This window comes from Homo sapiens, chromosome 20, assembly GCF_000001405.40.
Source record: "Homo sapiens chromosome 20, GRCh38.p14 Primary Assembly".
Classification (NCBI taxonomy): domain Eukaryota; kingdom Metazoa; phylum Chordata; class Mammalia; order Primates; family Hominidae; genus Homo; species Homo sapiens.
In genome coordinates, this window is record NC_000020.11 from 31,488,730 (window position 1) to 31,960,278 (window position 471,549).

At 48.0% G+C, this 471,549-nt stretch overlaps 11 protein-coding genes, 5 long non-coding RNA genes, 1 other non-coding gene and 5 pseudogenes across 66 annotated transcripts, besides 101 other annotated features; 15 read left to right on the forward strand and 7 right to left on the reverse strand.

The window, feature by feature from the left end:
* TRS-AGA7-1 (tRNA-Ser (anticodon AGA) 7-1) lies at positions 12,171–12,242 on the forward strand (annotated as a pseudogene).
* On the forward strand, positions 22,113–22,708 carry CD24P3 (CD24 molecule pseudogene 3; annotated as a pseudogene).
* Positions 25,713–80,814, forward strand: HM13 (histocompatibility minor 13). Of its 4 annotated transcripts, none has more exons than NM_178580.3 (13): positions 25,713–26,005; positions 38,755–38,853; positions 49,450–49,532; positions 56,218–56,306; positions 60,300–60,385; positions 60,478–60,603; positions 61,335–61,392; positions 66,017–66,100; positions 70,882–70,918; positions 72,905–73,007; positions 77,481–77,566; positions 79,349–79,551; positions 80,391–80,814. In NM_178580.3, exons 1-12 carry the CDS (start codon positions 25,823–25,825, stop codon positions 79,497–79,499), a joined length of 1,185 nt encoding a protein of 394 aa, NP_848695.1. In that variant the 5' UTR covers positions 25,713–25,822; the 3' UTR covers positions 79,500–79,551; positions 80,391–80,814. The 4 variants fall into 4 exon arrangements, with proteins under 4 accessions (NP_848695.1, NP_848696.1, NP_110416.1 ...); NM_178581.3 differs by having other exon boundaries at positions 79,349–79,495; NM_030789.4 differs by lacking the exon at positions 79,349–79,551.
* Positions 26,310–26,379: a silencer, noted in NCBI's record as "silent region_12757". NCBI's record gives its function as "represses an Ori minimal core promoter by ATAC-STARR-seq in GM12878 lymphoblastoid cells {active_cell/tissue: GM12878}" and the evidence as "EXISTENCE:reporter gene assay evidence [ECO:0000049][PMID:35858748]".
* Positions 58,405–59,604: an enhancer, noted in NCBI's record as "BRD4-independent group 4 enhancer chr20:30134937-30136136 (GRCh37/hg19 assembly coordinates)". NCBI's record gives its function as "activates an origin of replication core promoter dependent on BRD2, P300/CBP, MED14 and CDK7 cofactors, and independent of BRD4, by STARR-seq in HCT116 cells {active_cell/tissue: HCT116}" and the evidence as "EXISTENCE:reporter gene assay evidence [ECO:0000049][PMID:35650434]".
* MCTS2 (MCTS family member 2) lies at positions 58,650–59,352 on the forward strand. The gene has a single exon (NM_001397496.1). The coding sequence runs from the start codon at positions 58,775–58,777 to the stop codon at positions 59,318–59,320; it is 546 nt and encodes a 181-aa protein (NP_001384425.1). The 5' UTR covers positions 58,650–58,774; the 3' UTR covers positions 59,321–59,352.
* Positions 61,107–61,608: an enhancer, noted in NCBI's record as "H3K4me1 hESC enhancer chr20:30137639-30138140 (GRCh37/hg19 assembly coordinates)". NCBI's record gives its function as "activates a minimal SCP1, AML or CMV promoter by ChIP-STARR-seq in naive H9 embryonic stem cells {active_cell/tissue: H9 hESC(naive)}" and the evidence as "EXISTENCE:reporter gene assay evidence [ECO:0000049][PMID:30033119]".
* Positions 61,609–62,108: an enhancer, noted in NCBI's record as "H3K4me1 hESC enhancer chr20:30138141-30138640 (GRCh37/hg19 assembly coordinates)". NCBI's record gives its function as "activates a minimal SCP1, AML or CMV promoter by ChIP-STARR-seq in naive H9 embryonic stem cells {active_cell/tissue: H9 hESC(naive)}" and the evidence as "EXISTENCE:reporter gene assay evidence [ECO:0000049][PMID:30033119]".
* Positions 66,021–66,520: an enhancer, noted in NCBI's record as "H3K27ac hESC enhancer chr20:30142553-30143052 (GRCh37/hg19 assembly coordinates)". NCBI's record gives its function as "activates a minimal SCP1, AML or CMV promoter by ChIP-STARR-seq in naive H9 embryonic stem cells {active_cell/tissue: H9 hESC(naive)}" and the evidence as "EXISTENCE:reporter gene assay evidence [ECO:0000049][PMID:30033119]".
* Positions 71,856–73,055: an enhancer, noted in NCBI's record as "P300/CBP strongly-dependent group 1 enhancer chr20:30148388-30149587 (GRCh37/hg19 assembly coordinates)". NCBI's record gives its function as "activates an origin of replication core promoter dependent on BRD2, BRD4, P300/CBP, MED14 and CDK7 cofactors, with strong dependence on P300/CBP, by STARR-seq in HCT116 cells {active_cell/tissue: HCT116}" and the evidence as "EXISTENCE:reporter gene assay evidence [ECO:0000049][PMID:35650434]".
* Positions 77,059–77,934: an enhancer, noted in NCBI's record as "H3K4me1 hESC enhancer chr20:30153591-30154466 (GRCh37/hg19 assembly coordinates)". NCBI's record gives its function as "activates a minimal SCP1, AML or CMV promoter by ChIP-STARR-seq in naive H9 embryonic stem cells {active_cell/tissue: H9 hESC(naive)}" and the evidence as "EXISTENCE:reporter gene assay evidence [ECO:0000049][PMID:30033119]".
* Positions 77,935–78,810: an enhancer, noted in NCBI's record as "H3K4me1 hESC enhancer chr20:30154467-30155342 (GRCh37/hg19 assembly coordinates)". NCBI's record gives its function as "activates a minimal SCP1, AML or CMV promoter by ChIP-STARR-seq in primed H9 embryonic stem cells {active_cell/tissue: H9 hESC(primed)}" and the evidence as "EXISTENCE:reporter gene assay evidence [ECO:0000049][PMID:30033119]".
* Positions 78,084–78,223: an enhancer, noted in NCBI's record as "active region_17683". NCBI's record gives its function as "activates an Ori minimal core promoter by ATAC-STARR-seq in GM12878 lymphoblastoid cells {active_cell/tissue: GM12878}" and the evidence as "EXISTENCE:reporter gene assay evidence [ECO:0000049][PMID:35858748]".
* Positions 78,858–84,534, reverse strand: HM13-AS1 (HM13 antisense RNA 1). Its single transcript, NR_046853.2, has 3 exons — positions 84,413–84,534; positions 84,070–84,194; positions 78,858–79,219 (listed from the first exon to the last, which is right to left on the reverse strand). It is a non-coding gene; the product is annotated as an HM13 antisense RNA 1 (long non-coding RNA).
* Positions 80,877–81,171: a silencer, noted in NCBI's record as "tiled region #9809; HepG2 Repressive non-DNase unmatched - State 5:Enh". NCBI's record gives its function as "represses a minimal TATA promoter and a strong SV40 promoter by Sharpr-MPRA in HepG2 cells {active_cell/tissue: HepG2}" and the evidence as "EXISTENCE:reporter gene assay evidence [ECO:0000049][PMID:27701403]".
* Positions 83,891–84,432: an enhancer, noted in NCBI's record as "H3K27ac hESC enhancer chr20:30160423-30160964 (GRCh37/hg19 assembly coordinates)". NCBI's record gives its function as "activates a minimal SCP1, AML or CMV promoter by ChIP-STARR-seq in primed H9 embryonic stem cells {active_cell/tissue: H9 hESC(primed)}" and the evidence as "EXISTENCE:reporter gene assay evidence [ECO:0000049][PMID:30033119]".
* Positions 83,891–84,813: a biological region, named in NCBI's record as "H3K27ac hESC enhancer GRCh37_chr20:30160423-30160964".
* Positions 84,234–84,813: a silencer, noted in NCBI's record as "silent region_12758". NCBI's record gives its function as "represses an Ori minimal core promoter by ATAC-STARR-seq in GM12878 lymphoblastoid cells {active_cell/tissue: GM12878}" and the evidence as "EXISTENCE:reporter gene assay evidence [ECO:0000049][PMID:35858748]".
* On the forward strand, positions 84,281–89,050 carry LOC107985416 (uncharacterized). Its single transcript, XR_005647051.2, has 3 exons — positions 84,281–84,709; positions 88,611–88,649; positions 88,875–89,050. It is a non-coding gene; the product is annotated as an uncharacterized LOC107985416 (long non-coding RNA).
* Positions 86,316–86,485: a silencer, noted in NCBI's record as "fragment chr20:30162848-30163017 (GRCh37/hg19 assembly coordinates)". NCBI's record gives its function as "represses an EF-1alpha promoter that drives an FKBP-Casp9 reporter gene in an ReSE screen in K562 erythroleukemia cells {active_cell/tissue: K562}" and the evidence as "EXISTENCE:reporter gene assay evidence [ECO:0000049][PMID:32094911]".
* Positions 92,360–92,463, forward strand: RNU6-384P (RNA, U6 small nuclear 384, pseudogene; annotated as a pseudogene).
* Positions 96,466–96,968: an enhancer, noted in NCBI's record as "OCT4-NANOG-H3K27ac hESC enhancer chr20:30172998-30173500 (GRCh37/hg19 assembly coordinates)". NCBI's record gives its function as "activates a minimal SCP1, AML or CMV promoter by ChIP-STARR-seq in naive and primed H9 embryonic stem cells {active_cell/tissue: H9 hESC(naive and primed)}" and the evidence as "EXISTENCE:reporter gene assay evidence [ECO:0000049][PMID:30033119]".
* Positions 96,969–97,472: an enhancer, noted in NCBI's record as "OCT4-NANOG-H3K27ac hESC enhancer chr20:30173501-30174004 (GRCh37/hg19 assembly coordinates)". NCBI's record gives its function as "activates a minimal SCP1, AML or CMV promoter by ChIP-STARR-seq in naive and primed H9 embryonic stem cells {active_cell/tissue: H9 hESC(naive and primed)}" and the evidence as "EXISTENCE:reporter gene assay evidence [ECO:0000049][PMID:30033119]".
* Positions 96,997–97,291: a silencer, noted in NCBI's record as "tiled region #836; HepG2 Repressive non-DNase unmatched - State 23:Low". NCBI's record gives its function as "represses a minimal TATA promoter and a strong SV40 promoter by Sharpr-MPRA in HepG2 cells {active_cell/tissue: HepG2}" and the evidence as "EXISTENCE:reporter gene assay evidence [ECO:0000049][PMID:27701403]".
* Positions 98,479–98,980: an enhancer, noted in NCBI's record as "H3K27ac-H3K4me1 hESC enhancer chr20:30175011-30175512 (GRCh37/hg19 assembly coordinates)". NCBI's record gives its function as "activates a minimal SCP1, AML or CMV promoter by ChIP-STARR-seq in naive H9 embryonic stem cells {active_cell/tissue: H9 hESC(naive)}" and the evidence as "EXISTENCE:reporter gene assay evidence [ECO:0000049][PMID:30033119]".
* Positions 101,774–102,274: an enhancer, noted in NCBI's record as "NANOG-H3K27ac hESC enhancer chr20:30178306-30178806 (GRCh37/hg19 assembly coordinates)". NCBI's record gives its function as "activates a minimal SCP1, AML or CMV promoter by ChIP-STARR-seq in primed H9 embryonic stem cells {active_cell/tissue: H9 hESC(primed)}" and the evidence as "EXISTENCE:reporter gene assay evidence [ECO:0000049][PMID:30033119]".
* Positions 102,275–102,775: an enhancer, noted in NCBI's record as "NANOG-H3K27ac hESC enhancer chr20:30178807-30179307 (GRCh37/hg19 assembly coordinates)". NCBI's record gives its function as "activates a minimal SCP1, AML or CMV promoter by ChIP-STARR-seq in naive and primed H9 embryonic stem cells {active_cell/tissue: H9 hESC(naive and primed)}" and the evidence as "EXISTENCE:reporter gene assay evidence [ECO:0000049][PMID:30033119]".
* Positions 103,937–104,702: an enhancer, noted in NCBI's record as "H3K27ac-H3K4me1 hESC enhancer chr20:30180469-30181234 (GRCh37/hg19 assembly coordinates)". NCBI's record gives its function as "activates a minimal SCP1, AML or CMV promoter by ChIP-STARR-seq in primed H9 embryonic stem cells {active_cell/tissue: H9 hESC(primed)}" and the evidence as "EXISTENCE:reporter gene assay evidence [ECO:0000049][PMID:30033119]".
* Positions 105,469–106,234: an enhancer, noted in NCBI's record as "H3K27ac-H3K4me1 hESC enhancer chr20:30182001-30182766 (GRCh37/hg19 assembly coordinates)". NCBI's record gives its function as "activates a minimal SCP1, AML or CMV promoter by ChIP-STARR-seq in primed H9 embryonic stem cells {active_cell/tissue: H9 hESC(primed)}" and the evidence as "EXISTENCE:reporter gene assay evidence [ECO:0000049][PMID:30033119]".
* Positions 106,235–106,999: an enhancer, noted in NCBI's record as "OCT4-NANOG-H3K27ac-H3K4me1 hESC enhancer chr20:30182767-30183531 (GRCh37/hg19 assembly coordinates)". NCBI's record gives its function as "activates a minimal SCP1, AML or CMV promoter by ChIP-STARR-seq in naive H9 embryonic stem cells {active_cell/tissue: H9 hESC(naive)}" and the evidence as "EXISTENCE:reporter gene assay evidence [ECO:0000049][PMID:30033119]".
* Positions 106,235–107,765: a biological region, named in NCBI's record as "OCT4-NANOG-H3K27ac-H3K4me1 hESC enhancers GRCh37_chr20:30182767-30183531 and GRCh37_chr20:30183532-30184297".
* Positions 106,937–107,231: a silencer, noted in NCBI's record as "tiled region #405; HepG2 Repressive non-DNase unmatched - State 1:Tss, and K562 Repressive non-DNase unmatched - State 5:Enh". NCBI's record gives its function as "represses a minimal TATA promoter and a strong SV40 promoter by Sharpr-MPRA in HepG2 and K562 cells {active_cell/tissue: HepG2 | K562}" and the evidence as "EXISTENCE:reporter gene assay evidence [ECO:0000049][PMID:27701403]".
* Positions 107,000–107,765: an enhancer, noted in NCBI's record as "OCT4-NANOG-H3K27ac-H3K4me1 hESC enhancer chr20:30183532-30184297 (GRCh37/hg19 assembly coordinates)". NCBI's record gives its function as "activates a minimal SCP1, AML or CMV promoter by ChIP-STARR-seq in primed H9 embryonic stem cells {active_cell/tissue: H9 hESC(primed)}" and the evidence as "EXISTENCE:reporter gene assay evidence [ECO:0000049][PMID:30033119]".
* Positions 108,531–109,296: an enhancer, noted in NCBI's record as "H3K27ac-H3K4me1 hESC enhancer chr20:30185063-30185828 (GRCh37/hg19 assembly coordinates)". NCBI's record gives its function as "activates a minimal SCP1, AML or CMV promoter by ChIP-STARR-seq in naive H9 embryonic stem cells {active_cell/tissue: H9 hESC(naive)}" and the evidence as "EXISTENCE:reporter gene assay evidence [ECO:0000049][PMID:30033119]".
* Positions 109,297–110,061: an enhancer, noted in NCBI's record as "H3K27ac-H3K4me1 hESC enhancer chr20:30185829-30186593 (GRCh37/hg19 assembly coordinates)". NCBI's record gives its function as "activates a minimal SCP1, AML or CMV promoter by ChIP-STARR-seq in naive and primed H9 embryonic stem cells {active_cell/tissue: H9 hESC(naive and primed)}" and the evidence as "EXISTENCE:reporter gene assay evidence [ECO:0000049][PMID:30033119]".
* Positions 114,137–114,431: a silencer, noted in NCBI's record as "tiled region #14532; HepG2 Repressive non-DNase unmatched - State 5:Enh, and K562 Repressive DNase unmatched - State 7:EnhWF". NCBI's record gives its function as "represses a minimal TATA promoter and a strong SV40 promoter by Sharpr-MPRA in HepG2 and K562 cells {active_cell/tissue: HepG2 | K562}" and the evidence as "EXISTENCE:reporter gene assay evidence [ECO:0000049][PMID:27701403]".
* Positions 114,173–114,242: an enhancer, noted in NCBI's record as "active region_17684". NCBI's record gives its function as "activates an Ori minimal core promoter by ATAC-STARR-seq in GM12878 lymphoblastoid cells {active_cell/tissue: GM12878}" and the evidence as "EXISTENCE:reporter gene assay evidence [ECO:0000049][PMID:35858748]".
* Positions 115,184–116,022: an enhancer, noted in NCBI's record as "VISTA enhancer hs480". NCBI's record gives its function as "enhancer in: neural tube[8/8] | hindbrain (rhombencephalon)[8/8] | midbrain (mesencephalon)[8/8] | forebrain[8/8] | eye[8/8]" and the evidence as "EXISTENCE:transgenic organism evidence [ECO:0001131][PMID:17130149]".
* Positions 115,758–115,937: an enhancer, noted in NCBI's record as "active region_17685". NCBI's record gives its function as "activates an Ori minimal core promoter by ATAC-STARR-seq in GM12878 lymphoblastoid cells {active_cell/tissue: GM12878}" and the evidence as "EXISTENCE:reporter gene assay evidence [ECO:0000049][PMID:35858748]".
* On the reverse strand, positions 115,962–116,466 carry LOC105372588 (uncharacterized). Its single transcript, XR_936669.2, has 2 exons — positions 116,374–116,466; positions 115,962–116,216 (listed from the first exon to the last, which is right to left on the reverse strand). It is a non-coding gene; the product is annotated as an uncharacterized LOC105372588 (long non-coding RNA).
* Positions 116,327–116,997: an enhancer, noted in NCBI's record as "H3K27ac hESC enhancer chr20:30192859-30193529 (GRCh37/hg19 assembly coordinates)". NCBI's record gives its function as "activates a minimal SCP1, AML or CMV promoter by ChIP-STARR-seq in naive and primed H9 embryonic stem cells {active_cell/tissue: H9 hESC(naive and primed)}" and the evidence as "EXISTENCE:reporter gene assay evidence [ECO:0000049][PMID:30033119]".
* Positions 116,560–117,781, forward strand: ID1 (inhibitor of DNA binding 1). 2 transcript variants are annotated; one of them, NM_002165.4, is made up of 2 exons: positions 116,560–117,084; positions 117,324–117,781. In NM_002165.4, exons 1-2 carry the CDS (start codon positions 116,659–116,661, stop codon positions 117,363–117,365), a joined length of 468 nt encoding a protein of 155 aa, NP_002156.2. In that variant the 5' UTR covers positions 116,560–116,658; the 3' UTR covers positions 117,366–117,781. The 2 variants fall into 2 exon arrangements, with proteins under 2 accessions (NP_002156.2, NP_851998.1); NM_181353.3 differs by having other exon boundaries at positions 116,560–117,781.
* Positions 116,998–117,667: an enhancer, noted in NCBI's record as "H3K27ac hESC enhancer chr20:30193530-30194199 (GRCh37/hg19 assembly coordinates)". NCBI's record gives its function as "activates a minimal SCP1, AML or CMV promoter by ChIP-STARR-seq in naive H9 embryonic stem cells {active_cell/tissue: H9 hESC(naive)}" and the evidence as "EXISTENCE:reporter gene assay evidence [ECO:0000049][PMID:30033119]".
* Positions 117,714–118,292: an enhancer, noted in NCBI's record as "OCT4-NANOG-H3K27ac-H3K4me1 hESC enhancer chr20:30194246-30194824 (GRCh37/hg19 assembly coordinates)". NCBI's record gives its function as "activates a minimal SCP1, AML or CMV promoter by ChIP-STARR-seq in primed H9 embryonic stem cells {active_cell/tissue: H9 hESC(primed)}" and the evidence as "EXISTENCE:reporter gene assay evidence [ECO:0000049][PMID:30033119]".
* Positions 118,317–118,611: a silencer, noted in NCBI's record as "tiled region #11771; K562 Repressive non-DNase unmatched - State 1:Tss". NCBI's record gives its function as "represses a minimal TATA promoter and a strong SV40 promoter by Sharpr-MPRA in K562 cells {active_cell/tissue: K562}" and the evidence as "EXISTENCE:reporter gene assay evidence [ECO:0000049][PMID:27701403]".
* Positions 118,457–118,511, forward strand: MIR3193 (microRNA 3193). The gene has a single exon (NR_036161.1). It is a non-coding gene; the product is annotated as a microRNA 3193 (primary transcript).
* Positions 119,673–120,248: a transcriptional cis regulatory region, noted in NCBI's record as "candidate enhancer chr20.845 targeted for multiplex CRISPR interference". NCBI's record gives its function as "positively regulates ID1 gene expression with high confidence in K562 cells {active_cell/tissue: K562}" and the evidence as "EXISTENCE:mutant phenotype evidence [ECO:0000015][PMID:30612741]".
* Positions 121,794–122,392: a transcriptional cis regulatory region, noted in NCBI's record as "candidate enhancer chr20.846 targeted for multiplex CRISPR interference". NCBI's record gives its function as "positively regulates ID1 gene expression with high confidence in K562 cells {active_cell/tissue: K562}" and the evidence as "EXISTENCE:mutant phenotype evidence [ECO:0000015][PMID:30612741]".
* Positions 128,981–129,030: an enhancer, noted in NCBI's record as "active region_17686". NCBI's record gives its function as "activates an Ori minimal core promoter by ATAC-STARR-seq in GM12878 lymphoblastoid cells {active_cell/tissue: GM12878}" and the evidence as "EXISTENCE:reporter gene assay evidence [ECO:0000049][PMID:35858748]".
* Positions 130,011–130,512: an enhancer, noted in NCBI's record as "H3K4me1 hESC enhancer chr20:30206543-30207044 (GRCh37/hg19 assembly coordinates)". NCBI's record gives its function as "activates a minimal SCP1, AML or CMV promoter by ChIP-STARR-seq in primed H9 embryonic stem cells {active_cell/tissue: H9 hESC(primed)}" and the evidence as "EXISTENCE:reporter gene assay evidence [ECO:0000049][PMID:30033119]".
* Positions 141,466–141,666: a silencer, noted in NCBI's record as "peak4184 fragment used in MPRA reporter construct". NCBI's record gives its function as "represses an SCP1 promoter by STARR-seq MPRAs in K562 erythroleukemia cells {active_cell/tissue: K562}" and the evidence as "EXISTENCE:reporter gene assay evidence [ECO:0000049][PMID:32103011]".
* Positions 144,974–145,474: an enhancer, noted in NCBI's record as "H3K4me1 hESC enhancer chr20:30221506-30222006 (GRCh37/hg19 assembly coordinates)". NCBI's record gives its function as "activates a minimal SCP1, AML or CMV promoter by ChIP-STARR-seq in naive H9 embryonic stem cells {active_cell/tissue: H9 hESC(naive)}" and the evidence as "EXISTENCE:reporter gene assay evidence [ECO:0000049][PMID:30033119]".
* Positions 145,475–145,975: an enhancer, noted in NCBI's record as "H3K4me1 hESC enhancer chr20:30222007-30222507 (GRCh37/hg19 assembly coordinates)". NCBI's record gives its function as "activates a minimal SCP1, AML or CMV promoter by ChIP-STARR-seq in naive H9 embryonic stem cells {active_cell/tissue: H9 hESC(naive)}" and the evidence as "EXISTENCE:reporter gene assay evidence [ECO:0000049][PMID:30033119]".
* Positions 149,104–149,243: a silencer, noted in NCBI's record as "silent region_12759". NCBI's record gives its function as "represses an Ori minimal core promoter by ATAC-STARR-seq in GM12878 lymphoblastoid cells {active_cell/tissue: GM12878}" and the evidence as "EXISTENCE:reporter gene assay evidence [ECO:0000049][PMID:35858748]".
* COX4I2 (cytochrome c oxidase subunit 4I2) lies at positions 149,183–156,277 on the forward strand. 4 transcript variants are annotated; one of them, NM_032609.3, is made up of 5 exons: positions 149,183–149,233; positions 150,289–150,370; positions 151,204–151,368; positions 154,675–154,806; positions 156,039–156,277. In NM_032609.3, exons 2-5 carry the CDS (start codon positions 150,289–150,291, stop codon positions 156,173–156,175), a joined length of 516 nt encoding a protein of 171 aa, NP_115998.2. In that variant the 5' UTR covers positions 149,183–149,233; the 3' UTR covers positions 156,176–156,277. The 4 variants fall into 4 exon arrangements, with proteins under 4 accessions (NP_115998.2, XP_005260638.1, XP_005260637.1 ...); XM_005260581.4 differs by lacking the exon at positions 154,675–154,806; XM_005260579.5 differs by lacking the exons at positions 149,183–149,233; positions 150,289–150,370 and adding an exon at positions 150,393–150,551.
* Positions 159,544–159,744: a silencer, noted in NCBI's record as "peak4185 fragment used in MPRA reporter construct". NCBI's record gives its function as "represses an SCP1 promoter by STARR-seq MPRAs in K562 erythroleukemia cells {active_cell/tissue: K562}" and the evidence as "EXISTENCE:reporter gene assay evidence [ECO:0000049][PMID:32103011]".
* Positions 172,619–173,346: an enhancer, noted in NCBI's record as "H3K27ac-H3K4me1 hESC enhancer chr20:30249151-30249878 (GRCh37/hg19 assembly coordinates)". NCBI's record gives its function as "activates a minimal SCP1, AML or CMV promoter by ChIP-STARR-seq in naive H9 embryonic stem cells {active_cell/tissue: H9 hESC(naive)}" and the evidence as "EXISTENCE:reporter gene assay evidence [ECO:0000049][PMID:30033119]".
* Positions 172,924–173,113: a silencer, noted in NCBI's record as "silent region_12760". NCBI's record gives its function as "represses an Ori minimal core promoter by ATAC-STARR-seq in GM12878 lymphoblastoid cells {active_cell/tissue: GM12878}" and the evidence as "EXISTENCE:reporter gene assay evidence [ECO:0000049][PMID:35858748]".
* Positions 175,022–175,852: an enhancer, noted in NCBI's record as "NANOG-H3K4me1 hESC enhancer chr20:30251554-30252384 (GRCh37/hg19 assembly coordinates)". NCBI's record gives its function as "activates a minimal SCP1, AML or CMV promoter by ChIP-STARR-seq in naive H9 embryonic stem cells {active_cell/tissue: H9 hESC(naive)}" and the evidence as "EXISTENCE:reporter gene assay evidence [ECO:0000049][PMID:30033119]".
* Positions 175,097–175,391: an enhancer, noted in NCBI's record as "tiled region #4727; K562 Activating DNase matched - State 5:Enh". NCBI's record gives its function as "activates a minimal TATA promoter and a strong SV40 promoter by Sharpr-MPRA in K562 cells {active_cell/tissue: K562}" and the evidence as "EXISTENCE:reporter gene assay evidence [ECO:0000049][PMID:27701403]".
* On the reverse strand, positions 175,723–235,234 carry BCL2L1 (BCL2 like 1). Of its 11 annotated transcripts, none has more exons than NR_134257.1 (3): positions 232,926–233,601; positions 178,262–178,418; positions 175,723–177,357 (listed from the first exon to the last, which is right to left on the reverse strand). NR_134257.1 is itself a non-coding variant. In NM_001317920.2 (3 exons), exons 2-3 carry the CDS (start codon positions 233,487–233,489, stop codon positions 177,220–177,222), a joined length of 702 nt encoding a protein of 233 aa, NP_001304849.1. In that variant the 5' UTR covers positions 233,490–233,601; positions 235,135–235,234; the 3' UTR covers positions 175,729–177,219. The 11 variants fall into 11 exon arrangements, 10 of the variants coding, with proteins under 10 accessions (NP_001304849.1, NP_001309168.1, NP_001304850.1 ...); NM_001317920.2 differs by lacking the exon at positions 178,262–178,418 and adding an exon at positions 235,135–235,234 and having other exon boundaries at positions 175,729–177,357; NM_001322239.2 differs by lacking the exon at positions 178,262–178,418 and adding an exon at positions 235,135–235,234 and having other exon boundaries at positions 175,729–177,357; positions 232,926–233,619.
* LOC124904883 (uncharacterized) lies at positions 182,376–185,518 on the forward strand. The gene is made up of 3 exons (XR_007067559.1): positions 182,376–182,461; positions 182,847–182,956; positions 185,455–185,518. It is a non-coding gene; the product is annotated as an uncharacterized LOC124904883 (long non-coding RNA).
* Positions 185,006–188,350: an enhancer, noted in NCBI's record as "VISTA enhancer hs2050". NCBI's record gives its function as "enhancer in: blood vessels[5/5]" and the evidence as "EXISTENCE:transgenic organism evidence [ECO:0001131][PMID:17130149]".
* Positions 186,165–186,214: an enhancer, noted in NCBI's record as "active region_17687". NCBI's record gives its function as "activates an Ori minimal core promoter by ATAC-STARR-seq in GM12878 lymphoblastoid cells {active_cell/tissue: GM12878}" and the evidence as "EXISTENCE:reporter gene assay evidence [ECO:0000049][PMID:35858748]".
* Positions 186,235–186,284: an enhancer, noted in NCBI's record as "active region_17688". NCBI's record gives its function as "activates an Ori minimal core promoter by ATAC-STARR-seq in GM12878 lymphoblastoid cells {active_cell/tissue: GM12878}" and the evidence as "EXISTENCE:reporter gene assay evidence [ECO:0000049][PMID:35858748]".
* Positions 186,379–228,115, forward strand: BCL2L1-AS1 (BCL2L1 antisense RNA 1). 4 transcript variants are annotated; one of them, NR_187575.1, is made up of 5 exons: positions 186,379–186,486; positions 189,539–189,627; positions 190,516–190,636; positions 197,477–197,655; positions 227,892–228,115. It is a non-coding gene; the product is annotated as a BCL2L1 antisense RNA 1 (long non-coding RNA). The 4 variants fall into 4 exon arrangements; NR_187576.1 differs by lacking the exon at positions 190,516–190,636; NR_187574.1 differs by lacking the exon at positions 189,539–189,627.
* Positions 186,617–186,911: an enhancer, noted in NCBI's record as "tiled region #12412; K562 Activating DNase matched - State 5:Enh". NCBI's record gives its function as "activates a minimal TATA promoter and a strong SV40 promoter by Sharpr-MPRA in K562 cells {active_cell/tissue: K562}" and the evidence as "EXISTENCE:reporter gene assay evidence [ECO:0000049][PMID:27701403]".
* Positions 186,882–186,981: an enhancer, noted in NCBI's record as "active region_17689". NCBI's record gives its function as "activates an Ori minimal core promoter by ATAC-STARR-seq in GM12878 lymphoblastoid cells {active_cell/tissue: GM12878}" and the evidence as "EXISTENCE:reporter gene assay evidence [ECO:0000049][PMID:35858748]".
* Positions 187,218–187,362: an enhancer, noted in NCBI's record as "145 bp enhancer 16 fragment used in the MPRA reporter construct; PK_construct_4313". NCBI's record gives its function as "activates an SV40 promoter by MPRA in K562 cells {active_cell/tissue: K562}" and the evidence as "EXISTENCE:reporter gene assay evidence [ECO:0000049][PMID:23512712]".
* Positions 187,282–187,299: a transcriptional cis regulatory region, noted in NCBI's record as "GATA motif; MPRA enhancer 16 activity is reduced when this motif is scrambled". NCBI's record gives its function as "necessary for full MPRA enhancer 16 activity {active_cell/tissue: K562}" and the evidence as "EXISTENCE:site-directed mutagenesis evidence [ECO:0005528][PMID:23512712]".
* Positions 209,325–210,272: an enhancer, noted in NCBI's record as "H3K27ac-H3K4me1 hESC enhancer chr20:30285857-30286804 (GRCh37/hg19 assembly coordinates)". NCBI's record gives its function as "activates a minimal SCP1, AML or CMV promoter by ChIP-STARR-seq in naive H9 embryonic stem cells {active_cell/tissue: H9 hESC(naive)}" and the evidence as "EXISTENCE:reporter gene assay evidence [ECO:0000049][PMID:30033119]".
* Positions 210,656–210,705: an enhancer, noted in NCBI's record as "active region_17690". NCBI's record gives its function as "activates an Ori minimal core promoter by ATAC-STARR-seq in GM12878 lymphoblastoid cells {active_cell/tissue: GM12878}" and the evidence as "EXISTENCE:reporter gene assay evidence [ECO:0000049][PMID:35858748]".
* Positions 217,196–217,245: an enhancer, noted in NCBI's record as "active region_17691". NCBI's record gives its function as "activates an Ori minimal core promoter by ATAC-STARR-seq in GM12878 lymphoblastoid cells {active_cell/tissue: GM12878}" and the evidence as "EXISTENCE:reporter gene assay evidence [ECO:0000049][PMID:35858748]".
* Positions 217,256–217,355: an enhancer, noted in NCBI's record as "active region_17692". NCBI's record gives its function as "activates an Ori minimal core promoter by ATAC-STARR-seq in GM12878 lymphoblastoid cells {active_cell/tissue: GM12878}" and the evidence as "EXISTENCE:reporter gene assay evidence [ECO:0000049][PMID:35858748]".
* Positions 217,406–217,485: an enhancer, noted in NCBI's record as "active region_17693". NCBI's record gives its function as "activates an Ori minimal core promoter by ATAC-STARR-seq in GM12878 lymphoblastoid cells {active_cell/tissue: GM12878}" and the evidence as "EXISTENCE:reporter gene assay evidence [ECO:0000049][PMID:35858748]".
* Positions 224,043–224,570: an enhancer, noted in NCBI's record as "OCT4-NANOG-H3K27ac-H3K4me1 hESC enhancer chr20:30300575-30301102 (GRCh37/hg19 assembly coordinates)". NCBI's record gives its function as "activates a minimal SCP1, AML or CMV promoter by ChIP-STARR-seq in naive and primed H9 embryonic stem cells {active_cell/tissue: H9 hESC(naive and primed)}" and the evidence as "EXISTENCE:reporter gene assay evidence [ECO:0000049][PMID:30033119]".
* Positions 224,597–224,891: an enhancer, noted in NCBI's record as "tiled region #251; HepG2 Activating non-DNase unmatched - State 1:Tss". NCBI's record gives its function as "activates a minimal TATA promoter and a strong SV40 promoter by Sharpr-MPRA in HepG2 cells {active_cell/tissue: HepG2}" and the evidence as "EXISTENCE:reporter gene assay evidence [ECO:0000049][PMID:27701403]".
* Positions 229,286–229,335: an enhancer, noted in NCBI's record as "active region_17694". NCBI's record gives its function as "activates an Ori minimal core promoter by ATAC-STARR-seq in GM12878 lymphoblastoid cells {active_cell/tissue: GM12878}" and the evidence as "EXISTENCE:reporter gene assay evidence [ECO:0000049][PMID:35858748]".
* Positions 229,566–229,665: a silencer, noted in NCBI's record as "silent region_12761". NCBI's record gives its function as "represses an Ori minimal core promoter by ATAC-STARR-seq in GM12878 lymphoblastoid cells {active_cell/tissue: GM12878}" and the evidence as "EXISTENCE:reporter gene assay evidence [ECO:0000049][PMID:35858748]".
* Positions 231,997–232,116: an enhancer, noted in NCBI's record as "active region_17695". NCBI's record gives its function as "activates an Ori minimal core promoter by ATAC-STARR-seq in GM12878 lymphoblastoid cells {active_cell/tissue: GM12878}" and the evidence as "EXISTENCE:reporter gene assay evidence [ECO:0000049][PMID:35858748]".
* Positions 233,758–234,513: an enhancer, noted in NCBI's record as "NANOG-H3K27ac-H3K4me1 hESC enhancer chr20:30310290-30311045 (GRCh37/hg19 assembly coordinates)". NCBI's record gives its function as "activates a minimal SCP1, AML or CMV promoter by ChIP-STARR-seq in naive H9 embryonic stem cells {active_cell/tissue: H9 hESC(naive)}" and the evidence as "EXISTENCE:reporter gene assay evidence [ECO:0000049][PMID:30033119]".
* Positions 233,878–233,997: a silencer, noted in NCBI's record as "silent region_12762". NCBI's record gives its function as "represses an Ori minimal core promoter by ATAC-STARR-seq in GM12878 lymphoblastoid cells {active_cell/tissue: GM12878}" and the evidence as "EXISTENCE:reporter gene assay evidence [ECO:0000049][PMID:35858748]".
* Positions 234,048–234,157: a silencer, noted in NCBI's record as "silent region_12763". NCBI's record gives its function as "represses an Ori minimal core promoter by ATAC-STARR-seq in GM12878 lymphoblastoid cells {active_cell/tissue: GM12878}" and the evidence as "EXISTENCE:reporter gene assay evidence [ECO:0000049][PMID:35858748]".
* Positions 234,057–234,351: a silencer, noted in NCBI's record as "tiled region #1; K562 Repressive DNase unmatched - State 1:Tss". NCBI's record gives its function as "represses a minimal TATA promoter and a strong SV40 promoter by Sharpr-MPRA in K562 cells {active_cell/tissue: K562}" and the evidence as "EXISTENCE:reporter gene assay evidence [ECO:0000049][PMID:27701403]".
* Positions 234,448–234,507: an enhancer, noted in NCBI's record as "active region_17696". NCBI's record gives its function as "activates an Ori minimal core promoter by ATAC-STARR-seq in GM12878 lymphoblastoid cells {active_cell/tissue: GM12878}" and the evidence as "EXISTENCE:reporter gene assay evidence [ECO:0000049][PMID:35858748]".
* Positions 234,514–235,268: an enhancer, noted in NCBI's record as "NANOG-H3K27ac-H3K4me1 hESC enhancer chr20:30311046-30311800 (GRCh37/hg19 assembly coordinates)". NCBI's record gives its function as "activates a minimal SCP1, AML or CMV promoter by ChIP-STARR-seq in primed H9 embryonic stem cells {active_cell/tissue: H9 hESC(primed)}" and the evidence as "EXISTENCE:reporter gene assay evidence [ECO:0000049][PMID:30033119]".
* Positions 234,558–235,007: a silencer, noted in NCBI's record as "silent region_12764". NCBI's record gives its function as "represses an Ori minimal core promoter by ATAC-STARR-seq in GM12878 lymphoblastoid cells {active_cell/tissue: GM12878}" and the evidence as "EXISTENCE:reporter gene assay evidence [ECO:0000049][PMID:35858748]".
* Positions 235,038–235,237: an enhancer, noted in NCBI's record as "active region_17697". NCBI's record gives its function as "activates an Ori minimal core promoter by ATAC-STARR-seq in GM12878 lymphoblastoid cells {active_cell/tissue: GM12878}" and the evidence as "EXISTENCE:reporter gene assay evidence [ECO:0000049][PMID:35858748]".
* Positions 239,812–239,988: a silencer, noted in NCBI's record as "fragment chr20:30316344-30316520 (GRCh37/hg19 assembly coordinates)". NCBI's record gives its function as "represses an EF-1alpha promoter that drives an FKBP-Casp9 reporter gene in an ReSE screen in K562 erythroleukemia cells {active_cell/tissue: K562}" and the evidence as "EXISTENCE:reporter gene assay evidence [ECO:0000049][PMID:32094911]".
* On the forward strand, positions 250,561–313,071 carry TPX2 (TPX2 microtubule nucleation factor). 6 transcript variants are annotated; one of them, NM_012112.5, is made up of 18 exons: positions 250,561–250,892; positions 253,812–253,918; positions 268,678–268,853; positions 271,328–271,450; positions 277,827–277,953; positions 281,614–281,742; positions 282,831–282,953; positions 287,138–287,259; positions 288,758–288,909; positions 290,084–290,255; positions 293,520–293,661; positions 294,976–295,192; positions 304,006–304,101; positions 305,119–305,295; positions 305,673–305,819; positions 308,675–308,786; positions 309,636–309,823; positions 312,241–313,071. In NM_012112.5, exons 3-18 carry the CDS (start codon positions 268,748–268,750, stop codon positions 312,349–312,351), a joined length of 2,244 nt encoding a protein of 747 aa, NP_036244.2. In that variant the 5' UTR covers positions 250,561–250,892; positions 253,812–253,918; positions 268,678–268,747; the 3' UTR covers positions 312,352–313,071. The 6 variants fall into 6 exon arrangements, with proteins under 6 accessions (NP_036244.2, XP_011527002.1, XP_011526999.1 ...); XM_011528700.4 differs by having other exon boundaries at positions 309,657–309,823; XM_011528697.3 differs by having other exon boundaries at positions 250,561–250,618.
* Positions 250,574–250,623: an enhancer, noted in NCBI's record as "active region_17698". NCBI's record gives its function as "activates an Ori minimal core promoter by ATAC-STARR-seq in GM12878 lymphoblastoid cells {active_cell/tissue: GM12878}" and the evidence as "EXISTENCE:reporter gene assay evidence [ECO:0000049][PMID:35858748]".
* Positions 250,714–250,873: an enhancer, noted in NCBI's record as "active region_17699". NCBI's record gives its function as "activates an Ori minimal core promoter by ATAC-STARR-seq in GM12878 lymphoblastoid cells {active_cell/tissue: GM12878}" and the evidence as "EXISTENCE:reporter gene assay evidence [ECO:0000049][PMID:35858748]".
* Positions 296,891–297,390: an enhancer, noted in NCBI's record as "H3K27ac hESC enhancer chr20:30373423-30373922 (GRCh37/hg19 assembly coordinates)". NCBI's record gives its function as "activates a minimal SCP1, AML or CMV promoter by ChIP-STARR-seq in naive H9 embryonic stem cells {active_cell/tissue: H9 hESC(naive)}" and the evidence as "EXISTENCE:reporter gene assay evidence [ECO:0000049][PMID:30033119]".
* Positions 299,527–300,026: an enhancer, noted in NCBI's record as "H3K27ac hESC enhancer chr20:30376059-30376558 (GRCh37/hg19 assembly coordinates)". NCBI's record gives its function as "activates a minimal SCP1, AML or CMV promoter by ChIP-STARR-seq in primed H9 embryonic stem cells {active_cell/tissue: H9 hESC(primed)}" and the evidence as "EXISTENCE:reporter gene assay evidence [ECO:0000049][PMID:30033119]".
* Positions 319,774–320,020, reverse strand: ATP5MFP7 (ATP synthase membrane subunit f pseudogene 7; annotated as a pseudogene).
* Positions 326,955–327,757: an enhancer, noted in NCBI's record as "H3K27ac-H3K4me1 hESC enhancer chr20:30403487-30404289 (GRCh37/hg19 assembly coordinates)". NCBI's record gives its function as "activates a minimal SCP1, AML or CMV promoter by ChIP-STARR-seq in naive H9 embryonic stem cells {active_cell/tissue: H9 hESC(naive)}" and the evidence as "EXISTENCE:reporter gene assay evidence [ECO:0000049][PMID:30033119]".
* On the forward strand, positions 330,627–345,955 carry MYLK2 (myosin light chain kinase 2). The gene is made up of 13 exons (NM_033118.4): positions 330,627–330,699; positions 330,804–330,903; positions 331,397–331,817; positions 332,710–333,008; positions 334,748–334,853; positions 335,530–335,623; positions 337,876–337,985; positions 338,068–338,209; positions 342,090–342,160; positions 342,284–342,412; positions 342,974–343,126; positions 343,275–343,407; positions 344,988–345,955. Exons 2-13 carry the CDS (start codon positions 330,852–330,854, stop codon positions 345,066–345,068), a joined length of 1,791 nt encoding a protein of 596 aa, NP_149109.1. The 5' UTR covers positions 330,627–330,699; positions 330,804–330,851; the 3' UTR covers positions 345,069–345,955.
* Positions 331,111–331,652: an enhancer, noted in NCBI's record as "H3K4me1 hESC enhancer chr20:30407643-30408184 (GRCh37/hg19 assembly coordinates)". NCBI's record gives its function as "activates a minimal SCP1, AML or CMV promoter by ChIP-STARR-seq in primed H9 embryonic stem cells {active_cell/tissue: H9 hESC(primed)}" and the evidence as "EXISTENCE:reporter gene assay evidence [ECO:0000049][PMID:30033119]".
* Positions 333,982–334,041: an enhancer, noted in NCBI's record as "active region_17700". NCBI's record gives its function as "activates an Ori minimal core promoter by ATAC-STARR-seq in GM12878 lymphoblastoid cells {active_cell/tissue: GM12878}" and the evidence as "EXISTENCE:reporter gene assay evidence [ECO:0000049][PMID:35858748]".
* Positions 334,342–334,391: a silencer, noted in NCBI's record as "silent region_12765". NCBI's record gives its function as "represses an Ori minimal core promoter by ATAC-STARR-seq in GM12878 lymphoblastoid cells {active_cell/tissue: GM12878}" and the evidence as "EXISTENCE:reporter gene assay evidence [ECO:0000049][PMID:35858748]".
* Positions 334,509–335,036: an enhancer, noted in NCBI's record as "H3K4me1 hESC enhancer chr20:30411041-30411568 (GRCh37/hg19 assembly coordinates)". NCBI's record gives its function as "activates a minimal SCP1, AML or CMV promoter by ChIP-STARR-seq in naive H9 embryonic stem cells {active_cell/tissue: H9 hESC(naive)}" and the evidence as "EXISTENCE:reporter gene assay evidence [ECO:0000049][PMID:30033119]".
* Positions 335,037–335,563: an enhancer, noted in NCBI's record as "H3K4me1 hESC enhancer chr20:30411569-30412095 (GRCh37/hg19 assembly coordinates)". NCBI's record gives its function as "activates a minimal SCP1, AML or CMV promoter by ChIP-STARR-seq in naive H9 embryonic stem cells {active_cell/tissue: H9 hESC(naive)}" and the evidence as "EXISTENCE:reporter gene assay evidence [ECO:0000049][PMID:30033119]".
* Positions 335,764–336,264: an enhancer, noted in NCBI's record as "H3K27ac hESC enhancer chr20:30412296-30412796 (GRCh37/hg19 assembly coordinates)". NCBI's record gives its function as "activates a minimal SCP1, AML or CMV promoter by ChIP-STARR-seq in primed H9 embryonic stem cells {active_cell/tissue: H9 hESC(primed)}" and the evidence as "EXISTENCE:reporter gene assay evidence [ECO:0000049][PMID:30033119]".
* Positions 337,957–338,457: an enhancer, noted in NCBI's record as "H3K4me1 hESC enhancer chr20:30414489-30414989 (GRCh37/hg19 assembly coordinates)". NCBI's record gives its function as "activates a minimal SCP1, AML or CMV promoter by ChIP-STARR-seq in primed H9 embryonic stem cells {active_cell/tissue: H9 hESC(primed)}" and the evidence as "EXISTENCE:reporter gene assay evidence [ECO:0000049][PMID:30033119]".
* Positions 345,317–345,947: an enhancer, noted in NCBI's record as "H3K27ac-H3K4me1 hESC enhancer chr20:30421849-30422479 (GRCh37/hg19 assembly coordinates)". NCBI's record gives its function as "activates a minimal SCP1, AML or CMV promoter by ChIP-STARR-seq in primed H9 embryonic stem cells {active_cell/tissue: H9 hESC(primed)}" and the evidence as "EXISTENCE:reporter gene assay evidence [ECO:0000049][PMID:30033119]".
* Positions 348,313–349,160: an enhancer, noted in NCBI's record as "H3K27ac-H3K4me1 hESC enhancer chr20:30424845-30425692 (GRCh37/hg19 assembly coordinates)". NCBI's record gives its function as "activates a minimal SCP1, AML or CMV promoter by ChIP-STARR-seq in naive H9 embryonic stem cells {active_cell/tissue: H9 hESC(naive)}" and the evidence as "EXISTENCE:reporter gene assay evidence [ECO:0000049][PMID:30033119]".
* On the reverse strand, positions 355,574–356,875 carry FOXS1 (forkhead box S1). The gene has a single exon (NM_004118.4). It carries the CDS (start codon positions 356,811–356,813, stop codon positions 355,821–355,823), a length of 993 nt encoding a protein of 330 aa, NP_004109.1. The 5' UTR covers positions 356,814–356,875; the 3' UTR covers positions 355,574–355,820.
* Positions 356,259–356,816: an enhancer, noted in NCBI's record as "H3K27ac-H3K4me1 hESC enhancer chr20:30432791-30433348 (GRCh37/hg19 assembly coordinates)". NCBI's record gives its function as "activates a minimal SCP1, AML or CMV promoter by ChIP-STARR-seq in naive H9 embryonic stem cells {active_cell/tissue: H9 hESC(naive)}" and the evidence as "EXISTENCE:reporter gene assay evidence [ECO:0000049][PMID:30033119]".
* On the reverse strand, positions 356,864–381,935 carry DUSP15 (dual specificity phosphatase 15). 16 transcript variants are annotated; one of them, XM_017027656.2, is made up of 12 exons: positions 381,588–381,798; positions 380,835–380,868; positions 378,342–378,424; positions 376,224–376,273; positions 375,178–375,252; positions 373,842–374,013; positions 362,058–362,168; positions 361,883–361,947; positions 361,009–361,145; positions 360,077–360,174; positions 357,819–357,947; positions 356,864–356,928 (listed from the first exon to the last, which is right to left on the reverse strand). In XM_017027656.2, exons 1-11 carry the CDS (start codon positions 381,606–381,608, stop codon positions 357,858–357,860), a joined length of 936 nt encoding a protein of 311 aa, XP_016883145.1. In that variant the 5' UTR covers positions 381,609–381,798; the 3' UTR covers positions 356,864–356,928; positions 357,819–357,857. The 16 variants fall into 16 exon arrangements, with proteins under 16 accessions (XP_016883145.1, XP_016883144.1, XP_016883143.1 ...); XM_017027655.2 differs by lacking the exons at positions 356,864–356,928; positions 357,819–357,947; positions 381,588–381,798 and adding exons at positions 358,908–359,836; positions 381,847–381,935; XM_017027654.2 differs by lacking the exons at positions 356,864–356,928; positions 357,819–357,947 and adding an exon at positions 358,908–359,836.
* Positions 369,810–369,909: an enhancer, noted in NCBI's record as "active region_17701". NCBI's record gives its function as "activates an Ori minimal core promoter by ATAC-STARR-seq in GM12878 lymphoblastoid cells {active_cell/tissue: GM12878}" and the evidence as "EXISTENCE:reporter gene assay evidence [ECO:0000049][PMID:35858748]".
* Positions 372,645–372,844: a silencer, noted in NCBI's record as "silent region_12766". NCBI's record gives its function as "represses an Ori minimal core promoter by ATAC-STARR-seq in GM12878 lymphoblastoid cells {active_cell/tissue: GM12878}" and the evidence as "EXISTENCE:reporter gene assay evidence [ECO:0000049][PMID:35858748]".
* Positions 381,445–381,714: a silencer, noted in NCBI's record as "silent region_12767". NCBI's record gives its function as "represses an Ori minimal core promoter by ATAC-STARR-seq in GM12878 lymphoblastoid cells {active_cell/tissue: GM12878}" and the evidence as "EXISTENCE:reporter gene assay evidence [ECO:0000049][PMID:35858748]".
* Positions 381,735–381,834: a silencer, noted in NCBI's record as "silent region_12768". NCBI's record gives its function as "represses an Ori minimal core promoter by ATAC-STARR-seq in GM12878 lymphoblastoid cells {active_cell/tissue: GM12878}" and the evidence as "EXISTENCE:reporter gene assay evidence [ECO:0000049][PMID:35858748]".
* Positions 381,905–456,271, forward strand: TTLL9 (tubulin tyrosine ligase like 9). Of its 10 annotated transcripts, NR_148014.3 has the most exons (19): positions 381,905–382,224; positions 382,393–382,466; positions 386,672–386,715; positions 398,467–398,510; positions 409,744–409,836; positions 419,862–419,973; positions 421,008–421,193; positions 431,135–431,203; positions 434,234–434,324; positions 436,280–436,320; positions 437,144–437,231; positions 445,071–445,129; positions 445,963–446,159; positions 448,667–448,780; positions 449,430–449,534; positions 450,413–450,537; positions 454,216–454,326; positions 455,037–455,116; positions 455,297–456,271. NR_148014.3 is itself a non-coding variant. In NM_001008409.5 (15 exons), the coding sequence occupies exons 2-15, from the start codon at positions 382,398–382,400 to the stop codon at positions 454,290–454,292; spliced, it is 1,320 nt and encodes a 439-aa protein (NP_001008409.1). In that variant the 5' UTR covers positions 381,905–382,220; positions 382,393–382,397; the 3' UTR covers positions 454,293–456,271. The 10 variants fall into 10 exon arrangements, 2 of the variants coding, with proteins under 2 accessions (NP_001008409.1, NP_001354549.1); NR_134519.4 differs by lacking the exons at positions 386,672–386,715; positions 437,144–437,231 and adding an exon at positions 395,292–395,373; NR_148012.3 differs by lacking the exons at positions 382,393–382,466; positions 386,672–386,715 and having other exon boundaries at positions 449,453–449,534.
* Positions 390,589–391,088: an enhancer, noted in NCBI's record as "H3K27ac hESC enhancer chr20:30467121-30467620 (GRCh37/hg19 assembly coordinates)". NCBI's record gives its function as "activates a minimal SCP1, AML or CMV promoter by ChIP-STARR-seq in naive H9 embryonic stem cells {active_cell/tissue: H9 hESC(naive)}" and the evidence as "EXISTENCE:reporter gene assay evidence [ECO:0000049][PMID:30033119]".
* Positions 391,254–391,313: a silencer, noted in NCBI's record as "silent region_12769". NCBI's record gives its function as "represses an Ori minimal core promoter by ATAC-STARR-seq in GM12878 lymphoblastoid cells {active_cell/tissue: GM12878}" and the evidence as "EXISTENCE:reporter gene assay evidence [ECO:0000049][PMID:35858748]".
* Positions 391,324–391,433: a silencer, noted in NCBI's record as "silent region_12770". NCBI's record gives its function as "represses an Ori minimal core promoter by ATAC-STARR-seq in GM12878 lymphoblastoid cells {active_cell/tissue: GM12878}" and the evidence as "EXISTENCE:reporter gene assay evidence [ECO:0000049][PMID:35858748]".
* Positions 406,357–406,406: an enhancer, noted in NCBI's record as "active region_17702". NCBI's record gives its function as "activates an Ori minimal core promoter by ATAC-STARR-seq in GM12878 lymphoblastoid cells {active_cell/tissue: GM12878}" and the evidence as "EXISTENCE:reporter gene assay evidence [ECO:0000049][PMID:35858748]".
* Positions 412,525–412,697, forward strand: RNU1-94P (RNA, U1 small nuclear 94, pseudogene; annotated as a pseudogene).
* Positions 420,877–421,171: an enhancer, noted in NCBI's record as "tiled region #918; HepG2 Activating non-DNase unmatched - State 20:ReprD, and K562 Activating non-DNase unmatched - State 22:ReprW". NCBI's record gives its function as "activates a minimal TATA promoter and a strong SV40 promoter by Sharpr-MPRA in HepG2 and K562 cells {active_cell/tissue: HepG2 | K562}" and the evidence as "EXISTENCE:reporter gene assay evidence [ECO:0000049][PMID:27701403]".
* Positions 429,701–429,750: an enhancer, noted in NCBI's record as "active region_17703". NCBI's record gives its function as "activates an Ori minimal core promoter by ATAC-STARR-seq in GM12878 lymphoblastoid cells {active_cell/tissue: GM12878}" and the evidence as "EXISTENCE:reporter gene assay evidence [ECO:0000049][PMID:35858748]".
* Positions 434,923–435,042: an enhancer, noted in NCBI's record as "active region_17704". NCBI's record gives its function as "activates an Ori minimal core promoter by ATAC-STARR-seq in GM12878 lymphoblastoid cells {active_cell/tissue: GM12878}" and the evidence as "EXISTENCE:reporter gene assay evidence [ECO:0000049][PMID:35858748]".
* PDRG1 (p53 and DNA damage regulated 1) lies at positions 455,608–463,317 on the reverse strand. Its single transcript, NM_030815.3, has 5 exons — positions 463,146–463,317; positions 461,583–461,658; positions 460,079–460,153; positions 457,767–457,847; positions 455,608–457,160 (listed from the first exon to the last, which is right to left on the reverse strand). The coding sequence occupies exons 1-5, from the start codon at positions 463,230–463,232 to the stop codon at positions 457,078–457,080; spliced, it is 402 nt and encodes a 133-aa protein (NP_110442.1). The 5' UTR covers positions 463,233–463,317; the 3' UTR covers positions 455,608–457,077.
* Positions 463,318–471,549: the final 8,232 nt, after the last annotated feature.

The window sequence follows — 471,549 nt, forward strand, 5'->3', positions numbered from 1 at the left end:
GGGAGGGTAAAAGAGGGTTAGAAGTAGTGAAAAATTCACCTACAACTGCTTTGTAATGATTAAGAATCCCTCCGGTCTGTCATGACCATATGACCTTAGGCAAATCAAAATATACAGAGTGAAGGGGTTAGCATAGAATTCTCTATGTAATTGTCTCTGTCTCCAGAATATTTAAATATTGTAGTTCAACAGCTTGAAAAAATATACAAGTTCAGTTTCAATTTGAGCACTGTTCCCTTCTGTTCAGTTCAGGGTTCAGTTAAAAATAATACGAATGATGGGATGGGAGCTCTGGGTGCAGCAATGTGTGTGGTTTTACCCAGTTCCATATGGTTCAAGTTCAAGGCTAAGGTTTGTGTGTATGTGTGTGTGTGTGTTGTGGCTTATATTCCCATCCATTGTGGATGTGACAATTTATTGGTGGAAAAGCACAGGCTTTGGAACTAGAAGAAACCTGTGTTTAATCCCACCTCAAGCACTTGATCTCTGTGTGAGCTGGGTTCTCCTTTCCTTCGTTTTGAAATGAGAGGTGATAATTCTTATCCCATAGGATTAAATGAAGTTTTTAGTACTTAAGAAAGAACCACTATATGCCATTGGTAATTTACTTCCCCTCTCTAGGCCTCAGTTTTCTCATCTGGAAAGTGGGGATATTAATAGTACTTCTTGGCCAGGCACAGTGGCTCATGACTGTAATCCCAGCACTTTGGGAGGCCGAGGTGGGCGGATCACCTGAGGTCAGGAGTTCAAGACAAGCTGGCCAACATGTTGAAACTCCATCTCCATTAAAAATACAAAAAAAGTTAGCTGGGCATGGTGGCACGTGCCTGTGTTCCCAGCTGCTCAGGAGGCTGAGGCAGGGGAATCACTTGAATCCTGGAGGCAGAGGTTGCAGTGAGCCGAGATCATGCCCCTGCACTCCAGCCTGGGCGACAGACCAAGACTCTGTCTCAAAAACAAAAAAAAAAATAGTATTTCTCACTAAGGGTCGATGTGAGAATTCAATCAGGTTGGCTATTTGTTAGCATGATGCTTTGCACTCAGTAAGCACTCAATAAATTGTAATGCATTTCCATGCATTACTTTATACTTTTTCCCACAGATATATTTTGCTAAGGCAAAGTATTGGATGCTTTTAAACATCATACTATATGTATCCTTCAGCTTTATTATTTTTCACATTCAACATTATATTTATGAGATTCCTTGTGTTGAAATCTGTAACTATTCTTTTTCATCACTGCACAGTATTCCACTGTATGAACATATAAGATTTATTTATCTTTTCTTCCTCTTGATGGGCTTTTTTTCTGCTATAAATAATGCACTATGAACATTGCATGTGCCTCTTTGAGCACAAATATGAGAGTTCCTCTTTCCATCTTTCCACTCTGCCATCTTCTGGGTCTCAGCTTGCCCTGGGATAGCTACCCTTAGGGTCCCAATATGGCCACCCCAGTTTCAGGCATGAAACGTGGACATGACAAGGTCCAGGCAAAGCAAAAAGGTTGTCTCTTCCTCAGCATGTCCCTTTCATCAGCAAGGAAACTCTTCCAGTTCTCACTGGCCAGAATCTGGTTACATGGCCACCTTCAAACTAATCAGTGGCTTAGGTTAATCAGGGTTTGCATAAAGTACAACATGACCACACCAAGAAGAAAAGCTAGAGCTGGGTTAACACCCCAAGTGCTCTAGTCAGGCAGTCAAGGGTGCATGCTCTTAGCTTTTCCAGTCTTACAAAACAGTCCAGAGTGAGTGTGACCATTCCAAATCCAGTCCACTTCAGGGTCTACCCAACTCTGTGAATGAGGATAGATGCCTTTTCACAGAATTGTCTGGAATGAAACTTTGGGAGGCCAAAGTGGGCAGATCACCTCAGGTCAGGAGTTCAAGACCTGCCTGGCCAACATGGTGAAATCCTGTCTCTACTAAAAATACAAAAAAAAAAAAAAATAGCGAGACACGGTGGTGCGGGCCTGTAATCCTAGCTACTTGGGAGGCTGAGGCAGGAGAATCCCTTGAACCAAGGAAGCGGAGGTTGCAATAAGCCAAGATTGCACCACTGCACTCCAGCCTGAGCAACAGAGCAAGACAATGTTTCCAAAAAAAAAAAGATTGTCTGGAAAGCAATTTTTGAGTCTTACATACACACATACACATGCACACACATTAATTCCAAAACTGAAACCAGGATTCACTAACTCAAATGCTCACAGAGTCAGACCAATAATATAAGTCAGTGAAGTCAACTGGGTAGAGGACATTAGGCAGCATCAAGTCTATGGCAAACTGGAATCAGCTGCCTTGCCTAAAAGGAGGATACGAACTAAGCTGCCTGTGACTACTGTTGGAATATGAACCCAGTGTTGCCAGATACCGCATGTCAGTTTTTCTAAGAAAGGCAGAGAGCCAGATCTTTATGTGAAGTATCCCAATCCTTTTGTTTTGAGGCAGGGTCTCACTCTATTGCCCCAGGCTAGAGTGCAGTGGTGCGATCACAGCTCACTGCAGCCTCAACCTCCCAGGCTCAGGGGATCCTCCTGCCTCAGCCTCCAAGTAGCTGGGCCACAGGCATGCACCACCAGGCATAGCTAATTTTTTTTTTCTTTTTTTGTACAGTCAGGGTCTCTCTATGTTGCTCGGGCTGGCTTCAAACTCCTGGACTCAAATGATCCTCCCGTCTTGGCTTCCCAAAGTGCTGGGATTACAAGTGTGAGCCACTTCACCCAGCCCTAATTCTTTTTTATTTTTTTTTTTTGAGATGGAGATTCGCTCTTGTTGCCCAGGCTGGAGTGCAATGGTGCGATCTCAGCTTACAGCAACCTCCACCTCCCAGGTTCAAGCGATTTTCCTACCTCAGCCTCCCGAGTAGCTGGAACTACAAGCATGCACCACCACACCCAGCTAATTTTTTGTATTTTTATTAGAGATGGGGTTTCTCCATGTTGATCAGGCTGGTCTCGAACTCCCGACCTCAGGTGATCTGCTCACCTCGGCCTCCCAAAGTGCTGGGATTACAGGCATGAGCCACCGCGCCTGGCCACCCAGCCCTAATTCTTAAATAATTATTGCTGATTGTCATTTTGTGTTTTTTTGTTTGTTTGTTTTTTGAGATGGAGTCTCACTCTGTCACCCAGGCTGGAGTACAGTGGCGCGATCTTGGCTCACTGCAACCTCTGCCCCCCGGATTCAAGAGATTCTCCTGCCTCAGCCTCCCGAGTAGCTGAGATTACAGACACCTGCCACCGTGCCCGGCTATTTTTTTTTTTTTTTTGAGACTGTGTCTCACTCTGTTGCCCAGGCTGTAGTGCAGTGGCGTGATCTCGACTCACTGCAAGCTCTGCCTCCCGGGTTCACACCATTCTCCTGTCTCAGCCTCCCAAGCAGCTGGGACTACAGGCACCCGCCACCACGCCCGGCTATTTTTTTTTTTTTTTGTATTTTTAGTAGAGACGGGGTTTCACCGTGTTAGCCAGGATGGTCTCAATCTCCTGACCTCGTGATCCACCCGCCTCAGCCTCCCAAAGTGCTGGGATTACAGGCATGAGCCACCACGCCTGGCCTAATTGTGATTTTTTTTTTAAACCCTGGTGCCTGGGCACGGTGGTTCACACCTGTAATCCCAGCACTTTGGGAGGCCGACGTGGGTGGACCACTTCAGGTCAGGAGTTCGAGACCGGCCTGGCCAGCATGGTGAAACTCAGTCTCTACTAAAAATACAAAAAATTAGCCAGGCATGGTGGCAGGCGCCTGTAATCCCAGCTACTCAGGAAGCTGAGGCAGGAGAATTGCTTGAACTCGGGAGGCAGAGGTTGCAGTAAGTTGAGATTGTGCCACTGCACTCCAGCCTGGGCAACAGAGCGAGACTCCATCAAAAAAAAAAACAAAAAAAAAACAAAACAAACAAACAAAAAAAACAGCTTGGGACGGGTACAGTGGCTCTTGTCTGTGATCCGTTCACTTTGAGAGGCCAACACCAGTGGATCTCTTGACCCCAGGAATTCAAGACCAGCCTGGGCAGCACAGTGAAACCCCATCTCTACAAAAATTACAAGAATTAGCCAGATGTAGTGGCCACACCTGTAGTCCCAGCTACTTGGGAGGCTGAGGTGGGAGGATCCCCTGAGCCCTCGAGGTCAAGGTTACAGTGAGCCGTGATCGCACCACTGCACTCCAGCCTGGGCGACAGAGGAAGACCCTGTCTCTAAAAAAAAATAAAATAAAATAAAAGGGAAAAGTTCAGAATAGGTTTTATTTTTATCAAGCAGGAAATTGTTCTACCAGAAATTTCCCTTTGCCTCTTGCTACCCCAAACAAGACGGCTTCTATGAACGAGGGAGAAGTGGGTGAAGGATGTCAGATAGGCAACTTCGGTATTTGCCAGAGAACTCCTTCCATCCTCTTCCCAGTCCCACTGCGCTCCCTGGAGGTACTCACCATTAACAGTTTGGGATATATCCTGGATATTTTTCATTCCACTTACATATACATTGTAGAAAATAATTGGCCACTTTTCTTTCTTCCACCCTATCAGAATTGCAATTTTGCTCTGTTGTTCTCCTCTTATCTATGGAATCAAGAATAAATCCTGATTGCTTTACGCCAGAGATTAAAGGGGGACCTACAGTCCAGCTATGGCCAATGAAGTGTGATGAAAAGTTAACTGGAGGTTTCTAGGAAAAGCTTCTTTGCTCTTAGAAAAGAGCTTAATAAATAAATAAATAAATAAAAGAGCTGCAGCAGGAAGAGACCAGTCCCTTTTTGACAGGTCCCTGGAGTGTAGGAATGTAATACCTGGAACTGTAGACACCATCTTGCAATTATGATGGGATCTAGTCAGAGGATGACAAGGCAGAAAGATGGGGAGTACCTGAACCCTTGCTGATGAAGTCAAGCCTCTGAACACCAACCTTGGCGCTTCCCCATTTCTAGACTTACTGTTATGCAAATTTTCTTGAAGGATTTCTGGGCCAGGCACAGTGGCTCACGCCTGTAATCCCAGCATTTTGGGAGGCCGAGGTGGGTGGATCACCTGAGGTCAGGAGTTTGAGACCAGCCTGACCAACATGGCGAAACCCCGTCTCAACTAAAAATACAAAAATTAGCCAGGCGTGGTGGTGCGCACCTGTAGTCCCAGCTACTTGGGAGGCTGAGACGGGAGAATTGCTTGAACCCAGGAGGCAGAGGTTGCAGTGAGCCAAGATCACACCACTGCACTCCAACCTGGGCAATAGAGTGAGACTCTGGCTCAAAAAAAAAGAAAATTACGGGGATTTCTGTGCCAAAGTCTAAATCATCCATCTGATATGCATGTATGGGTTTGTTTCCTTTTTTCACGTAAGTGGGATTATAGCCATATGCATTAAGACCGAATTCCACTGCAAATCCAAAATAGCCGTGATAGAAACAGATAGAAGGGCACTTCTCTCTTATATAAATGAAGTCCACAAGCAGGCTGTCCAAGGGTGGCATGGCATTCCACAAGGCAGGAACTGTGCTTGCTTCTATCTTCTGGTTCCCTCATCTTCAGTACAATATGCTGCTCAAGCAGCAGCCATCATATTCACATTCCAGCCAGCAGGAAGCGGTAAGGAGTCAAAAAAGGCACAGCCTTTCAGAAGACACACACCTCTGATTACATCACGTTGGCCACAGCATAGTCACATGGCCTCACTTAATTGCATGGAAATTTAGGAAATGATTTTGTGATGTTTTTTGTTTTTGTATTTGTTTGGTTGGTTGGTTGGCTGGTTTTGTTTTTTTGAGATGGAGTTTCACTCTGTCACCCAGGCTGGAGTGCAGTGGCACCATCTCTGCTCACTGCCACCTCTGCCTCCCAGGTTCAAGTGATTCTCCTGCCTCAGCCTCCCGAGTAGCTGGGACTACAGGCAGACACCACCACGCCCGACTAATTTTTGTATTTTTAGTAGAGATGGGGTTTCACCATGTTGGTCAGGCTAGTCTCACACTCGTGGCCTCAATGATCCACCCGCCTCAGCCTCCCAAAGTGCTGGGATTATAGGTGTGAGCCACTGCTCCCAGCCAGGAAATGTATTGTATTCTAAATAGTCACATACCAGCTCAAAATCAGGGATTCTGTGTTTATGGAAGGAGGAAATAGATATTGGGGGACAAGTCAGAAAAAAAAAAAAAAGGAAAGACATTGAGAGATAACCAGCAATCAAGGGTCAACCAGTAATCTCTGCTACAATGCCGTACGTATCGGTTAATATGCTTTTTTCACTCAATGTGTACTGGCTTTCTATCCATGCTTTATTCTTATACATTTCCCTTGTTATTTGGGGGGTTATATTGTTCTTATTTTTCTATCTTCTTCAGATAGAAACCTCAATCATTTATTTGAGGCCTTTCTTCTTTTCCAATTTAGCATTGAAAGCTATAAATTGCCTTCCAACACTGTTCTAGATGCATCCCACAAATTTTGGTATGTTGTGCTTTTCATTATCATTCAGTTCAAAATATTTTCTAATCTCCCCTGTGATTTGTTCTGATTCCCATAGGTTATTCCAAAGTATGTTAATTTCAAAATATTTGGGGGTTTTCCATTTGTTTGTTTATTTCCACTGCAAATTTGAGACTTAATAATTCAACATATGGCCCATCTCGATGCATGTTTCATGTGCACCTGAAAATACTATGTATTCTGCCATTGTTGGGCATAATGTTCTAAATGCCAGTTAGGTCAAAGAGGTTGATAATGCTGTTCAAGTCTTCTCTATGCTTAGTGATTCTATGCCTACTTGTTTTATCAATTACTGAGAAAGGAGTGTTGTATGTGACTGTTTCTCCTTCCAGTCTGTCAGTTTTTCCTTTACCTTTTTCTTTTTCATGGCTGTACTACTTTTCTACAGTATGGATGTACCATAACATATTTTACCCATTGAGGGGCATTTAGGTTAGTGCAAATGTTTTGCCCTTCACAACAGTGTGACATTCAATATTTTTACATGTATAGAAGAGATTACCAAATTCAAATTTACTAGTCAAAGGGCACATACGTTTTACCTTTTGACACACCCTGCCAAATTGCCCTCCAAAGGGGCTGTTTTGTTTATATTCAGATGAATTGTGCCAAATTCCCTACTTTGTGACCCACATTAGATATTACCAGTCTCTTCTCATTTGACCTTTTATTGGGGACAAGATGAGAGAAAGTAGGAAGGAAGGTGTCTCATTGCCTATTTTGCTTTTCCCTAATTATAACAAAGTTGAGCTGTATTCTGCTCAATGACTGTGCCCTTTAGCTGCCCAAAACCACAGTGAAGCTTTGAAATTACAGCTTTTAAGGGCTGCATTAAATTCTGAGCCTAGACTATTTCATTCTTTATTCTCTGCCTGGGGTAGAGGAGGGTGCTTTATTCCAGTTACCAGAGCCTCGGTATCCAGTTACTGATACTCTTGGTATCAGCCTAGAGTCCTGATTCCAGAACAGGAAATCTGGCATCAGTCAGGTCTGAATTTGAATCCCTCTGGCTCAGCCATTTGCCAGCTCTGTGACCTTGGGCAAGTAACTTGGCCTCTCTGAACCTTTGGACAGTCAGTTTTACAAAGGAGGATGACAAGCACTTTGCATAGGTGTTATTTAGATTAGAAACTGGGTGTGTAAAGCACCTCTCACAGCACCTAGCACCTAGCAGTCATTAATAACAATTAAATTTTTTAATAGCCATTCATTGGGCATTTGACACGTGAAGAGCACTGAGTTAAGCCCTTTTCCCAGGTTATTTCATTAATCCTCACAACAGTAAGAGATAACACTATTCTACAGATAAAAGATAACTAAGACTCTAAGATGTTAAGTAGCTTGTCCAAAGTCACACAGTTAGTAAAGATCAGAGCTAAGGATTAAATCAGAAATGTCTGGCTTCTAACTAAGCCTGCTTCCCAGGGTAGCTGGCTTATTCGACAGATCAAGAAAATGAGGCCCAGGGAGAGGAAATAACACATGGAATGAAGTGGTGAGCGAGCAGCAGCCATTTGAAGAAATATCCCTCTTCCTTCTGGGTCTGGGTGACCAGCTGGAGAAGAGACTGGAGAGAGTGGAGGAAGGGACAGCCACCCAGCAGAGGAGGCAAGAGCATGGAAAATGTCTCTTTCAGCCAATTTTCCTGAGGAACCCTGGCTGAGGCTCAGGGCTGGGAATGGAAAGTGTGCAGGGAGGAGGCGCAGCCGCGTCCACCCGGAGAAACTGTCTGCAATGTCCTGCCGGGAGAGGCCAGGGGGAGGGAACTGCTGGGACCGCAGTGGGTGAAGGAGCCGGAGGGGCAGATCCGGGAGGATGAGGATCTGGCATCTGTCCAGGGCCAGGTCTCCTGGGAGAGGAGGGGCAGGCATTCCCCGAGCTCCCTGCTTCCTCCTTGGGCTCCCCGGCTCTGCCAACTCCTGCTGTGCCCTGCCCATGAATCTGGGCATCAACCACTCCTGGAATGGAGATGCTGGCAAACTCGACTCTCTGGGGATGCGCACAGCTGACTCAGGGAGGGTGCGGTGGCCAGGAAGAAGGATCGATCCTATTCTCAGAGATCTTCGCCAGGGCTGGTTAAGATCTGAGAGCCATCAGCCACATCAAATGCATCCTGATCTCTATGACATCAGTGCGGTCCCTCTGCCTGGTAAATCTCCTCTTGCTACTCACAATGCCCATAATTCCACCATTATGGATACAACCAAGGCTCTTGTTCAGTATACAAAGGTATGGTCATACTAATCATTAAAATATTTAAATGCATTCCTACTAGTTGGTAATAACCCATGCCCTGAGTGTCCTCCAAGTACCAGGTATAACAGACCCTCCAGGCCTTCCTCTGGAAGCCTCCAGGGCCCCTCCCCTTAACAGCCATTAAAGGGGTAGTACCCTTACCACGGCAGGGCCACCCAGGGCTATGTGGATCATCAGTAAGTGATGGTCACAACCATTATTACTACTTTTCATATCACTCCTGGAAACAACCCTTTGGATCACAACTTTGTCTCCTGTTTAAAGGCAAATGGTAGAAATTTAGAGGTGAAGAGGCCCTGTGCAATCTCTTCATCTTTCAGATGAGGAAACTAACGCCCAGGGAGAAGCAGAGACTTGCCCAAGGTCACACTGCCAGGCAGTGTAAAACAAGGTATTAGAATGCAGGTCCCTGACTCCTGACACTTCCTTTAGGTGTCAGTTTATCTGGACCCCACACACTGAACTTGAGCAGGTAATGGAAGGAAGTGATGGGGAGGGACCTGTCTCAAGAAAGAAGTGAGAACCAATCATTTGGCTCTTTACCTGGTCACCATAGTCATGGCAACAGTCTCCTTGGTCACTATCTCCTTAGAGATAGTTGCCATGGCAACCACTACCCCGGGGCACCAACTTTCTGACACCCAAGAGCCTTAAGATAAACCAGAAGCAAGTCTGTTCCATAGCACTAACCCATATCAGAGCTCCGAGTAGGAAAGAGACTTGCCCAACATCACACAGCAAGCTGGCAGTGAAGTCAAGCTTCCTGAGTCCCCCACCCGAGGCTCTCACAGCAGCCCCACCCTCTCTACAGCTGACACCGCCCCTCCCCCACCTATCCCCATTTTTCTGCCTGCTTTGGTGCTTCCCACATTCCTCCAGCCCTCAGTCAGGATCTCCTTCCCACGGCATCTCACCCTTGGCTGCCTGTCAGCCAGCCCATCCTCCTGGGAACAGGCTGACATGAGTTTTGTGTAGGACTCATCGCAGGGGTTTGCAACATTGGCTGAGGCTCCCTGAAGACCAAAGAGCCTTCAACATCCTTTGCCCTCCAAAGGAAATAATCTCCAATGGTGGAATTTCAGGCTCTATGCTCAGAACTGAGTAGCTCTTTTTGGGGGGTCGGGCCCATCCGCTGTGTAAGGCAGAAGTTGCTGCCCCACTCTGAGTCTAGAATCACTCCGAGTCTGATCCCCTGTTTTGTTTTTATCAAGTCCCTTTTCCTCTCTGGGACTCAGTATCCCCACCAAAGACAAGGGGATGAGGATACCGTTCTACAGTCACCACCACCACCACCATCAGAAGACTGCCAGAGACCAGACGCAATCTAGTGTTTCAGTATAACCAAACAAGGAATGGCCATGGTTTAAAGAACTGGCCTACCTTCCCGCTATCTTCTTTTAGAAAAATGGAATCTCAGGATTGGAAGGATGTCCCAGGCACAGGGAAGATCTTGAGCAAAAGCAGGGAGGCTGAAAAGAATCTAGGGAACCTGTGACTACCTAGTGTGTTGACGTGTAAGGATAAAGAGAAAGTAGGGCCTATAATCCCAGCACTTTGGGAGGCCAAGGAAGGAGGATCAATTGAGCTCAAGAGTTCGAGACCAGCCTGGGCAATACAGTAAGACCCCACATCTAAAAGAATATAAATAAATAAATAAATAAACACAGAGAAAGTAGCCTAGCAGGACAAGCCAGAGGAGATTAAAAGGGATCAGTCACCAGTCCCAGGGCTAAGGACGTTGTCTCTGACGCCTCCTTTCTGTCCTTCTGTTCCTGCCCTCAAAAGCAATGAGCACCAAGCATTTGCAAACTCCAAGTCTCAGGGCTTCAGGGACTCACCAAAGATGCTGAGGCACTCCCCTGCCTGGGTCTAACCTGTGCAATTCTGATACTGTGGGATGGAGGGGATGGAGCTGCATAGGTTGAAGGGCAAAAGAGAGCAAGGAGCACTGCAGGAAATCATCCACTCATCCATTCATTTGATGAATATTTATTAAATGCAACCCAAGCTTGTGACCTTGGGCAAGTTATTTAGCCTGTCTGTACCTCGGAGTCCTTGTGTGCATAATGAGGACAGTGGAGATGCCTGCCCCGTACGATGGTGTGAGGATCAAGTGAGTTTGTAAATGTTTAGTGCAGTGCATGGGAAGCAAATCAGTACCCCATGCATGTGTGTTATAATTATAATGATTACTGAACATTTACTATGTGCTGGGCACTCTCTAGACAGTAGAAGTACTGGGTGAAGTTCAGTGTGAACACAACATGCATAATTTCTGCCCTCAAGGAGTTCACAGTCTAATAGGAGAGACAAACCAAAAAAGACAACTTTATTAAAATAATACAAAGAGGCCAGGCGCGGTGGCTCACACCTGTAATCCCAGCACTTTGGGAGGCCGAGGTGAGCGGATCACCTGAAGTCAGGAGTTCGAGACCAGCCTGGCCAACATGGTGAAACCCCTTCTCTACTAAAAATATAAAAATCAGCTGAGCATGGTGGCACACACCTGTAATCCCAGCAACTCAGGGCGCTGAGGCAGGAGAATCACTTGAACCTGGGAAGCTGAGGTGGCAGTAAGCCAAGATCATACCACTACACTCCAGCCTGAGCAACAGAGCAAGACTCCATCTCAAAACAATAATAATAATAAAAAGAATTACAAATTATTGCATCAGATCTAAATCTTAACCTCCAAACTCAAGTGTGCAAGAAATATTCATTTTTTTATTTTCTCAAAAAGCAAATTCTACTCCTATCCCCTACTCCCATCCTTCTGGGCTGCATGGAAATTCAGTCTCCATCCTTACTGAAGCCACTCCATGACAAGAAACAAGGAGGGAAGACAGGGACTCCGCCTGGCACTGAACCACGTGAAGCCTCTGACCACGGTGCCCAAGCCCTCAATAGCCCCTGAAATCCAGCAGCCCCTGCAAGCCAAGCCAAGCGAGGGGCCTGGGAGTCTTGCTGGAGGCTGGAATCACCAGGCCTGAATCCAGCCTCCCCAAGCACACCACCTGGCCATCCCCACAGTCTAGCCACCTCTTCGGGTAGGAGATCTCCCTGATCCTGGACTCCACCAACCTTCATGGCCTCTGACACCTCCTTTCTGTTCTTCTGTTTCTGCCCTCAAAAACAATGAGCACCAAGCATTTGCAAACTCCAAGTCTCCAGGGGCCAAGCAGATAGCAACAAAAAAAAGTATGAGACTTGGTGACCTGAGAGCACATGCCTTGCCTAAAAAGGTTAGCATAGGCCAGGTGCAATAGCTCACATCTATAATCACAGGGCTTTGGAGCAGGAAGATGGCTTGAGGCCAGGAGTTCAAGACCAGCCTGGGCAACATAGTTAGACATTATCTCTACCCCAAAAAAAGTTTTTTTTTTTTCCCAATAAAAAAAGGTCAGCACAACTTAGCTTACCAAACTTATCAGGTAATGTAGCCTCGTGGTTAGGGGCTGCATTCTAGAGCTATGCTGCCCAGGTTCAAATTCTGGTGCCACTCTTTGCTGTCTGTGAGTCCTTAGGCAAGTCACCTAACCTCTCTGTACCTGTTTCCTAAACTATGAAAAAGAATAATACTTGTGGCCTTGTGCAGTGGTTCACGCCTGTAATCCCGGCACTTCGGGAGGCCGAGGCAGACGTATCACCTGAGGTCAGGGGCTCGAGACCAGCCTGGCCAACATGGTGAAACCCTGTCTCTACTAAAAATACAAAAATTAGGCTGGGCGCGGTGGCTTACACCTGTAATCCTAGCACTTTGGGAGGCCAAGGCGGGTGGATCACGAGGTCAGGAGATCGAGACCATCCTGGCTAACACGGTGAAACCCCATCTCTACTAAAAATACAAAAAAATTAGCCAGGTGTGGTGGCGTGCACCTGTAGTCCCAGCTGCTGGGGAGGCTGAGGCAGGAGAATGGTGTGAACCCAGGAGGCGGAGCTTGCAGTGAGCTGAGATTGCGCCACTGCACTCCAACCTGGATGACAGGGTAAGACTCTGTCTCAAAAAAAAAATTAGCCGGGCGTGGTGGCACATGCCTGTAATCCCAGCTACTCCAGAGGCTGAGGCAGGAGAATCACTTGAACCCAGGAGGCAGAGGTTCCAGTGAGCCGAGATCACGCCACTGCATTCCAGCCTGGGTGACAGAGTGAGACCCTGTCCCAAAAAAACAAAACAAAACTTGTACCGGTAGGTACGGCAGCTTCACATGAGAAAGCACTTAGGACAGTGCCTGACATTAGTAGTTACTCAGTAAATGTTAGCACCCATCACAGGAAAATACAGGGCCAAGACTTCCAGACCTACTAAATGTTCAAAAGAAAGCAACTATCCAAATTTTTATTCTGAAACTGCTCCATTTTTTAACCTTGGTAGCTAAGTAAACCCAGATTTTTGTTTCTGTTTTGTTTTGTTTTGTTTTGTTTTTTAGAGACGATATCTCATTCTGTTGCACAGGCTGGAATTTAGTGGCACAATCATAGTTCACCACAGCCTCAAACTCCCAGGTTCAAGCAATGCTCCCGCCTCAGTCTCCTGAGTAGCTGGGACTACAGGTACATGCCACCAAGCCTGGCTATTTTTTTTTAGTGTTTTGTAGAGAAACGAGGTCTTGCTATGTTGCCCAGGCTGATCTCAAACTCCTGAGCTCAAGCGATCCTCTCACCTCAGACTCCCAAATAGCTGGAACTACAGGCACAAACCACCACCATGCCCAACCAAAGCCAGTTTTTAAACCTTGGCAAAAGTCATACAAAACACATCTGTGAGCAGGACTGGGCCTATAAAACTGACAATTTACAATATCTGCTCTACAGTGTTTAAGCTTATAGAAAGTGGAGTCCAGAAAGGGAAGAGTCTTGGAAGCAGCTTTTGCTTTGGGCCCTAGAACCAAACCTCCCCTAGGCAAGAGGGTACAGAAAGGGGAGGGACAAATAGAGAGAGAAAGATGCAAAGTATTAATAATACATCAAATCACCCTGGTACGTAAATGCTATGTGCTGTGAGGGTTTGTTTGCCTTTTAAGTAACTCAGATAAAGATAGAAAAGTGGTCAGGGGCTGGGTGCGGTGGCTCATGCCTATAATCCCAGCACGTTGGGAGGCTGAGGCGGGAGGATCGCTTGAGCCCAGAAGTTTGAGACCAGCCTGGGCAACACAGTGAGACCCCATCTCTACTAAGAATACAAAAAGTAGCTGGGTGTGGTGGTGGGTGCCTGTAGTCCCAGCTACTTGGGAGGCTGAAGCAGAAGAATCGCTTGAACCTGGGAGATGGAGGTTGCAATGAGCGAGATCGTGCCACTTGGAAAGTGAGTTTGAAACTAGGACCCATAAGAAGGAGCTACCTTAATAATAATAATAATTAAAAAAAAAAAAAAAAAGCAGGGAGAGAGAACACCAGGCAGGGGACACCTATACAAAGGGTCTGAGGCAGAAAAGAGCTTGGATCGCAAAAGAAGATGTGCAATGAATGAGCTGGACAACTAGGCCATGCTGAAGAGCGTGAAGTTATCTTGAGGGCAGGGGCACCGGGGAGTCATCGAAGGGTTTCAAGCAAAGAGATGCAATGTGCAGGGGACTCCAGGAGACAAATTAGGAAGCTGCTGAAGAGCCCAGGAGAGATGGGCTGGCTTGGATTGGCCAGCAGCCTTAGATATGAACAGCCCCAAATTTCTGTGGCTGGAATTGGCCTTAAAGTCAAAGACTGCATTTGAGCCTCAGAGTGGCCTGCTGCCTCCCCATGAGCCAGGTCCAAGTGGTGGCCCTCATCCCAGTGTTCCGGCCCGGCCAGAACCCGGCCACGTAGCGGGGACTGTCTGTTAACTGGCTTATGCTGCCCTCTGCTGGCAGGAGAGGGCACCTGAGCAAGGGGAGCTGCAGCCTCCCAAAGCCACCACGGTGGGTCAACAGCGCGGTGGCTCACATCTGTAATCCCAGCACTTTGGGAGGCTGAGGTGGGTGGATCATCTGAGGTCAGGAGTTCGAGACCAGCCTGGCCAATACGGTGAAACCCCGTCTCTACTAAAAACACACAAAAAAATTAGCCGGGCATGGTGGCGCTCGAGGCAGGAGAATCGCTTGAGCCCAGGAGGCGGAGGTTGCAGTGAGCTGAGATTGCACCACTGCACTCCAGCCTGGGTGACAGAGCAAGACACCATCTCAAAAAAAAAAAAAGAAAAAGAAAAAAAGAAACAACTCCAGGTGGAGACAGGGACGGTGCCTCCACCCTACCCATCTTCCCCATCTCAGGTCCTGGCACATCCATCATGCAGTAGGTCAGCTCAGAAACCCAAGACACAGTCTTCACACTTCCTCCTCCCTCACATCCCATCAGGGAGTCCTTTTCACCCTATTTCCTAAACACAATCCTCAATTGGAAATATCCTAGATCTATCTTAATCCTGTCCACCTCTCTTTGTCTCCATTGCCCCCACTCCCAGTCAAAGCCACAAACATCACTTCTTTAGTCTATTTACTCACTTTTACTCTTGTCCTGGCCAATCCGTTTCCCACTCAGCAGCCGGAGTCCTCGTGGTGTCCTCTGATTCCAAGATCCTTTCTCCTCAGTGTTTGAGCCGGATGGGGACATCCCTGAGAAATACACAGCCCCACCCACCAGGGCACCCTGTCCATGTAGAAAACTGTCCTGAAGATGCAAGACAACAGAGGTGCTCACATCAGAGCCCCACAAACAAGGCACTTGGCCACCCTCCTACTGGGAATGTTTCCCCGTCTCTACTGGTGTCCCAGCCTCATGCCATCCATCTCACTGGCTCCTCTCCTTCCACATCCTCAGCTCCATTTCTTTTTTTTTTTTTTTTTTTTGAGACTGGGTCTCCCTCTGTCCAGACTGGGAGTGCAGTGATACAATCACAGCTCACTGCAGCCTCAACCTCCTGGGCTCAATGATCCTCCCACCTCAGCCTCCTGAGTAGCTACAGACGCGTGCCACCACACTTGGTTAATTTTTGGTTTTTTGGGTTTTGTTTTTTTGGTAGAGACAGAGTCTGTGTGCCCAGGCTGGTCTTGAAGTCCTGGCCTCAAGAGATCCTCCCTCCTCAGCTTCCCAAAGTGTTGAGATTACAGGTATGGGCCACTGCACCCAGCCGCCGCTCCCTTATATTTCTGTCTGCTACTTCTCTCCTTCCCACAAATTCCTGTTCACCTCTAATGCAAAGCAGATTTGCCATTTCAGCCCTGCCAGCCAGGGTGCTTAGGGCTCACATTTTCCTCAAGCAGGTTGCCATGGTATCTTCGTGTAATGTACATATATATATACTGTCCCCTCCCTAGGAAAAATACCAGTATCAGGACAACAGCATTTTTACCCAGATACATTGTGAGGCTAGCATTCATTCTATGACCCTGACGTTCATCCCATGACCGTCGATTTTTTTTTTTTTTTTTTTTGAGACAGAGTTTCACTCTTGTTGCCCAGGCTGGAGTGCAATGGTGCAATCTCGGCTCACTGCAACCTCCTCCTCCTGGGTTCAAGTGATTCTCTTGCCTCAGCCTCCCGAGTAGCTGGGATTACAGGCATGCGCCACCACACCCGCCTAATTTTTTGCATTTTTGGTAGAGATGGGGTTTCATCAGGTTGGCCAGGCTGGTCTCGAACTCCTGACCTCAGGTAATCCATCCGCCTCGGCCTCCCAGAGTGCTGGGATTACAGGCGTGAGCCACCGCACCCGGCCTGACATTCAACATCTTATGGCTTGGTCTGAGATTATGGAAATCCTCACTGACCTCAGGTTCAGCCTGTGTAACAGAAGCCTCACCACCCACCCCAGAGGCCTTTGAGAGTAGAACTGGACACCCTTCAAGACTCCCCTGACCAACTTGAGCCAAGGAAGCTCACAGATCTGGGAGCTTCTAGGTTCCTGCAGCAAATCATAACATGTTAACTCAGTTCCTGAGGGCTGCTGTTTGTAGCAAGCCTGGTTTTCTGTGAAAGAGAATGAAGACAAAGCAGATAAAAACAGAAAGGAGATGCAGAGAGAGGATCCTGGCAGCATGGACATCCTGGCTTCCAGGGGTTAGTGAGGCCCAATTCCATCCCTGCCTGTCCTTGCAGGGGTTTGGTTATTCACCTCTTCCTTGGAGTTCAAGAGGCCAATGCATTCCAGCCTTCGCCTAAAGCGTTTCAAACTGTGCTTCCAGCCCTTGCAAATCACAGAACCCTGAGTCTGTCAGAGGTTCTCTCTCTGACACTTCCCATTCCCTTTGCAAATCTAGCCTCCATCCCCAACTCAACAAAGAACAAAGGGAACTCTGAAATGACAATTTTCTCTTAAAGTCTTCAATTTTCCCTTTTGTTTTCTATTTTGAAAGGAGCAGAGTGACAAGTTCATTATACTCATTCCTTCCTCCTAGCCTATCATCACCATTTTCCAAAAGGGCCCGGCTTTATTTTACTTCCGTACCTATTTTTTTGTTGTTTTAATCCCAGTTGCCACTCTCATTCCCAACCCTCTATAGGCAACCATTCCAATGTGCTTGACGTACATTCTTTAATATGTAAATGACCTTGTTAGATTTGCTATGTAGACTTCTGATATATACCTTTGTCAGAGGTGCTTGAACCAGAGCAACTCCATCTTGAGTAGGGGCTGGGTAAAGTTAGGTGGAGACCTACTGGGCTGCATTCCCAGGCAGTTATGCATTCTTAGTCACAGGATGAGATAGGAGGTCAGCACAAGATACAGGTCACAAAACCTTGCTGATAAAACAGGATGCAGTAAAAAAGCTGGCAAAAACCCACCAAAACCAAGATGGCAACAAAAGTGACCTCTGGTCCTCCTCACTGCTCATTAAATGCTAATTATAATGCATTAGCATGCTAAAAGACACTCCCACCCATGCCGTGATAGTTTACAAATGCTATGGCAATGTCCAGAAGTTACCCTTTATGGTCTAAAAAGGGGAGGAACCCTCAGCTCCAAGAATTGCCCACCCCTTTCCCAGAACACTCATGGATAATCCACTCCTTGTTTAATATATAATCCAGAAATAACTATAAATATACTCAGTCAAGCAGCCCATGCAGCTGTTCTGCCTATGGAGTAACCATTCTTTCATTCCTTTGGTTTTTTTTTTTTTTTTGATACAGAGTCTTACTCTGTCACCCAGGCTGGAGTGCAGTGGCGCGATCTCAGCTCACTGCAACCTCCACCTCCCGGGTTCAACTGATTCTCGTGCCTCAGCCTCCTGAGTAGCTGGAATTACAGGCATGCGCCACCACACCCAGCTAATTTTTATTACAGATGGGGTTTCACGTTGTTGGCCAGGCCGGTTTCAAACTCCTGACCTCGTGATCCGCCCGCCTCGGCCTCCCAAAGTGCTGGGATTACATGCCTGGGCCACCACGCCCGGCCGTACATTAGCTATTAAAAAAAATAAAACATAGAAAATAAAATCTCCTTTATCCTTCAAGATTTGGTTCAAATGCCCACTCCACTGGGAGCCCTTCAATGGCAGAGACTGCTGTTGCCTCCTAACTTCCATTCTCCTCCTCTTTCATTGTAAGAAAACTCCTGCACTCTGCAGCTTGGCTTTTTTTTTTTTTTTTTTTTTTTTTTTTAGACAGAGTCTTGCTCTGTCACCCAGGCTAGAGTGCAGTGGCACAATCTTGGCTCACTGCAACCTCCAACTCCTGGGTTCAAGCAATTCTGTCTCAGCTTCCTGAGTAGCTGGGACTACAGTCACACACCACCACGCATGGCTAATTTTTGTATTTTTGTATTTTTTTTTTTTTGAGACGGAGTTTTGCTCTTGTTGCCCAGGCTGGAGTGCAATGGCGCGATCTCGGCTCACCACAACCTCCGCCACCCAGGTTCAAGCAATTCTCCTGCCTCAGCCTCTCAAGTAGCTGGGATTACAGGCATGCGCCATCACGCCTGGCTAATTTTTTTTGTATTTTGAATAGAGACGGGGTTTCTCCATGTTGGTCAGGCTGGTCTCAAACTCCTGACCTCAGGTGATCCGCCCACCTCGGCCTCCCAAAGTGCTGGGATTACAGGCATGAGCCAGCACGCCCGGCCTAATTTTTGTATTTTTAGTAGAGACGGAGTTTCACCATATTGGTCAAGTTGGTCTCAAACTCCTGACCTCAGGTGATCCACCCGCCTCAGCCTCCCAAAATGCTGGGATTACAGGCGTAAGCCACTGCGCCTGGCGCAGCTTGGCATATTTTTTTTTAAAAGAAAAAAAATAATATTCCATTTTTATCTAGGCAATTGCAAGATTTCCAATAACTAGCTTAATGCTGTCCCACTAATAGAGTGCACACAGCCTCCCTTGTGGCTAAACATGACCAGGTAATTATGGTCTGGCCAATTAAATGTAAGTAGAAGCATTATATAGAACTCCTGGAGTGATTGTCAGAGGGGAGGGGATGAAAACTCTTTTGCTCTTTCCTCCTCCTTCCAGACTACAATTTGAACAAGGTGTCCAGAGCTTTAGCATCCTTCTTAGATCATGAGGTGACCTTGAGGATGGAAGTCCTATGCTAGAACGATGAATACAATAGACAGAAGGAGCTGGATCCCCGATAGCCATGGAGCTGCTGTACTGGCCCTGAGCTGCCTGACTCCACATTTCTTTAAATTCATCTGTTTTAAATTTTTTTTTTTAAACAGACTCTCACTCTGTCACCCAGGCTGGAGTGCAGTGGCATGATCTCGGTTCACTGCAGCCTCCTCCTCCTGGGTTCAAGCAATTCTCATGGCTCAGCTTCCCGAGTAGCTGGGACTACAGGTGCACACCACTATGCCTGGCTAATTTTTGTATTTTTAGTAGAGACAGGGTTTCACCATTTTGGCCAGGCTGGTCTTGAACTCCTGAGCTCAGGTGATCCGCCCACTTGGCCTCCCAAAGCTTTGGGATTACAGGTGTGAGCCACTGCGCCTGGCCTCTTTAAGTTCATCTGTTTTAAATTGTTGTTATTTGGAGGTTTTCTGTTGCATGCAACCAGCCAAACCTAATCATAACTGACATGTTGTTCTGGTTATCTATTGCTGCATAAAGAGGAACTCCCAAAAGAACTATTTTGTCAAACTTACTGATTCTGGGGATCAGGAGTTTTGACAGGACTTTGTGGGCATGGCTTGACTCTGCTCCATGCTCTCTGGAGCCCCAGCTGGGAAGACTTGATGGTTTAGTGTGACTCAAGCAGCTGGGGACTGGGATCATCTGGAGGACTCTTCACTCACATGTCTGGCACCTGGACTGAGATAACAAAAAGACTGGACTCAGCTGGCATTGCTGACTGAAGCATCTACACATGGCTTCTCCATGTGACTTGGGCTTCCTTACAACATGGCAGTCTCTGGGCAGTCAGACTTGTTAAAAGTGGCTCAGAGGTCCTTGAGCAATTGTTCCACTGAACAAGGTGGAAGCTGTTTGGCTTCTTCCTTATTTCCTTTTTCTTTAATTTCCTCTAAAATATTTTATCTTCTTGTTTGGCCTCTTCTGACCTCGCTTCAGAAGTCATGCAGCATCAACCTTGTCTGCAGCTGCCCTGAGCCAGCAGTTCTCTACACACCCAGCATCAGCATCAAGTGAGATGCACCCAGCACGGTTGGAGCAGGCATGGGCAGAGCAATGGTAGCCAGGCTCCAGCAGGGGCTGCAACTTCTGGCACTGCTCCTACGGATGCAGATTTATACAGCTCAAACAACTGCTCTAACTTTTAAGTAACTTCTTCCAGAATAACGGCTGCCCCCAAGTCTAGCGAATGCCACCAATAAGGCATTGACAGTGTCCTGCAGTCAACAGCCAGTCTCCCCCCTCACTCCTCAGGGTCTCACTCTCTTCCTCTTCTCTGCTGTTAAAAGACTCAGGCCAGGCCAGGCATGGTGGCTCACGCCTGTAATCCCAGCACTCTGGGAGGCCGCGGCAGGTGGATCCCCTGAGGTCAGGAGTTCAAGACCAGCCTCAACAACATGGAGAAACCCTGTCTCTACTAAAAATACAAAACTAGCCAGGCATGGTGGCGCATGCCTGTATTCCCAGCTACTGGGGAGGCTGAGGCAGGAGAATCACTTGAACCAGGGAGTCGGAGGTTGCAGTGAGCCGAGATTGTGCCACTGCACTCCAGCCTGGCAACAGAGCTAGACTCCATCTCAAAACAAAAAAAAAAAAAAAAAAAAGTGAAACTATCTCAAAAAAAAGACTCAGGCCAAGACAGGTCTACACTTTCCCATCTTCTAAATTCAATTCAAAGGTCATCTAGAAGGCCAGTATGGCAAGGAAAAAACAAGTCTTCATCAAATCTAGTAGATCTAGATAAAATAAGATACAGGCCAGGCGTGGTGGCTCACACCTGTAATCCCAGCACTTTGGGAGGCCGAGGCGGGTGGATCATGAGGTCAGGAGATCAAGACCATCCTGGCTAACACGGTGAAACCCCGTCTCTACTAAAAATACAAAAAAAAAAAAAAATTAGCCGGGCACGGTGGCGGGTGCCTGTAGTCCCAGCTACTTGGGAGGCTGAGGCAGGAGAATGGCATGAACCCGGGAGGCGGAACTTGCAGTGAGCTGAGATCATGCCACTGCACTCCAGCCTGGGCGAAAGAACGAGACTCCATCTCAAAATAAAATATAAGATCCACATCTTGGTTGGGCGTGGTGGCTCACGCCTGTAATCCCAGCACTTTGGAAGGCCGAGACGGGCAGATCACGAGGTCAGGAGTTTGAGACCAGCCTGACCAACATGGTGAAACCCCATCTCTACTAAAAACACAAAAATTAGCCGGGCGTGATGGCGGGTGCCTGTTGTCCCAGCTACTCAGGAGGCTGAGGCAGGAAAATTGCTTGAGCCCGGGACACAGAGGTTGCAGTGAGCCAAGATCACACTACTGCACTCCAGCCTGGGTGACAGAACAAAACGCCATCTCAAAAAAAAAGATAAGATCCACATCTAATTTTATTGACACAGAAAATGTCAAGAACCCCAAATTTGGTTGGTTTGAAGAACATGTGAAGGGTTTGACTAGATGATGAATGTCAATATTAAATCAGCTGAAGTTTCATATACAAAATGAAGAGGAACAGCATTCAAACTTAGTTAAGACACAATTTCCTTGAGTGGCCAGGCATGGTAGTCATGCCTGTAATCCCAGCACTTTGGGAGGCCAAGGTGAGCAGATCGCTTGAGCCCAGGAATTCAAGACCAGCCTGGGCAACATGGTGAAACCCCATCTCTATAAAAAATGGAAAAATTAGCTGGGCATGGTGGTATATGCCTATAGTCCCAGCTACTCGGGAGGCTGAAGTGGGAGGGTCGCTTGAGCCCAGGAGGTCAAGGCTGCAGTGAGCTGTGATCATGCCATTGTGTTCCAGCCTGGGTGACAGAGTGAAAATGTGCCTTGAAATAAAATTTTCCTTTGAATACGGCTTAAGAAATATGGCCACTTAAAACTCTACCTTGAAAATAAATATAGATTTTATCTTATCTAGAGGTAGAGTGGGAAGTTTTCATTTGGTACATTAAATCTATAAGGCCATAAACAGGTAATATAAAAAGCTTTCATAATTCAATTTATATATAACATGAGAAGGAACTTCCAGGTGTTACTATGAATCTTCTATGTATAGTTACAGTCAATATACTTTATATAAGAGATAATTTTAATACCAATATAATCTAGATAACATTTTACTTTGTTATGTTATCATTGTTCTCTTGGGGAATAAATTTTTTCCTCTGAGGCTCTGGATTTGACATTGAATTTTGTGTGTACTAATTGACATGTGCCAGGGCAATGATGGACTGGAATCCACCCCCAAATCAAAGCATCATGGTAAATCTTGCTTATCCTTATAAAGTCAAATGATAGACATTTCCCATCACCTATTTCTATTCAACAAGAGCACCAGATTCAGTTAGCTAATCTGCTTCCAAAGAGTAGAACTGCATTGAGCTCAAATAATTTCAAAATACTGACTTTTTTTTATTTATTTATTTATTTTTTAGATGTGGTCTTGCTATGTTGCCCGGGCTGGTCTCTAACTCCTGGGCTCACACGATCCACCCACCTCGGCCTCCCAGCATGCTGGGATTACAGGCGTGAACCACCATACCCAGCCTATTTCTGCGTATGTTAAACATGCTTTACAATTTTAAAAATGAACTGTTTTGAAGGTAAAATTACAAATCTTGAAATTAAAAAAGCAAATATGTAAAGGAGCAAAAACTATAAATCAAACATTTGAGAAGAGAAAATTGGAGGCTAACTTGTATTAAATTCACAAAAACTTCTATACTTTCTGTAAATACTTTTTTAAAAAACTATAGATCAGAGGCTAGGCGCAGTGGTTCACGCCTGTAATCCTAGCACTTTGGGAGGCCGAGGCGAGTGGATCACTGAGGTCAGGCGTTCGAGACCAGCCTGACCAACATGGAGAAACCCCATCTCTACTGAAAATACAAAATTAACTGGGCGTGGTGACGCATGCCTGTAATCCCAGCTACTCGGGAGGCTGAGGCAGGAGAATCGCTTGAACCAGGGAGGCAGAGGTTGTGGTGAGCCGAGATTGCGCCATTGCACTCCAGCCTGAGCAAAAAGAGCAAAACTCAGTCTCACAACAAACAAAAAAACTATAGATCAGAATAACCACCTTTAGAACACTTTCGGTTATCAGTCAATATTTTTAGATAGAAGCTGGTAGTAAGCCTAAAGTGGGCTTAATTCTGCAGTAAACAACTGCCTCAACACATAGAAATCTTTTTTAAAATAGGCACTCTTGGCCGGGCGCGGTGGCTCATGCCTGTAATCCCAGCACTTTGGGAGGCCGAGGCGGGCGGATCACGAGGTCAGGAGATCGAGACCATCCTGGCTAACACGGTGAAACCCTGACTCTACTAAAAATACCAAAAATTAGCCGAGCGTGGTGGCGGGTGCGTGTAGTCCTAGCTACTCGGGAGGCTGAGGCAGGAGAATGGCGTGAACCCGGAAGCTGGAGGTTGCAGTGAGCCGAAATCGTGCCACTGCACTCCAGCCTGGGTGACATAGCAAGACTCCATCTCAAAAAAAAAAATAAAAAATAAATAAAATAAAATAAAATAGGCACTCTTGCGGGAGGTGGCAGCTCATGCCTATAATTGCAGAACTTTGGGAGGCCGAAGTGGGCAGATTGCTTGAGCCCAGGAGTTTGAGACCAGCCTGGGCAACATGCCGAAACCCCATCTCTACTAAAAACACAAAAAGTTAGCCGGGCGTGGTGGCACACACCTGTGGTCCCAGCTACTGGGGAGGCTGAGGTGGGAGAATCACCCAAGCCCAGAAGGTAGAGGCTGCAGTGAGCTGTGATCATGCCACTGCACTCCAGCCTGGGTGACAGAGTGAGACCCTGTCTCAAAATAATAATAATAATAATAATAATAATAGGCCCTCCTTGAAGTTTTTTGTTTGCACAGTCACACAGTGATGCTTAGATGTTCCAGTATCTAATATAGCCACAGTAGGCTGCAAGCAGTGGCTCATACCTGTAATCCCAACACTTTAGGAGGCTGAGGCAGGAGGATCACTTGAACCTAGGAGTTTGAGACCAGCCTGGCCAACATGGCAAAACCCCATGTCTAAGAAAATATATATTTTTAACTTTTTTAACAATATCAAAAATAAGAATCACATAAATAAACAGATTCTTCAAATTCTGAAAAGAGCCACAAAGCTTTATAAATTGTACAGGGGCATGAACTCGTAAGGTATTATAATTGCCTGGCACATAGTAGGCTCTCAATACATTTGCAAACTCCACACACACCTTACTTTCTTTTGCTTTATTTTTCTCTATTTATCTGCATTAACATGCTATGTAACACATAACTATACATTAACGTTTTACAAATTACAAATTTTTCTTGTTTTTTTTTTTTTTTTTTTTGAGACAGAGTCTCACTCTGTCGCCCAGGCTGGAGTGCAGTGGGCTCACTGCAACCTCCGCCTCCCAGGTTCAAGCCAGTCTCCTGCCTCAGCCTCCCAAGTAGCTGGGATTGTAGGCGCCCGCCACCACGCCCGGCTAATTTTTTATATTTTTAGTACAGACGGGGTTTCACCGTGTTAGCCAGGATGGTCTCGATCTCCTGACCTCGCAATCTGCCCACCTCGGCCTCCCAAAGTGCTGGGATTACAGGCGTGAGCCACCGCGCCTGGCCTTTTTTTTTTTTTTTTTTTTTTTTTTTTTCAGACGGAGTTTCGCTCTTGTTGCCCAGGCTGGAGTGCAATGGCTCAGTCTTGGCTCACTGCAACCTCCGCCTCCCGGGTTCAGGCGATTCTCCTGCCTCAGCCTCCCGAGTAGCTGGGATTACAGGTGCGTGCCACCACGCCCGGCTAATTGTTTGTATTTTTAGTGCAGACGGGGTTTCACCATATTGGTCAGGCTGGTCTCGAACTCGTGACGTCAGGTGATCCACCCGCCTCGGCCTCCTAGAGTGCTGGGATTACAGGCGTGAGCCACTGCGCCCAGCCCATTTTACAGACTTTTATTTTGTTCAGTTTCTTTATTGTCTTCCCAACGTCCCCCCACACACACTGCACTAAAATGCAAACTTCACGAAGGCAAGGAGGAACTTTTGCCTGTATTGTTCACCTCAGTGTCCCCAGAGCCTAGGTCAGTTGTTGGCATATTGAGGGACATTCAATAAATATTTAAGGAGTGAATAAACAATTGGATACCCAATAAATGCATGTATGAATAAACACATTCTTAGTTATTCGGAATATGAGGATTTGCGGAGAGTGGACAGCAGGGGATTGAGGAGACCGGCTGGGACTGGGAAATGGGCATTCGGGTCGCATGCCCACCGCAGTGGCCCAGAGCCCCTGTCCGGACCGCTAACAAGTTGCTTAGCAACCCGCCGCCCGGCCCTCGGCCACCGCTAGAGGGCGAGCGGGCGGGGAGACGTGCACGCGCGCGCGCGTGCGTGCAAGCGTGTGTGCGCGCGTGCGCGGCGCGGGCTTGGGAGGGAGCACGTCACTTCCTGTTGCCTTAGGGGAACGTGGCTTTCCCTGCAGAGCCGGTGTCTCCGCCTGCGTCCCTGCTGCAGCAACCGGAGCTGGAGTCGGATCCCGAACGCACCCTCGCCATGGACTCGGCCCTCAGCGATCCGCATAACGGCAGTGCCGAGGCAGGCGGCCCCACCAACAGCACTACGCGGCCGCCTTCCACGCCCGAGGGCATCGCGCTGGCCTACGGCAGCCTCCTGCTCATGGCGCTGCTGCCCATCTTCTTCGGCGCCCTGCGCTCCGTACGCTGCGCCCGCGGCAAGGTAGGGTCAGCGGGAAAACCGGGCACTTTCCACCCCCATACCGAACACGGCCGACATGGACCCTTCCTAGGCGGGACAGACACCTCTCCCCGGACACTGACTCTTCCCAGCCCTGATCACCACCGTTCCCTCTGTCTCGGGCCCACATTCCGGGGCTGGCATTTCCTACCCCGGGATCTGGGCACCGACCCCCGACCAGGGTATGATACCTTCCCCAATAGGAACTTGCTTCTGCTCCCGACCCGGACCCTGACACTTCCCTCCCTGTGCATCATGCCGCGGCTGGGAACGCTGTCAGCCCGTCCCCCACTGCGACTCGGGCACTGATTGTTCTGAGCCTGTTGGGCCCAGGCAGATCAGCCCCATCATGTATACCTGATGGATACTGGTCCTCACAACTTACTGAATGGTACAATTTCGTGTCATTCCCTGTTAGGAACCCTGCCTCAGCCCACCGCAGGGCCCTTTCTACCATCCAGACCCATCCCTAGACTCTGACTCCTGTCTCACTGGAATCTATGGCACCTTATGTGCTCACCTAGATCCCCCACACCTGGCCCTTGCCCCTGCCTCAAAAACAATGATCTCTTAGAGCCCAGTTTTTCACATCACTTTCTGGAACCATCCCAGTCAGCTGGCTCCTCAGAAGCTGGCATCTTGGTGCCTCTACTTTCCAACTAGGCATGGACGTCTTATTTTCCTGGTTTCCTCTCTTAACTACCATCCAACCTTGGACATGGCCTAGTCAAAACCTAGACCTTGTTCCTAACCTGTAACCCTTTTCCCACCCAGCCTTTGACCCTATCTCAAAGTAGCCCTTCTCCCCATACCCCCAAGACAATCCCCCCACCAAACTGGGCCTGTCTGCTGGGCCACTGTTGGCCCCTCTTGTGAGACTGGGCCAGACTCCATCCCTGGCCTTCCTCAACATCTGTCCTATTGGATAACTAGGAGGACTCCAGCACATTTCACCTTCTGCTTCTCCCTCCCCCTTCCCTGCCCCACTTCTTCCCTATATTAAGCCCTTTCTAGCCCGTTGTACCAATGACTTTTCACTTCCTGGCACCCTCTCCCTTCCTCCACAACCTCTTAATCTGCACCTTCCCGATGCTCCTCCCCCACCCAGACCTGAGGATGGACCTAAGTGGAAGTCTTGCCCAAAGAGGGCAGGCCCACAAAGCAGCTGCCACTTTTGAAACTGCTGAAGCTGAGGTTCTCAAAACACTACCCAACTTGAGCAGTAGCTGAGGCCTGCCATCTTCCTTCCCCAGGAGCAGAGAACTCACTACTGGCTCTGTATGCGATCAGATGCAAAGGAAAGTAGTTAGGCGGGGCTTAGGCTGAGAGACTCAAACATGACTCCATTTTCCTTTTTATTTGGCTTTTTCTAAGCTGAGTTCAGGTGATATTAAGCCTCTCTACTATGCCTGTCAGGTAGACACTTAGTGTAGAGAGCAGTTCTGAGATAACCCAGGACAGAGGAGGCGAAGGACAGCTGGCATAAGGCTAGGCAGCTTGATCTGAGCTGCTCTCCAAACTGAGTAATTCTCCCTGGCACCTTCTGTACATGGATCACTAATCTCTGCAGAAAACACCTTCCAGGCAACAGTATTTCCTGAACTTCCACCACTGTCAGGGGTAAGGGAGGATTGCTGCAAAGATGAGTAGGTCAGAGCCCTGTCACCAAGGAATTCGGGAGCGTAGGTGAAAGAATAATAACTAGATTGTGATTATACTACAAGCAATGCTACAAGGTTTAGGGAGAAAGATTGAGCACATCTGGGACAATGCAGGGAGGCTTTGTGCTAGAGGTAGGCCTGAGCCTTGACGTAGAGGTAGAATTTCAGCCAGGAGAAGGCATTCTAAGCAAAAGAAACCAGGTAAGCAGAGAGAGGTACGGAGGCAGGAGGCTACGAGGCAGTTCAGGAAATAGTGGAAGGTTTGGTGTGGCTGGAACAGAGGGTATGGATAGGAGAAAGCCTTAGCCTCTGAATACCTCTCCCAAGCATCTCCTGCAGGGCAGCAGGGTGTGGAGGACTGTATGAATTTACAAACAGGACCTGACCATTAAGAGCCTGCCACCACCAATGACCCAGATGCGGTAAAGCTTGCAAAACCTTGACGCCCTTTGATGCTCACAGCAACTGAGGTGGCAGGCAGAGCCAGTTTCATTATCCTCATTGTACAGGAAAAGAAACTGAGAGTCAAAGAAATGACTTCTGAAGATCACTCTGCCATTTAGGGGCAGAATCAGGTATGCCTAGTCCTCATCCAGGGCTCTCTCCTAACACAGGTACCTTTAAAGACAAGCAGCATTGACCTAGGGAAAGGACAGGGCAAATGACTCCCCTTCTACCCTGAGTCGTTTCCCTGGTCATGTGAAAAGGAGAGAGAAGAGTTAGTGTGGGGACCCAGTTTTGATTTCCCACCAGTGTTGGACCCCAAAACCAGTTGGGAGAGAGGGAATGTGAGGACAGAATCCCCAAGGGTCAAGGTGTCCATAACAGGCAGGGAAAATTGTGAAATCATGGAGAGAAAGAAGGTAGAGCCTCCAGGAGTATGTTGTGAAGAAGTAGCCTTGGGAGGAGCAGTCTCAGAGCAGCACCCATCACTGTCAGAGTCCTATATCCCAGACAGAAGCGAATATGACCCAGGCAGTAGCTGCACATTAAACATTGGTTTAAAGGGCCCTCAGCGAACAGGACTGGGTGCCTGCTGTGGGCTAGGCTCTGGGCTGGGTACCAGGAGTTCCGGGACAAAGAAGGCCAAGCCCTGCCCTCACTGAGCCCAGTCACCAAGGAGAAACAGACATGTGACTAGTCAAGTAAATAGAGCTCTGATAGGCCTCCTGGAGGGGGCAGCAGTTGTCTCTGCATGGATTGGGAGAGTCCAACAGGCAGAGCAGGAGAAGGTGGGGCAGGGGACCACAAGATGTGTTCAGGGAGGCAGTGAAGAGTGTGGTGTGAGCCCAGGAGAGGGGCTTGGATGTAGTGACAAGATGTTCAGGAAGCCCGTGGCCTTTCTGGGGAAGAGAATCCTGAAAGCAATGCAGCGGTTAATCGTATTGTTACAAAAATACTATACACTTGTTAAAAAAAAAAAAAATCAAGCAGTGCAGAAGTATAAAGGAAAAGCCTCCTGGGCACTATTCCTTGGAAGTAACCCAACTGGCTGTTGAGTATATAACCTTTGAGAGTTTTTTCTGTGTTTACACATTCATTGTATATGTGTCTGTGTATATAGACATGTAAATTTATTTTTATAAAAATTGGATTATATAGTACATATTTCTCTACAACTTGATTTTTTTTTTTTTTTGAGATGGAGTTTCACTCTTGTTGCCCGGGCTGGAGTGCAATGGCGTGATCTTGGCTCATTGCAACTTCTGCCTCCCAGGTTCAAGCAATTCTCCTGCCTCAGCCTCCCATGTAGCTGGGATTACAGGCTGGCACCACCACGCCTGGCTAATTTTGTATTTTTAGTAGAGACGGGATTTCTCCATGTTGGTCAGGCTGGTCTCAAACTCCCGACCTCAGGTGATCCACCCTCCTCGGCCTCCCAAAGTGCTGGGACTACAGGCATGAGCCACCGCGCCCAGCAATTTTTTTTTTTTCTTTAACAATATGTTGGCCAGGCACAGTGGCTCATGCCTGTAATCCCAGCACTTTTGGGAGGCCGAGGCAGGTGGATCACTTGAAGTCAGGAGTTCAAGACCAGCCTGGCCAACATGGTGAAGCCCCATCTCTACTAAAAATACAAAAATTAGCTTTGTGTGGTGGGGCACGCCTGTAATCCCAGCTACTCGGGAGGCTGAGGCACAAGAATCGCTTGAACCCGGGAGGCACAGGTTGCAATGAGCCGAGATCATGCCACTGCACTCCAGCCTGGTCGACAGAGTGAGACTCCATCTCAAAAATAATAATAATAATAATATGTTTCATTATTTTTCTATGTCAGTACATATAGACCTAAAGTTAACCAGACATGATGGCATGCACCTGTAGTCCTAGCTACTCTGGAGGTTGAGGCGAGAGGATAACTTGAGCCCAGGAGTTCAAGGCTGCAGTGAGCCCTGATTGCACCACTGGGCAACAGTGAGACCCTGTCTCAAAAAATATATACATATATATATAGAGAGAGAGAGAGAGAGATCTACCTCATCTTTTATGGTGGGGAGGGTAGGTAATACATGCCCATGGTACAGAATTCAAAAGGTACAAAGGGGTGCACAGTGAAAGTCTCCCTGCTACCCCAAGCTGCCCTATTTCCCTCCTCAGAGGCAGCCCCTCTCCTGTGTTTCTTAGATATCCATCCAGAAAGATTCTGTGTCTTTACAAATAAATAGGCATATACTTTTCCCTGATTTTTTTTGTTGTTGTTTTAATGAGACCGAGTCTCACTCTGTCACCCAGGCTGGAGTGCAATGGCATAACCTCAGCTCACTGCACGCTCCATCTCTTGGGTTCAAGCGATTCTTCTGCCTCAGCCTCCCGAGTAGCTGGGATTGCAGGCACCTGCCATCATGCCTGGCTAATTTTTGTATTTTTGCAGAGATGGGGTTTCACCAGGTTGTCCAGGCTGGTCCTGAACTCCTGACCTCAGGTGATCCACCCGCCTTGGCCTCCCAAAGTGCTGGGATTACAGGCGTGAGCCACCACGCCTGGCCAGTACACTCTTCCTTGCACCTTGCTTTTTTCACCTAATGTGTGTTGCAGATCCAATCATGTCAGTACATAGGGGGTGGGTGTGTTCTTTAACAGCTGTATGGTATCCCACTTGTACTCCAGTTTGCTTAGAATGCTAGTTCTCTAGTATCTGGTCCCTGGGCCAGCAGTGTCAGCATCACCCCAGAACTTGTTAGAAATGCACATTCTGAATCAGAAGCTCAAGGTGGGCCCAGCAATGTGTGTTTTAACAAGCCCACCTGGTGATTCTGATGCATGCTCAAATTTGAGAATTTGAGTCCCCAACTGGTCATTTAGGTTGTTTCAGTCTTTTGCTATTACAAACCATGCTGAAATTAATAACATTATACATTTTTATTTCACACTTGTCTGTGTATTTGTGGGATAAATTTCTCAAAATTGGTGGGTCGAAGGCTATGCACACTTTTTTTTTTTTTTTTTTTGAGACAGTCTCGCTCTGTTGCCCAGGCTGAGTGTGAGTGCGGTGGTGCCATCTCAGCTCACTGCAACCTCTGCCTCCTGGGTTCAAGCAATTCTCCCACCTCAGCCTCTTGAGTAGCTGGGATTACAGGATTACAGGCGCGCACCCACCACACCTGGCTAATTTTTATGTTTTTCATACAGATGGGGTTTTACCATGTTGGCCAGGCTGGTCTCAAACTCCTGACCTCAGGTGATCTGCCCGCCTTGGCCTCCTAAAGTGCTGGGATTACAGGCGTGAGCCACTGTTCCCAGCCCACACTTTTTATTTAGATAGATTTTACCATATGATCCACTATAGAGGTTGTATCAGTTTACTTTCCCACCAGCAATGACCTCAATTCTTGTTTAATGGCTGTGGAGTAGTCTGTTCTCCAGAGGTTTTGTTTTTTTGTTGTTGTTTTTGTTTGTTTGTTTGTTCATTTGTTAGAGTCTCACTCTTTGGCCAGGCTGGAGTGCAGTGGTGTGATCTTGGCTCACTGCAACCTCCGCCTGCCAGGTACAAACAATTCTCATGCCTCAGCCTCCCAAGTAGCTGGAATTACAGGCGCGTGCCACTACGCCTGGCTAATTTTTATATTTTTAGTAGTGACAGGGTTTCACCATGTTGGCCAGGCTGGTCTCGAACTCTTGACCTCAAGTGATCCGCCCACCTCGGCCTCCCATAGTGCTGGGATTACAGGTGTGAGCCACTGTGCCTGGCTTCTCCAGAGGTTTTTAAGCAGATACGTGATACAATCAGGTGTAGGCTTTAGAAAGAGCTCATGGCAGGGTGGGTGATAGGCAGGAGGGAGAAGTGTAATGTTGGTGCAGGGGTTGTGAAGACAGCAATGCAGCAATGAGGGCCAAAGGATTGGGGTGGGAAGTTAGGAAAGGTAACCTTGGAGAGCTGAGTGACTGGATGTTGTGGTAAAGAATGGAGACTCTGGAGTCTCCAGCTGGGTCAACAGTAACAGAATGGCCCATGAATTTCAGATCATTTCCAGGGCATGGCGTAGAAGCAGTGCTCCGAGAGCTTGAACCGTGCCAATGGCTTGAAGCAGGCATCTGTCCTCTCTTACAGCTTTTGTTTCCGCTCTGATAACAACATCCAGAATGTCACTGGAAGCTACATTTACTTCTGCTGTTTGTGTCAGGTTTTTCCCCCACTTTCTAATTGTGTTTTATGTTGCAGGATCTATTGTATTTACATACACAAATCTGGTTAAAAAATCGCAATTGGATTGGTAAAGAATCCTAGCAACTTTTTAGTATTTTTGTAACTACAAAGATTAGCTGTTCAGTTACCTTCAGGATTCTGTTCCTCAGAAAGGTTGCAGGCTTCCCAAGTATCTTCCTGTTAAAACTTTCCAACCGAAATTTCCAGATAGGAAAGATAGAAATCTTCTAGGAAACAGCTCCCAAGAGTTTGGGGTCTGGAACTGGACTGCCTCAGTTTCAGTCCTGGCTCTGCCACTCACCAGCTGTGTGACACTAAGCAAGTTACTTCACCTCTCTAGACCTCCGCTTCCTCATCTGTAAAAGAGCTATTAAAAGTACCTGCTGGCCAGGCGTGATGGCTCACGCCTGTAATCCCAGCACTTCGGGAGGCCAAGGCAGGCAGATCACAAGGTCAGGATCTTGTGACAGACCATCCTGACTAACATGGTGAAACCCTGTCTCTACTAAAAATACAAAAAATTAGCTGGGCGTGGTGGTACATGCCTGTAGTCCCAGCTACTCGGGAGGCTGAGACATGAGAATTGCTTGAACCCAAGAGGCGGAGGTTGCAGTGAGCCAAGATTGCACCACTGCATTCCAGCCTGGGCAACAGAGCGAGACTCCATCTCAAAAAAAAAAAAAAAAAGTACCTGCTTTGTGGGGTTTTTGTGAGGATGAAAACATGTAAAGTACCTAGAACAGTGCAGTAATGTTATTGTTATTACTATTATCGTCAGATTTCAGGTCTCCCATTCTTTTTTTTTTTTTTTTTTTAATGGAGGCAGAGTATCTCCATGTTGCCCATGCTGGTCTCAAACTCCTGGGCTCAACCGATCTGCCCACCTTGACCTCCCAAAGTGCTGGGATTACAGTCCAGTCTCCCATTCTGACTCAGCATTGCAGCATGGGATATTTATAAGTCACCCGCAAAGGAGACCAGAGTCCTCTGTGTAATGGAGAGGATCTGTCCAACCTTGGTTTGTCACTGAATAAGATTAGGCCTCTTCCCACCCAGGGTGCTGAGCTGAATTGAAAGGAATATGTGGAAATGAGCCATAATGCTGGTTTGTAGGTGAAGCCACAGAGTCCTGCGTGTCCTTTGACAGCCCTGAGCCTCTGCATGTGCATATCTTTCTGCCTGATAAGCACTTCCTTTCCTTGTACACAAAGCACACTCCTCAAGCCGGGCATGGTGGCTCACACCTGTAATCCCAGCACTTTGGGAGGCCAAGGCAGGCAGATCATCTGAGGTCAGGAGTTTGAGACCAGCCTGGCCAACATGGTGAAACCCCATCTCTACTAAAAATACAAAATTAGCTGGGTGTGGTGGCAGGTGCCTATAATCCCAGCTACTCAGGAGGCCGAGGCAGAGAATCACTTGATTTGTAGTGAGCTGAGATTGTGCCATTGCACTCCAGCCTGTGCAAAAAGAGCAAAACTCCACTAAAAAAAAACAAAAAAAAAAAACTGACAAGCTGACTCCTAAACCCAGTCAGCATTTGTCTGGCTCCAGACTACCAGACACTGTGCTTGACCATCAAGGCCTTGCTTAAGTGGTACCTGCTCTTGCCACCTCTGACTCCCTTACTTCTCTGCAGAAATAGTGTCTTGTTGGCTGTGTCGTGATTCCGTTTTGCATAATAATGATACAAATGGTGTATACGGTTTAAATGATGACTCGAGATACAATGCTGAGTACTTCCAAAGCAGAAATCAGAATCCTCACAACTTGTTTTACAGCTGAGGAAATTGAGGCTTAGAGAAAAAAAAAATCACTTTCCCAAGGTCCCACAGCTGGGAAGTAGAGCTGGGAGTCCAAATGGACTTCCTGATCTCAGAGTCCCTTCATAACTGCTGATGTTCATACTGTGTGTCACAGTGATATACATGTCTATTGCATCATGTGTCACACTACATTATAATAGCCTGTTTGGGGTTTTTTTTGGGAGGGGGGCTTTTTTTTTTTTATGAGACAGAGTCTCGCTCTGTTGCCGAGGCTGGAGTTCAGTGGCACGATCCCCACTCACTACGGCCTCCACCTCCCGGGTTCAAGCAATTCTCCTGCCTCAACCTCCTGAGTAGCTGGGACCATAGGCGCACAATATCACACCCGGCTAATTTTTGTATTTTTAGTAGAGACGGGGTTTCACCATGTTGGCCAGGCTGGTCTTTTTTTTTTTTTGAGACAGAGTCTCGCTGTCCACCCAGGCTGGAGTTCAGTGGCTCAGTCTCGGCTCACTGCAACCTCCACCTCCCAGGTTCAAGCTATTCTCCTCCCTCAGCCTCCCAAGTAGCTGGGATTACAGATGCACACCAGCACGCCCAGCTAATTTTTGTATTTTTAGTAGAGACAAGGTTTCACCATGTTGGCCAGGCTGATCTCGAAATCCTGACCTCAGGTGATCCGCCCGCCTCCATCTCCCAAAGTGCTGGGATTACAGGCATGAGCCACCACGCCCAGCCAGTTTTGCTGTGCATTCCATAAAATAGAATACGTGTTCCCTGTAATATGTATCATGTCACAGTATTAACCTACCTGCCTGTGAGTGTTTCAAGATCAGGAACTCATTTTTGTACCCATACTACTGCTACACAGGAAATGTATTGAATGTGTGGAGATGCTCAGAGGGGATGAGGAACTTGCCCAAGTCCCACAGCACACTGCTGGCAAAAGCAGAAGCCAAGGGTTGGGAGAGAATAGGGAAGGAAGGAAACTGGGCCTCTCATGTGGGTATTGTTCACCCACCCCACTCCCACCTCCTAGCAAAGCTGTCCAAGTGACTCACATGGAGCTGCCTCCAGTGGCTCCAGAGGGGAGGGTCTCCCTTCCAGCCCAGAGCCTGGGCTGCCTCAGCCATGCATAGGCAAGGGTGTGGTTAGGGGCCTCCTCACTCACCTCTCCCTGATAGTCACAACCCCCAATACAGGCACAGTACTTTAGTTTGCCAGGCTGTTTCGCATCCCATATCTTATTTGCTTTAAGACTCCTATGGGGCTGGGTGTGGTGGTTCACGCCTATAATCTCAGCATTTTGGGAGGCCAAGGCAGGAGGATCACTTGATGCCAGGAGTTCAAGGCTGCAGTGAGCTATGATCCTGCCACTGCACTCCAGCTTGGGCAACAGAGAGAGACCCTGTCACTTTTCTTTAAAAAAAAAAGAAGGCTCTTGGACCTTTTTTGAAGTGAGGCTAGAGATTGTCCTCCTGTTTGACAGAGAAGTAAACCCAGTCACTCAGCAAGCCGTTAACAGAGCAAGGAATACCTTGGATACACTTTATGTGTAGCATTTTACTTATTTATGAACTATATCTGTAGGGAGAATTCCCACAGATGGAATTGCTTGGTCAAAGGGTATGTGCATTTGTAATTTTTTGTGTATTGCCTAGTTGCTTTCTACAGGAAGACAGATTGACTCCCATAGGCAGTGTGGGAGACTACATCTTTCCCCGTAGCCCCACCGACTCAGTATGTTACCCAGTGTGTGGATTCTTACCTTTCCGATAGACAAAAAACAGAATCTCAGTGTGCTTTAGTTTGAGCTCTTATTAAGAGTGAGAATAAAGACTTTTTTTATTATTATTAAGAGCCATTTGTAGTTCTTGTTGTGTGGCTTTTTTTTTTTTTTTTTTTTTTAGATGGAGTCTCGCTCTGTCGCCCAGGCTGGAATGCAGTGGCACAATCTTGGCTCACTGCACGCTCCGCCTCCCGGGTTCATGCCATTCTGCTGCCTCAGCCTCCCGAGTAGCTGGGACTACAGGCGCCCGCCACCACATCTGGCTAATTTTTTCTATTTTTAGTAGAGATGGGGTTTCACCACGTTAGCCAGGATGGTCTTGATCTCCTGACCTCACGATCCGCCTGCCTCGGCCTCCCAAAGTGCTGGGATTACAAGCGTGAGCCATTGTGCCCGGCCTCTGTGGCTCCTCTTTTTGTATCTTTGGGCATGTGGAAATTTCAGTCTAATGCATCCTGCCAAATTACCCTCCCGAAAAGGCTGGACAGGTTTATACTTTAGGCCAGTGCTGTCTATGTATTTCCTTTAGCCAGGCACAGTGGTGCATGCCTGTAATCCCAGCTACTTGGGAGGCTGAGGCAAGAGGATTACTTAAACCCAGGATTTCGAATCTAGCCCACACCTCCCTCTCCTAGTAGTCATTTTGTGGGCTTACTGCCCTCTGCCCCATCTCCTTCCCTCTTTGCAACCTTCCACCTGGGACACTAGGGCCTCTCTGAGCCAGTCTTACCTTCTCCAGACACCCTCTCTCTTAGCAGGTTTTTTATTGTTGGTTTTTGTCAGCCAAAATATTTGTGAGTCTCCATAACTGAATGTGATCCCTTCTTCTAGGGATGCTGGTGCTTTACTTGCAAGATGGATATGGTGATAGTAGAATCTCAGGCACTGTAATGAGCCTGGCTACTATGGAAAGAACTTCAGCATGAGCAGGAGTCTAATCTGGCATTGCTAGGACTTTTGGTAGCCATGATATAAAACAGTTGCAGAGTAGGCTTGTCCCAGCGGGGAAATCTGGAAGGGCTTCGTGGCAGTGACATTTACTAGGCCCTTGAGGACTGTGAGGATTTTGCCTAGCAGAGAGAGGGCAGGTAGAGACCACTGTGATCCTGGAAGCTTTTGACCCTGTTTGGAATACAAATTTATACCAAAAAAAAAAGAAAAAAAGAAAAGAAAGAAAAGAAATTTATACCAGTACTATATATCATTGATAAATTTTCATTAGAAAGTTCTGGCCAGGTACAATGGCTCACACCTATAAGTCCAGCACTTTGTGAGGCTAAGGCGGGTAAATCACCTGAGGCCAGGAGTTTGAGACCAGCCTGGCCGACATTGTGAAACCCCCTCTCTGCAAAAAACACAAAAATTAGCCAGGTATGGTGGCATGTGCCTGTAGTCCCAGCTACTTGAGAGGCTGAGGCGGGAGAATTGATTGAACCAGGAGGCAGAGGTTGCCGTGAGCCAAGATTGCACCACTGCACTCCAGCCTAGGTGACAGAGCTCATGAGACTCCATCTCAAAAAACAAAAAAGAAAGTTCGTCATAAATCCTTTTTTTTTTTTTTTAGACGGAGTCTTGCTGTGTCTCCCAGGCTAGAGTGTTCAGTTGTGCGATCTCAGCTGACTGCAACCTCCACCTCCTGGGTTCAAGCGATTCTCCTGACTCAGCCTCCTGAGTAGCTGGGATTATAGGTGCCCGCCACTGCGCCCGGCTAATTTTTGTATTTTTAGTAGAGACGGGGTTTCACCATGTTGGCCAGGCTGGTCTCAAACTCCTGACCTTGTGATCCACCCGCCTCGGCCTCCCAAAGTGCTGGGATTACAGGCGTGAGCCACTGCGCCTGGCCTTCTTTGGCATAAATTCTATGAAGCTAATCTATTCCTATGTTGATCTGTTACTCCATTTTCAATTCTTTTCCATTTTTATAATACTGAAATTATTTTGATTGCATTCAGTTCTTTTTCATGTAAATATTTATCCTTCATCAGTTCTTTACCCACATCACATTCTTGCCAACTATAGCATCTGCCATTATAAATTTAATTGTGGCTTTTATTTTTACCATTTTCAAGTCTGCCAGTCAAATTTCTTAAATTTAAGTTTTGTCAAGATTTGCTTCTCCTCACAGTTGGTGTCTCCCTATGTGCAGTTTCAGCCATTGTCTGTCTTGTTTGTTGTTAATTTCAACTCATAATATTCATTACCTACTGGATGACAGAATAGTCATTTTTCCCTCTTGGCTGATCCATTAGAAAACTGAAAACAATTTTCTTCGAGAGGTCTGAAACTGCTGTGGCATCACTGGTGTCCAGGTTTTCTTCTCTCAGTTATTCCATACTGGAATGGCCTCTGCCATAGCCCTTCTCCCCAGATGTGTCACACATGCCCTGGGTTCTCCTTGGTCTCTTGATCAGGGTCCAGATCTCCTCATGGTAGAATGGCAGGATCAGCCAGGCATGGTGGTTCATACCTGTAATCCCAGCACTTTGGGAGGCCGAAGCAGGTGGATCACTTGAGGTCAGTTCGAGACCAGCCTAGCCAACATGGTAAAACTCCATCTCTGCTAAAAATACAAAAATTAGCTGTGCATGGTTGTGCATGCCTATAGTCCCAGCTACTCGGGAGGCTGAGGCAGGAGAATCGCCTGAACCCAGGAAGCGGAGGCTGTAGTGAGCCAAGATTGTGCCACTTCATTCCAGCCTGGGTGATAGAGCAAGACTCCATCTCAAAAAAAAAAAAATGGCAAGATCAGAGCATCTTGCCCCAGGATGAGGCAGGCAGCATCCCTAGCCAAGGGAATAGCATTAGCAGAGCCTTGCAGGAACATATGGGAACCAGCCGTGCTGAGCCATTGTCATTCTTCTCTCCTCTAGAATGCTTCAGACATGCCTGAAACAATCACCAGCCGGGATGCCGCCCGCTTCCCCATCATCGCCAGCTGCACACTCTTGGGGCTCTACCTCTTTTTCAAAGTAAGTCTTTTGCCACCTGTTGTGTCATTTGATCTAAATGACTTTATCTTATTTTGTTTTATTTTTCCCATCACAAGAACCATGCATGTTCATTTATAGAAAATAAAGAAGAAAGAAAAATTAATAATTCACCCATAGACCTACCCAAAGACAACAACTGTTAGTGTTTGGGACCCTTTCTCACTAGTCCGTATTTCTTTTCTCCATGTAGCTTTTTGTTTTGTTTTTGTGATATCAGTTTGGTTTCATTGTACTGTTTATGTTGGGATGGGGTATAGCTTGTGCTCAGACATACCTCTACCATACTAATGGCCTTTTTTTTTTTTTTAATTTATCGAGGTTTATTTTCCCAATAAAAGTTATGCAGGCTCAGTGTTGAAAACCTGGAAAACACAGAAAAGTAAAAAGGGAAAAACAGCAGTCATCCAAAACCCCACTACCAGAGACAGTCACAGTTTCCCTTCGGAGGTGTGTCCTTCCACTGTTTCTCCCTGTGCATGGTTTCTCCGTAGCTGTGACCACATGGTGTATTCAGTTTGTAGCTGCTTTTTTCACTTCACATTAATAACATCATAAACATTTTCTCATGTTACTGCAAACCTTCCTTAGTTGTACTATTTTCTGGATTATAAAAATATATTCAGAAAAACTAAAGAAAGTATATCAATAGAGGGAAAAATAAATACCACAACACAGAAGTAGTCATTAACATTTTGGCATATCTCATTTCGGGCTTTTTATTTATTTATTTTAGGACAGAGTCTCACTCCGTCCCCCAGGCTGGAGTGCAATGGCGCCATCACAGTTCACTGCAGCCTCAACCTCTTAGGCTCAAGAGATCCTCCTGCCTCAGCCTCCCAAGTAGCTGGGATTATAGGCACGCACCACCACACCCTGCTAATGTTTTCTTTTTTGAGACGGAGTCTCGCTCTGTCACCCAGGCTGGAGTGCAGTGGCGCAATTTCGGCTCACTACAACATCCACCTCCCAGGTTCAAGTGGTTCTCCTGCCTCAGCCAGCTGAGTAGCTAGGATTACAGACGCGCGCCACCACGCCCAGCTAATTTTTGTATTTTTAGTAGAGACAGGGTTTCACTGTGTTGGTCAGGCTGGTCTCAAACTCCTGACCTCATGATCCACCCGCCTTGGCCTCCCAAAGTGCTGGGATTACAGGCGTTAGCCACTGCACCCGGCCAACTTTTTCTTTTAGTAGAAACAAGATTTCGCTTTGTTGCCCAGTCTGGTCTCAAACTCCTGGGCTCAAGTGATCCTCCCACCTCTCCCTCCCAAAGTGCTGGGATTACAGGCGTAAGCCACTGCATCCATCCCTTTCAGCCTTTTAATAAGTGTATGTTTAGCATTATTATAATCATAACTGTAGTGTTAGATCTTCTTTTTGTTGTTTATGTTAGGTTTTTCTTTGTTTATTGGTTTGTTTAGAGACAGGGTCTCACTCTTGCCCAGCCTGGAGTGCACTGGTGCAATCATGGCTCACTGCAACCTCAATTCCTGGACTCAAGTGGAAAACCGACTGATTTTGTTTTATTGTATTTTATTTTTAGAGACAGGGTTTTACTATGTTGCCCAGGCTGGTAACAAACTCCTTGGCCTCCTGAAGCACTAAGATTACAGATGTAAGCCACTATGCCAGGCCCTTGTTTTGTTTGTTTTGTTTTGTTTTTGAGACAAGGTCTTGCTCTGTCACCTAGGCTGGAGTGCCATAGTGCAATCATGGCTCACTACAGCCTCAACCTCCTGGGCTCAAGCGATCCTCCCACCCTGCCTCCAGAGTAGCTGGGACTACAAGGCGTGCACCACCACACCTAGCTAATTTTCATATTTTTAGTGGAGATGGGGTTTTGCATGTTGCCCAGGCTGGTCTCGAACTCCTGGGCTCAAGCTGTCCACCCTCCTTGGCCTTGTAAAGTGCTGGTATTACAAGCATGAGCCACCACACCTGGCCCCTTTTTGTTCTTTTTAATAGTACGTCAGCTTTTTTCCTGGTCATTGAAAATTCCTCAAGGATGTCTTTAATTTACATCTTAAAATGTAGGCTGGACGCAGTGGCCCACACCTGTGATCCCAGCACTTTGGGAAGCCGAGGTGGGTGGATCATCTGAGGTCAGGAATTCAAGACCACCCTGGCCAACAATGGTGAAACCCTGTCTCTACAAAAACTACAAAAATCCATCCTGGCCAACGTGGTGAAACCCGGTCTCTACTAAAAATACAAAAATTAACTGGGCATGGTGGCATGTGCCTGTAGTCCCAGCTACTCGGGAGTCTGAGGCAGGGGAATCGCTTGAACCCGGGAGGCAGAGGTTGCAGTGAGCTGAGATGGTGCCACTGCACTTCAGCCTGGCGACACAGCGAGACTCTGTCTCAATTAAAAAAAAAAAGTATCAATTAAAAAAAATATGTACATGTAGGCCTGGTGCAGTGGCTCACCTGTTATCCCAGTACTTTGGGAGGCTAAGGTGGGAGGATCACTTGAGCTCAGGAGTTAGAGGCCAGTGTGGGCAACATAGTGAGACCCCATCTCATTCATAGGTAAATAAATAAACCGATTCATCAATAATGTACATCATTTAAAAAAATTTGTTGCCAGCCTAGGCAACAGAGCAAAACTCCGTCTCAAAAAAAGAAATATTTTTTTCAACCTAAAGTACAAATGAACCATAATCCTCTCCCCAATACAGTTTCCTGTGATTCTGTCATGCATAAATCTATACTTATGTTAAATTATATATATTTTTATATGTATCAAATACATGATTCTTACCACGGAGGTATTTTTATATCAACACAGTCAAATTACCCCATTCTTTCATTCTTTTTTTTTTTTTGAGACAGAGTCTTTCTCTGTCGCCAGGCTGGAGTGCAGTGGCGTGCGATCTCAGCTCAATGCAACCTCCGCCTCCCTAGTTCAAGCGATTCTCCTGCCTCAGCCTCCCGAGTTGCTGGGACTACAGGTGCATGCCACCACACCCAGCTAATTTTTGTAATTTTAGTAGAGATGGGGTTTCACCATGTTGGCCAGGATGGTCTTGATCTCTTGACCTTGTGATCCGCCTTCCTTAGCCTCCCAAAGTGCTGGGATTACAGGCATGAGCCATCGTGCCCAGCCTCTTTCATTCTTTTTAACAGCTGCTCATGGTTCTGTTTTACAGTGTACCCTGAGGGTATTTAGGTCTGTCCAGTGTTGGGGTATCATAGCAGTATTGTCGTGAACACTTCATACACATAATTTGTGCACTTATTTTCTTCAAGTCTATCTGCAGTAGGTCTACCAGGTCAAATGCATCTCCATTTGTAATTAGATAGTGCCAAATCACCCTCCAAAAAGATTGTGCCATTTTACATTCCCACTGACAGTTACAAGTGTGCTGGCCTACCCAGGCGCTCACCTGCATTGGATAACACCAAAATTTTTAGTTTTTTCCAGTCTGTGAGTGAATTAAAAAGATTTTTTTTCTTTTTTGAGATGGAGTCTCACTCTGTTGCCCAGGCTGGAGTGCAGTGGCACATTCTCGGCTCACTGCAACCTCCACCTCCCAGGTTCAAACGATTCTCCTGCCTCAGCCTCCCAAGTAGCTAGGATTACAGGTGTGTGCCACCATGCCCAGCTAATTTTTGTATTTTTAGTAGAGACGGGGTTTCACCTTGTTGGTCAGGCTGGACTCCTGGCCTTAGGTAATCCACCTGCCTTGGCCTCCCAAAGTGCTGGGATTACAGGTGTGAGCCACTGCGCCCAGCCAAAAACATAATTTTTTAACACCTGTTTCCTATTTCATAGCTCCCTCATTTTGGATCGGAATTTTTTTTTTTTTTTAGAGATGAGGTCTTGCTCTGTTGCCCAGGCTGGAATGCAGTCACATAATCGTAGCTTACTGAAGACTTGTTCTCCTGAGCTCAGATGATCCTCCCGTCTCAGCCTCCTAAGTATTTGGGACTATAGACGTATGTCATTACATCCAGCTATAAATCCTCTTTTTTTGTTGTTTTTTGTTGTTGTTATTGTTTTGTTTTGTTTTTTGAGACGGAGTCTGTCACCCAGGCTGGAGTGCAGTGGCATGATCTTGGCTCACTGCAATCTCTGCCTCCCAGGTTCAAGCAATTCTCCTGCCTCAGCCTCCTGAGAAATGCTCTTTTTAATGGTTACAGGGTATCCCCACAAGCAACCAGCCTGGGCAACATAGCAAGACCCCATCTCTAGAAAACATTTAAAAATTAGCCAGACATGGTGGTGCAGGCTTATATTCCCAGCTACTCAGGAGATTGAGGCTGAAGGATGACTTGAGCACAGGAGTTCAAGGCTATGGTGAGCTATGATCACACCACTGAACTCCAGCCTGGACACGAATGTTACCCTGACAATAAAAGCAGAAAAACATCCCTATAAGCAGATACAGCACAGTTGACTTAAAGCATCCCCCTCACTTTAAACAGAAAATGTCATTCTGATTTTTACTCTAAGAAATAAGAGTGCACTAAATAACATTGGCTATTCACAGATTTTTTTTTTTTCTTTTTTTCTGGACCTCAGGTAAAGAGCTGAATTTAGGCCGGGCGCGGTGGCTCAAGCCTGTAATCCCAGCACTTTGGGAGGCCAAGGAGGGTGTATCACGAGGTCAGGAGATCGAGACCATCCTGGCCAACATGGTGAAACCCCGTCTCTACTGAAAATACAAAAACTATCAGGGTGTGGTGGCACACGCCTGTAATCCCAGCTACTTGGGAGGCTGAGGCAGGAGAATCGCTTGAACCAGGGAGTCGGAGGTTGCAGTGAGCCGAGATCGTGCCCCTGCACTCCAGCCTGGTGACAGAGAGAGACTCCATCTCAAAACAAAACAAACAAACAAACAGCTGAATTTATCAAATGCCTTGGTTCATAGCATACCATCCTTGGTCCATGCCAGGCCCCCCTACTTTTTTTTTTTTCCCACTTCACTCCAATATCCACCTCCATTTCCCACCTTCATTTCTCTCTCTGCCAGAGGCAGCTGCTTTAATGCATTTGACTTCTGTCCTTAGATGTGTATGTTTCTTATAAAATATGTAGTGTTGGTATATCTGTGTGTATGAGTGGGAATTGCATTTCCATAAATAGAACTGTGCATTGATCTCCCTCTGTTTCCTTTTCCGCTCTCTGTACCTTAAGATCTCTCCGTGGCTCTGTGTACATCCAGCCATTGCTTCTGCCTTTGCTTTTGGCAGATATTTCTGAAGTCTTGAGAGACCTTCTAACATTTTTAGTATTTAGGATTCTTTCCTTAGACCAGATGCTCCCAAAAGGAATTTCTGGCAGCAATGGGTGTGAGCATTTTTATTTAAGGCACTGGCTTCCTGTTGCTCAGTCTTTCCTCCTCTCTGGGCAGGTAAGCCTCAGTCTGCCTCGTGCCAGAAGCACAGAGTATACCCCATGCCTCTAGAGTGTCCCCAGTAAGATTTCTGAAAGGCAGCTGCCTGGACAGCACAGCCACTGGGCTCCTCCTGGCCTCCCCCCTGACATCTGGCTGGTTGGTTTGCTTAACAGAAAAACAGCCCACCACAGCGGCTCTCCCTCAGCCCTTTTCCTCCCCTCCTCCTGGTTGGGGCACTGGAGTTTGTAACTGCATTGAACATTTTTAAAACTTCAGGGCTGAGTGTAGTGGCTCACGCCTGTAATCCCAACGCTTTGGGAGGCCGAGGCGGGCAGATCACCTGAGGTCAGGAGATCAAGACCAGCCTAGCCAACATGGTAAAACCCCGTCTCTACTAAAAATACAAAAAAGTTAACCGAGCGTGGTGGCCCATGCCTGTAGTCCCAGCTACTTGGGAGGCTGAGGCAGGAGAATCGCTTGAACCCAGGAGGCAGAGGTTGTGGTGAGCCGAGAACATGCCACTGCACTCCAGCCTGGGTGACAGAGTGAGACTTCGTCTCAAAAAAAACAACAACAAAAAAACTTCATATTTTCCTGATGCCTCAACATCCCACAAATAGGCCATGAACACTTTGCCCAGGTGAACAGGTGCCAGTGTGATAAGGCTGGTCCCTGCGACAAGTTCCCTTTCTTGCCCTCCTCTACTCTGACCTAGTGACATTCAGACACATCAGTGAGATCCCCTTTTGCTTGTGTCTTTCACCCTGAGCCCCAAAGAAGGCACTTGGCCGTGGGTCTCCTTCTGTAGGACCTGTGAGTATAATAAATCCTTTCATTTCATATGCCTCTCTCTCAAGGACTTTCACACTGAGTTTAGAATGATCCCATCCTCATCACCAATTGTGTTGTAAAAAAGATGTTCCCCTTGTGAGGTTTTTTTGTCCTTGTTTTTACAGGCAGGGTCTTACTCTTTCACCCAGGCTGGAGTGCAGTGGTGCGATTGTAGTTCACAATAACTTTAAACTCCCAGGCTCAGTTAATCTTCCCACCTCAGCCCCCTGGGTAGCTGGGACTACAGGCATGCACCACCACGCCCGCCTAATTTTTTTTTATTTTGTAGAGATGGGGTCTTGCCATGTTGCCTATGCTTCTTGAACTCCTGGCCTCATGCAATCCTCCCGCCTTGGCCTCCTAAAGTGCTGGGATTACAGGCGCAAGCCACTGCACCCAGCCCACTTTATGAAGTCTTTAAGGATCACTCGCACACAGCCACAGAAACTATGCTCAGAGAGGCTTATGAAATTACAGGATTTACTATACTCACATGTTCTAGAGAAGGAGGCATGCATGCCACACAGGGGGCCATATGGGAGGAGCTCCAAGGAAGCCACTCAACCAAGCAGGTAGGGAGAAGGGGGAGAGGACAGAAGGAAGGAAGGAGAGGGGAGGACCCCTGGGCAAGTGCCTTTGTTAGGGCTCAGGGTAGTACAAGCAAAGGGCATGAGGGGATTTACCATGTGTTTGAATGGTATTAGGTCATAGAAGAAGAAGACCAGAGGCTGGGCACCGTGGCTCACGCCTGTAATCCCAGCACTTTGGGAGGCCAAGGCAGCAGATCGTTTGAGCCCAGGAGTTAAAGATCAGCCTGGCCAACATGGTGAAACCCTGTCTCTACAAAAAATACAAAAATTAGCCAGGCGTGGTGGCACACACCTGTAGTCCCAACTACTTGGGGGCTGAGGCAGGAGGATCACTTGAACCCTGGAGGTCGAGGCTGCAGTGAGCCAAAATCAGGCCACTGCACTCCAGCCTAGGCAACAAAGTGAGACCCTGTTTCGAAAGAAAAAAAAGAAGAAATGGGCCGGGTGCAGTGGCTCACGCCTGTAATCCCAGCACTTTGGGAGGCCGAGGCGGGCAGATCACGTGGTCAGGAGATCGAGACCATCCTGGTAACATGGTGATACCCCGTCTCTACTAAACAAAATACAAAAATTAGCCGGGCGTGGTGGCAGGCGCCTGTAGTCCCAGCTACTCAGGAGGCTGAGGCAGGAGAGTGGCGTGAACCCGGGAGGCACAGTTTTCAGTGAGCCAAGATCGTGCCACTGCACTCCAGCCTTGGTGACAGAGCAAGACTCCGTCTCAAAAAAAAAAAAAGAAGAAGAGGAGGGCCAGAAGGAGAACCTGGGCAGAATGTTCATATCCTATTTGTGGGGATGTTGAGGCATCTGTAAAGTAAGTTTTTAAAATAAGTTTTAAATTTGCACAATATAGTAATATTTCACAAAATCATAGTATTTACTTTATCCCACCTTATTTAAAATTGATTCCTTTGAGGCAACTCAAAAAATTAAATCCAACAGCATAAGAAAAACAGAAGAAATAGAGTTAAAGGAGAAAATTAAAATAAGATAAAACAAGGCTTGGGTGAGGACCACACCCATACCCCATGCTCTAAAGCCTGTACTCTTGCTAGAAATGGGCTTAGTTGTGGCTCTGGCTTTTTAGCAGCCAAAACACAAAGGAAAGTGAGACCTGGTGCCCAATCCACATGGGTCACAGTGAAACCAACAAGAAGCTCAGAGGTGTGGCCTGAGAGTGATTTGTCCCAAGGGCTCAGACTGAAAGAATGCAATGTGAGAGGTATGCCACATCTTCATAAATAAAGCACAATCCATATGCCTACAAAGTCTGCTCATAGGTCTTTTTCTTGTAGCACTAACATGGACCACCAATTTGCCCTTCCATTCAGTCATTCTGCATTTATTGAGAGCCTGCTACATCAGGCCCTGGCTGGGTACTGGGGATACTGAAGTGAGAAAAACAGCTGACCATCCCTGTCCTCAAGAAGCATCTTGTTAAGTGGTAGAGACAGACACCAATCACACAGATAGATGTGAAGTTACAGCTGTACAAAGTGCTGTTAAGGCGAGGTCCATAGCACCAGGAAAGCATGGAAGAACCAGCTCAGGGTGAACCTACACCCAAGGTGAACTGCCCAAGCCCCTTATCCACAACAGCACCTGCATTGACCTAGCTCAGCCGAAACTCCAGGAGTCATCCTTCTCCCTGTCCCCCCAAGCCCTTGTATCCAGCCCCTTCACACGTCTTGCAGCTCCAATTCCAGAACGGATCTGGAGGCTGGGTGCGGTGGGTCACGCCTGTAATCCCAGCACTTTTGGGAGGCCGAGGCAGTTGGATCACCTGAGGTCAGGAGTTCAAGACCAGCCTGACCAACATGGTGAAACCCCATCTCTACTAAAAATACAAAATTAGCCGGGCATGGTGGTGCATGCTTGTAATCCCAGCCACTTGGGAGGCTGAGGCAGGAAAATCACTTGAACCCAGGAGGTGGAGGTTGCAGTGAGCCAAGATCGCACCATTGCCCTCCAGCCTGGGCAACAAGAGCGAAACTCCATCTCGGGGAGGGTGGGGGTCAGGGGAGCAGAACAGATCTAGAATCCTTCCACTGCTCATCACTTCCCCTCCATCCCCCCAAGCCAGGGCACCGTCCCCCTCTCCTGCTCCCTGCTTCCACTCTAGCCCTGCAGGGTCTTCTACACAGCAGCAGAGAAGTCCTCTCATGCTGTCTGATCATGTCAAACCCTGCCATCAGCACTCCAGTACCAGCCTGTCTCATGCAGGCAAATCTAAAGACTTTCCCATGGCACTGCAGGGTCTGGCTCCCTTTTCCCGCCCAGCCTACTTTCCTGACACTGTCCCCATGCTCCCTTAGCTCTGGGCTCACAGGCCCTCTGTAGTCCCTGCACACATGAACATTCACCCACCTCAGGACCTTTGCACCTGCTCCCTTCGTTTATGACGCTCCTCCTATGTCCTCTCCTCCAGAACCTTCCCTGACCACCTGTCTAAAATAGCAGCTCTGCCCTTTCATTCTCTATCTCCCTGCCCTGGTTTGCTTTTCTTAGTGCCCATTACCACCTAACAATACATGTAACTGTTTCTTTCGAGATTCTTTCTCCCTCACTGGCCCATGACCTCTAGGAGAGCAGCGACTTTGCCTGATTCCTTGCTGAATCACTGGTGTCTAGGACAATGCCTTGCACGTAGTAGGCAATCAATCAGTATGGGCTGAATTACTGAGGGGTTATTGTCTCATAGAAACTATGTGAGCAAAGCTTCCCTGATCTGGGAGCTAAAGAAGGTTGAGTAAGGGTGGCCTCAGTGAAGAGAGAAGAGAGGAGAACATCTCAGGCAGCAGGAGAGCTTGTACACAGCTGCCTGTGGGTGGGCATGTAGCACACACATCATACTGCAAAAAGGCCAGTGTGGCTGCAGTGTGTAGAGCAAGAGCATGTGTGAGCCAAGGCTCAGGAGACTTGTGGTGGCCACCACGAGGGCAAGAGGCCAACAGGTGGATGTGAGCTTTCGGCTTATGAGAGCAGAGGTTAGCTGCGGAGAGGCTTCCAGTAAGGGAGTGACATGATCTGACAGATGTTCAGCAGATTCCAAAACAGCCCTGCTTGAGAGTGGCCAGGTTCCCTATACCCCACACAACAGCACATTATTCCCTTATTCCCTCCAGGTTAGAGACCACGATAGTAACAAATTCATCAGGGATGCAGCAAACATGGTGTACCATGGCATAGCCTTTCCAAAGTCTAGAATTAACATGTGACCATTGACTGGAGCATTGTGACAGAATATTTCTCAAGTTTCACCTAACGACGAAAAGACCAAGAAGCAGCTGTCAGGGATGCTGTCATAGCTTCAGCCATCACTGCAGGAGGAGTCATCACAAAGCAGAATGTGGAGAATGGAGTGGGACAGATGTCTTGTAACTAGCATGCTTGCGGCCTGGGTGGCCACTCTGTAGGGGATCCCTGGATGATTAAACAGGGAGAAGGAAATGTGGAAGAGCGAGTTCTGAGGTTCCAACAGCTCTCCTGGGGCTCTATACTGAAGACTCCCTTATCCCTTCAGAACCCCTGTGCAGCACTTTGAGCACAAACATAATTGCCTCCCTCCAGATAATGGAGCCACTAAATGTAAACTTACAAACCCCTTTGCGAGGTACAGCTGGGGGCTTGAGGTTTCTCACCTTTCCCCCACAGCTGCAGAAACTAGAATGCCACTAGTATTGTCTGAGACTCTTCCTGACTGTCCCCCGACTCAAGAAGGGTGAGACCAACCTCCAGAAGAGACGCAGGGACTCTGGTTTCCTCACAGCCACTGGCAACCCTAACTTCCTGTTTCTCTTTGTATTTCTGCCTCAGATATTCTCCCAGGAGTACATCAACCTCCTGCTGTCCATGTATTTCTTCGTGCTGGGAATCCTGGCCCTGTCCCACACCATCAGGTCAGAAGGCATCTCTCTGCAACATTTGAAGCAGCTTTCTCGGGAACCAGTACAGGGTCTTGGATGAGAACATGACTTTTGGCATCATTCAGAGCCAGGTTTGAATCCTGGCTATAAAACTCAAGGGACTCTTTCCCCTGCACACTGTAGATGACTAGGACAAGAACAATGACCTCTCTGGGCCACAGTTTCCTTATAGACATGATGAGGATCTGGTGGGTGTTTCCACCACCACAGCTGTTGGGAAAGTGATTTGTGAGCAGTAATGTCATGTTAGTTGTGACAGTACTCAGGTGAGTAACACCAGTACCACCTGCCGGGTGTTGTGGCCTAGCTGTGTGCTAAGTGCCATGTTGGGCTCCTCACACATGATCGTGTTTCGTAAGGAGCCAGAGGCAGCATAGTGAAAAGTTAGGAGCGTGGGCTCTGGCATTTGACTACCTTACTTTGAGTCCAGACTCTGCCACTTAATAGCTCTGTGATCTTGGGCAAGTTACTTAATCTCTCTGGCCTCAATTTCCTGGTGAATGTGGAGAAAAATAATAGTGCCCTTCCCATGGGGTCATGTGGAAAGCTTTTAGCACAGTATCTGGTGATTTAAAGTGTTCAGTAACTATTAGCTGTTACTGTCATTATCTGTGTTAACCTGCCAGACAACCTTATATGGGTTGCTTTTGCTTTCACACCTGTATGATAGTCATGGAAACTGAAGCCCAGAGAGGTTAAGAAATTTGCTAGGATCACACCACTAATAAGCAACAGAGCCAGGATTCAAACCCAGGTGTGGCTCCAGAGCCCATCCTCTTCCCACTGCTACCCTAACTCAAACTGCCACATGCTCGTGTCCTTTCAGTGGGGAGAGTGGTTCATTAGAGGGGGTTGCTACTTTTATTTTGGACAGGCCAGTTCTCCATTCTGCAGGACTATCCCATGTATTACAAACAGTTGGCAACCTTGCCCTGCTCACCAAATGGGAGTTGCATACCAGTATTCCCCAGCTTGTGACTACAGAGATGTCCCAGTATGTTTCTTTCTGCCCCGTTGAAGAGGTGCAGCCTCAGGCTGAGAAACACTGATAGACCAAGAGGTGGCCAGGGTTCCCAGAAGGAAGGAACTCACCTTGAACTTAGCTTTCTTTGAAGGGTAGGAAACCTGGAAGACGTACAAAGGAGGGAGAGGTCAGGTGCTAGAAAGTTTGTGCACATTGAGGGCATGGGCAGAATCTGCTCCCAAAAGCATTGAAAGCCAATATGAGGCCAGGTGGTGGCTCATGCCTGTAATCCCAGCACTTTGGGAGGCCAAGGCAGGCGGATCACAAGGTCAGGAGATTGAGACCATCCTGGCCAACATGGTGAAACCCCGTCTCTACTAAAAATACAAAAAAATTAGCTGGGCATGGTGGTGCATGCCTGTAGTCCCAGCTACTCAGGAGGCTGAGGTAGGAGAATCATTGAACCTGGGAGGCGGAGGTTGCAGTGAGCCGAGATTGCACCACTGCATTCCAGCCTGGCGACAGAGTGAGACTCCATCTCAAAAAAAAAAAAAAAGCCAATATGAATGTGGCTTCATTCTTCTAGGCACACTGGCAGGACAGTGTGGTAGTCAGGAGCACAGGGTCAAGAGGCAGGCAGCCTTGGGACAAACACCTGGTGCTGCCAGCTCTAATATGTGTAAATTACTCAAGCTCTGAGCATAGTTCTTCTACCTATAAAATGGAGAGACTACAGGTACCTCCTCAGAGGTGTGGGGAGGGTCTAGTGAGCCCCAGGCTGTAACATCCCTAGAGCACAGTGCCAAGCACACAGTGAGCCTAGTGGCTGGCCCAGGGTTACACAGCTGAGACTTCACCTCTGGTCTTCCCACTGAGGTCATTGTTGTCCTCACCTGCACTGACTCTTCACCCACAAAATTCTATTCTAGCTAGCTTGGGAGAATTCTAGTCCAGCCCCGCATCCTGAAAAATGGAGGCCCAGGGAACCTGAGTGACTTGGACCCAACCAAGATAATGGCAGGCCCAGTCGCCCTTGCTCACAGGACAAACCAGTCCTTTCGTGGTGGACCTGGGGTGGGGTGGGGGCAGTCACTTGCAGACATTGGGTGTCCTCCTTTCCCATGCTGATTAGGATCCTCCCCAACTGTAGCCCATCCTACCCCAGCATCTGTGAGACGCTTGAGACCCCCAAGTCTCCCCACAGCCCAGCCTCCACCTCAGAGAGCCCAGTGGGTTTTGAAAGCCACTGTTAGGCTGTGTGCTGAGGAACTGATTATTTAATGTTATAGCAACAACCCTACAATGAAGATCTTATCTCTACCCAGCTGCCTAGGCAGGGTATTTTGAACCTTTATCATCTTGACACCAAAGACTTTTTTTCCCTTTTAGAATAATAACTAAGGGACATTGTCCCAAATTTCTCATAGATGAGTAATCTATGTCAAGAAATAATTGAGGGTGGGCACGGTGGCTCACACCTGTAATCGCAGCACTTTGTGAGGCCAAGGCAGGTGGATCACCTGAGGTCAGGAGTTCAAGACCAGCCTGGGCAACATGGTGAAACCTTGTCTACTAAAAATACAAAAAAGTAGCCGGGTGTGATGACGCACCCAGCTACTCGGGAGGCTGAGGCAGGAGAATCACTTGAACCCAGGAGGTGGAGGTCGCAATGAGTCAAGATCGCACCACTGCACTCCAGCCTGGGTGACAGAGGGAGACTCCATCTCAAAAAAAAAAAAAAGAAATAATTGTCTATCTGTCTTTTAGCCACTTCATAATTTTTAGAGATAGATATTATCAACAGAAAATAAAACCAACAGCAGCTAAAACTGCACATGGTAAAATGTATGAGTGACTAGAAACTAACAGAAGAATAATTTTCTTAATGAAATTTAGAGCAACAAAATTTGACCTGGGAAAACCATACCTTTTAAAAATAATGGATCACCTGGGCATGGTGGTTCACACCTGTCATCCCAGCACTTTGGGAACCCTAGGCTGTTGGATCACCTGAGCTCAGGAGTTCAAGACCAGCCTGGGCAACATGTTGAGACCCTGTCTCCACAAAAAATACAAAAATTAGCCGGGTATGGTGGTGCGTGCCTGTGGTCCCAACTGCTCGGTAGGCTGAGGTGGGATGATCGCGTGAACCTGGGAGGCAGAGAGGTTGCAGTGAGCTGTGATCATGCCACTGCACTCCAGCCTGGGTAACAGAGTAAGACCCCATCTGAAAAATATAAAAAAAAAAAAAAAAGAATAATGGATGGCCATAGGCAGAAGGTATGCTTACCATATGGGGTTAAAGCTGGTCCACTAAAAAATTTGATGGGGACCAAAAACTGTCAGATGAAGGAAATCATTATTGTAAAATTAACATGAAAAAGAACTGAATCCAGTGAAAATAATTTTAGTAAGTAGGGGATGATTTGATCATGCTTTTTAGAAAGTTGGTCTACCAATTAAATGGATGTTTCAATTAAATCGAGTTTTCTTAAATATTTTCTCAAGGAAAGTCTACAGTGTTGTTAGAATTTTGATCAGCTGCCTGTATCCACAAACTTAGACCTTCCTCAGGATCCAAACAACAGATCCAAAGGTTTAAGACAGGGAAATTGGGCTCAGAGGGGTTATGTAACCACCAGGATTCACAGCTGGTAAGGGCAAAGTGAGGTTTTGAGCTCAGGTCTGTCTGACTCCAAAACCCCTATTCTTTACAGTTTTGGCAAAAGTGAAGTGGGGGGAGCTTAAAGAGGGTGGGCTGGCCACCTCCTGCCATTGAGCCTGTGGTCTCCCAAGGACTGGCAGAGGAGAGGCCTGCTGAAAGGCTGCAGAGAGCTGCACCCGAGCTGTGACAGCACAGGCTGAGGTTCTCAGGATTCCCTCCACCTCCACCACCACTTCCTAGCCCACATTAAGCCTCTTTGGAACAAACCCCAGCCTGGGGGATTGGAGGAAGGCAGGGGCCGCAGCCTGCCTTACCTTGTGTAGTCACCAAGATTCAAACCCAAGACATCCTTCCTGCAAAGGGAACCTCGGCTTACTTCATCATCTGTGTCTGAGCTCGTGCCCCACCCAGCTGACCTTAGAGGGAAAAAATGCCCAGAAGGACCAGATCTGCCACCCCAGAGGAGGAAGCCACATCACCAGTTTCACTGACCCTGCCTTCCACCCCCAGGGGAGAAGGGCACCAGGATGTGGCTTGTCAGTGGGAAGCAATGACCTTTACGTTTGACATGAGCCATCAAGGGCCAGGAAGAATCTCTGCCTGCTACAAAAGTCTGCATTCAGAGTCATTCAGCAAGCATTTTAGCAGATGTCTAGCAGGCACCAGGTATCTTCACCCCAGGGTAGGGTGAAGATGATGAGACGGGGCCTCTATTCTCAAGTCCACAGGCTCGCGCTAGCCAGGTTGCTTGACTCCTCCCCTGTGTAGTGCTAAGCAGCCTCTCTTTTCTTGGAATAACAAAGATATCAATCTAGAGACTTGCTACTTGAAGTTGAAGCTGCAGTTAAGTTTATAGGGTGCCAAGTGCTCATTTAATCCTCTCAATAGCCCTACAAGAAAGGTGTTGTAGCATTCCAGATGAGGAACAGTTGCACAGAGCAGTTAAGTAAGTTTCCCAAGATCAGACCACTAATAAGTGGCAGAGTTAGGATTTGAGCCCAGGAAGTCTGGCTCCGGAGTCCATGTCTTTAACTGTCACACTCTGCTGGTTGAGAAGCTGAGCACCAAGCTCCTAAGGAAGAGGCCGGCTAAGATGGGCAGAGTTCTTATCCATACCTGCACTCACACCCTGGCTTCAGACTCCCCCAAAACTGATTCAGCAAACTAATCTGAAAGTAGCTTCCTGTCACCCACCCAGCTTCTGCCTCCCACCGCCTCAGAACCCTGCTGTGGGAGCCCATTTCCGATTCTGGCCTTGCACCTGCTGCGCTTCTCTTCACAAAGCCCTCCCATCATTCATACCACAGCCCTACAGGCTAGGAGGGATCGGCTCTTTGACAAGTGGAGAAATAGAGGCCCAGAGATGGTTTTTTGTTTTTGTTTTTAGAGACGGAGTCTCGCTGTGTCGCCCAGGCTGGAGTGCAATGGCACAATCTCAGCTCACTGCAACCTCTGCCCCCCGGGTTCAAGCAATTCTCCTGCCTCAGGCTCCTGAGTAGCTGGGATTACAGGCACCTGCCACCACGCCGGGCTAATTTTTGTATTTTTTTAAGTAGAGATGAGGTTTTGCCATGTTGGCCAGGCTGGTCTCGAACTCCTGACCTCAAGTGATCCGCCACCTCAGCCTCCCAAATGTTGGGATTACAGGCGTGAGCCACTGCACCTGGCCAGAGAGGGTTCTTGAATCTACATCTTGCTCCATGCCACCAGGGTCTTTAAAGAGAGTTCCCTTGGCCGGGCGCGGTGGCTTACGCCTGTAATCCCAGCATTTTGGGAGGCCGAGGTGGGCGAATCACGAGGTCAGGAGATCGAGACCATCCTGGCTAACACAGTGAAACCCCTTCTCTACTAAAAATACAAAAAAAAATTAGTCGGGCATGGTGGCGGGTGCCTATAGTCCCAGCTACTCGGGAGGCTGAGGCAGGAGAATGGCATGAACCCAGGAGGCGGAGCTTGCCGTGAGCCGAGATCGCGCCACTGCATTCCAGCCTGGGCGACAGAGTGAGACTCCATCTCAAAAAAAAAAAGAGTTCCCTTTTCCCTCCCTTTATCACTGTGACCTGGGTACCTCCTGGCCTGCCTCATCCCTGCTAAAGACTCCATGCCAGGCAAAGCATTCATCCTGCCTTCTTTCATATCTTCATAGCAATGCTCTGAGACAGATGGTATTGTTAGCCCTGTATACAGATGAGAAGATTGAGGTCCAGGGAGACAGAGCCACTGAAATGGCTCTCCCACAGCCACATGGCAGAGCAGGCCTCAGTGCTGGGCCACCCAGGCATGTAGCCACTCCACAGTACTGCCACCAGGCTGGGTCAAGAGGCCTTGGTTTGCTAATCTTGCTCTGAAAAAAGTCCAGAAAAGGTCTCTGCTTCCTTCCTGGCTGGGAGGTGGGGCATGCTGGGTAATCAGAGAGAATGCTTCTAGAGACGAGGCCAAGCTGGTCTTAAACAACTGAGGCCTTGTGGAAGGAGTGAATGTGATGGTGATCCTGCCCAGGGGCTATGATTCATCTGGCTGATTGATTCCAGCTGAGTCTGTAAAAATCTCAGTCCTGCTGTTGGAAAGCAGAATGTCAAGTCATGGAGTGGGGTGGGGGTGACTGTCAGGTCATCTAACTTGATAGGTTTGGAAGGGAGTCCACAAATATGCTTCTTGACAAGGGACTCATATAGGTGGCATGTGGGCCAGACTTTGGGATCCTCTGCTCTCCCAAAAATGGTATTTTGCCTTCAGTCTATCTGCTTCTGCTTTGCATTTCTTTGATGTTAACAAAAAGGCAGTAGAGAAATCACTATGAGTGCAAAAACCTAGGTTTGAGTCTTAGCTGAGATATAGGACCCCTGTGTGACTCTGGGCAAATCACTTACCTTTTGAGGGCCTCTGTTTTCACATCTGTAGAGTGGGAACAGTAACACCTACCTATCAGGACAGCTGTAAGGGTGCCAGCTGTAAATGGGGCAGGGGTGTGTTAAGGCTGACTGCCCATGGGGGCTCTGTTTGCCGACTTGCTTTGTCTTTCCTTCCAGCCCCTTCATGAATAAGTTTTTTCCAGCCAGCTTTCCAAATCGACAGTACCAGCTGCTCTTCACACAGGGTTCTGGGGAAAACAAGGAAGGTCAGTGCTAACCACTTTCCCCTGTAGTGTGCCTTGGGTGTCTTCCTCCACCATTCCCTTTGTCTCTCCAATATTGGGGTTCTCCAATAGAGCAACTGATGAAGTGGGCTCTGGAATTCCATGGCCTGGATTCACATTCCAACTCTGCTATTGTCTAGACATGGGACCCTGGGTGAACGCCTTACCTCTCTGAGCATTGGGTGTTTTTGTTTTTGTTTTTTTTCCCATCTGTAAAATGAAAGTGTTAATCTAGTACCTCCTTCACAGTCATGTTGTTAAGATGGCGAGTCAATAAGTGGAAAGCATTCAGCATGGTGCCTGGCTCATAGTAAGCACTCAAAGTCGGCCTTCATGATTATTTTATTCGTATATATTTTTAGTGTGATCACTGCCTCACCTAAGGTTTGAAAAGGGGGTTCCACAGCTCTTTTTTCAAAAATAAAAACTGGCCAGAAACAGTGTCTCATGCCTGTAATCACAGCAATTTGGGAGGCCAAGACAGGATGATCACTTGAGGCCAGGAATTTGAGACCAGCCTAGGCAACATAGTGAGACCTCATCTCTACAAAAAAATTGTAAAAAAATGCAAACTATGGGGAAGTGTGGAGATCCTGGGATTTGTAGGTTAGTTAGGGTATGGATTCAAATGCTGTAACAAGATTATCAATGCTTGACCAAACAGCAGGTATTTCTTTGTTTTTTGTTTTTTGAGACAGAGTCTTGTTCTGTCACCCAGGGTGGAGTGCAGTGGTGCGATCTCAGCTCACTGAAACCTCAGCCAACTGAGTAATTGAGATTACAGGCGTGTGCTACCACACCCAGCTAATTTTTTTGTATTTTTAGTAGAGATGGAGTTTTGCCATGCTAGCCAGGCTGGTCTCAAACTCCTGACCTCAAGTGATCTGCCCACCTCAGCCTCCCAAAGCGCTAGAATTACAGGCGTGAGTGAGCCACCACGCCCAGCAGGTATTTCTCTTGTATACAATACTGAGCATGTGAAATCTAGCACTTTTTTTTTTTTTTTTTTTTTTCGAGACAGGGTCTCGCTCTGTCGCCCAGGCTGGAGTGCAGCGGCACAATCTTGGCTCACTGCAAGCTCCACCCCCTGGGTTCACGCCATTCTCCTGCCTCAGCCTCCCGAGTAGCTGGGACTACAGGCGCCCGCCACTACGCCCGGCTAATTTTTTTGTATTTTTAGTAGAGACGGGGTTTCACCGTGTTAGGATGGTCTCCATCCCCTGACCTCTTGATTCGCCTCCCAAAGTGCTAGGATTACAGGCGTGAGCCACCGCGCCCGGCCGTAGCACTCTCTCTTACTGGTGCCTAGCACATGCTGCCTTGTCCCTAATCGGCAGCAATTTTATGTGATTGCTTTGTGCATCTCTAAGGAACCTCTGTTAAACAATTGTTGATTTTTTTTTTTTAAAGACTGAGCTTGGGCCAGGTGAGATGGCTCACGCCTCCCAGCACTTTGGGAGGCTGAGGCAGGCGGATGACTTGAGATCAGGAGTTCCAGACCAGCCTGGCCATCACGGCGAAACCCCGTCTCTACTAAAAACACAAAAAAAATTAGCCAGGCATGGTGGCGTGTACCTGTAATCCTAGCTACTCGGGAGGCTGAGGCAGGAGAATCGCTTTAACCTGGGAAGGCGGAGGTTGCAGTGAGCCGAAATCGCGCCACTGCACTCCAGCCAGGGCGACAGAGTGAGACCCTGTCTCAAAAAAAAAAAAAAAAGACTAAGCTTGGCCAGGCGCGGTGGCTCATGCCTGTAATCCCAACACTTTGGGAGGCTGATGCAGGAGGGTCACTTGAGCCCTGGAGTTCGAGGCTGCAGTAAGCCACGGTCAGTGCACTCCAGCCTGGGCGACAGAGCAAGACCCCGTCTAAAAAAATAAATAAATAAAACAGTAAAAAGGCTAGGCTTATACCACAGTCTTCAAGGTCCCAGGCCCTCTCTATCTCATGCTCCGCCATATACAGCACTGGCCCTCGGGTCAGGATAGTGTCATCACTCCACTGTCCAGCCAGAAGGAAGGAGAGGCATCCATATTCCCTGTCCATTTAGCTATAAGAGAAGCTGGAAAATGGCCGTGAGTCGGTCTCGTGTCCAGTTAGAACTAACTCATCAGGGTGCGCATCTGCAGTCTTCTGTTCCGGCAAGGAGAAAGCATTCGTATCATTTCTAGCTTGTCAAGCCCTACTGTTTCAGCGATCCTCATTGGAGAGGAATCAGCAGTCGAAGGAACAGCGGGCCAAGCGCAGTCGTGACGTGGCGTTCAGAGAGCGGAAGTTGTCAGATTTCACCGGGCCGTAAAGCGCGCTGGCTGTGTCATCTTCCGGTTAGCGACAACGGCTCTGACCGTCTGGCAGGCCGCGTGGCGCCCGCGCCGGCCTTCCTGCAGGGGACTCCACCGGAGCCTTGCCAATTCCGTTTGTTTCCCTGTTGTCGCCCGCTTCACCCTGGATCATGTTCAAGAAGTTTGATGAAAAGGAAAGTGTGTCCAACTGCATCCAGTTGAAAACGTCAGTTATTAAGGGCATTAAGAGCCAACTGGTAGAGCAATTTCCAGGTATTGAACCATGGCTTAATCAAATCATGCCTAAGAAAGATCCTGTCAAAATAGTCCGATGCCACGAACATACAGAAATCCTTACCGTAAGTGGGGAATTATTGTTTTTTAGACAAAGAAAGGGGCCTTTTTGTCCAACTCTAAGGTTGCTTCACAAATACCCTTTTATCCTGCCACACCAGCAGGTTGATAAAGGAGCTATCAAATTTGTACTCAGTGGCGCAAATATTATGTGTCCAGGTTTAACTTCTCCTGGAGCTAAGCTGTACCCTGCTGCAGTAGATACGATTGTAGCAGTCACAGCGGAAGGAAAACAGCATGCTCTGTGTGTTGGGGTCATGAAGATGTCTGCAGAAGATATTGAGAAAGTCAACAAAGGAATTGGCATTGAAAATATCCATTATTTAAATGATGGGCTGTGGCACATGAAGACATATAAATGAGCCTCAGAAGGAATGCATTTGGGGGGCTAAATGTGGATATTGATTGTGTCGTATGTGTGTTTGTGTCTGTGTGTGACAGCGTGAATACAATGCCTCTGTGGTTATGCTAAATAAGTTTAACAGATACTTTATAGAAAACAAATCAGGGTGCTCTTACCACAGATGAAAAAACAAATTAGGGGACAAGCAGCAAGCAGTCTGCTAACACTCTGGAATGTGAAAGGAGTGTCTGGACTCTGTGACTCCCGGCAAACTCCACAGCCTCTAGTTGTCTTCTTAGGAAGCTTGGAAGCAATTGAGAATGGTCTAACATCAAGATGTCTACCACAGGGCCCCCCACAAAAGCAGCCTCGGGGACTCCGGCCTTTCCTTGAGACCTGCATCTCTTCCCTTCTTCATCGCCTGCTAGTGAACTGAGGCTGCCGCTAACCTTCTTCATCCTTTGGTGGCAAAGTAGAAAGATTCCAGAATTAACTCGACCTTTCTAAAGACCTGGGCTCAGAGGCAGCTGGCACTGACTGAGCACCCACTATGTGCCAGGCACTGTGCTGAATGCATTGTAAGGACTGTCTTACTTATTCCCCCACAGCAGCCCTAAGAAGGGGTGCTGTTATCCCCTTTTTACAGATAAGAAAACTGAAGCTCAGAGAGGGCACTGCCTTCCCCAAGGTCACCCAGCTACAAGTAACAAAGCCTGTGCTTCTAACACCAAAGACCACTTCCCGCTGACACTGTGCCAGGCTTGTAAGTCTCTCTCTGGGCCTCCATTCCCTCCTGTAGGAAATTGGAGGGGTTGGGGTGGCTCCAGTGAGCTCTCCCCTTCTGAAACTCATACTAATCTGGGGCAGCCAAGGCTTAGCCCCGCCAGCCTGTGAACCTCTCACAGTGCCCACAGCCATGCCCTCCTCCGTCCAGGGGCTGACAGGTGGGAGGGGTAGCCCTGCCTCAGGGAGTGGACTTACCTGGCCTCTCTGCTCAGAGATCATCAATTATGAATTTGACACCAAGGACCTGGTGTGCCTGGGCCTGAGCAGCATCGTTGGCGTCTGGTACCTGCTGAGGAAGGTGAGTAGTCAGGACCTGGGCAGAAGGGGAGGATGGGGTTGACAGGGCAGGGTGGGTCACAGCAAGCTGGTCTCACTCCCCGCTTTCCTCAGCACTGGATTGCCAACAACCTTTTTGGCCTGGCCTTCTCCCTTAATGGAGTAGAGCTCCTGCACCTCAACAATGTCAGCACTGGCTGCATCCTGCTGGGCGGACTCTTCATCTACGATGTCTTCTGGGTGAGTCAGGCAGGGATGCCAAGGATGTCTGGCTCCGGGGCCATCTCATCTCATCACCCTGCCTCTCTGGCCCAAGTTGCAGTCATCTGACGGAGAAGAGCTGTTTTGGGCTGAAGTTCCGGACCGCAGAGCAAGTCCTCTCTGGGCCCATCTGTGAGATGGAGCCAGAGAGAGCAGATTCTACCTCTTTCTGAGAGCACACTCATGCCCGGTGCCTTCCGACCACCTGCCTCTCTTCCTTGCTAGCAGGGGTGTTACCTAATCCCATGTCTCCTTGGCAAGGGAGTTGAGACTCAAAGAAGTTCAGGTAGGGGTGGAAGAATGTTGATGAATGGGCCCAGCAAGGGCATTCACATTCACTCTGAGAGGCATCACAGAGGGACTGACGTCAGCCTGACTCAGGTACCCTTTTCCTGGCCCCAGGCAGCCTCTTCCCCTCTCAAGTGGGTAGCGCTGGGGGACTTTATCACTTGGGAGGAACAGAACTGTGAACAAACATAGGCTGCCTGGCTTGGGCCATCAGAGGTCTTTTCTATACTCCCTCGAATTTCCCCTTTGTTGCCCAGAACCAGTATCAGTGGCCACCTCACCTCAGCTTCAGATCTGCACTGGAGCCCCTCCCAGCTCCCCTCAGATCCCAGGCAGCAGCACATCTAGAAGCCCAGGGACAGCCATTCTTCCCCCCACAGCCCCTCACTTCCCTTCATACTGCTCTTTTTTTCTCCTTCTAGGTATTTGGCACCAATGTGATGGTGACAGTGGCCAAGTCCTTCGAGGCACCAATAAAATGTAAGTGACCACCCTGCCACAGGGAACCCCTTCCCCCACCCCTGCCGGGCCATGCCCCCACAGCCCGTTTCAGTCAGTGCATCTCCCTATCTCTTCCCCATGTACCTCTTCCTCCTGTGGCTCCCCAGCCTGGTTTCCTTATCCTCAATTGATTCATCTGGCTGTGTTCATCCTGCCCAGGTCCCGGCCCCTGGCCACTTGGTCGTGGTGCAGCATGGCGTGAAATGAGCCAAAATGGGAGCGAGCATGGAGGGGAAGTGTTTAACCCAGCCCGGGGGGCACGCGCAGGGGCTTTCCAGGAGAGAAAACCTCTAAGCCGAGACCCCTCACTGGGGTCCCCTTGGCACCTGAGTGTCGGGTGCTGTCTATCCCGTGCCTCTCAAACTGCCTTGGTTTTGTTCTTCAGTGTATCCACTGTTTATAAGTAATAGAAAATCCACCTACAGGTTGAGCATCTCTAATCCGAAAATCTGAAATCCAGAATGTTCCAAGACCCAAAAGTTTTTGAGCACTGACATGACACCACAAGTGGAAAATTCCACACATAAGGACTTAACACATGTGAACTGTGTTTCATGCAGGAAATAGCATTTTAAGATTGTATAAAACTCTTTAGGAGGCTGAGGCGGGAGGATCACTTGAGGCCAGCAGTTCAAGACCAGCCTGGGTAACAGCAAGACCCTATCTCTACAAAAAATTAAAATATTAGCTAGGAGTGGTAACACACATCTGTAGTCCTAGCTACTTGGGAGGATCTGAAGCAGGAGGATCACTTGAGCCTGGGAGTTCCAGGCTGAAGTGAGCTATGATCATGTCCCTGCATTCCAGCCTGGATGACAGAATGAGGCCCTGTCTTTAAAATTTATATATGTATAAATATATATGTGTGTGTACATATATAAAACTACCTTCAAGCTATTATGTATAATGTGAATTTCATATTTAAACTTAGGTTTTATCCCCAAAACATTTCATTATGTATATGCAAATATTCCAGAATTCAAACAAAGTTTGAAACATTTCTGGTTGAACCATTTCAGATATGGGATACTCAACCTGTATAACTGTCTTTAAACAAGGGGGAAATTTTGTCATCTCACACTACAGCAAGCCCAGGGGTAGAAGGCTCAGAGTGAGTTAATGACCCTCTCTTCACCAAGAGCCAAGGTTACTTCAGGACTCCCACCCCAGCATTCTCAGCATGTCCACCTGCCCCTTAGGTCATCCCTTCATGGTCCCAAGATGGCTGCCACAGCTCCCAGCACTGACTCCTCACATAGCTGTGTCCAGAAAAAGAAAGGGGAAATTATGTCTCAGGGAGGGATGGTTTTTCCCAAGTCTCCTGTGCAGTCTCCCTCATACTTTATTGGCCAAAACTGTGTCACAGGCCCAAGTCTAAACCATTCACCAGTGAGGGGGATAGGAAACATGATTGGCTTAGAGTTTAAGCTTTAGACTAGTGGAGAATCACCTGCTGGTATTACAAGGCTCAGAGAGGGGAACAGAATCCGTCAGGCATGCTAGCAAGGAAGAGAGGAAGATGCTGCCGGGAGGGCAGGCAACAGTGAGTGCATGCCATGGAAGCACTGGCTCGTGGCGACAGGCAGTCGTTGGGGGAGACTGGGGGAGATTCCACTCAGGGGATCAAGAAACAGCTGTCTTTCTCGTGACTCACTCTACCACTGCGGACAGCCTTTCTCCCTGCGTTGAGGAGAGCTTCATGGCCACAAACAGCTCCTGAATTCTGTGGTCCCAGCTTAGTGACCCCAGAGGAAAACAGGTTTCTCCCAGCTTTGGCCTGAATAAACCTACAAGACCTGGCCTGGCCCATGAGCCAGACACTCCCACTGGAGAGATGGAGGATCGTGATGGACAGGCCAGGGTCACTGCCCTCTCCAGGGCCTGGGGGCAGAGTATTGGAATTGGCAGCCCCCGAGAACCAAGTGTACACGGGGAGGGCATTTCTCCAGAGCAAGGGAACAGATGCTGGGCCAGCCAGAGCAACAGCTATTCCCCAGTGCCTTGATGGTTGAGCCTGGGGGTGTGTAAGCCCAGAGAACCCAGCCAGGGTGTCAGGAAAATCTTTTCTGGGTCATGAAGGATGAATACACATTTCCCAAGCATACAGGGGCAATATGGGCATTTGAAAGATAATGTACAGCTTCAGCAAAGGGCTGGAGGCAGGAAGGTGCATGGAGGGGCCTGGGAGCAGAGAATCAGGGAGTGGGCATAGCTGAGTTCAGGGAAAAGAGGCTGGAAAGAGGTGGGCAGAGGCCAGATTTGGGAAGCCAAGGATGCCACTCTAAGGAGCTTGGACACTGCCCCGTAGGCCACTGGAAGACTCCGAGCAGGGAAGTGGTGCTGTCATATTTGGTTTCTGATACTTAGGGTCTGGTTTTCTGGGCTAGGGAGAAGACCCACTGCCTTCTACTGCTAGGACTAGTGCTCAGTGGCAGAAAGGCAGAACAGTGAAGTGCTCATATGCTGACATCAGGCTGCCTGGACTTGAATCTCAGCTCTGCCACTTGCTGACCGTGTGGCCTTGGGGAGAAGACTTGTCCTCTCTGAGCCCTGGTTTCTAGAACTGTAAAATGGTGACAATAGTCTCTGCCACTCAAAATTGAATGGTACCAGGATTGAGAGAGAAAATCTGTAAATCACTGCGTTGTACATTCAAGGCAGGAAGAGGCAGGCAGGGCAAGGGTACCTATCCATGTATTAGGGAAGCACAAGCTTATTCAGAATCCCTGTGCACGCACCTCTGTGTACCTGTTGTTGGCCAGATGAAGGTTGCAGTGAGCCAAGATCACACCACTGCACTCCAGCCTGGGTGACAGAGTAAGACTCCGTCTCAAATATATATGTATATATGTATAAAGAAATAAAAATTAAATGGCCAGGCGTGGTGGCTTACGCCTGTAATCCCAGCACTTTGGGAAGCTGAGGTGGGCAGATCACAAGGTCAGGAATTCGAGACCAGCCTGACCAACATGGTGAAACCCTGTCTCTACTAAAAATACAAAAATTAGCCAGGCATGGTGGCGCATGCCTGTAATTTCAGCTACTCAGGGGGCTGAGGCAGGAGAATCACTTGAACCCGGGAGGCAGAGGTTGCAGTGAGCCGATATTGCGCCACTGGACTCCAGCCTGGGCAACAGAGCGAGACTCCATCTCAAAAAAAAAAAAAAAAAAATGTTGGCCAGAGCTGACCCCCTACCTGCAAGTAAGGAATTCAAGGAACAGGATTTTCCTGATTGGCTTAGTCTTGCACCACACTTATCACCTGGGAAGGCTGCCTAACACAAAACCAGGACTGGATTAGTAAAGAAGGCATGAGGTAGCAGTTAACTGTGTACAAATCATCTAATCTTCACTATCACCCTGAGGGGTCAGTTCTGTTGTCTACCCGTTTCACAGGTGACAAAACTAAGGCAGGTAAGTAACCTGTGCAGAGCACAGAACTAGGATTCAGACCTACAGACCCACAAGTCAGCCTCTAAGGCCCACTTATAACTGCTCTTCTGCTTGCAAGGCCCTATGGATGAAATCCAGTTATAACCTCCTTTTGCTATAACTAGACACAGAGGGAGGCGTTTCTCCCTAATCTGTATTTATCCAGACAAGCTGTCCAGCAAGATTTCTGAGTGAGGGGCTTTAAGGAAGCAATCTGCGGGTGTGTAGCCTTTTCTCCCTCAGCAAATACAGAAGGAGCTTATAGCCCGGGCTCACCCTGCTTCAGAACAAGGGCCAACATCTGTCCATACCCCTGTTATAGTGAGATGGGAAACCTTGTAGATGTTGGCACTGTGTGGCTCTTTTCTTTTATATACTGGGCTTTAGGGTCAATCCCATTTAACCAAAGGGTTCAATAGCTATAAAAAGGCGTTGAAATTGTATGGTTATTTGAGTTATAGCTCAGTAAAGGCATTAAATCTTCAGCCTAGATGACCCTATTCCTCCCCACTCTAACCAGCTGTGACTCCAGATGGAGACATTGCCCTGCATCCTCTCACGTCCCCATCCCCCACATCCCACCCAGAAACAAATGTGTGAGTTTCATACAACAAGAATGGGGGGTTAGGAGTCAAAGTAAGCTGGGAATACAAAAATGGGGCGGGCGTCTAAAATCCCAGCTACTCAGGAGGCAGGAGAATCACTTGAGCCTAGGAGACAGAGGTTGCAGTGAGCCAAGATCGTGCCACTGCACTCCCGATTACAGTCCTCATTGCCCTGGGCAATAGAGCAAGCCCCGTCTCAAAAAAAAAAAAAATACAAAGTAGGCCGGGAGCGGTGGCTCACGCCTGTAACTCCAGCACTTTGGGAGGTCGAGGCGGGAGGATCACGAGGTCAGGAGATCAAGACCATCCTGGCTAACACGGTGAAACCCCGTCTCTACTAAAAATACAAAAAATTAGCTGGGTGCGGTGGTGGGCGCCTGTAGTTCCAGCTACTTGGGAGGCTGAGGCGGGAGAATGGCATGAACCCAGGAGATGGAGCTTGCAGTGAGCCGAGATTGCGCCACTGCACTCCAGCCTGGGTGACAGTGCGAGACTCCGTCTCAAAAAAAAAAAAAAATGTAAACTGGGCTCCAGCTGACTCCTCACATTCCCGCCTCCCGCTTCAGTGGTGTTTCCCCAGGATCTGCTGGAGAAAGGCCTCGAAGCAAACAACTTTGCCATGCTGGGACTTGGAGATGTCGTCATTCCAGGTGAGCCTGCTGGTGTGGGGGCTATGTGAAAGGGGTGGAGAGGGTATTCCCCGGAGCAAGGGGATTACTGCTAAACAGACAGGCTTACCAGCTGAGAAAGAGAAAAGGTAAGGCTGGATCAGGCCAGGGATTGGTGAAGGGTTCCCCCTTAACATCCGTTTACGGAGGGCCAGTCAGGTGCCATGCCCCAAGCTGGGTCCTGGTCAGGTGTCAGTGAACAAGACTGTCTTCACAGAGCCTCTGGTCTAGGTGAGCAGATGTTGCTCAAGAACTACAAAAGTAAAAGTCTAATGACAGATTGAGGTACACTCTGAAAAAGCACGTTTCATGACAATCTTAACAGACTGGACCCCTGTCACACACACCCACACATACACATACCCCTTCCCAGCATCTGCAAGCATCACAGATGTACCAGAATTGCCCTAGCCCCCTTGCTCCTCCTCCCTGTGCCAAGACATCTCCAGGGAGAACACACACATGGGCTCCTGTCTGCACTCTCAGCAGAGGAGCATGTGCGTGCACACCTGCTTATCTGCAGAGGCTGGCCTTTGAGCCCCTGGATCTGCGTGTGGGTTCTAGTCAGTGTGTCTGTGGGTATGGACACGGGCCCTGTCCACAATCCAAGCAGGATAGCACATCCTGCGCAACCACAGCCTGGCCTCACTTTGGGGCAGGAGCAGCTCAAACTACCAGTCAGGAAAGAGACTAAGGGCAAAGCTGAGCTGCTGAAGTGGCTGAGGCTCGGGTGTGTCTGCTTATCTGGGCCCAGTTGTGGGGGCAGTGAACCCAAGGGACATACTTGTCTTCCTAGCCTCAGAGTGAGAGGGTTAGAAGCTTGCTTAAAAGAAGGTTTTAGCTGGGCACAGTGGCTCACACCTGTAATTCCAACACTTTGGGAAGCTGCGTGGGGAAGATCACTTGATGCCAGGAGTTCAAGACCAGTCTGGACAACATAGCAAGACCTCATCTCTACAAAAAAAAAAAAAAATTAGCCAGTCGTGGTGGCTCATGCCTGTAGTCCCAGCTACTCTGGAGGCTGAGGTAGGAGGATCGTTTGAGCCCAGGAGTTCAAGGCTGCAGTGAGCTATGATTGTGCCACTGCACTTCAGCTTGGGTGACAGAGTGAGACCCTGTCTCTTAAAGAAGGAGGTCTGGCCTGGGCAAATTGTGAGACCATATATATATATAAAATTATTATTTCTCCTTTTTTTTTTTTTTTGAGACGGAGTTTTGCTCTTGCCCAGGCTGGAGTGCAATAACGCGATCTCGGCTCACTGCAACCTCTGCCTCCCTGGTTCAAGCGATTCTCGATTCTCCTGCCTCAGCCTCCCAAGTAGCTGGGATTATAGGCATGCACCACCACGCCCGGCTGATTTTGTATATTTAGTAGAGATGGAGTTTCTTCATGTTGGTCAGGCTGGTCTCAAACTCCCGACCTCAGGTGATCCACCTACCTCGGCCCCCACAAAGTGCTGAGATTACAGGCATGAGCCACCACGCCTGGCCGACCCCGTCTATATTTTTTAAAAGAAGAGGAATTATTTTAAAGCAGCAGATTAAAGGCTGACTTACTTTCCAGGGTAGGATATTATAGCAATTCTGATCACCTAGGGTGATACAGGCACTTCTATTTGTGACAGTTGCATTTTGTGACACATGGAGGTGACACAGAGGCTTTCCCTGTTTTACCAGTGAGGAAACTGAAGCTCAGAAGTAAAGGGAATGATACAAATTCACACACTAGTAAGCAACAGGGCCAGGACTCAGACCAGCACTGTCCAACTGCAAAAAAGGCTACGCTGTCAGAACTGCTCCTTACAGCAGCACTAGCAGTAATAAGACGGTAATCACAACAGCTACCATTTATCAAGCACCTGTCGTGTACCAAGAATGGTGCTAGGTGGCCGGCCGGGCACGGTGGCTTAAGCCTGTAATCCCAGCACTTTGGGAGGCTGAGGCGGGTGGATCATGAGGTCAGGAGATCGAGACCATCCTGGCTAACATGGTGAAACCCCGTCTCTACTAAAAATACAAAAATTAGCCAGGCGTAGTGGCGGGCGCGTGTAGTCCCAGCTACTCGGGAGGCTGAGGCAGGAGAATGGCATGAACCCGGGAGGTGGAGCTTGCAGTGAGCCAAGATTGCACCACTGCACTCCAGCCTGGGCCACACAGCCAGACTCCATCTCAAAAAAAAAAAAAAAAAGAATGGTGCTAGGTACTTTTTATATGTCATCTTTACTTCTCCCAGCAGTCCAGTGAGATAGAGGGCATTTCCATTTTACAGATAAGGAAACTGAGGTTTGACTTGCCTGAGGCCACGAGGGTATGGGCTTGCACCCATGTGTCTTCATAATTTGCAGTGCTGTGAGGCAGGGAGACTTGCTTCCCCAGTAGAAGGCATCTCTGTCAGACAAAAGAAATGGAGTCCTGTAAAGCATCTGGCTCACTCTTAAGGGCACGGTCTGTCATTCACCCACACAAACTTCCCCTGTGTCCTTGTCATAAGTTCCAGGCTTGAGACAGGCACAGGACATCTCGGCATATCTGTCCTTTCCCCACCCTCTATATATATCCCCAGTAGTCCCGCAATCACAATAAATGTAAGTTGATCACAGTGGAGCGTTGTTTGGAAGGCCAGATGCACTTTAGGAGTGAAAATCCCTGGCAGAGCTCTGACCCCTGGATTAGTTGGAGAACACTCGTAGAAATCAGCCGCCAGGGGGCACTGAGTTCCCAGCTTGATTCCAGAATAACTGCAGTTGTCTGCTCTATCCCCAACCAACTCCCTACTCCTACAGAGTATTCATTGAGAACTAATTCATTTCCCTCTTTAAAATTAATCATATGTTGACAGTTGACAGGCAGTGCTTCTTTTTTTTTTTTTTTTTTTTTTTTGAGATGGAGTTTTGCTCTTGTTGCCCAGGCAGTGCAATGGCACAATCTAAGCTCACTGCAACCTCCACCTCCCAGGTTCAAGTGATTCTCCTGCCTCAACCTCCCAAGTAGCTGGGATTACAGGCATGTGCCACCATACCCAGCTAATTTTGTATTTTTAGTAGAGACGGGGTTGCACCATTTTAGTCAGGCTGGTCTTGGAACTCCTGACCTCAGGTGATCCGCCTGCCTCGGCCTCCCAAAGTGCTGGGATTGCAGGCGTGAGCCACCGCACCCGGCCAGGCAGTGCTTCTCAGCGCCTTCCTTCAAGTAAATGAGACTCAGAGCCCAGAGCCCAGTAAGGGAGGCGACACACAGGGTGTGCGTATAGCACAGGGACAGGACTGGTTGGCTGTGTTTTGGGGTTGCTTAGGCTTCCGGGATGTCTCTTTCTTTTTCTTTTTTCTTTTTTAGCAGAACCATTGCTTACAATTGGCTTGGTTTTCAAGTTTCAGAGTGCAGTGGGTGGACCGAGGTAACCCTCTCCTGTGCTCCTGTGGAGCCTTCAAATAGCCCACTGCTTGCCCCTCCTCCTCCCCCCTCCAGCCACGCACTGCCACAGGGGCCTTTTTCAAAATGTGTTTAGGTTGTTCTGCTCAGAACTCCTCCAGTGCGTCTCTTCACTCAGGATAAAGACCCAACTCCTCCCCATGGTCCTCGGGGCCCTGCAGGGCTGGTCTATCTCCTCATCTCCTGCCAGTAGGCAAGCTGCCTTAGTGACCCCTCAGTCCCTGCCACATCTCCTGAGCACTCTTTCTCCAGGACCTTTGCACATGCTGTTCTCTCCTCCTGGCGTGTGGCATTTCCAAGAAGCCTTCCTTCTTTCCCCTCCTTCACCCCTGCCCAGCCTAGGTCTCATCCTGTTACACCTTCTTACAACATGGGAAGCACAATTCTCCTGCCTCAGCCTCCCAATAGCTAGAATTGCAGGCGTGCACTGCCATGCCCAGCTCATTTTGGGGTTTTTTGTATTTTGAGACAGAGTCTCACTCTGTCGTCCAGGCTGGAGTGCAGTGGCGTGATCTCGGCTCACTGCAACCTCTGCCTCCTGGGTTCAAGCGATTCTCCTGCCTCAGCCTCCCGAGTAGCTGGGACTACAGGTGCCTGCCACCACGTCTGGCTAATTTTTGCTTTTGTTTTTTGTTGTTGTTTTGTTTTGTTTTGTTTTTTTGAGACAGAGTCTCGCTGTGTCACCAGGCTGGAATGCAGTGGCGCGATCTTGGCTCACTGCAACCTCCACTTCCTGGGTTCAAGTGATTCTTGTGCCTCAGCCTCCCGAGTAGCTGGGACTACGGGCACATGCCACTATGTCTGGCTAATTTTTGTATTTTTAGTGAGACGAGGTTTCGCCATGTTGGCCAGGATGGTCTGGAACTCCTGACCTCGTGATCCACCCACCTCTGCCTTCCAAAGTGGAAGCACTCTTTAACAGTCACAATCTCACAATGATTTCCGTGACTATTTGAGGTATGTCATAGTGTGGCTACCCTGTCCCCCTGGCTGAGCTCTGTGGGAGCAGCGATTTTGCCTACTCCTACATTTCCCATAGTGCCTGGTACATAGGCACTTGATAAGCATTTGGGCAGACACGGTGTGACATAGTATGATGCGGTGAGGTGCTGGGTCATTGTAGTCCCAGGCCAAAGCAAAATCCTGGGCCCCTCTCATTGTTCTAGGTAGAGAAATGGGACTTTCTGCTGTCACTTGAGAGTATTGGCCACACCCTTGGTCTCCAATGATTGCTCCAAGATGGAACACCAGGTTGGGGACCAGGACCCAGTCTCCTGTTAGTTCACTGCCCTGCTGCTTCCCTGCCACTCTCTAACCCCAGCTTTCTCCCACAGGGATCTTCATTGCCTTGCTGCTGCGCTTTGACATCAGGTGAGTGAGTGAGGGCCTGCCCCAGCATGGGCTTCTCCAGGGATTCTCCAGTGGCCTTCAGGAGCCCAGAGAAGGTACCTCAGGAGACCAGACCCTCCACCCCCACAGCAGCCAGAGCAATTCTGATTTTATCTGCATTTTGCATCTTGAAGTTCTAAGTATTTGAAGAGCCTGTGGTCAAAAAATTGTTTTAAGAATCATAGGCCAAGAGATTTAAACCCACAAGGGCCTGGTGGTACTCACAGTGCTTTCTCACTGTGTGACCTTGACAAGTGGCCTGACCTTCCTGAGCCTCTGGTTTCTCATCTTGAGTTAATAACAAGAGTTCCTACCATGAAAATCTGGAGAGAGTGCTGAGCACACACTGACCTCAGTCGCTCTTGGTTGAATCCTGGTTGCAGTCATCATCATCATCTTTTATCAGCCTAGCGTCAGGTCACCATGTCTCAGCTGCTCTAGCTGTTCCCTGCCCTCTCTTTACTCAGACATTTTTCAGTCTGTTGTAGACAGTGAGCACGAGGGGGAGAAGGTGGGCAACTTAGGTCAGCGTTTAAAACACAAGAAAGGTCTTATCCAAGTTAATGCACCTATGCAATGGGACTTGCCGTCAGCAGGGGGCGCCAGCAACAGCTCCATCATTTTATGCCCCGTCATCCCTGTGAGGGCTGGCAATGTTGCACTTAACTTTGAGGTGGTTTGTGAACTTCTCTTGATTTCCTCATGCCTGATAGTTGCAAAAGCAGTAATAACAGTGACAGTGGTAATGAGAAACTTACTACCAGCATCATTGAAATCCAGTTTCCATGTGAAACTTAGGTTTTTCCCACTCACATACACCTGGGTTATTTGTGTAGTGCCACTTCAAACCTTAGGAGCATATGGGCTCACAGTCACCTTTGGAAGAGACCTGGCCAGTCTGTAAGTAGAGGGATGTCTGTGCCAGCCGTCTCTACTCCTGGCTGTTCAGAGGTAATACAAAGTGAAACCCATAAGAAGCCCCCAGGCTATTTGCTGGAGACAGATTCAACTGCCAGCACCCTCAGAGACAGAGTCTCATTTTTTAGCCTGGGCTCACAGCATAAGCAGCTCCTCAGCTGATTTCCAGAATCAGTGCAACATTCCCAAAGGGAGTCACTTGTATCCCAGTTCTCAAGATAGGTGAGTTCTCAAGGTACTTGCAGCCGAAGGCTTAGAAGCACCCAGGACAAGGAGAGAAGGGGGTCAGAAGCACTCATTCATTCCACAAATGTTAATTGAGTCCATAGTACTGGCTGGGCACATCCCAGGTGCTGGGGACATGCAGAGGTTACGGAGCTGGCATTGGAGAGGGAAGTCACGTAATGGCAATGCCGGGCTGTATATGATTCATCTGTTCTGAAGCTGATCTTGGATGAATCACCTCCAGGAAGCCACTGGCATTTATTCATGCAGCCAGCATCTAGTTAGTACCACAAATAGGCTATTGAACTATTACGTCCACTGCACTTAAAAGTAGTAACTTATCTTTGCAGTTTCTGTATCTGTGTTTCTCAAAGCATGATCCAACGGTATGAGATTCACCTCAGATGTTTTTTTCAAAATGCAGATTCCTGGGCCCTGCTCTAGAGCTATTAGATCAGACTCCCTGGGGGTGGGACCTAGAATCCTGCATTTTTTCACAAGCTTTCCAGATGATTTTTATGCTGACTAAAGTCTTACAGCCACTGTTATAAGTTGCAGCATTTGATATTCATAACTACCAAGGAGATGAGCTCATTTTCCCATTTTGCAGATGAGTAAACTGAGGCTAAGAGAAGGAAAGCAACTTGTCCAGAGACACATAGCTGGGGGCAGTATCAGCGTGCACACCCACCTCCAGACTCCCAGCCCAGAGCTCAGTCACCCCCCCACAACCTCTAGGGTCTTCCCCAGCTCCCTCAGAAGGGGTATTACTAGTTCAGTCCCTATATCTAACCCTCCTCCTCTTTCTTCACACCTTCCCTGCAGCTTGAAGAAGAATACCCACACCTACTTCTACACCAGCTTTGCAGCCTACATCTTCGGCCTGGGCCTTACCATCTTCATCATGCACATCTTCAAGCATGCTCAGGTGGGCAGGACGGTATCAGAGTGTCAGGAATGCCTCACTGCAAATAGAGGGACTTACAGAGGGATTTATTTGTAAATGCAAGCAGTCCAGAGATAGGCACTCCCCACTGGTGTTGGAGCAGTCATGTCTGTGATTCTCTTGGCCTTCCATTTGTGGTTGCAAGATGGCTGCCACTGCTCTAGGCAGCATGGGCACGTTAGAGGCAAGAAGGAGGGAAAAGCGTAACAGCCATGCCTGCTGCCTTCATCAGGAAGGCAGGAACTTTCCCAGAACCCTTTCAGCATCTCATGGGCCAGACTGGGGTCCTAAAGCCACCCTGGCTACAGGAGAGTCCAGGAAAGAGGATTTGGCTTCTCAGCCTTGGTAGTGGGAAGCAGGCAGAGAAGAACAGGATTGGAGTGGGTGTTGGGTATTGGGGCGTCCCTCCCCCTACTCCCTAGTAGACCAGGCTCTGCCTCCTTCTCCCACCAAGATGAGGATGGAGTACTGAGCTGCCACAGAATGAAGCAACATAGCACAAAGACTGGGAGCCCTCAGTGTGGCCTGGAGAGGGGAAGATTCAGGGGAAAGTGAGCAGACAGGATTGCCCTACTTTCTACTGGAAATAATAAGAGCTCCTGTTTGTTAAGCACTTCCACATGTCAGGCTCTGCACTCATGAGGATCCTTGTGAACAGGTGGGGAAACTGGAGTTCAGGTGACACACTGCAAGTATGTGGTAAAGCCAGGATTCAAACCTGGGTCAGCATGGAAACCACACCCAGGCTCTCAAGCCCTGGCCATGGGAAACGCAGCATTGAACAGGGGCTAAGGGAGCCCTGTTGTGAATCCCAGCACCACCCAGTAACCATGGAACTCTGGGCTTGCTGCTTCTGTCCCCTTTCCCCTTCCCCAGGGCCCAAATACAGACGAGCCATCTTTGAATTAATCACAAAAGCTGGGGTTTTTTTAATCACTCTGTGCCAGGCACTGTGCTAAACTCTTTTGCTAATAACTCATTTAGTCCTAGTACAGTATTACTTTATAGAAGGTCAAAAGGCCCCTAGCCCATAATTAGAAAAACCAAGAACAACCATTGTGGAACTGCCTCTCACTTCTGCTCAAGGGCTTCAATGGCGTGTAAGGTGAGAGTAACATGCGTATGGCAAGGGTCACAGAGAGTGACTGGACCTGGTTTGGAGGACTAGTTAAGAGACCTTTTGGAGGTCTCTGCAGCTCCCGGCCCCTTATTGGAGTCCAAGCCCAGAGCCAATTCCCCCAGTGGCCATAAGGTGGCAGCCTCACCCTCTGCCTGGCTGGACTGAGAAGAGGCTCCCATTCAGAGCTCTGGCACACAGGAGTCCTCTCCTTTATCGGAAAACTGCAGCGCTGAGAGAACGCGAACACTACATCAGGCTGGGCCCTGGGTGGCGATCTGGACTCCAGACTAATGAACTCCTGAACCCTGCCCCAAGGCCTGTGTTACTCCCCAGCAGCAGCCCAGCCCTTCTCCCCAGTCATCCAAGTGGGTACCTCTCTGAAAATCCTTGGAAAGGGGATCCAGGACATGAGGGGACCCTGTCCCATGGGGTCCCCTGCTCTCCAACACACAGGTAGTCCCAGTGCTAGCATTGGTCTAGGTAAGGGTCACCTCTGCCTTTGTGCAGTGGTGTGATCTCAGCTCATTGGAGCTCCGCCTCCTGGGCTCAAGCAATTCTCCTGCCTCAGCCTCCCAAGTAGCTGGGATTACAGGCGTGCACCACCACACCCAGCTGATTTTTATATTTTTAGTAGAGACAGGGTATCACCATGTTGGCCAGTCTGGTTTCAAACTCCTGACCTCAACTGACCTGCCCACCTCAGCCTCCCAAAGTGCTGGGATTACAAGCGTGAGCCACCACACCCATCCTACTTAGGGATTGTTAGATTCAATAATTTAATATACATAAAGCAGTATTGATCACAGCCCACCTATGACAGATGGCAAGAAATAAGTCTGAATGTTAGGATCAAGGGCATGCGGGAAAGACTTCTTTGTTCTCTGGCCAAGGGCTGGCTTTACGTTAAGAATGAAGTCTCCGGCCAGGCGTGGTGGCTCACACCTGTAATCCCAGCACTTTGGGAGGCCAAGGTGGGTGGATCACCTGAGGTCGGGAGTTTGAGACCAGCCTGACCTACATGGAGAAACCCCATCTCTACTAAAAACACAAAATTAGCCGGGCTTGGTGGAGAATGCCTGTAATCCCAGCTACTTGGGAGGCTGAGGCAGGAGAATCGCTTGAACTGAGAGGCGGAGGTTGCAGTGAGCCGAGATCGCACCACTGCACTCCAGCCTGGGCAACAAGAAGGAAACTCTGTCTCAGAAAAAAAAAAAAAAAGAATGAAGTTTCCTCACCCTCTCCAGGACAATCTCTTCACTTCATGAGCACCCATGAAGACGCACCATGAAGGAGCCATTCACTGAGTATTTACCAGGCCCTCTTCAGTATGCAGGGCACACTACGGTGAGCAAGACAGCTGTGGGCCCGCCCTCACTGAACTCACCACCTATGGGGATGTTCCATTACAAATTGCTGGGGAGGCCAGGCACGATGGCTCACACCCATAATCCCAGCACGTTGGGAGGCAAAAGCAGGTGGATCACTTGAGCTCAGGAGTTCAAGACCAGCCTGGGGAAAATGGTGACAACCAGTCTCTACAAAAAATACAAAAATTAGCCAGGCATGGAGGCGCACACCTGTAGGCCCAGCAACTTGTAGGACTGAGGCGAGAGGATCACTTGAGCCCAGGAGGTCAAGGCTACAGTGAGCCATGTTCATATCACTGCACTTCCGTCTGGGAGACAAAGTGAGACCCTGTCTCAAAAAAAAAAAAATTGCTGAGGAATGCTGTGAGGGAAATTAGAGGGACTTACAGAGCACGTAGCAAGGGACCTGACTCCATGTGAAAGAACTCAAGTGCACCAGCCTGGCCAACATGGTGAAACCGCATCTCTACTGAAAAATACAAATATTAGCCGGGCATGGTGGCGCATGCCTGTAATCCCAGTTACTCAGGAGGCGGAGGTTGCAATGAGCCAAGATCGCACCATTGCACTCCAGTCTGGGAGACAGAGCAAGACTCTATCTCAAAATCACAAAAAAAAAAAAAAAGAAAAGAAAAGAAACTCGGCCAGGCGCGGTGTCTCACGCTTGTAATCCCAGCACTTTGGGAGGCCAAGGCAGGCAGATCACAAGGTCAAGAGATCGAGACCATCCTGGCCAACACGGTGAAACCCTGTCTCTACTAAAAATACAAAAAAATTAGCCGGGCATGGTGGCAGGCACCTGTAGTCCCAGCTACTCCGGAGGCTAAGGCAGAAGAATGGTGTGAACCTGGGAGGCAGAGCTTGCAGTGAGCCAAGATCACACCACTGCACTCCAGCCTGGGTGACAGAGCCAGACTCCATCTCAAAAAAAAAAAAAAAAGAAAGAAACTCTTTGGGCTGGGCGTGGTGCCTCAGGCCTATAATCCCAGCAATTTGGGAGGCCGAGGCAGGTGGATCACCTGAGGTCAGGAGTTCGAGACCACCATGGCGAACGTGGTGAAACCCCATCTCTAGTAAAAATACAAAAATTAGCCAGGCGTGGTGGCAGGCACCTGTAGTCCCAGCTACTCAGGAGGCTGAGGCAGGAGAATCGCTTGAACCCTGGAGGCGGAGGTTGCAGTGAGCCAAGATTGCACCATTGCACTCCAGCCTGGGCAACAAGAGTCAGAGACTCTGTCTCAAAAAAAAAAAAAAAAAAAGATTTGGGTCTCTGAGTCCTGGGCTATTTTCCCTCTCCTTGTGAAGCATTGGTCTTCCTCCTCTGCAAAAGGATAACCATCATGGGATGTGGCAGTGGGCTGACTTCCTGGGAAGGCTAAGCTCAGTGCCTGCACAGTAGATGTTCATGAACAGGGTCTTAGTATAACCGTCCTTTTCTCCAAACCCAGCTTTACCAGGAGTCTCAGCACAGACATGCCAAATTGCTTGGGTGTGAATCCTGGGGGAGCCAGTGACCAGCTAGGTCACCTTAATACAGGCTGCAACAAGTAGTTATTACATAGCAGCTGTGGTGTCATCATCACTATAATAGCATCTCCTGGAGCATTTGCTAAAATGCAGGTGTGAGCCCCAGACCTCAGGAAGCAGAGTCTCTGGGAGTAGGACCAAACCAGGAAGTTGCTTTTTGAACCTGGTGACCTAGGTGATTCAGATGCTGCCAGCCAAACCCCTGGGAACCCTTGAAGCCCTGCCTACTTGAGTTTCTTAGTTTTCTTGCATTCCCTCTCGGGAGGAGCAACCCTTGTCTGGGAGTTAGGAGCCCTGGGTTCAGGCCCAGCCACTGACTTGCTATGGTCCTGGACCAGTCACTGTCCTTCAGTCCAGCCCAGAAGGGGTTTGGGGTGCTGGGCACGGCCCTGAGGCAGTGCCGTGCCCAGCATGGCTTCACCAGCCTGTGTCCTCTCATAGCCTGCCCTCCTATACCTGGTCCCCGCCTGCATCGGTTTTCCTGTCCTGGTGGCGCTGGCCAAGGGAGAAGTGACAGAGATGTTCAGGTAAGGCAGAGTGGGGGGCAGATGTCCTCATGGGCACCAGTGTGCCTGCTGGCAGTCAGTGGAACCTGCTGGGGGTATCTTTACACCTCTCCAGGGGAACATTGTTCCTGCCACCAGCCCCACCCCTTGCCTTTTTCAGCAGTACATGGGTACCTGGCCTGTGGACACCAGTGGGAACCTTACCCTGGGCCAGGAGCCAGGGGAGCGCAAGGCATCAGAGCCCTCTAGGCATCCCCCATCCAAATGTTAGCTGGATCTTAAGAATAGCTGTTGTGGATTTTTCTCTGCCTACTGTCAGAAGTCCTAGGTGACTCTGCCCCCAGGTGACTTCAGGCATGTCTTCCCCTCCCATGGCCTCAGTTTTCACATGTGAGTAATAGAACAGGGGGCGTGTGGGATGCCCTAGTGTGGTAGAAAGTGCCCCGAGTAGAAGGCAGGTGTCAGTCCCTGTTCATTCACCTCTGTGGCTTTAACCCACAGCTCACTGCTTTCTCTATATCTGTATCTCACACAGATACCCCTTCCCCAGGGCCATATCCACACCTACCACACCCTGCACACAGCCCCACCCATACCGCAAGGCCTGCGTGACTCCAACAGGTGTCTGCCCCCAGCACTGCCGACCCTGCCTGCCAGGGACCTAGAAATAGCTGTCAGTTGCGATTAAAGCTGCCTACTCGGGTGCCTTCCGCCCAGTTCCACCTGCCTGGCCTCCAAGCTGTCCCTAGAGCGCTTGCCAGGGCCTCCTGTGCACCTGGCTCCCCGCAGGGGAGCCTGTGACTCACCCCTCCCCCGGACCTGCCTCTGCCCTCCCTGTCCTGTCTAGAATCCCCAGCCCCCCGCCTGCCTGCCCACATTGCCTCGCCCAGCAAAGCTCTGTGGTCTGAGGCAAGTGGGGGCTAGGGGTGAACTTGGGGACAGGTCTCAGGGAGCTTTGGGAGCAGGCATGGCACCCGATCCCTGAGCTTAGCACCCATCCTTCACCCTCCCTCTGCTTCCCATCCAGCCCAGGTTTCCCTGCCCCTCCCCTTGGGGTAACCACCCAATGCTATTGTGCCCTCATCAGGCAAAGCTCTGAATACACAAGGCAGAGGGTGCCCCTGGCCTTTACCTGCTTGGTGCTAAATGCTCTGCCATACAGGTACCCTGCCCCCACTGTTTGCCCTCCACTCCCACCCTGGACATTCTTAGATTGGGGTAAAAAGCAAGTGATCTCTCTCTCTCTCTCTCTCCCTCCTTTCTCCCCATTTCTCTCCCAATTCTCCACCTTTTTACTTTTCCCTTCTATTCTCCTCCTTTTTTTATTGATTTACTTATTTTTATATTGGTACCACATTCACATAGTTAAAAATTCCAAAGCTGTAACAGAGAGAGCACCCTCATGCTCCAGCTACCCCACAGAGGCCAGCAGTGTTACACAGACATTCAGACACCTGTGCACTGATGTGTGTATACTTTTTCTTGCACAGACGGTGGCATTCTTGGAGCATTCTGCACATTGGGTTTCTACGGTATTTCTTAGAGGTGTTTCCACAGCAGCACATACACTTCTAGAGCATGCTTGTTCTTCTGCACAGTGGCCTGATGTGCCTTTGTCTAGGTGCATCTTTCTTTTTTCATTCTCCAAATAATATCAGCTTCTTTCCATAAAATCTGGAAGTGCAAAAATAGGTAAAAACAAGACAGTTCTGCTCTCTGCTCCTTGGAAAGGAAGTCTCTGTCCTCCCTTAGTCTTTCCCTATCCATCTCTTTTTTTCTGTCTCTTCTCTCTCTCTCACACAGCTACGAGTCCTCGGCGGAAATCCTGCCTCATACCCCGAGGCTCACCCACTTCCCCACAGTCTCGGGCTCCCCAGCCAGCCTGGCCGACTCCATGCAGCAGAAGCTAGCTGGCCCTCGCCGCCGGCGCCCGCAGAATCCCAGCGCCATGTAATGCCCAGCGGGTGCCCACCTGCCCGCTTCCCCCTACTGCCCCGGGGCCCAAGGTAGGGCAGACACTGCAGCTCCAGTGCATAGGGCAGGGACCATTGCCAGGAGTAGGCCGCAAGAGCAGCTCCTCCACAACCACCAGGCAGTGGTTGCACCGAGCCATAGGGCTGGGAAGCAGGACAACCCCGAAGCTTCCTGCCCTCACCAGTAATGCGGGGCCCACATCATAGTGGATGGAAATGGCCCTTGTCATGCAGTAGTAGATACTGTTACCATTCAAGGTATATGTATAACCTTAGGCAAGTTACTTTCTTCATCTGTAAGTGGGCACATTCCTGCCTCACGGGGTTTATCTGGTGAGGAAAGATTTGTATTATCTTTGGCATGAACTCAGTTGCTTGAAAAATGAAGCCCATAGAAGAAGCTAAGCCAGGGTGTCTGTCTTCAGAGCAGCACCTTGCCGCTTGCCAGTACAGCAGTGCCCTCACCTCTGGGGCTGAGCTGTTTGATTCATGCTGTGTGCCCTGGGAGGCAGCCTATCTCCATCTCTTGTAGCCTTGTCATGGCCACCCCTTTTTCCACGCTACAGCAGAAGGTTCAGGAAGCTTGAAATCAGCCCACACAAGCCCAGGCCCAACCTCTCTTCCATTGGCTGCTGCCCTTGCTGCCTCCTGGTACCCCCAGGCTCAGAGAAAGCAGAGCAGCCTGCCTGAGGAGGGCATGTGGTAGGGCTGGGGCCAGGCGCTGTTAGGTGCTGGGCAGTGGACACAGGGCTGACGCTCTGCATGTGACCAGGCGCTTTCCTAGGATGGGGGTGGGGGAAGGGGACAACCAAGGTTCTGCTCACCCTCTCCTCTAAATGAATTTTTATTGTTGTTTTTTTTTTTTTGGTCAGTTATGAGGAGTCAAATCCTAAGGATCCAGCGGCAGTGACAGAATCCAAAGAGGGAACAGAGGCATCAGCATCGAAGGGGCTGGAGAAGAAAGAGAAATGATGCAGCTGGTGCCCGAGCCTCTCAGGGCCAGACCAGACAGATGGGGGCTGGGCCCACACAGGCGTGCACCGGTAGAGGGCACAGGAGGCCAAGGGCAGCTCCAGGACAGGGCAGGGGGCAGCAGGATACCTCCAGCCAGGCCTCTGTGGCCTCTGTTTCCTTCTCCCTTTCTTGGCCCTCCTCTGCTCCTCCCCACACCCTGCAGGCAAAAGAAACCCCCAGCTTCCCCCCTCCCCGGGAGCCAGGTGGGAAAAGTGGGTGTGATTTTTAGATTTTGTATTGTGGACTGATTTTGCCTCACATTAAAAACTCATCCCATGGCCAGGGCGGGCCACTGTGCTCCTGGAAGATTCTCTGTTTAAGCACCCAGTGTCTTGCCCTGGGTTTTCTAGGTCTCACCTGCCCACCCAAAATCTTTTCTGCAAGCCCCTTAAGGGTGCCCACCCCAGTGCCTGGCCAGCCCTGCACCCGTAAAACACCTTTTAGCCAGTAGAGGGGGCCCACGAGCCCTCTCTCACCAGCTAGCACTTTTCTCACCACCTTCCTCGAAATACTTGGGGGCAGCAAGGGTGTTGGCAGATGAGAGTCTCCCACTCACCATGGTGAGAGTGGTGGGGAGTACCCAGGGCTGACCTGACTCACAAGGGAAGCAGTAACTGTAGAACCTGCCAGCCTCCCTGGTCCCTGTGCCCATATGGCTTCGGCTGATGAGGGCTCAGACTCTAGGTTGCCCTGAAGATCAAGGCTTTGTCTCCCATTCTGCCCATTCCTGGGTTTCTTCCCAAAATGACTACTGTGGGGCCAGTCATGGCACAAGGGCCAGGACCTCTAGAGGCTGGGGTGGGGAAGGACTGAGCTAGTGATTCTTAGAGGCCTTCTGGGGCCTAAGAGCTGAAATCTCAGCGCCCGGGTTTCCCTAAAGTTTGCTGAAGACAGCAGCCCCGGCCAGCAGGAGACCGACCGGGCACCACCCCAAACCAGGCAAACGGTGGCCACAACCCTCATCCACCCACCTGGTATGAGGTCACTGAGTGGGGAAACAGACAGGAGCGGGTGGCCACCATACTGACAGACCCGGGGCTCTCCCTTGCCCAAGCTTCAGGTTCAAAGGCTGAAAATAACAGTGGCTTCCAGTTTGGAAGTGGCCAAAGGACAATCATGACCAGAGACTCAGGAGTATGACTGTAATACCCTCACTAGGTATTGACATGCACTAAGCACCTTGATATAGGATTTCACTTCCTTCTGAGTCTTGGGCTGTATGTGCTATTATTCGCTCCGCTGTGCAGATGAGGGAATTGAGGCAGCTTGCCCATGGACATCGATTTGACCTTAGCCAAGCCAAACAATTCCAGGTTCCTAAGGACCGCAGCTCCTCCCCAGACCCCTGGGACCAAGTCACTGGCTGGTGTGCTGGGCATCCCTGAGCCCCAGCCACCCAATTTTACTGGCTCCAGGGTTCTATAGGAAGGAAAAGGGGTAGAAAATTTCAAAAGGCTTCTTCCTTTCAGGGAGGGGGGTTCCCTTTCAGGGGCTTCTGGAATCTCTACCCACTCCAGCCAACTCTGAGGCCATGTGGTCCTGGAACAAGGCCCCTCTGAGGCAGATGGGGCAGGCGGCCCAGGCACATAGCATGGTTGGCTCTGCGGCCCAGGGCGCACAAAGGCCTTATTGAGTCACCACCAGCCCCCGGCAGAGGCTGAGGTGGCAGTGGCGCCGAGCGCCTGCCACCTAATGACTGTCCTGGTCCAGCCAGATGTTCCACAGACCTCCGGAGCAGCGGACTAGGGCCCGCCCGGCCAGCCGGCACCGCAGAGGCCACTGTAATTCCAATTAACCAGCTTCAGCTGAGCAAACAGCGGGCAGTGGTGGCCCAGCCCAGGCGGTAGGCCTGGCCCGCAGAGCCTGCGAGTCTAGACTCCAGATGTGAACCGCCACCATCAGAGTCCCATGGAAAAATGGCACCAGGCCGGGCAAGGATTGGGCCTGCATGCTGGGGAGGGGGTGTGGGTGGTTGGGCAGGGCCCCGAGTGGGCTAGATGCCAGCCTCACCTGGTTTGGGGTGGATTATTAGGAAACTGCTCTAGAACCCAAGTTCTACCCTGCTTTATTAGATTCTGTTTCTGTGCCTCAGTCTCCCATGACTGCGACAAGAGAGAGGGTTCCAAGGGGAAAACCAGCCCTGCTGAGACCCCAGTGTGCACTGACTGTATTTCACGTGACTAGCATTATGCTAGTGCAACTGACCCTTGAACAACACAGGGATTAGGGGCACCAACCCATCATGGTCGAAAATCTGTATAACTTTTCAGTCCCGCAAAACAACTAATAGTCTGCTGTTGACCAGAAGCCTTACCTGATAACATAAACAGTCAAAACATCTTGTATGTTATACGTACTACACTGTCTACCATAGAGTAAGCTAGAGAAAATGTAATTAAGAAAATCCTAAGAGCCAGGCATGGTGGCTCATGCCTGTAATCCCAGCATTTTGGGAGGCCAAGATGGGCAGATCAGGAGGTCAGGAGATCGAGACCATCCTGGCTAACATGGTGAAACCCCCGTTTCTACTAAAAATACAAAAAATTAGCCGGGCATGATGGCAGGCGCCTGTAGTCTCAGCTACTCGGGAGGCTGAGGCAGGAGAATGGCCTGAACCCGGGAGGCAGAGCTTGCAGTAAGCCGAGAGAGGCAGGCGGATCACAAAGTCAGGAGTTCGAGACCAGCCTGGCCAATATGGTGAAACCCCGACTCTACTAAAAATACAAAAATTAGCCTGGCATGGTGGCAGGCGACTGTAGTCCCAGCTACTCAGGAGGCTGAGGTGGGAGAATCACTTGAACCCAAGAGGCGGAGGTTGCAGTGAGCCAAGATTGCACCACCGCACTCCAGCCTGGGGGACAGAGTGAGACTCCGTCTCAAAAAAAAAAAAATTATTCAGTGAAAGTGGATCATCATAAATAAAGATCTTCATCCTGGTCTCTGTGTTGAGGAAGAGGAGGGGGTTGGTCTTGGTGTCTCAGGGGTGGCAGAGGTAGAAAAAAAGTCCACGTTTAAGTGCACCTGCACAATTGAAACCCGTGTTCAAGTTTCAAATGTATCTTAAGATTTACTTAATCGTTGTAACAACACTTTGAGGTACCTACATCATTCTTACGATGGGGAAACTGAGGCAGAGACCGTAAGGGCGGGCCCAGGGGGCATGTGAACCCAGAGTGTCTGGCTTCCAAGACTCGTATTCACCGTGGTGCCGTTTGACATGATCAGGATAATGGATCCCTGGTTCCTTTTGGGGGCAGCATTGGAGAAGGGGGTTTGGCACCGTCAGTCTGACAGCAGGGCTGGCTCCTGCAGTGTGAATGAAGCGGTCTTGTGCTCGACTGTGAAGGGGGGTTAGGACCTGCTTCCCAGGGCGGGTCCAGCTTTCTGAGGGAAAGCCTTCAGAGCCTCCATCAGGCCGGCACCAGGTACCAGTTAAGCACTGGGCAGGGAACAGAAGTGGTCAAACGCCGCTTGCCGCGACTTGAAACTGCTGAATAAATGGATAATGTCAAGCGCTATGGCTTAGGGCAGTAGTACCTCCGGTTCCTACGATCGTGTCTGGGGTCCCTGAGGAGCAAGGCAAGAGTCGGCCATTCAGGAGGTCAGAGTTCAGCTGTTCTTGCACAAGCAGGGAAGCTGAGTCACCCCAAACACGGGCAAGACTAGCGGTGGTATCAAATGGCTATCAGGGGCGGGGCCTCAGGGGCCTGCCCCTGCCTCCCCGCCCTGCGTTTGGATTCCCTCCAGCATTCCGGGCCAGGGCGCGGGAGGCGGAGGCCGAGGAGAGGACGGGAGGAGGCTGCATCCTGCCCTGGTGCGTCAGGAAGGGCCGAGCGAGCGGGAAGGAAAGCACCACCCCCCACCCCCGCCGCGGCCACACCTGGGTTCTCCAGGCGGGCAGGGGGGCCCCCGGGCCGGCGCCTGGCTCCAGCAAGTCTGGGCCGCCTCCCCGCGCCGCCCCGCGGGGGCCGCCAGATGGGCTGCCCGCCCGCCAGCTCAGCGACGCAGGCAGGAAACGCCGGCCGGGCTGCCAGGAACGCGCGCAGGGGAGGGGGCGGGCCCGGCCGGGCCACGCCCGCCGGAGGGGAAGGAGGGGCCAAGCACCGCCCGGCGGGGACTGGTGAGCTCCAAGAGCCTGCGATCCCGGTCCCTGCCTTTACTAGATGGGTTTCCTTGGGTAGGTCGTTTTACTTCTCTGTGCCTCACTTTCCCTACCTGTAAAGCGGGGCTGCCTGTCTCCGCTCTTTTTCCCTTTTCTCTTTTATTTGTGCAGCAGGGTTTCACTCTGTCGCCCAGGCTGAAGTGCAGTGGCGCGATCACGGCCCACTGCAACCTCGACCTCCTGGGCTCAAGCGATCCTCCCACCTCAGGTGGGAATATAGGTGTGTCCCACCACGCCTGGCTTTTTTTTTTTTCCCCTAGTTGAAACGGCGGTTCTCACTCTTGCTCAGGCTGGTCTCGAACTCAGGCTCAAGCAATCTTCCCACCTCGGCCTCCCAAAGTGCTGGGATTAGAGGCGTGAGCCACCGCGCCGTGCCTCAGCTATTTTCGTGTGACCGTGTGATCTCAGGACACTTTCTTTCCCTTCTCTTCCTTGGTTTTCTTACCTGAAAAATGGGGTGAACAATTGAACCTCCCTCAACCATGGGCTAAGCCTTTGTTTTCCTCTCCACCGTAGCCCCAACACTTGGCCCATTGCCTGAAACATGAAGGCACTCAGTATTTGTTGTAAGAGTGACTATAAAGGTTTGGGACAATCCTGAGGGCCTGGCTACAGCAGGCACTTCATAAATGGACACAAATTATCAAATTACCTAGAGTCTAATGTTTACCAACCTGCGGCTTCAGGCAAGTGACTTCCCATCTCTGAGCTTCACTTTCCTCGTCTACATAATGGCTGTGAGGATTAAGTAAAATAAATAAATACATGGAAATCACACATAGTGTGTTCTCAATAGATATTTATGGAAGAGTCTCCAAAATATTAAAAAAAGGGAGATACTATTTTGAGTAAATTTGAGGGCAAGGAATATACAAAGGAGTTAGGTGGCTTGGAAGAAGATTTTTGCTATATATGTAAACTAAGCTGTGTGTGGGTGGGTATTTTGCTTGTTGGTTTTTGAGACAGGCTCTCACTGTAGTCCAGGCTGGAGTGCAGTGTGGCAGTCATAGCTCACTGTAACCTTGAACTCCTGCACTCAAGCCATCCTCCCACTTCAGCCTCCTGAGTAGTTAGGACTACAGGTGCGTGCTACCACACCCTGCTCACTTTGCATTTTTTTTTTATTTTATTTATTTATTTTTTTGAGACATAGTCTCGCTGTGTCGCCCATGCTGGAGTGCAGTGGCGCAATCTCGGCTCACTGCAAGCTCCACCTCCCGGGTTCATGCCATTCTCCTGCCTCAGCCTCCCAAGTAGCTGGGACTACAGGCGCCCACCACCACCCTGGCTAATTTTTTTTTGTATTTTTAGTAGAGACGGGGTTTCACCGTGTTAACCAGGATGGTCTCCATCTCCTGACCTCATGATCCGCCCGTCTAGGCCTCCCAAACATGCTGGGATTAGAGGCGTGAACCACCACGCCCGGCCTCATTTTGTATTTTTAAAACTTTGGCCCGGGCGCGCTGTGGCTCACCTCTGTAATCCAGCACTTTGGGAGGCCACGGCAGGCAGATCACGAGGTCAGGAGTTAGAGACCAGCCTGACCAACATGGTGAAACCCTGTCTGTATTAAAAAGAAATATGGTCAGGTGCAGTGGCTCACGCCTGTAATCCCAACACTTCGGGAGGCCAAGGCGGACTGATCATTTGAGGTCAGGAGTTTGAGAGCAGCCTGGCCAACATGGTGAAATCCCGTTTCTACTAAAAATGAAATAAAATTAGCTGGGTGTGGTGGCACGCGCCTGTAGTCCCAGCTACTCGGGAGGCAGAGGCAGGAGAATTGCTTGAACCCAGGAGGTGGAGGTTGCAGTGAGCCGAGATGGTGCCATTGCACTCCAGCCTGGGCAACAAGAGTGAAACTCCGTCTCAAAAAAAAAAAAAAAAGAAAAGTTTTTTAATTAGGCTGGACATGGCTCACACCTGTAATCCCAGCACTTGGGACGCAAAAGGATGTAGAATGCTTGAGGCCAGGAGTTCAAGACCAGCCTGAGCAACATAGCAAGACTCCTCCCAATCTCTAAAAAATTTTCTTGGCCGGGCGCGGTGGCTCATGCCTGTAATCCCAGCACTTTGGGAGGCCGAGACAGGTGGATCACCTGAGGTGAGGAGCTCGAGACCAGCCTGACCAACATGGTGAAACCCCGTCTCTACTAAAAAATACAAAAATTAGCCAGGAATGGTGGTGGGTGCCTGTAATCCCAGCTACTTGGGAGCCTGAGGCAGGAAAATCTCTTGAACGCGGGAGGCAGAAGTTGCAAGTGAGCCGAGATCATGCCATTGCACTCTAGCCTAGGCAACAGAGCACGACTCCTTATCAAAAAAAGAAAAAAAAAAAAAGGTCGGGCACAGTGGTTTACGCCTGTAATCCCAGTACTTTGGGAGGCCGAGGCGGGTGGATCACGAGGTCAGGAGTTTGAGATCAGCCTGGCCAACATGGTGAAAGCCCATCTCTACTAAAAAAAAATAACAAAAATTAGCCAAGTGTGGTGGTGGGCAGCTATAATCCTAGTTACTTAGGAGGCTGAGGCAGGAGATTGCTTGAACCCAGGCGGGAGAAGTTGCAGTGAGCCGAGATGGTACCACTGCACTCCAGCCTGGGCAACAGAGGGAGACTCAGTCTCAAAAAAAAAAAAAAAAAAAAATTAGGCTGGACACGGTGGCTCACATCTGTAATACCAGCATTTTGGGATGCCGAGGTGTGTGGATTGCTTGAGGCCAGGAGTTTGAAACTATCGTCGGCAACATAGCAAGACTTCATCTTTACAGAATTAAAATTTAATATTAGCCAGAAATGATGGCACACACCTGTAGTGTCAGCTACTCACGAGGCAGAGGCAGGAGGATTGTTTGAGCCAAGGAGGACTGCTTGAGCTTGGGAGGTCAAGGCTGGGTGAGCCATGATAGTGCCACTGCACTTCAGCCTGTGCAACAGACCAAGACCAGGTCTCAAAAAAGGCCGGGCACCATGGCTTAAGCCTGTAATCCCAGCACTGTGGTAGGCCACGGCAGGTGGATCGCTTGAGCCCAGGAGTTACAGACTGGCATGGACATCATGGCGAAACTATCTCTACAAAAAAATACAAAAATTAGCCGGATCTGGTGGCTCACACCTGAGGTCCCAGCTACTCGGGAGGCTGAGATGGGAGGATCACCTGAACTGGAGGTGAGCCATGATCGCACCACTGCACTCCAGCCTTGGTGACAGAGACCCTGTCTCAGAAAAAAAAAGAAAATTAGATGTAAAAAACATTGAAAATAAAACAGCACATTTGGCCACCCATAGATTACTTTCAGATTTTTTTCTATGCTTTTTTTTTTTAACCCAAATCAGATCTAAATGAAGTATTTTTTCCATAGTTAACTTTCTTCCCATTTCAGTCAGTTGCCATTTCATCTCACACCCAGACAGCATCCAACCTTTGTCATTTTAAGGCAGACAGGTGTGACAAACAAGGCTATCTTCATGTGAAGGCAGACCCCTGCAGAGAATGCCTGGTGGAGTCTTTGATGGGCCCTCCCTACTGCCTTCCCAAAACCATGGGTCCCAGCTCTGTGCCCCCTGGGATCAGCCCAGTTGGGGGTACCCAGCGAAGGTGCTGCTTCAAGACCCCCATGGGCCTGTCCACCTCAGACAGGTGCTTTCCTTTGCTGCCAGACCCCCATGGGCCTGCCCACCTCAGACAGATGCTTTCCTTTGCTGCCGGAAGCTGGCCACCCACCCCCTCTCAGGCTACCCCAGGTCCCAGCTGGGCTCTGAAGTGCGGGAGGGGAGGTGGAGGCACTGGTAACACTCAGATGCAGAGGTGGTGAGGGAAAACCCAGGGTACTGAGTCTGGAAAACAGATTTCTTAGGTGTGGACTTTGGGGGAGAAGCTGAGCCTCTTTCTGCCTGACCGGGATCCTTTCTTCTTGACAGGTTCTCTATGCAACTATGCGTGCATGTTGCGGGGACGGGGTAGGTGTTTGACTGACAGTGTCTGCTCCTGTGAGAATCTATTCTGATGGACCGGGTTTGGTGGCTCATGCCAGTTATCCCAGCACTTTGGGAGGCCAAGGCGGGTGGATCACCTTAAGTCAGGAGTTCACAACCAGCCTGCTCAACATGGTTAAACTAAAAATACAAAAATTACTCCGGCGTGGTGGCACACACCTATAGTCGCATTGTGTCTGTAATTGGCAGGTTCTTGGTCTACACTGACTTCAAAAACGAAGCTGCAGACCCTCGCAGTGAATGTTACAGTTCTTAAAGGCAGCGTGTCTGGAATTTGTTCCTTGTGATGTTCGGATGTGCTGGGAGTTTTTTCCTTCTGGTGGGTTCGTGATCTCACTGGCTCAGGAATGAAGCTGCAGACCCTCGCGGTGAGTGTTACAGTTCTTAAGGCGGCGTATCCGGAGTTGTTCGTTCCTCCCCGTGGGTTTGTGGTCTCGCTGGCTTCAAAAGTGAAGCTGTAGACCTTTACAGCGAGTATCACAGCTCACAAAAGCAATGTGGAACCAAACAGCAAAAAAAAAAAAAAAAAAAAAAAAAAAAAAAAAAAAAAACACCACCACACACACACACCCCATGCAGAAAGGAACCCCAGTACATTACCACTGCAGAGCCGGGCAGCCTGCTTTTATTCTCTTATCTGGCCCTACCCACATCCTGCTGATTGGTCCATTTTACAGAGAGCTGATTGGTCTGTTTCACAGAGAGCTGATTGGTCCGTTTTGACAGGGTGCTCATTGGTGCTTTTACAATCCCTGATCTAGACCCAAAAGTTCTCCACGTCCCTACTAGATTAGCTAGATACAGAGTGCTGATTGGTGTATTTACAAACCCTGAGCTAGACACAGATTGCTAATTGGTGCATTTACAAACCTTGAGCTAGATACAGAGTGCCTATTGGTGTATTCACAATCCCTTAGCTAGACATAAAGGTTCTCCAAGTCCCCACCAGATTAGCTAGATACAGAGTGCCGATTAGTGCATCCACAAACCCTGAGCTAGACACAGGGTACTGATTGGTGTGTTTATAATCCCTTAGCTAGACATAAAGGTTCTCCAAGTCCCCACTAGACTCAGGAGCCCGGCTGGCTTCACCCTGTGGATCCCGCACAGGGGCTGCAGGTGGAGCTGCCTGCCAATCCCAGGCCGTGTGCCGACCGCACTCCTCAGCCCTTGGGGGGTCGATGGGACCGGGCGCCATGGAGGAGGGGGCGGCGCTCGTAGGGGAGGCTTGGGCTGCACAGGAGCCCATGGGGCGGGGGGGCATGGCGGGCTGCAGGTCCCCAGCCGTGTCCCACGGGGAGGCAGCTAAGGCCCGGCAAGAAATCCAGCGCAGCGCCGGTGGGCCAGCACTGCTTGGGGACCCGGTGCACCCTCTGCAGCTGCTGGCCCGGGTGCTAAGCCCCTCACTGCCTGGGGCGGCGGGCCGGCCAGCCGCTCCAAGTGCGGGGCCCGCCAAGCCCATGCCCACCCGGGACTCTAGCTGGCCCGCAAGCGCCAGGCGCAGCCCCGGTTACCACCCCTGCCTCTCTCTCCACACCTCCCCGAAGGCTGAGGGAGCCGGCTCCGGCCTCGGCCATCCCAGGAAGGGGCTTCCACAGTGCAGCGGCGGGCTGAAGGGCTCCTCAAGCGCAGCCAGAGTGGGCGCCGAGGCCAAGGAAGCCCCAAGAGCGAGGGAGGGCTGCCAGCACACTCACCTCTCGCCATCTACTCAGGAGGCTGAGGCAGGAGAATCACTTGAACCTGGGAGGCGGAGGTTGCAGTGAACTGAGATCGCACCACTGCATTCCAGCCTGGGCGACAAAATGAGACTGTCTCAAAAAAAAAAAGGAGAGTCTATGCTAATGTTTGGGTTTCTACAAGTTGTGGGTAATGGTAAAGTTGAAATCTTACGTGGACCAGTGCTGTAGATGGGTTTCTATATGGTTGTGATTGTGAATGCATGATTGTGTGTTTGTGTCTAAGTATGTTTAGGAGTATGTGTTTCTGAGAACATTTGTGAGCAAGTGCCTGCATTGGTGGGTGGGTGTGTGTAATTGGTGTGTGGGTATAAGAGAGACAGATCATGTGGAAGTGTTTGGGTTGATAAAAGGGCTTTTGCAAGGGCATTGCCTGTGCGAGTTTGTGAATGTGTGCTGTCCCATCTGCTTGCTTGCTTGTTTTTTTTCTTTTTTGTTTTTTGAGACGGAGCTTCGCCGTTGTTGCCCAGGCTGGAGTGGAACAGCGGGATCTCGGCTCACCGTAACCTCCGCATCCCAGGTTCAAGCGATTCTCCTGCTTCAGCCTCCCGAGTAGCTGGGATTACAGGCATGCACCACCACGCTCGGCTAATTTTGTATTTTTAGTAGAGAGGGGGTTTCTCCATGTTGGTCAGGCTGGTCTCGAACTCCCGACCTCAGGTGATCTGCCCGCCTCGGCCTCCCAAAGTGCTAGGATTACTGGTGTGAGCCACTGTGCCCAGCCCTTTCTGCGTGTGTGTGTGTGTGTGTGTGTGTGTGTTTCAGGTCTTGTTTCTTTGGTTCATGCTTCCCTTTGCCTGGGTCATCCCCCAGTGGTGCAGTCACAGCTCACTGCAGCCTCAAGCTCTCAAGCTCCTGGTCTCAAGCAATCCTCCCACCTCAGCCTCCCAAGTAGCTAGAACTACATGTGTACACCACTGGCCTGGCTAATTTTTTTTTTTTTTTTTTTTTTTTTTTTGAGACAGTGTCTGCCTCTGTTGCCCAGGGTGGAGTGCAGTTGCGCAATTTCGGCTCACTGCAACCTCCGCCTCCCGGGTTCAAGCGATTCTCCTGCCACAGCCTCCCAAGTAGCTGGGATTACAGGTGCACGCCACCACGCCCGGTTAATTTTTTGTATTTTTAGTAGGGACGGGGTTTCACCATGTTGGCCAGGCTGGTCTCCAATTTCTGACCTCAAGTGATGCGCCTGCCTTGGCCTCCCAAAGTGCTGGGCTTACAGGCGTGAGCCACAACGTCCGGCCAGGCTAATTTTTTAATATTTTTGTAGAGACGGGATCTCACTGTATTGCCCAGGCTGGTCTCAAACTCCTATCCTCAAGCAGTCCTCCTTCCTCAGCCTCCCAGAGTGCTGGGATTGCAGGCATGAGACCCCGCACAGTCTGTTTCTACAGCGGCCTCTCTGCGGCTTCCTCTCTTCTGGCCTCATGGAGAAACCCCAGAAAGAGCATAGACTCTGGAATTAGAGAAACAGGGTTTGGAATTCTGTGCCATTCTCTCCCTGTGTGGTTTGGCCAACTGATTCAAAGGCTGTTTCCTCATTTGTAAAATGGAGATATATAGTCAGTGGTCCTTGTTATTATCTCCCTGCTACCTGCCCCCTTCCCAAACACCAGCCAGTCTTCTCTGCTCTGGCCAAATTGATAATAGCTTTTGTTTTTCAAGCCTAAAACCAGCTTCTTCCAATTTGCTCAGCAGCTATTTGCTAATCATCCAGAGTGACCTAGGACGTATTTACATGAGCGGAAGAGCCACTCGGGGAGAGTGCTGCTGGGAATGCCTCCACAGAGATGCTGATTGTACGCATGCTGCGTAAGCCTCAGATTTTTCTGTTCAGGCCCAAATGCGCAGCACAATCTGTGGGAAAGTTGCAACAGAGAAAGCAAAAAAAAAACAAAAAGCAAAAAACGAGTTTTTACTTCCTTAATAAAATTGGTTTTGGTGCTCACTTTGGCAGCACATATACTAAAATTGGAACTAGACAGAGATTGGCATTGCCCCCGAGCAAGAATGACACGCAAATTCGTGAAGCCTTCAATAAAAAATAAAATAATTTTGTTTTCCCAATCTGTGTCTCTTTTAAGCCCCACAGGATAGAAATGTCCTAAAATAAGAAATTAAATAAGAGGGGAAGCCCCATGATCTGTTCTGGTTTTTTTGGGTGGTGGTGGTGGTGGTGTTTTTTAATGGGTCTCTCAGGATTCCACCAGACCCACTTCCCAGCCGCTGTGTGGTCTGGGCCTGAGAACACCAAGCCCCCCGACCTGCGGCCCACGCCCACCCACCACCCAGCCTCGGCAGTGCTTTCCCAGGATTCACATGGTAATGAAGGCATCCATCTTCTCCCAGACACACACTGGGCCCTGCGACCCTCCCAGGGCCCACACAATGGCCCACAGCGCCGCGGCCCCACCACCTGTTGGATTTTCCCAGGGAAGGGAGTGAGGGGGTGGAGGGGAAGGGCAGTCCGTCTCTTCCCAGCCCCCAGCCCCATTTGCACCCTGGTCGCAAGAGTCAGTCAGCGAGGGCACCCATGTCCTCGGACTCTCAGTCCATCCTCAGCACCCTGTTTCCTCATCCTCAAACTGCAAGGTGGTTGGGAGGATTCTAATGGGAATGGTAGTAAGGACACGCTCAGGAACTGTGGATTGCCAGACAAAGAGAGCAAAAGGCCGGGCGCGGTGGCTCACGCCTGTAATCCCAGCACCTTGGGAGGCCAAGGTGGGCGGATCATGAGGTCAGGAGTTCGAGACCAGCCTTGCCAAAATGGTGAAACTCCCATCTCTACTAAAAATACAAAAATTAGCCAGGCGTGGTGGCGCGCGCCTGTAATCCCAGCTACTCAGGATCTGAGGCAGGAGAATCGCTTGAACCCGGGAGGCAGAGCTTGCAGTGAGCCGAGATCACCCCATTACACTCTAGCCTGGGCAACAGAGCGAGACTCCATCTCAAAAAAAAAAAAAAAGCCATCAATAATAATGAACTTGATAATGACTAATTAATAATAAACAGGCTCATGCCTGTAATTCTGACACTTTGAGAGGCCAAAGTTCAAGCGGGAGGATTGCTTGAACCCAGGAGTTCGAGACTAGCCTAGGCAACATAGCGAGATCCCCTCTCTACACAAAGTACAAAATAATAATAATAAACAATAATAAGGCCGGACAAGGTGGCTCACACGTATAATCCCAGAACTTTGGGGGTGGAAGCAGGTGGATTTCTTGAGGCCAGTAACTTGAGACCAGCCTGGGCAACACCTGTCTCTAAAAAAATACAAAAATTGGGCTGGGCATGGTGGCTTCCGTCTGTAATCCCAGCACTTTGGGAGGCTGAGGCAGGCAGATCATGAGGTCAAGAGATGGAGACCATCCTGGCCAACATGGTGAAACCCAATCTGTACTAAAAATAGAAAAATTAGCTGGGTGTGGTGGCATGCACCTGTAGTCCCAGCTACTTGGGAGGCTGAGGCAGGAGAATCCCTTGAACCAGGAAGCGGAGGTTGCAGTGAGCCAAGATCGCGCCACTGCACTCCAGCCTGGCAACAGAACGAGACTCCGTCTCAAAAAAAAAAAAAAAATTGGCCAGGCTGCAGGGCTCATGCCTGTAATCCCAGCACTTTGGGAGGCCACAGCAGGTAGATCACCTGAGGTCAGGAGTTCAAGACCAGCCTGGCGAACATGGTGAAACCCCATCTCTACTAAAAGTACAAAAATTAACTGGGCGTGTTGGAGGGTGCTTTTAATTCCAGCTACTCAGGAGGCTGAGGCAGGAGAATCGCTTGAATCTGGGAGGCAGAGGTTACAGTGAACCAAGATTGCACCACTGCGCTCCAGCCTGGATAACAGGGTGAGACCCTGTCTCAAAAAAAAAAAAATATATATATATATATATATATATATATATATATATATATATATACAAAAATTAGTTAGGGCCCGGCGCAGTGGCTCAAGGCCTATAATCCCAGCATGTTGGGAGGCCGAGGCGGGCAGATCACGAGGTCAAGAGATCGAGACCATCCTGGCCAACATGGTGAAACCCTGTCTCTACTAAAAATACAAAAATTAGCCGGGAGTGGTGGTGCGTGCCTATATTCCCATCTACTCAGGAGGCTGAGGCAGGAGGAGACTTGCTTGAACCCCAGAGGCAGAGGTTGCAGTGAGCCTAGATCACACCAATGCACTCCAGCCTAGCAACAGAGTGAGACTCCGTCTCAAAAAAAAAAAAAATTAGCTGGGATTTTAGATGTGTACCACCATATCCGACTAATTTTTATATTTTTAGTAGCGACGGGGTTTTGCCAAGTAAGCCAGGCTGGTCTCGAACTCTTAACCTAAGTGATCTGCCCACCTCGGCCTCCCAAAGTGCTGGGATTACAGGTGTGAGCCACCACACACATCTGAGTTGTACAATTTAAATGGGTGAATTGTATGGTATGTAAATCATCTCTCAATAAACCTGTTAAAGAAAAAAAAGGGGGCTGGGCGCGGTGGCTCACACCTGTGATCCCAGCACTTTGGGAGGCCAAGGCGGGTGGATCACGAGGTCAGGAAATCAAGACCATCCTGGCTAACATGGTGAAACCCCGTCTCTACTAAAAATACAAAAAATTAGCCAGGCGTGGTGGCATGTGCCTGTAATCCCAGCTACTCAGGAGGCTGAGGCAGAAGAATCGCTTGAACCCGGGAGGTGGAGGTTGCAGTGTGCCAAGATTGTGCCACTGTACTCCAGCCCGGGCGACAGTGCGAGACTGCATTTCAAAAAAAAAAAGGTAAATTCTAGAAATGCTCCTGTTTCTGAGCATCCAGTACAATGATAAGGCAATCACTACCTCCAAGGTCCCCACTTCCCATATCCCTCCCCCACTGCACTCCCATCCCACTTCCAGGTGGCTATGACTGAGCAACTATTAGACCTAATTAATCATGGGTCCAGGTGAGTTTTGCCCACTTGTTGTTCACAGATGTCTCCAAACTACACAATCTCAGAGTGGGTAAAAACCCCAGGGCCATAGGGCTTTTTTTAATCTTTTCTGGATCCAGACCTCTCCCCTTTATATTTTAATTTCATTTCATTTTTGAACATGTATTACCTAATACATGTTCCTGATACAACGCTGAAAAACAACGGATGTCTCCCTTCTTCCCTATTGGAGGCAGCCACAGTCATCAGTTTCCTAGTGAGATACAAGCAAATACATATGTAATTTTGTTTGTTTGTTTGTTTTTTTAAGAAACTGGGTCTAGGCTGGCCTAGAACTCCTGGGCTCAAGTGATCCTTGGCCTCAGCCTCCAAAGTAGCTGGAGCTACAGGAGCATGCCACCATGCTCCACTTCAGACACAAGTGGTGTTTCCATACAGGGTCAGTTAAAAACAACAAAAAACACTGATGGTGATGAGACATGAATACTAATAGGTGGTCACATGAGAATAGAAAATTGCAGGCTAGGTGTGGTGGCTCACACATGTAATTCCAACGCTTTGGGAGGCCAAGGAAGGAGGACCTCTTGAGGCCAGAAGTCCAAGACCAGCCTGGGCAACATAGTGAAACTCCGTTTCTACAAAAAAATACAAATATTGGCCAGGCGTGGTGGCTCACACCTGTAATCCTAGCACTTTGGGAGACTGAGGTGGGTGGATCACTTGAGGTCAGGAGTTCGAGACCAGCCTGGCCAACACGGTGAAACCCCATCTCTACTAAAAATACAAAATTAGCCAGACGTCGTGAGGCACACCTGTAATCCCAGCTACTTGGGAGGCTGAAGCAAGAGAATCGGTTGAACCCAGGAGGCAGAGGTTGCAGTGAGCTTAGATTGTGCTACTGCACTCCAGCCTGGGCAAAGAGCAAGACAACATCTCAAAAAAACAAAACAAAACAAAAAAAAACAAAAAACTAGCCAGGTGTGATAGTGCAAGCCTATAGTCCCAGTTCCTCAAGAAGCTGAGGCGGGAGGATAAATTGAGCCTGGGAAATCGGAAGCCTTGACTCCCATTTCTGGATGGGAGAGGTAGCTAAATTTTTTTTTTTTTTTTTTTTTTTTGTGACGGAGTCTGGCTCTGTTGCCCAGGCTGGAGTGCAGTGGTGTGATTTCAGCTCACTGCTACCTCTGCCTCCTGGGTTCAAGCGATTCTCCTGCCTCAGGCCCTGAGTAGCTTGGATTACAGGCGCCTGCCACCACACCCGGCTAATTTTTGTATTTAGTAGAGACAGGGTTTCACCATGTTGGCCAGGCTGGTCTTGAACTCCCAACCTCAGGTGATCCTCCCGCCTGGGCCTCCCAAAGTGCTGGGATTACAGGAGTGAGCCACCCCGCCTGGCGCCTAATTTTTATCACCAGATGAGATCACAGATATTGCACTTACTGTGTTGTCCCCCACAGAATAAAAACCGCACAAGACTGAGACTTCTGTTGATTCTGTTCACTATATACAAGCGTAAAACCAAAAATAAAATGCTAGGGGCCCCCAACCATCTGAACGGACCCCTCCTCTCTGCCAAGAGCATTCCAAAATGAATTTGAAAAATGAGTTTAGGCCATGATGGAAGCGGGTGAGGGGGAAGCGTCGAACTTGTCTCATTACACCCTCCTTCCTTTTGGAATTCAGGAAAAGCTGACTAGCATTAACATCAACACAGACGTTAAGTCTGATAAGAAACATTTACAGTCTATTCTTACTTAAACCTGCCACCTGGAGGTTTCATCTGCATAATAAAACCTTGGTCGCCACAACCACTTATTGTAACCCAGACATTCCCTTCTACAACCCTGGGCACACTCCTGAGGCTGTGTCATGGGTACATCCTTAACCTCGGCAAAACAAAAGTTCTTTTTTTTTTTTTGAGACGGAGTCTTGCTCTGTCGCCCAGGCTGGAGTGCAGTGGTGCAATCTCGGCTCACTGCAACCTCCGCCTCCTGGGTTCAAATGATTCTCCTGCCCCAGATTCCCAAGTTGCTGGGATGACAGGCGCGAACCACCATGCCCAGCTAATGTTTGTATTTTTAGTAGAGATGGGGTTTCACCATGTTGGCCAGGCTGGTCTCAAACTCCTGACGCCAGGTGATCCATCCGCCTCGATCTCCCAAAGTGCTGGGATTACAGGCGTGAACCACCAAGCCCAGCCGTTTTTGTTTGTTTGTTTGTTTTATTTTTTCAATGTAGAGACAGGGTCTCCTTGTGTTGCCCAGGCTGGTCTCAAACTCCTAGGCCCAAGCAATCCATCTGCTTTGGCCTCCTAAAGTGCTACTATTACAGGTGTGAGCCACTGTGCTAGGCCAAAATAAACTTTCTAAATTGATTAAGACCTGTTTCAGATGCTTTTGGGTTCACACCAGTCATAATAGATTAGTACAACAACAATATTCTGCTCACTGTAATATGCCAGCGCTGGCCCACAGCCTGGCAAGCAAGAGATGCTCCACAGCTTCCAGAATCCTGGACTCCAGCCCCAGCCCTGCCTGGTACTCGCTGCCACCGTGGACAAGTTACTTATCACTCAGGAGCTCCCTGTTCATAGTCCCTCACCTGAAAGGGATTTTTTTTTGAGACGGAGTCTCACCCTGTCGCCCAGGCTGGAGTGCAATGGCGAGATCTCGGCTCACTGCAACCTCAGCCTCCGGGTTCAAACGATTCTTCTGCCTCAGCCTCCAGAGTAGCTGGGATTACAGGTGCCCGCCACCACGCCCAGCTTTTTTTTTTTTTTTTTTTTTTGTGAGACGGAGACTCGCTCTGTCGCCCAGGCTGGAGTACAATGGCGTGATGTCTTCTCACTGCAAGCTCCGCCTCCCGGGTTCACGCCATTCTCCTGCCTCAGCTTCCCGGGTAGCTGGGACTACAGGCGCCCGCCACCACCACGCCCGGCTAATTTTTTGTATTTTTATAGAGACGGTGTTTCACCGTGTTAGCCAGGATGGTCTCGATCTCCTGACCTCGTGATCCGGCCGCATCGGCCTCCGAAAGTGCTGGGATTACAGGCGTCAGTCACCGCGCCCGGCCTACGCCCAGCTATTTTTTATATTTTTAGTAGTGACGGGGTTTTACCGTGTTGGCCAGGCTGGTGTCGAACTCCTGAGCTCGTGATCCGCCCGCCTTGGCCTTCCAAAATGCTGGGATTACAGGCGTGAGCCACCGCACCCGGCGGATTGATTTTTTTTTTTTTTTTAACTTTTTCATTCTGTCTCGGCTGCTTAAATCAGAATAGAGACGACCTTCAGCACAGAGTGGCTGTAAGAATTAAATAAGATAATGCTTTAAAGCGCTGGTAAGAGCTTTATAAGTATCAGCGAACACTGCTGCCACTATGCTCATGGTGGTGTGGCAGACAGCGGGGTGCAGAAGAAGAGGGGTGGGGGGAAGGCGGTCACATAGGGCAGGGGGGTTCAGACCAGATTCCTGAGATGTCATTTTTAGTACTCTCCAGCAAGAAGGTGGGACGGCTGGTGTGGTGGAGGAGGCTAGAGGTACAAGCTTCACCTGAGATGTCCTTAGACCCTGACCTCAGCTCCCACCGTCCTAGTGGTGCCGGGCGGCGGCCACGCCAGCCGCACCTTCCCCCGGCCAGCCCAGAGCTGCCGCTGGGGAAGGGCGGAGGGAAGGCAAGCTGGTTTTTCCCAGGCTCCCCCCGCTCCTGGAACATCTGGCCGCGAACATCTGCCCTTCGCTTTTGTGGCGCGGCCGCAGGCCGGCCTCGCACCCATCTGCCGCCTCACCGGCCCCCGCCCCATCTGCGCGCCGCTCCCCTGGGGCGGTTCCTGGCGCCCTCGCCCCCGCCCGCCGGGCCTGGTTCCCACGGGCCGAGTGCGGGAAGCCGGGGCGGCCCATCTGCCGCGAGCGGCTGCCAGGCGCGGCGAGTCCAGCGCCGAGGCGTCCCCAAAGGGCGGGACCGGCGCCCAGCAATGTCTTTCAGGCGGGTGCGCCCCCGAACAAAGTCGGGGTGCACGGCCTCTCCCCGCGCGGCTGGACCCAAAGTCGCTGCCCGGGGCTGCTGGGTCCAAGAGCGGCCGCCGCCCCTCCTGCTTCTCCCCAGAAGGGCCCGCGTGCCCCCGCTGTCCGCCGCCCAACACCCGCTCTTCCTCCTGCACCGAACACTTCGGGCTCACTGACGCGCCGTCTCCATCCTAAGCCCCAAACCTTCAAAGTGCAGGAGACAACTGTCACGTCACCCTGCAAAAAATGCTAACGTCTGATAATATAAAATGCTGGTGTGGACGTGGGAAAATAGAAACTCCCAACTGCGTTGGCCCCTCAGCCTGGAATACCCCTTGTCCTCATTGCCTGCTTAACTCTTGATTTTGTGAAATATAAAAAGTACCGAGAAATATAGCGATTTATGTTCCTAATACCACATTCCCACCACCCAGGACTGACAACTGTCAGCTGTATTTGCGCCTATTTCTCCTCCTCCAAAGAACAAACCTTTACAGATAGTGCTCCTGTCTTTTTGTGTTTTTTGTTTTGTTTTGCTTTGTTTTGTTTTGTTTTGTTTTGTTTTGAGACAGAGTCTCGCTCTGTCCCCAGGCTAGAGTGCAATGGCGCAATCTCGGCTCACTGCAACCTCTGCCTCCCGGGTTCAGGCGATTCCCCTGCCCCGTAGTCCTCCCCAGTAGCTGGGACTACAAGCGCATGCCACCACACCCAGCTAATTTTTGTATTTTTAGTAGAGACGGAGTTTCACCATGTTGTCCAGGATGGTTTCAATCTCTTGACCTCATGATCCGCCCGCCTCAGCCTCCCATAAAGCTGGGATTACAGGCATGAGCCATCGCCCCCGGCCTTTTTGTGTTTTTTGTTTGTTTGAGACAGAGCCTCACTCTGTCACCCAGGCTGGAGTGGTGCAGTGGTGTGATCACAGCTCACTGCAGCCTTGAACTCCAGGGCTCAAGGGATCTGCCCACTGCAGCCTCCACAGTAGCTGGGACTAGAGGTGCCCATCACCAGGAGCAGCTAATTTTTGTTTTGAAGAGACAGGTCTCACTATATTGCCCAGGCTGGTCTGGAAGTCCTGGGCTCAAGTGATCCTCCTGCCTTGGCCTCCCAAAGTGCTGGGATTACAGGCATGAGCCAGCAAACCGAGCCACTAGCCTTCTTTTAACCAGGGCCCTCTTCCCTTTTCTCTAAGACTATTTGCCACCCCACCCACCATGCAATCCCCCAATTACTATTAATATAATGACTTGGGTGTTTTCTTCCGGGTTATGTTTCTTGTTACTTTTACTACATGTAAATATATTAGCATTGTGTGTTTTTTTAAATTTATACTTCTAAAAAAATCATTCTGCATTTTCCCTAAGCAACATTATGCAGGTATCTAGCAGAATACACACAGACGTAGCTCATTCCTGTTCAATGCTGGGTACGATTCCATCACCATTTCCCTGTTTTCTTGTCATTGGACAAGTAAGTAGTTTTCAATTTTTGGGTTTTTTTTTTTTTTAATTAAAATAGACATGGAGTCTCGCTATGTTGACCTGGCTGGTCTTGAACTCCTGGCCTTAACTGATCCTCCCATCTCGGCCTCCCAAAATGCTGGGGTTACAGGCATGAGCCACTTGCAACCGGCCTAGTTTTCAATTTGTTGTTGTTGTAGAAATGGCTGTCACATTCTTGCCCACATCTGCTTTCTTGTGTGCAGGCCTCCCAGGGTATGTCCGTGGGAGTGAATCACTGGCTCATAGGGTGTTTTCAAATGTTCACTTTTGGTGGATATTGCCAAATTGAGTTCCCAAGTGGTCATACCAGTTTACACACCCACCAGCACTGGATGAGTGTTATTTTCCCACATGCTCACCAACATTTTTTTTTTCTTTGAGATGGAGTCTCGCTCTGTCGCCCAGGCTGGAGTGCAGTGGTGCGATCTCGGCTCACTGCAAGCTCCGCCTCCTGGGTTCACGCCATTCTCCTGCCTCAGCCTCCCGAGTAGCTGGGACCACAGGCGCCCGCCGCCACACCCAGCTAATTTTTTTGTATTTTTAATAGAGAGAGGGTTTCACCGTGTTAGCCAGGATGGTCTCAATCTCCTGACCTCATGATCTGCCCGCCTCGGCCTCCCAAAGTGCTAGGATTACAGGCGTGAGCCACTATGCCCGGCTTCACCAACATTTTCTATATTATCAGACTTTAAACTTTTGTTTTATTAATTTTTTTCTTTTTGAAGACAGGCCTTTATTTTAATTTTATTTTTTGAGACAGCATGTCACTTTGTCACCCAGGCTGAAGTGCAGTGGCAGCATCTTTGCTCACTGCAGCCTCAACCTCCCAGGCTCAAGTGATCCTCCTGCCTCAGCCTCCCTGGTAGCTGGGACTACAGACATGCCATCATGCCTGTCTAATTATTTCCTTAAACTATTTTCTTTTTTTTTTTTGAGACGGAGTTTCGCTCTTGTCACCCAAGCTGGAGTGCAATGGCGCGATCTCGGCTCACCGCAAACTCCGCTTCCCGGGTTCAAGCGATTCTCCTGCCTCAGCCTCCCGGGTAGCTGGGATTACAGGTGCCTGCCACTATGCCCGTCTAATTTTTGTATTTTTAGTAGAGACTGGGTTTCACCATGTAGGCCAGGCTGGTCTTGAACTCCTGACCTCAGGTGATCCACCTGCCTTGGCCTCCCAAAGTGCTGGGATTACAGGTATGAGCCACCACGCCCAGCCCTTTAAAATATTTTCTGGAGATGAGATCTCACTGTATTACCCAGTCTGGTCTCAAAATCCTGCGTTCAAGTCATCCTTCCACCTTGGCCTCCCAAAGTGCTGGAATTATTGGTGTGAGCCACGTGCCAAGCCAGACTTTAATGTTTTTTGCAGGGTGACACAGCAGTTGCCTCCTGCTGACATCCCAGATATGCAAATGCTGGGGCTCAGGAGCATCGGCCTAACCCTTCCTCACTTTGTCTGTCTCAGCTGGACTATCACCTCCTCCTTCAGGAAGGCCTCCCCAGTCTACCTTAGCTGACTGGCAGCTTCCCATAACCTCGCGTGCTTTCCCATCACAGCACTGGGAACTTGAGGGGTGACTGTCTCATTATGGTCTGTCTTCCCCAGCGGACTGTGAGCTCCCCAGGAAGAGGTCACATTTGCAGGGCCATTGAACAGGCTGAAAGGAACACAAAGTTGCTACAAATAGTACTTTTGTGGAAGGCTCCATCTACTTGAAGTAAGGAGTTCCTTTCTCTAATTCCTACAAAGTACGCCCTTGGGATGGCAGTAGCTCACCTACCCACCACACCTCTGTGTCCTCAGCATCTGGATACAGCAGCAAGGAAGCACCACATGGCTGGTGGTGTTTATTCCCATTTGGGTACCCTCAACTAAATGTAGCTCTGAAGAGCATGAGCCTAGGTCATGTTCTTTCCATGCTTTGCCTAGCACAAAGCAAGTGTACAATAACCATTTATTATTTAATGATTCTAAAGCTCTGTATTTCAGTGGTGGAGGATATACCCAATTAGAGGTATTATAGTCACTGTAATAATAACTAGTGCCTACTGAATGCTGACTGCCAGGAACCTGTGTGGTTTTTTTCTTTTCTTTTCCTTCTTTTTTTTTTTTGAAACAGAATCTCACCCACGCTGGAGTGCAGTGGCGCAATCTCAGTTCACTGCAACCTCCACCTCCTGGGTTCAAGCAATTCTCCTGCCTCAGTCTCCTGAGTAGCTGGGATTACAAGCACTCTCCACCACACCTGGCTAATTTTTGTATTTTTAGCAGAGACGGTTTCACCATGTTGGCCAGGCTGGTCTCAAACTCCAGACCTCAGGTGATCTGCCCTCCTCGGCCTCCCAAAGTGTTGGGATTACAGGCGTGAGCTACTGCCCCGGCCCCAGCTTTAACAAAATTTTTTTTTGTAGAGATAGGGTCTTGCTGTGTTGCCCAGGCTGGTCTTGAACTCCTGGCCTCAAGTGATCCTCCTGCCTTGGCTTCCCAAAGTGCTGGGATTACAGGTGTGAGCCACCTCACCCAGCCCCTCTTTTTTTTTTTTTTAATACGGTCTCCCTCTGTTGCCCAGGCAGGAGTGCAATGGCAAGATCGGGGTTCACTGCGGCGTCAACTCCTGGACTTAAGGAATCTTCCCATCTCAACCTCCCCAGTAGCTAGCACTACAGGCATGTGCCACCAGGCCCAGCTGATATTTTTTTTTAATTTTTTTTTTTTTTTTCTGAGACAGAGTCTCACTCTGTCGCCTAGGCTGGAGTGCAGTGGCGCGATCTTGCCTCACTGCAAGCTCCACCTCCTGGGTTCACGCCATTCTCCTGCCTCAGCCTCCTGAGTAGCTGGGACTACAGGCGCCCGCCACCACACCTGGCTAATTTTTTGTATTTTTAGTAGAGAGAGGGTTTCACCGTGTTAGCCAGGATGGTCTCGATCTCCTGACCTCGTGATCCACCCGTCACGGCCTCCCAAAGTGCTGGGATTACAGACGTGAGCCACCGCGCCGGGCCTTAATTTTTAATTTTTATTATTAATTTATTTATGGAGAGGTCTTGCTATGTTGCCCACGCTGGTCTTGAATTCCCGGCCTCAAGTCATCCTCCCACCTCAGCCTCTTCAAGTGTTGGTATTACAGGCATTAGCCACCGCGCCCAGACTTAAATCACATAAACTCTTTTTTTTTGAGACCAAGTCTTGCTCTGTCGCCCAGGCTGGAGTGCCGTGGCACGATCTCGGTTTACTGTAACCTCCACCTTCCTGGTTCAAGCGATTATTTTGCCTCAGCCTCCTGAGTAGCTGGGACTACAGGCGCGAACCACCACGCCTAGCTAATTTTTTTTTTTTTTTTTGAGATGGAGTCTTGCTCTGTCGCCCAGGCTGGAGTGCAGTGGTGCAATCTTGGCTCACTGCAAGCTCCGCCTCCTGGGTTCACGCCATTCTCCTGTCTCAGCCTCCTGAGTAGCTGGGACTACAGGCGCCCGCCACCACGCCTGTCTAATTTTTTATATGTTTTTAGTAGAGACGGGGTTTCACCATGCTAGCCAGGATGGTCTTGATCTCCTGACGTCGTGATCCGCCCGCCTCGGCCTCCCAAAGTGCTGGGATTACAGGCATGAGCCACTGCACCCGGCCTTTTTTTGTATTTTCAGTAGAGACAGAGTTTCACCATGTTGGCCAGGCTGGTCTTGAACTCCTGAACTCAAAGCCTGCCTTGGCCTCCCAAAATGCTGGGATCACAGGCATGAGTCACCGCACCTGGCCTATAGCTTCCTTTTAAACAGCACATCGTTGCTTTTGCATCAGCCAGAAAAAAAAAATACTTTTTAGAAGAAAACGTACATTATCATGAGTCATAGTATTTGAGGAGTACAGCTCTGAAGCGGCCTGAGGTGAGGGTGCAGCTGGAGGCGCCGCCCCCTGGTGACTGGGTACTCAGGGTTGGGTTGAGCCAGGAGGGTGGTGGTTGCCTCAGGCTCTGTGAGGTGGGCAGGGAGCTGGGCAGGGAGCTGGGCGGGGTCCTGAGACATTCAACCTCAGCTGGTTCCTGGGTTCCGGGCCCTGGAGCAGTGAGGGAAGCCAGTTATATGGGAGGCAGGTGAGTCAAAGGAGGGTCAGGCTGGGTGCCAGAGAGGAGGGCCACTGCTTCTGTGAGGGGGCCTCTGGGGCCTTCCGTCCATCACCCAGTGGGCATATGGGGACACCACCGAGGCCCAGAGACCTCTTGCCCAGTCTCCCCACTCTCACCTCAGAGGTCCTTGCAGCTAGGGGCAGTGGCCTCTGCTGAGCTTTGCCCAGGGTGTAGCCAGTTGGCCTCAGGGCACTCCTGACTGGTGGCATGAGCCTCCCAGGCTGCCAGGGTCAGGTCAGCTCCCACGCCTCCACCCTGGGCAGGGCCCAGGCCTGCATTCATGGGTGCAAGAGGAGAGAGAGGCCTGAGCCCTGGATGGGTGTGGTTGTGTGTCCTTGGGGCTGATGCAGGATTTTTTTTTTTTTTTTGAGACGATGTCTTGCTCTGTTGCCCAGGCTGCAGTGCAGTGGCACGATCTCGTCTCACTGCAACCTCCATCTCCTGGGTTCAAGCAATTATCCTGCCTCAGCCTCCCGAGCAGATGGAGTTACAGGCGTGCACCACCACGCCTGGCTAATTTTCGTATTTTTAGTAGAGAGGGAGTTTCACCATGTGGGCCAGGCTGGTCTCGAACTTCCGACCTCATATAATCTGCCTGCCTTGGCCTCCCAAAGTGCCGGGATTACAGGCGTGAGCCACCGCACCTGGCCTTTCTGCAGGATTCTGAATTGTGTATGTGTGGAGAGTAAGGGGACTGTGTGCTCTAGAAGGGCTGTGGTGGGAGGTCTCTGGCCTGGTGCAGGTGGGTGTTGGTTGGGTCTGTGCACTGTGGGAGTGGGTGCCTGCAGGAAGCCAGTTTATCCTTTTGCAGGCAGTGGACTTCTCTAAGGCTGCGGGCATGTGTGTTGGCATCTTGGAGTCCCAGGTGTTTTGGCGTGAGTAATACTGTATAGATGTAAGTGTGTGTAGTGTTTGCAATGTTGTAGTGTGGGTGCATGTGTCTGTGTGTCCTGTTTGTTGAGAGGATTCATTGCATGTGGTTCTGTTAGGAGTGATAATGGGGTGTTTTGAGACATTTCCTCCTTGGTCTCTATTTTTTGGTGTGTTGGTTATGCAGATTTGGTGTTTCGGTAGTGTGCGCGGAGGTCAGTGTGTTGGTTGTATATTATGGTGTACTGTTGTGCGTTGTGCATTTGGCAGGTTGTGTCTATTGGTGTGTGGCTGTTGGGTTTGTCTGTTGTGTCAGTCGTACATATAAATGCCACGTTGGGCGTGTGGGTGTGTGCATTTGTATATTGCTCTGTGGGTGTGCGAAGCAGTGTGTTTGTGTAACCCTGCAGGTTTGGCCTATGCTGAGTAACCTAAGATGGGAGCTCCCTGAGCCTTGGCTCTGCCCTTGCCTTTGGCTGCTGGAGACCCTGGGCAGCAATGGCCCTTTGTCCAGCCACAGGAAAACCCCACCCCCCTCCATCGGCAGGGGACTTGGGAGGGGCCCAGACTGGTAGGCTCCAGCCTCCCGTCCATTGTTCTGGGGCCTCTCTGGAAAACAGGATGGGAGGTGAAAGGTGGACACAGGCCTGGACCCCCACACTCCCTGAAACAACCCAGGGGCACAGCACAGAATCCTTAGGAGGGAGGGCCTGGGGACAGTCCCCATTTTGTGGATGAGAAAACTGAGGGGTTTCATTCCTATTAAAAGGGAGAGAGCCTGAAGCCCCACACCCTTTATGTGCCCACCCACAGCCTCCTGCCGGGTTTGGGGGATGGAAAAATGACACCCCAGAATGGAAACAAAACGGTCTATTGTGGTTTCCATTTCTGAATGCTTACCATGTGCTAAGTGCAGAAGTGTCATAACTCTGCAGGTTAAGTTCATATTTTGTACCCATTTTGCACAGGAGTACACTGAACCATAAGGCAACAATTTATTCTTCAAAGGACACTACTCTAAACATTACTGTATTTCAAGTAGTACGCTGTGTGACCTTGAGCAAGTTGCTTACCTTCTCTGGGCCAGGCCCTAGTTCAGCTCTGGGACACAGCAGTGACCAAAGGAGCCGTGGTTCCTGCTCTCTTAGAGCCCATAGCCTGGGCAGGGAGGAGGAGGCAAGGAATGGCAAATACACAAGAAAACAAAGATCATTTCTGATGGTAATGAATTCAGTGAATAAGAGCAGGAGAATGTAAAAGAAAGTAGCCTAGGGGGATCTGAGAAGGCCTCTGGGGAGGCGACATTTGACCTGAGACTTGAAGAATGAGGAGTCTGGCAAAGACCTGGGGCTGATCAGTGTTCTAGGAACAAGTAACAGCAAGGGCAAGGGCCCTGAGGCAGGACAGAGCTATTAATAGTTTAAGGAGGGAGGCCTCTGGGCTGGTGAGAGAAAGGGAAGGGGCCCAGTTGGGTAGTGGGCAGGGGAGGAGTTTGGATCTTATTCTCCGTGAGATGTGCTGGTTCTGGTGGTAGTGGGGGGGCCTGTAGTCTCCTGTTACAAGGGTTGGGGGTGTGGGGACAGCCAGAGCCAAAGGTCTCTCCCCCACAGCTCCGGCAGTCCCAGCCCAGAGGCGCCGGCCTGGCGGCTGGAAGATTGCACTGTGGGCACATCTGGGGAGCAGCTGCCGAGCCAGGGCCAGAGTGGGTCACGTGGCACAGGGCAGGACCGTCCTGGAGCCTACAAGGCCAAGACTCCTAGGAGGGGCAGTGGAGAACACTCTGGACGAGAACAGTGCGTCAACGAGGAGGAACTGTGCACTGTAGACGTCCAGGCACACGGCCCCCTGCAGCCCCACACAGCCCCTGCCTCAGGACAGAGTGCCTGGGTTCAATGCCACCTCCCAGCTTTGTGATCTGAAACAAGTCACTCAACCTCTCTGGGTCTCATGGCCTCAGCTGTGAAGGGGACATGATATTACTACCACAGTTCCACAGGCTGTTCTTTTTTTTTTTTTTTTTTTTTTTTTTTTTTTAATTTTTTGAGACGCAGTCTCACTCTGTTGCCCAGGCTGGAATGCAGTGGCACCATCTCAGCTCACTGCAACCTCTGCCTCCCGGGTTCGAGCGATTCTCCTGCCTCAGCCTCCCTAGTAGCTGTAGTAGCTGGGACTACAGGCTCCCGCCACCAGGCCTGGCTAATTTTTTCATATTTTTAGTGGAGATGGGGTTTCACCATGTTGGCCAGGCTGGTCTCAAACTCTTGACCTCAGGTGAACCACCCACCTCAGCCTCCCAAAGTGCTCCCAGGCTGTTTATTTCTAATTCAACAAATATTCGTTGAGCACTTCCCACATGCCAGGTGCTGCATGAGGCTCTGCGTGACAGCAGGGAACAGGACCTCCGTGGTCCCTTCCCTTCTAAGCACACAATTAATGCTTTAGAACCAGGCCTGGCATTGAGGAAACTCTTAGTAAATGTAAGCCATTTGCCTGGAGCTCTGGAGGCCAGAGGAGGCACCCTGGAAGGCAGAGAAGGAGGTGTGGTGACAGAAAAATCCTAAGGAAAGTGCACTCCCTTTTATCACCAGGTGCTGCAGTTGGCTCCTGGTATGGCTCATTTCACTCTCACAACCACCCTACGAAGAGGGATGAGCATTAGCTCCAATTTATGGATGAGGAAACTGAGGCCCAGTTTGTCAATGGCACAGCCAGGACTGGAGGCAGTGAAGGGCTGGTCCCTTTTTCTCTCTGGGGCTCAATATTCCCATCTGTGAAATGGGGCATTACAATAATACAGCTGCACCAGCTCCAGGGAGCAGTTGTGAAATCAGATGTGCCAGGTATGTGAAAAGGGCTTCCTGAGAGACTATGACCATGAATGCTGGGTTGGGAATATGGGGGTTCATTTAAGGAGCCCTCCGAACTTCCTGGCCACCAGAAGTGTCGGTTTTCCTAAGGTGACTCAGGAAAGGAGGACTGGGAAGAAAATGCACACTCAATTCACACTACCAACAAGGCCAGAAAAATGCCCATCTGACAACAAGATAAGCAGGCAATCTTTATTTAAACTCCTTGTCAGGCCTTAAACATGTAAAAGATAAGGCCAGGTGTGGTGGCTCATGCCTGTAAATCCCAGCAGTTTGGGAGGCCAAAGAAGAAGGATCACTTGAGTCCAGGAGTTCTAAACCAGCCTGGGGCAACATAGTAAGACCCCTTCTCTACAAAAAAATAAAAAATTAGCCAGGTGTGGTGGTACATGCCAGTAGTCCCAGATACTTGGGAGGCTAAATAGGAGGATCGCTTGACCCCAGGAGGTCGAGGCTGTGGTGAGCCGTGATTGCACCACTGTACTCAGCCTGGTGGACAGAGAAAGAGCCTGTCTCCAAGAAGAAAAAATTGCATAGAACTGAAAACACACACAAAAATTAGTGCATATAAATTGGGTGAAAACTGAATTTCATGCCATGCGCGGTAGTTCATGCCTGTAATCCCAGCACCTTGGGAGGCCAAGGCGGGCAGATCATCTGCAGTCAAGAGTTCAAGACCAGCCTGGCCAACATGGCAAAACCCCATTTCTACTAAAAATACAAAAAATTAACCAGGCGTGGTGGCGTGTGCCTGTAATCCTAGCTACTCGACAGGCAGGACAATTGCTCGAATCTGGGAGGCGGAGGTGGCAGTGAGCCGAGATCGCACCACTGCACTCCAGCCTGGGCGACAGAGCACTCTGTCTCCAAAAAAAAAAAAAAAAAGGCCACGCGTAGTAGCTCACGCCTGTAATCCGGCACTTTGGGAGGCCGAGGCGGATGGATCATCTAAGGTCAGGAGTTCAAGACCCGCCTGACCAACATGGTAAAACCCTGTCTCTACTAAATACAAAAAATTAGCCAGGCGTGGTGGCGCGTGCCAGTAATCCCAGCTACTTGGGAGGCTGAGGCAGGAGAATCGCTTGAACCCGGGAGGCAAAGGTTGCAGTGAGCCAAGATTAATGCCATTGCACTCCAGCCTGGGCAACAAGAGCGAAACTCCATCTCCAAAAAACAAAAAAGAAAACTGAATTTCACCTGAATTCTGGTTGTGATATTGTACTGTAGTTATACAACATACCAACTGTTGGAGTGTTAGAGAGGATGTGGAAGAACTGGACCTCTCAAATACTGTTGATAGGAATATAAAATGATACAACCACCTTTGGAAAACAGTTTGGCTGGGTTTTTTTGTTTTGTTTGGAGGCAGGGTTTTACTCTGTTGCCCAGGGTGGAGTGTAGTGGCACGATGATCTTGGCTCATTGTAGCCTCAACCTCCCAGGCTGAAGCAATCCTCCTGCCTCAACCTCCCAGGCTGAAGCAATCCTCCTGCCTCAACCTCCCAAGTAGCTGGGACTACATGTGTGCACCACCACATCTGGCTAATTTTTGTACTTTTTGTAAGAGATGGGGTTTCACCATCTTGCCCATGCTGGTCTTGAATACCTGAGCTCAGGCATTCTGCCTACCTCGGCCACACAAAGTGCTGGGATTACAGGCATGCACTGTGCCCAGTGAGTTTGGCAGTTCTTTTGTAAAGTTAAACAAATACGGCCAGTTGTGGTGGCTCACGCCTGTAATGCCAGTACTTTGGGAGGCCGAGGTGGGCAGATCACTTGAGGTCAGGAGTTCAAGATCAGCCTGGCCAACATGGTGAAACTCCATCTCTATTGAAAATACAAAACTTAGCCAGTCGTGATGGTGGGCGCCTGTAATCCCAGCTACTCCAGAGGCTGAGGTGGGAGAATCGCTTGAACCCAGGAGGCGGAGGTTACAGTGAGCCAAGATTGTGCCACTGCACTCCAGGCTGGACGACAGAGCAAGACTGAGTATACATTCACATAAACACCTGTATACAAGAGTTCATGGCCAGGCACAGTGGCTCACCCCTGTAATCCCAGCACCTTGGGAGGCTGAGGCAGGCGGATCACGAGGTCAGGAGATCGAGATCGAGACCATCCTGGCTAACACGGTGAAACCCCATCTCTACTAAAAATACAAAAAAAAAAAAAAAATTAGCCGTGCGCGGTGGCAGGCGCTTGTAGTCCCAGCTACTCGGGAGGCTGAGGCAGGAGAATGGCGTGAACCCAGGAGGCGGAGCTTGCAGTGAGCCGCAATCTCGCCACTGCACTCCAGCCTGGACGACAGAGCGAGACTCTGTCTCAAAAAAAAAAAAAAGTTCATAGCAGTTTTATTTTACTAACCAAAAACTACGAACAATCCAAATGCCCCTCACCAAATGTCTGGATAAACAAATGGTGGTATATCCATATAATGGAACACTACTTAGCAATAAGAAGGAATGACCGCCGGCCCGGTGGCTCACGCCTGTAATCCTAGCACTTTGGGAGGCAGAGGCGGGTGGATCACCACCTGAGGTCAGGAGTTGGAGACCACCAGCCTGGCCAATGTGGCAAAACCCCATCTCTACGAAAAATACAAAAATTAGCCAGGTGTGGTGGCAGGCCCCTATAATCCCAGCTACTCAGGAGGCTGATGCAGGAGAATCGCTTGAACCTGGAAGGCAGAGGTTGCAGTGAGCCAAGATCGCACCACTGTACTCCAGCCTGGGAACAGAGCGAGACTCCGTCTCAAAAAATAAAAAGAAAAAAGGCCGGGCACAGTGGCTCACTCCTGTAATCTCAGCACTTTGGGAGGCCGAGGCAGGTGGATCACAAGGTCAGGAGTTCAAGACCAGCCTGGCCAAGATGGTGAAACCCTGTCTCTACTAAAAAAAAAAATACAAAAATTAGCTGAGCATGGTGGCGGGCACCTGTAATCCCAGCTACTCGGGAGGCTGAGGCAGAGAATTGCTTGAACCTGGGAGGCGGAGGTTGCAGTGAGCTGAGATCATGCCACTGCACTCCAGCCTGGGCGACTTGAGTGAGGCTCTGTCTCAAAAAACAAAAAAGAAAAAGAAAGAAGGCCAGGTGCAGTGGCTCATGCCTGTAATACCAGCACTTTGGGAGGCCGAGGTGGGCAGATCACGAGGTCAGGAGATCGAGACCATCCTAGCTAACACGGTGAAACCCTGTCTCTACTAAAAATACAAAAAATTAGCCGGGCGTGGTGGCGCGTGCCTGTAGTCCCAGCTACTCGGGAGGCTGAGGCAGGAGAATGGCGTGAACCCAGGAGGCAGAGCTTGCAGTGAGCTGAGATCGTACCACTGCACTCCAGCCTGGGCGACAGAGCGAGACTGCATCTCAAAAAAAAAAAAAAGAAGAAAAGAAAAACATTAGCCAGGCGTGGTGGCGGGCACCTGTAGTCCCAGCTACTCAGGAGGCTGAGGCAGGAGAATGTCATGAACCCGGGAGGCGGAGGTTGCAGTGAGCCGAGACCGTGCCATTGCACTCCAGCCTTGGGGACAGAGCGAGACTGTGTCTCAAAAAACAAAAAACAAAAACAAAAAAAGACCGGGCGCGGTGACTCACGCCTGCAAGTGTAGCATTTTTGGGAAGTGGAAAAGGGCGGATAACCTGAGGTCAGGAGTTCGAGACCAGCCTGGCTAATGTGGCGAAATCCCATCTCTACTAAAAATACAAAAATTAGCCAGGTGTGGTGGTGGGCACCTGTAATCCCAGCTACTCGCGAGGCTGAGGCAGGAGAATTGCTTGAATCTGGGAGGTAGAGGTTGCAGTGAGCGGAGATCGTGCCATTGCACTCTAGCCTGGGTGACAGAGCGAGATTCCGTCTCAAAAAAAAAAAAAAGTGGATAGAAGGATATGCATAGGTTTTATACAAATACTATGTCATTTTATTTATTTTATGTATTTATATTTTGAGACAGGGTCTTGCTTTGTCACCCAGGCTGGAATGCCGTGGTGGCATCTTGGCTCACTGCAATCTCCACTTCTTGGGTTCATGAAATTCTCTTGCCTTAGCCTCCCAAGTAGCTGGGATTACAGGTGTGCACCACCACGCCCTGCTAATTTTTCTATTTTTAGTAGAGATGAGGTTTCACCATGTTGGCCAGATTGATCTCGAACTCCTGACCTCAGGTTATCCACCTGGCTTGGCCTTACAAACTGCTGGGATTACAGGCGTGAGCCACTGCGCCTGGCCCTGAATTAATTTCTACAGCATAATTTTCTCTCTTATTTTTATTTTTTTGAATCAGAATCTCACTCTGTCGCCCAGGCTGGAGTGCAGTGGCTTGGTCTCGGCTCTCTGCAACCTCCACCTCCTGGGTTCAAATGATTCTCCTGCCTCAGCCTCCCAGGTACTTGGGACTACAGGCGCCCACCACCACACCTGGCTAATTTTTGTATTTTTAGTAGAGACTGGGTTTTGCTATGTTGGCCAAGCTGGTTTCTCTGGAATTCATTGCAGTAAACAGAATTGCTGGATCAATTAATTCACAGTTGAAGGCCAGGCACTGTGGCTCACGCCTGTAATCCCAGTACTTTGGGAGTCTGAGGTGGAGAGATCACAAGGTCAGGAGTTTGAGACCAGCCTGGCCAACATAGTGAAACCCCGTCTCTACTAAAAAGACAAAAAATTTAGCCTGGTGTGGTGGCGGGCACCTGTAATCCCAGCTACTTGGGAGGCTGAGGCAGAAGAATCGCTTGAACCCAGGAGGCGGAGGTTGCAGTGAACCAAGACTGTGCTATTGCACTCCAGCCTGGGTGACAGTCTGAGACTCTATCTCAAAAAAAAATAAATAAATAGTTGGTGATGGCCAGGCACGGTGGCTCATGCCTGTAATCCCAGCACTTTGGGAGGCCAAGGCGGGCGGATCACCTGAGGTCAGGAGTTTGAGACCACCCTAGGCAACATGGCAAAACCCCGTCTCCACTAAAAATACAAAAATTAGATGGGCGTGGTGGTGGGTGCCTGTAATCCCAGCCTGAGGCAGGAGAATGACTTGAACTCAGGAGGTGGTGGTTGCAGTGAGCTGAGATCGCGCCACTGCACTCCAGTCTGGGCAACAGAGCGAGACTCTGCCTCAAAAATAAACAAAAATAAACACTTGGTGATGAATTAATACTCTAATTTCCTCTGGTTGACTGTTGTTCTTCCAATTATTTGGCAATTCTTTTGAGCAGCAAACTATTCCCTCCCATCATTAATTTAGGATTGCTAAACAAGGCGTAGGGAGTTTAGAGAGTTTTGGTGTGTGTGGTAAGGGGATGAGGAGTCTGGCTAATTAATTGATGATGTCTCTCTCTTTTGAAGCTGGTCTCACTGATTGGTTTGGTTTTCCTGGTTTCCTGATGTGGAGGCAGAAGGCTCCTTTACTTTTCCCTCATCCCCCGAACTTCTGTGGGAAAACGGAACCTGCTGATAACTCAGTGAATTAATTGCTGCGGGGTAGTGCGGTGGAGCGGAGCAGGGAGGGACCATAATATCACCCTCCACTGGTGAGCACAGATTTTTACCCCTGCTAATGTTGTGTGGCTTTGGGTGACTAATCTGAGCTTCGGTTTCCCCACCTGTGGCATGTCCAGGACTCTGCAGTCAGACTGCCTGCTCTCAGCAGGAAGCGGTTGCATTACAACACTGTACCCTCCTTATAATAACACAACTATGGTTATGACTTAGGCGTCGTGTGGAGCCTCAGTTTCCTTTGTATAAAGAAACCAAAGAGCTCCTTTCTTTAGAGTTGTGAAAAAGACTACAGAAGTTGATCAAGCCGGGTGACAGAGTAAGACCCTGTATCATTATTATTTTATTTTGAAACAGAGTCCCACTCTGTCGCCCAGGCTGGAGTGCAGTGGCATAATCTCGGCTCACTACAACCTCCGCCTCCTGGGTTCCAGCGAGTCTCCTGCCTCAGCCTCCTGAGTAGCTGGGGTATTACAGGTGCGCGCCACCACACCTGGCTAATTTTTCATTTTTAGTAGAGACGGGATTTCACCATGTTGGTCAGGCTGGTCTCGAACTCCTGACCTCGTGATCTGCCCACCACGGCCTCCCAAAGTGCTGGGATTACAGGCGTGAGCCACTGCGCCCGGCCCCCTGTATCCTTTTTTTTTTTTTTTTTTTTGAGACGAGTCTCACTCTGTCGCCAGGCTTGAGTGCAGTGGTGCGATCTCGGCTCACTGCAACCTCCGCCTCCCAGGTTCAAGCAATTCTCCTGTCTCAGCCTCCCGAGTAGCTGGGATTACAGGCGAACGCTACCATGCCCGGCTAATTTTTGTATTTTTAGTAGAGATGGGGTTTCACCATATTGGTCAGGCTGGTCTCGAACTCCTGACCTCAGGCAATCCACCCGCCTCGGCCTTCCAAATTGTTGGGATTACAGGCGTGAGCCACCGCGCAGCCCTTCATTTTTTAAAATAAGAAATAAATGAAAAAAGATGATCAAGACAAACTCTTCATACAGTGCCCGCTGTACAAAGTAAGAAATTAATAATGGTCACGTTTGTGATTATTATTTAAACACCAAGCAGATATTAAATATTAGGGCTCAGAGAGGGCATGCGACCCGCCTGAATTCACTCAGCTGCAGAGCTGGAAAGAGAACTCAGGCCTTTTTCCCCACGCTGGAAGGGGTAGCTGGGGCGGAGAGGTGGGGGGAGCGGTGAAGAAACCCCAAGCGGCCCAAGCTGTGGGTCTGGGTTGGGAGACTCGCAGGTGTGGGGCGGGGAGGTAAGGTGACCCTTGCTCAGCGACCGCGCCCGCAAGAAACGCATTCCCAGGCCTCCCGCCCGGGGTCTGCAGGTGACGGGCTGGGGGGAGCACGGGAACTAGCTAGACCAGTTTGTCGTCTCCATGGCGACCGCCCGCGCGGCGCCAGCCTGACAGTCCGTCCGGGTTTTATGAATGGGTGACGTCACAGGCCTGGCGTCTAACGGTCTGAGCCGCTGGTTCAGACGCTGACACAGACCGGCCCGGGAAGGGAGGGGGGAGACTGTAGCTCCGCAGCTGCCGCGCCGTGGGAGGGAGACCCTGCTCTGAGGTCTTTGAGAAGAAAATTTAAAAAGCAGCCAAAAATGGGAAAAAACATTAAAAAATCACGAACTGTTGCAGGTTCAGGAAATTTTTGCAAGGAGCTGCAAATTCAAGGTGGAATCGAATGCAGCCTCACTCCACTGCGCTCTATCTAGTTCACTTCCCAGCCACCCAGCCCCAAACTTACTAGACTTTCCCGAATTAATTGCTCCCACCCGGGAGGGATCTGGGTAGGCCCTCCGGGTCTCAGGAACACGAACAGCAACATTATTTAGGAATTGAGAAAGCCCAGGGGAGCAGATGTAAAGGAGCGCCCGCTTTAAATTTCGGTCCTGATATTTGTAGATCAGGGTCCGAGAAGCATCTTCCAAGAGGGTCCGGAAACCCAGGCTCTCTGGGCTATCCAGAGCCAGCCGCTTCTCCGTTCGGGCCTCAATTTCTCTCATCTGTGAAATGGAGCTGGAGAAGTGAGAAAGTGAATATGGGAAAAACTGATTCCTGAGGTCTTTTCATTATAAGGCAATGCCTGCTTAGCTTCCTTGCCTCCTTCCAGAGGAGCCCAGTGCGGCCCTCGCCTCTACCCGCTGCCCTGCCCGGTGCCCTGCCACCGACCCACCCTTGCTGTTCTGAAACCCGGGTCGTCTTTCCACACTGCGAGCAGGCACTAGACGAGCAGGAGGCTGGACCTAGGAGCGCGGGTCACGCCCCCATGCCGCCCATTGGCTGCTTTTGAACGTTCTGAGCCCGCCCCTCCGGGGGCCGTGGCGTGTTTATAAAAGACAAGCTGTGGCTCCGCACTCTCATTCCACGTTCTTAACTGTTCCATTTTCCGTATCTGCTTCGGGCTTCCACCTCATTTTTTTCGCTTTGCCCATTCTGTTTCAGCCAGTCGCCAAGAATCATGAAAGTCGCCAGTGGCAGCACCGCCACCGCCGCCGCGGGCCCCAGCTGCGCGCTGAAGGCCGGCAAGACAGCGAGCGGTGCGGGCGAGGTGGTGCGCTGTCTGTCTGAGCAGAGCGTGGCCATCTCGCGCTGCGCCGGGGGCGCCGGGGCGCGCCTGCCTGCCCTGCTGGACGAGCAGCAGGTAAACGTGCTGCTCTACGACATGAACGGCTGTTACTCACGCCTCAAGGAGCTGGTGCCCACCCTGCCCCAGAACCGCAAGGTGAGCAAGGTGGAGATTCTCCAGCACGTCATCGACTACATCAGGGACCTTCAGTTGGAGCTGAACTCGGAATCCGAAGTTGGAACCCCCGGGGGCCGAGGGCTGCCGGTCCGGGCTCCGCTCAGCACCCTCAACGGCGAGATCAGCGCCCTGACGGCCGAGGTGAGATCCAGATCCGACCACTAGATCATCCTTATACCGACGGGGAAACGGAGGCCAGAGAGGGCGTGGGCGCTTGCACCACTTCCGTCCCATCCTTGCGGGTACCTGGCTATGCGGGGGTGCCTAAGGAGCCTGGAAAAAGCGCTCCCCCGTCGTGCTTCCTGGGGAAGGGGGCGTTCGCTGCGCTCGGAGCGGCGTCCCTTCCAACCCGCCGGTCTCATTTCTTCTCGTTTTCACAGGCGGCATGCGTTCCTGCGGACGATCGCATCTTGTGTCGCTGAAGCGCCTCCCCCAGGGACCGGCGGACCCCAGCCATCCAGGGGGCAAGAGGAATTACGTGCTCTGTGGGTCTCCCCCAACGCGCCTCGCCGGATCTGAGGGAGAACAAGACCGATCGGCGGCCACTGCGCCCTTAACTGCATCCAGCCTGGGGCTGAGGCTGAGGCACTGGCGAGGAGAGGGCGCTCCTCTCTGCACACCTACTAGTCACCAGAGACTTTAGGGGGTGGGATTCCACTCGTGTGTTTCTATTTTTTGAAAAGCAGACATTTTAAAAAATGGTCACGTTTGGTGCTTCTCAGATTTCTGAGGAAATTGCTTTGTATTGTATATTACAATGATCACCGACTGAAAATATTGTTTTACAATAGTTCTGTGGGGCTGTTTTTTTGTTATTAAACAAATAATTTAGATGGTGGTAAAGTTGTAGTGACTTCTTGGGTTGAGGGGAGGGGCCTGGGCTGGGGGTTGACCCCTGACCCTCTTCACAGCTGGTTCTGGGAGGAGAATTGGAGGGCTACATCTGGATTGTTGCTCTTACCGGCCTGAATGAGTGTTTCCGGTGTCTTTAAAGTCTATTCTTCCCCCACCATCCCTGCCCATTTCCCTGCTCCCCAGTGTTATAAAACTAAATACTCCAGACCTCTGGGGTTTCTCACAGTGATCATTGGGCCATCTAGATCACCTGGGGAGGTTGTTAAAATGCAGATGAACCTGCCAGGGCCCCCTCTGTATTGGGAGTATTGAGCAAGCCATTTAAGTTGGAGAACCTGGCCGCTGGACCACCCACTTCCTTGCCAAGATGTGGATAAAGTGAGACCCAGTGGAAAGGGACTTGCTTAGGGCCATAGCTTGTGAGAGGCAGTGATTCTATCACCCCATTCCCCAGTTGGAGGTGCCTCCCCCAACAGCCTACCTCTGGGTTCCAGCAGGCAGCCCTGGGGCTCCTGGCTCATCCAAGTGGGTGAGCAAGTTGGCAGGGCCAGGCTGGGCACAGCTGCCGAGACACCTGCTCTGGGTCCAGACTCGGCCTCCTCACTCTGGCCTGGCTCTGTCGGCAGTTCAAACAAATCTCCCCCACCAACCCCGGGGCTCCTGCGTAGGATCTGAGGAGTGGACGAGTCTCATTACCCAGCTCCTGAGCAGGAAAAATATGTCATTGGCAAGGGTCTAAGAATCTTCCTGGACATGTATGTGGATTTCTACTCAGGGGAGCATGTATGAGTGTCTACGCCTGTGTATGTAACAGGAGTAAGCTGATCTTCCCCCACTACTCCCACAGTGGGGATGGGCCAACTGTTCACATATAGGCTTGGGGGAGGGGGTGTAAGTAGGAGTATGCTTGGGGGTGTGTGCAGAAGGGCAAATGAGAGCACATGTGTTCTGCAGATAAGTGTGGAACCTCCAGCTGTTTGGGCTTGTGTGTTCTGCCTAAATGCATTGTAGGCATCTCTGCATGGGTCTGGCATGATGGATGGGTTTGTGTGTCTGGGGGCCACAGAACCACACTGTGGGTTTCTGTGTGTATAACTGTTCTATAGATTGGTTGGCATTCCTGGGCCTCTGCGGGTCTGGAGTGAAGGTGGGGACAGCTGTGTTTGGGCAAACCCTTCCTCAAAAGTTCACGTGGCAACTCCCTGGGCTATCGTTAGGTCCTGGGGGCACCAACCCTCAAGGATTGCTGCCAGGTAAACCCCCCTGTATTACATATGGAGAAACTGAGTCCCAGGAATGACAAAGAACTTGTCCCAGACAGGTAAGGGCTATTAATATATTTTGTCAATAAACAATAGAATAAAATCAATAGCCCTTAGCACCAGAAGCCTGGCTCTGCTCAACTGAACCCTTTACAAAAACGATTTCATGGATCCCTGTGGGGCTAAAGGCAAGACTGTGATCCCAGTTTTACAGCAGAAGGAACAAGCTCAGAGAGGGGATGAACAAAAAATCAAATGAAAGATTATGATTTGAGCACTAACATTAAGCCAGGTACACCCCCTCCACAGTTTATGGATTTTATCGAAGAACCCAGTACTTGCAGGCGAATTATGTTCTTTGCTACCTCCTCCCCACCGGCTGCTGTATTACAGTACTAACCTCACGGAATGTAGTACAGAATAAATGAAATAAAGTAAGTGTGTAAAACGTTTAGCACAGTGCTTGGCACAGAATGTTTCATAGTTATAAATTATTATTGTCGCCTGTGAGTCCTTGGAGTGTCCTCGGAGGCACACGTGTGCACGCACGCACTCTCACGTGTGGGCCCCCGCCTGCAAGCCCACCCACGGGGTCTGAGCGGGTTCCCCCTCGCGTACTCCGACATGCAGGGCCTTTTTCCAGGGGAGGAAGGGGCTGCGGCGGGGGCCTGGGCCACCTCCCCCGCCATTCAGGCACACTCTGGATTCCACGTTTCCCTCTGTTCCCCTTTGGCCCAGACCCAGCCCATCTGGAGGCCGGCTCCGCGGCGGCCTGGGAGCGTTTCCATCAGCTGGGCCCGAGGAATGCGGAGCTATTTAACCTGAGCATCCCCAGGTGTACGGAGGCGCCTGGCTGTCTGGGGCCCGCAGCCTTTGGCACAGCCGCGCTAGACAAACAGCGCGCCGCCCCCGCCCTGCCCCTCCGCCCCCAGCTGCAGCCGGGCCTGGGAACCGGCGGGCGCCGGCGGCTTGCATAAGAGGCTCCGGGCCTCGCAGAGGGAGGGGGGACAGAGGCCACCGGTGTGTGTGCATGTAACACACAAAACCCTGCTCCTTTGGAAATCATTAACTCCTTAACCCCTCCTGGACAGGACGAAGCCAGGAGCTGGGGTGGAAGATGCCGAGAAACCCGAGGACCAAGTTTCTTGGGCACTGGACTCTGCCTTTCCGGGGCTGTACTGTTAATTTTATTTAAGAAATACAGAGAGCTTATTGTGTGCTGGGCACCATGCTAAACTCTTTACAATATCAATTCATTTAATCGTCAGAACTTGTTAACGAGGCCAGTGCTATCATCATATGCTCATTTTAATAAGAGCAACCACCACCACTACAACAAGAGTAATAGGCTAACATTTTAGTAGGGAGGCAGGTAGAACACAAGCCCAGAATCAACCTTGATGCTCATCACTTCACCTGTCAGAGCCTCTTCTTTTTTGGAAAACGGGCTTCAGAACCTGGGCTTCAAGGATTAATTGAACCAATGCACCTAAAAAGCATAGCACAGGCTCATGGTAGATACTTAGTGCATATTGCAATAAAGTGTTTTGAGCGGATTGTCTCAACAGCCCTACCAGGTGTGGGCCTACTGGTATATTCACTTTTTTGGTTTTTTTGAGACAGAGTCTCCCTCTATTGCCCAGGCTGGGGTGCGGTGGCACCATCTTGGCTCACTGCAACCTCCACCTCCCAGGTTCAAGTGATCCTCCTGCCTCAGCCTCCCGAGTAGCTGGGATTACAGGCACGTGCCACCATGCCCAGCTAATTTTTGTATTTTTTTTGTAGAAAAGGGTTTTCACCATGTTGGCCAGGCTAGTCTCGAACTCTTGACCTGAAGGGATCTGCCCACCTCAGCTTCCCGAAGAGCTGGGATTACAGATGTAAGCCACCGTGCCCGGCCTGTGTTCACTTTTCAGATGAGAAAACGGAGGCATCAAAGAGGTGAGGTGACCCACCCAAGGCCACATTGCACATTACCTTAGAGGACTTTCCAGAAATCAGACTTGTCTAAATCAGGTTTATGAGGGGCCTCATGTTCCCACAGTATGTCCAGTTTATAAAGCCTTTCATCTTATTTCCAACTGAAATCATACCTGGTCATTATATTTATTTGTTTTAAAAGCATAACTCAGATAAATGCAAGAAATATACACATATCACAATTTTTGCAACCCATATTGGGGAATGTCTATTTTTTTTTTTAAGACAGTTTTCCTCGTCACCCAGGCTGGAGTGCAATGGGGCGATCTCGACTCAACCGCAACCTCCGCTTCCCAGTTTCAAGCAATTCTTCTGCCTCAGCTTCCCAAGAAGCTGGGATTACAGGCATATGCCAACACGCCCAGCTAATTTTTGTATTTTTAGTAGAGACAGGGTTTCACCATGTTTGCCAGGCTGCTCTCGAACTCCTGACCTCAGGTGATCTACCCTCCTCAGCCTCCCAAAGTGCATGAGGCCACCGTGCCCGGCTCTTTTTTTTTTTTTTTTTTTTTTTTTGAGACAGAGTCTCGCTCTGTCGCCCAGGCTGGAGTGCAGTGGCGTGATCTTGGCTCATTGCAACCTCCGCCTCCCGGGTTCAAGCAATTCTCATGCCTCAGCCTCCTGAGTAGCTGAGATTACAGACGCGCACCACCACATCTGGCTAATTTTTATATATTTAGTAGAGACGGGGTTTCACCATGTTGCCCAGGCTGGCCTCGAACTCCTGACCTCAGGTGATCAGCCCTCCTCAACCTCCCAAAGTGCTGGGATTACAGGCGTGAGCCACCACACCCGACCCATGCCAGTCACTCTTATTGAGCACCAGGAACTGCCAGCCAGAGAGAGCTCCCTGCTGCCCAGTGTCACACACAGCAGGGCTTCCTGGTGGCAGGCAGGTCTCACATCCTAGCATGGCTGCCGGAAAGAAAGGAGGTGAGTCACAGGGCCAGGCCAGGAGCTGGGCGAGGCTGGGGCCAGGGTCCAGGCAGGCGCCACTTTCCAGGAAAGGGAAGGGAAGAGGAAACCAGAAGGCCAGGAGGAGCACAGGGAGGGGCGAGGGTGCCCTTATCTCCCTGGACCTGCCCTGGCTGGTGCTGCTTCCTGCTGCAACTCTTGCAAAACCTCGTTCCCAACGCTGTCCTCAAGCAGGGTGCCCCAGGCCAGTACAGGGTTGCATCAAGGCCTTGTGCAAGGGGGGTTAAAGGGAGGACAGTGGCTGGGAGCAAAGGCAGGGCAAGAGGCAAGGCAAATGCGGGTTCTAGGCCCAGTGCCACTTCTGGTTGGGCACCTGCTTCACCTCCTGGGCTCTTAGGATCCCCAGCATTTTTTTTTTTTTTTTTGAGACGGAGTCTCACTCTGTTGCCAACCTCTGCCTCCTGGGTTCAAGCAATTCTCCTGCCTCAGCCCCTCCAGTAGCTGAGTCTACCGGTGTGCACCACGACGCCCAGCAATTTTTGTATTTTTAGTAGAGACAGGGTTTCTACATGTTGGCCAGGTTGGTCTCGAACTACTGACCTCAGGTGATCCACCTGCCTTGGCCTCCCAAATTGTTGGGATTACAGGTGTGAGCCACTGCACCCTGCCATCCCCAGCATTTTTTTTTTTTTTTTTTTTTTGAGACAGAGTCTCCCTCTCTTGCTAGCCTGGAGTGCAGTGGCAGGAGCTCAGCTCACTGCAACCTGTGTCTCCCAGGTTCAAGTGATTCTCCTGCCTCACCCTCCCAAGTAGCTGGGGTTATAGGCACGTGCCACCACGCCCAGCTAATTTTTGTGTTTTTAGTAGAGACGGGGTTTCACCGTGTTGGCCAGGTTGGTCTTGACCTTCTGACCTCGTGGTCTGCCCGCCTTGGCCTCCCAAAGTGCTGGGATTACAGGTGTGAGCCACCATGTCGCCCAGCCTCATTCCCAGCTTTTAAATGGGTGTTATACTCACCGTTTTGAGGTTTCAGTGATATCATCCCAAACCTTTGCACTCCTCAAGCCTCAGGCTAGGCCATTGTACTTCTACCTGTGAAACTAGCCCCAACTGGTTCTTTCAACAAATAGTTTATAAAGCTTCTACAATATACTAGGAACCGGGCCCCAGGAGTTAACAATTCAGATACAAATTCTTGCAGTCTTGGAACTTACATTCTTAGTGGGAGACACGCAGTAGATAAATATGCAGATGTGTAATCAGAGGTGCATTTACCTGGAAATTACTTAAGCTTAAACTTCAAGCCTCCTCACATGGAAAGAGTATCAGCCATGTGTTAGCATGATTTCTGTGTGTTTTGCAAGATTTGCAAAATGTTGTATTCTTTTCCTTAGAGGCTGCACAAACCTAGATCCTCTTCTTTATATATAGACGAGACCGAGCAGGGCCCAAGCTTGAAGGCATAGCTGCAGAAGACAAAGAATCGTGTCTGTGGGTGCTGTTCGTTGCTTGGGTTTGTTTTGTTATTTTATTAATTTATTTTTATTTATTTATATATTTTTTGAGACAGTTTCCTCCTTGTCACCCAGGCTGGAGTGCAATGGTACCATCTCAACTCACTGCAACCCCCGCCTCCTGGGTTCAAGCGATTTTCCTGCCTCAGCCTCCCAAGTAGCTGGGGTTACAGGTGCCTGCCACCACGCCCAGCTAATTTTTTTTTTTTTTTTAATTGTGAGACAAAGTCTCGTTCTGTCACCAGGCTAGAGTGCAGTGGCGCAATCTCGACTCATTGCAACCTCTGCCTTCTGGGTTCAAGCGATTCTTCTGCCTCAGCCTCCCGAGTAGCTGGGACTATGGCGTGCACCACCACGTCCAGCTAATTTTTTGTATTTTTAGTAGAGACGGGATTTCATCATGTTGGCCAGGATGGTCTCCAACGCCTGACCTCAGGTGATCCATCCGCCTCGGCCTCCCAAAGTGCTGAGATTACAGGCGTGAACCACCGGGCCCGGCCTGTTGTTGTTTTAATAGAGACGGGGTCTTGCATGGTTGCCCAGGCTGGCCTCAAAATCCTGGGCTCAAGCAATCCTCCCGCCTCTGCCTCCCAAAGCACTGGGATTACAGGCGTGAGCCACCCTGTCCGGCCCGGTTTTTGGGTTTGAGACCCTAAAATCTCTGGGCGGCAGAGAAGAGCTGGGAAGCGGGCCAGCGCTTTCCAGAGCACCTGGTCTCATGCAGCTGCAAACGCAGGCGCTGTGCCCGCCCCCGTCTTCCTTTGGCCACCAGCGCCCCCTCCCGGGCAGAGCCCGGGCTATGCCACCGTGGGCGAGAAAGGCGGCCTGGTTGCGGCGAGAGGCGGAGGCTGATGCCTTGGTGGCCTCTAGTGGACGCCTTGGGAACTGCAGTCAGAGCTGCAAGCGTGTTAGGAGAGTGAAGAGTTCTGCGCACATGTAAACCCTCAGCCCCTTCTCTCAGGCCCCCTTTGGCTACCGTTTCCCCCATTCTCTCATCCTCTTTCCTCTTCCTTGCTTGTGACAACCCCCTATGAGCCTCATTCCCTCCCTTTTTTTTTTTTTTTTTCTGAGATGGAGTCTCGCTCTGTCGCCCAGGCTGGAGTGCAGTGGCACGATCTCGGCTCACTGCAACCTTCGCCTCCAGGGTTCACGCCATTCTCCTGCCTCGGCCTCCGGAGTAGCTGGGACTACAGGCGCCCGCCACCACGCCCAGCTAATTTTTTGTATTTTTAGTAGAGAGGGGGTTTCACCGTGTTAGCCAGAATGGTCTCGATCTCCTGACCTCGTGATGCGCCCGCCTCAGCCTCCCAAAGTGCTGGGATTACAGGCGTGAGCCAGCGTGCCCGGCATTCCTTCCCTTTTAAAGGAGGAGATCTTGGGCTAATCTTGGAAATTTCTTTTCTTTTTCTTTTTCTTTTCTTTCTTCTTTCTTTTCTTTTCTTTTTTTTTTTCTTTGAGACGGAGTCTGGCTCTGTCGCCCAGGCTGGAGTGCAGTGGCTCGATCTCGGCTCACTGCAAGCTCCGCCTCCCGGGTTCACGCCATTCTCCTGACTCAGCCTCCCCAATAGCTGGGACTACAGGCGCCCGCCACCGCACCCGGCTAATTTTTTTGTATTTTTAGTAGAGACGGGGTTTCACCGTGGTCTCGATCTCCTGACCTCGTGATCCGCTTGCCTCGGCCTCCCAAAATGCTGGGATTACAGGCGTGAGCCACCGCTCCCGGCTTTTTTTTTTTTTTTTTTTTTTTTGTAGCCCAGGCTGGAGTGCAGTGGCGCGATCTTGGCTCATTGCAAACTCATCTCCTGGGTTCAAGCGATTCTCCTGCCTCAGCCTCCCGAGTAGCTAGGATTACAGGCGCCAGCCACCACGCCTGGCTAATTTTGTATTTTTGGTAGAGACGGGTTTCTCCATGTTGATCAGGCTGGTCTCGAACTTCCGACCTCAGGTGATAAGCCTGCCTCAGCCTCTCAAAGTGCTGGGATTACAGGCGTGAGCCACGGCGCTCAAGCTAATTTTGTTTTTTGTTTTTGTTTTTGTTTTTTGTTTTTTGTTTTTGAGGCAGAGTTTCACTCTTTCGCCCAGGCTAGAGTGCAGTGGCGCAATCTGGGCTCGCCACCAAGCCTGGCTCATTTTTTGTATTTTTAGTAGAGATGGGGTTTCACCATGTGGACCAGGCTGGTCTTGAACTCCTGACCTCAGGTGATCTGCCTACCTCGGCCTCCCAGAGTGCTGGGATTACAGGTGTGAGCCATCACGCCTGGCCTAATCTTGGAAATTTCTTTTTTTCAATTGTGAAATGTATCACACCTACAATAGAGCAGATATCACACGTCTGCAGTTTAAAGATAATAATAAAACCGGCCAGGTGCGGTGGCTCACGCCTTTAATCCCAGCACTTTGGGAGGCCGAGATTGCGCCACTGCACTCCAGCTTGGGCAACAAAGACTCTGTCTCAAAAAAAAAAAAAAATGTGTGTGTGTGTGTGTGTGTGTATATGTGTGTATATATATGTGTGTGTATATATATGTATATATGTATGTGTATGTATATATGTATATATGTATATACATATGTATACATGTGTATATATGTATATATGTATATACATATGTATACATGTGTATATATGTATATACACATGTATACATGTGTATATATGTATATATACACACATATATGTATATACACACATATGTATATATACACATATATGTATATATATAAAACTATAAAACACACAAGTACCAGCCTCTCTGCTTGAAATAGAATATTAGTTCATTTGAAGCCTGTGTTTGCCCTTCAGGATAAAATCCCCATAAGATTTTACCTCTTATCCAGAACTTTGTGTTAATCAATTGCTTGTTCTTTTATTTTTTTTCACATATGTACAAGTATGCATCCTTAAACAATCCATTACTTGATATTACCTGGTTTTGCCTTTTATATAAATAAAATCATATTATATGCAATTTTCTGCAACCTGATTTTCTCATGCAACATGAATTACATGAGAGTCATCCATGTTGATTTCTTGCCTTCATTCATTCATTTCCACCACTTTGTAGTATTCTTTTTTTTTTTTTTGAGATGGAGTTTTGCTCATGTTGCCCAACCTGGAGTGCAATGGCACGATCTCAGCTTACCGCAACCTCTGCCTCCTGGGTTCAAGCGATTCTCCTGCCTCAGCCTCCCGAGTAGCTGGGATTACAGGCATGCGCCACCATGCCCAGCTAATTTTGTATTTTTAGTAGAGACGGGGTTTCTCCATTTTGGTCAGGCTGGTCTCGAACTCCCGACCTCAGGTGATCCGCCACCTTGGCCTCCCAATGTGCAGAGATTACAGGCGTGAGCCACCGCACCCAGCCCACTTTGTAGTATTCTATTATATGATTTATTGCCCCAGTCTCCTGTGATGGACCTTTGGATTGTTTCATAGGTTTTGCTGTTATCAGCAGTGCTGCTCTGAATGCCCTCAGTGAATATGCGTTAAAAGGAGTAGGATGGCTGCATCCTAGGTGATGCACAATTTAAACATTACTAGGTTGGACTGGAGTCTATTTTGATTAAACAGAATAATCAGAACTGGAAGGTCCCTTACATACAGCTTAACCCAGCGCACTCATTGTAGAGATAGGAAAAGGAAAGCCCGGAGAAGTTCAGTGACTTGCCCAGGATCCCTCAGACCTGGCCTCTTGGGCTAAGGTCATAGCCTTGGAAGTGATTCTGGGAGTGAGGCATGAGAATATATTTCCTTCTCATTTTGAAGATGAACAAGACTGTATTTTACCCTTAAAATAGTCTTCTAGGCTGGTTTTAGAATCTGGGCAGCTGGGCACGGTGGGCTCACACCTGTCATCTCAGCACTTTGAGAGGCTGAGGTGGGCGGATCACGAGGTCAGGAGTTTGAGACCAGCCTGACCAACATGGTGACACCTTGTCTCTACTAAAAACACAAAAATTAGCCGGGCATGGTGGTGCACGCCTGTAATCCCAGCTACTCAGGAGGCTGAGACAGGAGAATTGCTTGAACCCAGGAGGCGGAAGTTGCAGTGAGCCAAGATCTGGCCACTGCACTCCAGCCTGAGCAACAGAGCAAGGCTCCGTCTCAAAAAATAATAATAATAATCTGGGCAAACTAGAAACACAGGATGCTCCTTGAAAACCATCCCGCCGGGCGTGGTGGCTCACACCTGTAATCCCAGCACTTTAGGAGACCGAGGTGGGTGGATCACGAGGTCAGGAGATTGAGATCATCCTGGCTGACATTGTGAAACCCCATTTCTACTAAAAATACAAAAATTAGCCAGGCGTGGTGGCATGCAACTGTAGTCCCAGCTACTTGAGAGGCTGAGGCAGGAGAATTGCTTGAACCTGGGAGGCAGAGGCTGCAGTAAGCTGAGATTGCACCACTGCACTCCAGCCTGGGTGACAGAGCGAGACTCCATCTCAAAAAAAAAAAAAAAAGAAAAAACCATCCCAAGACAAATACACATTCACACTCACTGCATCTCCAAGTCCTGCCAACTCTAATGCTTTTTTTTCCACCCCCTCAAAGACAAAGTCTCACTCTGTGGCGCAGGCTGGAGTGCAGTGGTGCAGTCTTGATTCACTGCAACATCTGTCTCCTGGGCTCAAGCGATCCTCCCACCTCAGCCTCCCAAGTAGCTGAGACTACAGGTGTGCACCACCACACCTGGCTAATTTTTGTATTTTTTGTTTCATCATGCTACCCAGGCTGGTCTCAAACTCCTGGGCTCAATTGACCCACCTGCCTCGGCCTCCCAAAATGCTGGGATTACAGACGTCAGCCAGTGCGCCTGGTCTTACCGCCTTTTTTTTTTTTGAGATGGTGTCTTGCTCTGTCGCCCAGGCTGTAGTGCAGTGGCAGGATCTCGGCCCACTGCAACCTCTGCCTCCCAGGTTCAGGCAATTCTACTGCTTCAGCCTCCTGAGTAGCTGGGATTACAGGCATGTGCCACCACGCTCGGCTAATTTTTGTATTTTTAGTGGAGATGGGGTTTCACCATGTTGTCCAGGCTGGTCTCGAACTCCTTGACCTCAGGTGATCTACCTGCCTCAGCCTCACAAAGTGTTGGGATTAGAGGCATGAGCCACCATGCCCGGCCTTAACTCTTAAATATATCCCAAATTTACGCATTTCTGCCCTTCCCCTTGGCCATTACCCTGGTGCCCATCATCTCACTGGGATACTGCAATAGCCTCCTCAGTCACCCTGCTTCCATTTCCCCCTCATTCTCCACATGACAGCCAGAGAGATCCTTCTAAAAAATACAAGGATCACGTCACTTGCTTGCTTAAATGCTCCCTGTGGCATTCGTTACTTTTGGAATAAAATCCTAATTTGTTACCATAGCCTACAAGGCACAGTAAGGCCTGGTTCCTGCCTACATCCACCCACTTCCCCTAACTCTCCCCTTGCCACTCCCCTCCAGTCACTTTGGTTTCCTTTCAGTTGCTCTTTCATAACTGGGGAGACTTTGCCTGTGCCTCAAATTCTACACCCTGCGTATCTTCATGTCCTTCAGCTTTCAGCCCAAAGGTTGGCTCAGAGGGTCTTCCCCGACCATCCCATCTCCTTCTTTTTTTTTTTTTTTTTTTTTTTTTGAGACAGGGTCCTCACTCTGTAGGCTGGAGTACTGTGGGGCAATCATGACTCACTTCAGCCTTGAACTCTTGGACTGAAGTGATCCTCTCGCCTCAGCCTCCCATGTAGCTGGGACCACAGGTGTGTGCCATCACGCCTGGCTAATTTTTTTTCTTTTCATTTTTGTAGAGATGGGGTCACACTTTGTTGTCCAGGCTAGTCTCAAATTCCTGGGATCAAGCAGTCCTTCCAAGTAGGGCTTCTCAGAGTGCTCAAGTGATCCTCCCACCTCAGCCTCCCAAGTAGCTGGGACTACAGGTGCACGCCACCATGCCCAGCTAATTTTTGTATTTTTTGTTTCACCATGTTGCCCAGGCTGGTCTCAAACTCCTGGGCTCAATTGATCCACCTGGCTCAGCCTCCCAAAGTGCTGGGATTACAGCACCATTTCGCTGTAATCTACTGGTTCAAGCAGTCACAGAAGCCCTCTCAGGTTCAAAAGGGAGGAGACATACACCCCCCTTTTGACAGGAAGAATGTCAAAAATTTGAGGCCATTAAGAAATAAAATGGCCAGGTGCAGTGGCTCACGCCTGTAATCCCAGCACTTTGGGAGGCCAAGGCAGGCGGATCACCTAAGGTCGGGAGTTTGAGACCAGCCTGACCAACATGGAGAAGCCGCGTCTCTACTAAAAAAAATACAAAAATATTAGCCGGACATGGTGGCACATGCCTGTAATCCCAGCTCCTCTGGAGGCTGAGGCAGGAGAATCGCTTGAACCCGGGAGGCGGAGGTTTCGGTGAGCCAAGATGGCGCCATTGCACTCCAGCCTGGGCAACAGGAGCGAAACTTTGTCTCAAAAAGAAAAAAAACAAAAAACAAAAAACAAAGAAAGAAAAGAAAAGAAACTAAGCCGGGGTGCCAGGGTGCATCTGTAGTCCCAGCTACTTTGGAGGCTGAGGGGACAGGACCACCTGAGCCTGAGCCCAGGAGTGGGTAACATAATGAGACCCTGTCTCTAATTATAAAACAAACAAACAAACAAAAACTGTCATGAGGATAATAAGCTATTCTAAGTGCAGTGTGTTCAGAGAGGTTCAGTTCCTTGCCCAGAGGACAATTACAGATGTGAATAGTGATAAAGAAGGAAACAACAAAAAACAGGTTGAAAGGAGATGGGGGCCGGGTGTGATGGCTCATGCCTTTAATAGCAGCACTTTGGGAGGCCGAGGTGGGTGGATCACCTGAGGTCAGGAGTTGGAGACCAGCCTGGCCAACATGGTGAAACCCCATCTCTACTAAAAATACAAAAAAACTTAGCCGGCTGGGCGCGTGGCTCACACCTGTAAAAATACAAAAAACTTAGCCGGGAATGGTGGCAAACATCTGTAATCCCAGCTACTCAGGAGGCTGAGGCAGGAGAATCTCTTGAACCCGGGAGGGGGAGGTTGCAGTGAGCCAAGATCGTGCCACTGCACTCCAGCCTGGGTGACAAGAGCAAAACTCTGTCTCCAAAAAAAAAAAAAAAATTAGCCAGGCATGGTGGTGCATGCCTGTAATCCCAGCTAATTGGGAGGCTGAGGTAGGAGAATTGCTTGAACCTGGGAAGGTGGAGGTTGCAGTGAACTGAGATCATGCCACTGCACTCCATCTTGGGCTACAGAGTGAGACTCTGACTCAAAAAAATAAAAACAAAAACAGGGAACAGAAGAATTATTCAACTATGCTCCACTTTAATCCCTGACCCACAGAATCTGTGAGATATAGTAAAACGGTTGTCGTTTTAAGCCACTAAATTTTGGGGTAATTTGTTATGGAGCATTTGTTATGGTAATTTGTTGTAGCCAGAACCATCATGTTTATTTGATTGCTTACCATGTTTTCTGTCTCTGGAATGGGTGCTCCATGAACTGCTCTGTTCTCTGCCATGTGCTCACTGTCCAGCCCAGAGCCTGGCACATAGTTGGTGCTTAATAAATATTTGCTGAATAAATGAGAGAGTGGATTAATAGATGTATGCCCACCACACTCGGGTTCAACTCCGTTCATCCATCTGGGTAGAGTTTCTGGGATAATCCTGCATATGCCTTGACATTGGGAAGAGGGGCACTCAGGCACCTGCCATCCCCTGGCAGCCTCGTCCCCAGCCCTGGAAGGGGGTACTGAGAGTGGCTTTGGTCACCAAAACCTATTGTTGCATGAGGGCTCAGTTAGTGCCTACCTGCCATGACCTCCCTTTTCTGTTCCAACCTCCAGACTTTGCATAAATGACTTCCAGTGATGTCTTCCAAGTCTCATTTTTCTGAATTCACCTCCTCCAGAAAGCTGGTCTAGTTTGGAAACTCTCTCAGGCTCCCTTCCTGACCTCCAGAGACAACCCTCCTCCCTCTTGTTGACTACAGACAATTGCAGGGATTGCTTCAGGATCATTCCCACCCAGAGCCCCCTGGTGCCCCACATGGCCACCTCCCACCCTGCACAATTCAGTCCCCTAGCAATGACATTCCCAAACCAAAATCCCTGCTATGTGTCAAATCCTGTGCTGGGTGTTTTGCTGTCAGTATCTCGGTTCAACACACCTCCACAACTCAGTGAGGTCAGATCCATGATTGTCCCATTTTATGAATGAGAAAGGTGAGGCTCCAAGAGGAAAAACTAGTTCCAGGTACCTGGCTGGCAAGTGCTCTTCTAGGATCCAGTTCATCATCATCATCGTCATCATCATCATGACTATAACTTACTAAGCACTGACAGTGAAGATAACGATCTACCAAAGGATGCCCAATTCAAGGGGTTAAACTTCAAGCAGAAAAAGGATATTTTCTTAGTTTCAAAGTATCTCCCTAAGTATATTTAATAACTACACAGAGTAAAATAATTTTTTTTTTTTGAGATGGAGTCTCACTTTATCACCCAGGATGGAGTGCAGTGGTGCAATCTCAGCTCACCACAACCTCCACCTCCCGGGTTCAAGCAATTCTCCTGCTTCAGCCTCCCCAGTAGCTGGGATTAAAGGTGCACACCACCACGCCCAGCTAATTTTGTATTTTTAGTAGAGACGGGGTTTCACCATGTTGGCCAGGCTGGTCTTGAACTCCTGACCTTGTGATCCACCCGCCTCGGCCTCCCAAAGTACTGGGATTACAGGCCTGAGCCATCGCACCCGGCCTAAAATAATAATTTTACAGTGGAGAAGTCCAGTACATACTGCCCTAGATAACTGATCAAGGTTAACATTGGTGGTCATACATGTCAACATCAGGGCCTCTGCAAGGATGCACTGAGAAAGGCATGACACCACTTCTGTGACATTTTCCCCATAATTCATGACTTCAATTTGATCACAAGAAAATCTCAGACAAATCCAACTTGAAAGACATTCTACCAAGCAGCTGAATAGGACTCTTCAAAAGTGTCAAGGTCACAAAAAAGAAGGAAAGACCGAGGAACTGTCACAGATTGAAAAAGACTGCTGGTGCCGGGTGTGGTGGCTCACACCTGTAATCCCAGCACTTTGAGAGCCTGAGCAGGAGGATTGCTTGAGCTCAGGAGTTTGAGAACAGTCTGGGCAACATGGTGAAACCCTGTCTCTACAAAAAAAATACAAGAAATTAGCTGGGTGTGGTGGGCTCACTCCTGTAGTCCGGGCTACTCAGAAGGCTGAGGTGGGAGGATCGCTGGAGCCTGGGGGGCGGAGGTTGCAATGAGCTGAGATCATGCCACTACACTCCTGCCTGGGGCATAGAGTGAGACTCTGTCTGAAAAGAAAAAACAAGAAAAGAAAAATCTGGTTTAGGCCGGGCGGGGTGGCTCACGCTTGTGATCCCAGCACTTTGGGAGGCCAAGGCGGGCAGATCGTGAGATCAGGAGATCCAGACCATCCTGGCTAACATGGTGAAACCCTGTCTCTACTTAAAAAAAAAAAAAAAAAAAAAAAAAAATTAGCCAGGCATGGTGGCGGGAGCCTGTAGTCCCAGCTACTTGGGAGGTGAGGCAGGAGAATGGCTTGAACCTGGGAGGTGGAGCTTGCAGTGAGCCAAGATTGCACCACTGCACTCCATCCTGGGCAACAGTGCAAGACTCCGTCTAAAAAAAACAAAAGAAAGAAAAAAAAAGATCCTGGTTTGGATCCCAGAACAGAAAAAGGACATAAGTAGGAAAACAGATGAAATCGAAAAACTTCTGTACTTTAGTTCATAGTAATGTACCAAGGTTAATTTCTTAGTTTTGATAAATGTTCTGTCACTGTTTGAGATGTTGACAGAAGGGGAAGCCAGGTGAAGGGTATACAGGAACTCCCTGTACTATTTTTACATCTTCTGTAAGACTAAAATTATCTCAAAAGGAAAAAAGACATTAAAATAAAAGAGAAAGGCTGGGTGTGGTGGCTCACGCCTGTAATCCCAGCACTTTTCGAGGCCAAAGCATGAGGATTGCTTGATCCCAGGAGTTCAAGACCAGCCTGGGCAACATAGTGAGGTCTTGTCTCAAAAAAAAGTAAAAAAATTAGCCGAGCATGGTGACACAAGCCTGTACTCCCAGGTATTGGGAGGCTAAAGTGGAAGGATCGTTTGAGCCCAGGAGGTTGAGGCTACAGTGAACCATGATCACACACCACTGCACTCCAGCTGAGACCCTGTTCCCCGCCCCCCCAAAAAAAAGAGCGAGAGAGAGAATGAAGGCTAAAGTGGAGTAAGACTACCATAGCCCTCTCTCCCACTGATTACAACAAAAAACTCTGGACAGCCTGGGCACGGTGGCTCACGCCTGTAATCCCAGCACTTTGGGAGGCCAAGGAAGGTGGATCACTAGAGGTCAGGAGTTCGAGACCAGCCTGGTCAACATGGCGAAACACTGTCTCTACTAAAAATACAAAAATTAGCTGGGCATGGTGGCGGGCACCTGTAATCCCAGCTACTTGGGAGGCTGAAGCAGAAGAATCACTTGAACCCAGGAGGCAGAGGGTGCAGTGAGCCAAGTTCGTGCCACTGCACTCCAGCCTAGGCTGCAGAGCGAGCCTCCGTCTAAAAAAGAAAAAAGAAAACAAAAAACAAAAATCAAACTCTGGACAAATACAGAAAGCACCTACTTAAGGAGGACCTCTGAAAAGTAAACAATAGAAAATAGATTGGCATAGGAAGTCAACATTTGAAGAACAGCCAGCATGGCAGTGGAAAGTTTCCTGGTGAATTTTCTTTCTGTATTTTCTGGCCTTGACCCAAAGGACTCTGAATCAGGAAACTGTGTTTGACACCAGCAGCAAAAACCTTCAAAAGAAAAGTTTAATATTCTGGCCAGAGAACCAGGAAAACACGCCCCTGTTAGCCAGACAGTGTGAGGAGAATTTTGAGTATTTTGTTGTTGTTGTTGTTTAAATTATTATGAATATTATTATTATTGAGACAGGGTCTGACTCTGTCACCTAAGCTGGAGTGCAGTGGTGCAGTAACAGCTCACTGCAGCCTCCACCTCCCTGGTTCAAGCAATCCTTCCACCTCAGCCTCCCAAGTAGCTGGGACTACAGGTGTGTGCCACCATGCCTGGCTAATTTTTTTTGTATTTTTCTTTTTTTGAGATGCAGTCTCGCTCTGTCACCCAGGCTGGAGTGCAGTGGAGTGATCTCGGCTCGCTGCAAGCTTCGCCTCCTAGGTTCATGCCATTCTCCTGCCTCGGCCTCCCGAGTAGCTGGGACTACAGGTGCCCGCCACCACGCCCGGTTAATTTTTTTGTATTTTTAGTAGAGATGGGGTTTCACCGTGTTAGCCAGGATGGTCTCGATCTCCTGACCTCGTGATCCACCCGCCTCGGCCTCCCAAAGTGCTGGAATTACAAGCATGAGCCACCACACTTGGCCTTTTTTTTTTTTTTGTATTTTTCATAGAGACAAGGTTTCATCATGCTGCCCAGGCTGATCTCAAACTCCTAGGCTCAAGCGATCCTCCCACTTCAGCCTCCCAAGGTGCTGAGATGATGGGTGCAAGCCACTGTGCTGGGTCCTTCACAGGCTTTTAACAGGACCCAGAGTCTCACAAGACAATATTTTATTTATTTATTTATTATTTATTACTTTTTTTGAGACAGAGTTTCACTCTTGTTGCTCAGGTTGGACAGGTTGGAGTGCAATGGCACGATCTCAACTCATTGCAACCTCCGCCTCCCAGGTTGAAGCCATTCTCCTGCCTCAGCCTCTGGAGTAGCTGAGATTACAGGCTGCCACCATCACACCCGGCTCATTTTTTGTGTTTTTAGTAGAGATGGGGTTTCACCATGCTGGCCAGGCTGGTCTTGACTCCTGACCTCAGGTGATCCACCCGCCTTGGCCTCCCAAATTGCTGTGATTACAGGCATGAACCACCACACCTGGCCACAAGACAATATTTTATTTTATTTATTTATTTTTATTTATTTTTTTTTTTGAGACGGAGTTTTGCTGTTGTTGCCCAGTCTGGAGTGCAATGGCGCAATCTTGGCTCACCACAACCTCGGCCTCCCAGGTTCAAGCGATTCTCCTGCCTCAGCCTCCTGAGTAGCTGGAATTACAGGCATGCACCACCACGCCCGGCTAATTTTGTATTTTTAGTAGAGACGGGGTTTCTCCATGTTGGTCAGGCTGGTCTCAAACTCCCAACCCCAGGTGATCTGCCCTCGGCCTTCCGAAGTGCTGGGATTACAGAAGTGAGCCACCGCGCCCGGCCACCAGACAATATTTTAAATGCCCAGGATACAACACAAAGTTACTCAACAAGGAAAATCTCACCAAATCTCAAAGAAAAAAACAATCAATAGATGCCAGCACACACACACACACACACACACACACACACACACACACACACACCCAGCCATTAGAATTGACATACAAGGCCAGGCATGGTGGTTTACGCCTGTAATCCCTGCACTCTGTGAGGCTGAGGTGGGAGGATCCTTTGAACCCAGGAGTTCAAGACCAACCTGGGTAATACAGGAGACCCTGTCTCTGCAAAATTTTTTTTTTTTTTTGAGACAGAGTCTTGCTCTGTCGCCTAGACTGGAGTGCAGTGGGGCAATCTTGGCTAACTGCAAGCTCCACTCCCGGGTTCACGCCATTCTCCTGCCTCAGCCTCCCGAGTAGCTGGGACTACAGGCGCCCACCACCACACCTAGCTAATTTTTTTTGTATTTTAGTAGAGACGGGGTTTCACCATGTTAGCCAGGATGGTCTCGATCTCCTGACCTCGTGATCTGCACGCCTCGGCCTCCTAAAGTGCTGGGATTACAGGGGTGAGCTGCCATGCCAGGCCAAAATATTTTTTTTAATAAAATAAAAATTTTTTAAAAGTTGAAATGATTATATTGATAACAAGTAGATTTAGAACAAGAAAAAAATTATCAGAGAAAAAAGGACATTATATGATGATTAAAGGGTTAATTCATCAAGAAGACATGACAATTCTGAATGTGTACGCGCTTATAAAGTTCCTAAATATATAATGCAAAAATGATCTAAAAAGGGAAATAAAGTCACCATTATACTTGCGGATATCAACTCTCTTCTTTCAGTAAATGATAAAACAGAAAATCAGCAAGGACTGGGCACGGTGGCTCATGTCTGTAATCCCAGCACTTTGGAAGGCTGCAGTGGGCAGATCACCTGAAGTCAGTAGTTTGAGACCAGGCTGGCCAACCTGGTGAGACGCTGTCTCTACTAAAAATACAAAAAATTAGCCGGGAATGGTGGTGCATGCCTGTAATCCCAGATCCCAGCTACTCGGGAGTCTGAGGCAGGAGAATGACTTGAACCCGGGAGGTGGAGGTTGCGGTGAGCCGAGATTGTGCCATTGCACTCCAGCCTGGGCAAAAAGAGCAAAACTCCATCTCAAAAAAAAAAAAAGAAAAAAAGAAAGAAAAATCAGCAAGGACATAAAAGAGCTGAACAACACTATCAACCAATTTAATCAAATTGTTTTTTGTTTGTTTGTTTGCTTTTGAGACCAAGTCTCCCTCTGTTGCCCAGGCTGGAGTGCAGTGGTGCGATCTTGGTTCACTGCGACCTCCACCTCCCAGGTGCAAGTGATTCTCCTGCCTGTGCCACCACGCCTGGCTAATTTTTGTATTTTTAAACTTTTGTTTGTTTGTTTGTTTTTGTTTTTGAGATGGAGTCTCGTTCTGTTACCCAGGCTGGAGAGCAGTGGCAAGATCTCAGCTCACTGCAATCTCTGCCTCCTGGGTTCAAGCGATGCTCCTGCCTCAGCCTCCCCAGTAGCTGGGATTACAGGCACCAGCCACCGCGCCCAGATAATGTTTGTATTTTTATTAGAGACAGGGTTTCACCATGTTGGCCAGGCTGGTCTCGAACTCCTGATCTCAGGTGATCCACCTGCCTCGGCCTCCCAAAGTGCTGGGATTACAGGCGTGAGCCACCACACGTGGCTGATTTCTTGATTTCTAGTGTAATTCCATTATGATCAGAGAATGTATCACCTACATTTTTAAACATTTTTTAAATATAAAGGCCCAGAATATGGTCTATCTTGGTGAATGTTCCAAGTGTACTTGAAAATAATGTTTTGTCTCTACTAAAATGCAAAAGTTAGCTGGGCGTGGTGCAGGGTGCCTGTAACCCCAGCCACTGGGGCGGCTGAGGCTCAAGAATCACTTGAACCAGGGAGGTGGAGGTTGCAGTGAGCCATGATAGCACCACTTCACTCCAGCCTGGGTGATAGAGGGAGACCCTATCTCAAATTAAAAAAAAAAAAAGAACTGAAAAATATCTGGAAAACCCCTAAATATTTGGAAATGAAGCAACACGCTTCTAAATAAATCATGGGCCAGAGAAGAAGTCTCAAGAGAAATTAGAAAATATATACATGTGTAGTTTTGTCTGTGTGCATGTGTGACGTAGTCTCGCTCTTTCACCCAGGGTGGAATGAAGTGGTGTGATCTTGGCTCACTACAACCTCCGCCCCTGGTTTCAAGAGCTTCTCCTGCCTCAGCCTCCTGAGTAGCAGGGATTACAGGCGCTTGCCACTGCACCCAGCTAATTTTTGTATTTTTAGTAGAGACGGGGTTTTACCATGTTGGCCAGGCTGATCTCGAACTCCTGACCTCAGGTGATTCGCCTGTCTTGGCCTCCCAAAGTGCCAGGATTACAGGCGTGAGCCACTGTGCCTGGCCAGAAAATATTTTAAACTGACTTAATGAAATAAAATTACAACATATTAAACTTCATAAAATAGAGCAGAGAGAACTTTCTACTTTTTTTTTTTGAGACCGAGTCTCACACTATCACCCGGGCTGGAGTGCAATGGCACAATCTCCGCTCACTGCAACCTCCACCTCCCAGGTTCACACTATTCTCCTGCCTCAGCCTCCTGAGTAGCTGGGATTACAGGCAACTGCCACCACACCCGGCTAATTCCTTTTTTTTTTTTTTTTTTTTTTTGAGATGGAGTGTCGCTCTGTCTCTCAGGCTGGAGGCTGGAGTGCAGTGGCACGATTTCGGCTCACTGCAAGCTCCGCCTCCCGGGTTCCCGCCATTCTCCTGCCTCAGCCTCCCGAGTAGCTGGGACTACAGGCTCCCGCCACTGTGCCTGGCTAAATTTTTTAAATATTTTTTAGTAGAGACGGGGTTTCACCGTGTTAGCCAGGATGGTCTCGATCTCCTGACCTCATGATCCACCCACCTCGGCCTCCCAAAGTGCTGGGATTACAGGCGTGAGCCACCACGCCCGGCCTGTACCTGGCTAATTTTTCGTATTTTTAGTAGAAATGGGGTTTCACTATGTTGGCCAGACTGGCCTCGAACTCCTGACCTTGTGATCCGCCTTTCTCGGCCCCGCAAAGTGTTGGGATTACAGGCGTGAGCCACCGTGCCCAGCCTCAAATTTTCTGGTATTAAATGGGTATATGAGAATAGAAGAGTCTTAAATCAATAGTACAAACTTCCACTTTCAGAAACTAGAAAAATAACAGCCAATTAAACCCAAAGCAAGTAGACAGAAAACATAATAAACACCAGAAGTCAATGCTATTGGATATAGAAAAACAATAGAGAGAAAATAAATGAAACAAAAGCTTGTTCTTTGAAAAGATCAATATGCATATTAGTGGTCTCCTTCAAAAAAGGGGAAATCTGGACACAGAAGTAGACATAGAGGGAAGATGGCGTAAAGAGACAAGAGAGGACAGCCATCCATAGTCCAAGGAGAGAGGCCAGGAACACATCCTCCCTCACAGCCCTTAAAAGGAACCAATCCAGGGATCTAGAACTAGAAATACCATTTGACCCAGCCATCCCATTACTGGGTATATACCCAAAGGACTATAAATCATGCTGCTATAAAGACACATGCACACGTATGTTTATTGTGGCACTACTCACGATAGCAAAGACTTGGAACCAACCCAAATGTCCAACAATGATACACTGGATTAAGAAAATGTGGTACATATACACCATGGAATACTATGCAGCCATAAAAAATGATGAGTTCATGTCCTTTGTAGGGACATGGATGAAGCTGGAAACCATCATTCTGAGCAAACTATCACAAGGACAAAAAACCAAGCACTGCATGTTCTCACTCATAGGTGGGAACTGAACAATGAGAACACTTGGACACAAGAAGGGGAACATCACACACCAGGGCCTGTTGTGGGGTTGGGGGAGGGGGGAGGGATAGCATTAGGAGATATACCTAATGTAAATGACGAGTTAATTGGGTGCAGCACACCAACATGGCACATGTATGCATATGTAACAAACCTGCACGTTGTGCACATGTACCCTAAAACTACAAGTATAATAATAAAAAAAATATATATATATAAAAGGAACCAATCCTACCAACTCCTTGATTTTGTACTTCCAGCCTCCAGAATTGTGAGATAATACATTTCTGTCAGCCAGTCTCTAGTACTTTCTTACAGCAGTCCTAGCAAACTAATACAACTAATAAATGAATTTAGCAGGGTTGTAAAATATAAGGTCAATATACAAAAATCAATTGCATTTCTTTTTTTCTTTTTGAGATGGAGTCTTCTTTGTCGTCCAGGCTAAAGTGCAGTGGCGCCATCTTGGCTCACTGCAACCTCTGCCTCCCAGGTTCAAGTGATTCTCAAGTCTCAGCCTCACAAGTAGCTGGGACTATAGTCATGCACCACCACGCCCAGTTAATTTTTGTATCTTTAGTAAAGATGGGGTTTTGCCATGTTGGCCAGGCTGGTCTCGAACTCCTGACCTCAAGTGAACTGCCTACCTCAGCCTCCCAAAGTGCTGGAATTATAGGAGTGATCCACTGTGTCCAGCCGCATTTCTATATAATATCAATGAACAATTGGAAATTGATTTTTTTTTTTATTTTTTAGAGACAGGGTCTTGCTATATTATCCAGGCTGGGCTCAAACTCCTGGGTTCAAGCAATCCTCCCACCTCAGCCTCCTGAGTAGTTACAGGCACGCACTACCACGCTTGGCTTGAAATTTTTCAAAAGTATGATTTACAATTGCACCAATAGGCCGAGTGCGGTGGCTCATGCCTGTAATCCTAGCACTTTTGGAGGCTGAGGCGGGTGGATCACCTGAGGTCAGAAGTTCAAGACCAGCCTGGCCAACATGGAGAAACACTGTCTCTACTAAAAATACAAAAAAGAAAAAAAAAAAAAAATTAGGCAGATGTGGTGGCATGTGCCTGTAATCCCAAATACTTGGGAGGCTGAGGCAGGAGAATCACTTGAACCCAGGAGGCAGAGGTTGCAGTGAACCGAGATCACACCACTTTACTCCAGCCTGGGCAAAACAGTGAAACTCTGTCTCAAAAAAACAAAACAAAACAAAAACAAAGCAATTGCACCAATAAAAATTAAGTAGTGAGTATCAGTGTAACAGCCAGATCCTACTTCATCCCCATGTAGAGGTGGAGGGACTGAGTGAACAGGCTTGGTGTGCAGAAGATGCAGGCCAGGCAAGCCTGTGCATAATTTTGGATAATGAAAAATACTATGAGGAAAATAAATCTAGCCAGGTGCAGTGACTCACGCCTGGAGGCCTAGCACTTTGGGAGGCCGAGGCAGGCAGGTAGCTTGAGTTCAGGAGTTCAAGACCAGCCTGGGCAACATGGCAAAACTTCATCTCTACAAGAAATACAAAAATTTTTGCCAGGGATGGTGGCACACACCTGTAGTCCCAGCTACTTGGAGGGCCTGAGGCAGGAAGATTGCTTGAATCCAGGAGGCTGAGGCTGCAGTGAGTCAAGATCCCACCATAGCACTCCAGTCTGGGTGACCATATGAGACCCTGTTTAAAAAAAAAAAAAGAAAAGAAATCTAAACTGCATAGGGGTCTTAGGGAAGGGCTCTCTGAGATGACATTTAAGCTGCAATTTGAAGGACAGTGGTTAGGGTTTGGATGTCAATACATAACAACTTCTTCTTTGCCCAAGTTCTGACACAACAGAGAGCAGATGAGGAATCAGGTATATTGAAATCAAAATAACACTTCCTTACTGTTCCATTCACTGTTCCTGCATGACAAACCACCTACAAACCACCTGGTGTTTAGTGTGCAAAATAACTGATGCTCATGGTTTCTGTGGGCCAGGAGGTCAGAGAGGGCACAGCAGGGATGACTTGTCTCTGCCCCATGAAGTCTGGGGCCTCAGCTGGAAAGACTCAATGGCTATGAGGTCCTTGATGGCTGGGGCTGGAATCATCTGGAGTTGTACATGTCTGGAAATGGATGCTGGCTGTAGGCTGGCACCTCAGCAGGGCCTTGAGCCAGCACATCTACACATGACTTCTCCATATGGTCTCTCCACCTGGGCTGGCTTGGCTCCCTCATAGCATGATGGCTGGGTTCCCAGGGAGAATGTCCTAACAGACCACGTGGCTTTTTTCTTCTTCTTTTTTTGAGATGGAGTTGTGTTCTGTTGCCCAGGCTGGAGTGCAGTGGCACAATCTCAGCTCACTGCAACCTCTGCCTCCCGGGTTCAAGTAATTCTCTGCCTCAGCCTCCCGAGTAGCTGGGATTACAGGCGCCTGTCACCATGCCTGGGTAATTTTTTTTTTTTTTTTTTTTTTTTTTTGAGACAGAGTCTCGCTTGTTACCCAGGCTGCAGTGCAGTGGTGCGATCTCAGCTCACTGCAACCTCCGCCTCCCGGGTTCAAGCGATTCTCCTGCCTCAGGTTCCTGAGTAGTTGGGGTTACAGGCGCCCACCACCACGCCCGGCTAATTTTTGTATTTTTAGCAGAGACAGGGTTTCATCATGTTGGTCAGCCTGGTCTCGAACTCCTGATCTCAGGTTATCCACCTGCCTCGGCCTCCCAAAGTGCTGGGATTACAGGCATGAGCCACGGCGTTGAGCCTATTTTTTTGTATTTTTAGCAGAGATGGGGTTTCACCATTTTGGCCAGGCTGGTCTTGAACTCCTGACCTCACAATCCACCCACCTCAGCCTCCCAAAGTGCTGGGATTACAGGCGTGAGCCACCCCACCCGGGCCCACATGGCATTTTTATGATCTAGAAGTCACATAGCAACTTTCACCATATTCTGCTGTTTAATGCTGTCACAAAGGTACATCCAGGCTGAAGGAAGGGGGACATAGATCCCACACTCAAGTGTCAAGGTCATAATTGTACAATGAGCATGTCGAATTGGAGATATTGATAGGCTATCTTCTTTGAAAATACAATTTGCCACAATTCCTGATAAACTAGTTTGTAAAGCATAGCTTTGGTCTGTGGGTGAGAGGCCGGGTGTATTGCTCCGGTAGAGCTCTCTCAGATGGAACAGGTGAGTGGGAATAAGACTTGCCCTTGAGAGAAGAGCATTTCAGCAGAGGGAAGAGCAATTACAAAGGCCCTGTCATGGGCAAGGTGGGTGTGTTCTAGGAACTGAAGCCCAGTGTGGCTGGGGCATGGTGGGAGAGCAAGAGAGGCTGATGAAGAAGCTGTATTTGGAAGGTTTGGTAGTGGGGACCTTGAACGTCAGGCTAAGGAGTTTATTGGGAAGCCAGCGGTGCCAAGAAAGGCTCAAGGATACCATGAGGCTGTCCCCACATAGGCTGTCCCCACATCTGGGGGCCAAATACCCATGCCCATGTGCAGGAGCCAATTGTGTCTCAGAGAAGACAGAGGCCCTGGCCTCCAGGATGTGAAGGCACTAGTGCCTACCCCTAGGGCTGATGTGACACCTGCACTCCCAGATCTCACCACCTCAGCCCCTTTGCCAGGTTGGACGCCTCCCTCAGCCCCACTCCTCTAGTGTGTCTGCCCTGGTAGGGAGGAGGAGACGGCAATGGTATGAAGAGATCTGACCTGCCCCAGGAAGTTTCCATCTCTAGGCCACCTGTCCTGTCCTGTCCCGGTGAAATCTAGCCAAGGGCATTCATCTACCCCGATCATGCTATGGGTTCTGCGGCAGGCCAGGAAACCTGCCATTAGTGGCCATCCACTCCTATGGCAGTCCCAGCTCAACGTCAGTTTGTTTTTTTGAGACAGGATCTTGCTCTGTCACCCAGGCTGGAATGTAGTGGTGCAATCACAGCTCACTGCAGCCTCGACCTCCCAGGTTCAAGCACTCCTCCCACCTCAGCCTCCTTAGTTGGGACTGCAGGTGTGCGCCACCACATCCTGCTAATTTTTTGATTTTTTTTTTTTTTTTTTTTTATATAGAGACAAGGTCTCACCATTTTGCCCAGGCTGGTCTTGAACTACTGATCTCAAGCAATCCTCCCACCTCAGCTTCCCAAAGTGCTAGGATTACAGGGGCGAGCCACCGTGCCCAGCCCTCAGTGTTGGTTCTGGCCTGGCGTGTCTGTCCACGGTTTTAGAAGCGCTTGCTGGACGGTCCACCAGAGCTGCGGGTCTTCCCGCGACGTCCTCCGAGCCTGAGCTGCTGCCGAGACACCCTCAGCGTTCGGTGATTCCCATAGCTCCGCAGAGCCTCCGCTCCCACAGGTGAGCTGGGTGGGCCTTGCTCTCCGCTCCTGGCCAGGGCCCTCGGCTCACTGACCTCGCCCATCGGCTCGCTGGCTCTGCCCCCTCGGCGCCCGGTTCCCTTGCTGTCGCCTGGCCCCGCTCCTTGTGGTTAGCTCTGCCCACTCTCGCCTCTCCCCGCTCCTCCTGTACTAGACCTCCTCCCTGGGTTCAAGGGGCTCCCGGGCCTCCTGAAGGGCTGGGGGTCTGGGTCTGTGACGCTTTGTCCAGCTCCTCTTCCTATTTTCACCTTAGGGTCCTGCGTGAGGCCTAGCTCTTCCACAGTATCCCCTCTGGGCTGGCAGGCCGGAGGTGGGTCCTGTGTGATACCTAGAGCCTGGCTGGTGGGGGGATGCTGAGGCCATGGCTCAGGTCTTTGCATCTGGGCAGAATCTGGGGGCTCCCTGGAGCTGATCAAGTGAGCGTGAGCTGCCATCCCTCCTGCTGGCAGGTCTCAGCCTATCCCAGAGCTCTCAGCATGTCGGGCCTGTCACGACAAGTGGCCTGAATGCCGTGTCCGGAGTCCCTTCCACCCTTGGACCCCCCGCGGTTCCAGGAGAAGACCCTTATTCCTCGGCTCTGGGACCCCGAGTGGCCTGCCTTAAGGGACAGTCCGTCTCTTCCCAGGTTCAGGACCTTGAAAGGAGGCTCCGCAGTTGTCCTGCAGGCTATATTCACCGTGAGCTACTCAGGGCCGGCCTCCACCCCATGGCCCTCAGTCCGGGGCTGGGCTTCCCCCACAGATGTTCCTTATCACAGCATCACTCAACTTCTGGAGCCTGATGTTCCCACAGAGGCGGGGGCGGAAGAGGGCAGGGAAGAACAGAGGATCGCCTTTCCCAAATGCCTTCCCTTGGAAGACCCTGTGAAACTGAGGAGATGGGGGAAACTGAGGCCCAGAAATGGTGCCGCTTGGCCAGAGTGGCTGTAGTAGAGCCATGCATAGACACAGGCCACTCACTCCAGTGCAGCCACCGCCCTCCCAGCCACCCTGAAAAAGGTCTGGCAAGACTCATGACCTTCCGCCTGGCGCAGTGGTTCACGCCTATAATCCCAGCTCTTTGGGAGACCAAGGCAGGAGGATCCCTTGAGCTCAGGAGTTCAAGACTAACCTGGGCAACATAACAAGACCCTGTCTCTACAAAGCTTAAAAAAAAAAAAAAAAAAAGACAAGGCATGCTCTCCTCCAGGTTCTTAAAGAAGGAGTGTCTTCCCCTGTCCTCTGTCCATAGGGCTGTTCTGTAGAACATCCTGCTCAGTGACCGAGGTAAGGGGTGGTCCTTTTTTTTTTTTTTTTTTTTTGGAAAGGGAGTCTCACTCTGTGGCCCAGGCTGCAGTGCAGTGGTGCGACTTCGGCTCACTGCAACCTCCGCCTCGCGGGTTCAAGCGATTCTCCTGCCTCAGCCTCCCAAGTAGCTGAGATTACAAGTGCCCCCCCCACCACGCCCAGCTAATTTTTGTCTTTTTACTAGAGACGGGGTTTCGCCATGTTGGCCAGGCTGGTCTCGAGCTCCTGACGTCAGATGATCCACCCGCCTTGGTCTCCCAAAGTTCTGGGAGTACAGGCATGAACCACGGTGCCTGGCCAAGGTGATCCTTTTGGGGGTCTCTCACGTTTGGAATTACCTTGGTTGGGGAAGGGGAGGAGCAGCTCCCAGAGTGACCAGCAGAGGGCGCTGGGCCCAACATGGTCAGTTCTGGGAGCTGGACTCTTGGAACTCGGGAAGACTCCCAAGCTGCCTTCTCAAAGTTTTGTCTCTGGCAGCGTCTAGAATGGAGGTGATGTGCACTCTAGGGTCCCTCTAACACCTTCCCTTGAGCCCCTCGCCTTCTAGGCTCATCTGCCCCCAGGACTAAGCCCCCTCCCTTTATTTATTTATTTATTTATTTATTTATTGAGACAGAGTCTCGCTGTGTCGCCCAGGCTGGAGTGCAGTGGTGCGATCTCGGGTCACTGCAACCTCCGCCTCAGCCTCCCTAGTAGCTGGTACTACAGGTATGTGCCACGACACTTGGCTAATTTTTGTATTTTTAGTAGAGACAGGTTTTCTTCATGTTGGCCAGGCTAATCTCGAACTTCTGACCTCCAGTGATCTGCCCACCTTGGCCCCCCAAAGTGCTGAGATTACAGGCATGAGCCACCATGCCTGGCCAGCCTTTAGAAACTGTCTTTAGCAGGCCCCTGTGGACTCACTAGGGTATAGGAACCCTGATGGAAGGCATGGGGGCTGGGCATACCCCATGGACCTAGAGCCAGGAGACCTGGAAAGCTCTGGTCTCCAGGCCACCGAGGGGACCCCCAGCCCTCTCCCATTCATCCACCATCCGTATACTAACAGTCCCGGGACACATTTACTGAACTTGTGCTCTGCTTCATTTGAACACATCACTCCTCTTCTTAACTTTGGTTGCCTCCCACCTTCATTTTATTTTATTTATTTATTTATTTATTGAGACAGGGTCTCATTCTGTTGCCCAGGTTGGAGTGCAGTGGTGCAATCTCAGTTTACTGCAACCTCCACCTCCTGCCTCAGCCTCCTGAGCACCTGGGACTACAGGGGTGTGCCACCATGCCAGCTTAATCACCTTCTTTAAATAAAATCCAAGCTCCTCACTACCGCCTACAGGTCCTTCTCGGTGGTCCAGCCCACCTCTCCCTCCATCCAGCCTCCCCTTTAACCATGACACTCTGGCCAAGATGACCTCTCTTCTTTTGTTATTGTTTTTGTTGTTGCTTTGAGATGGAGTTTCGCTCTTGTTGCCCAGGCTGGAGTGCAACGGTGGGATCTTGGCTCACTGCAACCTCCGCCTCCCAGATTCAAGCGATTCTCCTGCCTCAGCCTCCCGAGTAGCTGGGATTACAGATGTGCACCACCACACCTGGCCAATTTTTTTATTTTTAGTAGAGACGGGGTTTCACCATGTTGGCCAGGCTGGTCTCAAACTCCCGACCTCAGGTGATCCATTCGCCTCGGCCTCCCAAAGTGCTGGGATTATAGGCATGAGCCACCGCACCTGGCTGTCTCTTCTGTTCAGTTGTTTTTTTTTTTTTTTTTGAGACGGAGTCTCGTTCTGTCGCCCAGGCTGGAGTGCAATGGTGCAATCTTGGCTCACTGCAACCTCCACCTCCCGGGTTCAAGCGATTCTCCTGCCTCAGCCTCCCAAGTAGCTGGGACTACAGGTGCATGCCACCACGCCTGGCTAATTTTTTGTATTTTTGGTAGAGATGGGGTTTCACCGTGTTAGCCAGGCTGGTCTCGATCTCCTGATCTTGTGATCCACCTGCCTTGACCTCCCAAAGTGCTGGGATTACAGCGTGAGCCACTGCACCTGGCCTGTCTCTTCTGTTTTTTGAACATGCTGTGTTTTCCTGCCTCTGGGTCTTTGCACAGGCCTTTTCCTCTGCCTAGAACAGAATTGTAAGCCCTGTGGGGGCAGGAACTATGTCTGGTTTTTTTTGGCTCTATAGCCCCCAACATTTATCCTGGTAAACAAGTATGCAATAAATGCCAGCTGAAACAGGTCTTTATAAGTTTTTTTTAAGTTTTTTTTTTTTTTTTTTTTTTTTTGAGGAGTCTCACTCTACCACCCAGGCTGGAGTGCAGTGGTGCGATCTTGGCTCACTGCAACGTCTGCCTCCCAGGTTCAAGCGATTATCTAGCCTCAGCCTCCCGAGTAGCTGGAATTATAGGTGTCCCCTGCCACACTCGGCTAATTTTTGTATTTTTAGTAGAGACGGGATTTCACCACGTTGGCCAGGGTGGTCTCAAACTCTTGACGTTAGGTGATCTGCTCGCCTCCGCCTCCCAGAGTGCTGGGATTGCAGGCATGAGCCACCACGCCCAGTTTTATAAGTAATTCTTGAATAAATGTGCCTGAGCCTTGTCTATTTTTTTTTTTTTTTTTTTTGAGATGGAGTCTCGCTCTGTCACTAGGCTCGAGTGCAGTGGCATGATCTTGGCTCACCGCAACCTCTGCCTTGCGGGTTCAAGCCATTCTCCTGCCTCAGCCTCCTGAGTAGCTGGGACCACAGGCGCCTGCCACCATGCCTGGCTAATTTTGTTTGCATTTTTAGTAGAGACGGGGTTTCGCTGTGTTAGCCAGGATGGTCTCCATCTCCTGACCTCATGATCTGCCCCCCTTGGCCTCCCAAAGTGCTGGGAATTTTTTTTTTCTTTTTCTTTTTCTTTTTTTCTGAGACAGAGTCTTGTTCTGTTGCCCAGGCTGGAGTGCAGTGGCCCGATCTCGGCTCACTGCAACAGCCGCTTCCCAGGTTCAAGTGATTCTCCTGCCTCAGCCCTCTGTGAAGCTGGGACTATAGGTGCGCGCCACCACGCCCTGCTAACTTTTTTTTTTTTTTTTTTTTTTTTTGAGATGGAGTCTAGCTCTGCTGCCCAGGCTAGAGTGCAGTAGCCGGATCTCGACTCACCGCAACCTCCGCCTCCCGGGTTCAAGCGATTCTCCTGCCTCAGCCTCCTGAGTAGCTGGGATTACAGGTGCGTGCCACCACGCCCAGCTAATTTTTGTATTCTTAGTAAAGATGGGGTTTCACCATGTTGGCTAAGCTGTCTCAAACTCCTGACCTCGTGATTTGCCTGCCTTGGCCTCCCAAAGCGCTGAGATTACAGGCATGAGCCACCGCGCCCGCCCAATTTTTCTATTTTTAATAGAGAAGGTGTTTCGCCATGCTGGGCAGGCTGGTCTCAAACTCCTGACCTCAGGTGATCCTCCCGCCTCGGCCTCCCAAAGTGCTAGGATTACAGGCGTGAGCCACTGCTGGCCTAAAAGATGCTTCTGGAGTAGGAGGCATTGGGCCTGGCTGGAAGGTTTGCGTCTGCAAAGGCCTGAAGAGAACATCCCAGGTGGGAGAAACAGCAAGGAGGGGAGGTGTGGAGGAGGCAGGGAGACCCTGTTCTTGGGACTACTGTCTGCAGAGGGTCTCCAGAGGCAGGACCCCGGTAGGGACACTGATGCAGGAGGCGCTCTGCAGTGCCTCCCCCCAATCTGTGGGCCGGGGTGCCCCCAGGGACGCAGGCTGTGCGCTCCCACGCCCTGCCGAAGCAGGACGTTCCCACGCTGGGGCGGCCCCGAGAAAGGCTGTGGGGCGGGCCGGGGGCGGGCGCCCGCACTCAGGTCCCTCCGCAGCGGGTTCTCAGTTGCTCGCTGGGCAGACCCAGGTCGCGCTCCCACTGCCGAGCCCGCGAGGTGAGTGAGTTGGGGGAGGACCCCGCCACCCAAGCCCGCGCGGGTCAGGGGCGCGGCTCGGTCTCCTGCCTTCGCCGCTGGGTCACGCCCCAGTGGTCCCTGTCTTAGAGGGTTGGGGGGCTTCTTGTAGGTTAGAGTTGAAGACTCCTGGGGAGTCTGCATATGTGTGCCATCTCTTTCCCCAAATATAGATTACATCCTCCCTCTCTTGATATGTGGAGCTCTCCCACCCACTAATCATAATCACTGGCCGGAGCCCCTCTTTTCCAGAAGTGTGGGCCGCCCCCTCCCACTTATCACCTGTAGTGTGCCCCCTCCCTCACTCTATTTGTTGGGTGCCCCTCTCTCTCCCTAGATGTGGGACTCCCCTTCTTTTCCCCAGATGTGTGTCTCCCTCCCTCTGACCCAGTTAAGTCCCCATCCTCTAAAGCCCCTCCCCACCACCATGGATGCCAAACCCTGAGTCTTCCCTGGGGGTGGGAGACTGGGCTCAGCCAGACTGGCTAAGCCCAGTCCCCACCCCAACCAGATCCAGCAGAGCAGGCCTGTGTGCACGTAGGCAGCCAATTAGGGGGGAAGGGGTGGGGGCCAGACCGTCTGTCTGTTCTGCCGGTGCAGGGGCCTCTGGCCCCTGCAGGGAAGAGAGACTCAAGAACTGCTCCCTCTCCACCTGGACCCCACCCAGCTTCCTCTGGGGAGCAAACAAGTGAGCGGGGTTCTCCAATCTGGCCAGACTGAGCTGGGGCTGGCACCAGAACCCAAGCCCTCAGCCTCAAACTCTTCAGACCCTGGCCCAAGACTTAGGCCTCCTCCCACTTCTCAGATGGTGAATTGAGGTCCCAAAAAGGGGCTTCAAAGGTCTAGGACCCCCATTGGCCCCCCGCTGGGGATATCAGACAAAATTAGAAGGGTCAAGGGCATGAGGGTGACCTTGAAACACTGGGACACCCCTACCACTACCATACCAGTGGAAAAGGATTTTTCCATCTGGCCCTGCGGTTTGGGGGCAGAGGGTGATGTGGGGGCAGAACTCATCTATACCTTCACGCCCCCAGATGCTCCCCAGAGCTGCCTGGAGCTTGGTGCTGAGGAAAGGTGGAGGTGGAAGACGAGGGATGCACAGCTCAGAAGGCACCAGTGAGACCTGGACTCCTTCCTCCCTGCCTAACTCCAGAGATAGGGGCAGGGGTCCCCTCTGCAGGCTGCCCCCTTTGCCCTTCCATGCCACCCTGGGCCTGTTCCTACCACACTTCCCATGTTCCCATGATCCCACTCCTTGGTCCAAGGTCAAGTTTCTCCAGGAAATGGAGTGCGCGGGGTGAGCAGACAGTGGTCATCTCCATTCCAAGCTTCCTTAGGAGCCAGCCCCCAAGCCTCAGGCCCCTAGACCTTTTGTTCTGAGGTGGAGGATGCTGACAGAACCTTGGACCCTGATTCCTCCTTTCCAGACCCTAGTTTCAATGCTAGTAAGAAGAAAGAGACCTAAAGTAGGAGAGACTTCAGCCAGATAGCAGAAGGGCCTTGCTGACCCATGGAGAATAACAAAGATAACATTTATTGAGCCCTTACTAGTACCCCAAGCTATTATAAACCTCCTTTTTTTTTTTTTTTGAGATAGAGTCTTGCTCTGTCGCTCAGGCTAGAGTGTTCAGTGGCGCAATGTCGGCTCACTGCAACCTCCGCCTCCTGGGTTCAAACAATTCTCCTGACTCAGCCTCCCGAGTAGCTGGGATTATAGGTGCCCACCACTGCGCCCGGCTAATTTTTGTATTTTTAGTAGAGGAGAGGTTTTACTGTCTTGGCCAGGCTGGTCTCGAACTCCTGACCTCGTGATCCACCCGCCTCAGCCTCCCAAAATGCTAGGATTACAGGCATGAGCCACCAAGCCCGGCCACCTTCTTTATTAATATAGTTAGAGATAGGGTGTCCCAAGGGCAGCCTGGACTCAGCTCCCTCCATTGTGTCTGCAGCCCGTGGTGGGGGGAAGATGTCCCCCTACACCAACTGCTATGCCCAGCGCTACTACCCCATGCCAGAAGAGCCCTTCTGCACAGAACTCAACGCTGAGGAGCAGGCCCTGAAGGAGAAGGAGAAGGGAAGCTGGACCCAGCTGACCCACGCCGAAAAGGTGGCCTGTAAGTGTCAGGGTGGGGCTGGCTGGAGAGAGTGGGTTGGGGGCTGACTTTGGAAAGAATGGCCTGTCAGGGATCAGAGGGCAGAGAGAGGCCCCCAAGACAGCCAGAAACCTCCAAACACCTGAGGGGTGAAGTTCATGCCTTTGTTCGTTTCTTTATTCACTCACCTGTTTGTGCATAGCCTGATGCTAGGCAATGCTGGGGACATGAGGTGAATCACCTGGATAGTTCCTGCCCCCATGGTGCCCCCGGTCCCGTGGGGAAAACCAATACAGACTCCAATAATTGTAATACAGAACATGTGGCTAGGGTGAGGTGTGTTCAAGGACTGTGAGATGAAATCTTGGTGGACCTCCCAGAGGAGGGCACATTCCAGCTGGCCTTTAAGGGTGAAGAGGAGGGCACTGCCAGGGAGTGGGAACTGCATGGGGAAGGGTGTCAGAGCAGGAGACTGTGGAGGGCCCTGGAATTGAGTGATGTGGGGGAGATGGGACAGAGAGAGGCAGGTGAGGCGGTTGGGGAGGAGCCCTCTGACCCTGGGAGGCTGGAGGGATGTGTGGTCCCTTGTCATGTCCACCAGAGCATCCCTGAGCTGACCCTTTGAAATTTGGAGCACCTTATTTTCATTCCATGAATGGGAACACTCAGCCTGACCTCCAAGATTTCAAGGGATTCCTAGTGGGGAAAGGTTCATGCTTCTCACATTCATTCATTCAGTCAACATCTTATTTGGCACCTACTACAATACCATGCACTGGGAATGCAGCTGTGAGCCAGCCAGGCTCCGTTCCTGCCTGTGAGCTTGCATTTCCAGCCCTCTCTCAGCACCTTTACCCCTTCTCTCTCTCTCTCTTTCTACACACACACACACACACACACACACACACACACACACACATCTTGGTTTTTTCTTCATCCATTTCAGAAATTGACACTCTTGGGGGGAGAGGGGAGGAATAGCATTAGGAGATATACCTAATTCTAAATGATGAGTTAATGGGTGTAGCACACCAACATGGCACATGTATACATATGTAACAAACCACATGTACCCTAAAACTTAAAGTATAATAATAATAAAATTTAAAAAAAAAAGAGAAATTGACACTCTTTATCTGAGCATGGTGGCACATGCCTGTCGTCCCAGCTATTTGGGAGGCTGAGGCAGGAGGATCACTTGAGCCCAGGGGAGCTGAGGCTAGAGTGAGCTGTGATTGTGCTACGGCATTGCACTCCAGCCTGGGTAACAAAGTGAGACCCTGTCTGAAAAAAAAAAAAAAAAAGAGAGAGAGAGAAAGAAATGATGGACATTCCCCAAGCAAGATGATAATGAGCACCATCCCTAATATGTCCTGCACGCTTACATGTAGCAGGCACCGCTGTGGCGTTAGGTTGCTCTCGTTAGCTCACATTTGAGAGACTGAGGCTCAGTGGCGTGCAGTCACTTACAGTGGTTGCACAGCTAGAGAGTGGTGGAGGCAAGATTTGAAACCACATAGACAGGCACCAGGGGTTTCACCCTTAGCTGCTACACCACATTAGCTACAATGAAGGTTTGGTGGGATGCTTGGGGAGTTTCAGTGTAACCTCACAGCTCAAACAACTTTTTTTTTTTCCTTTTCTTTGAGACAGGGTCTCTGTCACCCAGGCTGGAGTGCAGTGGCCCCATCTCGGCTCACTGAAATCTCTGCCTCCTGGGCTCAAGCGATCCTCCCACTTTGGCCTCCTGAGTAGCTGGGACTACAGGCGGGCGCCACCACACCTGGCTATTTTTTTTTTTGTATTTTTTTTGTAGAGACAGGGTTTCACCATGTTGGCCAGACTGGTCTCGAACTCCTGATCTCATGATCCACCCACCTCAGCCTCCCAAAGTGCTGGGATTACAGGGGTGAGCTACCATGCCCGGCTATTTATTTATTTATTTATATTTCTGTAGAGACAGAGCAGTCTCACTATGGTTGCTCAGGCTGGTCTTGAACTCCTGGGCTCAAGCAATTCTCCTGCCTCGGCCTCCCAAAGCACTGGGATTACAGGCATGAGCCATCATGCCAGGCCAAATGCCTTGAGTCTTGTCAGACCTCTTCCAGGGCAGGCAGGCGTGGCAGCACTGGAGTGCATGGCCTGTGTCTATGCATGGCTCTACCACAGCCACACTGAGTGGCCTCCACTGGTTGATTTCATTGTCTCAGCCTGAACCGCCCACCCAAGTATCTTCCCAAAACCTAAGACAGTTCCCTTTTCCCAAGGAATTCTGCTGCCAGCTTTGATTTTCCTTTAGATATTTATTTTCATATTTATTTAATGTACTGAGAAAGGATTACACACGTAGGGTAATTTTTTTTTTTTTTTTTTTTTTTTTTGAGACAGAGTCTCGCTCTGTCGCCTAGGCTGGAGTGCAGTGGCATGATCTCGGCTCACTGCAACCTCCGCCTCCCGGGTTCACGCCATTCTCCTGCCTCAGCCTCTCGAGTAGCTGGGACTACAGGTGCCCGCCACCACTCCTGGCTAATTTTTGTATTTTTAGTAGAGACGGGGTTTCACTGTGTTAGCCAGGATGGTCTCGATCTCCTGACCTCGTGATCCACCACCTCGGCCTCCCAAAGTGCTGGGATTACAGGCGTGAGCCACTGCGCCCGGACTTACCTGGCTAATTTTTAAATTTTTTCTAGAGACAGGGTCTCGCTTTATTGCCTAGGATGGTCTTGAACTCTTGGACTGAAGCAATCCACCCGTCTTGGTCTCCCAAAATTCTAGGATTACAGGCATGAGCCACCAAGCCTGGCCCCCTCCCTAATTCTGTTAGAATGAAATCCAAACTCTTCTCCATGGATTCTAACAAGGTCCTGTGTGAACCGGCTCTGCCTCTCATTTGAGAGAGCCAGCCTCTCATTTGCTAAATTCTCTCTCTTTTGCTCATTTCACTCCAGCTACAGTGGTCCTCACTTCACACTTTCCCTACCCACTTCCTGCTTCAGGGTTTTTGCACTTCCTTCCAGTTTTCACCAACTTTCTCCCATTGATTTTTCAAACCTCAGCTCCAATGTCACCTCCTCTGAGACACCTTCCCTGGCCAGCCAACTGTTTGCCTGAAGCATTTGCCATTGTCTCCCCCTCTAAACTCCACAAGGGCAGGGATTTTCATCTGGCTCATTCACTGCTGTCACCTGTTCCTGGTCATGCTGTGCATATAGTACGTGCTCAGTAAGAATTTGCTGAATGAACAGCATCTGCTGCAGGGAGGGGGAAGCCGGGATCACTTAGAGTGGACGCACCTGAGGCCCCTTCCCCACACCCAACTGCCTCCAGTGTACCGGCTCCAGTTCAATGAGACCTTTGCGGAGATGAACCGTCGCTCCAATGAGTGGAAGACAGTGATGGGTTGTGTCTTCTTCTTCATTGGATTCGCAGCTCTGGTGATTTGGTGGCAGCGGGTCTACGGTGAGTGGCAACACCTCATCTGGCTGCAGTCCTGGGCCATGCCCTTGTGGTCACGGCCACCAGACAGTTTCTTAAAGGAACCATGCTGGCACTCATCTGAAGAGCTGAAAATTTCTGAAGAGGTGTAGGGTGAAGGACAGAGCATGGCTGTCTAGGTTTGAATGCAGGAACTTTACCTCTCTGGGCCTCAGTTTCGTCATCTCTAAAATGGGAATAGTAATGTTCCATCTCAGGGTACTTAAGAGGATTTTAATGAGAGAGGGCTGTAGGCCAGTGTTTGGCTCATAGTCATGAATGGTGTTGTAACTGATTGTTGTGTATGAACTGTGTGTTTTTCAGTGTATATATATACTGAACTTCTGCCTCCCCAGTTCAAATGATTCCCCTGCCTCAGCCTCCCGAGTAGCTGGGACTACAAGAGTGTGCCACCACGCCCGGCTAATTTTTGTATTTTTAGTAGAGACAGGGTTTCGCCATGTTGGCCAGGCTGGTCTCAAACTCCTGACCTCAAGTGATCCGCCTGCCTCGTCCTCCCAAAGTGCTGGGATTACAGGCATGAGCCACTGTGCCCGGTGGCCTGTCCCCATATTTTTAAAGTGAACACTCTTACCTACTTCCTACTTTCAACCCTCTTAGAAAGTAAAAGGAATTATTTCATCCTGGACCCTGCCCAGCAAGTGGGAACAAACTCAGTAATTATATAATTATAGTAGGTAACATGTATCAGGTGCTTAATATTTGTCTAACATTGTGCCAACAGCTTTGGAAATACTCAGTCCCCACAATCCTAGTGGATAGGACCTCTTTTGACAGGTAAGGAAACTGAGGCTCAGAGAGATGAAGTGACTTGTTGAAGGTCGCAGGGCAAGGGAGTGGTAGAGCCAGGATTTGGATTCAGGCAGTCTTCAAATCAGTGATCTTATTACCACAGACCACAGAGGTAGGTGAGGTGACTGAGTTGTGAAGGACCTTGGCCCAGCTCCCACAGTCCTTGGGGTCTAAGGCAAAGCTGGGGTCAGAACCCAGAGGTGCCTGGGACGATGCTCTAGGAGAAAGTCTGGGGTGCGGGGCTAGACAGGGTGGAGTGAGCTCCTCAGTGCAAGATACTTCAACCCTGGAGTATCTTGTACCGTCAGCCTTGCGAGTGGCTGGGAGGCTACAGGGTGGCTGGAGACCCTGGCTGGTGTAGGAAGACTGGCAGGATCCTGATCCACCCCATGTACTCCCTGCAGTATTTCCTCCAAAGCCGATCACCTTGACGGACGAGCGGAAAGCCCAGCAGCTGCAGCGCATGCTGGACATGAAGGTGAATCCTGTGCAGGGCCTGGCCTCCCGCTGGGACTATGAGAAGAAGCAGTGGAAGAAGTGACTTGCATCCCCAGCTGTCTCCCTGAGGCTCCGCCCTGGCTGGGAGCCTCTGGCGGCCCCTCCCCTCCCCTGCCCTTAACCCCAGTAAAGCTCCAAAAAAAAATTTATTCTCTTCTGCCTCTCACCACCACTTCAGACTTTACTTGGCACCTAAAATTAGGCATTTTAACAGGTGAGGGGCAAGAAGGGCTCAGAACTCATCTAGTCAATGAGGGCTTCCTGGAGGAGTGGGGGCTACAGCCAAGGCTTAGGTGGGATTAGGAAAGGCAAGAAGAAGGGAAGGCATTCGGGGTGGAGCAAGTGGCTTAATCAAAGGTGAGAACACTCTTTTATTCAGCTAATTAACAAATACTTGGCCGGGTGCGATGGCTCACTCCTGTAACCCCAGCACTTTGGGAGGCCAAGGAGGGCGGATCACTTGAGGTCAGGAGTTCAAGACCAGCCTGGCCAACATGGTGAAAGCCCCATCTCTACTAAAAATACAAAAAATTAGCTGGGCTACTTTTACACCCAGCTAATTTTTGTATTTTTTTTTTTTTTTTTTGAGACGGAGTCTCGCTCTGTCGCCCAGGCTGGAGTGCAGTGGCACGATCTTGGCTTACTGCAAGCTCCGCCTCCCGGGTTCATACCATTCTCCTGCCTCAGCCTCCCACGTAGCTGGGACTACAGGCGCCTGCCACCACGCCCGGCTACTTTTTTGTATTTTTAGTAGAGACGGGGTTTCACCGTGTTAGCCAGGATGGTCTTGATCTCCTGACCTTGTGATCTGCCCGCCTCGGCCTCCCAAAGTGCTGGGATTACAGGCGTGAGCCATGGTGCCCAGCCTAGTTTTTTCTATTTTTAGTAGAGACAGGGTTTCACCACGCTGGCCAGGCTCGTCTTGAACTCCTGACCTCATGATCTGCCCGCCTTGACCTCCCAGAGTGCTGGGATTACAGGCATGAGCCACCACGCCCGGCCTTTTTTATTGGTAGAGACAGGGCTCCACTATGTTGCCCAGGCTGGTCTCGAACTCCTGGCTTCAAGTGATCCTCCTGCCTCAGCCTCTCAAAGCGCTGGGGGATTTTATTCTAAGTGTGATGGGAAGCTGTGTCCATTTGGGTTCTTTGAGAAGCAAATGCCAAGAAGGAATTAACCATGTGAAGAGATTTATTGGGGGTGATGCCTGTGAGAGATAAAGGAGAGAGGAAGCAGGAGTAGGTTGGGAGAATCTTCAGACTGTGGTGCAGATCTGACACCTGTGGAAGAAAAGAAGGGAAGAAAGGAGAGTTGCATAGGAACAGCCTCAGACTTCAGGGCCTCTGGATCATTCTGAGTCCCATCAGGAGACAGAAACCACAAAGCAATTTAAACGGGTTGTTTAATATAAAAAAATTATTAATCTTACACAGGAAAGTAACCATAAAGATGCGAAGGCCGGGTGTGGTGGCTCATGCCTGTAATCTCAGCACTTTGGGAGGCTGAGGTGGGCAGATCACCTGAGATCAGGAGTTGAAGACCAGCCTGGCCAACATGGAAACCCTGTCTCTACTAAAAATACAAAAATTAGCCGGGCATAGTGGCACACACCTGTAATCCCAGCTACTCAGGAGGCTGAGGCAGGAGAATTGCTTGAACCTGGGGGACGGAGGCTGCAATAAGCCAAGATTGCGCCACTGCACTCTAGCCTGAGCAACAGAGCAAGACCTTGTCTCAAAAATAAATAAATAAATAGGCAAAGGCCAAGCACAGTGGCTCACGCCTGTAATCCCAGCACTTTGGGAGGCCGCAGCGGGTGGATTACCTAAATTGCGAGTTTGAGACCAGCCAGACCAACATGGAGAAACCCCGTCTTTACTAAAACTACAAAATTAGCCAGGCGTGGTGGCGCATGCCTTTAATCCCAGCTACTCGGGAGGCTGAGGCAGGAGAATCACTTGAACCCGGGAGGTGAAGTTTGCAGTGAGCCAAGATCACGACATTGCACTCCAGTCTGGGCAACAAGAGGGAAACTCTGTCTCAAAAAAAAAAAGAAGGCACAGAGACCTTTAAAAGGTACCCAAGGAGAGTCCCCAAGGAAAGATAAACTTGATAAACTTGGAAGGGGGTGCCCTCCCCAAGTGAGGCTCAGACCTCACTGGAGAAGGTGTGGTTGGTTGCAGCCCACTGGATGGCGAGAAGTTGGGTGGCTTGCCTACGGCCAAAGCTGGTCCATAGTCCCCTGCGTAAGCAGGAATAACCCTCAGAGGGCTAAGGGAGCTGAGACTGGTGGGCGGGTGGAATTGGGGCACATTTGCAGATGTGAGGCCTAAAGCTTGAGGCATCTGCATCAGGAGGATTGCTGGAAGATGGTCCCCGGGCCTGAAGCCTGCAATGTTGCTATAGGCTATGCACACTGGGCTCATGGCTGGGGCAGATCACCACTAAATGTCCTCACCACACTGCTAAGCAACCAAAAAACAGGAGCAAGAACAGCGCGTGCACACACACACACACAAACCTCCTCTCCTCCTGAAAGTCTCTTCTAGCACTGACTACTTGCAAAGCTCAGCATCTCACTGTCAAGGAGTTCAGTTCATCTCCAGTGTGCAGAGCAGAGTGCATTTGGAGCTGAGCAGTAATACATTGATAACTGGCCCAGCATCTTTCAGAAAGTCTTGGCTAGGCCAGTGGGAAGTCCCAGAGCAGTAATGCCCGCTAGAGGAGTCCTGTATTGGGCAAAATTAATGCATCCCTAGTGTATTAGGGTTCTCTAGAGGGATAGAACTAATAGGATAGATGTATCTATGAAAGGGAGTTCATTAAGGAGAATTTATTCACACGACCACAACGGGAAGTCCCACAGTAGGCCATCGGCAAGCTGAGGAGAAGCCAGTCTGAGTCCCAAAACCTCAAAAGTAAGGAGGACGATAGTGCAGCCTTTAGTCTGGCTGAAGGCCTGAGAGCCCCTGGCAAATCACTGGTGTAAGTCTAAGAGTCCAAAAGCTGAAGTCTGATGAAAAACTTGGAGTCTGATGTTCGAGGGCAGGAAGCACCCAGCATGGGAGAAAGATGAGGCCAGAAGACTCAGCCAGTTTAGTACTTCCACGTTCTTATGTGTGATTATTTATTTATTTATTTATTTGAGTCGGAGTCTCTCTCTGTCTCCCAGGCTGGAGTGCAGTGCCGTGATCTCAGCTCCCTGCAACCTCTGCCCCCTAGGTTCAAGCAATTCTCCTCTCTCAGCCTTCTGAGTAGCTAGGATTACAGGCATGGGCCACCAGCCTGGCTAAGTTTTGTATTTTTAATAGAGATGGGGTTTCACCATGTTGGCCAGGCTGGTCTTGAACTCCTGACCTCAGGTGATCCGCCCACGTTGGCCTCCTAAAGTGCTGGGATTACAAGCATGAACCACCACACCCGGCCCCTCTGTCTACTTTTAACCCAGCTGTGCTGGCAGCTGATTAGATGGTACCTACCCAGATTGAGGGTGAGTCTGCCTCTCCTAGTCCACTGACTCAAACATTAATCTCCTTTGGCAACACCCTCCAAGACACACCCAGGAACAATACTTTGCATCCTTTAATCCAATCAAGTTGACATTCAATTTTTTTTTTTTTTTTTTTTTTTTTGAGATGGAATCTCGCTCTGTCACTCAGGCTGGAATGCAATGGCGCGATCTCGGCTCACTGCAACCTCTGCCTCCTGGGTTCACGCCATTCTCCTGCCTCAGCCTCCTGAGTAGCTGGGACTACAGGCGCCCACCACCAAGCCTGGCTAATTTTTTGTATTTTTAGTAGAGACGGGGTTTCACTGTGTTAGCAGGATGGTCTCGATCTCCTGACCTCGTGATCCTCCCACCTCGGCCTCCCAAAGTGCCGGGACTACAGGCATGAGCCACTGCACCCAGCTGACACTCAGTGTTAACCATCACACCTAGTAACTCCATTGTGCTCAGTCCCTGGTTGGGAGCGGCCCAGAAAGATCATGGCCTCAGCATGAACACTACAGCAGGTCTGAAAGTGTGGCAGCTGGAGGTGGTCACACAACTACCCTCTTCATAGCAGGTTCTCTTGAAGAATCTGAGTAGCACGTCTCCATAGATGCCCTAGGTGCCAAAGGAAGAATTTAGCAAAGCAGTTGTGACAACAGTCATTCAACCAACAAATATTTATTGTGGATTTTAACTTAATCAGCTATTTATTTATTTATTTATTTATTTATTTATGAGACAGAGTTTCTCTCTTGTCGTCCAGGCTGGAGTGCAGTGGTGCGATCTCGGCTCACTGCAAGCTCCGCCTCCCGGGTTCAAGGAGTTCTCCTTCGTTCAAGCAGTTCTCCTGCCTCAGCCTCCTGAGTAGCTGGGATTACAGGTGCTCACCACCACACCTGGCTAATTTTTTGTATGTTTAGTAGAGATGGGGTTTCACTATGTTGGCCAGGCTGGTCTTGAACTCCTGACCTCGTGATCCACCCGCCTCGGCCTCCCAAAATGCTGGGATTACAGGCGTGAGCCACTGTGTCCGGCTTAATCACCTCTTTTAAAAGGTCTTATCTCCAAATGCAGTCCCATTCTGAGGTGCTGGGGGTTAGAACATCCACATATGAATTTGGGGAGACACAATTGAGACCACAATAGTTGGGCTCAGGGCTAGGCACGGTGGCTCACGGCTGTAATCCCAGGATTTGGGAGGCTGAGCAGGGCAGATCACTTGAGGCCAGGAGTTCTAGACCAGCCCGGCCAACATGGAGAAACCCCATCTCTACTAAAAATACAAAAATTAGCTGGATGTGTTGGTGCACGCTTGTAATCCCAGCTACTTGGGAGGCTGAGACACAAGAATCGATTGAACCCAGAGGTGAATGTTGCAGTAAACCGAGATTGTGCCACTCCACTCCAGCCTGGGCAATAGAGCGAGACTCTGTTTCAGGAAAAAAAAAGTTGGACTGAAGGTTATTCTGTTTGTCTTTTTGTTCTGGGACCAGTGGACACCTAGGGCATGTTCTTCTCATGGCAGAAGTCTGAGACTTTGGCAGGGCAGAGGAATGGGTGGGGACACTCTTAAAGTCCAGGCCCAAAACAAGCACACACAAAACTGCACCACATTCCACTGGCCAAGGTATTCCAATTATGATTGCTGCATTACAAACCTACCTGAGACTGACTGGCATAAAACAATTATTTTACTATGTTCAGAGATTCTGTGAGTCAGGGATTTGGGCCGGGTATGGTGGAAACCCCTTGCCTCTGCTCTAGAACATCCGGGGCCTCAGCTGGAAACACTCAAGGGCTGTGACTAGGATTGGCTGGAGGTGTTTTCACTCACATATGTAGCACTTGATGCTGGGACCACAGCTGGACCTCAGATCAACTGGAACACCACTTTGTGGCTTCCCTCCATGGTCACTCTGTGTGGACTAGTTTGGTCTCCCTTAAAACATGGTAGCTGGAGGTCGGGTGAGGTGGCTTATGCCTATAATCCCTGCACTTTGGGAGGCTGAGGTAGGCAGACCATGAGGTCAATAGATCGAGACCATCCTGGCCAACACGGTGAAACCCTGTCTCTACTAAAATACAAAAATTAGCTGGGTGTGGTGGCATGTGCCTGTAGTCCCAACTAGTCGGGAGGCTGAGGCAGGAGAATCACTTGAACCCGAGAGGCGGAGGTTGCAGTGAGCCAAGATTGTACCACTGCACACCAGCCTGGAGACAGAGCGAGACTCGGTCTCAAAAACAAAAACAGTGGCTGGGTCCCAAGAGAGCGAAGGGGAAGTGCCTTGTCTTTCTTTCTTTTCTTTTCTTTTTTTTTTTTGAGACAGAGTCTTGCTCTGTTGCCCAGGCTGGAGTGCAATGGCGCCATCTCGGCTTACTGCAACCTCTGCCTCCTGGGTTCAAGCGATTCTTGTGCCTCAGCCACCCAAATAGCTGGGATTAGAGACGTGCACCACCACGCCCGGCTTTTTTGTGTGTATTTTTAGTAGAGATGGGGTTTCACCATGTTGGCCAGGCTGGTCTTGAACTCCTGACCTCAGGTGATCCGCCCGCCTTGGCCTCCCAAAGTGCTGGGATTACAAGTGTGAGCCACCGTGCCTGGCCTGCATGGTCTTTTTATGATTCAGCTTCAGAAGACAAAAAGCATCATTTCTGCTGGAGCCCAATGGTCAAGGCACTACCAAAGGTACACCCAGGTTCAAGAGGGAGAGGACATGGAGTCCACCACCCAGTAGGAGGACATCAAGATCCCATTGTAAAATGTGGTGTGCATGGGAGAAGGGAAATTTCTTCTTTTTTTTTTTTTTAATTTTATTTTAAGTTCCAGGATACATGTGCAAAACATGCAGGTTTGTTACATAGGTAAACGTGTGCCACGGTGGTTTGTTGTACCTATGAACTCATCACCTAGGTATTAAGCCCCGCGTGCATTAGCTATTTGTCCTGATGCTCTCCCTCCCCTCGCCCCCACAGGCCCTGGTGTATGTTGTTCCCCTCCCTGTGTCCATGTGTTTTCATTGTTCAGCTCCCACTTATGAGTGAGAACATGCGATGTTTGGTTTTCTGTTCCTGTGTTAGTTTGTTGAGGATGATGGCTTCCAGCTTCATCCATGTCCCTGCAAAGGACATGATCTCATTCCTCTCTTTTTGAGACCAAGCCTCGCTCTGTCACCCAGGCTGGAGTGCAGTGGAACGATCATAGCTCACTGCAGACTCGAACTCCTGGGCTCAAGGAATCCTCCCGCCTCAGCCTCCCAAAGTGCTGGGATTACAGGCATGAGCCCTGCACCTGGCCAAGAGGGAAAATTTTTGAGATCATTTTCGAAAATACAGTCTACCACCCGAGGTCAAGCCCAGTGTCGATGGACAGATAAATATCCTACAGCCAGGATGTGCATGGAGGCATGAGGAGAGAAGGCAGAATTGTGAGCAGATAATAAAATATTCTACAGATGTGGAGAAATGACCAACACAAAATGAAGTTGAAGGCTGGGTGTGGTGGCTCACACCTGTAGTCCCAACACTTTTGGAGGTTGAGGCAGGAGGACTGCCTGAGGCCAGGATTTTGAGATTAGCCTGGGCAACATAATGAGACCTATCTCATTACGGTTGTTGTTGTTGTTGTTGTTGTTGTTGTTGTTGTTGTTTGAGACGGAGTCTTGCTCTGTCGCCCAGGCTGGAGTGCAGTGGCGCAATCTCAGCTCACTGACACTTCCGCCTCCTGGGTTGAAGCTATTCTTCTGCCTCAGCCTCCTGAGTAGCTGGGATTACAGGTGCATGCCACCATGCCTGGCTAATTTTTGTATTTTTAGTAGAGACAGGGTTTCATCATGTTGGCCAGGATAGTCTCCATCTCTTGACCTCATGATCTGCCCTCTTGGCCTCCCAAAGTGCTGGGATTACAGGCATGAGCCACCACGCCTGGCTGTGTCTCAGGTCTTAAGGTCCCTAGCTGGTCAGCCTTCTTTCCACTTTTCAGAGTTTCCTTTTCTTTTTCTTTCTTTCTTTTTTTTTTGAGATGGAGTCTCACTCTGTGGCCCAGGCTGGAGTGCAATGGCATGATCTCAGCTCACTGCAACCTCTACCTCCTGGGTTCAAGCAGTTCTCATGCCTCAGCCTCCTTAGCAGCTGGGATCACAGGCATGAGCCACCATGCCTGGCTATTTTTTGTATTTTTGGTAGATACAGGGTTTTGTCATGTTGGGCAGAATGGTCTCAAACTCCTGGCCTCAAGTGATCCATCTGCCTCAGCCTCCCAAAGTGCTGGGATGACAGGCATAAGCCACCGCGCCCAGCCTGAGTTTTCTTATTCTTATTTTATATACAGTGTCAAAGGTTCTTAGTTTTACTTAGGAGGAGAAATAGGGAAAAGTACATCTGCTCCATCTTCCTGGATGTGGAAGTCCAGTGGTTCTTCCTAATATATATTAAAATATCTTTTGATATATAATCTCTCTCTCTCTCCCTACCCCTCCCTCCCCTTCCATTTCATTTGTTGAAAAAAATTGAGTCATTTGTCCTGAGGATTTCCCCCAGTCTGTATTTTGGTAATTGCAATCCCATGTGTCTCTTATTATGCCCCTCTGTCCCCGTTGTTTTCTGTAAATGGTGATTACATTTAGAAGCTTAGACTCACGCTTGATTTTTTTGGCAAGAATATTTTATGGGTGTGCTGTGTTCTCTTGGCAGGCAGCACATGACGCCTGGTTGTCTTTGTGTAGCATTAGCAGCTTTCATTGGTCATTGTGTAGATTCATTAACTTATTAGGAGTACAGATGGCTTTCAAATACATGAAAAGATGCCAACCTCAATTAGATTTTTAAAAATGAAATTTTAAAGTATGAGTACTATTTTTTCATCTACCAGATTGACAAGGATCAGAGTGTTAACACGAATGTTGGCAAGAGTGCAGAGGACAGGCGATTTCATAGGCTGCCTGATTGGACTGTATCCATCAAAATGACTAATGTATACACCCTTTGGCCCAGCAATTCTACTTTTAGGGATGTACCCTGTGGATACATGTGCATATATGCAAAATGATGGATTGCAGTATTGTTTGGATTAGCAGGAGTTAAAGCCTGGGCAACATAGTGAGACCTTGTCTCTACTACAAATAAAAAAATATTAGCCGGGCATGGTGGTGCATGCCTGTGGTCCCAGCTACTTGGGAGGCTGAGGTGGGAGGATCCTCAAATTTGGGAAGTCAAGGCTGCAGTAAGTCACGATCATGTCACTGCGCTCCAGCCTGGGCAATAGAACAGACCCTGTCTCCAAAAACAAAAACAGTAACAACAGAAGTTGAGAACTACCAAATTGTTCCACCTGGAGTGCTACAAATTATCACAACTTGTGGCAGACGCTGTGGGCAATGTGCCTGCAGGATGCTCTCTGAAGCTTTGGTGGACAGTTCTCATTAAAGGGAACAGCCACCTGTGTGTTTTTGACCAAGCATGGGGCAGGCAGGAAATGCCAAACGTCAAGGAGAAAGTCCTGAAGCAGCCCTCCTCAGCCAATGAGGGATGAGTTGGTGGATAAACACCTTGGTGTTCTTTTCCCTCAGTGATAGAATTTTGAGCAGTGTTCCACGGGTTTTTCAAAGGATGCCCTGGTGGAGGAGCCCCATTGCCTGGAGTGGCAGCTTACTCATTATTACACCCTATATTGGCTGCCTGTCCTTCCTTGTGTCACTTCCCCACTTAAATCATTTGCCCCTGAATCTTTATTCTAGGCTTTGCTTTTGGGGGAAATCTACACTAAGGCAGAGCTTGGTGGTGGTTTGGCAGCACAGTCTGATACAATTTATAGTAGTTACTATAAAAAATAGTACTTACAGCCGGGCACGGTGGCTCACACCTGTAATCCCAGCACTTTGGGAGGCCAAGGTGGGCGGATCACAAGGTCAGGAGATCGAGACCATCCTGGCTAACACGGTTAAACCCCGTCTCTACTAAAAAATACAAAAAAATTAGCCGGGCAAGGTGGCGGGCACCTGTAGTCCCAGCTCTGTGGGAGGCTGAGGCAGGAGAATGGCATGAATCCGGGAGGCGGAGCTTGCAGTGAGCCGAGATGGCACCACTGCACTCCAGCCTGAACGACAGAGAGACTCCGTCTCAAAAAAAAAAAAAAAAAAAAATAGTACTTACAGTGCCAGATACCATCCTTAAGCACTTTACGAGCATTAAACCTGTGTAACTACCTCATGAAGTAGGTATGATTAGCACCCCTATTTTTTAGGCAAAAAACTCAGGAACAGAGAGGTTACGTCACTTGTCCAAGGGCACCTGCCTCCCCTGGGCAGTCTCGTTTCAGGGTCCTGCTCCAAACCATTACACTATCCTTTCTCTGGTCCCCTGCTGCTCCACCAGCATGAGCTGAGCTTGGCCACGGTTGGCCTCTTCGTTTCTGGACCTCTACTGTAGTGGTCAGCTGTGGAGAATGGCCATCCACCTACCCTCTACAGTTTGTTTTCCAGGTGCCCAGAGAGCTTGGCACAAAGTTCAGGTAAGATTGATATACCCTTTTGGGGACAGCCAAACAGCTGCGGAGGGATGTTCCACTTCATAAATGGTTTGTAAACTACAGCCCTATCATTATTTTAATTTATTATTATTATTTTTACAGTGCAATCATAGCAGTTATTTCTGGGGGAGGTTTGTTTGTTTTTTAAGTTTTTTTTTTTGTAGGGATGGAGTCTTGGTATGTTGCCCAGGCTGGTCTCAAACTCCTGGGCTGAAGCAATCCTCCTGCGTCAGTCTCCCAAAGTGGGATTATAGGCATAAGCCACCACGTCCAGCTTTTTGTTTGTTTGTTTGTTTCGAGATGGAGTTTTTGCTCTTGTTGCCCAGGCTGGAGTGCAATGGTGTGATCTTGGCTCACTGCAACCTCCACCTCCTGGGTTCAAGTGATTCTCCTGCCTCAGCCTCCTGAGTAGCTGGGACTACAGGCACCTGCCACCACGCCCAGCTAATTTTTGTATTTTTACCAGAGACGGGGTTTCACCATGTTGGCCAGGCTGGTCTGGAACTCCTCACCTCAGGTGATCCGCCCACCTTGGCCTCCCAAAGTGCTGGGATTACAGGCATGAGCCACCATGCCTGGCTTGTTTTTTACATCAGTGCAATTAGAGCCTGACGTGGGCACTTGTTGACGTGGGTACTGGTCATTTCCTATTCAGCAACAAATTTACAAACCATCTCGTTGGCCAGGCCACTATGTTATGTTTATATTATTTTCTATTTCATATTCAGAAAAACTTTTTCTTGCTTTATGTCCACATTCTTGGTATCTTAGTATTTTAAAAATGAGTTCCTCAAATTTTAACATTGACTTGTTAACAGTTCGTAATATGGCCATTTAAATTTCATTTAAGAACTTCAAGAATTCACAAGACTCTCTATAATGAAATTATTAAAACTAATTATTTATATGTGAATTTATTGAAATGAGATGGCTTAAATAATTCAGGAGAGAATACTCAACATGGTCAGAATTCTCATGTGAGTTTGTGCATATTAATTAAAAATCAGGCCAGGCGCAGTGGCTCACGCCTGTAATACTAGCACTTGGTAGGCCAAGGCTGGCGAATCGCCTGAGGTCAGGAGTTCGAGACCAGCCTGGCCAACATGGTGAAACCCTGTCTCTAGTAAAAATACAAATTTAGCTGGGCATGGTGGCAGGCACCTGTAGTCCCAGCTACTCGGGAGGCTGAGGCAGGAGAATCACTTGAACCCAGGGGACAGAGGTTGCAGTGAGCCAGGATGCACCACTGCACTCTAGCCTGGGCGGCAGAGCGAGACTCTGTCTCAAAAAAAAAGAAAGAAAGAAATGAACATATATGATCTATATAAATGTAGGTCTTCTTTGATTTTTATTTATTTATTTTATTTTTTTCGAGATGGAGTTTTGCTCTTGTTGCCCAGGCTGGAGTGCAATGGTGTGATCTTTGCTCACTGCAACTTTTGCCTCCTGGGTTCAAGCGATCCTCCTGCCTCAGCCTCCCGAGTAGCTGGGATTACAGGCATGCACCACCACGCCTGGCTAATTTTGTGTTTTTAGTAGAGACGGGGTTTCTCCATGTTGGTCAGGCTGGTCTCGAACTCCTGACCTCAGGTGATTTGCCCACCTCTGCCTCCCAAAGTACTGGGATTACAGGCGTGAGCCACCGCACTTGGCTATGCCCAGCCATTTCTATTATTTTCTTTTTCTTTCTTTCCTTTTTTTTTTTTGAGACGGAGTTTTGCTATTGTTGCTCAGGCTGGAGTGCAATGGCGCAATCTCGGCTCACTGCAACCTCTGCCTCCTGGGTTCAAGTGATTCTCCTGCCTCAGCCTCCCGAGTAGCTGGGATTACAGATACCCACCACCATGCCCAGCTAATTTTTTTGTATTTTTAGTAGAGATGGGGTTTCACCATGTTGCCATGTTGGCCAGGCTGGTCTTGAACTCCTGACCTCGGGTGATCTGCCCGCCTTGGCTTCCCAAAGTGCTGGGATTACAGGCACGAGCCACCACGCATGGCCCATTTCTATTATTTTCTATATAGTAAGAAATAGTTCTTGTTATTTTTGCCTCATGACAAAGGCTATGATGGTAGAGATAGAAAAATAGAAAGCTGGGCATTATGTAATACATTATTTTATTGTACTTTGTGTGTGTGTGTGTGTTTTTTTTTTTTGTTTTTTGTTTTTTTTTGAGACAGCCTCTAGCTCTGTCACCCAGGCTGGGGTGCAATGGCGTGATCTTAGGTCACTGCAACTTCCACCTCCTGGGTTCAAGCGATTCTCCTGCCTCAGCCTCCAGAGTAGCTGGGATTACAGGTGCGCGCCACCACACCTAGCTAATTTTTTTTTGTATTTTTAGTAGAAATGGGATTTCACCATGTTGGCCAGGCTGGTCTCAAACTCCTGACCTCAAGTGATCTGCCCGCCTCAGCCTGTCAAAGTCTGGAATTACAGGCGAGAGCCACCGCGGCCAGTCGATTTTATTTTATTTTCTGAGTCAGGGTCTTGCTCTGTCATCCAGGCTGGAGTTCAGTGATGTGATCACAGCTCACTGCAGCCTCAACCTTCTGGTCTCAAGCGATTATCTCACCTCAGGCTCCCTATTAGCTGGGAATACAGGCACGTGCCACCATGCCCAGCTAATTTTTGTATTTTTTTGTAAAGACGGGGTTTTGCCATGTTGCCCAGGCTGGTCTGGAACTCCTGGGTTCAAACAATCTGCCCACCTCAGCCTCCCAAACTGCTGGAATTACAGGTGTGAGCCACCACACCTGGCCTATGTAATAAATTTGATCATGACATAAGTTGCTGGTTTTTCTGCGTGATTTGTCAATTTTTAAAAATTGCACAAGTGAACCAGGCACAGTGGTTCACATCTGTAATCCCTAAACTTTGGGGGGTTGAGGCAGGAGGATCATTTGAGCCCAGGAGTTCCAGACCAGCCTGGGCAACATAAGGAAACCCTGTCTCTATTTAAAAAAAAAAAACATTGCACAAGCAATACACAAAATTATTATCTTAAACTTCTATAGACCCAGAAGACTATAAAGAAGTGAAAGCTGGCTAAAAAGCTTTTTTTTTTTAAATTTAATAAATCATGAACAGGTGTTAGCTGGGCACCGTGGCTCATGCCTGTAACCCCAGCACTTTGGGAGGCCGAGGCAGGCAGATCACCGGAGGTCAGGAGTTCGAGACCAGCCTCGCTAACATAGCGAAACCCCGTTGCTACTAAAAATACAAAAATTAGCTGGACGTGGTGGCGGGCATCTGTAATCCCAGCTACTCAGGAGGCTGAGTCAGGAGAATCACTTGAACTTGGGACGTGGAGACTGTGGCGAGTCAAGATGGCACCACTGCACTCCAGCCTGGGCAACAGAGCGAGACTCCATCTCAAAAAAAAAGAAAAAAATGAACAGGTGTTGAATTTTACAAAATACTATTTTCATATCTCCTGAAATAATCATAAGCATTTTCTTTGTTAATTTTTCAATACAATAAATTACATAGATAAATTTCTTGGCTGGGTGCGGTGGCTCACGTCTGTAATTCCAGCACTTTGGGAGGCCAAGGCAGGCGGATCACTTGAGGTCAAGAGTCCAAGACCAGCCTGGCAAACATGGTGAAACCCTGTCTCTATTAAAAATACAAAAATTAGCCTGGCATGGTGGTGCATGCCTGTAATTCCAGCTACTTGGGAGGCTGAGGCAGGAGAATCACTTGAACTTTGGAGGCAGAGGTTGCAGTGAGCCAAGATGGCGCTACTGCACTCCAGCCTGGGCTACAGAGTGAGACTCCGTCTCAAAAAAAAAAAAGAAAGCAAAAAGAAAAAATTCCTATATGTAGTCAATCTTGTTTACCTGGAATAAACCCTACAGGTTGTGATATATTATTCTTTTAATATTATGTTGTTTGTTAATATTAGGTTTGGTTTATTAATATTATAACTTTGGCATACATGTTCATAAGTAATAGTGACCAATAATTCCCTTTCTTTTCCTTCCTTTCTTCCTTCTTTCCTTCTGTGTTTCCCTCACTCTCTCCCTTCTTTCCTTCCTTCCTCTCTCTTCCTTGGTGCTGTACAGCCTTGCCCAGTTTTTTTTGTTTTGTTTTGTTTTGTTTTTTGAGATGGAGTCTCCCTCTGTAACCCAGGCTGGAGTGCAGTGGCACGATCTCGGCTCACTGCAAGCTCTGCCTCCCAGGTTCATGCCATTCTCCTGCCTCAGCCTCCCGAGTAGCTGGGACTACAGGCGCCCGCCACCACGCCCAGCTAATTTTTTTGTATTTTTAGTAGAGACGGGGTTTCACCGTGTTAGCCAGGATGGTCTTGATCCCCTGACCTCGTGATCCACCTGTTTTGGCCTCCCAAAGTGCTGGGATTACAGGCGTGAGCCACTGCACCCGGCAGCCTTGCCCAGTTTTAATAACAGTTATAATGGTAAAGAAAGAAAGAAGAGTTTAAAAGATTTATATCTTTTCCTGTTTTCTGAACTCATTATTTTAAAATATTCAAAATGAAAACGTACATTTGGATTGATTTCAAATCCAACTGAATACAAGAAATATTGACATTAATTTGTCAGTTATAGAAAGGAAGAGCTATTAGAATGTTTAAATATAATTTCAATAGTAAGCTTTGGAATGGCTTACATTTTTCTCTTATTTCCTACTTGAGATTATAATGTCTCCTTTTTTCTGTTTTTTTTTTTTTTTTTTTTTTTTTTTGAGATAGAGTCTTGCTCTGTGGCCCAGGCTGGAGTGCAGTGGCACAATCTCAGCTCACTGCAACCTCTGCTTCCCTGTTTCAAGCATTTCTCCTGCCTCAGCCTCTCGAGTAGCTGGGACTACAGATGTGGGCCACCACGCCCAGCTAATTTTTGTATTTTTAGTAGAGATGGGGTTTCACCCGGGTTCAAGTGATCTCACCATGTTGCCAGGTTGGTCTCCAACTCCTGGGCCCAAGCGATCCTCCCACCTCGGCATCCCAAAGTGCTGGGATTACAGGCATAAGCCACCATGCTGAGCCCTGCGTGAGCCATTTCTTTCTTTCTTTCTCTTTTTTTTTTTTTTTTTTTTTTTGAGACGGAGTTGCGCTCTGTCACCCAGGCTGGAGTGCAGTGACACAACCTCGGCTCACTGCAACCTCCGCCTCCTGGGTTCAAGCAATTCTCCTGCCTCAGCCTCCAGAGTAGCTGGGATTACAGGCACACGCCACCACGCCACCATTCCTGGCTAATTTTTTCTGTTTTTTTTTTTTTCAGTAGAGATGGGGTTTCACCATGCTGGCCAGGCTCTGGTCTCGAACTCCTGACCTCATGATCCGCCAACCTCAGCCTCCCAAAGTGCTGGGATTACAGGCGTGAGCTACCGTGCCCGGCCGAGCCATTTCAATAATAAAACCTCATATAAAAAGTTGCATTTACAGGACCAAAGTCAAGTTTTTAAAGAAAAAATTTTAAAATATTTTATGTATTTAGATGTTTTAATCAAAGATAAAACTTCATATTTTCTCTATGAAATATATTTCATTTCTTTCATCATAAATATGTAATATATGGAAATTGAATGAGTTTTTCACCAAGAACCACATAGAGAGTCCCAAACCCCCTCCAGCTTTCCCTTTGTGCAATTCCAAGCATGTTCCATGGCAATATATAAAGTTGGGAATCACTGAGCGGTCTGGTTAAAAACTTGTGGAATACCACACAGCTAGAAAAAAAGAATAAAGTTGACATCAGTTGGTAATTGTTGAAACTGCCTGGTGAGTACATGGGGATTCATGTGTGAATATGGAAACTTCTACAAGGCTGGGCTAGGTGGCTCAAGCCTGTAATCCCAGCACTTTGGGAGGCCAAGGTGGATGGATCACCTGAGGTCGGGTAAACACAAAAATTAGCTGGGCGTGGTGTTGTGCGCCTGTAGTCACAGCTACTTGGGAGGCTGAGATAGGAGAATTGCTTGTACCCAGAAGGTGGAGATTGCAATTCTCGAACCGGGAAGGTGGAGGTTGCAGTGAGCCGAGATCATGCCACTGCACTTTCGGCTTGGGCGACAGAAGGAGACTCTGTCTCAAAGAAAAAAAAAAACCTCTACAAGATACAGTATGCAGGTGGAAAAAGCAAGGGAAAGTGTGTTTAGTATGTTACTATTTGTGTAAAAAATTAGTGGAGGATCAAAATATATATCTGTGCCAATATGTGAAAAAATGTTTCTGGGCTGGGCACAGTGGCTCACGCCTGTAATCCCAGCACTTTGGGAGGCCGGGGCCAAGTGATGGCTTGAGACCAGGAGTTCGAGACCAGCCTGGGCAACATGGCAAAACCCTGTCTCTGCAAAAATACAAAAAAATTAGCCGGGTATGGTGGCGTGCTCCTGTAGTCACAGTGGGAGGCTGAGGTGGGAGGATCACCTGAGCCCAGGAAGTCGAGGCTGCAGTGAGCTATGATCAGGCCACTGCACTCCAGCCTGGGCAACAGAGTGAGACCCTCTCTCAAAAAATAAAAAATAAATAAATAAATAAATAAAAGAGCGAGTGAAGACATTTCTGGAAGCACATGGAGAATGTGAGGAAGGGACTTGAACGGCTATGGCTAGGGGCAGGAGCTGAGGACACATCGTGGGGGAAGGCGTGAGTGGGAGGCTGGAGGCTTTGGTCTTGAACCAAACAAGATGGCGATTCTAAGCTCCAGAGAGCCCATACAAGCTCTGAATCCAGTACCTAAGGGTTGGAAGTGTAGCTGTTTTTCTGGTGAGTAGGGTAGAGGATGGAGGACATTGGGGAAAGTGGCCCCCCGGCGAGAGAGGTCGTGTGCACTGAGCGGGAGCAGCTTGAGCTGGGGCTGGCTCTCAGGTCGCATCCTGTGGCCACCAGGGGGCAGTGAAGCCCACTCCGAAAAGCGGGCGGGGCGGGGCGGGGCGGGGCGCCTGGGGCATGTCCCACCTCCAGGCCTGCCCTCCAGCTGGAGCTCCTGACCGCTTTTCCCAGACCCCTCCTGGACCGCTGGACGCGGCCACGCGGGACTCCGAGAGTGCAGCACCTCCTCTCTTCTCCTGGAGAGCCCGGGGGAATGCCGAGTCCATCCCCGCGGTCACCCTCAACATCCAGTCCTCCTCCACTGCTTCTAGGTTATCTCATTCAATTGCCCATCACACCCATTTTGTAGAGGGGAAAGCTGGGGCACAGAGAGAGTAGGTAACTCACTCACTGGAAGCCACGGCTCGAGAAATGACGACCCGGGACACAAATCTGGCTGTCCATCCTCAAAACCGGAGCATTCATGAAACCATGGCTTCCTCACTGATCTCCTTGTTTCCACTCTGCTTCCCCTCCGGAACCTTCTCCACCCATCAGCCAGAGTTTTGGGGGCTCTCGGGCTGTATCACTCCCTAACTTACCACCTTTCTCTGGCTGTCACTGCCCTCAGGATCAAGTTCAGTCCTCTCACCCCACCCTCTGTCATCATCTTAAACCCAGCAGCGCCCTCTCTCTTAGCTCTGGACACACCAGCTTTTCAGCCTGAAGACAATGCCTGCTCATCTGGTGCATTTACTGCTTCTTCCCCAGGCCCACTCTCCTGCCTCCCCACTTAATTTTAAGTTAACCGTGATGCACTCTTCAGGCCCTGGCTCTCATGTCAATTCCTCCAGGGAGCCCTCCCTGACTCCTGATTCCCAGACGAGCTCAGATCGCACTTACTATGAGTCTCTTGGGTTGCACTGGCTTCAAACATGCACTTCATTTTTGTATCTATAATGGCATCACTATTCTAAAAATCTGTCATCCTTGAGTCTCTCTGAAGCTATCTCTACTCCATCTGAAATCCTGTGGGATGTGCCTTAAAAATCTGAAGTCTGACCCCTTCTTACCTCCTTCTCTACTAAGTCCTTCATGTCTTGGTAGAAGACCAAACCGCTTCCTCATGGTCGTTGCTTTTTCCTCCTTTGCCCTTACTGGGGCTTAGAAAACAATACCCCAAAGTATGGCACTTTGGCATACCGAATACTTTGAACTAAAGGAGGCTGAAAGGCCTCAGAAACAAGATCTCTGACTTTCTCCTGCCTTGCTGTCTCCCATTTCTCTTTCTCCCCTGAAGCAAGTAACAGAAACTAGCATTCATTCCTCTTCCCCAAGGTGGGTCATAGAAACTAGAACTCCTCTCCCCAAAGCAACTCATAAAACACAGAAATATATATATATATATACACACACACATATATATACATATATATACACATATATACATATATATACACATATATATACACATATATATACACACACATACACACACACACACACACACACACATATATATATATATACACACACACACATATATATATATATATTTTTTTTTTTTGAGACGGAGTCTTGCTCTGTCGCCCAGGCTGGAGTGCAGTGGCGCGATTTCGGCTCACTGCAAGCTCCGCCTCCCGGGTTCACGCCATTCTCCTGCCTCAGCCTCCCGAGTAGCTGGGACTACAGGCGCCCACCACCACGCCCGGCTAATTTTTTTTTGTATTTTTAGTAGAGACGGGGTTTCACTGTGTTTGCCAGGATGGTCTTGATCTCCTGACCTCGTGATCCGCTAAAACACAGAAATATTACTGTAACCTTCCTCTGCTCTACTGTGTAGAAGCTGGCCACAAATTCTCGGCTGGGCATGGGGATCACTGGAGGCTAGGTGTTCGAGACCAGCCTGGGCAACATAACAAGATCCCCATCTCTACAAAAAAAAATTTGAAAATTAGCCAGGCTTGGTGGCACTCACATGTAATTTCAGCTGCTCAAGAGACTGAGGCAGGAGGATCACTTGAGCCCAGGAATTTGAAGCTGCAGTTATCTATCACACTACTGCATTCCAGCCTGGGTGACGGGGCAAGACCCTCTTAAAAAACAAATAAATACTCTGACCTATGTCTTGTCTCCTGTACAGGAGAGGAAGGAATGCTACACAGAGGCCAAGAAGAATCTGGACTGGCCTTGCTGGGTTGGCTAATTTAAAAATTTTTTTGTAGAGACAGGGTCTCACTTTGTTGCCCAGGCTGATCTTGAACTCCTGACCTTAAGCAACCCATCCCCCACCCGCAAAGTATTGAGATTACAGGGTGTGAACTGCCACTTTGTTTTTCTTTTGTTATAGGAATGTCAGTCACAGAACCTTCTGATGGGTGAGGAAAGGCATCACACCTTTCCCCCACACCCTACAGCAGCTAGAGCCGTGCTTATGTCTGTCTCTTCCACTAGAATGAATGCTTGTAAAGGCAAAGGTTTTGTTTGAAGAAGTCCCCAGTGCCCAGGACTATGTCTGTGTAGAGCAGAGCTCAGTAAACACTTGCCAAGTGGCTGTGTCTCCCACTAGAATGTCAGCTCCTGAGGGCAGAGACTGTGTCTGTCCTGTTCACATGCAGCCCCAGTGCCCAGCACACAGCATGTACCCAGTAAAACCCTGTCACCGTACAGGTGGATAAATTCAGGCCCAGAAGGAAGGAAGGACTTGTCCAAGGCCCTCCCCTGAGGGCAGCAGAGCCAGGACCAGTACCCAGCTCTCCAGCGGCCCCTCCTTTCCCCATCCCGGAGCACACAAGAGCCCAGGCTCTTTGTTCACTGAGTAAACACAGTTTATTACTGAACTGCACTTTCACCTTCACACAGACTATTTCAAAGAGCTGGAACAAGTGTGGGGTGGGGGTTGGGGGAGGGGCAGATGCCCCTCAGGAGCCAGGACCCTCGGCCAGCTTCCCTGGACCAGGGCAGGGGAGGGAGCATCAGGCCGTCCAATCTCCGGGCACCAGCTCTCCACGTGCACGCGCACTGCAAGCCAGCAGCTCCTCACACATAAATACAGACACGCTTAACAAAAATAGTATATCATCTTCACAAGGAATAAAAACTAGTCTCAAATATGTACAGCAGAGAGCCCGGGGTGGCTGGGACCCCTGGGGATGAGACAGGCCAAGGGTGGAGCAGAAGAGAGAGGGAGGCCTGAAGAGCTCCTGGCCAGGCCACTCTGGCCTTGGCAGCCTGGCTGCCCAGGCTGGACAGGCATGGGGCACAGATCTGCCTGGCCAGGCAGGACTGGCCCTTCTAGTCAGCCCTACCCCACCCCATGCAGCAGGCTCTCCTTCCTGCCCTTCCTGCCTGAGGTAGGGAAGACCCTGGGGCTCCCATAGCTGTTCCTGATAGCTCCCTTTCACCTCAGGGCTGAGTCCCCTGAACCCACCATGAGGAGCAGCCCAAGGCAAAGATGCCACAGGCTGCTCTTGTAGGAAGTGAGGCAGCTGAGGCCATAAACAGCTCTGGGGCATCTGTCTTGGGCCCAGTTGGTCCCTCAGTATGGTCATGGGAGCCAGGGAGGGGAAGGGACTAGGGTGGTGCTGAACTGCAAGGGCCACCCTAGCTTTGGCATGGGGTGCTTCCTGTAGCTATAGCCCCCTCCCTCCTGGGTGGGGCTGGCCTCTAGCCAGAGGCTTCTGGAGGACATTTGGACTGGGAGTGAGGACTCTAGCCAGTCCAGAGGTGAGGAGGGAGTCCTGGTCCTTGCATCTTTATCCCAAGCAGCCTGAATCCCTAGTCAAAAGTGGCCCCTAAATGGCTCTTAGGGGGTAGGGATGGAAGGAAAGGGAACCCAGGTTAGTGTGGGGAGAGTGGGGGGAAAATGATCAATTCTGAGGCCACAAACATCAAAACAAAGGCAATCTAGTCTCCTTTCTGGGGAAGAGGTTCTGAAAACTTTCAAGCTCCCTGGCAGAAAAACATTTTCAGGGAGGCTAAGGGGTAAGGGTTGCACCAATCAGGTAGGGCCCTCCTGCCCCCAGCCACAAACCCTTCCATACCTGCCAGCCTCCTTTGGACAGATTTTGTGGAAATTTTGTGAATTCTGAGGCCAAGGGAACTGAGGTGTGGGGGTCTCACAGAAGTGTGATAAATTCTAGAAAACTAGCTGCAAGGGACCAGATCTGGGCCCAACCCTGTGATGGGCAGGTGGGCATGGGCTGCATGTAGTGGTTCTCCTGGTGGCAATGGCGGCTGGACGGAGGATGTGGTGGAGCAGAGAAGGGGGTGGGAGGGTAGAGTGGATGGTCAGTGTCTGGTCATTTCCGACTGAAGAGTGAGCCCAGCAGAACCACGCCGGCCACAGTCATGCCCGTCAGGAACCAGCGGTTGAAGCGTTCCTGGCCCTTTCGGCTCTCGGCTGCTGCATTGTTCCCATAGAGTTCCACAAAAGTATCCTGCAGGGAGAGAGAAGGAAGGTGCAGTTTTAGTCCTCAGAGAGTGATGTAGGTGGGTGGGGAAAGGGGCCATCTGCATGCTATGGCCTTGGTGATGTGAAAAACTGTAGCCATCTGTGCCCACTCTGGGCCAGGTAAAGGGCTAAGGGTGGTCCTCTTTCTTGACCCTCCATTGGTGATAATCAAACCATGTTACTGCTGAGAAACAGGTAGAGAGGAGGAAAGTGCCCTGTCTGAGGTAAGTCAAGAAGTAGCACTTACTCCAGAATCCAAGGTGGGAACGAGATGGGCAGGGTCAGGGAACTGATGGAAGCCAGGTGGCTGGAGCAGAGTGCAGGAGAGGAGGGCATGGGGGAGATGATGGTGCAGGGGTGAGCAAGAGCCAGACCATACGTGGCCTGGAAGCCGCAAGGAGCCTAGAGTTGAGTCTGAGGGTAGTGTGGAGTGTGGAGCCACTAGGCCTCAGATTTTCTACTGCTGCACCAGAGGGAGGGATAAGGAAGCCCAGGGCTAAATCCCCAGGGTCATTTGAGGCCAATTCAGGGGTAGAATGGGTCCTGGGACTTCAGCCAGAGGCTCCTCCCTCTGGAGGGAGCCTCTGGTGGGCAGGTTGGTGACAAGAAGAGCAGGGCAGAGGAGAGAGGGTAACAATGATGCAGGACTGACAGGCCTCCATCACGGGGTCTGTGAGGCCTTGTCCCGGACATCCTCCACTGCAGGGGGTGTGACTCTGGGCCCAGGAGGTTGTGATCAACAGCCCTCTGCCCTGAATCTAAGTCAGAAGGGAAGCACATGACAGGGGGAAGGAGGAGCTGTGGGCTAAATTACCCAGCCCAGGGTGCAGCAGCCTGTGGGGCAGGGAGAAGGACGCTTAGAACATAACTTTTATGAGTAAGCGTAGTACCCAATTTGTCCTTTAATCCTCCCAACAATTCTGCAATGCAGGCTGTCTCTCCCCATTTACAGGCCAAGAAGCTGTGCCTCTGAGGGTCCAGGGACTGGATCAAGGTCACCCAGCTGTGTCAGTGGTGGAGCCAGAATCTAAAACTGGCATCTGGCACCTAGAAATATGTAAGAAAGAAGTAAGTTCCAGGCTGGGTGCGGTGGCTCATGCCTATAATCCCAGCACTTTGGGAGGCTGAGGTGGGTGGATTGCCTGAGGTCAGGAGTTCGAGACCAGCCTGGCCAACATGGTGAAACCCTGTCTCTACTAAAAATACAAAAATTAGCCGGGTGTGGTGGCACGCACCTGTAATCCCAGTTACTCAGGAGGCTGAGGCACGAGAATTGTTTGAACCCGGGAGACGGAGGTTGCAGTGAGCAGAAATCGCACCACAGCACTCCAGTCTGGGTGACAGAGACTCCGTTCAAAAAAAAAAAAGGAAGTACCATAGTACCGTGTGTGTGTGTGTGTGTGTGTGTGTGTGTAAAATGAATGAGTTACTGGCTGGTTCTTGCCTCTCTACCAAGACCTCTGCCACACTGGGCCTACATTTCCAACCAGTCCCAAATGGCCGAGTGGCTGCTCCCTCAAGACAGGCATGCCATCTCCAGTTGGCCTCAGGTCTCACCTATCAATTTGCTCACTTGTGACCCCTGCCGTGGCCCACTTCCAGTCTTGACAACCCCCTCAGTCCATGCTCCACACAGAGCTTTCTAAGAACACTGGAAGCCCTCCAGCAGCATTCTCCTGCACTTAGAAGGGCAGCATCATTTATTTTTGTATCCCTGGTACCTAGCAAAATGCCATGTGCACTGAGCTGCTAATTTGACTGAAGGAATCCTCAACATTAAGGCAGTAGAGAGCAGTGACCCATGAATCTCAGCCCTTGCAGAAGCACACTCCATTCAGTCACTCCAAGTTCTCAACCTTCCCAGGGCTTCCATCACACCTGAAATAAAGTCCCCACTCCTTACTCTGGCCAGCAAGGTCTAGTGGGATCTGGCTCCAACACTTTCTGGCCTCCTCCCCACCCCTGTCCCCTGAACTTCACTCCAGTCCCACTGGCCTCCTTGCTGTTCCTCCAACGTCTCCTGCCGCAGGAGTCTGCTGTTCCTGCTTGCCTGGAGCACCTGACCCCAGGTCGTCGCCTGCCTCACTCCCTCATTTCACAACCATGACTCCCCTCAAATGTCACCTCCTAGGGGAGGCCTTCCCTGACTGCCTTGTCTAAAACAGTACACCACCCCCGTCTCTCTCTGCCTGTCCCCTTACCTTCCTTGATTTTTCTTCTCAGTTTTTTTTTTTTTTGAGACACAGTTTTATTCTGTCCCCCAGGCTGGAGTGCAGTGGCACAAACTGGGCTCACAGCAACCTTTGCTTCCTGGGTACAAGCGATTCTCCTGAGTAGCTGGGATTACAGACATGTGCCACCATGCCCAGCTAATTTTTATATTTTTAGTAGAGATAAGGTTTTGCCATATTGGCCAGGCTGGTCTCAAACTCCTGACCTCAAGTGATCCGCCCACGGCCTCCCAAAGTGCTGGGATTACAGGCACGAGCCACCATATCTGGCCTTTTTTTTTTTTTTTTTGGAGACAGAGTTTTACCCTTGTTGCCCAGGCTGGAGTACAATGGCGCGATCTCAGCTCACTGCAACCTCCGCCTCCCAGGTTCAAGCGATTCTCCTGCCTCAGCCTCCCAAGTAGCTGGGATTACAGGCGCGTGCCACCACACCTGGCTAATTTTGTATTTTTAGTAGAGACGGGGTTTCTCCACGTTGGGTCAGGCTGGTTTCAAACTCCTGACCTCAGGTGATCTGCTCACCTCGGCCTCCCAAAGTGCTGGGATTACAGGCATGAGCCACCATGCCCAGCCACCATTTTTTTTTTCTTGTTTTTAAAAGATGTGCCCAGACTGACTTTGAACTCCTGGACTCAAGCAATCTTCCTGCCTCAGCCTCCTGATTACAGGAACTACACTACACAGAATGACCACCATGCCAGCTTTTCTTCTCAGTGCTTTATTTTTTAATTTTTAAATTTTTGTGACAGTGTCTCACTCTGTTACTCAGGTTAGACTGTAGTGGCGCAATCATGGCTCACTGCAGCCTTGACCTCCTGGGCTCAGATGATCCTCCTGCCCCAGCCTCCTGAGTAGCTGCCACACTACAGGCACACACCACCATGCCTGGCTAATATTTCTAAATTTTTTGTAGAGACAGGGTCTCACTTTGTTGCCTAGGCTGGTCTCAAACTCCTGGGCTCAAGGGATCCTTCTGCCTCAGCCTCCCAAGTGCTGAGATTACAGGCGTGAGCCACCATGCCCGGCCTCACCACCTCACCACATTTTTCCCCCATTAAGCTGTACTTCTCATAACTAGATTCTGTACTTTGTTTTTGTTGTGATGTGTCTTCCATACTAGATGTGTCTTTTTTTTTTTTTAGACGAAGACTTGCTCTGTCACCTAGGCTGGAGTGCAGTGGTGCAATCTTGGCTCACTGCAACCTCCGCCTCCCGGGTTCAAGCCATTCTCCTGCCTCAGCCCCCCGAGTAGCGCCTGCCACCACGCCTAGCTAATTTTTGTATTTTTAGTAGAGATGGGGTTTCACCATGTTAACCAGGCTGGTCTCAAACTCCTGACCTCAAGTGATCTGCCCTCTTCAGCCCCAAAGTGCTGGGATTATAGGCGTGAGCCACTGCCCTCGGCCTATACTAGATGTGTCTTGATGAGGGCAGAGGTCCTGTCTCGTTCCTATACACCCAGTGCTCAGAACAGTGTCTTGCTCTGTAAATACATGAGAATACATGAGTTAACAAATGTATTGCATGTCTACTACATGTCAGGCATTGGTATCCCATTTCATCTTCATCAGAATCCTGAGATGTAGATTTGAGCCACATTTCACAAATAAGATGCCTGATATTTAAAGCAGGGAACACTCAGCAAACAGATAGCAGAGTCGGGATCAAACTGCAAGACTGCCTAGCTTCAAAGGGAGGGCTGCTATGTCAGGACACTTCCCTGAAGTTGGAGGCTGGAGGGACCTGTCCTGTCAGTAGTGCTGAAAGGATGGATTTCCAGGAGAAGGAATGTGGGAGCAGGGTTGAGGTGGAGGATCTGGGGAAAGGAGGGCACTAGGGCCGTGGCTATGCTTCCCTGTCTCCCTCTCCATCCTAGCTAGCCTCTGCGGGTCTTGGCAGACAAAAATATTCTTACAGGAGGTTTGATTTTGTTGCTCCCAAGTACACCCAGGTGGAGTCACAAAATAGGCTTATCTGTGATGGGGGAGAGTTCCACACTATGAAGAGCATAGGAGAAGGCCCTGGTTATCCCAAGAGGCCAAATGTCTCTCAAGAAACCAGGGACACTGGGGTTGCAGCCAAAATGGGAGAGGCCTGGCTCCCTTGATGGGAACTTTCCTGAAGTAGACGGCTGGCAGCCACAGGAAATTTTCAGCTCTGGGGCTGGGTTGGAGTAAACAGGCGCTGTCCCCACAAGGGCACAAAGCATTCACTGTCCAGAAACAGTCATTCCTGGGTGGAGGGAACATTCTCATTTCAGTGCCATAGAAACATTCTCATTTCACCTGCCCCAGCTTCCACTCATGTGTTCCTGGTCATGACAACCTTCATTTCCATTTCAGCTTCTTTTCCTGGGGAAGGGGAGTAGTATTTCCAAGGGGTGTGGATTCTAAGGATTGCTTTTGCGGAGACAGCATGAGCAAAATGGGGCGTGCTGTTCCAGGGCGGGTGCTGGAGAGGCGGTGGCGTGGGTATATTTAGCCCATGGTTCACACGACACACTTGGAAATAAACAGAGCCATTTTCTCAGCAGGCGGCTGCTCTGGATAAATAAACAGGATTGCAGAGCAGCCCTGGTCTGGAAAAGCAGAGATAAGCCCCTACTGCACCTTGGGTGGCTCCCACTGGTTTTAACCAGGCTGGCATGGTAGGCAGGGGATGAGGTTTAAGAGTGGGTTGTAGGGAGGTCTCTGATGTCACAAAGGTTTCTAGGAGACCCAGGCCCAAGGGCCTGTCTGCATCCTCTGCTTGAGTTAAGAGGAAAGTGGGGTAGCTGACTTCCATGTGGGGGTTTGTAGGGCCACTGGCGACAGGCAATGGCTAATGACCTCCACAGGAGAGTCATGGATTCCTAGCCAGGTAGGCCCATGAAGTCAGCAAGGCCAACCCACCTGCCCATTCTACGTTTCCACTGCTGGTTTGTAGTAGAGCCTACACTAGAAAACTGGGTCTCCTGACTTGGCCCCTAGGAGATGCCCAGGCTAGTATCACTTTCAAGGTCCTTCTTCCAATACTTCAAGAGGCTTCAACAGTCCTGGCCACCCACTTGGAATGGCCCCACACTACATACTCCTGAGTGCTTCAGGCCCTGGTGCCTTTGCCAACACTGTCCTTTAACTGGTCACTCCATATCTTCCTCAGTTAACCAACCCCTACTAAGCCTATAGGACTCCATTTTGGAGTCCCCTCTTCCCTGCTCATCCCTCCCCAACCTCTGGGATGAATGTCTCCTTTCTGTTCCCAGACTCCTTGGACTTCTGTTTATACCAGGGGTATGCACTGAGGCTGGCATTGGAGACTCAGCCGTGAGCAAGGCTTCCATGGAGCTTATGTTCTAGTCCATTCTCAATGGTGGTAAGATCACCTCCAATGGCGTGAAGTGAAGCATTCTTAGACATTACAGTGATTTGTGGCTCTCCACAGGGCCACAGCACATAAGGAGATATAGAGTATATAGTATATATAGTATATAGGTATTGCCCTCCCATGAAATTTGAATACCTCAGCTATACTATACTATATATACCATATATATACACACAATATGTAGTATATATAGTACTGTATATACTATATATATACTTTACATATACTATATATTATATATTATACATATCTATATCTATATATACTATATATAGTATAGTATAGCTGAGGTATTCAAATTTCATGGGAGGGCAATTAGGACAAAAAAATCTGAAAAAGACTCCTTGCAGGGGTGGATGATAAAAAAAAAAGGTTGAGAAACCCTGTCTTACTGGGAAGCAGAGAGGATAACAAGAAAAAAAAAAGATAATTTTAGAGATGATAGGGTTTTAAGTCCTGGGGAGGTGACAGAGAATATCTGGGGGAGCCGGGCACAATGACTCATACCTGTAATCCCAGCACTTTGGGAGGCCGAGGCAGGCAGATCACCTGAGGTCAGGAGTTCAAGACCAGCCTGACCAACATGGTGAAACCCTGTCTCTACCAAAAATACAAAATTAGCTGGGTGTGGTGGCAGGCATCTGTAATCCCAGCTACCTGGGAGGCTGAGGCAGGAGGACTGCTTGAACCCAGGAGATGGAGGTTGCAGTGAGCCAAGATCACATTATTGTACTCCAGTCTGGGCAACAAGAGCAAAACCCTGTCTCAAAAAAAAAAAAAAGCCTGTTTTAGCAGAGGTAATAAGTGCAAAGGCCCTGAGGTGGGAGGGAGAGGAGGGGTGTTCCTGGGTTGATGGCCTCTGTGTGCCTGGTTTCCCCCAACAGTCTGGGGGCTCAGTGCAGGCAGGGACCAAGTCTGGCCCAGGACCTACTCAGACAGGCACAGACTGACTTCAGCTAGATCTCTGCCCAGAGGCAGCCAACTGAACGATGCAGGTCACCTTGTAGGTGCCTGTGACCCTGTAGAAGTCAGGTGAAAAGGTTGGCATGATGCCCTGAGGAAAGGGGCCCAAGTGCCAGAGGACCAGCCAGAGGCTGAAGTATAGTCCCTACTTGAATCTGATCTTTTAGTTCCCATCCTGGCTTCACTGCCCACATTTCCTTCTTTTTTTTTTTCTTGTAAATTTTTGGAGAGATGGAGTCTCACTACATTGCCCAGGGTGGTTTCAAACTCCTGGCCTCATCCTCCTACCTTGGTCTTCCAAAGTACTGGGATTATAGGCATGAGCAACTGTGCCCACCCTTCCCACTTCTTCCAAGTAGTGTGACTTTGAGCAGGTTACTTCACCTCTCTGGTCCATGGTGTCCTTGCTTTTTTTTTTTTTTTTTTTTTGAGATAGCCTCTCACTCTGTTGCCCAGGCTGGAGTGCAGTGGCATGATCTTGGCTCACTGCAACCTCAGCCTCCCAGGTTCAAGCAATTCTTCTGCCTTAGTCTCCCAAGTTGCCTGGGATTACAGGCACCCGCCACCACACCTGGCTAATTTTTTGTAATTTTAGTAGAGGTGGGGTTCCACTATGTTGGCCAGGCTGGTCTGGAACTCCTGACCTCAGGTGATCCACCTTCCTTGGCCTCCCAAAGTGCTAGGATTAAAGACATGAGCCACCGCACCCAGCCCTTACTTGTTAACAGTAATAAAATACTTTAGGAGCTGAGGCAGGAGGATTGCTTGAGCCCAGGAGTCTGAGACCAGCCTGGGCAACACAGGAGGACCCTGTCTCTACAAAAAAATTAAAAAAAAAAAAAAAATTAGCTGGGTGTGGTGGTATGCATCTATGGTCTCAGCAACTCAGGATGCTGAGGAGGATCTTTGAGCCTGGGAGGTCAGGGCTGCATTGAATCATGTTTGGGGCCACTGTACTCCAGCCTGGGCAACAGAGTGAGACCCTGTCTCAAAAAAACAAAAGATAAAAGCAAAGAAACAAAAAACTATTATTATGACAGCTGACCATTACCAAACATTTCAGTGTTTCACCTGTGCTGGGCACTGAGCTATAAAGCAGTCTATGCACACTAGGCCATATTTCCCAATTACATGTACAATCATCATATTCACTTGAGAGATTATTTTTTGTCCTGTCTCCCCCACTTGACTGTGTGTGGCTCTGTCACCTGTATCTCTAGAACCTGGTGTGCTATACTTGGAACACAGCAGATGCCATTCTAAATAAATCTATTTTAGAAGAACAAATGAATGCTTTCATTTGATCCTCATAACATTTATCAATAGCCCCATTTTACATATGTGAAAATGGAGGCTCCAGAATTTACCCAAGATCCCTATCTAGGAAGTGGCAAGAGTAGGATCTGTCTGAGTTCTGGCCTCACACCATTCTTTTTCTTTTAATCTATCCAAGATAGTACTTCATTCACACTCATTCTGATGTCCAATCTTGCCATCTTAGACCCTGCTATCTCTACCCACAGAAAACCTGACTTCCTTAGTGACTTCAGCAGCAGCGCACACTTCCTGAGCACATACTCTGTAAGGTACTCTTCTTGGTTTTTTTGTAGATTAGTTCATTAGTTGTCTCTACACTCTGTCAGTGGGTACTACCATTAACCCATATAGCTGATGGATATGTGGCCCACAGATGATCTGTGAATTGCTCAAGGCCATGTAGTGAGCTGGTGACCTAACTGGGATGCCTACACCAGCAATCTGGTTCAGTGCCTTTACTCCTAACGTTGATGCAGTACTCTGCTCAGTTTCTAAAGGACAATCATGGGCCAGGTCCATGTACTTCTGTGGCTGAGGAAGGCCTTCATTCTAAGTCCAGGTAACCTGAGGCTCAGAGATACTGAGACCTAGCTAAAGTGGATAAGTGGCAGCTAGCTGTGATGGCTCACACCTGTAATCCCAGCATCTTTGAGAGTTCAAGGTGGGCAGACTGTTTGAGCTCAGGAGTTCGAGACCAGCCAGGGCAATATGGTGGGACCCCCATCTCTATAAGAAAAATCTTAGAAATTTAGCTGAGTGTGTTGGCATGCACCTATAGTCCCAGCTACTCAGGAGACTGAAGTGGGAGAATTGCTTGAGGCTGGGAGGTTGAAACTGCAGTGAGCTGTGACAGCACCACTGCACTCCAGCCAGGGCGACAGAATGAGACCCCGTCTCAAAAAAAAAAAAAAAAAAAGGGAAGCCATTTTTAAGCCCCAGTATGTTTGGCAGCAAACCCCATATTCTGAGCCAGGGCCATGGCCCTGGGTCTGTCAAGGAGGGTAAAGTAGCCTGAGGCCATCAGCTGAATGAATAAGCACTGGCTCCTGCCAGCTGAGGGGAACTGGTGCCACAGGAAAAGGATGTGACGAAGACCAGGAGGGAAAGTGAAACCCTTCCGTCCTGGCTTCAGTGAGGAACAAGCATGCCTGTGCCAGACGAACCCTTCCTTCCTCTTGGGTGACTCTGGAGGGCCCAGGCCCATTGCTTCCTTCCTGCTTGGTTATTTCAGGAAAGAGGTAGGTGGAGAAGAGGAAGAGGCTACTAGCAGCCAGGAAAAGTGCCAGGGACACCAGAACTGTACCTTGTTCTGTCCTTCTCACATCCCTGCATTGGCAGGCTGTGAGTCACCTGCAGAGTCACCTTATGCTCCTGGCCTCAGTTTCCCTGAGGGAGAGGCTGATAAATGTGTGCTGAATAGACAAACATGGCCTTGCTAGAAGATCGCTGGGAGATGGTAGGAAGGGGGTAGGGCAAACGGAGAGGCCTTATCACTCTTTTGGCAGGGAGTTGCAGGCGGAGACTCGGAAGAAGTGAGGTTTGTGGTTGGAATCCACTTCCTCTGGTTTTCCCAGGGGAGCTGTTGGCTCCCGAGATGTGAGAAGAACATGGCCTTTCTCCTCTCCCCCACGGAAACATAGGCCTGGAGGTGGGCAACTTGGAGAAGCAGCTCAGTGGAGGCAGGGCAAAGAGAGGGGTGGCAAGACTGTGTTGGGGTCAACACCTCAGTCCAGCCGGCCCAGGTATGGGTGGGTGCCACAGCAAGCCTTTTGGCTTCTGAGCCTCAGTTTCTCCTGCCTTGACCTCCCTAGCAGTAGTGGTGAGATCAGGGGGTGTCATAGAGGGCTCAAGCCATCTGGGCTATAGGGAATATTTGGTGGTATCCTCACAACAAACTTCATGTTTATCTTCCTCCAACTCTGACCTGTTCAATTCAGCTGCCAGCCTCTCCTCCTCCACCTCCTCCCCCACCATTAGTTCTAAGAAGCTGTGCCTGACAGATGCACTTGCATTTCTCAGAAAAGGAAGCGGTTGTGCCGGGAGGAGATAACACCTCCGCTGGGGAATCGAGAAAGCTATCAGGCCTAGCAGTGCGAGTGTGGGCTCTCCATCTCTCTGGCTCAGAACCAGGGTGATGGGCTTGGGGGCAAAGAGAGAGAATTCAGAAAAGCATTTACTGGGGGCAGAGATGCTCATTTGGGGGCTCATAACCTCCTTCCCTGGAACCGATGGAGATAAAACAGCTGATGTTTACTAAGTACCAGGCATGGTGCTAAGTGCTTCGTGTGTAAAGAATTTGCTTAATCCTCACAATAATCCCACCGAGTACATGCTGTTATTACTCTCCAGCTTACAGATGAGGAAACAGAGGCAGAGAGGATAAATCACCCTCCCAAGGTCACAGAGGCCACAAGTGGTAGAGTTGGGATTTGAATACAGGCAGTCTGTCTCCAGAGTCCAAACATTTAACTGTTCCTGGGTGGCTGCTATGTGCTCATATAGGCTCATCCCCTGGGATTCCGATGCCTCCCGTCATCTCAACTCTCTCATTTCAACCCTGGTGACTCCCTATTCTTTCGTAAGTAGATGGCCACAGCCCTCCATTCTTCTCCCAGTGTCCAGGGTGAGAAAAACCAATACTCACCCTTGGAACAGAGTCGGAGACTCCAGGGACCTTACAGCATGCCCATCCAACCTTCCATGTAATACTCAAGCTCACCACGAACACCCCCATTTCACAGACAGGGTTCAGAAGGGTGGAGTGCTGAAGTCCCACAGTGGGTCTGTTTCATTCTGATGGTCCACACCCATGGGAGTTGGTAGTCATCTCGAGGGCATTCTCTCCTTATGCACTTATGGAGAGCTCCCTCCTTCCTGGGTGGGACATTTCATCTTCGGACAGCCCCGTTGGAAAACTCTTCCCTGTCAGGGAGCTGATGCTCGTCTCCCTCTGTCTCCCTTGACTGGCTGGTCTTAGTTCTGCTCTCTCTCCGCTGCTGCTCTCCTGCTCTCCTCCAAGTATCAGTTGTCTCATTTGTGAAATGGAAGTGCTATCTGGATAAAGGCAATTAATTTCTACTTCTCTACCAAGCTGGGCTGCCAGAGCACAGAGCAGGCAGAGAACCAATAAGTCTTGCAAACTAGATTAAGATATTTTGCTTTTGACCTCATCTGTAAAATGCGGATTAAAAAAATCCTTATTTAATTTTTTTTTTTTTTTTTGAGACAGAGTCTCACTCTGTCGCCCAGGCTGGAGTGCAGTGGCACAATCTTGGCTCACTGCAACCTCTGCCTCCCACGTTCAAGTGATTCTTCTGCCTCAGCCTCCCAAGTAATTGGGACTACAGGCATGCACCACCATGCCTGGCTAATTTTTTTGTATTTTTAGTAGAGACTGGATTTCACCATGTTGGTCAGGCTGGTCTCAAACTCCTGACCTCAAATGATCCACCCACCTCGGCCCCCCAAAGTGCTGAGATTACAGGCGTCAGCCACTGCATCTGGCCCAAAATGTCCTTATTTCAAAAGAATACCATGAGGATTCAAATTAATACATGTAAAGGTCTTAGAATTGTGCATGGCACATAGTTAACTTTGAGTAAATGTCTGGTTTATTGTTCTTACTAGTAGACCATGGCTCAGCTTGTGTCTCGGAGCCTTCTCTATGGCTTACAAGGGCCTGCAGGGTTTTCTCAGCTTCACCTAGGGCCAGGCTGCTTCATTCCTCACATGCCATGTTCTGTTCAGACTCAGGACCTTTGCCCACACTGGTGCTTCTACCAAGCTCTGTCCCACTTATCTCTGAGGTCTTAATCCACAGGTCACTTTCTCAAGGAGCCTAGCTGCTCACTTCTTCCCCCATCTGACCATGGGCTCTGTCCCCTAGGCCTTGCCCAGTGCTGGGTCCAGAGAAGGTGCTGAAGAGTCTGGCTGAGTGTTGGACAGAGAGGAGGGAAGAGAAGAAAGGCCAGTTCCCACTCTCTTCATCCCTTTCCTCACTGCCTGGCAAAACTAGAAAGAGGCCCCAATATAGCAGGTGATTATGCAAGGTGTCCAGTATTCTCCAGACACTTTCTCTCAGGATAAGGAAAGGGGACAGGAAGCTTATGGGAAAGTTCTAGAAAAGGCATCTTTTGCACTGTGCTGAGGCAACAGGCAGGAATGGGGTAGCAATCTCCAAAAACTAGGACTTCTTTCTGAGGTCTTTGACCCCAAGTGCTCCATAGTCCAAAGCAGCTTCTCCTTCCTCCTCTCCACCCAAAGCTATGGCGACTCCCTTGTCTGATGCAGATCAGTGCTGGATGCTGTGGGGAAGAGAGTACTGGGCTGACAGTCAGTGGATGTGGATTTTGTTTCCCAGTTCCATCGCTGATTTGCAGGTGAGTCCTTTCCCCTGCCTGAGACTCTGGGAAAGTATGGGCCTTTCCCCAACTGTCAAATGAAGTGGGAATCATCTCAAAGGGCTCCGTCTAGGGCTACAGCATAAGGAGAATGAAAGTAACTCATGCAGACAGATGAGTGACTACCAGGGTTCTCTCTCTCAGGGGTATCCAAAAGATCCAGTAATTAGTGTGTAAATTGAGAAGCAACATTCTGAAGTAGGAGAACTTGTTGCCACAAAGGAGTCTGATCCTTCTCCACCTCAAAGCCCGCTGGGCATTGCTCTGAACCTGCAGGATTCCAGGGGAAGAGAGCAATAGGCACATCTATGACCAGGCAGACTCCTGGGCAAGGCTAGATCTTTCCACGCTCTAGCTCCTGTGGCCTCGACCTCTTCACCCCAGCACCGCCTCCAACTAGTCCAGACAAGTCCCAAGTATTTTCAGCCACCTTTATCTGATCAGAAATGTTTGGAATTCCACAGCAGAAGGCAACAGCTCTGGAGGATTTGGGGAAGGGAGCAAATCCCTGCAACACCCTTCTCTCCCCACTGTACAGATGAATGCTCACACCCCATGTAACCAAAAACTCAGGGCTGAAGGCACCCACGGTGTTGCATTTCCTTCTATTCTGTGATGTGATGGAACTGGGAAACAAAACCCACATCCACTGACTGTCAGCCTCATACTCTTCTCTGCAGCATCCAACATTGATCTGCACCAGACAAGGGAGTGGGTTCCTTCTTGTTTTCTACCCTATTCATTTCTGCCCCAGTCCATTACCCCTTTAAGGTGCAGAACAGTAAGATGCCTGAGATGGTGAGAAGAGGGCTAGGGTACTTTGCCTGATGTCGAGGGAGGGGGCACCCAGAGGTGTGCTGTTCACAGTCAATACCCAGAGCACCACCACCAGGAGGCCTGGAAGCAACTCACTGTCCCACTTGATGTGGCCTGTGGACCACCAGAAATTTCAGAGCGTCACAGAGATGTGTGGTTCGATCCTGAGCAGGTAAGAAACTGAGGCCCAGAGGAAGTGAAGGGATACCTCCAAGGCTTCATACAGGGACAGAGCACAGCCTGGTCTCAGGCCTCCCTACCCTGGAGTGAGACAGTGTGGCTTCCAACCCTAGTTCTGTGACTACCTGGTTGCAGGACCTGGAGCAAGACACTTTCCCCCTCCAAGCCTGGTGTTCCGGCTGCAAAATGAAAACAGCTGTACTTACTTCACAGGCCTAGCAGCAGAGTTCAATGGTCCATGGTAAGCGTTCTGTAAATGTTAGCTGCTGCTGCTGCTGTTGTTATTATTATCGTTATTAATTGAGACGAAGTCTCACTCTGTCTCTGTCGCCCAGGCTGGAGTGCAGTGGTGTGATCTCTGCTCACTGCAACCTCTGCCTCCTGGGTTCAAGCGATTCTTGTGCCTCAGCCTCCTGAGTAGCTGGGATTATAGGCATGTGCCACCACACTAATTTTTGTATTTTTGCAGGCTAATTTTTGTATTTTTAGTGGAAATGGGGTTTCGCTATGTTGGCCAGGCTGGTCTCGTACTCCTGGCCTCAAGTGATCTGCCTGCCTCAGCCTCCCAAAGTGCTGGGATTATAGGCATGAGCCACTGCACCCAGCCTGTTTTTTTATAGCTAAAAAATCAGTGGCTCCATTTGTGCTTCTCATAGTGTCTCTCTTATTTGTAGCTATAAACAAACAAAAAGTAACAGCTAGTATTTGCTGAACTAATATTTACTGTTTGAATTCTCAAAATCTTGCAAGTAGGTGCTGTTCCCATTTTACCAATGAGGAAACTAAAATTCAGCGAAGTGATGAGACTTTGCCTGAGGCCCCTGGTTACTAGTGAGGGCATTCAACTTCACAGCATGTTAAATTTACCAGTGCAACAGGATACATGAAGAGATTTTACTAAGACCTTCTTTCCTTCACCCTTTCACCTACCCAATATTTACTGAGAATCTGCTATTCTTAGGCCTTCGAAGTCAGAGATGACTTTAAGTACATGGAAGTAGCATTCCCCCCTGGTTCCCTGGGTGCCTTGAGGGGTGAGAAAGGGAAGAGTGTGCTGAGGCTACTCAGTGATGAACCCACTTTCCCCTAAGCCAGATCTGCAAGGACAGTACTTGCAGAGAGAGTTCCTCCCTCTGTCTGATCTTTATCTTGGAAACAAAAGTGATGCCACGTAGCTTTGGTGAAGCTATTAGATGAGTTTTCTAAGATGGGACATGACCTATTTGTAAGCCAGGCTGACCTATGGAGTTGTAGGAAGGCCCAGACAGGCTGCCTTCCCTAGCTTTGGACACTCAGTCATTCAACAAATCTTCATTAAGTGCCCACTAAGAGTCAGGCACTGTACTAAGCGCTGGGGATAAAGCAGTGACTAAATAGAATGAAAATTCGTACCTGTATGAGTTTATAATCAAATGGGAAGAGACAGGCAATAAACATGTCAGACGGTGATGCATTAAGAAAGAATAAATGTGAGAAAGGGGGTACAGAGAAACATGGAAGAAGGTAAGATTAGAATCCATGGTCAGGGACAACTTCTTAAGGAGGTGAATTTGATCAGAGACCTGAATGAAATGAGGAAACAGGCACTGCAAAGATCTGAGAAAAGGCTGTGGGAACAAGTGCAAAGGCCCAGAGGCAGGAACACGCTTGAGGTGCTCCAGGAACAGGAAAAATGCCAGTGTGGCTGAAGTCCAGTGAATGTGAGGAGACTGGTGGTGATGAGATCTGGAGGTAGCCAAGGGCCCGATTGTGTGGGGCCTGGTAGGCCATTTAAAGACTTGGGCTTGTCCTGGGAAAGCACTGTAGGGTTTTGAGCAGGGGAAGGACATGACCTGACCTTGGTGTTAAATAGCGTCCGTCTGGCTGCTGGGTGGAGATCTCCAGGGGTCTGGTGAGATAATCAGGAAAATATGACAGTGGCTTAGCCACAATGGTGCCAGGGAAGTTGGTGAGAAGCAGTCAGTTTCAGAATTTATTTTTTAAAGTAAGGCTGGGCCAGGTGTAGCGGCTCATGTCTACAATCCCAGCACTTGGGAGGCCGAGGTGAGAGGACTGCTTGAGTCCAAAAGTTTCAGACCAGTCTGGGCAACATGGGAAAATCCTATTTTTACAAAAAAATGACACAAAGTAGCCAGGCGTGATGGCATGTTCCAGCTATTCCGGAGGCTGAGGTGGGAGGACTGCTGGAGCCCAGGAGGCTGAGGCTGCAGTGAGCCATGACTGCGCCACTGCACTTCAGCCTGGAAGACACAGCAAGATACTGTTCTTAATCAATCAATCAATCAATAAAAGTAGAGCTGAAAGGATTTGCTGATGAATTAGATGTGGACTGTGGGAGTTGCCTGCCCTCTTGGCCCTCTGTTTCCCATCTATAAAAGGCGAGAGAAGAGGCCCTTGGGGATTTCTTTCCAGTTTGATAACTATGAGGACCTATATGAAGAAAGAGATAAAGCAACTATTTCTGCTGCTCTCATGGAAGCAAAATCATTTGCTCACCAGGCCTCAAAGTGTGGATGGCAATAAGATGAGGAAGGCAGAGATGGACAGAGACAGTGCAGCAAAGGGAGGGCAGGGCTCTGCCTAGGCTGTGGCTATTCCACTTTCAGCACACACATTACCGCCAGGCATATGCCAGGCCACAGAGTAGACAGGCTCCAGTGGGAGCGGGGGTCAGGGTAGCTTGCTTTATATTAGGAGAGAAGAAGCATCAGAGCTGCCGTTGTCCAGGGCCTACTAGGCAGAAGGTGCTCAGTGACTGACTGACTGACTGAGTGAATGAATGAATAAATAAATAAGGTAATGCCAGAAGGCCAGTATATGTGCAAGAACTTCCCAAGTCCTTCCAAATTAACAGGAGGTAGGCCTGGTCCAAAGGATTGCTCTCCTGTCACTTTATCTGCTTATTCTAGGCTGAGCTTCAAGTTCTTGTTCTCTGTGAATGGGAGACTATGTGGTCTGAATCACTGAAGCAGGATTTTAGAGCTGGAAGGCAGCACAGACACATTTGGTCCACTCTATCCACAATTTCAGCCATCACTGCTTTGACCTTATATGTGATTCTGTTATTATTTACTTAACATTTTTCTTTTCAAGACAGGGTCTCACTCTGTTGCCCAGGCTAGAGTGCAATCGTGTGATCAAGGCTCACTGAGGCCTCAACCTCCCAGGCTCAAGCAATCCTCCTGCCTCAGCCTCCCGACTAGGTGGGACTACAGGTGTGCATCACCATGCCTGGCTAATTTTTTTTTCTTTTTCTTTTTTTGTAGAGATAAGGTCTCACTATGTTGCCCAGTCTGGTCCTGAACTACTGAGCTCAAGCTATTCTCTCGCCTTGGCCCCCCAAAGTGCTGGGATTATAGCTGTGAGCCACTGTGCCTGGCCTACTTAACATTATTCTATCAATTTACTTACTTTTTATAAATTTAAATACATGTACTGAAAATTCTCAATTTATTCCCTAAACCTGTTCTTTCTGCATCTTTCTCATCCTTAAATCCCCTCTAACACTCATCTGTCAATATATCCTGATGAATCTGTATTCCAAATTTATCTAGAGTCCCACCATTTCCCACCACCTCCACTGCTATTATTTGGTCCAAGCCAGTATCATTTCTTGCCTGTATTGTCCTAACAGCCTCCTTACTGGTCTCCCAGCTTCTTATCGACTCCATGGTTCCTTCACCACATGGCAGCCAGAGGGGTCAGCAAAGTCAGTTTCCTGTCTGCTCAAAACCCTCCACTGCCTTCCCATCTCACCCAGAGGAAGAACCAAAATGTCTCACCACTGCTCACACAAACTTTCCTTTCCAATCACTTCTCCTCTGCTTACTCTGTTCTAGCCACACTGATCTCCCGTGCTCTTCCTCAAACATGCCAGGCACACCATTCCCACCCTTTGGCCTCTGCACTTGTTCCTTATGTCTGGAATGTTTTTTCCATAGACTGTTACATGGTTTCCTCCCTCAGACAGATCATGCAGATCTCTGCTCATATGCCTGCTCCTCAGAGGCCTTCCTTAATTATCCTTTATTAAAAAGGCAAACACATACCAAAAGCTGCCTACCACCGGCCACCTAATCACTCTCTGTCCTCTTAGAATGTAAACTTCATGATGGCCCGGCGCAGTGGCTCACGCCTGTAATCCCAGCACTCTGGGAGAACGAGGCAGGTGGATCACCTGAGATCAGGAGTTCAAGACCAGCCTGGCCAACACAGTGAAACCCCGTCTCTACTAAAAATACAAAAATTAGCTGGGTGTGGTGGCGGGCACCTGTAATCCCAGCTACTCAAGAGGCTGAGGCAAAAGAATCGCTTGAACCCGGGAGTCAGAGGTTGCAGTGAGCCGAGGCTGCGCCACTGCACTCCAGCCTGGGCAACAAGAGTGAAACTCCATCTCAAAAAAAAAAAAAAAAAAAAAAAAAAAAAAAAAAAAAAGAATGTGAACTTCATGAAGGCAGGTATCCCCAGTAGCTAGAATAGTGGTTGACAGATAGTAGACACTTAGCAAATATTTGCTAAATAAATAAATGCAATGAAAAGGCAACTTATTATTCTTCCTATAAAGAGTATCATTTGCCCCAGATGGAAATCAACATAAAATACACTGACTATTAAAACAGAAAATGTCCATCTGCATATCACCTCTAAGTTACCTTGAAGATCCTGGTCTAACACCTTTACAGAGGAGATATTTGAGACCCAGGGCAGAGTCAGCCAGCTGACCGGAAGCCAGTCCAGAATGGCCCACAGGTACCCCCCAACATGCCTTGGAACCACAGCCCTGTCCCCCAGGGTGTGGACAAAGAGACTGAATCTCAGGAAAGGTATAGCTAGGTTGGACCAAAAGAACCTATCTGAGGGGCCAGAAAAGCCCTCCCTAGCAAGGCATAGAGCTAGCAGTTTTCCTGAAGAGAACAAAGGCCAAAGAGGCATGAGTGTGCCAGGCTGGGAGAGCCTCATGGGGCTGCACCGTGGGTGACAGGCACGTACAAACCTGTAAGTGAGGTCCACAGAGACCAGAGAGCTGAGAGCAGAAATGAAAACAGGATAGGTCCCAAAGGGTGGCAGCTTCAATCCGTAAACACCAGACAGGCGTGGGGTTCAGGTGTAGGTCTGGGGACCCAGCTGAGCCCAGGGGAAGGATGGGACCTCCCCAGTCTCCTCCGTCAGTGATGATTACTCTAAGGTGAGCTGAGCAGAAGCACCACCAATCCAGCTATAGTAACACCAGACATCAGACATTAAGGAGGGAAGAGCCAGATCTACCCTTCTCATCTCCACATTCCGGATGGTCTGTCTCCTCCCAAACCCACTCCACCCATATGAGCCCTCGGGGATCCAAACCCTATTAAGAAGGGACCATCCATTTCCCATCTTTGAGGGGCTTAGTGAACACGGCTACAGGTGCAGGGGTGAAGCTAGAGATGTTGTAACTGCCAAGCCAGCAATGCCTGACCTACATCTCCACGGTTGGTTGCATACAAAGAAAAATACCAGGGATTTCCGTTGGTGTTCACCACATGCAGCTGCCAAGGGAAGGCTGGGCCTTCTGAAGGCCTGTTGTGAATAGGGCAAGACAAGTGATAAGCTTGCTGGGATAGGCGAGAAGGCTGGCCTCTAAATTTACTGGCTCTGGGGACCTCCCTAGATTTTAGAGACTCTATATAATTTTTACCTGCTTTCTACCAAGGTCCTCCATTAAAGCTTTTTCTTCTTCTAGTATATTTTTATTAAGAATTGAGAAAGACAGCCAGGCGTGGTGGCTCACGCCTGTAATCCCAGCACTTTGGGAAGCCGAGGTGGGTGGATCACGAAGTCAGGAGATCAAGACCATCCTGGCTAACACGGTGAAACCCCGTCTACTAAAAATACAAAAAATTAGCCAGGCGTGGTGGCGGGTGTCTGTAGTCCCACCTACTCGGGAGGCTTAGGCAGGAGAATGGCGTGAACCCAGGAGGCGGAGCTTGCAGTGAGCTGAGATCGTGCCACTGCACTCCAGCCTGAGTGACAGAGCAAGACTCCATCTCAAAAAAAAAAAAAGAATTGAGAAAGAGAGAAAAAGAAGATTCTATTTGGAAAAATGTTCCCCAAACTAAACAGCTGTTCTTATTGTAAACCACTGGTATTTTCAGTGAGGCTCTAGTTCCGCACAGAAAAAAGGCAATTTGAAAGTTCCACATGGTCAGGTTCAAGAAACGTGAGCTTACTCCTGCTTTGTGGTGGCTCTATTTGGCTATGGTCCTGTCAATTAAGCACCACGGGCCTCACTTTTCTCATCTGAAAAGTGTGGAGGATGGATCAGATGATCTCTAAGGCTTTCTCTCCAGTTCCAAAGCACTAAGATCCTATCTCCGGGCCCTTTTTTTTTCCCCTCAAGGGAGCAGTGGAGTGTAAGGGAAAAGTAAGCTTTCTTGGCAGACAAAAGACTGAGTTCTAATCTCAGCAATGCCATTTATTAACTTACTGTGTAACAATGGCAACCCACTTCCCCTCTGGGGGCACCTCATTTTCTTCATATATAAACCAAAGACCCAAAAGTGCAGTGAACAGGTACTCTAGGAGGCCTTTGGCATTATTATTATGCCTCCCTTACATTGTTCACCCATTAGCATATCCTGGCCTCCCAAAGAACCTGTTCTTTACTTGACATTGCTCTGACTTGCAAACCCCTGTCCTTGAAAATTAACACGTTCCAAGAGCTATGCCATAGGAGCCCAAATAGCCTCTGGGTCCCCAACCCCCTTCTGATGTCAATAAAAAGATCACTGCTATTTATTCAATGTTTTGTATATGCCAGGCCCTCATGTGTGTTTAAAATTCTTATTTTATGAAGACATGGATGGTCACAAAGGTGAATTCACTTGCTCAAGATCCAACACACACAAAATGGAGGTGGTTCAAACCCAGGTGTGTCTGACTGCAGAGCCTGTGTTCTTCCCAGTAGAGATGTGGATGCAGCACAAATGGTAGAAAGGACCTGAGACTTAGTCAGAAGACCTCAGTTCACCCAAGGTAAGAGGAAAACCCTATTTACCTCCTCCTAGCATCGTCAGAGGTTCAATGAGATAATGTGTGAACACAAGGAAGCACTAGACAAACTTTAGTTAATGATCCTATGCTATTATTTTATGACTCCAGCCTGGGTTTCACCACATTTGCAAAGAGAGTGGAAGTAGCAAGCTGTAATATCTTAGAGATGTTACAGCCCCACTTCTCTGTTTTGTGTCCTACTCAGGCTTTCTTTTGTTCACATCTGGTCCATCCTTCTAGATTCCTGTTACTTGGACCCTCCAGGCCACCCAGCATGATACCCACAGTGTTCTCCCTGAAAGGCCATGGAGCGGAGGGAGTAAGGGGTAAATGGAAACCACAAGTCTTCTCTAAAACAGTGTGAAGTAGATAATCCAGACTTACCTTCCAGAAAGGGCCTCAAGCAATAAGAAAAAATAAAAAAAGGCAGAGAGAGCCAAGGGAAGCCCATGGAGACCATAGTTAAGTGAGGGCTTTTGAGTCCAATATATTGGACTTGTATTCTGTCTTTATTAGCATTCAACCTTAGGACTATAATTTAACTTACTTTACACTCAGTTTTCTAATCTGGACAATGAGGACAATAACATGTTTCCCAAGAAGGATTATTGTGAAGATTAAAAATACTACACTGGCCGAGTCTGGTGGCTCACACCTGTAATCCCAGAACTTTGGGAGGTCCAGGAGGGAGGATCATATGAAGTCAGGAGTTTGAGACCAACCTGGTCAAGACAACAAGACCTCCATCTCTACAAAAACAAAACAAAACAAAACAAACTACACTGTACCTTACAGCATCTTGCACATGGCAGGCACTCAATAAATAGCAGCAACTATACTGTCATTAGTAAATTAAGCACAGATGGGTCATCCCTAAAGGACCCTCTGATGGCCAATAGATGCACACTGAGAACCAGTGACTTGAGGCTCTCTATAGCAAGTGAAGCTCTGAACGGAGAAAATTCTCGGTCGGGCGCGGTGGCTCACGCCTGTAATCCCAGCACTTTGGGAGGCGTCGGCCTCCCAAAGGAAGGAGGATAACGCAGGAGGATAACGAGGTCAGGAGATCGAGACCATTCTGGCAAACACGGTGAAACCCCTTCTCTACTAAAAATACAAAAAAAAATAGCCGGGTGTGGTGGCACGCGCCTGTAATCCCAGCTACTCAGGAGGCTGAGGCAGGAGAATCGCTTGAACCCGGGAGTCGGAGGTTGCAGTGAGCCAAGATTGCCACTCCACTCCTCCAGCTTGGCGACAGAAAGAGACTCTGTCTCAAAAAAAAAAAAAAAAAAAAGAAAATTCTCAAACTCTTTCCCCGGGAGGGAGGCAGGCAGCTCAGTGTAGACCAGAGACCTCTGATCAGACATATGTGGGTTCCTCATAGCTTCCAGGCTGGCTGTTTTGTGGCCAGTTACCCTCTCTGAGCCTGATTCCTTATCTGTATTAGACAATAAGACCATATGTTCTTCCTCCTGAGAGGCAGGTAAAGGTGTACTGTAAGAGCACAGGCATCAGAGGATTGAAACCTGGGCTTAATCCTAGCTCTGCCACTTAATAGCTGGACCATGACCATGGCACCCTATTTAACCCTTCTGAGCTTCACTTATCTCATCTAAAAGCCTTCCTCTTTGAGTAGTTATGAGGATTATCAGATAATGTGCTGGTGCCTGGCAAATAGTAACAATTTCACTTGATACATGAAAGTGTTTATCTTATATCCAGGGCCAGGTACAGGAAGGCACTCAAGAAATGTGCTGATGGCCGGCGCGGTGGCTCACACCTGTAAATCCCAGCAATTTGATAGGCTGAGGTGGGTGGATCACCTGAAGTCTGGAGTTTGAGACCAGCCTGGCGAACATAGCAAAACCCTGTCTCTACTAAAAATACAAAAATTAGCCCAGCAAGGTGGTGGGCACCTGTAGTCCCAGCTACTTGGGAGGCTGAGGCAGAAGAACTGCTTAAACCCAGGAGGTGGAGGTTGCAGTGAGCCAAGATCGTGCCACTGCATTCCAGCCTGGGTGACAGAGCAAGACTCTGTCTCCAAAAAAAAAAAAAAAAGAAAGAAAAGAAAAAGAAAAGAAAAGAAAAGAAAGAAAAAGAAAAAGAAATGTGCTGAACCAAACTCTCCACTTGGGTGGAAGGGTGTTAAGAAAAAAGATTCTCCTGTAAACTGGTACCCACTGCTGTGGGCCCAGGCTAACTAACCCTATTAAAATCCCAAGTACACATACCCTTGGCCCCAGTAATTCCACTTTTAGGGATTCATCCCCCCCAGATATACTGTATTCATATATGGGCCAAATGACAAATATACAGGGCTATTCATTGAGTGTCACTATTATAACTGCAAAAGACTGGAAAAAAATGTGTCTACCAATGGGAACTGGTTAAAGTATAGAATAGTGCCCTGTGTAGAATACTATGCAGCATTAAAAAGACTGAGAAAGCTTTTATGTACTGACACAGAAAGATCTTAAGAGATACAACTTTGATATTTGCATCCTATGACAACAAAATAACACCACTACTGTGTAATCAACCACACTAGGGTTGCTACCATCTCTGACCCTTTGTCTTTGGATGCTGTTAAGCTAAAAGCGGACCAGGATCCATGATGAGGTTCCTCTATCCTCTGGGTTAAGTCTGTCCAGGTAAAATAATAGGGAAAGAAGAATACCATTAAAATAAAAATTGGCTGGACACAGTGGCTCATGCCTGTAATCTCAGCACTTTGGGAAGCCGAGGCAGGAGGACTGCTTGAGGCCAGGAGTTCAGGACTAGCCTGGGCAACGTGGCAAGACCCTGTCTCTATAATTAAAGAAGAAAAGGAAAGGAAGAAAGGGGAAGGGAAAGGGAGGGAAGGGGAGGGGGAGGGCAGGGGAGGGGAGGGAAGGAAGAAAGACAGCTGGGTGCAGTGGCTTATGCCTGTAATCCTACTAACACTTCAGGAGGCTGAGGCGGGTGGATTGCTTGAGACCAGGAGTTCGAAACCAGCCTGGGAGACATAGTGAGATCCCGTCTCTACAAAAAAAAGAAAAAAAAAAAGAAAGAAAGAAAATAAAAATTATCCCATGGTGGTCCTGGAAGAAACAAGGGAAGGTAGGAAACTTAATCCTAGAGGCAGTAGTAGTCAGGCTCTAGGAGAAGGGCTGGCAACCGCCTGAAAATCCCCTCCCCAGTCTTTCCTTACCACTCCCTCTCCTGTTTTCTTTAAAATCAGTCTCTTCCATGCCTGCTAAGACCACTTTATCAGGAACTCCTGAAAGTAGATGGAGACTAAATTGGCTCTGAAGAATACAAATGGCTAACAAAACGTTAAGAAAAGATGTTCTGCCAGGCGCGGTGGCGCACGCCTGTAATCCCAGCACTTTGGGAGGCTGAGGCGGGCGGATCACTTGAGGTTGGGAGTTCAAGACCACCCTGACCAACATGGAGAAATCCTGTCTCTGCTAAAAATACAAAAAATTAGCTGGGTGTGGTGGCACATGCCTGTAATCCCAGCTGCTCGGGAGGCTGAGGCAGGAGAATTGCTTGAACCCAGGAGGCGGAGGTTGCGGTGAGCTGGAGATCGCGCTATTGCACTCCAGCCTGGGCAACAAGAGCGAAACTCTGTCTCAAAAAAGAAAAAAAGAAAAGATGTGCTACCTCACAAGTAGCCCTGGAAATAGTCCTTGGATATTTTTAACTTTTTTTTTCCCCCTGTGACAGGGTCTCACTCTCATCCAGGCTGGAGTGCAGTGGCATAATCATGACTCAGTGCAGCTTCAACCTCCCGGACTGAAGAGATTCTCCTATTTTAGCTTCCCAAGTAGCTAGGAAGCTAGGACTACAGGTGTGTACCACTGCAAATGACTAATTTTTTTTTTTTGAGAGACACAGGGTCTCACTATGTTGTCCAGGCTGGTCTCCAACTCCTGGGCTCAAGCCATCCTTCCACCTCAGCCTCCCAAACTGCTGGGATTACAGGTGTGAGTCACTGCACCTGGCCAATTTTAAACTTATTCTTATGATAATATTTAATCATGTACAAAAGTAGACAGAATAAAACGAACCCATCATTCAACTTCAACAAGTACCAACTTGGTGCCAATCTGATTTCATCTGTTCCCCAACCACTATCTCTCACTCCAGTAGTATTTTGAAGCAAATCCCACACACAGGTCAGTATGTATTTTTTTTTTTTTTGCAGACAGAGTCTCACTCTGTTGCCCAGGCTGGAATGCAATGGCATGATCTCAGCTCACTGCAACCTCCGTCTCCTGGGTTCAAGCAATTCTCATGTCTCAGCTTCCCAAGGAGCTGGGATTACAGGCGTGCGCCATGATGCCTGGCTGTTTTGATAAACTCTCTCCCACATGCTGGCTTTGAGAATCAATTGAAAAGTTAAAAAAGAAAAAAGGAAAAAAAGCCCCAACTTTTTCCCAAAGAGGGTACCTTTGTTCATTATGAGATATTAATACAGTAGGCCAGGCACGGTGGCTCAGGCCTGTAATCCCAGCACTTTGGGAGGCCGAGGTGGGTGGCTCACCTGAGGTCAGGCATTTGAGACCAGCCTGGCCAACATGGTGAAACCCCGTCTCTACTAAAAATATAAAAAAAATTAGCCAGGCATGGTGACATATGCCTGTAATCCCAGCTAACTTGGGAGGCTGAGGCAGGAGAATCGCTTGAACCCGGGAGGCAGAGGTTGCAGTGAGCCGAGATCATGCCATTGCACTCCAGCCTGGGCAACAGGGCGAGACTCTGTCTCAAAAAAAAAAAAAAAAAAAAAAAAAAAAAAAAAAAAGAAATATTAATACAGTATATACAATAAGCTCTAGGTATAACTTAAGTCATAAATAATTCAAATTTACAGCCTTTAACACCCTATGGAGGCCAGGCATGGAGGCTCACTTGAGGTCAGGAGTTGGAGACCAGCCTGGCCAACATGTTGAAACTCCGTCTCTACTAAAAATACAAAAATTAGCTGGGTGTGGTAGTGCATGCCTGTAATTCCAGCTTCTTGAAAGGCTGAGGCAGGAGAATCATTTGAACCTGGGAGGCGGAGGTTGCAATGAGCCAAGACCGTGCCACTGTACTCCAGCCTGGGCGACAGAGCGAGACTCTATCTCAAAATAAAAAATAAAATAAAATAAAATAAAATAAAATAAAATAAAATAAAATAAACAGGCTGGGTGTGGTGGCGCCCGGCGAACAAATTAATCCCAGCTACTCAAGAGGCTGAGGCAGAAGAACTGAAAGACTATATTTGTAACATGCATAGACAAAGTATTAGTATTCAAAATACATTTTAAAAGCCTACAAACCCATAAGAAAAAGTCAAATCAAAAGGAAATGGAGCAAGGACTTGAACATTTTACAAAGAGGAAACATGAATGGCCAACAGATGTAAGAAAAGATTCACAGCCCCACTTGTAATCTGAGAAATGCAAATTAAAACCGCAAGATACCATCTCACACCCACCAGCTCCATAAAAATTTAAGTCTGACCATATCAAGTATTAACAAAGAGGTAAAGTAATGGAAAACCCATATGCTGTTGGTGGCTGTGTAAATTCACACAAACACAGGAAAACAATCTGCCATTACCTTCTGATCAAGCAATTCCACTTCTGTGTAAACCCTACAACAATGATTCTCAGTGAGGTCCCAGGACCAAGAGTGGCAGCATCAGCTGAGAAGTTGTTAGAAGTGCAAATTCTGAGGGCCCCAACCCTGACATACACAATCAAACACTTTGGGGGTGGAGCCCAGCAATCTGAGGTTTAACAAACCTTCCAGGTGATTCTGATGGGCAGCTAAAGTTTGGGAACCACTGCCTGGGAGAAACTCTTGAACATGTGCATGTGCAGGAGACACAAACAGTTTTCATAACAGCATTGTCTGAAACAGCAAAAACAAGGGGACAACCCAAATAACCACTGACAGCAGAATGGATACACAGCTTGAGACATGATCATATAAATGGATACGAAAATGAACAAATTATGCTATGCAAGTAACATGGATGGATCTCAACCTTGAATGAAAAAAGGAAACTGCAGATGATAAACACAGCATAATACCTAAATGAAGTTTAAAAGAATGCACAGGCTGGGCGCAGTGGCTCACGCCTGTAATCCCAGCACTTTGGGAGGCTGAGGCAGGCAGATCACGAGGTCAGGAGTTTGAGACCAGCCTGGCCAATGTGGTGAAACCCCATCTCTACTAATAATACAAAACTTAGGGCTGGGCGCCGTGGCTCACAGCTGTAATCTCAGCACTTTGGGAGGCCGAGGCTGGTGGATCACGAGGTCAGGAGTTCAAGACCAGCCTGGCCAAGATGGTGAAACCCCATCTCTACTAAAACTACAAAAATTAGCCAGGCGCAGTGGCAGGTGCCTGTAATCCCATCTACTAGGGAGTCTGAGGCAAGAGAATCACTTTAACCCGGGTGGCAGAGGTTGCAGTAAGCCAAGATCGCACCACACTGCACTACAGCCTGGGCGACAGAGTGAGACTCGGTCTTAAAAAAAAAAAATTAGTCAGGTGTGGTGGCGTGCGCCTGTAGTCCAGCTACTCGGGAGACTGAGGCAGAAGAACCGCTTGAACCCAGGAGGCGGAGGTTGCAGTGAGCTGAGGTCGCACCATAGCACTCCAGCCTGGGCGAGAAAGTGGGACCGTCTCAAAAAAAAAAAACAAAAACAAAAACAAAAAAAAGCATGTAGAAGAATATCCTATATTGTTTAGGAATATATACCTATATATATATAGTAAAACTTAAAAAAAAAAAAAAAAAAAGGTAGCCAGGTGTGGTGGCTCACACCTGTAATCCCAGTGCTTTGAGAAGCTGAGGTAGGAGGATCGCTTGAAGCCAGGAGTTCTAGACCAGCCCAGGCAACATAGTGAGATCCCATCTCTAAAAAAAATAATAATAATAATTAAAAAATTAGCTACTTGGCAGGCTGAGGCAGGAGGATCACTTGAGCCCAGAGGTTTGAGGCTGAAGTGAGGTATGATCATGCCACTGCACTCTAGCCTGGTTGACATGGTAAGATATCACAAAAGAAAACACAGAACTCAGGAGTATGGATGGTGGGGTAGCTGTGATTGGGGAGGGGGTACACAGGGGGCTCTAAGGTACTCACGTTTATTTTTGTTTGTTTTTAGAGACAAGGTCTCCCTCTGTTGCCCACACTGGAGAACAGTGGCGCGATCATAGCTTACTGCAGCCTTAAACTCCTGGGCTCAGGTGATCCCCGACTCAACCTTCTGAGTAGCTGGAGTTATAGGCGTGCACCACCACGCCCAGCTATTTTTTAATTTTAGTTTTTGTAGAGATGGTGGTCTCACTATGTTGCCCAGGCTAGTCTCAAACTTCTGGCCTCAAGCATTCCTCCTACCTCAGCCTCCCAAGTGCTGGGATTACAGGCATAAGCCATCATGCAAGGCAAACATATGTTTGATTATTAATTAATCTGGGTGATGAGTTTACAAGTGATGATTTTCCTATTTTTAAAATTGTACATATGCATTAGATATTCTCTGTTGTATTTATGATAAATTTCTTTAAAAAAAAAAAGTGTACTGAAACAGTGCAATACTCTGAGCCAGAACTGTAACAACTAACTCAACATATGCAGTGTCCGAAGGGTTAAGCCTGTTTCTCTGCCTGTGGGTGGGAGGGCAGGCAGCAGCTGGGGCACAGTGGGAGTTCCTGGCTCCAGCTGGCTCCAGCCTGGATCAAGCACCACGCCCAGGAACTGGCACCTGTAGGGGGGGCTTCTGGACAGGTGGCACCTGTAGCCCTTGGTGACCTGATACATGTGAGAGGCTGGGCCCAGTCAGATGGGTGGTGGGCTTCTGTCAGAGCCCCTCCATCTGGTAAGGAAGTTTGCTGGTGGCAGCTTGGAGCTGGTGAGAAGGGGAAGAGGGTCTAGGACACAGGATGGGGGTGGGGAAGGAAGTGGGTGGGCTGGGCTCAGATACCAAGGGAGGGTGGTGGGATTAGCACCTGCTGAGAATGAGATTAGGTTTCTTGGGAAGGGCTCATCTATCTAATGCTCCCCGAAAGCTGTCTCCCTGTGGCTTTTCTCTGCTGGACAGATGGTGTCTGAGCTGCCTCTTGGAGGGCGGGCTCCTTGAGGGGGTGGTGGAGGTGGAGTGTGACCTGCTGCCTGCTTTCCAGAGGACCTTGAGGCCCTGGGACTTCTTGTCTTCCAACAATAGTAATAAGGATTAGAGCTAACTCTTACTGAAGGTTTACCATATGCCAGGCATTGTCCTAAGCCCTTCATACAAATTACCCTCATTTAGTTTTCACAGCACCCAACTGCCTATCATCTAGACAGTAGGCTTACATTGAAGGAAACTAAGGCTTGGCAAAGTCAAACACTTGCTCAAAGTCAAACAGTAAGCAGGGCCTGGTGGCGTACCTATAATCCCAGGAAGATAGAGGCGGGAGGATCACTTGAGCCCAGGAGTTCGAGACAAGCACAGGCAACATAGTGAGACCTCATCTCAAAACAACAACAAAAACAAAACAGTAAGCAAACTAGGACTTGAATGCAGGCAGTTCAACTCCACAGCCCTAGCAGGAAATCACTATCAGCCAAGGCATCTTCCCCTTATTAAATGGCAGTAAGGACTTTCCAGTTTCTTAAGCCAAAAACCTGGACTCCTTTCTCTCTCACCTCTTATCCAGCAAACATCAGCAAATCCAGTTGGTCCAACCTTCAAATTGTATTGAAGCTCTGACCACTGCTCGCCACTTCCACCACCCATCCACCCTGGTATAAACTGCTGTTATCACCCACCTGGCTTCTCACTGGTCTCCTGCTCCCGCTCTTACCCATAGAGTTTGTTCTCCACATCAGAGAGATCCTTCTAAAACCTGTCACTTCTTTGCTTAAAAATCCTCCATGCCTTTCCACTGCCCTTAAAGCAAGGTCCCATGTGGCCCTACAAGACCTGGCCCCTGGTGACGTCTCAGACCTGATTCCTACCACTGGCTTACTCTACTCTGGCCATACTGGCCAACTTGCTGTACTTTAAATATGTTGGAGAGTCTTTTTTTGTACTTGCTTTATTTTTTAATTTTTTTGAAACAAGGTCTTGCTCTGTCAGCCAGACTAGAGTGGAGGGACAGGATCATAGCTCACTGCAGCCTCAAACTCCTGGATTTAAGCCATCTTCCTGCCTCAGTGTCCCGAGTAGCTAGCTAGGACTACAGACATGCACCACTATGCCCAACTAAACTCTGGCTTTGTCGCTCTGGCTGATCTCAAACTCTCAGCATCAAGTGATCCTCCTGCCTTGGCCTCCCAAAGTGTTGGGATTATAGGCGTGAGCCACTGCATCTGGCTTTTTTTTGTTTTACGGCTTGCTGTTCTCTATGCCTACAACACTATTCCCCCATATATCCGCACAGCTCATGCCCTCACTGCATTCAGATCCAATGTCACTTTATCAGAGAGGCCTTCCTAACTACCCTACCCTTCCTTTTCCCATCCCTAATCCCTTTTCTCTGCTTTATTTTTCCCTATATCACTAAATACTACCTCACATGTTATTTATTTTTTAGAGGTGGGTTGTCACTATGTTGCCCAGGTTGGTCTCGAACTCCTGGGCTCAAGCAATACTCCCACTTCAGCTTCCCAAAGTGCTAGAATTAAAGGCGAGAGCCACCATGCCTAGCCCTGACATGTTAATTTACTTAAAATCTGTCACCCACCTTGGAATGTCCACTGGGTGAGAATAGGGACTTTGGTTCGTTCAGACTGTATGTCCAACCTTTAGCTCAGTCCCTGATATATGACAGGAATGCAATAAATACTTGTTAATGAACAAATGAATGAATGACCAATATCCCTCAGGAAATGACTCAGACTCAAAGGGGAGTAAGGCTGCCTGAGTGTCCTTGGCTTTCACAGCCCTGATGACCTTTGGTACCCCATGGCAGCGGTCAACGTCCTTCCCTATTATGAAATGTCCTGGGTGCATAGCATCACCACTGTGTCATCTACTTGTGCCTGCACCCATGCAAACACACAGGGACACAAAGCTGGAAAAGGGCTGGTTTTGAGAAGGAGTAAGCCTGGGCAGTTGAAACCCAGGTTCGGTGTACTCTAGGGCACTTACTTCTAGGTGACTGTCCTTGCCACTGCTGGCGTACCAAGGTCTCCCAGTCATATGCCCATGCACTGTATACATTTTGGCATTTATTCTCATGAATAAAGTGTCATTAGAGGCCAGACACTGCTGGCTAACGCCTGTAATCGCAGCACTTTGGGACGTCAAGGTGGGAGGACTGCTTGAGCCCAGGAGTTAGAGACCAGTCTGGACAACACAGTGAGACCTTGTCTCTACTAAAAATTTAAAAATAAGCTAGTCGGCCGGGTGTGGTGGCTCACACCTGTAATCCTAGCACTTTGGGAAGCCGAGGCGGGTGGATCATCTGAGGTCAGGAGTTCGAGACGAGCCTGGCCAACGTGGTCAAACTCTGTCTCTACCAAAAATACAAAAATTAGCTGGGCATGGTGGTGGGTGACTGTAATCCCAGCTACTCGGGAGGCTGAGGCAGGAGAATCACTTGAATCCAGGAGGCGGAGGCTGCAGTGAGCCGAGATCAAGCCACTCCAGCCTGGGCAACAGAGCAAGACTCTATCTCAAAAAAAAAAAAAAAAAAAAAATTAGCTAGGCATGATGGCATGTGCCTATATTTTAGCTTCACTATTTTCACATGTAAAATGGATGTCACAGGGCATATGGCTCCTTGGAATATTACATGAGATAACATATTTAAATCATTCAGCAGTATACTTAGCACCCATGGAGTGCTCAATGGATGGTAGCTCTGTAGATCAGCTCTCAATAGAGGGACAGGCCATTAGATAAGCTTGGGGAAGGCTTCCTGGAAAAGACTGGCTTGGTACTGGACTTTGGAGCCTGGATAGAATATACATGAATGTTGGCTGGAAGGAGCCTATTCAAATGGAAGAGGGAAGAGGACAGGCTTTGGATGCTGGCAGTTTGCTGTGTAATCTTTAACAGGTGACTTTCTTTTTTTTTTTTTTAGACGGAGTCTCGCTCTGTCACCCAGGCTGGAGTGCAGTGGCACGATCTTGACTCACTGCAACCTCCACCTCCCGGGTTCATGCCATTCTCCTGCCTTAGCCTCCCAAGTAGCTGGGACTGCAGGTGCCCGCCACCACGCCCGGCTAATTTTTTGTATTTTTAGTAGAGACGGGGTTTCACCGTGTTAGCCAGGATGGTCTCAAACTCCTGACCTCATGATCTGCCCACCTCATCCTCCCAAAGTGCTGGGATTACAGGCGTGAGCCACTGTGCCCGGCCTAACAGGTGACTTTACCTCTCAAAGTCTCAGTTTTCTTCTCTGTAGAATGTGGATACCACTAGAGCATACCTCATAAAACTGTTGGGAGGATTAATGAGGTGCTATACTGATAAGTGGAAACCACTGAACAGAATCCTCAGCATGTGCTGTTGCTGTTTTTTTTTTTTTGAGACGGAGTCTCGCTTTGTTGCCCAGGCTGGAGTGCAGTGGCACAATCTCAGCTCACTGCAATCTCCACCTCCCGGGCTCAAGCAGTTTTCCTGCCTCAGCCTCCTGAGTAACTGGGATGATAGGCACACGCCATCATGCCTGGCTAATTTTTGTATTTTTAGTAGAGATGGGGTTTCACCATGTTGGCCAGGCTAGTCTTAAACTTCTGACCTCAAGTGATCTGCCTGCCTCGGCCTCCCAAAGTGCTGGGATGACAGGCGTGAACCATCGTGCCCAGCCTGGTGATCCTTTAAAAATGTATGTCGGACTGTCATTTCTTGGTTCAAAACCCTCCAATGACTCTTTTTTCTGAGACAGGATTTTGCTCTGTCGCCCAGGTTGGAGTTCTGTGAGATGTGTTCATAGCTCACTGCAGCCATGAACTCCCAGGCTCAAGTGATCCTCCCACCTTAGCCTCCTGAGTAGCCAAGATTATTGGCATGTGCCACCATGCCTGACAAATTTTTTGTAGAGATGGAGGTCTCACTGTACTGCTCAGGCTGATGTTGAATTCCTGGGCTCAAGTGATCCTCCCACCTCAGACTCCCAAAGTTTTGGGATTACAGGCATGAGCTACTGGACCCAGTCGATTTTCCTTCTTTTTTTTTTTGGAGACGGTCTCGCTTTGTCACCTAGGCTGGGGTATAGTGGTGTGAACATGGCTCACTGCAACCTTGACCTCCTGGACTCAAGTGTTTCTCCCATCTCAGCCTCCCGAGTAGCTGGGAATACAGGTGCGAAACACCACACCCGGCTAATTTTTGTATTTTTTTGTAGAGACAGAGTTTCGCCATGTTGCCCAGGCTGGTCTCAAACTCCTAAGCTCAAGCAATCTGCCTGCCTCAGCCTCCTAAAGTGCTCAGATTACAGGCATGAGCCACCACACCTGCCCTTTTTTGCTTTTCAATTAGTGAGTCAAGGGGAGATCTCCAATATATCTCCAATAGTGTGGTGGCTGGTCTGCTCTGAAATGTAAGCAGTTTTTTTTTGTCCCCTTGACCAGACTCTAAAAGTCTTAAGGTCAAAAAGTCCACAAATAACGTTTTGTTTACCCATCCTACAGTGCTAGGCCTAAGCCTCGGACTTAGGCAAAGGAGATCAGAAGGGTCATATGGCTAAATGTAGGTGGACAAGAGGGAGTCGGGGAGGGCCTTCCTGTGAATCCTCCTGCCTCTCAAGGACGCTCTGTTCCCTTAGCTTGAGAAGCCTTGAGGAAAGCTTTTTCCATGAACAAGCTTTTAAAAACCTTTTAGCTCTTTAAAAGCAGCAAGTACCATTCCAGTCATGACCCTGCAGACAGGTGGAACACCCATACTCCAGCCTCATTCTGAAGAGACTTGCAGAGCAGGAAGGAAGGGGTAATGACTTTCAGTTCCAGTAATGTATCTAGAAGCAGCAGCTGATTCAGCTAGATGATGTCACCTTCCCAAACCTCCTGACCAGCAGCTGAGATGGTAAAAGCAGGAAACAGGGGATACTCAGCTGGCTAAGTCCGAACATGCCTCTGGCAAAGGCCTACAGTAACCCCAGGCTCTGGAGGCATCCTCCTGAAGATGAGGAGAAAGAGTCCTCTCAGCTGGGAGTACAGTAGGTGTCCTTCAAGACCCTCAAACCAAGATGCTTCTCCAACTCTCCTTTTGCTAAGCAGCTTTCTGCATATCCTGAACCAACAATCCTTCATTTATTCCAAGAGTGGAGCAGGGGAAAGAAGCCTGGCTTTAGAGCCAGCCCAATCTAGGTCCAAATCCAGGATTCACCACGTAAAGCTGCAGGACCCTGGCATGCAACTTCACTTATCCAAACCTTAGTTTCTTTACTGGAAAAGAAAGTAGGGCTAATGGACCATTTAGCACACAGTCTAGGTGAGGGAATTAAATGAGAAAATGCATGTAGAGTACCTGACATGGGCTAGGTGCTCAATAAATGGTAGTCAACCATTATCCCATTGGATCTCTGCAGAGGAGATTTGAAAGATCACCTCCATCTATAACACAAAAGGAAACAAAGGTACCAACTAGACCCAACAGTGTCAAAGCTGAGTAACTGAGTTGGCCCATGCATATAGTTGCTTCCTAGATATTCCATTACTCAGTTTCATTTTCTGTACAGCATTTAACCCAATCCCTGAAATAATCTTGTTTGTTTCTCGGGCTAGCTGTCTCTCCCATTAAAGTAAGAGTTCTACAAGAGCAATGTCCTTGACCTTATCTTGTTTATCTTAGCATCTTCAGCATGTAGCACAGGGCCTGGCACATAGTTGGTGCTCAATAAACATTTGCCGAATCGCCAAATGAATAGCACCTGGGATGGCCAAAAGCTAAACTGACAATGGCCCCACACTTAACTCCTCCCCTCACTATTAGTTGAAGGCTCTGGCTCCCATTTCAGAAGCTGCCATTGCCACCTGGGAATCAGCAGCCCAACCAGTGGCCAGCATGGGCATTAGTCCCTGGGCACGACCTATCTATTGGGATACCAGGGCTGCCAAGGAGGGCCTTGGAATCCTCCCCCTGGCACTTGAAGATCCTACAAACCTGGTTCTAGCTGACCTTTTTGGCTTTATTACCTAATGAAAGAGACCCCTCCACATATGCCTAAAATTTGACTGCCACTGCCCACGGGTCTCTTCTTGAGAGTTGGTCTCAGCCTGCAAATCTTAACCCACATTGACTCTCCTACTGGGAGCTACAGCCCCTCTTTTCTCCGCTTTGTGGTAAGGCTCGGTGTAAACCTCACCTCTTCTGTGAAGTCCTTCCCTCATTTGGCATTTAGCATTTATTGTTGGCTTTTACAAGATCTCCTTTCATGTATATTATGTCTTTTCTCTCTAATTCAACTGGAAGTATCTTGAGAGCAGAACTGGGTTTCCAATGGCAATATCTCAATTAATAAACCTTCTACAGAAAAGACTCCTTGAAACAAAGTTAGCTAGGTCCAGAGAGGACTGGAGAGGGGTCTAGGCTCCTCCCTGCTGGACCAGCCCCTTTGGCAAAAAGAGGAGATCGTGTTGCCTCAATCCAGGAGCCCAGCTGATGAGGCAGGAAGGGAGCCAGCAAATCCTAGACTATTAGGTGCAGTCTGGGACAATCCCAAGGTCATCTATGTAATTAGATTTTTTTTTTTTGGAGACGGAGTCTTGCTCTGTCGCCAGGCCGGAGTGCAGTGGTGTGATCTCAGCTCACTGCAACCTCCGCCTCCTGGGTTCAAGCGATTCTCCTGCCTCAGCCTCCTGAGTAGCTGGGATTACAGGCACGCGCCACCACACCTGGCTAATTTTTTGTATTTTAGCAGAGACAGGGTTTCACCATGTTGGCCAAGACGGTCTTGATCTCCTGACCTCATGATCTGCCCACCTTGCCCTCCCAAAGTGCTGGGATTACAGGCGTGAGCCACCACGCCCGGCCTGTAGTTAGATTTTTAAAAAACCATCATTTTAAATGAATCTGGGCAATATTTAGTTATAAAGAATGGCATAAAAACTGCTCAGTTCAAAGGACTTTTGTAACATACATTTGTGTGAACTAATTTTACTTTTGGCTCGTCTTCTTACCCATATTTTCCTTTCACCCGACTCCCTTAGCTACATTATCCTTTTGGTTGTATGAATTTTCCTAAGTTGCTTCCAACTCTTTGTAAAACAGAGCAAGGTTCCAATAAAAAATAAGATTGGTCCAGTTTTCTTTTAAGTGGTACAGTGGTATATATAAAAAATGATGTTCCAAACAACTCATTATAACAATTAAGAATAAGTGGCAAAAATAATGCATGTAAATCACTGAATACAGTGCTTGGCACTTAATGAGCATTCAAAAGTAGGATGAAAGAACACTATTAATTCTCATTAGCTTCTCTTCTCTGGGCCTCAGTTTTTTCATGTCTTAGGTTTTGTTCATTTGTTTAATAATTTATTCAAAAAGTATTCACTGAATGTTTACTACCTGCAAAGAACAGCTGCAGACACTGGAGATACAATGATGAACAAACCAAACGCCCTATAATCATGGGGCTTATATTCTAATAGAAGAGACAGACAAAAACAAGTACACAAACAAAAAGAAAATTCCAGGTAGAGGCTGTTGCTATGACAAAACTACAAGAAGACTGGAGAGGGATTTAGAAATAGCATGGCTACTTTAAACTGAAGGTCAAGGAAAGTCTCTCAGAGGAGGTGACCAGCAAGCTGAACCAAATGTAGGCCTCAGAAAGGAAATACTAGGGGCAGAACATTTCAGGCAGAGAAAAGAGCAACTACAAAGGCCCTTGGGCAGGAAGAAGTTATGCCAGGATCCAGAAGCAGCAAGGAACCCATGCGGCTTGAGTGGAGTAAGGGAGAGACAGAATGATGGAGGGGCAGCCAGGACCAGATCACACAGGCCTCAGAGGTTGGTAAGAAGTCTGGGTTTTGCTGGGTGCAGTGGATCACACCTGTAATCCCAGCACTTTGGGAGGCTGAGGTGGGCAGATCACGAGGTCAGGAGTTCGAGACCAGCCTGGACATCATGGTGAAACCCCATCTCTACTAAAAATACAAAAATTAGCTGGGCGTGATGGCAGGTGCCTTTATTTTTTTATTTTTATTTTTTGAGATGGAGTTTTGCTCTTGTTGCCCAGGGTGGAGTGCAATGGTGCGATCTTGGCTCAACACAACCTCCGCCTCCCAGGTTCAAGTGATTCTCCTGCCTCAGCCTCCTGAGTAGCTGAGATTACAGGCATGTGCCACCAAGCCTGGCTAATTTTGTATTTTTAGTAGAGACGGGTTTCTCCATGTTGGTCAGGCTGGTCTCGAACCCCCAACCTCAGGTGATCCACCCGCCTCAGCCTCCCAAAGTGCTGGGATTACAGGGGTGAGCCATCGTGCCCGGCCAGTGGGCACCTTTAATCCCAGCTACTCAGGAGTTTGAGGCAGGAGAACCGCTTGAACCCGGGAGGCGGAGGTTGCAGTGAGCCGAAATGACACTTACTGCACTCCAGCCTGGGCGACAGGGCAAGACTCCATCTCAAAAAAAAAAAAAAAAGTCTGGGTTTTATTCTAACTACAGTGGAAGACCACTTGGAGGGTTGTAAACAAAAATGCAATAAGATCTGAACTTGGTTTTTATTTTATTAAATTTTTTGAGACAGAGTTTTGCTCTTGTTGCCCAGGCTGGAGTGCAATGGTGCAATCTTGGCTCACTGCAACCTCCACCTCCTGGGTTCAAGTGATTCTCCTGCCTCAGCCTCCCAGGTAGCTGGCATCACAGGCATGAGCCACCATGCCCGGCTAATTTTGTATTTTTAGTAGAGATGGGGTTTTACCACGTTGGTCAGGCTGGTCTCGAACTCATTACCTCAGGTGATCACCCGCCTTGGTGTCCCAATGTGCTGGGATTACAGATGTGAGCCACTGCTCCTGGCTAATTTTTTGTATTTTTAGTAGAGACGGGGTTGCATCATGTTGGCCAGGCTGGTCTCGAACTCCTGACCTCAGGTGATCCACCTGCTTTGGCCTCCCAAAATGCTGGGATTACAGGTGTGAGCCACCATGCCTGGCCTAAACTTGGTGGTTGTTTTTTTTTTTTTTTGAGACAAGAGTCTCACTCTGTTGCCCAGGCTGGCGTGCAGTGGTGCAATCTCGGCTCACTGCAACCTCCGCCTCCTGGGTTCAAGTGATTCTCCTGCCTCAGCCTCCCGAGTAGCTGAGAATACAGTCATGCACCACCACACCCGGCTAATTTTTTTATTTTCAGTAGAGATGGGGTTTCACTGTGTTGGCCAGGCTGGTCTGGAACTCCTGATCTCAGGTGATTCGCCTGTCTTGGCCTCCCAAAGTGCTGGGATTATAGGCATGAGCCACTGAGCCCAGCCCTGAACTTGTTTTTTTTTTTTTTTTGAGACGAGTATTGCTCTGTCACCCAGGCTGGAGTGCAGTGGTGCGATCTTGGCTCATTGCAACCTCTGCCTCCCAGGTTCAAGCGATTCTCCTGCCTCAGCCTCCCAAGTAGCCGGGACTATAGGCCCACGCCACCACACCTGGCTAATTTTTGTAATTTTAGTAGAGACGGGGTTTCGCCATATTGGTCAGGCTGGTATCGAACTCCTGACCTTAGTTGATCCACTCGGCTTGGCCTCCCAAAGTGCTGGGATTACAGGCATGAGCCACTGCACCCGGCCCTAAACCTTTTTTTTTTTTTTTTTGAGACGGAGTCTCTCCCTGTCACCTAGGCTGGAGTGCAGTGGCGCGATCTCAGCTCACTGCAACCTATGCCTCCCAGGTTCAAGCGATTCTTCTGCCTCAGCCTCCTGAGTAGCTGGGATTACAGGCGTGCACCACACCCGGCTAATTTTTGTATTTTTAGCAGAGACGGGGTTTCCACCACCTTAGCCAGGCTGGTCTTGAACTCCCGACCTGATGATCCACCCACCTCGGCCTCCCAAAGTGCTGAGATTACAGGCATGAGCCACCGCGCCCAGCCTGAACTTGGTTTTTAAAAGACCACTTTGGCTGGAGTATTGGGCAAGAGTGATTTTCTAAGGTCCCTTCCCAGCTTTTTCCCTGTCATTCTAGGCTGCCATGAACTGGTTGCCTGAGCCATAAAGACACAGTTTCTGGATTAGAGTGACTGAAGAGCTTAGAGTGGTTCCTTGCCCTTGGCCGGAGTAGGGAATCTGTGTCACCTTGTTCTGCAGGAGATGGAGGAAGTGACTCCCTCAGGGAGGGGTGGGAATCCCATCTTGGAAAACATCCTCAAACCACCTGTATTGTTTCTGCCTCCTGTGTGGAAGTTTCTGCCAATGACACAGTGCTCTCTGGAATGCACCCCCCCAACGCACACACCCAATCTTCCGTTTACACAGGCATAGCTGTACTTTGCATTCCTCCTAGGATTTAGTTCAAAGCTAGCCTACAGGAACTGGTCGATAAAGAGTTACTGATTGATTACTAAAGAAAGAGAATATTCTCAGCCATTAAGCAAATATTAATGAGTTTTATGAGTATTATGTTGGTCTCTGGGGGTGCAAGGTGATTAAATGGGTTTCTAGTCTTCACTGAGCTCAGAATTCAGTGGATAGACCAAAAACTACAGACAACTACAATGCTGGATACAATAGTTATAACAGCAACATTTACTAGGGCCTTCCTTATCCAGGTAGGACAAGTTGGCTTTGGAGCCAGACTACCTGGGTTCAAATCATGGTTTTACCACTTACTCGCTGTGCATCTTTGAACAACTTTCTTAACTTCTCTATAGGAATAATAAGAGAACCTACCTGAGTGGTACTATTTTGAGAATTCAATGAACTATCTCATATAAAACACTTAAGTGCAAGTGCTCATTGTTAAATATTACTAAAATTACCTTAATACCTGCACCATATGATCTTACATACATTCTTACAAAAGGCTCTTAAATCCTTACAAAAACCCTATGAAGTATTATTATTATCCCCATTTTTCAGATAGGGGGACTGAGGCTCAGAAATGGAAAGGAATGCACCCAAAATCTAACAGCTGATATGTAATAGAGACCAGATTCAAACTCAACTCTGTCTGATTCCAGAGCCCATACTTCCAATTAACAAAATGATCCCCTTTTCATAAAGAGCCCCAGCACAGTGCCTAACACACAGCAGAGACTTTATAAAGGGAGCTATGGTTATTATGTCATTGTCCCTGGAGTTTCCAGCTGTAGATGCTGTAGAACCCAGAGGAGGGGGCCTCTCTTTCACCCTAAAGGGATCTGAGAAGGGTTTAAAGGTGCTGGGTGCCAACTACAGGCTTTGCTTGGGAGTCCCAAAGGTTTCCCTCACTGGGGCTTGGGATACTAATATGGAACCTACACTAGCACCACTAAATCAGACCCAGAAAGTTCCCCCAGGTGTCCAAACACCTGCATGAACAAGCAGGCAGTTTCCTCTAGGTTGACTTCTTGTCTGGCCCTACACATCTCTCAGTTTCATCACTCAGCCACCAGCCCTGGGTCTCATGTATGCACCTGCTGCTTGACCCAGTCCCAGGAGACACTGAGCCTTAGAATTGGGCTCCTTCTCTGGACCTTGCCCCAAAGGCTATTTCTGAGTGACTCCCTGGGACTTCCCTGACATGGTAACCCCTAGGGCTCCAACTGAACATGGGTGCTGTGAGCAAGGGGAAATTCTTCTGAGTAGCAGATGGAGAGTGGGTAGAACAAGAGGCAGTTGTTCTGGATCAGAGATAAGCATGGGGTGAGAACCATAGTACACTGGATTTTATGTTTAAGCAGCACTGATCCTCGATAGTTCAGAACTCCCGCACTGAAGTCCAGCGTAGGCAGGTAAGGACAACCTGGAGCCAGGCATTAATACTCACTTCTACTTCCCATCTGAGTCATATTCAGAGTCTGGCCTTGCCTGGTACTTTGACTGCAGAAGGCAACCCATGGCTAAATCAAGGCACCTCAAGCCTCATAGAGAAAAGGGAAAGACTCAGCATTTGCTGAGCTTTTACTCTGCACTAGGCAATGTGTAAGTGCACTTTACATGTACCATTAATTATTAGGAATGTTTGTTAATCCAGTCACTAAACACTCAGCCACCAAGTACTAGGCCCAGCAGTAGCTGTTAAGAGTGAATAAGACATAGTTTTTATCCTCAGTAAGCTCAGAGCACCTCGTTTAGTCTTTCTCCCAACAACCCTCTGAAATGAGTATTACTTCCACTTTATAGATCTTCAGGTTTACAGAGGGAAGTAACTTGTCCAAATTCATGAAGCCAGTTAAGTGATAAGATATTGCTTCTACTCAAAAAATGCTTGTTGACTGAATGAATGAATGAATGACACAGCTATGGCTGTGACTTTAGTCAAGGAGTAGCAACAAGACCAAATATTTATAGTTCTCAAAGTGCTTTTTCATCTATCATCTCTTTGGGCCTCCCTGCTAGCCCATGAGGGAGGCAAGGCGGGTGTTATCTTTCTTCAACATATGAGGCAACAGGCAGAGCTTGGGCAAGAGGCTTGAGGCCACAGAGCAAACAAGGAGTGAGTGGGGCCATCCTGGAAAAACTCCAGAGTTCCCACAATGCCATGTTTAATCATTCAAACCCATGTCAAGCACCTACTGTGTGCCAGGCATGCTCCTACCCACTTTAAATACTTAACTCATTAAGTCTTCCACTCAGTCAACAAACAAGGAGGACCCTGGGAAGATAAAACAAAATATGCCCCATTGCCAAACGCCTAGTCAACAACACTGGCCAAACCTCTACTGTGTACAAGGTATGACTTGGGCCTTGTAGAGGAGGTAGGGGACAAGGTTGTGAGCCAAGGCCCCAAGCTTCAGGTACCTTAAAATCTCTAAACTCTTGGTCCAAAGATATCCACATATTCTGTCAGCCTGAAAGTTCACTCCTGGAGAGTAGATCCAATAGCAATGACAACAATTTGTTTACCAGTGATTGCAATGTGACAATAACAGTAATAATAGTAGCTTGTTATACTAAGTAATTACTATATGCTGGGCTCCTTGGTAAGTGCTCCATGTATCTTTTCAACTATTTTCATGCTCTCAAGAGTGTTTCAAGAAAAGCGCTGTAGGCCGGGCATGGTGGCTCACACCTGTAATCCTAGCAGTTTGGGAGGCTGAGGCGGACAGATCACCTGAGGTCAGGAGTTCGAGACCAGCCTGATCAACATGGAGAAACCCCGTCTCTACTAAAAAAACAAAATTAGCTGGGCGTGGTGGCGCATGCCTGTAATCCCAGCTACTCGGGAGGCTGAGGCAGGAGAATCACTTGAACCTGGGAGGCGAAGGTTGTGGTGAGCCGAGGTGGCACCATTGCACTCCAGCCTGGGCAACAAGAGCGAAACTCTGTCTCAAAAAAAAAAAAAAAAAAGGAAAAAAGAAAAGCACTGTATATTGTTACCTCTTTTCCATACATGAGGAAACTAAGGCTGGGAAAGATTAAGTATTTGCCAAGGATAACTATTAAGCAAGTGAGACTCACCAACTCAACAACGGTTTGTCAAATTTCGTACCTGACTCTTAACAACGATGGAATTTCTCCCAAGGAGGCAAGGCAGACACCAGGAATACCAGGAGCAGCTGCTGCCTGAGAGAGTGGGGGGCCTCCAGAGCCCCCAGAAGAGTCTTCCTAACCTCTTTCCATCAGGTTTTAACATCACACTGAGATGGGGAGGTAAGGAAAGAATGGTTAGGTGTGCTCAATCTATCCTTAGGGCAACAAGGGTCTGGCCCTCTTTGTTGACCCTCAAGGGAAGAAGTTTGTGACTTCCCATTTGTCACTCACCAACCCTCTAGAGAGAAACAGAAGGGGGCAAGGGCATGGGAGTATTTTCTCCCTGGGGTTGGGGGGCACACACAAGGGAAGAAGCAGCAGCCTTACTGGCTCTTTCCTCCCCTGGGCAAGAAGCCTGTACATGTGATACAGTGTATGTCATTCACATGGAACCCCCTTGGGGAAATGCCAAGGTACCTTTTGGACCCAAGAAGCCTCAGAGAGGAGAGACTGGCAAAGCCCTGAACTGCAAGCTAAGCTGACAATTTCTAAGCATTGTAACTAGGTCATCAGGTTCCTGGAGAAGCCAGCTGTGGCTGGGGGATGGGGAGGAAAATTTTGCAGCCTACCAAGATCCCTACTTCCCTTTAGGCCCCACCCTCCCTGAAATCTGCACCTGCTCCCAAACTGACCCCTCCCCCCAGCTGAGCCCAGCTGTCAACGGCTCCCAATGCCCCGCCCTGCCTTCCTTAGGCCAGAACCATGGGGGCCTCTTGGGCAGGAGGTACCTGATTGCCACCTGAGCTTTGCAGAGAAGGAGCTGTGGGGCAGGGAAGGATTGGCCTCTCCTAGAAGATATTTCTTGCTCCACCAGGGCAGCAAGAAAGTTAGGCCCCTTTGGGCCTACCTAGGGTACCCTTCCTGGCATTGTCACTGCAGGTGGCAGGAGACAGGTGATGTTTACCCTGCTGAGGCCAGAGTTGCCAAAAGGCTTCAATCAATCCTTTGAATCTGCACCTGGCCCTGAGTCCCAAAATAACAACCAGGGCAGCTTACCTGATCTGCAGGTTGCAGGTGCCTCTGGCTTTTCTCTCCCTGCAGCTCTGCCTGCTGAGCCCTGGCTGGCAAGAGATTCTTTTTCTTAGGGGTTACTGAGACCTAACTGCATCCCACAGGTGCTCTGGGCCTCTCCCCATTAGGCCCACCTCTACCATCAACCATCCCTCTGTCCAGAGGCCTCTGTCATCAGCCACCTGGTTTCTTCCCTGACCAACTTTATTGCTGACACAGACCATCTTTGGCTCTAGCCAGTCTGCCTCCTCATGATCTCTCAAATGCTTCATACATACTCCACCCTCCAGTTCTGTCTGGGTGGTTCTTACCCGTCTGGCCTGCTCGTGTGTGTGTGTGCGCGCGTGCACGCGTGTGTAACTAGCCTGATCTTTTTGGTGTGTGTGTGTGTGGCAGAGTCTCCCTCTGTCGCCCAAGCTGGAGTGCAATGGCATGATTTCAGCTCACTGCAACCTCCATTTCCCGGCCTCAAGTGATTCTCCTGACTCAGCCTCCCAAGTAGCTGGGATTACAGGCGCCCGCCACCACACCCTGCTAATTTTTGTATTTTTAGAAGAGACGAGCCGGGTGCGGTGGCTCATGCCTGTAATCCCAGTGCTTTGGGAGGCTGAGGCGGGTGGATCACGAGGTCAGGAGATCGAGACCATCCTGGCTAACACGGTGAAACCCCGTCTCTACTAAAAATACAAAAAAAATTAGCCGGGCCTGGTGGCGGGCACCTGTAGTCCCAGCTACCCGGGAGGCTGAGGCAGGAGAATGGCGTCAACCTGGGAGGCGGAGCTTGCAGTGAGCCGAGATCGTGCCACTGCACTCCAGCCTGGGCAACTGAGCAAGAGCAAGACTCCATCTCAAAAAAAAAAAAAAAAAAAAAAAAAAGAAGAGACAAGGTTTTGTCATATTGGCCAGGCCAGCCTCGAACTCCTGATCTCAAGTGATCCACCTGCCTCAGTCTCCCAAAGTGCTGAGGTTACAGGTGTGAGCCACCACGCCCAGCCACAGCCTGCTCTTGTTACATTCTTTTCACCTATTTAAACCCATCATGGTCCACATCTTCCTAAGACATAACAATGCCTAACATTGACTGAGTATATCAGACACCGTGTGAGGTGGTCTACACAGTCACTTATTCAACAAATATTTGCTAAGTGCCTCCTATGTACCAAGCACTCTGCTAGATGCTGGGGATGAAAGACAGGATAAAGCCCGTGTACTCCGAGAGCTTATGTTTTACTACAGGAGACAGATGGTAAACATGTAAACATGGCGACCTCTAGGGAGGTGATATCTGAGTTGATACCTGAATGATAAGAAGAGAGAGAGCCCTGATCAGATCCATAGGATGAGTGATACAGGCAGAGGAAAAACAGCAAGCCTATAAGGAAGAGATTACTATCATCTTCATTAAGAGATTAGTATTATCTCCATTTACAGACCGGGAAACTGAGGCCTCAGTGGAAATTGTACAAAGCTACGGTGCTGAGAAAGCTATGATTATTTAAGCTGTCAGTGACCTCTCTCCTTCCTAACCCTTTCCACTGTTGATGCAGAAGACAGTCTGGATTGGCAATGCAGTTGGCTAGGGAAAGGGTGCAGGTTGATGATACAGGCTGAGGGTGGAGGCCTCTGGGCCCAGTAATCAACTGGGTAGCTGATGGTGGAAGCTGGCCCATTTGGCAGAGGCCCAGGGCCCAGCAATGCAGTCAGGTGGGCTCAACTTCTTCCACTTTTGGTGTTTACTCTACAGGTTTGGCACAGTTTGCCTCAAGCCATTCACCAAGTGTTTGAGGTCTATTCCTACTGCTTCAAATGAGTTTGCTTCCTTAGGGGCAGAAACTTTTTTTGTAGCCTAACCTGTATCTAATAATAACCCTTCATGTTCATTGAGCAGGCCCTGGCTGAGTCCTCACCCAACCGCGGGCCCTGAGCCAGGTAGTCAGGGTAAAATAAGCCAGTCTGGGCTTGTAAGAAGCAATGACGCTTATAGGCTTTTGCATCAGACACATCTGAGTATAAGACCCAGCTCTGCCTCTTAGAAGATCTGTTACTGTGGACACATTAGGGAGCCTCTCTGAACCCTAGATTCTCCATCTTCACAGGAGAGCATTTGTGAGAACCAAGTAAGATGATTATATTGAGGGGATAAACACAGCACCTGGCACAGAGCAAGTAACTACTCAACCCATAGTATCTGTTATTATTACCAAAAAACACACTTACATTTCACTTTCTCATTCATGCCTCACTTACTCTGGTGGCTTGGCATTATTCTCTCAGGCTTATGGATGAGAATTTGAAGCTGATTTGCTTTGTGTTATGCCACCAGCAAGGAGTCAAGCTGTCTCAAATGTGAGGCCAGAGTTTTGTCTGTGTATGTGTTGAAGGTGATTAATACATATCAACTATAATGAATCTTGCCTGGTGTGTCTGGCAGCTGAGGAGAAGGATGGATGGCACATGTAGACTGATTCAGATGGCAGAGGGACACCAGCAAGACCCAAGGTGTGGAGTATGGAAACAGACCATTGAGGGATGGGACTCAGTCTCAGTTACCACAATATCCACAGTATCACTAGCATTTAGCACATTACAAAGCATTTGTCAATATTTGCTGATTTAACAAAAGAAATGAAACTCCAAGGACAGCTCCAAGCCACACATCCAGCTTTAGGAGAGGCAGACAGTATTGATAATACTGTGTTAAAAGCCAGAACATGAATTCTAAGTCTGATGCTGCCATTTACTGTGGGACAAGACCCCTTATCTTAGTTTCCCCTCTGGAAACAGGGCTGAACATACCCACCTCTCCTACTTCACTGGGAAATAACTTATAAAAGGAGTTTGGTAAATTGAAAGTATTATCATGCACATAAAAAGAATAATCATGACAATACAGACTACTAAGACAGTAGAGTGTGAATCCCAGCTCTTCTTGGTACTAGCCTGTGAAGCTCTGGGTATATCACTTTTCTCTGAGCCTCAATTTTCTCAACCATAAAATGAAGGTAACAACACCTACTTTGCAAGATTTTTAAGGACTGGAGATAAAAAGGACAGGCTTCAGAGTAAGAGAGACCTGGTTTCAAATGCTGACTCTGCCTCTGGCTAACTATAAGCCCTCCCAAATCTCAGTGCCTATAACGATAAGGTTGTTGGGATAGTAACAAAAACAGCGTCACTAAAGGCTGTCACATAGTGAGCACTGGATTAATGCCAGCAGTCACCTAGACAATAGCGCACTGGACGAGGGAACACAGTGGAGCGTTTAAAAGGGGGAGGTTGGAAGCTACCCTCCCAGGCTTTGCCTCTTACTAACTGTGCTACTTTGCATAAATTGCTTAACCTCTCTGTACCTCAGTTTCCTCATGTGTGAAACAGGGATAAAAGAACCTACTTCAGAGTGCTGCTGTGAGAATGAAATCTATTAATACATGTAAAGCACTTTGAACAATGGCTGGCATAGAGTAAGCACTCAATAAGTGTTAGATACTATTAATAGTAATGTTAACAATAATATTAATCACCAACTGGAGTAAGAGGGAGGGACTGTTTATCCTGGGACATGGGTGTCCCATGAAATAATTACAGAGAAGTCTCAGCAGCTGTTTGTAGGCAAGTTTTTAGCCTCGAAGACTCTATGGAAAGGACACGAGGCTGGGGGCTCCTGAGCAAATATCCCAGTCCCACTGACCAGGAGGCCAGTCTCTAGGGAAGCGAGTCAGGCTCCTTGGAAGGGACACTATGTTCCTATCCCTGCCTGACTCGGGGGAACAAAGGCACGTGTGTATGTGTGTGTGGCCAGGGAGGAGGGAGGGGAATGTTTCCCTTTCAAGAGAGGAACAAAGGATCTGAGGCATAGTTGAGTGCGTTCCAATCCCCTCCCAGGCCAGCTCCCATTCCTCAGATGATTGTCCAACAAGGTTTTCAACCTTCTAGCTTCCTCCTCAAAGGTGACTGGGGGAGGGGAAGGCAGGCTCTGTTTCACTCCACCCTTTATCATCAATTTCCAAGAGGCAGGATTTATATGTGCCAAACCTCAAGTTATCTCTTAAGAATCCCATCCTATGCAGGGGTGGGGTGGAATCTCCTAGGGGAACTCAGGGTTAATGGATGACACAGGGCACCGCAAGCAACAGGTTTAATGCATCTCCAGGGGAAGTCCAGGACTGAAACTGCTAATGCGTGATGGAGCCAAGGAGAGAACCCAGGAATTCTAACTGACCTCCCTCACAGCCTAGCCTAGGGTAGGGGGTAATGGCCTGGCAGAACCAAGTAGAAAGGCATTTTCTAAATCTTGAAGGGATGATCACAGCTGGAGGCAGAAGCCAGGTGAAGGAGGAAAGGGTAGGGAGCAAAGAAAGTAATGGACAAGAGGAAAGGCAGGGACACGTCCAAAAAAAGTAGTTTTTGGGGGGCGGACCTCTAGGGACATTGCTTTCCAGTTTCCACACTCTTGCCGGCAGGGCTGGGACAGGAAGCAGTCCATGGAAGTCATCGCAATGGCATTTCCTGAAGAGCTGGAGAAAAACCTCCAGTTCCGAGGGGAGCACTGGAGGCTGCCCAAAAAGCTGTGTGGCTCAGAGTTCACTGTAAGGCTCAAGCTTGGCCCGAGAGTCTCATCAGGGATGAAACCAAATAGCAGACGGTCCCAAAGGCAGTTTCTTTATACAAAACCACAATTTCAAAAATCAATATGTAAAAAAAGAGAAGCCAGATGATGTGAGTGAAGAGCCCTAGGATGATATGAAAGCCTTAAAAGAATGAATTAATTCACCCAATCTTCAGAAAAAGGTGGCATTACTATAGCCATTTACAAGTTAAAAGACTTGCCCAAGGTCACACAGCAAGCTAGTAGTCAAGTTCCAATTTGAAAGTCCAAAAACTGCCTCTTCCTCCTGATGTAACCTTGGGCAAGTCAATTCATCTTTCTCACCTGATTTCTCTCCTTTGAAACGGAGATGTCATCCTTCCTGCTCACCTCTCTGGGTGGTTATAAGGATCAAAAAGGCAAGGTGGATCTGAAAGTGCTTTGGAAGCTGTAAGGTGTTACATAAATATAGGGTAGCACTATTGTGGGCTCAGTGATAAACTAGCCTGCCTTGACACTGGGTTTAGTTAAGGTGCTGACATATCTGTCAACAGGAGAGAGCCATTTTAAAATATAACTAATGTGAAATATGCTGTAATGGTGGAATCCGCCACAAGGCCTAAGGATAGAGAGAACCAGCATTCCTTTATTGCCTACTTCAAACCCTCCATCTTGCATAAAGGGAAACTGGGGACTGGGGGTGAAGTGACTTGGCCAAGGTGAGACTGAGAGTAGAACTGGGATTCCAACTCCAAGACCAGTGCTTACACCACCATTGCACACAAACACTGTGGAGCTCCTACTACAACAGAAATGCTGCAAGGGCCTGCTCTGAGATGTGCTGATGGGTCACTATGGTATTTAGAAAAAGGAGAGTGGATGCTCAAGATTCCGTGAATGGGTCTCTGACATGCGTTCTGTGGAAAGATAATAAGAATAATGATACCAACATGGCTCCAGTCTTTATGCATCTCAGGTATACCTCACTGTGTCTTTACCATCGCCCCCTGTGAGGCAGGTATTATTATTTGTCCCAAGATTCAGAGAGGTAAAAGGAGCTTGCATAGGTAGACACGGATGAGTTGGGAACTGAACTCAGACAAATTTCATTTACTCAGACAGAAATACTGTTGGAGTGGAAGAGGACCATTCATCAGAATATCACATTTGGAGAGAACTATTCCCAAAGAACATCTATCTTACTTAACTTTGATTCTAGGACCTCCAAGTAGTTGAAAAATATGGTTTCCAGGATGGCTGGACCCATCAATATACCATGTGCAAGCCTGGTCTTATTCTCCAGTCCCCGTCTCACTACACCTCCACCTCTAGGTCCAAGCCACTATTCTTTTTCACCTGGCAATTGCACCAGCCTCTTCACTGGGCTCCCTGTTGCCACCCTTAAGAATACAGACCAGGCCTGGCACGGTGGCTCACGCCTGTAATTCCAGCACTTTAGGAGGCTGAGGCGGGCGGATCACGAGGTCAGGAGATCGAGACCATCCTGACTAACATGGTGAAACCCCGTCTACTAAAAATACCAAAAATTAGCCGGGTGTGGTGGCGGGCACCTGCAGTCCCAGCTACTTGGGAGGCTGAGGCAGGAGAATGGCGTGAACCCAGGAGGTGCAGCTTGCAGTGAGCAGAGATCGTGCCACTGCACTCCAGTCTGGGAGACAGAGAAAGACTCTGTCTCAAAAAAAAAAAAAAAAGGAATACAGACCATTCCACCAAAGCCAAATCCTCATCATGGTCTGTAATGCTGTATGCGATCTGGCCCCCACCTACTTCTCCATCCTCCTCCTCAACCATTCCCTCCCCACCTTCTACCCTTTTCCCCTTTGCTGTTTCTTCTCCAGCCACATTGACCTTCTTGCTCATCCTTGAAAATGTCAAGCATGCTCCCTCCTGAGTCCATTCCCTCTGCTTTAAACACCCTTTGCTGTAGGGTACCTACATCATCCACCTCCTTACCTCATTTAGCGCTTGGCTCAAATAAATTTAGGTAATACTTTTGTTGGGACTCAGGACATACCATCCCAAAATATGACTGTAGGAAAACAATATGCCACCCCAAAAATATACTTCTTTGGCATATTTTGAACTGGTTATTCTGAGAAACTGCAGACATAAGAGTAGCTCTGAAAAGCTGTCCTTTTGTAAAAGAAATTCACATCTAAAAAGGAAATCTACACTAGTAAAGGTATCTGTATTAGGAAGAGGGCTGCTCCAGACAAATTTTATTACCAGAGAGACTTTTTATTTTTATTTTTTGAGACAGGGTCTTGCTCTGTCACCCAGGTTGGAGCGCAGTGGCTTGATCTCGGCTCACTGCAACCTCCACCTCCCAGGCTCAAGTGATCCTCCCACCTCAGTACACCCCCTCAACAGTATCTGGGACCACAGACACACGCCACCACCAATTCTTTCCCTCACCCTGCCATAACTTGGGTTGCTGCCACTCAAGCCCCTAACAGAAGTCCCAAGCCCCATATTCTTTTCTGTAGCTCAGGATGCTATATAAGCTTCAATTATCTGACCCTTCTTTGAGCCTCATATTTTGTAGGATTCCTGTGTACAACTATGTAATTAATTATTTTTCCTCCAGTTAATCTGTCTATGTCAATTTAATTCTCAGCCCAGCCAAAGGACCTAGAAGGGTAGAGGAAAGCCATTTTTTTCTCCCTTACACCTTCTTTGATCACTCTTTTAAAACTGCAGCCCCACCCTCCCTTGCTAGACATGCCCTATGCCCCAACCTGCTTTATTTTCTTCATAGCATGTACAATCATCTGATATAAACATGTAATTATATATTTATTGCCTGTCACTCCTCATTGGAATGTGAGCTCCATGAGGACAGAAACTTAGTTTTGCTTACTTTTGTTTACTGCCATACTCCCAGTATGGTACACAGTAGGAGCTCAATAAACATTGTTTGACTCAACGAATGAATTATTAGGTAAATAGCCACTCCCATTATTGTTATTCTGGCTTGACAAGGGTCTGTTTCTTCAGAAATTTAGTGGGTTTCTCTTCAATTAGGTATCTGCTATGCCCAAGGCCTCTGCTCAGTGCTGAGGAAACAAGCATGGACAAGATGTGGCCTCCACCCTGAGGAGCTCCTAAATCTAGGACAGAGTAAATCTGTTAGAAATGTCTTCTCTGCACATAATTTAAGCTCTACCAACTGTTAACTTCTTTTCATTTATCCAAGTTTTGCCAGGTACCACACCAATAAAAAAAGACTCAGTCCCTCTTCCTTCAGATATCTGAAGCTGGTGATATTCTCCTGGGTCTTCTCTTCCCCAGGCTAAACAAAAAGACCCAGTGGGATTGCCTGACTCAGGTCTGCCAACTGGGAACAAGGAAGACAGACTGTCGGATAGAGGGGCAGAAGAGAAGAGGATCCAGGAGTAGAGTGACTCCTTCAAAGAAAAAAGAGGGAGTCCTTAGGGAGGACTCTGTGGAATTAGGTTGGAGGTTGGGTGGGGACAGGGCCTCTGCTTAATTAAGGCAGTAGGAGATTATACTTCCGTAGAAAAGCAGTACACTGGGAATTACCCCTATGTCTATCCACATTAAACTCAGGCAAAACCACAGTTGCTTCAAGAAAGCCCCATGATGGAAGGCTGAGGGCACTGGCAAAACCAGGGAGACTGGACACAGAGGAGGACGCTCAAGCCCACTGGCCTCAGGACAGATATCTGCTGGGGGAAGGGACAGAGATAACAACTGCTGTTTCATGCAGCCCAAACAAATCTGGGGACACCCATACAAAAGTCAAGAAAACCCTCCAGGTTCCATTGGAGCCCCCTGAAAAAATACCCGGGTAATTTTCGACAGAAGCTAAAGGGCTCTGTGGGGCTACTGGGGAAATTATTCCTAGGAAGTCTGGAAAACCCTGTGATGGTAACAGAATTTTAAGAGCAACCTCAAATGTACACTCAGAAGAAGTAGGTGTTTCAAGGGGGAGCCCCTGAGACACTTCTACTTAATTTTGGGACCCGAATGAGATTACTAAAAATTTCCACATTTGGGGTTTCTAATGGGGTTTCCCTAAGAAAACCACAGAACTGCCACTATCTGCAAAGGGAGCTGAGGTGCTTCAACTAAGCATACATCCATCTGAAGAAGCCACATTAGGCAATAAGAGATCTACAGAAACTCAGACCACTGAGCCATACAGCTTAAGAAAGGCCAAGTTATGTTTTCTCCCCCAACACAGTTCATTGCTCCCAACAATTACGTTTCTATCAGGCTAAGGGATTTCTTCAGGGACAGCAATCCCAAAGTGGCAAGGCCCACCTGGGTCCCTTCCCACATTCCCATTGGAAAGCACCAGAAACACTTGTGTCCCTTCGGGGAAGGTCATGTATACAACATTCCAGGAAAGTATCACAGGGACTTTGTTTCTCAAGGAGAAACTCTAGGGGGAAGAGTCAGTTCTCTGAGGGAAGCTGCCCATTCATTAAAGGGTTTCCACCCTACAATTATGGCAGGAGAAGGGCTTTTGTGCTAGATCCTTTACTCGAGTCAAGCTATGGCAGCTGGCTATCATTATTCCATTTTACAGGCGGGAGAGACAGATGGACAAGACAGCCGAACAGGTTCAGCATTTCATCAGGTGACTCCAGGCAGGCAGTAATCTGGCTAAGGGTCTACACTTTCAGTCCTTGAAGCATCACTCCACCACTAAGTAGAGATACCTGGGGCAGGCCACCTTCTCCCCACACGCACACCACTGTCATCTATTGGCAGGGCCTGAGAGGGTTTTAACAATGAAAAAATTGGCCGGGGCCAGGCACGGTGGTTCATGCCTGTAATCCCAGCATTTTGGGAGGCTGAGGCAGGCGGATCACCTGAGGTTGGGAGTTTGAAACCAGCTTGACCAACATGGAGAAACCCCATCTCTACTAAAAATACAAAATTAGCCAGGTGTGGTGGCGCATGCCTGTAATCCCAGCTACTTGGGAGGCTGAGGCAGGAGAATCACTTGAACCCGGGAGGCAGAGGCTGCAGTGAGCTGAGATCGCGCCACTGCACTCCAGCCTAGGCAACAAGAGCGAGACTCCGTCTCAAAAAAAAAAAAAAAAAGAAAAAATTAATAAGCAGCTCACTCTGGGCAAAACCCTGATGCCCACTTGAAACCTGCCATGTCTGAGTTTTACCAGTGCCAGAATCTGAGGCTACCAACACGCCTCTGGGAACCTGCTACTGCCAACTATCCTTCCCATAGCTACCTGAACAAAGCCAGTTATCAGTCCAGAGTGAGCACCTTCACAGGCATGGTTTGCTTGGCCCAACAGCATCTCTGGCTTTCTGGGCCAGCATGTCTAGGTCACTTTATTACTCCCTGGACAACTTGATAGGATGAAAAGTGTTGGCTTTAGAATTATGCCAACCTTGGTGTAAATTCTCATTCAGACACTTAACTGGCTGAGGGACACCTGGGGTCAGTCACTTAGGCACAAAGACCTTCATGTGTAAACTGGGAATAAACTCACCTTCCTTGGAAGGTTACTGTAGAATATATGAAACAGCATGCCGTTTCCATGAAGGAAGGTACCATGCGTGGCTTATGGCCAGCACCTAGTACACTGCTAGCTTCACAGTAGATGCTCAAGAAACACTGGTTGCATAAGTAGAGGACCTAACACAGTGCCTAGTACTTAACAGGTACTCAATAAAGACTAATTTCCTTCCCCTTTCCTGTAGGGATGCTAAATTTAGAACATAGCCCTGAGTAGAATAGCCCATAACTCCTACCCTTAAGGATCTCCCAGCCGCAGTCTCCAGGATAATTACCCGATGCCACCACAGTAGCCAGTCGGTGCAGCTTGGAACAGGATAATACCTGAGAGGAAGGGGGCGGGTACCTTCTACCCAGGCTCAAAGGATCCTGAGTCAAATGTTCTTTACTCCCTGGCCTTAGGGAGAGAATGTGTGCTCAGAAATGGTTCTGATATAACTGGCTCTTCCACACACATCCCCTCTGTTCACCAAGAGGAAGTGACATGTGGTATGTTGTCCAACAGGCTCTGATGATTCTTAAGCAAAGAGATGGAAGATGGAATTTCAACCCCATGGAGATCTAATAAACTTACCCAGAGTTGCTGTGTCTAAGACCTCTTTCATATGCACCACTGGGCAGCTGGCAATTCTCTGGTAGGGGTAGCCTTCTGCAGAGGCTGGCTAGCAGACCAGGCACCTCTCCCAGACTGCCTTTTGTTTATAGCTGGCAACAACCCACCTGGTATTAGGACCACTGGCCAAAGACAATAGTCAGGCAAAGTGGGCAAGCAGCCTCAATCCCTACTTGGAGATGCCTCAGAGGGTGTGTCTGCAGTACTGGAATCCTGTCCCTCCTGTAATCAGCTGAACAAATATTTGCCCCAAAAGAGAATCAAAGCAGGAGGGAACAGGAGAGGTCACTGCACAAACCAACAGGAACTATTTAATCATTTATCCCCCTAGAGAGTTCATTTACAGAATGGCTTTCAAGTCTAGTCAGCTAGCTCAAGAGAACCCACCACCTTTACCTCCCCTGACCCCACCCCAGTTATCTGACCTCTATTGACTTGACCCCCTTGCCTTTTACAAGAGCTGGCACAGACGAGTTGAAATTGCAAAGAAATGCAAAATGAGAGAGGGGGTGGGGTTCCAGGGCAAACTCAGGAGGTCTCTTGCTCAGTGGTAAAGTGAAGTGCCTGCCACACCCTAGGCCCAGCCTATAGACAGTTGCATTCTTGACATTCCTGAGTCCATGGTGCATGTCCCCTTCCACCTCAGCTCCTTCAATGGATGACTTATTTTCCACAGCTTGATGCTTTTCTGCATACTCTGAGGGGATAGAACATCTCTCATAAAACCTGCACCTCCGCTAGGTAGGGAGATAAGCAAGAAAACAGGACTGAATTCACTGAAGAGCAAAACTTGCCTACAGTGACCACTGGTAAAGAAGCTTTCACCACCATCTCATCCTGGCTCAGTGATGGGCAGGAGAACTCTCCCTCCCTGGAAAGGGAATTTGCTGGTGTCAGTCACTGTGCTCACATTATCGCCAAGATTTACAATACACTGTAAGGCAAGGAGAGCTTGCCACATTTTTTAGTGAAAGAAACTAAGCCTCAAGAAAGTAACCCAGCCTGTCCAAGGTCACACAGCTAGTTACATGACAGAACTGGAACTTATACCTGCATGTGAAGTCTGTTACTAAATCTCAATGTCCCACAGAGCCCCAAAGACTAGGTTCTTGCTTTGCCAGCAAACAGTGCTTGAAGAGGCCCCTGGGCTCTGGCCGGAAAGTAACAGGCAGAGCAGCTGGAGCTCCCCAACCGACCCCAGGCAATGAGGTGCAAAGTCCCCTGGCTTAATGTGTGACACAGCAAGTGCTCCACAAACAAGGCAACCATGCAGAAAGTCGCACACTTTGGGGGAAATGAACTTAGGGGGCGCAGTGCAAACACAATCTGCACAGCCTACACTGCCCCAAAATCTGACAATTCTCAGCCATTCAACCCAGTGGGAACTCCTGCCTATGGCCATGCCCTAGTCTGAGAGGAGAGTGCCATACACGCAAACTTTGAAATAAAGGGAACTTGATTTGGGGGAGAGAAGCCCAGGATAGGACTGAGACCCCTTGGGGGGAACAGATGGAGAGGTCTGTGGGTCATTGATGCTCATCATCTTCTCCAGGCATTATACTCATCACCCCTTTGTGTGTGAACCATTGTATAAGGTAAGGGAAACACCGAACTAACTTCCTACCCTCACAGGTTTGGGACTTAATGAACACATAGGCTACAGTTTTCTTTGCTGAGAAACTGGAACACAAGTATGGAATAGTGGAGTCATGGGGGTGACCAGGGTGAAAGATGCCTGATCTCTGAAGCACAGGGTCATTTGTATTTCCAAGGAGTTAACCTCTTGTGGTGAAATGAGGCCAGTCAGGTTTCCTCAACTATCAACGTCTCCAACAATCACCCAACACAACAGAAAGAGATACAGAAGAAGGGCTGTTGGGGATCTCTGACCAGAGGCCAAAGAAAAGGGACACACAAGGGGCTTGGTTCTTACCCAGCCGCCGTTCTCCTGGATCCAAGGCTCTAGGTGGTCATTCAGGTAAGTGGCCATCCAAGCTGCGATCCGACTCACCAATACCTGCATCTCCTTGTCTACGCTTTCCACGCACAGTGCCCCGCCGAAGGAGAAAAAGGCCACAATGCGACCCCAGTTTACCCCATCCCGGAAGAGTTCATTCACTACCTGTTCAAAGCTCTGATATGCTGTCCCTGGGGTGATGTGGAGCTGGGATGTCAGGTCACTGAATGCCCGCCGGTACCGCAGTTCAAACTCGTCGCCTGCCTCCCTCAGCGCTTGCTTTACTGCTGCCATGGGGATCACCTCCCGGGCATCCAAACTGCTGCTGTGGCCAGTGGCTCCATTCACCGCGGGGCTGTCTGCCAGGTGCCAGGATGGGTTGCCATTGATGGCACTGGGGGTCTCCATCTCCGATTCAGTCCCTTCTGGGGCCTCAGTCCTGTTCTCTTCCACATCACTAAACTGACTCCAGCTGTATCCTTTCTGGGAAAGCTTGTAGGAGAGAAAGTCAACCACCAGCTCCCGGTTGCTCTGAGACATTTTTATAATAGGGATGGGCTCAACCAGTCCATTGTCCAAAACACCTGCTCACTCACTGAGTCTCGTCTCTGGTTAGTGATTCTCTTCTAAGATCCAAAGCCAAGATAAGATTCTGAAGGGAGAGAAAGAGCTTCAGGAAAAAAAAATAATTAATATGCATGCCATTTACCCTAAAAATTCCATTCCCCCTCCAGGTACCAGAACTGGTTTCTTTGTGGGTCTTACGAAGGTCTGGGTCTAGGTTCCAAGATACTTCACTTAAGTCAAATCGAAAGCACCAGTGGACTCTGAATCTCCCACCAGCCTTTTCTACCCCCGTCTTCTCCGAAATGCCTTCCTCGGAAAGTCACTCCCTGGGCAGTCCCCCCCGCCCCACTCCCGCTCCCCCGCACCACCTACATTCAAATCCGCCTTAGGCAAAGGCAGGCAGGTGCAGCCCCCGGAAGATCTTTTGTATCACAGGTCGGGAGAGGAGGTGGCTGCGGGGATGCCGGTAACTCAGCCGGCCTCGCGGTGGCTGGCAAAAAAACCAGCTCCGGCCGGAGGGATCATGCGACCCGGCAGGCTGGGAGCCCAGAAGGCGACACAGGAATTGCGAAGCTCAGGAACCAGCCCCCTCGCTTGCTTCCTCCTCCATCGCCCGGATCGAGGGCGGCCGCTCCGCAGCCGCGGCCTCCTGCCACCCGGGAGCCCAGCCCCCTCTCTCTTGCACGCCCCTTGGCTCTCCGCCTCCTACTGGGAGCCAGGAGTACTCTCCCGGAGGTGGCTGGTATGGATTTAGTTGGTTTTTGTTTTTCTTTTTTCTATTTAAGCACCAGCCCAGGGTGAGGTGGAGGCGTCCGAAACCCTAAAGGGACTTCTCAATGGGGTTCAAGGTTTCAGTGAGGGACGCAGGGAGGGGGAAACTGCCTCAGATCTGCAATCTGACTTTGGGAAGGCCACCCCCAGGCCTGTCTGTGATGTTGAAGGCCGGAGACCCCCAACAAATGCCGCTGGTTTGCTCTGAATTCCCCAAAGGCCCAGAACGTGGCAGTTGGGGATTGCCGGGTCCTCCATTCCCCGCCCGGACACAATGGCCGCCGGCGCCCTGCACAAAGACTGGGTGAGGGTGAGGCGCTGGGCCTCTCCTCAGGTCAGGAAGAGGGGTCGAGGCCTGCTCGACGGCCCCACAGCTGAGACCACGTTTTCCTGGGGACAGGCCCAAAGTGGCTTTCTGGCGCCCCCGGGAGGGCTCCGGGGCCGGGGGCTGCACCTCTCCGGAGCCCAGGGTGGGCCGGCTGCGGCCTAGCGGCTTCTCGAGCTCACTAGGCCGGGTACCCGCCGAGCCACCGCCCCGTTGCTAGGCAACCGCCCTCCCCCGGGGGCGCCCCCTAGACCTTCCTGAGAGGAGGGGCCTCGCCCCCGGCGGTCCGCCCCAGCGCAGCCAATCAGCGAGCCCAGCCGGCACGGAAGCGGGACGGCGAAGGCTCCTATTGGGCGCAACGGCTGTCACGCACAGGGGAGGCGGCGCTCTCACCTGCGAGCCCCGCGAGCCGTGGGGGGCCACATCCCCCTTCATCGGCCCGGTAGCTTCCAGACGCAAGAGCTCTTCGCGGCCGAGTTCCGCGCCGCGGACCCGGGCCGGCCTACCTGGCTGCCGGCCTACCTGGCTGACTGCTCGCGCCGTCTCTCCCGAACAAGCCGGCCTCAGTTTCCCCTGAAGAGACAGGGGAACTTGCAAGCTCAGTCACTTCCGGTGCCGCGGCAACGCGCGCGAGCCCGAGACGCAAAGGGAGTGCGCGCCTTGAGTGACTGGCATCAGGACCGGGGAGAGATCGCCCCCTCGCGGTAGATCTGGGGAATCGGGAGGCGCAAAAAATCAACATTTATAATCACATTTCCATTTATTCATTCAGTCAGTCAGTCAGTCACTCATCAGTCAATCAGCCTATTTCATCCGTCCGTCAGTTTATATATAGAAGAAGCATCGCCTTGTGGTTAAGCACTTTGTCTGGATTCTAACTCTGCTAGTTAGGCAAGTTTCTCAACTGCTCTGTGCTTCAATGTCCTCAATTGTAAAATGGGTAATAGTACCAACCTCTCTCGTTGAGCTATTGTGATGATTAAGAGAGTTATTAATTGTAAACTCCATAGGACAGGCCGGGCGCGGTGGCTCACGCCCGTAATCCCAGCACTTTGGGAGGCCGAGGCGGGCGGATCACCTGAGGTTAGGAGTTCAAGACCAGCGTGGCCAATGTGGTGAAACCCCGTCTCTACTAAAAATACAAAAAATTAGCTGGGCGTGGTGGCGCATGCCTGTAATCCCAGCTACTCGGGAGGCTGAGGCAGCAGACTCGCTTACAGGAGAATCGTTTACAGGCGTGAGCCACCGCGCCCCGCCAATTTCCTTACACCCTGAACCACACAGTGTGTTATCAAATGTTTTATCCTTGCCAATTAGATGGGTAAAAACCGAAGGCACTTTCATATTTCTTTTTTTATTATGAATGAAGTTGAGCAATTTGTCATATTTTTTAGTCTTTCTTTGGAGGGTGGTGGATCTTGTATTGGTGAATTTTCTTCATATTGTTTACCCCTTTTTCAGGTGGTCTTTCTGTTGAACTCTTTCCTCATTTTTTTTTTTTTTTTTGTTATTGTTGTTTGTTCGAGATGGAGTCTTGCTCTGTTGCACAGGCTGGAGTGCAGTGGTGCTATCTTGGCTCACTGTAAACTCTGCCCGCCAGGTTCAAGTGATTGTCCTGCCTCAGCCTCCCTAGTATCTGGGACTACAGGTACACACCACCACGCCCGGCTAATTTTTGTATTTTTAGTAGAGACAGGGTTTCACCATTTTGGCCAGGCTGGTCTCAAACTGCTGACCTCAGGTGATCCGACTGCCTCAGCCTCCCAAAGTGCTGGGATTACAGACATGAGCCACCGTGCCCGGCCTTTTTTTTTTTTTTTTTTTTGAGACAGGGTATGTCACCCAGCCTGCAGTGCAATGGTGTGATCTCAGCTCACAGCAGCCTCGACCTCCCCATCCCAGGTGATCCTCCCACCTCAGCCTCCCCAGTAGTTGTGAATACAGGCTCGCACCTCCACACCCAGCTAATTTTTGTATTTTTTGTAGAGAATGGAGTTTCCCCATGTTGCCCAGGCTGGTCTCAAACTCCTGGGCTCAAGTGATCTGTCTATGTCGGCCTCCCAAAGTCCTGGAATTACAGGCATTAGCCACCACACCTGGCTCTGATTTACATTTTTTTTGCTGTTTTTCGAGATGGAGTCTTGCTCTGTCACCCAAGCTGGAGTGCGGTGGTGCGATCTCGGCTCACTGCAGCCTTCGCCTCCTGGGTTCAAGTGATTCTCCTGCCTCAGCCTCCTGAGTAGCTGGGATTACAGGCACCTGCCACCACGCCCGGCTAATTTTTGTATTTTTAGTAGAGACGGGGTTTCACCAGTTGGTCAGGCTAGTCTCGAACTCCTGACCTCGTGATCCGCCCACCTTGGCCTCCCAAAGTGCTGGGATTACAGGTGTGAGCCAGCGCGCCCGGTCTGATTTACATTTTTGAACCTATGGTGCCACAATTATCTCAATGTGAAAACTATCATTATGGAAGCCTCAGTGTGCTTTGGGAGCCCAGCAGAGGGCAGATAAACTCTGTCCACAGATAGGGGCTTTACTGAACTGGCCCTCAAAAGAATAGAATTTTGCTTGGGTGAGAAAGGATGTAGGAGCATTTTAAGCAGAAGATATTGCTTGAGCGAAGGCCTGGCAGCCCAGCGTGAGAGCCCATGGTGTCCTGGAAATAAATTGGGATGGCTGAGGGGAGTGGTGGAGAGGGGATGGAATATAAATGTGTATCCATGCGAGCAGCACATCAAATAGCACCAGAGGAGCCAGCAAAGATTTTTTTAAACCAGAAAGAACATGAAGAAATTTATATTTTGGAAAGATGGATACATATTTTGGAAAAAGAATTTTGCAAGTCTTGAAAATGGCTCTCAAATGATCTTTGACTGGAATCTAATTTAAAGAAAATAAGTTACATTTAAATCTAAAGAAAATAAGTTTTCTTTTTTATACTTCTCTATGTTGTCTACACATAACTTTGTATTTTTTTTCTTTTTTCTTTTTCTTTTTTTTTTTTTTTTGAGATGGAGTCTTGCTCTGTTGCCCAGGCTGGAGTGCAGTGGCATGATCTTGGCTCACTGCAACCTCTGCCTCCTGGGTTCAAGCGATTCTCTGGCCTCAGCCTCCCTCTTTTTTTTTTTTTTTTTTTTGATACAGAGTCTTGTTCTATCGCCAAGGCCGGAGTGCAGTGGCACAACCTCGGCTTACTGCAACCTGTGCCTCCCGGCTTCAAGTGATTCTCCTGTCTCACCATGTTGGTCAGGCTGGTCTCGAACTCCTGACTTTGTGATCCGCCGGCCTCGGCCTCTCAAAGTGCTGGGATTACAGGCGTGAGCCATTGCGTCCAGCTATTATTTTTAATTATATAACACTATCTAAAAACATGCTAACTTTGGCCGGGCACAGTGGCTCACGTCTGTAGTACCAACACTTTGGGAGGCCAAGGCGGGTGGATCACGAGGTCAGGGGTTCAAGACCAGCCTGGCCAACATGGTGAAAGTCCGTCTCTACTACAAATACAAAAATTAGCTAGGCATGGTGGCAGGTGCCTGTAATCCCAGCTACTCAGGAGGCTGAGGCAGGAGAATCACTTGAACCCAGGAGACAGAGTTTGCAATGAGCTGAGAGCATGCCACCACACTCCAGCCTGGGCAACAGAGTGAGACTCTGCCTCAAAAAAAAAAGAAGAATCCCAGAAACAGACCAGCCATGGTGGCTCACACCTGTAATCCCACCACTTTGGGAGTCCAAGGCGGAAAGATGCTTGAGCCCAGGAGTTCAATACCAGCCTAGGCAATATAGTGAGACCCCCTCTCTACAAAATAAAACAAAAACAAAAACAGAAAAAGAACAATTAGCCAGGCCTGGTGGCATACACCTGTTGTCCCTAGCAACTGAGTAGATTGAGGCAAAAGAATCGCTTAAGCCTGGGAGGTCAAGGCTACAGTGAGCTGTGATCATACCACTGTACTCCAGCCTGGGTGACAGAGTAAGACACCCTCTCAAAAAAAAAAAAAAAGGGAATCTCAGAAACATATTGAATGGAAAAAATGGCAAAAGAATAATGTAGGAAGATTCTACTTATATACAGTTTAGAAATAGGCAATATACAATTTAGAGTTTGTAGCATCTAGCTTCCTCCAAGATGGCACCTAAATATCCCTGCCTCTTCGTATTCATGCCTTTGTGTGTTTCCCTCCCACACTGAACCACAGTTGTTCTGTGTGACTAATGACAAATTACAGCGATGGAATGTTTCTTTCCCTCCCTTCTTCTCTCTCTCTCTCTCTTTCTTTCTTTCTTTTCTTGACAGGGTCTCGCTGTTGCCCAGGCTGTAGTGCAGTGACACAATCACGGCTCACTGCAGCCTTGACCTCCCAGGCCCAAGCAATCCTCCCACCTCAGTCTCCCTAGTAGCTGGGACCACAGGCATGTGCCACCACACCCAGCTAATTTTTGTATTTTTTTGTAGAGACGGTGTTTCGCCATATTGCCCAAGCTGGGGTTATGTCACTTTCAAGACTTTGTTACGAAAGATTGTGGCTTCAGCTGGGCGCGGTGGCTCATACCTGTAATCTCAGCACTTTGGGAGGCCGAGGCGGGTGGATCATGAGGTCAGGAGATTGAGACCATCCTGGCTAACATGGTATAACCCCATCTCTACTAAAAATAAAAAAAACAAAATTAGCTGGGCGTGGTGGTGGGCGCCTGTAGTCCCAGCTACTCAGGAGGCTGAGGCAGGAGAATGGCATGAACTCGGGAGGTGGAGCTTGCAGTAGGCCGAGATCCCACCACTGCACTCCAGCCTGGGTGACAGAGGGAGACTCCATCTCAAAAAAAAACAAAAAACAAAACAAAAACCCCCAAAAGATTGTGGCTTCCGTCTTTGTGTTTGTGGTCTCTCTCTCACTCTGGGGGAAGCCAGCTGCCATGTTGGGAGCAGCCCTATGGAGAGGCCGACAGTCATGTGAGGGTCCTCCTGCCCCAGTCAAGCCTTCAGGTGATGACAACCTTATTAGAGACCCTGAACCAGAACCACTCCATTAAGCTGGATTCCTGATGCTCAGAAATTGTATGAAATAATACATTATTGTGATTTTAAGCTGCTAAGTTTGGGGGTAATTTGCTCTCCAATAGTAGATAACATATATATATATATACCTTATATACCTACGTGGTAAGAGAATAACAAACACAAAAGTCATGATAGGCTGGGTGCAGTGGCTCATGCCTGTAATCCCAGCACTTCTGGAGGCCAAGGCGGGCAGATCACTTGAGGCCAGGAGTTTGAGACCACTCTGGCCAACATGGCAAAACGCCATTTCTACTAAAAATTTGCTGGGTGTGGTGGTGTGCACATGTAGTCCCAGATACTCTGGAGGCTGAAGCGTGAGAATTGCTTGCATCCAGGAGGCAGAGGTTGCAGGGAGCTGAGATCCTGCCACTGCCCTCCAGCTTGGGCAACAGAGAGGGACTCTCTTTCAAAAAAAAAAAAAAAAGTCATGATAGCTATTGGACATTAACACGAGAGGGTATTGGATTAACCTAGGGAACAAGATGAAATTGGAAGCTTCAAAAATAATGATCTCTGTCTGAAACAGAATAGTAGTAAACAATTTAAATAAAAAGGAACAAGGCCGGGTGTGGTGGCTTACACCTGTAATCCCAGCACTTTGGGAGGCCAAGGCAGATTGATCATAAAGTCAGGAGTTCGAGACCAGCCTGGCCAACATAGTGAAACCCCCGTCTCTATTAAAAATACAAAAAATTAGCTGGGCATGGTGGCGGGTGCCTGTAATCTCAGCTACTCCGGAAGCTGAGGCAGGAGAGTCGCTTGAACCTGGGAGGTGGAGGTTGCAGTGAGCCAAGATCGCGCCATTGCACTCCAGCCTGAGCGACAGTGCAAGACTCCGTCTCAAAAAAAAAAGAAACAAAGTAGAAAGAAAAGACAATGAAAATGGTTTTCTTGTTGAATTGTACATATGTACAGAGACTTTTTTTGCCTCATTATTCTTTATACCTTTCATACATTGCATATATGTATTTGTATCTACTCTGTTAATAAAATCAATGTTTAAAAGACAAGAGGAAATATACTAAAATGCTAATAGTAGAGATAGTGCCACTAAAGGCTACGTTATAGTTATTTTTCTTTATTCTTTATTATTTTCAGTATTTTTTCATATATATAACATATAGCTTTAGGGGTACAAGTGGTTTTGGGTTACATAGTAGATGAATTATATAGTTGGTGAAGTCTGGACTTTTAATGTGCCCATCACATAAAGAGTGTACACTGTAATCAATAGGTGATTTTTAATCCCTTACCTTCCGTGTATTTTCCAAATATTAAAATAAGAAAGCATTACTTTTGGCCTGGCATGGTGGCTCATGCCTGTAATCCTAGCACTTTGGAAGGTCGAGGTGGGCAGATCACTTGAGGTCAGGGGTTCAAAACCAGCCTGGCCAATATGGTGAAACCCTGTCTTTACTAAAAATACAAAAAATTAGCTGGGTGTGCTAGCGGGCGCTTGTAATCACAGCTACTCAGGAGGCTGAGGCAGGAGAATCACTTGAACCTGGGAGGCAGAGGTTGCAGTGAGCCAAGATTACACTCTAGCCTGGGTGACAGAAGAGACTTTGTCTCAAAAAAAAAAAAAAAAACTTTACTTTTTAAATGAGAAATTTGAAAAACATATGAACACACACAGACATTATATGAATATATAAAAATGCGTGTGTGGATAGATATAGATATATGAGGTATCTGTATTTGCATTAAAAAGTCTTCGAATCATTCTTTTTTTTTTTTTTTAAATTGAGATAGGGTCTCCCTCTGTTGCCCAGGCTGGAGTATGGTGGCACAATCATAGTTCACTGCAGCCTCAAACTCCCAGGCTCAAATGATCCTCCCACTTCAGCCTCCTGAGTTGCTGGGACTGCAGGTGTGCACCACCACACCCAGCAATTTTTTTTTTTTTAATTTTTATAGAGACGGGGACTCACTATGTTGCGTAGGCTGGTCTCAAACTGCTACCACCAATCTTACATGTGCTTACTGAAAATAACCCCCTGCGGCTGGGCGCGGTGGCTCACGCCTGTAATCTCAGCACTTTGGGAGGCCGAGGCGGGCAGATCACCTGAGGTCAGGAGTTCAAGACCAGCCTGGCCAACATGGTGAAACCCTGTCTCTACTAAAAATACAAAAATTAGCCAGTGTGGTGGTGCATGCTTATAATCCCAGCTACTCAGGAGGCTGAGGCAGGAGAATCGCTTGAACCTGGGAGGCGGAGATTGCAGTGAGCCAAGATTGCGCCACTGTACTCCAGCTTGGTGGACAGAGCGAGACTCTGCCTTTAAGAAAAAAAAAAAGGGGCGGGCGCGGTGACTTATGCCTGTAATCTCAGCACTTTGAGAGGCTGAGGCAGGTGGATCACGAGGTCAGGAGATCGAGACCATCCTGGCTAACACAGTGAAACCCCGTCCCTACTAAAAATACAAAAAATTAGCTGGGCGTGGTGGCGGGTGACTGTAGTCCCAGCTACTCAGGAGGCTGAGGCAGGAGAATGGCATGAACCCGGCAGGCGGAGCTTGCAGTGAGCCAAGATTGCACCACTGCACTCCAGCCTGGGCGACAGAGCGAGACTCCGTCTCAAAAAAAAAAAAAAAGTTGTTTTGGAACAGTCTCTGGAAGAATAGGCAATAGCCTGTCTGGATGTGGTGGTTACTTTTAATCTCCTCTCTGGTGACTAATCTTCCCTGGTTGTTTGATGAGATTTCTAGGAAGAGAGTTTAAGACAATTGCATTTAATACAATTGGAAGAACTTCCCTCAGTCATATAAGGGAAAGAACTTCCGCAACTGCTCCCTCCTGCTCTTTGGAAGGGAATGATGGGGACAGGGAGCAGAAGGTCAGAGGGAGACCTTGTTTCTGAGGCTTATTTCTGAGGCCTTTCAATCTCCTTTGTTCAAAGCACCCAGCATGCCAAAGCACCATATTTTGGAGCATCATTTTCTGAGCCCCAACACTTGGTTGGATGGAAGACTGGAAGAATAAAAAAAAAAAACAAAAAAAAAACAGTGCCACAGTGCTGACTTTTCTGGGGAACCTTTTTTTTGTTTGTTTTCCGAGACAGGGTATGACTCTGTTGCCCAGGCTAGAGTGCAGCAGTGTAATCATAGCTCACTGCAGCCTTGACCTCCCGGGTCCAAGCGATCCTGGGGATCCTTTTGACAGCTGTCATCAATTATTTATACCTGCAACCTTCTCCAGAGGAGTGTCTTTGGGTGATCGAAGTCACCTCGTTTGGAGGTGTCTGGAAGTTAAGTCATCACCCGGAGCCAATGGAGTAGGAAGCCTCCATGAAGCTGGAAGGCAGGTCCAGATTTCTGGCCTAGTGACCACTAGTTAGATGGTGGAGGGACTAAGAGACACAGAGTGGAGGATCAGATTTGTTAGGGGCAGCAGTAGAGGCTGGTTCTTTCTTTCTCGCTCATTATTTATTATTTTTCGAGACAGGGTCTCATTCTCTCACCCAAGCTGGAGTGAGGTGGCATCATCACAGCACACTGCAGCCTCAACCTCCTGGGCTCAAGCAACCCTCTCATCTCAGCATCCAGAGTAGGTAGGACTATAGGCATGTGCCACCACACCCAGTTAATCTCTCACTTTTTCAAAACAGAGTTTGAGAGCTTAAATAACTTTCTACCTCACTGGCTCCTCCTTCTCTCTCCTTTGCAGTTTTACTATTACAAAAAAAAAAAAAAAGTCTGGGTGTGGTGGCTCATGCCTGTAATCCCAGCATTTTGGGAGGCCGAGGCAGGCGGATCACCTGAGGTTGGGAGTTCGAGACCAGCCTGACCAACATGGAGAAACCCCGTCTCTACTAAAAATAGAAAATTAGCCGGGCGTGGTGGTGCATGCCTGTAATCCCAGCTACTCGGGAGGCTGAGGCAGGAGAATCGCTTTAACTCGGGAGGCGGAGGTTGCAGTAGCCGAGATGGCACCACTGCACACCAGCCTGGGCGACAGAGTGAGACTCCATCTCAAAAATAAATAAAATAAAATAATTACATAAATAAAAAAGAGTGTTGCTGTGTATTATTTGGGTGATTTGAATTTATTTATTTTTATCATTATTTTTTGAGATGGAGTTTCACTCTTGTTGCCCAGGCTGGAGTACAATGGCGCAATCTCAGCTCACCTCAACCTCTGCCTCCCGGATTCGAGCAATTCTCCTGCCTCAGCCTCCCGAGTAGCTGGAACTACAGGCGCCCACCACCACCTGGCTAAGTTTTTTATTTTTAGTAGAGATGGGGTTTCGTCATGTTGGCCAGGCTGGTCTCGAACTCCTGACCTCAGGTGATCCACCCACCTCAGCCTCCTAAAGTGCTGGGATTACAAGCGTGAGCCACCGCACCCAGCTAACATTCTTTTTTTTTTTAATTAAAGACTCAAATTATCTATCCTTTCTCTGTATAAATCCAGTTTAACTTCTCCCCTCTGAATTTCCCATTCTTGTTAGTTTGTTATGAATTTTTCCATAACTTTCTCTCTATATATATATCCACATAGGAGAGGCAGTCCAAGGCAATGGTTAGGGGATTGGTCTCTGGAGTAGGCCTTCCTGGGCTCAAATCTTGATTTTGTCACCACAAAAGCTGTATGATCTCAGATAAATTGTCTAATCTTTTTAAGCCTCAATTTCTACAATCTATAAAATGGGTGTGGTAACATTAACTATCTCATAGGGTTATTGTTAGGATATATGAGTTAATATGTGTAAAATACTTCTAATAGTGGTTAGCATGTGGTAAGTACTAATGGTTACTTATACACACCCATGGGAAAAGTGGAACATTATTTTGAGTATTTTAAAAACATAATGATGTCATAATGAATTTATGTCAATCAGCAATTCATTTTTTTGAGACGGAGTTTCACTCTTGTTGCCCAGGCTGGAGTGCAGTGGCGCGATCTCAGCTCACTGCAACCTCCGCCTCCCGGGTTGAAGTGATTCTCCTGCCTCAGCCTCCTGAGTGGTGGGATTACAGGCGCCCACCACCACGCCTGGCTAATTTTGTATTTTTAGTAGACACCGGGTTTCACCATGTTGGCCAGGCTGGTCCCAAACTCTTGACCTCAGGTGATCCACCTGCCTCAGCCTCCCAAGGTGCTGGGATTACATGCATGAGCCACCGCGCCCAGCCATGCAATTCATTTTTTTTAACTCAAAAATATATCTCAAAGATCCTCTCCTGTCAGTCCAGATCCATGGAACTTTTTTAAACTGCTGCTTAGTGTTCCATTCTGTAGGCAGTTGATTGAAATATTCCTCGATTTGTGAAAATTTAGGTGGTTTCCAATTTCTTACAACTACATTGCAATGAACTACTAATTGATTTCCTTATTTCCACTCTTGTTCCCTTCCCTCGATGATAACTGAAATTGTGAACAGAGTGGACCAGATGTGTCTATCCTTCTTTCCAGCCCTGAAATTCTGCTTCAGTGATTCAGACCACATAGTCTCCCATTCACAGAGAACGAGAACTTGAAGCTCAGCCTAACATAAGCAGGTAAAATGATAGGAGAGGAAACTCTTGGACCAGGCTTACCTCCTGTTCATTTGGAAGGAATTGGGAAGCTCTTGCATACATCCTGGCCTCCTGGCATTGCCTCATTCATTCATTTATTCATTCAGTCAGTTACCTTCTGCCTAGTAGTCCCCAGACAACAATAGTTCTGATGCTTCTTCCTTCCTAATATAAGGCAAACTACCTTTACCCCCACCTTGACCCAAGCCTGTCTACTCCATTGTTGGCAGGCACATGCCTGGTTGTTGGGTGATGTGGGTGCTGAAAGTGGGACAGTCACAGCCCAGGCAGACCCCTGCCCTCCCTTTGCCCCACCATCTATCCAGCTCCTGCCTTTCTCCTTGTATTGCCATCCACACTTCAGGGCCTCGCGAGCAAATGGTTTTGCATTTATCACCTGCTAATACACTAGATCATTTACTTATTTATCTCATCTGGCATCTGTCTTCTCCCCTAGAATAACAGTTCCACGAGGACAGGAATTTTGTCTGTCTTTTTACTGTGGTATCCCCACACTTAGTATGGTGACTTGGCACATAGCAGGTGCTCAATAAATGCTGCAGCAACTGGGCATTTGTGTGACTGGATGAGTGTTATCTCTTGGAATGAAACCTAGAAATGGAAGTCCTACATCATAGGGCATACTTATTTGACATTTTAATAGTTGTCAATAGGCTGAGCGCAGTGGCTCACACCTGTAATCTCTGCATTTTGGGAGGCTGAGGCGGGCAGATCACCTGTGGTCAGGAGTTCCAAACCAGCCTGGCCAACATGGTGAAACCCCGTCTCTACTAAAAACTAAAAAATTAGCTGGGCGTCATAGTGGGTGCCTGTAATCCCAGCTACTCAGGAGGCTGATGCAGGAGAATCACTTCCCGGAAGGGGGAGGTTCAGTGAGCCGAGATCACGCCATTGCACTCCAGCCTGGGTGAAAGAGCGAAATTTTGTCTCAAAAAAAAAAAAAATTAAAAAATTAGCCGGGCATGCTGTGAGGTGCTTGTAATCCCAGCTACTCAGGGAGGCTGAGGCACAAGAATTGTTTGAACCCAGGAGTCAGAAGTTGTAGTGAGCTGAGATTGTGCCACTACATGCCAGCCTGAGCGACAGACAGAGACTCTGTCTCAAAAAAAAAAAAAATAGTTGTCAATAGTTGTCCACACCCATCTATACTCCTACCTGCTGAGTTACCTTACAAATTTCTGATACTATCAAACTTTTAATTTTGGTTAATCTGATGGGTGAAAAATGGAACTTTCTTGTTTCAATTTCCTTTATTATAGTGAGGCTGAGCACCTTCATGTGTTTGATGGCCAGTTTTGTTTCTTCTTTTTTTTAGTGGAGGGTTGGGGGACAGGATCTTGCTCTGTCTCCCAGGCTGGAGTGTAGTGGCCTGATTTCAGCTCACTGCAACCTCCACCTTCCAGGTTCAGACGATCTTCCCACCTCAGCCTCTGGAGTAGCTGGGACTACAGGTGAGTACCACCATGCCCAGCTAATTTTTGTTTTTGTTTGTTTGTTTTTTTTGAGACAGAGTCTCACTCTGTCACCCAGGATGGAGTGCAATGGCATGGTCTTGGCTCACTGCAACCTCTGCCTCCTGGGTTCAAGCGATTCTCCTGCCTCAGCCTCCTGAGTAGCTGGGACTACAGGTGCGTACCACCATACCTGGCTAATTTTTGTATTTTTTGTAGAGACGGGGTTTCATTATGTTGGCCAGGCTGGTCTCAAACTCCTGACCTCGTGACCCCCCCTCCTCAGCCTCCCAAAGTGCTGGGATTACAGGCATGAGCCACTGTGCCAGGCCTATTAAGTTTTGTATTTTTTGTAGAGAAGGGGTTTTGCCATGTTGCCCAGGCTGGTCTCGAACTCCTGACCTCAAGTGATCTGCCCCCGCCCCCCACCCCCGGCCTCCTGAAGTGCTGGGATTACAGGCGTGAGCCACTGCGCCTGGCCTACTAAATTCTGATATACATGAGTTCTGGATTTTGTTTTTGTTTTTAAAGACAGGACCCAGCTCTGTCGCCCAGGCTGGAGAATCATGGCTCGCTGCAGCCTTGACCTCCCAAGCTCAAGTGATCCTCATACCTCAGCTTCTTGAGTAGCTGGGACTACAGGTACGCACCACCTCACCTGGCTAATTTTAAAAGTTTTTTGTATCTTGCCATGTTGTCCAGGCTGATTTCAAACTCCTGGCTCAAGCAATCTTCCCGCCTCTGCTTTCCAAAGTGCTAAGATTACAGGCATGAGCCACCATAACTGGCTGAGTGTGTTTCTGGACTCTTAAACTCTTCTACTGATTTCCCCCACTTTTAACTTCTACGACAATACCATACTTAAAAATACCTTTATTTATTTATTTATTTTTGAGATGGAGTTTCACTCTTGTTGCCCAGGCTGGAGTGCAATGGCGCGATCCTGGCTCACCACAACCTCCACCTCCCGGGTTCAAGCGATTCTCCTGCCTCAGACTCCCGAGTAGCTGGGATTACAGGCGCCTGCCACCATGCCCGGTTAATTTTCTATTTTTAGTAGAGACGGGGTTTCTCCATGTTGGTCAGGCTGGTCTGGAACTCCCGACCTGAGGTGATCTGGCCGCCTTGGCCTCCCAAAGTGCTGGGATTACAGGCATGAGTCACTGTGCCCAGCAAAAATACTTTTTTTTTTTTTGAGACGGAGTCTTGCTCAGTCACCCAGGCTGGAGTGCAGTGGCGCGATCTTGGCTCACTGCAAGCTCCGCCTCCCGGGTTCATGCCATTCTTCTGCCTCAGCCTCCCAAGTAGCTGGGACTACAGGCACCCGCCACCATGCCCGGCTAATTTTTTTTGTATTTTTAGTAGAGACAGGGTTTCACCGTGTTAGCCAGGATGGTCTCAGTCTCCTGACCTCGTGATCCACCCGCCTCGGTCTCCCAAAGTGCTGGGATTACAGGCGTGAGCCACCGCGCCAGGCCAAAAATACCTCTTTTTAGACAAGGTGCCATGGCTCATGCCTGTAATCCCAGCACTGTGGGAGGCTGAGGTGGGAAGATCACTTGAGTCTGGGAGGTTGGGGTTGGAGTGAGCCGTGATCCTGCCACTGCACTCCAGCCTGGGTGACAGCAAGACCCTATCTCAAAATAACAAAACAACCACCACAACAACTACCACTCCCCCATCCCTTTGTTTTTGAGGTAGAGTCTTGCTCTGTCGCCCAGGCTGGAGTGCAATGGCACCATCTTGGCTCACTGCAACCTCTGCCTCCTGGGTTTAAGTGATTCTCCTGCCTCAGCCTTCCAAGTAGCACCAGGCAACCACCCCATTTTAATTGTGGAAAATTTCAAACTCATACAAGAGTATATGTATGTATTTATGTATCATGAACCCATCACCAGGTTCAACAATTATCAATTTGTAGCTAATCTTGTTTCATCTAAATCCCCACCTACTTATCTTCACTGCCTACTCCCAATTATTTGGAAGCCAGTGCCAGAGTAATTTCATCCCTACCGTATCTATATGTATCTCTACAACACAAGGACTCTTAAAAAAGAAAACAAAAGGTGTGGTGGCTCACACCTGTAGTCCCAGCACTTGGGAGGGTGAGGCGGGGGCATCACCCGAGGTCAGGTGTTCGAGACTAGCCTGGTCAACATGGTGAAACCCCGTCTCTATCAAAAAATATAAAAATTAGCCGGGTGTGGTGGCGCATTTTTAATCCCGGGTACTTGGGAGGCTGAGGCAGGAGAAACCGGGAGGCGGAGGTTGCAGTGAGCTGAGATCACACCGTTGCACTCCAGCCTGGGCTACAAGAACGAAACTCCGTCTCAAAAAACAAAATGAAACAAAACAACAACAACAAAAAGAAAACAAAACCAAACTCTGGCAGTTTATGTTTTGAAGGAACTAAATTGTCCTGTGGTTTTCCTGTCTGGATTTTGCCGATTGCACCCCCATGGGTGTGAATTAACTGAACCATACTTTAAAAATTACTATAATTTCATGTTAATATGTACAAAATCTGTACATAAATCCCCCAATCTTTTTCAAAATTCAAGATGCCAGTACTTGTACTCTTCCATAGGAACTTTAGAATTAACTTGGCAAATTCCAGAACAGAACCCACTGGGACTTTCATTGGAATTGCCTTGACCTTTTTTTTTTTGTTTTGAGACAGAGTCTCGCTCTGTTGCCCAGGCTGGAGTGCAGTGGTGCAATCTTGGCTCACTGCAACCTCCGCCTCCTGGGTTCAAGTGATTCTCCTGCCTCAACCTCCCAAGTAGCTGTGATTACAGGCACGCGCGAGCACGCCCGGCTAATTTTTGTATTTTTAGTAGAGATGGGGGGGGGTTTCAACATTTTGGCCAGGCTGGTCTCGAACTCATCGCCTCAAGTGATCTGCCTGTCTCGGCCTCCCAAAGTGCTGGGATTACATGCGTGAGCTACCGCACCCAGCCTAGGCTTAATTTTTGAATCTTTAGCTTTTGCTGGTATTATGAAGGGGGTTGTTTTGTTGTTCTTGTTGCTGCTATTTTCTAATTGATTAAAAAAAATTAAGATGGTGGGGGTGGTCTCGTTATGATGTCTACGCTGTTCTGGAACTCTTGGTCTCAAGGGATCCTTCTGCTTTAGCCTCCTGTGGAGCTGGGATTATAGGTGAGCGCCACGAAGCCCGGCCTCTAATTAATTATCGGTGGTGTATAAAAAGAACAGACCTTCTTAATTCGAATCCCATCTTCTCCATTTATTATGTGATTTTGGACATGTTTGTTCAACTTCTCCTAGACTTTGTTTTCTTTTTACGACATGGGGATCATAAAGCCGGGATGCAGTTGGGAATAAAACCGGATAAAGCTCCCAACGAACCGCGGGTTTCATAAGATCAGGGCAGGGACTGGGTAAAAGGTTTCAAAGACTCCTGCACTATTGGGAAGGACGCTACGGGCGAGTCTATGTTGCATGCAGGCGACTCCATGTTAAGACGAAGTGAACTCCCTGAACCTTCAAGGGATAATGCACAACCATAACGAGAATAATTTTTAAAAATAGAGTTTTCTTCCCTGAAAACTTGGAGAGGTCCAGGATGCGCGCCATTCTGTGATCTAGGTTGACTCTCCACCTCTTCAGTTGGTACCACCTTTCCCAAATAGTTTGGAGCAGAGCACTCCGGTCTTTGTAATAACGTACTCCTAAGAGCTGTTCCAGTGGACTCACGCAGGCGCAGGAGACTACACTTCCCAGGAACTCCGGGCCGCGTTGTTCGCTGGTACCTCCTTCTGACTTCCGGTATTGCTGCGGTCTGTAGGGCCAATCGGGAGCCTGGAATTGCTTTCCCGGCGCTCTGATTGGTGCATTCGACTAGGCTGCCTGGGTTCAAAATTTCAACGATACTGAATGAGTCCCGCGGCGGGTTGGCTCGCGCTTCGTTGTCAGATCTGAGGCGAGGCTAGGTGAGCCGTGGGAAGAAAAGAGGGAGCAGCTAGGGCGCGGGTCTCCCTCCTCCCGGAGTTTGGAACGGCTGAAGTTCACCTTCCAGCCCCTAGCGCCGTTCGCGCCGCTAGGCCTGGCTTCTGAGGCGGTTGCGGTGCTCGGTCGCCGCCTAGGCGGGGCAGGGTGCGAGCAGGGGCTTCGGGCCACGCTTCTCTTGGCGACAGGATTTTGCTGTGAAGTCCGTCCGGGAAACGGAGGAAAAAAAGAGTTGCGGGAGGCTGTCGGCTAATAACGGTAACGATAATTATTGTTATTACCATGCTAACAGGTTATAAACATTGACTGAACTAAGCACCCTGCATGCCCGTTCTCATTTAATTTCCTCGCCAAGCCAATGTAGTTGGTGCTATTCTTGGTCCCTCTTGACAGAAACTGAGGAAGGAGGAAGGAGGAGGAAACTGAGGCCCAGAATCTAGATAAATTTCGAGAAATGGGTGATACAGTAGCCATGCCCTCAGGAAGTGTGGCGTTTGATGGAGGAAAACAGAGGTAGTCACAAATAAGTACATTTCAAAACTGTTGTCTAAAACAGGAAGATAATTAGATGGTGTGAGAACATAATTGAGGGAGAGTTTAAGTCCACTTGGAGTTGTCTTCTATTTGGGATTTAAAATTCATTATATGTTATCCATATTTGTCCAGCTCTCTTTTTGTATGGAATCACCAGATATTATTCCCTTTCTCATTTCCTTTCTCAACATTTATAGATTGGAGGGGGGAAGGAAAACCAAACCAGGTTATAATGTAGAATTGGTTTACCCCCTATTTTCTTGACATATAACGTCTGGTTTTCCACATATAATTTTCTAGTAGTTCAGTAACATGGACTCCCCCCAAATCAGGCCTACTTAGGATAGAAGAGGATTTTTGACTCCTGGATTTTGCTTTAAGACCAGCTCTTGGTTTACTTCCTGCTTCACCCTTACCTTTTCTTGACATCCTGTGGCCTCTCTTTGAATTTCTCTCACTCATCAAATGTTGTCAAAAATAGGACTACTTGCTGCTGTAGTAAGGATATTCTTGTATTGTGGCCTTAGTGTATTACATCACCCCCACGTCAGACTTGAGTCCCCCTGGTTGGTTTGGGTGAGTCAGTTCAGTATTAAGCTGGCATTCTTGGATCAAAATTATGTGGCTGTCAGCTAACTCAGCCATTTAGTTGACCTTTGAGGGTACTGTGCTCAGATTGGCATGAGATATTATGGGTGTACAGATATATGATGTACTCAAACGTTTTTTGGTATGTTTGGGGACAAAAACATGGTTTGAAATTGGCAAGTGAGAATCAGAGCAAGATAGGACACCATCTGGGTGCTCTACTGTTTTGTATTCTAGGTGTCTGGACAATTTAGAGGTGAGGGAGTTCAAGAGCCAGTTTGTGTTTCTGTGCTTCACAAAGCCACCCTTGTCTAATTCTTGATAACCAGAGTTTGGTTAGACAGGGACTGAAACAATCCTAGTGCATAGGAATCACCCACTAAATACCTGTTGAATTGAGTAGGCAGGAAGGCACTATCTGAATTGACTACAAAATTGCGGGTATGAAAAACTGGATTGTATTCAACTAGGTTGGTAAATTTGTTTAGACTTTCAAATTATCTGAATAGGGTTTATTTGGCCAACCTTATGCATAAATCTGTGTATTCCAACCTTGATAAAATTAATTTATTGCAATTAAGTTTGTCCAGGATTATGTGAGAGAGTCCTTCATTTCATTTCTTTAGTTACCAGGAGATGTTCAGGGCTCATCTACATCTCCTGGTTAATTTTCCTTCAGCTTTTTCTGTGTCTCTTCCCTAATTCTCTTTGAGTTCCTGGGAGAAAGAGGAGGGATATTTAAATGCCCTTTGACATACTTAATTTTCTTTGCTATGGGCAAAGTTAGGAAGCAAAATTGACTATAGAGTTGTTTTTTTTGTTTTTGTTTTTGTTTTTTTTTTTTGAGACGGAGTCTCACTCTGTCGCCCAGGCTGGAGTGCAGTGGCGCGATTTCAGCTCACTGCAACTTCTGCCTCCCCTGTTCAAGCAATTCTCCTACCTCAGTCTCTTGAGTAGCTGGGATTATAGGGATCTGCCACCACACCCGGCTAATTTTTGTATTTTTTTTTTGAGATGGCATCTCACTTTGTTACCTAGGCTGGAGTGCAATGGTGCGCTCTCGGCTCACTGCAACCTCCGCCTCCTGGGTTCAAGCAATTCTCCTGCCTCAGCCTCCCAAGTAGCTGGGACTACAGGCGCATGCCACCACACCCGGCTAGTTTTTTTGTATTTTTAATAGAGATGGGGTTTCACCATGTTAGCCAGGATGGTCTCAATCTCCTGACCTCGTAATCTGCCTGCCTCGGCCTCCCAAAGTGCTGGGATTACAGGTGTGAGCCACTGTGCCTGGCCTAATTTTTGTATTTTTAGTAGATACAGGGTTTCACCACGTTGGCCAGGCTAGTCTCAAACTCCTTATCTCAGGTGATCCACCTGCCTCGGCCTCCCAAAGTGCTGGGATTACAGGTGTGAGCCACCTTGCCTGGCCTTAGAGAGATTTCATAACCCAAGCGATTCTGTGAATAGATCTGTATTTGAGACAGAGATGTAGAGATCAGCAGCCCAAGGTACTCTGTGAAAAAAGGATAGATAACTGCGGAGGGCTTCCGTTTTTGTTTGTGTAGGGAAACTTGGTAAAAGGGGAATAAAGAACAGTGAGAAAAGTATAAAATTGTATCTAGAGGTTACTTTGGAAATTAAAAATAATGTTATTTGTACTTAGTAAAACAAAGTAGTAAAAGTTTGCTCTTTTTTTTTTTTTTTTTTTGAGACAGTCTCACTGTGTTGCTCAGGCTGGAGTGCACTGGCTGGCGCAATCTTGGCTCACTGAAGCTTCCGCTTCCCAGGTTCAAGCGATTCTCCTGCCTCAGTGTCCCGAGTAGCTGGGATTGCAGGCGTGCACCACCATGCCTGGCTAATTTTTGTATTTTTAGTAGAGATGGGGTTTCACCATGTTGGCCAGGCTGGTCTTGAACTCCTGACCTCAAGTGATCCACCTGCCTTGGCCTCCCAAAGTGCTGGGATTATAGGCGTGAGCCACTGCTCCCGGCCTGTTAACCCTTTTTTACTACAGAGAACTTGGAACCTGTTTCATCACTTTTCTGCTTCTTCCAGGTTCTTGATACATATTTGCCAGACTTCAAGATTTCAGAAAAGGGGTGAAAGAGAAGATTGCAACTTTGAGTCAGACCTGTAGGCCTGATAGACTGATTAAACCACAGGTAAGGCAGTGACCATAGGAATAAGGAACATTAATATATCAGCTTCATAAGTGTTTAAATGACTAATGTAATTTTATAAAGTAACACATATTTTGGAAGGAAATTTATTTATTATGAAAAGCAAAAAGAAAATAAAATCACCCACTATCCCACCTCTCAGATAAACCATGGTTAGCCTTTTGATAGATTTCTTTATAATTTTTTTCTATGTCTATATAGTCATTCCTTGATATCCATGGGGAATTGGTTCTAAGACCTTCCCAGGATATCAAAATTCTCATATGCGGCCGGTTACTGTGGCTTATGTCTGTAATCCCAGCACTTTGGGAGGCTGAGGCAGGCGGATCACCTGAGGTCAAGAGTTTGAAACCGGCTGGCCAACATGGCAAAACCCCATCTCTACTAAAAATACAAAAATTAGCTGGGTGTGGTGGTGCGCATCTGTAATCTCAGCTACTTGGGAGACTGAGGCAGGAGAATCCCTTGAACCCGGGAGGCAGAGGCTGCAAGTGAGCCAAGATCTCATCACTGCACTCCAGCCAGCAAGACTCTGTCTCAAAACAAACAAAACAAAATTCTCAGATGCTCAAGCCCTGGTATAAAATGATGTGTAGTATTTGCATATAGCTTATGTACATACTCCCACATACTTTAAATTATCTCTAGATTACTTATAATACTTAATACAATGTAAATGCTATGTAAATAGTTGTTATACTGTATTGTTTAGGGAATAATGACAAGAAAAAAAGTCTAGGCTGGGTACAGTGGCTCAGGCCTGTAATCCCACCACTTTGGGAGACTTAAATAGGAGGATTGCTTGAGGCCAGGAGTTCGCGACCAGCCTGGGCAACATAGTGGCACCGTGTCTCTACAAAAAAAATAAAACATAAAAAAATTTAACCGGGCGTGGTGGCACCTACTTGTAGTCCCAGCTACTTGGGGGGCCAAGGTGAAGGGTCACTTAAGCCAAGGAGTTTGAGGTTACGGTGAGCTGAGGGCACCACTGCACTCCAACCTGGGTGGCAGAAAGAGACCCTGTCTCAAAAAAAGTCTGTACATATGCAGTACAGATGCAGTTTTTTTTTTTTTTTTTGAGGCAGAGTTTCGCTCTTGTTGCCCAGGCTGGAGTGCAATGGTGCAATCTCAGCTTACCGTAACCTCCGCCTCCCAGGTTCAGGCGATTCTCCTGTCTCAGCCTCCCGAGTAGCTGGGACTACAGGCATGCCACACCTGGCTAATTTTGTATTTTTAACAGAGATGGGGTTTCTCCATGTTGGTCAGGCTGGTCTCGAACTCCTGACTTCAGGTGATCTGCCCGCCTCTGCCTCCCAAAGTGCTAGGATTACAGGCGTGAGCCACCGTGCCTGGCCTTGCAGTTTTTTTTCCCCCAAATATTTTTGATCTGCAGTTGATTGAATCCACAGATATGGAACTCATAGATACGGACAGCCAACTGTATTTCATTTTTAAAAAAATCATACACTAAAAACTTTTGTTAATTTTTTTAACTTTTTTTTTTTTTTTTTTTTGAGTCGGAGTCTCACTCTGTCGCCCGGGTTGGAGTGCAATGGCGCGATCTCTGGCTCAATGCAACCTCCGCCTCCCAGGTTCAAGCAATTCTCCTGCCTCAGCCTCCCGAGTAGCTGGGATTACAGGCACCCGCAACCACACCCGGCTATTTTTGTGTTTTTAGTAGAGACGGTTTCACCATATTGGCCAGGCTGGTCTCAAACTCCTGACCTCATGATCTGCCCACCTCGGCCTCCCAAAGTGCTGGGATTGAGGCTTGAGCCACCACGCCCGGCCTCTAATTTTTTTAACTTAATAATCAGGCTATGAATATTTTCCCGTGTCATTAATAAATTTTCTTCTCTTTTCTTTTTTGTTTTTTTTGAGACAGGGTCTTGCTCTGTCACCCAGGCTGGAGTGTGCACTTCAGTGGCGTGATCACAGCTCACTGCAGCCTCCATCTCCTGGGCTCAAGTGATCTTCCTGCCTTAGCCTCTCGAGTTGCTGAAACTACAGGTGCATGCCACTGTACCTGGCCAAATTTTTCTACAACATAATTTTAATGGCTATATGGTATTCCATTATTTGGTTCTTTATATTACTTTTACCAGTGAAATTGCTGGTCTAAAAGAATGCGTATTTTTGGCCGGGCGCGGTGGCTCACGCCTGTAATCCCAGCACTCTGAGGAGGCTGAGGCGGGCAGATCACCTGAGGTCAGGAGTTCAAGACCAGCCTGGCTAACATGGTGAAACCCTGTCTCTACTAAAAATACACAAATTAGCCAGGCATGATGACGGGTGCCTGTAATCCCACTTACTCGGGAGGCTGAGGTGGAAGAATCACTTGAACCTGGGAGGTGGAGGTTGCAGTGAGCCGAGATCGCGCCATTGCACTACTGCAGCCTAGGCAACAGCGAGACTCCATCTCAAAAAACAAACAAACAAAACATATTTTTAAAAACTTTTGACATGTAACACCAAATTGCCTTGTAGGAAGATTATGCTGATTTACCTAAAACAGTATATATTCACATAGGCATAAATGTATAACTTAAAATAGGTAATATATTTGCATGGTGCAAAAATCAAAAGAATATAAAAAGCTTCATGGTTTAAAATCTTCCTCCAGCCTTGTTACTTCTTCACTCTCACCATCCATAGGTAAACACTTTTTTTTTTTTTTTTTTGGAGACAGAGTCTCACTCTGTCAACCAGGCTGGAATACAGTGGCACAATCTCAGCTTACTGCAACCTCTGCCTCCCTGGTTCAAGTGATTCTCCTGCCTCAGCCTCCCGAGTAGCTAGGATTACAGGCACGCCACCACACCTGGCTAATTTTTGTATTTTTATTAGAGATGGGGTTTTGCCATATTGGCCAGGCTGGTCTTGAACTCCTGACCTCAGGTGATCCACCTGCCTTGGCCTCCCAGAGTGCTGGGATTACAGGCATGAGCCATCTAATAAACACTTTTATTAGGTTCTTGGGTTTGAGTGTTTGTGTGTTATTCCCCAAACCAGATACCTTTTGAAGGGAATAAATCTCTATAAAATGAAATGACTGCTATTTGACTAGGATTGTAATCTGCAGCCACACTGTCAACCATTACAAACTTTTTCAGCTTCATACTATTGGAATATCAGATTACTTTGGGTTTCTACTAAGATTTCCTTTTAGTATTTTACAAAGCTCTCTGTCATTATCTGTCCTAGTAGTAAACAGCATCATTGATTTCCATCTAGGTCCTATTAGTCATAGGTGGATTATGGTTTGTTGAGTTCTATGGATAAATTATAGCAAAACTGAGTTTGTAATCCTTAAAAAAGGGCAATATGAAACATACAAGTTTGGGAGAGAAATGATAGGAAATATATTTGCTTGAAGTTTCTGGACAGTGATGAATTAGAACAAGTGTCCATGTGTCCTGTGCTGACTTCTGAGTGTTGGACAGTGAGGGATTGTCATTGGATTTTAAATTGACCCAATTTTGGAAGCTTCATAGATCTGTTTCTGTAAACAGATCCAATTTCAACATAGAAGTTAGCAAACATAAATGTGGAAACACAAAGTCCATTAAACTTCCTTCAGACTTAGTTTGTGACTTTGATTAACAGTTAAAATTGCATGCTGGATTATGTTGCCATTTACTGACTGCTGCTAATCCCTTATATACAAGAAAAAAATGTAGGTGTTTTCTCTCTGGGTAAGATGAAAGTAACTCCACTCTATTTTACTTGTGGTAATGTAACAGGATCTCTTATCCCTTGTGAAAGTAGGAGAGGATGTCCCTGGAGAAATGGCACTGCCTGGGATGGGACCATCTTAACTAACTATACTTCTAATGAAGTCTTGTCTTACTCTGTTTATTCTATTATATTACCAGTTTAACTCATGACTTTCTCTTTAATAGAAATAGGCAAGTCATATCTCACTGACTGGATAGCAAGGTGTTTGAGAGCATCTGTCACACCAAAGTCTTTGTTTTGCTCAGGAGCTGGTAGTCCCCTATTTCACCCTGCTTAGAATGCACCCTCTTGCAGCTTTCCCCAACCCGGTCTGAACCTGCACCTTTTGATTTATAGAGCTTGTCAAGACTAGTTATTTTTGGTTTGAGAGTGAAGAAAGATGGGAGGCAATGGGAGGTTAATTTCAGATGAATGTGGGAACAGGTTACATTGCTTTGTCTGCAATCTTCCTAATTTGTATTTGTCTTCCCCTTCCATTTATCTCTTACCCTAGAAAAAGTCAACGTTCATTCTTAGCTTGTAGAACTCCGCAGGTCTGTCTGTATCTTTTAAGTATTTTTTACATCAGGAAACCATCTCTGATCCTCTTTTATGCTGTTCTCCTTCTCTGCACTTCCAGAGCGCTCTCTGTTAATGCCCTCTTGCAGCAAGGATAGCCCTATATTGTAATTGTTTGCATTCCCCCATTCAATTGTGCGTTCTTGGAGGGAAGAGATTTTTTTTTGTTGTTGTTGTTTGAGAAGGAGTCTCGCTCTGTCCCAGGCTGGAGTGCAGCGGTGCAATCTCGGCTCACTGCAGCCTCCACCTCCTGGGTTCAAGCTATTTTCCTGCCTCAGCCTCCCGAGTAGCTGGGATTAAAGGCACGTACCCACCACGCCCGCTAATTTTTGTATTTTTAGTAGAGACGGGTTTCACCATGTTGGCCTGGCTGATCTCGAACTCCTGACTTCGTGATCCGCCTGCCTTGGCCTCCCAAAGTACTGGGATTACAGGCATAAGTCACTGTGCCCGGCCGAGATTTTATATCTCTATCTCTGTCTGTCTGTCTGTCTGTCTGTCTATCTATCTATCTATCTATCGTTTTAGTCTTCGCTTTTTGGAAACAAAAATGGGCTATAAGACACGATGGATGGCATTGAATAGGCAGTTTTTAGAGGAACCTAATTGGTTCATAGCATACAGGATAGGCTTTTTCCTTGGGTCTTTGTAGGAATATTGGTCATTAATAGCTATTTTTCCATGCAGAATATTTCTAGTTTTGCAAGAATCTGAAGCTGTGGTAGATTCAGATAATTTTGAAATGTGAAGCTGATTCTCTTGCTTGGCAACTTGATTTGTTTGGGGGAATGTGGTTGACGCATGTGCCTTTTTTTTTTTTTTTTTTTTGGTGAGACCTGTTGACAGAAATTCAATCTTGATTAAGGGACGCAGGAAGGCATCCAGTTCCCACCATGCCTGGGGCTCTCTCATTTAAACAGCTGCCTTTGGCTCTGGCCTGTTCCATTTCCCACTAGGCCCTGTGGACTTTAATTTTGGAAGATTTCACATCCTCATATTTATTATTTCTGGGGGAGGTAGTGTCGTGAAACCGAAATTACCCAGTAGTTAGCTTTTCGTTTTCTTGATGTACTTGTCCTATCAGCCTTAATTGAAGAGAGTCAGACTTCTCAATGGATATGTATTTATTTATTCTCTTTTTCCAGGGAGAGGGGATGGTCTCCTGAGTTGGCCATTCTAGACCAAAATATAGCTTAAAAGAAGCTTTTTTAAAGAACAGGTCATGTTAGGAAAATAATATTTTGTTTTTAAAATTTCACCTAAAGATTAAGTGTACTTAGGTTTGCACCCCTCGCCGTTTGTTCCCCACTAATCAAATGTAGTCTTAGACCTCAGAGGACAGCCTTTCTTCTGCTGCTTGAACCCTCTTCATAGTCTCTTTACTCTAGAATATCACTGAGGTTTTCACTAACCACCATCTTATATAGAGGAAAAACTTCATATGGAAAAGTATACTTAAAAAAAGAGGAATCAATGGATTTTTTAAAAAATTTATGGGAAGATTCAGATCAGAGCTTTCCAAATATATTTATAACAGGATTTGTAATTTGCTAAAGTTTTCTTTATGAGCATATCAGGGATGCTTAGTTTTCATAAAGGGCAGGATTTGTCTTTGTTGAACAGGATCTTATGATTTGATTACCTACCTCCTTTTTGAAGCAATGTTTATAGGAAAACTTGTGCATTAGAGAGACCCCAGATTTTGGAATCCTGCAGACTTGTTCTTTTAAAACTCAACACTGCTATGTATTAGTTTGGTGATCTTGGAATAGTGTAACTTCTCTGAGCTTGTTTCCTTGTTTATAAAATGGTGATGGTAGCATTTATTTATAAAGACATCTATCTATTGTCTATATTGTTAATGCAGTTTAAACGAGATGATTTATGTGAAGTGTCTGGTAAGGTGCCTGGCCTACAGTAGACAGTATTTGGAAGTTATTATCTCTTGCTCCATGACATTTGTTATTTATCTATTTAAATGTGAATTTTTTTTTTTTTTTTTGAGACAGAGTCTTGCTTTGTTGCCCAGGCTGGAGTGCAGTGGCGCGATCTCGGCTCACTGCAACCTCCGCCTCCTGGGTTCACGCCATTCTCCTGCCTCAGCCTCCCGAGTAGCTGGGACTACAGGCATCCACCACCACGCCTGGCTAATTTTTTTGTATTTTTAGTAGAGACGGGGTTTCACTGTGTTAGCCAGGATGGTCTCAATCTCTTGACCTCATGATCCACCCGCCTCGGCCTCCCAAAGTGCTGGGATTACAGGCGTGAGCCACCGCGCCCAGCTTAAATGTCTATTTTTAAATAAATAGGCAGTGGATAAGAACACCACCTTCGGTGTCTATTCCATTTGGAATCCTGGCTTTACTGCTTCTTAGCTGCATGACTGTGAATAAGTAGTAAATCTCTCTGTGCCTCAAGTCCCTCAGTATAGAATGAAGATAATAACAGTACCTACTTTATAGGATTATTGTGAGGATTTAGTGAGTTAATACATGTAAGACACTGTCAACAGTGTCTGGCATGTCATAAGTGCTCATTAAGTAATAGCTGTTGGCCGGGCACGGTGGCTTACGCTAGTAATCCCAGCAGTTTGGGAGGCTGAGGCGGGTGGATCACTTGAGGTCAGGAGTTCAAGACCAGCCTGGCCAACATGGTGAAACCCCGTCTACTAAAAATACAAAAAATTAGTTGGGCATGGTGGCAGGTGCCTGTAATCCCAGCTACTCAGGAGGCTGAGGCAGGAGAATCACATGAACCCGTGAGCCAGAGGTTGCAGTGAGCCAAGATTGTGCCACTGCATTCCAGCCTGGGCGACAAGAGTGAAACTCTGTCTCAAAAAAAAAGAAAAAAGTTAATAGCTGTTTTTATTTTTAACTTTTTCAAATTTATATACCCTTTTATTAAGTCAATGCCCCAGGAATCATTTTTAGTTCTATATAGAAATCTTATTATTTGTTTATTTTTAATTTTTTAAATTAATTATTATTATATTTTTGAGATGGAGTCTTACTCTGTTGCCAGGCTGGAGTGCAGTGGCACGATCTTGGCTCACTGGAACCTCCTCCTCCCGGGTTCAAGCTATTCTCCTGCCTCTGCCTCCCGAGTAGCTGGGACTACAGGCGCATGCCACGATGCCCAGCTAATTTTGTGTTTTTAGTAGAGACAGGGTTTCACCATGTTGGCCAGGATGGTCTCGATTTCTTTTTTTTTTTTGAGACGGAGTTTCGCTCTTGTTGCCCCGGCTGGAGTGCGATGGTGCGATCTTGGCTCACTGCAACCTCCACCCCCCAGGTTCAAGCAATTCTCCTGCCTCAGTCTCCCAAGTAGCTGGGATTACAGGCATGCACCACCACACCTGGCTAATTTTATATTTTTAGTAGAGACAGGGTTTCTCCATTTTGAGGCTGGTCTCGAACTCCTGACCTCAGGCGATCCGCCCGCCTTGGCCTCCCAAAGTGCTGGGATTACAGGTGTGAGCCACCGTGCCCGGCTATTTATTTATTTATTTATTTATTTATTTATTTATTTATTTATGAGACGGAGTCTCACACTGGAGTGCAGTGGCATGATCTCGGCTCACTGCAACCTCTGCCTCCTGCATTCAAGCGATTCTCCTGCCTCAGCCTCCCGAGTAGCTGGGATTACAGGCATGTGCCACCAAACTCAGCTAATTTTTGTATTTTTAGTAGAAAGATGGGGTTTCACCATGTTGGCCAGGTTGGTAGTTCTATATAGAAATATTAGAAAGAGAATATGTAACATTTGGGTAAGTTAATAGTCAATTTATAGGCCACGTAAATGGGAAGGATTATTTCCTTAAATCAAGAGATTAGACAATCATTGCTTGTCATGAATATTTAATAAAAATTTGAGAAAGCTCAGTTTCTTTTGGGCTGCAAACATAGATCTAGGGAAATAAATACTGCTTAACTATTTTGTTGTTGTTGTTGTTGTTGTCTTTTAAGAGACAGAGTCTCACTCTGTTGCCCACGTTAGAGTGCAGTGGTGCAATCGTGGGTCACTGTGGCCTCAAACTCCTGGACTCAAATGATCCTCCCACCTCAGCCTCCTGATTAGCTGGGACTACAGGCACACACCACCATGCCCAGCTACTTAGGAGGGGTTGAGGAGGGAGGATCCTTTGGGCCCAGGAGTTCGAGTCTAGCCTGAGCAACAGGCTAGATTCTTTAAAAAACAGAGATGAAAAAGAAAGAAAAAAAGGATGTGAAGGGTTAAATTTGAACACTTTCCAGGTAGTTTTCAGCATCATGCTTTGGTGGAATCATGGTTTTGAGGCTAAGTGGGGTTGCTGCATGTTACATTCCTGCCTCTTCCTTCCCCCAGCTTTAGTCGTCTTCATTACATTCATGCCTGGGAAGCCTTCCCAGTGACCTGAGTTAGGCATTAAGATCATGGGAATCCAAGATTTTCCCATGTCTTCTAGCATATTTGTTCACAAGAAAAGGAAAATTTCCTCCTTGCAGCAAGGGGTTTTTAACCACTGTCAGTACCATGGAATCTTTCACTAAAAATCCTTTGAATAGAAATGTGGTCAAGGAGAGGAAAGGTATCAGCAGTGATAATACCTTACAATAGTGTATTTCATAGCACTTGAAGTAGCTTCTTATTTGATTATGGTAAGAAGGTAGGCAGAGAATTAGTGACTTGCCTATTGTCATATACATGTGGTAAATGCCAGAGAGGGCATTCTGGACTTCTGTTAGTTGGAATTGCTTTTGACTACAGGTGACAGAAAATGTGGCTATAATGGTTTATACAATAATTATTATTATTTTCTGAGATGAAGTCTCACTCTTGTCACCCAGGCTGGAGTGCAATGGCGCAATCTCAGCTCACTGCAACCTTCGCCTCCTGGGTTCAAGTGATTCTCCTGCCTCAGCCTCCCGAGTAGCTGGGATTACAGGCACCTGCCACCACACCTGGCTAATTTTTATATTTTTATTAGAGACAGGGTTTCACCATGTTGGTGAGGCTGGTCTCGAACTCCTGACCTCAGGTGATCCGCCTGCCTTGGCCTTCCAAAGTGTTGGGATTACAGGTGTGAGCTACCGTGCCTGGCCTATTTTTTTTTAGTATAAGAAGTCTTTTTAGCAGGTCATGGAAAATTGTAAAAAACACCAGAAGTCTAGAGGTATATAGTAGCTGATATTTGATCTTTAATAGTCATTAGCTCATTGATGTTAAGCCCTATGTTTATTGTTCTCTTGGCCATCTACTCATGTATACCAGATGACTGCCATAGCTCCAGCTTGCCTTCAAGGCAAGAAGAAGGATAAAGGGAAAGGGCAGGAATAAGGGCTATAGCTGTTTTCAGGAAAGAAAATTTTTTCCTAGGAATCCCTCAGCAGATTCTTACTTAGTTCTCATTGGCCAGAACTGTCCCATGGCTACCCCAAGCTTGGAAAGTGGCTATCAGGAGGTAACTTCCATTTTAATGTACTTGCTACTGTTTTGGTCATGGTCAATGAAAAATATTTAATCGTACCTTGACTTCAGCCATGTTAATTTCTAATTCTCTATACTTAGAGTTCATACTGTATAATTTAAACAAACTGTCTTATTTATTGTGTATGATAGGACCTTAGCGTCTATGTAGATGTTAAGTTCCTTTGTGTTCAGGACTACATCTACTTTTTTTTCTTTTTTTTTGAGACGGAGTCTCGCACTGTTGCCCAGGCTGGATGCGGTGGCGTGATCTCGGCTCACTGCAAGCTCTGCCTCCCGGGTTCACACCATTCTCCTGCCTTAGCCTCCTGAGTAGCTAGGACTATAGGTGACCGCCACCATGCCTGGCTAATTCTTTTTGTATTTTTAGTAGAGACGGGGTTTCACCATGTTAGCCAGGATGGTCTCAATCTCCTCACCCTGTGATCCACCTGTCTCGGCCTCCCAAAGTGCTGAGGTTACAGGTGCGAGCCACTGAGCCTGGCCGCTTAGATCTACTTTTTGTGTGAAGATATAGAGTGTCATCCTTGAATGTTACTGAGAAACATTCAAGGGCACACAGCTTATGGCCCCTAGCAAGTACACACTATTGTGAACCACTGACAAAAAGCTTATTGAGTTAAGCTTAATAATGAAAGTAGAAATGGAGGAGAGAGGAAAATTTAGACTGGGGATACCAAAGAACCCCTATTCCAGACAGAAGACTATGGAGAATGGATTTACTTGGAAATAAATACAGTATTCTTTTCTATGCAAATAGCTTAACTTCATGAACACCCTTCTTTAATTCACAAGGTAAGAGGGCAGAAGGATGTAGAAAGAACATTGTGCTGAAGTCACGAGCCTCAGGTCCAGATCTGGCTCTGTTTTTACGTAACTGTGTGATACTGGGCAAGTCATTTAATCTTTCTGATCTTCAGCTTCTAGGTTGGGAATAATTGCTGCTTTACAGGATTGTTTTGCATATCAGAAAGAATACATATTTAGTATATCATGGCACCTGGCATGTAATGAACACCTCTGGTAACTGTTTTTACCATGATCCTTAGGATTTTTGTTGTGTGATCTTGGAGAACCCCTTTTTGCTTTAAGTTAATATCTTATAGACTGCAAAGGTTAGGTGTTAATCAAAGTTTCCTCCCAATTCTAAAATATCATGTTTCTACACTAAGTACCTCAATTAGAGCATTGTTATAAAGATACTTGTGGAATTCTGGCTGCAGTGAGCATAGGAGAGACCATGGGAAGATGATGTTCTCTGGGGTCTAGATTGATGTCACTGTATAAATGAAATATTTGTTATAACAGATGTTTCTGGCCGGGTGCGGTTGCTCATGCCTGTAATCCCAGCACTTTGGGTGGCCGAGGCAGGCAGATCACCTGAGGTCAGGAGTTCAAGACCAGCCTGGCCAACATGGTGAAACCCCATCTCTACTAAAAATAGAAAAATTAGCCAGGCGTGGTGGCGCACGCTTGTAACCCCAGCTACTTGGGAGGCTGAGGGAAGAGAATCGCTTGAACCCAGGAGGTGGAGGTTGCAGTGAACCAAGATCATGCCACTGCACTCCAGCCTGGGCGACAGAGCAAGACACCATCTCAAACAAAACAAAACAAAAACAACAACAATAACAGATGTTTCTGAGACACTATAAGGACCAGAAGTACATTATTTTTATTTATTTTATTTTTTGAGACAGAGTCTCGCTCTGTCTCCCAGGCTGGAGTGCAGTGGTGCGGTCTTGGCTCACTGCAGCCTCCCGGGTTGAAGTGATTCTCACCGAGTAGCTGGAACTACAGGTGCAGCCACCACCCCAGGCTAATTTTTGTATTTTCAGTAGAGATGGAGTTTCACCATGTTGGCCAGGCTGTTCTCGAATTCCTGACCTCAAGTGATCCTCCCGCCGCGTCCTCCCAAAGTGCTGGGATTACAGGCATGAGCCACCACTCTCAGCCCCTAGTCCATTTTGAATTGCCCTAGTCCACTGAGAGAAGCTGTGAAATGCTGGCCAAACCACTGAACGGCTATGTAGGTTGGGAGTAACTAATCTCATGATTCATCTCAGTGGATAGCTTATGTGGTATAGTTTAGAGAAAATGAGTGCTGCAGTGCCCAGAGTTGGGGAGAGTTTGGGGAACTGGCACACTCCTGGTAATGTAAGTGGGTGTTTTTTTCTTCTGAGGGACATTTTCACAGTATGTGTCAAGAGCTTTTGACCCAGCAGTTCCACCTCTTAAGATTTATCTTAAGGGAAGAATTATGGATGTGTACAGAAATTTAGCTACAAGGATGATGCTTTAGCAGTATCTTTAAAGTGAAAATATTGGAAAAAGGCTGAAAATCAAGGATAAGTAATTATGGAACAGATACAGCCATTAATTGATATGTCTATATTTATTGACATACAAGAATATTCATAATATGTGAAGCAGATTCAAACTGTCAATGATTCATTTAAAAAAATAATAGTTTGTATATATATGAGGGAGAAGACATCTGGAATAGTGTAGCATTATAGGTTTATTTATTTATTTATTTTTGAGCCGGAGTCTCGCTCTTGTCACCCAGGCTGGAGTAGAGTGGCGTGATCTTGGCTCACTGCAACCTCCGCTGCCTGCGTTCAAGGGATTCTTATGCCTCAGCCTCCTGAGTAGCTGGGATTACAGGTGCCCACCACTGCGCCTGGCTAATTTTTTGTATTTTTAGTAGAGACAGGGTTTCACCATTTTAGCCATGATGGTTTTGATCTCCTGACCTCGTGATCCACCCGCCTTGGCCTCCCAAAGTGCTGGGATTACAGGCGTGAGCCACCGTGCCCGGCCGCTTTTTTGTATTTTTAGTAGAGATGGGGTTTCACCATGTTGGCCAGGCTGGTCTCAAACTCCTGACCTCAGGTGATCCATCCGCCCTGGCCTCTCAAAGTGCTGGGATTACAGGCATGAGCCACTGCGCCACACTAGAAAGGTATTAATTTAAATAAACATTTATTCAAGTGATTACTGGCATCTACCTCCCTTCTAAGATACAGATACTTTTAAGTACATGTCGTTCCCTGGATAAAAACAAATGGCTGGCCGGGCGCGGTGGCTCACACTTGGGAGGCCGAGGTGGGTGGATCACTTGAGGTCAGGAGTTTGAGACCAGCCTGGCCAACATGGTGAAATCCCGTCTCTACTGAAAACAAAAAATTAGCAAGGTGTGGCTGTGGGCGCCTGTAATTCCAGCTACTAGAGACTGAGGCAGGAGAATTGCTTGAACCCGGAAGGCAGAGGTTGTGGTGAGCTGGGATCATGCCACTGCACTCCAGCCTGGGGGACAGAGTGAGACTCCGTCTCAAAAAAAAAAAAAAGACAAATGGCTCATTGGGTTTCATTGGCAAATTATTGGCCACTGAGTGTGGCCTTTAGGCTATTTATCAGATTACTTTCAGCTATTTTATTAACTAGATTAGGCTTGAGTAGGAGCTGACTTTAAACCTTCACAGGTTTCCACAAGATAGAGTGCAAAACTTCGTACGCAGGAGTAGGGAGGGGCCTATTTAACTTGTTCCCTTATCCTTGCTTCTGTTCCTATGCTGCATGTTGTGACTCTTACGTGTATTTCAAAGTTGTCGTCTTTATACTCAGAAATAGTATTTTTTGAGAATATTTCTAAGAAAAGACAACTTATATTTGACAAAACTGTGTTGAACTCTTACTATGTATAATGCACTGTGTTAAGCACCTTGATGGTTGGATGGATGGATGGATGGATGAGGTATACACAAGTGAGTAAAATCTATCTTTGTTTTTAGGAACTTCGAGTCTACTGGGAGAGACATTTACATAGTTAATATAAAATTGGATGATAAGTGTTACAGTGGAGATATAAACAAAGCACAATTGGCTTTGGAGAGGCAACAATTTTGTATGATAGGTGGAAATTGGGAAAGAGTTCATAGAGATTTGACCTGGACTTTGAATGATGGATAAGATTTTGGTTGGTAGGCATAAAAATTAGTGGTGTATTTTAGAAATTGGGTTATTCAGGGCAGAGAGAGAATAAATTGGGCTAGAGGAGGCTAGAAATGAGAAAATGGTAAATTGAGGGAAAATAATGACATGGTGAATGTAAAACACCTAGCACAGTGTAGATACTTATCAAACTTTGCCTCTTTTAAAAAACATTTAGAAAATTTATTTATTTATTTTATTTTTATTTATTATTATTTTTTTTGAGACAGAGTTTTGCTCTTCTTGCCCAGGCTGGAATGCAATGGCGCGATCTCGACTCACTGCAACTTTCACCTCCCAGGTTCAAGCGATTCTCCTGCCTCACCCTCCCGAGTAGCTAGAATTACAGGCGCCTGCCACCATGCCCAGCTAATTTTTTGTATTTTTTAAGTACAGAAGAGGTTTTGCCATGTTGGTCGGGCTGATCTTGAACTCCTGACCTCAGGTGATCCACCCGCCTCAGCCTCTCGAAGTGCTGGGATTACAGGCGTGAGCCACTGCTCCTGGCCTAAAATTTATTTTTAATTTCAATTTTTTCTTTTTGGTTTTTCTTTATATTTGCTGATTACTTAAAGATAATTTTTATTTTTTTAGAGATAGGGTCAACTACTTACAGATAATTTTTATCTTTTTAGAGACAGGGTCAACTGTTATACTTAGAGATAATTTTAATTTATTTAGAGACAGGGTCTGTCTATGTTTTGTAGGCTGGACTTGGACTCCTGGTCTCATGTGGTCCTCCCTCCTCCCAAAATGCTGGGATTACAGACGTGAGCCACTGTGTCTGGCCCACTTCTTTCTAATTCCAAACATATCTACCTCAAGGAGTATCTTTAAGTTACCTGAAAAACTAATGTTTAGGTTGATTGGACAAAGTAAGGCTATTTTCAGTAAATTCTAGGTGGTTTGCAAAATTACAAACGTGGTAGTAAAACCAAAGTAATGATGGGAATTTACTTAGATTTATGTGCAACCATTTCTTTCCTCAGAAGGTGACCTGCTGAGAAAAGTGGTACAAATACTGGGAAAAACCTGCTCTTCTGCGTTAAGTGGGAGACAATGTCACAAGTTAAAAGCTCTTATTCCTATGATGCCCCCTCGGATTTCATCAATTTTTCATCCTTGGATGATGAAGGAGATACTCAAAACATAGATTCATGGTTTGGTAAGTGCCTGCTTTCTCTGGCTATTTTAAGGATTAGTGGCTTGCTTTGTGCTGAAGACCTTTCAATAATAGAAGGGGTTGCAAGAAAAGAACTAAAATATCAACTTCTTTCTGCACCAAGACATTCTGTCATCCATGATATTATGGGAATAATTGAAATGCCCAGTATTTGGGGAATGGATTGTAAGTACAAAGCATATGTTGTTTTGTAGTTCAGAATGGCAGATTTAAGCTTTAGGGACCTATGGGAAAGTTCAGATGAACCAGTGTTCAACAAAACTCCATGCTCAAATATGTCTGTAGTGATGGCAGCCACATAAAAACTTTGTCTACTATCATTAGGGATAGATTATATCACAGCTAGGATATTGACATTCATACAATCTACCAGTTTTACTCAGATTTCTCCAGTTTTACTTGTATGTGTATTAAGTTCTCTGTGGTTTTATCACCTGTGTTGGTTTATGTGTCTACCATCACAGTCAAGATCTTTTATAATTACCCTCACCTCCCTCCTGCCACCCCTCCCTCAATTCATTTTTTTTTTTTTTTTTTTTGAGGCTGTAGTCTCGCTCTGTTGCCCAGGCTGGAGTGCAGTGGTACAATCTCAGCTCACTGTAACCTCCGCCACTCTTGTTCAAGCGGTTCTGCCTCAGCCGCCCAAGTAGCTGGGATTACAGGCGCCCACCAGCATGCCTAACTAATTTTTGTATTTTTAGTAGAGACAGTGTTTTGCCATGTTGGCCAGGCTAGTCTTGAACCCCTGACCTCAGGTGATCCACCCACCTCAGCCTCCCAAAGTGCTGGGATTACAGGCGTGAGCCACTGCGCCTGGCCCTCAATTCATTTTTAAATGGAAGGATTATGCTACTAAGAACCCATTCCCAGAAACAGTATTGCTTGGCCAATGGTAAGTAAGAATGTGGTTACATTTTTACATTACTTTGAAATAATATCTGAGACTAGTTGTTGAGGCCCCTTTGATTCTTTCTCTCATGTCTCCATCCTCCTTATCGGGAGAAATCACTATGAATATGTGGTGGGGAACAGAAGTGAGTCCATTGCAGCTGTACTTATCCGTATAGTGCACTGTCCAAATGTGTTGACAGGTGCCATTTTTTGGAAAAGGACTTTAATGGCATCTAGTGGGGATCCTGAGAGGAGTCGTCTGTTGGAAGTGGTGTGGGAGGAAGGGTAAATAAATACAAGGGCCAGCTGTCCTGCGGGGATCTTCCCCATGCCCTTGCTTCACTGGAACTGTAAGGAAATGGCTGGGCTGTCTGAGGATTTCTTTTTCTAAGCTTTTCTTTAAAATAAAAAAGAAAAGAAAAGATTAGCCTAAGAATACTGTTAAATACAATTTGGAAGAAAAAAAATGACCCCACTATTTTTCCAAAACTACCTTAGTTTTAAAACATTTTTATTTTTTTTTCTTTTTGTTTTTGCCAGAGTTCTTTTGGCTAACAAAACTACCTCAGTTTTAATATATTACTTTCCAATTTCTTTCCCAAATAAATAGTCACATCTTTCTACACAGTTGCAATCAGAATGTACATGCACAGGGTAGTTATTGCTGTGTCTCACTGCATTCCTGAAACTATCAGTAGGCTGTTGGTAGAACAGACCCTTCACTGCTTTGTACTGACTTCTGGGCACAGTAGAATCTAAGATAAAATTTCTTGAGAGAACCTAGCTCTGCTCTACCCTCACACACCCCTTATTCCTCCCACCACCCCACTGAGGAGGAAACTCTGTAAGACTATACAGTATCTCTTGTAAGCCCTACAGTTTTTGATGGTTACAGTTTTCTTTCGTTTTTTTTTTTTTTTTTTTTTTGAGATGGAGTCTTGCTCTGTCGCCAGGCTGTAGTGCAGTGGTGCGGTCTCAGCTTACTGCAAATTCCACCTTCCAGGTTCAAGCGATTCCCCTGCCTCAGCTTCTCAAGTAGCTGGGATTAAAGGCATGTGCCACCACGCCTGGCTAATTTTTTGTATTTTAGTAGAGACGGGGTTTCACCATGTTGGCCAAGACAGTCTCGATCTCCTGACCTCATGACCCACCCGCCTCGGCCTCCCAAAGTGCTGGGATTACAGGTGTGAGCCATCGCTCCCGGCTGGTTACAGTTTTCTTTAAGAGGAACATGATATATTTAGGGAGTAGATAAAGCCAGTTCATATTTGTATGACCCTAAATGTGTACCAAACAAAGATAAGGAGTTATTCACAATGCAGAATCTGTACTTTTCCTTTTTTATAATACATTGTTCAATGTTGCCAGTTTTTAGTGATTGTTCTTATAGTCTATCTCGGATGTGTAATGTGTACTTTTTCTTTTGATTGCTAGAACTTTGCTTGTACTTGCCACATGAGTTGGAAGTGTACTGGTAGGGAGCTTTAGTTTGCATTTTAAATGCGTGATAGTGATTTGTTTTGCTTCCTTGCTGATCAGACAATGATGATCTTCCCTTTTCACAGAGGAGAAGGCCAATTTGGAGAATAAGTTACTGGGGAAGAATGGAACTGGAGGGCTTTTTCAGGGCAAAACTCCTTTGAGAAAGGCTAATCTTCAGCAAGCTATTGTCACACCTTTGAAACCAGGTAAGAAAACATCTTAGAAAAAAGCTCCTTGATAGAATGGTGGGACAGTGTTTTAGAAGCCTGAGGTTCTGGGAAAATTACCTAAATGCTCTATCTCTTTGTTTATTATTGGTGAAATGGGCTAATTCATTTCATGATAAATGTAAAACTAATGATGTGCTACACTTAAAAAAAAATCTCTTGGAGCTTAAGCTAACATAGAATTTTTTTTTTTTTTTCTTTAAGATGGGGTCTGGTTCTGTCACCCAGGCTGGTGGAGTACAGTGGCACAGTCATAGCTCACTGCAGCCTCAAACTCCTGAGCTCTTAGTAACTGGGACTACAGGTGCTCAACACCATGCCTGACTGATTTTTAAAAAATTTTAGTAGAGGAGTCTTTGCTAGCCAAGCTGGTCTTGACCTCCGGGCTTCAAGTGATCTTCCTGCCTCAGGGGCTTCCCAAAGTGCTGGGATTATAGGTGTGAGCTACTGTTCCCGGGGGCTAACATAGAATTTTATTGCCAGATACGTAACTGTTATCTTTTTGTGACAAGATTTAATGTAACCTAACCTGGGTCTGGGTGGGAAATAAAACAGCAAGAAAGAAGACTGTACTGCTTGCCATTGTACAAGAATTCTTTGAGTTATGTATCTGATTTTAAAAGATGATGGATCGCTTCTCGGCCTTTTGGCTAAGATCAAGTGTAAAAGATGATTGACATTTAAACTGGTGGGTACTGGATCTGCAGAATATTGTCTGTTTGGTTAGAACATAAGAAGCATTCTTTAAGAGGTCATAAAATCCTTCTTGAAATTGATTCTTTTGAAAAAAACAGCTGTATTTAGATTTAACTCACACATCATATGATTCACTTAAGATAAACATTTCAGTGTTTTTAAGTATATTCACAGAGTTGTGCAACCATCATCCTATCAGTTTAGAACATTTGAAAAGTATTATGTGGGTAAATCTGAAACTGGTCTCCATCACACCATATGACTACTCTCACCTCCCTCCTGTCACCCCTCCTTCAATTAATTTTTTTTTTTTTTTTTTTTTGAGACTGGCGTCTCACCCTGTTGTCCAGGCAGGAGTGCAGTGGTATAGTCTCGGCTCACTGTAACCTCCACCACCTGGGTTCAAGTGATTCTCCTGCCTCAGCTGCCCAAGTAGCTGGGATTACAGGCGCCCACCAGCATGCCCGGCTAATTTTTGTATTTTTAGTAGAGACAGGGTTTCACCATATTGGCCAGGCTGGTCTCAAACTCCTGACCTTGTGATCCGCCCACCTCGGCCTCCCAAAGTGCTGGGATTACAGGCGTGAGCCACTGCACCCGGTCAATATTTATCTTTCTATGCCTGACTTACTTCACTTAACATAATGTCCTTCAGGTTCATCCATGTTGCCATGAATGACAGAATTTCATTCTTTTTTATGGCTAAATAGTATTCCATTGTATATATATATGCCACATTTTATCTGTTCATCTGTTGATGGATACTTCAGTTGATTCCATATCTTGACTATTGTGAATAGTGCTGTAATAAACATAGGAGTGCACATAGATATCTCTTCGATGTACTGATTTCCTTCTTTTTGGATATATACCCAGTAGGGGGATTGCTGGATCATATGGTAATTATATTTTTAATTTTTTGAGGAGCCTCCATACTGTTTTCCATAATAGCTGTACTAATTGACTTTACTACTAACAATATATAAGAGTTCTCCTTTCTCTGCATCCTCAGGGATGCAGAGAAATTTTTAATATTTTTCATAGTGTCCATTCTAACTGGGATGAAAGGATATCTCATTGTGATTTTTAATTTGCATTTCCCTGATGATTAGTGATGTTGAGCATTTTTTCACATACCTGTTTGCCATTTGTATGTGTTCTTTTGAGAGATGTCTGTTCAGCTCATTTGTCCGGCTGTTGAGTTATTTGAGTTCCTTGTGTATTCTGGATATTAGTCCCTTCTTGAATGAATAGTTAGCACGTATTTTCTCCCATTCTTTAGTTGTCTCTTCACTCTGTTGATTGTTTCCTCTGCTGTGCAGAAAGTTTTAAATTTAATATAATCCCATTTGTCTACTTTTGCTTTTGTTGCCTATACTTTTGAGGTCATGTTCATAGGATCTTTGCCCAGAACCGTGTCCTAAAGTATTTCACCTATGTTTTTATTTTATTACTTTATTTATTTATTTTTGAGACAGAGTCTCACTCTGTTGCCCAGGCTGGAGTGCAGTAGTACGATCTCGGCTCACTGCAACCTCCGCCTCCCGGGTTCAAGTGATCCTCCTGCCCCAACCTCCCAAGTAGTTGTGACTACAGGCGCGCACCACCACACCCAGCTAATTTTTGTATTTTTAGTAGAGATGGGGTTTCGTGATGTCGGTCAGGCTGGTCTTGAACTCCTGACTTCAAGTGATCCTCCCACCTCGGCCTCCCAAAGTGCTGGGATTAGAGTCATGAACCACCGCCCTCGGCCTCCCCTATGTTTTTAGTTGTTTCATAGTTTAAGGTCTTACATATTAGTCTTTAATCCATTTTGAGTTGATTTTTGTATATGGTAAGAAATAGATGTCTAGTTTCATTTTTCTGCATTTAAATATCTAGTTTGATCAGCACCATTTTTTGATTTTTCAAATTTAAATTTTATTTTAGAGATGAGGTCTTACTCTATTGCCTAGGCTTGTCTCAGAATTCCTGGGCTTAAACAATCCTACCACTTCAGCCTCCCAAAGCTAGCACCATTTATTGAAAAGACTGTCCCTCCACCAAGGAATGTTCTTGGTGCTGTTGTCAAAAATCAGTTGGCTATAAATACGTGGATTTTTTCCTGGGTTCTCTATCCTATTCCATTTGTCTGTGTGTCTGTTTTTATGCCAGTACCATGCTGTTATGGTTACTATAGCTTTGTAATGTATTTTGAAGGCTGGTAATTTGATGCCTTCAGCTTTGTTCTCTTTGCATAGGATTGGTTTGGCTATATGGGGTCTTTTGTGGTTCCATGTGAATTTTAGGTTTTTTTTCTTGAGACAGAGTCTCACTCTTGTTGCCCAGGCTGGAGTGCAGTGGTGCGATCTTGGCTTACTGCAACCTCCGCCCCCCGGGTTCAAGTGATTCTCCTGCCTCAGCCTCTGGAGTAGCTGGGATTACAGGCATCTGCCACCACCCCTAGATAATTTTTGTATTTTTAATAGAGATGGAGTTTCACCATTTTGGCCAGGCTGGTCTCGAACTCCTGACCTCAGGTGATCTACCTGCCTCGGCCTCTGAAAGTGCTGGGATTACAGGCGTGAGCTACTGCGCCTGTCCTGCTTATACATTATTTATGGCTGTTGTATTCTTACTAATTTTTCTTTCCATTTGTTCCATCAATTAGAGAGAGAGGTAGTGAAATCTCAGACTGTAATTATGGATTTGTCTCTTTATCTTTATAATTTTTGCTTCATATAGTTTGAAGCTACTATTAGATGCATAAATGTTTAGGATTGTTATGTCACGTTGATGAATTGGCCACTTTAATTTAATTTAAATTTAATTTAATTTAAATTTAATTTTTTTTTTTTTTTTGGCTGGACGTGATACCTCATGCCTGTAATCCCAGCACTTTGGGAGGCTGAGGTGGGCGGATCACAAGGTCAGGAGTTCGAGACCAGCCTGGCCAATATGGTGAAACCCTGTCTCTACTGAAAAATACAAAAATTAGCCGGGTGTGGTGGTGCGCACCTGTAGTCCCAGCTACTCGGGAGGCTGAGGTAGGAGAATCGCTGAAACCTGGGAGGCGGAGGCTGCAGTGAGCCAAGATCATGCCACTGTACTCCAGCCTGGGCGATAGAGCAAGACTCCATCTCAAAAACAAAAAATTATATACATATATATACACACACACATACACACATATATATACACACAAGCATATATATATGTACATACATCTAATATACATGTATGTGTGTATATATGTACATATACATGTATGTGTACATACATGTACACATACATGTATATGTATATATTTTTGAGACAGGGTCTCACTCTGTCACCCAGGCTGGACTGCAGTGGAGCAATCACGCCTCACTGCAGCCTCTACCTCCTGGGCACAGGTGATCCTCTTACCTCAGCCTCTTGAGTAGCTGGGACCACAGATGCCACTACCATGCCTAGCTAGTTTTTGTATTTTTTGTAGAGACAGAATTTTGCCATGTTGCCTAGGCTGGTTTTGAACTCCTGGGCTCAAGTGCTCCACCCACCTCAGCCTTCCAAAGTTCTGGGATTACAGGTTGAGCCACTGTGCCTGGCCCCACTTTAACAGTTTGAAATGATCTTCTTTATCCCCATTGAAATTCTGTGCTCTGAAACCTACTTTGCCTGATATTAATATAGCCACTCTAGTTTTCTTTTGATTGGTTTTAGCATGGTATGTCTATATTTAAAGTGCATTTTTTTGTAGACAGCATATAATTGGGTCTTGCTTTATTATTTAATATTATTGTTGCTGCATTTTAATTGGAATAAATGCATCTATTTTAGCCTTGACATGCTATGCTATTATTTTGTGTGTGCGTGTGAGTCTCTCTGCCCCAAAAATATTTCTTTAGGAGATGAACCAAATGATTGTTCTCTGAAATGAATAATGCCTAAACTATGTTTTCATGGCCTATCTTTTCTTCCCTGTCATCTTGTTGCAGTTTAATTCCTTTATCAGGAGTCAGTTCATATGCTATGTGATTAAGTGCTGTTTCTTCCATGAAGCCTTTACTTGTTTCTTATTCTGTTTTGTTTTTTTGTTTTTGTTTTTTTTTTTGCAGACAGGGTCTCAGTGTGTCACCCCATCTATAGAGCAGTGGCATGATCACAGCTCCCTGCAGCCTTGACCTCCTGGGCTCAAGTGATCCTCTTGCCTCAGCCTCCTGAGTAACTGGGACTACAGGCACATTCCACCATGTCTGGCTAACTTTCTCAGTGTTCCCATAACACTTTTTTTCTATTTCGTTAAAAATGTTTATCAAGGCTGGGCTTGTAGTTCATGCCTGTAATCCCAGTACTTTGGGAGGCCAAAATGAGAGGATTGATTGAGGCCAGGAGTTTGAGACCAGCCTGGGCAATATACTGAGACCCCCATCTCTATTTATATAATATTGAAAAGCAAAAAAAAAAAAAAAAAACGTTTATCAAAATAAAACATGGCCATGGTAACATGGCTAACAATACTTAGAGTTTATGTTAAAATAACCCCTTTCTCTTCCCATCCCTACCCCCTGTCCTTTTTCTCAAACTCATATTGGTTTTGTTGTTGTTGTTGTTGTTTGTTTTTATATTTTGTTTTACAGGTGGGATCTCACTGTGTTGCCCAAGCTGGTCTCAAAATCCTGGGCTCAAGTGATCTTCCTGCCTCCGTCTTCCCAGTAGCTGTTTTAACTCACTATTTTAACTTGTGCTGTGGTTACATTCATAATGCCTGATAGTATGATTATATCAGCAGTATTTACAATGTTATGATTATATAAATATTGTTCAATGCCAGATCAATAACTGTGATGCAGTTGCATCCCTTCTTGGTACTCTTTGGCTATCTTTGGTTGTATTGTCACAACCCCTGAGCCACATAAAGATGATTCTGACATCAGGAGATCAGTGGATTTGCTTTTCTTTAAACTTTATCAATTTCTTAAATTTCTGCCACACTTTATCTTGCTTCATATTGGACAATGATCCTTGGAAGTTATTACTACTTTTTTGGGAGAGCATTATTATTTTTACTATCTTTGCTGCCTTGTTTCCTGGACCTTATAACTTTCTTCTGGATATACTCCTTCATTATGTGGGAGTGCATCCTCAGGAAACTTTCTTAAATTAGTGCAGGAGAGAAAAACTTTGAGTTCTCACATATTTGAAAATGGCATTGTTTCACTTTTATATACAATTGAAAGTTTATCTTAATACAGCATTATAGATTGCAAATTATTTTTTATCACTACTCTAAAGACATTGTTCCTTTATCTTCTATTTTTATGTATTGCTGATGAAAAATTCAGTGCTTATCTAATTTTCCTTACTTTGTAAGTGATTTTTTTTCTTCTTTATGGAAGCTTTCAGAATTTTATCTTTACCAGTGTCCTGAAATGTCATGAGATTGTGTTTGGGATGCTTTTTTTAAAGGTAGTACCTTAGGCTGGCAAATAGGCAAGCCCTGGATACATCATTTCTGTTTCAACCAAAGTAGCTTTTATAAACTGGTCTTCTGTATAAGATTTAACTGGAACTAAGGTTTCTGTGGCTTAGACAGGGTGTGTGTGTGTGTGTGTGTGTGTGTGTGTGTGTGTGTGTGTCTCATCTCCAATTATTTTCCTTGGCCTTTGAGTGCTGACTAGCTTTTGGTCTTCCGCAGTTGACAACACTTACTACAAAGAGGCAGAAAAAGAAAATCTTGTGGAACAATCCATTCCGTCAAATGCTTGTTCTTCCCTGGAAGTTGAGGCAGCCATATCAAGAAAAACTCCAGCCCAGCCTCAGAGGTAAGACTTTGGAATCTCAAAGTGGTGGTTATGATAATAATGTTCAAAGGATAGTTACTGGACAGAACATCTATTATGTGTCTATACTGTGTTTATGGACACCTTTATGTTACTTTTTTTTTTTTTTTTTTTTTGAGACGGAGTGTTTCGCTCTTTTGCCCAGGCTGGAGTGAAGTGGCATGATCTTGGCTCACTGCAACCTCTGCCCCACCGTGTTCAAGCAATTCTCCTGCCTCAGCCTCCTGAGTAGCTGGGATTATAGGCACCTGCCACCACACCCGGCTAATTTTTGTATTTTTAGTAGAGATAGGGTTTTGCCATGTTGGCCAGGCTGGTCTCAAACTCCTGACCTCAGGTGACCCACCCGCCTCAGCCTCCCAAACTGCTAGGATTACAGGCGTGAGCTACTGCGCCCAGCTATGTTACCTTTAAAAATCCTCATAATATGGGTTTGTGTGGTTGGTATAAATTAAAAAAAATCTGTATAACATTTATGAGTTGTAGGTAATATGCTTAATTAATTTATAGATAAGGTCTCAGAGATACTAAGTTGCTTGCTTAAGGCAAGTTTATTTCAGAGCCAAGATTCAAACTCTTATCAATCTGTTTCCAAAGGCCTTGTATGGATATAATTGTTACATCTTCCTGATGTCAAATATCTTTGTTCTTCTGTATTACTTTAGCTCTCTTTTTCTTTTTTTTCTTTGAGACAGGGTCTTGTTCTGTCACCCAGGCTGGAGCTGGAGTGCAGTGGCACATAGTTCACTGCAGACTCGAACTCCTGGGTTCAAGTGATCCTCCTGCCTCAGCCTCCCAAAGTGCTGAGACTATATAGGCATAAACCACCGCATCCAGCCAATAGACAAATTTTTATTTTATTTATTTTTGAGACAGAGTCTTGCTCAGTTACCCAGGCTGGAGTGCAGTGGCATGATCATGGCTCACTGTAGCCACAACCTCCTGGGCTCAAGCAGTCTTCCCACCTCAACCTCCTGCGTAGCTGGGACTACAGGCACAAGCCACTGTGCTCAGCTAATATTTTTGTATTTCTTGTACAGACAAGGTTTTACGATGTTGCCTAGGCTGGTCACAAACTCGAGCTCAAGCAATCCACCCACCTATGCCTCCCAAAGTGTTAGGATTACAGGCATGAGCCACTGCACCCAGGCCAGAGTAGAGTTTATAATCAGAGTTTAGTGTTTACCCTCTCTGTGGTTTTCTTGCTTCTGAAATTTTGCCTCAAAAATTTCATCTTTTTTTTTTTTTTGAGAGAGGGTCTTGCTCTGTTGCCCAGGCTGGAGTGCAATGGCATGATCTTGGCTCACTGCAGCCTCGACCTCTCAGGTGTAAGCAATCCTTCTGCCTTAGCCTCCTGAGTAGTGGAGACTACAGGTGCAGGGCACCAGGTGGCCAGCTAATTTTCGTATTTTTTGTAGAGATAGTGTCTTTCCATGTTGTCCAGGCTGGTCTTGATCTCCTGAGCTCAAGCGATCTGCCCACCTATGCCTCCTAGAGTGCTGAGATTACAGGCGTGAGCCACCATGCCCGACACATGCCATCCTTTTTTTTTTTTCAGACGAGTCTCGCTCTGTCGCCCAGGCTGGAGTGCAGTGGGCGATCTTGGCTCACTGCAACCTCCGCCTCCCGGGTTCAAGTGATTCTCCTGCCTCAGCCTCCTGAGTAGCTGGGACTACAGGCGCCCGCCACTACGCGCGGCTAATTTTTTTTTTTTTTTTGTATTTTTAGTAGAGACGGGGTTTCACCGTGTTAGCCAGGATGGTCTCAATCTCCTGACCTTGTAATCCGCCCACCGTGGCCTCCTAAAGTGCTGGGATTACAGGCGTGAGCCACTGTGCCCGGCCGGAAAGATTTCTTAAACAGGACACACACAGAAAAGCACTGACCATAATGGGGGTGGAAGAGGTTGATAAATTCAGGCACATTTATCTAATTAAAAGATAAAGAGATGAAAAGCCAACCCCTAGAGTAGGAGAAACTATTTGTAACCCATGAATCCTACAAAGGGCTTATATCCAGAGTATACAAAGAATTACAAATCAATTAGTAAAGAATTGACAAGCCAGTAGAAAACAGGCAAACGACTTAAACTAGCACTTACGAAAAGGGACAACCAAATGGCCGATACACATGTGAAAATGTACTCAGTTTCACTGATCATCAGAGAAAAGCACATTAATTTCCTATGACCCAGCAATCTTATTTTTTTTAGAATAGTTAAAATGAGGAGATAACCCATCAATAGTAGACTGAATAAATAGTTGCACATCCCTACAATGAATATTATACAGCAATGAAAGTCAGTGAATTAGAGCTGTGTGAATTGTCGTGGTTGAATCTCACATACATAAAGTTGAGTGAGATAAGCCAGACAGAAAAGAATACTTGTAGTAGTGTGGTTACATTATACAAAATTTTTGGGTGCAGCACACCAGCATGGCACATGTATACATATGTAACTAACCTGCCCATTGTGCACATGTACCCTAAAACTTAAAGTATAATAATAAAAAAAAAAAACCACAAAATTTTTTGTTTTTCTTCGAAACTAACATACCATGTTTACGTAATACGTGCTTATTTGGTAAAACAATAAGGAAATTATCTAATGATCACGCTTTTTTTTTTTTTTTTTCAAGGCGGAGTCTCGCTCTGTTGCCTAGGCTGGAGTGCAGTGGTGCGATCTCGGTTCACTGCAAGCTCCGCCTCCCGGGTTCACGCCATTCTCCTGCCTCAGCCTCTCAAGTAGCTGGGACTACAGGCGCCCGCCGCCACGCCTGGCTAATTTTTTTTTTCTGTATTTTTAGTAGAGACGGGGTTTCACCATGTTATCCAGGATGGTCTCGATCTCCTGACCTGGTGATCCGCCTGCCTCGGCCTCCCAAAGTGCTGGGATTACAGGCGTGAGCCACCGCGCCCAGCCTATCTAATGATCACTCTTAAAATCAAGGTAGCAGTGGTTGTCAGTGTTCTGTATTTTGGCCTAGGTGGTGATTTCATAAGGTCTTCCACTTTGTAGTCATTTAAGTATTTTTGTTTTGTGCACTTTTTGGTATGTATTAGATCTGTCATTATGCTCTTTGTTTTGTATTCATCTTATTGATTTATTTATTTTTAGACAGAGTCTTACTCTGTTGCCCAGGCTGGCATGCAGTGGCACGCTCATGGCTTACTGCAGCCTTGACCTCCTGGGCTCATGTGATTCTTCCGCCCCAGCTTCCTAAGTATCTAGCACCACAGATGCGCACCAGCACGTAGGGCTAATTTTTAAAAAATTTTTTGTAGAGACAGGGTCTTGATATGTTGCCCATGCTGGTCTGAACTCCTGGCCTCAAGCAGTCCTCCTGCCGCAGCTTTCCAAAGTGCTAGGATGGCAAGCATGAGCTACCAGGCCCAGCCAAGTTTTTCTTTTTAATCATTTTATTGAGGTCACATTTATAGACACCGGTGTATTTAAGAACTAAAATGTTATGGTTGAATTTCAAAAACTATCAACAAGAGAGATTAGATTTTTAGAGCAGAGATAATAGCACTCCATTTTATTGCCCTTTGTAGTTTGACATCCTTTCACATTTCTCAGGAACATTTGGATATCTGTAGTATATATATTTATTATATATTTTGTCAATTTCTCTACCATAGAAGATCTCTTAGGCTTTCTGCTCAGAAGGATTTGGAACAGAAAGAAAAGCATCATGTAAAAATGAAAGCCAAGAGATGTGCCACTCCTGTAATCATCGATGAAATTCTACCCTCTAAGAAAATGAAAGTGTGAGTAGCCACAACTTCTTACTGCCAAGGGCAGACATATTGTACCTTGTATACCACTTGTAAGTTTCTTTTCTGAATTTACACTTTAGATTGAATAGATTAAAATTAAAAATGGTACATCTGTAATATGTTTGGTGTACCTCAAGCTTGAGAAATGCCTAAAACTGTGACCATGGTGAGGTGAATTGTTACGTGTGTCCTGGAGGGCACTCACATCTTAGTTGGCATAGGTTTTACCTCTTTTTGTTTTTACGGCTAATAACAAGCTGCATACATGATGTTTGTTTATATTTTTATTAGTTAAGAATGTATTTTGCTGCAAGTAATAGTCTTCAACTGGAGTGGTTTAAAGAATAATGAATTATTTGTTTCACAGAGGTCTAAAAGTAGTTTGCTGCTGGCTTTGGTTCAGTGGCTGATTTTTAGCTTTTTTTTTTTTTTTTTCGTACTTGTTCTTCAAGATGCTGCTCTGTGTTTCTTAGATTTTTTCTTTTGCTTGTTGTCTCACTGGCACAAGATGGCTGGTGTATCTCTAGGTGTTATATTTATGTTTAAGAGAAGAAGAAGAGTACAGTAAAGGAAAAAGGGCAGCATCTATATCAGGAAACTTAAGTCTTTCGCAGCAACCCTTAAATTTCATTTCATTCGCCTAGACTTGTGTCACTTGGATTCCCTAGTTGCAGTAGAGGCTGTTGAGGCAAGTACAATACTTACTTGTAGCTTAGTGCGTTGCTGCTCCTCCCGAAATTGGGGTTTTGTTAATGAGAAAGAGACAGAATAGATATTGGGATGGCAATTAACTCTGCCATTTGATCATTTGATGGTGAGCAGTTAGAGTCCCTCCTTACTCTTCCAAACCACCACTAGATAACTCTTATCTTGATAGCGGTTGGCTTTCTCAAAGTTTACTCATTGAAGCCATTAATATATATGATCTAATGATACTGTTGGAAGAATCATGTGGTCGAAGCATGCTTGTTATCCTATAGAATGAGAAAATTTAATCCATATGCAGTAGATTTGGGGAGGAGGGTACAGGCTATGCTTCAGGGAATTGAAAACATATTTTTTGTCCTTTTGAACTCAAGTTCTAACAACAAAAAGAAGCCAGAGGAAGAAGGCAGTGCTCATCAAGATACTGCTGAAAAGAATGCATCTTCCCCAGAGAAAGCCAAGGGTAGACATACTGTGCCTTGTATGCCACCTGCAAAGTAAGTTTCTTTCCTGAATTTAAACTTTAGAATGAATGGTATAAAATTACAGATTTACATCTACAACCTGTTTGGTGTACCTGGAGGTTGGCAAACTCCTGAAGCTTTGACCATGGTGAGGTGAATTGTTACATGTGTCCTGATGGGTGCTCAGATTTTTAAATTTTTATTTAATTAATTAATTTTAAAGACAGGGCCTCATTCTGTTGCCTAGGTTGGTGTGCAGTGATGCAATCATGGCTCACTGCATCCTTGACCTCCTGGGCTTACGTGATCCTCCCACCTCAGCCTCCCAAGTAGCTGGGACTATAGGCATGCACTATCATGCCTGGCTAACTTTTTTTTTTTTTTTTTTTGAGACAGAGGCTCACTCTGTTTCCCAGGCTGGAGTGCAGTGGCATGATCTTGGCTTACTGCAACCTCTGCCTCCCGAGTTCAAACAATTCTCCTGCCTCAGCCTCCCGAGTAGCCCGGATTACAGGTGTGCACCACCACACCCGGCTAATTTTTGTATTTTTAGTAGAGATGGGGTTTCACCATGTTGGCCAGGCTGGTCTCGAATTCCTGACTTTAAGTTATCTGCCCACCTTGGCCTCCCACAGTGCTGGGATTACAGGTGTGAGCCACTGTGCCCAGCCTACCTGGCTAACTTTTACATGTTTTTGTAGAGATGGGATTTCACTATGTTGCCCAGGCTCTCAAACTCCTGGCCTCAAGCAGTCCTCTTGCCTTGGTCTCCCAAAGTGCTGGGATTACAGATTTGAGCCACAGTGCTGGCTGGTGCTCAGATCTTGAACAGTCAGAAAAATATACTGTTGAAGCAAATTTAAAAGAAATATAAAAGGAAAAAGTTAGCAACAGTTCTTACCACGTAGATTGAACATTTTTTATTTTTCCAACCTCCCTGCTGGATTTTACCCAAGCCAGCATACATATTTTCACAATCAGTTAATACAAAACCTTGGGTTCTGCTTTATTGACTTGCCATGAGATTATTTCAGATTTTGTTTCTGTGCTGCTACAAAATTTTCACATTTATCCTTTTTTGATAGATTGTTAATATTCTATCAAAATATATTTAACTATTTTCTGTTGAAAATGTAGTTTCCAGCTTTTCATGATTATAAGTACTCAGTCAACAACTTTATAGGCAGAACCATTTCTTTGAGTGATCTTCTCAGAATAAGGAAGGAGAAATTCCCCACAGGGTATGACCAGTTTTGTCAGTGTTGATATTTATTGCCAATTTTACTTCTGAAATGGAAGTACCAATTTATAGTGCCATCGGCTTTTTTTTTTTTTTTTTTTTTTTGAGATGGAGTCTCACCCTGTCACCCAGGTTGGAGTACAGTGGCGCAATCTTGGCTCACTGCAACCTCCGCCTCCTGGGTTCAAGTGATTCTCCTACCTCAGCCTCCTGAGTAGCTGGGATTATAGGCATGCATCACCACACCCGGCTAATTTTTTTTTTTTTTTTTTTTTTTTGTGAGACGGAGTCTCGCTCTGTTGCCCAGGCTGGAATGCAGTGGCACGATTTCGGCTCACTGCAACCTCTGCCTCCCACGTTCAAGCAATTCTTCTGCCTCAGTCTCCCATGTGGCTGGGATTACAGGCACCTGCCACCACACCTGGCTCATTTTTTATTTTTAGTAGAGATGGAGTTTCACCATGTTGGCCAGGCTGGTCTTGAATTCCTGACCTCAAGGGATCTGTCTGCCTCAGCCTCCCAAAGTGCTGGGATTACAGGTGTGAGCCACCATGCCTGGCCCCGGCTAATTTTTGTATTTTTAGTAGAGATGGGGTTTCATGATGTTAGCCAGGCTGGTCTCGAACTCCTGACCTCAAGTGATCTGCCCGCCTCAGCCTCTCAAAGTGCTGGGTATAGGTGTGAGCCACCATGCCTGGCCTGAAGTGCCATTGGCTTTGAATGAATATTTTTATTTTCTTATTATCTCATCTGCATTGTTTATTAACTTATAAAATTGTTTCTTTTTTTAAATTCATATAGATGGCATGAAATTATTATTTTAAAAATTTAATTGTAAATTGATAATTTATAGTTGTATATATTTATACAGTACAAAGTGATGTTATGATTCATGACTACAATTTGGAATAATTAAATCTAGCTAATTAACATATCTGTCACCTCAAATACTTACCACTTTTTGTAGTGAGAACATTTGGATTTTTTTTTTTTTTTATCGAGATGGAGTTTCTCTCTTGTTGTTCAGGCTGGAGTGCAGTGGTGAGATCTCAGCTTACTGCAACCTCCGCTTCCCGTGTTCAAGTGATTCTCCTCCCTCAGCCTCCCGAGTAGCTGGGATTACTGGCACTTGCCACTATACCCAGCTAATTTTTGTATGTTTAGTAGAGATGGGGTTTTACCACGTTGGCCAGGCTGGTCTCAAACTCCTGACAGGTGATCCACCTGCCTCAGCCTCCCAAAGTGCTGGGATTACAGGCATGAGCCACCGCGCCTGGCTGGAATTTATTCTCTTAGTGTATTACGATTACTAATGATATCCTCCACCCTGTGCAGTAGAGCAAAAGAAAAATCTTTTTCCTCTTGTCTGAGATTTGTTGTACTCTTTAATCGTCATCTCCCCATTTCCCCCAACCCCCAGCATCAAATTATTTTAATTTTTATGTATTTGCTGACAAGATTGTATTACTGCTACTATTGTAAACATTTTTCCATATTTCCTCTTGGGTGAATTATCTGTTTCCTTTTTATTTTTTTTCTTATTGGTAACCTTATTTGCCTATAAGTGTCCTTGGTGATATTTTCCTTACTAAGAATGGATACTCTGTGTTGAACATTACCATGTGTCAAGCACTTCAGAGACATCATCTGATTGAACAGTCATAAATAGGATGTGAACATGAGTATTTACACTCCCATTTCACAGTGGGGAAAACTGAGGCTCAGGGAAGTTAAATAGTTTTCTCAAGATCATTATAGGCAGCAAATGAAATGACAGGGTTGGGATTTAGTCGGCTTTACTTCTGAGTTTCTTCCTTCTGTTACATGTGTTTTATGTGTATTAACCCTAGGTTGTAGATACTTTCCTCATTCTACTGGTCTTTTTTTGTTTTTGTTTTTGAGACAGGGCCTTGCTGTGTTGCCTAGGCTGGTCTTGAACTCTTGGGCTCAAGCAATATTTTTGCCTCAGCCTTCCAAGTAGCTGGGATTACAAGGGCATGCCATTGCACTAGGCTTCTACTGGTCTTTTAGTTTTTCTTGTGGCTTACAACCTAATCTTTTTTGTTGTTGTTGCTGTTGTTGTTTTTGGAGATGGAGTCTCACTCTGTTGCCCAGGCTGGAGTACAGTGGCGTGATCTTAGCTCACTGCAACCTCCACCTCCCGGGTTCTAGCGATTCTCCTGCCTCAGCCTCCCGAGTAGCTAGGATTACAGGTGCCTGCCACTACATCTGGCTAATTTTTGTATTTTTAGTAAGATGGGGTTTCACCATGTTGGCCAGGTTGGTCTCGAACTCCTGACCTCAGGTCATCCACCCGCCTCGGCCTCCCAAAGTGCTGGGTTACAGGCATGAGCCACTGCACCCAGTCCAATCTCATCGTTTATGATCATATTTATGGATATTTTGTAATATATTTTAATCTATTTTAGTTATTTTCTTCTGAAATTTTTTCAGTATTTTGGTATAAAGTGTGCATTTTCTTGTCTTTATTTATTTATTTTTTTTGAGATGGAGTCTCGCTCTGTGGCCAGGCTGGAGTGCAGTGGCGTGATCTTGGCTCCCTGCAACCTCCCCCTCCCAGGTTCAAGCAATTCTCTTGCCTCAGCCTCCCCAGTAGCTAGAATTACAGGTGTGTGCCATCACACCTGCCTAATTTTTGTATTTGTAGTAGAGACAGGATTTTACCATGTTGGCCAGGATGGTCTTGAACTCCTGACCTCAGGTGATCTGCCCACCTTGGCCTCCCAAAGTGCTGGGATTATAGACATGAGCCACCATGCCTGGCCAAAGTGTGCATTTTTATTTATTTTCATGGTGTTATCTAATTAAGTTAGCATCTATTTATTAGATGATATTTTTTGGTTTTGATGATTATCTTATCACAGGTTAAAAATATTATATAATGCCTGTAGATTCTTTTGAGTCACTGGGTGCCTTTCTCCTCTCCTCTCTTCTCATTTACTGATTTTCTCTTTAGGCAGAAGTTTCTAAAAAGTACTGAGGAGCAAGAGCTGGAGAAGAGTATGAAAATGCAGCAAGAGGTGGTGGAGATGCGGAAAAAGAATGAAGAATTCAAGAAACTTGCTCTGGCTGGAATAGGTGAGCTTGGCTGTGGTTGAGTCTGATTCATGAGGGGTGGTTCTTAACACTCTTGGTAGGTGTTTTTTTTTTTTTTTTTTTTTTTTTTTTTTTTTTTTTTTTTGAGACGGAGTCTCGCTCTGTCGCCCAGGCCGGACTGCGGACTGCAGTGGCGCAATCTCGGCTCACTGCAAGCTCCGCTTCCCAGGTTCACGCCATTCTCCTGCCTCAGCCTCCCGAGTAGCTGGGACTACAGGCGCCCGCCACCGCGCCCGGCTAATTTTTTGTATTTTTAGTAGAGACGGGGTTTCACCTTGTTAGCCAGGATGGTCTCCATCTCCTGACCTCATGATCCACCCGCCTCGGCCTCCCAAAGTGCTGGGATTACAGGCGTGAGCCACCGCACCCGGCCAGTAGGTGTTTTTGAAGTCTCTGAAGTAAATAAAAAGGCTTTCTCATTTAGTAGTCAGCATAAAAAAGATGTGTTTATTCCTTAGCACTTTCTACATATATTGGTATTTTACATATATTGGTACTTAAATATATCGGTACTTTCTTTCTTTTTTTTTTTTTCTGAGACAGAGTTTTGCTCTTGTTGCCCAGGCTGGAGTGCAGTGGCGTGATCTCCGCTCAACACAACCTCTGCCTCCCGGGTTCAAGCAATTCTCCTGTTTCAGCCTCCTGAGTAGCTGGGATTACAGGGGTCCACCACCACGTCTGGCTAGTTCTTTGTAGTTTTAGTAGAGATGGGATTTCATCATGTTGGCCAGGCTGGTCTCGAGCTCCTGGCGTCAGGTGATCCGCCCACCTCAGCCTCCCAGAGTGCTGGGATTACAGGCATGAGCCACCGTGCCTGGCTCACTGGTACTTTCTTAAAAGTCTGTTCTTGGTCTTAGGGAAAAAAAGGAACTTGGATTGAGACAGAAGATAAAGTAATTGGGCAGACCAGTTTGTTGTTTTCCTATTTTTTTCTAAAGGCAAAGGAAAAGAAAACAGTCAAATCCAATTCACCTGTGGAGGAAAAATATGACTGAGAGAGCTGAAGGGGTCACAGTTCTGCTTTGCTCGGGCATAGAGTTGTTATTGGTGGAGTCATAACTATAAAGTTCTCCTTACTGGATTGAAAAAGCACCCCTGGAGTTTATAGGATTTTCCTCTTAGAGATGCTGAGTTAACTGTGCTTTCAAAGTCAATCCATAGCTTTTCTTATCAAAAGTATTCCAGTTATTCTTTTTCTCCATAGCTATGACCACACCTAGGAGATGGGATTCTTCTACCCTGTGCTACTACTTTTTTTTAGTTTGCATCTGACTGAAAGGCCTCAAACCTAATAGTACTCAGTGAATATGACACATATATTAGTGTCCCTGAGGACTACTTCAAGTTTTGGGTTACAGGTAGATAGTAAGCAAAGTTAGATCCATGGTGACAGAAATAGCAAAAGGACTGGAGTAAAGGGGATTTACTGGTGTTCCCTATCTTAATGTTGTCTGTATGTTTTACTGTGTTCATCTCTCAGGGCAACCTGTGAAGAAATCAGTGAGCCAGGTCACCAAATCAGTTGACTTCCACTTCCGCACAGATGAGCGAATCAAACAACATCCTAAGAACCAGGAGGAATATAAGGAAGTGAACTTTACATCTGAACTACGAAAGCATCCTTCATCTCCTGTAAGTTGATGGACTAAATGAACATTTCTGTTACTAATATTCATTTAGGATTTTACGTGTAGCATTTGTGGTCACTGTTTATAATAGTATAATTGAGAAAAAAAACCTTGTGTCTATAAAGTTGTGTAAAATATAACAGATCTTTTTTTTTTTTTGAGATGGAGTTTCACTTTTGTCGCCCAGGCTGGAGTGCAATGGCACGATTTCGGCTCACTGTAACCTCCGCCTCCCGGGTTCAAGTAATTCTCCTGCCTCAGCCTCCCAAGTAGCTGAGATTACAGGCGCCTGCCACCACTCCCAGCTAATTTTTGTATTTTGTAGAGACAGGGTATCCCCATGTTAGCCAGGCTGGTCTCAAACTCCTGACCTCAGGCGATCCACCTGCCTCAGCCTCCCAAAGTGCTGGGATTACAAGTGTGAGCCATCATGCCTGGCCAATATAACAGATCTTATAGGAAAAATAGGGTTGGGGCAGACCAGTCAAATCTCATGCAGTTTTGTTACCAGAGCACCAACAAAATCAGTAATAATCGTTAAGTAAAAATGCTAGTACTAATAATCTCCACTTGCATTTGTAGTCAGTATCATCATTTTTTGAAATTAGTTATTTGCATTCTTAAACCCTGAGGTTATGCTTCTTTCTTTGAGATACAGGTCCTTGAAGGGTTTTGCTTCCAATTAGAGACCAGTTTTATCAAAATTACTGGTCCAAGGAATAGGAATAGGCTTCTTCATCAGTCTCTTTAGGGGATGTATGGAGAGATTCCACTGATTCAGGAAGCTGCCTGACCTGATGCATACCCAGAGGCCCAATCAATTTTTTTTTTTAAAGTGGAGTTGAGGGTGAGATTTCTTTGCAGTGCTTTTTGTCTTCAATTCTAAGATAGCTTACTCTGGATTCCTTCAAAACATTGACATGGTTGGGGGGAAATTACCTATGTACTATTCCAGAACATAAGATTTGTTAAGTGCTAGATCCTTTCTTCCATTTTTAATTTTTTTTAATGAGAACAGATTAGTTATAACCCTTGCTCAAGGACTGACAAACTTCAGAATAATAATCTTGGTTTTACACAGGCCTTTTTTATTGATCCTCTGTGCCGAATATGTGGCTTATGGTAGATGTGAGCTCTTCCGTGACATTTCATTTGGGGAACAACTTTTCTCTTTACAGGCCCGAGTGACTAAGGGATGTACCATTGTTAAGCCTTTCAACCTGTCCCAAGGAAAGAAAAGAACATTTGATGAAACAGTTTCTACATATGTGCCCCTTGCACAGCAAGTTGAAGACTTCCATAAACGAACCCCTAACAGATATCATTTGAGGAGCAAGAAGGATGATATTAGTAAGTTTCCTACCAGTATCACAGTTGGATGGAACCTCTCCTACATTCCCTCTGCTTACATCTTAGGCACAGATTTGTCTTTAGCTGAAATCCTAGTTTTTCAATTAAAGTATGGCGTGTGACTATGCAGACAACAAATGTATCCTTCAGAATTTTTCAAACCACCCAGCTGTCTGTCTTATACCCATCAACCGTCTTGATCCTCCTCATCAATAATTGGCCAAGGGGAATGAGTTAAGGTAACCTGAGATGTCATTACACATCCTTAACGGACATTTTTTTGCCATGTGTCAAAGTGTCACATTGCATTTAGTTACCTATAGAAAATGAAGGCATTTCATTCATTCAAGGCTATGTGCTTTTTATTCAGTGGTCCACCAAAATTTTTACTACTACTAACCAGGCACACTGTGTTAGGTATATAGAGGTAAATAAAATAGACTTGGTGCTACTCAACATCAGGTTTCTAATTCAAGTTTCAAAACTCGACATCAAGTTTCAAAAGCCTTTACCATAATTTGTAGTGACCTATTTATCTCTGTCATTAGAGATACACTAATTAGTTCTTTGCATTCTTAAACTGTCATTAGATAAACAGGTCACTACAAATTATGGCAGGGGATTTTGAGGAGGAGGGAGGTGCAAGAGTCAAAGGAGGTGGGAGATAGGGAGAGCATGTCTGAATGTTGAGAAGTCTCGTCAGAGATAAAGAAGCTGAAGGTACGAGAGAGAGGAGATAACTAATGGATTAAGTCCCTGAGCAGGCAGGTATTGGAGGGATACTTAGCACAGGTGGAGTGAGTGTTCTTTAAAAGGAGGATGGAAGAGTGGGAGGAATGGGTGCAAATACTGGGGGAGTTTGTAGATTTGGTGGTGAGCAGATGAGCGGATTCTAATGTAATAGTTTCTATCTTTATGGAAATAATTTCTGCAAGAAGGAAGATGAAATCTGAAGGGTGGAGGTGGTATTAAATAGTTGTTGGGAGTATAGGGATAGTATTCTGGATAAAGCAGAATGTGGTTGTTTTACCTTTGAGGATCTCTAAATTTTTTATATCCTTGCATAGGCATTTTTTTTGAGACAGAGTCTCGTTCTGGGTGTCATCACCCAGGCTGGAGTGCAGTGGCGCGATCTCGACTCACTGCAACGTCCACCTCTTGGGTGCAAGAGATTCTCGTGCCTCAGCTTCCCGAGTAGCTGGGATTACAGGTGTGTGCCACCATGCCCAGCTACTTTTTGGATTTTAAGTAGAGACCAAGTTTTGCTCTGTTGGCCAGGCTGGTCTTGAACTCCTGGCCTCAAGTGATCCGCCCGCCTCAACCTCCCAAAGTGCTGTGATTACAGGTGTGAGCCACTGCGCCTGGCCAAGTACAGCATTTTTTAATATTATTATTATGTTCTAGTGGCCAAAATGATTTTGTTAGATTTTATAGTATGAAAATAATGAAATATTCTTCTTTATTCTAATGGAAATTTAAATATTAAGCATAACTTTTCAAATAATATATGACTCAGAGTCTGATATGTCCTGCTTTCAGAATACTAGTCCTGGCAAAAGGAAAGAGAAATTATATTATGCAATTTTTATTTAAAACTTTGTACAGTTACAGCTAAATAATGGTTACATGTATCTTTGAAACATGGCTTATTTCTAAAATAGATTTGGTTTTGATCTACCACTGTTATGTGACAAGACCTAAATTGAAAGATTCATTCTATATTAGTTATGAAAATTGACAAGGTTTCACTGGCCAGGTAAATTAATATTTTCAATGAGTGGTGGTGATGTCTTAATATTGATGCTTTAACATAGTTTTTAACTTTCTCCATTTGATTTTCTGTAAGATGTGGTCTTGATGCTTTTATATTGATTTCATAAAATTGGGAGTTTTCACTTGGTCTTCTTTTGTTATTTATTTATTTATTTATTTTCCTTCTTGTTTTGCTTTTTAGAGACAGGGTCTTGCTCCGTCACCCAGGCTGGAGTGCAGTGGCGTGATCATGGCTCACTTCAGTGTCCAACTCCTGGGCTCAAGCAATCCTCCTGCCTTAGCCTTCCAAGTAATTGGGACTATATATAGGTGCATGCCACCATGCTTACCTAATTTTTATATTTTCTTAGGAGACAGGGTCTCATTATGTTGCCCAGGCTGGTCTTGAGCTCCTGGCCTCAAGCAGTTCTCCTGCTTTGGCCTTCTAAATTGCTAGAATTACAGGTTTGAGCCATTCTGTTCAGGCTTTACTTGGTCTTTAGGAAGGCCTTATATCTTTTTTTTTTTTTTTTTTTTTGAGACAGAGTCTCGCTCTGTCGCCTAGGCCAGAGTGCAGTGGCGCTCATTTGGCTCACTTGGCTCACTGCATGCTCCGCCTTCCAGGTTCATGCCATTCTCCTGCCTCAGCCTCCCGAGTAGCTGAGACTACAGGCGCCTGCCACCACGCCCGGTTAATTTTTTGTATTTTTAATAGAGACGGGATTTCACCGTGTTAGCCAGGATGGTCTCGATCTCCTGACCTCGTGATCCCCCTGCCTCGGCCTCCCAAAGTGCTGGGATTACAGGCGTGAGCCACTGTGACCGGCCAGGAAGGCCTTATATCTTAAAGCTGGAATAAGCAAAAATTTTTTGTGTTAATAACAAGCAAAATAATTGGCATTGTCAATAGAAAGTATAGGCCTGGCCAGGCACAGTGGCTTAACGCCTATAATCCCAGCACTTTGGGAGGCTGAGGTGGGTGGATTGCTTGAGCCCAGTAGTTCAAGACCAGCCTGGGCAACATAGTGAAACCCTGTCTCTACAAAGAATATAAAAATTAGCTGGGCATGGTGGTGCATGCCTGTAATCCCAGCTGCTTGGGAGGCTGAGGTGGGAAGATCACCTGAGTCCAGGGAGGTTGGATTTGTAGTGAGCCTTTATGCCCCTGCACTCTAGCCTGGGCAACAGAGTGAGACCCTGTCTCAAAAAAAAGAAAGTCAGTCTAGGCCCGTGCAGTGATAAGGAACCTGTCAGACATGGATGGATTTTCAGTTCAGAAGATGACAGTAGAGTTTACCCAAAGGCTACCTTAGTCATACCCCTCAATAAAAGAGGAATAGGGGAGAAGTAACTGAATGTTGGTTGGTTTGACCAATGTAAGCTGAGCTGACTGTTGTGGGCCCACCACTCTGTGGTTGGTTTATCCCTCTCTGGGCTACATAGGTGAATCACCACTTACAAGTAAACTGGGTCTTGCGGATCTAGATGAACATCTGTCATCTCTGTTTACAGACCTGTTACCCTCCAAATCTTCTGTGACCAAGATTTGCAGAGACCCACAGACTCCTGTACTGCAAACCAAACACCGTGCACGGGCTGTGACCTGCAAAAGTACAGCAGAGCTGGAGGCTGAGGAGCTCGAGAAATTGCAACAGTAAGTCCCACTGGCAGTATCTGAGGAAGAGTTCCACGAACCTGCCTACTTTATTTTCAGTTCTGTTAGGGTGACAGTTGCTATTTTTCTTTCCGTAAAAATTTATGGCATTTGAGTAGTAGGCTCTGCAGGCTACGCCCCTGCCTATATGATTTAAGGACTATAGTGGGAATATGGAGATGTTCTGGAGTATAAACTGGTAAAAATTGAATCCAGGCTGGGTGTGGTGGTTCACACCTGTAATCCCAGTACCTTGGGAGGCCGAGGCAAGAGGATCACTTGAGTCCAGGAGTTTGAGACCAGCCTGGGCAACATGGTGAAACCCCATCTCTACAACAAATACCAAAAAAAAATTAGCTGGGCATGGTGGCATGCGTCTGTAGTCCCACCTACTAGGGGGCAGCCTGAACCCAGGAGGTCAATGCTTCAGTGAGCCAAGATCACGCCAATATACTCCAGCTTGGGTGACAAAGCGAGACTGTCTTGCACATACACACATACACACACACACACACACACACACACACACACACACACACACAAAATCTAATCCAGAGGTTGCAGTAGAAGAACTTACTTAGGATTTCAATTAAGGAATGCCCTCTAAGGTTAAGTTAGGTAGATCCCACCCTTTTGTGACTCCCCAAGGGATTGTTACAGCTATTATTAGTGGAGGGAAATGGAAACTTAGTGTGATTCGTAGCATTGGAGTTTATTTCCTGTATCCTTCTTCCATTCCTTTTTGTGCTTCTTTTGAGGAGGGGGAGCTTCTTCTGTGAAGTGAAGCCTCAATTCTTAAGTGGTAGGGATGTTAGGACTGTCTGATTTATTCTTTCTTCTTTTATTCTTTTATTATTTTTTATTTATTTATTTTTTTTGAGATGGAGTTTCGCTCTTGTTGCTCAGGCTGGAGTGCAGTGGTGCCTCTAAGCTCACTGCAACCTCCGCCTCCTGGGTTCAAGAGATTCTCCTGCCTCAGCCTCCCTAGTAGCTGGGATTACAGGTGTGCACCACCACGCCCAGCTAATTTTTGTATTTTTAGTAGAGATGGGGTTTCACTGTGTTGGCCAGGCTGGTCTTGAACTCCTGACCTCAAATTATCTGCTCACCTTGGCTTCCCAAAGTGCTGGGATTACGGGCATGAGCCACCGTGCCTGGCCCATTGTTTTTCGTTTTTATTTATTTTATTCTGTTGTCCAGTCAATGGGAGCATAATCTTAATGATTACTATTCTTTGTGGTTGGCTTACTTTGTTTGTGAAGTTTTCATTTTATTAAAATTTTTTTTGTGGTTATTTAAATTTTCACCTTACAGATACAAATTCAAAGCACGTGAACTTGATCCCAGAATACTTGAAGGTGGGCCCATCTTGCCCAAGAAACCACCTGTGAAACCACCCACCGAGCCTATTGGCTTTGATTTGGAAATTGAGAAAAGAATCCAGGAGCGAGAATCAAAGAAGAAAACAGAGGATGAACACTTTGAATTTCATTCCAGACCTTGCCCTACTAAGATTTTGGAAGATGTTGTGGTAAGGTTGAGGCTATGTGTGCTGGCAGAAGTGTACTGCTCATGACCAGATATCCACCCATTCACACAAAAGTTTGGGTAGATATTATGAGCAGGGCATCATATTAGGAACTGCAGGTGATAAAGAGACTTATCGGAAGTGGATTTTGCTTTTAGTTAACTCAAAGTCTGGTATGGGAGACAATATATGTGTGAATAATAGAAAATGGACAGAAGTGTTCTGAGAGAGATGACAGTTAAAATAGGAATTCAGAGGAGAAAATGGTTTCTTCCAGATAGAAAGTTCAGGGTGTGCTTTGTAGAGAGGCACATTTGACCTGAGCCTTGACGATGTACTGTAGTAATAGTTATTGTGTTGCTATTGTTGTCATAATAGCTGACAATTTTACTGTGTGCCAGGACTGCTCTAAGCCCTTTTCATATATTAGCCCATTAGTTTTGACAACAACCCCTTTAGGTGGGTTATTTTATCACCTGTTTCAGATGAGGTAACCGAGGCACACAGAGGTTATGTAGTATTCCTAGAGCACTCAGCTAGTACATGGTGGAGCAAGTAAGAGTTCAGACACTCTAGCTACAGAGTCTGTGATCCTAATACCTCATTATATGCCTCTCCATTACATGATAGAATTTTGACTTGCAGAAATGCAAATGGACTGGATTGGCAGAACATTCCAGGCAGTAGGAATTACATGATAAAAAGCCTGACGGTGGGAAACAAGAAGCTTCTACTGGGAGCTGTTAGTGGGTCAGTTAAGCTGGAGAAAAGTTTATCAAGAGCCACTGGAAACTGTTTCAGAGAAGTGAGTTGTAGTTTGATAATAGGCTCACAACCACAAGTTTAGAGAAAATGTGCAATCAGGAAGCAAGGCTACAGTCAGAGAATAAGCAATGGAGTTAAGCACCTGCATAAATGCGAAAGCGGCTTTTAGTTACATTTCAGTGCAGATGAGGACCTCACCCGCCGCCACTGGTTTGGATTGCCTGGATTGATGCAGGTCCGGGATAACTCTAGAAGCACTCTGTTTTCCTATCTTCTTTCTTTTTGCTTGCTTTAGAGTCACCATGCTTTTAGGGGAAACTGCACCAATGTATTACCTTTGACTGAGTACCTAGTTTTGTTTATTGTATTTTCTTAGCACTAAATCAGAAGCAACTTGAAGTTATATTTTCCAGGCTTTACAAAAATCATGATTATGCTTAGAAATGGTTCTCCTCCCTGATACCTACTTTTGATTGAGAGCTTTTTGCGTGACTTCTGTTCACGATGCTTTTTTTTCCCTGCCATGATGCATATGTACTATATGCCAAGCTCTGTTACAATAAACTGTTAAGAAATCTTCCCCCACCCAAGTGATTAATCTCCAAGGGCTGTGCCTTCTTTGTCTTTACCCATTGAGGAAACAGTGTTGTGAATACAACAAGGGAAAAGTAGGTTATATGCAAACCTCAGAGTTGTAGAGCCAGAAGGGCTCAACGTTTAGTTTTACATACAAGATAATGGAGCCCCAGATAAGAGAAATTATTTCTTCAGGGTTTCTATAACACTCTTTTGGCACCTTGCTTTTGGTTTTTTGTTTTGTTTTTTTTTTTTGAGTTGGAGTTTAGCTCTTGTTGCCCAGGCTGGAGTGCAATGGCGTGATCTCGGCTCATGGCAACCTCCGCCTCCCGGGTTTAAGCGATTCTCCCACCTTAGCCTCCCGAGTAGTTGGGATTACAGGCGCATGCCACCACGCCTGGCTAATTTTCGTATTTATAGTAGAGACGGGGTTTCGCCTTGTTAGCCCGGCTGGTCTCGAACTCCTGACCTCAGGTGATCCACCCGCCTTGGCCTCCCAGAGTGCTGGGATTACAGGCGTGAGCCACCGTGCCTGGCTGGCACCTTGCTTTTAATAACATATTTTCCTCCAAGCTTTTCCCCCTACCTAAGTTTTTGTTTTTATTTATGTACCACTCTCTCAATTTGTCCTATATCCTTGTACCTTACATACCAATATTATTATTTTAAAAATCAACTCACTTTGTAACCTAACGTAAATTTAAAGGGAACTTTTAAATAAATATGTAAATGGAAAACCAGTACCTTTTGCCACAAATAACACAGCAATAATAGCTAATACTTATATAATGCTTATTACATGCCAGGTCTTTATTCTAAGCTTTTTACATTTATATAATAATGCACTTAATTCTCACAACAACCCTATGAGGTAAGCACTGTAGGTACTTAATCCATTTTACAGTTAGGAAACATAGAGGTTAAATAACTTGCCCAAAATCACAAACTAGTGAGCGGCAGAGCTAGCATACGAATCTTAGGTGATATGATTCCAGGGTCCATGCTGTTATATAAAAATAGAGGTTACCTTTTAAAATAGAAGGTTCTTAGGAAGTATGTGCTTATTTAAAAAAAAAAAAAACAACAGTCTACACCTCACCTAAGATCCTTTCTCATAGCATCAGTCACACCTGAACTACTGTTTTTTTTTTTTTTTGAGACAATCTCACTCTGTTGCCCAGGCTAGAGTGCAGAAATGTAGTGGTGTAATCTCAGCTCACTGCAACCTCTGCTTCCCAGGTTCAACCAATTCTCATGCCTCAGCCTCCTGAGTAGCTGGGAATACAGGCACACACCACCATGCCCAGCTAAGTTTTGTATTTTTAGTAATGACTGGGTTTCGCCATGTTGCCCAGGCTGGTCTTGAGCTCGTGGTCTCAAGCAATCCACCTGCCTTGGCCTCCCAAAGTGCTAGGATAGTAGGCGTGAGCCACTGCACCCAGCTGAACTACATTTTTGAAAACACTGATTAGGAAATTGGTTTGTCAGTTGTGTGTACTCTAGAAATGCTAGGGTGAAGTAGTAAGTAGGGAAGGGTGACCAGAGTTCATTAGGAGTTAGTTGAGATCTTAGAGTAGTTGGGTACCAGGTTATACCTGTGAAAATTCTGTGTAAACAGATCTGCAAAGCACTAGGTAAGGTGTGACCGAATTGATACGATTTGCGGAATGGAAGTGTTTGCCAAATCCAGCTGGTTCTCAGAATCCTCTGGGGCTCTTATTACATAAACAGATTTGTTGGGTACATCACAGAGGGAGCCCAGATAAAGCACTGAGTATGGTGCCTGACACGCAGTAAGCAGGGGTATTATTAATAGTAATTGTCATTTTATTGAGTGCTTACATTGTCCTGAGTACTTTATGTAGATTGTCTTATTTATGTCTGATTACACTTCTAAGAGGTGGAGTCTATACTTATCCCTATTTTTCAGACAAGGGAATAAACACTGAGAGGTATCTAGTATGCAGAACCAGAATCTGAGCCCATCATCTCCTTAAACACTGTATTATTGTACCCTACAATGCTTACTGTTATCATATTTATTTTGGCAAATGAGGTTTCTGAGTTTGACACTGGCTGTTTGCAGGTTTCCCTACTAAAATTTCCAGTGATTTGACTTCAACTCTTGGTTTCTAGAGAAGCATAGCATAGGAAGAGATGTTAGATGTGTTTTCTTCTACCCGCTTCACTTTTCAGAAAGGGAGGTTTTGAAAGGGGTGCAAACCAAAAAGTATGAGACAGGTCTCAATCAATTTAGAAGTTTATTTTGCTAAGGTTAAGGATGCATGCCTGGGAGACAGGTCTGTACCTTTCTCCAAAGATGATTTTGAGGGCTTCATATTTTAAGGGGAAAGGGTGGATAGTGGGGAAAGGGGAAGAGATTTTGAAAAGGTATGGGTAGGTAAGAGGCAAATGGTTGCATTCTTTGTTCACATGTGAGAGGGGGTAGAGGAATAGTTACTTATGCATTCATCTAGTTCAGTGAATCTGCATTTTTACATAAGATAATTAGGGCAGAGGAAGCAATCAGATACGCATTTCTCAGGTGAGCCAAGGGATGACTTTGAGTTCTGTCCTTTGTCCTGTACCTGTGAAGATAAGCTATCAATTTATATTGTCAGGGTGAAATTCAACAGAACTGTTTTAGGGTGAAGAACTTGGGGCCCCCAAGGAATTTTCAAGTGGGCAAATTGTGAGGGAGGTATGTACCTTTTTCATCTTTGAATGGGAGGCAGGTTTGCATGTTGAAGTTCCTAGCTTGACTTTTCTCCTTGGCTTACTGATTTTGGGGGTCCCAAGATTTATTTTCCTTTCACAGGGGATTATAGCTTGCCTATGGAAACATTTAAAAGAAACATTTATAAGAGAGTAAGTCGGCCAGGCGCGGTGGCTCACGCCTGTAATCCCAACACTTTGGGAAGCCAAGGTGGGCTGATCACCTGAGGTCAGGAGTTGGAGACCAGCCTGCCCAACATGGTGAAACCCTGTCTCTACTAAATACAAAAAAAATTAGCCGGGCGTGGTGGCAGGCACCTGTACTCCTAGCTACTCAGGAGGCTGAGGCAGGAGAATTGCATGAACCCAGGAGGTGGAGGTTGCAGTGAGCTGAGATTGCACCACTGCACTCCATCCTGGGCAACAGAGCGAGACTCTGTCTCAAAAAAAAAAAAAAAAAAAAAAGTCTTTGAACTTCTAGTGTTGGACTTTTACAGCAGAATTTAAGAGCCCACCTTCCAGAGCCTGATGCAGCTTGTCTGTCTGATGCTTTTGTTCCCCATCCACGTCCCCCCCAGTGCTGAAGCTGTTTCGTGTGTCCTTACAGTGTTTCCTCTGCACTTCCACTTGTGGTTGATAAGTGGCAGGGGGACAATAAATAGAGTTGATGAAAGATGGGCTTGGGCAGCAGTGGGCCCAAGTGAGGCAGAAATGAGAAAAGGACTCCTGGGGCAGAGGTGGAGTGACAAAGCCTTGAGCACGAGGGTGTGAAATGTGAACTTGGTGCTGACCTCTATTGGGCAGCCGGGGCACCACGGAGGTGGATGTGGTGTCAGTGAGACCAGTGAGTAATTTTAGCAGAGATACTTTAGGGATGACTTGGGGAGGGCAGCAGGCTTTTTTAAAATATATATACTTCCCAAAATAACATTGCTTCAGAGTAGTTTCCTAACTGCCCTGGGACAGGCCTGAGATCCTGTCCCAGGGTACTTGGGGGGCACATCCTGTCTTAGGGAGAGGTATTCACCTCCCCATTCCCATCCCCAGTCCTGGCTGCTTTTCCTAAATGCATCATTTATCCACCCACATTGCCCCATTCTAACCACATATCACCTCTTTAGAGATACCTTCCCCTTCATTGAGGGAGCATCCCTCTAATAACCATTAGCTCCATATTCTGCTGGGTTTCTTTAGAGCACTTGTGAAAATTTGGAAGTATTTAATTTGTTAAATCTTCATTGTCTCTTTCCTCCATTAGAATGTGAGCTCCCTGAGAACAGGGACCGTGTGTATCTATATTATTCACTCTGTATCCCTAGCCCCTAGCATAGTGACCACCACAGCACAAGCACTCTGATATCGGATAACTGAGTGAGTAATAGTAGAAGCTGACATGCACCTAGACACTAGGAATTCAAAGATGGTATAAGACACGGCCCTTGTCCTCAAAGCTTTCATAGTCTGGTAGAGCATATAGATGTGTAAATGAGTAAATATGGTAATATTAACCAACATATGTTCATTGAACAGTTACTACGGGGTCTTCTAGTAGGTGATATGGGAAGACAAAAGAATGCAAATGACAATATTCCAGTCCTCAAGGAGCTTATAATTTAAAAAACTTAAAATAGCAAAAACAAAAAAAAACAAAAAAAAACTTTCTTTGTTTCTGTAAACCCAATTTTCTTTTCATTATTTCTAATCGAGCCCCTAGTTAACTTTGATGGAAGGGGGGCTGGGGTGTGAGTGGATAGTTGCTGCAAAGATGATTTTCATAAATCATCTTTTCCTCTCCCCCAACTAATTAAGAGATTGAGCTCACTCATACATATCTCCTTCATGGCCTACTTATTAGAGGTTTCCCTTGCTTCTCTTTTAAAATGCAGACATTTCTGTTGGGTGAATGCAGAGAGAGGGAATTATTTCAGAACTAAATGAATCCTCAATTACTTATTTCAATTACTTTATTTTATTAAAAAACCCCAAGGCCTAGAAGGATATCTGATGTGTTTAAGGTTATACAGATTGGAAGCAGAGCTGGGCTGGAACAGACAGACCCGTGGCTTCTTGCTCACTATTTGTCTCTCTTCCACTTGCCCCTGGTGCATTCAAGCAAGATGCTAGTGTCCACATGTCTATAGAAGAGCAGATTTTGTTGTTGTTGCTGTTTTATGGTAAACATCATTTGACAACCCATTTCTTGGAGTTTTGTCACTCTGAATACAAGATCTGCTATATTGGATTTCACTATGCTAATGATTCTAGCATTCTTTAGAAAACATATAAGAAATTTCACAGCAGAATGAGCATTCTCAGTGGTCACCTTGAGAGACTGTAAATCCCTTCCAATGATTGTGATACTGCAAAAAGCATTTTGGAAAAGCCATGCATCTTGAATCCTGAGATGAGCCTTTGGGATCCCTCCCAGGATGACAAATCTTCACGTGTATTTTAAACATTAATTTGCTTTTAGGATCTAGTCTAAGGTTATTTGGAACTAAAACTTCTGAGTAGTCCAAGATAATAGAGGTGTAAACTATTTGTTAAATGAATAGTAAAGATTGAGCAACTGTCTTGCATGGTCCAGAAAGTGCCTTTGAAAGCCACTCCAAGAAAGACATTCCAAACATGTTTCGAACGGTTGCAGCATTGTTGGGATTAAGGAGAAGGCTCCCAAGGTATCCTCCTAGAGTCCAAGGTATAAATTCTGTTACTCATGTGTTCATTCATTCTTACTGCATTCATTCAACAAACATTTACTGAGTGCTTTATACTTGCCAAGGTCTATGTTAGGTACTTGGGTCTGATGGAGTAAAATAGTCTCCATCCTCGAAGCACTCAGGCTAGCAGGGGGAAATGAACATCTAAATAAATAAGTGCAATTAAGTTTTGTATGGACTGTGATAAAACCATATACAATGGGATAAAGGGGTCAGTTCTGTAGGTCCTGGGAGTGGAGAGATCTATTGAAAGGCTTTATAAAAGAGGAAAGGCTTTATAAAAGTGGAGGCTTGAAAAGATGAATTGGGTGCTTTCAAGCAGCCGGGGCATTTCAGACAGAGAAAGCACAAGCAAAGGTAATGAGATAGGAACCATTTGGGGAGCGATCAGTAGTTCGTTGTGGTTGCAACGTGATATGTAAGGAGGGGTGAGAGGTAAGGCGGGAGAGTCAGGAGGGTACCAGATTAATGCTACTACTAAGGAGGCCATGAAGGCGATATTTATGAGTGAGATTCAAGCAAGTGCCTTGTGTTTCACGAAAAGGAATTTGTTATGCTGTTGTAGGTAAGCAATAGGAGCCATTAAAGAATTAATTTTTTTTTCTTTGAGACGGAGTCTTGCTCTGTCGCCCAGGCTGGAGTGCAGTGGTGCGATCTTGGCTCACTGCAAGCTCCGCCTCCTGGGTTCACGCCAGTCTCCTGCCTCAGCCTCCCGAGTAGCTGGGACTACAGGCACCCGCCACCATGCCCGGCTAATTTTTTTGTATTTTTAGTAGAGACGGGGTTTCACCGTGTTAGCCAGGATAGTCTCGATCTCCTGACCTCGTGATCCACCCACCTCTGCCTCCCAAAGTGCTGGGATTACAGACATGAGCCACTGCACCTGGCCTAAAGAATTTTAAGTCAGGAAGTAATGTGATCAAATGTGTTTTAGAGTAATAATGTGGACTACATGCAGACAATGAATTGGAGGAATGAGTTGTGGAGCTGAAAGACTGTTAGGAGACTAGCAGAATGGCACAGGCAATAGCTGAAGTAGGTCTGGCAATGAAACTTTAGGGAAGAGCAGAATAGAGAGCTGATGGGGGCAGGATGTGGACACGAGTGTAACAAGAAATTACTGAGGTTTTGTTTTGTTCTTAATCGATCTGGCCGTACACTTCATTCAAAACAGCAGCCAAGAGATACCATTTTGCAGTTAGGATTAATTGCCAGATTTGTGATAGAATATAAACTCTGTGTGAATCAAAAAATGCTGTGGAACAACTCTCTAAAATGTGTTAGTTTTAAATTATGTGCACAATATGATACATGTCATTTATTCCACAACGATTTGAAATGTTAGCAGTGTTTTAAAATCATTAAGGAAAAATCTTCAGGGTAGTTGAATGTGTTGGAATTATGAGATATAAGGCTGGGTACAGTGGTTCACGTCCGTAATCCTCACACTTTGGGAGGCCAAGGCAGGAGATTGCTTGAGGCCAGGAATTTGAGACCCATCTCTACAAAAAATGATTAGCTGGGCAAAGTGGTGCGCGCTTGTAGTCCCAGCTACTCAGGAGGCTGAGGTGGGAGGATCACTTGAGCCCAGGAGGCAGAGGTTACAGTGAGCCGAGATTGCCCCATTGCACTCCAGCCTGGGCAACAGGGTGAGACTCTGTCTCAAAACAAACAAACAAATAAAAGGATTATGAGATGTAGAAAATTAAATTTCTCTCTTAATTCACCCTCAAAGAGATATGAGAGTTGACAATTTGGTGTTCTTTCCCTTTTATGTTCTTTTATTTTCTGTGCTTAGATTAATTATATTTTAAAAACTCAAAAATATCATTCTAGGCCATGTGCAGTGGCTCACACCTGTAATCCCAGCACTTTGCGAGGCCAAGGCAGGAAGATTGCCTGAGCCCAGGAGTTTGAGACCAGCTGGGCAACATAGTGAGACCCTGTCTCTACCCAAAGGGGAAAAAAGGATTTAATCTTCTCATACAGCTTAGTGGAGATCATTTTGTGATATCTAATTGAGTTGCTTACTCCTTTCAGGGTGTTCCTGAAAAGAAGGTACTTCCAATCACCGTCCCCAAGTCACCAGCCTTTGCATTGAAGAACAGAATTCGAATGCCCACCAAAGAAGATGAGGTGATTCCCTGGGAGTAGGGGGGTTCTTTTTCCTTCTATATAGTCAGTCAATCTAAGCCTTATCATTTATTAATCTTAATGGAGTTCAAAGGCAACCACTCTTTTTTGGACTTGTCTTTAAGAATGGGTATGAACATTTGTTCATTTTTTTTGTTCCTCCAAGAACAAAGTAATTGGTAAGGGTATGAATTTTCTGCTCTTAGTGATAACTAGTTACAATTTATGGAAACAGTAAGGAGCAGTTAAGCATTGGAGGCTTGTCTGCTGTAGCATTGAAAATCAGCTGCTCTTTGTAACATGGATCAAAAGTTGCACTTTATTTTGCCTTAGATTGTCACTATTCAGTGATGGACTTTGAAAATTCATACTAAGCAATTACATCCACCTTGTCCTATCTCCGTTAACCCAGAGGAGTTGCAAAGGTGACTGTGGTGATCGTTTATGGAATTGTAATATATAAACTGTCATTGGTCAGGCCAGTTTCTTGTTACATCTCCCATTTTATCTATAAATATCCAGAGTTAGGGTAATTTTATAGCAGATTGCAAGCATAAGCCTTTTTATAGGTTCATTTGAAACTAAAATACGCAGTAATCTTGTGTTACCAGCTTGAACCCAAACAACTTGGGTTTGGCAATCCTATTCTGGGTTTGGCAACCATTAAGTCCCAGTCACATGTTTTAATGAAGTCTAGAGGCTGGGTCAAAGAAGAGACTAAGGTATATGCTTGGTTGGGACCGATCTTCTGATGTTCATTTTATTCATAATGTTAGATCTTATTTAGTTTTTACAACATTCCTGTGGAAAACTAGATCTTTTAAGAGTAATTGTGTTAGCCCTTGGTGGTAGATGACTTACCTAAGTCATCATCCTTCTTGGATAGAAAAGGAAGCTAAGACTTCCTTTAATTTTGTTTTAATTAATGCCACATATTAATATAATGTCTTCTGACTCCACATTCTGGGGAAGTTGGAGAGAGTGAGGAGTCTTATTTCTAAACTGCAATTTTTTCCCTAGGAAGAGGACGAACCGGTAGTGATAAAAGCTCAACCTGTGCCACATTATGGGGTGCCTTTTAAGCCCCAAATCCCAGAGGCAAGAACTGTGGAAATATGCCCTTTCTCGTTTGATTCTCGAGACAAAGAACGTCAGTTACAGAAGGAGAAGAAAATAAAAGAACTGCAGAAAGGGGAGGTAGGTGTTTCCATTTCTGCAAGTAGTGTAATACTATTCTTTGATCCCTCAAAGACAGTTTTTTCTGTAGCACTTTTAACTATAAAATCACTGACTTCTTTTGATCTTTCTAAGAACCCTATAAAATATAAATGGGACAAGTAATTTAAATAATCCTTCTGGCACAAGGAGGTTAAGTGACTTGCCTCTGATCACACTGCTGGTTATAGGCAATATTAGGAGGAAAGCCTAGATTTCCTTTTGAACCCATTATTCATTCTTTCATGCTGCTTTGAAAGGTTTCCTTCCTTATTTTTCAGATTCTTCCAGATATTCTGGAGCAGCTATTGCTTTCCAGCTAGTCTTTATCTTAAACCTCATGTTTTCTTTTCTGTTAGGTGCCCAAGTTCAAGGCACTTCCCTTGCCTCATTTTGACACCATTAACCTGCCAGAGAAGAAGGTAAAGAATGTGACCCAGATTGAACCTTTCTGCTTGGAGACTGACAGAAGAGGTGCTCTGAAGGCACAGACTTGGAAGCACCAGGTAGGGGATGGGGAGAGCAGCCAAAATGTTAATTGCTTGGTTGGTTGATTGTACAGGCAGACCCACCATACTGAAATCACCTGGGTTAACATGCTACATTGTTTCAGGGGCTCTCACTGTAAATCAGGGGTCAGCACATTATTTCTGTAAAGGGCCAGATAAGAAATATTTTAGGTTTTGTAGGTTACATATGGTCTCTGTCGCATAGTGTGTGTGTGTGTGTGTGTGTGTGTGTGTGTGTGTATGTGTGTGTGTACGCACACATTTTGTTGTTGTTGTTGTTGTTTTTTGAGACAGAGCCTTGCTGTGTTGCCCAGGCTGGAGTGCAGTGGCACAATCTCGGCTCACTGCAAGCTCCGCCTCCTGGGTTCACGCCAGTCTCCTGCCTCAGCCTCCTGAGTAGCTGGGACTACAGACGCCCACCACCAAGCCTGGCTAATTTTTTTATATTTTTAGTAGGGATGGGGTTTCACCGTGTTAGCCAGGATGGTCTCAATTTCCTGACCTCGTGATCTGTCCGCCTCGGCTTCCCGAAGTGCTGGGATTACAGGTGTGAGCCACCACACCCAGCTACATGTTTTCAACTCTTTTTTTGTTTGGTTTGAGACAGAGTGTCGCTCTGTCACCCAGGCTGGAGTGCAGTAGTGCGATCTCGGCTCACTGCAACCTCCGTCTCCCAGGTTCAAGTGATTCTCCCACCTCAGCCTCCCGAGTAGCTGGGATTACAGGCGCGTGCCACCACGCCCAGCTAATTTTTGTGTTTTTAGTAGAGACAAGGTTTTGCCATGTTGGCCAGGCTGGTCTCAAACTCCTGATCTCAAGTGATCTGCCCACCGTGGCCTCCCAAAGTGCTGGGATTACAAGCATGAGCTGCTGTGCCCAATCAACTCTTTAAAAATGTAAAAACCATTCTTAGCTCAAGCGCTGTCCTAAAACAGGTTGCAAGCTGGATTTGGCCTGTAGGCCAGAGTTTGCTGACCCCTGCTCTAAGTGATCACCTGGGAATGTCCCCTGCTCCAAGTGATCACCCGGGGAATGTGGGAACCGACAGGCTTTTCTGGAGTTGGGAGTTTCTTTAAGATCTTATCTATTCCATCTATTAGACTCATTCATTGTGTTTATTCCTTTCTGTTGATGCATTGGTAAGAAACAGTATGGGAGAATAGATTGAAATATACAATGCTGTTTTCTCAGCATGATGTGCTATTTGCTCTTTATAAATGACAGGTGATTTAAAACAATTAATTGGTTATTTGCTGATTTAATTGGGATCTAATTCTACGTGGCTGGAAAAAATTTCCCCTGAATTTCTAAGTTTTTTGGATTTTTATGTCATCATTAATCTTGGATTCTTTCCAAAAGGAGCTCTAGGCTATTGTTTGTTTGTAGGAATTACCCCTCCTGAAGCCCGAGAGTTGTAATGGCTTACATGACTGAACGTTGGTCCCCTGTTAGTGTGGTTCTCTAAGAAACCTTAGGACTGTTGCCTTGGAAATAGTGAATTTTCCCCTCTCAATGACCAAGACACAGAATGTCTGTGTAGGGCATTTTCTGCAAAGAACAACAACAAAAACAATTGTTTTAAAAAGCTTTTCAGAAATATAAAAGTAGGGTGAATAGTATAATGAATTTTCATGAACCCATCACCTGGTTCTATAGTGATCAAAACATGAAAAGTCTTGTTTCATCCCAACTTCTACCCACTTATCTTACACTGGATACTTCTACCTGTGTAAGATTACTTTGAAACAAATTCTATGTAACATCCCTTTTCATCCAAAAATACTTCAGTGTATATATTTAAAATATAAAGACTTATAACCACAATAATATTCTCACACTTAAAAAGATTAAAAATAATCAAATATCTGCACATTTCTCATAATTTTTTAAACAGTTGAATTGTTAAAATCAATATCCATATATAGTCTACATAGTGCCTTTGTTTGCTAAATCTCCGAATCTTCTTTCAATCTATAGGCTCCTCTCTTTGCATTTTATTTGTTGAATAAACTGGATTGTTTGTACTGTAGATTTTCCACAATCTGGATTTTGCTGATTGCGTTCCCACACAGTTGTCTAACATGTTCCTCTGTTGCTTGTATTTCCTATAAATGAGTAGTAAGATCTGGAGGCTTGATTCAATTCTGGTTAGATTTTTTTTTTTTTTTGGAGGTGGGAAGAATACTTTATAGGTGATACTGTATAGTTCCTAATGAATCATGTGTGAAGGCAGAAAATGTCTAGTTGTTTATTTTTATGATATAAAGATAGGTCTTAAAAGTACCTTTAAAATTTTTTGTTTTTTTTAATTGACAAATAATAGTTGTACATATTCTTGGGGTACATAGTGATGTTTCAATATGTATAATGTGTAATGATCTGATCAGGGTAATTAGCATATCCATAATCTCAAACATTTATCATTTCTTTGTGTTTGGAATCTTTTTTTTTTTAATTTAAAAGTAAACTTTAGCACACCAACATGGCACATGTATACATATGTAACAAACCTGCACATTGTGCACATGTACCCTAAAACTTAAAGTATAATAATAAGAAAAATAAATGTGAACATAAACTAAAAAGAAAAAAAAAAGTAAACTTTAATGTCGAAAATGCAAACTTGGGAATCTTAAAAGTATCTTAAAAATGCTTTCTAGTTCTCAGTGAGTTCAAATGTTGTCAGACTGATCTGTTCATTGTAAAGTTTGTGTGAAAGATTTTTACTAGGGTTTATATTAAATCTGCTATTTTTATTGATGAAGCAGTTCAGACATTAGAACTTAAGTTATTGAGGTAGTGGTCATAGAAAGGTGAGACATTGCTCATCTGACTGACTTTCTCTCTAATAGCTGGAAGAAGAACTGAGACAGCAGAAAGAAGCAGCTTGTTTCAAGGCTCGTCCAAACACCGTCATCTCTCAGGAGCCCTTTGTTCCCAAGAAAGAGAAGAAATCAGTTGCTGGTAGTATTATATGTACTCTGATGGGACTCGGGCAGAATTGTCAGACTTCCCAGTGGGATGCTGGAATTCAGTGTGTCAGTACAATGCTGTGTCAACTAGAAGCATTTGACTTTAGCAGATGGTAGCTTTTCTTCCCCTAGACCCAGTTTTTTGCCTTTATTGAACCCAGCAGCTATGTTGAGTTGCAGGATGTGTTAGGGCCAGATTCATTTAACATGAACCTTGGCAGAAGCAGCTGGCATTTCAACAACAATGATAGGTTTTCCCCATCCACAGAGAAACAAGTAAATGAGGGAGGGAGAGCCAGTATGGCTTTCTGGAATTCACCCTGAAGCAAACTTTAGATATAAAACATTTGATTCCTTAAACACTGGGCAGTGTGCTAGAATACTGGGATTCCACCGGGTGTGGTGGCTCATGCCTGTAGTCCCAGCACTTTGGGAGGCCCGGACAGGAGGATCACTTGAGCCCAGGGATTTGAGACCAGCATGGGCAACATAGCAAGACCCCATCTCTTTTTCAAAAAAATCTTTCCAAAAAGGGAAAAAAAGAATATTGGGATCTTTCTTCTATGTCTGCCTCAAAATCAATCACTATATAGTTTTGTGCAAGCTACTTTATGTCTTTGCCTTTTTCCCAATTACACCAGACGATTTCCAGGGGCCCTTTGAACTCTTAAAATTCTAAAACTTTTTGTATTTAGTTGGCTCTACCTTTCTCCCAATGGGGCTTGTTTAGAGCACAGTCTTCCTGTTAGTGTGCATGTCTGTGCCACTTGCTCATTCCAGGGGGCGTAGGTTTATGCAAGTCCTGCTTGTGCACCAATATTTTTTCTGTTTCTGTACTTAGAGGGCCTTTCTGGTTCTCTAGTTCAGGAACCTTTTCAGCTGGCTACTGAGAAGAGAGCCAAAGAGCGGCAGGAGCTGGAGAAGAGAATGGCTGAGGTAGAAGCCCAGAAAGCCCAGCAGTTGGAGGAGGCCAGACTACAGGAGGAAGAGCAGAAAAAAGAGGAGCTGGCCAGGCTACGGAGAGAACTGGTAACTGGGAGCATGAGCACTGACGAACACAAACATGCCTCTGTTTTATTTTACCTGTACCTTACCTTGTACCAGACAGGATCTAAGGTAGCCCGCAAGGCTGTACCAAAGACAATGAGTGAAAGGGGGAATTGCACAAACTGAGGGTGGTGATGAAGTTGAGTTGTGAATGAAGCTAACGATGTGTACATTGTGATCTAAGTAGGAGCTGTAATTTTGGCCCTTTTTAGGAACCAACCTGTCAGTTACAAAACTCGCAGTGTTCATGAGACATAAGACAGTTGTTCAAAAAATACATTTATCCCTTTGATAGTGAATTTTTAGACAGAATTTCTTCCGGAAGTTTTCATAAGGAGGACAACATGTGGTATAACCATGATGCCTTTCCTAGGACTGTTTTTTATTTATTTGTTTATTTTATTTATGTAACTTATTATTTCCTCTGGGGTTAAGAAGCACCACTGAGTTTTGTAATTAGACAAGAATACATAGCGAAGGACATGGGAATTAAATGGCAACTGTATTTTTGTTTTAATACTGAGCCCAAACTCCTTGGAGTTACAGTGTTCGTCGCTCCAGGTAATCCTCTACTAACATAATTATTTAGATGTTGGTTATCCAAAAAGAAACCTGAACTCCACATTAAGGACCAATCTGCTAGGAGGGCAGCAAGTTGTGTTAACTGTGTTAATGAAGAAGCAGACAGTTTTAGATGGAACTTCGTATGATAAATAAAAAAAGAAAGGGTCATGGGGAGATGTTGGTAAAAGGTTACTTAGTTACAGTTAGATGGGAGGAGTAAATTTCAAGAGATCTATCATATAACAAGGTGACTGTAGTTAATGATATATTGTATTCTTGAAAACTGTAAAGAAAGTGGATGTTATGTGCTCACACTACAATAAGTGGATGTTATGTGCTCACACTACAATGTTAATTAGCATCTTGCTAATTAACAAATGCATTATCTCACATAGTAACCATTCCATAATGTATGTCTACTTTAAAACATCAGCGGTACACAATAAAAATATACAGTGTTATCTGTCAATTAAAAAGAAAGAAGGCCAGGAATGGTGGCTCACACCTGTAATCCCAGCACTATGGGAGGCCCAGGTGGGTGGATCACTTGAGGTCAGGAGTTGGAGACCAGCCTGGCCAAAATGGCGAAACTCTGTCTCTACTAAAAATACAAAAATTAGCCGGGCATGGTGGCACGCACCTGTAATCCCAGCTACTCGGGAGGCTGAGGCAGGAGAATTGCTTGAACCTGGGAGGCCCAGGTTGCAGTGAGCCGATTGTGCCACTGCAGTCCAGCCTGGGGGTGACAGAGCGAGACTGTCTCAAAAAAAAAAAAAAAAAAAAAAAAGAAGTGTAAGTTGTTGAGGTTTTGTCTAAAAGTGCTATACTACAGCTGGATGTGGCAGCTCACACCTGTAATCCTCACACTTTGGGAGGCCAAGGTGGGAGGATTGCGTGAGCCCAGGAGTTCAAGAAAAGCGTGGGCAACATAGCAAAGTCCCATCTCTATTTTAAATAAATAAATAAAATGCTAGACTAGCAGTTGAAACAGCTATTGGCAGCTATTGGCATAGGTGATTATGCCCATAGGAAGGTTCCACGGACACACTATTTAGGAGACCAGCCTCTTGGTAAAATCTAGACTACCATTTGCTGAGTGAATGAGAAAATAGTATAATCCCCACTCTATATACACTCATACAATCAGCCTTTTTTCCCGGCCTCAACTTTGATTTTTCTTTAGCATTTGGTACCTGCCTCTTGTGTTTGTCCCCATTATAGAACTGCTTCTTGCAGCAATTCTCAACATAACTGATGGCAACATTGTAAAGCACAATTCAGTCAATGCTGGTTAACTCTCTACTAATCTGGCTTGATTTAGGATTGATTTTAGACTACCCTAAAGGATGGATGGGACCATGCCTTCTTTAGCCACCCTTCCTGGTATGGTTGTTGTGTTTTGTTTTTGCTTTTTCCCCAGGATTCAGGCTTTTGGTGAATATTTATAGTCAGTAAACTTAAGACTGTACTCTGGGAAATTCTTAGCTTGTAACTTCTCTGCTATACTTGAGTACAGCCCTATTATACCCTAGTAAATCACACAGGACATAGGTTTGGCATTCTTTAGTGAAAGCTGAGGGACTTGAGGAGACTGTGGCCTAAAGGAAAGCTGGGGGACCCAATAGAGACCTGAATAGAAACCCTTTTGGGCTCCAAAGCACATACACTTTTCCATCATACCGTGTTGCCCCCCAGGCCCCACTCCCCACACCTGAAACTAGTGACTGGGACCTGTAAAACTCTACAAACATTTTCTCAAAAAGAAAAAAATAAAAGCAATTATAAGCGTAGTTCTCTGACATCCCTCTCACTGGTAACTTTTCCTTACTTTGCAGGTGCATAAGGCAAATCCAATACGCAAGTACCAGGGTCTGGAGATAAAGTCAAGTGACCAGCCTCTGACTGTGCCTGTATCTCCCAAATTCTCCACTCGATTCCACTGCTAAACTCAGCTGTGAGCTGCGGATACCGCCCGGCAATGGGACCTGCTCTTAACCTCAAACCTAGGACCGTCTTGCTTTGTCATTGGGCATGGAGAGAACCCATTTCTCCAGACTTTTACCTACCCGTGCCTGAGAAAGCATACTTGACAACTGTGGACTCCAGTTTTGTTGAGAATTGTTTTCTTACATTACTAAGGCTAATAATGAGATGTAACTCATGAATGTCTCGATTAGACTCCATGTAGTTACTTCCTTTAAACCATCAGCCGGCCTTTTATATGGGTCTTCACTCTGACTAGAATTTAGTCTCTGTGTCAGCACAGTGTAATCTCTATTGCTATTGCCCCTTACGACTCTCACCCTCTCCCCACTTTTTTTAAAAATTTTAACCAGAAAATAAAGATAGTTAAATCCTAAGATAGAGATTAAGTCATGGTTTAAATGAGGAACAATCAGTAAATCAGATTCTGTCCTCTTCTCTGCATACCGTGAATTTATAGTTAAGGATCCCTTTGCTGTGAGGGTAGAAAACCTCACCAACTGCACCAGTGAGGAAGAAGACTGCGTGGATTCATGGGGAGCCTCACAGCAGCCACGCAGCAGGCTCTGGGTGGGGCTGCCGTTAAGGCACGTTCTTTCCTTACTGGTGCTGATAACAACAGGGAACCGTGCAGTGTGCATTTTAAGACCTGGCCTGGAATAAATACGTTTTGTCTTTCCCTCCCTGATTGTGTTATTTGATGTTTTTAAATCTGTTAAGCCCCTTTGGAGGTCACATCTTATTGGGAAATGGGTAGTTTGAGAGGTGGGTCCAGGAACTTTTTTTTTTTGAGATGGAGTCTCGCTCTGTCGCCCAGGCTGGAGTGCAGTGGTGCGATCTCTTCTCACTGTAAGCTCTGCCTCCTGGGTTCACGCCATTCTCCTGCCTCAGCCTCCCGAGTAGCTGGGATTACAGGCGCCCGCCATCATTCCCGGCTAATTATTTTTTTTGTATTTTAAGTAGAGACAGGGTTTCACCGTGTTAGCCAGGATGGTCTCGATCTCCTGACCTTGTGATCCACCCGCCTCGGCCTCCCAAAGTGCTGGGATTACAGGCGTGAGCCACCATGCCCGGCCCAGGACAGTACTTTGTAATTTTTTTCTGTCTTATGTCAGAATATCTCCATATTCTGTTAACTCTCTCTCAGTAACCACTTAATCATGTATGTTATGCCTTCACACAGACTGTACCTTCTTCCCTAAAGACTCAGCTCAAGTTAAATTTTTTTTTTGAGATGGAGTCTCGCTCTGTCACCTAGGCTGGAGAGCAGTGGCACAATCTCTGCTCACTGCAGCCTCCCGCCTCCTGGGTTCAAACGATTCTGCCTCAGCCTCCCAAGTAGCTGGGATTACAGGTGTGTGCCACCATGCCTGGCTAATTTTTCTATTTTTAGTAGAGATGGGGTTTCACCATGTTAGCCAGGCTGATCTCCAACTCCTGACCTCAAGTGATCCACCCACCTTGGCCTCCCAAAGTGCTGGGATTACAGGTGTTAGCCACCGCGCCCGGCCTAAGTTAAATCTTTTTTAGAAATCTTTCCTTGACCTCTGACCTCCTCAGTAAAGATGGTCACTTCCTTCTTTGTGACTCCCAAATGTTTCTCTTTTTTTGAGACGGAGTTTCACTCTGTCGCCCAGGCTGGAGTGCAGTGGCGTGATCTTGGCTCACTGCAAGCTCCGCCACTCAGGTTCACGCCATTCTCCTGCCTCAGCCTCCCGAGTAGCTGGGACTACAGGTGCCCGTGACCACACCCAGCTAATTTTTTGTGTTTTTAGTAGAGATGGGGTTTCACTGTGTTAGCCAGGATGGTCTCGATCTCCTGACTTCGTGATCCGTCCGCCTCGGCCTCCTAAAGTGCTGGGATTACAGGCATGAGCCACCGCGCCTGGCTGTGACTCGTAAATGTTTCTTGTATACATCTCGAGTAGAGCAGTTATACTATATCTGAGTTACTTGAACTTGTTCACAAATTAATAGAGATACAGATATGTAAGTTCCTTGAAGACAAGAATTGCCATAGCCATCTCTTGTTTATTGTGGCTGGCACAGAATTGGCTTAGGTCCATGTTAAACAATATATTTTCTTTTAGAATTCACATCATTTTTGAGTATCAACTCTATCATTCATTGCGTGTGCTAGGAGATACAAAAGCATCTGGATTCTGCCCAGGCTAGTCCTAGGTACCATATATGACCTGAAACTTATTTTATATTCATTTTTTTATTCAGTGAGCATATATGAATCTCTTATGTACAAGTCATTGTAGTCCCAGCATTAATTGACAAAGCAAGATGGTGTTTCTCACAGTATGATTTGCAGATCCTGGTCCTCCTGAACCCCCATAAACTGATGCGTGAAGAGTGGAGAATGAAGGGGTGTCCTGGAACCAATTCTCCACGGATACTGAGGGATGACTGTGTATACCTTAGCACTGTTCTAGTCTCTGGGAATACGTCAATGAACAAAAAAAAAGACCTTGCCTTCATGGAGCTAACATTTTAGTAGGAGAGAGAGACAGTAAGCAAATAATTTAAGCTCTTGTGTAAGGTGACAGACGTGCTGACTGCTATGTGAATAGATGGGTTGGGAGTCGGGGGCATGTGAAATTGTAATTGGGAAGGCGAGGAGGTTCTCGGCTGTTGTGCAGGTGAGAGCTGACAGTGACTTGGGTTAGGGTGGTAGCAGTGGCAGAGAGGAGAAGTGGTTGGGTTCTGAATGTGTTTTAAAGTTGTAACTAACAAGACTTCCTAACAGATTGGATTTGGAGAGTGAAAGAAAGGTGGGCACCTTTCTTTCTTATAGAGGGCACCCAGGTGTCAGCCCCAAACAGAGACAGGGTCCATCCCTTGTACTGTGAGAAATCCAGTTCTACCCTAGTCCTTTTATTTCTTGTGGGTTCACAGCAGCATTCATTTTTTTTCTGATTTCCTCTTGTTTTTTTCCACTTCTGCTTATCTCTTGATCTCTGTGTCTGTTCTTTGTAGATTTTCTCTCTACTGGTATCAGCATTTCTCCTCTATCACTATCATTCATGTATTTCCATCTGGAATCATTTTTTCATATACCTTGTCTGGTTTTGTTCGTTGTTGTTTCAGGCAGGGGAATAAATCCGGCCCTCAGATTGAGGGTTTTGGGAGTGTTACTGAGAATTATGGATGTGAGGGATCCTTCTGCCCCATTTGCTCCATTCTGGATAATCCCCTGTGCAAACTCATGTCAGTGGTAATAAGTGACAGTCTGTTAGAGGCCACAAAGAGGAGTTACATTACTTTAGAGAAAGTAGCTTAACACTGAGATGTCAACATTCAGTGCCTCTTGCTTCCCAAAATTTCTCAGTTTCCCAGGGGCAATCTTTTCCTCCACCACATGGTCTCTTGCCTAGTACTGAGCCCTCTTTTTCTGGACCACCGCACATCACCTTCATTTTTCTAGCACACTCTCCCATTTTTCCCAGAAACTCAAACTTTCTGCTTGCATTTTACAGAAAAATTATTTTATTCATCCCTTCAGGCCATGTGCTAATAGGAGCATCATCTTTCCACACTCAGGTCACTCAGGAATTTTCCTAAATAAAGAACATATCCTGAGATAAGAATTTACTGAATTTTAAGAATTTAGCTGCTACTTTTTGCTCGCCTTTTTTTTTTTTTTTTTTTGGGAGATCTCGCTCTGTCACCCAGGCTGGACTGCAGTGGCACTGTCTTGGCTCACTGCAACCTCTGCCTCCAAGCGATTCTCCTGCCTCAGCCTCCTGAGTAGCTGGGATTACAGGCACATGCCACCACACCAAGCTAATTTTTGTATTTTTAGTAGAGACGGGATTTCGCCATTTTGTCCAGGCTGGTCTCGAGCTCCTGACCTCAAGGGATCTGCCCACCTCAGCCTCCCAAAGTGCTGGGATTACAAGTGTGAGCCACCATGCCTGGCCTTTGCTTGGCTATTTTGCAAAGCTCCTAGCACATACACACATGCAGATTGTCAGAATTCCTGGGAATTCTGGGAAATCTGGGAAGCATGCTGCTTTGTTTTCAGTGCATTTTTAACTTGGCCATGATTTCCTATTGCTGATATTTTTTTTTTTTTGAAACGGGGTTTTGCTGTTGTCACCCAGGCTGGAGTGCAGTGGCGTGTTGTCAGCTCACTGCAACCTCTGCCTTGCAGGTTCAAGCAATTCTGCCTCAGCCTCCCGAGTAGCTGGGATTACAGGCATGCACCTGGCTAATTTTGTATTTTTAGTAGAGAGGGGGTTTCTCCATGTTGGTCAGGCTGGTCTTGAACTCCCGATCTCAGGTGATCTGCCTGACTCGGCCTCCCAAAGTGCTGGGATTACAGGCGTGAGCCACAACGCCCAGCGATATTCTTGTACTAATTAATATATGTATAAGATTACTGCTCACTCTTAGCTTTGGTTGATTGTTTTGTCCTGTGTAATTGCTTGGTTACCATTTTGATTGTTTTATTCCTTACCAGGTCTTTTTTCTAGAGTCTTGTCCCTGGGAAGTGGAGCCAGCATGGTAGACAGAACAAAGTTGCAGTTGCTCCAGCATTTAACAGAGATGAGACCTGGACACGAATAATCGTAACACAAGATGGGATGTGATTCAGTAATGTGAGACAGAGTGCTGTGGGAGTTTAGGGATTGTTTTTGAAAGTGAGGTTGCAGTTTGTAAAGGTTTTTTTTTTTTTTTTTAAAGTAAAATTTGCAAAAGTAGTACTGCCTTTTGGAAACAAGTAAAATGCTACTAACTGTATGAAATAAAACACGAAAGTCTCCTTCCTTCCCCTACTCCCACGTCCCAGTGTAACCCATGGTTCGCAATAGGATTCTTCCAGAATGTTTTCTCTGAGCACACACATAGAGCATTTTTTTTAAAAGAAATAAGATAGTAGTAGCATTATGCATTTTTAAAAATTTTAATTTGTTCTTTAAAAGGTTATACATTCACATAGTTCTGAATTGAAAAGATACAAACGTAGAGTCTTCCTCCTGCCTTTTCTTCCCAACTGCTCAGCTCCCCTCCCCAGAGATAGTGCTGCCAGTTTCTTAAGTTCCCTTGCAGAGACTGTTTCTTCCTATACATACTCCTACCTACCCTCCTTCTCTTATTTTTTTACACAAATAGCATCATACTTTACACTCTGTACCTTGGTTTTTTCATACATGTTGTGCATTTTAAAGATGTAGTTCAGGTGCCACCTCAGGCATGTCCTGGCTTCCTTCCTGACAAGTATGAAGCCTCTTATGACAATCTAGTGACATGGAGGCAGACCTGCATGATGTCCTGGGTTTGTGACCTGAGGTCCCAAGGACTAGAGGGCAAGGTAGCAGCACCTGGTCCTCATCTCCTCCTGGCTTAATTGAGCTTTGGGGGCTTGCGTATTGTCTTGAGTGTTTGGTTGAACCTGTATATCCTGTTGGATCAATCTTGATATTGCTTCCTTTTCATTTCTCTCGATGAAGGCCGTCTTACTGAATCTTGTCTGCTGGGGAAGTTCCTCATTGCTGAGAGCAGCAGTTAAAAAAGCTGTTAGCCACGTGGCTGGGCTCCTATTTCTGCAGAGGCAGGCTGAGTTACAGCTTGGTGGTGTGGATCCAGGTAGGAATTGGTCAACATTCTGAATCCTGAGCTGCCATCTGCCTCGTAGCCTGCTGGGATGCTCAGTTTAGACAACATATAAAGTTTCCTGGATACGGGACAAACCCAGGCCTATGGAAAGAGCAGGAAGGTTAAAGTGTGTGGTACTTTGGGCAATGACGAAGGCGTAACCAGGGAGCTGACATGTTTGCTCCAAAGCCAAGAATTCCAGGACAATTTGTTATCCAGCTGAAGCCAGTGTAGTTGCTACAAAAAAGCCTGGGGACAAAAGCATGCTTTTTACTTGTTTCCCTGTCTTCTTGCACACCTACTCTATTTTCTAAAGCTGTAGTAAAGGTTGCTGACATTGGAAATGTTTGATGATTTTTGCTATTCTCCTCGTAAATGAATAAGAGTCTGGGCTCAGGCCAAACCATGGCTCTATGTGCTGAAAGTATCAGCTTCCTGAAACAGCTTCACAAATGCTGACATTTCACTCAGACCAGGAGGGTCAGGGGAAAGGCCTAAGCAAGTACTAGGTTTTATCATGAAAGAATGATTTCAACAGACTAAACCTGGTCTGATGGCATCAAATGCCCTTCCCCCACCTTTTTTTTTTTTTTTTTTTAAAGCATTATTGGTCAGAGAGGAAATAGAAACTTGGGCTGTCAGATCTGAAGAGACCCACATAGCATGGGACTGGTGTCCCAGAACATTGCAGGTGTGTGAATGCATGAAGAGTTGCATCCAAGTGCTATTGCCCAGCTTGTTTGGGCACTGATGGTCTCAGGTCTTCTTTCAGGAGCAAGGGTGGGAGACATTTCCAGTGGGTCAAGATACTAGTCAGTGGTCATAACTTGTAATGTGAAAAGCAGTCTGGGGCAGCCTTATTTAAGCTTGCTTAGTGGTGAAGAGAGAGGAGAAGGCTGTAGCCTTGCACTGACGCACCTCTATCACCATACTCAGGGACACTCTGTGACACAGATGAGTGGGGTTTTTTTTTTTCTTTTGTAAAACTTTGGTTTTATACATAGTAGAGCTTTTCTCTCTCTCTCTCTCTATATATATATATATGTGTGTGTGTGTGTGTGTGTGTATGTATATATATATATGTATATGTATATATATAGTATTCTTTTCTTTTTCTTTCTTTTTTGAGACGGAGTTTCCCTCTGTTGCCCAGGCTGGAGTGCAGTGGCATGATCTCAGCTCACTGCAACCTCCGCCTTCCGGGTTCAAACAATTCTCCTGCCTCAGCCTCCTGAGTAGCTGAGATTACAGGCACGCACCACCACGCCTGGCTAATTTTTGTGTTTTTAGTGCAGATGAGGTTTTACCATGTTGGTCAGGCTGGTCTTGAACTCCTGACATCGTGATCCACCCGCCTCGGCCTCCCAAAGTGCTGGGATTACAGGCGTGAGCCACAGCACCCAGCTGGTATTATTTTTCATTTAGCATAATAGTAACTCATTTTTCCTGTATTATTGCATACTTTGTAAATACCAATTTTAACAGCAGGATGCTATTCCATTGTTCTGAGTTTGCTTCTCCACATTGAAAGTGCTTATTTTACAAAGGATTTTTCTTAGCTCTATTTGCAGGACAGAATTGTCTGCATTTGCTTCCCCCTAACACATCATGTTTGTCTCTAAACTTTATTATTATTATTGTTTACTAGTCATCTTTTATTTGGAGGTTTATTTTCATTTGGATAAAAAGATTCAGCAATGATCACATTCCTCATGGAGGGATTCTGGGCCAAGGAGGTTATGGTCAAGAGTGCGGAGTGTGCTCTCCACACTGGCCCCTCTTCGGTGGTTCTTATGTTTGAGCTCCTTATAAGAAAGGCAGTGGCCAAAAGGCACGTAAGCTGCCAGCACCATGGAAACCCTGGTGACACTCCCTTTTTTCATGTTGTCATGCTTGTTGTATTTAATAGTATCTGTGGTAACCTCTTTGAAACGCTTCAACAATGCCTTTGGTGGTAAAATCAGTATCCAGCTTGGCAGCTCTACTAATATGACATCCATGAATGAGTTTCTTCTTCATTGGTATGACTGATGCCATTGTGGAGTCCTGGTGTCTGCTGTCTCTAAACTTTAAATGGTGGTTCTCAAACCACTTACCAGTCTATGTTTGTAATTAAAATATAAGCTTGAAAGTGAATAGAAGCCCTTCCCAAAAGCATAGTTAATGACATTATCCTGGCTTGCACATTTGCTGAATGGAAAGCTCTTTTTGGCTGATATGATGTCAACATTACTAACACCCATGTCCAGAGACAACGTTCATTGGCATTTAACAAAGCCTTTCTGGAGATAATTCTAGTTATGTTCTTTAAAGTCTTGGGATGCCACATTTTCAAGTAGATTTGTTGTCTCTACTTTAGATCAGATTTGAAAGGAGAAAGCTCTTAGTCTTTCTTAACTCTACCAGGAGGTTGGGTGCGGTGGCTCACGCCTGTAATCCCAGCACTTTGGGAGGCCGAGGCAGGTGGATCACAAAGTCAGGAGTTTGAGACCAGCCTGACCAACATTGTGAAACCCTGTCTATACTAAAAATACAAAAATTAGCCAAGCGTGGTGACAGGCGCCTGTAATCCCAGCTACTCAGGAGGCTGCGGCAGGAGAATCGCTTGAACCTGGGAGGCGGAGGTTGCAGTGAGCCAAGATCATGCCACTGCACTCCAGCCTGGGCGACAGAGCAAGACTCCATCTAGAAAAACAAAACAAAGCAAAACAAAACAAAACAAAGACTCTACCTGGGGCTGTGATGTGTCTTTTGGGAAGAAGGGTGGGATTATAATCTCACTCCGGTTAGAGAAATGATGGGTAACCTTTAACAAGTTATTCCTCTTTTGGGGGCTTCAATTTCCACATCCGTCAAATAAGATTGAGCTGGAACAATTAATAAGGCTCCTTTCAGCTTAAATATTTTTAGATTTTTTTCTAGGCAGTTTTTTAAGCCAAACCAGCCCTACTTTTATATTTATATGTCTTCTATAGCCAGTTGTTCAATCCCTGCAAGAGAGCAAGCTCTCCTGTCCCTGGGTTTCCATGTGGACTTCAACGAAGTATGTTGGAGACCAGTGTTCTATCTTGTTGAGGACTTTCCAAGGGTTGTTCTGGAAACGGAAATCTAGCCCAGATCACTCCAGGGGACTAATCCCTGAATAATTCTGTCCCCTTGACACGCACACATATTTTCTGATGTTTTTCTTGACCTTGGAACTGGTTAAAGACTGCATAGAATGTTCAGTGAATTCTTGCAGACTGCCACAAAGAAGTCCTTCCCATCCAAGATATGATTTCCCCCCCAAGATTGAGATTATTTTGGAAGTAATCCTTCTATTGTTGGAGGCAGTTTAAGGATGTCACCATAAAATGGACTTTACCTTGTTCTTTTTCTGTTTCTCTCCGTTGCGATTCAGTTTTTACGTGTTCATGGACAAGGAGACCTGGGTTATTTTTGGATAACTGGCACAGGGTTCAAGAGAAATACAGAATTATTTCATGGAATAAACCCTAGATTGGGAACTGGGAGAGCTGCTCTCGCTTTGTGACTTTGAACATGTTGTTTATATTCTCTGGGTCTCAGTCTCCTCATAGAAGTTAGAATGATCTTGCTAGAAAGGACCCTTCCTCTAGCACAGTGGAGGGGAATTTCTCTCCCGCCTTACCATGCCCCAAAGGCACTGTGGGCAGCAATGGTGACTGTTACCCACCCAGCTAGCCAGTGTGACTCAGAGTGGCCGTGCTTGAGTCACATATTCAGTGTTGTCAGTGGCTGTGTCACCAAGGATTGCCAGAGGCCTTTGCTATTTTCCCACAGCTAACAACCTGACAGGATAGGGTCAGCAGCTTCTAGTTAACAGCTGGCCAAAAGAAGCAGGGAGACATCTCTGCAGGGGAGGAGGTTCATGGGAGTTTGTTCAAGCAAGAGAGGCTTTTTCTCTCTTGGTAGTTTGTTACTGCAGCAATAGAAAACGAATGGGGGAAGCAACACAGAGCACACAGTCACTCAGGAGCTGGGAGGGGTTGCCAGTGCGCCTCCCCTTCATGAAACCACTTCACTTTTTTTTTTTTTTGAGATAGAGTCTCGCTCTGTCGCCCAGGCTGGAGTGCAGTGGTGTCATCTCGGCTCACTGCACCCTCCATCTCTTGGGTTCAAGCAATTCTCCTGCCTCAGCTTCCCGGGTAGCTGGGATTACAGGTGCCTGCCACCAGGCCCGGCTAATTTTTTTTGTATTTTTAGTAGAGACAGGGTTTCACCATGTCGGCCAGGTTGGTCTCAAGCTCCCAAAGTGCTGGGATTACAGGCGTGAGCCACCGCGCCAGGCCAGAGCTTCACTTTTTGTGCATCTCTCTCTCCTTGGAACATTTGCTGTACTGATGACTGGGTCTCAGTGTTCTGTGTTTCCCCACATACACCACAACGCTACTCTTGTGAGCTACTCAGAGGCCTAAGCATCTTGGCCTGTGGGACTTTTATTCTCTAAGACAGTGGTCCTCAGAGTGTGGTCTGTGGCCCAGCAGCAACAGCATCATCAGGGACTAGAAATGCAAATTCTTTATTCCCACACTAGACCTACTGAGTCAGGCACGCTGAGGGTGGGGCCCAGCAACGTATATTTTAACAAGCACTCCAGGGGACAGTGATGCGTGCCTAAGTGTGAGGACCACTGTGCCAGGAGAGGGACCTGCAAATCCTGACAGACAACAGGTCTCCTAATGCAGGTACCCATGGGCCAAGGAGCCAGCAGCCACTCTCCTGTGACCTTAGTGCCCAGCCAGTCAAGAGCCTGTCTCAGGGTGAGAACATCTTCCTCCCTTCCACAGCCCCTTGAGGGGTCACCTTTGTACAGTCTGACTGAGTTAGACACGGGAGAGCTGCTGAGCTTGTTGAGTGGATGTTTTATCTCCTTAGCCAAGACTCCATTCCCAGAATGAAGACGGAGGGAAGAATGCTTTTCCATATGTTCTTCCAACAAGTCATATGACAGATGAGGAAACCGAGGCTCAGAGTTTAAGTTACTCATCCAAAGTCATGCTGCTAATAAATGGCAGAGTCAGAATTTGGACCCACGTCCATCTGCCCTCCAGTGTCCTTTCTACCGCAGCAACTTGCATCCCTTGACCAGAGCCAGCTCCAGGAGGATAGGGCCTGGCTTTTTCTGGATTTGAGCTGGAGCCCTCACTGAACTCTTGACCTTGCTGTGGGAACCTCCAGCTAAGCTTCTCAGACACTGGGAGGCAGGTCCTCTCCTTGCTTTCACCCTGTCAGCACAGCGGGCATCTCGGACCATGCTGGATCCCGTCAGGGATGTGGCAGCTGCCAGTCAGTTAAGTCACAAGCCTCAGCAGGCCTGAATGATAGCCAAGGTGGTCACCGTGCCAAGTGGATTGCAGCCAGGAGGTGCCTTGCCTAGCCCACCCCTCATCCTTTATTTGGAGGCCCCTCACCATCTCAGGCAGGGTCTTCTTCCCCCAGCAGCTGCTCAGAGCTTGCCATGCACCCCCTGGTTCTTATGGTAGCCCAGTTTAGCAAACGGACCTGAAGTTTTATAAATAGCGCAATGGCAGGCTGGGAAGCTGTCCTGTGTAAGAGGACAGAACATGCATTCTCTGCTCCTCGAGCCATTTCCTGGGATCGGGTGATGGGAGTGACTTCTAGTGCAGATAAAGTCGAATTACTCTTATCTTCTAGGTCTATACTCCACACTTGGTCTTGCTTCTACTGTTTGGTATGTCTGTGGTTTCCCCCTACTGCTTCTGCCTTTATGTGATGGTGCTTCCAAGTCTGCTCCCGGGACGTTTCCTGTTCTTGGAACAGCTGCACCAGCCTGGGGTACCCTCCTGCTACTTGATCCTATAGGGAGGTGTCCAGTGGCTGTGGGCAATTTTCAGATGACCTTGTTCGTCTGACGTCATTAGATCGCTATTTTTGGCTTTGCTGTTTATGCTGCAGAAGTTGGGCTGGAATGGGAGAGGAGGAATGAAGGAGGGGCTGCTCTTGGTTTCCCATTGTTCCAGGGTCCTACCAAGTAGGTGCATTTATTCTTCCACATTTACAGAGCACCTACTGAATGTCAGGCCCTAGGGCAACCAAACTGATTCTTCACTCACTTATGAATTTATTTTTCAATGGGCATTGCTTTGTGGTACGGAGTAGTAATTAAATGTGAGGGCTCTGGAGCAAGAGAGTTTGGATTTAAATTCCAGCCCGCCATTTACTACCTCTGAAACTCCTCTGTGCCTCAGTTTCCTTTTGGAAATGGGAGTGATTATAGTATCTACCTCATAAGGTTGCTCTGAAGATTAAAAGAGTTAATATCTCTGTCTGACACATTGTAAATACACAATGAACGTTAGTGGCTATTACTACTAACCACAACAGCACCACGTATTGTACTAGGTACTTGGGATATGAAATTGAATGTGATGTAGTCTGCATCTGTTTTGCACTGGCATCTGGACTCCAAGGGTCTCAGATATTGGGATGGGGTACCCAGTCAACACCGTCAGAAAGAATACCTGCTGTGTGTACTATTTTTCCTACCTTATGTTGGAGGGCATTCAAGGGAAACAGAAATTGAAGTTTCTGGCTGGGCGCAGTGGCTCACGCCTATAATCCTAGCACTTTGGGATTATAGGGAGGCCAAGGTGGGTGGATTGCTTGAGGTCAGGAGTTTGAGAGCAGCCTGGCCAAAATGGTGAAACCCTGTTTCTACTAAAAATGCAAAAAATTAGCTGAGCATGGTAGTGTACAACTGTAATCCCAGCTACTCAGGAGGCTGAGGCAGAAGAATCACTTGAACCCAGGAGGTGGAGGTTGCAGTGAGCAGAGATTGCACGACTGTACTCCAGCCTGGGTAAAAGAGCAAGACTCCGGCTCAAAAAAAAAAAAAAAAAAAGAAACATACAAAAAAGAAAATGAAGTTCCTGTCCTAGGAAAGCCTTAGATCAGTGGCTCTTCACCCTGCCACACATCAGAATCTTTTGGAGAGATTTTTAAAAATACCAACATTCTGGGCCCCACTCCAAATGTTCTTAATTGGTCTGAGCTGAGGAGGGGCTCAGACTTCAAGAGTTGTAGAAACTCTCCAGGTGTTTTCAGTGTGCATCAGGGTTGAGAAGTGTGGCCCTGGGTTATAGGGATATGAATCCTGGAAGCTCTCCACTGACTGCACCAGGGTGACTGTCAGGACAGTGCCTCAAATCTGTTCCCTCTTCCAAGGCTCTCAGGATGCTTTCTAGAGAGCTGGCTCTCTGACTTGGTGGTTCTTGAACTTGGATGTGCATGAAAAATCACCTGAAATGCTGGTTTATAGACATTTCTGGGGCCTCATTCCAAGGAAGCTCCATTTTATTTTTTATTTTATTTTTATTTTTGAGACTTAGTCTTGCTCTATTGCCCAGGCTGGAGTGCAGTGGCATAAGCTTGGCTCACTGCAACCTCTGCTTCCTGGGTTCAAGTGATTTTCATGCCTCAGCCTCCCGAGTAGCTGGGATTACAGGTGCTCACCACCATGCCCGGCTAATTTTTATATTTTTAGTAGAGATGGTGTTTCATCATGTTGGCCAGGCTGGGCTTGAACTCCTGATCTCAAGTGATCCGCCTGCCTTGTCCTCCGAAAGTGCTGAGATTACAGGCATGAGCCACTTCGCCCAGCCAGGAGGCTTCATTTTAAACCAACTCTGGGGCTTAGTTACTGAGAAAGCCTTGCAGTAGCTGAATTGCGAGTTCTCTGAGGCCCTGAGCCAAGAAGTCCTTTCATGGTGTTTTATAGCTCTTACCATTTTCTCTCTGAAGAAATCTGTGTCCACGTTGATATATTTGGAATTACTTATTGATCTGATTAAGAGTTACAAGTCATTTCCAAAAAAGTTGGAAAATCTAGATGAATAAAGAATAAAAATAATCTCTATTTCTACGCCTGTAAATATGTCCATTTATATCCCTCCAGCCATCTTCTTTGTAAATATTTTGAACAAAAAGGATCCCGCTCTATGGCTGATTTTTATTTAATTTATTTATTGAGACAGGGGCCCACCCTGTCACCCAGGCCATAGTGCAGTGACACAATCATGGCTCACTGCAGCCTCAACCTCCTGGTGTCAAGCAATCCTTCTACCTCAGCCTCCTGAGTAGCTTGGGACCACAGGTGTGCACTGCCACGCCTGGCGAATTTTTAAATTTTTTTGCAGAGATGGGGTCTCACCATGTTGCGCAGGCTGGTCGTGAACTCCTGGGCTCAAGTGATCCTCCAGCCTCGGCCTCTTAACATGCTAGGATTACAGGCATGGTTGATTTTTATAGTCTTTTTTCACCTAAAATGTAATATGCAGTGATTCTATAGCTCTCCCCCAATTTCATCTCTGTGTCCTGAAAGTGACCAGTTTAGTCCTTGTCACAGTAGAGCCCCCAGTAATTAATCTTAGCAATAAAATTCTATAACTGTGGGATGGAACAGTGTGTCAATTGCGTTTTCGGAGAAACCTATGTCCAATTTGCACACAGAACGCCCACAGACCTCTGCTTACTAGCTTGGCTGGAAGGACAGGGTCTGCTGTAAGGACAGCAACCTTACCTAGGGCTTTTCCAGAGGCCTGAGAGGTCCTGCCAAGGCCCTGGGCTCAGGGGTCCAAGGTGGGAGAGGGCGAGAGAAAACAACGTGCTAATGCAGCCTTGAGTGGCTCTCAAACAGGAGCAGAGGGAAGGCTGTGAGGGGAGTTGGCTGCTCTCTTTGGAGTCAGAAAGGTTGTTGCTCAACTCTTTGGATTTTCCATCACAGCTGGGCAGGGAGAGGGTCAGACTGGGCATGACTTCTCCGAACAGGTCCTTTTAAAGCCTCTTGGCTGAACTGATTTCCTCTCCAGAGCCAAGGAAGCAGTGCCTGGGTGAAGTTAACCCCTTCACCCCCAACACATTCTTCCAGAGCTAGGTGAGCCTGGAAGCCTAGGCTCCTGGAAGGCAGAGCTACACAGGGCAAGAGGCCTAAGGAGCCGTGAACTCTGGCTGGAGAAACCTTCCCTCTGGCCTTGTTAAATCCAACAGGCATAATTGCATCCTGCTGACCTTAATTCCCCTGGCGGGTTTAATTGGTCTTGGCATTGCCCCACTTCCTGTCCTGCCCCTGTAGAGGCAAAGAGGGTGTCTGCACAGCTGGTGCAGGGCGGGGAAGCCCCTTCTTGAGGGTGGGCAGGGGCTCTGGCAGCCCCTAGGTGGGTGGAGGAAGTTTCCCCGTGCCCCACCCCTGTGCCTCCAAGGGAGTGCTGAGAAGCTTGGGGACTCCCAGGGAGCAGCTGGCTGGAGCAGGCAGTCCCGTAGATTCGGAACCAGGCCAGACTCTCATCCCAGTGGGAGGCACTGCAGGGGAGCTGGCGGGAACAGATGAACCCTCTACCTGGGGTGTCCACGACATTATCAGGCCCCCACAGTGCTGTAGGTACTGTGCCATTGGGCACTCTTTACATGTGTGCTGGCTAAATGCTCGCAGCCATGCTGTGAGAGGGAGGCAATGGGGCAGAGCAGTTATGAGCAGAGCCTTGGGTTAGATGGGTCCAATCCCAACTCTATGACTTTGCCCTGTGACTCAGTTTTCCTGTCACATCTGTGAAATGGGGATTAAAGAGCTGACATTTATACAGCACTCGCTATGCTCACACTCACTGTTGTAATGCTTTATCTACCTCCTGGGAGGCAGATGCTCTCCTTACGGATGAGGAAACAGGTGAAGACATTGTTCCAAGCTCACAGTTACTGGTCGCAGCGCTTCATTGACAGATCTCCTAATCACTGCATGGTAGGGAGTTGTAAGACTCGAAGGAAGGATACTCATGAAGCTGCTTACCCCAGGGCCTGGTCCATTTTAGAAAGAGTTCAATAAGAGTAATTATTTGGGAATAATAATTATAACAAAAGTAGCACTAATGCCCCTGAAGTTGTCCCAGGCTGGATTTTGGTCTCATTGGGAGGTGGCTCTGGATTTGAATGTGGGTAGTTTGAAGCCATTCACTAGCTGAGTGACTGTGGGGACAAGCCACTTCCCTCTGTGAGCATCAGTTTCCACACCTTTAAAATGGTGTAACATTGGCCCCTACAGTCCCTTCTGAGGATCCAGGGAGCTGGATCTTTGGCATAGTCTGGCCTGGCCGTTGGTGGGCACTCAATAAATGACTGGTATTGATAACCACAATAATAACAAGGAGATGCCAGCAAGGTCCAGCATAGGGAGGTAACAAACTCCAGTCTGGAGCCTTCTGGTTAATCAGTTATTTACTCATCAGACACTGATGGGCAAGTCCACTCTGTGCTGGGGATGTGTTTAGCCCCTGGCCTTCAGGGGGCTCCCAGACAGTGTCAACCAATGGTGGGATCAGCTGGGGCACTGTGGGGAGGCCAGAAGCAGGGGACCCAACATTCCAAATTAAACTAAAACATGCTCTGGGCCAGATAGAGGGCCAGGAGGTCCTAATGATCCGCATTAGGACAGGAAACATTTCAACCTTTTGAATGCTGCAAGATCCACAAAGGGGTTACTCAGCAGGGAGAAGGGGGCAAGGCACAGGCTGGGACATTTTAGGAAGGGAAGAGGGCTTTGGAGTTTGAAGAACGACATTCCAAGCTCAACTCCCTTCCTTGCTGAGTGACTTTGGGCAAGCTACTGATTCCTTTAACTCTCCTCGTCCTCATGCAGAAAATGAGATGAGCGCTCCCCACAGAGTTATCATCAAGATGATGCTTAAAGGCAAGATGGCTAAAACGAATGACAGGTGCTCAGCAAGTGGAAGCTCCCTTTCTGCAGGGGACCTGGGTTCAGAGCTCAGTTCAGCCCCTTCCAAGCTGTGACTTTGAGTAAATTACATAACCTCTCCATGCCTTGGTTTCCCCATCTCTCTAGTACCTACCGCACTGGGTTCTTCTGAAGACCATTTGGGTGGATCAACATGAGAGCATGCAGAGCGAGGCCAGGCACGTGGTCAGTACCGTATAGGCATCAGCTGTTACTTTTGCTTCCTGGAAGAGGCAGACTGTTAACTGGACCTTAAAGAAGAGAAATGGAGGAGAGGAGGACCGGGCCTGGAGAGGAGGGCCAGGCAGAGCAAAAGTAGTCAAGACTGGGGAAAGAGCTCCAACTATGGTTTTTACCAGCTTATACCAAAAACCCTTGACATTTGCTCACAAAACAAAACATCCCACTCATTTTGAATAGTAGCCTGTTCACATAGTTCATGGTTCAAACAGAAAAGTCAAAGTATATACAGTGATGTCTCCTTCCCACCCTTGGGGCCCAGTTCCTTGCTTATCCTACCAAATAAATTCTTATGTGCATAAAGTGAAATATATATTATTCATATATTATTCTCCCTTTTTTTTTTGCACAAATGGATAGCACACTCTACATGCTACTTTGCATCTTGCTTTTTTTATTCCCCCCACTTTGGTGGTCACTTTTTGTCAGTTCATTAACAGCTTCCTCAATCTTTTTTTACAGGTTCCTATTTCCCCACTGCTTAGAGGGGCTGCATTCTCCCTCCTTTCTCTCATCAAGCGTTTTTCCAATGGCTTCCCATTTGACAGAGGAGCCGAGGCCATGGAGTGAAGTGACTGGTTTGCTGCAGTCAGGACCTGAACCTGGATAACCACTCTACAGCTACTTCATTTTATCTTACTTTTTAAAATATAAAGACGGGGTCTTGTTATGTTGCCCAGGCCAGTCTCCAACTCCTGGCCTCGAGTGATCCTCCTGCCTCAGCTTCCCAAAGTGTTGGGATTACAGGTGTGAACCACTGCTTCTGGCCTCTACAGCTACTTCTAATGCACCCAGGTCTGGCCAGTTCTCAAGAGCCCCCTCTGAGAAAGGCTCTGGGTGATGGAAGGCTCCTTGGATCATAGCTGTCCTCATCCTATCTCGAACACCTCAGGCTAGAGTGCCCCTCGGGCCACCCCTGTAGTGGAGCATCCTTGAAAAGACTCTCTGCCAGCCCCCTTCTTCCATGTGGGTCATGGGTGAGAACTGGATGAGCTTGGGGGAGGGGCACAGAGCACTCTCCATCTCCCATGGCTACTCAGGGCAGCCTCCGTGTCCCCAGGAGCCCAAGAAAAGGACAGTTTCAAAAGAAAAAGCTTCCAGGCCTATGGACATGTTGAGAAAGTGCCCCCGAGACAATTTCTTACCCAAAGGTGACGCAAGCAGGTCCAGATGTCGAGGCACAGAGCTAGGCACTAGGGTCAGGGAGATTATCCCTGGGACTTTGTGGCTCTAGCCAGGTTCTGGGGAGCCCCAGGAGATGTGGCACACAGGTGGGCAGACCAGGGCTCAGCCTGGGCATACTCTTGCCCTTCAGGCCTGCCTGAGTACTCCCCTTCTTCCAGGCCCCCTCTGATCCTGTCCAAGTCAGGGATACTGAGCAAGGCCTGGGGAAAGGGCTGCTCCCCCAGCGTCCCAGATACCCCTCCCTTTTCTCGCTTGTTCCAACATCATTCTCCCCCCAGTCGGGCCATGGGAAGAATGCCGTGTCCTCTGAACTGGGGCCAAGAGTGACAGGTGGCGGCAGTCCCAGCTGCATGGCCCCTGGTGTAAGAGATCCTCTCCTCCGTCCCCGCCTCCACTGCCCACACCCCTGCCTCCGCCTCTGCCCACCCGGCCCAATCCCTTACAACTGCCCAGGACTGCTCCTGAGCAGCCGCTGGGAGACAGACGGCAACCAGGTTGCCCCTCTTTGCTCCAGGTACCTCTCTCCCCTCAGTTAGCAGGCCTCGGCTTCCTGTCTCACTGCAGCCAGACGAGAGGGGAAATTGGACAGCCTGACACACTCCACTCTTGTTTCTGCAGCTAGAAAGACTTGAGTTAGACAAGCAGCAGCACACGCCTCCCTACCTCATGGCGACAGAAAATGGAGCAGTTGAGCTGGGAATTCAGAACCCATCAACAGGTGCCAAGCTGGGGCAGGAGATGGAGGGAGGAGCTTGGGAAGGGGGGTTTTGAATCCAGGACTGGGCAGGTTCCTCAGTGGGAGTTCTGTGCCCCAGCCTTGTTTGCATGGTGCACGGGGGACCCAGAAATCAGAGGAATCTCTGGCTAGGGTTGGGCTGGGTCCAGGGCCTGTATGAAGCCCTTCCTGGAGAGACCAGGAAAATGTGAAGCCACCAGGGATGGCTGCTGGGGATGCACCTAAACAGTCAGGGCAAGGATGATGGGGGCCACCAAGGCCCACCCAAAGGGCTGGAAGCCTCCCACAGAGGCCCTCCAAGGTCGTGGCAGCTCATCTCTAGGGGCCATCAAGTGGCCCCAGAGACTCAGTGGGACAAGCATTTGCAAGTTGTTGCCTGGGTGGGAACCTGGGCCCAGAGCTGGTCTCTGCCCAGCCTGGGTGAGAGGGAAGGAAAGGAGGGTGGATCCTGATGGGTGTCTCACCTCCTCTGCAGACAAGGCACCTAAAGGTCCCACAGGTGAAAGACCCCTGGCTGCAGGGAAAGACCCTGGCCCCCCAGACCCAAAGAAAGCTCCGGATCCACCCACCCTGAAGAAAGATGCCAAAGCCCCTGCCTCAGAGAAAGGGGATGGTACCCTGGCCCAACCCTCAACTAGCAGCCAAGGCCCCAAAGGAGAGGGTGACAGGGGCGGGGGGCCCGCGGAGGGCAGTGCTGGGCCCCCGGCAGCCCTGCCCCAGCAGACTGCGACACCTGAGACCAGCGTCAAGAAGCCCAAGGCTGAGCAGGGAGCCTCAGGCAGCCAGGATCCTGGAAAGCCCAGGGTGGGCAAGAAGGCAGCAGAGGGCCAAGCAGCAGCCAGGAGGGGCTCACCTGCCTTTCTGCATAGCCCCAGCTGTCCTGCCATCATCTCCAGGTGAATATCCCCTCCTGGGAGTGGGGAGGGGTCCTGTGGTTCTGTCCCTAGGGGTCCTGCTTAATTCCCTTGTCTTAGGCATGGTTATCATCACATTCAGTGCTGGGGAGTGTAGTTCTGACATTCAGTTTCCTCTGTCCTGTGAATTGCCTCTACCGCCTTGTCCCCTGCAGAAACCAGAACCCTGCCACAATTCATACAAGACTGGAGTAAGAGAGACCCTCAAAGACTGCCTAGGTTGAACATATCTTCTCTAGGCTTCTGGGGTCCGAAGTTCCCCTTACTCCATGGGCTTGGGTCTAGCCAAGGGCAGGGTTGAGATGGCAGGCAGAAAGGCTAAAGGTGTCAGGCAAAAGGCTGTGTATTTCCTAGGACATCCAGTATTTTCCTGTTCTTCTTAATATAATTATTGGTAAGATATGAAAAGATGACTAATAACCAGATTGGAGGATCATTGATAATATTTTCATAACCATAATATAGCACATGTGTGATGCCATCAGTTATACTTACCTGAATGCTAATGAGGTCATTAATGATATATTGTAAGCCACAATAAGAACATTTACCATATCACTTTGATAATTATGTATCAATTATATCACAACAGATTTTATGAATCAAGAGCTACATAACTCCCTAGTTGTATCCACATGATGATTAACCATATCAACAATCCTATTAATAGTTATTAATGATGTATTAGTGTGTTGGTAGTCAAGATAATGACCACAGCCATGAACATCCCTTAATTTTGTACCAGGTGAATTTGGCTGTATTACACCATGCATTTGGGGTGGGGTTGGATTAGCTCTGCAGATTGCATTGAGACTTGCCTGATGCCACAGGCTGTGGCCGCTGAGGGCTTCACCTCTGTGTTCTCACCTTCTAGTTCTGAGAAGCTGCTGGCCAAGAAGCCCCCAAGCGAGGCATCAGAGCTCACCTTTGAAGGGGTGCCCATGACCCACAGCCCCACGGATCCCAGGCCAGCCAAGGCAGAAGAAGGAAAGAACATCCTGGCAGAGAGCCAGAAGGAAGTGGGAGAGAAAACCCCAGGCCAGGCTGGCCAGGCTAAGATGCAAGGGGACACCTCGAGGGGGATTGAGTTCCAGGCTGTTCCCTCAGAGAAATCCGAGGTGGGGCAGGCCCTCTGTCTCACAGCCAGGGAGGAGGACTGCTTCCAGATTTTGGGTAGGCCAGGGGCAGGTGGGGGCTGGGGCTGCCCTGGGGCCAGGGGGAGGGAAGGGGGCTGTCAGTCCCAAGTCTACCTATTCGGAGGTCTGAACTGCCCTGAGCCAAGCCTTACCCAGGCCCATTCATCTAAGGGTCACACAACTCCAGAAAGTATTCCTTTTTTAACGTATGTTTATTCATTTGTTTATTTGTTTTAAAAGATAGGGTCTTGCTACGTTGCCCAGGCTGGCTTCAAACTCCCAGCCTCAAGTGATCCTCCCACCTTGGCCTCCCGAGTAGCTGGGACTACAGGCGTGTACAACCATACCTGGCTTTCTTCAATCTTATTTTTTAAGATGTATTTTTATTTTTAAATTTAGTATTCCCTTTTGATAGATGGGGAAAGGAAGGCTCAGAAAAAGGAAAATGAAGTGCCCAAACATATCCAGTGAAGACAGGATTTGAACCTGTCAGGCCACCCAGACTCCAGAACCCACTTTTGAGTTTTTTCTACTTTGACTAAAATGAAGTTAAAAAAAAGAAAAATCAGGCAGATTATTGGAGCAACACAAACTCCCTGGGCAATGGAATTTGGAGTCAATCTGTAGAAGGGCTCAAATGCCAGGCTTAGTAGCTAAACTGTATAGTGGGGTGGGGTCGTGGGAGCTATAGAGGGCTCATGCGCTGAGGAGCACAGGTGCCTGTGTGTGGGAGCAGTGACCAAGGAAGCTGGGCATGTGCAATGGGGCAGGACTGTGGAGTGGCCTTCATTGATGATTAGACAAGCAGCCCGTGGCTTGTTCATGGGCTGCAGAGAGCACTGAGTGTGAGTGAGCTTGGCCAGCAGGTGAATAGGGAAAGGGCCTGGGCAGGGGTGCGGCAGGGCTGGGGGTGGGGTGAGATGGGGTCAGGAGAACCCAGAGTGTCCTGACACCCCCCTGCCTCCAGGCTGAAGTGCCCTGGGAGACCCGCCAGCCTGCCTGGTGAGCGGCACCGTGCCACCCAGACAGGGTGGGAGGACCTGGCGGCTGGGCGGCAGCCAGGAGCCCTGCCTCCGCCCCTAGCAGCCGCAGAGACCTCCGCCCCGCCCCGAAATCGCATCCTAGAGTGACAGGATCTGAACCACCTCCAAAGGCCGTTTGATTTATCACCAGCCCGGCTTCCCTGCCGCCTCTTGCTATTTATAAAGAGGTTTCCATTCCTGATGACCGCCTGCCGGCCTGCCAGCCTTCAGGGCGAGCGGTTCCCCACACTTGCCGCTAGGTGGCGCCCTCTCCCCACCAAACAGCACGGTCCCCGGTCCCGCCCCGCCATGGGTGGTCTGGCCAGATTGCGGTGTTATTAGGATGGAGGGTGGGCAGGTCCCACCACCTACCCCATTATTCAGACATAGCAACCCCACTGCCTGGCATTCCGCTTTATAGCTGCTGTGTTTGATTGTTTTTGGTGGAAATGCAGATAGCTTGGGATGGAGTCCTTGTGTCTTATAATGCAGAGGGTCCAAAAAGTCCAAGCTCCCATCCCGTTTGTTCTGCCAGGAGAAGCTGGTCCTCCCTGATAGGAGTGTTGTGTTGGTGGCAGAACTGATATTGGAAACTGGGCCCCATAGCCCCTATCCTGGAGCCAGGTGTCCCCCAGGTATCACTTGGTGAACTTAACTTCCCTAGATGGGGCCCAGGCCAGCAGGAGGGGTGGTGCCAAGGGGAATCCTCAGCAGCCCCTGGCACTGACCATGAGGGCTGTGCTCTGTCCCCCAGATGATTGCCCGCCACCTCCGGCCCCCTTCCCTCACCGCATGGTGGAGCTGAGGACCGGGAATGTCAGCAGTGAATTCAGTATGAACTCCAAGGAGGCGCTCGGAGGGTGAGATCTGGGACCCCAGCTGGGCACTCATGGACAGAGAGTACACCGGGCTCCTGTGGCTTCACATTTCCCCTGTGCAAGGCCCAGACACACACCCCGCTGAGACATGGCCACATGGACATGTTCACCTCTGTGTGGGACACACACTGTGTGCAGCTGTCACATGCTGATGTGCACTCAGTGTTGCTGTCACTTACTCAGACGCACCGTCAGCCATTCAGTGCTTCCGTAGGAAATACACAGCATTTTTCTGTCTGTCTCAGCTCCAGGCACCACACTGACCCCCTCATGGTGATTCCTGCTTTGTAAAAAGCCCTGACTCAGTCTTATACCTCTGCAGATCCTCCCTCTGCCTGAAGGTGCCCTCCCCCAGGGCCCAGGGCCTGCCTGCCCTAAACCTCTAAGGGTCGCATCCCAGGGCCATCCTCCCTACACGCCTGCTCTTCCTGTGCACGTGGTCTGTGTGGTTCAAAGAACCTGCTTCAGCCATTGTCCTGGCAGAACAGCTCACAGCTTCAGGAGGGAGTCAGGGCTGGCTGGGGTGAGTGCTCCCATCTCACCAAAGGGGATCCAGAGGCACCACTGGGTCTGGGACCAAGTTAGGATCAGAGCAAAGGATGCCACTGACCCCGGTGGGCTCTGGGGTCCCCTCACTTACAGCCTCTTCTCTTTCCAGTGGCAAGTTTGGGGCAGTCTGTACCTGCATGGAGAAAGCCACAGGCCTCAAGCTGGCAGCCAAGGTCATCAAGAAACAGACTCCCAAAGACAAGGTAGTGAGGTTGCGGGGGTGGTGGCTGCCCAGGATGGGGAGGGGATCCTTGGAGTGGGCACCTCTCGCCTCCCTCCACCAGCGCTGCTGAACCTGGGGCCTGGTATGGGAGTTTGTTGCAGTGAAAATACTACACAGATAGAGAGATGGATGGACAGCCCTGCAGCAGGGGCCTGAGGACCCTACCCATAACCAGATACTTCAGTTAGTGAACTTATCTGGGGACTTCCCTTTTAGGCATGGGATATTCATGCCCTCTGGTTCAATTCAACAAACACTGATGAGTGTGGGCTCTGGGCCAGGCCCTGTGCTGGGCACTGGGGGTCTGGGAGTGAAGTGGGTGTGGTCTCCACCCTCAGGGAGCTGAAGCCAAGGTAAACAAGCCTGGCCTAGAGCTTTGCCTCTAGTACCCACGGCCTGGGCTGGGTTCAGAGGAGGCCACGAGCAGTGTTTGTTGAAGGAATGAAAGGATGCAGGCAGGTAGAGTGAGGGAGTCTGCTGTGTGAGGAGGTAATAGCAACCTCGTGTGACCACAGCTGTGACTCAGGGAAACTGCGGGGTAGCATTTTGGGGTTCAAGAGAGCTTCTGACTCAGGCCGAGGGGTCAGGGAAGCTTCCTGGACCAGCTGCCTTTTGAGCGAGGGCTTTGAGGAGACGTTCCAGTGGAGAAGGCAGGGGCAGAGTTTCAGGCAGAGGGGACTATGGGAGGAAAGGCTCGAGGGCCAGAGATAGCAGGAGGTGCTGGGGAGTGAGGTTCTGGGCATCCCAGGCAGAAGCCACAGTGTGGGCACAGGCCCGACCCCAGTGAAAGCGTGAGAAGCAGCTCTAGCCGCTGCAGCCCTGGGTCCCCATTATGGCTCTAAGCACACTGGAAGGAGTGCATTTTCTATGTGACAACGTCCTTTTTCGTCTCTTCCACTTACAGGGCCTGGGTCCGTGTTATTGTCTCCTAGGTCCCAGGCCTCTGTCACAGGCTCTGGCTCAGCATAGATGTTCAGTACCTACCTGCGGCTCAATTAACTGGGGCCAGTTTTCAGTTGATAATTATTGAGCACTTCTCTGCCATTCAGTGGGTCAGGGGCTGGGGAAATGTCAGTGACCTAAAAACACCCCTGCCCTCATGGGCTGACATGCTACAGTGGAGGGAGAGACAACTAAAACATAAAGCAAAAAGAAAAAAGAAAAGAAAAGAGAAGAAAAGAAGGCCTGGCATCAGGTACTGAGAAGTGCTAGGAGGGAAAATAAAGCCAGGTAAGGTAGAGGGGGTACAGGGCTGATGGGGGCGCTTTTAGATAGGGAGGTGAGATCAGTCCTCTCTGAGAAAGACATATGTGAGGTGAGAACTGAATGAAGGGGTGGGTAAAGGCAGAAGGGGAGCCATCCTGGCAGTGAAACAAGGGTTAGTGTTTAACCACTGGATCTGGGTAGGGCAGGTGTGGAGAGAGGCCCGATTTACAGCATTTGCCATTTCTCATGGTGTAAGTATTCCTATTATAGCCGATATATCAGCCTACCGATGTGACAGCTGGCTTGCGACTTTCTGAAAGTGACAAATAATGGTGTCTTAAACTAGGAAGGCAGTGGTGGAGGAGGTGCGAATGATTGGATGTATAATCTAGCTTGAAGGTAGATGATGCTGAAGAGTTGGGTCGGAGGTGGGGTGTGAGGGCGCGAGAGTAAGGGAAGAACTTAGGATGGCTCGTAACTTTTTGTCCTGCACCCTTGGGTGAAGCGTGGGGGTACTTTTGCTGCCAGGCAAGCCGAGAGCAACTCAATTGTGGGGAAGGGACGATGTCTAAGGTCTAATTTTGGACATGATAGATTTGAGATGTCTATTAGACAACTAAGGCAAGTAGACAGTTGGAGATATTGGAGTCTAGAATTCAATGGAGTGCTCAGAGGTTGAGATGTATATTTGGAAATTGATGACTTTGGATAAAATGTAAAGTCATGAGACTTTATGCAGATGCCCAGGGAGAGAGCAGAGAGAGGGAAGCGGTGAGGGGGGAGGATGGAGATCTTGGCATGTCAGTACTCAGGAGAAGAGCCGGCAAAAGGAAGATGTCCCAGCAGGCATGACTTGGGAGTGGTGAGGACCACAGATGTGGGGGTGGGGGAGAGAGGAGAGGCAAGGAGGAGGCTGAGCAGTGATCTGGGCAAGGCTAGCAGGCCTGTTCAAGGGTGCGGGTATGGAGGGTGGGTGGCAGGGAGTGATGGTGCCCAGCTGGTACCCTTGACTTCCCTGGTCCCCAGGAAATGGTGTTGCTGGAGATTGAGGTCATGAACCAGCTGAACCACCGCAATCTGATCCAGCTGTATGCAGCCATCGAGACTCCGCATGAGATCGTCCTGTTCATGGAGTAGTGAGTGCCCGAAGTAGTGGTAGGGGCTGGGTGGGGGTACCACCAGGCACGGAGCAAGCCGTGGAGGGGTCTGTGCACACAGCATCGAGGGCGGAGAGCTCTTCGAGAGGATTGTGGATGAGGACTACCATCTGACCGAGGTGGACACCATGGTGTTTGTCAGGCAGATCTGTGACGGGATCCTCTTCATGCACAAGATGAGGGTTTTGCACCTGGACCTCAAGGTACCAGACTGGGGCCTCCTGGGAAGGGTCAGGGGCAGCCTCCGACCCCCTGAGATCAGTGCTGTCACCAGCCATCCCTCTGCCCTCCCATCCCTCCATCTCTTCCTTCATCCATCCTTCCCTTCATAGATTCAGAAAGGGTTTATGGAATACTTACCAAGTGCCAGGAGCCGGGGGCACAGCAAAGAGAGAGAGGGGGGGAAAAAAAAAAGACGTGGTACCAGCTTTCATGGAACTTCTAGTCTAGTACTAAGTATTTGTTGAAAGGGCCTTTTGCAGTCCTGTGAGCCCCAAGCTCAGTGTGTCACACAGACAAGTGGCTAATAAGTGTTGCAATAGCACCTGCCTCAGCCTTGGCCCATGATAGGTACTAGGAGTGTCTGATCATTTATTCAAAAGCAACAAATATTTCTTGAGGGCCTACTTTATGCCAGGCAATGCTCTAGGTGGTGGAGATCCTGTGGTGAACCAAACAGATAAAAATCCCTGCATTCTTGGAGCTCTCAAATAAGTATAGTGTCAGCGTGGCAATGTGCATGAGGTAGGCGCTAACAACAATGTTTCGTGAAAGAATATTGATATCCTTCTTCTTTTTTTTGAGATAGAGTCTCACTCTGTTGCCCAGGCTGGAGTGCAGTGGCGCTATCTTGGCTCACTGCAACCTCCGCCTCCTGGGTTCAAGCGATTCTCCTGCCTCAGCCTCCCGAGTAGCTGGGATTACAGACACCTGCCACCACACCCAGCTAATTTTTGCAGTTTTAGTAGAGACAGGGTTTCACCATGTTGGCCAGGCTGATCTTGAACTCCAGACCTCAAGTGATCCGCCCACCTCGGCCTCCCAAAGTGCTGGGATTACAGACATGAGCCACTGTTCCCGGCCTGATATCCCTCTTCTGACCTTGCTCACTACCATGCACATGGTAGGTCAGGAAGAGCAGATCTGCTTTTTTTTTTTTTTTTTTTTTGAGACAGAAAGTCTTGGTCTGTTGGCCAGGCTGGAGTGCAGTGGTGTGATCTTGGCTTACTGCAACCTCTGTCTCCTGGGCTCAAGCAATTCTTTTGCCTCAGCCTCCCGAGTAGCTGGGATTACAGGCGTGTGCCACCATGCCCGGCTAATTTTTGTATTTTTAGTGGAGACGGGGTTTCGCCATGCTGGTCAGGCTGGTCTTGAACTCCTGACCTCAGGTGATCTGCCTGCCTCAGCCTCCCAAAGTGCTGGGATTACATGTGTGAGCCACCGTGCCTGGCCACAGATAGGTGTATACATTGCAGCAACTCCAGTCAGTTGTCCGTAGCTGTCCGGAGCTGAGTGTGGAGCTCTGGGTGTGGAGCAGGGAAGGGCAGCAGGAGTGCAGGGGGTTGGCAGTCCTCATGGCAGGTGTTAATGCTGTGCGTTAAGTGGCGGGACATGGAATCTTAATGTGGAGGCGCGTGAGCACCCATCAGCAAAGTGGATGGTACTTTCATTCATTCATTCCATAAGCATATGCTGGGTACTTTCCTTAATTCATTCGATAAGCACGTGCTGGGTACCTGCTCCTGGAAGGCCCCGTGCTAGGCATAGGGACTGTGAAGGAAATGGTCCCTGTCTCATGGAGCCTCCAGGGGAAACAGACATTCATAAAACAATTCCTAACTAAATAGGTCATTTTAAGCCATGAAAAGTGTTTGAGAAAATACACGAGAGTAATGCGGAATCGCACTGGGTGAAATTGAAGTCAGCACGGGTCTGAAGCAGGCAGGGAGATGCTGTTGCCGCCTCTAACACCTGTCCCAGTTTTGCTCTGTGCCCGACACTGTCTGAGTGAGGGTGCCATCTTCCCAACAGTCCCCTGGGTTAGGTGTGTTAATATCACTGCCACTGACAGAGGAGGACACAAACAGGGTGAGGAGGTGGGTTTCAGTGGGGCCAGAGTGGATGCAGGGAATTTAGAGGCTGATGGAGTAAGTAAGCCAGGAGAGAGATGCCAGGGGCTTGAGCCAGAGTGGCAGTGGGAGAGGGGAGGGAAAGGGGCCAGATGGAGGATACATTTTGGAAATAGAGCCAATCTGATGTGCTGAGGGTTTGCATGTGTGAGGGTTAGGAAAAGAAAGGATCAAGGGTGAGTCCTGAGTTACTGGACAGATGGTGGCCCCTTCACTGAGCTGGGGGCAGTTGGTGCCTGCATGATGACATTGGAAGACTGCCTTTCCCTAGTGAAGGCTAATTTCTTTGGGGCAGAATAGGGTCCCCCAATTAAAATGCAGTGCTCTGGGAAGAAGCTCAGTCGTGAGCCTCTGTATCCTAAAATGTGTTTTTTTCAGGATAATAATACGTTTTTTGTCAAAAAAAGTGTTTCACGGTCAAGTAGGTTGAGTGCACCCCAGCCCACAGGCCATGTCCTGGGTCTCTTGGCTGCAGGGCTTCTGAGGGCCTCCTGTGTGTAGATGGAGAATCTCTGAAAGGAAATTTGAGTCTGCTTCATTTCCCCAAATGCTTGTACCCTGGGACCCTTCTTTTCTTTCCTGTTTTGTGGGACACCAGGCCAAACTATTAAAATCATTAGTATCTGCTCTGAGTGAATCTATCAGTTTTAAGAGTGCCTTCAGAAAGCGTCTCCTTAGGGGACTTGAGTCAAATGCCCACAGAGCCCAGACAAATAACAAATACATGTTGAATGGGAGGGATCAGGGGGTGGTGGCGACCATGGGAGAGTTGGAGGACATTTGTCTCATCTCAGGCTGTTAGTGGCAACTTGTTCCAAGGCATATGGCCCATGTGGCCAGGGCTTCCGGTGTTTCAGGAGCTGCTGGAATTCAGGGTTTTTGTGCAGAATCTCCTGCCTTTGAACCATTGTTAACTTAAAAATGTTTATACCCTGCAACCTCAGATTAGTCCTGTGTCCTTGTGTGATAGGAAGAGGAAACAGAGGCCCAGAGTGGAGAGGAACTGGGCTTACAGTAACGTCATCCATGTGTTAACTTGGCTGAGCCCCTACTGGGTGCCTTTGTTAGACCCTGAGGGTGGGACCCAGGAGGCCAGGAGAAGACAATCCCTGGCCTGGAAGAGCCAACCCTGTAGTGTTATATTCACCCCAGAGTGCAGGATCAGTGGTGGTAGCGGAACATCACAAGGCCAGTGCTGGAGTCAGTCATGCGTTCATTTCCTGGCTCCGTCGCTTACTTGCTGGGCAACTGTGGCCGAGTCACTTCTGTGTCTGAGCCTCAGCTTTCTCAGCTGCCAAATGGGAATGGATGGTAATAGTATCTCAATGTCACAGTTTCATCTCAAGATAACAGTGTGTGCCTCCTAGATCTTTGGGAAGGACTGGGGAGCTAAAGTGAGAAAGTGAGTGGACTGGGCCTGATGTTTTGTAGCTCATCATCCTCACTAACTGGGGAGACAAGAGTAGCGCATCTTCCAGTGACCCTGGAGTAGTGTGAAGCCCCGTGTTCCCAAGAGGCTTCCTGTCAGGAACTGAGCTGGCATCTTCTTTCTCTGTTCTCTGGAGCTTCATGTATCTGGTGGTGGTCCTGCACTGGCCCCCCAGCCTGGGGGCGGGGATAGCAGGCTGTCATGCCTCCTCTCCACAGGCTTCTGTTTCCCCATCCTCAGAACTGCTAGAATGTCGTGTTCTTTCATGGCCTTAGATGGAGGGAAATCTCACCTGAACCCATCACGGCAGGTCCTGTGCTTCAAGGCCTCGCATAAGCCCCTCGTGGGGGACTTGCCTCAAGATCTCTCTGTGCCCAGAGCAGGCAGGGCTGGAGGGTCTCTGGCAGCTGCCCACTCTGGCAGCTTGGGCCTCTGCCTCAAGGAGCCTGGGGTTTGCACGGGCCTGGTGGGAGAGGGAGGGTGAGCTGGTCAGAGGCCCACCCAGGCCACCCCCTTTCTCCTCAGCCAGAGAACATCCTGTGTGTCAACACCACCGGGCATTTGGTGAAGATCATTGACTTTGGCCTGGCACGGAGGTACCACCTGGGTGGGTGGGGAGGGCAAGACAAGCCTCTGAGTTGGCAGGGGACAGGGGTGGGGTGGAGGGGGCATGGGTATAGGCCAGGAGCTGTGCTCTCAGCCCTTGGTCTCACCCCCAGGTATAACCCCAACGAGAAGCTGAAGGTGAACTTTGGGACCCCAGAGTTCCTGTCACCTGAGGTGGTGAATTATGACCAAATCTCCGATAAGACAGACATGTGGAGTATGGGGGTGATCACCTACATGCTGTGAGCTCCCAGGCGGGTCGTGTTTATGGGGTTGGTGGGGCATGGGGGCGAGCGGCCGAGGCCAAGATTGGCCCTAGGGTCTTGGTAAGGTGGTCCCACCTCCCCTATCCCTCAGTCAGGGGTTTGCTGGGGTTGGGAGTGCTAGGGAGAACAGGAAAGGGGAACGTGGTACCCATTTCATAGATGGAAAAACCAAGGTCCCTATAAAGGCATAGCATCTGGACAGCAGATCTCGGATGACCTGGGGCGGGCAGAGGGGCAGTGGACATTTCCTATGTGCTCACCACATACCTTGCACTCGTCATTCCTCATCACTGCCACCTAGGAAGCTGGGATGATTATGCCCATTTTACAGATGAGAAGAGTGAGGCTCAGAGAGGGGAGATGACTTACCCAAAGTCACCCAGCCAGATTCAAACCCAGGTCTGTCCCACGAGAGGCTGGGGGTCTTTTCAGCACACGGTGCTGCCTCCTAGGATCTGCCCCTGTTCCCTACCCCTCTGAAGGTGACTCAGCACCTCCAATCTCACCTCCCTGCCCCCTGCTATCCCCTCCCTCTAGGCTGAGCGGCCTCTCCCCCTTCCTGGGAGATGATGACACAGAGACCCTAAACAACGTTCTATCTGGCAACTGGTACTTTGATGAAGAGACCTTTGAGGCCGTATCAGACGAGGCCAAAGACTTTGTCTCCAACCTCATCGTCAAGGACCAGAGGTGAGGCTCACCCCAGAACCTGAACTGTATGTGTGCAAGCTTAGTGTGTCTGAGTGCTGGCAGGGCGGGAGCCAGGTAGAGAGGCCAGCTGAGCCCCTGGGGCCTCACGAGCATGCAGCCCACCGTCACCATGCTGCCTCTCCCCCAGGGCCCGGATGAACGCTGCCCAGTGTCTCGCCCATCCCTGGCTCAACAACCTGGCGGAGAAAGCCAAACGCTGTAACCGACGCCTTAAGTCCCAGATCTTGCTTAAGAAATACCTCATGAAGAGGCGCTGGAAGGTACCGCTGGATTCAGGGTGGGGAGGGAGGGCTTGCTAGTGGGAAGAGCTCCTGGTGCCAGATCCCAGCCTCCACCGTCCCTGCCTTGGCAGGTTCTGTTGACCAGGCTGGGCCCTGTCCGGAAGACAGGGTTGACTTTTCTGTTTTTGCCCTGGGCTGGCTCCTGTCCTAGAGTGGAGACCTCTACCCGGCCTTCCACCCAGCCCCACCCATCTGGGGCTCTGGCTTCCCTCCTTCATTTTTCAAATATTTCTTGAGCATCTACTACTTCTAGGCATTGGGATATAGGAGTGGACAAAAGAGACAAAGATCTCAGTCTTTGTGGAGTTACTTTTGGTGAGAGATGGGGCATTTTCTATCTTTTTTTCTTTCTTTCAATACAGTCTTGCTCTGTCACCCAGGCTGGGGTACAATGGCGTGATCTCGGCCCACTGCAACCTCTGCCTCCCAGGTTCAAGCAATTCTCCTGCCTCAGCCTTCCAAGTAGCTGGGATTACAGGCACCCACCATCACACCTGGCTAATTTTTGTATTTTTAGTGGAGACGGGGTTTCACCATGTTGGCCAGGCTGGTCTTGAACTCCTGACCTCGTGATCCACCTGCCTCCGCCTCCCAAAGTGCTGGGATTACAGGCGTGAGCCACTGTGCCTGGCTGAGGTGGGGCATTTTCTAGAGCCCTGTGGAAATAGGCAGGGTTAAAGAAGACTTTAGAAAAAAAATAAGGGCCTTCTGCCGGGGAGAGGTTGCACTTTTATTTTTATTTTTTTTAGAGACAGGGTCTCACTCTGCCTCCCCAGCTGGAGTGCAGTGGCGCTATCATGGCTCACTGTAGTCTTGACCTTCTGGGCTCAAGTGATCCTCTCCTTTGGCCTCCTGAATAGCTGGGACCACAGACATATGCCACCACATCCAGTTAATATTTTAAAAATATTTTTGTGGAGATGAGGTCTCGCCATGTTGCTCAGGCAAGCAATCCTCCCGCCTTGGCCTCTCGAAGTGTTGGGATTACAGGTGTGAGCCACTGTGCCCAGCCTGCACTTCTAAATAGGGGGGGTCAGGAAGGGCTCACTGAGAAGCATGTGAACAAAGACCTGAAGGTGGGGAGGGGTGAGCCGTGCCAATACTGGGAGAAGAGTATTCCGGGCAGAGGGAGTAGCCAGTGCAAAGGCCCTGAGGCAGAGGTGTGGTTGGAGAGTTTGAGGAACAGGTAGGAGGCCAGTATGGATGGAGTGGAGTGAGCAAGGAGGTAAGGAATGAAGTTAGAGAGGAAGAGGGGGACAGGAGTTGGAGGGACTCATCGGCCATGGCAAGGGGTTTATCTTTTACTTGGAGCAAAACTGGAGCCATGGGAGTGTTTGGAGCAGAGCGGTCCTTGGTTCAGGTCTGGCTGACCTATCCGTTGAGTGAGGGGACTCCTGGACAATACAGTGTCATGGCGCCTCCCGTGGCCATTTTGGGCACTGCACCTTCTCTAGCCTGTGACCCTCCTGGACTGAAGGGGACTTACAGGCTGCTCAGACACCCTGCAGCTGCCCCCCTGCCCTGGTGTTGACTGGGACTCCCTCTCTTCTGCCCTCTAGAAAAACTTCATTGCTGTCAGCGCTGCCAACCGCTTCAAGAAGATCAGCAGCTCGGGGGCACTGATGGCTCTGGGGGTCTGAGCCCTGGGCGCAGCTGAAGCCTGGACGCAGCCACACAGTGGCCGGGGCTGAAGCCACACAGCCCAGAAGGCCAGAAAAGGCAGCCAGATCCCCAGGGCAGCCTCGTTAGGACAAGGCTGTGCCAGGCTGGGAGGCTCGGGGCTCCCCACGCCCCCATGCAGTGACCGCTTCCCCGATGTGAGCCGCCTCGGAGTGTGGCCTGGATCCATCCTGCTAGCACCTCCCCAGACAGGGCTCCAGCCTGTCGGCCACACCCCAGACTCCAGGCCCCCGTTGAAGCCGCTCCCGGTTCCCTCCCCAGCTCCTCGTCTTTGAACTGCCGCCGCCGTGGTGACCCCTGCTTTGCCCCACTGGGAGAGTCCTTAGCCTGGGCCTCCTCCTAGCTGGAGTGCCATGGCTGGGGGGTCTCAGCATGTAGGGCTTCTGTGGTTGTGGATGGGAGGCTCCTGGTGGGGCAGAAAGGCTGCAACGCTGATTCCTAAGGCCCAGCTGCCAGGGAAGACAGAGCAGGCTTTGTGAGAGAGGACCTCCATGCCCCCGCCACCTCCCCACTCCAGCAGATAAGGCCGAGCCCACACCATCTGGCCCAGGCTGGCCCCCACCCACCTTCCTTGCGACCACCAACACACAGGAACTCTGTGTGAGAGAGAGGGCGCCCAGCCCAGGCCTGGTGGAGGGGGAGGGGAGAAGCCAAGGGACACAGGAGACCACCCCCGAGCTTGCCTCAGGGCCAAGCCGGCCCAACCCAACCACTCGGGGCCCCCATCTTGGGGGTCACCCATGGCCTCAGATGATGGGGTCAGCAGGCCCAGGAGAATTAGGAAGGCCATGGGGCAGCCTCCAGTCTGCTCTCAGCTTGTGCCTTGTAAATAAATGTACAGGTTGGATGTGGCCTCCTTCCCTCTGTGTGTGCCTGCACTGGTGTGAGGTCGCTGATGACCACAGTTCACTGAGCACCTACTGTGTACCGGACACTTTAGCAATATCCGTCAGCTCACAGTTTGGTGGTTCATGCAGGCTCAGGTGCCAGTCTGCCCAGCACATGATGTGGGCAGGTGGCTTCTGCACGTTGTGCCTCAGTATCCTCACCTGTGAGAGGGAGGTCGCAGCAACAGCCTACACCGGGTGTGTGATTACTGCGTGCCCAGCTTTACTTAAAGCGCCTGTGCTGTGTTAACTCATTTACTCCTCACAGCAAAGTTACGAGGCAGGATTGATTGGTTGATTGATTGATTTATGATGGAGTCTCACTCTGTCGTCCAGGCTGGAGTACAGTGGTGTGATCTATGCTCACTGCACGCAACCTCCGCCTCCCGGCTTCAGGTGATTCTCATGAGGCAGGTATTATTATTCCTGTTTTACAGAGGGAGAAACTGAGCCAGAGAGAGTGGGCAGCGCTAGGATCTACCTCATAGGGTGGGGCCATGGCTGCAGCATCAGTCAGACTGAGGTAAGGCACTTAGGGCTGTGCTCGGCCCAGGGAACGATAATGTTCTTATCCTTACTCCACATATGAAGAAACTGAGGCTCAGAGGAGAGAAGGAACTTGAATGCCACTCAACAAGTCAGGGACTGGGGCTTGAAAGGAGCTTTTCTGTCTCCCAGAGCAAGGATGTGCCCATGCGTTCCCTCTGCCTCTCACCAGGACAGGGTGTAAGCAGAGAGTCCGGTCTCCAGGTGGAGGCCAGGTCTGGCAGGCCTGCGATGCCTTTGCTGGGTCTACAATGAGGGCCTCAGGGGAGAGGACTGTTCTCTGATTTTTCCCAGTGGCCACGGCCACCTCACCACAAGCCAGCAGTGAGGGGCAGGGGAGGCTCCATCTGGGGGCAGCCCAGAGGGCAAGAGAGCTGAGCCCTGATACAGTGCAGCCTTTCTGGCTGTGAGGACGACTGAGAAGTGGGACTGGCCTGTGGGAACAGAGAGGTTCCAGCAGGAAGAGCAGAGACAGCAGTTAACATGCATCGAGCACCTGCCGGCTGCTGGCCCTGGGCGCCGCATTGTGTTGATGGTCACATCGGCTGCACACGGTGACTCTGCGAGGTGTTGTGTCCATTTCTCAGAGTGTGGAGCCAAGCCTCAGAGAGGTTCAGCCACTTGCTCAGGGCCACATAGTCAGTGGCAGAGCCAGGATTTGTACCCAGATGGTCTGGGCCCAGAGCCCCTGCTCTTCACCACTGCCTGCCTCCTGAGAAACCTTAGGCTTGCCCTCGGACAGAAACCTTGACAGTTCATCCCCTCTCTCCTGCCTCCATGAACACTGGTCCTCACTGCGATCCCCGCCCTGCTTGAGCTGGGGAGTTCAGAGTCCGGTTGCAGCAGTATCACTTGGGGTGGTGAATGGGTGACTCTGAAGTCTGAGCCTGACTCACAGTCTGGGGCTTGGGGGTCCTGGGGAACCTGGCTTGGGCTCTTGGCGGGAGGTGCGCTTATAGGCAGGGCCCCTAGGGCTGTGGATTCCTGCCTGCCTGCCCGTCCGCCACCTGCCAGCTGGGCCAGGCCTGTGGTTTCCTCTGAGTGGTTTTCTTGGCCTCGCTGGCCCCCACCCAGGCTGAGCCTCGGCCACACAGCATGTTGATGAGGGATGAGTCACCACCGTGGGGGGAGGGAAGGAAATGAAGTCCAGCCACAGCAGAGATCCAGGGCCTGGATCCAGCTGGGGAAACCGAGGCCAAGATGGGGAAGGTCCCTCATCAGAGACAGTAACAGCTGGAACTAGAACCCAGGACTCCTGACTCCCAGTGCATGCCTCAGTTTCCCCCTCTGTAATATGAAGTTGATAACCTCGGCTCTTTTCTCCTCTGCCACTCCTAGGGCCATTGTGACAGTTGAGAGACGGGATGGGGTGCTCATGCACCATATTTTACAGGTGAAAAAACAGGTTCAGAGAGGGAAAGTGACTTGGCCAAGGCTACACAGCAAATTAACATGTCCTGTGCAAGAAGCCCATTCAGAACCCAGCCCCACCCCTTCCCAGGAGCACACCTTAGAAAGCTCTTTATGGTTCATCAGGTGCTTCCTCTGGGCCTCCCCTTGTCCCCAGAGGCAGAGAGTATAGATTCAATAATGTGGAAGGGGGAATGTGGGTTCAGAGAGACCTTGTTCCCACTGAGGGCCACGGAGCACACTCAGGGCAAAGCTGCAGCCACTGCCCCTGTGGACAGCTGGGTCTGCCTCTCTGCAGGCTTAGGCCCCAGCCCCATTGCTTTCAAGAATGCTCCCATCCCTGGCAGCTACAAGAAAGAAAGATTTTTCACGCTAGGAGCTGCCCTGATGGAGGGCGGGAGACCATAGCTGGTTTGGGACTGCCAAGCTGGACCAGGACTGAGCAAGGGTTCCCAGGGCATCAGTTCTCTGGGTGTCAGGCTGAGCTTCCCTGTCCCTTGCATGGTTTGCTGTGCCCACCACAGGCACCAGGGCCATGGGCCCCTCCTGCTCAGTGTCCATCTCAACGCTGATGCTGTGTTCTTCCCCTGCAAGGCACCTCTGTGCCTGGGCTTCCCCTGAACGGGGTCCTGGGCCCTCTTTGTAAGCTAAGAAGGGTTAATTAACACTGTCAATGGGAGTGCTCCTCCCAGTTGGTCCCAGCCCAGAGAGCTTTCCTCCAAGACCATTTCCTGCCTCAAGGCCTTAGCCAGGCCCACAGTGACCACCCCCCACAGGTCTGGAAGCCACTAAGCCCACATCTGGTTTGGATTACATCAGGGCTGGTGACACTGCCTTTCCCTTTCTGGGTCCAGTGGCCTTGTATTCCACTGGCCACCTTGGACCCAATAAGACAGTGGTAGGTAAAGATTCAGCCAGTGATAGGGCTGCGCCGAGGGCATGGAGGAGCCAGGGCTGTCCTGAAGGATGTGCCCACCTGGACCATCTCCTACCTATGAAGCTGCCTACGCATCTGTTTCTTCCTTCATGTTAATGGGTAATATTTATTGGCCACCAGGCACTATACCAAGTGATTCCCATCAATTAACTTATTTTGTCCCCACCCTATGAGTAGGTATTTTCATTATCAACATTTCACAGATGAGGAAACTGAGGCACAAGGAGTGTATGGACAAGTCCATGGGCTCCCAGCTGATGAATAGGGGAATCAGGATGTGAGGCAGGCCATCTGACTTCCCACACAGCAACCACTTCACAACCATTTGTTGAGCCCAGCTCTGGGCCTGGCCCCCAGCGAGAGCCTGGGGATGAATGAGTCATGGCCCTTGCCCTTGGGGAGCTCACAGCCTCTGGAACCCCAGTGGGAGGATGGGGATCAGGGTGAAGCTGGAAGGAATCTCATGAAACCATGAGAACAGGAAGGAGACACTAACCCCTATTCTCTTCTCTTCAGTGGGAGTCACATCCAAGCTGAGGGCACACAAGGAGCAGGGCTTTTCCAGACAGAGAGTGAGGAGGGTGTTCCAGGCAGAGGGGACTGCTTGCTGTCCAGAGACTTGCAGCTGAGTATAAGCTCATCTTGGAGCAGGCCAGTAGGGCTTTTGCATGAGACGAAGCAGGAAATAGGTCTGGAGAAGTTAGCAGGAGCCCGAATGGCAGGCTGACATGGGACAATGGGGAGCTGTGGAAGGGAGGTCAGAGATCCATGCTTACAAAGGATCCCTGCAGCCAGGGAGGTCAGTGAATGGGAGAGAGAGGCTGGAGGCAGGGACACCCGGTGGAGGCTGAGCCATGTCTGCTTGAGAGGCTGTTAGCTGTGGGGAGGAGATGGGGGAGATGCCTCTAGACAGATAGGCTGATGACAGAGAGATTGGGTTCCAGGTCAGACAGAACAGGGTTCGTACCTACTTATTTGCCCTCCCTGAGCCTCAGTTTCCTGTCTGTAAAATGGGGTAAGAATCGTACCTGCTTCCCAGGATAATGAGAAAGTTACATGGGATTTGTAGGTGGAGCCTGGTACAGGCTACTGAGCTTATGTTTTTTTCACAACTATTTCTCCGGCCCTGGCTATGTTCCAGACACTGCCCTAGGTGCTGGAGACAAGCAATGAATAGACAAAAATTCCTGGCCTGGTGAAGCTTCATGCCAGTGGGGGAGACACACTGAATGGCAATAATGAATTTAGAATGTGTTAGTGGTGGGGGAAATGGGGAATGTGGTGGCCAGGCAGGGCTTTTCTGAGGATATTTGAACAGAAACTGGAGGATATGAGGGAGTGAAGCCTGTGGACATTCACGGAAGATAAGGCAGAGCCAGTGTACAGGCTGCTTGGAGTGAGTGAGGGGGAAGGAAGGAGGAGCTGGGGCCAGACCACAGTGGCCCTTGCCTATTAACGAAACAGGGAGCCTTGTTGGGGAGGTCTTTGAGAATTTTTTTTTTTTTTTGAGACATAGTCTTGCTCCATCGCCCAGGCTGGAGTGCAGTGGCGTAATCTCAGCTCACTGCAACTCTGCCTCCTGGGTTCAAGCGGTTCTCCTGCTTCAGCCTCCCGAGTAGCTGGGATTACAGGCGCCCGTCACCATGCCCAGCTAATTTTTTGTGTTTTTAGTAGAGACGGGGTTTCACTATGTTGGCCAGGCTGGTCTCGAACTCCTGACCTCAGGTAATCCACCAGCCTTGGCCTCCCAAAGTGCTGGGATTATAGGCGTGAGCCACCGTGCCCAGCCTTGAGATTTAATTCATGGCAAATGAATGAATGGTGACCATGACTCCATCCATCCACTCCTAAACCTTCATGGAGGGACTACTATGTGCTAGTCATCGAGTTAGGGAAGATGACAAAACGCATAAGGCAGACCCAACCCTTGGCCCCTGAAGTTTACATTCTAAGGCAGAGACACAATAAAACATGAGTACATGTGCACATGCGTGATTCTACATTGCAGCAGATGCTATGTCAGCAACATAAATGGGATGCAGAGGGAGAATAATCTGGGGGCATCCAATTAGATAAGGAAGTGCAGGAAGACTTCTCAGAGAAGGTGATGTGATGTAGGTGGTGGATGTAGAGAGGCAGCCAGTGGGGGCGAAGGGAACAGCTGCTGCAAAGGCCTAGAGATGGAAAAGAAACTCACGGGGAGGCAAGTGTCCTAAGGGAGTGGGAGGGTCAGCCCTCTCTTGTTTGTATGCTCAGGGCAACCTCAAAACTGGCCCTGAGGGCTGTGGTCAAGAGGAGGCAGCCCTGGCCTTTCCCGGGACACCAGGCTGGCTTCTGGCTGACAGTGGCCTGTTTTTAGCCATGGAACCGTTTCCTTCTGCCCCACCAGCTGCCTCCCTGAGTCACCACCTAGTACCAGAAGTGTGGGAACAAGAGATTAGGCACCTCTGGACCTGTGAAGATGTGGGTTTTGCCCTGTGTGAAGGGAGAGATGGAGAGGACTACGCTGAGGGCATGAGGTCCTCCAACGGAGTTGTTTTATTAATTCTAATTTCATTCCTGTTGACTGAATTGTACAGGTAGTGTGCAGGACAAGGCTTTCCACATACCAGTCCTGGGGACTGGAATCATTGCTCCCATTTTACAGATGAGGAAACTGAGACTCAGAGAGGTGAATCCACTTGCTCAAGGTCACACAGCAAGGAAGTGAAGATGCCAGGAACTGAGTCAAAAGCCTTGTCTGTGTAACAGTCCTTCCTCCCCCTAAATCCTGTCCTCCTGCCTCCACAGCAGCTAGACACTCTTCTGGGGCATAAATCAGGTTAAGGGAGACATGTCCAGTACCCAAATACCTATTTATTGTACTTAACAAACACTTATTTTATTTTATTTTTTTTTTTGAGACAGAGTCTCACTCTGTCACTCAGGCTGGAGTGCAGTGGCATGATCTCAACTCACAGCAACCTCTGCCTCCCAGGTTCAAGCGATCCTCCTGCCTCAGCCTCTCGAGTAGCTGAGACTACAGGCATGTGCCACCACACCCGGCTAATTTTTGTATTTTTTGTAGAGACAGGGTTTTACCCTATTGGCCAGGCTTGTGTTAAACTCATGACCTCAAGTGATCCTCCTGCCTTGGCCTCCCAAAGTGCTGGGATTACAGGTGTGAGCCGCCGCACCCGGCCAACAAATACTGATATTGTAGCTGCCATGTGCCAGACCCTGTTCTAAGCACTTTGCCAGTATTAACTCATGTAATCCTCACAATAACATCATGGGGGTAGGTACTGTTAGGGTCCACATTTTACAGATGGGGGGAACCCAGAAAGGGGAAGCAACTTGCCCAAGGTCACACAGTTAGGACGTGGCGCCTGGTCCATGGGTGGATGGAAGTCTGGGTGTGGAAGGGATGTTTTGGCTGAGGCCTGGATTCCTGGATTGCATACTCTCCCAGCAGGCGGCATGCCAGGCTGGCCGATACAACCTCCCGGCTTTTTCTCATCACTGTGGCAGCCTTGCAGGGCCCTGCCCTCCAAGGGAGAGGGTCTCCTTCCCCTCGGCCAAGGCACTGTTTGGGGTGTGGGCAGGAGTGCCTAACTCTGGGCCATGGAATGCCATAAACCAGGGAAGGAAGGGGGTGGGCAGGGAGCAGGCTGGAGATAAAGCATCGGGGAGGAGGGGCTGGCTAAGGCCAGCCCTGTGGGTGGGTGAGGGTGGCCTTCCCAGGGGCCAGGAGTCCTTTCCTCTCTTGGGAGAACAAAGGCCGAGGCCCAGCAGGTGAAGCTTCCTAATGGTCTTTCAGAGCTACCACACTTTTGTGGGAAGGGGCCGGCCACCTGGAAAGGCAGTGGGCTCCCAGTTCCTGGAACCCCATGTGATGTCGACCATTTTAATGTAGAGAGGATTCAGAAATCGGGCAGGAGATGCCCTTCCGGCTCTGATATTCCAGGAATCTGAGTTGCTATGATTAAAAACTCTGGAAGTTTCTGAAATATTCATTTCAGATTCTGATTCTGCCATTTTAGGATTTGATTCGTCTAACTCTGTAAGGGTCTCAATAACCTTTTTTGCTCTCACCTGCTAAAGAGGAGGAATGGGGACTGGGATTCCCTCCTAGAGATGGACACGCTCCCTATGAGGAGGTCCTTGGTCCAACGAGATGGCCCCATCCCTCCCCTCCAGAGCTACATTAAGGCATCAGAGGGGGTGCCATGGATGGGCTGAGAAGCGGCTCTGCTCCTGCCTTGCCATGTGACCCTGGGCATGTTACCTCTCTTCTCTGGCCTTGGTCTCTCCATCTGTGCCAAGGGGCTCTATCTGGGTCGACAGAGGCATTCACTGTCCCCGCAACCCCTGTCCAGATGAGGGTGGTCAGGTGGGAGCCGGAGGTGAATGTTGGTCATGGAAAGAATGTGAAGGCAGGAGGCCCCGTGGGTGGGGTCCCTGGGCTGGGCAGCTAGCCAAGGGTGCATGAGATCATGGTGTCTCCTTGCCCAGCACCTCCAGAGAAGGGACCTCCTCCAGGTCAGATCCGTTCCTGGGACTCAGACCGTGAGTCAGGCTGCCCTTCCCCACAACCACCGGGCAAAGGGAGTGAAACGCAGAGAGGTGGGCACTGGTCCAGGCTCATACAGTGAGTCCAAGGCATGTGCTGAGTCCAGGGTCCTGCTTGGGGGGTTGGGGCTGAGGGGGCCTGTCTTCTCTTCATGACTATGTCGGAGGCCAGAGGGAGATGTGCAGAGGGGGCTCTGAGCCTGCATGTGGGCAACCCTTTCGCACATTCCCCCAGGGCAAGGGATGAGCAGGAGACTCAGCCTCCTTCTCCACAAGTCCCCACCCTAGTGCAGAGCTAAACTTCCTTGATTCAGGGGGATGCTGGGGAGTACAGCGGCAGAGGCCTGGGCTCCCCCAGCCCAGCCGGCTTCCCATCCTCCTAGTAGCTCAGAACCCAGGCTGGGAAGGGACTGGGGTCACCAGGGCTCCACAGGAATGTGCAACGGGAACAGCGCCCAGCAGAGGCCTCCTTCCCTGACCCAACTGAGAAAGAACTCTCACCCCTTTGAATCTGTCTGTCTGCCTCTGCAGGGTCTGTCTTTCTGCATCTCTCTCTTTCTCTGTCATATACACACACGCAGCCTGAGACACACTGATCCACACAGGCACACGCCATGGTACAGACTCACACAAGAGCCTCCTTCCCCCTCCTCACCATGCCCTGCACACAGAGGGCCTTTCCTCTTCCCTCTGCCCCATGAAGCTGCCCATAGGAGGCTGCACAGACCCTTGCTCCTCCTCCCCATTGTTTGATGGGTTCCAGGCTGGGGTTCAGCAGGCATGGTGGGGAGGGGCCCCACAGCTGGCCAGGCGTTTTCCCAGCCCCTCTCACCCTGCAGGTCCTCCTCCACCCCAGCTCTGAGACTGTGGGAACCAGACAGTTCGGGCTGTCCAGCCGGGCTCGCTTCCTCCCAGGCCCCAGGGGACCTGTCGGGGGAGGAGGGAGCAGCAAAGGCTGGAGTCCTCGGGGCTGCCTGGGCAAGGGAGGGCCTCTGGAGGGGAGAGGGCTGCCTGCCCAAGAAGGGGTCTCCAGCCCCCTGAGTGTAACCTCGTGGGACATAAGACACTCTAGACCACATGCCAAAAACCAGAATGGGGGTGCCCCAGCATCCCTCCCTCCTCTCCCTATGCCCATGATCCAGATAGGAGGACTGAGGCTCTGGGGAGGAAGCCATTCGCCTCTGCTCCTCCAGTGCTGGGGTCTGTGAGGACAGCGATGTTTCAGATTCCTTCTCTGTTCCTCTAACGAGGACCAAGAATATCCCCATTTCTCCTGCTTCCTCGCGAAGGGATAGTCAGAGAAGGTCAAAGGTCAGGGCTCAGTCACTTCTGAATGGTACCTAGGACAGTCACAGCCCATGCTGCTGGCCCCAAGAAATGCCGTCTTAAAGAGTCACCAGAGGACCTCATGGAGCTGGGGGCTCAGGGAAGCTCCCACATTAATGTGGGAAGTCCAAACAGGGGGTAGGTGCTGCCTTTTGAACCCTAGGTGCCCTGTCTGCACAATGGGTAAAGGGTGCCTTTCTAGCCCTGGCCTTCCAGGATTGCAGCAAAGCCCTCCCACCTCTGGGGGCCACCACCAGCTCTGCCCTGACCCTCTTCTCCACCCTTATGTCCTCACTCAAGCTGCAGGTCAGAGGCTGGAGGGTAGAGCCACACAGATGTGGTTTTGATTTACCCTCTGCCACCCATTTGCCCTCTGGAGTTGGAGCTGGCGAGCCTGTTTCCACCACTGTAAACGGGGCCAACTTTCCAAATCACACAGGTGAGATGATACATACAAGCCCGGGACAGGATCAGTGTCACAAATTGTCAGGGTTATGATGACTGCACCTACGGGGGCTAAGTCCCAGCATCTGAGACTGGAGAATCAGTCCCTCAGGCCAGCCCAGTCTTGCCCCTGCCCAGTCTCTCCCTTGCCTGTATCCTCCTCTCCCTGCTCCCCATTCCCTACCTCCCCTTCCTCTCCCTTTCTAGGAAACTCCCTGAGAAAGTCCCCAGCAGGAGAAAACCTCATGTGAGATATTCCCACCAAGGGTCTCTGCCCCCGCTGCACAACCCCACAGCCACAGCCACCCCCACATACAAGCAGGCACCCTGGCCCTCAGCCCCCAGCCATCAGGCAAGCTGACCCTCATCATCACATGGCTTTATTGGCCCTGAGAGCCACAGAGTAAATCCCAAGAGGCCCTGCTTCCCCTCACCCCCAAGTTTGTCCGGAGGCCCCAGGGGCCTGGCTGAGCACCGCTTCAATCCTGGCTTTCTGTGTGGTTGTCCTTGGCTCACCAGGGCTGGGTCCTTCGAGAGTTCTTCAGGTCCTAGAGCCAGGCTCAGCCCGGAGGGTGAGGGACCTGCAGGGACTGCCCGAGGTGAGGCTGCCTTTACTCAAAGAAGAACATTCCTGGCGTCCGGTATAGGCAGGGGGTCAGCCCCAATGGGTAGCCGGAGCCTCCCTGGACAGGGAAGCCACCTGCAACCCAGGGTTCCTTGTGGTCAGTTGGCAGGGGCAGTGGGGCCCGGAGTGAGCCTGGAGGGGTGGGTGGTGCAGGGGAGGGGGCTGCTGAGGCCAAGAGGTGCTCAAGGCCTGGGTCAGCCCCCATGCAAAAATTCAGTGCCTGCAGCCGACACTGGTAGCTGCTCCCGATGCCTGATTCCGGGGACAAGACGGGCGTAGGGGCCTTATTAAAACTCTCAGCCTCTGAGAAGCCGGCAGGAAAGCCAAACGCTGGGCATGAGGAAGATGAGGTGGCCACGGGGAGCTCCCCTGGGCATGCAGGCTTGGGCGTGGAAATCTCTTTGGGCTCCATGGGTGGCCGAGGCCTGCCATCAGTGGTTGCTGGGCACATACTGGCTGGCATGGCCCCCACCAGACCCCCAAAGCTTAGGCCCTTGGGATCTGGCAGCTCTGGTGGGAATGAGCACTGCCTGCCGGTCGTGGCGTTGGGGACTCCTGGGTCCTGGCTGGTCGCCCTGAGGGGTCCACGGCGTGCCTTGGCGGGGCCCCGGGTGCCCTCAGCACCTGTCTGCCGGGTGAAGCGGCGGCGGCGGCGTAGGAAGCTGCCGTGCTCAAACATGTCGTGGCAGTCAGGGTCCAGCGTCCAGTAGCTGCCCTTGCCTGGCTTGCGGTCATCGCGGGGCACCTTGACAAAGCACTCGTTGAGTGACAGGTTGTGGCGGATGCTGTTCTGCCAGCCGGGCCGGTTGTGGCGGTAGAAGGCGAATCGGCCCATGATGTAGCGGTAGATGCCACTGAGGGTGGCCCGCTGCCCCGGTGAGCTCTGGATGGCCATAGCAATAAGGGCGATGTAGCTGTAGGGAGGCTTGGTTGGCTCAGTTGTGGGGGCGCCAGGCCCGGGCAGAGGCTGCTGCTGCATGCTGGCCGGGCTGCCAGGCTGCTGGGACCTGCTGGGTCAGGCTCAGCTTCCAGGGCTGGCGTCCGGAATAGCCTGCCCAGGCTGGTTAAAAGGTCCACTGGCCCAGCCTCCCAGCCTGGAAAGGCAAAAAGGGGTGGGTCTGCTGAGCCATCCTCCCCTCCTCCCTCGCCCCACTCCCACAAGGCCCAAAAGAGGCGGGCAGGAGAGGCCAGTAGTGGGAAGCCGAGCAGCTGCCAGGGATGAGGAGTTGGGAAGGAAGGGACTGAGACCCTCAGCCCACGTGTGCTGGGTGGTGGTGGCTGGGGAGGGACAGGATGTGAAACTGAGCGGGACAGAGACAAAAACAAAATGAGACAGAGGCAGAAACATATGAAACAGAGACAGGGAAAAAAGAGATAGAGACAGAGAGAGGTAGAGACATCACAAGAGGGAGAAAGAGGGAGAGACAAAGATAAGACAGAGGCAGACACAACGGACAGAGACACCCAGAGCCTCTCAGACACTCACAGAGAGACACACAGACATACACGTACAGACACACAGAGACACACAGACATACACGTACAGACACACAGAGACACACAGACACAGACACACACACAGACACACACACACAGACATAAGCACACACACACATATACACAGAGACAGACACACACAGACACATAGGCATACACACAGACACACACACAAGCACATACACAGACACACAGAGACATACACACACAGAAACACAGAGACACAGACACAGACACACACACACACACACACACACACACACGTAGTATACGGAGAAAGTGAGAATCACTGAGCAGGCAGAAACAAGGAAATCCACAAAGCCAGAGAGAAAGGAGATACTGAGAGACACAGGTGCAAACACAAGGAGTGAAAGGAATGAATAGAGAGAGAGAGAGAGAGAGAGAGAGAGAGAGAGGAGAGAGAGGCAGGGCCTGAGCCCAGTCCCCCTAGAGTGAGAGAAGCCCCAGGGGCTTCTCTAATCCCTACCTCTACTCCTGCTTTTCCCTCTTCTCCCAGGCCTGTGGTCTACTGCCTTCTCCTGCGGTGCAGAGGCCTTGGGGCCACACCACTCCTACCCCATCCTCCTAGCTCTGGGGTGTCTGCAGGGAGGGGCACCTAGGATGGTAAGGAGAGCCCATGAAATTCAGTTCTGCTGCATCCCTGTCGCCCCCTAGTGACTGGTGTGGGAAGGACAGCTATCTGGGGAGAGACATTCTCCCTCCCAAGAGGCACCTCAAGACCTTGGCTGAGCCTCAGTTTCCCCATCTCTAACATGGAGCTGGTGACTCCTCAGCTGTCCAGGCCATGGTGGGGAGGCAACAGGTTCCCCTTACACAGAATGCAGCACCCTCATCAAGAGCCTAGTATGGAGTAGGGATATGAACATGGCTGCGGATTGTCACTCTGAACTGAGGCTACCCCAGCTGCAGCCTGGGGTCGGGAGGTCCAGAGAGTCAGGCCCAGAACAGTCAGGCCTTCTGGAGGAGGGGACGGCATCCTCTCTGCTCTCCCACTCCCAAGTCACTGCTCACCCACTCTGTACCAGGCCAGCTCACCTCCCCAACCCTACACTTACTTCTTCAACCAACCCTGCTCTGGAGGGCTTCATTGCTTCTTTTGAATAGATGAGGGCTCTGAGGCTCAGAGAAGGTAAGTAAATTCCCTGATGTCCCACATCTAGTGAGTGACAAAGCTGGATATGAGCCTAGGATTCTGTAATTCCTAAATACTGCCTCTTCAGTGAGGGGCAGGGGTAGCGGAGAGTCGCTGGGTCCCCACTAGAAAACAGAATGTGAACTCCAAGAGAGTAAAGAGCATGCTGTTTTGCTGTACCCCCAGAGTCACACACTGGACACTGGAACAGAGGCCTGGAACAGAGTAGGTGTTCAAGAAATGTCTGCTAAATGACTAAACAAACAGCAATTGATTGATTTCTGTCCTTTATCGAATCACAGTTTTCCCCCCATGAAGGTGGCTTATTAATGTATCATTAAAAGAGACTTACAATATTGGCATCTGTAAGAGGATTCCTATAAATAAAATCAGAACTCAGAAAAGAATAAAAGGCCTGATATGTGGGGTGGAAAACAGCTACTTTATTCCCATGGCAGGGTAACCAACTTTCTGGTTGTAGTCCCCCTTTCCAGTTCTCAGATTGCCTACAACGTACAGCTTGCAAAGACCAGTGGGGCTTGGAGAAGGGCTGGTCTTCCACGTTGACCTCTGCCTTAGGGCTGCATTTGGAGGTCCGCCTCAGTTTCTTCAAAGACAGCATCCTACAGGTGCTGGTACTTCAGTGGTTAGCATCCAAAGCCCAGGGTTCGGCCAAGTTCCCTGTTTTGGGATCCTTCCCAGCCCCCAGAATAAAGAAGAGAGACTAGCTGCAGGGAGGAGGAAGGTTCTGTAAATTCTAGGCCCCTGAGAGGCTAGGCAGTTTTGTTATGGCTTGATCCCACACTAAACAACCCTGATGATCTAATTATTGGTAAAAACTTTAAGCAAACGTTTTAATGGACTCAACAGCAGGTTAAGGCTGGCTCTGAGGAAAGCGCTATTGACAAATTGGGCTGTCAGCAAGAGATGAAGTCTTGCTTCTGCTCCAGTTGCTGCCTTTCTGGGGCCTCAAGATCAAGTTCAGTTTCCTGCCGAAGCCCCATGCCCAGCTGGGGGGCGGTGTGGCCTACTCTCGAGTTCCGGGGCCCCGTGACAGAGGAGTGGAAGGCCGCGATCCACCTCTGCCGTCCGGCAGACCTGGGTGATGTGCCGGGGGAGGCCCCAAGTCTATGGGCTTAGTGTGGGCAGGGTTGGGTGGGAGTAGGGAGCCCCCCTGTTGGGGGCTGCCTTCAGCGGGTACAAGAAGAGGAAGCGGCTCGCTTAGGATGGAGGCAGCTGCATTGAAGGTGAGTGATGCCATCGGGGTTGCCAGGGGTTGAGGACCCATCTGGGCGCTCGGTTGAGGCACTTAGAGTGCAGGACGAGCTCCCAGGCCGAAGCTGCACCTGCACCTGCGGGGGCGGGTGGGGCGATGAGCAGACCCTCTCCATTTCCCGCCTCGGATGTTCCCATGGGAAGTCACAGCCCTAGTTACAGCCCCATCCCTACCCCCATTTTCCAGGTAGGGTCCTACAGACCCGAGGGTGCTAGAAGTGTCAGAGGCAGAGCTGGGACTGGAGGGAGTGTGGGAAGGGCTGTCTGGAGGGGACTGGAGGGCGTGCTTCTTGGCTGGAGTGGAAGGAGTGACTCACGTCCGCCATGATGAGCTGCTCCTTGGGGTGCTGTGTGGGGCCCGGGTCCTCCTCACCGAAGCACAGACAGATCTGGTACTTTGGGTCCGGTGACCATCCTGCAGGTGGGCACACAATTATACGACACTGAGACTATAGGGACTGGGCAAGAACTAGGCAACCCACTGGTGCCCATCTTGTGCTCATTTCCCATGCCCAAGTCCTGTAAGCCCACATCCCATTGTGTGCCTGTACCCTAGGCCCACTTCCACGTTCCTATGCCTGTCCCATGTCCCACATCTGTGCCCACTTCCAGGTCTTATGTCTCTTCCTTGGCCCCTATGCCCACCCCATGCCTTTATGCCCAACCCATGCCCACTGCCACTCACCTATACCTATCTCGTGCTTGGTGCACCTCACATCCACCTTATGCCCTAAGCCAACACATGTACCGAAGCCCTATTCTTATGCTGCACACCCAACGCCTCAAGCCTTCTCCATGCCAGCACCCCATATACGCCTGTATCCGTATATGTGCCCCCAGCCCTCCTGGTGCCTGTATTCTTTCCCATCCCTGGTGCTTTTGTGCCATATTCTTTGTGTCAATGTCCACTTCATGCCCAGCACCCTTAGGCCCATCCCCCTGGGCCTGCATTTAATGTGCCCACTCTCCTCTGTTCATGTTCCTTTGCCCACCGCGTCCTTATGCCCCCGTTCCCACGCCACTCTGTTCCACTCCTCCAGCCGTCCTACCGCCTGGAGGAAGCCGCGTGTGTTCAGCAGGTGGCAGGTGCGCCTGCGCTCCACCTTGTTGGGCTGCGCCAGTACAGGCCCTGGCACAGGCGCTTGGTGAACACGCCCTCCGGAGCCACCCAGAGCTGCACACCGCGCTCCAGGTGAGGCGGCAGGCCCTGCAACACGTGGGCGCTGGGCAATGGGTCGGGGAAGCGAACCTGCTGCAACGTGAGGTGGCGGCCCCAGCAGGCGCTCGGCGGCCGCCCGCGGACTCAGACGACAGCGCTGGGCTGTGCGCCCGGTGGCTTCGCGCACCAGCGCTGCGGAGAGAAGAGCCACACGTGCAGCCAGCAGGCTGTGGGGCGAGAGAGGGTGCACGGGCTGGACGTGGGCGGCGCTAGCTCCCCTCGCCTTCTTACCCTCCCCTTCAAACTCTGCCGGACCCAGAGGTCGTCCCAGCCTCTACCTCGGAAATTTTGGGTGCTCTCTCCCTATCAGTGATGATAAGAATTCTAGTAATAATAGTAGTAAACAATAGCTTCCAGTATAAACGAACTGATAGTCGAGCTCTGCGGTTAAAAGCTGGGGCCATCTGTACAGTGAGGGCATGACCCTCCCAGCAAATCTTCTGGGATTCTAGGAGCTTCCTCCCAGCAAAGATTTTGATGCAGGTAGAAATAACCATAACAGCGACAATAACAACAACCTAGCAGCGTCTCATGAGAAACCAGCAATCCTGCTCAGTGGTTAGGGTTGTGGGCTCTGCAGCCAGGCCCTCGGATTCTAGTCTATCACTGCCACTTAGGAGCTTTCCCAGGGTTACCAGCTGTGTGACCTCAGGCAAGGTTCTTAACCTCTGTGTCCTGGTTTGGGCATATGTAAAATGGGAATAATAGCAGCATCTGGGGGCTGTGGGGAGCTTGGAAGGGTGCCTGGCATAAACTAAGCCCTCAGGAAATGTTGACTGTTGTGGCTATTATTGGGAGCCTGGGCTGGGTGCTTTGGGTGGGAGAGAGAGGTGGGCTGGCCCCACCCCGCGGCCGTCCCCAGTTCAGCACACTGGTCGGAGGGGAGGGGATTTCGATTCCTTACCAGGTTGCTGAAGTCATCGGAGGGCATTGGGCACCAGAGGTTTTTGAGGTCCTATGTCTGGCACCCTGGTGAAGGAGAGGAAGCAGTCAGGCACCATCTCACCCTGACCCCAGACCCATAGATAAGGAGGAGGCCAGGGAGGAGGCAGGGCTGGGTGAGGAGACCCAGTCCTTACTGTGGTCAACCAAAGGGCCTGGAGGAGGATGGGTGGTAGTAAGGAACCCTGCTGGGCCAGCCTGTGGGGCCACTCCTTGTCCTCATCCTCTGTGGCAAATCCGGAGCCATCCTGAGCATTGGGAGAAGAGGCTGTGAGGGTGGGAGAGGAGGCCTGTGACTCCTCAGGAATTCCCAGACTGTTCCCACCAGTGCAGAGAGGTCTGGGCGGACTGAAGGCCAGCTGGGGTTGACAGTGTTTCTGAGTAAAAGGGCTGGCTGTCCAATGTATTAGAAGTCAATATTATGGCACTGGGCTTTTGAGAAAAGAACTTTGAAGTTTCAGAGCTCAAACTCCCCCGCCCCCATGGAGGTAAAGAGAAAGTTGATGAAGATGTTGTAGGTATTAGGGCCAGAGATGGGTCACTGTGATAGGGAGAGAAGTGCTGGGGGTAAATGCGGAGGTGAGGGAGCTGGAGATGAAAGGTATGCGGGACAGAGCCAGATGCTGATGCGGGGGTGGGGGTGATGAGCACAGAGCAATGAGCTGTCGACGATGGCGGAAAGGTGATGGGGTGGAGATAATAGGGGTGATACAGACAGAATGAGGGAGACAGAGCTGATGGGAACAGTGAGGGAGCCGGAGGTGATGGAGCTGGACCCGATGGGGTGCATGGGGGTGGAGTGATGGACCCAAGGAGGACAAAGGAATGAATGTGGAGAAGATGGGGTGGCTGCAGACAGGGCAATGAAACTGAAGATGGTGGAGGTGAAGGGAATGGCCTGGTGGTGCTGCAGATGGAGGGAGGGCTGCAGGAGAGGTAGAAAAAGGTGGAGCGGGTGGGAGCATGGGGACAGGGCTGGAGCTGGTGCTCTGGAGGGATGAGGTAAATGATGGTGCTGGAGGTCATAGCCAGAGAGGGTGGGGCCAGTGGGTGACTTGCTGAGAGGTGACTGAGCTGGCAAGGCTGCAGGGGCTGGAAGAACACACTCAGCAGGTCTGACCTGCAGGCAGGCTCAGCCACTTCCCAGGAGCTTCCTTCGGACTAAAGGGCATGCCTACCTCTTCAGGGGGCGCCCAGGCCCTGGTAACTGCATCAAGCAAGAGACAGCCTGCTATTCCCTGGGCCCCAGGAGGAACCCCCTCAATTTAGACGATCCCAGATGAGTACCCCAGCTCATTGTATGGCCTCAGGCAAGGTCCACCTGTTTCTTGGCCTCAGTTTCCTCCTTTTCTTTCTTTCTTTTTTTTTTTTTTTTGAGATGGAGTTTTGCTCTTGTTGCCCAGGCTGGAGTGCAATGGTGCGATCTCGGCTCACTGCAACCTCCACCTCCTGGGTTCAAGTGATTCTCCCGCCTCAGCCTCTTGAGTAGCAGGGATTACAGGCACCCGCCACCACTCCTGGCTAATTTTTTGTATTTTTAGTAGAGATGGAGTTTCACTATGTTGGCCAAGCTGGCCTCAAACTCTTGATCTCAGGTGATCCACCTGTCTCCGACTCCCAAACTGCTGGGATTACAGTTGTGAGCCACTGCATCCAGCCAGTTTCCTCCTTTTCTAGTGGGGAGATAAACTGTGTGGTCTAGGCGTCCTAAATTGACCAGCACATGAGTTTAAGCTCAATGAGTCCACCACCCACTTTATAGATGAGCAAAGAGATCCTTGTTGCCAGACAGCCATCGTTGGCCATTACCTCCAGGGGCAGGATGGTACCTGGGCCACAGCGGCAGACACAATGTGGTCTTGTAGAAGTTGGAGATGTTGGCCGGGCATGGTGGCTCATGCCTGTAATCCCAGCACTTTGGGAGGCCAAGGTGGGTGCATCACCTGAGGTCAGGAGTTTGAGACCCCTGGCCAACATGGTGAAACCCTGTCTCTACTAAAAATATAAAATAATTAGCTGGGCTTGGTGGCAGGCGCCTGTAATCCCAGCTACTTGGGAGGCTGAGGCAGGAGAATCGCTTGAACCTGGGTGGCGGAGGTTGCAGTGAGCCGAGATCTCGCCATTGCACTCCAGCCTGGGTGACAAGAGCGAAACTCCGTCTCAAAAGAAAAAAAAGAACTTGGAGGCGTCCAGCTGGCTGCACTCACTCTTGCAGCCCAGAAGGTGGCGCTCTTGTTGAAGGCAGAGTGGAATCGTTTCTTCCAGGTGGAGGGGCCTCTTTGTTGGTGCCCTCCAAATGCTTGCCCTTGTGCACCATCCAGGCCTGGAGGATTGGGGATGGGGGCCTTGGGGGGGCATTTGGGGAGGAATAGCTAGGGCACTGGGCCGTGCAGAGGGATGAGAATCTGCCCTGCCCCTTGCCCTCTCTCTCCCTCCTTTTCCCTTTCCTTTCCCTCCCTCCCTCCCCACAACACATATTATTTGAGCTCCTACTAGGACCCCAGCTAGGGCTGGGGATTGAATGAGGAATAAGATAGACATGGTTCCTGCTCTCAAGCCTAATGGGAGAAGACAGCTGTAATCAGTTAAACAGAAATAACTATATTCCAAATTATGGTTTGTGATAAATAAAAGAAAAAATAAATAGAGTGATGGGATATAAAATCATGGCAGTGGTTTGCTATCTGCCGAGCCATAGAATGAAATCCCTACCTATTGTCATACACAAAGTGGACTCCAGATGATTTTAAAAACCACAGGTAAGAGAAAAAATGATAAAAAATTAATGGACAATAATGTAGGAGAAAATCTTTTAGGGTCAGAGAACATTTCTTAAAATGTAAAAGGAGTGAGACCCTGTCTCTACTAAAAAAAATAAAAAATAAAAATTAGCCAGGTGTGGTAGTACATGCCTGTAGTCCTAGCTACTTGGGAGAGTGAGGCAGGAGGATCACATGAGCCCAGGAGGTCGAGGCTGCAGTAAGCCGTGATCACACCACTTCACTCCAGCCTGGTGATCAGGGCTCACTGCAACCTCGACCTCCTGGGTTCGAGTGATCCTCCCACCTCATCCAAGTAGCTGGGACTACAGGCGCACCCCACCATGTCTGGCTAATAGTAAAATATTTTTTGTAGAGATGGGGGTGTCACTATGTTGCCCAGGTGGTTGGTCTCGAACTCTTGGGCTCAAGTGATCCTCCCACCTCGGCCTCCCAAAGCACTGGGATTACAGGTGTGAGTTACCGTGCCCAGCCTGGGAGGCTACTTTAAAGAGTGTGGTCAGAAAAGGCCTCTTTCAGGAGGTAACATTTGTGCTAAAACCTGGATGGAGCCTGATGAACAGCTGGGGAAAGGTGTTCCAGTAAAAGGAACAGCAAAGGCAAAGGGCCTGCAGTGAAAAAGAGATGGATAATTCAGGCAAGGCCAGTGTGGTCAAAGAGGAGGCCATCAGGAGATGTATTGCTACATTTCTCTCGTTCAGCACTGAGGGGGATTTAACTGATGAATTGCACTCAATCATGCACTGAGGGGGATTTAACTGATGAATTGCACTCAATCATTGTTCTCAGAGACTCCAGGTCTTGTTGGAAACATGGACACCAAAACAGAAAAGCCACAGTTCCTTGTGGGTGCCAGGAGTGAGACTTTTTGAGGCTTGATTTTATTGTCTGCAAATGTCTGTAGGTGTCAATACCACCTAACCTCGTGAGGTTGGGGTGGGTATAAGATGAGCTGGTGCATGTAAAATGCTTAGATAAGTGCCTGGCACACAGTGGTAATTTATTGTGACACTTATTGTATTAAGAATAACATGAAGATGACGTGGGCACAGGGCAGAGGGTGCTATCACCATGACTAGAGGTGTATTGGTTTTGTTCATGGCTGTGGTCTCCAAGCGACTAGAATGGTCCCTGGCACACAGGACACCCCCAGTATGTATTTGTTGAATGCACTGAGCTGGGCCTTGAAGGGTCAGTAGGAAGTTGAGAGATGGAGTGACATTTTTGGAAGAGGGAAGAGCTTGAGCAAAGTCCTGGAGGTATAGAAGGGCGTGGTGCACTCAGGGGTCAGTGAGCAGCCTGGTGTTGCCCTTGCTGGGTGTGTGTGTCTGAGGGTACAGTCAACTCTCGTTATTTGAGGGAGTTTAGTTATGTTCTATAAAGTTCCCATAAACACTAAATTAGGGACTAAGGAACCATTGCTCCTAGGGGAAATACAGGGCTAGGTCCCTGCCAGCTTCTGGTCATACCATTTTCATCAACCAACCAACACATAACCTTGTTTTCTGTGTGTTTCTGTTTGAGGAACTTTATTTAATATGATGTTGATTTATTAACACTGAACTCGCAACCAACAGCTCTAAACCTCATGCCTGAACGAAGCTTATCTAACTTGTATTTTCCCCAGAAGGCATATGACAGCTTTCTTGCACTCAGGAACACTAGACCACACTTCAGCTTTATGCTTGGGGGCCATTTTCAATCACCAACAAAAAAGCACAAAAACATAAAAAATGTGGCACTAAACAGACTGTAAAAAGGACACGTGTTTACATATGAGAGCTGAAATAAGAAGGCAGAGAATTGCCTTGTTTGACCTGAGCTTCGAATGTTCCTGGGTGGTTGGGGGGCAACTTACCTTTTTTGCCATTCTGCGCACATCCATGAATGGCCATGAAACTGATACAAGTGTTGCTTTGGGGATTACAAATAAATCATAGCAAATAGGATAATTTGCAACGACAGGATCTATGAATAATGAGGGTCGACTGTGTGTGGTGGGGGAAAGAGCAAGAGAAATTAAGGAGGAAGAGATAAGCTGAAGCTAGATCATGAATGTCCTTGAAGGCCAAGCTTTATTCCATGAGCTTTGGGCACCAGAAGGGTTTGAAGCCAAGGAGTCACATGTGTGTGACAGTGGTGGATTGAGGGATGGGTCAGAGCAGCCAAAAGGATGGGGAGGCCAGCCCCCAGAATCTCTTGCCTCTGAACAACAATGCTGTTGTTCACGTATATGCATACGTCTTAAGGGACAGGCCATGCAACCACCCATTCAACACTTATTGAGCACCTACTATGTGCCAGGCACAGTGCTTGATGACACCACCCTCAAGCGGCTCATGGTCTGCTGGAGAAGACAAACTCACACCAGACACTTAAAATTCACAGGGAAAGTTGTTCAATGAGCCTTCACCTTTGGAGTCAGTGATGACTTGGAAGAAGCACTGAGTTGGAGCTTAATAAATGCATTAAATAAATGAATGCATCGGGGGAGGCTCTCTCTTTTTTAAAAAAAAATTTTTATTTCCATAGGTTTTGGGGAACAGGTGGTATTTGGTTACATGAGTAAGTTCTTTAGTGGTGATTTGTGAGGTTTTGGTGCACCCATCACCCAAACAGTATACACTGAACCCAATTTGTAGTCTTTTATTCCTCACCTCCCAGGGAAGGCTCTCTTGAGCAAGAGATGGTTAAGCTGAGGATGGTGGGAGCTGACCAGGTAAAAGTGAAGAGCAGAAGGCATTGCAGGCAAAGGGAATCGCATGTGCAAAGGTTTAACGGTGATAAAGACATGAAACATTTAGAAATGAAAGGAGCTACAGTTGGGGAGGGGAGGGAGTGGAGACAGATGAGGCCAGGGAGGGGCAGTTCATGGATGGCTTTGAGGGTATAGTGAGTGAGGAATTGAGACTCCTTCACAATGGCAATGGGGAGCTATGGAATGATTCTGATAGGGGAGGGTCGAGGCTAGATTTGCATTTAGAAAGATCCCTCTTAAGGACTGCGGGGATTGCTGAGGGATGGGGGAAGCAGGAAGCCCAGGGAGGTCACTGCAGTTGTCCTGTGAGAGCTGACAGAAATGGGTTTCAGCAGAGGGACCGAAGAGACATTCTGCAGGGAGAGCCAGCAGGCCTTGGTAATGGAGTAGAATGAAGCTGGAAGGTGGGGAGTGGCCAGGGTTCAGATACCCAGGTGGCAGAAGTTTGTGGGGCAGAGCTGATGAGTGTGATGTTTGGGGTGTGTTGAGTTTGAGGTGCTCGGGGGCCATCCAGGAGACAGTAGCCAGCAGGCAGCTTGATGAGCAGGCTTGGGGTTCAGAGGAAGACCCACAGCCACCATGCTGAGGCCACGGAAGGGGACAGTGGGACATGAGGAAGTAGGTTCAGAAGTGAGTGCTGGGAGCCCCAGTAGAGGAGGGGACAGGATGGAGGTTGAGAAACAAAGGCCTGGGAGGGGTTGCAGGGCAGGCAGCAGAGATTCTGGAAGCCAGATGGGAGTGTTTCAAGGAGGAGGGAGGGCCTACAAGATGCAGACCAACCCAACACCATCCAGGAGCCAAAGAAGATGAAGACAGTGACATATGCTTAGATTTGGCAACTAGAGGCATTATCAAGAGGGACAGAAGCCGGACTGGTCATGGGGGGCTGGGAGGCTGAGAGGGAGGGAGTTGGTGTAAGGAGACTCTCCAGGTGCTTCCCACTGTGGAAGGAGGGGGAGGCCACAGAAGGAGGGGCTGGAGGTGACTTTGGTGTTTGGGGTGGTAGTGTGTGGATGTGCGGTTGGTTGCTTATTGCTCAGGGAAGAGAGCCCAGAATTGAAATGACGGCAACTGTCCCTCCACAATGCCAGGAGGTCCTCCAGGGGGATCTTTCTAAATGCAAATCTGGTCTTTTTTTTTTTTTCTTTTTATAGAGACGGGCTCTCACTATGTTGCCCAGACTGGTCTCGAACTCCTGGGCTCAAGTGATCCTCCTGCCTTGACCTCCCAAAGTGGTAGGATTACAGTTGAGGCACAACTCCTGGCCACAAATCTGGTTTTGACCCTCCCCTACCATAGCTCCCCATTGCCCTTGTGAAAGAGTTCCAACTCTTCATGATGGCCTCAAAGCCATGCATGAACTGCCCCTCCTGGGCCTCATCTGCCTCCACTCCCTCTCCTCCCCCACTTTAGTTCTTTTCATCTCTAAATGCTTCATGTCTTTATCTCCATTAGACCTTTGCACATTCAGTTCCCTTTGCCTGCAATACCTTCGCCTCTTCACCTTTACCTGGCATGCTCCCACCATCCTCAGCTTAACCATCTCTTTCTCAAGAAAGGAGCCAGTTTGGAAGAAGTTAATGATGACTGGGGAAAGGAGGGACATTCCTGCAGGAGGTCCCTGAGAAGGGCTGGTGTTGGGAGCACCAAAAAGTTTCCTGAGCTGCAGAGGTTGATGGGTTTAGGGGTGGGAGGCTGACAGAATTCCCATTAGTGCATTGGTGGAGTGGGAGAAGAGGCCCTCTGAGAGGGGCCGGTGGTGCAGGTCGTGGCAGCCTTGGCTGATTGTTTTAAGAAAGTGTCTGAGAGTCCCTCATATGTAGAGAACATTACCCTCAGCCCTAGAGGCCAGAAAGTGGCCCAGGGTCACAAGGCTATCCGTCAGTCTCAGTGCTGGGGCAACTTGTGTCCAGAGCCTGCCCAGTGCTGAGCGTCTCCAGTCCCCTGTCCCCTTGCCCTGAAGAGTGCTGAGTCCTGTTGCACCTGGTAGCCCTGCTTGGCTACATGCTTCCAGGGGATGCGAAAGAGGGTCTTGCCCGCATCCTCCCAGCATAACCCCACGTAGCACCCACTCTCAATCTGTGCCCCCCCAGTCCCAGAGGCACAGGGAACCTCTGGCTCTGCCATGGGTCACCTGCCGTCGGGGACCTTTCCTTCCTTCTGGCCATCAGGGATGCAGGGGCCAGGTCTTGGGCTTGCAGTGGCTCAACCCACGTGGGCCTGGGGACTACGGGCCACCTGGATGATGCTGGGAGGCTATGAAAGTGAAAGTCTGGGCAGGCAGGTCTCACTTTCTGTTTTGTCCCCTCTCTTGGGAGGCCCTTTCCTTTTGCACCTCCCCATAGCAGCCTAGCCTGGAGGGCATTGATCCTCTTTTATGGGGTGGCAGGAGGCGCTGTGAGACACAAGACCCACGCAAGTGGGGTAGCCTGGGCTCTGCGGGTCTCAGGAGGCCGGCCCCCATGAGCATCCAGAGACACAGCTTTGCCCCAGTCTGCAACTGTCACCTGCTCTTCCCAGCCCACCTGGAAATTTGTCAGTCTCTTTTCAGGACCTGGACTGTTGAGATTGGAAAGGCACAGGGATTCTCAAACTAACTCCTGCCAGAACTGAGAGGCAGCAACTCGTTTCAAATGCATACTCATGACCTCCATCCCAGATCTGCAGAATCAGACTTTCTGGGCAGGAAGCCCAGGAAACCCACATTGTAATGAGTTCCCCCGTGAGGTTCTGATGCAGGTAGTCCAGGGGTCACACTTATTTCTGTAAATATTAGGAGTTCCCACTTACCGACTGCTCATCAGTGCTGGGCCTGGCTAAACACTTTCCTGCAGTGTCTCAATTGGTTCTCACAACAGCTTATGAGGTTGGTAAAAGCCCTGTTTTAATGTTAAGACTGAGCTCAGAGAGGTTAAAGCCCTCTAACAAGGTCACAGAGCTAGTGGGTGGTGGAGCCAGGAGCCAAAATGTGTCTCTCTGCTCCCTAGAGCCCGGGAGCCTAAGCAGTGCCCCACACTGCCTGCCGACAGCTACACCTGTACTTTGTGGATTCTTGGTGGGGGTCTCTGACCCCCTAAAAGTGAATGTAAATTTCATGTCTATGCATTTTTTTGGGGGGGGGGGATTTGCATCTTTCATTAAATTGTCAAAGGAGATGTGGGATATGAAAAAGATCAAGTTGCTCAGATTGCTCCACTCCTTGCTGTATTCATGGAACTGAGGCTCTGAGAGAGAATGCCCCCCACTCCCTGCACCTTTGCACAGCACTGGCACAAAGCTGGGCACCCAGCCAGCATTGACCAGAGACTGGAAGCATTGTTCCTGATGTGTACCTGCTGGGAGGGCTTTCTTCCTGCTCCTCCTTTCCTCTAGCTCCCATATTCCAGTAGCCACCTGGCTCTTGAAGCATCTTGAAGGATTGATCTGGAATATCAGATCAGTCCTATAGATGATGGGGGCCATGGAGGCTTTTTTTATTTTTCTTTTTTCAAACAGGGTCTCGCTCTGTCACCCAGGCTGGAGTGCAGTAGCGCAATCTTGGCTCACTACAGCCTCCGCCTCCATGGAGGCTTTTAAATAGGGGAAGACACCATCAGAGGTAGAAGGTGTTTTAAATGGGGCGTCTGGCAGCACCATTAACCAGCCTGGAGGACTGCGGGCTCCCTGCACTCTGGTGAGTCCAGCCACTTTGCTCTTCACATGAACTGTGAAGGGAAAGACCCTAACTCATGATGGTAGGTAGTTAGGAAGCAGCTCCTTCTGTTTTTGGAGGTTACTGGCAAGGAGGTTACTAACTCATGGCCTTAATGTTCTGTCTGCCTGGAATGCTTCCCCCAGATAACCAAACGGTCCACTCCCTCACCACCTGACATATTTTTTATTTGCTGTCTTCCCGACCAGAATGTCAGCAACATGAAGGCAGAGGTTTTGCTCATTGCTGTATACCCAGGGCCGAGCACAATGGCTGGCACACAGTAGGTACTCAATGGACATTTGTTGAATGAATGAGGAGTAGGAAGTTGGGGTGGCAGCTGAAGGTTATTTTGTCCATCCTCCAACTCCAGTGCTGGAATCGGTGCCTCCCCGACAGCCCTGAGCACAGTGATTTGTGCATATTAAGAACCCCATACGAGTGGCTTATTGGGTTATAGCTATTTTCGATCCCTCTCAACTTTGGGTTAACTTTAGTTTTGGAAGTATCAGCTGCAGTGACTTCTACTCATCCTCAGAGCCAGCTACCGCTTTGATGGGCAGCCCTGGCCTTTAAAGTCTTGGCAGGAAGGGTCATTCCCACTAGCTGGGGGTGGAGCCTCCTTGTCAGGAACCTCCCAAACCAGAGGAGCTGCTTCCTAACTACCTACCGTCATGGGACTCAGACTGACTAAGCTAGCGTCCAGCTTTCCCTGCTCTGGCTGTGTGTGCTCCGGCAAGCTGCCTGATCTCTCTGAGCCTCTGTTTCCTCCCTGAGGATTAAGTGAACTCATGCAGTAAAAGGTCAGGATGAGGGAGGCGCTACCTCACCTTCCTAGCTACTATTTGTGCACAGGGAAGGGAAGGGAGTCGGGGAGGGGAGGGGCCCCTCATGGTGGAGGAGAGGGGTTCAAAAGGTGGAAGGGGGTTCCGAGAGAAGGAGGGACTTGGGCCTTGTCAGGCGGGACACCGTGGCTTTGGGGGAGGGGAGATGTTAGAGAAGGAGGTGGGGTCCCAGGAGGCAACTCCGCAGACTGCAGTTGCGGGAGGGTGGTGGGCTCCTCAGGCCCCCAGGGGATGCAGGCTCCCTCGCATCCCCTTTTCTGCAGGCTGCTGGCCCCTGGCAGTCCTGCTGGCTCCTGGCAGAATCCTGCTGCCCCGCCTTTGTTGAATGACTGGGAGGCACTCGGACAGGCAGCTTCTTCTGTGTCTCTTTAATACCCTCCAGGCCCGTCAAACCCTCCACTCTCCCTCCCTCCCCTCCCGCCGCCTTTAAGGGTGGGCCCCCTCCCCCAGCCCAAGGACTAAGGCACCAGGTGGCTGCAGCAGGCCGGCCCGGACACAGAGACGCACAGGTTGGGGACGCTGACTGCAGACGCGGACGAGCAGGGCGGGCGCGGGAGGCAGGGTTCAGGCCGCCGCGGGGCTCCCCCAGCCTCTGGGCCCGTCCTGGGGGGCGTGGAAGGCGCAGACAGCCCCCGAAGGGAGCCAGTCGGAAGTGGGGAGCCACGGCTGGACTGCATCCTCACTTGCCGCCCTTGCGGGACAGACACCGGGGGAGGCAAGAGAAAGTCTGCTTGACGCGCGCCAGCAGCGGCAGCGGCCGGTGGGCTTCCCGGGGCGTGCGCGGCACCAGGCGCTGCACGGTTCCCTCGGAGGCTGCTGAGTGCGGCCCGGCGGAGGAGGCCGAGGTCGCGGAGCCCTGCCGGCAGCGCTTGCACAGCGGCAGCAGCGCGCGCAACTCCTCCTCGTCGCGGAAGGGGCTCTCGCCGAAGCGCTCCTCCAGCTGCCGGCGAAGCTGGGGTGGGCGGGTGAGGTGGGCGGGGTCAAGGCCGGCGCGGGGCGGGGTCAAGGCAGCCGGCCCCGCCCCCACCCTCCCGACCTTCGCCCTTCTCCGAGCGTCCCACACCTCGCTGAGCCCCTCCCTTCCTGAGCGTCTTCTTTGCCTCCCTTCTCCGGGGTTTCCATCCCCTCACTGAGTCCCTCTTCCCTTCTAGGAGGCCCCTCCCTCTCCCTGACCCCTCTTCCCCCTTTGACACGCCAGCTTCCAGACCTGCTAAAGTGACCCCCAGGCGCCCAGCGGGGATCACTCCTCCCGCTTTGCACTTCTGGGTAACTCCTCCCACTTTGCACCTCTGTGCTCACAACCCCATTCCCACAGATTTCTTCCTTGCCCGACTCTTTCCCAACGCCGTGCTGCAGATGAGCCTCTGGGTACCGCCCTCAACCTGCTGAGAGCCCTCCCCCTCTCATCCTTTGTTCCCAGGGAGGCTTAGTTCCTGACATTTCTACGTAGCATCTGCCCGAGAGGTATAAGAGGGAAACTGCTGTGGTCTCATCAAGGACACAGGGATGGAGTAGGACATGGACAATTCTCCCCGATGGGGTCAAACACTCAAATCCTTCAGGTTCCAGCCAGGTAGGGCAGGCAGTGGGGAGGGCTGGAAGACCTGGTCAAATGGAAGGGCCCGCACTGATCTAAAGGCATTCAAATTCTAAATTGAAAAAGAAAACACCTGGCTGTCTAACAAAATACACCTAGGAGGTGGATTAGCTCAAAGGCCATGAGTTTGAGACCCTAGAAAAATCCGGGTCTGAGGCACAGGCTAAAAATGTTCCAATCAGTGATCAGTTCGAGTGGGAAGAAGGATCTCCCACCCCTGGCCCAACCCAGCCCTTGACCCCATCCCTACCTTCTGGGAACTGGCCCAGCCAAACTCTTCAAGCTGCTGCCTAAAGCCTGGGTTGGGGTTGGCGATGGGCCTGGTGGCCTTGATGGCTTCAAGCACGTCCCGCCAGCCTAGCCCCGTCACAGTCATCACATACGCTGTCACAATCGTGGTGCTGCGAGAGATGCCTGCAAAGCTGGGATCCCCAACAACCCCTCAGGCTTCAAGTAAGATCCAATGTCCTCCATGCCCCCAGGCACCCCACCCTGCTTCAACTCCCCCACCCTTGCCTCCTGAGCTCCAACCATAAGGGACCTGTCAGGACTTGCCATCCCACCTCCAGGCCTTTGCCATGCTGTTCCCTCTGTCTAGAGCATCCCCTGGGTTCTCCCACATCAAAAGCCTGAGTGAAACACCATTCATTCAGTCAATAAATATGTCCTGAGCATCTGTTCTTTTTCAGGCACTGGGGATGTAGCGGGTATAAAACAGGCATGGTCTTTGCTGTCCTGGAGCTTACAGTATGGCTGGGGGGGGGGGACAGACGTTGATCAGATAATCAATTCCAGGTGGTGATAATAGCTTTGAGGATGAGTCTGGGGGCTAGGAGATCCACATAGGAAGAGGTATTAATCTATAGGTGGGGTGGGGTTAGGGAAGGGGTTCCCAAGGAATAGATATCAATGAAATTTGAAAGATGAATAAGGGTTAGTCAGGAACCTTCTGGGCAGTGTGTACAAAGACCATGAGGCATAAGCCTCGTAGATTTGGAGGATGGGGAGGAGGTTAGTACAGCTGGAAAGGGGAAGGAGGGAGAGGGTGGGAAATGAGGCTTGGGAAACCGGCCTCCTTGCTGGGCCTCCAGCAGAGCCAGCTTGAGCCTGGATAGGATGGGCCTTCAGTGAGAAGTTAAGGAATGAATGACATCAACTGAGCGAGGGGCACCTGGGAAGACCCAGAATTCCTGTCTCCCAGCTCGGGGTTCCCCACTGCCCTGCACCATCACCTCCAAGGCCTGGAGGGGAGGAGGGAGGCCCAGAACTACTGGAGGGTGATGAGCTACCTCCATGACCTCACCTATCCCTCCCAACAGTCCCATCAGGTCAGCTTTCTTTTCCGCATTTTACAGATGAGGACATTGAGTCTCAGAGAGAAACAGCTACTTGGCTATGGCCACACAGCTCATAAGGAATAGAGTCCCGGGTTGGCCTCTCTCCAGTGAATGGTGGGCCCTCAGGCACTGTGACAGGCTGGAGAAGATCCCTCACAGGTCCAACCTTCCCACAGGGGGAGTGTGTGTTCAGCAGAGGGCACAGCCACTTCCTTCCTCCCCCACCTTATCCCCCTCCGCTTAACTCACCAGTGCACAAGGCAGTTCCCCCCATTAAGGCGGCAGCAGTGGATGAAGTTGATACATTCTTTGAAGTGCTTTTTGCTAGAGGAGAAAGCAATAGGGTAGGGAGCACTGCAGGGCAGACCTCTCAGGAGTTGTTCCGCCCCCACCCCAATTACAGGATAGCAAGGGACATAGAGCCCTGGGGTCCCCAGGTCAGCCAGCACATGCAGTGAATATGGGCCAGTACTTAGTATGAGCTGGAGGTGTGTTTGTGTGAAGCAAGAATGGTGGCATTTCAGGCAGTGAGAGAGACCAGTCAGGACAAATCTCACCATCTAGGCAGGAGCACTCCTCCTGTGGACCCTGTTTTCATGTTGGGTTTATTGTGGCCTTTCAGAGAAATGGGTGGGAGGAAACACAGGGGTCCCACTCCTCTGGGGTCTGCAATCAGAGCACCTGGGCACAATGATGGGCAGCAGCAGGCTGGGAGCAAGATTCCCAAGGGGCAGCACTGTCTGCTTGGCTCCATCCCAAGCGGGGAGGCACTACTGCTGATGCCACAAACAAAAATCCCGTTTTCTGAGCTCAGTTATACTCCAGGCCCTATCCTAGATCCTTGACCTGTGTCATCTGATCTTCGAAAGCCTCCTTGACTCTGATCATGCACTCCTGATTTACAGGTGAGGCCCAGAGCGGGGAAGTGATTTGTTCAAGGTCACACAGCAAGTAAATGGCAGAGCCTGGCCGGAACTCAGATGTCTTAACCCCAAGGCCAGGAACAGGCTGAATATGACCCTTTCAAATCAGCTGGTGTAGCTGGTCCCAAGGTACAGAGTGTCCTTTTCCCATTTCATAGCTGATGAGACTGAGGCTCGGGGAGGTGGAGAGTCTTGGCCAAGGGCCTATCACAAGGGCATGGTTGAGACAGAGTCAAACCTGGGACTGGTTGAGTTGAACACCTGTGATAGCTCTCTGGCCTGAGTACTTTGTCCTCCTTCAAACCCCCTCCCCCTCCCCCACCACAGAAGGCAGCTGTCTGTCCATCTATGGGTCCATCCAGGGGAACTTACATGGGTACCTCAGGGGTATCAGCGACCGGGATGCGAAGGTAGGTGATATCCTGCAAGTACAAAATACACTCAGGCAGGGGACCTTGCCTGCAACCCTCCCTGATGCTGGTCCGAGCTGCCCAGGCAGGGCATAACCCCAGCCCAGTTCCTGCCCTTCTCTGGCCCACTGTGGTCCTCTCTGTCCAAAGAAAGTAGTTGTCATCTCTGAGGCCTCCCAGCTGTGACCACTTGTGATTCCTGAACCTTCTAAGCACATGGTGTCTCCTAACCCCATCAGCGGCGTGGGCATGACGTCACCTATCCCTCCCAACAGGGACCCAGGAACCTTTATCAAGTAGCTAGGAAAGGGCTACTTAAAGGGACTCCACTCCAAATGGGAATTACAAAATTACATCGTAAAAAAGGTAGAGCAGATTTGATTATCTTGAAAAGAAACAAAAATCATGAAAACAAGTATACATTTCAGGAATCATGGTTATAAAATGATGTGCTGATTATGAGAATAATCAAGGAATAAATTGTCAGGAATTTTTTCCAGCAAACTTGCTGTGATGTCCTTTGTTTCCTGATTAGCCACACAATATCATGAAGATTATTTTTGCCCGCCTCCTGAGGACCTCCTTGCTTTTCTCGAGAAACTGTCTTAACATTTTTATATTCAAATGGCTCTTTTCAGGGGCCAGGCCCGTCACTGGCAGTAACTAAGGGACCACCAGCCAGGTTCTCATTTGTCCATGGCTTTGTGTGAGATTCCAGCCCTTCTCTCACTCACATTCCCCAAGGTCATGACATCCTGCATCTTTGGCAAGGTTTGCAATTTCACTTTGCAACACATTTGGCCTTGGGTTTGTGTGGTACTATCAAACCCTGCCTGGTAAATTTGCTGATGGAGGGGGGAAGGAGAGATGCTTGGGAGAAGCAGGAAGGGCCGTAGGAGCAGAGACTCATTGTGTAGGCTGTCATTTCATTAGTAAATACACTCATGACTTGACAACCTTCCCCATGCACTCTAGTGACTGTTTACTCCAAATACTCCCAAACGAGGCTGCCCTATGAGGCAAAATAAGACTGCAATGGCCTGGAAATTTCTTCTCTGAATGACATTGAAAATCATAGATTATTAGAGGTTGCTGTTAGAGAATATCAAATCTGACATATGGGAAAACTGAGGCCTAGAGAAGGGAAGGACCTTGGCCAAGATCACACAGCAAGTCTATGGCAGAACCGGGTCTTCATTTCAGATCTCCAGGACCTTTTCCCACCCATGGTTCTTTCTCTCCAGTGGATGATACAGACTCTAATAGATAAGGGTGAAGAGGCTCTGTTTATGGGATAAGAATATGATTAAATTTGTTATAGTATCAGTTGTGATTTGTTGAGCATCTATTTATGTGGTTCCCAACCACTCAGTGAAGTGGGTACTGTTATAAAGTTCCCGTTTTACAGATCAGGCAACTGAGGCTCAGAGGGGGCAAAGTCCTGTCCCCAAGGTCATAGAGCAAATAAACAGTGAAGATGTTCCTGACATAAGCACGTGTAGTCTGGATTTATTACTTTCCTCTGCTGGGTCCTAACACCCTCATGCCCCTTTCCCAGGACTTGATAATACCAGCACCAACCGCCCTAGAGGGGACCATGCTTTACAGTGTGCAAAGCATCTTCACCATCCTGCAGTCCCTTTGCATCCTCACAGCAGCCTTCTGGGGGCAGACAGAGCTGAGGGATCAAAGCCCTAGAGAGGTGAAGTCACAGCCCAAGGTTGCATAGCAAGATACAGAGCCCACAGTCATCCATTTGGATTCATCCATCCAGTTGGGTCATGGGAAGCCCATATGGGGGCCATTTTAAGGTTCAGTGTGAGACTTCTGGTGCTAGATGGCCTGTGTTCATACCCCAACTCCTCAGCTTCCTGGATGTGTGACCTCAGGTGAGTTAATTGACCTCTCTGGGCCTCAACTGCCAAATAGGGATGATAATGTAAAATGGCCCAGTGGTGGAGACCAAATGAGTTAACATGAGTCAAGAAGGAAGCATAGCACCTAGCACATAGTAGATATTTGATAAACAGGTCTGCACCCTCCCACCCCCGCATAGCCCTGGGATGGGGGTAAGAAGTACCTGCAGCAGAGGCTGGGGTGACTCATGGATAGAGATGATGTGTGTGATCTTATTTCGGCCCAGCTGATCCAGGTCTTTGGCATCTGAAAGAAACAGGATGCTTGAGCCAATCTGGCTGGCGGGATGTCCTGATGGCCAAGTGCGGAGGGAGCTCACTGCCTGCCCAGCTCTCCCTCTCACCCCACCACTCCACCTTGGCCCACGCTCTGCCGGCTCCCTGATCCTCTTGCTTCTGGGGCACATGCAAGTAACAGTACAGCATATCCCCATCCTTGCTCATTCTGTTCTTTCCATCCAAAACACCCTTCCCAGGCATATTCTTTGACCCAGCAATTCTGCTTCTAGGAATCTTGTCTACAGAAGCGCTTGCTCACACAGAAAGCTGTGTGTGGAGGATGATGTTCTCTGCAGTCCTGCTTATATCACAAATAGTTTAAACATGGGAACAACCTGGTGTTCATTAAAAAGGGACTGGATGATTAATGGTGTAGGCATACTTTGGCACAGTGTGCCGCCATTAAAAAGAGTTCTATATGCTGATGTGCAATGATGCCCACAATGTTTTTTTTTTTTTTTTTTTTTTTTTTTTTTTGAGACGGAGTCTTGCTCTCTCTCCCAGGCTGGAGTCCAGTGGCGCGATCTCGGCTGACCACAAGCTCTGCCTCCCGGGTTCACGCCATTCTCCTGCCTCAGCCTCCGGAGTAGCTGGGACTACAGGCTCCCGCCACCACACCCGGCTAATTTTTTTGCATTTTTAGTAGAGACGGGGTTTCACCGTGTTAGCCAGGATGGTCTCGATCTCCTGACCTCGTGATCCGCCCGCCTTGGCCTCCCAAAGTGCTGGGATTACAGGCGTGAGCCATCGTGCCCGGCTGATGCCCACAATGTATTTTTAAGGATACAGAATAAGCTTCCACTTTTGTTTTAAATACTATGTCCTTATCTACAAAGATATATGAACAAGGATGTACCCAACAGTGGCCCTCTCTAGGGGCTGCATACCCAGCATATGCAGATCTTTTATATTCAGAATGAATAACACATGTCCCCTCTATCTCCACTTCCTCATTCGATGAGCATTTACCGAGTGCTAACCATGTGTATACTTTGGCTGGGCACTGGAGGTCTGGGGCCAGCTTCGTGGCTCCTGCCCTTATGGGGCCTGCACACTTACAGAGGGTTCAGACCTTACTTGGCCAAATACTCACAGAAATCAAGGTGGCATGAGCGGCTGAGGGAGCTCCCAGGAAGGAAGGGACCAGGATTTACAAGGGTGAAGCACCTGAGCCCCTCCCTCTCTAAAGCTTTTTCTGACTCTGCAGATGGAAATGATTTTCCCACTTTGAGTCACCCAAGCCCTGGATCAGTCTGCCCCTTAGCATGTTTTCTTTTCTTTTTTCTTTCTCTTTTTTTTTTTTTTTTTTTTTGAGACAGAGTCTCGCTCTGTTGCCCAGACTGGAGTGCAGTGGCACGATCTCGGCTGACTGCAACCCCCGCCTCCCGGGTTCAAGTGATTCTCCTGCCTCAGCCTCCCAAGTAGCTGGGATTACAGGCGCCTGCCATCGTGCCTGGCTGATTTTTGTATTTTTAGTAGAGACGGGGTTTCACTATGTTGGCCAGGCTGGTCTCGAACTCCTGACCTCAGGTGGTCTGCCCGCCTCCGCCTCCCAAAGTGCTGGGATTAAAGGCGTGAGCCACTGCGCCCAGCCCCCTTAGCATGGTTTCTACCCAGCATGTTTTCTACCCAAGGTCTATGTTCAGCTCTGCCTGCCTGCCACCAGCCTGGAAGCCCCTGAAGAACAAGGTATCTATACATGGGTGTCCCCTCCTCCTGACTGAAGATTGTGGAAGGAATGGATGAGAGAGTGGGGAATGCAAAGCTTGCCGGCTCACCGCCCCCCCAACTTCCAGCTCTAGGCTGCCCAGCTGCTCCAGGGCTCTGGGGTGCGACAGTGTTGGTGCTCATGACCCTGCTCACAAGAAGGCCCAGCCCATCTCCAGGGACCTCTCCTCTGACAAGGAGGAAGTTATGGGGGGAAGAGTTCCCAGCTTCCCCGCTAGAAGCAGCACCCGCAAACAGACCTCAACCCAGAACCTCAGGGCCAGAAGAGTGCTCAGCAGCTGGTGGACCTTTTGTGCTGAGGAGGAGGCTGAGGCTTAGCGCAGGTGTAGACTTGCTCAGGTCCACAGCCCAGGCCCCGAGCCCTTTGCTCTGGCCCTTTGGTCTGGTGGTAGAACACTGGGGAAGGCTGAATGGCGGGGAGGGATGTCAGTGTCAGGCCCCCATGCTCCCTCCATGTCCCTTCAAGCCTGGGGACACTCGCCTGCATGTGCACCCCTTGTCCTCCATCAGCCTTTTCCCCCTCCCAGCCTGGGGCCGCTTCCCTGCCCCCAACCCCATTCCTGAGATGCATGGGCCAGGGCATGAATGGTGGACACAGGCCTGAGACAGGCAGAGTGCCATGGCCTCGGGACAGAGTGGGCAGTGCTCACCAATGAAGTTTCCGAGGTAGAGTCCAGGAAGTACCTAGAGGAAGGACAGGCAAGGGTCAGTGGGGCAGGGGCTGCACCCCCTTCCACCCCCAGGGCAGCTGGGGGGCCCACAGCCCCTCTCTGTCCCATGAAGGGTATGGACCTCAGGGCTCAGGGAGCACTCTCTTCCCTTTTGTGGGCCCTGAGTCCTCTGTGAGAGGGGTCTGGGGCTCTGGGGAGGGTAGGCTAGGGGGCCAGTTAACCAACCGAGGGAACCAAGGGAGGCCAGCTTGGGTATGAGAGGGGAGAGGAGGAAGGCAGGTCTTAGGAGGAGAGGAGAGGAGAGAGGTAGACTTGCAGGGTGCAGGGATGGAAATTCTGGGGCTGGGGAGGCAGAAAGGCAATGACAGGCAGAGGCGGGACAGGATGGAGAAACAGCCCCGGAGAGAGCCGAGGAGTCAGCGACAAGGGAGAGGGACACATGCAGACGGAGAGCAGGACTCACTGGGAGACAGCCTGGGAGTGACAGCCACAGCAAGACAGCGAGAGACACACAGAGTCACGGAGAGAGGGCGGACACAGCGGGGACAGAGACGCAGGGTCAGAGAGGGGGAGACCCGACAGCCGCGGTCTCGAGTCACAGGGACACGGAGATGCCGCCGCACGGAGACCGGCGAGAACAGAAGGTCAGAGGCGGGCGGACCGAGCTGGTCAGCGCCGGGCCGCGGCGGCCGGGGCGGGGACCGGGGAGGCTGCGCGGGGCCCGCCCCCTACCTTGGTCATGCCATTGCCCATGATCCCGGGGGCGGCGGTCCGGGTGCACCCCCAGCTCGCCGCCCGGGAAGCGATCCGGTCACAGCTGCCCTGACGGCCCAGGCCCGACGCCTGCAGCCTGGCGGGGAACGGGGGGCCTGGCGTCCGCGGCCCTGCCCAGCCCTGCCCAGCCACCGCCACCGCCCGCCGACCCCCGGCCCGGGAGGGAAATGGTGGTGGAGCCGCCGCTGCCACCGCCGCCGCCGCAGGCTCCTCCTACCCCTTCGGTCATGTGGGGCCCCCGCCTCGGGTCGCGGCGGGGGGCCGGACAAAGCCCCAGTGTGCCGGGCCCACGGCCCGCGGGACAACGGCAGTTTGTTGGGGCCGCGTGGGGCCGCCACCTCCGGAGGTGGGGGCGGGGGCCTTACCCCACCCTGGCACCGGCAGGCGCGGGCGGATGGGGGGATGTCGCCTAGAGCCCCCCGGCCGGCCCACAAACTCCCGTCCCCCTTCCGGCTCTGCCTGGACGTCCCTGCGGGCCCCGGGGGAAAGCACCCAACTTCTCCCGCCTCGGCTTCTAGCAGAAACGTGACGGGGCTGGACTTTGATCGCCGAGGGCTCTCTGCTCTTCAGAGTCTGCTTGGAACGGGATAAGTGGGTAATTCCTTCCGATACATCCTCTCCACCCGTGCAGAGACACCCTACCAACCAGCCTTCCTCCTTTCCCATCCATTCTCCCACCCTCCTGTTCACTCATTCACTCGTCCATCTTCCCATCCATTCATCCATCCTCTCACTCCTTCCTTCCATCCATTTCGGCCCCTAGGAGGGATGGTGCCATCCAGGGAAGCTCTGCTGGGACCAGGCACAACTGCCATTAGGTGCCCCAAGAAATTACAGGTGAATGTTGGGAGAGGGGTTTGAGGGAGGGTTCCAGTCTGAAGGAGACTACATCAGGATGTATTAATAGCTAGAGGTCAGGGTCCTGGAAGGGGTCTGGAGACCAAGGTTTGAGGCCCTGTTCACCTCTGACCTGCTAGATGACCCTGGGAAAGTCCCCGTGACCCCCAGCTAACCCTATCTGTGTTTCTGAGGATGTTGAGGTGAGCCCTTCCTGGCTTCTAGGACCAAAGCTGGAGAATGTAAAATAATCAAGACACTTCCTATAGGACTGAAATAGAAGCAGCTGCACCAGCTTTGTTCCTTCAGCCATCACCCCCACCCCTCAATCTATAGTAGTAGGTGACTGGGGATTGTGGATAGAGAGCAGGACAGAGAGAATCCACAGAGCCCTTTGAAATACAGTGATTGGAGAAAAATAAAACTGTTTCTTCCTCCCTCAAGTTCATAGCATACATGGGGCTGCCCGTCTCAGCTCTCATAAAAGCCCAGAGTTCTCATAAATACCAAATTATTCAGTAAATACTTACTGAGCATCTAGTATATGATAGAGACTAGGGACACAGCAGTGGGTAGAGATTGTTCCTACCTTCATTAGCTAATGGTATAGACCAGCATTGTCCAAATGAAATATAATGCCAGCCACATGTGCAGCCACATTTAAAAAGTAGAAACAAGTTAATTGTTGATAATATTTTTATTTAACTCAATATATCCAAAATATCATTTCAACATATAGTCAGTATTTTAAAACTATAAATGAGATATTTTATATCCTTTTTAAATTGTATTAACTATTCAAAATCTGGTGTCTTTTACATTTACAGCACATCTCAATTCAGACAAGTCACATTCCAAATGCTTACTAGCCATATGCAGCTAGTAGCTACATATTAGACATCTCAGATCTAGGAGGGAAGGCAAACAAGATAGGCAAACAAATAAATTATTTACAAATGGTCCCAGTTTTCTATGAAGGAAACAAAGCAGACAGGGAGAACCTCTCTGAATAAGTGGCATTTGAGCTGAGAGGTGATATATAAGAAGGACCCAGCTGTTTAAAGAGTGGAAAGCCAGGCGCAGTGGCTCATGCCTGTAATCCCAACACATGGGGATGCTGAGGTGGGAGGATCAATTGAGCCCAGGAGTTTGAGACCAGCTTAAGCAATATACTAAAACCCCATCTCTAAAATAAATTTGGCTGGGTATGATGGCTCAGGTCTGTAATCCCAGAACTTTGGGAGGCCAAGGCAGGAGGACTGTGTGAGCCCAGGAGTTTGAGACCAGCCTGGGAAACATAGGGAGACCCTGCTTTTACAAAAAAAAAAAAAAAATTAGCCGGGACCTGTAGTCCAAGCTACTCAGGAAGCTGAAGTGGGAGGACCACTTGAGCCCAGGCGGAGGAGGATCACTTGAGCCCAGGCGGTGGAGGCTGCAGTGAGCCATGAGCGCACCACTGCACTCAAGCCTGGGTGACAGAGCGAGACCTTGTCTCAAAAAAATAAAAAATAACACACACGAAAAAGAAAAAGAGTGGAGAGAGTATTTCCAGCAGAAGGAACAGCATGGGCAAAAGCCCTATGATGGGAATAGCTTGGCCTCTGTAAAAAGCCAGTGGGACTGGAGTAGAGGGAGCTACAGGAGGTGTTAAGAGGACGGTTCAGGGCCGGAGCATGCAGGAGCACATATGGCCATGATTGGGAGTTAAAGTTTTCCTTCTCTTCTGTCGGATAAAAATCCAACAGGAAAATTTAACCTGGGAGGCCAGGTCATCTGATTTATTTAAGTCAAATACTTCGACCCCTCACTGACCCTTTCCTTTATGGGGGCCACTGCAGCAGCTCAGGTAAGAGGTGACAGTGACCTGGGATAGAGTGGGACCCGAGAAGCTGGAAAGAAGGGGATGGACTCAGCATATATGAATATTTTCACAGGGCAGCTGAAAGGACTTGCAGATTGACTGGATGTGGGGGGAAGGAAGGAATTTTAGGATGGCCCCCAGGCTTCCTGCCTTGAAAGTCACTATCTGTGTCACAGAAATGAAAGCAGGGGTGTTCACCAATTCAACACGTTTATTGGGCACTGAGCTATATGTAGGAAATTGTGCCAAAGATGTGCTGACTTAAGTTTCCCCAAATGCCCGACCCATGGATGCTGTAAAGAAATGCTGATGCTGGGCGTGGTGGCTCATGCCTGTAATCCCAGCACTTTGGGAGGCTGAAGCGGGAACATCGCTTGAGCCCAGGAGTTGGAGACCAGCCTGGGCAACATGGCGAAATTTCGTCTCTACAAACAAACAAACTAAAACAAAAAATTAGCCGGGTGTGGTGGCACGAACCTGTAGTCCCAGCTACTTGGAGGCCAAGGTGGGAGGATTGCTTGAGGTTGAGGCTGCAGTGACCTGTGATCACATCACTGTACTTCAGCTTGGATGACAGAGTGAGACCCTGTCAAAAAAAAAGACAAAAGAAAGAAAGAAAGAGAGAGAGAGAAAGAAAGAAAGAAAGAAAGAAAGAAAGAAAGAAAGAAAGAAAGAAAGAAAAAGGAAGGAAGGAAGAAAGAAAGAAAGAAAGAGAAAGAAAGAAAGAAAAAGAAAGAAAGGAAGGAAGGAAGGAAGGAAGGAAGGAAGAAAGAAAGAAAGAAAGAAAGAAAGAAAGAAAGAAAGAAAGAAAGAAAGAAAGAAAGAAAGAGAAAGAAAACACTGATAAACGAGCCTGAAGACTAGCTCCTTACCATGGCCCTGGCCTTAGCAGCTCTGCGATCCTAGGCGGGTGAGCCAATGTCCCTTAATTTACCCATAGAGGGGCAATTGTAACAGTCCTTTGTGTTCCCACTGAGTGCTAAGGGGAAAGATACAAATTACATGTAGGAAAGAATTCTTTCAAGTTAAAAGCCCATATGTGTTATTAGACCTAACATATTTAATATCTATGTACTGTTCAGCCTTTGGAAGTATTAGTTATTACAAAGCCCAATCTGTCTTAAATCATGAAATGACCATTTTACAAAACCAATAATAGGAAGATGCTAAAATGTGGGTCTCACCCTGTCATTCCCTTGCTTAAAGCCCTTTAGTGGATTACTGTGGTAGACAAAATAATGGTCCCCCCAAAGGTGTTTACACTCTATTTCCTTGTAACTGTGAATGTTATATTACATGGCAAAGGGTAGAATTAAGGCTGCAGATGGAATTAAAGTTGCTAATTAGCTGATCTTTTTTTTTTTTTTTTTTTTGAGACAAAGTCTCACTCTGTCGCCCAGGCTGGAGTGCAATGGTGCAATCTCGGCTCAGTGCAACCTCTGCTTCCCAGGTTCAAGCTATTCTCCTGCCTCAGCCTCAAGAGCAGCTGGGACTACAGGTGCCCACCCATGCCTGGCTAATTTTTGTATTTTTAGTAGAGAAGGGGTTTCACCGTGTTGGCCAGGCTGGTCCTGAACTCCTGACCTCAAGTGATCCACCCACCTTGGCCCCCCAAAATGCTGGGATTACAGGCGTGAGCCACCGCGCCCAGCCAGCTGATCTTGAGATGGGGAGATTATGATGGATTATTCAGAGGGGCCCAACATAATCACAAGTGTCATTATTAGTGAAAGAGGGAGGCAGGAGAGTAGGAATCAGAGGGGATGAGATGACGGAAGCAGAAGTCGGAGTGGTGTAATTGCTGGGTTTGCAGATCGAAGGGGGCCCACAGCCAAGGGATGCAAGTGGAAAAGGCAAGGAAACAGATTATCCTAGAGTTTACGAAAGAAACTCAACCCTGCCGTCACCTTCATTTTAGCCCAGTGAGACCCATTTCACATCTCTGACCTCAAGAACTCTAAGATACTACATTTGTGTTGTTTTAAGTCACTTTGTTTGTTGTGATTACAAGCAGCAACAGGAAATTCATACACTCACCAACACCTTTAGGAAAATGTCCAACCTGCTTAGCATGGCACACAAGGAGGCCTTGTGGGATGTGGTTTCTGCCACTGACTTTGAGCAAGTTTTTAAATTTCTCTGGGCCTCAGTTTCATCATCTATGAAATAGGGAGGAAAAAAAACCCTCTGTAGGTCTGTAGTAAGAATAAATGAGAGGACATGTTTCAAATACCTAGTAGAAAGACTGGAACACAGTACATTATTATTATTATTACCATTGGCATTACTATTATCATGGAACAGTTGACAGAGTAGGAACCCTTGTCTCTACTCCCTTCATTAGGGCTATGTTTCCACATCTGTGAAAAAGGAAACAAGACCAAACAGGTTTGGAAACCTCGTCTCTCCCCTCTACTCCACTCTTTCCTAGTTACTGATCCGTGTCATGCTTTGCTTTCTCTGACTTCCAACTTCGCCTAATGCTCTTCTTTCTGCCTGGAATGCTCTTCCCATCCTCCTTACCAAGCTAACTCTCATTTCCTCCTGGAAGTCTTTACTGACTCCTATTAGACTTGTTTAGATCCTACTATTATGCATTCAAAAAGAATGCTAAACTTCCTCTATCATATTATTGTTATGGCCTGTGTGTTTTTCATTGGGGAAAAAAATCTTAAATCCAGGTAAGGATATTTTGATCTATTTGCTTCCATTGTGTTGTTTAAATAAAACAAAAACATTCTAAATAAACTTGAAGTAGTTAAGTTCCCTTTTCTCTCCCCACTTCCTTCACTCTCTCCCCAACTAGTATCATAAATTTAGTGCATATGTTTTGACACGCAGGGATACTCACCACTATACTCACGAGGATTGGCTATGGTGCATATCTTTTGAGTCTGTGTTTTTAAACTCTTACTACCTATACATACAAAATAATATGAAATATACTTTTATATGTGTTTATAATTAACACAAATGGTAACCTTTAAAAAACATTTCTCATTCTACAACTTTCTTTTATTCACTCAATAGGTTTTGGGGATATGTACATACTGATATAAATCTGGATCATTCTTATCACTGTATGGTATTTTATTATTAGAATATCTTGGCCGGGTGTGGTGGCTCACACCTGTAATCCCAGCACTTTGGGAGGCTGAGGCCAGTGGATTGCCTGAGGTCAGGAGTTCGAGACCAGCCTGGCCAACATGGCAAAACCGTCTCTACTAGAAATACAAAAATTAGCTGGGCATGGTGGTGGGTCCCTGTAATCCTAGCTACTCGGGAGGCTGAGGCAGGAGAATCACTTGAACCCAGGAATGTGGAGGTTGCAGTGAGCCAAGATCGTACCATTGCACTCCAGCCTGGGTGACAAGAGCAAAACTCCGTCTCAAAAAGAAAGAAAAAAGGAATATATCCCATTTTATTCATCTATCACCCTACTAGTGGACATTTAGATTGTTTCTAGTATTTTCTGCTGTTATCAAGAACATTGCAAACAACATCCTTATACATATGACCTATGTAGTGGTGTAAAAATTTCTTTAGGAAGGTTGTCACCTTGCACATTAACTACAAGATGAAAGGTATTCCATGGAGATGTGGGCCTATAAGATATCGTCTAGTAGTGGAATATCTGGGTTGTAAGGTGTGTGCATTTTCAACTTTATGAGATATTGCCAAATTGCCTCCCAAGGTGTGAATAGCATGTAAAGGCTCCCGTTTCCCCACGTCCTCACTAACATCTGACCTCATGAAAAACATTGACATATTTTTTGTATAGCTGATGTATTTCAAATCATACGATTATTTTTATTTACATTCCTCACTAACATCTGACCTCATGAAAAACATTGACATATTTTATTTTTGTATAGTTGATGTATTTCAAATCATACGATTATTTTTATTTACATTTCTCAATTGGCTTACTGGCCATTTGAGTTTCTTCTGCTGAAAATTCCCTATTTATATCCTTTGCCCATTTTTCTTTTCTTTTGTAGGGGTGAGGGTGGGGTTATCTTTTCCTTAATGGTCTGAAGGAGTTCCTTGAGCACCAATCCTTTGTTATATATGTTGTAAGTGTTTCCTCCCAGTCTGTAGCTTATCTTTTAATCAGATTTACCATGTCTTTTGTGCAGTGGCATGATCTCGGCTCACTGCAACCTCCGCCTCCTGGGTTCAAGTGATTCTCCTGCCTCAGCCTCCCGAGTAACTGGGATTACAGGCATGTGCCACCACACCCAGCTAATTTTTGTATTCTTAGTAGAGACGGGGTTTCACCATGGTGGCCAGGTCTCAATCTGTTGACCTCGTGATCTGCCTGCCTTGGCCTCCCGAAGTGCTGAGATTACAGGCGTGAGCCACCGCGCCCGGCCTGGCAGTTTAAATTTTGAGGTAGTCAGATTTAAACTGATCATCTTTTTCCTTTATGAATAGTGCTTTATTATTATTGTTTATCTAAGAAGTCCTTTCCCACCCCAAGATAATAAATATAACATGTATATGTCTTAAATATTTGTTATATTTATTTAATCCATTTAATTAGGCATCTATTTTTCAACCCTATGGAAAGTAAATTCTCAGTGCCATTTACTGAGTCCTCTATTTTTTCCCCAGTGATTTATAATGCCACCTCTATTATACATCAAGTATACACACACACTCTCTCCTGTGTCTGTTTTGAAGCTCTACTCCTCATTGGCTTGGTAGGCAGAGAAGTGTCTCCTTGCCCCAACATATACACATTGTTCTTTTGATTTTGACAAGATTTCTCAAAAATCCTGATTGGATTGGGGAAAATACACATCTTTCTGATATTGAGCCTTCCCATCCATGAACATGGTATATCATTGCATTTATTTGATGTCCTTTAATAATATTTTATAATTTTCTCTATGAGAATATAAACTCTATTAGGGAAAATGCTTTGTCAGTTTTCCTTTCTGCTGTATTTTTAGAGTCAAGAACAGAGCAGGACACAGAGTAGAAGCATAAGAATTTGTGGTTTAATGTCTTTCATATACTTTATTAGATCTGTTTCTACATATCTTATATTTCTGTTGCTATATATTTTTATTGTAGTTTCCAATCAGCTATGGTTGGTATATAGAAATTCAATATACAGTGAGTCATTTTTGGATTGATTTAAAAAACAAAAAACCCTTTTATTTGTTCTAATACTCTGTAGATTATCTTGGATTTTTAAATGCAGACAGTTCTGATGGACATCTATTTCAGAAGGGAAGAATGGATATTGTGTAGGCAACTAGCAGCATCTTCCACACTACTACTGTATGAAGCTAGAAGAGGCAGGTACTCTAGTCCTAGCAGCTAAAGCTGTTTGTGGACTTTAAATCTGAAGCAAATAGTACAACAAAGCAGGTGTCTGTTGAGTATTCATTTGGCCAATTCCAGTACTAGTAGTGGTATCTATTGAGCAGAGGTGCTAGTACCAGCAACAGCATCCAGTACTATTTGCAGCAGTCTTGCCAGTAGTGGTGTGGGATGTCCAGTAATAATCAGAAATGGCACCCCAATCAAAGTTTCTGCAAACTCTGATTTTGACCATAATTTTGATCAGATAGACTCCCTGAATTCCTTCCCCATTTTTTAATTCTGATTTCCAACAACTCTGTGACTCATTCAATATCCTACCAATGAATTCCATTTCTATTTCAGTTAATCAAAGATAGTTTTTTGTAACCAAGGACTCTGAACAATTAAACTCTCATGCTATCTGCAAATGATAACTTTGTCTCTTTCTTATATATATCTCATATATATTATCTATAGATCTAATAAGATCTATGCATTCAAATAATGAAATGCGTAGATCTTAAGTTTTCAGTTTAGTCAATTTTGACAAATGCATATACTCATGTAACCCACATCTTTATTAAGAGATGGAAATCCCCATCACTCCAGAAAGTTCCTTCATGTCCTTCCCAGTCAACCCCTCAGTACTTTTAAAACTTCAATGAGCTGGCCGGGTGCAGTGGCTCACGCCTGTAATCCCAGCACTTTTGGAGGTCGAGGCAGGTGGATCATGAGGTCAGGAGTTCGAGACCAGCCTGGCCAACATGGTGAAACCCTGTCTTTACTAAAAATACAAAAATTACTCAGGCATGGTGGCATGCACCTGTAATCCCAGCTACTCGGGAGGCTGAAGCAGGAGGATCACTTGAGCCCAGGAGGCAGAGGCTGCAGTGAGCCCAGATCGCGCCAATGCACTCCAACCTGGGCGACACAGCGAGACTCCGTCTCAAACAAACAAACAAAAAAACTACAATGAGCTATCACTGTAATCACTAAAAGGAAAAAGATGGACAACATCTAATGTTGGTGAGGCTATAGCCCTTAAGATTAGAAAGCGGCTGGGATAGCAGAGGCGACTGGCCGCGTTACCGACTGACCAACTGACCAGGTGACTTAGTGAGTAACTTCGTTAAGTAAGGAAACTCAGTACCATTACATTTACCGAAAGCTGACAACTTTTCAGATGCAGCGCTCCCAGTTTAAGGAAAGTGCAGTTGGAGGCGGCGTGGGGCAGAGGGAGCCAGCCTCTGAACGAACTGCCCCAGGGTCGCGGAGAGGCGAGGCTGGAAAAGAAAGGTTGAGGAAGTCGGGGGACCTAGGCTGCCAGGACGCCCAATAGCCTCCAGAGGTTCTGGTGGACCAGAGCCTGCGCACTCCGCCGAGAGCATGCCCTTGGCTCATCCAATCAGAGCGGCGGATCCAGGCGCCTGTCTGTCGCCTTGGCAACGGGACGCATAAGCACGCGAGGCGCGCGGTGGCGGTTTGGATCTGGCCCCTGGGGAATCGCGTTATGTCGCGACCGAAGGTAGGAGTCGACCTGACCCAGATGCTTTTATCGTCCCTAGAAAAAGGGAGGAAAGCAGCAGAGGGATTCAAAATCGGTTGGGGATGGGTGTTCCTCGCGGAATGGGTAGGGGTGGGGCGGGGGGGCGGGGTGGGTTGTTCTCGCGGAGGAATTCCGAAAACAGGAAGAAAAAAAGCCGAGGAACTCAGAGGAAAGACTACAAGTCCCGGCATGCACCGCGCCGCCCAAGCTGCTGCGCAAGTCCCGCGAGCCCGGCCAGCTGGCGGGAAGTTTACACAACAGTGGGACTCTAAGCTCCGTGACCCCAGGGGAAGTTGAACCTCAGAATTTCAGATTTCCTGACTTGGCGAAACCCGCCTGCCCGTCCATCCGTCCATCCATCCATCCATCCATCCGTTTATTCATCCATTCAAAACAACGCTAATTAGTGTCTTTTCCAAGCCAAGCTCAGTGCCGGCCAAGGGACACAGGTGAATCAGACAAACCTCTGCCCTCCAAGAGGGCACAGACCAACTCTCCCATTTTAAGAATGGGAAAAATGAAAGTCCAAGAGGGAAAATGAATTACAGTAAAATTCAGCTCTCCGCACCCCAACCGACTTTTTTTTTTTTTTTGAGACGGAGTCTCACTGTGTCGCCAGGTTGGAGTGCAGTGGCGCTATCTCAGCTCACTGCAGCCTCTGCCTCCCGGGTTCAAGCGATTCTCCTGCCTCAGCCTCCTGAGTAGCTGGGACTACAGGCGCTCGCCACCACGCCCAGCTAATTTTTGTATTTTTAGTAGAGACAGGGTTTCACTATGTTGGCCAGGTCTCGATCTCTTGACCTCGTGATCTGCCCGCCTCGGCCTCCCAAAGTGCTAGGATTACAGGCGTGAGCCACTGCGCCCAGCCTCCATCTTACTTCTTAATCCCAGCTCTCATTCATGAATGGCACCTTCATTTCTCTTCTTTCTTTCCTTTTTTTTTTTTTTTTTTTTGAGACAAGGTCTTACTTGGTTGCTCAGGAGGGAGTGCAGTGGTGTTATCTTGGCTCAGTCGACTTCCTGGACTCAAGCGATTTTCCTCCCTCTGCTTCCCAAGTAGCTGGGATTACCTGTGTGTGCCACCATGCTCAGCTAATTCTTTTTTAGTTTGTGTAGAGACAGAGGAGTCTCTATGTTATGTTGCTATGTTGCCCAGCCTTGTCTGGAACTCTTGGCCTCAAACCCATCTCCCGCCTTGGCCTCTCAAAGTGCTGGGATTACAGGCATGAACCACTGCACCTGGTCAACCTCTTATTTCTTTTAATTCCCTCTCACAACAAAAAATGAGTTTATCTGCTTTCAGAGTGCCTTGAACTTTGCCTTTTTACTACAATTCATTATTCATGTGACTATTTGTTTAACATCTGTCTTCCCTGCTGCTCTGGGATCTAATCTGACTTGTTCTTCCCTGTATCCCTGGTCCTCAGCAGAGCTGACTACAGTTGATACATGTTGAATGACTATTGAACTACCTGTCTAGATGCTCAGCTAAAAAACTGGGACTGTTGACTCCTCCATCTTCCTCACATCCCACATCCAATAAAAGCCTCCTTCCTTTAACTTTCTAAATATGTCTTGAATTTATTTTTTCCTCTACCTCAACTACCACTATGCTAATCATGACCAAACTCTCAAATTTTAAAAATTAATACTCTTTAAATACACAGATTGGGACACATATAACTTTTTTTTTTTTTTTTTTTTGGAGACAGTGTCTCATTCTGTTGCCCAGGCTGGAGTGCAGTGGCATGAACACGGCTCACTGAAGCTTCAACCTCTTGGGCTCTAGTGATCCTCCTGCCTCAGCTTCCTGCATATCACTTTATGAAAGTGTTAGAAAAAAAGAAAACAAACATCTACTGAAATAGTCCCTTCCCTTGAACCCGACTGATTCCTTTGAAAGGAAGGACGAACTGCAGGTTGCTGAAGAATGCACAAACTCTTAGCAGTCTACACTGTGAATATAGTATAGACATGGGTGTAGCAGACCATGTTGGATGAAGGAAAAAAATAGTGGACTACTTCTTTGTGATGCTATGAATTTTGTTTTTGTTGTTGGAAAGGGAAAGAAAGGTCTCCTGTATATTGACTTAGGACTTTGTGGTTTCTTTCAAATGACCCAGGGGAAATAGGAGTATGAACTTATTTGAGCAGGAACGTTCATGTCAGCCTTAAGAGAACATGCCAGGATATACTTTGTGTACCCTCACGAAAATATGCCTAGAGAAGGCCAGAGGTCAGAATACCGCGTGTTCCAACCTTTGACCCCATCTCCTCAAGGTTATGGTCGCCAAGACCTCAGCTCTGAGTTGTGCTGGGAACTCTCCAGAGGGCTAAGGGGAAATGAGGAATTGGATCAGGCAGGAATGAAGCTGGGATTAGTGGAACCAGCTAAGCAATGAAGCTGATCTCTGGTTAGATAATCAAAGTCTTGGGTAAGCTGGTGTGGCAAACTGGTTTCAGCATGGCTGTCTCCACCTGGTAGGTATTACCAGGGAGCTCAGAGCAGGACTCCAGGAATAGAGACAGGAATGAAGGCAGGTGGCAATGTCACCAGCCTATGCTCTTTTTGACTCAACACCAACTGGCGCCATTCGTGCTACCTTCCATGAATGGCACCAACGAGAAATAAAATTAAAGTTCTCTGTTTGTAGCCCATACAAGCAACTAAGCCACTTTTGAATCATTTTCTCAATAAGATAATTTTTTAAAAAAAAACTCTTGTAGCCTTGTCTTTTCTAAATGCATTATTTTAGTGGTTTGGGGAAAGTATTTATATCCCTGGGCTGTTTTTTGGGTCAAGATAGTAATAGGACTTCTATCTCAGGCAATATGACAGATGAGATTTCTTGAAAAGCTTATTAACACAACACACTTAAAACTGCTGGGCAAAATGTAACAAACATCCTTTGAACTGTATAGCTGACCTGTTTATGTGGAGGGGTAAGGATTGGTAGAAGAAAAATCCCCAAGGAACCCCCACCCTAACACACACACACAAAAAGGAAAATAAAAAAACAGAATTGTCACTAACTGATTCTTCATTCGTCATTTCCCTTGGGGAAGACATTGATTGTCTCACAAACAGGAGTTGGAGAGTGTCATGGGGCCCACTGGGCAAGGAGTTGGAACTGAGACCTCACCATAAAGCTGGACCCTTCAGAGACCCCCACCCTTAGTAAAGGTGTAATTAGAACCAATTTACCCTTCAGCAGTGGGAGACAGCTAGGAAGCTAGTCAGCTTCAGTGCAGGGAAAAAACCTTTCTCCTGAGAATTCTTTCTTTTTTTTTTTTTTTTTGAAACAGAGTCTTGCCATCACCCAGGCTAGAGTGCAATGGCACAATCTCAGCTTACTGCAAGCTCCACCTCCTGGGTTCAAGCGATTCTTTTGCCTCAGCCTCCCAAGTAGCTGGGATTACAGTTCCTCGCCACCATGCCTGGCTAATTTTTGTATTTTTAGTAGAGACAGGATTTCACCATGTTGACCAGGCTGGCCTTGAACTCCTGACCTTGTGATCCACCTGCCTCAGTCTCCCAAAGTGCTGGGATTACAGGCCTGAGCCACTGTGCCCAGCAAGAATTCTTAATCTTAGATGAGTCCTCAGGCTAATCTGAGAAATGCTTAATAAAATGTTACCATAAAGTTTACTGTTCTTGGGGGCCCAGGCAGATGTAAATGTTAAACATCTCTGAGTCAAACATCTTTGACTCCTATAATGGTCAAATTACATAATAATTACCTAATAAAAGATGTTTTAAATGAATTATATAATTGCATAATTACATAAGAAAAGATGTTTTAAATAAGTTAAAAAAAAAAGCCTGTTCATGATAAACCCTCAGAAAACCAGGGAATAGTAGGAAATTTACTCAATATAGTACAGGAAACTATAGGAACCTACAGCCAATATCATTCTTAAAAGCTGAAATAGAGAATGCATTCCTCTTGTGATCAGGAGCAAGATAAGGATGTCAGCTCTTACCACTTTTAGTCAACTTTGTACAAACCAGAGTTTTCACCAGTGCAATAAAGCAAGAAAAAGAAATAAAAAGCATAAATATTGAAAAGAAAGAAGTAAGTAAGTCTGCCTTTATTCACAGATGACATCATTGTATCCAGAGAAAACTCAAAGGATTTACAAACTACCAGAACTAATCATTCAGCAAGGGCATCAAATACAAGGTCAATATACAAAATCAGTTATACTTCTATATATGTATCAGTTTCCAATGTCTGCTTTAACAAATTGTCACCAATTCAATGGCTTTTTAAAGCACTAACTTATTACCTTATAGTTATTATTTATTTATTTATTTATTTTTTGAGATGGAGTCTCACTCTGTCACCCAGGCTGGAGTGCAGTGGCGCAATCTCAGCTCACTGCAACCTCCGCCTCCTGGGTTCAAGTGATTCTCCTGCCTCAGCCTCCTGATTAGCTGGGATTATAGGTGTGTGCCACCATGCCCAGCTAATTTTTGTAATTTTTAGTAGAGATGGGGTTTCACCATGTTGGCCAGGCTGGTCTTGAACTCCTGACCTCAAATGATCTGCCTGCTTCGGCCTCCCAAAGTGCTGGGATTACAGGTGTGAGCCACCGAACCTGGTCCCTATCTTACAGTTCATGAGATCAGAAGTCTGAAAGGGGTCTCGCTGGGCTAAAATCAAGGTGTTAGCAGGGCTGCCTTCATATCTGGAGGCTCTAGGAGAGAAACCCCTTTTCTAGTTTCTGGAGGCTGTCTCATGGTCCCCTTTCATGTTCAATGGCAGTTCTTCTCACATTGCGTGACTCTGACACTCTGACATTGACTCTGCCTTCTTCCACATTTAAGGATCCTTATGATTACATTGGGCCTGCCCAAAAAATACAAAATAATCTTTCTATTTTAAGGTTCTTTGATTAGCATCCTTAATTCCATCTGCAATTTTAAATCCCCCTTGCGTTCTAGGGATCAGGACATGGACATCTTTGGAGGTGGCCTTTTTCTGCTTATTACAATTTACTATCAGCAGGTAGAAAACGAAATTTAAAAATACTGTATCCAATAGCATCATAAAATCAAATACCTATGAATGAATTTAATTAAAAATGTACAAGGCTGCTATACTGAAAACTAGAAAATAGAAAAAAATTTTTAAAAGATTTAAATTAATGGAGAGACCATATTATTCATGTATTGGAAGGCTCAGTACTTTATAATGTCACTTCCTGAAAATATCTGTAGATTCAATGCAATCCCAGTCAAAATCTCAACATGTTTTTTCGTAGAAATTGGCAAGCCAATTCTGAAATTTATGTTGAAGTGCAAAGGACCCCTAATTGCAAAGACAATCTTGAAATCAGAATTTACTCTACCTGACTTCAAGATTTACCAGAAAGCTACAGCAGTAATTAAGCCAATATGATAGTGACATAAGGATAGACAAGTAAATAGAACAAAACACAGTCTCGAGATAGATCCACGTATGCATGGTCAATTGAATTGTGACAGACGTGCCAATGCAATTCAATGAGGAGAGGAAAATTTTTTTAACCAAAGGCTCTGGAGCAACTGGATAAACATATGGAAAATGGAATTGAAAGCATGAGAGAGGATTAAAGATAAAATACAAAAAGACAAGGACAGCTTGACTAGTGTTGGGGGAGTTGGAAGGGCTTGAATGGAAGAATGAAACAAGATTTCACTGTGTTTCAGTGGGGCTTGCTTCTGCCAGTTTTGTAAAGCAGTTTCCTCCACTCCTCTCCGCCGCTCTTTGAGGGGTAGGCTGGTGTGCTAAGCAGAATTCTCAGATGGGCCCCAAGATTCCCACCCCCTAGAGTACATGCCTTGTACAATTCTCTCTCCTTGAGCATGGAGGAGTCTGTGAATTTGATGGTGTGGTTACTATGGTGGTTACCTTCCATTACTTAAGACTCCATCATAGGTGACTTGGAGAGGGGAGGATTGGAAGTCAGAGGGACGTGCTCCATGTGGCCTGGAGGAAAACAAATTTGCATGTTGTGAAGTGCCTGTGGGGGCCACACTGCAGGGAGCTGCAGGCAGCCTCTAGGAGCTGAGAGCAGTCCCCAGCAGACAGCTAGCAAGTAAACAGGGACCTCCGTCCTACAACCCTAGGCAACTGAATTCTGCCTACAACCTGAATGAGCTTGGAAGGGGACCCCACACGCCAGATGAGAGCCATAACCCCAGCCATCACCTTGACTGTGGCCTTGTGAGAGCTGAGCCAATGATGCAGCTAAGTCATGCCCACGCTCCTGGCCCATGGAAACTGAGATAATGGATTCCCATCATTTTAAGCCACTGATTTTGTGGTAATTTGTTACCCAGCAATAGAAAATGAATGCAGATGGCAGGTCTGTCCCAGCTGCAAATGTCATCCTGCACAGGACCAATTTCGATTTCTCTCTTCATACGTGCCTTAGGAATTGGTCTTCCCAGGACAGAGGGCCAAGCTGTTTTGGACATGGTTGAAGTGAAATAATACCCACCACCCACTGAGGATTTGAAAGGTCCAATTGGGGTGAAAGGAATGAACATTGCTCTGAGTCTTTGACCTAGCCCCTTCTGGGATCCTCAATTTAATCAAACATTCCAAGTTAAGAGTAAAAAGTCCAGATCAGCTGGGTACGGTGGCTCACACCTGTAATTCCAGCACTTTGGGAGGCTGAGGTGGGTGGATCACCTGAGGTCAGGAGTTCCAGACAAGCCTGGCCAACATGGCGAAACCCCATCTCTATTAAAAATACAAAATTGGCTGGGTGTGGTGGTGGGTGCCTGTAATTCCAGCTACTAGGGAGGCTGAGGCAGGAGAATCACTTGAACCTGGGAGGTGGAAGTTGCAGAGAGCTGAGATTACACCACTGCACTCCAGCCTGGGTGACAGAGCGAGACTCCATCTCAACAACAACAACAACAACAAAAGCTCAGATTCTTCTCACAGAGTGTATTGAACTGAGCTTTCAAAACTGGGGTTCAGGGCTGACCTTTGGAGTACTGAAAACCAGGCATTTGCTATACTGGTCATACCTGTGGAGCAAACCTGCAGTAAGGTGGTACCTTGGATACTTGGGAGTTCATTCACAGCAGATAAATTCTGGTCCATTTGCTGGGGACATGGTGGCCAGTGGGAACTTGATCAGGCTGGACCTTCGTGTCTCAGAACCTAGGCATTGTTGAGTCTGACGGTTTGGGCATTTTAATATCTGCAGTAAGTTAACCTGGGAAAACAGGGCAGATATACAAAACCAGTTACATCCTTTTCCTTTCCTCATTGCAGAACCAAAATTACAAGGGCCATGGATTGTCAAAGGGAAAAGAGCGGTGAGTGGTCCCATCCAATCCAACAATCACAGCGCAACCAACTTCTCTCCCTCCCTCCCCTTTTCAATCCCTCTCTCCCTTTTCTACTTCAACAATTATAATGAAAATGATAGTAGAAGGAGTAATGCTAAACCATTATTGAGCACTTACCATGTGCCAGGCTCTGGGCCTGTCACTTTACCTGTATTAGCTCATTGAATCCTGACCACAACCATTTGAAGTAGATACTACTATTGTGTCCATTTTACAGATGGAGAAACGGAAGCTCAAAAAGGCTAAGTGACTTGCTCAAGATCACATGATCAGTTAGGGGCAGAGCTAGTTGGACTCCAGGGCCCACTGTCTAACTTTGGTCTCTCCTGCCTCCTTCAACAACCCTGTGATGACTTGATGACTTGCATGTCAGCTGTGCTCTGATCTTCTGCTTCACTCTGCATGGATAACCTGCATGCCAAACCCAGCACCCCTTTGGATCTCCTAAAGAGAATCCACTTGCACAAAGGAGGAGTGAGCAACGTAGACTTTACTGAAGATTTTTGTGGGGAGTTAGAGGAGGTAGTTTACATAGCAAATGTTTTAGATAGTTTATTCTTTGGTTCATTAGATATCTCCTCTCCTCTTCTCTTCTCTTCTCTTCTCTTCTCTTCTCTTCTCTTCTCTTCTCTTTTGAGTTTCACTCTTGTTACCCAGACTGGAGTGCAATGGCACAATCTCAGCTGATGGCAAACTCTGCCTCTCGGGTTCAAGTGATTCTCCTGCCTCAGCCTCCCGAGTAGCTGAGATTACAGGTATGCGCCACCGTGACCAGCTAATTTTGTATTTTTAGTAGAGACAGGATTTCTCCATGTTGGTCAGGCTGGTCTCGAACTCCCGACCTCAGGTGATCTGCCTGCCTCGGCCTCCCAAAGTGTTGGGATTACAGGCGTGAGCCACCACGCCCAGCCAGATATTTTTGTTATTTCTAAAGTCCCTCCTGGCTATACTACCACTGAGGAGGGCATGTGTGATTTGAGATGCTTCTCTCATGCAGTGCCCATCTTCTTTGCCTTCTTTCTCTCCATACTGACTATCCCACCAACTTCAAATCTCTCACTCTCTTATGTAGTGCAATTCAGCAATGTTCTGAATCCTGGCCCTAAACATACATGCCCACCTTAACAAAACAAAGAGCACTTAACAGGCCTGTGTTAGGCTGTTTTTGCATTGCTATAAAGGAATACCTGAGACTTTTTATTTATTTATTTATTTTGAGACAGAGTTTCGCTCTTGTTGCCCAGGCTGGAGTGCAATGGCCTGATCTCGGCTCACTGCAACCTCTGCCTCCTGGGTTCAAGCGATTCTGCTGCCTCAGCCTCCCGAGTAGCTGAAATTACAGGTGCCCGCCACCACGCCTGGCTAATTGAGACTGAGTAATTTATAAAGAAAAGAGGTGTAATTGGCTCATGTTTCTACAGGCTGTACAAGCATGGCACCAGCATCTGCTCAGCTTCTGGTGAGGCCTCAGGGAGCTTACAATCATGGTGGAAGGCAAAGGGGGAGCAGGCATGTCACACGGCAAGAGTGGGAACAAGGGAGAGGTCCCAGGCTCTTTTAAACAACCAGATCTCCCGTGAACTAAGTGAAAACTCACTTATCACCAAGGGGATGTTGCCAAACCATTCATGAGGGATCCATTTTCAGGATCCAACCACCTCCCACCAGGCCCCACTTTCAACATTGAGAATCACATTTTAACTTGAGATTTGGAGGGGACAAACATCCAAACCATATCAAGGCCCCATCTACTTATTTTATAAAGGCACACACACACACACACACACACACACATATATTTACCATAAAATATTTTTTATTTATGTGCCTTATTGAGGGCACATATAGATATGTGTTCCACTACCAGTAAGAGAAAACTCATAATAGTAGCTTAAACAAATTGTATTTATTTTATTCACAAAGAGTGAAGAAAAAGAGTCTGGAGTGCTGGTACAGTGGTTCAATAATGTCAGAGCCAGCATCTTCATGATTGCCTTTTTTTTCTTTTTTTGAGACGGAGTCTCACTCTGTTGGCTGGAGTGCAGTGGTGCGATCATGGCTCACTGCAGCCTTGATCTCCCAGGCTCATGCAATCCTCCCATCTCAGCCTTCTGAGTAGCTGGGACTACAGGCTCATGCCAGTGCACCTGGCTAATTTTTTTTTTTTTTTTTTAGACTCTTGCTCTGTTGCCCAGGCTGGAGTGCAGTGGCGTGATCTCAGCTCACTACAACCTCTGCCTCCCGGGTTCAAGTGATTCTCCTGCCTCAGCCTCCCTAGTAGCTGGGACTACAGGCACCCATCACCACACCTGGCTAATTTTTGTATTTTTAGTAGAGACGGAGTTTCACCATATTGGCCAGACTGGTCTCGAACTCCTGATCTTGTGATCCACCTGCCTTGGCCTCCCAAATGCTGGGGTTACAGGTGTGAGCCACGGTGCCCGGCCTAGCTAATTTTTTTAATTTTTTTTTTTTTTTGTAGTTATGAGGTCTCACTATGTTGCCCAGGCTGGTCTCCAACACCTGGCCTCAAGTGATCATCCCACCTCGGCCTCCCAAAGTGTTGGGATTACAGGCATGAGCCTTCATGATTGTCTTGACCTCTTCCTCATGGAGACCAAATGGCCACTACAGCTCCAGCCTTCATGTCATGATCAGGACAGGAAGAAGAGGGGAGGGAAGAATCAAGCCACATCTCTCTCTTTCTTTCTTTCTTTCTTTCTTTCTTTCTTTCTTTCTTTCTTTCTTTCTTTCTTTCTTTCCTTCCTTCCTTCTTTCTTTCTTTCTCTTTCTTTCTTGCTTTCTTGCTTTCTTGCTTTCTTTCCCTCCCTTCCTTCCTTCCTTCCTTCCTTCCTTCCTTCCTTCCTTCCTTCCTTCCTTCCTTCTTTCTTTCTTTCTTTCTTTCTTTCTTTCTTTCTTTCTTTCTTTCTCTTTCTTTCATCAAAAGAGCAAAACTTTCCCAGGAACTTACCCTTTCTAGCAGTCTTATGTTTCTATCTTATTGACTAGAATTGTGTCACATGGCCACCCCAACTGCATGAGTAGCTAGGAATACAAGTTATGTAAGTGTTGTTGTACTGTTATTACTATTCTGCACCCTGCTTTTGTCACACAAAATGATATGTTTGGTGTTTATCCACATTGGCACCTGTAGCTCTGAATGCATTTTAACTGCTACCTCTGTTTCATTGTGTATCGCAAGTTATTTACCCATCTTCCTGTGGAAAGGCACTTACGAAGTATTGGTTCCACTAGAAACTGACCCTGAGGGAAGGATGTGAGAGCAAGTGGTTTATTTGGAAGGTAATTCCAGTGAGCACTGACAGGGAAGTGGGGAAATAAGACAGCTAAGGAGAGAAACCAGTAAAAGGTGCATCATCGACAGGTAATTGCTGTGGACAGTGGGCTGAATCCCCCAGGGAATTCCTGGGAGAACGTAGAATGCACTGCAGACTTATCCTAAGTGAGAGATGAGAGACTTAGCGGATTTATCCACCAACTCCAGTCGTCACTGGTTGTATGCTGTTGGCAGAGGGTCAGTTCACGCTGGTGCTTCCAATCTGCTCCACATGCTGGCTGAGCAGACTCCGGGGGCCAGGGAAAACCCTCAGGTAGCATCGAAGGTGCTGGCAGTGGGAAGCTCTTTGATTTGCATGCACAGGAGTGGTGAATGCCAAAGGGATATGGGTGGACCACCAACAGTTGTGCCACAGGTTATTTCTATAAAAAATATTAACAATTACATATAAGCATCCTTGCTCACGTGTTTCCTGGTAGAAATGCAGAGTACAAACCCAGGGTATAGAGCTAGGACAGGTTGCTGAGTTTAGGGTACGTGCATATTCGACTTTACTAAAAACCGCCCGGTGACCCTGCAAAGTGTGTTCTACCAGCAGAGGAGGAGTTTCCATTGTATTCCATTGTTGCCAAAACTTGGACCTTTATATTTTTGCCAGTCTGATGTGTGTGACATAGTCCTTGATCTTTGTAATATGCCAAATTGCTCTCCAAAGGTATGTCCAATGTGCACCCCATCAGCATTGTAAGATAATTGTCATTTCTCCACATTCTTGTGAATATTTGGTATTTGTCTGATTTTTAATATTTTCTGCAAACTGATGGATTTTGAAATTGTATCTCTTTGTCGTTTCGGGTCTATTGCATGTATTTTTAGTAGTTCATGTTGTCTCCTCTATTGACTTTTAGCTAAACCTCCTTATTTTATCTTTTTTTTTTTTCATATTATTTGTAGAGATGAGGTCTTGCTATGTTGCTCTGGCTGGTCTCAAATTCCAGGGCTCAAGTGATCCTCCCACCTTGGCCTCCCAAAGTGCTGGGATTACAGGCATGAGCCACCATGCCCAGCCTATTTGATATTTTAAATGGTTACTTTAGAGCAGTGGTTCTAAAAGTTTAAGCTCAGGGTGGGTCCCTTTACAACTTAAAAATAATTGTGAACCCAATTGACTTTTGTATATGTGGCATACATCTAACAATGTGTACCATATTAAAAATTTAAGCTGATAAATTTTATTTTATTTTATTTTTGAGATGGAGTCTCACTCTGTCACCCAGGCTGGAGTGCAGTGGTACGATCTTGGCTCACTGCAATCTCCGTCTCTGGGGTTCAAGCAATTCTCCTGCCTCGGCCTCCCGAGTAGCTGGGATTACAGGCATGCACCACCACATCTAGCTAATTTTTGTATTTTTAGTACAGATGGGGTTTCACCATGTTGGCCAGGCTGGTTTTGAACTCCTGACCTCAGGTGATCCACGCGCCTTGGCCTCCCAAAGTGCTGGGATTACGGGCATGAGCCACCATGCCTGGCCTAAGCCGATAAATTTTTAAAATACTTATTAATTCATTTAAAAAGCAAAAAAATACTCATTACATGGTAGCATAAACTTTCTTTTTTTTTTTTTTTGAGACAGGGTCTCACTCTGTCACCCAGGCTGGAGTGCACTGGTGTGATCTCAGCTCACTGCAAACTCTGCCTCCTGGGTTCAAGTGATTCTCGTGCCTCAGCCTCCCAAGTAGCTGGGATTACAGGCCATCACGCCTGGCTAATTTCTGTATTTTTAGTAGAGACGGCCACCATGTTGGCCAGGCTGGTCTGGAACCCCTGACCTCAAGTGATCCACCTGCTTCGGCCTCCCAAAGCTCTGGGTTTACAGGTGTGAGCCACTGTGTTCGGCCCAACATTTTTGTGAGTTATAGTTATATTTCCCCACCAAAATGTACTGAGATGAGTAGTAGTCGTTTTACATTTTTGTGACTCTCTTTAACGTCTGGCTTATTAGAAAACATTTGACTTTCCAGATCTTCTGTGTTCAATCTGCTGTGATAGATTGTTTTGGTTGAAGGACAGGAAGAAAATCTAGCCTCACAAAGATAGTATTTGGAAAAGGGAAGATTTGTGTACCCTTGAAAAAGAGTTGGGGACCCTGAGGAATACTTGAGACCACACTTCACAACCTATGGCTCTAGGGGATTACAATATGCATCCTTACCTTATCACAGTCTACCTTGAAGCATAATTACACCACTTCATGCACAACTAAGAACCCTACAGCAACACACTTCTGTTTGCTCCCCTCTGATCGTTTGTGCTGCTATTTTTGTCATATATTTACTTGTAAATATGTTATAAACCCTTCATTACATTCTCACTATATTTGCTTTAAATAGCTACTTGAATTTTTTTTTTAATTAAGACATGGAAGAAAGTATTCCATATTTACCCCACTCATCATTCCTTCTGAATTTCCATCTGGTATAATTTTCCTGCAGCCCGAGGAACGTTCTTTAGTGTTTCTTATAGTGTGGATCTGTTGGCAATAAATTCTCTCAGCTTTTATTTATTTGAAAATTGTCTTTATTTCACTGTCATATTTTAAGTAAAGTTTTACTGGATATAGAATTCGAGGTTGATCTTTTTTTCTTTAAGCACTTGAAAGATGATATTCCTTTGTCTTCAGGCTTATGTTGTTTCTGATGTGAAGTCAGCTGTTCTTTTTCTTTTTTTTTTTTTTTTTGAGACAGAGTCTTGCTCTGTCACCTAGGCTGGAGTGCAATGGTGCAATCTCGGCTCACTGCAACCTCCACCTCCCAGGTTCAAGGGATTCTTCTGCCTCAGCCTCCTGAATAGCTGGGATTACAGGTACCCGCCACTACGCCTGGCTAATTTTTGTATTTTTAGTAGAGACCAGATTTCTCCATGTTGGTTAGGCTGGTCTTGAACTCCTGGCCTCAGGTGATCCGCTTGCCTCAGCCTCCCAAAGTTCTGGGATTACAGGCGTAAGCCACTGCGCCTAGCCAAAGTCAGCTGTTCTTGTCTTCCACTCCCACTCTCCACCACCCTCACCCCTCTATGCGATGTGTCTTTTTTCCTCAGGCTTTTTTTTTTTTTTAAGACTGTTCTGTTTTTCAGCAATTTGACTATGGTTTACCTGGGTGTAGTTTACGTTGTGTCTGTCTTGCTTGGGGTTAATTGAGCATCTTGGATCTGTGAGTTGATAATTTAATCAAATTTGGAAAATTTTTTAGCCATCATTTCTTCAAAAAATATTTTCTGTCCTATCTCTTCCCCATCTCTTTCTTGAACTTCAGTTATATGTATGTTAGACTGCTTGATATTATCTCACGAGTCACTGAGGTTCTGTTCATGTATAAATTTTTTCTCTAATTCAATTTGAACAATTTCAATTAGACTGTTTTCAAATGTACGGTTTTTCCTTCTCAATGCCTAGTCTCTTGTTAAGCACATCCATTGAACTTTCAATTTCAGATATTATAGTTTTCCCTTCTAGAATTTCCATTTGGTTCTTTTTTTTTTTTTTTTTTTTTTTGAGACAGGGTCTTGCTCTGTCACACAGGCTGGAGTGCAGTGGTGCGATCATGGCTCACTGCAGCTTTAACCTCCTGGGCTCAAGTGATCCTCCCACCTCAGCTCCCCAGGTAGCTGGGACTACAGGCACGTACCACCATGCCTGGCTAATTTTAAAACTTTGTGTAGAAATGGGGTCTCACTGTGTTGCACAGGCTGGTCTTGAACTCCTGGGTGATCCTGCCACCTCAGCCTCCCAAAGTATTGGGATTACAGGTATGAGCCACTTGGCCATTTGGTTCTTTTCTGCAGTAACTCATCTATTCACACATTGTATCCATCTTTTCCCATAAATCCTATAACATATTTATAATAATTTTTAAATTTCTTCTCTAATGATTCTGATAACTGGGTCATTTATGGGTTTATTTCAGTTGGCTCTTTTTCCTCTTGATTATGTATTACATTTCCCTGCTTTGCTATTGCATGTGTTATATTTTTAGAACTGCACTCTGGATATTGTGTATGAAAAACAATTGTATATCATAATTTTTTAGTCTTTATATACATATACATATATACACATACATACACACACTTTATATATATATACATGTATATACACACACACACACACACACACACATACGTACACACACTTTATAGAGTATGCGAGCTCCTTCCTCTGACTAGCAGGTTTAGGGGCTGATCATTCAGATTCCTCCTAAAGCTGAGTTGAACATGGGTTGGGCTGCAGCTTTAATTAAATTGCGTGTACTCCAATCCAACCTCCTTCACTGCCGTCTTGAGCTTGTTAGTATTTGAGCTATGTGGGGCTGCAGTGCTGATTATTGTTTAATTTATTTTTATTTTTAGAGACAGTGTCTCACTATGTTGCCCAGTCTGGTCTCCAACTCCAGTTTTTCATCCATCAACATAAAAAAATAGAGACAAATCTCCAAGTAAAAAGGTTTTATTTGGGAATAATATACAAGAAGTAGAACTGCAATCCAGGATGTCCACATAGACTAGGGCAGCCCCCAGCATGTCTGAGAACAAAGGAAAAGTTTAGGGTTCTCTTGGGGAAAGAGGAGATTTACGTAAGTTGTTTCAAAAGAAAGTTCATTGGCGCTAGCAGTGTTTTTTATGAGAGCTGGCGAGTTCAGTAGCAGATTGGTGAGTGTCAGTAGTTGCTAGGTAGGACTTGGAGTCTCGGAGTTCTTGTTAGGCCCTTGCAGTTTTGGATTGGGCCTGAGAAACCGTGTCAGGCTAGTGTTCCTGTGTTAGCTGCTAGCTGCCCTTGTGCTGTTAGCAGTACTCTTGTCTCATGTGGGAAGCTGTGGTTTGGAAAATGTTCTTGTGAAAGTTCTTATTATCTGGCAAATCATGCATGAGACTCCTCCCTTCATGACCTTTCCTGGCTCTGTATTTTTATTTTTTTACTTTTTATTTTTTGAGATGGAGTCTCACTCTGTAGCCCAGGCTGGAGAGCAGTGGTGTGATCTCGGCTCACTGCAGGCTCTGCTTCCCAGGTTCCAACGATTCTCCTGCCTCAGCCTCCCGGGTAGCTGGGATTACAGGCACATGCCACCATGCCCGGCTAGAAGCTGGGAAAGGCAAGGAAACAAATTCTCCCATAGAGCCTCCAAAAGGAATGCAGCCATGCCAACCCATTTCAGTCCCTCTGCCTTCTGGAACAGTAAGGTTATTCATGTATTTATTTATTTATTTATTTATTTATTTATTTATTTATTTATTGAGACAGGGTCTCGCTCTCTTGCCCAGGCTGGAGTGCAGTGGCACAGTCTCGGCACACTGCAACTTCCATCTCCCGGGTTCAAGCGATTCTCCTGCCTCAGACTCCCCAGTAGCTGGGATTACAGGCACCAGCCACCATGCCCGGCTAATGTTTGTATTTTTAGTAGAGATGGGGTTTCACCATGTTGTCCAGGCTGGTCTGGAACTCCTGATCTCAGGTGTTCTGCCTGCCTCAGCCTCCCAGAGTGCTATGATTACAGGCATGAGCCACTGCGCCCGGCCTGATTTTTTTGTATTTTTAGTAGAGACGCGGTTTCACCATGTTGGTCAGGCTGGTCTCCAGCTCCTGACCTCAAATGATCTGCCCGCCTCAGCCTCCCGAAGAGCTGGGATTATAGGCGTGAGCCACCTAGCCCGGCCCCCTGGCCCTATTTTGCCAGGGTTTGACACAAGTGATTCCATTTTGAATCTGACAACTTTCACACACCACTAATTATAATGTTAGCTCGAGTTTTTTTAAGATGCTTTTATCAAGTTGATGAAGTTCCTCTCAGAGTTTTTAAATGAATGAGTGTTTAATTTTTGTCAAATGCCTTTTCTGCATCAATTGATATAATCATGTGATTTCTCCATTTTAGTCTGTTAATATGACTGATTACATTGTTTTTTTTGTTGTTGTTTTGGTTTTTTTTGAGACAGTCTCTCTCTGTCGCCCACACTGGAGTGCAGTGGTGCTATCTCGGCTCACTGCAACCTCTGCCTCCCCAATTCAAGCGATTCTCCTGCCTCAGCCTCCTGAGTAGCTGGGACTACAGGTGCCCACCACCACGCCTGACTAATTTTTGTATTTTTAGTAGAAATGGGATTTCACAATGTTGGCCAGGCTGGTCTTGAACTCCTGACCTCAAGTAATCTGCCTGTCTCAGCCTCCCAAAGGGTTAGGATTACAGGCGTGAGACACCATGCCTGGCTCATGGATTAATTTTTGAATATTGAACCAGCCTTGCCTACTGGAATAAACTCCGCTTGGTTATGGTGTATAGTCCTTTTTATATATTGCTGAATTCTATTTGATTGCATTTTGTTAAGGATTTTTCCATCTACATTCATAAGGGATATTGGTCTGTGGTTTACTTCTTGTGTACTGTCTTTGGTTTTGATATCAGGTTAATACTAGCTTGGCAAAATGAATTAGGAAATTCTCCCTCCTCTTCTATTTTCTGGAAGAGATTGTGTAGGATTGGTGTTAATCCTTCTTCAAATATTTGGGGAAATTCTCCAGTGAAACCACTGAGCCTGGAGATTTCTTTTTTGGGAGGTTTTGAATTATGAATTCAATTTCCTTAATAGCTATAGAGCTATTCAAATTACCTATTTCATATTGGATGAGTTGTAGTAATTGTGCTTTTTGAGGAATTGTTCCATTTCATCTAAGCTGTCAAATGTAGGTGTGTAGAGCTGTTAGTAGCATTTCCTTATTGTGGCTGTGATACCTGCGGGCTCCATAGCGGTAGCCTCTGTTTCAGTCCTCATATTGGGTAGTTGAGTCTTTCCTTTGTCAGTCTTGCTGACAAATAGGTTTGTAGATTTTATTGATCTTTCCAGAGAACTTGCCTTTTATTTTACTGATTTGCTATAATGTTTTTCTGTTTTTGATTTTATTGATTTCCAGCTCTCCTCTAGGCCCCCTTTAACATCACCCCAGAGTGGGAGGGGCACTTCATTACGGCCAGACTGGGGAGGAAGTCCAGGCTCCACACATGGTCTCCACTGCTGCAGTGGGGGTGGGAGGCTCATTACCGCCTGGCAGGGATGAAAGCCTGGCTCTGTCTGTGGCCTTCTCTGACAGCACCGAGCGGGGGTGTTGGGTGCCCTGCTGCAAACTCAGGGGAAGTCTGGACTCCCTACTCGGCCTTTCCTGGCATCACTGGGAGTGGGCCACAGATGTGTTCTTGGGGGTCTGGCTGGAGTAGAGCAGTGATTGCCCAAGTCCTCTGTCTGGCTAGGCCGCTCCTTTCTTGGTCCTTTGGCTAGGACGGGGTGCTTTTGTCGAAGCTTTTGTCGTCTATGCCCATTGGCATTTCTGGGTTGGTGGCTTTTCATCTCCATATCTGAACTATATGAGACAAAAAGGAAACCCAGGGAATTCACCACCATGTAGTTCCCGTGGTCCTGAAATCTCCAGCCAGTCTGCCTTCTTCTCTTTCAGTCTTATATTTGTTTTATAGATAGTATCTTGAGTTTTCAGTTGTATCAGTAGGAGGAATAGGAAAAAGTACATCTGCTTCATCTTCCCAGATGATTGCCAGGAGAGGGCTTTGCAAATACTTATCATTTCATGTAAGGATTAGTCATAGCACATGGAAAGCAACCAGACCATGCCTGGCACATAGTAGGCTTGGATACAATGATCGTTATTTTTCAATGATTTGAAGATTCTGTAATTCTCAATCTGATTATGTTAAGTGTTATCATGCTCTAATGCTAAATTCTGAAATACAGTGTGGAACTTTCCAGGTATGGAACTTGACTTCTCTTCCTCCTTTTTTCCTCTCCTTGCGCCATCCTAGGAAAATCATTGATCCTGAGCAAATGTTCATTGCCTTGTCTTGCAGAGAGCAGAGAGCATCGATCCGGTTCAAGACCACCCTCATGAACACACTCATGGACGTCCTTCGCCACAGGCCAGGATGGGTGGAAGTGAAGGAGTAAGACCCTCCCCCCAGCCTTGTCCCTCCTTCCCTTTGTCTCACAGGTCCTTGTCTTCCTTTGTTTTTCTCCCAGTTCCCCTGGGTGGCCACTGGGACTTGTCCCAAAGTGGCTGTGACATTTATTTAGCACCCACAATGTGCCAGGCACATTATCACTATCATCTCTGTCTTATTTAAGCCTTCCAACTAAACCGTAAGATAAGATTATGTTCAGAGTTAGGAAACCAATTGCTTAAGGTCACACAGCATTGTAAGCATCAGAGCAGGATTCAAACCCAGGCACGTTTGTGTCCTGTGGTTTTCAGTAGAAACTAGGAATGTAGCTACCACAGACCTGTGGCCTGGATCCTCCAGTGACGGGTCCAGATCAAGGACTGCTCTTCCCTGGCCACTTGCTAGTTCTGTGACTTTGGCCTGTAAGCCTACCTTTCTTCTTTCATGCTGGCCTCTGGGGATACTGATTGAGACAAACCAGCATGTGATGCCTGGCACAGAGTAGGTGCTATTAGTTATGGCTAAGGTTTGGATGTATGCAATGGAAACCCAAAGTAAAAGAGGCTTCGACATGCTAGAAGTTTATCTGTCTCATTGAAGTCCATATGTAGGAAGTTCAGAGATGGTAAGGGGGCCCCACAGAAATGTGGGATCCATCTGCTTCTGTCTTTCCATTCTACTATCCCTTAGGTGAGGTCCTTGTTTTTCATAGTCCAAGGTAGAGCTCCAGTCTTGCTTTCACATTCCAAACAGCAGGAGGTAGGCAGGAGGCAATAAAAGGCATAGGCCAGGTGCAGTGGCTCACACCTATAATTCCAGCACTTTGGGAGGCCAAGGCAGGAGGATTGCTTGAGTCCAGGAGTTCAAGACCAACCTGGGCAACATGGCAAGACCCTGTCTCTACAAAAAATTTTTTAAAAAGTTAGCCAGGCATGGTGGTGTGTGCCTGTAGTCCCAGCTACTTGGGAGGCTGAGATGGGAAAATTGCTTGAGCCGAAGAGGTCGAGGCTGCAGTGAGCTGTGATCACACCATAGCACTCCAGCCTGGGTGACAGAGCGAGACCCTGACTCAAAAAAAAAAAGAGAGAGAGAGAAAGAAAAGGCAAGCCCATCCCTTGAAGGACACAACTCAGGAGTCTCTCACAGCTTACTGGCCAGACCTTAACCATGTGGCCAAACCCAGCTACAAGGGAATCTGGAAAATGTTGTTTTTTTTTTTTGAGATGGAGTCTTGCTCTGTCGCCCAGGCTGGAGTGCAGTGGCACAATCTCGGCTCACTGCAAGCTCCACCTCCCAGGTTCACGCCATTCTCCTGCCTCAGCCTCCCGAGTAGGACTACAGGTGCCCGCCACCACGACCAGCTAATTTTTTGTATTTTTAGTAGAGACGAGATTTCACTGTGTTAGCCAGGATGGTCTTGATCTCCTGACCTCGTGATCCGCCCTCCTCGGCCTCCTGAAGTGCTGGGATTACAGGCGTGAGCCACTGTGCCTGGCCGAATCTGGAAAATGTAGTTTTTATTCAGGGAAATACAGGCTACATTTTCCCAAGTAAATGCTGAAAATTCTTTTACTGTAGAGAAAGGGGAAAAGGGATAGGAGGGGTAGCTGCCCTGCTGCGTGGTGCTCAGGAAATATTTGCTGCTTACCATTAGCTAAGTCTGCTGGACACTCTAACATTTCGCATGCATGATCTTTTAATCATCCCAACAAATCTTTCAGGTAGGTGTTATCATCATCCCCATTTTACTAATGAGAAAACTGGGCACAAAGTAGTGAAAATGCCATGTTTGAGGTCACTCAGCTTGTGAGGGTTTGGGCTGGGATTTGCATTGAGTCTGCTGTCTGCAGAGCCACAGCCTCATCTTATAGTGGCTTCTCAGTGGATTGAAGCAACAAATGAGCAGATGTTATGAATCTGTGATTCCCACTGCTTGGGAAGGCTTTACTAAATCATCCCATGAAAAATTAGGAGTTGGCTGTGGTGCAGGTAACTCAAGACACCAGCGTCTTCTCTTTAGGGCTTTGGGGAATATTACAACAATGACAGTGATGTTGAGGATGTGGTGATGGCAGCCTTTGTGGATTTGCCTTCTTGGTTCTCTTGTGATCATGCTAATATCCGCACAGGGTTTCCTTCCCTGGATCCAGAGAACGGGTGTCATGAAAAGTGCTTGGGGGGAGTTGGGAGGAGAGTTAGAAGAGAGTGAGGTGACTAGCAGGTGGGGGTGGTGTAGGGGAGAGAGAGCAATGTCCCCATCTGCTGTGTGACCTCTGTCCACTCCCTGCCCCTCTCCTGCCTCTGCTCAATGGGCAGGGGAAGAGAGTCTGAGGATTTGTCTGGTGCTAACAGTGTGGGAGCCCAGAAGCAGGGTGCTCCATGGCTGGTCCCAGATTGTCTCAAGAATCCTTAAATCAGGAAGGGCCCAGAGGCCAGGGCCTTTTCCTTCAACACAGCTCTGTGAATCCAAGGCCTCATCCTTTAGGACCTAAGCTGGGTCTGGAATTTCCAGACAGAATCAGGTCTCAGTTCAGACTGCCAACCCATCAGGTCAGTTTAGAACAGATGTGGCCAGAGCTGTCCCTTCCCTTGCTTCCCCCTGAGAAAGATACATGAAGCCTTGGAACTATAGCAACCATACTGTGACCCCGACACGATGAGCATGAGGACACGTTAAGGATGGCAGAATGGATACTTACCTGGCAGGGGAAATGCCATGAGTGGAAGGAGGTTTTCTCAGGGCAAGGCTCATGTATTGCTCTCCCGATGTGCTGACCCCTGCGATTTTCTCCAATGTGGGAAACTCGATTGTGTAATTTATGATGGTCGGAGACTGGGAAGGTGGAAAGAACCTGAATCTCCACTGACCTTGTTAAGAGGCAATTTGATGTCTTCCTGGGTGATTTAAGAGCAACTTGATTGTGACAATCATGAAAATGGTGTGCAAATGAATGAACTTTTGGTATCAGAATAGAATACGAAATCCACACGGTGGTCTACAAGGCCCTGCTTGATTGGGCCCTTCCCAACTCTTCAGTTTGGTCTCTGACTTCTTTCCTTCCGCCCTGGCTTTTCTTAGTGTTCTTGAACATGCTCTTCCCAACCTCAGGGCCCCAGTCCCTGCTCTTCCCAGTGCTAGAACCTTCCCCATTGCTTTTGACTAGGCTGCACCTCCTTATCCTTCAGATCTCAGCTGAAAGGTCCTTCCACAGGGTGACTCCACCCAGCGTAGGTCCCTCAACTACCCCGCCTCATGGCCTCTACTGGATCACGTGGCGGCTCACTTCACAATTCTTTATTATAGAGTTGTTTCCTTGTTTATTGTTAATCTTCCCCACAAGACTGTGCGCACCACCTGGCAAGGTATTCTGTTTCCTCCTGTATCACTGGCATCCAACATGGTCTCTGACACAGAGATAACCTCAACACATACATGTTGGAAGAAAAAATATATAAAATCTTTTTAATTTTGATAAGTCCAAAAAATGTATATATATAGAATTTCGTGTCTTTTAGCATATTCACAAAGTTGTGTAATCATCACCACTTTTTTTTTCCCCCACATACCTGCTGTGTCAAAACCACTATCTAATTCCAGAACATTTTCATCATCTCAGGAAGAAACCCCATACCCACTAGCAGTCATTCCCATTTCTCCCTCCCTCCAGCCTCTGTCTTGGGCCTTGTCTCTATTTATCTATTCTGGACACATCATGTAAGTGGAATTATACAATATGTAACCTTTTTCCTGTCTTCTTTCACTTAACGTAATGTTTTCAAGGCTCATCCATGTAGCAGTATGTATCAGTACTTCATTCCTTTTTGTTTGTTTGTTTGAGATGGAGTCTCGCTGTGTCGCCCAGGCTGGAGTCCAGTGGCTCGATCTCGGCTCACTGCAAGCTCTGCCTCCCGGTTTCATGCCCTTCTCCTGCCTCAGCCTCCTGAGTAGCTGGGACTTCATTCCCTTTTATGACTGAATAATATTCTGCTGTGTAGGAGTACCACATTTATTTATCTGCTCATTAATTGATAGGTGTTTAGGTTATTTCCACCTTTGGGCTGTTATACATGATGCTGCTGTGAATATTCATGTATGAATTTGAATGGACATATGTTTTCACTTTTTGTTGGTGTATACATAGGAGTGGAGTGACTGGGTGATATGATAACTCTATGTTTAACTTTTTAAGGAACTGCTAGACTTTTCTGAAGTGACTATGCCATTTTACATTAACACCAGGAGTGTATGAGGGTGCCGATTTTTCCACATCCTCACCAACTCTCGTTATTATTCATCCATTTATTTATTTATTTATTTAGAGAAAGGGTCTCTCTCTGTCACCTAGGCTGGAGTGCAGTGGTACAATCACAGCCAACTACAACCTTGACCTCCCGCGCTCAAGTGATCCACCCACCTCAGCCTCCTGAGTGGCTGGGACTACAAGCACACACCACCATACCTTGCTAAATGTTTTAAGTTTTTTTTTTGGAGAGATGGGGTCTCATTATGTTACCTAGACTCATCTTGAACTTCTGGACTTGAGTGATCCTCCTGCCTCTGCCTCCCAAAGTGTTGAGATTATAGGTGTGAGCCACCGTACCCACCCTCACATTTATTATGGCCATCCTAGTGGGTATGAAGTGGTATCATTGTGGTTTTGATTTGCATTTCCCTGATGGCTAATGATTTTTAGCATCTTTTCACGTGCTTATTAGCAATTTATAAATCTTCCTTGAAGAAATATCTATTGCCCATGTTTAAATTTAGTTGTCTCTTTATATTCGAGTTATAAGAATTTTATCTTATAAGGGTATTCTTATATATGATTTGCAAATACTTTACTTTCTTCCATTTTGTGAGTTATCTTTCCTCTTTCTTGACTGTGCCTTTTGCGGTAAAAACTTTTTCATTTTGATAAAGTCCAATTCACCTATTTTTTCTTTTGTTGCTAGTGCTTTTGGTATCATATCTAAGAAACCATTGCCTAATCCAAGGTCACAAAGATTTACTCCTATGTCTTCTTCTAAGAGTTTTCTAGTTTTAGCTCTTACATCTAGATCTTCGATTTAATTTTTTATATGGTGTGAGGTAGGTGTCCAACTTTAATATTTTAAAATACTTATTTTTAAACTTTTTTATTTTGAAATAACTTTAGACCTACAGAAAAGTTTCAAAAATCATACATAGCTTCCTCTTTTAGCAGTTTTACCACCTTTCCCTGTTAGCAGCTTATGTAATCACAGTACATTTGTCAAAGTCAGGACATTAACATTGATATATTACTGTTAACTAAGCTGCAGACATCATTTGAATTTCACCAGTTTTTTTCCACTAACATCCTTTTTCTGTTCCAGAATCCAATCCAGGATCCCACTTTGCATTTAGTTGACCTTTTTTACCTCAAATATATTTCAGTTCCTTGGTCTTTATTTGTCTTTCATGCCCTTGACACTTTTGAAGAGTACATTTTGTAGAATGTCCCTTGAATTGGATTTGTCTGATGTTTTCTCACCATGAGGTTATGCATTTTGGCAAGAATACCACAGAAGTGATGCTGTGCCCTTTTCAGTGGAACTCATCGGGGGTTTGTGATGCTGATGTGTCTTATCACTGGTGACAGTACCTTGATTGACCATTAGATTAAGGTGGTGTCTGCCAGCTTTCTCCAGTGTAAATTAACTTTTTTTAAAAATAATAAGTATCTTGTGGGCAGATAATCTGAGACTATGCAAATATCTTGTTCCCAACAAACTTTCACACAATGGTTCTAGCATTTTTTGATAATTCTTTTTTTTTTTTTTTTTTTTTTTTTGAGACAGGGTCTCACTCTGCCGCCTAGGCTGGAGTGCAGTGGTACAATCATGGGTCACTGCAGCCTTGACCCTCTGGGCTCAAGTGATCCTGCCACCTCGGCCCCCTGAGTAGTTGGGACTACAGGCCCATGCCACCATGCCTGGCTAATTTTTGTATTTTTTGTAGAGATGAAGTTTAACCACGTTGACCAGGCTGATCTCGAACTCCTGGGCTCAAGTGATTCTCTTGCCTTGACCTCCCAATGTGCTGGGATTACTGGCTTGAGCCACCGTGCCTGGCCTTTTTTAAGGATTCTTGCCTAAATCTATTATTATTACAATAATTGCAAAATGGTTACTCTCTGTCATTCCTTCTACATGTATTAGGTGGCATTCTTCTGTAGAGAAAGTTTTTCTCTTCCTGTCCCTCATTTAATTATTTAGTATCAGTTTGGCTCATTGCAGTCTATCATCTTGCCTAGAGGTTACCACACCTAGATTTTCCCAATAGGAAGCTGAGGCCCAGAGAAGAGGGCAAGGTCACGTAGTGCCAGTGCCTGTGTTGACTCCTGGTCTAGTGCTCCTTGCACTGTGTGACATGGCTTGGTACAAACATCAGGGTGGAGAAAAGGCAGGACTGGGCATCTAGATGAAGCCCCAGCCAGCCAGCCGGGAATCTGTGGCACTATGGTATCTGAGGGTTTATAGAGCACATGGCCATTTCTTTTTTTTTGAGATGGAGTCTCACTCCGTTGCCCAGGCTGGAGTGCAGTGGCACAATCTCGGCTCACTACAACCTCTGCCTTCTGCGTTCAAGTGATTCTCCTGCCTCAGCCTCCCAAGTAACTGGGATTACAGGAAACTGCCACCACGCTGGGCTAGTTTTTGTGTTTTTTTTTAGCAGAGACGGGGTTTCACCATGTTGGCCAGGCTGGTCTCAAACTCCTGACCTCAGGTGATCCACACGCCTCGGCCTCCCAAAGTGCTAGGATTACACGCATAAGCCACCGTGCCCAACCAGCACACGGCCACTTCTCCAGTGGGTTTCCATCAGTTCTTGAAACCGTTCTTCCGAACCACTGTGCCTGGGGCACAGCCACAAGGGAGGTTTGGAGAAGGACCAGGCCCCAGATTTTCATGAGTAACTTAGGACAAAATTTGGAAACCGTAGATTTCTGGTTCCAGTGTCATTCCATTACCACGTGCTTCACGTCACCACATCTGTGCACGGTGTGTGCACAGATGTCCATCTCTGGACATCTCTGAGCTCAGTGAAAGGCTGGGTCTGTCTGCCTGCCTTAAAGCCCCTCTGCACATGGTGTGACATTCAGGAGAAACACCAACCCAGCAGCCACAAGGAGAAGCAATTTAAATCTTTAGTTCTTTGAAAATTCCAGGCCGGGCGCGGTGGCTCACGCCTATAATCCCAGCGCTTTGGGAGGCCAAGGCAGGCGGATCACCTGAGGTCAGGAGTTTGAGACCAGTCTGACCAACATGGAGAAACCCTGTCTCTACTAAAAATACAAAATTAGCTAAGCGTGGTGGTGCACGCCTCTAATCTCAGCTACTCTGGAGGCTGAAGGAGGAGAATCGCTTGAACCCGAGAGGCGGAGGTTGCGGTGAGTCGAGATCGTGCCATTGCACTCCAGCCTGGGCAACAAGAGTGAAATTTCATCTCAAAAAAAAAAAAAAAAAAAAAAGGAAAGAAAATTCCAAAGGGATCTCCATTTACAACACAAGGCCCAACTGCTTGGCCATTGTTCCAGTTGCTATGGCTGTGTAACAAATCCCAAAACTTAGCTGCTTAAGACAGCATTGCATTAGGCGCGGGGCTCCTGAGTCAGGGACTCTTACAGGACACAGTGGGACTGGCTTGTCTCTGTGACATTGGGGGCATCAGCTGGGAAGAGTCCAGATCTGGAGGTCACCTGGTGGCAGGAGTTGTCTGAGGGCATCTGACTCACACGTGTGGCAGTCGATGCTAGCTGTCTGTGGGGATCTCACTAGGGCAGACAGCCGAAGAAGGTTCTCATGGGTTCTCCTTGCGGCCTCACGGCCCCGCAGCCTCTGGATAAGGGATATAGTGTAGGAATCTTTTGGAACTACAGTCTGCCCCTGCATCCTCCCCATTGGTCTTGTTCAGGGCCTCTTCCTTCATCATCCCAAGGTGATGGTGATGTCTCTTCATTTTTCTCCATTTCTGCCTCAGACCTCCTCCAGATGTCTTTTAAAACTCAGCCTACTTGTCTATATTAGAGAAAAGGGGTGGGGAGAAAGGGAGACAAACCAAACACCTTTTTTTTCTTTTTTTTGAGATGGGGTCTCACTCTGTCACACACGCTGGAGTGCAGTGGCATGATCTTGGCTCACCACAACCTCCACCCCCCTGCTCAAGTGATTCTCCCACCTCAGCCTCCTGAGTAGCTGGGACTACAGGTGCATGCCACCACTCCTGGCTAATTTTTTGTGTTTTTGGTAGAAATGGGGTTTCACCATGTTGGCCAGGCTGGTCTCAAACTCCCAAACTCAAACAATCCATCCACCTTGGCCTCCCAAAATACTGGGATTACAGGTGTGAGCCAGCACACCCAGCCCCAAACACCTTTTAATAGGAAAATGGATATACTGTGGCGTGTTCACCCAATGGAATGGGAAATGGCAGTTAGAATAACTCGACCCCTATGTATCAAAAGGATCGATCTCCAGAACAAAAGTTTGGTGGGAAAAAAGCATGTTGTGAAAAGAAACAGACAGGAGGGGTTCTAACCACAGAGCTTGGACTCTGGAGCCTGAGGCCTGAGTTCAAATCCTGCTCTGCCACTTACTAACTGCATGAACTAGGTGAGTTTCTCTGTGTGCCTGCCTCCATTTTCTCATCTGTAAAATGGGTATAATAACAGAACCTAACACTTCAGGTTGCACTGAGGATCCGTGAATGAATATTTGTGAAGTGTTTAGAGCAGTGCCTGGTACATGGTAAGCAATAAGTATTAGCGTTAGGTTTAAAATCATGACAAACAACGCCATGTGCCATGATGCATGGATACACACATATATACATGATGAAACTATAAAGCCACTGCAGGCCGGGCACGGTGGCTCACACCTATAATCCCAGCACTTTGGGAGGCCGAGGTAGGTGGATCACCTGAGGTCAGGAGTTCGAGGCCAGCCTGGCCAACATGGTGAAACCCCATCTCTACTAAAAATAAAAAATTAGCCAGTTGCGGTGGTGGGCACCTGTAATCCCAGCTACTCGGGAGGCTGAGGAAGGAAAATCGCTTGAACCCGGGAGGAGGAGGTTGCAGTGAACTGAGATCTCGCCATTGCACTCCAGCCTGGGTAACAAAGTGATACACCGTCTCGAAAAAAGAAAAAAAAAAAACCACTGCATAGAAATGATAACACACCAAACTCAGGCTGATGGTTTCCTTCGCGGCAGAACAGAAGGAGATACAATCAGGCAGGGATAGACAGGGGGCTTCAGTTGTATCTGTACTTTTTTACTTAAAAATAATTGTGAACAATCATGATAGTGTTTTATTTCCTGTGGCATCTTTTTCAAACACCTCCTCCCCGCACCCCAGCTCTGGCACCCAGATTTGGTAGATTGGCCCGGTTTCCTCTCCCTGGCATGGTGGTGGAGAATGGGATCAGAATTTGGAGCCGGCAGAGCTGGGTGTGGGTCCTGCTGCTGCCATGTCCTCAGTGAGCAAGGCCATCTTGCCTTAGAGTTCTGGGGATGATCCAAGATCACCTTTGGGGGCTGCTCTGAGGATTTAGTGAGTGGAGAGTTTTGTGAACTGGGAGGGGCTTGCAAAGGTTATCTCATTCCACTGCGGGCTGCACGCGTGGCAACTGGCAAGAACAAGTGAGGCTGAGTGGCTGTCACACCACAGAGAGTCATGGGGACTGTGGTTTGAGGAGGGCGTGCCCTGTCTGAAGGGGTGGCTGCTCCTCAGCCCAGCTAATAGGTGCCAGGAGGCACTCTGGGCTCAGTGATAGCTCAAGGGAAGCCAACCACCTGGATTTTTGTGGGAACATTTCCCTGGCTTTTGCTCTGGTCTAACAAAGCACATGTAGGCCAGTGGCACCCATGGCCACCTCCAAGAGACTCTAGAGGGACACAGTGCTGTGTACCCTTCCTCAAGCCCCCTCGGCAGCACCTCCCTGGGCCCTGCAGTGCCAAGGTCCTCAGACCATGACCTTTATCCCCGCCCCCACCCCACCCCCAGCGAAGGGGAGTGGGATTTCTACTGGTGTGACGTCAGCTGGCTCCGGGAGAACTTCGACCACACCTACATGGATGAACATGTGCGGATCAGTCACTTCCGGAACCACTATGAGGTGAGCTGGGCAGGCGGGAGGGACTGTGCCAACCAACTCATGTCACTGGGTGTGGCCATGAGCTGGAGCTGGTACAAGGATCAGAAAAGTGTATTAGAATGTGGGATGCAACGCCGAGTGGGAAGTCTGCGGGCTAGACCTATGGAGAGCCAAATGGTTTCAGGGTATAGGGATCCAAGGCCTGAGGACTGGAGGTCACAGGCTGGTTGGAGTTTCAGCACCAAGATTTGAGGAGCAAGATGGTTTGAGGGTGCAGGGTCTGAAGGGAGAGGATGCATGAATGATTATGGTGATTTCAGGGTGGAGGCAAGTTGAGAAGTTTGGGGTCTAAAGATGGGAAGGAGGTCTAGAAGGGACAGGACTGGAGGAGGCAGTGGTGGGAGATTTTTAAAGGTTAGTGTAGCTTAGCGGTTGAAAGCATGATTTTTTTTTTTTTTTTTTTTTTTTTTTGAGACAGAGTCTTGCTCTTGTCCCTCAGGCTGGAGTGCAATGGCATGATCTCGGCTCATTGCAACCTCTGCCTCCTGGGTTCAAGTGATTCTTCTGCCTCAGCCTCCCAAGTAGCTGAGTAGCTGAGATTACAGGTGCTCACCACCATGCCCGGCTAATTTTTGTATTTTTGTTAGAGATGGGGTTTCATCATGTTAGCCAGGATGGTCTCGAACTCCTGACCTTGTGATCCGCCCACCTTGGCCTCCCAAAGTGCTAGGATTACAGGCGTGAGCCACTGCGCCCGGCCAAAAGCATGAATTTTGGAGTCAAGACAGGCCCTGGTCAAATCCTGGGGCAGTGCAGCACCTTCGTTGGATAGCTCTGAGCAATTGACTTAATCTTTCTAAGCCCCAGTTTCCTCATCTGTGAAGTGGGGATAATTCTTGACTAGCAAGCTCTTTCTGGGTCAAAGTTACTCTTACTGTTGCTATTTTGTGGGCCAGAGCATGGAGGCTGCAGGGTGGCTGGTGGATGTGTGGGGCTGGGAGGGGAGCGGGGCTGTGAGCAGGAGCTAATGGCCGCCTGTCCTTCCCGCCACCCAGCTGACCCGGAAGAACTACATGGTGAAGAACCTGAAGCGGTTCCGGAAGCAGCTGGAGCGTGAGGCAGGAAAGCTGGAGGCAGCCAAGTGTGACTTCTTCCCCAAAACCTTTGAGATGCCTTGCGAGTACCACCTGTTTGTAGAGGAGTTTCGCAAAAACCCAGGAATCACCTGGATCATGAAGCCTGTGAGTGCCCAGTGCCAGGGGCTGGGTGGGAGGGAATGAGTCCCAGGTGCCATAGCAGGGATCAGGTGCAGACACTGCCTGGGAATTCAGCCTTAGATGCTGTCTGCCTTCCCGAAGGGCCAGCTTTAGCTCCTCTTCTCTGCAGTGTGTGGACCCAGCAGCTATGACTGCCAGCATACAGTAGGTGCTCAATGAGTGTTTATTGAATGCACAAGTGATGTTTAGGACGCCAGGGCAGGGAATTTGGAACCTGTCTTCCTGACATGCCAAGTGCTTTACCTGCGTTACCCCAGTCCTCATAGTGACCCTCGGGGGAGGGATCAACAGCCCCATTTTAGCAATGAAGAACTTGAGGCTTGCTTATTCAAGCATTTCACAAATACTTACTGAGCATGTACCATGTGCCAGGCACAGACCTAGGTGCTGAAGACACAGCCCTCAGCAAGTCAGCCTGGGTCTGTGCCCTTTTTGCAGGCAGACAATAAGCAAACAAAGGAGACCTATGCAGTTGCAGTTGTGCTGTTATTAAGGAGAATGGTGTCAGGAGAGGGATCCACAGGAGGCTCTTCCTGGCTGGGCAGGCTTCTCTGAAGAAGTGAGAGACTGGATTCTGAGGCCTACCCCCTTGTTCAAATACTACTGATACACTTACTAGCTGTGTGGCCTCAGGCAGCTTACGCACCTTCTCTGTGCTCCAGTTTTCCCATCTGCAAAGTGGGATTGTTATAATACCTATCACCTAGTGTTAGGGGACTAAATGAGTTAACACAGGTAAAGCACATAGTAAGTACTCAATAAATGAGAATTGTTATAATAATCAGAATTAGTATTGAGCTGCAACCTGAAGGATGCATACAAGTCTGCCTGGAAAAAAGTAGAGATAGGGAAGAGCATCCTAGGCTGAGGGAACTGCATATGCAAAGGCTTGGTATCAGGAGGCAGCCTATTGGGGCTCAAAAATCTGAGTGGGGCCGAGCATGGTGGCTCATGCTTATAATCCTAGCACTTTGAGAGTCCAAGGCAGGTGGATCACCTGAGGTCAGGAGTTCGAGACCAGCCTGGCCTACATGGTGAAACCCCCATCTTTACTAAAAATACAAAAATTAGCCGGGCATGATGGTGGGTGCCTGTAATCCCAGCTCCTTGGGAGGCGGAGGCAGGAGAATTGCTTGAATCTGGGAGGTGGAGGTTGCAGTAAGCCGAGATCGCCCCACTGCACTCCAGCCTGGGTGAGAGAGTGAGACTCCGTCTCAAAAAAAAAAGAAAAAAGAAAAAGAAACTGAAGAAAGGTGAGGACAACAGCGCACCTACCAATCACTCAGCCCTTTCTGGTGCCACAACTGTCACTCACCACAAAGCCACATGCCACCGTAGCCTTGAATGGCATCATCAAAGCCCTCTTATGTTTTCCAGGCCTGAGAATGTTCCAGGCCAGGGAGGGAGCAGGAGGGTGGAGGGAGCAGCCCTTTCCTGTGGAGCTGAAGACTGGTGTCTGGTGTTGGCTGATGCAGATTTAGCCAATAACACAGGTGCTTGGAGGGGAAACTGACATGGGGCTGACAAAAACAATGGATGCTCCCAACAGGCACGAAGCCAAGGTGTACCCAGGCCTCCCAGGTTCTTCCCCTGGCCCATCCTGCATCTCTGGTGTCCAGGGAAGGCGCAGTGAGGAAGGCCGTGGCTGGAGCAGTAGGGATTAGGCTGATGAGCACGGAGTGCTGTGACCCACCAGGGCGGATTCCAGCTCCCAGCATTATCCTCTCAGACAAATGGTAATTTGTGCTAATTGGGAACAGCACTTGCATATTAAATTGATTCCATTCCCAGCCCACAGCCTTTGTTAGCAGCAGACACAACGGCAGCTACAGCTGTAATTTAGAGGAGGCATCTTGGCTCGGTGTGTCTGTGCGTGTGTGTGTGTGTGTGTGTGTGTGTGTGTGTGTGTGTGTGTGTCCTCTTTCCCAAATTGCGAGGCACCCTGTCTCGGGTGGAGAGTGGGCGCTTCTGTGCTTCTAGTCATTTCTGGCATGGGTTCTAATTCTGTGTCCACTGCTTACAAGCTGTATGTCCCTGAGCAGGTCACTCGACCCCCTTAAGTCCCTCTGGGCTCATTTCTTCATCTGTAAAATGGAATTAATGAGTGTGTCTACCTTACAGGGTTGTGAGAGAATACAGTGAAGTTACACACGTTCGACACATGAATTTACAAATTATATCAAGGGCTTGGCATTAGGTGCCTGATAATTGACCATTTTCATTGTTATTTCCGAGTCCAGGAAACACCGTCTCTTTGCTCTGTCCCTGGGAAAGCACTAGGTCAGTGTTTCTCAAACGCTACAGTGCCCGTGCAGCATCCAGGGACCTAGTGCAATGCAGAGCCTGATTCACAGGTCTGGGTGGGGCCTGGGAACCTGCATTTCTACCAGCTCCCAGGACATGCCAGTGCTGCTGGTCTGTGCATACACTTTGAGTATCGAGATTGTGGAGCAGCGGTTCTCAAACTTGAGGGTGCAGCAGAATCTCCTGAAGAGCTTGTTCAAGCATCCCACCCACCCCAGAGTATGATTCAGTCAGCCTGGTGGGGGCCTGAGAATTTGCATTTCTAGCAAGTTCCCAGGTATAGCAGTCAGGGTTCTCCAGAGAAAGGAAAGCATTAGTGTGTGTGTGTGCGTGTATGTGTATGTGTGTGTGTGTGTGTGTGTGTGTGTGTGTGTGTGTGTGTATGTCTGTGTGTTTAAGGAATTGGCTCATACAATATTGTGGGGGTTGGCAAGTCTGAAATCTGCAGGGCAGGCCAGCAGGATGGAGCTTCAGGCAGGATTTCTATGTTACAGTTTTGAGGCAGAATTGCTTCTTTTTCAGGAAAACTCAGTTTTTACTCTTAAGCCCTCAACTGATTAAATGAAGCCCCTCCCCATGCTATCAAGGGTGATAACTTAAAATTAATGATTGCAGGCCAGGTGAGTGGCTCATGCCTGTAATCTCAGCACTTCGGGAGGCCAAGGTGGGAGGATCGCTTGATCCCAGGAGCTTGAGACCAGCCTGGGCAACATAGCAAGACTTAGTCTCTACAAAAAATACAAAAATATTAGCTGAGTGTGGTGGCGAGTGCCTGTAGTGCCAGCTACTTTGGGGGCTGAGGTGGGAGGACCACTTGGGCCTAGGAGGTTGAGGCTGCAGTGAGCCGAGATCATTCCACTGTACTCCAGCCTGGTGACAGAGTGAGACCCTATCTAAAAAAAAATTAATAATTGTAGATGTTAATCACATCTACAAAGTACCTTCAGAGAAACATCTAGCATTTGACCAAGCAACTGGGCACCATAGCCTAATCAAGTTGACACGTAAAATTAACCATCACACCAGGTTCTGAGGGTGCTACTGGTCTGAGTACCACAGTTTCTGAGAACCACTGGGTTTGAGTATTAGTTCCGGGACCTTATTTGGATTCCTTTCAGGAGGAGAGAGTGTTAAAAACAGAACATTGCCCTAAATTTGGAGAATAGAGGGAGAAGAGTCCCCTGAATCCCTCCACTCTTCCCACAAGGCCTGTCTTTGTGACATGGTTGATCTTTGCCCACCCACAGGCAAAAGTTTTCGCATAGTTGGTGTGGCCCAGCCAGTCACAGGGCAGCCCTCGGGCATCTCCTCTGCATTGTTTTCCTGGTGTCTGCCGAGCCTTCATCTTCCTCATCAGTGGCAGCAGAGCAGCCCAGGACTCAGAAGGGAGCAGGCAGCATCATTCCGTCTACACCACCCTGTGGGGACCCTCTTCCTACCAGGCCAGAGCCCCAGCCCATCTTGGAGCTTTTAGGGGAATATAAGAACAGGCTCTTGGGTCTGGCATTTAAAAGTCCAGTGTAAACATTGCATCGCTCTTAGCTTTCTTCCCATGGAAGCATTCTCCCCTGCCAGCAGTTCAGGCCGTCAGGGTTGGTGGGGAGGTGGGCAGGACACTGACACAGGTCATGGGACAACTGTGGCTCCAGCCCGCCTCGTGGTGCGGGGAGGCGACTGCTTGGCTGTCACGGATGGGGCCTGTCAGTCTCTCTGTGTGCCCCCCAAGCTGCTCAGGGACAGGGCCTATCTATCTGCTCACCCTGCGTCCACCAAGCTGGTCTAACACTTCACACACGGCAGCGAGCGTTCTTGGCAACCAGGGGGCTGTTCTCAGCCTTGGGGGCCTATTTCCAAACTGCAAGGCAGGAAGAGCCACATTTTAACATTCCATCACACTAGTTTACCCCAACCAGAACTTCTCAGAATTTTTCACTGAGACTTTCTAAGAGTCGGGATGCTTTACTCAGTAAATAATAGAAAATCCAAATAACAGTAGCTTAAACAAGAGGGCAAGACTTCTGTACTGTTTTTATGCCATGGGCCTCTTTGACATCTGGTGAAATGTGTGGACCCTATCACAGAATAGTGGTGTTTTTTTAACCACTTCATTGAAACATAATTGGCGTACAACAAGCTGTGCGTATTTAATGTGGACAGCTTAATGAGTTTGGAGATAAGTATGTACCCATGAAAGAATTGTGGTTTTAAAAACATAAAATACAGTACATTCCATTATAAAAGAAGGCAACTATACTGAAAACCCGTTATCAAACTGTGTTAATCTGGGTTCCCCAAGAAACGGATGCCAAGACAAAATTAAACAGTTTGGCTGGTGAGAAAAAATGGGGAGGGAGCTAGCAGGTGAGGCTGGGAGAGAATCAGGCCTCCAAGGAAGCGAAGAAAGAAGAGAGGGAGGGAGGGAGGAAGGTTGGAAGTTTCTATTGCTGAGCAGCCTTTGAAAGTTCATCAAGGCCCCTGGGAGGCCTCAGCCAAAGTTGGCTGTCAGGAGTCCCCTGTCTCTCAGGAATGGCCGGTCTTCATATCCCCTGGGGCTTAGTCACTGACTGGGAGCAGCCCTAGCAAGACGCCCTGGCAAACACTGCTAGACCTCAACTGGAAGCCGCTGGCACTCTCAGTCAGTTACTCTGTTGGAGGCCTGCAAGGTGCATTGTCATGGCCACCACACAAGCGATTACAAAATTATTTGTGCTATAGAAATATGTGCGCTTTTCATTAACAATTAAAGAGGATCTAACAGCAGGCCTCACAGCTACCACAATTTCAAAGTCAGGAGGAGCATAAACAATATTTTGAGATATCTGCAACAATTGTAATGTGATGTCGAAATCACTGTGATCTCTTTAGATGGCAAAGTCACGGGCATGGCTAACACTCCTATGATTTGTTGCATTCCTAATAGAAAGGAATGTGAAAATCGGCCGGGCGCGGTGGCTCACGCCTGTAATCCCAGCACTTTGGGAGGCTGAGGCGGGCGGATCACGAGGTCAGGAGATCGAGACCATCCTGGCTGACATGGTGAAACCCTGTCTGTACTAAAAATAACAAAAAATTGGCAGAGCGTGGTGGCAGGCACCTGTAGTCTCAGCTACTTGGGAGGCTGAGGCAGGAGAATGGCATGAATCCAGGAGGCTGAGCTTGCAGTAAGCCGAGATCCTGCCACTGTACTCCAGCCTGGGTGACAGAGCAAGACCCTGTCTCAAAGAAAAAAGCATAATATAAAAATATATCCCTCCCAAACCATCAAGTAATAGAGCTGCCCCCAGAACTAGCAGTGTTTATCCTGTGATTTTGTGTATCCCCGGCACTTTTCAAGAGGTATATGAGCCCCAGGTTTGTGTAGCACAGATTTAACTATCTCAGATTTGTCACCTGTTGGCTGGGTGACCTTGGGCAATGTGTTTGGCCTGTCTGTTCGCTGGTTCTCTTGGCTGCAAAATGGGGATAACATTAATGTTTATGTCAAAGGGTGTGTGTTTTTTTTCAAGCTTTAATGAGGTAACGTGTATAAATCACGGTGTCTGGCACAGAGTAAACACCTGGTAAGTATTGGCTGCTGGTATTGCCATTGTTATGAACCATTCTACTAAAGCTCGTATTCCGGTTATCTATTTCAGAGTAGCAAACCACTCCCAAACATAGTGACTTGAAACAACAATAATGCCTTATTTAGTTCATGTGAGCCCCCAGCTTGGACAGTGCTTGACAAGGAAGGCTGCTCCAGCATCCACTGAGGGCTGGAGGATCCCCTTCCTAGCTGGCTCACTGGCTGGGCTAGCAAGTAGGTGCCAGCTGTTGGCTGGGAATTCAGCCAGAGTTGAGGGCTGGAAGACTCAGTTGCCTTCCAGGTGGGCCTCTCCCTGTGACCTGGGCTTCCTCACGGGATGGCTGCTGGGTTCTGAGGGCAACCATCCTGAAAGAGAGAGCCAGGCAGAAGCTATATTGCCTTTTATGACCTGGCATTGGAATTCACACATCACTTCTGCCATAGGCAATTAGTAGAGACACTTCCAGATTCAAGGGAGGGGACATTGATTTACCTTTTGACAGGGTTCTGGAGAACATATGGGACAGGAAATATTGTCGTGGTTGTTTTTGGAAACTGCCATCTGCTGGAACTAGGTATTAGGTGATTTCCATCTCATCAGCCCCGATGTAACACCATGCAGGCGGTTCATCTTTCATTCTTTAGGGTTAGTCCCTTAGGAAGGCACCTCCTGGAACAGTCATGTCAAGTTACTAACAATGGCCTGAACAATAAAGGCATTTTGTTATCTCACAGAACAAGAAGGCTGAGGGTAGGCATATCCAGGTTTGGGGATGTGCTAGATGATGCCACTAGAGGCCCAGGCTCCTTCTCTCCATCGACTCTGCATCCTGTGTGCTGGCTTTTTGTCATCAGACTTGTCACCTCATGGATGTGACATGGCTGCTGCAGTCACAGGCATCATCTCCGCAGACTGTAGCATTCAAAGAAAGAAGGAAGGAGCCCGGGATATTTCTTCCCGATCCCCTTTCTCCCCAGCTCCTTCCCTAATATTTTTAACAAGGAGAAACATCTTTCCTGGAATCTCTGAGCAAATGTCTCCTTAGGTCTGATTGGCCAAAACTGGTCATGTGGTTTCCACCAACTGCAAGGGAAGCTGGGAAAACCTACATCTGGTCTTTCTAGCCTCCCTCATGAGAGGTGGGCTTTGCTAGCAAGGAAGAAGAGGAAGGAAAGTGGCCATAGGGAAGGCAGCCAACAGGGTTGGGGATAGGGGTTCCTAGACCAAAGCATATGAACCTGAAAAGATACCGTTTAATTGAAGTTTAATAAAATATAGAAAAGTAGCCAAATTATAGGGGCACAGTATGAATTTTCACAAAGTGAATCCACTCAAATAATCAGCACCCAGGTCATAAACAGAGCGTTCCCTACCCTCAGCAGCCCTCTCAGGCCCCTTTCCACTCACTCACAACCCCCCAAGGCACTAAACATCGTAGGTTTGCTTTGTCTGCTTTTGGACTTTATATAATTGGAATCTTATAGGATGACTACCTTGTGTCTGGTGTCTCTCCCTTGACATGTTTTGCAGTTCATTCTGCTGATGTGGGTAATTGTACATTATTAACTGTCATCGTTGTATACTATTCCATTGATTAAATATTCATCCATTGGGGAGTCTCAGGGTGGAGCTATTATGATAGTGCTGCTGTGGGTGTCTGGGGCCATGTCCATGGTGACATGTGCAGACATTTCTGTCATGTAGGTCCCTAAGAGAGGAATTGCTGGGACATAGGATAGAGGATGCCTATGTTCAGCTTTAGCAGATGCTGCCAGTTTCCAAACAACGTACTCTCACACCAGCAGTGTGTGCAAGTTCCAGTTTCTCCACATCCTCACCAATACTTGGTATTGTCTGTCTTTAATTTAACTATTCTCAGGTAGTATATAGTAGTATCATATTGTGATTTTCATTAGTGTAAGAATTAAAGAAAGAGGAGAGAAACACGAAAGGTGGCTCGCCCGTCAAGACAGGTTTATTTTAGAGAAAACAAACCTGAGAGGAACCTTCTGGCTGAGTTAGGTCAGAGCCACACTCTCTTACAGACTAAGAGTTTTTAAGGATTCAGGGCGGGAGAGTTTATTAGAGGCTTGGACTGCTTCTGTGTCTCTTTATTGTGCTTATCTGGGAGGGAGAGTTGTGTGTCTGTTCCCATACATCTTTCTGCAGCTGCAGGCATATCCCCCGGGTTGCTTTTAGCTTTCCTATCTTAGTGCACCTGAAGGGAAAGGAATGTGCTTATTAAGATCTACTGTTTTACTGGGGCCCATTGTATGAGGGCGAAGTTTGGCAGTTACCCAAGAGACTTTCCCCCCACCTCCCTCTGTGCCCGAGCTGTCTTATCTGTGTTTTACTGTCTGCTCTTTCTGTCTGCTTGTAGTTAGAAGAGAAGTGATTTCCTTGAAATGCATGAGGCCAGAAAGGGAACTGGAACTTAAAGTGGCAGTGTTTGTCCGAGATGACGAGATGACGGTGCTCTTGTTCTGTCAATTAGCACTTCTCTGTTGGTGAACCCTCTGATGAAGTTGAGTGCCCGTTCTTTTCTTTCTTTCTTTTTTTTTTAACAGACAGAGTCTCACACTGTTGCCCAGGCTGTGCAGTGGTGCAATCCCTGCCCACTGCAGCCCTGATCTCCTGGGCTAAAGTCATCCTTCCACCTCTGCCTCCCAGATAGCTGGTACTACAGGGGTGCACTCTCATACCCAGCTAATTTTTAAAGCTATTTTTAGTAGCGATGTGATCTCAAGGTCTTTCTACGTTGCCTAGACTTGTCTCGAACTCCTGAGCTTAAATAATCCTCCTACTTCGGCCTTCCAGAGTGCTGGGATTACAGATGTGAGTCACTGTGCCCAAGCTATTGTATGTTTACACTGGTAATCTTCTTTCGTAAAATGCCTGTTCAAGTCTTTTGCAAGGCCGTGAACTGTTGGAAGCTCCTGATGCACACTTATTAGTTGCTTTCTAAAATTGCTGTGCACATTTGGCTGCCCCTGAGCCACCACCAGTGCTCCATAGAGTTTTTGGCACCCAGTCTTCTGGGCCCACACAACCCTGAACCATGGTGCACAGCATGGCAGGCAGAGCAGGGGCTCTTTGTGCAGTAGACAACCTGTACAACCACACCTGGCAGCCCTGCATGCCCCTATCTTGTACAGAGAGCCTCGGGTGGGCCAGGTGGGCCATGCTCAGAGGAGAACAGAAGGAAATGAGAGTTGCAGTTATGCTGGAGGTAAGATGACTTGGGAGATCTGCTCAGTGGCTGCAAATACCTAAAGGACTCTTCTGGCACCCAGGAATCAGCTTTGTTCTAGGAGGTCCTAAAAGCCAAAGCCAGACTGGCCAGTCTTAGCTCAACACAGGTTAGGCTGTGAACGTTCCATTGCATAATGCTCAACATACAGTATGCACTTCATATATACCTTTTGGATGACTACTTAACAAAGCTATCCTGTAACAAAATGGGCTGTTTGGCATTGGTGGGGGAGGTAGTGAGCTGCTAGGCACTGTGAGTGTGCAAGGCCAGGCAGGAGGACTGTTGTCCTTCTACAATGGTAGAAGGGGAGTAATGCCTTTGTTGAGGACCACTCCATATGAGATCAAAGATTCTCTCAGCCCCTAGACTGTGTGAAGCTATGAATTATCCATGCTGGGGTTCAGTAAAGGCAGGCTGATTTCAGTATTAGCCGGAGCAAACCCTAATTAGGAAGGCAAATTGATTTCCAAAAAAAGATTTGGATGATATGTTCCCAGGACTGTTAGAAATGGCTTTTTAATTGTCTGTTCTTTTGCATTATTCATGCAAATGTATGTCTTTGTGAGCTAAGTCAGTCTCCCCCTTCCCCTCCCTTCCCTCTCTCCCTCTGCCAGGGTTAGCACCTTCTCTGTTCCAGCCCCTTCAGCTAGCCTTCCTCTGGGGAGAGTTGGGGGTTCATAAGGAAAAAGAGACAGATATGCTGGGGAGAGCCCCCAGCCACGGGGGCCAACAAGGAACCACGCAGAGCTAAGAGCTGGCTTTCTGCCCCCATCCCACCCCAGGTAGCCCGGTCTCAAGGGAAAGGCATCTTCCTCTTCCGTAGGCTGAAGGACATCGTGGACTGGAGGAAGGTGAGCCTGCCTCTTCCCCCTTCCTCCCTGAACCCTCCTCTGACCTTGCCAGCAGGAGGGGCCACTCCTTCCTGCAATCAAAGCTCAGAGGGCTGGCAGAGAAACTCTGCCCACAGGTCTGCCCATTGGAGCAGGGTCTCCAGAGCCAGATTGTCCAGGTTCAAATCCTGATCTTGCCACTCAGTCACTCAATAGCTGTGTGCCCTTGAGCAAGTTACTTCACCTGTCAGTGCCCCAGTAAATGGGGATGGTAATTATACCTGCTAAGGATGCAGTGAGCTAATAAGCAAACACGCGCACACACACACACACACACACATTCTCACACACACCCACACACCCAGCACAGTGCCTGGCACTCAGCGCTCGATGCACGTTCTTTATCTGGGCCTCCTGCTCACGTGGCTGGGGAGAGTTTGGCTGACTCTTCCTCAGGGCCTAGACTGAGCCTCGGGGGCAGCTACCTCCCAACCCCAATCCATTCTTGTCCCAAGACACAGTACAGTAGAAATCCTGGTTCAAATCCTGCCTCTCCCACTCAGCAGCTGTGTGGTCTTGGGAAAATGACCGAAGCCCTCTGAACCTGAGCGGTGACGATGGTGCAGGGTGGGTGGGAGGAGCAGGATGGCTGAAATCCTATAGGACCAGCCCCTGCTGTACCAGGAGGCGCACAGCAGTGCTCAATGTCTTGACTCCTCCCATGAAACTGTCAGGGCACTACAGGAAAGAGCTCAGCAGCCTGGAGGCCCAGCCTGCCTGGAGCACGGTCAGTCCCTCTGGCAGCCACGTGAGTGGAGGTAGGGCTGGGCCCAGGTCCCAGGAAGGGAAGACCTGGCTGCTTCTGTCTTGACACAGCTGAGTGGGGAACAATGGTGGGTGAAGCAGGTCTACCCTGAGAGCTAGTGCTGCCTGCCATTATTGGGGCTGTTGTGTCACCCCATCAAGTGTGTGACCCTTGTCTTTGAGTGAAGGGGACAATAGGTGGGAGAGGTGTTTGCAACCTGCGAGGTGCTGTGCAGATGCATGAGAGCATTGCTGTCTTCCAGAGCTGGGCTGGCAGGTAGAGAAGAAGGAGCAATGTCCTCGGGGGCCCATGGGTGGTGTAGGCAGCACTGTCCAACAGAACTTTCTAGAGGGATGAAAATGGATATCTGTGCTCTCCAATGCGGTGACCACTAGCCACATGCAGGATGTTGAGCACTTGCCACATGGCTGGTGTGACTGAGGACTGGATTTATAATTTCATATCCTTCTTAAAAATTGTGGGCCGGCAACAGACACATGAAAAAATGCTCATCATCAGTGGCCATCAGAGAAATGCAAATCAAAACCACAATGAGATACCATCTCACACCAGTTAGAATGGCGATCATTAAAAAGTCAGGAAACAACAGGTGCTGGAGAGGATGTGGAGAAATAGGAACACTTTTACACTGTTGGTGGGACTGTAAACTAGTTCAACCAGTGTGGAAGACAGTGTGGTGATTCCTCAGGGATCTAGAACTAGAAATACCATTTGACCCAGCCATCCCATTACTGGGTATATACCCAAAGGATTATAAATCATACTGCTATAAAGACACATGCACACGTATGTTTATTGTGGCACTATTCACAATAGCAAAGACTTGGAACCAAGACAAATGTCCAACAATAATAGACTGGATTAAGAAAATGTGGCACATATACACCATGAAATACTATGCTGCCATAAAAAAGGATGAGTTCATGTCTTTTGTAGGGACATGGATGAAGCTGGAAACCGTCATTCTCAGCAAACTATTGCAAGGACAGAAAACCAAATACCGCATGTTCTCACTCATAGGTGGGAATTGAACAATGAGAACACTTGGACACAGGAAGGGGAACATCACACACCGGGGCTTATTTTGGGGTGGAAGGAGGGGGGAGGGATAGCATTAGGAGATACACCTAATGTAAATGACGAGTTAATGGGTGCAGCACACCAACATGGCACATGTATACATATGTAACAAAACTGCACGTTGTGCACATGTACCCTAGAACTTAAAGTATAATAAAAAAAAATTGTGGGTCGGGCGTGGTGGCTCACACCTGTAATCCCAGCACTTTGGGAGGCTGAGGTGGGCAGATCATTTGAGGTCAGGAGTTCGAGACCAGCCTGGCCAACATGGTGAAACCCCATCTCTACTAAAAATACAAAAATTAACCATGGTGGCTGTCACCTGTAATCCCAGCTACTTAGGAGGCTGAGGCACAAGAGTTGCTTGAACCCGAGAGGTGGAGGTTGCAGTGAGCCAAGATGATGCCACTGCACTCCAGCCTGGACAACAGAGCAAGACTCATTCTCAAAAAAAAAAAAAAATTGTGGTAAAATCTGTAACATGAAATTTACCATTGTAACTTCTTTTAAGTGTGTGGCTTTATCACACTAAGTGCATTCACATTGTTGTGCAACCACCACCACCACCATCCGTCTCCAGAACGTTTCATCTTCCCAAACTGAAACTCTGTAACTGTTAAACACAAGCTCCCCGTTCCCTCCTCTCCCCAGCCCCTGGCAACCCCCATCTACCTTCTATCTCTATGAACTTGACTACTCCAGGGACTCATCTAAGTGGAATCAGACAATATTTGTCCTTTTGTATCTGGCTTATTTCACTTAGCCTTATGTCTTCGAATTTCATCCATGTTGTAGCATGTAATTTCATTTACTTTTCATCAAGGTAAATGTAAATGGCGTCTTGCGGCCAGTGACTGCCCTACTGGGCAGCACCAGTCTAGAGTTTAAACACTCAGGCTCTGGGCCTAGACCATGTAGGTTCACATCCCAGCAACACCACTAACTGGCTGTGTGACCTTGGACAAGTTACTCTCCCTCTCTGTGCTTCAGTTTCTAATCTGTGAAATGGAAATAACATTAGTACTTACCTGACAGGGTTGATTTAAAGATTCAGTGAGCTACCCAAAGTAGTGTCTAACAGAATACCTAGTACACAGGAAATGTTCCATAAATAAATGTTCAATTATTATTATTATTACAACTAGGACACAAGAAGCTCTGACGACCAGAAAGATGATATTCCCGTGGAGAACTATGTGGCTCAGCGTTACATTGAAAATCCTTACCTGATAGGAGGTGAGATGGCTGTGTCTGCTCCTGCTCTTCCATTGCATGGTCATCAAACAGTCAGTCAACAAGCTTTGACCAGCAGCCTGCCAAGGGCCCAGCCTGACACCAGGCATGAAGGGATGCATGGAAAGAGATGGGTTCTGCAGTCTCCCACCTCCTAGCCATTGCCTGTACAGTTCCCTCTGCCCGGCATGTCCATTCCACTCCCTTCTTGGTTCAGAAAAATTCTCCTCCTTTAAAAACCAACTTATTCATGCGTTTATCCAACAAATATTATAAAGCACCTACTTGGTGGCAGCACTGCCCTGAATACTGGCTGCCCCTCACCCTGCTCTCCTGGAGCTTACACCTGTGATGAGCAGGCTGCAATAAACCAGAATACAAACCACAGGACGGTCCCATGCAGTGCTGGGTGCTATGAAGTCAGTCAAGCAGGGCAATGGGACAGAGAGTGACATGGGGGCCAGGAGGTGGACATGTGAGCTGAGACCTGAGTGACAACTGGGAGTCACTGTGGGTAGATTTGGAGGGAGAGAAATGCAGGGAGGAGGAATCACAAGGGCAAAAGGCCCTGAGGTGGAACCCAGCCTCCTCCCCGCAAGCTTGGTGGGTTTCCCCAGGCGGGCCAACATCTGCTTTTCTCACTCGGGCTCTGGGAACTGCAGGCACATCAGGCATGCCTGACATCATTGCAATAGCGTTAATGCCAGTTGTCTCCTCCCACGTCCTCTGGCAATTACCTTCCCCAGGGGGCAGCCCCTGGGCCTCTTCTCCTCTCTCCCCCACAGTGACCCCATCCTGTCTGTGGCTTAAACACCACCCAAAGGCCAGTGACTCCCAGCTTTCTGTCCCCAGCCGAGACCTTGCCCCTGAACCCCAGATCCTTATGTCCAGCAGCCTGTGACATCCGTCTTGGGCATCTGCCAACCACTCAAACCCAACACATCCCAAATTCTGCCCTCCCATCCCCCCACCATGCCTCAGCTTCTCTAGGGGACACAGCTAGAAGCCAGGAGCCATTCTGGGTGTGTCCCCCTTCCCCTTCCACATCTGGTTCTCACCAAGCTCCCACAAGCTCTGGAATCTGGCCATTCCTCTCACCTCCACCCCGGGCCTGGCCACCATCCTCTTCCTCCTAGACAACCACGCCCGCCCCCTCACTGGTGCCTGCCGCTGCTCTGCCCACTTCACTCCACCCCAACGTGGCAGCCAGAGAGGAGACACCCTTCCATGGCTTCCCATGGATTGTGAGACAAAACCCCAAAACTGCATGGGACCTGACCTCTGCCAGCCTAACTGACCTCATCTCCTTCCACTCTGCCCTTGGCCCAAGCTCTTTCCCCCTCCAGACTGTTCTCGCAGTTCCTTCTGCCCAAGATCCTGCACCACTCTGGGCTGGGCAGGCACCTTGTCTCCATGAAGGTCACCACTCCCCATGGGGGTCTTTGACCACTGAGTTTCAAGACTTTCCCCCAAGTTGACCCCCACGCACCCCTCCCCCACCTCCCATTATTCTCTCTTTATACCTTGTGCGTTTTTTTTGTTGTGTTTTTTTGAGACCATGTCTTGCTCTGTCACTCAGGCTGGAGTGCAGGGTCACGATCATAGCTCATGCAGCCTCCATCTCCTGGGCTCAAGCGATCCTCCTGCCTCAATCTCCAGAGTAGCTGAGACTACAGATGTGCACCACCATGCGAGGCTAATTTTTTTGTAGACACAGAGTCTCACTATGTTGCTCAGGCTGGTCTTGGATTCCTGGCCTCAAGCGATCCTCCTGCCTCAGCCTCCCAAAGTGTTGGGATCACAGGCATGAGGCACCGCGCCTAGCCCCTTGTGTAGTTTCAGCAGGAGCTTCATGAAGGCGGGGTTTCCTGTCTGTCCACTGCTATTTTCCCAAAACCTAGCACAATGTCTGACGATCAATATTTGTTGCACAAATTAATTTTTTCCTTGCCTGACAGGCCGCAAGTTTGACCTGCGTGTCTATGTGCTGGTGATGTCGGTGAGTAACAAAGGTGGGGGCCCTCCTCCAGCAGGGGTTAAAGGGTGGCTGGGCTAGGGAGATGGGGGGAAGAGGCCTGGGGGTACCTTGTGTGAGCTTGTCTGGTTTTATCTCTCCCTGGGAGATCCCCGAGGGACATCTAGGGATAGGGTGGGGGCAGGGAGACTTATCTGAGGTTTACCATCTTAGATGCCCCAAAGTCTAGATTTGCCCTCTCTCTGCCCTTCTTTATTCATTCGGTCATCCACAGCAGACATTTATTGAGCACCTACTAAGTACCAGGCCCTGGCACTTAGCAGGTTTTATCTCATTCAGGCCTCCTAATAACCCAGGGAGGCAGGTTCTATTATTATTCTCCCTTTACAATGAGGGAACAGATACAGAGGTTGTGTACCTTGCCCAAGGTCACACAGTTGGTGAGCAGCAGAGCTGGCATTCAAATCCAGGCAGCCTGGCCTCAGAGCCTACTCTTTTAACCAGGGAGTGGCTATATTCCCTCCACCCATTCATGCATTCCTTCATCCAGCCAATGTTCAAATCTTTTTGCTGGGCACAGGATACAGGGGTGTCCAAGACAGACTCCACCCCTGTTCTCCTGGACTTCACCTTCATTTTATTTCCTTCTGTATCCCCCTCCACCTGGGGAAAGGAGGGGATAGAATCAAAGAAGCCTGGTGTAAAAGCAGGTGCCTGAAGGATGATTTGGGAAAGACATAAGGGCACTCCGGGTGGAGGAAACGGTAGGTGCAAGAGCTAGGCGGTGTGAGAGTGCCTGTATATATTCCCTTTCCCTTCTCTCTCTCTCTTCCCACCTCTGCCTTAGTACATCCCGCTGCGGGCCTGGCTCTACCGGGATGGCTTTGCCCGATTCTCCAACACCCGCTTCACACTGAACAGCATTGATGACCAGTGTATCCTGGGATCCTGGCTAACCACCCCCGACACACCTACCCCTTCCCACACTCTGGCCAGTCCCAAGTGAACTCCTTTGTCCCACAGGTGTTTGCTGAATGCCTGCTGTGGTCTGGGCACAGGAGACAGGGTATGAGATAGGTCTGGTCCCTTCCCTCCGGGAGCTTCCAGTTTTGTGGGGGTGATTCCATGGGAGAGGCCAACTCTGCTCAGAGCAGCTCACTGCAAGCTGCTCTGCCTGATGATAGTTTTGGTGCTATGCCTAACATTCACATTTACTTATATTCCTAGGGTCGGACAGTTTTAGCCCCTTTGGAGAACATTTGCATCCTTTTATGTGCCTCTTTCTTCAGTGCCTAGTCATTGGCTCACTCATTCATTCAAGTACAATGCTATTTTCACCCATCCGATTGGCAGAGACCAAAAATTTGATAACACAGTGTCCTGGCGAGGCTGGGAGAATACATACGTTGCTGGCGGGATTGTAAATTGATTGGTATGACTCCTTTGAAGACAATCTAGCAAAGATCTGTTAAAAGACAAATGCACACATGCCCTGTGACCCAGCAATTCCTCTTCTGGGATTTTATCATCTTACAAGTACATCTGCGGTATAAGACAAGACAGGCTTCAAGGTCATTCACTGCACAGCCTTGTTTGTGAGAGAAAAAAATAGGGAACATTGAAATGAATGGCTCCTTTATACAGTGGAATACTATGAAGCTGTTAAAAAGGAATGGGGAAAGTGCTTTATGTACTGATATGAAACAATTTCCAAGATATATTGTTAATTGGGAAAAAACAAAGCATGTCTAGAACAGTGTTTGAAAGTATGTTCTCGTTCATGTTAAAAATTATATCTGGTCAGATGTGGTGGCTCACACCTGTAATTCCAGCACTTTGGAGGCTGAGGCAGAAGGATCACTTGAGGCCAGGAGTTCAAGACCAGCCTGGGCAACATAGTGAGATCCTGTCTCTATGAAAAAAATAAAAATAAAAATAAATTAGCCAGATGTGGTGTCACATGCCTGTACTCCCAGCTACCCACTCAAGTGAGGTGGGAGGATCACTTGAGCCCAGGAGTTCCAGGCTGCAGTGAGCTGTGATTTTGCCCCTGTATGCCAGTCCAGGTGACAGAGCAAGACTGTATGTCAAAAAAAAAAAAAATCTCTCTCTCTCTGTCTATATATATATGTTTGCTTATCTGTACATAGACAACTCTGGAAGAACAGACAAGAAGCTGGGTGCAGCGGCTCACACCTGTAATCCCAGCACTTTGGGAGGCCAAGGCAGGTGGATCACCTGAGGCCAAGAGTTGGAGACCAGCCTGACCAACATGGTGAAATCCCATTTCCACTAAAAGTACAAAATTAGTTGGGCATTGTGGCATCTGCCTGTAATCCTAGCTACTAGGGAGGCTGAGGCATGAGAATCCCTTGAACCTGGGAGGCGGAGTTTGCAGTGAACCGAGATCACGCCATTGCACTCCAGCCTGGGTGACAAAATAAGACTCTGTCTCAAAAAAAAAAAAAAAAAAAAAAAAGAAACTGGAAATAGATGTTGCCTTTGGGAAGAGAAATGTTAGTGGATACAGAGGTAGAAAGGAGATGTTTCCTTACACACATTTTGTGCATTTTAACTTTTGAGCCATGTGAATGTATTATCTGGTCAAAATAGACACATCAAAAGAAGTTTTAAAGATCTTTAGGCCTGAGCCTCAGAAGAAAAGAGGTAGACAATCCAGCAATATTTTGGAGGCAAATGGGCGGGACCAGATGACTTGCACATGGGAAAGATGGAAATGGGGGTGACGCTCCCCAGCTTCGGGTGTGGACAACCCAGCCAATGCTTTTAGCCCATTTGCATCTCTCTGCATTAATTTCCCCATTCAGTTGAGTGCGTGTCCAAGGTGATGCATGTGCATTGCCTGCATGTGAAACTGCGATTAGACCTTTCTGAGTATTTTTTGCAATTTGTTTTTTTCTATTTTGCCAACGTCAGCACTTCCAGTACGTTCATTTTATTTTGTAATTCTAACAAGCATTTATCATATGCAAGTCATCGAGTTTAGTTTAATTGCCACCTACTTTTTTTTTTTTTTAACTAAAGTTAAATAATACATGTAAAGCAGTTAGAACAGTGGCTGGCCCAGAGTGACCTCTCAGTAAATGTTAGTGGTCCTCCTCTCCCACTTAAAAATGTTTGCACAGCTCTGGGCATCATGGGGACTTTTTAAACAAATCAAGCCCTCTCCCGGGGCTAGTTTCTAGTTAATGAGGCTTTGCTGTTTTCACAGTGAGTAAATACACATTTTCCACCCCTTCTTTTATATTGTTTTAAATGTTTAATCTTGAAATATTAATAGAAAATAATTTTCTATAAATAGAAAACTGCAGGAAGGACTATAACAACCCATGCATTTACCATCCAGATTTAACAGATTAATATTTTACCACATTCGCATCAGATATTACATACTAACTTTTAAAATAATTTTGGATCACAAAATAATAAACATTTTTAACCTGACTTCATTATATATAATATATATAGTTTATACATAATTATTCAAATATATATTTGCATATAGTATATCTATACATACACTAAATACAAAAATATTCATTGAAACACTGTATATAATAGTATACAGTCATCACCCTTGATCCCTTAAATCTCCCTTGAGGGATGGTGAAATGAATGATAAAGCATCTATGTGATCTTGTGCATCTGTTGAAAGCAATGAGATAGGTCAAAATATCATGACATAGAAAGATATCTAAAACAGATGATTAAGTGAAAAACAAAATGTAAGATGGAGAACCTGGTATATTCATGTTCCCATTTTTGCCTTTAAGGAAGAATGTTTATGTTTAAGAAAAAGTATGAAAGGATGTTCGTGATTCACCAGTCTATCTTAGTGATTGATTGATTGACAGTTTCCTTCTCTGTTGCCCCCGATCGAGTACAGTGGTGGGATCACAGCTCTTTGCAGCCTTGAACTCCTGGGCTCAAGTGATCCTCCCACCTCAGCCTCCTGTGCAGCTGAGACCACAGGCACATGCCACTGTGCCTGGCTAACTTGTTTTTTGTAGCAATGAGTTCTCGCTATGTTGCCCAGGCTGGTCTCAAACTCCTAGGCTCAAGAGTGTGACCTTGATTCAACAGTTTGAATCCTCCCACCTTGATCTTCCAAGGTGCTGGGATTACAGGCGTGAGCCACCGTGCCCAGCCTCACTAATCTATTAACTCTGAAAACTGCAGAGAATTAGAACCAGGTCAGGAAACATTTATTTTAAACTTTATACATGTCTATTATGAATTGTTTCTACAATGGATAGGCCTTACTCTAATAATAAAATAATAAAACATTGAAAGGATATAGTTTTATAATAAAAGTGGTATAGCTCATGAAAATCAAATCAGAATATTCAGAACAGTGCAAAAAGAAAGAGAAACCTTCTCTAGGCATATTTTCTAGCAGAAACTTCTTACTATTTTGGTGTATTTCCTTCCAGGCTCATTTGTAGGGAATTTTGTTGTCATTCACCTTTTATATATAAATGATCCCATTGTATAAATACAACATTTTCTTGCACTAAACATTATCAGCAGTATTTTCCTTGTAGACTTTTTTTTTTTCATTAATGAAAATATTCCACTGAGTAGGTTTCCTGGTTTTCTAATCCCCCATGCTGCAGGCATTTGGGAAGTATTCAATTTCTTGCTATAGTGACACATAATGCTGCAAAGGAACATATTTCTTCATAAACCTTTTACAGTATTAAGATTTTTCCTTTGGATGGTGTCACAAAGATGTAAATACTGAGTCAAGCCCATCTGGCCAGATTGCTTCCCAGAAGAGTCCTTTTATCTTTTTACCCTCACTGGGTGTGGTGGCTCACGCCTGTAATCCTAGCACTTTGGGAGCTGAGGCGGTCAGATCACTTGAGGTCAGGAGCTTGAGACCAGCCTGACCAATATGGTGAAACCTGATCTCTACTAAAAATACAAAAATTAGCCAGGCATGGTGGCAGGCGCCTGTAATCCCAGCTACTCGGGAGGCTGAGGTAGGAGAATCACTTGAACCCGGGAGGTGGAGGTTGCAGTGAGCCAAGATTGTGCCACTGCACTCCAGCCTGAGCAACAGAGCAAGACTCTATCTTAAAAATAAATAAATAAAAATAAAATATTTTTACCCTCCTATTGACTGGTCCATTTCATCCCAACTCCCCAGTCCTGGGGACAATTGTTTTAAACAGCCATTTCTGAAACGACTGGGCATGTCTAGGTGAAGCAGATAGGGGCATTCATTATATGATTCTTGCAAATATTCTGTGAGTTTTGAAGTTTTCAAAATGAAAAGATTTTTTAAATGCAACTGACTTGATGAGGGAGCAGAATTTTGCCTTAGAATTAGCATTTCTTCCAATTTTCATTTTCCCCCATTTGCGTGCCTTTGAAATTATATATCTTCTATTACTAGGAACTTTGAGCTTTTTCCCAGATGGGGTCCTACCAGCTTTATTTTCTCTTTTATGTCTGTCCATATCCTTTACTTAGTAAATAAACAGTCATACATTTTATTGTTAATTCATGTGGGATTTTCATGTGACAGAAACAGACTATTGCATTTGCTACACATCTTTTCTGTGGTCACTGATTCTTTAATTTTTGCATTGACATCTGTTCATTTTTATTTTCACATGCTTGTCCATTGGTTTACTTGTCCATTGGTTTCCTCTGTGATTTTTACCATCATTTCTAAACTAAGAAAAGTCTTTTTCTCCTAAATATTTTGCAGTGAATCAGTTCTGTTTCTCTGTGGATTTATTTTGATTGTATGTTTACTCTGCTACTTGACCATTGGTCCACTGAGACCTGGTTTTAGGTTCCTCTCTAGAGACGGGAGGCTCTGAGGTTGGCTGACCCATCTCTCACCCCTTTCTTTCAGCCTCTGCTTCTCCTCTGCTCCTAAGGAGGCCCGCTGTCTCCTCCACAGCAGGCGGGAGCAGTGTGTGAAGTGTGAAGTTCTGGGAGTCGTACTTCCTTCATCTGAAGAGAGCTATTTCCCCTCTTCAGCCAGTAACTTACTTTGCCCCAGCATCCTCTTTTCCTTTTTTTTTTTTTTTTTTCAAGACAGAGTCTTGCTCTGTTGCCCAGGCTGGAGTGCAGTGGCACAATCACGGTTCACTACAGCCTCCATCTCCTGGGCTGAAGCGATCCTCCTACCTCAGCCTCCCTTGTAGCTGGGACCACAGGCACGCACCACCATGCCCAGCTAATTTTTAAATTTTTTATAGAGACTGGTCTCACTATGTTGCCCAGGCTGGTCTCAAACTCCTGGGCTCAAGCGATCCTCCTGCCTTGCCCTTCCAAAGTGCTGGGATTACAGCCTCGACTTCCCGGGCTCAAATGATCCTCCCACCTCAGCCCCTCAAGTAGCTGGGACTATAGATGCTCGCTTCCACGCCTGGCTAATTTTTGTATTTCGTGTACATACAGGGTTTCACCCTGTTGCCCAGGCAGGTCTTGAACTCCTGGACTCAAGTGACCTGCCTGCCTTGACCTCCCAAAGTGCTAGGATTACAGGCGCGGCCACCATGCCTGGCCAATACTTGCTATTATCTGTCTTTTTCATTATAGCCATCCTAGTGGATGTGCAGTGGTTTTGATTGGCATTTCCCTGATGACTAATTATACTGAGCACCTTTTATGTGCTTGTGGCCACTTATAAATCTCTTCAAATCCTTTGCCCATTCTTAAATTGGATTAACTTTTTATTGTTGAGTTATAAGAATCCTGTATGTATTCTGGATACTAGTCCCTTATTAGATACATTATTTACAAATATTTTTTCTCATTCTGTGGGTTTTCTTTCACTTTTTGATAATTTCCGTTGAAGCACAGAAGTTTTTAATTCTGATAAAGTTGAATTTATCTACTTTTTCTTTTGCCATCTGTGCTTTTGGTGTCATATCTAAGAAGATCTGCCTACTCAAGGTCACAGTGACTTATTCCTCTATTTTTCTCTATGAATTTCATAGTTTTGCCTCTTATATTTAGGTCTGTGGTCCATTCAAAATTAATTTTTGGGCTGGGTGCAGTGGCTTATGCCTGTAATCCCAGCACTTTGGCAGGCCAAGGCAGGTGGATTGCTTGAGGTCAGAAGTTTGAGACCAGCCTGGGCAACATGTTGAAACCCTGTCTCTGCAAAAAATAAATTTGGGCCAGGCATGGTGGCTTATGCCTGTAATCCCAGTACTTTGGGAGGCTGAGGCAGGTGGATCGCCTGAGGTCAGGAGTTCCAGACCAGCCTGGCCAACATGGTGAGACCCTGTTTCTACTAAAAATACAAAAACTAGCCGGGCATGATGGTGCTTGCCTGTAGTCCCACCTACTTGGGAGGCTTAGGCAGGAGAATCGTTTGAACCCAGGAGGCGGAGGTTGCAGTGAGATGAGATGGCACCACTGCACTCCAGCCTGGGTGACAGAGCAAGACCCTGTCTCAAAAAAAAAAAAAAGGTCTAAAGAAGACGTCTAGGAAAAAGATGCTAAAGAGTAAAGAGGATACCTTTTCCAGAGAGGCTGAAACCACCCTACTCTGTTCAATACACCACAGACTGGCAGAACCATACATTTAGGGGAATTAGACTTGGAGTCAGAGACCTAGAACCTCTACCTCCCCATCTGAGAAATGCCCCAAGTAAGTCCTGGAGAAAGTCAGGTCTTATGGTCATTTCATGAGGTTTGGTACTGGGTGTGGTGGCTCACACCTGTGATCCCAGCACTCTGGAGGCCGAGGCGGGTGGATTACTTGAGGTCAGGAGTTTGAGATTGGCCTGGCCAACATGGTGAAACCCCATCTCTACTAAAAATACAAAAATCAGCTGGCTTGGTGGTGGGCACCTGTAATCCCCGCTACTTAGGAGGCTGAGGGAAGAGAATCGCTTGAGCTCGGGAGGCGGAGGTTGCAGTGAGCTAAGATTGCGCCACTGCACTCCAGTCTGGGCAAAAGACTACGTCTCAAAACAAACAAACAAACAAATACAACAAGGTTTGGGGAAGCCATCCTGCTTAGTTGTGGGGTGAAGATGTTGAGGAAGGAGTATTCTGAATGGTGGTCACTTAACTTCTCTGAGCCTCCATGGTCTCATCTGTGAGATGGGAATAATTTGGGGAACAAATGAGATAATGTGTGTAAACATGCTCTGTGAGCTGCAAAGTGCTGCTGATGTCACTGGTGGTGACGATGGTGATGGTACTGAGAGGCCAAATCTCAGGGCTGGGCCTTCCAAGGCCACCCTGACCCTATCCCAGTGCTGGATCCCTTTGCCAATATTCCTACAAAGTGGCCGCCCAGCCTGGACCCCTCTAATGACAGACAGCCTACTGTGTCCTGAGATGGTTGTTCTGTATTTGGTTCCTTTACTTGTTAGAACCACTCCTCTTGAATTAAAAAAAAAAAATCATAATATACCACAAAGGTTAAAAGAAAAGAAAAGAAAAACCGTAGTATAATAGCTATGCCAGGCACTGGAAGAGGCACAGTATTTAACCTTTTGAAAAATCCTGTGAGGTCAATATACTGCTATGTACCCCCATTAAAAGGTGGGGAAATAGGCCCAGGGAAGTGAAATGGCTTTTCAGGAGCCCACAGCCAGGAAAGATGCAGGCAGGATTTGAATCCAGGCCCATCTGACTCCAAAGCTCACACACACGACCGTGGAGCTATTTCGTAGCCTTCCCCATCAATTCTCAGTTCAGTCCTGGGGACTTCGTGGGGCAGAGCTCACCCTTTTTGTTCACGCTGACCCTTGACCACCACCCTCTCCCAGATGTTCACCTCACCAACGTGGCTGTGCAAAAAACATCTCCCGACTACCACCCAAAGAAGGTGAGGAAGCCGGGCTCGGCTATGCACGGGTACAGCCCTCTGGCGCCAGGTCGGGGTGGGGAGGGTGGAGTGGCAAGGAGCCCAGGACAGGCCTGTCTGAGCCTGTGTTCACCAGTGAGGCAGGCCTACCCATCCCACTTGCAGGGCTCAGGGCAGGACTACAAATGGAGGCCCACATATCATGTGTCTCAGTATTTAAAAGTTGCAAATCACACTAACACACACCTAAACAAAATATGTCCTATCCTCCTACCTTGACAGATATCTTCTATTGGTCAACGGATTAATCGATTAATGTAATGTATCATACAGATATATTTTATCTCTCTGTCTATGTAAAATAACCTGCAAGGCCAGGTTCAAATACAGAATTCTCAGACTTCTCAGAGTCAAGGGCCAGATCAAGGGGACACAGGAGAGCAGGTCCCCAGCTCACACCTGTTCCCTTCTCTTCCCTCCCCAGCTCCATCCCACAGTGGGGCCCTTGTGCATACACAGCCCTGAAAATGGCAGCCTGTCGGTCACTCCTTGGCCTTGGGATGCACACATGGTCAGTGTGGTCTGTCCTTAGCAAGTCAGGCTCAGAAAAGGGGCCTACGCAGGCCATGTGGGCAGGGACTTCTGGGGTCCTGCATAGCCAGTCCTCTTAGACATGAAGAATTTTTGCCCCTCAAAGAGGGGCACACCTGGGGTCATCCTAATTACAGGGCTCAGGGCTGGGCCCCTCTTGCCCAGGTCTAAGGGAAACACTGAGAGCAATTGTGTAAGGGTCCTAGCAGGCCAGGTCCTGACTAACTGAGGCTCCTCTCTCGACCCGGCTGCCCGGGGCCCAGGGCTGCAAGTGGACGCTGCAGCGCTTCCGGCAGTACCTGGCGTCCAAACACGGGCCCGAGGCAGTGGAGACACTCTTCAGGGACATCGACAACATCTTTGTCAAAAGCCTGCAGAGTGTGCAGAAGGTGATCATCAGTGACAAGCACTGCTTCGAGCTGTACGGCTATGACATCCTCATCGACCAGGACCTCAAGCCGTAAGTGGGTGGGTGGGAGAGCCAGGAGGTCATAGTTTGCATACTCGGCACCCAGACTGCCCAGGTTTGAATCCCAGCTCTGCCAATTCCTAGTTGTATAACCTTGTGCACACTTACATTTACTGTGCCTCAATTTGCCCATTTGTAAATGGGGTTGGTCATGACAGGATCTATCCATAGGTCATTAGAGGATCGTTATGAGGAATAAGTGAGATATAGTCTTTGGAGCACTGAGGACCGAGCCTGGCACTGGGAGGCCCTTCCTGATCATCTGCTGAGTCAGGAATTCTCCCCTATACCAAGCAAGAAACTTCCCCTCTGTAAGTCTTGGAGCTTTGAAGATGCAAAGAGCCATATAATGGAATATTGTTACAATGTCGATCTCTGCCAAGACTTTGATCCACTCCCAAGATGCCCGTGGAGGAGGTTGAGCTGACGAATAGAACAAGCCTGACCTGGCAGGGACCACCACGATGGCCTCACATGATGCAACAGGACACAGAAGCCCAGTGAGGGTCAGGGAGCTTGAGGTCATGTAGCAAGTCAAGGGCAAAGCCAGGCCCAGGGTCCAAGGACCTGGGCTGAGCTGCTCCCCACCAGCACTGCCAGCTCCAGGAGCCAACCCCCTATTCAGGGTCACCATGTAAGTGTTGAGGGGCTTTCTAAGCCAGGAGGAGGAGCCCTAGAGCAAGACCTAAGTCAGGCCCTTGCTCAACGGAAACAGGGTCCTGGCACCAGCAGGTCTCTCTCCTTTGTCCCCTGCAGCAGGATGTGACTGCTGGCATTAAGGTGGACGTGGTGGAGGAATAAGCTCTGGCCCATGCTTGGACACCAGCTACTGCAGGAAGCACTGGAGCATCCACTTGCAGCCCTGGGGCCTGGGTAGTCAGGTTAGGGGAGGGACCTCAGTTAATCGCCACCTGGCCTGCTGAGACCCCTAAACAATTGCCCTCAGTGCTGCCCTTAGGCCTGGACAAGAGGGGTCCAGCCCTGAGTGTTGTGATTAGGATGACTCCGGCTGTGCCCCTCCGTATGGGCAAAAATTCTGCAGGTCCAAGAGGACTGGCTGCACAGGACCACAGATGGCTACGTCACCTCTCTGAGCCTGTTTCCTCATTTGTAAAATGGGAAACACCATGTCTACCTCTCCAAGTTGTTAGAGTAATTTACCAAGATAATTTGCTGTGTAGTGGAAAGGGGCTTGGTCTCCCACAGACCTGCTGGGTGAGCCCTTCCCTCTCTGGGCCCCAGCTTTCTGTCTGTAAAAGGATGGGGTTGAACAAGACAAGAGGTGGCTAGCGGGAGGTCTTTGGGCTGCTTTTGGCCTGCAGATACTTCGAATTTGGCCTTTAGACTGTTTTTGTTTTTAATTTCAATTTATTGACAGGCTCTAAAATTTGGAAGATGTTTACATAAAAATCAGAATTACCAAGTACAGTGACTCAAACACCTATAATAATAATACCAACTACTCAGGAGGCTGAGGCAGGAGGATGACTTGAGGCCAGGGGTTCAAGGCTGCAGGGAGCTAAGATTGCACCACTGCTCTCTAGCCTGAGTGACAGAACTGGATTCTGACTCTTTAAAAAAAAAAAAAGTCTATTTTTGGCTTTTCTGGAAAAATCAGATGATCTCGCAATTCTGGACTCACATTCCCACAGGGCGGCACTCTCCTGGGGCTGGCCACAGCCACCCCTTTAGACTTGGAATGCCCTCTCCAGCTCACCACAGTCTCCACCCCTCCCCACCGCTTCCCACCCCCTGACACAGCAGGTTGGGTGCCACCTACAGTGTGCAAATTTTCACTAAGAAAGGGAAGTTTTTCTTGCATTCACATCTCTATTGGAAGAAGGGAAAACAATAACACCACGAAAGCACCATAATCATTCCTATGCCAGCTTTCTACATTTGAGTTACCTTTCTTCAAAGTGGAAAGGTGGCTCATGCCTGTAATCCCAGCACTTTGGGAGGCTGAGGCGGGTGGATCACCTGAGGTCAGGAGTTTGAGACCAGCTCGACCAACATGGTGAAACCCCATCTCTACTAAAAATACAAAGAAATTGGCTGGGCGTGGTGGCAGGCACCTGTAATCCCAGCTATTCGGGAGGCTGAGGCAGGAGAATCACTTGAACCTGGGAGGCAGAGGTTGCAGTGAGCTGAGATCATGCCATTGCACTCCAGCCTGGGCGACAAGAGCAAAACTCCCTCTCCAAAAAAAAAAAAAAAAAAGTGGGAGGGGCCTGGGCACAGTGGCTCCCATCTGTAATCCCAGCACTTCGGGAGGCTAAGGCAGGAGGATGACTTGAGGCCAGGAGTTTGAGACTAGCCTGGGCAACCTAGCAAGACCCTATCTCTATAAAAATAATTAAAAAAAAATAGAAAGGTAGAGAGAGTAGCCTGGATTGAATTGACGGTGGGGTCCATGCATCCATCTAGCCTCTCAGTGAAATCCTAGGGGCTCCAGGGACCGAGTAACCCTAAGACTCTCTACTCCCCTCCCTTCCCAGGTGGCTCCTGGAGGTCAATGCGTCCCCATCACTGACAGCCAGCAGCCAGGAAGACTATGAGCTCAAGACCTGCCTCCTGGAAGACACCCTGCATGTTGTGGACATGGAAGCGAGGTGAGGGAGGGCAGCCTTGATCACATGTCCTTGTACATGACAACTGAGGCTCCCACCAAGGAAGAGGGGGAGCTTAGAACCTTGGGGCCTGAGTGGCCCTCAGCGATGGCTCTGGCCTGCCCCACCACTTTATAGATGGAGAAGCTGAGATGTCCACAGAGGGTGGGGTCCTGACCCAAGGACTTGACCTCTCCAGGGCAGAGCAGGGCCAACTACAGCTTTCTGAGACAGTCCAGCAGGATTTCCTCGAAACCTCCTGACTGTGGGGCTCTGGACTAGTCACATCACCTTTCTGAGCCTCAGCTTCCTCATCTGTAAAATAGGAAATGCCATGTCTGCCTCTCAGAGTTGTTAATTTACAAAGATAATTTACTATCTAGTGCTTAGCTAACAGTAAGTGCTCAATACAAAGCTATTGTTTTAACAATGTGCAATAGCAGAAAAAAAAAAAAACCCAGAGCTACTTTTAGGAATGGGTGAATCCAGGTGCTCAATGTTGGCTGGTCTATTCTCTCTCTCTCTTTCTCTCTCTCTGTTTCTCTCTCTCTCCCTTTCTCCCTCCCTCTCCCTCTCCCTCCCTCCCTCTCCCTCTCCCTCTCCCTCCCTCCCTCTCCCTCTCCCTCCCTCCCTTCTCTTTCCTCTGTATTAGCTTTTCCCCGATTATTCCAGCAGAAGTTTGAGGGCTGATTCTCCTTGCTGGTAACTGGGACACATTCCCATTCCTAAACCACTCACTGTGACTCTGCTTGACCAGGTATAGTTCTTGTGCCCACCTCCTAGGGAGTGGGGTCAACCCCATGTGAGCCATGGGGTGAGGGAGGGAGGGAGGAGTGGTTCTCAGAGGAAAACCCAAGGTACTCTTGGACTGAAAGAAGGTGAAATGGATGCTGAGCAGGCAGAAACCTCAGGTATCCACTATTCCTACCATCACCTATTCATTCAACAAACATTTGAGCCCTGCTCTGTACCAGGCCCTGTGCCATACCCTGCGGACACAGTAAGGAACACAACAGAACTAGTCCCTGCCTTTATGGAGTTTAAGGTCTGAGGAGGAAAGCAGACTTTAAACCAGAAATCACAAATAGCGGCCGGGGGTGGTGGCTCACGCCTGTAATCCCAGCACTTTGGGAGGCCGAGGCGGGCAGATCACTTGAGGTCAGGCGTTTGAGACCATCCTGGCCAACATGGTGAAACCCCATATGTACTAAAAATACAAAAATTAGCTGGGTGTGGTGGTGTGCGCCTGTAGTCCCAGCTACTCAAGAGGCTGAGTGAGGAGAATCACTTGAACCAGGAGGCAGAAGTTGCAGTGAGCCAAGATTGTGCCATTGCACTCCAGCCTGGGTGACAGAGAGAGACTCTGTCTCAAAACAAGAACAAAAACAAACAAACAAAAAAAACAAATAGGGGCATGTTACCAAGAGCAAGTAGGAGGAGCCTTGGGGGAAAAATGGGAACAACCCCTCAGAGACCTACATAGGCACCTGGGAAACAGCCAATGAATGGTTGGGAAAAAGGACTTCTGAGGGACGGACATCAGTTGGGCTCAGGGAGAGATCAGGGACCTCACTTGGGTCTTAGGGCTCTGCCAGGTGCACCTTCATTAACCCTGTGGGCCTCCTTCCTGTCCAGGCTCACGGGAAGGGAGAAGCGAGTCGGGGGCTTTGACCTCATGTGGAATGATGGCCCTGTTAGCAGAGAGGAGGGGGCTCCTGACCTGTCGGGAATGGGAAACTTTGTGACCAACACACATCTCGGTATGTAGGGCCAGGTGGGGAGTGGGCACAAGGGATGGGGTCATGGGAGGTACCAGGTAGTCTAGGAGGCAGCTTGGGATAGTGGTTAGATTGTTTGAATTCAATCTGCAACTTACCAGCTGTGTGACCTTGGGCAAGGGACTTAACCTCTGTTCCTCGTTTTTAAACTTGGTTTCTAAAAAGTGAAAACTTTCCCTGATTATAAAAAAGGGATTCACACTCATTGTAGAATATTTGAAAACTAGAGAAAGAAATAAAAACATCCAGACATAAGCATCTTTAACAATCTGGTGTATTTCCTTCCAGTTCTTAAAAAATGCATATATTCATACTTTTTCTTTTATAAAATTGGCATTGGGCTAGAGTTTTGAATCCCTCTTTTCCCCTTGGCATTTTTCATTCAAGCATATTAAGAGCCTCCCTCTTGAATGCACTTTTTGGTCCAGTCCGGATGAAATCTTTTACATACATTATCTCATTTTATCTTTAAGGAGTTTTTATTGTCATTTTACAGATGAGGAAATGATATCCAGGTGCTATGTAACTTGCTGAATGAAGGTTTTGGCCATAAGTGGTGAGCCAGGACTCAAACTCCCATCTGCCTGGCTCCAAAACTTGAGTGCTTGTCCGCTAGACTCTCCTGCCTCTTGGCAGAGTTTAAAAAAATTACCATATGGCTGCAAAATATTTCAGTTTGTACATATGCCAAAATTTACTAAACCAATTTCTTATAATTGGACATTTGGCACAATTGCATTTTATTTTTTTTTTACTTTTATAAATTATACCATGATGAACATCCTTTCACATTAAGCTCGGCTGAAATTCTGGCCATTTCCTGAGGACAGATTCCTAGAAGCAGAATTATTGGGCCAAAGGGATGGGATTATTACAACCAAATTTCTTTCCAGAAAGATTATACGAATTTGTCAGATTTGAATTTTTAGAAAAAAGAAATCTGTGCCAACTGGTGAGGTAAAACATACTGACTCGTTGTTTTATGTGCATTCCATTGATTACTGGTGAGGTTTCCGTTTTTTAAATTTGCATTTCTTCTTTTGTAAGCTGTCCATACTCTTTATCCATTTTTCTATGGGTTGTTTAGTTTTCTAAATGTATAAGGCTTCAGATGACTATATAACACTGTCCAAGCTTAATTTAATATGCATACAATCACCTGGAAATCTTGTTAAACTATAGATTGTGACTCCATAGGTCTAGGGTGGGGCCTAAGATTGTATTTCTAACAAGCTCCTGGGTGATGCTCTATTGATTAACCATTGCTGTGTAACAAGCCCTCCCAAAACCTAGCAGCTTAAAGCAACTATTTTATTTGCTCATCCTTCCTCAGGTCTCTCCTGGGGTCACTTATAGGGCTGCAGGCACCTGGCAGATTTACTGGAGACTTGATGGTGTACGACAGCCTCATTCATAGGTGTGGGGGTTGATACTGGCTGTCAGTTGGGCCTCTCTTTCCATGTGGCCACTCGTCTTCCAACAGTCTGGCCCTGGCTTCTTCACGTGGTAGACTCGGGGTTCTAAGAGGGTGAGAAAACACACTGCAAAGCCTTTTGCGGCCCGGACTCAGAAGTCCCATAAAGTCATTCTGCTACAATCAAAGCATTTGCTGGTGTAGCCCAGTCACTGGGTAAGAAAATAGACCCCACCTCGCCGGGCGCGGTGGCTCACGCCTGTAATCCCAACACTTTGGGAGGCCGAGGCGGGCGGATCATGAGGTCAGGAGAGCGAAACCATCCTGGCTAACACGGTGAAACACTGTCTCTACTAAAAAATACAAAAAAATTAGCCAGGCGTGCTGGCGGGCGCCTGTAGTCAGCTACTCGGGAGGCTGAGGCAGGAGAATGGCGTGAACCCGGGAGGCGGAGCTTGCAGTGAGCCGAGATTGCGCCACTGCACTCCAGCCTGGGCGACAGAGCGAGACTGTCTCACACAGAAAAAGAAAAAAAAAAAAAAAAAAGAAAATAGACCCCACCTTTTGATGAGAGGAGCAGCAAAGTCACCTTGCACAGAGGTGTGCATATAGGAACATTGTTGCAGCCTTCTTTGCCAACAGTGCACCAAAGATATCAATGCGCTACTTCCTGGACCCCCATTTGAGTAGCAAAGATGGAAAGCGGCGGTTCTCTATCTTGGCTGCCCATTGGAATCACCTGGGAGCTTTAAAGACTACTGACGCCTGCCAGATCAAGATATGGTTGGTGTGGGCATCAGTAGCTTTTAAAGCTCCCAGGTGATTCCAATATGCAGCCCAAGTTGAGAGCTACTGTTTTTTTTTTATTATTTTTTTTTGAGACGGAGTCTCGCTCTGTTGCCCAGGCTGGAGTGCAGTGGTGCAATCATAGCTCACTGTAACTAACCTCAAACTCCCAGGCTCAAGCAGTCCTCCTACCTCAGCCTCCTGAGTAGCTAGGCCTACAGGCACACACCACACCTGGCTAATTTTATTTTTGTGTGTGTGATTTTTTTCCTGTAGAGACAAAATCTCACTATATTGACCAGGCTGGGAGAGCCAGTGCTTTAGAAGTCTCTAGAATTATTCCTGTTTCAAGTGTTTGGGTTTATGGTGGTAAACACAAGGGTAGCTGGTTAGGGTAGGAAGAGTACTGATGAACTGAGTTAGGGAAGCGTTCAGGGACATCCAGGTGAAAGGGTCAGCAGATAACTCAGAGATGAGTGTAGAACTCCAAGAAGTTTGCACTGGACAAGAAGACTCGAGAGTTAGGAATGAGCCAAATAGAGTTTAAGTTAGGGCTGCATGGAACTCACTCTGGAAAACCCTGAGGATGTGCATCGTAGGCTCTCAGCTCAGTGAATGGCTGAGTGAGTGTCTGGGAAGCAGGGACAGGGTTTGGGGGGATGTGGAAGATGGCAGACACCCACAGGTCAGAACTAGTGGCCACAGAGATTCAGTCATTCAAGCAGCATTTTTGAGTGCCAGCAATGTGCCTGGCATGAGGTTAAATGACCATAGTTACCTCAAGGATCAGCTCTGAGAGCAAACAGCCAACATGTAGCACCATGAACGTCCTGGGAGAGACGTCTCAGCAGCTCACGGCAGCCTCAGCACGAACTGCCTGGGATTGGGGGCCACATGTACGGAAAACTCATCTCTTAGCCAGTTGTGCCTGGCACATGGGTTGGGTAAGGGAAGAAAGCTAACAGTACTGGGCAGCTATGAGGTGCCAGGCACTGTGCTAGCTTTAAATGCATTTTCACTGAGCAAAGCCAGGAGAAGCAGCAGCGTGGGGTAGTGGTTAAGAGTGTGGCTCTGGCACCAGGTAGTCTGGGTTCAAATGATTTAACCTCTCTGAGCCTGTTTTCCCTTCTACACATCATTCCTGCGAGGGCCAAACAAATCCATCCACATTCAGCATCTGGAGCAGTTCCTGGCTTGAGGTAAGCCCCCAGTCCTCATGTTCACTCCATAAGGTGGGCAGTAGTATCCTGGTTTACAGATGAGAAGACCGATGCTGAAAAGGGTAACTGACCTGCTTGAGGGCCATGGCAGTTTAGGAATGGAGCCAGGATATAAACCACAGGCTGTGTGTGGTTGTCTGACTCCCGCTGTCCCCTCTTCCCAGCAGGGAGTTGGGGCACAGGCCCCTCCACTCCTCCCAAGCATAGGTCATCCCAGCCAACACCCCACTTCCTTTCCAGGCTGCGTCAACGATCGGAAGAAACAACTGAGGCAGCTCTTCTGCTCCCTTCAAGTTCAGAAGAAAGCTTCCAGTTGATCCCCAGCTGCCAGGAGGAAATCAGCCTTAGCAGGTGCCACCCAGGCCTCCCCCCCACTCCCAGATCCCAGCACAGCACCTCACAGCATTCGCCTCCCCACCTCCAGCCTGGCACCAGCTTTGCTGGCTTAGCAGCTGCAGCTTACTACCTGAATTGGGCCCCTTGGATACCTCCAGCCCATCCCCAGGCATCTTTGCACCAGGAGACAGCCAATCACTGGGACTGGGGGAGGTTTAACCTTGACAAACTGACTTGGCAGTTAGGCCCAAAGAGAACAAATACAGCAAGTTCTGCTACCCCCAGGAGATCATATCTAATAAATGAGCACAGGCCCTACTTGGAGTCACTGGGCACCAGGCCTGGTTCCGGGGATACTGTTGGCTGCAGCCAAGTCCTCCTGGCTTTGACACTTGGATACCTCCCAAGTCAGTGCTGAAAAGGTCCTTCAGGAGCAAGAGTTTGGAGGCTAAGGAACTCGTCTTTAAGCTGTGCTTACACAGCAAGCAGTTATTAGATTGTGTGTTTATTGGGGGCCTGGGGAAGTACTGAGCCCTAAACACATCCTCTTCTCCTTGCATGTCAGGGGAGCCCATGGGGCTCCCTGACCATCATCTGAAAACCAGTGGGACAGGGCATCCCCATTTCTCAGATGGACAAGACAGACCAGGGAGGCAGAGCTTAGTGAGGGTCTCTGCAAAGGTGCATTTATCTAAGTCAGATGGGTGACTTAAGTGCTTCTCTAGGCCTTGTGTTTGAGATTGGGAGCTGAGCCAGAAACCGGAAAACCCTGGGCTCATGGGCAGGACAGCTTCGGGAGTTGAGTGTGAGTAAAAATCTGCCTTTTCACATCTTACATTGCTAAGCTTCCTCTTGGTTTAAGAGGGGTTGCAACAAGACTCGGGGCTGTTGGGGTAACTGTTCCAGGGGGGACTTACTCCCTCTACCACTCCGCCTGCTTCAGAGTAGTTTCTCTGGCTGCAAATGGTTGAATCTGCCTGCCTAGGTCAAGCCCGAAGGGAAGACTTTTGGAAGGAAAATACTGGCAAATCCAAGAAGTGAACCAGCCGACTTTAGGAAAGCCAGAAGCCAGGCTACTCTAGACCTTCTGCCTTCAGAGCATGAGGACTTCTCCCACTCATCCCTGTACCTGAGGCACACCAACCCAGACAGGTCCAGGCATGGACTCCAGGTTCCCTATTTCCAGAAGGAATGCGATTAGCTTTTTTTGGCCCAGCACCCACCCTGCCAGGGAGGAAGGGGCAATTTTCCAGTGATGAAATTGTGAATCAGGCAGTCACACTGGACAACATCTAGCAAGGTGAATTCTGCAACTCCCTACTTTATTTACATTTTAAAATAAGCAATATATTCATACGGTTTAAAATCCAAAGTTTACAAAAGGGTATAGGGTGACATCTCCTTCCCTCCCACCTGTGCGCCCCAACCCTGCAGGTGCTGTTCTGAGGGAATCACACTGTGCTTGCACAAAAATTATTAGCTTATAAGACACCAGCCTTCCCCTTGCTTTCCTCACTTGATGTATCTTGGAGCTTGTTCCTTATTCTTGATTATAGTTGTATGGTATTGCACTATCTGGAGCTAACACCTGTGACCCACACTCATGTTTTAAAAGTTTCTGCATTAGTCAAAAATATTTAAAAGGAGATTCAACTTCACAACCCATATGTCTAGCTTCTCTTGAAAACACGTAAGAACTGGCCATGACAGCCTGTGTTTCTATGTAACTATGAGCCAGAGCCAAGGAGCGGGGGGACCAGGAGAGGTGTGCCCCTGCCATGCTGCCATTTGTTATCACCCGCCTGTCAAATCACAGGTTTATTTCAAGGCAAGAACCATGTTCATAGGTTGTATTCTAAATGGAGTGGCGTGCCCTTACTGAAGGACTAGATGAGGCAAATAAAGACTAGTTGCTGCTATTCATTCATTCAGCTAACATTTATTGAGCCCTTAATGAACACATAAGAGTTTTGACTTCACGGCAGTTCATACTGGGACCTCAGACCACTGAAGGCAGACAGTAACGAGCAGTGCTGGCCGGGCCCCACTTTCAGAGGGGGCGGAAGGGCATCTTGACACGTGTCATATGGTAAGAGGCGCATCCACTCACCCAGGCCTGGTGCAGGACTCTGCAAGGCCCTCCTGAGTAAAGAGTGGCCACGAAGGGCTGCTAGGCAGCACCTACTCTTGGAATCAAGCAGGGAAAAAGTGCAAAATTGGAGCTGGCGGGAGGTGTGTGTGCCTGCCCCACAGATGGCTGTGGTGAGCCACAAAGCACCAAGATTCTGTTCTTCATTCAGCAACCACCCATGAGCCTCCTGCTTTATTCCAATCGCATGGCACCAGCCTGAAAACCTCTCTCCCTTCTGAGAGGAATGCTGGAATGACACTCCACTCTGCCCCTCCCTCCCTCCTTCCTTGCTCAGGGTCCATGTGAACAGCAGGCCATTGTTGGGAAGTGCCTGTTGCAGTCATTCTTACACCCCCACAGCCACTGCCCCACACACCCACTGGTGGCTACCAAGGCCCGTCAATAGATCTTGTGTCCACCGAGCCCTGGTGTCCAGGTCCAGCAGCCAGACAGGCTGAAGGTTCCCTCCTGCCATCACAGAGTAGCCAAGCACTACAAAGAGGTTTTCATGGCCAGATTCCTGACGGCTGGCCCCTTACAGGGCAGATCCTGTCCTTACAGGTGTCAAGGTTGGAGGGTCCTGGGTCCTCCATGACCCTGGGGGGTTGCTGGTCCCCCATCTTGGTTCTTGAGTCTCATCCTTTCAAGATGACCTTGAGAGCTTTAAGCTCATCCTGGTTGAGGGGGTTCAAGTTAAAACCCTTCAGCTCCGGTTTGCCTAGGAGAGAAGATGATCCATCAGCACGTCGGGCCTCCTGCTGGCTCTGGAGCCAGGCCCAGGAAAGGGGCTGACGCTGCACTAATGCTGCCAAACTCAGCCTGGAGGTCTGGCAGGGATGGGCCTCCAATTCTGCAATGCACCAGATGAGGCATCACCACTGCTCCTGTGTCACCAAGAGCCTGCAAACGCGTAACTCTGCTGCCCAAAGAACCTCAGGTTTTTCCAAGACCTGTGACCAATCTAGAGTGCTTGCATTTATCAAGAATTTCAGCTCTGACCTCACTCACTCACTGAAGCCTTCTGAGTTTCCTCAGTCAGAGCTATCTGATCCCCATGCCATGCCCCGATGTATAACGTGAGATCACCCCAAGCGGTTCCTGGGACCTGGAAAAGAAACTATGACAGGACTAGGACTGTAGAAGTCCCCCTGTCCATTCTGTCCCTGGGCAGCTACAACCAACCACTGTGCACACCTCCAGGGCCACTCACAGGCTGCCCCGGACACTGCCCATCTCTGAGGGTCGGACTTCCCATCCCTGCCCTTCAAAGTCCATGCTGATGATTCCCTCCCCTTCTTATCTCCAGTCCCTGCTAAGCCAATACCTTGGGCCTCAAAAAGGCGGTTGACCTTCACTTTAAGTTGCTTCCGCAGTTTTTCTATTTCTTTATCCAGATGATCTTGATCTGAAAAAATGAGGGGGGCAAGCAGAGGATAAGATTGTACCAGACAGACTTGATCCCAGTAGTGGAGAGGCCAGCCTCTCCCCAGCAAGGGCGTGTAGCTTTCAGGAAGGAAAAGGGGACATCAGAGGCCAACTGAGGAAGGATTAAAGTCTAGAAGGGACATGACCTGCTCAGGACCACTCAGAGAGCCCAGGACACAGCAGTCCCAACTCCCATTACACTGGCCTTTTCTGCATTATGCAAAGTACCTTGGGGTGGTCAGTGGATGGAGAAGGCAACATCAGGACTTTAGGCTGCCCTCCCACAATGAAATTATGGAAAATTCAAATGCACAAACAAAATAAGCATCTCTAGATTCAGCCCACCCTAGATGGCTGGAAAATGGATGCCTAAGAAATTTTACAAACCCAAGTCCATCAAGGTGAGGGGGTTTTAGAAAAACATGATTGTGTAAACATGTGACGTAAACAATCAACACGCAAGCAATGCTCAAGCTTAACTTAATTAGCCACTGTGAACAGAAAAGGGTCTTCTAGTGTCATGGACTGCCCCTGAGAAGAGTTGGTGTGATGACAGAGGTGGCTATCAAAGCTTGATTGACCAATTGACTGAAGTCACCCAGCCAATTCCACCTGCTCATGAGTGACATTCTGGCTAGCCTGTCTTCCCCACAGACTCACTCTTTCAGATGGGGGAGAAACCCTGAATGGCCAAGCCTTACAGCCTGGTTCTATTTCTCATTGTGAATGAGTAACCCCAATGTCCATGAGCTTGTTTAGCCTATGTTGATCCCCAAGAAATCTGATAATGTCTCAGAACCCCTCTAGGTACAGTGACAAGACGACATTTGGGGGCCAAAAGGGCCAACAAGATCCTGAACCCAGGCAAGGGACCCTCTGAAAGCTTAGCCTCCAGCCCACCACCAAGTGCAGTTTAATTTTATAACCATAATATTAGTGTATTTTTTCAACACAACAGCTGGAAACTTCTCCAGGCTGGATATAGCTTCCTGTTAGTAGTTTTATGTCACTGGCCAGGAGCAGTGGCTCACGCCTGTAATCCCAGCACTTTGGTGGGAGGCCAAGGTGGGTGGATCACCTGAGGTCACTTAGACCAGCCTGGCCAACATAGCAAAACCCTGTCTTTACTAAAAAAACACAAAAATTAGCCACGCATGATGGCATGCACCTATAATTCCAGCTAATCAGGAGGCTGAGGCAGGAGAATTGCTTGAACCTGGGAGGCAAAGGTTGCAGTGAGCCGAGATAGCACCATTGCACTCCAGCCTGGGTGACAGAGCAAGACTCTGTCTCAAGGAAAAAAAAAAAAGTTTTATTTCATGAGGTATGAAGACATCCTGTCTTCAGGGACTGAGGCAACCTTGCTTGTCCTTTTGGCCATTTTCAAGGTTATGGAAGAAAAAGTATGTGTAGCCTGTTCTTTTTCTAGCCAATAATCCATTTGCAGCCTGACTTGCTTTAAGATGCTTTTCCAAAGAGCTTCCAGATTATGGTTGTGGAAACTGAGTACACTGAGTGCCTAGGCTATGGCAGACCCTAGAGGTTTAATCTCCCCAAACCTCCATTTTCAACCCAGTCTCTATTGCAGGGCATGTAAAAAAGAAAAGCTCACTCTCCCAGGCTCTCTTGCAGCTATGGGTGACCATGTGACTTAGTTCTGGCCAATGAGATGTTGGCAGGAAGTCCCTGAGGAGATGGCCTTACTTCCAAAATAGAAGGCAAAGCTCTATGTGGCGAAAGCCTTCTGTCTTTCCTCCAGCCTGGCATGAGGACATGAGGCCTGCAACGATGAAACAACAACCAGGAGAATATGCTAAGGTGCCACTGCTGGGCATCTATGCCAGGACTGGAGTACACACCTCTGGACAATTTCTTATGCAAGAGTAAAAGAAGCATATTTCCTTAAGCCTCAATTTGTTGGGTTTTGTTATCTGCAGCCCAACTGATTCCTCACTAATAAGAAAGCACTATGCTAGGCACACATATTGTTTTACCTCAACTGCACAGCTATGCTACACAGATGCATCCCCCTCTTAGAGATGAGGAAATAACCCACAGTGGCAGAGGTGGAATTAAAACCCACAGCAGTCTGAACCCTGTGACAGAACTGCCTCTCCTTACGCTGCCTGAAGCCTGACTCCCTGTTCTGGGTTAAGACCAAAGCTGGTGGGAGAGGCAGCACACCCCTGACCCATCCCCAGGAGGCCTTACCTTTTTCAATCATTTCCTTTGTCTCAGGGTGAGGCATCTTGATAAACATGTTCCCGAAGCAAACCATCACATCTTCTGAAAGAGCAAATAGTAATTCCTTCAACAATTTTTTTTTGAGTACCTATTATCTGCCAGGCATTGTTTTAGATACAGACAACAGAGCAGAACAAGAAAAAGTTCCTGCCCTCTTGGAGCTTATGTTACAGTGGAGGAGAGAGAATAAAGATATGATTTGTCAGACCTTAAGAGTTGTAGAGAAAAATAAAGCAGGCTAAGATGGCTAGGGAATGCCAGAGGAGGACCTTGTTAATCATAGCAGGTAGTCTGAGAAGGCCTTACTGATTATATGCTATCTACACAGAGACCTAAGGAAAGTGAGAGTGTGAGCCCTGCAGACATCTGGGGAAAGAGTGAGCCAAACAGAGGAAACAACAGGAACAGCAAAGATCAGTAGTGTGCTTGGGGTGTTCAGAACAGCAAGGGGCCGGGCGCAGTGGCTCACGCCTGTAATCCCAGCACTTTGGGAGGCCGAGGCAGGTGGATCACTTGAGGCCAGGACCTCGAGACCGGCCTGGCCAACATGGCGAAACGCTGTATCTATTAAAAATACAAAAATTAGCTGGGTGTGGTGGCACACGCCTGTAATCTCAGCTACTCAGGAGGCTGAGGCACAAGAATCACTTGAACCTGGGAGACAGAGGTTGCAGTGAGCCAAGATCATGCCACTGCACTCCAGTCTGGGTGACAGAGCAAGGCTCTGTCTCCAAATAAATAAATAAATGAATAAATAAAAGAACAGCAAGGAGACCAGTGTAGGTGGAGTCATGTTGGGGGTGGGGGGAGTAGAGATGATATTGGCACACTCATGGATTCATGGGGGCTGGATTACTCGGTCTTGTAGGACCTCTGGATTTTACTCAGGTGAGATGAGAAGCAACTGGAAGATTCTGCACATTCTAGTGTACTTTCAACAAAATGTAAACTTCCTCCCTTAGCCCCCAAGACCTTTCATTATGGCCTGGTCTCTGTCCCTCTCTCCAGCCATACTTACTCCCCATTTGCTTCCACTGCCACAGCCACTTGGCCTCATCTAAAGTGTCCCATTCTTCTGGATATATATTCTCAACACCCACCCCAAGTCCAATTCCATCTCTGGCTTTCTTACAATTTTCAATTACGCATTTTACGTTGTTTTCCTCATCTGTAAAGCACAAGGGCAGGAACCATCAGTTTTATACACCCCCGGCACTCTCTCAGTGTCTGCCATCGTTGATAAGCCAGGAGCTAACGACCTGTCACTGAAGTGAGCAGGCAAAATCCTGAACCACAGTCTGTGCCAGAACTGCAAAATTTGCTCCCCCATCTCCCCGGACTGTTTCAATTTCCCACAAGGCTGAGTTATACAGCTGTGACCTCCTGCCTGATCTCTATCAGGAACAAGGTAAAGGCCTTAAAGGAAAACGGAACAGGCCTCCAGGGCTGCACTGAGAAAATTTCAACTTACCAGAGAGGCTGAGATCCTTCTGCAGGGCCCTCAGGCCCTCTCGATTCTGATTCCTTTTAGTGTCCAGGTCCACAATCTGAAAACCACAGGGACAGGAGGGAACTCAGCTATCTCTTGCCCCAAGCTGTCACCTCTTGACAGACAAGGGTTGCAGAGGCAATGCATTATTCCTGATTACATTCAACGTCCTGCCTAAAATGGATTGATGTGTGAATGTATTTCTTCTCTCACTCAGCTTCCTGGTCTTAAAGACAATGCTTTGTGCAGCTGCCCTCTCCCCAGAAAAGATGCTGAGAAAACATGTGCTGACTAAATGGGAAATTCTGCATTATCCACTCGAACTTTAGGGCATATCAGAATCACCAGGGGAGTGGAAACCCTTCCCCTACACACTGTGATTAAGCAGGCCTAATGTTTATTTTTGGACAAACTTCTCCAGCTGATTCTGAACTAGTAATATGAGAAACCCAACAATACTAGATTGGAACAGCAGGATTGGGGGCACTGAGACAGTGGTAACAACACAATAGCTACTAAGGAAGTGACGCAGTAGTACAGTATACTGCACGAGTGCTGGTTCTGGATTTGGAATACCCAGGTTCGAATCCTGCTATCTGCCTCAAGCTGTGTAATTTCACCTTCCTATTTACTCCTCCTCAAAATGGAGCTACGGACAGTACCTACCTTACAGGTTATTGAGCCAGCAATTAAATGACTTAACACAGTACCTGGCACATAGTAAGTAGCTGATAAACTTTAACTGCTCTTATTCTCATCCAGCACACCCTGATCCAGTACTTAATTTGACAGGATCTTGCCCAAGTTTTCCCCTTCTCAGTAAATACCTGACCCTTCTAACTGGAGATGAGAGGGAGTCACGACTCCCCCGGCTCCACTACCACGGCCTACTGAGTCTGTCTCCAAAATACATTTCTGACCCCTTCACTTCTCTCCACCACCACTACCTAGTCCAAATCCATCTCTGGTCTGGACCATACCAATGGCCCCTCACCCATCTCCCTGCCTCCGCCCTTGCCCACCTATATTCTGTATTCCACACAGCAGCCAGGGGGGATCCTTTTAAAACCTAAATCCAATTACGTCACCCTCCTTCCCCCAGGAACTCCCCTCAAAAACTTGGCACTTAAAACAAGACACCCCATAAACAGGGCGCCACCTTCCCCCACGTCCCCACCCCTGCCCGGTCACAAGGCCCCCTCAGGCTTCTTTTCGGTTCCAGCTCTCCCCTGAGGGCCTTTACAGGGCGGTGCCCCTAGATCAACCATGGGGCCGGGAAGTGCATTTTGAAACAGGTGCTCAGGGAAACGGCCCAGAGCATGATGGGTCGAGATCCACAGAGCATGGCAAGGGGCAGAGAAAGGATGAAGAGAGAGGAATGTCCAGCATAGCGCAGGCGCTCACTTAGTAGCGGCCGAATATTTATCGGCCCAGGTCTGTCGCCTCGGAGCCGTTAACCGCCTGTCCAGGTCAACTCACTGCGACCCCGCGCGCTTTCCCACGGCGCCGGCCGCCAGGCCCCAGCGCCGCGGAGGGGCCTCTCACCTGCCGCTTGTCCGCCAGCACCTCCTCGGCGAGCTCCTCCACTTCTACAAGGTACCGCAGCACTCGCTCTGCCTCGGGTGATAGCATAGCGCCCACCAACTCCGCTTGCGGCTCTCGCGCGACCCCGGGATCTCCGCTTCGACTCCCGCTGCGCACGCGCCGCTCTCTAGGTGCTTCCGGCGCGCCTGCGCAGTTAAAAGAACGGTGGTGCGCAGGCTCTAACACTAGTGCGCCAGCCGGCTGCGAGAGGCGGGGCCTAGCTTTGGGGGCGGGGCTGGAGCGCCCTCTGCAGGCTCAGAGAGCTCAGTCCTCGGGCTGCCTCTGACCCGTTACTCCCTCGGTTCATGCTTCTTGAGCACTTATTATGTGCCAAGCAGTTTTATGTGCTTAGGATGCAGCAGTGAACACAACAAAATCCCTGCCCTCATGGAACTTCATCCTAGTGGGAAACACCGACAATTAATGGCAAAACAATTATATACCGTGGCAGGTAGTGATTAGGATCTGGGAAATATTATTCTTCCCCTGGCTAAGAAACACCAAGAAGGCCCATGTGGCAGTGTGACTTATGTTTAATCTCTGACACTTTCAGTTTCTAATTTATAAAAAGGGGGTGAATAAAAATCCGCCTCAGTGTCTCTCCACAGGATCGGAAGGAAGCAGGAATCAGCTGGGCGCAGTGGCTCATGCCTGTAATCCCAGTACTTTGGAAGGCCAAAGCGGGGGGATCACTTGAGCCCAGGAGTTCGAGACCAGCTTGGGCAACACAGTAAAACCTCCGTTTCTACTAAAAATACAAAAAAAAAAAATTAGCTGGGTGAGGGGGGGCGCGCCCGTTGGTCCCAGCTACTCAGGAGGCTGAGGCGGGAGGAGCACCTGCATCTGGGGAGTCGAGGCTGCCCTGAGCTATGATGGCACCACTGCACTCCAGCCCGGGTGACAAAACGAGACTCTGTCTCAAAAAACAAAGGAAGCAGTAATCACTTTTAATTCCGTTTAACCAGAGTTCACTTGAGCCCCTGTGTTGGGCCCAATGTCCAGAGTAGCTGGCCTATACATAAGGAAGGGACTTGAAAACTATGGGCAGTAAGCAATGAAGTGCTAGCTCAGAAAAGCAGGTGGGTGTGGGTGGTAGGATTGGGAGGACTTCCCAGAGAAGGCAGGCAGGTGGAAAATGGTTACCATCAGAACCAGAGGGTTCCCACGAGGTCTTCACGCCCAAACTCCTCATTGGATAGCTGGAAAAAACAAACCTCAGAGAGAGGCAAGGCTTTGAAAAGAAGGTGAGGGGTGAGCCATGTGGATGCCTAGGAGAAGAGTGTTCCAGGCAGAGGGAACAGCCAGCGTATGTGGAACAGAATGGGCGGGGGGGAAGCAGGCAGGAGGTCAGAGGGAAGGAGGCATTGAGCCCACATGGCTGTAAAAGGCGCTGGGAAAGGACTTTGAAAGTCTAAAGAGCAGAACCGATATTATCACTCTGATGTCTCGCCTCCCTGATTCCAGCGTTTTATTCTCTCCTTTTGACCTCTTGTAACCAAGCCCCTTCACACCCCTTGCCTTACTTGAGTGTCAAAGCAACCTTTGTATGGATGGGATTATTACTGCCCCATTTCACAGCTGCAGACTGAGGCCAGGAGAAAGGCAGTGCCTCATCACACAGCAAGCCAGGAGTGCCTGGTGTCCATGCCATTTCCGGACCCTGAAAAAACCCTCCCCAAAAATTGTGGCCCCAGAAGCCCCAGCAGCACCTCTATGTTGCCTAGCCATTGGCTGCCTTCAACTACCAGAGGCAGAGCTAATTTTTCCTTCAGCCACCTGGTGTGGGGAAGGAGGGAGATTCATTAAGGATTCCTCACTGAGGGTGAATTTGTCGCCAAACCCAGGATGTTTTGTATAAACACCTTCTGGTTCAGAAATGCAGGCACAGGCCCTGAGAAGGAAAGGGGGATGTTTGCCAAAGCAGAAATGGGGCTCACCAGGCATCCCTCGGCCTGGACCCCAGCACTGCGTCTCCTCCACCTTGGGACCCACAGAGGGCTGGACCAGGTTGACCCTTGACCCCTACCACATGGGCCTGGATGGGGAGAGGCTGAGGGAGGCTCCCACATTAGCAGCTTCTTGGCGGTAACTGGCCTTTAGAGGCCACCCCTGGCCACTGGAAATGTTGGGGAGGGGAATCATAGTCATTTCCAAGACTTTGAAATGGTCAGACCCAGAAAGACTCTCGGAGAGCATTTCAATTTCAGAGCCATTTATTTCACAATTATGTATTGACTTCCCAGGCCCTGTGATAGGGATTCTGCCATGAGCAAAACTGGACATGGTCCCTGCTCTCAGGAATCTCCCAGTCTGGTGAGAGAAACAATCAACATAAAACAAGTAAATATATCATATGTCAGGTGGTAAAAAGTGCTACCAAAAAAATAGCGGCTTGATGTGGGGGCTCACACCTGTAATCCCAATACTTTGGGAGGCCAAAGTGGAGAATCACTTGAACCCAGGAGTTCGAGACCAGCCTGGGAAACATAGCAAGACCCCCATCTCTACCAAAAAAATAAAAATTAAAAAGTTAGCCAGATGTAGTGGTGTGCGGCTGTTGTCTCAGCTACTCAGGAGGCTGAGGTGGGAGGATCACTTGAGCACAGGAGTTCAAGGCTGCAGTGAGCTACAATCGTGCCACTGTAACCCAGCCTGGGTGACAGAGTGAGACCCTTTCTCTAAAAAAGAAAAGAAAAGAAAGAGAGAAAGAAAGAAAAAGAAAGAAAGAAGGAAAGAAAGAAAGAAAGGAAGGAAGGAAGGAAGGAAGGAAGAAAGGAGGGAAGGAAGGAAGGAGAAAAGAAAAGATAAGAAAAGAAAAGATAGCACAGGACAAGGTGGAGGTGGAATAATGGAGGGGCTATTTGAGATAAGCTGGTCAGAGAGGGTGTCTTTGAGGAGATGGCATTTGAACAGAAGTGTGGAGGAGATGAGGGGGTGAGCCTTGTGGATATCTAGGGGAAGAGCATTCCAGGCAGAGGGAACAGCCAGTGTATTTGAATAGAATTAGTGAGGGGGAGAGGGTAGGACAGAGAGGAGAAGGAGACATTGAGCACACAGGGCTGTGGAAGGTGCTGGCAGTGCCCCACCCAAAATCCACTAGGGCCTCCCCAGAGGTCACCTGCAGACACTGCTGTGTATGCCTGTGGCTTCCTGCTTCTCTCTGCTCATGGATGCAGGTTGAGAGGGGAATGCAGTGAATTAATATCCACGAGTGTGAACTCCTACCAAGAAAAGAGAGTCGTTAGTGACTGTATACTCTAGCTTCTTTGCCCCTCTGTGAGAGACCCAAGAGGAGGCTGCTATAATCATCTAGGCAGGAGAGGGTGGCCACTGCACCAAGAGATAGCAGTGGGGGTGGTGACCAGTGGTGGGATTCTCAGGGCCTTTGCACATACTCCCCCATCGTTCTGGATTAATTTTCTCCCATGCCTTTATTCACGTGTCACTATTCCATATCCCCCACTGCTCAGCTTGGGGTTACCTCCTCCTGAGGGTCAAGAGTCCTCTCTGGGCCCCCACAGTTTTTTGGACTTCCCTTGTCTCTGTACTTCCCATACCATCTTTGTTCTCTAAACACCTTGCTTTGTAATCATGAGCTCCCCAGGGCAGAGACCTTGTCTGTCTTGTTCACTGGAAAAGTGTCCCCCTCTCTGGGTCATCACCCACCTCCCTGCTGCTGCTCACACAAGCCAGGCGTGGTCCTGCCTCAGGGTCTTTCCACTGGCTGCTGCCTCTGCCTGCACTTTTCCCTGATGTCTACATGGTTCCTTCCCTCACCATCTACCAGCTTTTTTTTTTTTTTTTTTTAAGATGGAGTCTCACTCTGTTACCCAGGCTGGAGTGCAGTGGCACAATCTTGGCTCACTGCAACCTCCACCTCCTGGGTTCAAGTGATTCTCCTGCCTCAGCCTCCTGAATAGCTTGGATTACAGGTGTGTGCCACCATGCTCAGCTAATTGTTGTATTTTTTTAGTAAAGACAGGGGTCTCACCACATTGGCCAGGCTGGTCTCAAACTCCTGACCTCAGGTAATTTGCTTGCCTCGGCCTTCCGAAGTGCTGAGAATACAGGCATGAGTCACCACGTCTGGCCCAGTCTTTTCTTAAATGGCACCTTTTCAATGGAGCCTGCCCTGACCACCATGTTTAAAATGCAACTTCTGCCCCTCCTGCTACTCCTGATCAACTTCCTCTGCTCTAGTTTTTCTTTTTCTTTCTTTTCATCATAACTTTTGTCACCTCCCAGCATGCCTTATAATTTACTTATGGTTATTGTTCATCTCCCTCTGCTAGAAGAGAGGCTCCTTGAGGGCAGGAATCTTTCATTCATTTCTTCACTGATGTCTCTCAAATGTCTAGAACAGTGCCTGGCTCCCACAGTAGGTGCTTGATAAACAATTTTGAATGAATGAATTAATGAGCAGAGTCAGAATTCTACTTAAGGCAGATTCTCTCTGAGGCCAGATTCTTAAAGGTGAGGGCTGGGATCATGCCTTATCCACTAAAGTACGGGGATTGGGTTTGTTCTCATATGCTGGGAAGCTGCTGGAGGGTGCTGAGCAGGCACAGATATGATTGGGTTTACCTTGTGAAAGCCCCTGTGGCTCTGGTGATAGGATGGGTGAAGAGGGGCAAGTGCAGTGCATTCCTCTGAGATACGTGTGTATGTGTTGAGCGGACAGGAGGGTGAAAATGGGGGCTTGGGGAGGTGACAGGGCTGGAGCTGCACTGAGAGAGCAGTGAGAGGAACCCCTTTAATGTCCGGATTCTCCAAGCAGCCTGGGTGGCTGCCCTACCAGCTCTGGCTGGGCCTCCCAGCTGCTGAGAACATGCTCCTATGCTGCAGATGGGCTGTGTGCTCGCCTGGGTGGTCCCTAGCTCCTCCCTCCACTTCCTTTGCACCCTTGTGGGCTTGGTGGGTGGAAGACAGGCTTCCACCCTGTCTCCTCCCCGACCCCGAGAATAATCCCTTACATTCATGTGATTCTCCTCGCGCCCTCACTTCATCCTCCCACATCCCTGGGTAACACAAAAATCTGAATCCCACTGGGCAGATGAGGACATTGAGGTCAGGCAAGGGGATGGGACCCTCCCAAGGTCATGCAGCCAGATGGGGACACCAGGTGGGGACATGTCTCCCAACTCCCCACGCCTCCATTTTCACCAGGCAACAGATGGCCCATGGCTTGACTTGAAAAATCTTAAGTGATCCCAAAGAGAGTGCAAGCCCAGAACATTCCAGCCCTCCTTGAGCTGGTTTTTACTACTACCTTTTAATACCAAATTCATTCATTTTAATTTCTATAAATGGATTCTTCTTACGGAAACTCAAAACATTACAGAGAAGACTAAGCTCTTTTTTACCCCCCTCCCCCTCTTCTCAGTTCCCTCTAGTATCCCAGTTTGGGTGTGTCTTTTCAAAACTGTGATATGCATTTAAAGACATAGCTGTCAACCCAGAGAAAACCCACAGGACTATTGTGAGATGGTAGGACAGGAAGGCAGGTGGAGGGCATTGCACACAAACCTAGTGCTTCGCAGCATTGCTCTTGGACAGCTTTGATTGACATTTAGATCTCTTTTCTATTTTCTAATAGCTGCAAAATATTCTATAGTGAGGCCAGCACAGTGGCTCACGCCTATAATCCCAGCATTTTGGGAGGATGAGGGGGGCATATCACTTGAGCTCAGAAATTCAAAACCAGCCTGGGCAACATGGCAAAACCCTGTCTCTACAAAAAATACAAAAAGTAGCCAGGCATGGTGGTACACACCTGTAGTCTCAGCTACTCAGGGGGCTGAGGCAGAAGTTGCAGTGAGCCAAGATTGCACCACTCCCCTCAAGCCTGGGCAACAGAGCAAGATCCTGCCTCAAATATATAAATATATATTCTGTAATATATATATATATATATATATATATATTCTGTAATATATATATATATATATATATATATATATATATTCTGTAGTATTTTAGCCATATAGTCCATTTGTTTATCTCATTTTCTACATTGAAATTTACGTTTCATTTTCATACACTGTAGTACAGTGGGTTGAGTTAATCCTGCCTCTCAGTTCTTAGCACGTGGTCATGATTTAGTCTGCAAGGACTCTTTCTTGTTTATATCATTTTCTCCCACCTCCACTCACTTTTAACCTCACTGAAACCCTCTCTACTGTATTTGATATGTCCTTAAATACTCAGAATTTCTTGCAAAATGCGTCATGTTGTTTTATGTGTTTCTGTGTTTTAAAACTTCTTAGCGGGACCAGGAGCAGTGGCTCACGCCTGTAATCCCAGCACTTTGGGAGGCCGAGGTGGGTGGATCACCTGAGGTAAGGAATTAGAGACCAGGCTGGCCAACATGGCAAAACCCCATCTCTACTGAAAATAGAAAAATTAGCCTGGTGTGGTGGCACACGCCTGTAATCCCAGCTACTCAGGAGGCTGAGGCAGAATCGCTTGAACCCAGGAGACAGAGGTTGTAGTGAGCTGAGATCGTGCCACTGCACTCCAGCCTGGGTGACAGAGCGACACTCTGTCTCAAAACAAAAATACATAAATAAATACCAAACCACATACCCGGTTTATTAGTATCAACTAAAACTGAGCATACCTGACAATTCCAGTCCTATCATTGGGTGTAATTCCACACAATAGAAACGCATACATACATGTACCCAAAGACACACACAGAGATGTTCTCAGCTCACTGCAGCCTCTGCCTCCCGGGTTCAAGCGATTCTTGTGCCTCAGCCTCCAAAGTAGCTGGGACTACAGATATGCACCACCACACCTGGCTAATTTTTGTATTTTTTGTAGAGATGAGGTTTCGCCAGGTTGGCCAGGCTGGTCTCGAACTCCTGGCCTCAAGTAATCCTCCTGCCCTGGCCTCCCAAAATGTTGGGATTACAGGCATGAGCCACCGCTCCTGACCCTGGGCATGTGTTTTGAATCCACATAAACATTATTGAGTTGTAAGTCATGTTCGTCTCCTCCTTTTATTTTTTATTTTTGCCTCTCCTGATGTTTCTCAGATCTCTCCATGCACTCTAGCACTCTAGGTACCTCTAGCTCCTTACTCCTCCAGCTCCAGAGAACTGCAGAGCTGCCTCTACCTCATTTCACTTGTCCACTCTCTTGATTATGGACACCTGAGTTGCTTTCTGCCCCTATCAACACACACAGTGCCACACTGGACATCCTATGTGGTATTGCCTTGTCATAGGGCACACACACACTTCTTCTTCCTTTTTTTTCTTTCTTTTTTTTTTGAGACAGGGTCTCACTCTGTTGCCCAGGCTGAGTGCAGTGCCCTGATCACAGCCCACTGCAGCCTCAAACTCCCGGGCTCAGGTGATTCTCCTGCCTCAGCCTCCCAAGTAGCCAGGATTACAGGCACACACCCCACCATACCTGGCTAATTTTTAAAAATTTTTAGTAGAGACAAGGTCTCACCATGTTGCCCAGGATGGTCTCAAACTCCTGAGCTCAAGCGATCCTCCCACCTTGGCCTCCTAAAGTGCTGGGATTACAGGCATGAGCCACCGTGCCCAGCCTTCTTTTTCCTAAATGCTGCCACCTTTCTCTCCAGGATGGCTTCCTCATTTTCACTCCTACCAGTGATGCACATCTTCGCCAACTTTGGGCATTTCCACCTCTCTATGGCCTGCCAGTGTGGTGGCTGTAAGTAATGTATTTACTCAGCCCGTCTCTTGTGCATAGACATTTAAGTTGTTTCCACCTTTGCAGATGATACAAACTGCTGCAATCATCCTTCAGGGACATGCTTCTTTGTACTTTTCTCTGAGTTCAATTTCTTTTCTGCCTCATCTTCCTCCACTCTTCTTGAACGCCAGTTCCTAAACACATCCTAACTTTCCCAGCTCTTTCCCTGAGCTCAGGCAGTGCCTTCTGCCAGAAATATCTTTTGTTAAGTGTTTACTCTTCCCTTAAGGACCCTCCTCCTAGAAGGCCCTGCCCCACCCCTGCCACCAAGAGGGTTGCTCTTCCTCAGCTCTCCCAGAGGGACTTTCATTCCCTTTTCTCCTGGCATCAGATACTTTCCTGTTTTGGACAAGAGCAGTTTTTTTGTTGTTGTTCATGGTTTTGGCTTTCTCACCAGCCCAAAAGCCCATTGAGCCCAGGGGTTCCACAAGCTTCCTCGAAGGTGCTCAGGGGGGCTCAGGAGAGGTCTGTCGAATGACTGAAGCCATGACCTAATCATGGGAATTAAGGGTACATTCTCCCTTTCTCTCTCTCCCTCTTCTTCTCCCCTCTCTCCTGCCTCTCATCCCTACCCCTTAACCAACCAGAACTTTTCAGGAGTAGCTAGTTCCACTGGAAAGAGGATGGAACATTC

What these genes read in the sequence shown, in the direction of transcription:
- COX4I2 (XM_005260579.5), top strand. Translation starts at nt 150,455, where the DNA reads ATGCCACCCTGGGCCTGTTCCTACCACACTTCCCATGTTCCCATGATC. An exon ending in CCACGCCGAAAAGGTGGCCT is followed by an intron (nt 151,369 to 154,674) that starts GTAAGTGTCAGG and finishes AACTGCCTCCAG; the next exon opens with TGTACCGGCTCCAGTTCAAT. An exon ending in TTGGTGGCAGCGGGTCTACG is followed by an intron (nt 154,807 to 156,038) that starts GTGAGTGGCAAC and finishes TACTCCCTGCAG; the next exon opens with TATTTCCTCCAAAGCCGATC.
- TPX2 (NM_012112.5), top strand. Translation starts at nt 268,748, where the DNA reads ATGTCACAAGTTAAAAGCTCTTATTCCTATGATGCCCCCTCGGATTTC. An exon ending in TGCCCACCAAAGAAGATGAG is followed by an intron (nt 304,102 to 305,118) that starts GTGATTCCCTGG and finishes TTTTTTCCCTAG; the next exon opens with GAAGAGGACGAACCGGTAGT. An exon ending in AAGAACTGCAGAAAGGGGAG is followed by an intron (nt 305,296 to 305,672) that starts GTAGGTGTTTCC and finishes CTTTTCTGTTAG; the next exon opens with GTGCCCAAGTTCAAGGCACT.
- FOXS1 (NM_004118.4), bottom strand. Translation starts at nt 356,813, where the DNA reads ATGCAGCAGCAGCCTCTGCCCGGGCCTGGCGCCCCCACAACTGAGCCA.
- HM13 (NM_178581.3), top strand. Translation starts at nt 25,823, where the DNA reads ATGGACTCGGCCCTCAGCGATCCGCATAACGGCAGTGCCGAGGCAGGC. An exon ending in TACGCTGCGCCCGCGGCAAG is followed by an intron (nt 26,006 to 38,754) that starts GTAGGGTCAGCG and finishes TCTCTCCTCTAG; the next exon opens with AATGCTTCAGACATGCCTGA. An exon ending in GGCTCTACCTCTTTTTCAAA is followed by an intron (nt 38,854 to 49,449) that starts GTAAGTCTTTTG and finishes TTTCTGCCTCAG; the next exon opens with ATATTCTCCCAGGAGTACAT.
- PDRG1 (NM_030815.3), bottom strand. Translation starts at nt 463,232, where the DNA reads ATGCTATCACCCGAGGCAGAGCGAGTGCTGCGGTACCTTGTAGAAGTG. An exon ending in GAAGGATCTCAGCCTCTCTG is followed by an intron (nt 460,154 to 461,582) that starts GTAAGTTGAAAT and finishes TTGCTCTTTCAG; the next exon opens with AAGATGTGATGGTTTGCTTC. An exon ending in CCGCCTTTTTGAGGCCCAAG is followed by an intron (nt 457,161 to 457,766) that starts GTATTGGCTTAG and finishes CTTCTCTCCTAG; the next exon opens with GCAAACCGGAGCTGAAGGGT.
- TTLL9 (NM_001008409.5), top strand. Translation starts at nt 382,398, where the DNA reads ATGGTGCCATCCAGGGAAGCTCTGCTGGGACCAGGCACAACTGCCATT. An exon ending in ACATCGTGGACTGGAGGAAG is followed by an intron (nt 431,204 to 434,233) that starts GTGAGCCTGCCT and finishes TATTACAACTAG; the next exon opens with GACACAAGAAGCTCTGACGA. An exon ending in GTCTGGGCACAGGAGACAGG is followed by an intron (nt 437,363 to 445,070) that starts GTATGAGATAGG and finishes ACCCTCTCCCAG; the next exon opens with ATGTTCACCTCACCAACGTG.
- MYLK2 (NM_033118.4), top strand. Translation starts at nt 330,852, where the DNA reads ATGGCGACAGAAAATGGAGCAGTTGAGCTGGGAATTCAGAACCCATCA. An exon ending in GGACTGCTTCCAGATTTTGG is followed by an intron (nt 333,009 to 334,747) that starts GTAGGCCAGGGG and finishes TCTGTCCCCCAG; the next exon opens with ATGATTGCCCGCCACCTCCG. An exon ending in TCCAAGGAGGCGCTCGGAGG is followed by an intron (nt 334,854 to 335,529) that starts GTGAGATCTGGG and finishes TTCTCTTTCCAG; the next exon opens with TGGCAAGTTTGGGGCAGTCT.
- DUSP15 (XM_017027654.2), bottom strand. Translation starts at nt 381,608, where the DNA reads ATGGGCAATGGCATGACCAAG. An exon ending in AGGCCCTTTGGTTGACCACA is followed by an intron (nt 361,948 to 362,057) that starts GTAAGGACTGGG and finishes CTCCTTCACCAG; the next exon opens with GGTGCCAGACATAGGACCTC. An exon ending in CCGATGACTTCAGCAACCTG is followed by an intron (nt 361,146 to 361,882) that starts GTAAGGAATCGA and finishes CTCGCCCCACAG; the next exon opens with CCTGCTGGCTGCACGTGTGG.
- ID1 (NM_002165.4), top strand. Translation starts at nt 116,659, where the DNA reads ATGAAAGTCGCCAGTGGCAGCACCGCCACCGCCGCCGCGGGCCCCAGC. An exon ending in TCAGCGCCCTGACGGCCGAG is followed by an intron (nt 117,085 to 117,323) that starts GTGAGATCCAGA and finishes TCGTTTTCACAG; the next exon opens with GCGGCATGCGTTCCTGCGGA.
- BCL2L1 (NM_001317920.2), bottom strand. Translation starts at nt 233,489, where the DNA reads ATGTCTCAGAGCAACCGGGAGCTGGTGGTTGACTTTCTCTCCTACAAG. An exon ending in TCCAGGAGAACGGCGGCTGG is followed by an intron (nt 177,358 to 232,925) that starts GTAAGAACCAAG and finishes CTCTCCCTGCAG; the next exon opens with GATACTTTTGTGGAACTCTA.
- MCTS2 (NM_001397496.1), top strand. Translation starts at nt 58,775, where the DNA reads ATGTTCAAGAAGTTTGATGAAAAGGAAAGTGTGTCCAACTGCATCCAG.